At 37.9% G+C, this 534,789-nt stretch overlaps 20 protein-coding genes, 1 long non-coding RNA gene and 1 other non-coding gene across 50 annotated transcripts; 12 read left to right on the forward strand and 10 right to left on the reverse strand.

Moving 5' to 3' along the window:
* Positions 1–3,143: 3,143 nt before the first annotated feature.
* Positions 3,144–41,680, reverse strand: kcnj3a (potassium inwardly rectifying channel subfamily J member 3a). The gene is made up of 3 exons (XM_055032115.1): positions 40,142–41,680; positions 36,451–36,667; positions 3,144–4,962 (listed from the first exon to the last, which is right to left on the reverse strand). The coding sequence occupies exons 1-3, from the start codon at positions 40,817–40,819 to the stop codon at positions 4,370–4,372; spliced, it is 1,488 nt and encodes a 495-aa protein (XP_054888090.1). The 5' UTR covers positions 40,820–41,680; the 3' UTR covers positions 3,144–4,369.
* Positions 41,681–50,798: 9,118 nt separating this feature from the next.
* Positions 50,799–87,303, reverse strand: galnt13 (UDP-N-acetyl-alpha-D-galactosamine:polypeptide N-acetylgalactosaminyltransferase 13). Of its 10 annotated transcripts, none has more exons than XM_055032109.1 (16): positions 87,220–87,303; positions 86,970–87,145; positions 86,811–86,886; positions 80,642–80,937; positions 75,447–75,615; positions 73,449–73,615; positions 72,235–72,442; positions 71,268–71,438; positions 70,526–70,643; positions 68,062–68,242; positions 65,698–65,837; positions 62,954–63,052; positions 62,397–62,531; positions 62,126–62,155; positions 59,798–60,024; positions 56,712–57,226 (listed from the first exon to the last, which is right to left on the reverse strand). In XM_055032109.1, the coding sequence occupies exons 4-15, from the start codon at positions 80,781–80,783 to the stop codon at positions 59,839–59,841; spliced, it is 1,746 nt and encodes a 581-aa protein (XP_054888084.1). In that variant the 5' UTR covers positions 80,784–80,937; positions 86,811–86,886; positions 86,970–87,145; positions 87,220–87,303; the 3' UTR covers positions 56,712–57,226; positions 59,798–59,838. The 10 variants fall into 10 exon arrangements, with proteins under 10 accessions (XP_054888088.1, XP_054888080.1, XP_054888084.1 ...); XM_055032111.1 differs by lacking the exon at positions 87,220–87,303 and adding an exon at positions 85,288–85,385 and having other exon boundaries at positions 86,970–87,205; XM_055032105.1 differs by lacking the exons at positions 56,712–57,226; positions 87,220–87,303 and adding an exon at positions 53,643–53,727 and having other exon boundaries at positions 86,970–87,205.
* A 2,052-nt stretch (positions 87,304–89,355) lies between these two features.
* rprma (reprimo, TP53 dependent G2 arrest mediator candidate a) lies at positions 89,356–90,690 on the forward strand. Its single transcript, XM_055032116.1, has one exon. The coding sequence runs from the start codon at positions 89,608–89,610 to the stop codon at positions 89,914–89,916; it is 309 nt and encodes a 102-aa protein (XP_054888091.1). The 5' UTR covers positions 89,356–89,607; the 3' UTR covers positions 89,917–90,690.
* Positions 90,691–116,634: 25,944 nt separating this feature from the next.
* prpf40a (PRP40 pre-mRNA processing factor 40 homolog A) lies at positions 116,635–131,571 on the forward strand. The gene is made up of 27 exons (XM_055032103.1): positions 116,635–116,673; positions 117,900–117,980; positions 118,102–118,242; positions 118,868–118,951; positions 119,317–119,335; positions 119,412–119,440; positions 119,564–119,605; positions 119,727–119,837; positions 120,229–120,349; positions 120,602–120,626; positions 121,568–121,786; positions 122,436–122,541; positions 124,826–124,890; positions 125,147–125,311; positions 126,205–126,313; positions 126,941–127,091; positions 127,218–127,351; positions 127,468–127,582; positions 127,830–127,921; positions 128,025–128,141; positions 129,000–129,137; positions 129,245–129,340; positions 129,441–129,527; positions 129,620–129,710; positions 129,796–129,857; positions 129,938–130,093; positions 131,086–131,571. The coding sequence occupies exons 1-27, from the start codon at positions 116,671–116,673 to the stop codon at positions 131,173–131,175; spliced, it is 2,649 nt and encodes an 882-aa protein (XP_054888078.1). The 5' UTR covers positions 116,635–116,670; the 3' UTR covers positions 131,176–131,571.
* Positions 131,572–134,709: 3,138 nt separating this feature from the next.
* On the reverse strand, positions 134,710–195,045 carry fmnl2a (formin-like 2a). Of its 9 annotated transcripts, none has more exons than XM_055032120.1 (28): positions 194,390–195,045; positions 174,230–174,313; positions 170,519–170,599; positions 164,931–165,007; positions 160,788–160,871; positions 158,364–158,519; positions 154,574–154,682; positions 154,308–154,384; positions 152,372–152,465; positions 151,217–151,291; positions 149,958–150,068; positions 149,593–149,742; positions 149,043–149,144; positions 148,435–148,756; positions 148,091–148,285; positions 147,545–147,565; positions 146,415–146,539; positions 146,125–146,327; positions 145,300–145,534; positions 145,150–145,218; positions 144,983–145,063; positions 144,765–144,894; positions 144,518–144,681; positions 144,321–144,422; positions 143,808–143,903; positions 143,405–143,528; positions 140,905–141,025; positions 138,483–138,585 (listed from the first exon to the last, which is right to left on the reverse strand). In XM_055032120.1, exons 1-27 carry the CDS (start codon positions 194,498–194,500, stop codon positions 140,934–140,936), a joined length of 3,270 nt encoding a protein of 1,089 aa, XP_054888095.1. In that variant the 5' UTR covers positions 194,501–195,045; the 3' UTR covers positions 138,483–138,585; positions 140,905–140,933. The 9 variants fall into 9 exon arrangements, with proteins under 9 accessions (XP_054888093.1, XP_054888097.1, XP_054888100.1 ...); XM_055032119.1 differs by lacking the exon at positions 140,905–141,025 and adding an exon at positions 138,938–139,037 and having other exon boundaries at positions 138,488–138,585; XM_055032124.1 differs by lacking the exon at positions 140,905–141,025 and adding an exon at positions 138,991–139,037 and having other exon boundaries at positions 138,497–138,585.
* A 2,458-nt stretch (positions 195,046–197,503) lies between these two features.
* On the reverse strand, positions 197,504–201,773 carry sumo3b (small ubiquitin like modifier 3b). 2 transcript variants are annotated; one of them, XM_055032383.1, is made up of 4 exons: positions 201,634–201,766; positions 201,011–201,139; positions 200,849–200,920; positions 197,507–198,582 (listed from the first exon to the last, which is right to left on the reverse strand). In XM_055032383.1, the coding sequence occupies exons 1-4, from the start codon at positions 201,652–201,654 to the stop codon at positions 198,520–198,522; spliced, it is 285 nt and encodes a 94-aa protein (XP_054888358.1). In that variant the 5' UTR covers positions 201,655–201,766; the 3' UTR covers positions 197,507–198,519. The 2 variants fall into 2 exon arrangements, with proteins under 2 accessions (XP_054888356.1, XP_054888358.1); XM_055032381.1 differs by having other exon boundaries at positions 197,504–198,582; positions 200,849–201,139; positions 201,634–201,773.
* Positions 201,774–203,056: 1,283 nt separating this feature from the next.
* pttg1ipb (PTTG1 interacting protein b) lies at positions 203,057–207,894 on the reverse strand. 2 transcript variants are annotated; one of them, XR_008606099.1, is made up of 7 exons: positions 207,722–207,894; positions 207,362–207,417; positions 206,611–206,719; positions 205,363–205,465; positions 204,244–204,324; positions 203,972–204,018; positions 203,057–203,595 (listed from the first exon to the last, which is right to left on the reverse strand). XR_008606099.1 is itself a non-coding variant. In XM_055031358.1 (7 exons), exons 1-7 carry the CDS (start codon positions 207,822–207,824, stop codon positions 203,552–203,554), a joined length of 528 nt encoding a protein of 175 aa, XP_054887333.1. In that variant the 5' UTR covers positions 207,825–207,894; the 3' UTR covers positions 203,057–203,551. The 2 variants fall into 2 exon arrangements, 1 of the variants encoding a protein (XP_054887333.1); XM_055031358.1 differs by having other exon boundaries at positions 204,259–204,324.
* Positions 207,895–209,181: 1,287 nt separating this feature from the next.
* On the reverse strand, positions 209,182–273,477 carry myo10l3 (myosin X, like 3). Of its 3 annotated transcripts, XM_055031860.1 has the most exons (41): positions 273,201–273,477; positions 257,395–257,493; positions 245,411–245,569; positions 244,427–244,614; positions 244,176–244,310; positions 243,426–243,550; positions 243,309–243,322; positions 243,102–243,186; positions 242,851–242,957; positions 242,487–242,616; positions 241,022–241,140; positions 238,778–238,924; positions 238,556–238,656; positions 238,232–238,298; positions 237,643–237,735; positions 236,488–236,556; positions 233,981–234,063; positions 233,767–233,875; positions 231,372–231,452; positions 229,939–230,063; positions 229,204–229,318; positions 226,219–226,325; positions 222,450–222,836; positions 222,342–222,369; positions 221,429–222,250; positions 219,280–219,403; positions 218,862–219,105; positions 218,378–218,473; positions 218,098–218,191; positions 217,744–217,799; positions 216,549–216,691; positions 216,234–216,428; positions 215,975–216,132; positions 214,379–214,502; positions 213,778–214,075; positions 213,485–213,692; positions 212,567–212,703; positions 212,292–212,415; positions 211,733–212,188; positions 211,444–211,635; positions 209,182–210,819 (listed from the first exon to the last, which is right to left on the reverse strand). In XM_055031860.1, exons 1-41 carry the CDS (start codon positions 273,219–273,221, stop codon positions 210,715–210,717), a joined length of 6,270 nt encoding a protein of 2,089 aa, XP_054887835.1. In that variant the 5' UTR covers positions 273,222–273,477; the 3' UTR covers positions 209,182–210,714. The 3 variants fall into 3 exon arrangements, with proteins under 3 accessions (XP_054887835.1, XP_054887832.1, XP_054887834.1); XM_055031857.1 differs by lacking the exons at positions 243,309–243,322; positions 243,426–243,550; positions 244,176–244,310; ... (2 more) ...; positions 257,395–257,493; positions 273,201–273,477 and having other exon boundaries at positions 229,939–230,060; positions 243,102–243,193; XM_055031859.1 differs by lacking the exons at positions 243,309–243,322; positions 243,426–243,550; positions 244,176–244,310; ... (2 more) ...; positions 257,395–257,493; positions 273,201–273,477 and having other exon boundaries at positions 221,429–222,247; positions 243,102–243,193.
* Positions 273,478–282,526: 9,049 nt separating this feature from the next.
* glb1l (galactosidase, beta 1-like) lies at positions 282,527–290,180 on the forward strand. The gene is made up of 16 exons (XM_055031996.1): positions 282,527–282,753; positions 282,980–283,149; positions 283,925–284,075; positions 285,378–285,438; positions 285,518–285,612; positions 285,686–285,866; positions 285,936–285,994; positions 286,077–286,198; positions 286,799–286,839; positions 286,914–287,032; positions 287,749–287,823; positions 287,901–287,990; positions 288,112–288,225; positions 288,359–288,490; positions 288,579–288,806; positions 289,587–290,180. The coding sequence occupies exons 1-16, from the start codon at positions 282,688–282,690 to the stop codon at positions 289,788–289,790; spliced, it is 1,908 nt and encodes a 635-aa protein (XP_054887971.1). The 5' UTR covers positions 282,527–282,687; the 3' UTR covers positions 289,791–290,180.
* Positions 283,382–284,010, reverse strand: LOC129361258 (uncharacterized). The gene is made up of 3 exons (XR_008606137.1): positions 283,912–284,010; positions 283,741–283,792; positions 283,382–283,479 (listed from the first exon to the last, which is right to left on the reverse strand). It is a non-coding gene; the product is annotated as an uncharacterized LOC129361258 (long non-coding RNA).
* Positions 290,181–290,189: 9 nt separating the features above from the next.
* ankzf1 (ankyrin repeat and zinc finger peptidyl tRNA hydrolase 1) lies at positions 290,190–296,414 on the reverse strand. 5 transcript variants are annotated; one of them, XM_055031992.1, is made up of 16 exons: positions 296,372–296,414; positions 295,884–296,024; positions 294,996–295,096; positions 294,806–294,908; positions 293,625–293,836; positions 293,435–293,547; positions 293,193–293,346; positions 292,249–292,471; positions 292,056–292,154; positions 291,797–291,976; positions 291,579–291,725; positions 291,205–291,481; positions 290,862–290,973; positions 290,617–290,784; positions 290,469–290,539; positions 290,190–290,380 (listed from the first exon to the last, which is right to left on the reverse strand). In XM_055031992.1, the coding sequence occupies exons 2-16, from the start codon at positions 295,993–295,995 to the stop codon at positions 290,254–290,256; spliced, it is 2,199 nt and encodes a 732-aa protein (XP_054887967.1). In that variant the 5' UTR covers positions 295,996–296,024; positions 296,372–296,414; the 3' UTR covers positions 290,190–290,253. The 5 variants fall into 5 exon arrangements, with proteins under 5 accessions (XP_054887967.1, XP_054887968.1, XP_054887969.1 ...); XM_055031993.1 differs by having other exon boundaries at positions 295,884–296,019; positions 296,372–296,406; XM_055031994.1 differs by lacking the exon at positions 296,372–296,414 and adding an exon at positions 296,107–296,306 and having other exon boundaries at positions 291,205–291,478.
* Positions 296,415–299,382: 2,968 nt separating this feature from the next.
* Positions 299,383–299,455, forward strand: trnak-uuu (transfer RNA lysine (anticodon UUU)). The gene has a single exon. It is a non-coding gene; the product is annotated as a tRNA-Lys (tRNA).
* Positions 299,456–301,069: 1,614 nt separating this feature from the next.
* Positions 301,070–303,402, forward strand: LOC129361256 (hatching enzyme 1.2). 2 transcript variants are annotated; one of them, XM_055031999.1, is made up of 9 exons: positions 301,070–301,146; positions 301,235–301,277; positions 301,366–301,428; positions 301,518–301,673; positions 301,780–301,897; positions 302,032–302,210; positions 302,300–302,381; positions 302,881–303,005; positions 303,103–303,402. In XM_055031999.1, exons 1-9 carry the CDS (start codon positions 301,087–301,089, stop codon positions 303,117–303,119), a joined length of 843 nt encoding a protein of 280 aa, XP_054887974.1. In that variant the 5' UTR covers positions 301,070–301,086; the 3' UTR covers positions 303,120–303,402. The 2 variants fall into 2 exon arrangements, with proteins under 2 accessions (XP_054887974.1, XP_054887973.1); XM_055031998.1 differs by lacking the exon at positions 301,070–301,146 and having other exon boundaries at positions 301,163–301,277.
* Positions 303,403–303,899: 497 nt separating this feature from the next.
* Positions 303,900–307,547, forward strand: hce2l1 (high choriolytic enzyme 2-like 1). The gene is given in 10 exon segments (XM_055031997.1): positions 303,900–304,059; positions 304,062–304,186; positions 304,295–304,364; positions 305,158–305,217; positions 305,291–305,443; positions 305,526–305,643; positions 305,721–305,899; positions 305,971–306,052; positions 307,009–307,133; positions 307,232–307,547. Coding segments are annotated over 10 exon segments (1,086 nt in total). The 3' UTR covers positions 307,246–307,547.
* Positions 307,548–307,959: 412 nt separating this feature from the next.
* On the forward strand, positions 307,960–313,994 carry tra2b (transformer 2 beta homolog). Its single transcript, XM_055032102.1, has 8 exons — positions 307,960–308,087; positions 311,085–311,218; positions 311,320–311,482; positions 311,720–311,908; positions 312,006–312,121; positions 312,841–312,972; positions 313,096–313,166; positions 313,260–313,994. Exons 1-8 carry the CDS (start codon positions 308,064–308,066, stop codon positions 313,268–313,270), a joined length of 840 nt encoding a protein of 279 aa, XP_054888077.1. The 5' UTR covers positions 307,960–308,063; the 3' UTR covers positions 313,271–313,994.
* Positions 313,995–317,168: 3,174 nt separating this feature from the next.
* Positions 317,169–379,167, forward strand: igf2bp2a (insulin-like growth factor 2 mRNA binding protein 2a). Its single transcript, XM_055031482.1, has 16 exons — positions 317,169–317,839; positions 318,987–319,047; positions 354,172–354,220; positions 358,406–358,457; positions 361,760–361,823; positions 364,455–364,745; positions 364,891–365,025; positions 369,193–369,315; positions 371,980–372,115; positions 373,902–374,051; positions 374,472–374,540; positions 376,634–376,756; positions 377,148–377,222; positions 377,381–377,512; positions 377,814–377,927; positions 378,771–379,167. Exons 1-16 carry the CDS (start codon positions 317,665–317,667, stop codon positions 378,867–378,869), a joined length of 1,848 nt encoding a protein of 615 aa, XP_054887457.1. The 5' UTR covers positions 317,169–317,664; the 3' UTR covers positions 378,870–379,167.
* A 7,008-nt stretch (positions 379,168–386,175) lies between these two features.
* tmem41aa (transmembrane protein 41aa) lies at positions 386,176–392,213 on the reverse strand. The gene is made up of 5 exons (XM_055031483.1): positions 391,981–392,213; positions 390,835–390,985; positions 390,449–390,610; positions 389,992–390,130; positions 386,176–388,747 (listed from the first exon to the last, which is right to left on the reverse strand). Exons 1-5 carry the CDS (start codon positions 392,139–392,141, stop codon positions 388,527–388,529), a joined length of 834 nt encoding a protein of 277 aa, XP_054887458.1. The 5' UTR covers positions 392,142–392,213; the 3' UTR covers positions 386,176–388,526.
* A 630-nt stretch (positions 392,214–392,843) lies between these two features.
* Positions 392,844–403,548, forward strand: ehhadh (enoyl-CoA, hydratase/3-hydroxyacyl CoA dehydrogenase). The gene is made up of 7 exons (XM_055032356.1): positions 392,844–393,011; positions 394,179–394,282; positions 394,465–394,634; positions 395,099–395,210; positions 397,147–397,251; positions 400,620–400,961; positions 402,183–403,548. The coding sequence occupies exons 1-7, from the start codon at positions 392,938–392,940 to the stop codon at positions 403,430–403,432; spliced, it is 2,157 nt and encodes a 718-aa protein (XP_054888331.1). The 5' UTR covers positions 392,844–392,937; the 3' UTR covers positions 403,433–403,548.
* A 2,734-nt stretch (positions 403,549–406,282) lies between these two features.
* Positions 406,283–431,540, forward strand: zgc:162707 (UPF0524 protein C3orf70 homolog B). Its single transcript, XM_055032320.1, has 2 exons — positions 406,283–406,852; positions 428,174–431,540. Exons 1-2 carry the CDS (start codon positions 406,669–406,671, stop codon positions 428,842–428,844), a joined length of 855 nt encoding a protein of 284 aa, XP_054888295.1. The 5' UTR covers positions 406,283–406,668; the 3' UTR covers positions 428,845–431,540.
* A 54,444-nt stretch (positions 431,541–485,984) lies between these two features.
* Positions 485,985–494,927, forward strand: nme9 (NME/NM23 family member 9). 3 transcript variants are annotated; one of them, XM_055032459.1, is made up of 16 exons: positions 485,985–486,156; positions 486,232–486,289; positions 486,914–487,017; positions 487,116–487,187; positions 487,502–487,618; positions 487,816–487,909; positions 488,045–488,127; positions 488,231–488,323; positions 489,915–490,069; positions 490,355–490,551; positions 490,758–490,902; positions 490,977–491,084; positions 491,994–492,139; positions 492,228–492,372; positions 494,284–494,546; positions 494,750–494,927. In XM_055032459.1, exons 1-16 carry the CDS (start codon positions 486,124–486,126, stop codon positions 494,824–494,826), a joined length of 1,890 nt encoding a protein of 629 aa, XP_054888434.1. In that variant the 5' UTR covers positions 485,985–486,123; the 3' UTR covers positions 494,827–494,927. The 3 variants fall into 3 exon arrangements, with proteins under 3 accessions (XP_054888434.1, XP_054888436.1, XP_054888437.1); XM_055032461.1 differs by having other exon boundaries at positions 487,816–487,900; XM_055032462.1 differs by having other exon boundaries at positions 487,828–487,909.
* Positions 494,928–495,798: 871 nt separating this feature from the next.
* smarcal1 (SWI/SNF related, matrix associated, actin dependent regulator of chromatin, subfamily a-like 1) lies at positions 495,799–505,213 on the reverse strand. The gene is made up of 17 exons (XM_055032354.1): positions 504,577–505,213; positions 504,188–504,479; positions 503,209–503,259; positions 502,853–503,107; positions 502,713–502,763; positions 502,447–502,630; positions 502,109–502,259; positions 501,104–501,265; positions 500,954–501,019; positions 500,441–500,581; positions 499,863–500,090; positions 498,886–498,956; positions 498,577–498,679; positions 498,138–498,320; positions 497,341–497,441; positions 497,086–497,182; positions 495,799–496,963 (listed from the first exon to the last, which is right to left on the reverse strand). The coding sequence occupies exons 1-17, from the start codon at positions 504,874–504,876 to the stop codon at positions 496,763–496,765; spliced, it is 2,637 nt and encodes an 878-aa protein (XP_054888329.1). The 5' UTR covers positions 504,877–505,213; the 3' UTR covers positions 495,799–496,762.
* A 4,426-nt stretch (positions 505,214–509,639) lies between these two features.
* marchf4b (membrane associated ring-CH-type finger 4b) lies at positions 509,640–527,985 on the forward strand. The gene is made up of 5 exons (XM_055032464.1): positions 509,640–509,966; positions 510,296–511,013; positions 522,560–522,715; positions 524,261–524,453; positions 527,368–527,985. Exons 2-5 carry the CDS (start codon positions 510,573–510,575, stop codon positions 527,787–527,789), a joined length of 1,212 nt encoding a protein of 403 aa, XP_054888439.1. The 5' UTR covers positions 509,640–509,966; positions 510,296–510,572; the 3' UTR covers positions 527,790–527,985.
* The last annotated feature ends 6,804 nt before the right edge of the window (positions 527,986–534,789 follow it).

Genomic DNA, 534,789 nt, shown 5'->3' on the forward strand with positions numbered 1-534,789 from the left:
GCACAGAATGTTGCAACATTGAGAGGAGCATGGCGTGACATGCCCCCAATATATTTTGGGTAGTGCTTCTGTTGCAAGATGACTTTCATTTTTCTGTTCATATTGTTCAATACTCATTCCAAAGAATAAACTCTTATGTTTTATTCATTGCTTTTCTGAGTATTTCCATTAAAGTCTCCACTGTTACCAGTTTTCAATTCAAGAAGATATTCAAAATGTAGGTATTGACAGAGTATTTTTATCAAAAACAAATTTGGTTTTAAGATACTATCACAGTAAATGTCATGAAAGTTGCAATTAAAAGGTATCATGTTTTCTTCTAATTTAGTGTGGAAAAAACAGTGAGGAAAAAAAACTATTCAAATTAAGTATCAACAACTTAAATCTACGTTTTCTCTTTTGCCGTTAGCATTGGTTTTTCCCTAAAGAAGTTCAGCAGCCAAGTTGCAACTCAACGTGAGGAGTTCTGAGATGCTATCCTTTATAATTTCATGCTTTGTAAATTTTTTTAATTATCTCCAGCAGCCGAGTTAAGTAAACACATTTTGCAGAGGGCATTTGGACCCCTCGCTTCCCTTTCTTCAAGAAAGAAGGCGATTTTTTAAAATTGTTTGTTAGATTTCCTGTGAGATTAAAAGCTAAAACTGTAATCACAACCAATTCTCAATCTACTGCAGCCTAAAGTGTTAGAAATCCACTTAGAAGGCCATCAGTTTCAGTATATCTAGGCAACACTGAGAAGCAATGCTCTTTAAGTGAAAGAACAATCCTGAAGATGTCTGAGTAGTACTGTCGTCCTAAACTAAATATTTTCTTTTACATTAGGGAAAGCAAAAGCAAACAGCAAATAGAAGAAAAAGTAGAAAAAGGGGGAAAAAAAGATAATTGCCTTCTCCATCCAGTCTAAAGTGTGGTCTATTTGTCCATAGATAAATACACTTGAACATTATCAGGCCATTCAATCTGCAAACGGAGGTGGTTTCCACACATTCACTGCAGTCATGGAGTTTTCTCGAAATGCTCCTCAGGGATTGCAGCCACTGTATGTTCTGAATGCAAATGTCTGCATTCCAGACTTCTCAAAGAGATTTTCCCTGCAGCACCCTATGCAAAAACCTCTTCAATATAGCTAGGTGATAAAATGTGCAAATACAGCAGTTACACTTATGAAGCATTTAATATGGGCCAGTGTGCAAATGTATTTATAGGTTTCTGGATTGTGTATTTCCTGTGGGTTGTACCTCACTTGTTTATGCTGTGCACATATTATGTCATATGTGATATTGGTATGAATATAGGACAGACTACTTCTATTGTGATGTAAAGAACATAGAAGTTTCCACAGCTTCATTTTTGCATTATGTCCTTCCTTTAAGGATCCATAAGGGACGCCATTGCCTGCATGTTTTCTGCTTTAAAATACCAGGAATTAATGAATGAATAGCTTCTTCTGCTTGTCATCAAGTTCTGCAATAGTCATGAATGACTCAATCATTTATTTGGCTGCGGTTATTCAGGTAAATGTCTAAACCAGGATCTGAGGACCAGGATCAGTACCTGCTTCTCTAGAGGAACCTTCCACTGCATGCTCTTGATCTTCTTCCCTAAACATTTTTCTGACCTTGTTTAAAAATGTAAATGTTTATATCCATAAATAAATCTGTATGCATCTGCAAGGATGAGTACACACATCCTATGCAAAACATTTATTGGTTAATTTACTATTGTTTACTTTGCAGCTGGAGCTTCTTTAATTAGCTAAACGTGTCTTTGTGGTGAAGCTTTCTATACATGAGTAAACAGACTTTTAAACGTTTCCCAAAATGACAACAAATCAAGACAAAAATCATCACTTCACCTTCTCATCCTCTGGATGTCACAGGCATGCGACTAACCCTGGGAACTGGCAGGAAGAGAGTTCACTTAAAATAGGTAGGCTTTGTTTTCAGTTTTTATTATTTAGTGTAATTTGTAACAAATAGCCTATGTGGGCATGTATATACGTGTGGGTCAGATGTGCTGCTTTCGAGCGGCATGCGTATCACGCTCAGGTGGCCTGTTTGTGTGGGGCAGGAACTGACTGTCTTGTACTCGGTGCCACATCGCTGTTTTTGTGTGCCATTTGCACCACACACATGTGGCCTGTGTTTGTGTGGGTCGGATGCATTGTGTGGGCTTTGTATGCCACGCACATTATGCGAGTTAGGGATGTGGTTGTATTTGTGTGGGTGAGGTGCAGTGATGGTTTTTGTGCATGCCCTCCAATAACATCCCTGGCCTCACACACACACACGCACTCCCCCCTCACTCCCCCCCAAACAAACACACACACACACACTTCCTCAGCCTCTCTTTCATTGTCATCCCAATGTCACTTTCGTCTTTCTCTTGAGCTTGTGCTGAACTCTTCATCACGCAGCAGTCCAACTTTTTGAAAAACATTGTTAAAAAAAAATAACAAGCATCAACTGCATCACAGTATTCAAAGTGTGTGAAAAAGTAGTTGCTTATAGTCCAGAAATTAAAGTACAAATAAAATTATAAAAAGTGTACATTTGTGTTTAACTTCTATTAGTCTGATACTCCAAAATAAATACTGTTCGTCATAATTTGACGAAAGATTTTTTTTCCGTCAAACTACTTTTCATTCAGAGCTTTGTTTGTGTTGACATGTGGCATGTTCATTTCAAACTGTAAATGAAATTAACAAATAAATCACCTATTTGTAAAGACAGTCCACTTAGTTGCAATTCAGTCCCATAAATCCAGCTGACTGTGAAGGGTTCAGAAAACATTAATGAATAACCAGTTTTATGAAGACATGTTAAAGAGATAAAGTTGTGGAGAAGCAGCTAACAAGAAGAGTTAGGTGAGAGATGAGTAAAAAAAAGAATTTTTAGCGGTACTTCAACAATGGTAAATTGATGATCAGATTTCCTAAATCTGTTAGAAGAAAATCTGTTAGATACCACAAAAAAATGCTGAGTTGCAAACTGGTCATAGAAGTACATAAATATATATGTTTTGAATTTCTGATTATTACCTCTTGTAATCAGCTGGCAGTAATGCATTCATAAAACATGCAAAGCACCAAATATCTTCCACCAAGTACCAAGATACTAAATAGTTATGTTAGATCTTTATTCCTGAATAGATCAGTTATTTTACAATGTCTTTGATGCATTTAGAGAAAATCAGATTTTATGGCACAGATCAAGAAAACAAAACAATCATAGGGGGTGTGGTAGACCCTGTGGCTGTAGGTTGTAGTTTTTATAATATTATTGCTTTTATCACAAAGGAGGAATATTATGGTCCCTAAAAACAAAGATTATTTAATTTTTTTTAACAGGCCCACCAAATCTAACCAGTAACACATAAGTTGAAAGTCTAATGGTGCCCTTGTTAAAGCAGCACTGGCTTACTTAAGATTGCATTTTGGTACATGATGAGACAAGAAAGGCTTTCTAACATCTTAAGGATTTATATGACTGTTTTGTGCTTATCGGTTAGAGCTATAGAGTATTTCAACTTAAGTGTTACATCAATAAGCAAGTGAAAATTGTGTATCGTTGTGCCCAGTTTTACTGATGCTAATAACGCATTTGTAAATATAGTATGCATCATCTAGCAGCACTTTCTGTATTCAGTCAGATAAAATCTGTAAAGCGCACATGGTAAAATAGTCTGTATATGAAATACCAAAAATACAGTTGTGAACAAACATGAAAATGGGAGCAAGGTAATATAGTTAAGGCTAAACATCTTTGTCTATTACCTTTGTATAGCTAAGTCAGTAAGAGGAGCATGCAACCAATGTAACATTGCCACAATTACAGTAAACAACAAAAGCAATCAACTCAAAACAAACATGTGCCTTTCTTCACTACAGATTAGAACCAGTGTAATGTAAGTTTTCAGTGGTGTAAATCATATGGCTTTGTGCAATTGTCCACTGTCTGTAAATTCACTAATGAATTTTTTTTTTTTTTTTTTGGTCTTTGTTTTGTGAAATCAACAAACTGTCATGCCAGAAACTGAGAATCGGTTCTACATGCGTCGCTTCTTACATGCCAAATTGTGCTAATAGTACATCATCCTAAAAAAACAAAAACAAAACAAAACAAAAAAAAAAACAGAAAGAGAAAGAAACATGAATAAATCTGAGGTCTTTCATTAGAGCAAGAATACTTACATCCAGGGACAAAGGTGCTCGTTTCCATCCCCCTAATTTATATAAGGTATTTGTGCAAGTATTCTACAGCTCCTTTAATATAAGAATATTGTCCGTGAATAAATACGGAATAGAACAAGGATTTCAGGTTCAGAAAAAAAAGGAGTTAGCAGGAGTTTAAATTTGTTGTGTGCTTTATGTAAAGCGATCTGAGTTCATTTTCCTAAGTTTGGGTGGCAAGTGTCCGTCCATCCTCCCGCCTCCTCCCCCAGCTAGTCGCTGCAGCTTCGGGGGCAAGTCCGCCACCGACTTACTGATGGGCTCTGTGTTGATCTTGGCCTTCCCAGCCTGTTTGTCATCAGAGACACCGGGGACCGAACTGATTCGCTGCAGCTTCATGGGCAGGTCTCCGAAGCTGTAAGTCATCTCTGAGGTGGTAGAACTCATCCTCAACAGCTTCTTGGGCAGACCGTCCCGGCCCGTGATCTTCTGCAGCTTGGTAGGCAGCTTGGTGGTGCTGTCATTGTCCTCAAGCGTCTCCAGGCAGTCCAGGGAGCTGTTTTTCTCCCCACTGTTGCACAGGGAGGGCGCCATGAGGGGCGAGGATAGAAGGAGGGCCTCCTCTTGCTCTTTCACGCTATAAGGAGGAGTTGGCACCTCAAAGGTGGCATGAAACTGAGAGTAGTCCACCTTGAAGAAGCCCTCCTCCAAGGAGATGACAGGAAAGAACCGGTGTCCCCAGAGAACTTCGTCCTCCGTGTACGATGTCCTCGCCTGGCAGGTCATCCCTGCCAGAGAAACACAAGAAACTTTAAGGTTCTGGAATCATATAAATGAACTTCTTCCCTGTGCAAATAAAGCAGCATTGAAATGCTCTGTGGCTCCGATGTGAAACAATGAGGCTCTGATTCAATTATGTGCTTGGCGCCGTACCATAAAATCAATAATATTTCCAGCATTCATGCTATTTTTAGATTACAAAGCAAACAATATTGTAAACATAACAGCCTCATCGAAGAAACATTTATTGCATTACAGAGCCAGCTCCCTGAATAATAAGCCTAATTGATTTTTTATTTTTTTGCACGTGATGTTTGCGAGCACGTTCCAGGCTAATTTGAAAAATAATTAAAAGTTATTTGCTGTGTGAGTTTGATATGAATTAGAAAATATTTAATCCTGAAAGCCTCAATTAATTTTGACACAAAAGCTAAGAAAAAACTGGAAGCATATTTGTCATGCAGTTATGAAACAGTACTAAACTTGATATTAGCACTTGAGTCCATTATTCATTCAGATTCTTCAGTGTGCCTTTTAGTTCTACAAACAGTGCCCAGTCCAAGATAATTAAAGCATTTTATCGAGATTTTACATGGAAGGCCTATGCAACGATATGCAAATTACCAAAGGAAATCTGAAAAGATGTTTTGTGAGCACCAAAGATCCACAGCTCAGGCAGGACAAGCTGTCAATAAGTCAACTGTTAGCTATGAGCTCCACAAATTGGTATTGACACAAAATTGGCAAGAAAACAGAAATGTATTGAAAGAAAGCTTTGAGAAGTCCTGCTAGCAGTTCATATAGAGCACAAAAAAACACAATGAAAAAAGGTGCTCTGGTAGATGAAACCAAAATGAAACTTTAGAGCTGCAGACCAAATCTTTGTTCGGTGTAAAATTAACACTGCACATCTCCATGAACCCCTCTTCTCAGTGGTGAAACATGGTACTGGCAGCATTAGGATATGGGGTTGCTTTTCTTCAGTAGAGCTAGAAAAGCCGGTCAATGTTGAGGGCAAAAAGAAGTGTACTAAATAAAGGGATTTCAAGAAGAAATTGAACAAAATAATAGGCAAAGGAATTTCAGTCTCTGAATGTGTAGGTAAAGAGACACCCTAAAAGATTTACAGCTGCAAAGTTAAGGGCTGAATGTCACGCTTTTGTAACAACATAAAATATGAAGAAGTATGAATAACTTTGCTTTGGAGTGTTACAGGTTAAGGCTTACCCACTGTGTAAAAATAAAAAGTTTCATTTTGTGATATTAAAGTAAAGAAACAAGGTTCTCAGAAGAAAAAAAATTAACTGCAGAAACAAATTTTTGGTATGGAAGGCGATTCTCCTCACATCACCTTTTATGCTACTTGCTTTTTCAGTTCACATCGTAAGCTTGGCTTCTAGCTACAAAAGATGAAGGATTAAGATAGTCAGTATTCCCTGTGAGAACTACATTATCACAGAACATGTCCACAGGAAAACATTTAACTTTCTTTGATGCAACAAAGGCAAATCAACTCATGCAAAAGCCTTTCAAATATAGACTAGGCATTTTTGCATATCCAGTGAAATATTTTGGGTTAAATTGTTCAATTGTGTCCATTTTGAAGAACAAATTGAAAACAAAACATCCTGTTTTGCATCTGCTGGTTGTTTCATCTGAGTGTTTATGTCTGCTCCAAATCACACCATGATAAATTTGGAATAAATGCTCCCCCTGTGAAGAGACATTTATTCCATTAAACCCCTGCGTCAAACCGCCCTTCATATCCACAAAAGGAAATTAATACAGTTAGCAAACCCTGTCTTTAAAATTAGTCAACAGAAACATCTTTTCATGCAAACTTATTGGAGGCTTGTTAGTGATTACTCATCAATGATAGTCAGCAGCTCCTGTTGTAGCTGTCTAACATTACACACTGCTGCGAATTTCATAATATTAACATTCAGCTGTAAAAATCTGTTTTAGCATCTAGCAGAAAACCAGCAATGGATTCTAAAAGTGCTATTATATCATCCCCATTACAAGTGGATGTTTTGCCTTTTTTACTTCTTGAATAAAAAACATGTTTGTATCTCTACCTTTAAAATGCACAACATGTGCATCAAAAATTTACTGTTTCAATGATCAGTGTTATTAATGTATTGTATGTCTTTTCATAAAGCTTATATGACATCAAAGCTTTTTATCATCCAATCTTCTAAGTATTACACACATATCTGTTTTTTGTTCAATAGAAATCATTTTATTTTTTCGTTCCAATTTTATAAACAAGTGCAGTTTCGAATTCTACCTCAGGTTTACGCACATTGGGTAAACAATCCACCTACATTTAGCATAGTTGTGTGATGCAAGACTGTATTATGCAATAGCTAGCACTGTCTATACAAGAAAACCTAGAAGGAAAGTTGGACAAAACATTTTCTTCCTCTTGAGCAGGTGAATATAAAGTATATCAAATATATAACATACTTTCTCATTTGGTTTCACTATAACACAGTAGTAGTTTCATACAAGTTTGTATAATAGTAATAATAAAGCAAAGTCTATGTCACACAACTGTATTGTGGTCATTTGTGAGGTATGTAAATGTGGAAATGGTAATTATCAGAGGTGTAGATTCAAGTCATGTGCCTTGGATTTGAGTCAGACTTGAAACACAAATTTTACGATTTTCAACTTGGCTTGATGAAATCATAGAAGAGATTGGACTTGAATCTGACATTAATACCAATGCCTCATAACTCCACTTATATTTGATCCCCATGGCTCAAAAAGACTTTATGTCTTCCACCAAACATAATGTGTATTTCAAGGGAAAAATGCGGGGAATGCCAAGAGGGAAGCGTGTGAAACGTGTGATCCAGCCCGCTGTGAACTCGCCACCATTTAGAAATATTTCTTCCTCTTTCTGCTACAACAAGCACTCTGCATCTACCATGCTGTTTACCTGCTTTTCTTCTCCATCCTAGGATGAGAGAGCAATGTCTCTGTGGGTGGTAGAAAGGTCCTGCAACCCACGTTATCAGGAAGGTGTGCACAAAGTTGGAAAAAGACAAAAATAGCTGTATGCAGCATTGCTTTGTGCCATGATATTAAAACGCTTTAAGTAAGATTTTACATTCAGACACAAGCGATTGTCTGAATTGTCTGCCTGATGATTCAGCTCATTACAACAGACCTGAATTGATCAAAGGTGTTTGGAAAGCTGTGAACTCTTCTTTAACATGAAAAATGTTAAATGTTAATAAAAATAAATAAAACAAAGATAAAGACAAATCAAGACATATTAGTATTTACATTCTTGTGCTCTTTTTCTTATTATTTCAGTTTAATCAGTGTCACAAAGGCAATGCTTCAGTAGTACAGTTAGATTATATGATACTGTTATTATCTATCTATCTATCTATCTATCTATCTATCTATCTATCTATCTATCTATCTATCTATCTATCTATCTATCTATCTATCTATCTATCTATCTATCTATCTATCTATCTATCTATCTATCTATCTATCTATATACAAACTTGTAAGATTCAATTTGTTTAAATAAGAGGGGCGAGAATATATTGTATGGTTTATCATTTGTCATTTCTTATGAGATTTTTGTTCATCATGTTCACATTAAATTAAAAAAAATCTATATCTATATAAAAAAAAAATCTAATATTATCTGTTTTATCCAAATTGTAAATTGTTACTATTTTTCTCCACAGTTTGTTCAATAAAGGTGCATCATTAAATATCAAAAACATTTGAAATATAATTAAACACACTTATTTTGTCCAATTCAGAGGAACAATTCTCCCTTTGTTTATCATTAATTTCTGTAATCCCCATAAAAAAACACAAATGTGAACAATTCTATATTATTGATACATTGTTTATTTATATTTTATTATTATTTATGCATAATGAAATTTGTTTGCACATGCTACTAATACATTTTAGTAACAAAACTGAAGTAGAAAAGTGTCTTGCTGACTTTCTACAAGGTATTAATATATATTGAATGCTAAGATTTTGAAACATCGGCTTTGGTTGAAGCAGTTGTGTTTGATGTAATGTGAAAACATCGTTGAACAGAAGTTGACTCATTTACAAGGTGAAGAATGTGGCTTAAATTGTTAAACAAAATAAATATTTCTTTTTGAGGACATTCATCTCACATTAATCCAATTAATCAAATTTTTGGTCATTATCTCTAGTTTAATTGGAACCTAATATTGTTTGTCCAGACATTTGGTTCCCAAAACTGAGGAGCACTTGTTTACTGTGAGACACTGCTGCTGACAGCCAGAGTGTCATCATCCAAACTAGAAGCATCTGCAATTCCGCCTGATTCCCAGTGCCGTGAGATAATTCACTGATCACAACCCTGCACACAATCACAGATGTGCAGGAGACTGAACATCAAGTGCGTTTGGGGTATTCACGATATTACTTCAGCTCTATTGCTTCAAAGTCCCAGTGCCTTTAGGCTCATGCAAGCGTGCTGTGGCGAATGAAGCGGGCAAAGCTAATGTGAACTTGAGGGCCAAAGCGTTTGAGAGTTAAGCGTGAATGGAAATCCTATTCCATAGTGAGCCTGTTAAACAGCTTCCAGCCAAAACATTGTCGCCATCAACACGTGGTCACGGCGTACCAAATCTGAGGAGATTTTATCAACAAAAATGTCATTTTTATAGGCTTGGAACACCGACCTAATCACCAACAAAAGTTATCTGCTTTATTGAACACTAGACTCAATGATGCAATGCTAAGCTGAAATCGATACTGTAAATACATGGCTGCAATATTAAAAACACCTTAACTCATGTATTACAAGCAATAAAGCTGTAAATTGATACTATGCCTGAGGCAAAATATTGTACCGTAATACACAGCACTCTGATAGTTTCATCTTACATCTATTGATAATGCGCTGCTGGTCCTGCAGATGATGCAGGAGTTACTGTAAGACCTCTGTCTCCTTTGTGAAACCTTGCCTCCGGTTTCAGTTTACTCCATGTCTAGGACAAACAGCCCACAAAGGAGGCTCTCAGATATGGATCGTCGTATAATTCTTCTAAAACTAACAACCAATGGTACTGGACACAATCTCTAAATGTAATACATTTCATTTACATTAATTATGCAATGGCCAATGCCCAAGCACTGCATGATTATAAACAGAGTTGCATCACGTATGTTCAGTTGTGTTGCAAAGACCCGCTGTTCTGCTACGCCCACATTCATATGGCACACACTGTAAGAGACACAGCACCAATATTGAACTGTGCACCTCCGCTCTCAGTGAGGCCATGACACAGTTTAATATTTGATGGAGATGCAAACATTATGTTAAGCATATGTAAACATTATCAGACAGAAACCTCAAGTTCTACAGTTCGTCCTTGTAGCTTAAAATAGCAGCGGTAAAAAAGAAAAGGCAGATTTTGTTATTTTCTGCTGTTGCTGTGCATTATTCCCAAAATAGGAATCCAGTCAAATGAGAAATCCCATATCAGATTGTCTGTCGTATTATTGGTAAGGTCTTATGTAACTCTGTAATACACGGCTGCCCGGCACTCTGTGTTTCTATGGAAACAAAACTGTTGGAATGAGTACATGTGACAGCCATAAACCTTTTCACTGCTCCATTTGGTCAAAAGTAACAGTGACACGACATGAAACAAGAGTGTCTCTCTCTCTCAGACTCCGACAACAACAGAGAGCTTTTTTCCAGCAAGTGCGGGTTCTGATTATACATAAAGGACCAGAGCCAGACAAATATTGTTTTTACTGTCAAAGACTTGTGACCTTCTAAGCATACAACCACAGAGTAAAAAGTGCTGTTTTTAGTGGAGTCTGGAAATTGTATATTTTGGTGACGTATCTTCAGTGAAGCCCAGAGCTCTTGTTATAAATGTCTCCTTTAATAAAGCACAGGGCAAGTCCCTTTCTTCCCCTATCTGTCACTCTTACAATATACTGTAAAGTGAGTAATAGTGCAGAAAGTGTGCATGGGAAGGGGAGAGGGAGTAAGCATGTACCCCTTTGAGGTGATCGAAGGACAAAGAAACGTGACTCAAAAGTAACTTTCCATAAGCGGTCAAATATATATATATATATATTTATATGTTTTTTTCATAAGCAAAAGTTTTTTAGCACTTTTACTTACAATGAAGTACAGAAATAAAAAGGACAAACAGCAAAAACTGAGAGGTATTTTTACAAATCTATTTTCATATTCTAAAGGTGTATCTTTATATGATTCTTATTTCAAACCTACAAAAAATGGAAAAGCAGATTTGCTTTGAAAAACATTGGCAAGCGAATACAATCTCTTACAGAGATCACTTATAAGGGCAGGCTTATATGTTATTGATTGGCGTTATTTACACACCAGAATTTCTTGTGTCATGAAGGTTGCTTCAAGAAAGAGTCTGCTGAGCGCTAGTAATTATACTTACCACAGGTGACAAAAGAGAATAAATGCATCCCTTTACAGAAAAGAGGCAGTGAAGTCTGCTGAATATTATTTTGCAAATTATTTTTCTAATCAGTGCTTAAAATTGTTATGTGTTTTAGAAAGCAGGATATATTTCCATAAGAATATTTCTTTATACTCAGTATATTATTACAATATTATTATTACATGACATAATGCTAGGCAAGAAAGACTGGAATTAAAAGATAAAAGCTCTGAAAACAGATGCAGCTAAATGTGCAAAAATTGCCAACTTTTTTACAAAACAGTGCTCACAAGACACCATGTTATGCGGTGCTGCTGAATACAATTTTATAAGTATGGCACAATATCCGGTAATTTGGAAACTTTGTCAAGTAGCCCATCAGTGAGAATGAAGAAAAAGCAGCAAGCACCAATCATTAGCCTACAAGTCCAGACTGGTCAGGTAGGATTACTCATTGAGTGAATATTAGAAATAATAATGAAGTGCATGGGGTAGAACTGCTTTTTATAAAATGTGCCATGAGATGCAAAATGATTCACCTCATTACAACTGGCCTGTATTGATCAAAGGACTTTGTAAAAACAAGAGATTTGTGCAGAGAATCATGATAGTTTTAAAATTGTGATTTATTATCAAAAGCAGAGCCGGGAGCTGAGAAAGAACTTCTCATGTGTTTAGACAATTATTTTGTAATATACAAAGCTGCCTGGGCTGTTGCACTGCTCTTATGTTTACTAATGTGTTGGAGTTGGCCATATTTCTTCATAACTTCTCTTATGCAGAAGAAAAAAAGAATGGGACCATTAAAAAGGTAATGTCATACTGCCATTATGACATTAACTTGGCAGTGTCGAGTGCACTGTACTCTACAAGGTGCAGTGTAATATTTTTATTATTCTTTGATTAAATATTATGTGAACACAAACTTGCTATTTGATTTTGCAGAAAACAACATTCTGATGTAAAGGATAGTACTGGAGGTTTGTCCTTCAACCACTGATCCCAGAGAAATCTAACTGTGATAGACCTGTTTCCTTGCAGGGGGGAAAAAAGGACATGACACTGTTAAAAGGAAGTGCAACACTTTTTAATTTATTTTTCTGAATTTGATATTAAATATTGTCATTTACTTTTTCATTTCATTCTTAAGGTTGGGATATGTCTGAGATGTGTCGTAACATATATTGTTTGAGATGTGCACTGAAATAAATCTACATTGTGAAACAGTCCTTACTTGCAAAGAGTTGGAAATATTTCATAGAAATGTCATACATTGGTCTCACAGCGCCGGTGCATGTTCATCTTACACACTTTACACTGAAGGCCCTGCCTCATGAGGCCCCACAGCAGAGAGCCACAGTGGTCACAGAAAGGTAGGCACCTTCTAGCTGTGGATACTGAACTTGTGGGGAATGGGTTACAAAAATACACTGTATTACAAGGTTTTACAAGACAGTGTCCAATTGTAGATTCAATGTGTAAGATGATAATTATATGATTTTAATAATAATAATAGGTTGTTATCTAAAGTGGGCCGGTCTGAGTCATGAAACTCTGGGGCTTAAAATGAGTTCCTCTCCGGCCCTGGAAAGAAAATTACATTAAATAAAGCTGGTGTTTGTGCTGCAGCTGCTTGGAAATGCCAAAGTGAAACAAGAAGACCTCCAGTTTCTAATCCAATCTGTTTAAGATAATCATCGGGATAAAAACATTTAACCAAATATATTAGGATGTTGCATTACTAAGACTTAAAGATGCTTCATTTTAACTTTAAATAACCTCTCATTAACTCACAATTTATTTAGATTTTGCTTTCGCTCCTGCCAGTGGTGTTCGCTCTCGCTAATAGTAAATAAACACTGGATCACAAGCCGCTTAAATTTGCATCAACAGATATCACGTCACATGAGAATCTTGAATTAGTTTTCTCATGTGAAAAAAGTCCAGACTTTTGGTGGGTTGTCTTCATAAGCCTCGAAGATCTTTACATAGGCTATTGCCTCCGCATGCATTGAGGTGAAAAAAAATTGTAATCTCCGTAGGTGAAAAACATAATTAAAATATTATTTTTTTCAAAGTAAATATGACTTTTTACGTATCACAAATTACATCTTTGAGGTAAGTAGAAAATTACAAAAAAAAAACTCAAAGCCAACATGTTAACTAATCACAGATTTCTTAGAAATAAATTCAAAGCAATCTGACCCCTTGTGAAAAAGTGATTGCCCCACTTGTAAAATCAAGAATTGACAGTCACTAAGCAAATTTCACATGTCTGATTATTAGCTGACCTGCAGATCCTTCTGAATATCTTGATTTTGTATTACTTTTAACAAACTAAAACATTCCAGACTTAGACACCTTTTGGCTCTTATGAGGTTACATTTTCCACACAATTTAACCCTCCAGCAGTTAAATTATTACATTGGATAATTATATAGGGTTAGTAAAACACCTAATAGGAAATTAGGTGTTTTACTATCTTTTTTGGATTTTGTTATCATTTCATCCATTTTCCCACCTGTCAAGATGTCTTCAAACCGTATTTATAACTGGTTTAGAAATGAAAACACTATAAATAAGTGACTACAAGGGTCTTTTTCTACATTAAAACACACAAACAGGGATAAAACAGAAGCTCAATTGAGGCAAAGAATGAACCAAATGAGAAAAACACCACTGGAATCGGTAAAGAGCCAGTTCCTCAATCAGCCCTTTAGAAGAGAAATGTGTGACTCTGTGGATCCATTGCACTTCTAATTTCAGTAAATCGTTATCTGTTCCCCTCAGTGACTCAGTATAAGACAATACCAGTGCATTTCAAACCGTCTCTGGAGTGGCTCTTCTCAGTAAAGTGCTGCATGAAATTCACAAACACTCCTGAGAAATCAGTGGTGTTCTGCTTGCTTTTGCAACAGTCTAAACAACCTGTATTACTAGAAATGCATACAATATTTGTGTTATATGCGTTACATTTATGAACTTAAATTGTCATCTAGTAATTGGAAAGTACAGACTGATAAAAATTTTCAGTTAATTTTGGTAGTTTTCTTAGCATAGACAATGGTAGTATGGTAGCTATTTTCCAAAGCTCAAATTAGCTCAAACTGGATTCTCCAACATGACAGTACTCCAATGACCTCCACAGTAAACAGAGTCTAATATAAGCACATTAGGATACTAATGAATGGGAAAGTCACATCATGCATGTGCAGCCAAAAATCTTCTGCAACTTTGCAATGCAGTCAACTCAATATGGACCCACATCTCAGAGGACTGTTTTTGATATTTTGTTGAATTTATGCCCATGTCTTTACGCCCAGAATGGTTGAAGACAGAATGATCTCTGACCATTCTGTCTCTGCCCAATTTTTGTGTAATTACTATCAATATAAGCCACCAGCTCCACAAGAAATATTTTTAAAAAAAATGCTTTAGATAGAAAATGCCTTCCACAAGTATAACATAGACATGTTCTCAGTTTTGCTCAACTTCTCCTACAGAAATGCAAAATAATTACTGCCAGAAATATTTTTGAAATACCTTATTTGATTAAAATATTTCAGTAATAGATTTGCAGCATGTTAAGCTGAGACCTAAATGACAATATAACATAATGGTAAGAAGTTTAAATCAGAAATAAAGTGAGAGGGGAAAGAGGTGACCAAATGCCACAACATGTAAGGATTTTTAAAAAATTCTAACAGAACATAAATACTACCAAAAAAGATTATGGTCTAAATCTAGACCATTTAGACCAGGGGTGAACAAACTTTAAATTGTTCAACCTTGGCCCAATTGTGGGCCAAGGTTGAACAAATGAATCTTTTAATATGGACCCAAACAAGTTCCAATATGACAATAAATATTGAACAAGCAAAGCTTATCTAACTTAAAAGTGCAGGTGTGCAAAATTGAGTTGCTAATAATAATAAAAAAAATATTATTATATTAAATAAAACATATTTAATATATGAAATAAAATATTAAATATATTAAATAAAATTTAAATAAACATTTAATGCCTCCTTTCTGACGTAAATGTCTAATATTAATTTGAAATTGCCTCGCGGGCCAAATATAATTACACTGCGGGCCAAATTTGGCCCGCGGGCCAGAGTTTGACACCTATGATTTAGACCATCCTCTTTAAATGGTGAAAATGAAATAAAAAGATATCCTTAAAGAGGTCATGAACACAGTATCAGATCAAATGGAAAAATGCAGGATGTGTCATCTCCCCTTTGTACAGCCATTGCACAAAATGGTGATCCAGAGATGCAGACCCAAGACTCATCGCTGTACATATTAAGGCAGCACTTATCACTGCATGCCTCCCAGTTACAGCACCACTCCAACCACAGATGTTTCTTCTCTGGCGTTAATAGCATCAATCAGTTGGGGTGGTAAACTCGTAGTCTTGCTTATGCTGGTTGTTGAGACAGCGGAGGATGTCAAGCTGTGTTCTGAGAAGTTCATTCATTACCTCTGATGCTTAGAATATGATGATCTTGTGCTGTGTGTTCTGCCCTGAGTGATGGGGGAGCTCAAAGTTTATGTGGGGAACCTTAACAGTGATCTGGGCATGGGCACAAGTGTGAGATTCTCATGGCATGATATCCTTGAGTAAAATACCCAGGTTTCATTGCGGTTTCACAAAAATTCAAAGTGGAGATACATAACATGATCAAACTGCTTTCACTTAAATATTAAAAGCGATATTTATTCATACTATTACTAAAATGTGGACAATGATGTTTAAATTTATAAAATATTATCTGCAATATTCTTTAATTATTATGACTTTAGCATAGTACACATTGGAAACAAATTAAGATCAATTTTCAATTGTTTTCTGACTCTTTGCAAAGAAAAACTAGGAGATTCATTAAACAAATATTAACTGGTTATAAGTCAAGCCAAGTTTCATAAGCGATGACATTTGTCATGTTCCAACTGTACTGTTAAAACACAACCGTATAACTTTAATAAGAGTCCTATGATTACGTGTTTTAACTTTTTTCAGCCAACTGACAGTCAGTGCACAGCAACTTGTTTACCCTCTTGCTTGTTATGGCACCAAGAACTACTGAAGGAAATGACACAAAAACATCTGAACCAGACACTGAGCACAACCTCCTTCTTCACAAAACATCAATAAAAATTAGTTTCTTTAGTTTCATTTGTGTTGAGCAGGTTCTGTTATCCTTCAGATGACACTTTTAGTTTTTGTTTGCAATAGCAAAACAAAATTTTCATCTTATTTTCATCCTATCAGTAATCCTCCTCATCTGTCTTAAGTATTTAAGTTCTCGTCATGTTTTTGTCTTGTGAGGGATTATTGTGCATTCTTATGATTATTTAGTTTAATACTCAGGTCCATGTCAGTCTTATTTTCACTATTCCGCATCGCCGTTCACATTTTAGCTTTGTTATCTCCGCCTTCACCAATTGTGAGACCATACAGCTGGAGAACATCCCTGTCACTCTGGTATTTTATTGGATATTTAATTAAATTCACTTTAAACTGCAGGAAAGTTATGAGGGAAGATTAAAACAATAATAAAACTTTTAAAAAATCATTTTGGCTTGGGTGGATTCAACTTTAAAGCCCTCTTAAAGGAACTACTCAAGCTATTAACTCACCCAAGACTATGCATTATTTAAAAACACAGGGGAAAAAAACTGAAGGCGTTTCAGAGGCCTATTTTATTGCATGCTTGGGTAATCTTTCAACAATAGCTCAAAATGAAGAACGGGGTGTACCCAAACTTATTTCTGAAAATGATGAAGTGTAAAACATAGTTGACAAGGTGTATATTAATCCTGTAAAAGTGTAAAATCCCTCCAGGTTCTCACAGTTTGGGGGAAAGCAAGGGTCATGATATATCCAATATTCATGTGACAACTGGAGAAAAATCCTCTCCTGAGTCCACAAATTCGAGCTATATCTTGACACAAGTCTCACTGGAAACACATTTTTGACAGAAAATATTCTGGGAGTCAGGGGATAAGCATGCAGATATGCTATATGCTCAGATTCTCTGTCATCTAAGTGACAGCGATGTTTCAAAAAATTAATTCATAGGGTTTATTCTAACCATGAGCAGGTGGACATTGGACATACAAACCACTGAGTGGGAGAGATTACAGCTGCACTATCTGCACTTTATAGTTCAATTCAATGATTTCCAGACTTAACAAGTTGATTCCACTATAAACTGAGTGAAAGTTGAGAGGTGAGGTGTTGAGAAGAAACTTTAAAATTCAGATGGCCAAGAGCCGTCTTCTTCCCAAATAAATGTACCTTATAGATAAGAAGCAGCTCTGAATCCTGGTTCTATGGAAGTGAGGTGAGTGGCAGGAAAGATAAAATGGATTCTTTGGTGGCTGAAATAGGAAAGCACTGTAAACCAAGGCAGGCTGTCAGTGTCTCTTGATCGTAGCCAAGAAAAGAAAAGAACAAGAGATATTCACATCCTCAGCCATCTAAGCTTACACAAGCTGGAGAGGATACACACCTTAAACAATAAAGGTATAAATAAATAATTTTTGTAGCATGTAATGACATAATCAAATTTCCTCATGTAAAAACTGGATGTCTTTTACAGCATCCGTGAGTAATTACATGAGTTTCACATGTAATTACATGACTGAATTTAATTCTATCTTCCACACTAAATGTTAAATGTGCTATGAGCTTCACATTTAACATTATAATGTCATGTCCACATGTGGAACTACATGTATTTTTCTACATGTCATGTTACCACATTATACAAATGACCACATGCCAAGCACTTGGGAATTAAACCTGTGTAATAGCATATTAAGCACATGTTTTATAAACAAGAAAATTGTTAAATAATTCAGTTGAATGTATACTGCTTTCTCAAAGAGCTGTCCATGCAACCACATTAGAGAGATTACGTGTTATTCTTAAGGGTTTCACATGAATATCATATTATGTTGTTAGGAGTTTCATATGGCTATGATTTCATTGTAGTTATTGTATTGTAGGGAAGTTTAACATGGGAATCGCGTGTGATATTATTAGTTTCATATGGTGACTTAAATCATAATCATGTTACCAGAAAGGTTTCAAAGGGACGTCAGATGAAATCATTACATTTTATAGGTAAGGCAAACATTATAAAAATGTTCCTAATCCACATGTTGTACATGAGCAAAATATGTGCTTTATATTTGTTCACATATCACATGTCATTTGAGCATATAAAATTTCATTGATCACATTCACATATGATCACATGTTTTTGGATTATATGGTTTATAGTCATCAATAGTCAAGGGGTCTGGTACCAGAGGCAAATCTATTTCAACTCTGTGAAATCATCTCGGCACATTCCCAATCTGTACTTTCAATTCGATAAATTAGAGCTATTGTGTGATTAAACAAACCCATGGCGCAAAAGCAAATTACTCTCAAAATTGCCCACTATGTGAAAATGAAGGTTTGCTCAAATGGGATTTCTGGATGAACAAACACAGAGCGAGTATTGGATCATGGGAGTCAGAGAGGAGTTTTTCGTAACCTTATATTTAGTGACAAAATCTCAAATACCCTCTTTATCGCTTAGTCTATCTCTGTCTTCACGCACAGGCACACACACGTATACTCAGTCATCAAAACCATGCTGTCAGCACCGTCCCCTGACAGTCTATCACCGCTGTGAAAACAGCTCGAGTGTTATGTATGAGAAAAATACCAGCGAAAACAAGCGTGAGAATCTGGACGTTACTCACACAACTCTCACTGTTTTTATCCCAGCAGGGCTCCCATTGTTGAGCACTTGGCTGCAGATGAATCTCCTTCCATGAAAATGTCAATACACCAACAATGGATTATATGGGACAAAAGTTAATTCAAGACAATTAGCCAGGTCTTAGTTTTTTCCAAATTAGGGAGCAGCCTTTGTCTCTTTGTTGGCTTTTGTTGTCGATCTTTTGGTGGCACTGCACAAAGAAATGGGAACATGAGGTGACAGATAGTGAGTTTAAATCTAGTTTACTGATTCAGCTATCCAGAAATCTTACAGAGTAAAGATACCAATCTAAAATTTTAACAAAGTGATCTAATTGCATATAATTGAAGACAAAAAAGCAGCTATTTCTTTTCCTGTGAAAATATCACACAGTTATCAGAACTGTGTATGAACTGAAACTTTGTTTTATTTAGTCGACGCATTTCATTGAGAGCTGATCATCTTATGGTAAAACATTTTTCAGCAAATTATGGTATTCTAAGCTTAATTGTACATTTTACTTTGGATTTAGATAGCTGAGGCAAAAAAAAAAATGGGTTAGTTTCCTTTTAAAAGTTTCAACAGTCTCACTTTGATACAAGTGATGGAGTCACTGCTTTAATTTACACCCCATGGCTGTCCAACAATGTCAAGTATCTCCAAACATCAGTATCTGCATTTCTTATAACTGACTGAAAATTGTAGCAGCAATTAATCAGCCAGCTGGCTGGGAGTCCACAGTAGAATCCTAAGCTTCCCATTCAACTCAATAACTAACTGGTTTCCTCAGCACTTTATGGTTTCATTTGAAATACTTTAAACATTTGTAATATTTGAACTGTTACTTAACCAGACTTGATAATATCCCAGTGCCTTTTAGAAAGTTTGCAAATTATATACATTCTTTGGTTTAATAACAAAGAATTGTTAGATCAATAGTCTTTTTTTTTCTTAATTTCCCATCATCATCTCTGCAGACTGCTGGAAGAGGTGTAGACAAATAATTGTACAGAAAGTACACTCATGGGATGCACGAGTGTTGCCAGATTAGGAGGGGTTTTGCCAATTTGTGTGTCTTTTTAACACATTTGTGCTGAAAAAAAAGCATCTTTGCGTTGGTTGCTAAACTGCTTTTTGCAAGTTTTTAGAACATTTTTAAAAATAGTTGTCATTGTGCAGTACATTTTGTACACTTGTACATTTTAAGAAAATGGATTAATGTTATCTGTTCATTTATTTTTAAATGTCTTCTGTCAAATGTGATACCAACAGCTAGTAATCATTGGTAGCGGTTAATCAAGTGTAAATATGAAATTAGATTGGTCAATGTAGATGGTATAATTTTAACATGAGCTTTGACAAAGGTTCAGATTTGCTCTAAGAATGTTTTAGTCTGGGAGTTAATATTTGTTTGAGCTGGAAACTGTCAGTCAGATCTGGCAACCCTGGTGGATACATGCAGATAAACGTTTCTTACTTAATTTTATGTAGCTGGCATAAAACTGATAACACTGTTGGATACTCTGTGTACATTGTGTAACCATTCGACATTGCATGATTTGCAGAACTCTGAATTTGACTAAACTAACTTCATAGTAGTTTTTAATGAATACTAACAATAATTCCACAAACAATAACTAAGATCAGAGATATTATTTACGAAGATTTTGTTGTCGTGGCCACATGTTCAGATCATCATCAGTTTCTATGGTGATCCCCATCAAGTGATCAAAAAAAAATCCAGAAGCAGGCAGTGACCAGTTTTTCACAGTTTGACTTCTCAAGAATGCAAATAAGTACCCCCCCCCCCCCCCCCCTACATACACACATGCATATACACATTTCACTTCTGTCTTACGGCTGGATTTCAGTTGTTTGCTGCTCTGTGATTTTATTTCCTCCCATACAGCATAAGCTGAGCAGTTAGAACAAGAAAGAGGATGATGGAGGGGGTAGAAAAGGCAGGGGGAAGAGAGATGCCGTGGGGGAGGGGAGAGCCTGGATGCTGAGGCAAATGCTTGAGTGTGGAGGCTGTTGAAAAGAGAAAGAAAGGGAAAAGGAGCAGGGCTGCCAACCATCTCCACACAAGGTGGGGAGTCAGGCAGGCGAAAGGAGCATATGGCTGCGGGCCATTAACACAGCCGGGAGAGGACATATTAGCAAGTGAAGGCAGAACTGAATTCTGCCATAAAGGGAAGCACTTGAGCAAAAAATATGTCAATCAATGGATTTCCTTTAGGCTAAATAGCCAGTATTGGTCCAATAGGGGGAGAAGCACACAGACTCTGTCAACCTGGACTGGGAAAGATTTTTCTTTATTATATACCAATACCAGTTAGGATATTTCTTTTCTTTTGTAAAGAGTAGTGAATGAATAATAGCTATAATCTCACATTGATCACAGTTATTACATCTTCTTACGGTAAGTCACGAAGAGGAGTTACAACTGGAAGCAAGCAGACAAAGGAAGTGATTTTTATGCCGTAAGTGGTCTCACACTTGGATGGTACTTTAGGAGAGAGGAACTCACTGTAGAGGAAGAATCCCTATTATGTTTTCTTAATTTTTGTCACTTCAACTAGACAGCATATTATTCCAGAAAACTGAAGCCTGACAGAGACAAAAATGGAATGGAGAAATCCCAGAGGAGTCAGTCTTTAGAACACGTGATACTGTGTGTAGGCCTCACAATTGATTCACCTGCACTTCGAAGGACCGTGACAATCAATGCTTATCATAGAGTAACACTGCAAATACAATACGTGATAACCTCTCCAAGAAGAAGAGCACAATGTTATCTCAGTTTGTGTCATGTAAGTCTAATCTCTAACCTGAGTTCTGTAAGGCAATGATCAAACCACACACTTAAATAAATTTTACTGGGATTCTATTTGAATCCCAGTTCAATTAAAGGTAGAGCAAAAAAAATTATACAGGATTTTCAATTTTTTTCCACAAGAAATAATCTATAATATCTTGTGCAGATTTATTTAGCCAACTTTACTCTTTTTACCCCAAAGTAAAATCCATTACCCCTTAACAAAATGTACTTACCGTCAGAAGCCATCTAAACTTAGTAAAGTGTCATTTAATTTTAGAATAAATTTGACCATTCTGTGCAGGTCTCAAAAGTTTGTTTGAGAACATGACTAAACAAAGAACAGTGAAGACCAAGAAACGCAGCAGACAGGTCAGGGATAATAAAGCTCATGCTACAGACATGTTCAAAGCGTGAAGAATTAAAAGGGTACAACTGCCAACCTTCAAGACATCACTGCCCACCTAAACTTACAAGCCAGGCAAGGAAAGGACTTATCAGAAAGCTCCCAAGACATCCCTTGTTTTGCAACAGCAGACATCCATAGATAGCTGAGCTGGAAAAATATCACAGTCACGTGTTACACAAATCTGGTTGGGAAAGAGTGACAAAAACAAAACCATGTTAATTTTTTAAAAATCCACAAAGCTCCTTTTTGCAGTTTAACATGAACAGTTGTAAGGCACAATACAAGCATGGAATCCAGCATGGAAGAATACAAATTCATGCCACACCAGCCAGGTACTGGTTTGTCAATAATAGAAAAACAAGTTACAAATGAGGCTTGATAATTGTGGCAAATGTTGAAATGTTCCAATGCTTATTGAGGTTTCAACTCTGAGTAAATAATTACCAAAGAGGCGTCCCTCTCAGGCTGAGGAAGAGAGAGCTGAGGGGCACACAGTTGGTTCTCACTGAGACGTATTGCAAAACTGAGATCTTGCAGCTTTGGTCACACAAGTTCATCCCCCATGTATTCCACCACGCCTCCTCTGCCAGTGATTTGTTTCCATCCAACAGGGACCTGACAAATCCCTAAAGACACAATTACTGTGCACCCCCTTTGGGAAGACGGCACAGTTCATCTAAAAAGGATAATGAATCCAGGATGTCATAGCAGCTTCGCTGCAATGCCCATTATCTTCATCCTGAGCACAATTATTGGATGTACACTCGGTAGATTATGTTGTTTGTTTTTCTAAAATTAGCAATGTTAAGTTTGCTGTTTCTTATTACAATGTGCGGGCAAAAGCAGGCTGTCACAGTGATAAGTACACACAAATTTAGCCTCACAACAAATCTCATAAAGCTTATGAAAGAGCGTGAGGTGCTGACTTGTCTTCCTGGTGATTTTGTGGCAGGGATTTTGCTCATTAGTAATGGGCAGAATTAAATTGCAAATTTAGCACATTATGCACAATACAGTGCAACGCAACGCAGAGTATTCAAAACCTAAGATGGACCAATTATCACCTCGATGACACTATGTAAAACAAAATGATATGTTTAGCTATTATTCACAGCATAAGTGGCATGACAGAGTGCACAAAATTTTAAACAACTCCATGGTGCTGTATCTGTAAATTGCAAATGAACTGCATGTATCACCCAGCATTGGCAAGCTTCATAAAATTAAAATCCATTAACACTGGTTTTACAATTTGAAATAATTGTTTGGAGCTATTATGGAGCTAGTTTGCTCCATATGCTATTAGGAAATGTCTTAATGAGTAATATAGACTCTCTGGGAATATCTGTGTAAATACAGCCATCATAAATACAAATTGAATGTGGAAAAGAGTGCAGTAAAGGAGTTAGGTGTCTAACAGCACTCTCCAAAATTAGATTTTGAAACTAGTATCAACAAAAACAAGATGTAGAATGACGTGTTACTGTAATTATGTTGTATTTTGACCTATGCATGCTGGAAGAAACCACAAATTGTCCGCAGCTTTGAAATAAAAAAAAACCTAAAACGTACATTCCACGGCACAAAAATATCTCATGTTTATACAAATGTTTAAAAATTAGAAAAACAGAGAATTTAAAGAAAAATGCAAGTGATGCCTCTAACCACAACTATACCAAACATTTCTATATTTGGATCTACACTCAATGAAAGATCCATTTTGTTTCTCATCCTAATGTTTCAACGAGTTGTTAAATGCACTGCTTGAAATGGCAAAGAAAGTGAAATATGAGTACCATAAGACTCATATGATGTTAAGCCTCTCCAGAACAGGCAAAGCTCAGTTGGGACAGAGATTTATCTCATGAGCTTTCACCTTGAGCACATTAGATTTAATTGGAAACTCCTGTTCTCACCTCCGCTCCAGCTTTTAACTTCCCCACTGAACCCAGTTTACCCCTTTGACCCACAGGGCCGAGGTGAGGAAACGCGACACTGAAGCAGAGAGGACACGCTCTAACAGTAATGACTCTGAATGAATTATGGTCAGTTTCTCAGGTCTTTCACAACTGCCTGAGCTGCAGGGTTCAGTCTCGCTACTGTTTACTGAAGCTCAGGCCACTGGAGCCACAGCTTGATACTTATATGAATAAGTCAGGCCTGTGGCACAACAGAGAGCTCTCGGTTTTCATTTCAATTACTCCTGCTAGTAATAAAACATAGATTGAGCCATGACATTGGCTGCTTTGCTAATCAGCGGCAATAAATGTGTCCAATTAATTATGCAGACTGGCTTTACTCCGACACAGTCTACATTAAAGTAATTATTATTTTCAATTTTATTTTTCCTGTGTAAACATTGCAAAACAACTTAATTTAAATTATGATAATAGTATTGTATGACTAAATGAGTTCGCCCACTGCACAACACAAATGAATGATTTTATTTAAATAAGCTAAAACTATGATTAATTAATGTTATTATAAAACACAAAGTCAAAGAACCTTAGAAAATTGAGTTTTGAACTTTTATCACATTACCACCTCAAACTGTTTATTTTATTAGGAAAATATGTGACAGACCAAAAAATACTAATTAGCAAATAGAACTGCAAATCTTTTTCTTTACTTCTCGACACCTGTTCATGTCCACAAATGAACAATTTTGCCCATTCCTCCTGGAGCAAAACAAAAATTTCTTAAGATTAGTTGGAGAAGATGGAGACTGTCTGTATTTTAAGTAGACATTCTAAAAAAGTAAATAAGCTTTTATTTTACTATTCTATAGTAAATGGTTGTTCAGATATGGTCTCACTTGACCACACTTTTTCTGTAGGCAGTACATGATTTGAGGTAAACCTCAATTAGTATTTGTATGCCTTTGATAACAAATACTTTCTTCCTTCCTCTTAATATGAGGAACATATTTAGTCCATAAATAACTGAAAACCATGCTTTGTTTTGCTTCCATTTCAGAATTTCCATTTTGTTTCTTGACTATAAAGTAACAAGTAAATAAGATGAAGACACAAGGATGCTTCTGTGAGGGACTTTACTGCACAGTTGCAGTTGACAATTACCCATCTACACATGCACATATTTATATGAATGTGCACATATATAATAAATAAATATACATTACATGCAAATTGAGTATGCATGCATCCAGCTTTGCTAACCTGAAGAAAAATAATTTGATGATATGAATGTACCTGGGATGTTCTTTTTATATTTTGGACTACAGAGCAGTACATAAAACAGAAAGGGGTTGCAAACAATTTAAATCAATTTGCAACAAAAAGAAAAAAAGTGTGCATTGGCTTTACACATAATTTTCCTCATGAAAAATGGTGTAGCGTTTCCTGTTCAACACACTCCAGGTTAGGAAATCCCTCCTCAACATCCAGATTTTTAGTGAGCTCAGTAAGTGGAACGTGTTTGCCTGTTTTACAGCCATGTTGTGTCAGCAAACAGGTCACATAAAAAGAGGCAGAAAAACTCACAGGGAACACAAACACAAGTAACGTAATGAAAATTAAGAGAATTGAATTGCTGCCAAGCAAACTTCATCCCCATAAACCCTAAAAGAAATGCTCAGCAATTATAGCATGGGCTGGAAAACGTTTTTAATCTGGATTTATTTATTGCATTTTATGAATTTAACTGCAACAGTAATGATCATACACAACACATTTTGCATGAAAGCTAAATCTCTCAAAAAGATGAAAAGTTTATGCTGATGATACACTTTATATTCACTGCTTTTTATTGTTGATGAGTGAATTTAAAAACACTTCAGAGCTTGCAGAGATTTTTTTAAGACTGAATTGCCAAAATGAAAAACAAAAAACAATGCTGTTGAAATTTTCAGGGACAAACCAATGTGCAATGAAACATATTTTTGTTCTTTATTGAAAATAAGTTCTTTGGAAAATAACTGATCAGCTTTTTTATCTCTGTTGGCTGAAAAGTCTCTAATCTGACAGGTGCAGGGTCTTAAATTCCTCATGCTGATGCTTAATACTACTGTGTGGCGTTCGTACAGAAATGTTTTTGGAAAATGGCTTTAGTTGCTGATTAGTTTCTTAGCTGCAGAAACCTAAACGTCTGTTACTGGCAGCTACAGTTTATTTGGGGATTTTAAGAATCAGTGTCACTAATCGACAGATTGCTTCTGGCTCCATGATAAGCTCTCATAAAGTTGGACTGTATTACTGGTTTAACTGGGACAGTGACCTAAATTTCCAATGCATTAATTTGCCTATCTATTATTAAAAGTTTTCTTGATTGTTTTTGTTAACTTTCCTGCTGTATTTCTCAGTCTGTTTATTTCCTAACAAACCACTGAGACCTTCAGAAAACAGCCAGATTTATAGTGAGATGAAAGCACACACAGGTAGACTGTTCACCAATTCAGTGATTTTAAAGGCAATCAATTGCTCTATATTTTATTTATGGGCCTGAGAATGAAACGAAGTTGACTGTATATGCATATGACACACTTTTCAGTTTTGTCCAAAAATATAATATTATTTCCCTTCCACTTCACATTTAAGACTTGCTTGGCCTGTCACAAACTCAGTAAAATAAACAGAGCTATGGCTATAATTTGAAAATGTTCAAGAAATCAGAGTATATTTGCACGGCACTTTCTATCATTACCTCATCAATGATGGCCTGTTTGCAGAGCAGCACAGCAGCAGAAATTTCACATTGATGAGGTGTGCCACTGGCTGCCAGCCTGGCCTTCTTCAAGCACCTGCTCCTGTACACACTGACTCTCACTCAGAGCCCACAGAGACGCCAACCGGCTCCCATCCCCTGACGTGAAATTCTGCCTTTGACATCTCTGATATAGGTGTCCTTTGAGCCCTGAAGCAGTTTGTGGCAGCAACATGAGATGCTGACAGCAAACCCCAGCTGTCAGCATCTCATGTTGCATCTGGAGTTTTTACGTATGAATCGCTGCACAATGAAGCCTGAATTGAAAACAGTTTGGGAGAGTTAGTTTTCACTTGTTTTATTTTTACGTTTTCACTTGGCTTTTACTCTAAATTCTGCTTGGTATTCAGCCAGGCTTTAAATCGTTGTGGTTGTATCTTCACATGCTCTCATAAAGATCATGCTGGGGATGATAATTTGGCAAGATTGTTCTTTTACCACCTAAACTTTCAAAATGTCAAGTTTTACAGTGAATGATTGGTTTTAATTTGCTCTGGTTTTCCACACTCGGTTGTAATTATATATACAGGACACACAATTTTGCAATGGCTGATTAAAAGTTGCAAGTACAGACATACTTTTTGTACTTGTTGAAAAGATACTAGCTTACGCCTGATTGGACATTTCCCCTGTTGCTCTTATGGGGATTGCTAAAACTCATTCAAATTGTCTGGTTGCCCAAAGAAGACCAAAAATTTGCCATTTCTCCATTCCAACATTCATTCTGATTTGTGTTTGAGATTATTGTCTTGTTGGAATTTTCAATTTGACCAAGTTTCAACTGTCTAGCTGAATTTGTATGTAGTTTTCCTTCATAATCCCATCCACCTTGTGTAATGTACCAACAGCACTGAAAGAAATTCAGAACAGGTTTTTTTTTTTTTTTAGAAAGACAGTCTCTCAGTCTACATTTATATAAAATTAGTGGTGTTCCAGCATCTTCCAGTTTATTGAAGGCAAGAGTTTATTATTTGTACTCAACAACTTTTTTCTCATCTGAGGGTGACACTCTTGATTAGATGATAAAAGCATCAATCCAAAGAGTTATGCAAGAGTGGTCAAATATCCAAAAAAATTTAACAAGTGTAAATTTTCTGCAGCTTGCTAAGAGAAGATATTGGTAGATGGATGAGATTGTGTGCATAGCGGAATGCATATTTTGGAACTTTTTGGGGGGAAAAATAGTTGATCACTCAATTCTTTCTTTGAAAAAAATTATACATTGTATTGTCATCCTGCCCTACATGAGAAATGTTAAAACAAACAGTTAAAAGTACAACATCATAATGACAGTTATGATGTTAAGGATATACAAAACTCTAAAAGAAACTTTGTCAAATTTTGAAACAAAAACTCAGTTAAGTCAATGAAAGATATTCTCTAGTAATAAAATCCATCAAGAGCATTCCAAACTGAAGCTAAAGCCATTTCCACTGCATCAATTTATGAGACAAAAGTCTGCTGACAAAAACAACAGCATGTGAAATATTCAATGAGAAAACAGGCAGTGAACAAATAATGGGACAACATATTTGCATAAGTTGTTCCAACTGATCTGATCTCTTAGTTGGTGAGGAAAATATTTTAACTCATAAAATCTGAGTTACATAAAAGTGGGGCAAATAAGTTGTGGGACTTCGGCACAGATATTTTAGTACTTTGTCCTTGAAATGATTAGCTTAGCCTTAAAAGCAAGTTAGCCATGGGAAATGGCCAAAGTTTTCAGCCTCACCTGAAGTAATGTTTTAAAAGTCATTTTTTCTTCACCAAAAGTGAGTCCCCTGAACAAGCAGAAGTCCAGGCTATAAAATGTTACTTATCAACACAGACATAGAGTGAATCTGACTAAAGAACCTGCGTACCTAAAGATTACCTTATCTTAAGCAGAGAACAAAAACCAGCAGTAATTTCTTTAAAAAGACAGATTTTACATCAATTTACTGTACAATCTAAGTTAAACGTTTAATTGTTGTAAATCGGTTAAAGACTCCTGTTCATTTACAAATAAATCCACATAATCAGTGAGTACCTTTAATATTAATACTTTCAGTGAGATGTGACAAATATATTGTTTAACAACTGAGCAGATTGTTAAATATGAGCTTCACAAATCCAAAGAATGTCTAAATGAAAACAGTGGTGGTGTTGGCATAGGTGATGGCTGATGACATTTGGCTTAAGTTTAAAATGACTTTCCAAGTAAGCAGGACAAATATGAACTCCACCAGGTATTAAAAATTCAAGGATGAATGGAGGTGAAATGGGAGAGAGAGAGTTTGAGGATTTCAAGTGTTGTAGCTGAGGAGTTAAGAGCTGTTATAACAGTTAATGGTTTCAACTGATTAAAAAAGTAAGTAAATAAAACATTTTAATTTGCTAACTTTGATATAAAAATTTGTTATTTTAATTCTTGGAATCTATTTATTGTTGAAGATACAAATGTAAAGAACATGCTCAAAAACTATTAAATTAACCTTGAAGCTGACTGAGATAAGGCAATTATTAATATAATTTTTCAATCATGAGCGACTAAACAAAAAAGCAAGAAAAGGAAATGTTTTTAAAATAATACTATTAAAAATGGTTGTTTTCAGTCTCATGTTTCAAGTAAAATCCATATATCAGAATAAAAGGTACAGTCAAGCAATACATTAGATATGTATTCAAATTAGCTTTAAATTCTTATCTTCTGAAATTTTGGACTTTGGGTTTTAATGAGCTTATGCTATAATATATATATATATATATATATATATATATAATATATATATATATATATATATATATATATATATATCTATATCTATATTTTATATAGATACTTGCTCTTTTTCCCCCTAAATCACTAAGATCGAAAGCAAAAATCAAATTAGAAGGAACTGTGAGCACGTCCTATCACTAGTGAAAAATTTGACACATTTTGAAGAGTGAAAGAAATTAATTATTAAAAGTAAAGTTCTATTAATCATTAAATAGATTAATTTTAAATGAATTTCTCAAGTATGTGAGTGGTTTTCTTTGAGTAGTCAGGTTGTCTCCTGCATTATATAGACCTGCAGGTAAGGCTGACTTAAGAGAGGTAAAGGATCATTTTGTGTTTTGCCCCACAATGAATTGGCTGCATGTCTAACTTTTAGGGATGGATGATAAAGTCTGTTATTTGATCTATGCAAACATGGACAATTTTAAATTGATCGACAAATGCAACAACTCATTATCAGCTTAATGTCAGTTTAATACCCTGATGTTGAGGAATATAAAGGGAGCAACTCTGAAGCAAATAACCGGACATCCAAACACTTTATCCTGCTTGGGATAACAAGGCCATAAGCATCGAAAGTTAAATAAATTGCATAAGAGAATAGGCTATATGTTAGCTGCGTACCACTAAAATAAAAATATGAACAAACATAAGAAAGGACATGATGCACTTTCGCCCAAAGATAGATGTTCTGTCTCCTGTCATCAGCCAGAAGAACAACATAATATGAATTGTCAAAGTTTTCTATGCCTTGGAAATATTGAAACAAATAGTTAAATGCAGTTCTACTCCACAGGACCTGGACAAAGAGTAGTCAAGAATCATACATTTTGTGCTAACATCCAACCTCAAACAGGACAATCCCCCAAAACTAGGTGCTGGGGTGACTAAAGATGTTAGGAGAGCTCCAATATCTGATGCGTGGACAGCTTTTGCTAACCCTAACCCTATGACCAAGCTTTTTCTGATGCATCGCTGCTAGTGTGTTGCATGTACCTAATAAGAACGGTGAATCAGGACGTTCTACCGAATGTAGCAGGAATTGCAGATCACCAAGAAGGATTGTTTTAATTACAAATGAAAAGAGAGATCTTGGGGTCTTATTTTGTTAATTTGTTCAGAATGTGGAGACCACCGCAAAATTGACTCGTGATTGAATCGAACTTTCAAATGCCTAAAGATTCAAAACCCTCCAAAGTTGAACTTTACCTCTTACCAGCTGACTTCAGCTTTCTGACACCCTAAGCAAGATTAAACAGGTACAGAAAAGTGATGGATTTGATGCAGTCCTGATTGTTTTTTGAGTGACAAATCTGTTCCATAATTTATATATAACATCTATAGTTATTCTAAGAAGCAGATTAACGGGAAAGACAAATAAATGTAAAGATTCATCACTTTATTCAGTATGTTATTGTGAAGTTAGTAAAGCCCTAGGGATCTTTCCAAGCCTATTGTCCAAAGCTACATCTAATAAACCAGACACTGTTTTTCACAACTTCAGGAATGTGTTCTCTGATATTTACTTGTAACAGTTAAAATGCACATAGATGGTGGCCATTGCTCCACCAGTGATATTTATTATTTCCAAAACCTCTTCAGCTGTAAGACGCAATGGTCAGACGGGGAAAAAAAAGAATGTGAGTGGTAAAACCTGAGCTCCAATTTAAATTCTGTGGTTGGATCTAGAACGAGCTGTGAATAAACAAATCAAACCTCATGAAACTGAAATATTGCTAAGATTGGGCCGTAACTCTCCACTAGGAAGTAAGAGATTGATGAGGTAATACAGCGGAGGATTACTTCAGGTGACAGCTGCAAAAAGTGCTTCTTCAAATTGATTAAGTTTGGGGCGCACTGTGATGGTGACAAGAGTCACAGAGTACTCTTGTGTTCTGGCACATTTTTGTCAAATTAATAATGACAGTCCTTAATATCTCATGACGTTTTGCTCATTCTCAATTGTACGACACAAAACTGAAAAGTAATCCCACTTCCTTCGGCAAGTGAATGCATCAAAACCCAGCATGTTCTTTAATGGATTTGATGGACAAAAGAAAACTGGAATTCAGCATCTTTCAGTAAAAGCCTGGTCACTGCATCTCTTTTACATAGTGCAAACCTCTTTACTACAGCACTTAAGCCCTGTATTATTATTCTGAGAACCACATCATCAAAGCAATGTGATGAACTACACATATAAAATCTGACATGCCTATGATTAATAAACCTAGAAGCTCTTAAACATTCTGTTGAGAGTTATGTGATGTTTTGCTGCCACTGCCATTATTTACATTGATGTTATCAGTCATTAACCCTGGGCTTGGTGGAAATATGTAAGTACTACATAACAGGGTCTTGTATTGTCAATAGTATTCTTTTAAAAACTCGGCCAAGGGCAACAGATTGAAAGCTTATAAAAGATGTCGAAGCACACAAAAAATATACAAGTAGATCATGAAGCACACTGCATGTCTACTGTGTGGCTCAAGTATAGAAATCCCTCTGTTAACATCAGAACTCATGTACTTAACTACCAAAAAGAGAATATATTCATCCATTAGTCATATCATAATACCAAAAGGTCTGAAGGTTTTTCAAGCAATTAAATGTATCAGAACAAGAACATGCTACAGCTATTGTTCCCCCTAACAACCTTTCATAAACGTAAAATGGAAATCTGGAGGACAAGCAAGCAAAATTCAACAAGAAAACAGCTCAAGTTGGAGCCTGAACAGAAGCTACTAAAGCAAAAAAACAAAACAAAAACAAAAAACAAGGCCAAACAACTGTAGCTAAGTCAGTGATTCACACTCTGGAAGAACAGGCAGAAGCAGAGCTGTCTTGATACTGCTGAGACTCCATGCCATCCATGGAGGTGATGGAAAGAACACCAGCACCAGCTACTATCCAAACAAAAACTAATAAACATTAGGTAGTCTCTTATGATCGAAAAGTAAACTTTGCAGCAAGCAGAAGAGGAGCAGACTGAATACAGATAAGACTCTGTAATCCATAACACATGACAAAAATATAAGATCGCCACCACGAGCTATGACTGAAGTCCAAAACTATTCACACATTCATGTATTCATATACTTCTTTTCTCTTTTTTCACATTAATAAGTCTCTAGCATTGTATTCTCTTTTTGGAGATGACTCTTCCATATCCTAGTAGATTATTTTCGTTGAATTAAAATAAGGAATTTGTGGAATTTTGGGTTTAACTGTAAGATTGATAAAAATGATGCCAAACTTTCTAAATATGCAAAATTTGCTTGCTTCTTTTTTTTGACCGAGATGGTAACTATAAAATAGAAAAACAGATTGCCAACAAGTGAGTTTTTTTTTTTTTTTTTTTGGTAACAGACATCATGTGTTTTTGTAAAAAGCCTCATAAAAGCAAGATGATGTGCCTACATTTTCATTGTTCCGATAACCACATATAACTTTAACGGTAATTCAGTTTACAAACTGGTAATACTAACTGTTAGAATTAAAATTGTATCCTATTAATATAATTTACTCTCTTTTTGAGTTAACAGTGGCATTTGCTCGTCTGTCACAAAGCTGCAGGTGCTGTTACTTTAGGTGAAGACATTATCTGCCAGGTCTCATTGGGAAAATGTAACACACTGGTGATGATGAAGGTGAGGTGAGATTATGCTCTCCTCTGACTTTTATACATATTGTGACAACTCAGAGCTCTTTTATTGTTTTCTTGTGTGCAAAGAGAAAGAAAGAGTCATAATTATTACTCTTCGCAATCTCCAGGAGAAAAGATTCCCATGTCATAATGTAAATATTTGTAAATATCTCATTTGGCGTCCAGTAGAAAGTGATGGTGAAACTCTGCCACAGGTGAGTATTTTAGCTAAATTTTTCAACAGGTGACACTGTTAGTTGCACGGCTCCTTTTCTAGTAGACAGAAAGCAGGGCTCATAAATGCTTTATCTCATTCTTTCTCTGTTGAATCTCCTGTTTTGGTGAGTTTTTAATGGCTAAGCGCTGCCTCTGAGTGCTTTTCATAATTCAGACAAGATCGTCACAAATAACAGGCGACATTGTTGAGGCAGCGAACTTATTTCATATTCAGCAGCGCACATTTGCCTTATTCATTACTGAAACTGTGTAATGATTCCTATAACATAGAAACAAAAAAAAATATCTAAGTTTAGTGCATCGCTGCAATCCTGAATACTCAAGGAGAGGTTGCCATGGAAACAGAGTTACATTGGCCAGAAATGAGAGCGACGAAGGATTCAGACTTTCACTGTACATCAATTTTTAACTATAGATTGTTTCTACATTAGCATTTCCACCAACTTTCACATGACTGCAGCTGCACTGAAGTGCAGATGTTTTGGGGAGAAAAGCCATGAGAGCACATACATCTATTTTTTAACAACAAAAAAAAACTATTGAAAATATGTCATAAATACATTCAACATTACAATAATAGAATAAACATTTCACGTGCCATAAAAAGTACTTTAATAAATCAATAATTCTTATACTTCAGATGCACTTATGATTATATACAATAAAACTCCAGTTTTTTAGCTTTGTTGTCAGTAGTGATGCTTTTGCAGTCATGTGAAAAAAAGCTATTTTAAATAACCTCATTCTATGTGGAAACTGATTCCTCTGCTTTGCTAAATTATAAATTTTGAGTGATCAACTATATTTTTGGCTCACTGTCACAAGCCACACCCAGGCCAGAGTGTTGTCAGAACTGCAAAATCAAGAAAATAAATTAAATGTTTCTGACAATATCAAGTAGACTAAAAGATCTTAAAGAACAAATCACTTCCTGATCTAAAGAAATTCAAGAATAGATCAGAACCAAAGACACATCTATCAGTCTGGAAATGGTTTGAGCTCTGTCTGGTGTTTTGGGACTCCACTGGGCCACAGTGGAGAGAACATAGAGCAGTTGTTAACCTTTCCTGGAGCTGCTAGATGATAACTGTGAGCCCTAAACATAGCAGTTTTGGGGTCAGTAATTTTTTCACAAAGAGACAGATTGTGTTGAATAATTATAATCACAAAAATGGTTTACTTCGGTGTCCTTCTTGTTTTGCCTCAGTTGAAACACTGAGTACCTTTAAACTGAGCCTTTAAGACCACCTCTTTACTTTTGATCAGCAGCAAGTGAAACATTGAACAACATACTTGATATGTAATTGCTTAATGTTTTGATGATGACATTTGACAAAAGATAATATTAATTGCTTGTTTTTATAAATGATAATGTAAAACATTTTGAACTACTTAGTTTCTGATATGTGCTATAGAAATAAACTTGATTAGAATAGAAAAAAGTGAGACTGAAGAATGAATAATATGATAGTGGTGAATAATATAAAACTAATAATAACCAAGATTCCTGAAAAAGTTTTTAGTATATTACCCCAAATTTATGGCAGTAATATTCTATTGTGGTTCATTAAGAGGTCAATGGTTGAGATTTTTGAATAACATTTGATAAAACTTTGTTTAAATCCACAATTAAACCCCTGACATGATGTGTAATGGTAACAATAATATGCTCATGGGTAAAAAAATGTTTTATATTTTTTCAAACCATATTTCTTTTGAAATTCTTTATTCTATCTGACCTAAATGCATTTTGATAAATCAAAGACTCCACACTCTGAACGTATTACACTGCGCAGTACTTTAATATAATTTAATAACGTACACCTAGTCACTCTAATATGTCCGGTCCCAGCAGAATGATACAGCATAAATACTGCATGGCCTGAGCTCCAAGGCCATGCTATATGTCAGATCATACTCAGCCACGATAAAACATTAATAAAACTGCAATACATCCCCATCATGCATCTCTAGGACCTGACTGCTTCGCTAATTACCATCCTCTCACATCTCCATATGCTGCATTTCCTCTGAAGTGGTTCGTTACAACTGTTATAACACTAAAGGAGCTCAGCGTGTGCCACTTTATTATCAACTGTGTCAAATAAACGATTGAATTCTAAAATGACCATATGGAGGAGTTTTACTCGTGGCATCACTAGTCTCGTGGAAATGAAATTCTGTAACTCCAAAGGGACCCTGGAAAGCAAATGATTGTGCCCTCCGAGAACAGGAGCCAGCGGTATTCAGGCAAAAAAACGAGAAATTGATTTTTTTTTTTCTATTCTGATGAGAAAAAGAAATTTTTCACAGCCAAGCACAGAACCCTGAAAGATCACATTGAAAAAAAATAAATAAATAAATGGTAGAATTGTACCATGGGGTTCACAAGCAAATATTTCCACTAAACTCTGAAACACTAATTTGTCCTTCCTTATGAATAGATGAAAATCACTCTCATTATTAGATGCTTATTGTTGTGTTTCCCTCAAAAATGAAAATCAATCAAATATGATAGTCTGCCCAGCTGAATTTGAGCAGTTAACCCTCAATATTAGCAATCAGATTTGTTGCAAAAGCACATAAAAAAACACAACCTTCCTCTGCATGCAGCAACATTTAGTAAAACAATCTCCGTCTTTTTCAGCAGTGCTGACCGTAGAACACGCTGTTGCCTACCTGTGGTCTCCACGATGCCTTCTAGTATCACCACAATTTCAAACTGCTCCGTTTGCATGGACCTTTGTGAGAGGTCGTAGAAGGGGCTTTTGGTGTCAATCACATGGCAGATTGTGAGTGGCGAGACGAGGAAGAGCTGGTCAGCCCCAGTGCTGAAACCTACGTCCAGCTCCAGCTGATCCAGTGGAAGAAACTCGCCCTCAGGAGTCTGGCGAGACTGATTGGGCAAGGAGAAAGTAAACACAGATGCTCAATATGAAGAAAGACAAAGAAAGATTTTTTTAATATAAGTTGCAATAAAAGGATGAAAATAGGTCAACATCTTAACTGCGGATCCTAACTCTCAATGTCTTGCTTTAGTAAAAATCGGATATGGATGGGCCAAAACCGAAGTGGACCTCTAGCATATTAAGAAAGCCTCCAATCTCAAAAATATATACCAATTTGTGCAAAAGCTATTTTATTAATCTTTGAAAGAAAGCCATGTTTGCATTCAACAATTAATCATAGAGAAGTTGATAGTCATGTATACAGAAAAAAAGAGTTGTGAAGTGGTTCAGTACCAAAGATCCTCCTCCGTGAAACACATTAAAAATGGACAGTTTTTACACCCAACTTTTCAGATCCAAAATGAAGCTTGCTGCATGACATTTTGTACTGACAATCCGTCACTTTGTATCCAGCTTGAGATGTTTTGTACCTAAATAACCAACACGGCACAGAAATGTTGCATTATGACTAAAAATAATGCAACATATTTTGGTTTGATCAATCTATCCAGACAAAATCTTCATCTTAAAACGACTACAACCTCAAATATTTCTAATCTTTTTATGTTTATACAAATGTACAATTTTTTTAGCCTTTGTGATGTTTTTATTGGAGTTTGTTGTACAGAGAAGTTGATAAATATTTACACAGAAAATGTATTTAAAATTTATATCGGAGGCTATGATAATCAAACTAAAAGCACTTTGAGCCCCCTACTTCTTTGAGGACCATATAGCTGGTTTGTTGTAAAAGTGACAAATTGGAGGAAGGGATTCACCTTTGGTAACCATTTAAGCATGGATCTTGAGAGAGGTGCGACAGTCATAGAGGTGATATTCCCAACAACAGAAAAGATGTGCAGGGCCTAATGATATTCTCATGTTTCCCTGCCAATGGCATATGTTCATATGTGTCTAGTGTCCCATCAGAAATAGACAAGTGGATCTGCTTAGTAAGAATAAAAATCAATAAAACAGCTTTTAGATCTTGGTTCCTCTTAATCTACTTGTTAGCCTCATAATTTGATAATCTGATCTCAATTTTTACAAAATACAGAAGCTTTGTAATGTGAAGCGTATAAACTCACAACATCAATTAGAGCTTGAATTTGATATCCACTGGGCCTAGAAACAGACAGCTGAAAAAACTACATTCAGTCACCTCTGCATGAGGTAATACTGTCTGAAACCCACTTTCTGTGCTATGCAAACACAAGTATAAATATATAAGGTTCTAACAGCCTAAACATACTCCAAGTTAGAGTATTTTAAATTCCTTTAGACATTTTCTATGTTGTACAATATTTTTCAACTGTTACCCTAACCCTAACAAATTTGGGTTGTTGAAGATAAAGGGCTGTTTTTTTTTTAGCATAATCCACACATGGGGATCGTCTCATCAGAGAAACCATCACTAACACACATTGTAACTAATAATGCGAAAGTACATTTTTTAATCAGTGATGAATAAACGAGTCCAGGTTTAGCCTGTCTATAAATCTTGGTTTACACATGCCTCAATCTCAATAATAAAAAAAAAAAATTATCTTCTTTTGTTTTCAAAAATTGATTAAGCGTTGATGAAGTTTTTATGTTTTGAGGAATGTCTGTATTTCAGATTCTGAACTGTACTGACTATGAGATGACAAAGAATTTTGCAGCAGATCAGTAACTGCAAGTCAGATGCCTTGATTCTCATTAGCAACATGCGCCGAATGAAACAATTTTCTTCCACTGTTGATACACTAGGCTCACAATGTGAGTCTCTATTGAATTGATATCCAACAAAGCAATAGAAAACTGGAGTTAAACTATCAGGTGACTCCTTACTTCAGTTGCTCGTTTATTTTTCCTTCAAGATTTAAATGGTGTGGTACCCTTTCATTTAACGAAGGTCCTCCAGCCATGTATTCCCAGAAGAGCTCTGAGATAATCTATCAAGATGGTCAAAGTGCAGACTCTGTCAAAACTTTCAAAATGGGGAGATTGGACTTTTACAGTGCCAGCCCCTACACTCTTGAAAAAACCTGCAACATAATATTCATACTTTAGGACTTTTTTATGTTGTCTTTTAATTCGCACTTTGTCAATAAAACAGTTATTGGCTATAATAGCAGTGTAGCCAGGTGCCAAGTCAGCATCTCTATAAAGTTTACCAACAGACAGATGAGTAAACTGGTCCACTTGCTGTGGCAATTTCTTTCTGGATTTCAGGAAATGTGTATTCAGTGCCTCTACACTCTAACTCCAGACCCAAACACCACAATTATCCAAAAAGGCCTTGGAGCCACTAATTATATCATATATCAATTATATCATAACTGCTACTGTTCACCCTTGATCAGCTAAATGCATCTTATGTTGCTTCTGGTTCAAGAATACTTTGATATAATAAATGTTTAAGTGTATGTTCTATGATTCTTGAAGATCTCCCTAAAACTCTTGCCTGGGCTTTGTTTAAAAAAAATTAACCACACCTTAAGGCTGTGGTTAATTCTGCTACTTCAACACATTTATTCAATACTTTTTTCCTTCCACTAAGCATTGCATTATGAAGCCAACCTCTTTAGAAATGAACTCAATCACTGACTTTGGATTTTCCTTACCTACAAGCCATTATAAACAAACTCTCACTTTAAATGCATCAGTAAGTATGCAGAGGATCTATCACTTGTTGAAATCATTTTTGCAATTTTAATTTGTGAGAAATCTTTTTTTTAGTTAATTCAATTCAAAAAGTAAAATTCATATTTCAAAGATTTATAAAATATTTGATACATTTCAAGCACTTTTATATTAATTTTGTTTATTTAACTTGAAACAAACAGAAAAACATAAAGTCACAAGCAAGTCTTCTATCTTGTCAGCTGCAGCAGCTACTGAAACCTTCCAGGAGAAGAGTGAAACACCAAAAGCTGAATGCTGAAGAAGCTGGTTGTTCACAAAGTGTTGATTGCTCGAATCCTAATGGGAAGTTTAGTGGAAGGTAAAAGTGTGGCAGGAAAAGGTCAACAGGCCTTAGTGGAACATTGGAAGATTTTGAAGCCATTAATGTACAGTATACTTTTCATTGGTTCTATGTAATGTTGTTTTCATTAAATGTATTCCATAGCCATCAAAATGAACGAAAAAAAAATTCTGTGTAAATAATCTATAGATTTTTTTTTCTTTTAATTGTTGAACAATTAACTTTTCAATGCTGAGATCTGAAAGATGTACATCCAAATTTATGACATAAGAACTTTCCCTGCATGGATCTTTAGGCCTTTCTATATCGATTTCTTCCTTTTATTCCACCCCATCCCTCTTCTGTTCTTTTTTTTCTTTCTTTCGTTTTATTTAATTGTGCAATCATAAATGTATGATGTGAGATTGCGGCAAACTATGAAATGTCGCTCCTTATAAAAAGTGCCACTACTTACTTTGAGCAATTTGCAGCGGATCTGTGCAGAGACCATATGGCTGTTACGCAAGTTTCCCACCCTGAACATGAGCGTGAGTTTCCCATCACGCATGGAGATCGCCGCATGCTCGCTGAACATCAACGTCTCTGCCCTCTTCTTGGGCTGAGACATCTTGATGAACATGCAGCCGATCAGGAACGCGTCGACGATCGATCCGAGGATGGACTGGAACAGAAACAGAATGATCCCCTCGGGGCATTTGTCTGTAATGTATCTGTAGCCGTAGCCTATGGTGGCTTCGGTCTCTATGAAGAACAGGAAGGCAGAGGGGAAGTTGTACACGTTGGCCACACATGGAGTGTACTTGTCGTTGTGCGCTTTGTTGAGGTCTCCTCTGATGTAGGCGATGAGCCACCACATGGAGGCCATGAAGAGCCAAGCCACGGTGTAGGTGAGGATGAAGATGAACAAATTCCAGCGCCATTTCAAGTCTACCAGCGTGGTGAACAGGTCCGAGAGGTACCTGCTCGTCTCGCCGCCCAGGTTCCCATGCTGGACGTTGCAACGTCCGTTCTTGTCCACAAAGCGTTGCCTCTTCTTCTTTTTCTCTGGGGGGGGCTGACTGAATCCGGACCCGCTGGAGGAGGTGGTCACTACCTGATAATCGTCCCCAAATTTCTTTCGAAGTGCAGACATACTACGATGACAGAAAGAAATACCAAAGGATTCAGTGTTCTTGGAAAAGAAAAGAAAAAAAAATAAAAAAAAAGTCTGGTAGTTGCTGCAGCCGTGCGCAATGTCTCCTGTTTGGAAAAGTATGATGTCTTTAGCCCTCCTGTTAGACTCCTGCTGTCCTCTTTCTCCACACTCCGCTGTTGGTACTCTCTATAGCCATGAAATCTTAATAACGCATGACTTAACAAGAAGCCATCAGAAATAAATACATTAAAAAAATAGAGACTCTCAAGGATGAGGTACCCAAACGCGCCAGTCGCAGTCCAGGTTTTACAGCTTTACCAGTTAGTGCGCAGTGAATCGCTCATCTCTCTCCCCTTTGAAAGCTGAGGCTTTAAACGACTTGCTCAGGAGCCGCACTCGCAGTAAGTTTTCATTGGAAACTTAAATCCCCCCTCTCTCCCTGCGCCCTGTGAAACACAAATAATATAAACGTCTCTGCGTAATTATTCGATTCAATTAAACGAAACCTCCCCGCGCGCACTGGCGACTGTGTTGGAGATAATTCGGTTCCCCAGTCCTTCCCTTTGTGCTCTGAGCACACATGAGATAAACTCCAGGCATATGGTAAAAAATAAAAATATTAATATAGAGCTTGATGCAAAGAAGAAGAAGAATATCACCGTCCCGCTGTCGTCATTTTTGGAGGCTCGATCGCCAGGGCTCTTTTCCTGCAGCTTTTCCTTTCCTTCTTAAGGGAACAACGGCGGGTTTCTCATTGTTCCACTGATGCAAAGATCCAACAGATGCTCTTTTTGGCTGCTTACGTCCCTTTCTTTGCTTGGATTTCTTTGCTCGGCTCCTGCGCACTTTTGCATATCCAGTGATGCGCCCACGGTTGCCTAGTGGTACCACATAGAGACACAGATTGGAGGAAGGGAGAGAGAGGGATTGCCTCATTTAACAGTTTTCATATATATATATATATATATATATATATATATATATATATATATATATATATATATATATATATATATATATATATATATATATATATATATATATATATAGCAAACATGTGAAATCCCACTAAAGTAGAAGCGCTGAATGAACAGATCTCTGGCAGTTTATGTGTTATTTTTTTTAACAATACAATTATCAGAGGCTATGGAAAATCTTGAAGAATAATCTTTTACACGTTTGCAATACCCTGCAAAAGTTTTACATCCCTTCAGCTTTTCCACAATTCATTACTTCATTTAACCCTAACACCTGTGTTTTATTGGAATTTCATTTTTCAGACCACCATAAAAAAGCAGCAAATGTGGAAGGAAAGGGATACAAAGGCAAAATAGTTTTTGACAAGCATATATAAAAACTCTGGAGTCTATAAAACATGCAAAAAAAATTATGATTTAGTCAAAATGAACTGGTCTACATACAAAATGCTACATATGTCAAAAAACTAATCAAACTGAAGGCACTATTAATACAACAAAATATGGTGGTGGAAGCATCACCATGTTTTCTTGCTTGAATCACAGAGCAATAATGGAGGAAACCGACTTAAAATGTGCAACAGATAGGAGATCTATGTCAGCTGGACAACCACTCAGCAGGAACTACAATTGGATGATTTAAATCAAAGCATATGCATATGTTTTATGTTTGCTGATTACTATTTTTACTCCTTCTTTAAGTCTTCCCCTCTCTCCCCAAAATATACTGAGGTGTGGGCCTAACTTGGAGTATGAATTTCTTTAAAAAGTCACTGTAGCTCCTTATTTTCCTAATAAAAACCTCCAGAGTGAGCCAATGCGATTGATCGATTTTCCATTATTCAGCAGGTTTCTTCACAGGTCACTGAAACTTGTTTGCAGTTTATCCTTCTGGGTCACCTGTGTTAACATTCTCCAATGACCCTGCGACTCTCCCAGAGGGGACTGCACTTTATATCTACACATCTTCTGCAGGGAGGGTTTCTCACACTCCAGACACACACACTAAATAATGGCGCTATTAGCTCCCAGGTGCACAAAAAAACCTGCAACTAGAATTACTCATCGTATTACCAAGATTGTATCCACAGAGAAATACACCCACACTGCCCAGGCTCACACACTGTGTCAAACACAGAAGGACAGGAGGAACAAAACAGCACCTCCTCTACAATAAATAGCTGATCTATCTCTTCGTCTTTGTTTTTGCTCTTTATTTATTTTCGCTGCATTGTGCAGAGGTTGAAAACAATTATCACTGTGTTGAGAACCCCCTGATGGGTGCAGTAGGAAATTTGCATTAAAATCTAGTATTTATATCAGTTTAGTCATAAAGTGGATTTATTTAGTTCTTATTTGCATATTGAAAGTACAATTGGAAGAAAACAACGCACAATTTGTTTCAGTTTTCTACATCTAAGTGTACCACCACCTGACAGAAAGGGGATAAAATGTTTATGTATTTTATTCAAATAAATAAAGAAAGATTCAATGCTTGAATGTGCTTAACCTTTTATCAGTAGATTATGCATTAATTTCCTTTAAGCAATCGTTTATTTAACTGAATTGTTATCATGAATTGTTTGGTGGTGGACTCAAAATGTAGACAGGACAGCATAATAAAGCTCTTTGAACTTTGTTGTGGCTTTTAATTTTGGTGCCAGCAAAATATTACCAGTAATCCCCATCCAGCTGCCTCTTTAAAGACTTTTTTTTTACCCTCCCCTGCTTCTAGTTGTCATGATGTCCACCACATCATTGTGATTTTTCATTTAAACAATTTATGTCCACTGCAGCTTGTTTATTTTCCAACCATTCCTGGATCCACTGTCTGAGCTCACCAGGATCAATATGCTGCTAAGTCAGTCTGGTTCCAGGCAAAAAAAAAAAAAAAAAAACTACCTCCCTATTCACTTGCAGCTCCTTGCAGTTTATCACATCACATTTCTTGTCTAGTCTGAACCCAGCAAGCCTCAGTGTATGAACGGTAGCTTCTAAAAACAGCGCTTTGGCCTGACATAACTGTTTCCAAATGAATGACTGCATGGCAGGACGGTGAGAAGTTGAGATGCCTCAGAGCGCTGTCTGTGCGGCTCTGTGATGCAGCCCTCTTGAGGGGAACAGACAGGAAATGATTTCCCTATCAGTCACTGGGCCATCATAATTGCCAGGTGAGCATTAGCTATCCCGCCTCTGCAAGACTCTGTGCTTTTATAATGAGCGCAGAGGGACACAGGTCATCTAATCTCTGCATGCTGGCCCTCATTAAGAGAAAGAGCCCATTTTTTATGTTTGCAGAGTGAAAACAAGGCTATTAGTTCAAACTGTCCAACAACCAGTCAACCAGCACTATGAGCTACACATTTTTAATTGCTGTATTTTCTAAATGTAGTCATAGAGACAAAAGTTTTTTGCTTTTTTTTTTGTTTGTTTTTTTTGCCAAAATGTCTTTTCTGCATAAACTTTTGAAGAAAAAAAAAAAGGTAAAACCATAAACTTAATAAAACAAATGATTTAATGCATTGACTTGGATTAAACTAGAAGAATTTCCTTACTGGGTCATTCAAAGCAAACGCGTCAGAAAAATATTGTTGAACTTGGAACATTCATTTGCTTTTTTGAAAAATTAAAAACAAACAAAAACATCTAAATATGTTTACAGGCCATGTATTTATTTTTGATTTACTAGTCAGATTTTGAAAGTAACTAATTTTCATTGTTCACTTACTGCATAGCTTCCTAACTCTTCAAATTACGGTAAGTTACCTGTGTGATAGCTTTTGATTTTGAACAAAAAAATTTTGAAAATAAACAATGGCAACATTCTTTAAAACTTGGAAAGTTATCTGTTTGCAGTTTAGTTAAGTTATCATTCCTTCTTCATTCCTACTTGTATCACATGACACAAAGAAGTAGCTTTTCTGTCAGTTTCTTTCAACCCTTTGTAAAATTAATTTTTATAATTGACATATGTCTTTCTGTTTATTGCATGCTTTTAAAAATATATTTAAATATTACCCAGATTTATCATGTTTTTTATTTTTTATTTTGTCATGGTAAAACATTTGCTGTTCAATGCAATGCTGTCATTGCATTGTTATTATTATAATGAGCTTGATGCATGGGAGGAGGCAGAGCTGCACTGATGGCAAGCCAATCAGACACAAACACTCCCAGGCCGGATTCACCAAAGCTTTTGCATCCTCCCGCCATCACCAGAGCAGACTGTCTGTCTCATTTACAGAGCTCTTGCGAAGGAAGACTTGAACCTCACATGATGCTGCAAGTCAAATACACCTTTTGTAATGATGCAGCTTGCCAAGTCTATATGACTTTTGTAATATTTAGAGAAAAGACTAACCATATTCATGTAAATTTGCATAGAGAACACCAATGGCAAAAAGTGAAGGATTTTCAGAGGCCATTGCTGTCTGATATGTGCAGTTTGTGATAAATATTTACTTTGTCCAAAAAGTGTAAATAAATAAATGAATAAATAAGGGAATTTAGGCAAACTGGTACACTGCTGACATCACACAAACAGACCAGGCAAGTCAGCCCTCTCTGTCCTGGTCCTTCTAAGTGGTCTCCCAGTTTTTCTGCTGGGGACTCGGCTCTCGGTCTGACCTTCAGAGTGGGCGATAGTGAATAGGCTGGGTCAGGGTCTTGTCGGTGCTCGACATCTCACCCTGTGCCTCTTTAGCCTGTGATCTGCTGGGTGTGTGGCTGCCCTGGGGTGATGCTATATGTTTATCTGTCTTAGGCTGCAGCAGCCACCCAAAGTCGAGCCCACCTAACCATTGTTGCTCTTGGGTGCTGTGTGTTGCAGGTCTTCTACCCTTCTCAACACTCTAACAACGGAACACCTGCAGGTGATTCGCAGGTAACCAACTCATTACAAACATGCTCATTTATACGTACTCTGATCCATACACACTCCCACGCACCAACATGGAGGGAGTGGGAGTGGGGATTGAGGGGGGCGGGGGGGATTGTACAGAAGCTTATTTAAATAAGTATGAAAGTTCACCAAGTTTAACTTTGTAATTTTATTTTATTTTTTTATAAAACTACAAAGATCATTATGATTTATTGTCAAAAACAAACAATTGCAAGCCAAAATGTGATTTTGTTTGTAAGTTATAAGTAAATCTAATGTAATGGAGTTGCTTGTCACTAGTAGCTTTGGATATTTGACCTTTTATAGAAATCAGATTTTAACCTAAAACATGGAATGTGAGAATCCAGACCTCACAATTATGTTTAAACAGGCAGACATAATTACAGAGAATTCATTAATATTGAACATATTAGATTACATATTAATATATATATTAATTAATATCACCTATGGCCACAAAGATGTCAACAAAAACACGAGGCTTTGTGCACAAACCAAGACATGACCACCAACAAAGAGTTTATCGAAAGCTTTGTTTGAATCACTGTCCGACAGCAGCACTCCTTTAATCCCACAGGGTGCACAGGCTTTGTCAGTGACGGCCCTGAACAAGAGGGAGGTTAAGGTCCAGGCTTGTTCTTGTCACACAAGAGGAGGTAGCTGATGTACAACACTGAGCACCAAATTGGAAAATATGCTGATTAGTTCTCATCTATAATTGGGACTTTTTCTTTTTTTCTTTTTTATTTTTTTAATGCAGAACATTTTTCAGAACAGACAATTTAAAAAAATGAAACTTCCTACTTTATAACATCTTCGGACCATCGAGTGCAGAGCTGACATACCGTTTTCTGCATCATTTTAAAAAGTTTTGATGATCCTCTGTAACCTATTTCTTCTAATCAACAAGGGTCAAATCTGATGCACACTCAGTCTAGATGGAGAATGTGTGTGAACAATTTTCTGATAGTCTTACCAAGTTTTCAGTTGGTTTTAGATCGAGACCTTGGCTGGACAATTCTAACACAAGAATATGCTTTTCATCAAAAGCCTTCAATAGTACTGGCTGTATGATTAGGATGAATGTCAGCTGAAAGTTGGACATAAACATTTTCTTTCATGCAGTTGTTATAAAAGTATGTCCACAGCATGATGCTCCCACTATTGTGTTTCAACACTGATGGAGATCAGGGTTACGTACAGATAACAACACAAGGCCACATAATTTTTTTTTCTTTTCTTGATATTGTATCTCTGATTAAATGCACGCAGAAGCCACTTTCTGCCACTAAATAAAATGTGTGTCAAGTGATCAGAGGCCTTTTGATGATCTTCTGCAACCCATTTCTTAAAAATAGCCTAGTTAAAACTCGATGGTCAGGTGGAGATGGGATTGATTTATTAATCCAATCAGACCAATGTGGGACACTTGATGCTTTTGACCCCTTCTCCAAATCAACTAAAACAGCACTTGAGGTATTTCTCCATGAAGATCAGACAATCTGATCTAATTTTTCATCTTCCCCCATAATCTTGGCAATCAGAGATGGAGCAGGGGAAAAAAAAAAAACAGCCTCGGCTTTGATCTCGACTTCGATTGATTTGCTCCTCTATGGCCTCCCTGCAAATGTGTGGCTTCCTTGCTAAAAATTCTCTGTGTTCTCATTTTACAGCTGGTATATTGATTTTTGTATTTGTTCAAACAATTTTGTTCACATCAAAAACACGTAATGTGAGTTTCCCTTTTTCCCCTGAAAAGCTAAACAAGATCTGAAAAATGATCAGTGGACCCAAAGGGCTCTACTTTGTGACGTGAAAAGGAAAAAGCATGTGGAAGATAGGTCAGATCAGATTTAAACTGGGTCAAAATATGCCGCTTTCCAGTGATGAATGTAATTGTCAACATCTTGTGGTAATCAACTCAAATTACAGCTAATTAGGATGGAAAATGACAATGAGGTGTCTTCAAGACATATAGCTACCAGCTATACATCCCTCTCATTCAGAACAATAAATTTACACTCAGTTGTTAAAATGAGCATTATGTTGTAATGTGTTTGGCTTTTTTCTTTTCAAGTTCAAGAAAATCCTAGGCTGCACAAGTCAAAAATAGCAGCTGACCTGGAGTGTTTTGTAGAGCAGCTTCAGAAGATTGATGATTGATTAGTGCACAATTACCGCTGAAAGCAGCAGGACTCCTCCTTCTAATCACTGCTTTTGTCGCAAAAAGAAGATTATCACACAGGAGATGCTACTTAGAGCCACTTCCTCCCTGAAAATCAATAAAAAGAAAAAACACCCAAGAGACCATGAACATACATCTGATATATCTTACTAAAATCTCTGGGCTGGCTTTGCACGTAAACAGACAGGTGCTGTGGATTTTTGCCTGTGTGTGGGGGTGTTTGTGTGCCTCCTGTGGTTGTGCATCTGACCGAATTGGAGATACTGTCCTGATACCATGTCTAATTAAAGCTGCTTTTCAGTGCTGGCGCTTTGGAACCTCAGGTCCCCTCAACAATTAAGTGCAGGATTTCTCTTTTGGTCTTTAGTAGAAGAGAAGAAACACACTGAAAGGTTTGATTTATCCCCCGACTTTCTTCTCAGCTCCAACAGAAACACGCGCGTGCGCGCACACACACGCATGTGACTTTCACAAGTTTCAAATGTAAAACTTACAATTTATTTGTCTTTGTTTTAAAACAATACTGTGTTTCAGAATTTACTTTTCCATCTCAGACTGGTGTCATTCTGCCTCTGCTTTTAATATAAAACAACTACCCAATGATGGATACCACAGACAGTTGCAAAATACAACTCCTGCAGCATTGTTACTGCTGCATAGCCATGTGCCGAATGTATCTTGTCAAGTTCGACCTCTGACCCATTCACAGTCACTCCTGAAGTCTGCTTTGTAACAGAAATAGTTCTCCTGACAAGAAATGATAAAATCTCTGACATCTTGTTCTTAACAGCCGCAATTATGTTCCACAGTTTAATGTAACATGTTGTGTGGTTTGACAAACTGGAACTTTCAGTATCCTGCTATTGTGTCATGATACAATGTAGAGACAGGTCAAATATTTTTGGGGGGCATGAGGACTTTGTGCAAACATGTGTTGATTTGCTGATGTAGTAGCATGCAAAATGACAAACAGGGAAGGAGAACGATGTCCATGTCTAAGTTTGTAGAACTTAGGCATTGTCCTAGTTTCTTAGCTGCCAATAAACTTGGAGAGAAAAGACTAGATATAACACAGTGTCTCACCTGTGCAAAATGAGAGATTTGGGGTGTGGGGGAAGCAAAATATAATGGTCTCTATATACACATTCATGCTTTTATATTTCCTGAACTTCAATGACTCCATGCTTTCAATAACTGGAAATTATGCAGCCTGGAGCACGCTCTGCCTTCAAGAGCCAAAGTGTGCCTCAGACAGCCACTGATAAGGCTTCCATTAGGACTCGTATTCAAAGCCATCGCACCCCTTAATGCACTCCTTTGGCCTGGCCACAATACCACCGTATCTTATCCTCACAGGACCGGTTAACGAGCCTGTGTTTGGTTTCCAACAGGTGTGAGAGTGTCCGAAACCTCAGTCAGACCCCAAAGGGTCCCTGCTGAGAAAGTGGTGGATCACTGATGTGTTGTCAACTCTTCTGGAGCTGTTAATGGCTTCACCGAGATTACCTCAGAGAGGTTCACTGAATATCATTGATCATGCAAAAAGGAAAATGACTGAAGATGTGTATGGGATATAAAAAGTCTGTATCCCTTTTATATTCAAATTGTTTCTTTCTGAATAGAAACTTTAGTGGGCATTGGTATTGTCCAAATAAAATCCAGAGCAAACAGCTGACTGCAGAAATCCCCCCTGAAGGTATGAGGGGAGATTTCTTGTGTTAAAGCCACATGGTGTGATGCATGGGTCAAAGCTGCACTGTTGGTGTTATAAAGATGGATGCCAAGGTCACATCCTCAGTTACATCATGATTTTACCTTGTCTGTTGCTCTTTTTTCTCTCCTTTCAGAAACTCTTGAAGATAGAAAGGAACATCTTTTTGGCAAGATGGAAGATTTTGTTTCAATTTTTTTGCAAAGAAAGGCCTGCAAAGATTTGGCCTGACACTTAAAAGCTGTTTATGACTTCATCATCTTTCAGGAAAAGTCAAGTACCCTCTTCCTGATGAGTAGCTTTGTTCAGATCACGGGGAGTCAAGGATCATTGGCAATCTTTCTTTAAACTATGACTTTGGTGTAAATAATCAAATGTTATGAAAATCTGTTTAGGGTAGTTGAACTGTATCTCAGGTTGATCCCTTGAATTGAAGGGAGGTGTAAGCTCAGAATTATTTTTTATAAATGTTACAGGACAAAGTTGTCAGATGATTTATCCATGTCTCATTTTTATAGGTCACAAAAAAACTGATATTTTAAGAGATTTGCACACTTTTGGGAACTTGTGACCAAAACCTGAGATTGTTCACTTGAAATTAACAGGCTTCAAGGCTTATATTTAACACATCTATTTCCTATTGGCAGCGTTATACTGAGCAAGAAGCAACTGACTACAGGTTACGTGTTTGGGGGGAGTTCAATATCATTGTTACCAAACAGTCCAAATTTCTTTTGTTTTGTGAACTTCTGTAACATAAATGTGCTGACCTAATACAAGCACGAACGGCTTTACGGCAGTGAGTGTAAAGGTGGAACAAAAGAATCATACAGGCTCTTTAAAATAATGATGAGCTCTGTAATATTCATACTGCTCTGTGCTCACTCTGCCTCTTTTCTCAGCCCTGTTCAGGGAGAGTAATTTTCCCCCCTTTCAGACTTTAACAAAGCAAGAGTCCTCTGAAAAGTCAAGCCTTCTTAGCTAAAATGTACACAGAAGAATGAGTCATGTCAGTTGAGCTGACAACCACAGGCTCCTTATACACACTGGACAAAAGGAGAATGTAACATCCATCGCAAATTACTCCTTTCTTTCTTTGTAAAATCCAGTCCCCAATTTACCAAAGACATCACATGATGCCTGGCAATGAAATCTGCAGGGGTCTCAGAAGCTCACTGTAAATTCACAGAATTTAAGGAAAATGTTGTATTTACATGTTTTTATTTTAACAAAAAAAGGCAAAACATACAGTTATCACTTTGCAGTCTGCACAATGAAACATTACATTTCTGTGTTACTCTGTGCATTTTATCAGAAAGACAGTCGATTAACATATAATATAAAAAAGGTAATCAAAACGTATTCTGAATGCCAAGTAAGCATTCTGTGAAGATTTCAAGTAGCTGTAACAGTTACTTCCTCCTGTGTTCTCACCTGAGGTCTTTAATGTGATCCAAGATTTATCTTTGGGGTAATTATAGTGTCTTGCAAAAGTACTTTTTTTTAACCAGGCTTCATATGGTGCATCCATCCATCTATTGTCTCTAACTTCATATTCTAAAACTGCAAGTCTTTTGCTTTACATCTCCACCTAATATGCACATATAAATTCTGACTCGTTCTGCTCTTTGTCCCAAATACAGTCAAAGTTGATTTCTATAATCTGTGAACATTGATTTTGTCATTACAGGCCCTCAGTCAAACTTCGGAGGAGGCAATTCTAACACATAAATACGCTTCGATCTAAATCAGGGGTGTTAGTACTTTTGCAAGGCACTGTAACCACAGCCTAATTATGAAACCAATATTCCAAAACCAGTATTTCGGTACCTGGGTTTTTTTCCCCCCCTTTTTCAAAATCTTTCAATCACATTTTCAACAGATGGGTGTTCAAACTTACAGGATCATACAAAAATAACTGGTTCTTTATTTACAACATCAGTGATACAAACAAGTTCACAGCCTTATGTACATCTGTTTTCGGAAACCCGAATCGCGGTGCAATCAAAAGTCCCTCTCACATTTCTATGGGTATCAGATGAATATGACACTGTAGCAGACACCTGCTGAAGTGTAAGAAATGAATGGGATCGTGAACCTGTGTGAGATATGGCTGTTTTTTCATATATGCTTTTGATTTCATCTATGAAAACATGGCAACAAAAAGATGTTTGAACAACAAGCTATGTGTCTGAAGGCACATATTACAACCCCGCTCCAGGACAATTTGGTTTCTTAATCTCCTTTCTGACAATGACTGAAACCTTTTTAAAATGTTCCAGTCCACATTCCTGGTTTTAGGAAAGAACTGTGATCCCATTCCACTTTCTTTTGTTGCTTAAAACAATGCGTTAAAATAATTATTCCAATTCCTTCCACAATAATATTTAAAAAATGGGTATTTTGTTCTTGACATTCTTCTTAATTATCACAAAAACAAGAAAAAATATTTGAGGTATTTCAAAGAACAAAAATTGGATCTTCTTTTTTCACAACAAAGGATCCAATTAAATGAGTTTTGAGCTACAACAGTATGGCATTGCATTGTGTCAATGAAACTGAATTATTGTTCCTTGAAACATACGTTTTTTACAAGAGGGCTGCTGATTGCGGTGTGTGATTGGCAGCTAATTTAGGCCATAAATGACCTTAGTTAGAATTATGGTAAAATTCACAGGGTCTGCTCTGGAGTGAGAATATTAAAAGGCAAATACATTTTAGAGCCAGGATAAAATTATGCTTTATACTTTAACTGTTGTAAGTATATAGCATAACGAAATCTCAATTGGCATTTTATTGTTTTGCAAAATAGATAAGTACCAGTAAATTAAACCTACAAACAAGTTTTGTTTGAAGACACAAATTTATAAGCATATGCTTCTGGTCTGTAAAGCGTTTTCTATTGGTCTGACAGGTATCTGCCCAAGGAAAATTTAACCCTAAAAATGTGGTTAGTCACATGTACTTAGTGATTTAACAAGGAGCACAATAGTACCTTCACTCGCTTATGGGAAAATAAGCGAGTGGTGGAAAAAAGGCCCCACCTAGTTCATAAAGTGTTTTTTTATGAGCCACTTTCCCTAGATTAATGTATTTCATGGCTACAAATTCAGGTGTCAACATCTGATCATGGGTTTCCAGTTTCTGACAAGAAGCTTGTTAGCTCTGCATGATACCCCTTCTAAAATGAGCACAAAGTTTACAGCAGTGTCCTGTCAAACAAGAGGGGAGCAAAAAAAAAAGTTGTATCAGTGTCAGAGAGGGTATGTTATACAGCAGTTTGACAGCATGCCTCCCACAGAGTTGATGCTGACCCTCTGATGGCAGCAGCTGCTGTGATGGGAAACACCCACAGCTCCCAGAATATATGCCTCTTTGTTTTTGAGAAAGGTAATAAATGCAACCACTAGCTCCTGTTTTATTATAAAGCCAAGGTGAACAGAAATAAAATGTAACCTGATGCATTGTCACCACACTTTCTAACTGAATTCATTTTAGAAAGCCTAAGGTGAACCTTTTTTTTTATCTGAGCAGAGCAGATAGTGGTGATAATGAAAAGATGAGCAGCAAACCAGCTGTTCTGATAAGATCTGCTGCACTCACTTACATTGCTGAGCATGTTTGGAGATTTCAATATTTTACCAACTCTGCTGTTTATGTGTTTGACCTCCATCAGAGAAGTTTCTACAAGCAAATGCGTGTTCTTCATGCTCAGACCCCATGCATCATTCTCCCAGCCTGGAGACAGCCTAGAGATACGCCTCGTTATGTGGTCGAAAGGCAGGTGCTGCCCTGCTTAAACCCGAGGCCCGCCTCAACATAACACAAATCCATAGAGGAAGTTAATCCTCTGCTGCATCCTAGCGTCTCTGCGGCTGGTGGACAGGCAGCTACAGGAGGAAGCATATGTTGTGTTTTAAGAGCCACCTGGTGAGGGTGTGAATGGCAAGTCGGGTTAGGAAAAGGAGGAGGGAATGCCGAGGTGAAGGATCAGATGCCCAGGGTCATGTTACGGAGCAGCCACTGCTGGGAGCGGCTGCCGCTGCAGTCTCTCAGGGTGGGGACCATCTTGTCCTCCTCAGACGGCATGTCCAAGCATTGGTTGCTATTCACATGGCGCAGCGTCAGTTGCTGAGAAGAGAGAAAACACAGGTGATTACTGCTGTAGCTGGACAAGTTCCTTCCAACTGTAATTTTTATGAACTGTAAACACAAACCCATTTAGGTGGAAAAAAGGTGAGTGGAATGCTTTTGAAAGTCAGAACACGCATTTCGGTTATAAAAACTGAGGCTCCTGTACGAGGACTCAATGGTTGTTTCCATTTAGCATACAAGGCAGAAAACCAAAAATACACCCATGAAGTTTCTTTTCATATCGCACTTCTAAACACTTCTGAAACACAAAAGCTGAAGTATTTTACTGACACTGAAAAATGCATTTCTATTCAGGCACCCCGGATTGTTGGTATAACCAGGAGTCAGTGCAATTTTAGATGCAAATCCTTTGCTACCAGCTTTGCACATCCAGAGACTAAAACTTCTTAATATTCTTCTTTGCAAAAATAGCTCAAACTCAAGTGAGATTGGATGGAGTGTGTGTGAATATCAATTTTAAGATCTTGCCACAGATTCTCAATTAGATGCTACATTTGCATTTGGACAATGCTCTTTTAACCTGTAAAAATGGAATAGTCCACTGGATTTTATTTAAGAGGATCAAAGTCAAATTAATTGTAAAAAACCCACACTTTTAAGATCTTTAGTATTTTTTAAGTAAATTATGTAGTACTTAATTATTACTACATAATTAAGTAGTAATTATGTACTACTTTGCAGATATCTATCACCAAAATCCCAATGTAAATAATATAAACACACTGAAGTTTATAGATGCAACATGATAAACATGTGAATAGGTTCAAGGGTGTACTGCCTTTACAATATCTAGTATTTAAAATCATTGGATTGGAGTTAATACATTTAATACATTTTGGTATATTTATAGTACAGCCAAACACAAGAATATCAAACCAAGACCTTGTTCCAAAAAATACAAATAGGCAATCCTGTGTATGTTGATAACATTCACCTCAAAACAAAAAGGAGAATACAGAGGCCACATCATACATCATAGCCCAGCCGTGGCATCGTCTACAAAATAAATTGGCCTTGACACAAGTTGTTTCAGGATTTGTCAGATCGAGATCAGTTGACAATGACTGATTAACAGGACTCCTTCATGAAAGACGTCTCTGGAAAATTAATGACGTCTGAATTTCATTAAGTAGCTTCTGGATTCGCGCGTGCCGGCTCCTTGTCACAGCTGTGATTTTACAGAGACACCAGAATAGAACAGGGCCTTCCTTCATCAGTGTAATTATTGTGTTTCTCTCCTGCTGTTTGTCCCCCTCTTACCTGTCAGCCCCTGTCTCTCTGCTGCTCTGTCAAGTTAGCCGGAGAAGCCAAGCAACAGAATGAATGGAAAAAATAAAAAGGCCCCACCTGTAGTGAAGAGACGAACCCAACCACCGCATCGATGTGTACCACAGGAGAAAAGCTATCTACCATGACGGCAGCAGAGGCAACTCCCCCAACACCAAGAACAGCAGGAGAGCTCTCAGTGGTCCTAAATTAACCATTCATGTTCATGAGCTCATATGGAAAATGAGATCAGAACCTTACTTCTTTCTAGGGTTGCCTTTGTTGCTCTATAATTACACACACACAATAAAAAGACTGCATTTGTTTTAAAACACTTTTTTAGAGTAAAATTTCTTACAAACCAATGAGTAGCTTTGTCCCGTTGTTGGAAATCTTTGGAAAGTCAACCCCAGTTTCTCTTTAAGAACTATAATAAGTAACAGGAATTACTTTTAAGATCATTACAAACCAGTTCCTGCTTTTGGAACACAGGTGTGAGACAGTAGGTTCAGGGTTTTACTATTACTTTAGAACGCATTTTTAGTATCACATTAGAAATCAGAGGTCTCAAATGGTCATTTCTGAAGAATGTAAATCTTTCTTTAACTTTGGTTTCTTCAAAAGGTAGCTCACATTCGGTCCAAAACCGATCGAGGCAGAAAAGGATCAAACAGACTCACTTTGCTGTAATCTGTTCATCCATCCTGTTATTTGATGAAAGCCTCACACTCTCTCTCTGACTTCGTCTTGCTATGTTGTAGAAAGTTTCATTTGAATGTATTTCCTTGACTTTATTTTTTAAATACAAATAAGCAGCTTTACCCGTCGTGAAGTCTAGACTAAAGAGTGTTGCTTTCAATATGAGCCAGTGGATCTCAGGGCGGGTTCATTGGTGTGTAAAAGATTGGACCTTTGAGTTTACAGCCAGTCGGTCTGGTGTCAGAGCTCATTAAGCTGAAAATATTTGGTCACCTGCAGATTTTTCCGCATATCATTTTCAGTGACTGAAATTGAGCAATTTCACACCAGCAAGGTGCCACAGAATGAGATTAGAGGAAGCTAACAACTTATACAGTGAGGGTTTGTTTTAGATTTCAACCTCCATATGTGAACCAACAAGCATCGTTTAGAAATGAAAACTTACATTCACTGGAATGTTTCTCATCGGGGAACTACACAAGGATCTATCTCACCGGATCCATCAATCTCCACTGGGCTGTTCATGTTGTTTCAACTAACAACTATTCTAACAAAAATATTTTCTTATTAATGTATTTTCAGATAAAGTATGACATACTTTATCTGAAAATACTCCAAGATCTGTACTGAATTTTAAATTAATCATGCTTCAATATTTTTGGGATTACAATCTGGTGTTCTAACATTATAACTTCTAACTTTTGTTTATTGTTTTCTTTTTTTTTAATGCATAAATGTCAAACATAGTCACTTATAAATGAAATGTAAAAGTGAAAATTGTAATTTTATGTTATGTTAATTTTGTGTTTTGAAATATTTTTAAAAATCTATAAATGTAAAGGAGCATATTAAAACATAGTTAACTTATTTTTAATTGCATCTTAATTGTGCAAGAAAAAATATTTTCTCAGAATTAAACAATATTTATGTCAGTTTTTTTTAAAAAAACATTTGGTGCATATCGAGTTAGTTGCTGGAGATGCACCAGCATCTAATTGGTTGTAATAAAGGTTTGCAAAACCTATGTTACAAAGGCACACAGTTCTGTGTTGTAATATAATTTATTGGTATATTTCAAAATAAGACTGCAATAGCAAAGCGGCTATCATGCAGGTTTTACAGTAACCACAGCAGTATCTTGGGAGCCATTCTTTGCAAATATGAGGTAAAGTACATGTGGAAAAACTATAACATTCAGTCTGTGATTGCCACACCGTTTGTTATCCCACATTGGAGGCACACTGTAATTGTTCATTAAAACAAGATTGTGCTTTGACCGTTGACGGAGGCTCTCCAGACTAATGAGCTCGCAGAAACGCTCTTGCCATGTTTGATCTTAAGCTATAAAAACACAAGGACCAGTATTTCTCTGCCCAGATTTGAAGATGTGGACACACACATGTATCCTTCCTGAAGTACACGTTGCAGACTGCCCAACAAGGCTCATTTGTTCAAACAGAGTGAGAACAAAGAGCAGGTGGCACATGATCCCTCACACCTGCCACAAAGACTGGAGAAAAGAACAAAGTGGTTGCTTTATTTAGAAAAAAGGGGAAAAAATGATAAAAAGAAGAATGATACAATCCTGACATAAAAAAAACTGTTTTTCTGTATCATTTGAAAATGATGAGCAGTAATATCAATAAAAAGACATTACGCTATCAAAATGCCACAATATTTCAACTGAAGTCTGGCTCATGAAGCACCATCCAGTTGCTGTCACGCATCACGTGTCACGCATGTTGCTGTCACGCTGTCACCTCATCTTGCGAAATGCATCCATGCTACTATTATTAGATTTGGATATAACAGCAAAGTTCTTAGAAAAAAAAAAGTAGATTCTCAATATAAAGGGTGTAAAGTTTAAAACAATATATTTCTTTAGCTAACCACTTTTGTTGACAGAGAATTCTAATATAGACACCATCCGGATGCAAACACTGTTCACTCTGTACATTAATTTTAAAGTTATAGTTTGGTTTCAAAATCTCTAATTTAGAGACATGTAGAAGATAGATTGATTATACAATAACAAACCCCCATGAAAAACTTCAGTGTTTTAATGAGACCATGTGTGTTACCCTAGTATATTTTCATCACAGAACTTATCATTTGTCTGTTTACATTTACTACCTCAACTATGTAAGAGTTTTACATTTGCTATGCATACTTTATTGACTATTTAACCCTATAGTAATCTTAGGAACCTTCAAGAAGTCACAGCATATCATACACATTTTACTTATTATGTTTTGCGCAATCCACAATAACACAAAGCTATATAAATAGAACAAAAAGAGCCAAGTCATGATTCATGAGCACTCTGGCCATGAAGAGAACCCCTGCAGCTGGTTGGGCTTGTTGTAAGTAAACTCCAATAGCATAAGGATATGTTGGAAAAAGTTTTGCACATATTTTGTTGCAAAATAACTGGAATCTCACAAAGCTTGACTACAATGTCTATAAGTTGGTAACATTCTTCATAGTTTAATGCTGGACCATAACTGATTCGTTATATTACAACCATTAATGATCAGGGCATTTCTTTGCTGGAGGAAGACTCATCAGGTTGACTCAATTGTTACTGAGATCCATATTTTTCTTTTCATTTAAAAATTCTAAGTTATAATAGCAAGAGACGTCAAGAGAGGAGTATTACAATGGAGGGCAAGAAAAATGTACCTTAAATGAAATTAGCAGAACTGTGGAAGTCCAGTTCTTTGCTCATAATTATTTCATGCCAGCTTTAGGGCAGAGAAAACTCCCATCGTAACCTCTCAGCAAATGAAGCAGGGCCTCCGGAGCAAGTTACAGACCGTTTGCCCAGCTGAGACCAGCTAATTAAATGAAGACTGCTTCGAACCATCCTTTCTGTCACCAGGCAGCACACTACACTTTCATCGAGGCATAAGAGTCACCATTTTGACTGTGGAGATCTATGAGGCTGACTTATTTTCTTTTTCCTTTTTTCTTTTCAGGCGCTTTCCTTTTATTTCAAGGCAGAGTGAAGCAATAGTTTCGTTTGCTTTAATGATGACTAGGTCTTGCATCCGTGCTTCCTTCTTCTTAGGGCAATGTCAGAAGGAACTCAGAGCGTGACCAGCAAATCAGGCCATCTAACAGCACGTCACTTTGCTGCCATGACTGTGACACACACCACAAGTTCTGGGAGCTCCTAGCTCAATTTACAGAGCCAGGACACAAAAACTGTGGCTTTCTACATGCTCTTTAGCTGCTTGAGAGTCACCAAGGTTTACGTCTCTGAAGTGCAAACTTGAGATAAGTCTGCAGAACAGAATAGGCTATAGAGAAAATGACAGGTGTAAAGGCGGGAAAATAACCCTGAAATGAAAAGAAAAGCGGAGCAAAAGAACATCTCTTACAGAGCTATGTAAATAAGTAGGCAGAGTGGTGAAAAGCCCTGATGATTGGGATTCATTGCTTTAACAATCTGAACATGGCACACAGTGTGCACAGCTGCTTCAGGCCAATAAGAGAGCCATCTGAGTGTCCAGAGCCATGAAAAGGTAGCTCCACAATGAAGGATCACTTCAAAGAACTTGTAAACAATAGCTGACCCATTTCAATCATGTGTGCTGGTAGATAATCAGCTAAAAATAAACACGTCCTCCTCCGTTTCAAACATCACTCACCAGGCGTGGGCAGACCAGGACACAGCCAGTGAATATTCACATCAAAATAAAACATTCATGTTGGAAAATAAATGTCAAATGAGATCTAATTTAGCATGAAGTCTAGCTAAAGGTCCTGCAGATAAGATCTTATACACTGAAGCATCTTGAAGGGACATCTGTCATTGCTTAATGTGCTTCTGCCCTGTCTTCATGGATTCCCTCAAAAAGGTCACCAGTAAAAGCTTTTTAATGCTTCGCAGAACAATCTGCATCCACATTCTAAGACCTGACAGAAGCACAACATGCTCTGAATCCATCTGCTCTTCCTGCAAAAACCAAATAAAATATCTAAAGTGACAATCTGCTCTGGAGGCAACTACCGACTAAACAATCTAACTGATCTAAACTACATTGCTAAACTAGATCGCAACAGCTAACTTGCTCACCTCATGCCTCCAAAACACTGCCCCAAGGAGCAGATGTTAGTTTAGAGAATATAATCCGTGGGACTGAAGTAAAGGTGTCTAGCGACCTCCAGGCGGGTGTAGTTGTGGAGGATCCACGCCTGTAAAGGGCTGTTGTTACAGTACTCCACAGTGGGGCCGTAGGTGCCGTCCTCCAGACGGCTGATGGTCAGGCATGATTGGGTGATGATGTGGAGGAAAGTGTGTTTCTGCACGGATCCAGGAAGGAAGAGGAACACATGATCATAAAGGCAAGTAAGATAATTATTTATATTCTCTAACTGGGGTGTCAGTCTTTTGCAGCAAAAACAAACAAAGCTAAAGAGAATTATAACTGGAACCAATTGTCGGAACCAAACTTTGACACTTCATTTTTTTAATAGTCCCAGCTGAGGAAAAACATGGTTGTTTACTACAGTCTCAGGCATCAGGTGTGTTTAAAGGCAGTAAGTCATATGCCAACTTTTTACAAAATTTTATAAACGAATGTGGCTTCCCTAAATTTTAGCTTTCTCTACTTTTTCAGATTTAAGTCAGAACTATGTCTTGGCTGCTCCGATGATATTAATGAACTAATATTACTTCCATTTCGAAGAAACATAGTGGTAGCTTAAGAAGTTAACTTAAACTACTTAAAATCTACGGGCAATAATTTGGATTTATCTGGACGGTACACACGTTTACCTATTGTGAACTTTTATTTTAGTATAAAACTTTGTGAAAGCATGATGATATTGTAAAATTATGGTATTCTTGCAAAAAATGATCATACTATTATCAATCTCATATCGGTTTATGCCCAAAAAGTAGACATGGACTCAGATGATTGTATTTTAGATAGGCTGCTTATATTTAAACATTGAATATGATGTGTACTTAAGATACTTTAGTTACACTTCACACAAACATAATGCAAATGTCATTCATAAAATGTTAGAATTTTGAAATATTAGCGGCACATCTTTAAAAAATTACAATAACAGCTTACTTTTGACAATGCATAACAGCATTTAAAATTAAAAGAGGCTGCAATTAACAACTTTACATCAGGAATATAAAAACTTAAATGTGTTAAAGTCAAACTGATGACCAGCTGGATTTTTCCACAGGTCTCTAGTGATCCAGGATTCAGATGTTGTCGGTTACACCTGTGCTAAAAATAACCTTGACCAAGATAGTCGTGAAAACCCAACGCTGTTTACCAGTCTGGTCTGCTTCATTCATTATTTATTCACTTTTTTTTTTTTCAACTTTCCAAAAGTGCCCTGAGAACAAAGCGTAATTAAAGAATTTCCCCTGGGGTTTGCTCTGTGCTTGATGGAAACAGCCTGTGGGCTTCTTCGCCTCGCCATATTGAAACATCAGCAATGTGACAACTCAATCACTCACAGATTTCTCTGTAGGACTTTTCAAGCTTCTCTCCAGAGATTTCAAAATTCATAAATAGTTAAAACACAAATACTTTTCCAGTTCCATAAGCCGTAATGTATTTTGACCAGTCAGGCAATGAAGTCATGTACTTCTCTCAGGAGCATAAAATGTCGTGCTGTGTCTTGTACACAACATCTGCTTCTTCATTTGGATGAATATTAAAATTACAGCTTGCACAAACAGGAGTGTAGGGTAAAATGAAACCTTGGTGTTTAATATTCAGAATAAACCAAAGTCATTAATCTTATGTTGGTTTCCTCTTTTTCTCTATTGAGCAGCTGATCAATAAATTATGACATATGTGTGGATTTGTTTTGTATAAATTCAATGTTTTATATAAATTTATAAATGACAAAACAAAAATGCACACAGTAGTAAGTACTTGTAAAGCATTGTATGTATTATAAATTACAATTTTTTGATTACTGAGAGGTTCTCTTGGCTTCTTAAAAATTATATTTGCTACAAAAATGTATTTGTATAAATTTGTCTTTTACCTGTAATTATAATCTGAAATTATAAAAATATCACATTAAAAGAAAATGAATAATTCCTTTTTTGGTAAATTGTGGGTTATTTATTGTTTATTGTTATTTCTCTGTTGTTTCTGGTGATGTGGACAGTTTACCAAAATAAAAATAAATGAATGAATGAATGAATGAATGAATGAATGAATGAATGAATGAATGAATAATAGCTGTAAAATTCAGTGACATTTTCCACCCCCCAAACCCCCCTTTTTTTCTAACTAAGAAAAAAAAAGCTCAAATTTCACAGATTTACATATTCTAACCTAAAAAACACAGATTCTTCAAACTCACTGGAGCACAGGACATAAGCTATAGGAAGATCAAGACAGAAAAACTTTTGACAGCTTACCTCAAAATCATACTCCCACTTTCCAACATACTATATGAAATGAGAGAAGATGAGACACAGCTGCTGGATGGAAATAGCGCCTCAACACTGAGCTGCTTAAAACAATAAAAACCTACAAAAAACACACAACACCATCTAGTGGCAGAGAAGAAGCATCACTTCTAGTAAACCACTGCTTTTGATTTGACGACATAGTCATCAGAGGACAAAACAGAACACATCCCACTGCCTCGATTTGGACTCTGGTTCCTGCAGGAAACACAGATCCTACCTCGGCATCGTACTCAAACATCTGGTTGCCCTTCATGTGATGACACTTGAGCATCTTGACGGGCCCGTTGAGCCTGGAGACATCCAAACAGAGGTCATCTGTCCGGATTTCTTTATCTGCTGTATAGGAAAAGACCTGGGGAATGCAACACAAAGATTAATGAAAACACAATTAATCCATTACAAATTTTCACTCTTAAGCTGCATGTTTGAGCATAAGTATTCAATAAAGATAATTTGAGATCTTTAAGGATAAACAAAATGCTGGATTCAAAAAGGGACAATTTGATCTTATCAAAGATCAAATTGTAAAGAAAAACTAATAAAGCAAAAGTTTAAAATGGTTCTTCTGAATGGACAAGATCACAAATATAATGGCTGATTAGTTAACCTAATGACTAAAAGATAAATAAGTCGATGGTTTGGAGTTTTCATCAAAATATGAAACTTTATAGAAATTAGCAATGTGGTCAAATATTAAAAGGTGGCCCTTTTTCTGTATAATCTATACATTTTAGAAAGTCATGCCTTAAGAGAGAAAATAGTTTGTTCCCTCACCTGGTTTCCACCCATGCCATGACAGTTGAAAAAGCCAACTTTCTCGTTCTCCTTTCTTCCCATGTTGTCCACACACTGGTTGGTCTCCACATTTCTGATCTGCATGCAGGTACAGACCAATAATTTTACTATTCCAAGCTTGTATTTTTCAAAACGGTCACACTGAAATTCATATTGTCTTGTAAATGGAGACAATATGGTATGAGACAGATATGAGAGATCTGTCATATTCAGATCGATGGCATAAAGGTCATCGATCTGAATACATTTTCCTGTTAGAAAACTGAAGATAGTTTGATGATGGTGATGGAAACCACTGCAGCTAATTTTAACTGGTATCTATCAATGGCTTTTGTCAAACAGGAAAGTTTTCCAACTTGCTGTTTTTAATGTTTTTTACCAAACCATCTCAAAACCATCCCATAGGAGAAGACAATATGACAAAAAATGAATATTTGTATTTTCTTTTTACAGAAATACAACAATTATGAGTTTATCACCATGCCCTTGTGTTGAAACATATCTGTAAAAGAATTATAAATAGTTTACTGACATATTTAGCCAAACTAAAAAATGTGGCTCCAAAGGTGAATTTGCCTCCTTGCAAGTTCATATCCTTACTTCATATCTATCCACTGTAATTTTCCCCGTTCTACTTCCACTGCATACATTTAAGGACATCATTATTTTACAAATGTGCATAAACATTGCTCATCAAATTATGCTCATAGTCAAGTATTTTAATGAATTACAGAAAAAAAGTAATAGAAAAAGTTTGTTAAGATCTTTTTGTGGAGACAATTACAATTGTAATCATGTCAATTCAAGTTTTCTGTGCAGCTTTGCTAAGTCTGGAAAAGTATAAAATTTTATTGGAAGAAATAAATGTGTACGTTTACACGAATGTTTTCATTGTCTAAGATAAAATGATTTTTACATCTAGATGACGATTTCTTATGATTTCATCACATCGCAACTTTAGATAATTTTCTAACCCATTGATCACAATTGTATTTGAATTACTGATCATTTTCCAAGGACCATATGACTCAAAATTATTAATATTACTGGCAGAAACCTGTAATTTTTTATGACACATGTTACACCCTTATTTTATTTTCAGTCAGTGCAAGTAAATGGCAAAATATTTAAATTAGTAAATTATCGGGTTTTTACCAGGTTTTAAAAATTATTTAAAACCTGTAAGAAAGCCAGTCCACACATTTCACTATGAATACATGTAACATGTATACAAAATTTGAAAAAATTATGACAAGTCTTTCTTCTAAATTTGAGCTTGAGTCCAACTTCGACCCATAAAAACTAACAATAACAACTCGCATATTGATCCAGATTGTGTCAAGTGGCAGATATTATCAAGGCTTGTTGCAGCTTCCGCAGGATTTTTTTTATAATCCTATATTCATTGTGATGAAGATGAACTGACTATATTCTAAGCTTAACATGCACAACTAAATCATCACAATTAAGAAATATAAAACCCAATAATTACAGCTTTTACAGAAAGGCTGACAGTGTGTTATGGTAATTGGGACTCAGTCAGAAGAAATCTGGCTCGGAGGGAAGGAGGGGAGGGGTGACAGAAAAAGATTCAGCTCTTTTATTCCCAGCTGTTGGAGGATTTCAAGTTCTTTTCACTATAAGTTCTTATACTGACACTACTTTTTAAATAGCCATTTACCCTGAGGGAGACATGGCTCATGTCAGTTCTGCCTCTACCCAAAGCTGCGCTGGAGCAGACATGCATTAAAAACCATATCCAGTTAGTTAAAAAAATACTTTCATCTTGAGTTAGCAGGAGCTTGAACTTGTATTATCTTGCTTATGCAATGGTCACATTCTTGCTGCAGATCAAACACTTACTCCTGCACACTGATATCTTTGCAAAAAAATAAATAATAATTTTTATTCACCAAGTAGAGATCAGATAAATTGATACATAAGCCTTTCCCCACTCCCTCTGTACACAGAATAACTCTGCAAATGTCTCAGGTCAATATCGGCTGTGTGGGCATCCAAGCAGGACTTTGTTATAAGTATTCAATACAACAGACTGACTATGGCTTATTTTCTCCAGACTTTCTTGGGTCCATAGAGCTTTGCATTTATCTCTCTGTAATATTGTTGTTCTGAAAACACAGACATGCATGGTATTGTCCCAATCAATCATAAAACAACCTGAATTTCAATTCGAAATGTGAAAGTCATGCTTTATATATAATTTTTATTACGCAAGAGCGAGTAGTTCTAGAAAACTGTATTACATAAAACCATTAAAAAATGATGTATAAGGAACGCAGAGATCTTATTTTATGACCTGCTGACTTGAAATTTGTCCAGCAGATAGTCAACTGACACCCTGTGAAGAAAGGCAAGCAACAAAAGGTCACTGCTAAAGAAGATGGCTGAGGAATCTAACTTTGTGTACTATTGGAAAGCTCTGAGGAAGGAAAAATGTGGTAGGACAAAGTGCTCAAGCAACAGAGAAATCTAGAGGAGTGTAAAGAAAAGCCCAATTAAAAAGTTAATTTATGTCACTAATTAAAATGTGTAACCAATACAACAATTTCTGTTTTGATGACTATGGCTTACAACTAACAAAAACTAAAAATATAAAAAATTACACTTTCAAAAGATATTCTTATGTCTTGAGAAGCACCTGTATCAGGCAAACAGTAGAACAAATTTTTTTTTACAAAATTAATGTACAAGAGTGCTCATACTTCACCAAGTGAGAAGTATCTTCTTGGGATCTGGGAGTCAGGGTAGATGTTCTCTAGATACCAGGAAAATGGTTTGCACTTCAAGGCCTCTCTGAGAGCTTTGCGGGAGGAGACGTCCCCGTAGTCCACCCGCATCACACCTGCAGGAGTCAACAGAGGAGTTAATCAGATTTATCGGAGAGTGTCATCATGCTGATTTCATACAGATTTCACAACTGTTCTCTTTTCTTGCATCACCATGAAGAAACACCAGAGGGCCTTTTCTCACCAACATGCCACAGCGCTGTATAAAAAATTGTGCCATGATGTTAATAAGGGAGGGATTTTCTCTTAAGTTATACATAATTAACCTGGCCTCTTGAGTCCATTTTGCACATACTGTTTAGGTTAATGCTGCTCTTAGAAATGAACATCATGCTGCCAAATAAAGACAGCCTGACGCATCAGCACTGTGGAAACTGAAAAGAAGGGATGGATTAGACAGCAACTGGGCACAGACACAAGCTCATCAAGCAGATGGTTTGTCTTGGAGTGCCTCTTTAGGAGTCATAGCTCATGTGCAGATAGATGCTGGGTGGTAATTTATTATGAAAGAGCTTGATTGCAATGAAGAGAAAATAGCACAATTTACAATAACCAGCCAAAATGTGTGACCAACAACGGTGCGCAGCAAAAACTACCAGTAGTCAAACATCAACTAAACAAAAGGACACCTTCAAATACCTTCTATGTTAAATGGTAAGCATGTGTTGACATAGAAGAAATATTTACAGTGTTTAACAAAAGTATTAATACCCCTAGAAGTTGTGTCACATTACAACCACAAGCCAAAATATTTTATTTATAAGGCATGGAAGCTGTGAAGAGGCCCACGGCACCTCTGGAGGGGCTGCAAATATCCACAGCTCTGGTGAGAGAATCTGTTGATAGGATAGCTGTTATGCTGCACACATTTGGCCTTGGAAGAAGGGTGGCAAGAAGTAAAGCCACAGTTAAAAAGAAGTCCTACAAAGTTAACTCAAAATTTGCAAAAGGACAAATAGGGGACAATACAAACATGTAAATGTAGATTATGTGGTCAGATGAGACCCCAAAATTGAATTTGAATTTTTGTGTTAGAACGGCCCAGTCAAAACCCAGACCTAAATCTAGTTCCAAATCTGCAGCAAGATCTGAAATTTTGATAATTGCTCTTAATTTCAAATAAAGGGAGTCAAATACAAATGCACACCACATTTCCATTTTTTGAAAACGTTGACAAACATGTCTCTTTTTCCTTCGACTTAGTCACGCAGTATATGCATTGGTTTATCACATAAAATCCTATTGCAGTGTGTGCAACACAGCAAAAAACAAAAAGTTTGCAGGATGTGCCTATTTTTGGAAAGGACTGTAGGAGACATAATATTTTGGAGAACCAAAAGCTTCTTTGATCCTAAAACAGTCTGATAAGAAGGAAAAAAGGAGGCAATTACACTTTTATTAGGAAGGCTATAGGGCTCTCCAAAAATGAGGCAACACAGCATGCTCCTCTGTGCCAATAAGTGAGCACTGGCAGCAGCAGCACAGCTCAGATCATCCTCAATAATGTCCAGGAGGAACAGAGGCATTGGTGGGCCACAGCGCACAGCAAAAGCCATCCATCACAATGCTGGCTCTGTCTGCACACCTGCCCGTGGAGAGTCCTGCCTGACCGAACCGCGCAGAAGGTCACAATTTGTGGAGGAAGATCCACAGATTAAGGATGATCCCTTATAGGTTGGCAACCCATCTAGAACACTTAGCCAGAGATTTCCGGAAAAGTGATTTCTGCTAAAGGGTAATCACATTACTGAGACAACAGATGGAGGGATACTCATCTCTCAAGCTGCATAGCCCTGTTGCTCTAGTTTTTCCATATGTGCCGAAGCCCTATTGGAGAAAGGACCAGTTATGACAAATTTCTGAACTTGCGTTCACGAGAGCGCTTAAAGTGTGTCTGAAGGAAAAAATGAATTAGCCTCCTTTGAAGATGACACAGCAGCCTCACATTACAGCAGAGAAATGTGAATTATTAAATGAATGAAAAGAAAAGGTCTCTGTAAGAGAATAAAGCAATAAAATAGACCAGACACATCCTTTCAGAGCAATTTGCTAAATGTAATATCAGCAACCTAGAATGGATCAGTAATGAGGATGGTCTGTATCTGCTTTTAAAGAGGAATGTGCGCTGAATAAAATATAAAGCAAATCCCTGACTCATCTATAAATTTCTAAAACCTTAACAGTGTACGTCATTTTTAAACTGTCTGAGACTTTCTTTTCTGTTATTAAAGTGGGGGAAAAAACATTTAGTCACAAAGCAATAATTGCTTTGCTCTGTACCTGGTGAGATGATATAAAAGAAGTCTTTGAATTCATCCATCCAGACTTCAGCCAGCCGTCGGTTGTTCTTGTTGATAACTTGGCCTGTTCCTCCAGGAAAGCTGTATGGAGTGGCTTTGCGGAAAACATGCCCCACATGTGAGCATGTTATAATTTCCAAAGATCCACCACACTGCCAGATCTGGGAAGACAGGAATTTAAATAAACGAAAAAAATGAGTTATTAGAAACAGTACTCTCTACATTGAGGTAAAGATTTATTAAAGAAACAAAAATTAAATGCAGCGATTATGGCAGTAGTAAAATAAAATTTTTAGAAATATCCAAATTTTGCCGAGAGTACATTTATTAAAAGGTAAAAAATTAAGAGATACAAATAATTATAGTTCTCGCTACATCACTGGTGTATCAACAATCCCTGTAAAAGAAATTGAACGGAGTGTAGTTATGTTTATTTGTAGATCATCATTCTCAAAGTGATTCAAAGTACAGAAAATATTCTGTAAATTTAGCATCATATTCAAAGAAACACTAACATCTGAGATTTAAACAAGTAGCCAAGACAAGAATAGATTTTTGACATCTATAGGAAAGATACAGAAACAATGTTTTCACTTCTGACTCAAACAGTATATTTTAGAATTTCATTGGAATTACTCCAATGCCAAAGATGATAAAAACTACATGTTGCCTTTACATTTTAGTTCTGGTCAAGACAGCTGTGTTAAGGACTGGTCTAGTATTCTAGCTTACAAATGGCTAATGACACAAATCAGTGCGTCTGTTTAGTTTGTAGTGGCTCTAAAGGTTGAGAAGCTTTAGTAATGTATGACTCTTAGCATCCTGAGGAATAAATGTGATAACATTAGAGTAAAACTTAACTTCACATTCTTCAAAATAGGTAAAACAAGAGATCAGAGTATTGTAGCCAAAATCCCAATTAGGGACATACATCGCAAATTAGCTTACACTACAATTGTTCAGTATTTCTTAATACTAAACCCTAAATTTGTTACAGACCTAAACTTGACAACATGAAAGTTCAGTTTGATGTTAACACATAAAGCTGTAGCTGGAAAATGTTTGTTTTACCAAAGAATTAAGATTAGATTGGTTTACATTGAGGCTATGAACAGGAGGTACAGCTTCACACTATGACCTATTTTTATATCTCTGGTTCAATATTCCCAAGCAGCAGGAAGGAAATCACAGGGGAAAAGTAGAGCAACAAACAGCTGCCTATAGGCAGATTATGCTGCAACAGCTCAGAAGATTGCAGAGGAAAAACTTAAGCAGCCTTCATCACTTTTTAATGCACCATTTTTAATGCATCAGCTATAAAACAAACTTTACATTAAACACTGGAATTTGTCTACAAAAGAAAGGCAGTGGCCGTTAGAAGAGAAACGGTTTCTGTTTGGAGGTTTAAAAAGAAAATATCCAGAGTAGATATAGAGATGTGGAAGCTTTGTGTAAAGAATAACTAAATAATCAAGATTGTTTTGCTTTTGTCCTTATTTCTTAAAGCGTTCTGGGGGTTGTTCAGGAAAAGCACAACATAATGATTGCTTTCAAAAACTTTCTGGCATTATTTATGCTTTAGTGTCTTAAATTATCATGACATAAAATTTCTTAAAGAAAATTCAACTGTAACAGTATTGAAATTAGAGTTCATACTCAGAAAAGTCAAACAAAACCTTATAGTTAGTCCAACAAAGTTTCATAGGATCTGATTTTAGTGAACAAAATCAGATGTTTACATATCTGAACTGGCCACCAGTGATCAAAGTCAGTTGAGGAAAATGTGGCCAATTTCAATCACAGACTGAATGATTCTTGTATTTCTAATGAGTGGGGAAAAAAATCCCACCTGAAGAACTAAGGCTGTTTTTAATGCATAATGTATGAAGCTTCAATTAGTATTGATGACTTTGTTTACAAGCATGGTTTGACATACGGATCCACTTCTCTTCGTCACTCCTCAAAATGGGAAGGACAATAAGGCATAACAGTAGAAAAGCAGATGTGTGTCGATCTTAACAATAAATGTAATGGATACAAGAAAATGGCTACTCACCTAAAGCTGTCCATACAATTTAAGCAACATTATAAACATTTAAAACAACTGCGTATGTCTTGCTTGCCTTGCAGTGAGGAGCAAGGTGTGTGAGGTAAGTATGTTTCCATGACAATAATTTCTCTCCCATTTTGTACATATTTGTACCAGTGGAGCCAATAAATGACAAGAGCATGACATATCTCCTGTAATATGAGGATGTATGATAAAATCTAGTGTTGACAGTATTTGTGTAATTTTTCTGACTATGAGAGGGAGAGATGAAGGTTCTGCTCACCTCTCCCATATATTTTAAATCAAATATGCATGCAAGTAGGAGAACTTGCCTGTAACCACTGCCATCGAGCAAGTCTGGTAGGATGATAACATTATGTTCTCTGACACTCACCCTAAAAGACATTTCCAGGTTTTCTCCACCCCATATGTCCATCCCCGGATCATAGCTTCCAATTTCTTCAAAATATGTTTTGTCTATGGAGAACAGCCCTCCTGCCATCGTGGGAGTCCTGCACCAGACACACAAAAATTACTGCCAAAAAACAAGATCTTTGCTGAAGTCTTGCTGGATTGTTTAACAAATAAAAATAAGAGCAATTCAAGTTATGTAAAGACAGATTATTTAGCCTTGGGTTAAATTTGTATTCAGTCCAAATCATATCATATGGATGAAAGGAGGCTACACAGAGGTATTTATTTGTTGATTAAAATGAAGAGGCACTGCTGCACCATAAAGCAGAGACAGGTTGAAAGAAATAATTTCTAATAAATGTACTAATGTTTTATATCAACAAAAAAGAAAAATGTATCAAATTTGATATGGAGCTTTGCATTTATGTAATTCAAAGTATCTTGTTGTTGCACAGTGAGGCACTGAAGAAACAATACAGAGTAATTTGTTTAGCAAATTAAAACAAAGCCTTAGAAGAGTAACCATGTCTATCCTTCAACTCTGTGAATAATAATTTGTTGATTGGAATAAAGTGAATACAGACAAGAAGTTGTGCTCTCTTTTCTGTCAAAATGTGATATATGACTGAGTTTAATTATTTCTGATCTAAGATGCGAAAATAATTTATTGAATATCTTCTTGATTCCATCTATGGACGTGAGGGATGCATCTTCTTCTGTACCTGACTGGAAGTGTTCGGTCTCCTTTACGTCGATCCATTTCCCGCTGAGGAACTGGGTACCATCGGAAGTTCAGCTTCCAGTTGAACCCTCCATAAGTCATATCTGAACCCGCCATGTACTCAAATGTCTCATCGCTGATCACATCTATGATAGGGCACACCACTGCTCTTCTGAAAGACACAATTTGATAATTAACTGTAACAAAATAACAACAAACAGTGAATAAATAAATAAAAAATTTTAAGTTATGACTTTAACAGAATAGAGTCTCATTGAGTTTCTTGGACTATCTTCCTCATTCCTTAAAAATTTATAAATTAATAAATTATCAGATGACAACACTGTCAATTAAGTAAATTTGCACTCATTGTGACTTTTCAGCAGCACCTTTTTATTTATGCAATGTTTTAATAATACAGTAGCTGGAGTCATATAATGGCATTTTCAAAAACCTCGGACAATATCAAGAAATGCATTAAAGACATCAATAAGATTAATTCATACTAAATATACATTTTAAGACGATGTATCTCTAGGCAGGTAAAGGGGGGGGAAACACCTGATGCATTGTAAGGTCATTTTACAAAACAAAGGCACGAAAAGAATTATCTATTGCAGGTACGATGTTTTCTGCTTATAAGTTCCCTTCACAAATCTTCAACTTGCAGCTGGATTAGCAAGGTTATAGAATGACAATGAGATAAACTCTCCATTGAGGCAACAAACCAATTATCGTCAAGTGTCCGGCTGACATCTTGCTGTTGCAGTAATGTTCAAATCATGCTGTGGTTCAAGAACCTATTCATCTAACTGGTGAGTTAACAGAAGTATTAACAAAAAGTGTTTCTGGAGTCAACATGAAGGTTAAATTGGCTAACAGTCTCTGCTGCACAGTGACGCAGTGACGTCCTGCCCTCATAAAGCATTTTTAATCTCTCTAATAGAAATCCTCATTTTGGCTCCTACCGGTCCTCTCTGATGCGAGCCAGCAGGGGCTCCAGCCAGCCCACTGTACACTCGCAGTGAGCATCAAGGAAGGTGATGACTTGGCCTGTGGTTACGGCTGCCCCCCTGAGCCGGGCTCTGATCAGACCCGACCGCTGCTCCATCCTCAGAATCTTCACAGGCACCTCTAATGTCTGCACATAATCCTCCAGCTTTCCCTTTAAGAACTCTGAGACAAGGAAATCAGCTGAAAAGCAATTCCACTAGAGCTGAAGTAAAGTAATTACATTAGAAGATTATTCAGTAGCCAGCTGATAATCAGAAAATAATAGAAAACATGAAAGAGGATTAAAAGCTTTTATTTCTAAACCAACACATTTAAAATGCAAATTGTATTTTGCAACAAATAATATAATTATATAAGAATTTCTCATTAAAGGGAATTCAGAAAAAAGCTTGAATTGCAAAATTAAATCTGTTTAACTCAGTAGTAATGCCACATAAAAGCACCGCATTCAAATAGGCACATGATAGAAAATCCTACAAATATTGTAATGATTTCTATTTAAGATATGACATTTTGCCACGTGAAAACTTCTGGATAAGAAAAAAAAAACTTTCCATCCGGAAATCAGATTTTAGATCCAATGATAGAAAAATCTTAAGAAGATGGCATTTGAATGACATTTCACTATATTAAGTAGAAGTCTGTGTTTGAGATAAGCGATAATAGAAGAAACTAAAAAAGCTGATCACACTCAGAGTTTGTTATCCTATTTGATATTAAACACATTTATCATAAATCAGTAGGGGGATCAAACAGTCTAATCATTAATATCAGTAGGTTTGATAGGGAGGAATGTTGATGGAAAATTAGCACACGTGTTCTGACATTTCTTATGCTTCATAATATCTTATTCTGGGATACAGAGCAGTTCATTTGGCTCCTTTGTAATTTTCTATTTCATTTCTATTTCAGCTATTGTTCTTGTCTTGATTTCATTGATACAGGTAGCAGTACTAACTTCAGCTACCTGCAAGGGGTAAGGGAAATCAAACAGCCATTAAAGTTAAGGGTGCACTAACTTTTACCTTACCAAAAAAAAAAAAAGGAAAGGAATGAAAAAAATTCATCCCAGGGTATGGATACAATTTGATTTAGCTTAATGTAAACAACATGTCTACTAGATATTTATAGTCTGAGGGAGGCTTTTGAGTCAACACAAACTACTGACCTCGCTCACTGGCATCATCTACCAGAACAATCTCCACCAGCAGGTGTCTCGGAGAGCGGTTGATGACACTGTGAACGGTCCGCAGCAGGGTGCTCCACGCCTCGTTATGAAACACGATAACGATGCTGGTGTTGGGCAGGTCATCTTGGTACACCTTGGTTTTACAACTGACACAGAAACATAGACAAGAGAAATCAGTGGGATGAAGCCGAGACAACTGCATGCAGATAAGCTTTACAGAAATGAAAACTATCAAAACCTTTCAAAAGTTTTCATGCACATTTTTTTCAGTTTGCACCCATAAATAATGTTTTCTGAAGACCAACATAATGTGGTGCCATACAATGAAGCGAGACAAAACAAGTCTTTTTTTCATCACAATTTAAAATCTGAAAAGTGTAGCATGCAATAAAATTTATTTAAAATTGACTCATTTGGATCCTTTGAGATTTCAAACGATCCATTGCCAATAGTTTCGCACATCCAAAGACATCACAGGATTTTTTTTTAGCAGAGCTGCTGACTGTTAAAATGACAATGAGAATAAATGCATGTTATTAGCAGCTAAACTGCATTCAATATAACAGCCACCAGCTAAATATAAACATGTATCATTTTGCAGGCACCAGCATCAATAAAATCTTAAATTACTTGTTTAAAACTTTGCTGTTAGTTCCACAAAGTATTTTATGAAAGAGCCTGAAAATAAAGTTTTGGTTCCCTGCTGCTCTTCAACACAGCCACCGGTGCAGAAACATTGACACTGGGGGAGTAGGAAGAAGTAAAACCACCGTTGACAGCAGTGTCATCATGTCCTTTGCTTCATGTGATGTTTGCAAAAGAATATTGGTGAGGTAGTGATAAACTAGTGGATGTTATTAAATAAAATATTCACTACATTACGGCAGAGGAGTTGGACAGTGAAAGTGCATTGCACGGCAGGAGAACGAATGGGGAGAAGTGACAGAGGGTGAAAAAAGCCACCGATGCAGACACCATTGCTCGTTCAGTCCCGTCTACTCAACATGACAGCACAGACTGACAGAACTAGGCCAGGAGGTTGCCTTAAAGAAAAAGTGTTATTGCCCTTCACAAATAACTCTGTCCCTTTCTGGATTATTCTCACTGCATAGCTGCAGAAACCTTAAAAACTGAGCTGTGTACTGCAATAAATCTGTTGTAGTGTTTATGTGGAAGAAAAAATTGTACTATGATAGATGGAAAAAGGTTGGCACTGAAATTCACTGAACATTCACCTTTTCTCTGTAAAATAGGTTTACAGTGCAAAGTGCTTCAGAACAAGGCTTAATCTACTTATTTTCCATTCTAGCATAAAGTAGTAAAATCACTCTGATTGAGAGTGGTCATCACATGAATCTAAAACACTGCTTGTCTGTATTTTGTTCTGTGGCAGCTCAGTATTATCACAGGTGCTATTATAAACTAAATAAAAACCCATGAGCAACCTACCTAGGGTGGTGTCCACAAGACATGCTTAGAAAATATTCAAACCCAGTCTTCTTGAAAAAAGAATTAAAAGTGGTTAAAAATTAGTCCTGACATCAAGGAAGAGGTTGAGCAATTTCACTCTTTTGCTCACAGATTACTGCTCCTGACAACCGCTGACAATAACATTGTAGAAGGCGATGGCTTTGCATTTTTCTATATTCACAACAACAAACCATTGAGGGATCTGCAGCAATGCAGATGCTGCTGCAATATGACTATTAATTTTTCACTTCAATGTACATTCAGTCATACTTAAACTTCTTCTCCTGAGGTAGTAGCTCATTTCCCTCATGGATACTGCATTGCACTTAAAAAAAGTGTCTACTAACACTTCAAACAGAACACATTATCTGCAGACCTCTTTGCTGATGGAAACAGGAAACGTGTGCCTGGATAAATATTTCTGTACAGATTTGTTGCACTCACCATCTAATCACCACTGTGGTAATGTGGTTCAGAGCAATAATGTGGAAGCAGAAGAATACGTACCCATCCAATCTCACATCTGGTAGACTCCTGTTGAGTGCAATCATGTCACTGGCCATCAGGTTAAACTGGTTAATCTTAAAGAGCTCCTTCATCTTCCCCTGGTCGTCTTTAGGAATGTTTACCGCCTTGCCCATCTCGCCCGGACCCTCATGACTTCGAGATATAGCAGCTGTGAGAAAAGACATGTTTCTCTCAGGAATGATGAGCATATATAGCAGCATTTTTGACTAATTCAAAGTCAACAGAAATAATATTGGACTAAAATAAATGGGAGACATCTCTTACATCACCGAACATAATGCAAGGACTAACAAGATACACTCAGATTGTACACATTCAGTGAGTGCCACACACAAAGAAAGTCCTCACAAATTTCTCCTGTTTTTGCATTTCATATCATTGAACACAATTCAATATGAGATAGAGATGACCTGTGTAAATACAAAACACAGTGCACAAATAATGATTTATTTAAGGGAAAAACAATTTATTCAAACAAACCTACCCCTTTGTTAAAATATAAGTCTTCCCCTATCTAAATTTGAATTTTGTCAACCAAAACTAAGTACTATAATTGCTAGACTGTAAGAATTAAAAATCACTTACTTCATGCCTGATGACATGAAGTAAGCTTATACATCTCAAAAAGTGACAAATCATGCAATTTCAAAAATATATGAGGAATGAAGTCAGTTGCCTCATCAGTCTGGTAAGGGGTACAAAGCCATTTCTAAGGCTATGGGAAAGCCAATGTCTGCAAATGAAGAAAACATAACAGTACATAAGACAACTTTATTTTGATTGCTGTTTGTTATTATTATCAGAGAGAATTCACTCAACTAAAATTAGTATTTGTGGGTCAAAGTTTTTCAAAAGACAGAAATTGAAACCTATGAATCTCTGATTGCTGGATTTCTATATTTACGAAACTTTATTGATTCTAATACAGAAAATGTAACAGATATCTCACTTATTTCTAGCAGGCAAAAGTGGCATGTGCAAGAACAATCTGTTTCTAAAACATTAGTGACAATGAACAGACTGACAATTAGTGACTGTACTAATGCCAGCCATTAGTACAGACAGGGCAGACACCCTAGATAAACTCTCCTCTTTGCTCTGGCTTAAGTTATCTGGATATTAAGACCTATACAGCCTGATAGCTATATTTAAATTCACAGATGATCTATTGGAAATATTCTTATAGAGATTTAGGAGAAAGTATGAGTTCCAGGACTTTGCCAATTCTAGCTTAGAAGCAAAAAGGCTCACATAGTTGCTTATAGTCCTTGTGGGAACATTATCTTACAGTTCTGCCTGCAGAACATCAGCAGATTAGCATTGCTGCTACAGCACAGTGTCAGCTCTTTTCAACAAAGGTAAATAACATCACATGGATTTATGACGCGCTCTCCCCCACTCTCCCTCAAATAATCCTTCAAAACAGAGGCAGCGATTTCCATGAAAGAGGGCAACGTGGGACACTGGCTGCACAGTAAACGGCTAAGAGGATTCCGTAGAAAAACGCTTTGTTGGGATGGACTGATGTTGGCCATATTGTCAATCTCAGCTGACCCTGCTCTTTTCTTGATGTCGCAGTTTCAGTATGTAAATGAGCTCTCATTTGACGGACACAGCTACAGTGTTGAGCTGGATGCCTGACCGAAATGGTCTTCGAAGCACTTCCTGACCCACTCCAAGCTATCACTAAGTATGCATGAATACATATTTCAAGAAATGTCTCACATGATGAAAACATACAGCAGTCAATAGGAGACATTTTCTCGATCAACTTGTATTATGGACGGATGGGCAGGCAGACAAATGGACAGCAACAACACATTTTTTGAGGAGCTGAAAGATGATTTTCTCAAAGTTTTCATACATCTTTACAACAGTCGTATCGATATCTATGTCTGAGAGATCCATTATTGCCTCAGCTGGACTCTCAGGATGCCTACCAATCTACATGCAGATTTTCTGCTGAGTCCTTCATAATACAGCTTCCAATGTCCTGCAGCTATGTTCAGTCTCATTTACTTTACAGAAAAGGGTCTGTGTAGCCGAGCACAGTTGGAGGCTTTTTTTGCAGGCTGAATCCATTACATTCTCCTCCTTTAACCGCTGTGCTCTCCCTCCTGCCTGCAAGTCTGACACCGCTGGCATTATATTATAGATAACAGACACTCCACTACCATGCAGAACGAGCTAGGTTCATCTTCTAAATTACTGTTTGGGAGAAAGGAAACATACAGAGTTTTCTCTGCTGGAGAAACTCCATCAACATTGAATCATTGTGTTTTATGTGCCGATTCCAATAGTAGGATTAATTTTCTTTGTTCCAATTAGAATATGTTATTTTACCACATTGTGAAAGGTGAACATTTTTCAAGCAAATAGCTTTTGAACTATGACCAGAGTGAACACAATATTTATTTTAGGATAAGAAGTTAATCTCAATTAAAATACAGTCTGTGCTACATATGGTGAGTTAAACAGAAATAAATCTCAGATTAAAACTCTGATTTTAATCAGAGTAGAAACTTAAATATTCAATTAGCGAACATATTCCAGCATATGCTTTTCTCACTTTAACGCATCACTCTCAAAAGACCACCTGCTCAGGAGTGATTTAGTTGCACCATGGTGTGCAAGAGGAGCAGAACGATTAACAGATTTTTACTGCAGAATCCATTAAAAGTCCATTTCTATGCATATTATTAGAATCTGTCCAAACAACTCTACCCTGGAATGTCAGAAGAACATTAATGCTTAGTCAAGCAGAGTAATGAGGACTAAATGGTCATACACTTCATTGTGGTGACAGCTGAATGCAGTGTTGTCACAGTTTGCCTGCTCTAATTAAGAATATTAGGTGGAGACTATTAAAGACATCATTATCCACCTGGTAACAATAGCAAGAGATTAATGGCCTGTTGTTCACTATGGTTTAGAAAGGAAAAACCTTAGTAAATAAGCTCAGGTCACATTGCAGAACAGAGAACACATTGCTCTCTGAGAACACCTTGAAGTCATCATGTTAGTTACAATTAAGCGGCTATATAAATTTTGGTGGCTTAAACTGTTTGGGAGAACATTCAATTAGCATGTAATGAAATCCATGGAGCCAATTTTTCAATATGTATTCAATGAGGTTTCTAAATGATACCAAAATCAGAAGAGAGCAAGTAAAGATGAAATTGTAACAATCTTAAGGCTGGTTATGCATTCTGCACACATAAAACAGGTGCAAACAAAAGTTGTTTTTGGACATAATTTTCTAAACAGTACTACCAAACAGATGCAATCTCTTTGCATAACACAATCTTAAACTAAATTATTATTCAATTATATGGAATATAATGGAATATGATATATGGAATGCTTTATAAATCACCAGACTTGAGCTATCTTACATGCATACTAACTACAGTGTAGCATTTGACTTTTTTTAAATGGTATCAGCCAGAGTAGCTGGCAGCTCTACCTCGTTCCAACCTAAAAGCAGATTAGTAAGCCTCTTACAAAATGTGGCAACCTGCTTTCTTGAGGGCATGTGAGGAATCAGGCTTTGCTAAAGATGAACTCTACATATCTGATCGCAAAAATGTAATCTTTGAAAAAAGAAAACACAAGCACATGTATGCCAAAGATTTTCAGGGCATGTCAGTACATTTTGCGCTGGATGTTTTCCAGAGTTTCTGTTGTTGTTGTTCACGCATGTTTCTCACAGCAGGGGGTTCTCTGTTGGAGATGCTCTCCAACAGCTTGACACATGCAGAAGGGTTGCAATAGTGGCTGTCCATTATACACAGAAGCCAGAACAAGACAAAGAAGATTGGGTTTGGAAATAAATAAGTTTTCTCATTTTCAAAAAACAGATTATAGATTCAAGAAAAAAACAAAACAAGCATATGATTGTCACTTTTTTAAAATGAGTGAAATATAAGTGCATTATGTATTTTACGTAATGTGGTGGGGAAGACAACACAAAAGTGAGTTTTGCACAAACAACAAACTGATATAACATCCACTGAGATTCACACACATTAATGCAGGAGTGAACATGTGAGCATTGGGAAAACTGAAGGAACCTCAGCTACTCCTAATGTTTAAACCAAATATTGTTTGGAAAAAAAAAAAAAGATCTGTTATTATACAATACTGCAGCCAGAGCTCAGTATTACCATAAATTTTCCTTCAATTGCACTTTGCTGTCATAAAATTATTTCAGATATGTTTACACTAAATGTTAATATCTCTTATGTTTAGTCATACTCTGTGCACTCACATTATGTCATGTCTAGACATAATGTCTGTTATCTATACCCTTTTTTCTATATTTGCAGTCAAACTAATCAAGTCTGAATATAGAAGCAAACACAAGGCAGAAATCATTTTATGCCAAAGCATCCTAAAAACATTTAACATCAATGACTGCTGATTTTGAATATATTACGTGTGAAATGGTTTCTTAAACTGAGTGCTGTAAGCTTACCATATTGAAATATCTGTCTACTCACAGGTTGTTTCCAAAAGAGAACTCCCCTGTAGATTTCTCATTATACAAGCTACGGTACTTTTGAGCGAAACACTGGCGAAAACACCAGTAAAGGATTAATAGAGGAGAAATGTTTTGACAACTTTCTGAAGGCAGAGTTTCAGACAGAGCAGAAGGTTCTAAAGGACACAGGCCCAATTTTAAGAGGTTAAATTAAAAAGTCAAATTTCTTTTAAGTAATATTTGATATTTAGCATTTTTAGAACAACTACAGGTGACGTAATTATGTGATTGTGCTGTAAAATGGCACTATGTGTCAGGAAAATACATGGCACTGACCCTTTAATAAATTGGTGAAAAAGTACTCCAAATCAATTTGCACTGTAAATAGCTTTACTTCAGTTATTAATGTAAAAGATAACAGAAAAAGCTTTGAATGAAATTACATGTATGAAAGAATTAAGGCATCAATCCAGGTACGATTTCAATTAGACCTAAGTGCTACATGATGTAACACTTAAAAAAGTCGATTTTATGTCATGCCTCAACCCCCTTTAAAACGCCAGTTAACACTGAAGAAAAGGGTCACAGGCAAGCCAGACTTGATTGAATTACTCCTGGACTTAGTTTAAAGCTTTACGCTTCCTCCAGTTTTGTCTGAAACTGAAAGGTGTGAACAAGGTTGTGAACTCACCTCGGAGCGCAGGGAGAAGAGAGCGATCTTTCCTCTCATCACATTTGTTACATTCGCTGAAGTAAAGCAGCAAGAACACGTCGACCAGCACCCACACTAAGGAGGTGGTCAACACCACCTTGCAGTAAACAAACCGCCGCATCACCTCTGGGAAGTCTGTCTGTCCGGCAGGCAAACAAGACGGATGGAGGTGAGGACCTTGGATGTCTCAGACAGCTGGAGAGGTGTTTGATCTTCAGAGGTGGGGGTGAGGATGAAGGGGTGAGACAGAGAAGGTACAACCAGGAGGCATTCTCCTACAGAAACAGGCAAAAACAAATGATATCTCACTATCTTTTTACCTTAAAAAGGGTTAAAATAACTACACTACACAAAGGAGAGAATTTATTCTTACAACTATAAACTGAATCTGTTATTCGGCATGCATTTTAGTTTTTACATAAAAAAAGAAAAAGTCAAAAAGTTGGGCATGCATTTGTTCACAGTTGTGTCCTACTTTGTGTTGCTCTTTCACATTGATATTGTAACATGAGCAAACGTAAAAAACCCTAACATGATGGATTAATTTGTTCCTATTTCCATCAAACTGTAAAAACACACAATTCAAATCATGAGGATGGAGAAATACCTCAAGTAATGAAGTAGCAGGTAAATACAATTCATGTTAAGTGCAATATTCATTTATACAGTGATATGTGAGTGCTTGGGGGTGGAGGCCACCATTATTGTTTTCTGCTGTTGTGCAGAAGCAGAGAGGAGTGCAGTTTGGAGTCAACAGCTAATTTTCCTATGCTTGAAATAAACAAATAAACTAATCTCGATATCCAGGACTATCATCCATGGATGGTCACGCCCAGCTTCCTGTGGGCTTTTGTCCAATGCCAATGTCACCATCAGGAAGGCACAACACTCTGCTAATCACAATATGTTTGGCAGAGTCGAGCTCATCAGAGACAACAAGGCAGTTAACTGTACCAATTGCCAAAACAGGTGGATGGAACATGTTGAGTTGCATGAGGAGATCACAGCCATTCGCCAAAAGCAGAACAATGATGTACACCAGAGCAGAAACTAATGGGAGAATGGCTGTCCATCTGAATCCTAGAGGCAGAGATGTCTCTGAAACTTCAAGTTTTTAACAATGCAAAAAACGTCAATTCATAAAAATAGCTACGCTCACAAATGCCCCTTTAGATGAGACTCTGACTTGACAATCATATCAATAAATCATTGCCTTTGAAATGTCTAACTATTATTCACTAATAGAAATGATGAAAAATGGATTTATATAGTTGCTAAACCCAGACTGGCACCAGCATATCAGATACAGTGGAGATTTGGAACCATTGTGTCCAGTGAAACTAATAACTCCATTTATTCAAAAAATGAGAGCAGAAATACAAATGTAATGCATTTTCTCTTAAACCTGAGAGTCTCTTCAAATGGACTGACCAATGGCTTATTTCTCTTGCATCTGAAAGGATCTGATCATGTCCATTTCTTCCTAACAGACTTCCCCTACTTCATCAGGAGTGCTGCAACAACCATCTGGGAAGCTTTCAAATCAAAGGCAGTTTGTGAAGATTAAATATTCTCTGGCAAAGAATGCAGGCTCCACAATATTTGTGATGAAGATTAACAATTTTCTATCAAACTGGATTTCCACTTGGCTGAAATTACAGGGTTTCGTTGACTGAAAGGCCCATGAACACATAATTGGCATGGAAATAGAATGATGGAAAAAATGCTTTCAGCCATCAAATATCATACACACAAAAAGAAAAAAAATGTCAGGCAGCTTTTACGCTCATGCCAAACATATGCAGTGAATCTTCAAAGCGTACTACTGCATGTTGAAATGCCAGGTGTTGGAGATGATAAACAGGACCAGAATTGCATAATTCAACTAAAATATGTAAGTGGGGGAACGGAAAGATTGATATATCTTTAAAATGTTACCAAATTGATGTACCTTTTCATCTAATATCCCTTTTTTGAAATCCTCAGCATTTCACATCTTTTCTTGGTAACATTTGGCATCTTTAGTTTGCAAAACTTCTCCAAAACAATCCGATTGTGATTATATGTCTCCTACGCAGCCATCTGCAGGGAGCCACACAGATGCTGAAAAATAAAACTCATCATCTTCTTCAGCTTTAATGCAGACATGTGTATATTTTAGGTCAAAGCTGACTGGGATATGAAACTGCTTAGAATTTTATGAATGTGGAGGGGGAAAAAATCAGAATGAAAAATAATGAAGTCCACAGCAGGATGCTGCCAATCCTATATTTTACTCCCAGCAAGGTGCACTGCACTGTTGTTTTGATACCAACTTGAAATTCAAGTTAGACTGGTAATTTTATTTTGAAGAAAAGGTTTCTGTCTTGGCCAATACTGTCAGTGTTTTTATGAATTACAAGGAAATATCCAATGTTTCCAATATCGCTGTTTTCTGATGTTTTTCTTAATTGTTGATGATAGCCTTTACTATGTCATGATGAATATTGTCATATAGGTATTTTTTCAACTCTGCTTCTTACTAATATACTTGTACAATGAGATCAATTTGATGATTTGTAATTTCAGCAACGGATAAGGCTTTTGCTTTTTCATTTTTCAAAAGTTTCCCTCCAACAGATTTATTCAACTTCCACTGAAGTACAAAATTATGTTAAATTACTTGTATGTCTTTTCAATGCGGCAAAAAGAAGTGGCCTTCAAACTTTTTAGATCCATTATAGGTTTCAAAACAGTGCTGTAAAATACAGAACAGTGTCGTGCTACACACTGGTACAATTGTCATTAATGCTGCTGAAAAATCCCATAATATCATAAAATATCTTTTTTGTTAATCCATTTCTGTGCAACTACAAAACAAGCGAAACACAAACAAAACAAACTTAATAGTTTAAGGTAAGCATATCCAATTTGTTGAATATTAATACCAATATTTACTCTGTTATCCCTTTTTATGCTGATAAAAAAAACAAGGTATAAATGGTTTTGGTCTGGTCCTGCTGCCCCATATATGGAACAGCTCACAATTGGATCTCTCAACAGCGTTTATTCAAGGTCTTCATACAAAAAAGCAGCAATGCTTTGGGAGGGATGGTCTTACACAAGTTTAGTGAAGCAGAATAAAAGGGTAATTGGTGTCTATGCAATGCGACAGACTGGCAACCTCGCCCAGAGCGTAGCTAGAGATAGGCACCAGCACCTTCCAACCCCACTTGGGACAAGGCTGTACAGAAAATGGATGGATGGTGTCTGTGCACAACTTCCTGGCTATAATGTGGCACCAGTGTCACAATTTGGGTTGGTTTAATTGCTGATGAAGAGGGAAATTGTCTGTTCAGTTTTTCTACAGAAAATGCTGCAGACTCCACATGTGGTAATGTGGAGTCTAAGTTATCTGCCACACATGGATTTAAGCATAATATTGCCATAAAGTTAAATTTAGCATACTTCTTTCCCCATGTTTATTATGTCCAGTACATGAATAAAGTGGGAACAACAACTGTCAAATCTCTTCAATAAAAGGTGAGATCTGTGCAATGCACAGCTGATCAACAGATTCTTCCACATGAGCCATGGGTCTTTGCAACTCCTCCAGAGTTGCCATGAGCCACGGGTCTGCTTTTCTTACTAATGGTCTCTTTACTGAGATTGTGAGTTTATGCAGGTCATCTGTAAGCTTGCAGTTGTGACACAATCTTTTTTTTTTTTTTTGGATACTGGATACTTTTTTGGATACTGTCCACAGCCTGGGAATCATTATATCACATCTGTTGCACTGTACTAGTGGACTTTGCTTGGTTTGACACCAAATTTTCAAATATAGTTTAAAGAAGAAATAGATTTTTTTTTCAATCATCTGGGAGAATAATGTAAGTATATTCACCTTCATAATCACTTCAGCAGTGCATAATCCCTGCAGCATTTTCTGTAGGAAAACTAAAACTGATTTCCATTCTCATCCCTTGCAGCCTGCTAATGAGTCACACTCCACAGACACAAACATATCTTATCCTATGCGCTGCCGATCTACATACTCAGATAAACTGATGCTGTCGCCCTGGGCAAACTTGTACCTCGTACCACATTCAAAAACTAGTCAGCCAGTGTCCAGCAGAGTGAGTGCAGCACCCACAGGGCAGCGGATGATTTCAGACATAAAACACAGCTAAAAAAAAACTCCAGAAACACACAAGTCTGCATGTAGCATATTATCTCCATTTACACACTGTGCACAAATCACTGCTAATTGTCAAATTATGCCTGATATCAGCCCACATCACCTGCGTTGATGTATCTGTGGTAAATAACAAGGGGTAAAAAAAAAAAAAAAAAAAAAGCAGACCACCCTGCAAGCAGCTTACTTGAGGTTCTTTCAAAGGCAGGCGACTAAATTACTCCCATTCCTCTGCATGGAATAATATCTCAGGTCTACAAAAACTTGAGTATCACTAAGGCCAATTCTTCCTCTCCTTTCATGACAAGAAGCAGGATTTAGCTGCCTTCTCAAGTGACAACTAATTGGGTTGCGGGCAGCAGTCTTTGTTGTGAAATGTCTGATACAGTTCTCCAAGTTGGATTACACATTTTACATTTGTCACTTATTGAACAGGAGCGACTGCACTCACTGCATGATGCGGAGAGGCTGCTTAGCAAATTGGTTTCCTCTGTGAAATAATAGGAACAGTCTTGCAGCCAGAGTTGACAATGAAACCATGAGATTTACCTTGTGAGAAAAATGACAGAGATAAGGAAGAAAATAGCATTTTAATGCATCAAATTTGTCACTTGGGTGAATAAACATACAGCATATACAAGTACATCTTAAAAACTATAAATATTGTGAACGTGATATGGCTTAGAACTGATAGACATCTTACATTCTGTTTTAAAACAAAAAATAATATTGCAAACAGATGGCTCATAACATTCTATGAGGATGGGAAAAGTGTGACAGTAATGGTGGCAATAACCGCAGCCTTGACAGGATTGTCCAGCAAAGTCCATCCAAGAATTTCAAGGAGCTTCATGAAGTGGACTGAGGCTGGAGTTATCACATCAAGAGCCACTACTTCAGATGAATACCACACATGGGCAACAAATTTTATATCCCTTGTGTCAAGCTACTCCTGGACCAGATGCAACATCACATGCAACTCATCTGGACTGTGAAGAAAAAACACTAGACTTTTGGACTTTGTTCCAAAGTCCTCTTTAAAAATGAAAGTAAGGCTTTGCATTGCATTAGGAAATCAAGATTCTGCAGCAAGAGTGGAGAGTCACAGAACCCCATAACTTGAAAAACTGCTGACAAGCTTTTCTGGAGAAGCTTTCCTTTTCCAGCAAGACTTGGCGCCCGCCGATACTGCAGTTCTTTTGGTTGCCAAAGGAACCAAAAGCTGGTTAATTGAACATGGTGTTCCTGTGCTTGACAGGGCAGCAAAGTCTGACATCTATGGGTTTGTGTCAAAAGGAAGACGAGATGACCTCAAGGCTGCCATCAAAGCAACGTGGGCTTCCATTTAATGCCACAAGAATCTGATCTAAATTACACACTTCTGAAGCCATTTACTTAAATTAATATATTTGAAAACAATCATTTTCCCTCCGCTTTACAACTATGTGCTGCTTTTTGTTCACACATAAATTCCCAATAAAACACAGTTAAGGTTGTAGTTGTTTTGTGGCAAAACGTGAAATGTTTCAAAAGAGTGTGAATACTCTTGTAAGTCAGTAATGTACTGGATAATCCACTAATTTGTTCTTAAAGTACTGAGGCTGAGAAATGTTTTCTTTACACAATCCTCTCTGGAACAGACGGTGATTATAGAGCTGATCTCTGTAAACCCATTAGGCTGTTCACTGTAGGACATTCTGGTCAACGTTACAATGTTCACAGTCTTCTAAAATATTTCCAAAATGTTATGAAATACTTCATCTGCGCCATGATTCCTCTTACCAATGATTATCTCATTTGTTGCTGGGTGCTACATGGATGTCAGTACAGCAACAACAGCCGACCAATTCAATCTGGACAAATAAACTATAGCAATAATCTCAAAAGAAGTACAGTTGCGACTGCACTTGTAATGTGATCATAATATTCCAATGCAGGGCGTGAATAAAACAGAAAAGAGCTCTCTCTGCTTACCTATATTATGGCTGTGGTGAACCGGTGACCTGATCCAGGCTCGCTGCCAGGCAACATGTTGAACATAATCAAACGCCTAAGAAAGAAAGCAACTAATTTAGCTAAGCGGACTCCGTCTGGAAATGACACCTCAGATGCGGTCCGGGGTTGTCCACCAACCAGTGAGCCTTTGCTGGTCCAGTCAGACCTCTCATGGTACCTGCTGAGAGTCCTGGGTGTAATTTCTAAGCCGTGCAGTTGAGGTAGCCGCAGTCAAACCGGTCGATAAGGAAACAGTCAGGAGGGGTCTCCTTATTTATTCACTCGGAGGTTCTGTCCACGCACCTGCTCCACGGCTGTACACAGAAACCGTGAGAAGACGGCGAGATGACGCTCCATACAATCTAACCTCAGCTCCGCTCACACCGACCTGCATGGGTCCCTCTTCTTCTTCTCTCTGATTGGCTGACAGCGGCATCAATCATGGGGTGTGTTGTGAAGTGGAGCCTCAGTGGGGTCTGGTGGCCGTTACTCTCCACTCTTCCTTTTTTTATTACTATTTAGTCAGTTAATTAAAAAATAGCAACAGGAGCATTGTTAGAAACAATTTGAAAAAATAGTTAAACTTTTTTAAAAAATCGTAACTAAAAGAGAAACATGTTAAAAATTATTTCCTCCTCGTCTTTAAGTTTCCTTGTTGAAAACAAGACTTTCTACTACAATGAGTCAGAGACACCAAGAGGGGGCGCTGTCTCTTTGAGTAGCAAATAATGCGCGTGTCAGAGCACAGTGCGAGGCCCATCCATTATGTATGTGTTCGTGCACAAGTTGAATTGAATTGAAGCTACAAAAAAGCAGTCTCATTTTCTACGACAAAATCAAGTAATGCTGAATAAACAAGGAAAACGTGGCTGATCAGGAAGGCAACCTCTTTTCAACTGCATGTTTGTTATTTCTGTTGTGGGCTGCAGTTGAAGTGATGGAAAACTTTCAGGCTTTTACGGTTTTTAAAGGTGCAGTTTTATAAATAAAGGAAAAAATCATAGGAGTTATCAAGTGTCTTTCATTAATTATTTAGTTTATTCTTTTTGAACTTCAAAAAGTATTTATATTGTGCTCAAATGTCTGAACAGCCTTTATGGGTGGTTGTTGGCATGCGCCCGGTTTAAACTCTGTTAAATCGGCTCATGTTGATCGATGCTGCCATCTAGCGGTAGTGGTGTGAAAGAACACTTAAATCCAAATCAGAGCAGACAGTTTGTCTAATATACAGTAAAATTTTATTTCTCTGTTATGTACAGCAACGAACTCTGAGTTGTCTTTTAATGTGACACTTTTATCTGGCTATTTAAAGATTTATGGGTTTATTCTCAGACGATTGAAAATGTGTTCTTAAAACATTTTTTTTAAATAAGATACACTGATCTTATCTTTTGTCTCTGACTGTAATTTCCATTAATGGTAATTTCAATCTCATTGTCAAAAACAAACTTCCACATGTAAGTACTGCTGATGGCATCACAAGAGGCTGAAGACAACTGATTTGAGTTCTTTTGAGTTTGTCCATTGTACTTTACTTGCTTTTTATTGATCTTTTTTTAACGTGTTTTTAATAAAAAAATTTTGCACTCTGTGTCTGAAACAAAATGCTTGAAGTGCATTTCATGGATTTGACCGAGCAAAGGTGGACTGGAATATCCATAGTTCATAATATGTTTAGTTTTCTGACGATTAGTTTGTCATACACCCACAGTAGTTGATGTGCTCTGTTTAGATAAATCATGCTTATTTTAAAGCGGATGGAAAGTTTCAATACCAACAACTAAAGCTTGTATTACACAACGATATGCATTGTTTTTCATGATTTGAAGGATTATAAAAAAAACAGACAAGCAAAAAAAAACTTGAATATGTTTTTAACCTTGATGTAGAATTTCAGTATTTCAATATTAGTTTTTATTTTTTTTACATTTATTTCTTACAATTGCAGGATGTTTGTTGCAGATTAGTATAGAGTAAAAATTGAATTCTGATTCTTCATGTTTGATTTGGATTCTGGAGATGCAGCGGAAGACCCAAGTGGTCTGGGAGGCTGATGCAACAACATCAGGTTCCTAATGTAGGCCATTCAGTGATCTATAAACTAAGACATCTTTTTTAAAGCCTATTCTCTGACTTGCAGTATAAAGACAATTTGATGTAATCAAACAGGAGTTCTTGAACAAATCAAATATGATTGATCAAATATTTTTTTCACTGAGCTGTAAACATAAAAATATGGACATGATAGCTGATTGTTACATTATTTGACACAAGGTCAGCAGGGAATCTGTTGAGGTTCAGCTTCAAGATGAGTCAGATGCACACCCCAAGCCGAAACATTTATCAAAATCACACACACACGCACATCCAGCCCCCTGCGCAAAAAAAGTCGCAGTATCATCATATCACATCATCCTGACTGAAGGCACAGCCAACTCACAGTCTGTCCGCATGGTGGCGCTCTGGTCGTTTCCTCCAACCCAAGTAGCAGCAGTCTGGCTATTTAACCGCGGGGTGTGTGGATTCATTCCGCTTTGAAACTGGCAACGCAGCGCACCGGATCTCCAGTAATGCGATTCCAAAGCAGCTTTCTAAACTCCAGAAGAGCGCTGCTTGATCCGGAGGAACTTCTCCAACTTCGCTCCTCATCCTCACTCCTCACTTGATGACAATTGCCGCGGGATATCATCTCTCCCCTGTTTGATTTTGTCTTTATTTATTTATTTTTTTATTTTTTGGAAAGTTTTATTCATTTATTTTTTATGCCAAAGTAGAGATGAATAACACCGGGTTCAACCAGACTGAGGCCGGGCTGTTCAACAAGACAGAGGAGTTTTTCTGCTGCAACTTCTCCTCCGTGGTGACCGACAACGGCTTCGTGGCCGCGGCTCCGGACGAGAGGAGCCTCTTCATAATGAGGGTGGTCCAGATAGCCGTCATGTGCGTCCTCTCCCTCACCGTGGTGTTTGGCATCTTCTTCCTGGGCTGCAACCTCCTCATAAAGTCCGAGGGGATGATAAACTTTCTGGTGACGGACAGAAGACCCTCCAAAGAGACGGAGGCGGTGGTGGTTGGAGCCTACTGACGGACGAGGACCTTGGCAGTCTTGGTGCTGGAGTCAGATGGAGAGGGTGCGACGATCAACAGTCCCGAGCGCAAGGCCCTGTTTTTATGTTTTGTGCAGTTTCTAAAAAGCCGAAAGGAGCGCTCTCTGTAAGGGCACGCTGATGGGGACTGAGGCGCACAGCTGCTCACCTTTATTCGTGTGGCCTTTTTTTAATGCCAACACTCTGAGAGGTAACAGTGCGCTGAGATCCTCTTTAGTTAAGTGTCCAATCACGCACTGATCTCATTTGAGAGTTGCGAAACATCAGTCTGACGCAAATGTTTTGCAAACGCAAAGGGGAATTTAATGTTGAACGTTTTTGCTCTATTTGGCATACAATGGGCAAGACTCTGGACAGAAATAAAAATATGTACCAATTCGCAGCAATGGTGAAAGACATTTTGTTTTAGAAAAAAGAAGAAAAAAAAAACGACGGGGAATGTGGTTGAGAACCGACAGGGAAAAGACTTCCATATTAACGACTCTACTGATTTTTAAATGTGATTAAAAAGTTATTAGAATCTAATTTCATGCTTGACTTTCAGCATTTTTGTGTGGGCTCCCTTTGGACAGAATCTACACTATAAAAATGAGTAATAATAGGAGGGTAATAAATATTACATGTTAAATTGGTTTGAATTGGATGAATCTTGTTAGTTTGTAAGCTTAAATTTTTAGCATCATTACATGTTTTTGATAACCTATCTAAACAATTTAAATGGAATTAAATTAAATAGTTTCCTTACTTTCATTCATCACGTGTATTATTCATCACATTCATCGGATGTGTTGCTTCTGAAATATTTTTGCCTACTTCATCTTGTCAGACAGAGTCTATTTGGTGACTTTTAGATTTTTCCAGAGTCTAAATCAGGAGTTAAATGTTATCAGTCACATACATGTATGTAGTTCCAGGTTGGTTCAGAAAATGTAAGTTTTTGTCCTGCTTCAATGGGTTTAGCATTGACGCTAACATTCCAGCAACCTTGACAGCAGACTCAACTTCTTAAACCCTGACACCTTTGTTGCCCTTTGAGGAGGAAAATGTCTCCATGCCACTTTCTTGAATGTAAAATGTTTTATTTGAGTCTTTTACTGTGATCCTCTGACAAACGGGGGCCCATCACAACTTGGGTTGGTGTTTCAGAAAGATAATTCAAGATTGAGAAATCAGTACTGAGACACAAGGGACAATTTAGAAACTATATAGTATATTTTTAAAAATTGAATTAAAATCACTTAAAAATATTATACAATGTTTTAATTTGATTGTTTTGTTTGTACATTTTAAAAAGTGCTTGGAATTTAATTAATTTCATGTTCGTCTTTTAGCTGTTCAACTTAATTGAACAATTTCTTCGCAAAAATATGAATTAAAATCAACTTAAATCAAATTTACTCATATTGCTGCATCAATGTCAACATTTACCAGCACATGAAAGTACAGTTCTCAGCATATTTTTTTTCTGAATCTAATTAGACAATGGCCAACCTGAAACAGGCTGAAAAAACAGAGAGAATAAAAGTTAATGATTATGTGGTGTTTGAAAATATGACGCTTTCCTGACAATTCCTCCACAGTTTTAATTATGTCTACATAGAAGCTGCAGATATAGGTCGGAAGCACTTATAAAAACCTTTTTACGCAAATGCCTCTTAGAAAAGGAACCTCATTATCTTAGAATTTCTTTACTTCCTCCACCTGAGGATTCATGGAGCCTTTCACATCCTCACTCCTTCTGTCAAAACATCTGTCGTGCTCTGCCCCAGGGTTCACCTGGCTGCCAGCTCCCCAGGAGCGTCAGAAATTACTTGTCTTGTCAATGCAGTGACGAAGGAGCCACAGGCCAATATGCCGCCATACTTCACTGCCCACCTGTGCTTTAATACAAAGTTAAAGTGAATCAGCTTACATTCATTAAAATGCCCTTCATCCTGTCTCACTTTTCTCCTGTTTCCTCTATCTTGACTGTTGTGTCATGTTTGACAAAGGTCCCTTTCTGTCTGACAGTTTTGAAAAATTAACTGTCATGGCCCACAAGGGACACCCTTGTATTGATGCTTAAGAAAAGGATACAATCTAAAACAATGACTCTACAAGTGAAACTGAAAATATAGCAAGAATGTGACTCACTCATCACTCCACAGACTTTCACACTTTTAATGCAGAAAATCAATTTTGGGATTTTAGTAAATTCATCCAACAGCAGCATCTCTGAAAACATAGACTGTTGCATTTTAAAATGAAACTGAAAGATTGTCATATTTGATTTACTGAGGATGAAATAGAGATTCTTGCACTAGACTTGATTTTAGTATTTTTTTATTTTTTATTTTGCAAGATGTTTAATGTTATTTACGCTGAAGGAATACAAAAGTCAACTTGAACTGAAAATATTAAGAAAACATGCACTCGGAATAATACAATGAGGAGATCAATTGAGGAGCTTTCATCAGCATCTAGTAACTAAAATCTATATCCTGATATTTTAGGATATAGATATGCTTATATGCTTATATAAGATGCTTGATATAAGCTTTATATAAATAAAGCTTATATTTAATAAGCTTTATTTATTAAATATCTTTCATTATCTCTAGAACCAAAATGCTGTACAGAATGCATAAAAAAACAATAAAAATACAAGTGCCATCACATAGACTCAAAAACCTTGAATACTAAAATGCAAGGTATATTAAAAGCATACATAACAAGTTTATATTTGCTGTGGGCAACAATTCCATCTTATTGCCAAAACATATTGTAGACACTCAGAGTTTAAACATGTGATAAGTGAAACATAAAAAACAAATAAAACAATGATTCAGGAACTCCTTGGGGCACACTGGGATATTGTGATTTTATATATTATGCTGCTCTAAATGTCAAGAAACAAAATGTCACAAACATATCCTCAAATCCCAGCATGAGTCAGCATCAAAAGCATGTCTGCCCACGAGACTAAACATGCCACTCTCAATATGAAACATGGTGGTAGCGTGATCATGCTGTGGGAATGATTTAGTTTTACTGGGAAGCTGGTCACTATTGGTAAGAAGGTGGACGGAGTTAAAACTGGAGATGAACTTCACTTTACTTCAAGACAATAACCAAGAACTATGAGTCTCTGGAAATACTTACTAATTTTAGCCCATGGATGCTCTGTAAATGTAACTACGTTCAATTTTTTTCCTCCTCTAATTTAAAAGAAATAAATACATAAATTAGAGAAGAATAAAACAACAAGGTATAACATAATGAAGGTTTGTGTTCCATCTTCAGTTTATTTAAAAAAAAAACTTGAAAATTGGAAAATAGTTACAGGCCGGTATCTGGTTTTTTAAATATCCAGCCAGTTGCAACCTTCTGATTGAACCTCACTTAATTATTATAGAAACAGTGGTGATAAGATTTGCTTTGTTTTTTTTTATTACTGAAGCATATTTTCTCAATTTCACACGTAGCTTGTGCTGCAGAAGGTTGCTCTAGTCTGATGCAGTCAGATCTGTCATCTTAAAGATTTCACATCCCAGTGCTCTGTGAAATTCAGGAGATACTAACAGCATCCATCTGTATCCTTCTGTCAACAAACGGATTGTGCCCAGCAAGGCCTATGTGCTTCTCCTTCCAACATGCTCAGATATGTGCTTTGACAGCTACTCTGTGCAAATCTAAAACAGCTGGTCAGGCTATTAAAAATGCATGTTTCGAAAGCCTGATGTAACCATGTGTTCTCGCATTTCTTCCCAAAGGCAGAGAGTGTTACAGGTCAGAGGGGTGTAAAAAAAAATTACTATTCACTACTTCAGCATGTCTAAGAAAAAATATATAAATATATGTGAGCAGTGTGGCACAGAGCAATCCAGCATCAGCTCATTTTATCCCATGCCGACTGTCCATGGACTGTGCTCAACCATGACAGCATCTGTGGGGTGTTGATTGTGGGCTAAAACAGGCTTCAGGTCCCTGCTTGCTGTCTTATGATTGGCTGCTGAGCAGAAGCCCGGTCAATGAACTGGATAGCGACTAAAAGCCCCAAATAGCAGCAAGGCAGCCACATTCAGTCCCCACGTTTCTCTCCTGTTCTCCCACAACCGATCTCCTGGGCTGTCGTGCCACAGACACATCAGTCAATGTGGTGTGAGATCTATGTGGTTGCATCATATTTTTAGCTCCCTCACTTGGTATTACAGTCAGTGAAGTTACTCATTGTCATTTCACACAAACTTATCTGCAACAATATTTTCAATAAAATTGAAAAGAAATTTGAGAAGAGCATAAGAAATGTGTTTCCATTAGCTGTTGATGAAAGATGAAATCTTAAAAGTTGAGCTTTGAAAAAATCCCCACTCTCAGGTTTTAATTTTTATTACCTTGTGCCATCAGTCACGGCTGTGTTGTACCGGTGATTGTTTCACACACAAACATCCCAGGGATTTAACACCTGAACCATGCTGCCTTTAATACTTTCCTGTAAGCCACAGAGTGTGTGTGTCGTTTTGTGAGCGTATCTCTGCCTTAAAGAAACAAAATCAATGCAGAGTCCACTCAAACTGAGGAGAGTCCCTCTTTTTGTGTTGGCAAAGACTTTACCTAATAATGTGTCTATCTGTAATCACAGAACTAAGGGAAACACAGTCCATCACTGCTACTGCAATGAGACAAAGAAATAAAAGTCTGGAATTTGGTTTAACATAAGCAATTGTTTAGGGTATGAAACAACATAATAGGTTACATCAACATTTTTGTGATTGAAGATTGTATTCTCTATGCAACAATCATTCTGTTTATCAATTTATTACTCTGTACAGCTCTCCCTCCCTTCAAGCATCCATCTGTCCATCATCCAGACATCCTGCCTTCCTTCTCTTTGTTTGTTCAAACTTTAAAATTCTTTCAGAATCCCTGGATGCTGCAGGAAGGCAGAGCATCCAGCTTGTTATCAGTGCCCTGTTCAAAAGCCAGTATCCACAACAGTATGTGGGTGCATTAGCGCCCAGGTTGTACGGGTGACTTCAATATCTGTGAAGACACAATGAGTGCTGAGTCACAGAGACAGACTTGAGAGCCGCTGCAAGTTCTTTTCATCCAAGTTCTTTTCTTTTCATCTAAGGACTTCAATTCAGCAGGACACATTCATCAAATGGTAAACTCTTTTTTTTTTATACAACTTGTCAAAAACAAATCAAAGCAAATACATCTGATTTTATTCTTTTTGGCACCTTTGATAAAGATATGTGAAACATCTTCACACACATTAATATTTTGTTGTTCTAACACAACATACTGACTTCTTTTCTAAAAGTATTTTAGTTTGCGCACAATTAATAATTGGTGGAAAAGACGACATTTAATTCCAAATACTTTTACTTGATTATGACTCTCTTGTCTATTTCTATAAAAAAAATACACCTCATAACTTATTTGTTTATACCTTACTCGTTAAGTAACTCAGTGTTTCTTCTTGTTTACCTAGATTAAACCAAAGATGTTATAAATTACTGAAAAAACTTAATCAACAAATATTCCAACGAAATCCATACTATTCCAAATGTACAAAAAAGAAAATTAGTAACTTGTATTTTTCTTCCTCTTTGCCCACCCGCTCAACTTAATCAGATTTTCTGTGTAATGAAGAAAAATTGCTTTGTGCATTCTGCAGCTTTCGCTAAATCAAATTATATTTTTTTTACAGTGAGATACTTGGAACTCATTATTCCCTTCAGTCATGCAAATGCATAATGAGTGTTCATTACTTTGAAATAATAGCTGTGATGATGTGATATTGACCCTGTAATCCATTCCAATTCTTGTGTAAGCGTGTTTCAGGGTCTATTGACCTTCCAATCACGGTGCTTCCTGGCAGCTACATCTGCTCCTAAACAACCTTCTCTCTGTGGTGCTCCACTTCAATAGGAAGGATGCTGAATGCATCACTAAAATAACGTAAATTACCTCTTAATAACGCTGTTGTTATGCAGCTTCCAGGGTATAAGCTCAATAATAATGAGCATCCTTTATCTAAAAGATCATAATCATTTGCCTCATCATACTACTTTTAAGCTTTAGTTTGGGATTTTGGAAGCTGTCATGATAGATATTAAATATGGACGATATCAATTTGGGAAGTTATGTCTGGTTTGGAATCTATCCTTCATTATGGTTGAAGAATTCCACATTCTCCAAGCTGTATAAACTTATGACCACCTAAAATGCTTTCTGTGCCTTCTTTTATTTTAATATAAAGTTTGAGCATACTACAGCTATCATAGTAACATACAAAACTGATATAGTTAAGAATTCTGTGGCACAGATGTGTCTTTATCAGTGAGATATTTGATAAAAAGGAAATTGCATTAATTAACTGCTCGCCTGATTTGGTTCATCTGTGTTTTTGTATTTGCATTATTCTGCTAAGCTGATTTAAAGTTTTGTGTTTGGATTGTGCAGAAAAGTTTTTAAACGCTAACTCTAAAACTTATGCGCTGAACAAGCAAATCGGAGGACAATAAACTAATATAAAACTTTAGAAAACAAAATTAATCAAAATTCAAATGTTGTACACCCTGCGACAGACTGGTGACCTGTCCAGGGTGTACCCCGACTCTCGCCCAGAACGCAGCTGGACATAGGCACCAGCAACTCCTCACCCCGTTGGGGAGAAGGGTGATCAGAAAATGGATGGATGGATAAACAGAAATGCAAACATTATGAAAAGAATGCATGTAGGCTTAAATGCAACCAGAACAAAAAAATTACCTGTATTTATGTATGTGTAATTGGTGGATGGATGCTAAATATTTGTGCCTGTGTCTCTTTTGAGAATCAGTTCTTTGTTCATTCAATATTCACCATGCCAAACTTCTCAACTCTTTTCATGCCACTATTTAAGCATCCAACTGACTTTTCCTTTTCTTGATATTAAAGGGTGATTTCAAAATTACATTTTTCTTTGCTGGAGTTCAGAGTGCTAAAACACCTAAAAAGATGCAAGAAGAAATAACTTTTAGCAGGAGTTCAAGTGGCCATGAAGAGAAGAGATGGTTCTATTTTGACATCAGGTTCACAAAGGCACAACTTTTCTGTGCCTCCTGCCACCATCATGACGGCCACTTGCTCTCCTGAGACCTGGATGACACAGAGTAGAGGTTTCTCACTCTGATGTTCTACCGCTTCCCTTCATATGTAATGGAATAGACTGTGTGACACCTCAAGGCAGCACTTCTGTGGCTACACAAAATTAACTCAATTAATATTTATGATGTTTCTGAAAGCTCTTTCCAGGGTTTGTGAGTTGGCCTGGTGCGTTGGCTGAGCAAAGATACATTGATGTGAACTGCGCTCCTCATTCCTGACTGCATCAATAAGCAGTGACAGTTCGGACCTGGCTGCCAAGCAGCACTGTCCTACCTGTCTGGGTGCTGTTCTCCTGTGCCCCCGCTGTCAGGTGCACTCAGTCACTGTACCGATCAACTTTATCCAAGCTAACAACCACCGCATAATCTGCAACTTGAGTTTAATGTTTCAGTCACCAGCATAAAAAGTGCCATGCAAATGTTCTCCTTAACCTCGTCCACATTTACAATCAACACAAATGGATTTTATTGACATTTTATGATCATCTTATATAAAGACAAAAATCACTGTCAAGTACTTTTAATAAGGCAAATCATTTTCTTTAAAAATTAAATAAATAATGATTTATTTTAAAAAAATATATGTTGCCTGCAAATATTTTCAACTGGAGAATTTTGATTTCAGTGGCAAAAACATTTAGACACCATTGATTTTAACTCAAGGCTAATTATGTGTTAAAATGGCCCAATCAATGTTCAGATCTAAGTTTAGTGAAAAGATTACAAAATTGATGTTTACTGATGTCCATCATCTAGTGTGACTCAGTTTAAAGATATTTTGTAAGTAAGAGTACACACAAAAAAAAAAGTTAAACACAAAAATCTGTGGTTGCAACATGACAATATGTGAAGAATTGCATGTATGTTTAATCTAATTGTCTTAGAATACATTTAGCTCATAAATAAAATAAAGAATTCACAATTCTTTTGAAAAAAAAGTTTGCCTTTCCAAACATTTACTAAAAAATCTGCTAACAACAAGAACAACATCTCCAATCAGGTTGTTGCATTGTTGCAAGTTGAGTAATGTCTTCCCCGTTTCCAATCTGATGCCGTACCTTGGGAATTTGTGCCTAATGGTCCACCTCCTGGTTGTGTCACACCACATGAAAGTTAGGCTGAGTGCTGTATGATAAAACCTCTGCAGGGTCATGACTTATTGAGCTACCTCAAATTGCTTCTCAATGCTGCTGCAAGCTGTTCCTCCCTCAGGGCTGGCTCCATTATCGCCCGCCTCTTCCTGAGGGCCCTTTGCAGTGACATCACCTGCTTCCATACATTAATCCACATCACACTTCTGGTTTTTCTTAGGAAAAGTACAGGAAATGTAAAAGAAATCTTTGTTGTTGTTTTTTTACAGAATCGGGTAAATGCCAAGCAGGCCAATTACCGCAGGCAATGTTATTTTCTCATAGACAGGTTCCTTAAAGGGGAGACTTTGGTTGGTAGAGATAAGAAGATTCATTGACGGGACAAATCTATCATTTAACAGAGGACACAGAGAAAGTAGTTAAAGCAGTGAGTCAGAAAAATACAGATAACTTTAAATATTATCAAAAAGGGCATCAATCACTCTGTCTAAATTATCTACCGTTCTTCACAAGTCATGTGTGACTTACTGGAAGTCAGACAGGATGACATTCAAAAATGCCAATAATTTAAGGGTGCCAGTGTCTCACTCAGACACTGTGAGAGCAGCGACCATGTAGCTGTGTATTAATTTACAGCTGCATGTGCTGAAATAACAGTGGGAAAAAAATCTGAAATTTGATTTTCCACTTCAGTCAGACTGTACACGCTTATTTATTCATTTAGTTATTTGCAATAAGTTCTATGTCACTCTTTGGTGTGCACCATTCATTCTTTTTCTTGTAAGAGTTCACGCAGCAGGTACCAAAGCAACTATGAAGTGTTGAATTAACATGTGGGTGCTCGTGCACATGTGTGTGAAATGACATCCCAGTCCAACTAAGCTGCACCTTTAAGCTCCACAGCTGTCACAAAGGATCAGCATCCAGCAGGGCACGCTCCAGGAGCCGCTTTCAGAGAGACCTCTGCTGCGCTTCTTCTCACAAACCAAAGGTCATATGACCAATAAAGTCCAGTCTGTTTGACTGCATCACTTTGCATCAGCTCAGGTTCATAAACAGTTCCACGAAGTAAATTTTGTAGGATGATAACAATGCAATTCTCTGACGAAATTCTTAGTGAAATTGCCAGTGCAAAGAGGCAAGTTCATATTTGCACGAGCAATTCCACTAAGAAGTCGCTTTTAAAATTTAAATGGTCTACAGACTCCTTCACTCAAATTGTTAAATTCTAATTAGGCTGAAGAATAACCTGGTGAATTATGTACACAGCTGCTAAAGTCGTCACATATAAGATGTTTGATCCCACAGTGTTGCACCTGGCTTGTGTTAGAGGTCCTTTGATCTATCCCTCTGCTTGTTTTCCGCTCTTTGGAACCATTAAACAACTCCCTGGTCCCTTTGAGGCAGGACATTGATTAGGGAAAAAAAAAAGAAAGGAAAGAGCAGGATAGACGTCTTTGTGCCCAGACAGACTAATAGCTGAGTAGGTGTTTTTTACAGTAGCAGTGTTGTGGTGACGGGGACTGAAAAATGATGTTTACAACAATGCTGGCATATTTTTATGTATAAAAAAAAGCTGTCTGATGTTTGTTCACATGAATTTATATTGTATCTCTATATATTTTAATATCAATTATCTAAAAGTTTGAGGTGTTGCCACTTTCTTGCTGTACTTTAATTAGTAGACAACTTTTTTTTTACATTTTATGGCTTTATGTACTTGTAATTTCTGTATTTTTTTCTGCAGATCACAAGATATTTACACCAGATTTTTACACACGCCACTAAAAGATGCATTTATTTTTTTCTTGTTCAATGAACTAATGTTTAACTCATGACTTATCATCTAAAATGCATTCAGTGTGTGGCTATAAAGTGACACATAAACTGCAGCTATAAAGGTTAGAAAGTTTGGTGCTACAATGTAGCCTAATGGATCTCTGTGGTTCAGATTGTTACATTTTGTTGAACAATTTTCTAAATTTACAAAGATTGCTGAGATATTAGTCGAACGTTTTAAGGACAGCTCCATAAAGAAAGAGTCATCTGTGGAGTGTTGAGTATGATGCACTGGTCAAAACTATCAAAAGCTGTGGAAAGGTCAAATAATTTCAGTTCTAATATTTTTTGCCCCATTCATATGACATCTGGGTCAATTAAAACTTTCATTTAAATACAGAAATGACCAATAAACATATGTTGTAAAAAACAATCAAAAAAATTGCAAACTCACTGATGTCAAAATTTTTCATATCGTTTTGGTTTTTCCCTTATGTGAACCTGGTATTAAGTCTTTTCCTAGAAATTTTCAGAGGAGTTAATGTTTATGGTTTAGCTGTTCATCAAACCCAAAAAAATCATAATAAGTGTATTTGAATATCTGACTGAAATGTTAACGGGTCAAGCCAAGTCTCTTGGTGTGTTAGCAAAAATTATGTATTTATCAAAACTTGAGTAACACATGAAAGTATATGAAAGTACGTAACAATGACACCAATATACATTTGGTGTCAATGTTTTGTTATGCACATTTTCGAGTTTTTGGCATGTAAAACTCTACCATTCAGTCAAATGGTTTTTGGACTAAATCAAAAAACCATTCTTTTTTTTTGATTCAGTCAAGAGTGTCATAGTGTGTGATTATCTATATGTGGAATTGCTTTTAAGTTAATTAAGAACCAGGTGATGGTCAAATAATTGATTAAATTATTTTCAGAATTGACCAGTTGTGTACTTTCTTCTTGGAATGAGTGCAATAAACATGCAGATAAGCATGGTTCAAATTAAATGCCATTTCACAAACCTGCCAGGTCTGATAATGTGAGGCACTTCCACAGCAGACACATTCATGAGAGCTGGAAATAAAGATGTTTAGAGCGTTATCATCCTGCCTTGTCGCCTCTGCTGTGAGAGAAGCACAGGAGCATCAAGGCTGTCATTAATCTGCACCTCGCAGTTGCAGCCAATCTCAGAAACTGCAGCTGGTACCCTGACTCAGACTCTGACCTCCTCCTCCTCTCTGCCACTTTCAGGAGTGATCATATCCCTCGACAGCGCTTCAGGGTATCACCTGACCGTCGGTGCCTTTCACCACACCTCTATTCACACATTTTGCCCATCAGGGAGACCTGCTCTGGTACCTGACATGGAAAATCTGCACCGTCTGTGTTCCATTTTTAAAGCAGCGCCGCCTCGGTTTTTACTGGCTTTCTGGTCAGAGTGTCAAAAATGACCAAAGCACTCAATTCTAAGCATAAATTAATATTTACTGTTTTTAAAAAATAATCAGAATGAGAAAATATTGACACTTGGAAAGCTTTCTAAGTAAATTGTAATAAGTTAACGTTACATGTTAAACTCTTTAATCAACACAAGTCTTTTGCCAAGTCCGGACCAAGATTCATCAATTTAAGGTAAATGCTTTTGGTGAACATTGTATATCTTGATATTTTTGTCCAGTTATTTATCAATGTTCCAGCAGAAAGTTTTGTTTTGCTTTTCTTTTCTTTCACACCTACGACATGCAATGTGTCCATTGTGACAATCATCAAGCATGACTTCTACATTCAAATCCAAACTGAAAAGCATCACAACATCCCAAATGCCATTACCCCAACACACCCATTTCTGGGAGTAATCTCTGTGTAGAAAGAAGCAATTAATAATTATCTTCTCCAGTTTAATGGAAGTCCAGGTACATTCCTTTACTATGAATTAACTCAGTTTTTTTTCCACTCCCCCCAAAAATTCCTCCAATATCACCTTTAGTTGTAACACACCAAAAATAAAGGTTTAATTCCTTATTTTAAACAAGTCAAACTTTCAAAAAAGTTAAGGCATTTACTTTCATTCAACTTAATCATCAGAGACATTTTTAAGTAAAATAATCCTTGAGTGACTAAATATTTCACATGGCTGAGTGGTGCTTATGGTTATAAACAATATTACTTCTGTCTGTCTGGACCAGTGCTCTTTCACCAACAGAAAGGGCTGGCCCAAAGTGCCAGTCTTGTTATTTTCTTACATTAAATTATTCAACACTAATTTAAATGTTTGTGAAAGGACTATAGTGGCTAGAGGGGTAGAAGACAGCCTAGATAACTGACTTGCTTGTCCACCTTTATTAATAAAGAATGGCATGGGGAGACATGATTCTGATGCTTAAGTTGATGCCACAAATGCCTTTGTTGTCCCATTTTTTAGCAATATTTTTGTTAGCTTACAGCTGTGCAAGAGCTCACGGTTTCCATATGAGGGTTATTAATAACCAGTGGGAGGCCAGAAGGAGCTCAGAGGTGTCTCGTCTCTGCAGTTTTATGACAGAAATGCTTTGTGAAAGAGGCTTATGGTTCGTACCTGTTTGAGAGGAGGGGGTGACACATGTCACATAACACCAAAAACATCATATGGTGATTGAATGACAATCATCAACGCAGAAATTTAAACTGTAGAAAGCATAAGTCCTAATACAGACTCTTGAGTCTTTTTTTTGGACATTTATGAACACATCTCAGTGTGTTCATTACTGAGATGAACACACTGCTTATTACAGAAAGGATAATTTAAAAAGCATCTGACTGACTTACTCTGTGGCATAAGATCACTCAATCTTGTATAATGTGTTATAAAAACGCCACAGACAGTTTAGTTCATTAGTTTTAAGCATCCAGATTCCAGAAAAGCCTTTAAAACGAAAGGACACAGTCACAGCCATCTCTGAAAGTCAGACTGATTCGGAAACAAAATATTATGAAAGCCAAAATAGTCCTTCAATAAGAACTATTTATTCTTGTAGGTAGGGAGCAGAGTTTAAAACTAGTAAATACCTGATAATGAAGAAGAGATAGAAAATAGAAATCTCCTCATTGTTTGCAATAAGCTTTGTTGTCCAGATCAATGTCTGTGAAACAAAGTGGCTCACAGCTGCACGCTCCCATCACATTAACACCGACAGACTTCACATATGAGACAGAATTAAAATCAATGTGTATGAATCCATGGGATTTTCCAGTGAGAGCCGCAGCCTGTCACGTGTCTTTGATAGCAGACAAGAGCTCCACTGTCACAGGTTCACCAATATATTAGATTGATAAAACCACAAAACTTTATCCTCCCATAAAAATGGAGCCAGAAGAGTTAACAGGTTGCGTTTTTGCAACAAAAGATCTCGGTAAAGGTTGAGCAGGTCCCTGCTGGTGTGACCTAAGGGTAGAAAGAAAAAGCAGTACTCTACTGCTTCCTCCTTTCATCACGCAACGTACATTCAATATTAACAAAACAAGCGGCCACAGAAAAGGGGTTGCTTTGTCGTAAACTGACAAAAGAGTATTCGGGGTACCGTATCTTGGTTTTAAATTGTATTCTCTAAAAATAGCTCTGTGACTGCCTGTCAAGCCAGGCCATTCTTGCAAAGCATGGCTGATGCACAGAGTGTATCAGCCAAGGTTTCTAAATCTTGAAATGTTTAGCAATTTTGTCTCCTTTCATTGTTGTGGGAAAAGAAAGTTTGAACAAAAATGACAGAAGACAAAAAAAACAACAACTCATATTCAGTGACAGTGACTGACTGCTGGACAGCTGTCAATTCAGCAGTCATCCCCCATGACAGTGTTGGGCATGTTATGGATACAACACAAGATTTCTGAATTTAAAACATTTTTTATGAAGTTTTTGTAATCTCACTTCATGAAAAACTGTATTTTTGGTGTTACTGTAATCTATATTTACCAAAATGAGCAGAAATAAAATGGTTGACATCTATAAGACAGCATTCATGTAATCTACATGAATATGTTTTAATTAGAGATCCATCTATGCATCTACTCTATTGTCCTTCTCCATTTTTTCCAAGCTTTACATAAAGTGTGCATCTTTTAGGAATAATACCAAGCAACAACAGACGGCCCTGAAGCTGTGCATATATTGGATTCGGTCGTAATCTCAGCAGAAGGAGCTCATATGTAGAAAACACACACATATACAAACAATCTAATGAGGTGGCAGGCTGAACAGAGACTGCTGGGAGTTTTGACAACCTGTCCATGTTACAGGCTATTTCTGCAGCTGATGATGGATTAAAGCCCGTAAAAATGTACATGACATTTAGGAAATTGTTTCAAGCTCGAAATGTAACAACAAACCGTGTCAGCAGCTGGATTTCTCAGACACAGAGTTGAAACAAACATTGTTTAAGTTGCAGAATACAGAAATTTGTCAATTATAATCATACAAACTGATTATCTACATCTTTGAGCTTCTGCGTTTGTTCTTTATGTCCCATAATTCCCTCTTCCGTAACTCTTTAAGCCTCTCTCTGAGTATGTGTCAATCTTTTTAATGTCCCTCCACTTGCTTTCAGCCTGCATTTAGATGACAGCCGCGTCAAAACACATCAGTGGCACTCAGAGCAGGTTTCAGTGCCACCGGGCTCTGCAGCCTGGCTCTGGAAATGCAAATCTCTCACAGGTGTTACAGACACCCTCCCCTTTTACTGAAAACCACAGCATTAGAGCTGTTCCCACACCCAGCATAACAAATACATTTTGTGGGGGTTTTTTTCTGCACATGCTCCAGACTGAAAGGGACACACAAGGGGCTGCGCTAATACCTATAAATGAGTTAATGTGTTTACTGAGGAATGATGGGACTGTATATAGCGATGTACATAGCAACAAGACCCATGGAGACAGGGAGAGGACCAAAAGAGAGGAGCTTCCATAAGAGAGAGAGAAGGTGATTTAGTCATCCATTAAAGGGCAGCTTATCTGTCAGGGTCAATTATCTGACTTAAAAACAAAAACAATCAAAAGTTAAATAAATAAATTAAAAAAATATCTAAAATGTAAACATTCTTTGAGAATACTTGCATTTTAGATATGTGTTATTTGACAGATGCAAAATGATGCATTTGAGCATCATTTTTTTTGTGTAATGAAAAAATTACTCAAAAATAATAATCCTCATCCTCATGATCGTTAAGATTTTATGCTTATTTAATTTCTAATCAAATATGAACAGAAGCCATAAAATTCTTAGTACTGACCATTAATCTAAGAAATATTTTCAAGAAATACAGGACTTGTCCAAAATGATTTATCCCATTCTAAATAAACAATAGAAAAATCTACAATACAATACAAAGTCGTCTTACAACGTTTGAGCAACTCTGCACATAAATTAAATCCATGCTAAAATCAAACATGTGCAGCCAGTCGTTTTTAAAATGAATTGAAGTCTTGTGCTATATAATAATTCCAGGCTCATAACTGAACAGCTTAAGAAAAAAAACTCATAACTAACAATATATTAATATCCATGGTGAATCTATGGAAGTTTTTAATGAGATTTGTAAATAAACCACTCAGTGCTTTGAAAATCAAAAACTCACCTTGTATTCACCTACCCTGTCAAAATTTGCATTATTAGACAAACTCGACTCGACTGGGTGACTTTTCTCTTTTGAATACAACTGCAATCTTTACATGACGTCCATCTGTAACCCGATTGTCTGAGCGGTGGGAAATCTCTGCTCCTGTCTGCTGAGAGCAACACTGCATAGAAGGATTCGCTTCTGTCTGCTGAGATAGCTGAGAGCAGTTCGATGCGTTTTCAAAGAAAAACGTGCAACGAGACATACTGCATGGATTTGACAACTGTCACATTTCGTTAGCCTTTGAGTGAGGCCTTTTATTATCGACAGGTTGGAGAGATTTGACGAAAGGAAACTGAGAATTAAGAACGAATGACAAGCACAGACCTCCAATATGAGTATGAATTCTGTTAGACAGACATTCAGGTGTTGTCTGAGGTGTTGTCAGCGGGGGGATCATATGAAAGAACAACAATGCTCTCCTCAAAGGACCGTCATTTCCCTCGCTGAGCTATGTAAGTGAATTAATGTCTCCAGCTCCTGACCTTTACTTCCGTGTTCAGGTTCAGAGATAATAGGCTACACATCCTTCAGAGTTTCTAATGGAAATAAGCATTTGCGTAATCTAGCAATATAAATGAATGGGAATGATGGCAACTGACAGTCTTAGAAATATATCTCTAATGCATCTTTTTGCTTTGCTTTTATAGTGTTATTTTACTGGCTCATCGATGCAGGTCCTCCAGACATAAGCTCCTTTTTCCATATTTAATAAGAGCATCTGCTGCTTCGTGCTTACATGTCTAATATCTTTTTAGATGAGGTTTAATTAACTAGCTCAGTGACAAATGTTGATTGGTTCTGCCTTCATGTTTAGTGTAATTTATTATAAGAAAGTCAGTTAATGAAGATGTAGAAAAAACATAATGAGTCTCACATCATCTTTATTTACTATGGACTAAAGCAATTGTAAGTATTCATCTCGAAAATTTATGTCGATTTATTACAAAGTTAAAACGTTAACGCTAACTTTTTCACATTTTGACACATTGCAACCACAAATTTTTATTTCTTTGACATTTTCTGTAACAGATCAACATAAAGCATTAAACAACTGTGACAAGATTCTGAGATGAATTTCGGTCTGGGCTTTGACAGATGCATAGGTTTTTTTCTAAACTATATCATTTTATGGCTCTGCGGAGAGTGTGTCTAAACCAGGGTTGCCCAAAGTCACCCCTGGTTAATTCTTATTCCTGTTAAGAATTAATAGGAATAAAAGCAAATATGTAACACTTCATAATTCTGCCCTGCTTTACCTCTCAAGTTGTGATTACAATGCAGAAAGATGTGGGAAGGTTTAATGGTTAAGAGTCACTTGTTGCAAAGAAGAACATAAATATTTATGAGCTGCTTGCAAATATTGTTCTCATGGTTTGCTTTCTGTGGACAGAAAGCTTGTCCACAGTGGAAACAAAATAAACCAGGTGCTGTGCTTCTAGGTTTCAGGTTTTTCTCTGGGCTATGGTTTCAAACAAAAAATGATGCATTTAAAGACAAACTATTATTTACACATTTGTTCCTTTTCAGCTATGTTAAATCTTGAAGCCTTGTTATGTGTTACCCTGCAACCTTGGATGGCTGAGGGTGACGTAGAGACTGATCTTCCCTCAACGTGTGATGCTGTGGCATGAGGAAGACGAGACACACACGTTGAGCTTCCTTCACATTCAACCGGAAGATTTATTCTTCTTCTGTGTTATGAAAACATTTAATATACAACACACTTTAAATACTGTATACTTCATAAGCTGCAGGTTTGAAACGGTCAGAAAGCCGGTTGGCTCTTGTTCGGTAGTTCCGAGTTCTTGATCATATGTGACAGATGAAGAACTTCCACGTACAACTTCTGGACAACTCAGAGCTTTTTTCTAACATCTTCCTGTTCAGAGGTTACTATTTGTTTCCTGTTTTGTTGCGGTTGCAACAGTCTGTGTTTTTTCTGCTGTTGTTGAAGCTTGCCTTCAAACTAGAATCTATTGTTTAAAGCTAAACATGCTATTGACAACTAAAACAGTTGTCTATTTTAGATATCACTGGGTATTGGAAAAGAAAAGGCTGAATTCCCAAGTCCCAAATTTAGTGTGTACCATAAATAAATCATTGAGTCTGTGCTTGGAACAGCATGCAACTATGCTAATTATTGAGCAGTGTTTCACCACAAAGTAACACCTGTCACTGCGTGGTGAGAAAACAATTCTGAGCAGAAAGGGGAAACATCGGCTCATCAGATTTGAGTGAGGGCTTAAGGCAGCAATTTAATGAAACATCAAGTATGTCAGCAAGTTAAAATAGTTGGAAATTTGAACAGAGTCACCTCCACACTTCAGAAGTGGGGTAATTATTTTTGGCCTGGTTTCCATCGGGCCTTTGCCCCAGTGGTTGATGTGCAAAAAGCTCTGCATACTCATTAGTTTTTGAGCAGGTGGCATCAGCTAACCGAATAACTCAGTGCTGTGTCAGTCAGTTATCACATCTGAGTGGGGATAGCGGCTTCATCTGACTCTCCAAAGAGTCTCCTGGGTTTTCAAGAAGCACCAAAATAAAGTATTCAAGAGACAGTGAAAAGAATATTTATCAAAATTAGATATGTATTAAATAATAAACTATTCAGTCAATTGCAGGCGTTTTAGTAAACCAATTGTGATAAATCACATTCTCATCAAAGACGGTAAAATAAAATATTTTGGTTAATGACTGAATCACAGTTTGCATTATAGTGATGTGCAATTACTTCTACTTAGACCTTACTTAGTGGAAACTAGAATGTAAAGATTTTGCTTTCACGCAGTATGGATTTATATTCATTTACACCAAAAATGTCTTGCTGAAAACGAACAAGAAGATTTATCCTACACCCTTTTTTATGCTACCATGTTTGAAAAAGTGTTCAGTATTTTATTGCTTTATAGGACATGATTTCTGCCACGTAGTTCTGAATTCAAAAGTGTTTAACTTCCCTCTGTCACTCCTTTATCCTCACTTTTTTCTTTTTGTTTGTTTGTTTTTAGTGTGCAATAGTTTGCAGACAGTGATGCTGCTTCTCTGTCCTAGCCTACCTGGCAATACTTCATTTTGGTTGCATTGTAATACTTAAATCAGTTGATTGTATGTAAAAATAACATGTTAAAAATGTGAAAATAACTTCGTAATCAAGTGTTTATCTTTCAATATAAACACTTGTACTTATTTTCCAATTCAAATACAATATAAATTAAATACAACAACCAGAGGTTTCACCATCATAGATGCTTACGCCCTTTGACACCAGCTGTAAGTGAATGTGTCAAGTTTATCCTCACATGACACATAGGAATTATTCCTAAACCTCTCCACACGACATCACAAGTACTCACAATGTGTTAATCAATTTACTAATAGTAAATTTGGACGTTTTTGTTCCCCCAGAGATGAACTGGCAACTCGTCTATGGTTTAGTTTTCTTTTCTGCTGGAATGGACTCCTGTTTGATGGATGAGACACATTTTGATTGATCTATTTTCACAAGGATCAGCTAATGATGTATGAAATAAATGTTGTCTTTAGTGTATTTATTTCATTCGACGTCCTCTGTAAATTTTTAAAGATAGATAAAAATTTCACCTTGCTCATGAACTCAGTTATTAAAGTCAAAACGACTCAAAACGGATTATTTCATTTGAAGGATAATACTACATAAGAATTCAATTATTGAAGACAATAATTGTTATGACAAATTTAGCCTGACAATTCAGGCTAAATATGATTGTAAATATCTGATCGAGGTTAAATAGGTAGAATTTAATACAATGTAGTAATGCTGCTGAATTGAATGGCTTTATTTATAAACAATTTAAACAGATTAAATGTGCAGACTGGCTGATGTGGAGGAAGCAAAAATGATTTTACCTGCATTTCATAATGGAAAAATTGATTAAATTGAGTTGCTTTTAAGAACATGCATCTGCATTACTTGATGGGAGATTCAGTCAGTTATTGCAGAAGAGACTGATGGTTTGCAAATATGCTGCAAATTTGTTCCCACTAGAGTGTGATTCAGTCAGATTTATTTTTTCCACAGTTAAATTTCCATAACTAATCAGCAATTTGCAAAATGCAATTTAATAAAACAGCCAGTGCTCTATAAACTGTTCAAAATGTAAATGTATGGTGAACTTTTTCGCATTTAATTTTTGCCAAATGAACTTATTTATATTCACAGCATCAATTTAAGTCTGGCATGAGAACTTCAAAACAAAATGTTCTGTCCTCTTGTGGCCCTGAGTGGTCATCGTTGCATGTCTAATTGGTGTTGCCAGATGTGTGGATGCATCCCAGTGTGATGCAAAAGCAGCACTCGTGCTGTCAAACGGTTCCTCTGTCTGAGCATTGTACATGGTGGTGGCGGTGAGGGGGTGGAGGAGTGTTTATCTCAATTTTTTTTCTTGAGTATTATGGGATTCAACAAGGTGCGGTGAACCTGCCATAGCTGCCCCATTTCACAGTACACTTCCCACAGCGGCCTCCTTTGGGATCGGTGAGTCAGGCTCACCACACCTGATGATGGTGGCCCATGTGATCCTGGCAGTCTATCACAGTTTCACTAGCAGATGTCACACCAGACCCAAACATAGGACTTATCATTTAGTTTCAGTTAGAATGACTCAGTTAGATCTAAAATCTTTACTGGGCATCATAGAGCCATTGTATCTCAGTGACAAACAGGGTAATAATAGACAAATGGGCAGTGAAATAGATAATTGACTGTCCCTTCATGTTCTGAACACAATGTTCTGCAGAGATGGGTGGAAGCAAAGGGAGCTGACTATGTATAATAGAACATTAGTTACATCCAGCGCTAATATTCGATGTGCTTATCATACTGCGTATATATTTCTTCTTTGGGTCATAAAAGCCCTGTGCTGTTTCTCTGAGACTGAACCAATATTAGCTGGATTTATGTGCTCCGCTCTGTTGAAAGCAGTCGGGTTTATTTTCAAAGTAATCTACAAGCGCAGTGTAGGGAGTGTGGTTAAAAGCTGTAGCTGATCCACAAATTACTCTTCATTGAGATAAGCTGAAAATAAAAAAATAAAAATCTCCAGACTAAAAATGTGTCTTGTATTGCATGCTTGCTGCCACACTGATGGTAGCAAGATCAACTTCTACTGACTATTAGAATACATAACACTGCAGACACTTAGTAGATGACTGGTTTTTTTCATTAAACCCTCCAGCCTTTTCAAAGGCGTTATATGCGTCTGCACCAAGCACGCTTTTAAGTTAAGTGTTTTTCATTTCCAGTAGAAGATCTGGAGCGATTTAAAAAGCTCTACAGCGGGAATGAGACTGCACTTCTGAGCTTTGAGCATCATCATATTTTCAGTTATATGGCGATTAGAGCAAGCAGCATATAGCAATTTATATTCCGAGGGGATTTGTTGTACATATGTGTGTAAAATTACAAAGTCTGCTTACCAGAAACAATTGCTTTTCCAAGTTTTGTGAATAAACTGGTATATTGGTACAGTTTTTTTTTTTTTTTACAGTTGGAAAAAAAATATTTCTGCCTAACAACTTCCACTCTTATAGGGTATTTTTCCAACAAGTTATACAGACCCAGAGAGAGAAAAAAATCTGCATTATTAAGCTCAAATATATAAACTGTAGAAATAAAAAGAAACATAACACCTTCCGTGAGCCAAGTCATCAGAATACACTGCAGCAACAGAGTAAACGGTGCAAAATTTTAAATGAGTGACCTGGAGCATAAAGCCCCATTTCAAAGTTTGCTATTACACGTAAATCCCCTGGCATCTTCCTTATGGTCCAAACGCTGCCCCCTATTTCCAACCCGCTATTTCCTCCCATTACAGACAGGAGACTGTGCAGCCACAGACTGTCCACAGTTGAACACTACTCCTCAAATGGAAACTACTCATCACTCCCATTTCACCAGCAGATGCACTAAATGAAACATGCATTCCAAGCTGTACTGCCTAATGGAGCCAGCCACAAATATTCTGCATACTGAATGAAAGAGGCATAAGTGTGTCATTATAGGTGAACGCATTTCAGAGTAGAAGTCAGTTATTTAATTAAATGTATGTTTTTGCTAATGGAATGGTAATAATGCAGCCAAATGAGAAGCTCTTGGAATTATCCATTCTCTATCTCATTCCTTTCAACGCTCCTGTTTCCGAGCAATGAAACAAATTAAATGGCTCTCCGAAAAAAGGTCTGGGCTGTCTAGCAGTCATCTGACACTTCGTATATTCTCACATGACTCCCCATGGAGAGCAACGAATATTCTAAGAACTGGAAGTTCTTCTTCTTTTCACTTCCATTTATCTACTGGCAGAAAATCTAATGGCTAACATAAGACTTTCAGTATCTTCTCATTAATGATGGCTAGTTTGTGATGTGGCAATCAGTTGTAAGCTGATTCTAAAAAGTATTCACATCTTTTTTAAAATGCCGAATTTTTGGAATGTTAAGAAAAGTTACAACAGATCAAAATCCCATTTGTGTGTTCGGTGGAGTGAAAAATCACACTTTCTTGTCTGATAATCCAGTGGAGTCATTTCAATGAGTCTATCTTCAAGCAAATACAACTTTTCTCACTGCATTTTGAAAATGTGAAGGGAGGCCCATAGTTTTAATTGTGTGTTGATTTTTTTTTTCAGGTTGTCCTCAAGGAAGTCTTCAGACAAAAACATTTTTGGACATTTTGGACAGTGTATCTAAGACATTCTTGTCCAATAAATCAAAGTACTTTCCTAAGGTTATAAACAAAAAGATTGCCATTAAAGCGCTTGAGAAACATACAATGAAACAATCAGATCAAGTAAACAGAAAGATAAAGCAAGCAATTACTGGTAATAAAGCAACATGAATTAAAAGTAGGAGAAATCAGTCAGTTATAGATAATTATATGGACAACTGCAGAAACACGATTGTGTAGATTAATTATGAAATGCATGTAGAATGTATAGATTAAAGTTAAAAAGATTAAAATTGAACAAAATTTGAAATGGCCTAAAACGACTTGTAAAAACACAGCATTATTTTCCCTGATTATTTGTAGTTTAAGCAATAGGGAAAACAACAGAAATACTCACTCTATAGGTACCAGTAGAAATCCTAAGGGGCCTGGAGAGTCAGTATCAGAAGCAAATCTTTTAAATAAAGCGGGCTAAAGTTTTACATTTCTGCCAGACCTCTCAAAAATTAATTTGTAAAATTAGTAAATATGGCCCGGATGTCAGCAATGAAGACTAGTGAGCCTCTCATTCTACACCAGTGTCTGACCTCACAAATGGTTTCTTGCAAGAATTACATATACTCACAATCTTGTCCCTTTCTAGCAGTTGTAAAAGTACTTTTTAGTGGCTTTATTTTTAGAAATGGAGGTCATTAAAGTTGATGCGGTGTGAGATTTAATGTACTGCTTGATCAATAAGTTTTTCTGGTAGAATTCAGTTCCAAGTCACGTGTTATGGAACAGGAAGGAGATACTCAGTGTATTTCCTTCTCTCCTCCTCAGTCTCCACTCTCCTCCAAAGACAAATCACTTATGTCTTTTTCTATTAAAATTGTAATCAGCGATAAAAATATTGTGAAATATAGAGTTTGACATTTGCAGTGACATTCAGCAGGGTTGCCTAACTTACAGCTCAAAGTTTCCTGCTTTCTTCACATTAGAAAACAGTTTGTAGTTGTGTGGGTGGATGGATGAGAGCACTGAAAACATAGAGTCTCTGTTTGACCTAAATCATGTGAAATTAGCGACTCTTTCAGAAAAAAGACTGTGAACAGCTTTGTATGTTGTAAGTGTTAATTGCAATCCACGGAGAAATCCGTCTAAAGATAGTGGGTAGGAGGGTGCAACTTGTGTGATCATGACAATCTGCAAAACAGGTGCACGAACAAAATAGGACTTTCAACTCAAGAATTGAACAGCAAACAATTGATGGTTTCTGATTCAAAGAAAAAAGCTCCTCATGACCAAAGACCAAGTTACCATGCAAACCCTATTTGCAAACATCTACTGAGAGTTTAAAGAAAGTTATTTGCAACAACTGACAGGAAAGAGGCAATGGAACATTTGCAAAGAAAAAAAATGATATTAACAATAATAATATTAATGATAAAAATAAAAAGTAATGTATATGGGGGGTTGGGTGGGATGTGTATGGATTTCCAAACATTTTCTAACATTTTTATGTTTGACTAATTATCCTTACAGTTTTTGTGTACAGTACAGTACAATGTTGTATGAAAGGAGCTACCATATAATACAATTCTTACACTCAAGGGAAATTTCACCCAGGAAACATCTTTCTTATGTTTTCCACCAATAAATAACAAAGCTCTTCTGTGTTGCCTGTGAAGCAATATTGTTTGCTTTTTCACTCTGTTTTTTATTGATCATTTACCCATCATAGCGTCAATAACCACTCATAACACAGAAAGCGTTTAGAGTAAACTTGCTTCCTCAAGCAACTTATACTGAGTAAAAGTTGCTTTATTCCATGAGGCTTTGTTTGTTTTCTATGTGTTACCCGTGACTATAAACTATTTGAGGAGATTAAGAAAATTATAATCCTTTTCAAATATATATATATGATTTTGTTCATCATATATTAAATATTTACTGACTTTAATAAAATATTGGGATGAAAAGACAGGTGCCAAAAATAGAAAAAACTTGTTTATTTACAATTTTCTCACAAAACAGAAATCTGAGCTGATGGCTTCTTTATTTTTAGACAGAAAATTGAAAAGCAGCCTTTAATAGTAATGCTGTGCTATGTTGATAGTTAATGTGACCACATTTGACAGGAAGCCAATTTGTCAGGATGAGACCAGAGTGCCTGTAAGGCAGGTCAGCAGTATGCTGGACTCAGTGGCTATAATGGCCAAAGGCAATCATTGACCACCTCATACACAGTGAATCAATAGCCCAAACAAACAAGAATGAGCTACTGATAAACAGCGTTAGGCATAGAACATCAATGTACAGAAGCATGCTGCTGAAATATAGCATGGTCATTTTGATGAGGAAAAGATTTAGAATGTAATTTTCAAGAAGGTAAATAAAAAATGTGTGATTTTGATAAGAAAGTGAATGTGAATCCTTGAGGAAGAATGATGTTTCATTTGTGTGAGATATCCTTCATTGATTCTTAAACTATATATTTTTTACCTTGTACACTGTCGTAAAATGCAGCAGCAGCAGGAAACCCTGACTTTCTAGCAACCAAATTGGTAGAAATTTGGTTGCTACTAGAAATGTATCTGTAAATATAAAAAATATCAAAAATATAATATTAGAAGGCACTGCACAAATCAGAAGTGGGAGGAAATTTAAGCCTGCCTTCCAAAAATATTTTGAACCTTTCATTGCCCTGATAACTGCATTCTTTTTAGGGTGTCCCAGATGAAAATTACATTGCTGCTTCAAAGGATATTCTTCAGGAGTGTCAGAGTAAAAAGGGTTTGATATTTACATGCCCTTCTTTTCAGACTTTTTACCACTAAAAGATTGAGCTGGATTATTACATAAAATTCCAACAAAATAAATAAAATGAAAAAATATAAGGCATGTGAATAGTTTTCCAAGCTACTCTGTATGCCCACCTGTCTTGTCTATTTTGTGTCTTCTGGTGTGGTTGATTGACTCCCATCATTATGTTGAAGCTCCATCACTTACTGCTGTTCTGCCTTTTTTTTTTTTTTTATCTTTTGCCTTGTTAGGAGAATTGATTGGAAATTCTTCCATTCTTGTCAGGAAATGCATCAGAGTTTATTGCAGTCTGTCCCCAAGTGAGGGTTCATTCATCTCCCAGGCTCTTTGTTGCACGCTTCACACCTCAGTAACACTTTAAATCCAAGGCAGCCCAGAAAACATTGGCATTGAGAGGAATACAGTTAACCTGTACATCATGTAAATTTATTCTTTATTATTTTGGAAAGAATTTGATTGTATAACTGTTTGTTTGTTTATTTCTTCTCTAGCCAATATTATCATGATGTCATCACACTTTATAGTTTTATGCTCCAGGGTACAGTTCTGGGAAAAGGTTATAAAGCGAAACTGTGACCACAGCTTAATTTTCACTTTTATTTCATCCTTCTGTTTGAGCAAAAAGCAGTGTCACAGAATGCAATATTTGGAAAAACAGTCAGTTTTTCCAATTACTCCCAATACACTGAAGTCACTTTGCTGCGTCTTGAAAACAGTTGTCGCATCTTTGGAAATTGATTTTTGCTCCAGCATCTAAAAGAAGAGGGGAACTCTTACAAGTGTAGAGACTAGCTTAAATGAGGTGACAAAATAGTGTAGATAATGATTATTGCTGTTTTTATTTAGCATTTTTATTTCCTTTGGGGATTTGTGAATCACTTGTGATGCTGAAAGTAAATCAGATCACCTAGACAACTGCACAACCATAAGGTCAATTTGAGCAATGTTTTTATGGAAACATTTTTAGTCTTTGAATGGGAAGTTTACCACCCTGTAGAATTAGAAGTGTTAATGATATGCCAAAGCATTTGAAGCAATATTGTATGTTGCAAGAGTGTGCTTTACCTAAGTGGTTAGTTACAATAAATTTTGGATCAGGCAGACAGTATGAGTGAGAGTAATATTTTTAGTTCAGCTCACTTACATAGTAAACATTGACAAGATGCTTTATGGCAACAGGTCCCGCAAATATTGTGTATTTATAAATTTATAATTGGTCATTCATCTCATACCAAAATACTACAGTCATATATTCCACATGCCAGTTTAGCTTGATAAAAATTGGAAAAATTGCACAAAGATTAGAGTGTTTCAAGAATAGAATAGAATAGAATAGAATACAATATCCTTCATTATTCACTTGTCTTATTTATTTGTGTTTCATCATTTTCTTTGATTTATTTACTGAGTAACTAAATGCATGATGTCGTTGCGCTTTTATGCGTTTTCCTGGCGCGCACTGACACAACAGAAGCCACCGCCTCAAGCTTCTGCGTCACAATGCGGTTCGACCAATCACTGTGATCGTTATTGATAGGTGCTGGATTTCCTTGGACGTTGCCGTCAACATGGTGAGTGGACCTGCTTGAAAGAAAAGTTTTTAATTATTAGTGATGCTGCCGACAAAAATGAGCAATAATCCATGACTTCAGTTTTCATTTTTCTTTGTGTGGTTGGAAGCCGCCTCTTGCCCTTCTTGAAGAGTCGCACAGAGGTGGCTGGTGCTAGTTAGCATGTCGCGTTAGCTGTAGGCTAATGTAGCGGCACATTCATACCACTATAGCATGGACTATCATCTGGAATCGACGCTTAGTGAAGATGAGGCGGTTAGAACCAGTAGTGGACATTTCTCATTGTGAACACAGAATATTGGTTTTCAATTCTAACCCAATTCACAAGCTGCTATTTTAAACGCATTGGGCTTGGTTTAGTAAACCTCATTGCTACATAAACCCATTCTGTTCCAGTAGTTAGACGGAGCCTGTGCTCATTCGTCAAGAATACTAGCATTTGTATTAGCTAGAAGCTAATTATTCAAATTAAAATATTTGTATTTGTTCACAAGCAGGATAGTAATTGGATTTCGTGGATTTATTTGTGTTAAGAGTCTTAATGGCGATGATTTTGTGCTATCGGATTTATTTTTGAATAAAGCTTTCTGTGTCTTTAACTCATATCCATTAAGACAATTTTTTACTTTGTCTTTTGGGATGTCTTCGTATTGTAGCTCCCCTCACTACTATGTATGTTAAATGTTATTAAGCTTTCTATCAATTTATAACTTCAACACCTTTGTCATTTTGGTATTTCGCTTAATTTATTGTAAATGATGGAATGACGTATATGGACAATTAAGACGTGAACATTTCTAAAAAAAAAATGCAATAGATCAGTCTGCACTTTATTTAACATTTTGAAATAAAGTCTGTGATCTGAAAAGTTGACATTGAGTGATACCACAGATTTTAATTCCATCTTTATGGACAAATCCAGTACCAGTTTGCACAACACTTGTCCACAAAGTGGATTGTAGCATATACCTATACCCAATAATTATACAGTCATATTTTATAAATTAGAACATTTATTTCAGTTGCCAAATTCATTGAGGTAAACATTACATAGTACATACTGATGTTTTCAAGCCTTTCTTATTTATATTCATAATCATCAAAAATTAGAATACTACAGCAGACCAAATTATTTCTTTTTTAACCTCATACTGAAGAAAAACTGAAAAAAATATATTGAAGTTAGAACTTCTCTAACTTATTGTTGTGTTTTTTATTCATGGCAGTCTTCAACGGAGACAAATAATGGCCCAAGCCAGGCGGCCCCTTATGCAGCTGTCCCCCCTGCAGCCATACCGCCTCCATATGTAAGTCTTCAAAAGTCTGGTAAAAGTTAGCTTTTATGTTTTTCTTTCAGCTGTCAAACTAGTTAAAAACCTATAACAGTTTAAAAATGCAATATCTCTCTCTGTTTCTTTAATTGACTAGATGGGACCACCAGGAATACCACCTCACTTCCCACCCATGGGAATACCCCCTATGGGGCAGCGACCTAGCATGACTCCAATGCCACCTGGAATAATGCCACCAGGCATAATGCCACCAATGGCTGCTCCACCAATGGGGCAGGTAAGTTTTTATGTTAATCTCTTATACAAGACTTTGTCTATCTGAACTGGATGTTTCTGCTGCAATGAAACAATAGAGTTAAAAATTGCATCAATATAATCATAATTTAAAAATTTTATTTAACTCTTCCTTCTTTCAAAGGCAGTCAGTGAAAATACATGTGTTGCACCAAATAAAAAGATGTCTTATCATCCAACTCCATTTTTAAAAGAAAGTGTAAATGAGTAAAATTGCATATTTGTTCTAAAATTAAACCATTTTAGCAACAATTATTTATGACGTAGTATTTTTATTAAATGTTCTCACGAATGTGTCCCTTTTCTGCCAGCGTATGTTTCTGCCTTGGCAACATTTAGAACGTGTGATTTCAGAAAGTAAGTCGGCATAAGGAGTCACAAGCTTAGAAAATAAATGAGCGGAATGGAGTTTTGGTGCATTTGCATCGCACAGATCACAAGCTGTGTTATCACACGATTAAATTAGCACAGCAAACATAACTTCAGTCTCACTTTCTCCCTGAAGTTACAAGCAGCCTCTCATGCTGACAGACTCACACTCTCATTGTGTTGGAAGATTTGTGTTAGTATAAAAATGTCTGAATGTTTCATGATTCTTCTTGTATTAGATGCCAAGCATGATACCGCCCATGATCCCGGGAATGATGCTGCCTCCTCGGATTCCAGCTGCAACCATGCAGCCGACGGGACCCGTACGTCTCACTCTCTGTCGTTTTATGTTGGCTTCACAGACCTCAGAAATAACCTGCTACCCAGAAAATGCCAAGTGAAGCATTTAAACAACATACAGTGCCATGAAGAAGCAGCTGTCTCCTTACAGATTTCTTCTGGTTTCACATGTCACACTTATTTCTTAAAAATGCATAATCTATAATTACGGTTACAATAAGTCATCATGTTGGAAGTTTTTGGCTCTAGTTGAATTAGATATTACCAGTAATCTCAATGTATAGAAAAGAGCGCTTTGTTGTTTAATATTAGTTTCTAGGAAGTTTCTAGTTTATTTTGTTTATGTTTGTGGCAGTAAATAATATTCTTTCTTCTTTTGTTTTTCCAGCCTGGTGTTGACACCACAGGTATGATCCAGTTTACAAATCAATGTCTTTGTTCTGATTTGCTTATTTCTCGATATCTGACATATTTCTCTTTCAGTCCCTGCTGCAGCTGCACCTGGAACAACTGTACGTTTGTCACAGTTTTTTTCTATATGCACCTTCATCAGTTTCAACAGTGTTGACTGGTCTTTTTTGCTCCTGCATTTTCTTTTAGCAGTAAATGTTAATCAATTTATTTTATTCCTGCAGAATGCAACAAATGGATCCCCTGCAGAAGAACAGCCAAAGAAGGTTGGCACACACAAATATATCCAAAAGATTGTTAAAGTTTTTGAAGTTTGATGAAGGAACCGCAAAAACTTTATGTATTGATTGAAAGTGGCTAACTTTAAATATTTTATTATTTTTGTAGAAATCTGTGTGGACAGAACACAAATCTTTAGATGGGAAAACATATTATTACAATACAGAAACCAAACAGTCCACATGGGAGAAACCGGATGAACTGAAATCTCCTGCAGAGGTATGCACTTTTACCGTTCCACAACCTGTTTTATTAGACTGCTAACTAATCAAATACTTGTTGACCTGGATAATAAGAGACATGTTCTAGCATAAATGTATCAATGTATATGCCAAAACTGTTGTTTTTACCCTTTCATGTTGATTCAACTATTTTTGAAATATGAAAAACGTTTCCATGTGGTTTCATTTACTAAAATGTATCATAATGTAAAGGGCATTAAATTGCATGCACATGCACATCTCAATGAATAAAAATCATGCAGTCCAAAATATTGAATTGCAGATATTTTAAGCATTTGTTTCAGTTATTTTGATGAACATTGCATTCTTCTTATAAAAATGATCCCGAAACTCATAATGATGATGATTTATTTTATTGTTTATTTTAGCAAATGCTGTCTAAATGCCCCTGGAAGGAGTACAAGTCTGACACAGGGAAGCCTTATTATTACAACTCCCAGACAAAGGAGTCCAGATGGACCAAACCCAAGGAGCTGGAGGATCTGGAGGGTAAAAATATGGTGTCTCGTATTTCAAGCTTATGTTAATCTGAACGGTCTGAGCCTTCTGCTGGCATGTACAACAAATTATTAAAAGCATAAACGAGTTCAAGAATCACTGTTGTACAAAGATGAGAGATAATGTTTTCAAGAAAATATGTTGGCTTGTTATGTGGAGTGATCAGTGTGGGGCGTTTCTTTGTACTTTGCTTTAAAAATGAAGCACAGACTTAATAATGGCTTCTTTATTTGTCTGTTCCAGCTATGATCAAAGCAGAGGAGAGTGGGTAAGTTGTTCTGTGTGCCATCTGTTTCTCCTCTTTGATCCATTATTTGCTCTCTGTGGCCAAACAATTTTCATTTGGTATTCATAAGACATAGACAGGTTACTAATACCGAGGTTTCAAACATTTAATCCTTTAAATTAGGACAGTGGAGCAGTTGGTAGCACTGTTGCCTTGCAGTAAGGCAACAGTGCCTTAAGGCAACAGTGGCCTTGCAGTAAGGCAACAGTGGGTTTGCCTTGCTGGGTTAAATTCCCGGCCCGGGGTCTTTCTGCATAGAGTTTGCATATTCTCCCTGTGCATGTGTGGGTTCTCTCCGGGTACTCCGACTTCCTCCCACAGTCCAAAAACATGACTGTCAGGTTAATGGGTCTTTCCAAATTCTCCCTAGGTGTGCATGGTAGTTTGTCCTGTTTGTTTCTGTGTTGCCCTGCGACAGACTGGTGACCTGTCCAGGGTGTACCCCGCCTCTCGCCTGGAACGCAGCTGGAGATAGGCACCAGCCACTCCCGACCCCACTAGGGATAAGAGTGAACAGATAATGGATCGATGGATAAATTAGAGACACCAGAGTTTCTTTACAAGAATAGTTTTTCACTTCCTGACCTGTTGCTGCACACTTGCAGTCAGCTGGCTGGAAGAAACCTTAACTTAATTTCTTCCAATTGTGAAGTTTTCTTAACTTTTCCAATATCTTCATTTAAAAATTTTGATTATGGTGTCAAAATCAAAGTAACAATACACATTGACATTTTATGGTAAGACAATAACATAAAATGCTAAAATGTTTGTTTTAGCAGCAGTTGGAATATTTTTTTTTAATTTAAATTATGGCGTTCATAACATGGCATATACTTGTTTCGTCTTAATCTTGTGAAGGCTTGTTATTTATTCTTGAAGTAGCAGTTTTGGTTTGATTCCGGAACATCATGGTTTGATTCCAGAACAACAGAGATTGCGGCTCCTGGAACGACTGCCACTCCTATAGTGCAGGCCGACAAAAATACAGCCGCCACGGCCACCGTAAAGGAGGTGGAAACTGCAGCGGCGGTCCCAGAGGAGCAGCAGTCCCAGGTGACCGCACATCAAACAGCTGAGGTCAAGGCTGTGGAGGCACCTGTGACTTCCTCAGAGAGCGCTGTCATTGCAGAGAGCAAACCCAGGTAAACAACAGTTGGCTCCGCTTTAAGCTCGCATTAATGTAAATATTAAATCCCTGGCTAACATTATTTATGTTCACTTTACTAGAGGATACTCTAATCCTATTTTACTAGTCCAATACCTGCAGATTTTTTAATAGATCTGATTTATGTTACTACACATAAGGCAGCCATTAACATAGTAGGAGAATTGGAGGGCATCGTTTTGTAGAATGATTTGTGAAACCTATTAATATTCAGGCATATACAGATCAACTAAAGTTATTTAAAATTTTAAAATACTTTCTAAAATTTAAGGTATTTTCTTTACTATTTCAAAGAACAGTTGCATTTTAGGTCATACATTTGCCAAGATTTTCCTCATTAGCTCTTAATTTGAATTTACTTAAATGTTTGTGTATTATTTTATTCTTTGGTTTTTCAGGTCTTGTTTTCATTGAGAATTGGGCTCTTTGCATCAGTTTTCCCCCTGACTTGTTTGTAGTGCTAAAATCAAACTAACTAAAAGCACTTTCTTGTGTAACAGTAATATCCACTGAGAACCACAATAATCTTTAAAGATTTCACTTTTAATTCTAAATAAAGTCATTAAGTGGTTTTAATAATGAAAGCAATGTAACAAATGTTATCATCATTCTAATTTGTTTTTAAGTGTCGAAGTCAAAGAAGAAGAACGACCTGAACTTCAGAAGAAAACCTACAAGTGGAACACAAAAGAAGAAGCCAAGCAGGCCTTCAAAGAGCTGCTGAAGGAGAAGGTGAGTCAAGGAACCAGGTCGCTATTTTGACCTTAAGGAAATTAAGGATCACTTGTGAAGCATCCACTGTATTGCATATGAAGAATTGTTTATTCTTTAAAAGATAAGTTGGAGATGGACAGTTTCATTTGTAATAACTCTTTAAGTGCTCTTGAGTCGCGGTCACATTGTTTAATGTTAACAAAAGAAAAGTGTCTGGAAAATGTAGGCTAATTGTAATCAGCATTTTTTGTCTTCAGTAAGAGCATTTCAGTGAAATATTTTCTTAATATTGTGCAGCTCTTGAATTTCCAATCAGTGGAAGAGTCATTTTTTTAATCAGTTGTAGCAGCTCAGACCGTCTATCATTTGAAATGCCTTCTTAACATAATTTTTTTTACTTGCGTTTAGTTGCAGCTGGGAGATCATGGTGATCTTTATTATGCAATAATTTTTTAAAAATAATTTCTGAAACATTTTATTCATGTTTTGCTGTTTACAGTCGGTTTTTGTTTCCTCTTTCTAAAGTTCTGTTATTAATAAAAAATCATTGCATTGTTTTTACATAATTTACAAACTTGAGTTTAGAAAAATATAAAATTTTGAATCTGTAGAAACTCTGCTGGTTAATTTCATGCATAATTGAGATGCTATTATAAATCAAATGATCGTGATGGTATTTATACTCTGTGGGATGTTGCAATATAATTTTTCTCATTTGAAAACAGTCAGTGTTATATTTTGGTTTATGGGTTTCTGAAAAGCCTCCATGTCTCCTTTCTCTAGATTCCCCACTGACAGCTGCTTTGCTGTCACTCTTTTCTCTCTAATTGCGTGAAACATGTGACATAAAACGTGAGCTCTCCTCTTAGAGGGAGATGTTTAGCTACCTCTGTCTGCCGAGCCTTTATGAGTTTCTCGTCACATCCTTTGCATCCTGATCTCAATCTAATCCCCCCCCCCCTCCCTTCAGCCCCTGGGAAGTCTGTTAAGCTCGCCTCCTGTTGCTGTGACCGTGTTGTTTACAAGTAGCAAGGCGTGCCAAGCGCGCCCCACCTCGATTGTTGCTATATTTAGGTGCTTTTTAATTTTGTGCACAAAGCTCTCCTCTGAGATTGCTTGCCATTTCCTTCCAGATCTTAATGGGTCTGTCTTTATGATTAGCTTTATTGGATCACAGGCAGAGGGGGCTGGCTGGGATTAAGACAGTGAGGGAAAGTGGCATGCCTCAGTGAGTTAGAATAACTGTGACAAGTGACGAGACAGCGGCGCGGTGGAATCAGTCCATAATGGATGAAGGAGCCACTTTCTGAGAGAGAGGCACGCTTATAAAGAAAGGGCGCTTATATAAGCCATCAGTGGCACTACTTGAATTATTGCCACTCCACACCTCCTAAACAAGCAGCTTGAAGCAATTAGGGAATTACTTTTTGTCCTTTTTTCATCATTTCCAAAAGGTTATTTTCCTTGAGTTATAATGTTGCTATATTAATGAGTTTACAGGTGCTTTTCAGTAATTGGAATATAATTTAAAACTCAATTTGTTTCACTTGGTAAGTTCAAAGAGTGCAGTTTTTCAATCTAATTTGAATAATTTAGGCTGCAGCTAATACAATACAAAGATATAGCTTATTAGAAAATTTATATATAAAACTAATAAAACAGTTTTTTTATGGAGAAATGACATGTAATGGCCTCACACAATCAAGCAGAGACTCTTGACTAAACAAAGGAAAGTTGAGTGGAAGGAAAATCTGTGTTATTGTGTGATATTAGTTTTCTCTAATACACATTTTCATGTATATATTGTTAATAGTTACAGAATTTCAACCTATTTGTGCATGTGTGGAGGGAGTTTTTTATTCTAAATGGTCCGACCAAGAATTGGACCGTGGGCTAGAAAACCTTTGCACAAAACAATGGCTGCTTAGTTTTTAGTGCTATTGTTAACAGGCTGTCCTTAATAAACTGAATAAAACACTTTTTTTTCTTCCACTCAACTTCCCATTAATATTTTTTGATATGTAAGCAAGCTGAATGTGTTTACAGCTTGTTTCTTAAGCAATAACTTTTAAAGGCCTATCTATCCATGTTGTTGAAGATGTCTGTGAGTGTGCTGGAGAACTGTTACGTCCACAATTTGCATAGTAGTATAAGTTGTAACTTTCTAAACATCTTGATTTTATTTATTTATTTTCCAATTGTCAAAATCCTAGTAAATAAATATTCTAATGTGTGGAATTGAACCTTTTATATGGGTTCAGGTGTCTTACTCCAATATAACATTGTATTCTTTTCATTTTAGGGGGTTTCCTCAAACTCCTCATGGGAACAAGCCATGAAGCTGATTATCAATGATCCTCGCTACAGGTAGAAGATTCTCAGATGCTTATGATTTCTCACTGAACTTTCCAGTGAGAAATCACTACTTTTTCAGATTATGTAATCTGAAAAAGTTCGGATTACATAATCTACACATTAAACTGTACATAGTAAGCCCAACAGAATAAACCTTCATAGAGTCAAATAAGGTGATAAACGAAGACATCTGAAATGACGTACACAGCTGACATGTTTCACACAACACTAATTTATTACATTAATTGTCTTTCTCCACTGTTAACAGCGCACTTCCCAAACTGAGCGAGAAGAAGCAGGCGTTTAATGCCTACAAAGTCCAAACTGAGAAGGAGGAGAAGGAAGAGGCCAGGATTAAATACAAAGAGTCCAAAGAAAAGTTCCAGAGGTTCTTGGAGAATCATGACAAGATGACGTCTACCACCAGATACAAGTAGGGGCTGCTGGGATTTTTAGAGTACATATGTGTTTTACTGTGTGTTGATCAGTGCTGCTCTGGACTGTCATTTTCATTATACTGATCAATGAAAGGTTATCTATGACTTAGGTATGCTGCTCCTCACTGTGGATGAGTTTGGGTTTGAAGAATTTGGTTTGCGTTTGTATCCTAATCTTCATTTTGTCCTGTACAAAATTACCAAATAATTTTAATATATATTTTAACATTGTAAATTATTTTTAGCTTCATCAGTATCAATAAATTTGGCTTTCTTCTGTTATATATTCAAAGAGACACATTTGAAATGCAGTATGAAGTTTTGTATTTTTAATGAGCTTGAATATTAACAGTTAAACTCATCGGTGGTTATTATAGCATCTGGTCGGTCAATTCTTGGGTTTGGCACATGGGTGAAAGTCACCGTATCAGACCGTCGGCCGGTGACCTTGACAGCGAGTCGGTTTCAGAGTTCTGCTGGCACCAGCTTGTAATCTGGGATGAGTCACAACAGGCAGTCTGAGAGTGATAGCAGGACTTTCTGATGGTGTGTTTCTCATCTTTTATTAATTGCACAGTTGCCAGTCAGAGGTGCTAGCTCTTCTTAAAGTCAGCGTTATAAAATCAGTCAGTTGCTTTCCTTAAAAAAAGCTTCAGTTACATGAACTAAACTGTGTGTTTTATGTGTTCATTCAAATATATGTAATCAGATTTAAATCTCCTCCGAAGTGCATCTGGTATTTTTATTTATTTATTTTACAGAGAAGTGTAAAATATAATTGGCTGGTGAAATATCGCCATCATGTGGCGAGCTTGTGTGAAAATGATCTAAACCAGCTGTGTGTGTATGTGTGTGTGTGTGTATGTGTGTGTGTGTGTCTGTGACCCAGGAAAGCAGAGCAAATGTTTAATGAGCTGGAAGTGTGGAGCTGTGTTCCTGAGAGAGACAGACTGGAGATCTACGAAGACGTGTTGTTCTACCTGGCGAAGAAAGAGAAGGTAAGGCGCTGAAAACGTCCTTCGTTATAAAACATTCAGCAGTACGAGGTTCTGCCACAGCCTGGACGGAGTTGGAATAAAAGTGTTTTTTTATGTGTGGAACAATGGATTATGGGAATATACAGCGCTGGGGAAAAAATAAGAGACCACTTAAAGTGATCAGTTTCTCTGATTTTACTTTCTATAGGTATATGTTTGAGTAAAATGAACATTATTATTTTATTCCATGAACTACTGACATGTTTCCAAATTACCAGGCTATCTGCAGAAAATAAGAAATGGTTAAAATTACAAAAAGATGCAGTGCTTTCAGACATCAGGTAATACAAAGAAAACAAGTTCATATTCATTTAGAAACAACAATACTAATATTTTAACTCAGGAAGAGTTAAAACATTTGCTTTTTTTTTAGAAATCAATATTTGGTGGAATAACCATGAGGTTTTCAATAGGGTTCAGTGGTCTAGGACTTTATTCCTAATGCATCCTTTTCTGAGTCACCCATCTTTAAAGAATTACCTCTAATTATATTGTATTTAATGTTGATTTAACTCGGAAGAGTCTTTCATTTTGACTTTAAAGCAAACTTGGAACGATAATACTTCCTTGTTTTGTTTTTAAATGCAGGAACAAGCCAAGCAGCTGAGGAAGAGGAACTGGGAAGCTCTGAAGAACATTCTGGACAATATGGCTAATGTGACATATCGCACCACCTGGTCCGAGGCCCAGCAGTATCTGCTGGACAACCCCACGTTTGCTGAGGACGAAGAGCTGCAGAGTACGAGAATAAAATCAATTTCCTATCATGGATTCAGATCCAGAGTTAATGTGAGAAATGTGTTTGTGTGGCAGCAGAGGGCTCAACTCTGAATGTAATACATGTTTTGTTGTTATCCGTTGACAGATATGGATAAAGAGGACGCCCTCATCTGTTTTGAGGAGCACATACGAGCTCTGGAGAAGGAGGAGGAAGAAGACAAGCAGAAGACTCTCCTCAGGGAGCGGAGACGGCAGCGCAAGAACAGAGAGTCCTTCCAGGCATGTACCGGTCCATGCTCTTAAGAGACGGTTCAGTCACATACTGATCACATCTAGTCTTCCAACAGTTGCTGTCTTAAATTTATATTAGTCTTTTTTTTTTTTTTTTTGCACAGAAATTTCTGGATGAGCTCCATGATCACGGCCAGCTTCACTCCATGTCCTCCTGGATGGAGATGTACCCGACCCTGAGCTCTGACATGCGCTTCAGCGGCATGCTGGGCCAGCCTGGTACGGCAGTGGGGCGCATCACATGTGACTGCACACGCCTGCGATGAGCTAAGAGCCGCGCAACACGTGGACGAGACATAAACACAGAAATAGACTGAAGAAATACACTCAGTTCATTTCACTTAATAATTAAATACAGATAGAGTTGAATTGTATTGTTACTGAAATTGTTTAATATCCACTTTCTCTCTATTATGTTTACTTTTCTTTCCTAACTGTTTTGTATCCGTCTTGTATCTTTCTGTAGGTTCCACTCCTTTGGACCTCTTCAAATTCTACGTGGAAGACCTGAAGGCCCGTTACCACGATGAAAAACGAATCATCAAAGATATCCTCAAGGTAAGCCAGAGGAAATCAGAATCGGGTGTTTGGGGAATTGTTTTGGGAACGTCGTCACTGTTAAACTCAGAGGTTTTGTTCACGAGTCTCTGTGTTTACTCAGGATAAAGGCTTCCTGGTGGAAGTGAACACCAGCTTTGATGACTTTGGATCTGTTATCAGCTCAGACAAGAGAGCCACTACTCTGGATGCTGGGAACATAAAGCTGGCCTTCAACAGCGTAAGACTCACTTACCAGTTGTATCAAAAACCTCTGCAAATTAGTACAGAAGCATAATGCATGACTGCTTAAAGTAATTGTGCTTATAGTGCTTCATTGTTTCTGGACACTGACGACTATTTTTTTCCACGTTAGTTAAATTTACAGAAATCCAATTTTGTAACATTTAATTACACTTTGTTAGAAAACTTTTTTTTTTCTCTTAAAACCTTTTTTGAATGAGAAATATGAACGAAAATGAACTGTTAATGTCATAAAAATGCAATCAATTTAGTCAGAAGATCAGATTTATCTAAATCAAATTAGAATAAAAAGTTGACCAGGTTGAAAAAAATGGATGTCATTTTTGGATTCAGCTGTGCAAAATTCAGTTGAAAAAACATAATGGATAACTTCCAAAATATAACTTTTCTAACCCAGTGTTATCAATGTACAATAATGATTTTATCTCAACATTTACACATTTTTACTGAACACAAAAGAAGCAATTGTTCACTTTTCAACTACATTCAGATGTATAACATTAGATTTCAAGTGCTGATGATGGAGCCACAAGCTGCAAAATAATTCATCAGACTCTCTGCTCTCTTCATAAGAGCGATTAGGTGGCACTTCTTTAGTCTCCCACAATGTCATTGATTTTTTGCAACATGAGATATTTTCAGTCAGCAGTGCAGCAGCAGGTTTGGGAGGGGCAGAGCCATGCTATTCTGTAGCTCTATATAACACAAAAAAACAGACAACTTCCTCTGGCATCTCATTCCTCACTGTTTTTCTGTATGTCTCTTGTCAAATTGTTTCGCTGCATCATTTTTTTCTAATTCACAATTGACTATGTTTAAACTTGTTTCTGCGCAGTTACTGGAGAAGGCTGAAGCCAGAGAGCGAGAGCGAGAGAAGGAGGAAGCCCGCAAGATGAAGCGGAAAGAAGCAGCTTTCAAAACCATGCTGAAGCAGGCCACACCGCCGCTGGAGCCAGAGGCCTCATGGGAAGAAGTATGGGCAAATAAAATCCCTTTTAGTGGCAACATTTTCTATTTCCTGTTCAGTGTTTTTTTATTGTGCTTAATGGTTCGTGACAGACGGCATTTGACTTGTTTCAGGTCAGAGAAAGATTCCTGAAAGAAGCTGCCTTCGAAGACGTGACGCTGGAGTCAGAGAGGAAGAGGATATTCAAAGATTTCATGCATGTCCTGGAGGTGAGGTTGCCACCATGACCACGAGGAAAGCAAAGAGTTTATCCATTCAGATGGTAGTCATGCTTACCTTTCTTTCTTCATTTGTTTGTTTGTCTGGCAGCATGAATGCCAGCATCACCATTCCAAGACAAAAAAGCATTCAAAGAAGTCCAAGAAACACCACAGGAAGCGATCACGCTCTCGATCAGTCAGTTGCTCTCAGTACTTAAAAAGAATGAGTCACAAATTGTGCTGAACACGCATTTAACAGTTTGTGAAACTTTCTATTTGCTGCCGAAGCCGTCAGAGTCAGAGGAGGAGGAGTACCACAAGAAGAAGAAGCGGTCCCAGTCCAAATCTCCCTCTGAGCGCTCTTCTAGTGGAGAATCTGGTGAGTGTTTTTCCTGGCTCAGTGAATCATTCAATCGCCGTGTGGAAGAAATGCAGCCCTGTTCGTATGTTCTGCTTCAAAACAGAGCGAAGCTATAAGAAATCCAAGAAACACAAGAAGAAAGGCAAGAAGAGGCGTCACAAGTCTGTGAGTAAACCAGAGCTCTATGCAGCTTTTTGCAACGAGTGTGCAGTTTGTTGTGAATTGACTATAGCCATGACAAACAGGCCTCACCGGACTCCGACGGCGAGAAGAAAGGAAGAGAGCGTGACGGGAAACGAGAGCGAGATTCAGAGAAGGATAAAGAGAACGACAAGACTCGGGGGAAATCTCGCTCAGAGTCTAAACAGAAATCTCCTAAAAGGAAAGCAGCCAAAGAGGAGGTGAATTTACGTCACTAATTCCACAGTGCCTTGTCAAAAAGTTCTTAGCACATGAGCTTTTGATTTTGTCACATTTAACCTGAAAAGTGTGGCATGTAAATGTATCTAGCCCCCCTCCTGAGACAAAACTGTTTAAAATTATATTCCAATGCAGTTACAGTCTACAGGTCTTCTGGGTTTGTCTACAGCTTTCTAGAGACTTGGACATTTTTTCGTTTCGACGTTTTTTTGGCAACATAGCTCAAATTCAGAAATCAGATTATACGGAGAGAAGATACGGACATAAATGTTCAGGTTTTCACTAGGTTTTCCTTTAGCCTTTTCCTGCATTTAGCTTCAACCATATTCTCATCAATCCTGACCAGGTTCCTTGATCCTGCTGAAGAAAGGCATCCCTACATCATGATGCTGCCACCACCATGTTTCCTGGTGGAGAGGGTGGTGGGCAGGGGGAAGTTTTAAGTTTCAGCTATATGTATATTTAAATTTGGTGGTACAAAAATGAAAAGCGTAAAGCGGTTGTGTTGTTAGGGTTTTGTGTTTATAATAAAAGTTTTGTAAAACAAAAGAATTTGATTATTTAAAAATGGTTAAATTAAGGATTAAATATGTAATTAAAAAGTCAGCAAGATTTCGACCTCCATTTTTACCAGCGTGGGTTTTAGACCGTTGCAGTTGCTAGGCAATGGGACATACACTGAGGTAAGGGTGAGAGGAATAAAAAAAAAAAAGACTAGATCATTCACTTCTGGTCAGTGCAGTGGACACACCCACACACCTCGTTTTCTCCCATTGCCATCGTGCATTTCTCCATTTTGTCCCATGAGTGTCAGTCAGATACATTCTAGTTTATTTTTGAGGTTCGGCCTCTGGAAGCTTGAAAGGCATTGTCTGTCCACTGGTTTTCAATGTGTATTTAAATGGAGAGAAACTGGACAGGAGCTGTGAATACTTGGGTTAGTGTTTACTGAGTCCTTGTGTGTTCTGATCAGGGTGGCTGGGACACATCAGGCAGTGAGCTGAGTGAAGGAGAGCTGGAGAAGAGAAGAAGAACTTTACTGGAACAGCTGGATGCACCTTGAAACTGTTCATGTCGCTGTTTTCTGCTATTTGAACACTTCAGCAAACGCGCATTCCCCCCCGCAGGCTCACCTGACTGTGCAGGCTGCCCTTTGAATGAGGAAACTAATGGGAATGCTCTACACTTTTATTTTGTGACTTTGATTTCAGGAATCTTGCCACCTGATCAGTCTGTGACTTGTTAGCTCTGAATATCTTCTTTAGGGGGCTGTAGTGTTTTTTCATTGACAGTCATTTTTATGATCTCATTTCAATAAAGGCGTATCTTGAAGCCACGCATACTGTTTTTTTCAAAAAGTTAGATTTTACTTACAGTAATTGTACACAGTTATTCATTGGTCAAGGTTCTGTTCTATTATTTTTAGTAAATTCTAATAAAATATGTCAATTACCAAGGACAGATGTTTGTTTTTGTTGGGTTTTTTTTTTCACTTTACAACACATTTTCAGCAAAATATAGTCCGATTTTAATCTTTTAAAGGTTTAAAGATGGAAATGTTTAACACCCAGGCTGTGGTTGTTGGGTTTTTCTCCGATATCAGCTCGGCGTTTTATGGACATTGATGAACAGACAAGTTTACATTATTAGTCTCCAATAATAAAGTAAATTTTACTGAAATATCTCGCGCAAATATTGCTCCCTTCTCACCTGGGTCTACGACCATGGTCAATTATAATGGGAACCTAAAATGTACGGAGGAAGTTAAGTGTTGTGCCTCATTCCTCTCCTTCAGGGAACAGTAGTTAAAAGCGTAAAGTTACGTTTTCCAGATGAAGAATATACCTTTTTCACGCTTCCAGGTTTGAAAGCGGATGTTGGGTTGGACAACTTCCGGTGGCTATAGCGTTAGCATTAAAAGGCTAGGTAAATGGTTCAATCTCGGCTCAGTTGTTTTTGTTCATGTGGGGCAAGAAAACAGCCTTATCATGCGTTCCCGACAGACCCGGGCCAACGGAGGCAGTGGATCCAGGCGATCCGGAGAGATGAAGGTCCGGACTTTTGCATAAAGACGGGGAGCACTTTCGTATGTAGCCGCCACTTCACACCGGAGGATTTTGTGAGCGGATCCACCACCAGCCGCCTTAAAAGTGGGGCTGTTCCTTCCCTGTTTGCCTGGAATAACTTCACTGCACCGGCAATGAGAGAGTCTGCTTTCGAGAGGGCGAAGAAACGGCAGCTTGTCCTCTCAGAAAGCTAGCCAGGCTGAAGATGCTACTGCGGACCATCACTACCTGGCACATCCACCCGCAGGGGCCGGGGCGGATGTGCGCATGCGCGGAGCCGGGGCGGATGTGCGCATGCGCAGGGGCCGGGGCGGATGTGCGCATGCGCAGGGGCCGGGGCGGATGTGCGCATGCGCAGGGGCCGGGGCGGATGTGCGCATGCGCAGGGGCCGGTGCGGATGTGCGCATGGGCCGGGGCGGATGTGCGCATGGGCCGGGCGGATGTGCTCATGGGCCGGGGCGGATGTGCTCATGGGCCGGGGCCGGGGCGGATGTGCGCATGCGCATGGGCCGGGGCGGATGCGCATGGGCCGGGGCGGATGTGCGCATGGGCCGGGGCGGATGTGCTCATGGGCCGGGGCGGATGTGCGCATGCGTGGGGCCCGGGCGGATTTGCGCATGCGCGGGGGCCCGGGCGGATGTGCGCATGCGCGGGGCCGGGGCGGATGTGCGCATGCGCGGGGCCGAAATGGATGTGCGCATGCGCATGGGCCGGGGCGGATGTGCGCATGGGCCGGGGCGGATGTGCGCATGGGCCAGGGCGGATGTGCTCATGGGCCGGGGCGGTAGTGCGCATGCGCGGGGCTGGGGCGGATGTGCGCATGCGCGGGGCCGGGGCGGATGTGCGCATGCGCGGGGCCGGGCCGGTTGTGCGCATGCGCGGAGCCGGGCCGGATGTGCGCATGCGCGGAGCCGGGCCGGATGTGGGGTTGGACAACTTCCGGTGGCTATAGCGTTAGCATTAAAAGGCTAGGAAAATGGCTCAGTATCGGCGCAGTTATTTTTGTTCAGTCCCTGGTTGTTCATGTGGGGCAAGAAAACAGCCTTATCTATCATATCATGCGTTCCTGACGGACCCGGACCAACGGAGGCAGTGGATCCATTCCATCCGAAGAGATGAAGGTCCGGACTTTTGCATAAAGACGGAGCACTTTCGTATGTAGCCGCCACTTCACACCGGAGGATTTTGTGAGCGGATCCACCACCAGCCGCCTTAAAAGTGGAGCTGTTCCTTCCCTGTTTATCTGGAATAACTTCACTGCACCGGCAATGAGAGTCTGATTTCGAGAGGACTAAGAAACGGCAGTTTGTCCTCTCAGAAAGCTAGCCAGGCTGAAGATTCTACTGCGGACCATGACTACACGGCACATCCACCCGCAGGTAAAAGATAGTATATTGGATTTCAGTAAAATATAACTGTTGCAATAATAATATTTTTATGATCACATAATAATAAAATTTTGTGGTTATGTATTTTGTGGAAAAAATAAGTCAGTAGACACATGCTCCGACTCACAACATGTACTGATCTAAACAGAAGTAATGTTTCAAATATATAATTAAAACTTATTGCTAACTGTATGTTTTGCTATTTTATTTTGTGGTTTTACAGGTGCACTTGATGAAGCTCTGGATTATATCAAGGAGTTGGAGGCCAGACTTCAAAAAGTGGATTGGTGACCATGAATGGGTCACCTCTTAACCAATCAGTGCCCTGAAAAAAATAACAGTGAAGGTTGCTTTCTTTACCCAGTTACACTTTTGGCTAATAGACAATCAACACTAATTAGCTCAGTTTGTTCCGTCAGAAGCTTTATTCATCATGGGTATAGAGCGCAAAAAAACATCTCCAGAGAAGATGAATATGATGAAAATTAACTTGGACTCCTCCCACTGGCCTCAAAAATAGTCATAATTAAACTTCAGCAGTATAACTGCATTAAAGATTAGCGGATGCTACTTCCGTTTTGCGTTTTTAAGGCTGGATTATTCCTACAGTCTTAAACTATAAATCACATCATTTAACTTTATGTACGAGTCCCTACGATGCCACCTACTGGCCAACCACTGTAAATGCAAAATGTCACTACATCCAAATATATTGCTACTAAAATAAAATTGATAGTGGCTCCTGTTTTAAGTTCTGATTTTCTATTGGGAGGCGGGAGCCTAGAATCATTGCCCACTAAATAAGAGATTATGTTTTGTCATTGGCATTTGTGACACTTTTTTTCTTTGTTTTACTGTGACTTTTTATATTCAGATTTTTATCAGCAGCTAGCTTTGCTTTCAAATTGTTTTTGTGGGTCAATTTGTGGCTTTCCACGTAATATGGCCTATTAATTTAGACTTTTTGTAAGGCTGAAGTAGTTTGTAAAAACAAACAAAAAAAAAACGACATCTTACAGAAAGTGCCACCAATAGAAACTGTTTTCATACAATCAATTACCTAAATTACTTAATTGTGAACTTTGTGATCTTCATTACAAAATACCTGGCTGCGGGAATAAAACGTCAAAATTTGCAACAAATCCACAACACACAACCCTTTATTCAGTGTAAATAGTTCTTTATATATCTTGAAAATCTCTTATCACCTATTGAATGATATAAAAACAGGGTTATTTAGAACTGAGACCGGTCTACAATACATTTGTAGTGAGAGGAGAAATTGCCAGTACCACCCAGTTGGAAGCATCATGTAATTAAACACAGTGAAGCTGAGAGGAAAAAAAAACAAGCAGAATAGCACTATCTTTAACAGGACGCAGTATCGCTCTGTCAGTTCATTACAGGCCAACTAATAGTTTTGATGGTTAGTGTGGCCATTCAGCTGAAATGTGTTAATGCTTTTATATCAGAGCATTTAGTGATGCACCTGCAACCCAAACAAACGTAATGATCCCGTGCCTTCTGTGCAACAGTGAAATATTCTGATTAAAACATACTATTGTGGATTTATGCCTGCATTTGGCTTATTTAAATACACAAAAACTGAAAAAAAACAACAACAACAAAACTATAAGTTAAAATAACATTCAAAGTTGTATAGCACAAGGCAAAGAATACTTGTTTTAACAATATGTACATTATTAACCATCTGACAAAGTAAGTAAAAAAAAATGTAGAAAAATATCTGTACAGGAAAATTTTGTGTGGTCATGCCTTTAATGACAAACACACAATATGAAAAGCTTTAATGGTTTGTTTCAGTGGTTAAATACTATACATTAAAAATACAGTAAAGTGAGAAGACAGTAGCAACTTATTGTTCAGTTGTATCAAGTTTTACTAAAGTCATTATGTGGGGTAGTTTAAGAACATCGTAAGAGTTATGTTGGCTTAGGCTTGTTTAGTTCTCATACGTTGTTCCCAAAATCACAGAAAAGGCTGTTGATTTAAAACTAAAGCAAATATTTAAATTGAAGTTGAAGTAGGAACAGTTTTCAGTTAAAAACTACAAAATCTGATTATTTTTCATTGAATATACCAGCAAATATGTGGTGTCTTGCAAAAGTGTTTGTATCCCATTCTGATTTTAAACAATAGATCAACACAAATTAGTGCTCATTTGTGGAATTGGAAAAAAAAGAAAACTGAAGTGGGCTCGACAAATTTCAGTGACAATCGGCCGACAGCTCCAAGAGCGTGTAATGCGTTGGGCATTACACTAAGGAAATGAGGATGGCAGGGTCAGTGGAGAGCACTGGAGTTGAGCCTTTTTTCATTCAGTATCAACAACAGAAAGAGAAAAAGGCCAGAAGAAATGATAAAGCTGATAATTGAAATGAGGTTGATAGTTTGAATTTATCATGTGATTAATTGATTTATTTTTCATTGCCTAATTACAACTTGCACTTGTTCCTGAATCAAGTTGGTTTTAGTGACTCGGTTTAGTCCCAAGGATGTTGTTTTACATATAGTTTTGGGCTAAAAACAACCTATAAAACATTCCCTACTCTTTCTTCCCCAGAATCAAACATCATAGCTATTTACAACCATTCTTGTTTATTTTGAGACCTCATCTATGACATGCGGCTCTAGATCAAAGAACACCTGAGGCTATAAATGCTTGTGTTTCAGAACACCAGTTCATATTCAACCAACTCTTTGAAACTCAGCACTGTTTCATCACAAGAATTTTCACGATGGCGGAAATGCTAGTCGGCTTGTGTTTTCCTCTTGGTTTTGGCATCGGTTATGTTGTTACAACTGGAATGAGGAAATTATGTGATCAACTATTTCCTGGTGGAGAAGACGAAAGAGGTACCTCTCAGGAAAAGAACACTCCATCTGAGTACGATGTTTTCGGCTGGGGAGGTTTGCTTCTCAGATAACGATATTTGTGATTCTTATCTTTCTGATCTGTCTGGTTATGATGATTTTGATTCTTTCCTTTTCAACCCTTCCTTGAATGAAATGCAAACCTACCCGGCTGGGGAAGTTTGCTTTTCTATTTATGATGAGTTTGACTCTTTCCTATTTGATCCAAACCTCCCCCGGCTGGGGAGGTTTGCTTCTCCAGTAGTGATGAGTTCGATCCTCTTCCTTTCGATCCTTCCCCGGCTGGGGAAGTTTACTCGTCTGGAAACATCGTCATCGATTCTCTTTCTTTCTATCCTTCCCCTGCTGGGGAAGTTTTCTCTGAAGCAGCGACCATCAAGAAAGAAGACGTAAGCTTGGTTCTACAGAAAATGACATCTGGTGACAGTATCGTTGAAGAAAGCGCAGTTTCATTACAAGATCTTTCTGAAAACAAGACGGATACTTTTCTTGAGGAAAGAGAAAATGTGTTTTTTCTCCTAAAAATGGGAGCCATTGGTGTTGGTATTATTTGATTTGTGTTTATTTGGCATTCCCTATCTTATTGTCTATCATGGTGTTTTTTTCTTCTGTCTTTTTCTTTGTTGTGTCCTTTGTTTTTATGTCATGGTCTTTGTGAATGAAAGAATTACATTATCTAATTCTACAGAAAATGTTTTTTATGTCCTTAAACTCTACATATGGAAGCTATTGTTTTTAATATTATTTTATTTATGTATATTTGGCACTCCCTGGCTTATTGTCTACTATAATGGTTTTTTTCTTTTGTCTTTTTCTTTTTTCTGTCCTTTGTTATAGTGTAATGTTTCTTTGTGGATGAAGGAATTACATTTTCTAAATAAATGTGTTTTATCACCAAAAAGCTATATATGGGAACCACTGTTAATATTATTTTGTTTGCGCTCATATAGCACTCTTTGGGGTATTTTGTACTATGGTGTTATTTTCTTTTTTACTTCTCTTTTTATTTTTATCTATATTGATTCTCAAGAAAGCATCACTTACATAGTCCTAGGCATCTACATCACAAAATCAACTCCAACATTTGAAAGAAGGTGCACAAGTAGATTGTTGCCTTATGACAGTCAAATCAAAAATGCAACTACATTCCTTGAGAAAGATTATAAGGTAAGGAGTAAAGGAGAGTGTTATTTTCATGTGCCAGAGGCACATGAAAATAAGTGCATGCCACACTTTTTAAGTCAATTTCTTTTCTAAAACCATGATTTAGTGTCCTTCAAATATTCACCACTTTGTGTTGATCTATAACATAAATTCCAAATAAAAACAAAAAGTTTAAGCAGTACAAATACTTTTGCCAGGCGCTATAGAAAGTACGTAGATGTCGGCAATAAATACAGTTCACATTAGAGTGGTCTATTTTTTTCAGCATATTTTAACTTTTTTTTAAACATATTTTAGTAAAAATATAGTCTTAAATACATTTTGCTCACTTTCCTCATGCCAGCTCACCCCGATTTATTAAAAGAAGAATGAGATGATTAAAAAACGTTTGTGGGGAATGAACGAGAGCACCGGAATGTGTCAAAAGTCAAGAAACAGAGGAAAGGGGCAAAAACTTCCAGTACATTCTAAGGTAGCTTTTCCAGGATAACTGTTTCACATGGCTCCTAAGGCCACTGCATGTCCAGTTTTATATCTTAACATTAAAGCCAACTCAAGTTGTATTGCTTATGGGTACCGGGGGACTGGAGTTATAATTAAAACATTCACACAGAAGACAAAAAAAGATCACAAAACAAAAAAAGTTCAGGCACTTGGCTTGATTTCTACCCTAAATTCGGTCCCAAACACGTCTCAGTCCTTCATTGTGTGATATTAGCACATTTATAGTCCTCTCGTTATTTGCTACAAACACCCGATATCCTTCGTTCTGCATTGGACTTTCCTTCCCACCGTCCATCCACGTTCCTCTCCTCCCATCCTCTCCTGCACATCCTCTGTTTCCCCTCGTCACATGACCACTTCTCCATTGTTCATCGGCCGCAGGTTCTGATCGTCGTAGCGCCTTCTGACGCTCCTCCGCACGGCGTCCGCTCGCCTGTAAGGCTGATTCCTCAAATCTGGCGGAAGCGGGGAAAGGACGGGATAGAAGAGCGTTAAGTCAGGGGATCATGTCAATGTTTGGGTCTTTCATGTGCCCACCCACAAGTTCAAGAGTGCTGGTAGCCTAACTTTTCAAAGCAGCATGAGATCTAAGCACACAGAATAAAACAAGTCTGGCTGAGATGGTTTATGAAACCAGAAACTTTTCATACATCTTGTGAATCCAAGATGCATATATGTTTAATAAAAGATTGAAGAAACAACTAAAGAAAGCAAGACTTCTTATATTCAGGCTAAACAGATGGATAAGAGGAACCTAAACAAACAAAAAATCTGAAGCAGGAAGGGAGGTAATAAAGAAATGCTTGCCAGGTTTGGGCCACATCCACCACTACAGGGGTGCTACTGGAGGACTTCCTTACCCTCAAGTAGACATTTGGAAATTTAGTAATATTATTCTTCTTTAGTTCTGGATGAAGAAAAGACAAAATGAAGGTTAAAAATAAAAGGAAGACGTGGGCTGACTGGTGCATGTCAGCTCAACATGTGCACTTTGGCTTTGCAAACTGCTGGAGCAAGGCAGAGAGGCTGCAGGAAGAGAGGCTCAGAGGACAGAGCTGGAGGATGTTAACTGGTTCAACTGCACAGGATGACGGAAGCTTGTTTCATTTCTGTTGCTAGACCCAAACTGCTTTAGCAAAGTGGCTACCAGCGTATAAGGAGACAAGCTCATTTCAAACTTCCAGTTAGGAGTGACTGTAAACAATAAAGAATGGCTCCAAACATACAGGCCAGTTGTTATATTTAGCAGAACCAGCACCAAAACCCAACCAAAGCATGCACTCAGCCAAGCATACACTCACTAACAGCATTATGCAGCACAGAACATGGTTCCAGGACAGTTAGTGCACACAGTTTTACCAAGACAGCATGCAGAATGTACAGCGTCTTACAAAAGTCTTTCCATCCAAATGTATATCAACATTTTCTCATTACAACCACAAACTTTATTATCTTGGGATTTTTTGCAATGAACCAGCAAAAAGTAGTGAAGTGGAAACCGTAATGCAAATCCTATTAGTACTTCACCACAAGCCATTTAACAAAAAACCAACTCACAATCCTGCTGGTGGAACATGGTAGGATGTTCCACCTACCACGATTTTCTTCATACTGCCCTGGACTATCCTGGTGTGTCCACGTTGTCTGGACAACAGTTTTTTGTTTGGGGAGCCATTACAAGATCATGCACCGTGACAGCAGCTAGCACATATGGCAAGCCGTCCACACTTCTGCCATGTTCTTGGCTATCGCCCATTTCTTATGGCTTGCTTTCAATAATTTATTTGCTCTTAATCTTCGACAAAAGAAAAATGTATAAATAGTATAACTGGAATCTTTTTAGGGTTATTAGAGTACAGAGGACTGAATATATATGCAGGCCACACATTTCAGGCTTTCCTTATAGAGGAAAAATCTAATTAAATCTGTTATTTTTATTCCACTTCAAAACTGGATTCTACTTAGTGCAAGTCTATTCCATAAAATCCCCCCAGAGTACATTCAAGTTTGTGGATGTAATGTCAAAAAGTACAATCAAAGGAAATGAATTAAAATACTTTTGCAAGGCACAGTAAGAGCACAGAAACTTTCTGACTGAAGAATGAGCCGTCAGGAGCGAGGGCAAGCTAACTACAAGAGCAAGAGTGCATTGTGGGAAAGCAGCAAGGTTAAAACAAACAGCATGCAACAAACTGTATAAACAGCGGTGATGACATGTGATAAATTAACACACACAATGATTTATCATTAAAACTTTGGAGCACACAAACAAGCAAGTGATAATGCCACAGGCACTTACATGTAATAGTATTAGTCATACCTGAGGTGTACATATATGAATACTGTATGTAGTACTGGATATGCAAACTGAGCCGCAACCTGCTGACCATGTTAGATGGATGGCCAGCAGATGGCAGCACACAACCTGACCTGAGTGACGCTAACTGAGGGGAAAAGTTCACTCCGTGGGATGCTGATCTTTCTGTGACATTATGGTCTGCTGTGGTGGGTAAAATGATGATGAAAAATACTGAATACATGCAGGTGAGCCGAGAAAACCAGTTCCCAAAACACACTGTCATGCTTAAGAAATATGAAAATCTACACAACACACACTCAAGCTTCAGTGAGCGTGTGTGTGTGTGTGTGTGTGTCCCTGGGAAACCACCGTGTCCACAGTGTGGGAGTGTAAACGGTTAAGAGGGGGTCGGTGGGAGTGAAGAGGCATGCAAGAAAGGGAAGAACATAAAGAAGAAACGTTTTGTTCCAGCAACCTTTAAGAAGAGACAGAGATCTACAAGCTTTAGTAATGGTACTCCTCATTGAGAGCGGGCTCGCAGAAGAACCGAGACCCGCGCTTGGCTGTGCGGGCGGTAAAGGGCACGGTCTTCAGCACTGCATTGAGACGACAGGGAGAATAGCCAGGACACAAATCAAGACAAACACGGCATGAGAAAAGCAGGTCTTCTCCGCTGGATGGAGCAACGGTTAGCACTGAGCAAGAACCCAGCTACAGGAGAAATGAGTTTGGAAGCCAACTCTACAACCCCATTTTTATTTTGCTAATTACTTAAACCGCACAGATTATAAAACAACATATCAGAGACTCAAACTGAGTAATTAGTATTATTTAAAGATGCAGTCCCGTGTAAAAGCAGGCAAATGTTGTTGTAATTATTTTAACGTGATCTTGTTTAACAGTTTTCCAGACCTGATGAATATTTAAAGTTCTCAAAGTTTGGCTGTTTTTCCCTGTTTTTAAACTTTGTTTTTAGTTCAGTAACTAACTATTTCCATTTGCACTGAGCCAGTTCTGGTTCTGCTGGAGGTTTCTTCCTGCTAAGGGGAAGTTTTTTTTTTTTCCTTCGTGCTGTTGCTACATGCATTGTCATTATGAGTGATTGCTGCACAGTCAATAATGCAATTATCCAATATTATATGGCAATAGGAGTGAATTCTGCAAATCAATAACTTGATGCAATTTGGTGGGTAACTTTAAATAGCAAACTTAAGATTTGAATGATGAACTTAACTCGACTGCACTGTCTGATAATGAGATTAAATTGGAATGTATGTAAATCACTTTACTTTCTATTGCTTGGAGAGTGCCTGTGGAGAATATCTGTTGTGAATTAGAACTAAATAGATAAAATGAAGGGTACAGAATCAATATTTGTAAAAAAAATAAAATAAAAAAAGTACTACGCTAATTTCACAAGTGTACATAAAAGTGGCTTTTTTCAAATGCTGCATTTTTAATAACCGATAGAAAGCCTGGCGATCTATTGATCAGGATCACATTAAAGAATCACAAGCTCTGACCCCTGGAATCAAGATGCATTGAAATTTGGGATTGCTGTTTAAAACTTCTGCACATTACTGTGCAATCACTAAGAATACACTAAAAAAAACTGAACATTGTGAAAGTTTAACATGTAAATGTAAATGGACATTCCCACAATGTTTTCAGAGGGAACTGAAAACATTTCCCAGTGAAACAATTGAAGCAACAAAGTTTTACTTTAAGTGAAACGCATTCCCATGTGTGGTGCATTAGGTGTTTTAGCTATTCATTTATTTTGATACTTTTTGTATAAAAATGTTTGCACACAGACTAGTTTATCATCTTTACTCTATAAAAATCTAATCTGTTCCAATATGGATGCAGAAAATAGAACTGCACCTGACCCATTCCTTTTGAGAGAAGAACGATAGTTAAACTAAACTGTTGGAAAACCCAAAAACATTTCAAGGTCTTCATTTTTATCCATGACTTTTTTAAAAATTTTGTCAACATGCTTACATTTAGAAATTAAGCGACAAACTGTGATAAGTAAATTATTTTTGGAAAAGCTCATACATTGCAATAGTACTTTAAATGACCGAATTTGTTAAAAGGGCTTGTTATATAAATGCATTACATTTAAAAACAAAGAAAAATATAAAAAAACATTTTTAGAATATGTGTTCTTTGTTCATATCCTTGTGTTGTTTTTTTCTTTCCATCTTCAAGTGAAGTGGAATTGTGTCAAAGATTGTGTTGGCCTGAATCCATTTTGGTTTTCAAATAATATCTTTGTGCTGATTTATTCTTTGTAGATGCACTTTGTAGATGCACTGATCTGAGATGTTGTGACAGATCTATTTTGTAGAACGCTGACCTACCAGTTTTAGAAACATAAAATTGATTTTGAAAACTAAAACAGGATTCAGTATACTTTTGTTTTCCTTTTCTAAAGTAAAAATGATTTTCTCAAAACAAAAGGTACACAGTTAAAGGACTGTCACTCTCTGCATGCTTGAAACAAAAATGCTTCATGTTATGTGACAGAAAAAAAAAAAGCTCAACTCCAATCTCTGGCTGTCTGCTTGATGTGTATCTAGTTATTAGAAAAAACACCTATCATTAATAATTAATAATTGTTCTTCAGACTTCACCACAGGAAGTTTAATGTCTCCTTGTTATGAAAGTAAAATAAAATTATTTTCTAGTTTTGACTGACATTCGGAGACAGCCCACATACCCACATACAGTTGGTGTTATAAAGCAAAGGTGAAGAAGTTAACATAAGTCATTATTATCAGGCACCTTTCAGTCGAGAAGCACTGAACCAACTGCCTCAATTGGCTACAAGTTGAACTTCAAAAAGAGTTGAAATCATTGTGTTAGTTGGCTTAGAAATTTTCTTTGTTTCAAGCTGAAGTGACTCTTCATGCAGAGTATTAAACATGTGTGATTGACTGCAGGCTGCAGCTTGAATCTGGTGATGTTACCCGTGATAATGTCCTCAATGGCGCCGTCTTTGCCCTCGTAGACGTGACGGCTGTCCTTCACCTGCTTCCTCCTGAGCTCCTGGATCAGCTCCTGCTGCTGCCGCTTGCTTTTATGGGAGGGAGACTGCGGGAACACGCACACAACAAGGTTCACCACCAACAAGCTTCTTCTCCCACATCACATCCCTTCCTCATGCAAGTTAATTGAACAGTCACTGATCCTGACTGTTGTTCCTCAGCAGGGAGTCTTGCTGTTGGAGCTAAATACAACCGTGCCCAGCAGGCGGCCTGCGCTCGACTAATCCTCCAGATCGGAATCTGGAGGAAGTGGAGCAAGATTCCCTTCTGGTCATTGTGATCCTCAGTGGAGGGAGCAAAGGAGTTCAAAGAAAGATTAACTCACCTTCTGGTCTTCCTCCATCATAGCCTCTTGTTCTAGAAGTTTCTCCATCATGAGCTGCTCCTGCCGTTTCTTGTGCTCATTGTCCTCCTCCGCTTGCTGATGAGTCACCAATTTATTTTCATTATAAATAAAAGAAAAAAACATTTACAAATTAATTTCTTACCCTAGGTATTTTTGATTTAATCAGTACAGGAAAACCATTAACAGCTTTTTTTTCATCCAGTATTTTAGTGATCTGCATAAATGAGCATTTTCTAAATTAAATTAATTTTAAGCTCTCCAGGGGGCGCAATTGACCTTTTCTCAGATGCTGTACATTTTTATTTGCAAATTAGTTTAAGCTCAAATCAAACTTATGTTTCTATGTTATTTTTTGAAGAAAGTTGAACAAAAGTACACACATTTTTAGATTTCATTGGTGAAAAACATTTATCCCTTTTCCTTCACCACGCAAATTTGTTTTACTATTAGCTCGAATTCTAATAAAACCATTGAAGTTTCCGACCAACTCACCCTGTAAGCTTTCACAAATCGCACAAACACTGGGAAGAAAACAGACGGCGGCGTTGTCTTCGAGTTCTCTCCGAAGAACTTCACAGCCTCATCAAAGGCGTCCTTTTTTTGAAGATGGAGAAACAAAATGCAGCTTCAGCGATGAAATATTTAAACAATCGCTGAGAGAAAGATTTTTCTCCGTTATTCAGTGTTACCTGTGCAATTTTGGCATCATCCTGCAATTTTTTCAGCTTGCTCTCATTGTGTGTGATGAAGTCTTTCAGCATGGTGTTGTGACCGTGCATGCTGTACTCTCTCCTGGTCAGCTCCATGCCTCTCTGCAGCTCCTTAACATCCAGCAGGACGTTCTCCAGCGACACTGTGAGCACATGGAGAACGTTACACCACAGGATTGCATAAAACATGGAATTGTTTGATTAATAGATGAAAGGTGATGCCCACCTGCTGCTGCCTTTTCAACATAGTGCAACTCATTGTGGAACAGAGACACTTGTGGGTATTTCTCTTTGACCACGTTGGCGATGTAGTGCAGCAAGGTCATTTTCCGGTCCGTTGACTTTGTATCAAGAAGCTGAGGGGGGAAAAAAATAGAAATATTATATTTTAACAAAAGAAAAAGTTAGGACGTGTAACTTAAACCGTCTTTAAAACCAGCTTACCAAATCTAAACTCTGCAGCTTGAATCCATACACTGCTCCTCTTTTGCTGCTGTTCATGTAATTTCCAAGTGCCAAAATAATCTGCAGTATAAGTAAACAGGGATCACAAACTAAACCCTATGTCTGCAGGACAGCATACTCTGCTAACACTAAATTTTTCCAGTTACCTCTAAAATCTTCTTTAACTTCTGAGATGACTTGATGGACACAGATGCCGCAATGACGGCATGAAGTTGCTGCAGAGAAGCAAAGTTTGACACATCAATTTCACGACTCATCAACAAACGACAAATATCGAGTCATACTCTCTTAATCACCGGCGTGAGCATCTGCACGCTTTCGCTGAAGTTTCCGATGAAGGCCATGATGGTCATCTTCTGCATGAGCCGCTCGATCTTGCTGAACTGCATCATGAAGCGGTCCTCGTCAGTCAGGCTCTCCAGAGGCTTGCGCTCCTTCTCGAACTGTCGCAGGATTTTGACCTCATTCTCGGTGGGCTGGAAGCGCATCAGGCACTCCACAAAATCTACCGGAAGAGTCCGCAGGTCGAATCTAAAGGAGATATGGAGACGAGGAACCCGCCGCATAGAAGCAAGAGGTTACATTTAGTAAAATGTAACACATCTACACTTTAATCCAGACATTTTGTTTTGTATCTGATTTCCAACTGTTAGTTGTAGCTTACTATTTATATTTTTTCTGTTACAGCTCTGAGTTGAATTTGTCATCTTTTAATGATGTTATTTCTTTTTGCTCATTTTTATTTTAATCTTAAAATATGTACGTTTTGTCTGATTACATCACATTCACAAGATAAAGCAGATGTTATGATAAAAAGTTACCCTGTACCAAAGTGGCCTTTTTTTTTTTTTTACCAAATATATCTTTACTAAAAAACGACTACTTTTTACTTGTATTAGAAATATATTGAAGTAATTTTGAACTGAATGATGGATTAACTGTGGAAATCTAAACATTTATTTTCATCCCAAATTTTCTTTTTTTCATACTTTTTCTGAAAGAAGAATGGATTTTTAAAGACTGCACATGAACCCTTTTATATGCTTTGTCATTTCACTAATACTGCTTCTAAATCAGATAAATGCAAAATAAACAAACACAAGCAAATGTTGGAGGCTTACAGCTGAATGGCTTTGCAGATCTCCTCGGTCGTCTTGCCCACTTTCCTCAGTGTGATCGCCAGGTTCTTTGCCCTGTTGGAGTCCAGCAGGGCCACCTTGTTGGGTCCCCTGTGAGTGACCTTCTGCTTGCTCGTGGTGAGGTCGATGGTTGGGCCCTGAGCTTTAGTCTTAAACATCTCCTCAAACTCATCAACATTCAGGTCCTAAAAGACACCAAAGATGTAATTTTTTTTTCATTAGGAAAGGAAGCAGGTCGAAATAGAGAGCCTGTTCTGAGGGCGGGAATTCACCTCGAGTATCCTCTCGTCATCGATCTCATTGAAGACGGTCCCGTTGATCTGATTTGGTTTCAGGGCTACCCAGTTGAAGACAGGCATGCGGAACTTTGTCTTGATGGGTTTCTTGATCTTAACAGCTAAATGACACAAAGAGAAATTAAAAATATGTCTTGATTGACTGTAAGGGCCCATGAAAATGCAGCCACACACATGCAGGAGCAGGGGGATCTGTAACAAGAAACATCTGATTTCTGAAAACATTCATTTTGAACACTTCAAATGTTTTAGCAGAGAACACAAATGTCCATCAATTAAAACAGGATGGCTTCCTTCTTCTCTTTATTCAAGCTGAGCCTCCTGCCTCCTGGCAGAGGAATAAGGCCAAAGGCTATATCTGTTCACTAAATTGTGCATATGGTCCAGGATTACTCGCCAGGCCTGGGGTCAAACTATTTGTTGTGCAGATTAAAGCTATTTGTAGCGACAAGAGCTGCTCCATTGAAGCGGAACGTTGAGGCGGCGTCCTGCATCAGGGTACCGACAAGGTGTCAGCAGCAACGCAGTGAGAGATAAGGCCATCATGGGAAAGGCAAACAGCATTCCGGCTGCAGACGATTTCTATCAACTTAACCATCTGCATGCCACAGCAGCTCAATGAGTATCTGCATGCAACAAACTTGTTTTTAAGATTGTGACACGTCATTCATACAAAACGGTCAAAGCACTACAGTCAAGAGTGAAGATAAACCATTCACAAGTTTTGAATGTGGTATTTTGTTTTTTAAAAGGGTTCACAGTGGATCTTTCACTTGTCTCACTGTGTACATTCAGGAGTATCTACATTTTTCAAACTCTTAGTATTTCATTGAGCAACTGGAAGGAAAATCAAGCATTTTTTCAGTTTTTTGTCTTCTCAAATAAAAATATGCGAGCTTTGCATTTTTCTACACTTCAGAGTCAGTGCTTTGTACAACCACCTCTTCCTGAAATTACAGCTAAAAGTAATTTCAGCAGTGGTGTCTCTACCTGCTGGATACCACATTTAAAACCAATGAGAAACCACTACAGGGGAAAATACATGTATGACATGGTTAATGGTGTGGGGGGAAAACACGACATTAAACTCGACAGCAAGAACCTACAGAAAAGCTTGATGGGTCCCTCTGGTTGGCGGGGAAAGAAAACAATTCAAAGATGGGTTAGCATAACGACCAGGAACAGTGACGATGTTTATATGAGTAAATACTACAGACACCACAGGTGAGAACATCATTAATCTAAGGCAAGAGTTTTCAACTCAGGTTTCAGTTTTCACAGGATAACAAAGTCGGCTTACTCATATACATGTATATGTAGCAGCAACAAGACACCCACATGTACATGCAGATCTTACAGGTTCATCTGCATACTGAGTTTATTCAAAGTGTCATTGTGATTTAACCTAAACACACCTAAAGCTGTAATTGTGGGACGCACCAATTAAAAAAAAACAACAAAAAAACAAACAAACCCTAAAAGAAATTAGACATCTAACTTAAGACTTAACAGTTCAGAGAGGGGGTAATTTAGGAGACAAAATGTTTTAATTTAATCTTTAACTTAAGAGTCCAATAAAGCTCATAAATCTTAAATTCCTGTTAATGTAACCAAAAAAAAGATAAGAAAACCACAGGATAAATTAACCTCACCTGCCAATCCTGAATTCATGATCACAGTGGGCGTCCCACTTCCGGGAAGCGGGGGCGCCATAGGTGGAGGTGGAGGAGGCAGAGGGGCAGAAATCTCTGACGGAAACCCGGGGGGCGGTAATGGCGGTGGAGGAGGTGGCGGCGGTGGAGGTGCGGCAGCTGCAGTGGGAATTTCCATCGATGGTCCATTTGGCACTGGGAGAGACAACGAGAGATTAACATGAACCATTTGTTTTCTTCAAACATTTTTAAGGACGCAAAATATCCTTAAATCTTGATTTTTTTCTAAACCACTTTTATTCATTTGGGTTGTCAATATATTGTTGATTATATTATAAACCTACATTGCCCATTGACTGGTGGCGGAGGAGGTGGAGGAGGGGGAGCAGGTACAGAAGACATGCCTCCTACAACTCCTGCATTGTTCTGACAGGCAGCCGTCCCGTTTGCCCCCACTGTGGTACCCGGCAGACCCTCCACACCGGGCAGCGAAGAAGGCAGGATTGAGATGTCTCCATCTCCTTTCTTCTGGATCCGGATGGTTCCCTGCTTTTCCAGCTCGTGGATCTTCTTCTCCAGCTTACTCTGGCGCTGGATGGCCTCATCCTTCTCCTTAAGCATCAGCCTCAGCGAGTGAATCTGCGAGGTGGAGTCTTTGTAGACTTCCTGCATGGGGTAGGAAAGGGAAAATGAAGAGCTAGAGATATTCGGAAGTAATAGTAGTGTGCTATTTATAATCTAATGCAGCAGTGAAAAAGTGTAAAATGTATGCATCATGTTCTTTCCATTTTTTTTGTGTTAGCCTATTAAAATACAAGTGGGTTGTGGTTGTGACCTAAGGCTATCAATCCTTTTGCAGGGAAACGTAACAGTGGATGCACCATATTTCCAACAAGTAATGAAGATTTAAGTAAAACAAAAAACAAAAACAAAGTTGGGAGTAAGAACTGACTTTGATGCCTTCAAGTTCCTTGTTCCTCGTCATCAGCTGTTTTTCCAGCTCCACAATCTTGGCCATAGCTTCATTCTCCATGTCTTGCAGCTTCTCTGTCATCTATCAGAGTGAAAGGGGGCAAAGGTCACAGATGAACATGATGCAGAGACAATATCTAACTCAAAAAAGGTCATGGAGGGCAGTGATGTAATGCATTGATTGTGTTCCTATCTTCATAAGTTAGACATTTTCAGGAGATTAATCTTTTGCAGATACATCAGTTTGCTATGACAGAAAACATTATAATGAGCATTTAACCTTTTACAGTAGAGGGGAACATCAGATCATGGAGAAAATTTATGCAAAATGTCAGAGCATTAATTCAAGATTTACTGCGTCGTTCAGTACTGACTCAAAGACAATCCTGAACGACTTTACATTGCACAAATTGACATCGGAGCAAATAAAAATGTTAGTGCAAGTTACAAAAAAGGTATGTATAATAAATACTTAAATGAATGTTGATTTTTTATATATATATATTAAAATAACACTTGTGGGTCCTCACATGCGACATGTTCTCCTCCAGCTCCTCCACTCGCTCCAGGGCAGCATTTTTGGTCTCTGCATCCTCAAGTAGCGCTCCAACATCAAACACGTTATCCAAGTAGGCCTGGATCTGAACCTGGAGCTTATCGCTCTCTGTATGTTTCAGTTTCTGTTAAACAGGCACAAAATAGTGATTAAAGTCCACTTTCTTTCCCAAGGCATGCACCAATCACAATGTATGAAGGTTTGTTAAAAAAAAAACAGAAAAGCCGTTATTGATGGCTTCTCTACGGTGGACATCTCAGGGGTGCAGTAGTTGTAGCAGGAACTGTGGACTTTTAGCTGGGAACACTCAGAAGGAGTTCTGTGTAAATCTCAACTCACATCCAAATAGTCGTCCAAGCCCAGCTTGGTGAAGTCGTACTGTAGGTGAACTCTAAAGTTCATGTCCTCCACTGAGTGCACAACAATGTTGATGAACTGCATACATGCAACCTGAAGAACGTAAAGAGACAGCATTTTTTATTAGCAGAGATAAGTTAAAATTGAATACATATAATGCTACACAATTTGATTTATGCTCAATATTCTGATTTCCGGTGGAGGATTCTGGCAGCATAATAAAGCTGAGTGAAAGTAGCACACATGGTATTACACTTTCAAGACAAGTATGCCTAATATAATCTCATTGATGAAAATAAGAAAGCTACTATCATTCACATATTTTGACAAATTTTGTTGTGGTCCGTTAAATATGTATAAGGTTCTGAAAATAAATTCACACTTTATAACAGATACCGACTCTCCAAGGGAAAGAAAAAAGATTGTACTTTGCAGTTGAAAACATTTTTGGCATGCCTGTGTCAATACTTGTACAACCCCCATTTACCAATAAGAAAGTACTTTGCATTCTCCTATAACACTGTACAGGATAAGATGATACATTAATATGTCAACAGATCTACTGACAAATCATCTCTCTTGCAGATTCTTGCTGCTTTTTATTGCAAAAAGTCCATGAACTCCAACAAGTTTGGATGCAAATATTCTGTCCTATGATGCTGAAGTGGAACAGGTAAATAATACAATAATTATGTCAGTAAGAGATCAATCAATCGAAGATAAATAAATATGAACTGTGTGCAGCTTCCTATTCTGCTGTCATCATTTAGGTTAGTGACGCAACAACAAGTTCTACCAGCTGTGGTATTTCTGTAAGCGATGGAGACAAACTTGCCAGGGGTCTGGCAGACAGACACAACACTGACTGGTTTTCATTTCATCAGTCAGGCTGGACTCTTACAAATACAAAGACAGCTAAATGTTTATCTCAAAATTGTAAAGAAAGGTTTTTTTATCGTTCAATGTTTATTCAAAAGTTTAGTCTAACAAGAGGGTATCTGCAGAGTTGTTCAAAATGTTTAAATAGGTGTAGGTGTGAACATTTTTTTATTTTAATTACGTCAATATCTGTTCTCCTTATTGATTTTTGTGGACCAGTCTCCATGATATATGCATGACATTGGATTCACTAGACAGTTTTACATAAAAATAAATTAATCATATTTACAGGCTGTTATATTTTTGTTTATGGTTATCTAATACTTATGCATCTGCATAATAACGAGTTTATTTTAATTCACCATGAAGTCAATGTTGTTGTCTTCATTCTTGAAGTACTCCATAAGCTTCTCAAACCGCTGCGACTCCACGCATACCTGCAACACAAAAAAAGTGCATAAAATTAGTGACCTTATTATGAAACCATAATCATAAAAATAACTAAAAAGAGTAAAAAGTAAGAAGACTCAAAATTTCAGCAGTTGCTGCATCATATGAACCACCAGTATAGGTGGAAAATGCCTTTAAAACAAAATGTTTACTGCTGATCTAAATTATTCAAACACACCTGCTTTAATCCTATTTACAGCAAACACTGTATACTTTTTGAAAACTTCATCCCCGATATAAAGTGTTTTTGTGGCAAAAAGCCTATTTAAAATAGAACTTGACATCAAGAAAGATGTAAAAATGGGGTAGAGTGATGTTTGGCTGATCAGAAAGGTCACTAGGAGGGTAGAGAGGCAGACTGGGAGAGAGTATAATAAAGAATTCAGTAGAAATAGGAAGCATGATTATTTAAAAACCTCAAGCTTCTGCCTGCAGCCAGTTCTTTGTAGCAGCAAATCATTTACACTAAAGTAAAGCTAACTGTGCTGCCTAATTGTAAAAAAAAAATTAAAAAATCTTCCAAAATCTGTGACCCTGCTGCTGTGGTTTCACACCATCAGAAACATTTCTCAGCCTCCATCTCATTAGGTGAACTCTTCTTTCCCACTAATGCCACCGTCGCTGAAAGCGCCACACTCAATATTTAATTCAGAGGTGTAAATATTACATAAACTGTGCTCGCTCTATGCTCATAAGATGTTTGCTACAAAATGAGATTGTGGTTAGCCCCTAGTTCTCTCCCTGGCAGCCAGGATACCTCCCTTCAGACAGCCACAGGTCAGGAAGGCTATCTTGAACATCTGTCGCTGTGCTTTTCTGAGCTTTGATGCGTCTGACGAATCTTGTTAACACGCACAGAGTGGTTTTGTCTGATGGGTGCCTGTGGGTCATCCAGTGCTACCCAGACAAACCGGTATCTCTGAACCCTTTGAAGCAATGCCAAGGGGGAATCTGCTGGGGAAGCATTCCTCCAGGGCCATGATTGTTTGAAACGACACAGTTAGAATGAAAAGACTTAAGGGTCTCCCTAAAGAACACTCGTTTACCATTCTCTATGCTGGCCATACCTCCTTGAAGTTGTCAAAGGCAGAGAGAATAATTTCATGGCCTCCTCTCACGAGACAAACTGCCGCTAGAAGCTCCAACACCAGAGCTTTGGTTCTGTAAACCACAAAGAAAGTTATGGCATGAGAGGTTAGTAAATGGCATTTGCCAGCAGAGAAGCAAATATAAAACTTAAAGTGTAAAGTCAGTACCATTAACTAAATATCATAATAACCCCTCATCAACAACACTGCAGTGCCTTGCAAAGTACTATAAATTTTTTCCACACTCATGCTGCAACCACAAACCTGTTTTTATTCTGAATTTATAATATATAACAACACAAATTAGTGGATAAATTTGAATTGGAAGGATGTTTTTCTTTTTTATCTGCAAGTAAAAGTCTAACTTTAAAGCAGAGTTAAGAAAAAATACATTTTCTGAGAGTGGTAAGATTATATTACTCTGTGCGAAAAAACTATTGTACGTCACACTATATACACTATCCTAATCAAGAGCTATTGTCCAGTAAAACATTAATTATTTGACAATTTGTTCGACTGTGAAACTGTGGGGAAGCTTTTCTTCAACAAGAACAGGAAAATGGGTCAGAGTTGATGAGAAAACAGATGGGAGGCAAATGCAGAGCAATACTGGAAGAAAATCTGTAACAGACTGCATGAAGATGGCCGACTAAAGTGAAGGTTAAACCCTAAAACTACTTGTGGGGCAAAAAATAAGAACACAAAATTTAGAATATTGTGATGATATTGGTTTACAAAAACATTCTCGTCTTTCCTCAGTAGCAGGAATTTGGGTCAGTCGTCCATTAAAGAGCTTTCTGCATTTGGCCAAATTTAATGCATTTTTAAAAACTGATCTGCATCAACTACATGTGCTGCAGGGCAGATTTATATCATTTTTTAGTTGTAATCTGGGACTGAACAATATAATTCGGAGTGCTACAAATGGCCCTGGGCCGTACTCTGAGCACTTCAGGTTTAGCTCAAAGCATATTCATGACAATAACCTAAATTTAATCCAGAATCTGTGCAGGGAGACAATCATACTGAAATCAAGCTGTTTTGCAAAGAAGAATGGATAAAAATTACATATTCTACAGCTGTAATTGGAATGAATAATGTTTTTATACAGAATTGATTCAGGGAGGCTTAATACAAATTGGCGCCACACATTGTAGCCTTTCATTTGTAAAATAATAATCATTTCCCTTTCATCTCGAAAGTATGCTCTACCTGGCATTGCCATCACATAAAACCCCAATAAAATAAACATCGTGGTCGTAATGTGACAACGTGTTTAAGAGTTCAAAGTAGTGTTAATACTTTTGCAAGGCTATGTTGATTATACCAGAACCATCAAATCATCAACATGTCATTTGTTGACTTTCAATATGTTTGTGTTGTTTTCATTTTACTGATGCAAGATTTATTTGCCTGAAGGAAAGAATATGTGACATGTGATGCAAAGAGGTTTCACATAAACTTTTCAGGACATCCTGTAACCTTTGGGCATTGTTTGAGAACACATGCATCAATCCATCCACACACACACATGCAGGCACGCACACAGCAGAGGCTTTCCCGGAGTGATATCTTTATGCATCTGTCTGTGTAGAGGAGTTTGCTGGTAGAGCTTTTTATCTTCCTTCCTTCCTGATGGATGTGTCTCAGAGCAATAAATGCACTTGTACAAAGCGACACAGACAATACTCTGAAACTAGGGTTGTAATTTTACAAAAAAATGAAATTTAAACTGAGAATACTGCAGTAAGAAATTTAACTGCTTAAAAATAAACTAGCAGTCACAACAAAAATATTTGGAAGAAAAGAACAAATTTTATTCACTATTATTTTTAACTATCTGCAAGGTGTTGCCAACTTTCACTTTGATTAATCAACAACAATTACATTTTTATGACTTCTTCCTTGATCTTACCGTGGATTTTTATTGTTGAGACTTAGTGCAATTTCGTTCACAGCATGCGGGTGTGACATGACCATGTTGAAGCCATACTGCAACACAAATATAATGGAGACAAAGACAAATAACAGATTAAAAACAGGGCAGCCTTTAAATATTATTGTACATGATAAATAAGGTATGGAGGGACAGCAGGGGAGCAAATTGAATTTAGCTTCAAATAGATGGTTGTTCTTCAGCCTGAAAGGTCATGTAGTCCCTGTAGATAAAAGAAAGCTTACCTGATAGTTCATGATGGCACGTAGGCACATGATACAAACATGGACGTCGTCCTTTTTACAGACAAGTCTGGAGTTTTTCAGTGTTCTCCTGCTCGGCAGTGTGCTGCAGCTATAAAACAAACAAAAAGAAAAGACTGAAGAAAAATTGCTAAAAAAGGGAAAACAGTGCATGTGTTTCTAAACGGAGTGTCAAGTTGGTTTGTGTCTGAACACGTGTGAAAAGCCTGGATAAGCAAGAGAGCAGATGCTATTTGTTAGTGAGAACAGTAACCCAGCGATTTGTTCATATAGAGAGACTGTTAAAGTGCCAAGCCACTTTACAATACCACAAACAAAGGCTATATGATCTACTGCCACACACAGGGGCCACAAGATGGCTGCTTTGTTTTAGCTTGATGTCCTTCACTTATATATCAATCACAGCTAACATAATAGCAGCCAGTCATTTGCATGCAGCACGGTGACTGTGCAACTTTACGAGGACAAAAAACAAAAACAAGGCTGCGACGACGCAAGTCCTGATCCAGTTCAAGTAAAACTGTTTATTTGCAAACTTTACAATCACAAGTTTCAATTTCCAAGTCCAACTTCAGTAGAAAAACATTTCTTCAGGCGACAGTTAGACATGTTGATTCTTGTCAGACTCCCTGCCTGGAAGTGAAAATTATCGAGTCACAGCAGAGTTTTTTTAAGAAGGAGGCAGCAGATTTCGGAGGAAGATGGTTAATACGTCATCTTAAAGCCTGCTCTAACACATAAGCATTGTGTGTTAGAGTTGAGGAAAAAGTACCTTACAAAACCAAATAATCAAAATCACAGCTGCATATTGGACAAGTTACCCAAAATAATACAGAGGAATAAAAAAAAGAGGGAAAGTGGAACTAAGAACAAGGATAAATTCACAGGAAATGAATGTGCTTTGACATGTCCGAAAGAGTCTTTGTTCTCTGTTCTACTGAGCAAATTTATACCTGACAGAAAAGAATAAATAAAAAAGGGAATAACTGCACCAAAATAAAAACCAATTCAATTGGCTGTTGTGCTAACAGACTTCTGTTCATAATGAAGGTGAAAGCAGAGCACAGTCAAAACATTAGTAATTCATATTGAAGACATTCAAAGCCACGTACTAATCTCATAAAGCAGAACATCAACTTTGACAGTTGGTTTTAACTGGAATTGAACTGAAAGACGTAAGGAGGAAATTATGAATCATGTCAAAACAAGTGTGTAAAAGACATAACTGTATGTGTCGAATCCAATTGAGGTTTAGAAACAAACGATAAATCTATCCACTATATAGGTGACACATTGTTGGAACATAACCGCAGCTTTCTTACACCAGTTGACTCTGTGTTGGAGCAACATAGTAAAGTTGCACTGCACAATACTCCTGCTATGATAAAATATACGTTGCTCCCAAGAAAATGAGAGCGCTGGATCAGAAACGTAACTGCTGAGAGATCTAAGTGAAACGTCATCACAAAAATAATGTAGAAAATGTCAGATATAGAAATGGCATCACTTTACTTTAGACATGGCAACACAGTAGCTGTAAACTTCAATGTATTGAACTGAGATTCAATAAAGGCTTATATGCAAATGACTGAGAGCCAAAAAAATGACATGCGAACCAGACAAATTAATGAACGAGGTGAATGTGCTTTATGAAAAATCTGATTCATGTTCTGGAGAAGGACAAAAAAGTTTGAGCAGAAAAGATTTTTAGATTTTTGTGAGATCAAGTCAAAAATATTTGTATTTTCAACAATGTAGACTATATTGAGAAATAACAGTTTGATTTGTGCCACATGGAAAAGCCAAACACTAGAACTACACTACAAACTATAAGATACAGGGCTAAGATGTCTACATATTGCTAGCAATCACCTAACTCCTCGGACATACCGTCTCATCTGAGAACACTTTGGACAGTTCAACGAACCCGGCATCCTACAAGAGGCAATTTAAAGAAAGCAAAACTTAGTTTGGCTTTAATAAACCATCATTTTAATACTACCTAAAAAGCAAAGGCATATTCTCTTTCTTCATCAAAATACAGAAACAGTTCTAGAAGCGATCTATAGTAGCCATTTGAGAATCTAGGCTAAGTTCTGCACAGGAATGTCATTCAAGGAGTAACACAAGCAGCACACAAACAGACAATGAGCGCAGAACAAGCCATTTATTCCAAGAGAAGCAGAGCTCAGTCACAGGAGAATGAGGAGGATTAGGAGGAGGGAGCAGGTTGGGAGTACAAATAATTCACTTTCCTGACAGAAACAGCCGGTCAAATAAACCAGACAGCTCTAACAGGGAGGTAAAAAATACAATAAGGAAAGGGTTCTGTGTGTGGGGATGTATATGTGAGCGGCAGTCTGTGGACGCAGCATGTTGTGTGTTTATGTGTGCGTCTTAAGAGGGAACAGGAAAGTGGTGACCTGCCTGCTGTCGAAGAGTGGCGGACAAAAGAGCAGATGACTACTGATGAAGACGGGGACAAAAACAGAAGAGACAGTCAAGACAGCTGAAGACACTGACTATTTTCACATACTGAACATACTCCAAAGCAGTGACACAAAAGAACCAGCACCATTTACTTAACTGACTGGGACAAGAAAAATAAAGCACCAGAATGAAGTGGTGGAAGGTTTTGTAGGTAGCTGACCGAGATTCTAGCAATTGATATTTGAATTATGTCATGTTAAAAAGCAAACTTCACATTACTTCTTGCCAATGTTTTTTGTGACAGTCCAACAGAAAGCATAAGATAAATGTTTAAAAAGTCTGTCTCTGAATGTGCAATTCTGGTAGAAACTGTCACAAAAGACTTCAATGTATTTGCAGCAACAGATAATTTTACAACACATCTACTCATATCCAACATATCTAGAAGATAGAGTCCATACTTCATATTTTTACTAACTACTCTGTTGATCTATTACACAAATACCAGTAAAGTAGATTGTTTGTTGGATTAATATAAGAACATTTCAGGAAGTTTAAGGGGGGAAAACTTCTGCAAGGCAGAAGTTAGGCTCATCTTTGTCTAACAGACTTGAATTAATAGTTGTAATAAAGTGTGTAAAATATGCCTTATTATATATAAATATTACATATGTGCATGTCACACTGACACAAAACAATTCACTGTGCATTGCCTAAATATTCTTTTCGTGCAAAGGTCTCAAAAGTTCATGTGGCCCTTGACTCAGTAATGCTCTTTGTGTACGAAGTGCTCAGGTAAACCTCTTCAAATCAAGGATTAGAGGCAACAGACGTCAATACGACTTCTGTACTGAGAGAATAAAGCCATGGCAGCGAGATAAGAGAAATGATGCATAAACGAGTTGGATTTGTGCTCCAAAGTATATATTAGCCAGGACCATGTGAATAAACAGCAATGAAATCCTGTGTACTGAGGATTTGGAGTTAGTTTGGTGTTTATAAATATTGCCCCTGGAAGAAAAATGACCTACAAAAAGATTTAGTGTGTCGCCTGAAATATTGTCAGTCATGTGTCATAATCATGAGTCTGGCCAGCAAAAAACAAAAATCCAGACAAAAAGATTTTTTTCCCCTTCCATGTGTTTTAAGCCATTTAAAGACTTAGAGACCCCATGACTACACAAAGAGGCAGCTGAGGCGTCATAAGAAACGTGTGACTTTTCAAAATAATCACACTGCTTAAGCCAATTGCTGAAAACAGAAAATGGGGAAGGAACACAGTTGCAGGGTAACTTTATCACCAGGAGCTAAATGTAGAAACGCATAGTGATGTGTGTAGTACCGTAACGTGGAATGCCGCCCGCCCCGAGTGATGCCGTTCCCCGTGATGTGGGCTGGCAGGGTACCCCCTCCATGCAGGTCCTCTATAGACCGGCCCCAGGTCTTGGACTTGTCCATCATAACATCTGTATTGTTTTCCAAGCAGTCACCATCATAACTGGAAAAAGAGACAGAGTTGAGTCAACAAGCTGCACAAAACCTTTCCAATTGTGAAAAACACTTTATTTTGCAATTATTTAACTACAATTCAGGACCACCCAGAGACTTGCTATACTTTGGTTGAAGCAGCAGATTTATTCCCTAAATGTTACCAGATTTAGAAAAAAAAACACACACAAAAAAAACTGCTTTGTTCAATGTCAGTGCTGTTGCTGACTAGTTCAAAAGAAGTAAAAAGCTGTCAATGAAGCCAGTATTTTTCAGCAAAAAGTTTTACTATGCATATTTTTTGGTTATCTGTTGTTTTTAGAGCTGTAAACTCTGAATGGTGATCACTCAAGCATAACACTAGCAGCATCAGAGTCTTTTCTGTAGTATGTCTAATTTAATGGCTTTCATTTTATCTTCTTTTATCGTTCACATTTTCCCCTTTGGCATATTTGTTCTTCTTTTTTACTTTCCTTTTTAGTATCAGATAATTTTGATAGTGTAAAAGCTTGTGGCAAGAACTTTTGAAGGAAAACAGCATTCCAATAGTTTTAGTAAAACTATACGAACGCAGTCTTATTCTAACACCTATGATGCCTTTTGTCATTTTCCAATATCTTTGTGCCAAAAATTGACACACAGCAAAAAAAACTAAACTAAACAAAAAAAAAAAACATTATTGTACATCAGCATTTTTTCAGATTTTTGTTTTTCAGATTCATCTTATACTTCAGGCCTGATTAAAACTTCTGAGCAATCAATCACCTTTAGGATCTAAAACAATTTCACTGTGAGCTTTCAATTTTTGACAGAATGTTTGAAAGATCAGACATAAGCAACAAAACTGATTTGATTGCATTATGTATTATCTATTGACAAAAAGATCCTGTTTAAACTTTGAGTGCAAAATTCCCCTACTCACTTCCACTAAAATCTAGTTTTCCTCAACATAAAACTTATGAGACTATTTATTTGTTTTAAAAAGGTGAGATTTATGACCTTTTTAACTGTTTTAACCATCCATCCATTTTCTGAGCACCCTTCTCCCTAACAGGGTCGGGAGGTGCTGGTGCCTATCTCCAGCTGCGTTCCAGGCGAGAGGCGGGGTACACCCTGGACAGGTCGCCAGTCTGTCGCAGGGCTACACAGAGACAAACAGGACAAACAACCATGCACACACACACTCACACCTAGGGAGAATTTGGGAAGGCCAATTAACCTGACAGTCATGTTTTTGGACTGTGGGAGGAAGCCGGAGAGAACCCACGCACAGGGAGAACATGCAAACTCTGTGCAGAAAGACCCCAGGCCGGGCCGGGAATCGAACCCAGGACTTTCTTGCTCCAAGGCAACAGCACTACTCACTGCGCCACTGTGCAGCCACTTCTATTAGAGGGTAAATTAATATAAAATATAAATGAATGACAACACATAAAACAGTCAAGTTTAAAATGCTAATATATTTTGACAAGGGTAAAAAAAAAATTAAATGTTTGAATTGTCATGCATTGTGAGCTTAATGTTGAAAAGTCTGATCCAAACGCTGATAGTTGAGGTGTGGCAGCTGTCTGAATATGATGTAAAAAGTCTATTTTTTTTTATCAGTTGGGATTGCTAGTAATTTTATAATTTTATTATTTCAAACATTAAAGAAACATCTAAATTAAATTTCTACCAACTTGTTTTGACCAAAAAAAAAAAAAGTTAAAACGGCTTTTTTGTTTTTAAATCACTGGCTTCTGTTTAGAAAGTCCAATAACCAAAACATAAACACTTCATTAAGTTGTCATATAAACCATGACATGTCAAAGTCTAATGATTCAGCGGTGACGCCACTGCGGTTTTGTGCATTTAAACATGTGAAGCTAAACAAATGAAATGTTTTGTTGACGTTGGTAGCGGCTAAGGTATTTTATTCCACCAACCTTATGTGCTGCTCCAGCACTGTATAAATGTCATATTACAACCAACCTCTATAATGTGGACAAACCATAATCCCACATGCTGAAGTCAAGCGATGAATTTAAAATTTAACAAAAAAGGCAACGGGGTCTCAAACAGGTCGTCTAAGAGTGACTAACAATCCCCCTGTCAGTTCATGAATAGCAGCAGCATACGGCTGCTGTAATACACAATCTGTTAGTGACGGTTAGCGAGTGACTCTGTGTTTTTGACAGCAGAGACGGTGGAGCTGGCGCTGACTGGAGAGGCATCAGCGTCTGTAGAATAGCAGCGTTGTGCTGGTTGCTCTGAAACACTGTTGCCCACAGAGACTTACGTGACAGCATACTGCGCGAATGAAAGGTACTCCACCAGCACATCCAGCCCTTTGTTCTCTTCATTTAAGAACTCCCTCACCCACCTGAAAACAAACAAAAATAGAAGTTTATTGTAAAATAATTCTGCTAATAAACCGTTGTGACCATCAATTAAATTTTAACCAACATTTACAGAAATAAAAGTGTAAGAGATATTTTTGTACAATTACAGGAAAGTGAAACAAAATAACACTACTAGGAATTAAAAGCTGCTGTATTGTTTTCTTGTAGAACACTTCTGAGTTTTTTCTATTTGGAGACTTTCCAATCAGGCCTTGTTCTGGTTTTCTGATTTCATATGAGTTCTTAAGATCTTTAAATCATGAAAGAAAATGAACACATTAAAGTTTATCAAATTATTTAGTTGAGTTCCAACAGTGAAAATGTGAGTTCGTTTTAATGTATTTGATGAAGAAAAAGTTTCAGAAACCATATCACTGATTTGTTCATATGCAGCTTCTTCAAATTTCATGTTACCTATTATGCTGCCTACAACATACATAACTGAGCTAGCCTCTCTTTAAGCCCAAAAGACTTGCAGCTGTAACTGCATCAACAGTGTTTCTACAAAGTATTGTCTAAGGGGGGCTGATTACAAATACATGCCACACTTTTCAGATTTTAAGTTTTACATTTTATTATTCTTTTCTTTATACTGTGTATCATTTTTCTTTCCCTTCAAAATTATGCACTGCTTTCTGTTAGTCTGTCAAATTAAATTTGAATATAATGTAATGCAAATATAAAACTAACTGGAGAGAAGCGTCATGTCTTTATTTCTTTTGCCACAAAGGCTTTTGACTGATGCCACATTCATTAAGCTTGTTTAAAGATCATGTAGCTGGATCTCGATTGGCCCCCATGTGGTGTGACTGCATGGAGCTGGACAATCTAGTATGAGAGTCCGGTAAACCGGTGCCAGGCAGGGCCGTCGTCTTAACACGGATTGACGGGAGTGACTTCGTTGCCCATATGGTGGTCATTACAACAAGATGCTGACAACCCTCCCATTCTCCACATGTTGGTGACCACAGTGCAACATGTCGGACACAGGCAGGCAGGCGTGGAGCCAGAGTCAGCGTCAGCAGAGCACACTCAGGGACAATCCGCCCATTATGCGCAGCATGATTGATCAAACCTTCCGTTTCACCTCTGAAAAGAAGCAGCAATTATTCACTGTGTCAGTGGGTGACATTGTTGCTCAGTTTCAATCAGGAGCTCCTGACCTCTCCGTGTCCCTCACCCGCCTCCGTGGTTAGCTCCTCATTTGTCTAACAGAGACCGACTTCATGTAATCTCGTTTTTCAACACGTCTTTAAAAAGAGTTCATCCTTCTAAACAGTGGTTCAGCTGCTCTGCAACACGGGCATCATCTGCGGCTGGAGTTGTGTTTTGGTTTAAAGAGCAGAATCGGTGTGTAAACAGTCTGTAGGAGTGCCAGAGCCGCTGCTGTCAGACATATGAGATAATCTCAGAGTGTGGGTGAAACTGACAAATTGAAGAATATATATGTGTGTGGGAGGAAGGAAAAGAGAAAAACAGAGGGTTTAGGATACAGTTTAGACTGACAAGGGTTTTTGCTGTTTCAATAGTCTTTGGCCACCAAATGCTCTCTTGGCTGCATCCTTCAAGATCTGCTGTCCTTCTGCAGGCGCATCGAGCAGACCTACTTCGAAGACAAAAAGCTTATGAAGGACTAAACAAACACCGCTCTCTCTGCCGACTTGTCTTGTACATTCTGCGACTCCTTCTCTCATTCCCTGTGCCGTAGCAACTGCCACACCAGCGTCTGTGCTGCTTGCTTCTCCTCTTAGGTCCACGCTTGTACATTTGAAATACTCATCTGGTCTTTACCAGGTTCACTTAAGCCTAATTACAAGTCTCCAAAAACAAAGAACATATTCCAGGCTTGCAAAATTTATTAAGCAAACAAGAAACCAAAATGAAAAACTCATCAGTAAACCCAGTGATTCAGCACCAGCAGGTTTCAATGATATCTACAGCTAAGTGTAACTAAAACCTAACAAACCTGCAGAGTTCCAAAGTCAATGCAAAAGAAGAATATCTGCTCACATTATAGTTTCTCCAATGCTTTCCAAAGGCACTTTCTTAGCATTTCAATCAGGTTGACTGATTAAGAAGCTATTGTAAAATATTTTCCAGGACATTTTGTTAAAGATTTGCTGCTGTGTTTGAAATCAACAAATAGCCTCTAATTTGATACTTAAACAATCTGGAATTCAGAAAAGACCAAGGTCGACTCTGTGACTACAAGTTGCACAGGTCTTGTGCCTGTGAAGCAAGTGTAAATTATGAATTCTCCACCACTGAGCTCAATATGCTTTTGATCACTGCCAAACACATGGTTCTGTGCATTATGACCAAACATCTATCTTTGGGCTAATCTTCCAAAAGCATATCTCAGTGCCCGTCTTGTGGTTTATTCAGAGACAGCTCTGCAAACCTTCTAGAGACTTACTTCTCCTGTCTCATTCAAAGAAACAGAATTTATAAGATTGTTTTCAAATTTTACTGTCAAGAATTTAAAATCTGATGACCAAACAGAACCATACATTTGTGTAAAATGTGACTCTTAGAGGTTTTGTATTATCCAAGAATTACACACTCTAACCTTGCTTTGGTAGGGATTTTAATTGTTGGGAAGACCACCAACAGTCTCAATGTTTCCCAGTCGTGAAAATTATTTTTCATTTACTAATGATGAAGTTTGAAGAAGTTGAAAGTGGATTTGTAGCCTTTCACTGGTCAATGAGAAGAAACAATGGCTTGTTCAACAAAATTGATGACGTTATTTTATTTTGGTTTTCCGCATTGAGATTTGTATTATTTTTGACTTCATTTTTGCTTCATGAGTACTGACAACATAGTATGTGTTGTGTGTTTTTATGTTTGACGTTAGATTTAAAATTAGAAGTGCCTCTTCTATGTAAAATTTTAAAATTAGAAGTGTGTAATTTCTTTTTTCTAGAAATGTAATCTTCAGAGTCAATCACATATCCTTTGTTTACAAATGACTAAAACAAAGTCATATTTCTTCCTGAGTAAAATGACTCCCACATTGTGAGATATAAAATTGGAGAAAAAAACTTAATCTGAGATAAGATTAGAGAGCTCTGCTATAGGCTGCATTAAAAGGTTTACTTTCTGTTCTGGCAGTGTTTGTCTTGGTAATACTCATAGCTGTGGTTGCTAAGGACATTCTGCAATTTTTTAATGTAAAATACAATCTGACTTTTCCTGGCAGAACTTTTCAGACTCAATTGTCCTTCATTTTAAAGTATAAAATGAGACCTGAAAAAAAGAAATAAAGAAATGAAAGAAAACAGAGGAAACAAAGAATACAAGGAAGGAAAAAAATCTACCTGGAAAGACTTTGCATCAAGTTCCAGACTTCTTTTTTTTTTTATTTAGAACAAAAACAATAAAAAAAAAAACACAAATGCAGACATCCCTTGTGTCTGTAAAGCAGCATTTCTTTACAACTATAATTGGAATTTGGATTCAACGTATCCCATCATGCATTAGGCCTCATTAGTAATGCACTCATCACAGCCCATGGAGACGCAGATGTGTGATCTAAAGCATGAAAAAACACTGAGACTCTCTGTGAGATATTGATCTCTGCTCCAGGCTGACTGTACAGCTCTAAATCTGTATCTGCTGCCACAGGTTTAGACTTGTTATCTGGGAATACCTAACATAGCACATGAATGCCCCAGTGTTTCATGTGTTGTGAAATCATCATCTGTGTAGCAATATCCACATTAATATCTCATCATTGGAATCATGCACTGAAACGCCACAGTGGCACGGCCAAACTCCAGCAAAGAAAAAAATGTGTTTTCCTTCCAGAGGCTGCTCATGTGTCAGCTGCTCCGAAACAATCCTCCGATTCATCTTTTCTTCTCCGCCACATGGCTTTCGGTGTAATATTAGGTCACAGCACAGATAGGAATGATACAAGAGCGGGGGCTCTGCGTCTCCCAGTGTCTGGAATGCTAGACTTTTCCCCCTTAAATTGAACATAATCAGACACAAGACGCGTTTATACAACACAAGCTTCAGCACAGTCAGTGACTCACCCTATATGATTGGTCCGCAACGAAATTTCCAGTTCTCTCAGGACTTGGGTGGACTCCTGTACCCTCCGTCTGAATTTCTGAGGAAGGAAAATAAAATTGGGGGGGAGGTTAGATTTCATCATACCCTAATAAATCAACATGTGGTAGGAACATAGATCAGGGATGTTTTTTTGGCTGAGGGGAGCTTTTTTTTTCTAAAAAGAAAGGTCAGACAAACACAAATACAGATATTTTGAAGTGAGAGTGAGGAGGGAGTTCAGCATATAAAATCCAAGAATAAAAAATAGGGGCTGAGTCGTTCCTCAACATAAAAGTAGCTATTAACTAGGCTATTAAAGATGAAGAGCTGACTCACTGGAAAAAAGCTACAGTTTTCTTGTTTTCCTTCTTTTTACCTCAATTTTATAGCTCATACAGTCAAACCCTCAACTAAAGTCAACCCTGTAAAAAAAAGGTTTCTAACATCATAATAAACTATTTCAACACTTTGTCCACTTCTAACATGATGTATATCGTGCACAATTTTAAATACTAAGTTTGTCAAAGCACCTTTACAATCAGTTTGAATCAGATTTTCAAATATATTTATATGTATTGATGCTCTCATGGGATAAACGGTGGCGAAAATATTTTCAAGAAAAATTATGCTTTGGGATCTAATAAAATTGATCCCAAAGCATGATGCTGCCATCACCATCCTTCATTATGATCATTTCTTTCATAATAATCAAGTGTGAAAACACACCTTAATACTGTATGTCTATTAAATAGTGCTAGTTCAACTACAATAAGCCCAATCTTATTATCTAAGAGCAGTAGATTGCGTCTTTAAATAGCTTCAACATCCAGCAGCTACGTAAACAAACATAAATTCTCAGGTTTGTTACTCAGGCTACAGCTGCTATAAAAACTTGAAGACCACGGAAAGGTGAGACCCAGCTCCTGATCGAGACAGAAAAAAAGAAAAATGAATATGAGTGGACTCCTAAGTCCTTTTTCTCCCCCATTCTGACTCAACAGTTATCTGCAAAACTGTAGACAAGAGGCCGTTTAGTCTGTTACACAACCACAAGAACAAAACAAGCTGAGCGAATGACCCGTGGCGATCAAATGGGCTGTAACGTAATGAGGAGGGAAAAATCCCCACATGAGACAGACTGAAACCTCTTCATAATACAGAAGAAACCCTAATTGAACTTTCATAAAGAAAATGTTACATTGTGGGCTGTTATTTTTACAGGTAGCGATGCTTTTATAAGTTTGTCACTTACATTTTAGACAATCTGACAGGAGAAACAGGAAAACTGTAAAATACTATAGATAAGAGTTTAATTATACATTCAGTTCAGGATAGGGTAAGCTGTAAAAGCACAAAATCTTAGGTTTTTTTAAATCTAGTTTCCTGTTCAAATATATTTGTATACTTGAAGGCAAAACTAACTTACAAATAACTTTTCAGCAAGATACGGGAGATTGGTTTAAGTCAAAAATTCCATAATGTTGTTGAAAAATGGCAGATTATATCACTTATAACACAGGAAAAGTGTCTTATTATAAATGAAATAATATTCCAGTGGAAGATGTACTTTTTCAACAACACAAAAGTAAAAAAAAACAAGCTTCCATATGTTGCTGAAAAGTTACTTTTGTCTCATTTCAAGTGTACTAAAATATTTGTAAAAAAAAAAAAAATACACAGACAAGAGGTGATTTGGATCAACTGAGGAATGATGAATCCATTGGTTGATGGATGAATTTCCACTCCTCTTACTTTGAACTAGAAAATACCAAATTAAAGATATCCCTGATTTTTCCAGAGTATTCAGGAGCCCTGGGTAACAGCTGTCTTAAAATCATCAGTGGTCCAGTCCTCCATTCCTGCCTTGTATTAATTTCAGATTAGACTGGAGACCGAGACAAGAAAAGAACACTTGTGTGAATGGGTGAAGGATCAACACATTGTAAAACACTCTGTAAAACCTGGAGAAGGTTGAAGCGGTGCTATAAAAGTGTGGACAGAAAAGAAGAGACGAGACAAACCCTCCCAGTCTCTTTCCATGATGCGTTTATATCTGGGAGGAAGCAGAGCTCAGGCTTGTGTCAGCCTATTATTAACATCTACAGAGAAGAGAGCTGTTCCCACAGCTGATTCTCTCCAGTGGACGTCTCTGGTCCAGGGCGGTGTATGTTTGAGGAGATGAGAAACAGAGAATCCTTTTTTTTTGGGGGGGGAGGGGAGGAGTACTTAAAAAAAATAGGATATGGAAAGCAGAGAACACATTTCGGGGTACTGCGCAGGCTCTCTCAGCCCCCCACCAACCCTCACAAGTTTAAGTGCTACCAGCTGCATCACAGAGAGAGAGGCTGAGAGGAAAGGAGGGGGGAGAGATGAAGAGGAGACAGGAAGGAGAATGTAAAGGAGGGGAGAGTGGAAAAGTGAGGTGTGGGGAGGTGTTAGCACAGGAGGGGTCGTTCTGGAAGCAAATCAACGACTGATGCATTCTTGGGGACTAGCGAGACTGAGGCTCTTCCTCCTTGGCTGCCGATTGGCTGGGAGCTGCTCGGAGGAATGCACGGGAGCCTGCCTATGGAAAGCAGAGGCAATGACCTCCAGCTCTCTCACATTGGCACAAAGTGGCAATTGTTTGAGTTGGAAGAAAAGGGGGATGGAGCAGGAATGTAGAAAGAAGCCCATAACTCTCTCTTCCTCCATGCCCTCTTGTGCTTAGTTTTTTTGACTCTGTTGTCATCCGTCCATCTCTTAGCCCCTTCCCTCAATAAACTCTCTTTAATTCAGCACCTCTCCTTCCCTTTTGCTGCGCTCGCTTCAGTCTTTCTTCTTGTTCCTGTGTGTCTGCACACTTCAAGCTTTCAATCGAGGCACAGAAAAGGCGCCAGTCTCATGTCAGGCTAATTTTACACGACAAACGTGAGGCCACCCGAGATAAAAACAAGGTGGAAGAGAACTGAAGTGACATCTTCTTGGGACATCTTTTACAAAAGCTGATTACCTTTAAATGGAAAAAAATGGGGGGACGGTAGAGCAGCTCATATGATTGATCTTCAATGGCAATGCTAAATTTACGCTTAGAAAGGTTTCAACATGGTCACTGCCTCTGACAAGGAAACATTTAACATATTGGAAAATACTTGAGAGGATTAACAGATTATGTACCTATTCCAACGCTTGCTTAGTTTACAGTTAAACATACTCAAAACATGTACTGTAATAAGACCCAAATAGGAATGTTCTACTGAAAAGTACAGCACATTTACCGTACTGTATCTACACTCAAAACTTTTTGGGGGCTCCTTTTGCATAAATTACGATGCACTGGATAACAGTGCATCGTATTTTGCAGGAGGCTTTGAGGAAGCCCAGGTTGACCTTTAGCGTGTCTGTCTTTTGTCAAATTTTATGACCTTTGATTTCCAAACATAGATTCAAAAATTACTCCTGATAAGAAGACTGACTATCTAAAGACTGGGTCAGCCTGCAAATGTTCAGCCAAAACTTATATTTCCAAAACCCAACTCAAGAATCCAACAGCTGAAGTCCCAGGCCATGGATTTGTTGGCTTTTGAGGCACAAACTCCAGCTGGATGTCAGAATCTTTCTTCCCTCTCTTCTCTTCCTTTCCTCTTCCTTCCTTCTATTTTTTTTTACATTTTCATTTTTTTCTTATTATTGTATGTTGTGCTGCTTTGCTGGATATCTTTATAATGACTGTGTGAGTCTTAAGAAATAATTGATGTTTTAAAAGTTGTTTTTAATTTGACAAATTCACTGAAAAGTCCATTTTTGGTCTTTATTAGCTGTAAGTCATTATCAAAATTAATATTAATTAACAGTATTCTGGGTGTGATGAATCTATACAATATGAATTTTACATTTTTAACTGCTTGAATGAAAAATTAACTTTTCTTTAGTATGTAACTTACTTTGAGGGAAGCATCTGGCAGGTTAAAAGTTTCACATGGTTCACATAGTAACAGCAATACCCTTCATTATGGGTTGTAACTGTGGGATGAAGACTCAGTTCTCTATTTTTGGTTTCTGTGAGCTCAGATCTCAGAGATGTCCAAAAACAAAAAACAAAACAAAAAAAACAGACATCAGGAAGACTGAAGACGGTATGGGAAAATCTCTCCACCTCATTCTTTTGAGTCTTCAACTTCTGTCAGCAAAGAATAGGCTGGATTCAGAAATATAGTGATTTGAAAATCTTATGACTCACTATTGGTTTTGTAATGCTAGCCAAACTTATTACCATTAGATGCTTAAGACAATTTAACATATCAATACTCTGAAATCCTTCCATCTCTGTTCTAAAATTCCAGTAAACATTGTTTCGACATTTTTCACCATTAAATTCACTGGTGCTGTTTGCTTTTCTTTTAAGAAATCAAATTAAATTAAAATTGGTTTTGACACACCAACAATTCACAAAAAAGGAGCTCGGAAATTTGCCCCACACTCCGTTCAGTGCATTTCTAGTCTGAATCTTCTCACACTAAACCCGTTGTTGCAGAAAATATGATAATTTAACCTAGACACTGATAGGTCTATTATGCCTGAAACACTCTGCTGTCACATCTTTTCTGTATCAGATTCTCTAAATACATGACTCCTCAGGCAGTAGATATGCCGACCGTAGCACTGCAGGCCTGAACTCATCCGTATTAAAAAATTACCAGGCTAGCTTAGATTAACATGATTATTGAAAAGGAAACTTACATTTTCTTGCACATATGTTATCAATTATTTGTTGTATTGCTTTTTTTTCCAGTTTTCAATTTTTTTGTGAAGATTCCAAAATTTCCCACGTCAGAGAAGCTTTCAAAACAGCCTCATAAAAACTCAGCCGTTTCACTGGTTTTACAACCGTAATCACAGTTTTAGCTTGCTTTAGTTCTGTCATGCCGCTCTAGTCCTATCATTGTGGTTAAAACTTTTAGCCACAGCAGCTTCAGATTGAATTATTCAGTGATTTGTTCTTGTTTTGGCAGAGTTTGTTGCCTAATTTGATTATCACAGAGGCAGGTCCCCCGGCGTTTCTCGCTACAGCTTGCACATCCAAAGCCAAAAGACTTCATTTTGGCAAACAAGAGAGGTTTGGCTGATACTTGTCCACATGAAGCTCCTCCCTAGCCTCAAACTTTCTCCCTCTCATGCAGCCAAGCAACACATCCAAATGTGGGCTGCTAAAGCAACATAAAGGCATTTTTATCATATAGATAAGGAACTCCTGATTATTTCTTTCAGCAGCCTGCAAAGCTGCTCAATGCAGGAATATGTCTGTCTTTCCCCTGCTCATTGTTTACCACAGAGCAGCACTATTAAACTCTGACCAGGGGTTTCTCCAACCAGGGTGTTCCCAATAAACAACTGTCTGCTTTCTCACTAATCTGCAATGTTTTGCAACTTGAGTTCCCAAGCTGTCTCCCAGGGAACTCTTCAGTGCAATCTTTCCTCAGCTGTGGGGATATCTTGAACAAAAGTAAGAAGGTCAGGAGACTTTGGCTGGGAGGGGGTTGAAAGCTGCCAGGCCGCAAGAACAGGAAAGCAAGTTAGGCTGAAAACTCACCTTCCGTGTCACTGCAGGGTCTAGATAGCTCCTTAGCTTCTGGAGATAAGTGTGAGGCGGGTTTTTCACTTGAAATCGCTCCTGCCAAAGGGAGAAAAGAACATGAGATTTAGAAAGAAGAAGAGGAAAAGGCAAAAATAAAGAAAAAAAAGACTCCAGACAGACACATCTAGATTTTTTACGAGTTCAGTGATTTAGATGGTCACACACACAGTAAAACAAAAACACACTCATCTTATTTATTCTCAGCACAAAGGAAACTTTAACTCACAGTGAGCAAACCATCCATAGCTGGGAACTTAAGATTATCTTCCACTTCAAGAAGGAAAATAAAACAGTTCCTCCATTCATAAGTGGCTGCAAACATGACAAACACTCATATGACTCGTTTCATACTACATGAAATAAAATCAGTCACAGAAAGATGCCGTTTTCTATCAAGATTTTTACTCAGGTTTAACACTGCTTTACATTTTTTGTTAAATGAAAGGTTTTGGATTAGAATCAACTTTTATTTGCTTCTCGGTGGGAAAATCAAAGTTTAAACGTACACAGATGTACACAACTAATGTGGATTTCTACTAATGACACCGAAAGAGTTCTTTATTGCAGGTAATATATTACATGCCTTTAACCTCTTAACTTATCCTTAAAAATACTGAACTATCCCTTTAAGGGGAGGAGGTTTTTTAATACCTCATGGATTCAACAAAAACAATTACAAAAACAAATCCCAGGAGATCACGAGGCTTTGCTGTGAAAAACTATTTCACTGTAGATGTACAATAACCCACGTTGAACCAACCACCAGGTTTTAAGCCCGCACCATTGTGCTCTAAATATAAAAACAGGAGATTAGTCTAGGATTTGGATCAGTGTGTTGAGCGGGAAATTGTATTTGTTTCAGACTGAGAACAGCAGCACAGCAGTTTATCAATGGTGAAACTTCAACAAGTATGGCTAAATTGTTTATATATAAAAAACAAAGAAATAGGAAGACGTATGCCTCGAGGCAGACTGAGCAATTAGTTCTAGTTGGTGTTTGCAAACACAATTTTGGCACCTCTGCTTGTGCTGTAGAAGCCAGAGAAAAGCGAGGCAGCAGCGCAGTCAAAGAGACAGACTGCGGCTTATTCCAAAACAAAGACAATTAAATCCTGATTACATATTGTTCTGAGGTTGTTACGTTATGAGACACAGATGTACAAACAGTGATAAATGAAGAGGGAATAAGATTTATTGTGTCTGCAATATTCTATATTTCAGTTTGTTTGCTAAAGAGATTTATTCCCACACGCTGAAAAACAATCCAGAGTTATTTTATTTGTCCTTTTATACATTTAAATATATCTCGGATGAAGATGCCAAAGAGTGTTTCGACTACTTAGATTTTCTAAATGTGGTCCTCATATGAAACATGTGGCCATAAAGAAACTACGTACATTAGGAAATTACATTAGGAAGTCACATCCTTGAGCTAATCATCTCAAGGATGACAGTGCATCCAGTCCACACAGTCACCAATCCAAATCAAGGCCGGTTTGGTTGGATGAGAAAATACGTTACATTCGGAGAAAATAATTTGGCATTGTGGTGATGATGTCAAATTATACCTAAATGTTAATGTTTCCACAATTTTTTTTGTTTGTTTTTTTTATACTGTGGTTTTGTGGTGAATCTTTTAGCAATTAAAACGTCACAAAAGTATTTCTAAAATGTTGTGCCTAATATCCTACATAGAAAAACAGTGTGGCCAAAAGATTTGCCTGTCCAATGTAGAAGCATAGGTTACACTCCACACAAGTCATTTACCATTGTCGAGGCACAGCGAGTTTTTAAGACGGGTACAGCTTCAAAACCACAACATTCATACTGGTCCTGTGGTATAAAGTGTTTTAATGAGTAACCAGAGAAAGTCAGTTTTTCCTGGTTGTATGGAGCAATGAGTAATACAGCAATGTCTCCCAGCAATGTCTCCCTCCTCCTTTTAGCCAGCTGCATGGGCAGCTAGCTAAAAGAAGTACACCCTTCAACTTAAGAGTTTTGAGATTTGGGAAAATATCTGAGTGCAAATTTTAACTGTATCAAACAACACAGATCAATAAGAAAAGTTTTTCAGTTATTTAAGGAAAGTAACAACCAACAGAAAAAGTCCAACTCCAAGTATTTACTCAGAGAGTACTCAAAAAATCTGTCCAATGTAGACTCACGGAGGTCCAAAAAAAAAAAAAAGCAACTACACAGGTTTACATGCAAACATGACCAAGTTTGTAATAGATTATCTCCCATGACTACCTACTGTACCCAGAAAGTAAGATGAGATCAGCATCACTACATTTATCAGAGTCAGAAAAACAGGAAATTCAAGATGAGAGCAGAGACAGGAAAGAGTGGCTTTCTCAGAGGACAGCAACAGACAGACAAGACAATGAAGCAACTCTGCGAAAATACAAGTGGGCCGATTGCAGTTCAAGCATAAAATAAAATGTGAGTGAAGCAAAACAACCTTCAACACACAAGGTTCTTAGGAGCCTATATGAGTAAGGTTGTCTGGGTAACAGGTTGAAAATAAAAACAGTGTTTTTTGGGTTTGTTTTTTTTTTTCAAAGAGTCTGTAGAGTCTGTTCAAGTAAAAGAAGTCAATCAGTTGTTTACACATTGTAGTGAAAACTTTTGCATGTTTTCAAGAACATGATGTGACTGCAGAAGGATGAAACTGTCTGGAAAGTGCCTTGTTAGCAGGATAAAGGTCACAGAAACAGGATCTGGCTGTTGTCAGATTTTTTTTTTTTCAAACAGTTTTTGTTAAGAAAAAAGTCCTCACACTTGCAGCACCAGCTCAAAACTTCAGCCGAAAGGGAGATTGGTGGACAGACAGGGTCTACATTTTGTCATGGTTGCTTGGTTACTCTAAAGGATTCCCTGTAACTATGGACAAAGGATGCATCTTACTCCCAGAGCTGTGTGAGCTGTTACAGATATAGGTTGGTAGTGAAAGCAAGGGGAACAAAACATCAAGTAGCCGACCTACAAAGTAGCCGACCTTCTATCTTAAAAGGATGAATTTCATCAAGCCTTTGCTCATCCTTGTTAGGTAATTACTTAGAAACTCCTCCACTGGCAGTCTGAAAAGGTCCATAACCAGCTTCACTTTCAGCCTGAAAGGTTTCTGAAAAGTTTTCCACCCATGCTGGGGGAATCTTTGCTGGTCAGCAGCCCGATTCTCTTCAGGGTCACCAACTCTCGACATGGTTGTGATCTAGTCTATTCCTTTCTGGGCTGCTCGAGGAGGCAGAAAAACTCTGGCGCAGTGGCTGCCATCGGACCGCAGCTCAATGCTCAACATGTGCACTCTGTTATTTTCTACATGCAGCACTGACTCCAATAACAGGCTGGGAGTTTTTAACTGGATAACTGAGCTCTACACCCTGCTGTGCCACTTAACCCACTTGACCAAGAAAGTTAAGGCAATCTGTGCGCATTAGGAGGGGCTTGCAGGATGAAGGCAGGATAGCGGAGCATCTTGACACACATCAGGACAATATTCAATCTTTTCTTAACTTTCAAGAGGTATGAGTAATGCAAGGCACTGTATGCATCACTAGATTTGAAACAGAATGCTCAAGTTGTCAATATACCTTGTTACAAGTGTGTCACTCAGTTTGAGCCATACAGAAGCCACATTGTATTATACTGAGAAGAGATATTCACCTGATCGCAGATTAGTTCCCATTTCTTTTCATTATCATATTGTCGCAGCAGTCGAGCCTTGTCTGGAGGAAGGTTCATTGAGCTCTGAAAGAGAGAAAAAGGTCGCAGTTAATTACCTCAGTCTATTATTAATTATAGAGGCTGAATGAAAAGTGTGTTACCCTAGCTTAAAGACAGACTCATGTTTTGCAGCATCCACAAGCTGTAACTCAAGAATGCAATGTGAGTGTTTACTGAGTGCATTAAAAACAAAGAGTTGTAAAACTAATTCCAAAAGGAACTTTGTTGAATTGTGATAGTGGAATTTAGAAAAGTACAACTAAAACAGCAAAACACAAGTAAAAACTCTAGATATGAAACCAGGAGTCAAGCACCATCTATGACCACACTGTTTTAGAATAACACCAAAATCAAGTCAAATCAACAATTAAATTGAAAAAAAGCCTTTTTAATTTCAATTTTGGAATATGTTTGTCGTCATGTTACTTTGTTGATTGTTCTGAAGCCCTCGGTCCTCTGCCTATTTGGCTTGTTTTGAGTAGAATTAAACTGCAGCACAAAGTTTAATTTTCTGTTGTTTACGGGACATCACATCTGTGATTCCTACAATTTGAGGATAGTTTATTGGTCTTAAAGTCAGTATATTTGAGAATTAGTCCAAACCAAACAATAACATTGTGTTTTCTAAAACAGTCAAATGGAGCAAAGCTGTACATGTATTGCCTCAACTGACAGAACCAAAATGATGTACACCTCAACTTTTATTACACCTGGCAGGCTACTCAGGTCACGGCACCGAGCCGCCCAAGGAAGAATTGCTGTGCAGAGCAGAATAAGGCAATATTTTGCTTCTCAAATTCAAGACCAGTTTCTTAGGTGGGGAAACGCTGTACAGCGCAATGTAGTATCTTCTGATATAGAACCAGTTTAAACAAGATGAATCTATTCCTAAACATTTTTTGTAGCTAGCCAGATTTTGCAACACATTCCTAAATAAAAACTGTTCCTCTTTCCATACTGAACTGAAACATTAGACCTTCCTCTTCTAAAAATGATAGTATTTAAAAATACATTTTCTGTCCTTTAAAAAAAGCTATATGACTTGAGCTAAAAACCAAAGAGAAAAATGTCAAGCAAAAGAAAAGAACATCTCGTGCAAATGAGATGAATGTAATAGTGATGCAAAAGGGAGGGGTAGATATCCCTTTATTATCTGCCTATTACCTGATAGAAAAAGCATCATATTTTATACTAATCACTATGATGATGATGAGATGATGAAAACTAAGTCTTAATCTTTGAATGCATTCCATACAGAAGTTATGTTTTGCCAGTGTTACAAAGATAACTTTTTTTAAACAAATCCACAGCAACAAGTACTTGCTGAACAGCAGCACAACTAAAAATAACTGTTGCATAACGTCTTAACGTTATTAAGATCTGCTTCCAGCAAGAACACCTCTGCAGCTTCACAGAATCATGCTTCCTCAAAGACAACCCTCATGTGGATCAGAAAAGCTTAAAGAAATTTAACTCCTACTTGAGCCACCTCCTGCACAAAGTGTATTTTTAAGAAACTTTTCTATCGCCGAGAGAAAAAGCAAAAAAATACTGCTTAGTTTATTTCTTGTTCTGCATCATTTTACAAAGAAAACAGATTAGGAATACCCTCAGATCAAACCCGTTTACAGGAGGGAACACAAAGATGAAGTTGGACCCTAAAGGAAAAGTCTGAGCCCCAATTTGCTTTTCAGATTTGTGAAGCTGTAGTGTTTTATTTCTCTGCCTTGTATTTATAAAGTGGCAGTGTAAATGATCTTTACCAGCCATTTTTATTTTGAAAAGATGCATTTGATAAGGAAATCAAATGCATAGTGCTGCTAAGGAGGAATAAGAATTAGTCTGTCGTTACATCTTAGCAACAGCTGAAGGGAAGACAAAAAGACTAAACAGTATTACACATTATGTTCATGACATATGTTGACTTATCACAATGTTTTGTCATCTTTGCACTGGTTCTCCATTATTTGAAGGACCAAAATTAAGGGCCTTAAATTGACAAGTCCAAAAATATGCATGAGTCTTACAAAAACTTTTTCTTCCTTTATGTATTTTAGGTCATTACAGCAAAGTTTCCTGATGACCCCTTGTGGTTTCATCCCTGAGGATTGACCTTTCAAGTCAATTGCATTGACTTGACTTGCACCCATTTCAATGTTTGTATTAAATATACATTATTGACTCTTAAAATACAGATGATGACACAGTTTTATACAGCCAAACCTTCAGTTACATCAATAGCTAGTGTTTGCATCAATAGCTAGTGTTTGCCTCCATTGTTTATATTGGTAATTTATTAGTAAATATCACTTTCTGCTATTTGGATCACTTTAATTTGCAGTTTCTTTCATTGTTTTCTTTTTATTTGGGCGTTCTCCACGTGAAGAGTTGGCCCTGGCTTCTGGGTGATTTGTTGATTCACTTTGAGTAAGTCGAGCTGTGGGCTTCGTGCTTTAGTTGGTGAGCCTCCAACGAAAGCAAAGGAACATTTGTACCAGCTTTCTTTTCAGCTCAGTGCTAACGAGCAGTGACAGTCATTCAGCTTACTTAGGTTGGGTTACCTCCATGTCTACAACCACACCACCCATGTCTCTGTTATTAATAAGGGGAGGAAATAGAAGGGCGAAGGGCTCTTAAGGAGTAGCTTTTTATGTACACCTGATGGCAGACCACCCGGAAAAATACAGGCAGAATCACCTAAATGTGACCAATTAGCCTAAATCACCTAAATTCCAACAGCTATCAATCAAAATTACAGTTAAATTACTGATAATTGTACTTCAAGTACACTAATTAAAGCATGACTGTTCAATGAGTTAATGCTAACATACATATTTCCCAACTGCAATTTAAAACTTTGATAGTGCTACATAAAAAATGTTGACATATATGCACCAAGTGTGATTTACATTTTTTTACACATAGTGTAAAAAAAGTATAAAAGTGTTGAAATAAAAATTATTTTATTGCACTAATATAATCTAACTGGAAAAACTCTGAAATTGTCTAGCCTTGCAAAAAAACGCTTAGAATGACGAAAGGTATGCAAACCCGTTACTCGTGTAAGGCATGTGTGTTGACACAACACAAAATGGTTTCAAGAAAACAGATGCATGCCTAAATTTGCCCAATTTCCAAGTTAAGGAAAACAAGACTGGGCCCCAAGTTTATCACATTAACACACAGAGAAGGCAATAGTATGTGGATTAAACAGAAGAAAAATTCTTTAAAAGTCACTGAAGAACTGGTCATGTCATCATGCCACTGCAATTAAATATGGATTAATTAACTCTTGTACATCTTTAACCAGAGGTAACAATAAATGTGGAATGTGCTGCAACAGTTTCCAGTAACAAGTCTAGACACTTATTTTGAATAAGAACATGAATATGAACTGCAGACTTCTGGAAATAGATCTGTCATTTTGAAAACGGTTAAGACATGATTGTGCAGCATGCTTTAAAGAGAAGCAACATATAGCACTGCAACTATAGCACTTGTATTCCTACATGTTTTGTCCCACTAACATATGGGCTCATTTTTACAAAATGGGTCAATTAGTTTAAAAGCTGAGCTATTGGTACACACGTTATGACAAAAATAGACCTCTATATAACTTGAAGAGTATTTTTCATTTGAAGTCCCTCTGTAGGTGTGATAAGTGTAGCACTAAAAATAAAACATTATAGTTCCTGAGCAGTCTTAGACAAATGAAAAATTTTCATATTTAGCATGTTTTACAACACAGCAACTTTATGTGCTCGCTTACATATAGATTTCAAATCTTTTAAAAAGCCATGTTGAAGAAATTGTGAGACAAAAGTCATAGCATGCCTATGACTTATCTTGACTTTAATAGACTCCTCCAAAGCAAATCTTTTAAAAAAATAAAGACAAACAAGTATTTAGTTTTTGCATATTCAGATAAGCTACTCATTTCTTAAAAACATTTAACACAGTAAATAAAACACAGACTAGCTTTAGAGGCAGAAAAAGTATCTCCAGAAGAATCCCAAATCCTACAGTAATTCATTCATCAGCGGTAGCAATCACAATACACCAATCAAAATTAGTTTGTTTAGCAACAAACTTCTTTTTTTCCTTTTACCAATTTCTTCCTAAGCTTAACCCACATAGTCTCAATTTAAAAAATAAGTAGAAAATAGTGTTTACTAATCCTCTCATTAGCCAGCTGCAGTCATCAAAGTTGCAAAAATAGACTGTTCTGAAAGCACCCATTACTTTCCATGAGGTCTACGCATTTTGGCGTACAGATGGCTAGAATAGCAAACACATAGCCCACATGAAGGGCCAACTTCAGCTAACAACCGTGTGAAAAGATACAAACTATGAAGACAAAGCAAGAAAAAATACTCTTTGTTGGTGGTTGATCTATCAAAGTGTTTTACATGGCAAGATGTTCAAACAGATGCCTTTGTGCCAGAACTGATGGAAGAGCTTATTAGATCAAAAAATAACTCTAGACCAAATAATGAAAAAGCAATATGGCCCCAGCTGCAGCTCAGAAGAGACTTTTAAACATGTCACCAAGGACTTCCAAAAGCAAAGGACTTGCACCCTTTCAAGTCATGTAGAAGAAAACTATTTAGTGTGGGTAGAGTCAGAAGTCATACTCTTTAAAGTTATGTGACATATTGTTTGTAGGAGCTTTTATTATGATGCCTTGTCAGTCTCAGGCATTCATACCATCAATAAATTAGAATGTGGTTGATGAGGCTTGTTTATCAGACTAAAAAGACTTTCAGATTTTGACTCTGCAGGATTTTCTCCACAATGTCATCGGCATCGAAGCGGGTGTCGTTGACCCAGGTGGGCAGAAACTATTATTTGCTTTATAATAACATAATTTTCATTAAGCCTGCATCTTTGTGTTAAAATGTTTTAATTGATCTGATGTAATTGTTTTAAATTTAAATGTGCTTTCACTAGCTGGAAGAAGAAAATCAGAATTAACAGAAATAAACTATTCAACTTAACAACAGGTTTCACTGTGTCTCACAGCAAGATTGTGAAATTGTCAGTTGAATTTCTAAACCTGAGACCCCCCCACCTGACGACAAAAAAATTGTAAAAAAAAAAAACAATGTAATGTAGAAAATATTTATGTATTTACTGTTAATCTGTTAGTATGATTTGTTCTTTAACTGGGCACTTATTTTGGCTAATGCTATTATTTATTAAATATCCAAACTCAACATCCTAAGCAATAATAATAATCAAACAAAAAACACAATAAGAAATTGAATCAAAATGTTCTGCACCATATCAGAGGATGAAGAGATGCTGATTTCTGATTCTTTAGGTTCTGCGGTTTTTCTCCTGATCCATTCTGTCTGTTACACAGCACCAAACTGCGCCATGACGGACACTTTGTTTTGTCTTTATATTTACACAGCATCCATCCTCACTGAATTGTTCAGTGAATAATGCACGTCTTTTCACTCACGTGTGTATTTTACGGCGTTTTTTTCTTCTACGGATATGGAATCAGGCAGAGGACATTTTAAAAAGACGCAGGTTGATTGCAGCTCACTGCGGCTGCGCAATGTCCGCCTCTAGGCAACCGTGACGTTCAGAGTCGGTCCGTGGCGTTCAGGGGTCCTTCAGCTCCCGCCACGACAGTGTAGCTGACCTTAATATTGCCTGTGTTTTATTAGTCAAACTTAGTGTTGATGTTTATTATAGGCGTGTCTATCGGACAGTTATGTGTCGGTTCAATACGGGACGCACATTTAAGGGCCAAATACGGGACGACGCTGTATTTTACAGGATGGGTGGCAATCCTATTCAGGGGTGCTGACGTACAGTTTTAGGGATGGGCAAGATACGCCACTGCTTGACATTAACAAGGAGAGACAGATGATGTTCATCCGAGAAATTGTGAACTAAAACTTCCTGGACGTCAGACAACATCCTGGTCTCATTATGTGTCTCTGCTTATTTCCAGGCCCAAATAGCAACTTCATGTTAAGAAATAAGCCGAGAAAATGCACAACCCGCGACTTAAATAAATAAATAAATAAGCCTAAAATCACTTATAACAATCGGACTTGACAGAAACTCAAAAGAGTTCTTGACTGTCCAGCAACAAAATGCGCATCTCTCTCCTCCCTCCATTGTTTACGTTTCTGTTGCTGCTGACAACTGTTGAATAGAAATAGAAACGGCGATCGCTCCCCAAGACGCATAGAGGAAATAACATTACATTACAAAAGAAAATAGGGACGAACAGTGATTTGGATAAGTAACTTTAATCTGATTACTGCATTTGAAATAGTAACGCATTAGATTACTCGTTACTGAAAGAAGAGGTCCGTTAAGACAAAGTGCCGAGGTCGCACAGATCGTCAGAAGACTTGATTTGTCGGCCCATTACGTCACAGCGCTGCCTGTATTCTTGTGCTGAGACGTCATAGGTTGTGATGTCACATACTGCTTTGTTGTGTAACACTGGGTATAAATAACTCCAGTTGGTTCAAGACAGTTGTAGAAGAGTGAAGAGCAAGATCAGTTCAGCAACAATGGATTTAAGAAGAGAAATGAGATTTTTAGTCAATGTGCATGCTATCCCGGCAATTGAAGAATATATTTGTCAAATTCAAGAAGAGGCCTGGTTAGACCTTGACCATTTGTACCAGGACGAGGGAGTGACAGAGAGGACAAGGTACCTGGTCCAATATTTGACGGAGGTTTTCTCCAACTTGGTAAAGGACGTTTCTGAGAACCTGGCCTACGGATATGGTGATCTAAAAGTTATATTTGGTAGCCAGGTCTCTCAGGCCTTTGCCCGGGCGATGGGAGACGACACGGTCATCCACGGAGAGTGTGCTGCAGTGATCGACATGCTTTTCTTGAAGCATCTGATCACTGCAGCACACTCTCCGGTGGATGAAGAAGACCCCGTGTCTCTTCTTCGGCCGGGCTTAGGCCTCAGTTCCTTGGTGCGAGCTGTCATCAGTATCGTCCACGAACTGATGACAGCAAGACGCGCCAAGGGACTGAGGGCGTCCTTAGAGGAGCAGAGCAAGGACACAGTGCGACTTTTTGTTAAGTCGTTGCTGTGTCTAGGCATCAGGGAGTCCAAGACACGGAGGTGTTTTGATTCCCTGATGGAGGTACAGGAGCGAATGGTTAATAACATCTGCGCTGCCATCGAGGGCCATCCGGTAGAAATCCCGGTGGACTGGGTCCCTACACTCACAAAAAAGGTTTTTAGGGACCTCAGGAAAACCTCTGAATGTTCTGCCGGATGGGCTCTGGGCTTCATGGAGCACGAGGTCGTTGACGATATAATCGTCCACTGCCTTTTGAGCCAATTGGAGAAGCACCAGAAAAAAAGAGCCGGCTTTTTCACGAGACTTTTTTCTGGTGCACATAACATCTTTAAAAGGTATGTCACCAAGTGACGAACCTTTTAAATGTCACTTGGTGACATACCTTTTAAAGATGTTATGCGACTATTGATCTCGGCTCCATGACGCCCCCCTGTGCCTCGGCCTCTCTGCTCCTCAGTCGTTCCAGGTATCAAGTCGCCTCTCTGTTCCTCCATCGTCCTGGTATAGAGACGACACCCAGTTCCCCCGTCGATCTCTCCCCCGAGACAGCTCTCCATGCCTTCATCGGTCCCGACCCCAAGAAGCCTCCACGTCCGATTCTGGTAACAAGGTCCCTTGATTACTCTGCCATGTTTGGGTTTTTTACCTTGAACTAAATAATTGCCACAGCAATTATTTTCAATCATATTGAACTTTATCTTTAAATGTTCCTTAAAAATGGATGCACAGTTGGTAGCACTGTCGCCTTGCAGCAAGAAGGTCCAATTCTCGGCCCGGGGTCTTTCTGTATGGAGTTTTCATCATCTCCCTGTGCATGGTGGGTTCTCTCCGGGTACTCCGGCTTCCTCCCAGTTTAAAAAGATGACTGTTAAGTACCAGCACCACTTGTGACCCCTCTACGAATAAAAATGGATTTTACAAAATGATCTAGATTTTAAAAAATTGGAATATGTCACTTCGACTTCCAATTTAACACAGAGGGAGATGGCAGTCAAAAAATGACATTTTTATTATGAAATAATAAAAAAGTTGTCTTCTTTTATCTGCATGGGGGAAATAAAAGAAGTCAGCGACGACCAGCACGTAGACGACCCTGGGTTTGCTGTCAGAGCGCAGCGCACAGCAGCTCCACAACTCATATTGCTGCACAGATTTGTTACACTTATCTTAATCTTACAGATTATAATGGCGTTGAGTTGTGCGGCTTTACGGATGTGTTCATTCATGGCTGCTTTTCCGCTTATTGCGCTGCTCATATTGTTCTCGATGTTTGCAGTTTTCTGGAGCGCAACGCAAAACTTGATGCCGTTCACAGGTAAAATGAGTAGATATTTATATTTTTGTGGCCCGGGAAATACTTAGCCTCACAAGACACAATAACTGGAGTTCTTAATGTGCAGTGTATTTTATTCTTTTCAGTTGAGACAGATTAAACAAAGCCGTCTTGCTGCTTACTTGTGTTCAGCCATCAGAACATGCATGTATTGAACAGTAGCTAACTACTGATGGAGCGAGGCAATCTTCATAGTAACATAGGAAATCACAAAAAAAATAAAGTACAATAGATAAAAGACAAGTAAAGAAATATGGCAGTTGCCTCAGGCTGCACAAATAAAACAGAGAGCTGCATTACCACACACTGATTTAAAGCACATGGAATTGTGATTATTTGACCAACACTCACATTCTACAGATTTTACGACTTAATCGTAGTCATAGTGACTGCTTTCAGGCATAAACTGAAAGGAGAAATAAGCTCTACTCCAACTCTTTGCCATCCAAAGGAAGTTAACCCCCACTTATTAGCACAGTGTGGCTCTATAATCCTCCGCTTCTTTTTCGGGGGCACAGGTGTCCCCTGTCTGTACTTAGATTATCATTGTAATCCCCACGATCCCCGTTGACTCAACTACAGCTTTCCTGTTCGTGAAGTTGTTCACTGGAATGTTTTGAGAGCAAATGGGCAGATCAGATGGCCCTACCTCTGTTTTGCCCCCTCACTCTAATGGTCATCTATCCTTTTAGTTTTTGCCCTTTTATCCTTAAATGATGAGTTACATCACACTGAGCTGTCACAACCATTTACAAGAAACTACTCTAAAGAGCAGCTTTAGATTAGAGAAGCATTGCTTCTCAGAAAAAAAATATTAACAAAGTGCATACAGTTTATGCACTTGGAATACATCTCTCTTTATTTAAAGGTACTCTGTTATGAGTTTTTTTTTTAAATTGAATTCATGGAATAATTTAACTACATATATAGTCAACAAAATCAAAAAATCCAATAAAATAACTGTGAGGGAACAGAAACCCTAAATTAAGCAGCTGCAAATGGGTGGAATCACATTTTGCTTCCTCTGCGTACACTTCATCTCAGAGCCAAACTGATCCGACAGCTTTTTCCCTTCGCTCCTTAAGATATTACATTTATAAAACCTTCATTATTCATTTGTGTAGTGGCCAAATGAACATAATATCATAAGTTCGGTAAAATGCATATACTAAGGACAATAACAACTTTGGCCAAATAAGACAGCACGACCGCTTCGTGTCATCCAAACACCGGAAGAACGTTACAGGGATGGTTTGGAGCTGTGGGGCGCTGTCCAAATAAAACAAGAGATACATGGAGTCACAGAGGAGCAGACCAGATGTTGTGAGGTTGCGAAAGAGTCTGGACTGAGGTGGAGTCGAAGCACACTTTTCTGATGAATCAGAAAAGTTGTTTATCAAAAACAAAACTTTAAAAAAAAAGACAAGAATAATGTAGAAGTATGTACATAAGTCCAAGCTATATAAAGTATGTTTGGACCATATTCTTAGAGAAATATCATGTTCTTCTGACAAGCTTAAACTGTGGTAAACATTTTCAAATCTTTCAATCAGTATCATTTGTGTCATACTTTATACCAGCAGGTTTTAAAGTTTAAAATCAAACCTAAATGAGCTTTCACATTTAGAGACATAACACTTCACTGACTTTGGCCAGAGCTGGCATTTCAGTTTCTGTTTTGTTTTATTAAACCAAGTAACCTCACAACAACAGTGTTTCATTAACATTTAATAAGTATTTTTTGCCATTTACCTGAAAAAAGGTAACCTAAAAGGTAAATGGCAACAACAACAACAACAAAAAAACTAATCTAAAAATCCTTTTCAGATTAGGTTTTGGATCATACAAGTAACTTTTCAGCAAGGAATTGACTAGTTTCATGTCAATAATTCCTTAAAATGAATTGAAAAAAAAACACTATTTCCACTGTCAGATTTTTTACACTTAAAACAGCAGAACATGTTGTTATAAGTGAAAATGTCTGCCAGTGGATCTAGCACCTTATTCAAAATAATCAATCTCCTCTAGTGACGTTCACAAGTTGCTGTTTACAGTTGGTGACTAACCACTCTAACTTGGCTAATTGATCAAATAAAATCAATAACAAAAAGAACTAATCATTTTTTCTTTTTTTTCTAAATGTTAAATAAACTTAGTTTTGCAACTGCTCCTCAAATATGCATGTTTCTCTTTTGCTTCCAATACAAATAATGACAGCTTTAAGCATGAAGGCTGAAAAAAGTCAAATCTCTACAAAAAACAGAGATTAGAAAAATCAGCCATGACTTTAATCAGTGTGTCTCTAAAAGAAAAAAAAAAGTGCAGCAGCCTCTCTGGTAGACGGAATAGTTTTGATTCCTACAGGAAATAATGAGATTACAAGATTATCTCCATTCCCGCACCAAAGCACATGTCCCTAACCTTTATCTGATTCTGACTGACCCCAAAACAAAGTGCATTGATAAACCTGCTGTTTCTTACTGTGTTTACAAAGAAAATGAGTGGATTTAAGTGTTGACGCATTTAGCAAACAAAAATTTGATTTGTTTGTATTTGTTCTCTTTAATCATTGCTGGTCAAGGGAAACTTTCGTCATTCACACCACTGTGTATCTCCCATATTTGAAATGATCACATCTTAAAACTTCAACAATTCAGAGAAAAGTGGGGGCATTTATTCCAAACAGAAGACAATTGAGTTGCATGTAAAAGCAGCAGGACCTCCCATTCTGAACTGCAGATGATGATCCTACCAGTTTCCTGAAGGCATTACATTCACATGAGATTTCTATAACCAATAATGACTATACAAGCAAGTTGAAACATTTTTAAGATTATCCAACTGACTAAAATCAAACTGCAAACAAAACTAAACAAGCCAAGGTCTGTAAAGCACGCAAGAGAACAACCTTGGTTCTCAGATAACACCAGGCCTGATGCCACAACCTACTTATTTGTCACAATGACATGGATGTTTACAGATCTTGCTGAATCAGTTTTTAGATAAAAAATTTTAAAGCCCCAGTATTTCTACACATTTCTCATTTCAAACTTCCATACTTTTCAAAATTGTAGAGAAACTGTACCGTGCTCTGTTGTATGGCTTTATGGAACAGCAGGCACTCTGGACCCTGAACAAATCCTGACCATAATGCACTTCTCCTCAGAGTTGGGTCTCTGTTGCTCTTTTGTGTCAACTTGGACCAGTCCAGTTGGATAACACTGCCAATGGACTGACACCGAATAAAAGACCTAGACTGGTCTTTTCAAGGCTATGTAAGATTACACCTGCAGGGAGAAAAACACTGAAGCTGAGATAAAAAATGGCCAAGTCAAAACACAATGAGTGAGTGGAACTGATGTCAAATTTGCGAGGGTATTTCTGCTCATAGTTTCTTTATTATCGTCTAACGAGTGTTCTGGGAACCGGTTCATCATCAGCCAAATGAAGTTAGATAACCTCATGACTACATATCTTCAAACTAAAACCAACAGTGTCTTCAACCCACACAGGCAAAAACAAAAATGAAACCCAGAAAGGTGTCAAAAGTGAACTGAAAGTAATTACTTTTTCAGCTCAGCTGTGTCTGATTAAAGCAGACACTCAGGCCAATCAGAACACAGCACTTGACTCCAAGTATTGGGTTTCAATCACAAGTCTTTCTCTGAAGGCAGCTGAATATCACATCCACTCTAACTTTCAGAACATGAGTCCGATCTCACAGCTCCCCAAGCATTTCATGCTCAGCTCAGTTGTGGCTAATTGGAGGGTGAGCATCCGGCTGGTCCAACACAGCAGAAATCCACACACACATACGCACACGCACACAAGGGTGCGAGCGGTGGTCTTTCATAGGCTGCCGGGTCTGGGTCCAGTGCCAGGCTCCGTCTTGGGTACCCCAGGGAATAAAGAGCACCTCTGTTCTGTGGAGCTGACGCACGGGATTTCAGCCACCGCTCACCCTCTGCGCCTCAGACAACAACCATTGTTCTGCTTTTTAATGAAGAAGAGTCGACATGGAAAAATAATAAATAAAGGAGGTTAACTTATTCACTTCCTAGATTCTGTAAACGGGTAGCAAGACAGGCACACTGTAGGCCACAATTAACAGCAACCACAATATGAACGTGTAAAAAAGGAACATAAATTAATCCTTAATCCACAAGCAACATTTAACATTCCTGTAATGTCAGTACACTTATTCAGTGGAAAAATTTAACCAGTTATGCTGTCAATTCTTTCCACTCACCAAAAAAAAAGCATTTCCTCCGTCAACAGGGAACATGTTACGATCAACATGTTCCAGGAAGCTTATAGAGAGGATTTTTGACTATTCCTCCTTGCTCAATTCCTTTAGATCATCCTGAATCTTGGGTTTTCTCTTGCACCCTCTTGGGAGGATGTTTGATAGTGTTTGCTAATCCATTTCTGTGTAACCTTGGCAAAGTGTTCTGAATGATTATCATACTGAAAGATCCAGCGACAAACTACTTTTCTACATTTTGACAGAGAACACCATTTTACTCTGTATGATGAAATGCCCTTAAAAGTTTCCATGGCTTCAGGAAGAGAAACAGACCCACAGCATCATCAATCCGCCTCCATACTTAACAGCTGAGTAAAAGAGGTGCTTAAACATATTCCTCCTTGTTCTCTTAATTGAGAGTGCATTTTGCAGAAATAATATATATTATTCTCGTCTTACAAATGATCACTGCTTCAGCTGAAGAGTTGAGTTAACTCTGCTTGTTTAGGTTGGGAGGATTGAAAGGGCATTTTACGATTCCCTTCGCTGCCAAACAATCTCTTGGCATGTATGTGGCATCTAATGGTTGTTATAGAGACTTGGCGACCTCTTTGCAGCAGTGAGAAATTGAGTTTTTTTTCAGTCCCATTATGGTTCATCTCGCTGTGCGTGGTGGTAAGACAAATGAAGGTACTACTCGTGCCTATGTGGGCACAAATGACTATGCCAGTTGTAATTGTTTTACTATGTTTTTTTACTACATGAACAATTATTCTCCAGACAGAGTAAAAATATCCAAGTTAAGTTTGGATTTTTGTATATTATTCAGGGCAACATTGTGGATCTTAAATAAAAGATATATTTTCTTTAAGACATTTGTTTTTAATCAGTTCTCTTTATTGACTTGATGAAATATTTTGCTTCTCATTTGGTTTCTTGTTTTTGTCCAAACGCAAATTAATGCGAGACATCACTATTCATTTGGAAAGTTACAACATAGCATCTGTTGGTGCAACTTTAAGAGCATGAAATTTAAAACTGGTTTCATATCAGTTCTATGAAAGCTTAATTCAGCCAGGGATGGTGGAGGTTGAAGCAGAGCCCAGGTGACCAGCCAATTCATTCTACACCAGTCAGAGTGACAAACGAGGCTTCAGTCGAACATGAAAGGCCACTCTTGTGATTAATCCAGAGTAGATTTCAGACTCAGAACCCCACAATACAAATAACTCCTGGCACTTCAGCCGCCTTCAAACAAAGCAGCTTAGATGTAATCTGGACTATTGAGAGGAGCAGCAAGAACAACTGCAGTAGCTAAGCCTGTAGTCCCCCATATGGCACTTAAACATGTAACCTCTTTACATCACTGATAGCAGTAATGATATCACAACAGTAAAAGGAGTTTCTAAGTGCAATCGCATAATGCATGTGGGTGCGGCTTTATTTGACGTCAGCTTTGTGGTTAACTGAGGCCTGAGAACAGGCATCAAGCCTGGAGCTAGTTTTTCTCAAGCACAAATTTTTTACTTTAAGACTGTGAGAAACAAAACAACAGTAATGATATTAGAGGTTTAATTTGATGTAAAAGCTCACAGCACTACAGCATTAAAATATTTTTCATCTAATCCTCTTTAGCATGCTCATAGTTAAATGTTTGAATAATATTTTAATTGTTTGTGCTCCATTTCGGAGTACTTAACTGCAGTTCATCATGAATTTGTTTTGTAGCTTGTTTTGTACAGGCAGGCTGTAGACATGGACAAACCATAAATAGACAAACAGATGGCTGGACATGCTAATTGCTAAACACATTAAGTTGAAAATAAAGATTGTTTTTTTTCACTCATCTTACTCAGATCTTTGTCCAAATGTCAGGATTTTCTAGGTTTTTTCCAGAATAATTAGGAGCTCTGGCTTTGTTAAAATTTTAAAGTCAGAGTTTCAATCTCTAATTGTGTCTTGTATTCATTTGCCAGATCAGACTGGAGACATAAAAAAATGCTTGTGAGAAAAGATTAATGATCAACACATTGTAAAAAATAAAAATAAAAAAAAACTGCAAAAAAGAAGGCAAGAAGAACAAGGTAGGGAAGAAAGGAGCGAGAGAGAAGGAAGAAATAGGAAAGCAAGAACACAAAACTTAAGCACAATGAAATATCAATTAAAGTTGGGGAATAAACATTTTTCCAAGATTTCCAATTGTTTGTGCTCCAGAATTAGAAAACATAGAAATCCCATTCCAGATATTTTTATGCCTGTTGAGGAACCTTGTTTTGAGGTATTTCAAAGTCAAGAGAAAAATAACAGACTTATTTGTTTTTAACAATTATTCAAAGCTTCGAAATCTTGTAGGATTATGACATCATTAATAACCAAGAGGAAAACACGCTGCAGTGACACTCAGAGCCCAATATCGACTTCAGCCTAATGCTGTGAGTTAAATGTACCACTACACACTGTGTAGACATATATGATCTATAGAAACCAGAGGAGTTGCAGAATTCCAAGTTTATTCACAGATATTTACCCACTAGGGCCCATCCAGGCCCTAGTGGGTAAAAGGGAATAATGTCCTCTTTTAGGTTTGTGCTTTAGGGCTGCTGCCCTACTTTTCTTTTAACTTTTATTTGGTGCATTTTGAAACACGTGACTATTCTGAAAAATTACAGTAAATCCCATAAGGAGTGACTATTTTTCCAAATAAGATGCCGTCTTCTTTGGAAAGAAGACTTTTCTTCCACTATCTCTCTGCAATGTACCATAAGAAGCATAATAACCGCTGATAGTTTTGCATGCCTGAAACAATCAACCTTAAACTAAATCACCAGATCTCTTAGTGCAAACGAAGCCTTAAATGGAGCCATGCAAACTGCAAAATGCCCACTGTGTAATTTCAACAAGATACTATTTGGGTTAAACCTTCGACTAACTTCATGGCCAAGGTCGCATGTGAATGAAAAGCTCACGTCATGGCTGAGGAATTATAATACTATTAGTCTGTTTCAAACAGCAGGCAAAAACGCTAGGGATTCGTAAGACTGGATTCAAGGGAAGCTTTTCATTTGGAGGAATCTGCAGACTTAAACATCATCTTATCCAGGACAGGGTGGGTTAAAACTTAACCTACTGCAGCTTTGTAGTTTTCCTTTTAAGTTGTAACTCCACATAATCTGGAAATGCATTCACATGAAGGCTGGTAAATCCTTAAATTGCCTTCTAAAGAAATTGTAAAATTGTTAAACTCAACAGTAATAAAAAGATACAGACTCTTACTCCCTGGTATTGTCAAAAGTGACTTCATTTGTGTAAATATGGAAATAAAACTTGGCAAACAGCTCTGTTCAGCCTGTCAGACTTATTACCTTGAAGGTGTAATGTACTAAAGCAATCAACTGATGGAAAAAAAAACTAATGCAGTGTTAAACCTCCAGCTTAAGCTTTGAAATACAAATGCTTTTGAGAAATGGACTGGAACTTACCGGTTTTTAAATTTGTTAAAAAAACAAAAAAGATCTTGTTCTGGGTTAGAAACAAAAACATTTGACCTTTTTTGTGCTTATTGATCATACCAAATGCTAGTGGGTCATGGTATCAACACAACTCTTCATTGTAAAACTTGTTACAGAAAGAAGAAGATGGTTATTTTTAGGAATTGCAACATGTTGAAAATAGAGTCAGGAAGCACAAGGATGTAAGAAGTTTTTTAAATTCACTGTATTTTTCATAGAAGTGTAGGGGCCGTTTATTCACGTGGCCACAAAAGAGTGCAAGACTTTGGGAAATGACAGGAAGGCTTAGACCACAACAAAGTGACTGTTTAATCCTCCAGGTCTTTTCTCAAGCCAACAATGCATTTCTCTTTAAAGGATTACGGTAATGTGGGTGAAAGATACGACAGCATTTTTTTTCTAAACATTTGGTCATGTAGAGTGTGTTCAGAGACAAAAATATTTGACAGAGTATTCCAGAGGAAAACAAATATGTGGCTTTCTCCAGAGGAAAACAAATATGTGGCTTTCTTTTTTAAATCTGTTTCTTCATTTAGGTGAATCTGTCTCCTGATCTCATATTTTATGTGTTTCTGTCTCTCTTCACCTTTTCATCTTTATTTACTGTATATATCTCTCTCTCTCTCTAACTATCATGCTTGTATTTCCTTACCACGCTCAATCTTATTCAACCCGAGAGAATATTTCTCCACTGACAGGCAAGTCAGGTCAAAACCTATTATTCAGTGATGACTGGATTTTTCTGTGTGTCAAGGATAGGACATGAAGCACTTTGGTTATTTTGCATACTCTTCCTGCAGGAAAGTATCTGGTGCCATCAAAACAAAATTCAGCTCATTTAAAAAGTGCAGATATCCTTGCCTGCTCTGCTAGGTTTTGTGACAAGTGCACAAGACTCTGTGAAAGAGTATGAAAGGGGTATTTTCATCTAGCCTTTGTCAAGTTTGATGTTTCATTAAAAAAAATGTTAAAAAAATGTAGAGGAGCAATGATGTAGGACAGAAATAGCTCGTGACATAGTGTGTCATTGTTTAGCTAGACTGATAAGATTAATATTTCTTTCCAACATGAAAAGTAAAGAGAGAAAAAGAAACATCACAAACTGACAAATATTCTGTTAAATTAATGTTTTAAAAGTTTTTAAAATGTGGTGATCCTTAGAACTATTAGCTTAAAAAGTGGTATCGACTTTTTACCTTCGACTCGACCTTCAAACCCTGTGACCGTCTTTCTGACTACAGAAGTCAGAGATGTGAAGAGTTAATATTAGAGCTGAGGGCTTTCCACATCACACAGTGTGGAAATTCAAATTCAGCGTAGCCTAATGAGAAATTCAGCAGACCGCTTAAATGTGGTCACGTAGAGCCGAGGTCTTTAATCTCAGCAGCTCCCTGCTGTGATGCAAGGGTTTGCCAGTTGATCAGACCCATTATGACTGGCAAGTAAACAGTCCTGCACTACTCTTTGATCAACAGGTCCCACATATGAAGATTAGAGTACAACAAGACTGATGCAAGTGTAAATTAGTCAGATAGATTATTAATTGTGGGGGAGGTGTTACACAGGAAGTGATTAATGAGTGCCACTGAACAAGAGCCAAGTACAAATCTTGACTCATCAGTACTAAAAACCTCTTAGGAAACAAAAGCCTGAGAGGGATCATGCTTATCATCTGCTCCTTGGGTCAGAGTCACACAGAGCCACTCAAAAGAGCCACCCGACATCAGCAACAGCTGATACACATTAGAGTTTAAAGGGTGGTAACTCACACTAAATGCTCTGGTAATGGCACCAAATTCTTCTGATGCCGAAGGGCTTCCTTCTTGCCAAGAGATGAGGCATCATGCTGGCAGCAGAAAGAGAGAGACGGAGGGGAGGGGAGTTCCTTGACATGCTATATGAGGATCGGCTTTACTGTCAGTCAGTCCAGGAAATCTTCAGTTTAGACAGGTAGGTTTGTTTCTGGAAAGCAGCGTAACACGGGATTATCTAAAGTAAACTTTATGGATCCTCATCATTTTAAACCCACTAATTGGAGGAGGAAGATGAGTTGTTGACGTTCAAAACAACCAGTATGAATGATCCTTCAAAGGAACATGACGTCAAAGCTTTCCGACACTTCCTCTCCACCAAAAACCAAAAAAAAAAGAGGAAAGTCTGAAGCTGCCTCTGGCAATTAAAGGGACTCATCCATATCCAATGAGCAGCAATCACACCCTAACCACAGGCTTGTCTGTCAAACAGCAATCCCACTTCCATCTCTGAGGATTTTTTTCTTTTTTTGCAAAAGGAGTAATCTGTGCAATGCTATGCAATAATTCAATACTAACCAGAGAAGTACACCTTGCCTTGCAACTGAAACAAAACCAAAAGGCTAAAAGTAGTTTAAAAAATGCTTACTACAGTTAAATCTTTCTTCTAAACAGCTGATGTATGAGAACACCAGGCCAAGCAACAATCACGTCTGACCCACATTTTTCCAGCTCTCAGATTTCAACCTCACTATTCCTCTGCGCAAATCTATTCAGCACCGGGCTTGGGAAAAAAAAAAAAAAAAACAGAGAGAGAAAGAGACTACTTATCTACATCAGCAGCTTACCTAATTACACCTTGTAAAACGATTCCAAATAATACTTTTGATCCCAACTGCATTGGGAGCACATGCAGCCAATCCAAAGACTTGTTCTTGTCTTGGGCATACACAGCAGCTGGAAAAGTTTTCAAAGTCCATCTAACCTTGCAACATAATTGTTGACAGATCAACTGGAACTTTATGATGCGACAAGAGTTTTTGTAAAAAACTTGGCATGCTGGGCGCTTAAGACTTTAGCAGTGAGCCTGTGTCTGGACTCATAAAGTTGAAAGAAGAATGGGGCAATAAAGCCAATGACTTTCCATGTCGACGCTGCAGGTGCGTCCTACATTTTGAGTTTGGAAATGCACAGCCTAAAAATGTTGCGATATTCCAAACAGTGGACTTTATTTAGAGTGTCTTGGTTTTATTTTCAGATCAGATTAAGTAGAAAAATGGATGATGTGGATGGAACTTTAACTATACAATAGTGACATTATTTTAACGCTGAGCGTTTTATAACAAATTGAGTGCAAAGAAAACATTGTAAAGTACTTTATAATCTGACTTCTTGGCCAAAGTACTGGTACATTTTTGTATGCAAAGACATATTGGAAAAAAGTCCTATCCTACAGTAGCTGCATATATTCTTAGCATCTTCAAGTACTTGAGATCTTCAAGTTGACATCTCTTTATTGAGAGAATCCAGAACTTTTATTAAACTTTGTATAACTTTGTCTTACTTTGCGCTTTGAGGATAGAGTAATGTCCACAATAAACCAAGGACTGATTACTTTGTCTATCTGGAAATTGCTCTATTAAAACTCCAGTGGCTGGAGATTGCCATTCCTAAACTGAACAGTTTTGTTTCCTTAATTAAACTTAAATTATGACAGTCAAAGGTGTTAAAAAAATTTTAATTGAAGACTTCTTGGAAATAAAATTGATATTTGTAGATGACTGGATTTAAGTCCAATTTTAAATATATAGACAGCATAAATAAGTATTATTTTTGGTTGTGGAGAACTTTGCTTTGCTGTGTCGTATTAAAAAAAGAACTTAATAAAATATTTTTAACTGGCTAAGTGACTGAAAGGCAAAGCTAAAATATTCACAGTTCAGCAGTGAAATGTTTGATAACATTTAAAAGTCAAACAGAAAGTTTTTCTGAACGTTGCGTGCACTTTTAAACCAAGTTGTTTTTGTTCAAAACATGTTTTTTTGTTTTTTTGCCACAAACTGGCCAACAGATTTTTATCAGGCGTTCTGGACAAACAGAGGTCCACAGCTGTCCCGTCCCAGGACACCAAAGCGTGGAGAGAACAAAGAGGGGAGACACATGGACACAACTTTTCTTCTCTTACCAGAACGTGTGCGAACCTCTCCTCCAGCTCCCCCGACTCTGGCATGGGCAGTTTCAGGGGCATGTTGTGTCGGTGGTCGGTGTGCTGGTCAATGCTCCCTGCGTTTCCCATGTTTGCTCCTTTTTTATAATTAGAAAACAAACAGCAAGAGACCGCAACTTTTTTTTTCCTTCTTGTTAACTCTCGATGAAAATATTGGAAGTATATTCCACACGCCCTCAGGTTTTCTGCCTGTTTATGCGGCTCTTATCGGGCTTATCCAGGTCACAGTTTCTTCTTCTTCGTCGTCGTCTTGTTTAAACTAAAACACACGAGAGGTGGGCGGCATAATGCGACGGGTCCGAGCGGCAGCAGCGGAGTCCCCGAAGAGGCATTTTTTTCCACAAGGAAGAGACCTGGGAGCGTGACTCTTTCCACCTCTCCTCCTCCTCCTGGTATTATCCGTATCTTTCACAATTTCGGCTCCGCTCCCAGCCGACACAGATGACGACGGGCATGATTCACGCTTATTTCAATCCCCAGTGTGTCTGTAGTTACTGAGCGGAGCTGGCTTTCCTAATCCCTGCTCTGCTGACCAGCTAGTTAAGGAGGAGGAAGGAGGGGGCTCTCAGGGAGCCCTTTGACGGGGCCAAGCCTCTCACTTCATCTTGGGGCGTTGCTCCCAAACCCGTAGCTAGGAGACGATAGTTTACGGTGTTGCATTGTGGTAGTTGGAGTTCATTGAAAAAGCAACGTCAGAACCACAGGTCCTCCTTAGGAAGGAAGCGATTTATAGTGTTTTTTTTTAACATACAGGAAGCAATAAAACGTATCAAATGAACCACAAACCACAAGTACTAGAACTTCAAATTTCTGAAGTAGTTTGAATTAAAAAAAAATAAATCACTTTTTTTTTCTTGTGAAACATGTTTAATTATTCTATCTAGGCTATATGTGATTCAGTTAGTGACTCGAGTTACTGAAATAAATGAACTTTTCAATAATATTCTAATTTATGTACTGCAACAAATACCTATTTCATATGAAATATCCCTGGCTAAAATCTGATAGGCTTATTCCAAACCTATCAGACAAACCATACTAACATATTTTATTTAATCACAAATTTATTGTGAATTTTTTAAAGTTGGGTTGTCATATTTAGCCACGTCAGTTTTGAAGCACAAATGTTTAGTGTTGTGTTGGTACAAAACAAAATATTGCTTTATAAACATTGATCTGTGTTAAAGTAATTATTATAATTGCAACATTTATCTTTATAGGAATGTTTAGGGTAAACCCTTAGTTTATGTACATATCTGTATTCAAGGCAGTGACAGTGACAAAGTAAGGATTGCATTTTCCGTGGAACTCTGAAGACAGCCACTCCTCTTTTGTTTCTGTCTTCAAGATCATTCACATGCAATACAAAGAAATCGGATCTGTTGTTCAGGGTGGGGACTGGCTTCATGCTCTGCAAAGTGACATCAGCATGGAGAGATCTGGAGATAATCCAGAAGTTTTCCACAGGGACAGTGGTTTTATTCAGGCTGCTGGACTGATTCCACAGAGGAGGGAGTCACATCTGAGTTTAGCTCACTGAGGATGGGAAACATGCTGACTGACCTCATGAAATCATTGCATGTTCTCCGTCCGTATGATTTCTCCTGGCTGCAGTTCCTTCCCTGTGCGATGAGCAGGCCATACAACTAATGCTTAAAGTCCATAAAGGTTGTCAGTTTAATGGATTCAATTGACTTAGATGATGGTCTTTTAAAACATACTGTATAACGAAAATATATAATTTAACAGTAAACCTGAATCAACATTAAAATAGAACATATACTTTATTAAATATTTTCTTCAACTGTTGAATATAAGATTGTTAAATAGTTGGACTGTTGCAACTTAAATGTGTTAAAGAAATTTAAAGTTGTTGAAGAGATAACAATTAATTGAAACTGATATTTATTTCCTTTAAGTTTTTTGGAATATGGCAGTCATAATTTCTCATGGAGATATGATTAAAATTGTTCTTCCAATAAAATTCTACATTTTTGCCTTTTTTTCATCAGGGACAAGAATGCTGGACAGAACTTATCAGAAGATAAATATGCAATAATCCTGATAGAAAAACTACAATAGTCTGCAAACAATTTGAAACACAGGCCAAGGTTGACCTTCCAACAGGACAACAACCCTGAGCCTGTAAACGAGCCCAACAAAAGCCACAGTGTAATAATTTAGATCAAAATGGCCCAGTCAAAGTCTAGACCGAAATCCAATTGATAATCTATGGCAGGACTGGAATGTTACTCAGATACTTGGATTGAGATTTTATACTCTCAATACAATCTCAGCTTGAGATATTTGATAAGAAGAATGGGCAAAAAAATAAAATCAGTCTCTGAAATGAAATGAGCTGTGAAAGAATCAACCTAAGGCATAATCACGCCCTCTAATGCATCTTGTTTGTATTACACAGAAAAGGCCAAATCGATTTCATGGTGGACTTTTAAATGTTACATCCATTCGGTAAATAATAATTTTTATTAAGGTCCGAAATTACCATTACTGATATTTTCCCAAAATCAAAGCACTCCTACATTTTTTGTCTTTACAAAAAATATTCCAAGGCATTAAGTATTTAATAATGTGCAGTGGCATTTCCTCAAATGAGGTGTACATGCTTTATAATCCTTCAGTGGAAATGGATTTAAACATTTCTGCAATGAATGGGCAAAAAGCCCTATTCTTGTATATGATTAGTCATCACAAATGATTAATGGTATTTAGGTTTAGTTAAGAGTTAGTTTTTTCTGGTAGGACCAAGTTGTTCAAAATCCCCCTTTTAATATATGGAATGATTTGCAGTCTTTTATATTAAATCATATTTACTTTGATATAAAAATTATTTGAAACATTTAAGTGTGACAACAGAATAGTAAATATTGAAGGGGTCAAATACATTTTCACAGCAGTGTATAAAGATTTAAGGGTTAAGACACAAACACAGTGTAAAACTAAAGAGGGTCCTGGTGTGGCGGCTTCGTAACTCAAATTATACCCCAGTACAACCTGCACATAGGAATATTTAACTTTGTAAAATACCAATCTGCCCAGCAATGTCCCACTAATGAAGGTCAGGCATAAGCACAATTCAAGAGGTATCAAACTATATTTATTGTACACAGAACAGGGACAAATAATGTACAAATGATGAAAATCTAATGTCTCTACATGCTCTAAAAAGTTAAATTTAGAACACCGGAGGACATTCTTAAAGTAAGAAAAAAAAAAGAAAAAAAAAAATCCCAGTAATCAAACAATAAGCAGCTAACAAAAAAGATGTGATGAACTTTTTACAAACCTATTCAAAAATTGTCAAGACAGTTTGCATGACTTTGTATGTATACAAATGCACCTGTAATGGACCAAAAAGGTGAGCTGTTTTTCCGCTCTGAAAGTTTAGTTACATGTGACAAAGTCAATTTACAAGTGAAGGAAACAGATTTCCCTACGTACGACTAAGGAACCAACAATGTACAGTAGCTTATACATCTACAACCCTTAGAGATCCACATTTTTGGTCCTGCAAACCATACACTATTTAGATTGACTTTAAATATAATATGGATATTTAACTGTTTGTTGCACAAGATTTTCTCCTGTTTATGTTAAATATGATACATGGTTGTAAAAATGCTACCAGACATCAGAATCAGCCTCAAGCAGAGGAGAATTTCACACAATATCTTAACCAGTACGTCAATTAAAATATTTGAACCCGTTTTAAGTCTAAATGCTTATAACTTGCAAAACAGAATAAGGCTTATGATTCAAGAGTTTTTGAGCACATCTTATCACACAATCCCTCCTTTTACAAGATGTCCGATCTGAGGTAAGCCTCAGCTTCAGACAAATAGTTCATTTAGGAGAATAAAACACTTTTAAAAGGGCTCCCCTGCATTACTTCAGACTTAGGATTGCCCTACCCTCCATCCCCAAAAACATGAGCTTGGCATTAAGCCACGCATAGAAAAGGAAAAAAACAAACTAAAACAAAACAAAACAAAAAAAAACTTAACTTGTAGAAATAAACAATACAACATGAACAAAATCTGACATTACACCAATAGTCCAAATGCCACTTAGTAGACTCCTCCTGTTTGTTGCTGAAATACATCAATTGTGTCCTCATCTTCCATCTCCAGCTGCAACAAAAAGCATTCAGTCATAAAAACAAAGCATGCACAAGGACATACAAATCTGTTCAAATTAACAATTGTGAGGGAAGTTCAAATTCTCAGAATAGCTTAAATATACACAAACACATCCAGAACACTGCGTGTTTTATTCCAAAGTACAACTCAAAAAGAATAGCACCCCCCAGTTTCCACAGAAAACAAAGCAAAGATTTTCAAAAAAATAAATGAAATGGGTGTCTACATAATTCCTTTAAAAACTCAAAGATATAAAGGAACAATCTTGAAGTGAAATATTTTGCTGTATCAGTTCTTCTACTGGGAGACGCTTCATATATGACTTTAAGGGTCAATTGATTGATCAATCAATCAAGTGTATTTGTATCATACATTTCAGCAACAAGGCAGTTCAAAGTACTTCACATCATTAAAACACAGAATATACAATCATAGAAGACAGTCAACAACTGAAACATAACATTTGTCTGGTGGCAGTACTATACATCAGAATGTTTATCAATGTTTCATTTATAATGTTTCAAAAACAACTTTAATTTTAAATGTACATTTCTAACTATTAGAAGTGTTTTCACAGTAATCTTGTCTTTTAAACAACAACCAGTAGCCAAATCTGTTAACATAGCAGACATAATGCAAGCATACTTTAATAAAAAACTGGTTTTGCCATCAGCTTTACCATCAACAAATTACATTCAGTCTGCAATAATCCATTTAGCATATTTTACATATATTCCAACAAGCCGTGAGAAAACTGGTAAGTGTGATGAAACAGTAATGATGACACTAAATGTTTCTATTTCAATCTGGCTTTAATATGGCTTTTAAGATTAACTGCTGAACATCGACTGCACACCATTTTTGAGCCGGCGCAGAAAGAAGTGGAGGGTAGGAGTTTGCACTAAATTTTAGGCAAGACATACGTTAGATGAGCATACTGCATTGCCATTGTCAAGTAAGTGAAGGGACTGAAGGGTCAGTGGAGTGTTCCGGCCCTGTGTCCAGGGTCCACTCCAGTTCCACAGCAGAAATGAGGCCCTTGGCATCAGAGACCCCCTCACACCGACCGAATGAATAAAACTGTACCAAAATATCAAAAGGAGAAGCGCTAGCTTCTCAGCTCCCTGCCTCAAGGTGTCAAAATGCTGCCAACATAGTGTACTTCATATTGCACCATTATACTTTTGTTTTATCCTTGTAACAGAGAAATTCCTTCTTCTCTGGTTGTAGGCTATTAGCTGTACAACAATATAACAGTTTTACTAATTTAATTCTGAAGCAGAGCATTTTGAGTTTAGAAAATGCCTCTCTGACTGTAAAAAGTCAGTGAAGATGCACAAATCCAGGGTGTGTATCAGCAGTTTTTAGTTCAAAGCTCATTTACGTTTCCAGCAGTTAATGAATAACAATCAAACCTGATCGCTTCAAGGGTCCCCAGATTCCTGCTGACAAATGCTTTGCCTCCAGTTCAATAGAAACCCCTCTTCCTTATTTGCTTTATCATCATATCAACCAGCTGACTGGAAAGGAACGCACCCGAGAGCTCCATATCATTTAACTACCTAAATCTCTGCTTTAACATTATACCGACACTCAGGTTGTGTTTACTCAAAGTTAAATACATAATTATATAAAAATGCTTACATTTATTTGTCTTAGCATGACCATTAAAGATGCTTAGGATGGTTTGATTTGATATGAAAAATTTTGAAATTTGCTATCAAGACTTGGAGATTGACATAAAATAAAGAAAGCATAAGTATGAAAAACTAAATGTATCCTCACCTTATTTTTGGTTTCTCATTTTCTTAATTCTCCAAACCTAGTATTATTTATCTATTTTCTTGGGTCACTTCTCCCTTCTTGTCTCCGTTTCGCATTACTTACAGTTCAAGTAAAGTTCAAATAATTGTTTTCCTGTTTGCATCCTTAAAAAATCTCCCCTTACCGAATTCCTTTCATGTTTCCTTTAAAAGCTTACCGTTTTCTGGAACCATACATCATAAATTCGTAGGGAATTTCCACATTGTACATTTTAAAAATATATACAAAGAATGTGACTCACAACATTGGATTCTGTAACTGTAAAAATGGTTCCTCAAGACAAGAAATGGCAAAAATATTTCCCAGAGCTTCCCTACCCTTAAAGTTATTCTGTATGATTTCAAGAGCATTTAAGCATCTGGAGGCACTAAAGGCAAACTGAAAAATGGAGCCTTGCTTTCATCACAACGTGTGATGTTGGTGCTTTACGTACCTGTGCAGGTGTGTCTGTTTCATTGATCGGCTGTCCATCAAACCTAAACCTTATCTGACGAATTGAAAGCCCCTGTGAAAGACAAAAATACAACTCAAAATCAAAACTGAAACCAGCTGTTGTGATGTAAAGTCTGAAGTTGTAAGGGGGGGCTGAGCTTGCCTGTCTTTCGCAGTACGCCTTCATGAGTTTGCTGAGCGGAGTGTGCCTCTTGATCTTGAACTGGACCACTGATCCATCCTGACCTGCTACCTTCAGGTTGATGTGGTCGTTCTCCGTCTTCACTCCTTCCTGCAACGAAATCACTCATCCTCATCATCACGAACTCAAGAAGCAGACGAGCCGGGAGCGAGTAGCTGGAGCTCGTTTTTGTCAGATTTCGGCGCTGAGGGAAGGTTTCACTCATCTATGCCGCTTTCTGTTCATCCAGGGGGTTAGCTTAGCATGCTAGCCCATGCTGAAAACTGGCGCAGAGAGCCATAATGGCGCAAACGCTCAGGGAAAACGCAAACGATTTACTCCCTAACCATCGCGCATGCTAGTATTTAAGAATATAAATTATTTTAAACGCTGCCCAAAATGCGAAACTACAGCTAACTTATCAAAAAATATTATATTTGTGCGTAATGTGCGCACAAACCCAGAATATCCGCAAACCTTTGTTTTCCCCGTCTGCCCGCTTAAACACGGTTACCGCAGTCTTTAGCGCAAACTTACAGCGGTAATTATTAGCATTAAACACTGAACCAAGAGGCGGCTTTCCGCGGCAGAACCTCGGAACCAACCTTTGGCTTCTCCTCAGACATGCTGCTACTTTCTCCGGTGCCTGGAACAAACGTGGAGCCTGGTATCGGTGCTGCTGAGGCGGGTTGTTCTCACCTCCTACGGCCCGGCTATTTCGTCTGGAGCAAGAGCGCGCACCGGACAGAACTTCAAAACCTGATTCGACCAAACGGGATCACGTGTTCCCAAACTTCACGGGGCCGCGGATACGTGAACGCGTACAGAAATTTTGCGCACTCCCGTGAGAGAGCTGAGCCGGATATGACGAAATGCAAGACGTATCCCGTCTTAACAAAATAAAACTAGCTTCAGCCAGCAGCAGGGAGACTGCCTGGAAGGTGGCGGTAATTCACCTACAGAAACTGAATCATTAATCCAAATATGTAATATTGATTTAAATGTGTATGGCAAGCCTGCTCCAAATGTTAAGTTGACGTTTCACTTACTTAAGAATATATAATTTAAATAAAATGTATGTATAAAAATAATTATTTGGAGGAAAGTACAGGTAAAACCAAATGTTTTGTCACACAGTAAGTTACAGTTTTAATCTGTAACAAAACAAATTTTCTCATTGTCTGTTTTAGGTTAGTTATCTTTACCAAGGATGTTTTTATTTGCGAAATGCCAGAAATATTAAGTTTCCACTTTTTCAAACAGCATTTTTTTTAAATTACAAAACAACACATTTCCTGGATAGTATATTTTGACTCAAATAGATGTAAAAAATTTGTCATTCAAGAAATTATTTCAAAGTCAAATGTATTACTCTGCACTGCAGTACTGAGTAATTGACCTTAACTGATTGAATATTTTACAATGTTGTCACCAGCAAGACAAAAATGAAAAAGCTATGTGCAAATTCTGGTATTTTGTAAGGCCAAACTTAAAAACTTAGTACAAACTTGAAAAATTTGCATTCAGGTTGGAGTTATAGGGTTGGAAACGGGGCTGGAAAAGTCTGCAAAGCCATGTGCTAGTAAACTTTAGTATTTCTGATGACAAGTTTATGGAGATGATAATTTGATTTTCAGCAGGTCTTGACATCTATCCACACAGCCAAATGTAGAAATAGATATTTAAATGACCTAATTGTACGTGATCTCAGGTAAGCCAGGTAGAAAATCTGTGGAGTATCGTCATATCAAAGAATGAGAGAAACCAGAGCCAACAACAAAGGCATGCTGTTATGAAAGAAACCTGGACTTTCTTAATACCTCAGCAGTGCAACAGGTTGATCGCCTCCATGCTATGCTGCATTAATCCAGTAATTTGTGTGAAAGGAGGTCTGAATAACTATTAAGTGCATATACAGTACAGTGGATGGACATACTATTCAGAAGGTCACCATTTGTGGTTAAAAGAATCTTTTCTTATAACAGAGAAATTAACTTTAATGAATAAGTAGAAAAAAGCAGAGCAAGCAATTGTTTATTGTCTTTATTTTCAAATGTATTATTAGCTGCACAAAGATCTGATGAATCAAGTCATTAAAAGACTCTGATACATTTTAAGTCTAATCAAATAAAGTTTAAAATCAGACAAAATAAAAACCTGTTAGAGGCCCTTTACATCAGACCACAGTCGTTCTGATGCAGAATGAAAGCATAGCTGTTATAACACTGCAATATCTGTGAAATCCTTCAGTATCAATATTTTTAGCTTATCTTGAGTGACAACACTGTGTCATACAGCTTGTTTTACACATGGACAGAAAAGCTTATTAGTTGAACAATCCTTTTAAACAAAAATTAAGGGGCCTTTGTTTGTAAAACAAGTGTTAAGTAAAGACAAGGTTTCTATTTTTAGTTCGGATCACAGTGAAATTATTTTGGAAAATCACAGTTTATCAATAGGTACACGTATGACTGTATTTCATTGTTACTGGCATCAAAAAGATCCTCTTCACTGACATTCCCCCTAATGATCATCCATGCGGGCATAAGGATTTTCCTTCGCTATGCCTATTAAAAGACATAAACAAAGATTGAATTTAGGAAACTGTGCTAACTGCATTTTAAATAAATAATAAAGTTACTTTTAGCATTTAATAATGACAAATGGAAATTTTACGAAAGAGAAAGTTTCAATAACTGGAGAAGTCTAGTTCTGCCTTCATCCACTAGATGGAAACATTGACCAGTTGGAAAAAAAAAGATTTTTCTTTGTAATTTTCTTTTCATTATTGTTTGTTATTCTTCACTTTCTCTAACTATCTTTTCAAATATATTTTGCTGTGCTAGTCTTTCTTTTTTTAAAAACAGCACATTCACAATTTGTTATATCCTAAAATCCCTATCTGATATTTCCAAATTTCATCATCAAAAGAATAGGTCTCACCATATTTCTGTCTTATTTCATCATGCCTCAGCTGGATCTCTGTTTTCCTAAAAAGGGAAGAAAATCAAGGACAAACTGTTGAATGGCAGACAACTCGGACAGTTTGGATCTGTTTATTTTCACATCAAATTAATACGCAACTGAGTTAATGTGTAGAGAATATTTGAAACAAGAAACGTGTAATTGGTTGAAAACGATTTGAAATTCGATTTTGGCCACATGAAAATCTGGACAGAAAACAGGGATTGATCAGGTTCTTAGCAGACACCTACTCAACAGCCATTCACCTGGCTTTCTGACGGGCCTTCCTCGCTCGGGTCTGTCTCTCCACCCGCACGTCTTCTCTTTTGCTTCTAAAAAATGAGAAATAAATAAAAATGACTGTTTTGTCGATATGTTCAAAAATATTAAATGGTTTAAAGAAGATGTAAAATTCTTATGAGGTCCAGTGTCTTTTGAACTTTTTCATATTTTGTCAGCTTACATCCAAAAACTTTAATTAATGGGATTTTAAGCAATAGACCACACAAAATAATGTGTGTAATTTATCTCAATATAAATACAAATTTGTGAAAGTCACAGAACATTTATTCTGATGGGTGTTTTATGGGGCTAATATAAAACAGCACCATAAAACACAGCAGAAAGCTCCGCGGTGGGTTCGTGCTCCATTTGTTGAACGAAAAGACAAAACACAAAGCGTCTATGACATTTTTATCTGTTTGGGTAATGTGAAGTGGCCTGATGAGCTCTGATGAGCGGCCCTTACACTTTTAATATATCCTTGCTGCATAAACTTTTTCTGTTCAGGTGACAGGTTGGTGATAGAGCTTTGGAGAAGTATAAAGCGGTCGGTTGATAAAACAGGCTACAAACACAGATTTTATTTGTGAAAATAAATTACAATTATCTATACATTACTTTGCTTGTTGTAAATTCCCAAGTTTATTATTCAGTATGGTAAAATGTAATAAAGTTAAAATGTTTTGAATACTTTTCAAGGCACCATATTTCAGACGTTTTATTAGTGAGGAGTCGTCTGAATGAGTACTCTTGGCTCACAAAAGAGAAAATGATACTAATCCTATTAAGGAATGCTTCAGAAAAGGAGGCAGCTTATTGATTTTGACATTGAAAAAGTAATAAAATAAATAAAAAAGAAATCTAAGCAAATAAGCAAACTGTAGGGAAGTTCTTCTTTCATAACCCAAGCTTTAACAAGTGGTTGAGGTTTAAATGCAACAGTGAGGGAAAGCTCTTTGGAGATAGCGGTGTCAGCCCAGCCTCACAGAATAATAACCTATTGTGTCCCACTCACCACCACTCTGCCTCCTCCTTTGGTTATAAACCAGATTCCTCTGCCAGTGTGTTTCATGTGACCCACAGCTTACCCAATCCTCTCACACTTGCAGCAGCAGAGGCAGCAGACGAGAATGGCAATGATGATGACTCCAGCCAGTACTGACATCGTGATGATCAATATCTGGAAGTTGACTGTAAATTTTAAAAGGCGAAATGAAGAACGAAATGAATAAAATCCATCCATAAAAAAAACTTATAGCAATGTAAAAATGTGATCTCTGACTTGAGGGTTTATGATCACCTAGCAGGTTGTACTTCACTGATCTCAAAGATAAAATGTTTGATTTTAAATTTTTTGAAAAATAGTAGCAGCTCTTTGCAATGTTGCAAAATTTTAAACTTATTTTTCCAAAACTGCTGCTCTTAGGCTCAGATTTACACCAATAGCCAAATATTTCTGGAAATTGGTTGCTGACTGAAAATCTAGCCTCCATTTACACATGGGGCCCATATAGACAGTAACCTGGCTAAAAGCCCCGCCCCCAGACAGGATAATCTATGCCTGACATATTGATCCCAATTATTCTCTTTAATCTTTTTACATACATTTGTGAAATACCTTCTAAATCACTTTTTTATATGATGCATTGTGTATGGGAGTAACTTAAATCTAAAATGAAATATGGTTTGTGAAGTGATCAAGTTCAACAAGTGGTTGAATGTTAAAGGATTTCCATTACAAAGAAGACCAATCTTATATTATATTATAAAAGTCCACACCAAAATTGTGCTTAAGTTAAGTGTTAAAATTGAAGGAATCAGCAAATATAGAAATGTTGAAAGTTATATGGTCTACAAAACTCAAAGGAAACTTCTGCCAAGTAACATGCAGACACTTTTTGTATTTACATTCAAAGATAAAGATGATATAAAAAAACTGACAGAAATTATAAAAATTGAAACAGTAAAAACTGCATAAAAAATTTGACATTATTAACATGGAATATGAATCTTTGAGAAAGACGATACTGTTGGCAACTGGTTGAATTTGCTTTGTTGATATTTTTAAATAGTGAATTCAATTTATTTACCTTGTTGAGATATACCTGATGCTTTTTTTAATTTTATGGTCTTTGTTAATGCTTCAATTTAGCCTGTGTTTGAATTTCCAAAATGAATACATATGTGAAAATAAAATTACTATAATAAAATTGCACATACCTGATATTTACTCTATAATTCTTACTAAAAAAAGACATCACATGTACTTGCATAACATATGTCAAAACACAACAAACATATGCAAGGCTGACACACATCCCATTTTGCTGTCTTACCCCAGCACACCCCCCATCGTGCATCATTCAGGGGGCAAATACTGCTGGGGGGCAGGATGTTCTTCACTGGGTAGTCTACACATTGTTGGGTGGAAGAGCACCACAAGCACTGCAACAGCAAAAAAAAAACAACAACAACAAAAAAAAACACAAACATATTCATTGGTACATATGGGAGTGCAATGGATATTTGAGTGGGTATTGGTGCTATAAAACACACATAAAACAAAATAGAAGCAATTTTCCCCCTATTTGTGGTAAACAAAAAAAGTGGCAAATGTAAAAAATGTCTGATGTTTACATATATAAAAAAACATTGTCAAAAAAATACAAAAAAATAAACTCAAATCATTGTGTTTAAAAACTCAATCTCAGTCAAATTGAATTAGACTTGTACATATTTGTTTATTTCATACGTTTGGGTTAATTAACATTTGTTTTGTGGTTAAAAACACGAAGGATAACCCCTTTGAAGTGTGTGGTCGACACTGCGCCCCCTACAGTCAGAGTTCGCAGAATCAGGCGCAAGTCTGGGAATCTTAGTAAAAACGAATGATTTTTTTCCCCCTTATCTTTGGCTGGTGATCTTTTTTTTTTTAAAAATGATTTTGTTAAGAAAAAAGAGGGAGAAGTACAAACAAATTCAAATCGAACATCGCTGACTTCTGGTGAGAAATCGCAACTGCAAAAAGCACGCACTGACCACAGCAACACATCAAGACACTGGAAAACCCAGGGATGCAAAACTCACTGCCACATTCTGCAGACATTCATCACAACTGCTGTTGGATTTCAGGCTACAAGGAGCTGAAACAGAGAGAATGAAGCACAGTAAAACAGAGGCTCGTTGAGTGTTCAATCTCTGCACTGGGAGTTTAAAAACTCAGATTGAAAAAAAAAAAAACACGAGGTTTCACTGTTGAACGCAACAAAAGCCCTGTTTAAAAAACGTATGGGCCAAATCATTATCCAAGTCGCTGATCTTTATTTTTGCTCACTATAAATCTAATTTTCTGATGTCATGTGACAACCTCCTGACCGCGATGACCGCACATAAAAACACACACACACACAAAAAAAAACAATTCGCAACAGCTTGAAGAAAACTTACCCGGAGCCGCGGACGGTGTCTGCGCCTTTACTGCAGCGACAAAAACAATGATGACGCCGATGTTAAGAAATAAAGCAAAAGCAGAGGAGGAAAACCCGAACATGGTGCCACCAGTGGGAAGCTGTGGAGAAGTAAAAAGGCGTTTGTGAAAAGTGAAGGCTGGACGTCTGCTTTACGATGGTGGACGTCATAAGCAGCTGACGCTTCTGTGAAGAACCAGTGGCAGAGAGATAATAATGCTTCATAAGGTGGAAAAAAAAGCTTACTGTCTGGATTTGAACGAGCACGAGGAGTATTTTCCTCACTGGGTTTCAAACTAATAAAAACTTTATTGCACAAAATGAGAACTTTACCCATTTTAATGACATGGACCATAATGAACCAATTTTGGGTAAACCGTAGTGACAAAGCCCACACGTTTCCAGCTGTAAAAGCAATTAAATCATTCTGTTGTGTCTGCAGTTTTTAAATGCTTGAAGGCAAAATATTGGAGCATAATGAAAAACTTCAGTAAAAATGGTTAATTAACTATCTGAAGATGATTATGGTGTAACATAACCATTCTGTCCTTATATCTGTAGGCTCAGCAAGAGTTTGCATGAATAATATTGGCATGACTGAAATGTCCTCCTGTGGAGAAGCTACTTACATTTAGAGAAATATATTTGAATGTTTCAACTAATTTTGTAATGTTTTTTTGTAGAAGCGATGAGTTTAACTGCAGCTTTATAAATTATCAGTGTTTAAAACATTGGTGAACTACTGGCTCATCTGTTTAACTGGGTTTCTCTCCTAGAGGGGCACCTTGCTGCCGTTAACCCCTTATGGCTTGTTAAACTAAGAAAGTATTCCTGGATCAGTGACAAGAAGAGAATTTTACTTTCCATTGTCGCTACATGCATTGTCAGTGTGAGGGAAAGTCAACAGCACAATGCAATCGACTGTCCACTCGCTACATGCTCATCCAGAAGGAGTGAGGAGTCAATGACTCAATGCAATCTACTGGGTTTCCTTAGGGAGAAAACTTCTTGACCAATTTTAGTAATGAACTGAACTTGTTTCTGGGTTTTGGTTCCTAGGATCAAATGGAATGTAAGGACTGAATCTGTATGACTGAACTGAACTGATTTTTTTGTTTTTATTGTATAATGCTTTTAAATAATATGCGTTGTGATTTGGCACTGTATAAACAAACTACATTGAATATGCATGTGTCCGAATGTTTTCTTTTTATTGTTGTAACCTGTCCTTAACTTGCTTGGGACTAGTGGCAGAGCAAGACAATTTTTACTGGGATGGCCAACAACTGACCAGTACCAGAGCTAGCTTGGAGCACAACATTCATATTTTCCAAATCATTCACTAAAGACAGAACACATTTTCTTGAAGTGTTTAAAACAATAGTTAATTATTTATTCCAAGCTACAGAAAAAAGTGAGGGGATAAAAGATGAATCAATATTCAGTGCTTTGTTGTAATTTATTCATTTCTGATGTTTTCTGTTCAGACACATCCAACATTGTCTCAATCATATTGTAAAGGATGAAAACAACACAAAAACTATTTCAAATACAATAATTTATTAAAGCATTTTTAAATTCTTATATAAAACATTTTCAGGTTTTTTTTTTTTTGCCTCATCAAAACAATCAGAAGTCTCAAAAATACAGTCATCATCAACAGCAAGGTGGGTCGCTCTCTGGTGTGGCCGCCGGCAGCTGACCAGAGTGTCCACTGTTGGTGAAAATGAATGCGGTGTGATGGAGGACAGTCATCTAATGTGAGGTAAATACTAAGCTCATTATGTCGACATTATATTACTCTAACCAGGAACTATACTGCAGGTTGGTTGGCATTGACTCAATAATACAAATTTAACAGTCAGAGAAGCTCAGAAACAAAATGGAGACAATTCATCTGGTCCATCTCAACATCACTTTGTGTCCATACAAGCACAAATTAGACTAACAATTCATTTCAAGCGCATTTAGCTTTCTTGTCTCTCAAATCCATTGAGTGTTTTCAATAAATAAATACCACACCCTCACTTGATTGCTGACATGTCTAAAGGCAAAAACACACAAGCAAACTATGCTCACAAATGCAATGAAATGTTGTCATGCTTTCATTCTATAACACACATTTTGGCTGTTTTAAACATACATTCAGCTCATATTTATTCTTCTTCTGGAACAGAAGCACACATATTATGCTACTATGTCATTTTCAGTCTTGGTAGAAGAAAAGAGTTTTAGACTCTTAATTGGCTTATCTACTAACATCATGTTTGATCAGTTTTATTTCTTTTTTAACCTGTTAAGAGTATTAGTTTGGCCTCACATGTGTAAATAATCACAAACCAGTTTATATTTTGCTACTGCAAGGCCACATTTATGCTGTTAAGTAAGGCAGAATGAGGGGACTTAAATACCCTGAGGGGATCTCCATTTTGGAGAACATTCATTAGAAAAGGGATCAAAAACTCTTGGAAAAAAAGAAACACCAATCTAATAAATAAAGGTGCTAACTCTGTCAGTGTGCATTTGCCAGAAAAGTTGTGTGAAATGTTCTGATTTGGTAATTTAGACGTGGAGGTGATTCAAAATGTTTAAATAAAATCCATGAAAAATACACCTGATTTCAGCTTAAATAATAATAATGATGAAAAAAAAAACATGAACCAGTGTAACTCTTTGGAGATTACATGGAAGACTGTGAAGGTCCATTGGGATAAACATTCAGAATCTCTGCCCAAAAAGTATGAGAAGTATCATGTTTGGGTGTTATTGGGGGGATTTCTAAATGGTGTGTTAATGTCAACACACCATTTAGAAAATCTTTCTAAATGGTGTGTTAGAATCAAAATCGTTGTAGCAAAATCTTTTGCTCAAAATCTTTGTAGCAATATCGCAGGTGGTTCCTCGTCTCTCATCTCCATCTCTTCTCCATGCCGTTTATGCAGCTGAGTAGGTATGGTGTCGGTCTCCAGTAGATCACCGGATCCAGTTGGTTCCATAACTGGATACAGATTTGACACTGCAGCGCTTCTTCACGATCATGTTTATATATGCTTTCATGATCTTTGTGATCTCTCCGACCTGGCAGAAATGCAGCAAATTAAAAGGGAGTCAACAGCTATGAATGGTTAAAAAAATAAAGAAACAAAACTGCATCTGAAATGTCCAATGCCTTGCAAAATCAATAATATCCCTTGAACTAAATAAGGGAATGAATTATATTTCTGTATTTAGTTACATTTTAAAATGTAACTATAAACGGGAAACTCCTGAAGGAAAACGAATTTGTGACTGCAAAGGGAGGACAGGCTCATCTTGCAATTGGAAAATAGTAAAGATATAGCTGGAAAGACAAGGGAATGATTTAGATCAAATGATATTATTGTGTTAAAATTTCCATAGACCCAAATGGGAGTCTGTAGCAAGACTGAAGAATTACTGTTTAAAGATGGACAAAACCAAAATACCTGAGTTTGAGTTATTTTCTAAGAGGAATCAGCAGAAATTTCTGTGAGAGGCCAGTTGGAACATACTCCAACAGACAATATCAATCCATGTCCCGCTTTTCAGGTTTCATTCAAAAATCTGTGACTTTTTTTTTTAGAATATTCAATCAAATCCAATACAGAAAAGCTTGTGTTTGCAATGTGACAAAAAGTGAAAAGGATTACACAAGCCAATAAGAAGTTCCAATAAAAATTGTACCTCTGGTGTCTCAAAAAACATCTCCCTCTCATCCACAGTGATCTTGTAGGTGCAGGGCTGTGGCGCCCCAAAGAAGACAATGTGCTCGTACGGGAACGTCTCCAGAGGCTTTGGATCGCCTCTTTTGTACACGGACACATTCTCGGCGCTCACACTTAACCAGAGGTCATGTGGGAATCCTCCTTCTTTACACTATGAAGACCCCAACATAAGTAGAATCACAAAGACTGATATACATATGTCCCAATCTTTCCAGAAGTCATCTACTTTGATGTACATCAAAAATTACCTCAACATCAAACAGTGTGGATCCATATCCTGGCCATTCCTTTATTATGCTCATGTATTTGAGCATGGCCTGGTGCTGATCCAGACCCTGGATGTGGGACCACTTCTCCACAATGCTTGCCCTGGTGGCAGACATCTCCTCCTTTATCCACATCTCCAGCATCTGCTCCTCCTCCATGCGTTGCTTCTTCATGGAGCCCGTCTTCAGTCCACGACGCAGTGTGCCGTCCAGGAAGCTGGTCCTTCTTCGCTCCAGAGTCTGGCCCGACCCGGAGGCTCCACCCGCCTTGGTGAACTGCAGGATGCGGTTGCGCAGGCGACCCACAGGGTAGACGTTCTCCAGGTTCCATGCGATCCGGGTTTTGTCTCCGAAGAGGAACTGCAGGCGAAGAGCGGCGAGGTGTTGCAGTGTCTCTTCACGAGCAGGAAAGTGGCCACGAGTTAAACTCTCATGGGCCTGACAAAAACAAAGAAAAACATATTATAATTAACATAAATGTATTTTTTTTTTCTTTTCCCAATTTTATTAAAATTTAATTGAAATAATAAAAAAAAGAAACCTGCTCAAACATGAATGCAAACTCCACTCCTTCCTTTGGCATGCTTTCAACATCCAAGAAACAGTAGAGTTTAAAATACAGCCTCCACTGGCCCTCATCCCGAGCTTCCTCACTGCCAGCCAGTCTGGGGAGAGAAAGCCATAAACCTGTCACTCCCACATCTGGTTTTATCCTATTTTATTACCTCCTCTTCATATCACTGTCATACCCAGGACACAGATTTCTGTGCGTCTCTGATTAAAGATAATGTCTGGGGGAAAAAAGTTCCAGCATACCTTTCAAATTTAGCCAGAACATCAGCCACGAGCACCCTGCTTTCCACAGCTTTGTCCACAGTATTGTTGTGCTCAAAGAGTGCAAACATGTTTCTGCTGTCCTCCATAGCCAGACCTCTGATCAGCTTCTCCACCACCTGACAAAGAAAATAAATAGAGCCATTTGTTTAACAAAGCAGCTTCGCTCTTAGTGTCATCACTTGTAAAGATGTGCAAATGACCTTTTCTACATTTAGTACATTTGTTTAAAGTAGGAAAAATCACATTTTAAGATATAAAATGTAACAAAATTGCTGGTGATTAATACATTTTTTTCAACTTTAGCAGATCAGAGTCTAGGAACTTTACTTTAGTAATCTATAGCATCATACTTTCCTTGTGTATAAAGATGATGTGACCCAGGGCCTTAAAATAATCCATAAAGGGGAAATGTGGTTTAGTTTTTATTTTGCTGTTGATGGTGTTAAGGAGTCTATTGACTTTGTGAAATACCAGCAAAATGTAAATAAACATCTGGTGACTTCTAGCAGGAAACAACCACAACTTATCATTTGGGCTTTGATGAGAATATTGATGCAAAATATATGGTTAAATCAACACAGAAGTGGTTTAACAAACACAAAATTAACCTTCACCTCGGTCCCCAATCCTAATCCTTTTGGAAACCTTTGGGCAGAGTTTGAGAGAGAAAATGAAAAGGGAACCTAGGAGTCTGGATATCATATATATAATAAAAAAAGGAGTGGTCAAGGATTCCTCAATTGTATGTTCCAACCTTGAGCACTGAGTTTCAGGAGAAGATTAAGTACTGTTCAGCTGTGCTGTCTATTAACAATCTTCTAAAAATGACTTTTTAAAGTTGGATTTGTTTCGACACAAGAAAAACTAATCAATAAGCAGTGATTGTGGTCTACTTACCTCTCCAGCGGTGGTGTGAGAGTTGATGGAGATCTTGCAGGAGCCTCCTCCATGGCAGTAAACTGTGGTGGTCATTTCCTGCCTGGTAAGAAGTGCCACGATCTCCTCCTGGGATGGAATAAACTCTCTCGTCTTTGTCTTCTTTAGAGACTCCCCGATAAAATGGGCAAACATTTCGATCTCTGTCCTGGGAAACAACTCCTTAATCCTGAAGAAAATGCAGAGGTGCAAAAACAAACGTTCAGACCAGAGCTCAAACTTTTTAATTGCTTAGTGTCCAAGCAGAGCTTCACCTTTTCAGGTGAAACTTGAGGTAGCGCAGGATTCCTCGGCTGGGCAGAAAGGTACAGCTCATGCAGGTCAGGAGATGCCAGTGGGCTCGGTTGGCGGGGCTGTTGGGGTGCGGGACGTGATTGGTCTGTTTGATCAGCTGACAGTAAACTTCATCTCGTAACGGCCTCAAGTCTTGACAGGTTTGCAGGATTCCCTGAATGATTGGCACGGGGTCTGATACGGCCTCCATCTCCTGCAGTGAGTTGAAAATCTTCACGGCTTCGTCCTGCAGGCTGGTGTAGCCTTTTTCCTTTTGCACTAAGAGAGATGGAGGCGAGAACAGTTTGTTCAACCAGAGAAATTTATTTTCTTTTAGTCACACTCATTGAATACTTCAAACTACACCATGAAAAATACAAGATAAAGACTAGTTAATAGGACAGAATGGAGAAAGAAAAAGAGAAAACTTATGACATAAAAATTATTACATCAGGTGGATCATCTTTTAGCTGACACAAATCTTTGAATGCCCTCTCGAATGTTCTTAAAAAGATTTTTCTGTGCGCACAATTGGCCAACACAAATAATAATAAAAAAAAAACTGCATGAATGAACACTCACGGTGGACGCTAACATCTCCATAAGGTAGAGGTAGAAGGGGGGAGTGCAAAGGATGCTGGGTATATCTCAGGATGGGGTTCCTCCAGTACGTCTGCTCAACAGCCTCCACATTTAAACTACTCTCCTGTAAAAACAAAATCACAAATTTGTCATTTTATGCCTTATTAACTGACTCACAAAGCATGCTTCTCACAAAATTAAGATTGCTCTAAAGTCTTCAGGACTTCTTAAACACAGCTGGAATGAATAAAAATTCAATTTCATTGTGAGGGCATTTCATAAGGCTACTATGTGTTTAGCAACTGCCAAATGAATTTCTTGCGCTGCTCTTCCTACCGCAAAGACACAGCTGAGGAATCGCATCTGAATGAGGATTCTCAACACTTCTACCATCAGATAAATTGGCCTATTTTCTTAACAGTTTTCTGCACTCACGTTTCAGTCTTGCTGACTATGCAATAATTTTAACCACCATGCTGTCTGGAAGACTCATGTAGATGATAAAAAAAAAAACATCTTTGTATTGGTCACTGATTATAGTAAGCCAAACATAAATCAAGGCAAATTAGAATGAAGTTAAACTATAAGTCATTGTTTAACTATTCCAAAAATATATAATAAAACCTTGTGACTTAACATTTTCCTCTAATCCTTTTATCGTTTTTCATGGCTAATAATGACAATAAAGTTATAACTTTGGAAGCATAAGAACTATGTTTTTCATTTGATGTCATCCTGAAAACACTGTATTCAATCTCCCAGCAACCAGCTCAGCCAAGTCTGGACAGTTTTAATATATGTGCACTGGATGAGGCCAGTGCATACCAATTTCTATGACGTACAAGGAGTTTAAGTGTAGAGCAGCATTTGTTGCTGAAGACATTACACACTGCAGTACATAGCAACCACGGTGCCAAGAGTCTTACATTAATTTTCTTGGAGTACCTCCAGCTCAGTGTGGGTGTGATGAGGTTGTAGCCTTGGAGTAAGGCCTGCTTTAAATTTTCTGGTAATTAATCCACACCAGATAATTGCTGCCACTACATCACACACACTCTAGCCTGAGATGCTGCTACTCCCATAATAAACCAACACAACCTCTGCATGAAAGATTTATGCATGCTCAAAACAACCCAAATGCTACCACACAGAAAGGAACGTGAACTCCATTTGTAATAAGAATAAGAAGGCTTCACCAAGAACCGACGGAGACCTTCCAAGTTCAAAGTAATTTTAAGTATTGAAAATATGGTCTTGTGTAAATTAGGCCTAATACAAAGAAATTTATGGTAAGAAAGAACTGAAAGAATGATTACAGAGTTTAATGTCACAAAGTCTGGATGTATGGTAGGGAGAAAGTGTTGATGTTCTGGAAAAGCAAAACCACATGAACAGCACAGCACACAGTTCAGGTACCTCACTTTACAACCGTTTGTGTCCCTGCCAAAGGTTTGCTAAGCTAGAAAGAATGTTTGTCATTTTACTGAAATATTTGGAATGGTCAGTTCTGAGATAAATCATCAATCCCTGAAGTCGTCAGTTATCAGTGAATCAGGGCTGCATCACAACAAAAAGTCAAACTAAAAAGTTTATCACCTTGATGTCCCTGATGAGTTGCTGAGTTGGTGTTTCGATGGGAACTTTGTTGTCTATCACTCCCTGTATGGCGTTTGCCCACCGCATGGCTTCATTAAGCATTTTAGTATAAAGTCGGTAAGAATGTTTACGCCCATAAACAATGATATTCCAGTAACCTGCGAGGAATGGAGAAAAGACACACAGGATATATATGGGAGTGAGGTCAATATATGCAAAAAAGGGCAGAAATGATGGTGCTAATTGATGTTAAACCTACCAGAGTCCTTGAAGACTTTCTCATCTGGTTGCACCACAGAACAGAGGCTGTTCAAGACCAGTGTTCCCAGTTTAGTTGTGTTGCGCTCTGATGACTTGTAATAGTCGAGGGAGTTTGTGGTGAGAACAAACCAGCGCTTCTTCAGTTTCAGAGAGGTGCTCTTTGCTCCTGACTTCATTTCTTTATGCAGCCAGCCTGAGAATTAAAATGAACATGTTGTCATGGATTGCTACTTAGAATATTGATTACTTAAATTTAATCTTCTGTATGAAAATCTATGACTACACATGCATATGAATCCAGATCCAGGCTGACCTCTGACTAGGAACTCCTGCCCATCGACTTTTGTATCTCCTTTAGATTTTTGCAGCAGACCAATCCAGTGGTGCATTTCTTCAGGCGTGTCTGTGTTGCAGTGGATGACTCTGTTAGCAGTGATGATCACAAAGGAGTTTGGTCTAGAGAGAGAAAATATCACTTTGAAAATGTTTCTTTTAAAAAAATAAAAGGACTTTGCAAAAAGTGTTAAACTACATCTTAAGTTTGCATATTCTTCCAAGCAGCCAGACCTTCAGATATTTGAAATTGGTCTCATAAAAGAGACCAACTTTGGCTTTTCATCAAGTTGCCTTGAATTTATTTGGAGAAAATGTGTTACCTATAAATTATTCCAGCATAAAAATATCTTGCTTTCAAGAAATTTATTTTGTTTTAGATTAAGGCATTTTCAAATGATTGGTCTTAGGGTGCCAGACCAAACAAAGATTGCGATGTCTGTTGTTGTTCTATTCAGACTGACATATTCTTGTAACCCCAACAAGTAATGCAACCACATTTTAAATGGCCAGTTTTTTAAAAGATAACAAACCTATTTTAAAACCATGTCATAAATGCTGGCTTGTTGATCTGTCTGGATCATTCCTAGCAAGCAATCCTTGACAATAAAGCCACTGTATCGGTTTCACCTCCCTATTTGTTTCATTTTCCTAATTAGGAGACTATCAGAAATGTAACTTTTAGTCCAGTAACACTTCAATAAAATATTTGTTCTGTCAATAAAACAGGTAATTATTGCAGACTTGTAAACAAAATTGGAAATTGAGTGCAAAAAGGGACAAAATCACATTAAATAAAATGTAATGCGTATTGCACAAAAGTGGCATGGATTTTAATGACTCCTTGGCAACACCTTTCCATAAAGGAATTGCATCTGTAAAAGAAAACAGTCCAGGTAAAGACAGCCTTGCTTTCAGAGACTGTTTATCCACTATAATTGTTCCTTTGCCTTCTCTTTGTATACATTCTGCATTTGCAATGGGTCAACCAACCACAATGCAATCATGGAGAGATACCAGAACATGATAAAAAGGGACAGAGAGCAGTCAAAACCCAAAAGCAAAATTGTTGACCAAGACTAAATTAAATGTTTAAAGACATTCTGATTGCATAGAAGCAACTCACAAAGAAATTTAAGATGTTTAAAGATCATCTTTAACATTTAGAAACTTACCTGTCTGGGTTGTCTGATGCACAAACAGAATCAATCAAACCCACATCTAGTGTACCCTAGAAAGACAAAATGGTGGTGTGAATGAAAAGCTTTGCCTTTTAAATATTGTCTGTAGACATCAACTCCTGCTAATGGCTGCAAAAGAGTAGTTGTAGGTCAGATAAATTAACCTTACTATGGATCAGAGAGCTTCAGTTTCAAATACTTCAAGTAAAACCAAAGTTGTAATCTCACCTCAAAACTGGACTCGACCTTCATACTTTAGTGGAATCAGTTACATGTTTATTCACTTCTCAATGTACAATAAAAAAAATAAATAAATAAAATAACTGAGGCTGGAGCCGAGGCACTCACCACAGCATTCTTTGGGTTGGCCTGTTCGTGGTGCATCTCCAGGAGCTGCTCCGGGCTGGCGCTGTGGACCCGACTCAGCACATTGAACCAACCACTGAGTGGGTCAGAGGGAGTTCAGAAAGTACAAAGTCAGCAAACACATAATTGCAAATTAAACCGTGAACTTCCTTGGGCAACCACAAGGGGGAACTTAATTTCTATGCTTGTAGGTTGAGACAATTAAAAAAAGCAGCACTTGGCAGAGAGTAAGATGAATGGAAATAATGGGAATATAATTTACCTGGCATCTTCGGGGGACTCGGCATAGATCTGATAAGTTCTCTCCTCCGTGACAATATTCAGAGCATTTTCCTTCTCGTGGTTGTCCACAATCTCCCTTTAAAAGACACGCAGAGTTATTTTTGAAAATGATAAAATGATTACTACAATACCTTGCAAAAATTATTTATATCCTTCAAATCTTTTAACATTTGTCCTGCTATGGCCACAAATTTCAGTGAATCAAATTGGGATTTTATGCAACAAACCAACTTATAAGGTTATTTTCTGAAGGGAATTTGATTATCTCAAGATATTAGAATATTAGGGGGTCTGGATGTAAAAGCACAACACAATTTTCAGACTTGTAAGCAATTTTGAAGCCTGTTTATTATCTTCTTTCCATTTGAAAAATTAAACATATGTGATTGTATTGTGAAGAGATGGGGGAAAAAAACTGCTTCAAAATACTTGACACTGTATGACATTTATTCAAGGTTTCTTACTTGGCTGCACGGATGTCTATCGTTCCTTTTAGCTTCTCTTCGCTGTCGTTCTCGAAGTACATGAGTTTTGCCTCACGCAGGACAAACCATCGCATCTTCCAGTTGCGCCGAGACAAAGTGGACATCCCTCCACCTTTTTTGTAAAGCCAACCAGATTTGAGGGAATCCTGTTTGGCCCGGAACCACATGAAGGTCTCGTCTTTGAGGACACACCAGCGGCGACGCCATGGGATCATGAGTCCACCTGAGATGTTTATTGTATAATTTTAAAATGTGACAAGATATTTAATTTAAACTTCCCGTGACTACAATGCAAGGATATGAACCAGTCTGAAAGACCCATTGTCAACATATTGAAGCTGTGCTTAGCTGTGCATTAATCATTTGCATGCCTCCTGGGCAGTGGCTCGGTACTCACCCTTCATGTAGAGGTAGCCATGGAAATATGGAGGCCCACCGCCATTCAGCAAACTCACTCTCCCATTAGAAATCTCTTCATCTGTGTCCACGTAGCCATCATTCTCCTCATCACTGTCAATGAACTGAAACACAGCAGTATTGTGATGTTGCTTCACTCTGGGTGGATGTGAAATTTATAGAAATACTTTGCTAAACATGCATAAGGTAAAAAGAAAAATCCTTGAGCTGCAAATATAATTAATGACCACTTCGTTTAGATCTGCAAAAATTCTGCAATTTCATTTCTGATATTCTGTCTGGACTCGCTTACAGAAATCTTTAAAAGCAATCCCATCACACCGACACAGATGCACGTTTCTGCATGCCAACACATACAACATTTTTCTTTTCCTCTGACATTCTGCTGATGCCACAAAGTTCAGACCGAAGGCTCTGCTAAGCCAGCAGTATCTTGCATTTAGGCTCAAATGCAGCCACATCTGGGGAGCCAAAACAAATACTTTCAACTCAGCTTCATTGTTGTTTCCATGTGAGCTGGGCCTTAACAGCAGCAGGCAACACAGCAAAGGATCATGTGTGGAGAAGACATATGTTCAAGCAAAATAATAAACACCGGACATTCTTGGTGTTTAATGCATGTAAGAGCAACCTGAGTGCGCTCTCGTTTAGATTCAACTTTAATGATGCATATTTTGAGTTTCTTCACAACGGAATTTGCTCGTTTGGATTTTTATGTCTACTTGCAGATGTTACTTTCAGTGATTTGGATTATAAGATAGTGACTCGCAAAAGTTTTCACATCTCTTGAACACTTTCTGTCATGTCACAACTGCACACTTTTATGTGTCTTATTCTGATTTTATATATTTGACCAGCACAATGTAAAGTATAACTGTTTCAGGCATTTTCTTCTCTCATGCTACCCAATAATATCTAGTGCAACCAATTAATCGTCCTGCAGAAGTCACCTAATAAGGAAATCGAGCTCACACGTGTGCAACTTGATCTCGGTATAAATACAGCAGTTCTGTGAAGGCCTCAGAGGTTTGCAGAACATTAGAGAACAAACCACATGAAGACCAAGGAACACATCAGGCACATCAGGGCTAAAGCTGTAAAGAAGCTAAAAGCAGGGTTTGGTTATTACCCAGTATCAAAACCTTTGAACAGCTCACACAGCCCTGATCAAAAACACATCTCAAAATGGAAACCATATGGCACATCTCCAAACAACTTAAAATGTGGGGCAAAGAGAAGCATCCAATAGGCCGATGGTCAGTCCGGAGTAGCTTCCATAGTTGAGTTGGGAGAATCTCATGCTAGGACAACATTTAGGAATGTTTAGGAACCACAAATCGAGCCTTCAGGTGAAGAAGGAGGACAACCGTCCGAAGTCCTGTTTAAAGTTTGCTACAAGTCATGAAGGAAACACAACAAGGGAACCAGAACTGAACCTTTTAGCCTACATGGGGGAAAACCGATACTGGATATCCCAGAAGTAAATTATGATGTGGGAATACAAGGGAAGCTGGTGAAAGTTGATGGGATGATGGATGGAGTGAAAGACAGAGCAAACCTATTGAGAGTGGGGCTGGATAATTTAGTGAAATGTATCACAATATAAGGGTTTCATTTCAGTCAATATAGATAATTATTAATTCATTTTTTGCTTTACATACCTAAAACATGGCCAAGCTAACAAAGTGACCATTTTATCCACCATTTCCCCTCAAGCTGTTGTGCTCATTTTCTTCTTCCACTCCATGCCACGGTTTTTTATATTTAAGCAGTGAAAGAGAAACGTGAAACTGCTGCTGTACAAGTTGTTGCTGTTAGAGTAGCTGAAGCCCTCTGCCTACATCCACCAGAATCCTGGAGGATGTAGAGTTTAATGAAATTATTCAGCATTGTATAGAACACATCATTTATTTATATTGGTCACGTGCCTATCACTATTGTTATTGATCTATTGTCCAGCCATAGTAGAGAGGCTAGAAAAGACCATGCCAGAGGTTCACCTTTCAGATGGACAACAATCCAAACCCAGGTTGTTGGTCTATCACATGAAATTAAATACACACAGATGTGGGGGCACAATGTGGCAAGAAAGGTTTGATAGATAAATATTGAGCAGAAGCTGAACTTACTGAGTCTGAGCTGCCTCTGAAAGAATCCAGGCTGTTTTGGGTGCAGGAGGATTCTCGTAACACCTCCTCGTCTGTGATATGGCCATCATTGATGCTAGCACCAGAGCTCCCAAGGGCCTCCTCAAACTCTTCTTGATCATAGTCTGACTCTGCATCTGGCAGGCTTGACTGCAATGGCACGTCATTCAAAGGCACAAAATCCAAAGTCCTGGTAGTTCTCTGGCATGGCTGCATTTCTCCATTAGTCACTATAAGAGGACAAGCAGGAGGGGGACGGGCTGTAATAATGGGGGTGTGATTAAGTCCATTCGAGGTGGCAGGGGGGAGATTTTCTGGTGCAGAGTGAGGACCTGAGGACGAAGACACCATGACTCCTTCTGCAAAGGCAGGGGGAGGAGGAGGAATACTCTGAAACACGTCCGTATCAAGAGGAACCGCCGCAGGGGGAGGAAAGTCCGGCAAAGGAACACATTCGTCCTCTGTGGGGAAACCCTCGTCCACTTCCTCTTCCGCCAAAGGAGCTGCTGATTCATTCACTTCGTGGAGATTTTCCTCACTTGAGAGCGATGGCTCTAGCCCTCCGAAGTCCAGCAGCTCCAGGAACTCAGTTGCCACGCGAGACGCCTCCTTCTCCAGCCTGTAGATCTCAGCGTCCCTCATCTGACGCAGTTCCTCGCGGGAAACGTCCCCGAGGAGCGACACGCCATCCTCCTGCTGCTTCTGCAGACGCTCGATCTCCCTCTCGAGACGCAGGATCTCCTCCATCTGGCGGCTCTCCTCCTCAGATGTGTGATTGTAGGACGGAGTCTGGGTGAGATCCTGCTGTTGACCAGAACGGTTCAGAAAATTCAAACATCTGCTCACACAACATGTTTAGTTATTATTTTAGAAGCAGAAGATGAAATTGAGTTACCTTAGGGCAAGCACCATTCAGGGAGTTCCTACAGGAAAAATAAATATTGATATAATTAGAGCATAGAGTAAAGGAAGTTTCACAACAAACACAAAAACTACATTCTACCTTGTCGTTTCCCCTTTAGCTGCTAATTTCTGCTGTTCTTTCTCCTTCATCAGTCTCTGCTCCTCCTCCTCTGCCCTCCTTTTGCTCTCCTCTTCCTCCTTTAGTCTCTCCTCTTCTTTCCGTCTCTCCTCCTCCTCCATCCTTTTCCTCTCCTCCTCTAAACGCCTCCTCTCCTCTTCCTCTTCTCTCCTTTTCTTCTCCTCTTCCTCCTGCCTCCGCTTTTCCTCCCTAAGTTTGTGGCAGACGGATCGAGCGAGTTGTCCCCTGCGGTGTTTTTGCAGGACGACGGTAGCCAAGCGCAGGCGCAGGAAGGCGCGTCTCCAAAAGTGAGCCCGGTAGTTCTTCTGGATGGTAACGACGCTGTACAGGACCCTTTTGTATTGTTTCCTATAAACAGATATTTAAAAAAAATAAACAAGTCAAAAAGAACCGATGTTGACCTCAGACATCTTTGTTTGATATGCATCAAGAAATTGGTTTTTGAACAGAATGAGTGGTCAACTTTCTCAGTCTTTAGTGTGGAAGTTGTTACTGATAGAAAACTCTGCAATGTATTTTTAATGGGTTTAACAATGACAGTATAAGGAATGAACAAGTTTAATTTCAACTTCTTTTAAGAACTTCTTGAAGACTGAGTTAAAACATTTGATTTAGTATTTTTGAATTTAATGAATACATTTCTGTTATTCTGACGAGCAACAAAAGAGCAATACTTTCAGCAAACATAAAGGCTGAAAGTAACTCTAAGTTTGACAAGATTTCAGTCTTTGCCTGCTTTGAAACAGCCTGGACTTGAAAGTTCTGGCAAGATTTTGAAAATGTCAGATGTACCTTCAGATGTGAAAGTAAGTCACATCTGACATCTGACAGACAAGTCCAAGTCAAGTTTCAGGAAGAGAAGTGCACATCAAGTGTCAAGTTTCCATTGACTTAAGAAAACCCATTTTTGTAAGCAGAATTTGATTAATTTGCCATTAATTTAATGCATAAGCATGTACCTTTTTTAACTTTTTGAAGCATGTACATAAATTGTGCTGATTTGTATTTTTCTGGAATGTCATAAAGTGTGATATTTGTCTGATTTGAAATTTGAAATCTACTGAATGTATCAAACAAAGGCCTTTTTAGCTTGTCTTGACAATGACGTCATTAATAACTCAATTTCCAGACCAAGTGCCTAAGTCCAGTCTGCAGACTTTGTTCAATAAGCTCAAACCTCCAAGTAGAATCTAAATGCTATCACAACGTGCTAAAGATGCTAATAATTTGTTTTCCATTTTTACAGCAACGGCACTCATGTGTGCATGACGTCGCCTCTGATCCTACTACACCTAATTAATGACCCCTGACAGAACGACGGACAGTGTATAAATAACTTAAAGGAACAGGTTTTAAGATAAAAAAATAAATAAATCTGTTTCAGCAGGTCAAAGCTGTACAAAAACATACACAATTCTGATTGGCGCATCTTTATTTCAGCTTCTCTGTTTAAATAAACACCCTGAAAAGAAAAAGGCCTGTATGGCTGTGCCAATCCTCTTTGGGCCGTTGTGTTTAGCGTTGTGACTCAGCCCCAACACCCACACACAGCACATGCATTGGATGCATATAAACATGGAGCCATCCAAACAGCACATAACTTTCTGGGGACCACACACGCGCTCTGCTCTGACTCTGTGACCCCCAGTCTGACCTATCATCCACATTTATCACAGCATGTGCTTCCTCTGGTGTCAGGATGGCCTCTGAACTGATATAATGTTACGTGTAATAACACAAAGCCTGTACTTGTGTCTTTAGGGAACTTCCCGAGGCTCTGGCTTCAGCAAGAACGAGTTAGAGGGGAAGGAAACCCATAACCTGAATGCTGTCATCAGGCCCATTATACTCTCAGAGCTTTTCGCAGTACTGTATGTAACCTTATATATGTCTGCATGCAGGTGGAGTACAGTTAGATTAAATGCCTACGGGGGGTCTCTGCACATGCAGATGTTTAACAAGCATTGTGAATAAAAGAGAGTCGGGCTATGCAATTAGTCAAGTTTTGGTTAGATTCTTTTTAGTTTCTGCTCGAGAAGCATTTCAGCTTCCCTTTGATTTCCACCATGTTAAAACCCATTATAAAATTCGAACGACTAGAGGAATTTGTAAATATGCTGACGTGAGCTAAAGAAATCTGAGTTTCTTGAATGCTGTAAACGAGGTTTTACAGCATTTAAGCTGTCGTCACACTTTTCCTCTTTCACCATAGAACATACTGAAAAATGCAAGTTCTGTGGGTATACAAAAAATGCAAAAAGTGTTTTATGATACATCAGATCTATAAAATATACATGTCACTTCTGCTGTGCCTCCATTCTGTATAGTGCATGAAAACTGGTGGGTAAATAAATTCACATTGCTGTATAGTGTTGGGTTATAGTACTTCTTTCTTCAAAGTGATCACATAATAAATCAGAAAGTAGGTCAGGTTGTGAGTTGCACCCATTTTTACTAGTGAAAACTACATAACTTTTAAAAAGAAACCTAAGCATTGGTTGAAAGCAAGTCAGTTATGTATCCATTCATAATGTATTCCACTACTTATCAGAAAAATAGAATTAAATTCCAAAACTCCAGAGCTGCACAAAATGAAGAAAACACATCATTGTGATACTATGAATATTACTAAGCTGATATTAATCATCATTCTCCCACAATTTCCTGGTTTCTTTCTTTGTTAGTATTATCAGAAAGCCTCATAACTCTGGTTGAGCTTTAGCATCTCAGCCCCTGAAAAGTGCATCTATCATGGGGAACAAGACCCAAAAAAGTCCATAGAACAAGCCAAATATTTCATTCACATGCAGACTTTTCATAACTGCAACTAGAAGTTTTATAGGGTACCAAATATTTCATCCAAACACATTTTGGATAGATGGTTATTGTGATGTCACTGTGGATTTATGCAAAAGTTTGGTCCTTTTATCCATTCTTTGACAAATAGCTCAGAAAAGTTCAGTGGAGACCATTAGTGTATTAGTGTAGTGTAATTCCAGGATTTCTATCTTCCCATCAACTCGGACCAGCCTCCGCGAACAAAAGCATCCCCACAGCATGATGTTGCCACCACCATGCCAGAACATTATGTATGTTGTGATCAGGATGAGTTGCAGGCTTATGAACACTTTCGCAGAGCAATGTTTGTACGTAACAACTTTTTTTTTATTATCAACAAAATGTTTAGATCCACGATGCATTTTAGCAAATATGATTGTGCAATTATTCTAAATAAGAAGCATCTCAAACCAATTTCTCTCTTTTTGCTCCCTGAGACAGTAAAGCAAAACATTTTTTACTCCATTACATAAAATTAAGTGCTTCAGCTGTGGTTTATGCTAATAGAATAAAGAACACTAACAACCATGCTACGTCACCAGGCTCTTAAAGCTCCATTCCCTCTAACTTTATAATTTAATTGTAACTAAAAAGATCCCAAATGAAGGCTCTTGAGAGAAAAAAAGCCCAGATGTTCTGCAACAAAGACTGTCCAGTAACTGGGCCATGTACTGCTCAGCAAGTCCACATAGCACGCATGTACATACAAGGAAGAGATAACTGTGCCAAAGCCATGTATGAAAGCACCTAATCCCCTTCTACCTCCCCCATTTGTACACACACACACGCACGCACACACACTAACACATAAGCTGCATACCTCCACCACAAAACAAACACTGACAACTGCCGCTGCCACTCAGCAATTCAACCCCCCCGTCCAATCACTCACCTTGCCACATAGCTGAGGATGTGGGCGCGGATCACCATGCCAGCCCTGCGCCGCACCTCTTCCCTCTCCTTCTCCAGCCTCTGCTCCAGCGCCTCCTTCAAGAACACCTGCAGGACGGGCAGCGCCACGGCCAACGTGGGGGTGACAGACAGGCAGGATGGGGCAGGAGGGGTGACAGAGAGGATGGGTTAGTTCCTACGCTTGATAAGCTTGTAAATAATAATTAAAAAAAGAGACAGGGGCCCACAGAAGGGCCCCTGTTTTCTGTTGGTCACTGCAGGAGGAAGCTGTGGTGAAGCTGTAGCTACCATGCAAGCTGGTCTTCCTGACTGCAGAGCAGAACAGGCAGGAAAACTGACTGACAGACTGCAGCGTTTCTGCTGCTGCAGAGCCTCATTGTGTTTGGGGCGTCCTTCCTGAGCTTTCCTCTTCTGCTGCTACCGCTGCCTTGGTAGCTAGACTGACGTATGCAGGCAGAAAGGCACAGCAAAACAGGGAGGGGAGAGGTAGGCAGAGGGAGGGATGAAGGGATATGAGGGGGAGGGATGGTGGCTGCTGTCCAGATAGAAAGCCACACCTCTCCTTGGTCTCATGAGTGTAGGAGAAAGAGTTTGAATTAACCCTTTCCTCACTCCTGGAAACTTTTTTTTTTTTTTTTTTCACTTTTGATGTAAGAGATTGGAAACCCAGTAACTTTGTCTGAGCTAAAACAGAGCTTATGTGGCCACTTTATTCCCCAGAAGAAGAGTTTTGGGTGGAGACATTCAAGTGTTTGTGTGTTTGTTTCCCAGATGTTCGACTTATCAAAGGAGCCCACAGCTGCAGCTCTGCCCAACTCTGTGAAAGTCTGTGAGAGGAGGAAGCTTCCCCTTCGTCCACATCCTTCCCCCGTCTGTAAAACAAACGGCTCTCAAACACATGCGCGAGCCAACAAATATCAACCCTGGTCTCCTAATTCGGGGCACACCGCTTCCCCCTGGACACAATCAATGCGTACATAATCACACACAGCTGGTTCCACCAGAAGGAAACGTAGACCCTGAGCCTCGTTCCCACAAGCCACACAACATTACCCAGAAACCAGGAATAACATATTGCCACCAGAAACACAAACTTGTGAGCTGAGTAACGTTGTGTCATACAGTGACTTGCAAAGGTATTGAGCTCTTTCACATTTTTTTTTACTTCAAGACATTGCAATGAAACATAAAATGTAAGGAAGACATACACAGTGTATAGCTTTTTTCTCAAAGTCTTGTAGTTGAAATACTAAACCGCCTGCAGTTTGTCTGACTGTATCTATCATTCCCCAGCTCAAAGGTGAAGCTCCGCCCCAGGTTCAAGGCTTTTGTAGCCTCTAACAGGTTTCTTCGAGGATTAACCATTATTTAGTTCAATCTGACTTATCATGTTTTTCTGTGAAGTATTAGTTGTCCAATTTACAGCTATGTAGTACTTGGTGTTAGTCTATGACAAGTATCTGCAACCTTTACAACCTGAAGAGCCATTTTTACTCTCAGGCCTGTGAAATAAAACATAATTAGAACCAGAAATGTAACAAGACCTGTTAAAAAACAGAGTTTGTTATATTTAAATTTAGAAACTACAGCTTCCTGGTTCTTTACAACTTTTAGCCAAAGTTATTAAGAGTCTTTTTGGAAAGTCCAAAGAGCCATTTGCGGCTCTGGAGCCAAAGGTTGCAGACCCCTGGTTTATGAAAATACATTCTAATAAAACACACTGAAGGTTGTGTTTGGAACGAGTGAGTTCAAGTAGTATGAATACCTTAGCGAGGCAATGTTAACGTAAGGTTCAGCCACCTCCTCTGGGTGAGTGTGTGGGACATTTGATTTACACTGGCATCTGCACATAGGCGGTCATGCACCCGTTATTCAAAGCGAGCTGTACATATGGCTCGCATCATTTTTCATGTTTTGTTTTGGCCTGCCATGTGTGCAGGCTGACACTGTTCACAGCGTGTTAGCCAAATGGGATATTACAAGAAAAGTGTCCAAAAGGGAAACGGCAAATCTGAAAAGTCTCAGCCATGCAGGAACCACAACTGAGGGCAGGAAGGAACCGGGGGTCAGATGCGGGTTTAGCTGATTTCAAAAGAACTCCATAAAAGTTGTTTTCTTCAAAACTTCTCTTGGCTTTGTGCAGCCTGATTGAACGAGTTAGTTAAAGTCAATCTTTCTTTGAAATAAAGAGTCGAATGAGCTTCAGAATGCAGAACTATCAAAACTCTTCAAAAACAAGGGCACAAAGCATGTCGTGACTGTAAGTCTATCTCAATATTACTCACATGGACAGTTTTTTGTTTAATGCACAGCTCGGTGAGTGTGTCAAGGGGAAAACACCGCAGCTCCTACAGGATTGTCTCGTGATTACAGTAAGTCCTTGTCTGAGTTACAATTACCGACTCAGGATTTTCCTTTTAGGAGGAGGAAGTTGTCAACAAGACTCAGACAAATCTTTGGGACATGAGTCAGAGAGACAGTGGTGCCCATTAACAGTTTAGGAGTGACAAAAGGCTCAGCTTGGTCTCAAAGGTTTGCAAATTTTCTCAAAGATTCTTGATTTTTTTTTGCACGGGGGGGCAAAACATAGTTTGTTTATGCACTCAGTGTATAAAGAAGCCCTCTAACAAGGTGTTTGTCAAGTGAGTTGCTAACCGAATAGTATTCTATGACCTTCTGTGGTCTTAAAGAAAAACATGAACTGGCTTTCTAACATCTCCCTGAGACTATCCAGTTTAACTTTCCCATCCATATTTGAGAAACCAAAAACCTAGAAAGTTGATATTTTCATTCTTGGCTAAAGAGAAAATAATTTGAAACATTGAGCTGCTGTGTTGTTTGTGGCTACTAGAAGTACCCTGGGCATGAATCCAATAGAAGTCACTCCAACTTGACAAAAAAAAGAGAGAAAAAAACCCCAACAAGTCATGGCATGTTTTTATAAGTGTGTGTGTGGGAGCTGCACCTTTGTCTTCCCCAGCTGCCACTCTTTCTTGGTGTTATCATGAAGGTTGAGTACCTCCAAACAGCAAGACTTCTCTTCCACCGAGAGGTTTTTGTTTTTGTGAATCATTTTGTACCTGAAAAAACACAAAAACATGGAGACAATATTTTTCACTGTCTTTATTTTAAAATAAAATCCATTTTCTTTTTGAATGGTCTGGCTATACAATAAGATCAGAGTAAGTAAAAATAATGATAAAGTGACACAGTGTAGTAAAAATTTGATAAATTTTAAACAAAATTCAATGGAAACTTTTCAGGGTTAAACAGAAGTCATTCTTTCTAAAAAAAAAAAAAAAAGACATCTTACATTTATTATCCCAATTAAATTACAGCCTTATCCCAACCATGAAGCTTCTGTCTTTGATTGCTAGATACATTTTTATACTATGGTGTATAAATGATATTTTAAAGGACAATTTCAACTACAATAATTGTTGGCAGCCTCAAAAAGGATAGAATGTCTTTCTATCAGTCACAGGCCAACATCATCACAGATTCTTCAGCTGATACAAAGTACAAATACTGTTTTGTCTCAAATCCACCTGACAAGTTTGTTTTTAACAAAAAAAGGTTGCAATTAAAGTAACAGAAGTGTTTTGCAAATCTGACACATTTATATTTGTGTTATTTGTTTCATTTCTATAAGCAAATATAGCTGCACAGTCTGAGTAAGGCTTCCTTCTGGTTTTCCTACCTGCTGAAAAAGTCTTTAAATGTTCTGCGGACGGGGAATCCAGCCTTTCGAATCTTTACAGTTTCCAGCATCCCAGAATATCGCAGCTGGTTCAACACAACATCCGGGTCGAACTGATTAGCCTTCTGCCAGAGACAAACAAGCAAGAAGAGTGGCTTTTTTTATTCATGTCCAGTGATAGAAGCAGCAATAACTCTGTTTTATGATGTCATTTTAATAGAAAAGTGGTGAAGAGCAAATGCACAGCTGGTGTTTAAGCATGCAGACATGTCATCTTTTAAATATAACCTTCATCTCTGAGTGCAGCTAAAGAAAGTTATGACACAGCCAAACACTGCAGGCAACACCCACTCAAACAACCTCTCTGGTGAGTCAAACTTAACTTGAACTAGAAAGTAAATGACCACAGAGAGCTCTATCATTTAACATTAACAGTCGGGTTGCTGAAAGGAAACAAAAACACCGTCAGATGGGAAACCTGAGCTCTGTTAGGCAAGACCTTGTCTGCCTGGGGGGCCTTTTTTCTTCCTGGAATCCCAAACAGCGTTGTTACCAATAATCCTCAGGCCTGCTTGTCGCTGAGGATCTGCCATATCTGCTGCCTCTCTTTGGAGGCCAGCAGATCACTTGGGTCCACACGGAGGCCATTTGTCACACAGAGGGCCCACACAAGATCATAGCAATTCGTCTACATGTCAGTTTAATTACAGACTAACGCTTGTTAGCATGGAAATTTGCATCTGAAGTTCCTCATTGTTGCCCTTTGATTTCTTAACTTGTCTGCAGAGGATTAAGGGAGCTGAACGAAGCACATCACAATGATTTGAAAGCATGAAAAACGAGCCGAAGTGACAACGATTTTTTCCCAGCATGTAAATCACACAAACGCGCAGTTTCCATTTGTGGGTCTACATAAATTTGCATGCTTGTTATTCTGTCACAAGGCAGGATTAACAAATTGTCTGCCTGCTTCATCTTGACCACCCAGAGCAAAATAAGGCAACATGAGGCAGGGACAATGACAAGGAGGTGCGTTTCAGAGAGCAGAGAAGTGGACACTGAAAAAGAACGAGATGAAACAGGAAGAGAACATGCAGAAAGGTATGCAAGCCAGTCAGCAGATCATCAACTACAGCCGTCACCTCTGACATCTGGATAAAAAGACACAGAGGGAGGAATGTGTATTTGCACCAAAGAAGAAGTCGTATGTTAGTAGCGAATATCTACAGCTGAACAGTAACGCTACGATTGAGTGAGAAAATCTTATTTGTGGACAGAGCACAGAGGCTGAAGCACAAACATGAGCTCTGGGTGCAGGGCAGGGGGAGCTATGAATAGCACCAAGGAGGTTTAACTTCATATGCGACCTTCACAAGACCTGGCAGAGATTCAAACTTTTTTTTTTCCTGTCCAATGAAATTTGCATGACTTACCTTGTCCATGTTTGGTTTGATGCAGCGCACAAAAAAAGGATTAGAGGCACTCAATGTGGCCATCAGGGAATGGAGAGAGTCCTGAAAGACATCAGCGCAAAGACTGTAAAGAACAAAACATCTTTTGTAATATAACTTGTACTTTGAGGTCAATAGAGAAAAAACAAAAAACTCAGGGTAAAGTTAACACTTTTCTTCTTTTTCTACATTCTACACACAATTTTAGTTACAAATCACCTGGGAATTATTAAACTGTTTTACCAATGTATTCGAATTAAAAGTACAGTAAAACCTCCATGTAAGAAAGTTTTAAAAGAAGTACCGGCAGTTTCTCAAAAACCAGTATATGTATCCTTCAAAGTCTCAGTCTTTTGCATCTCTGTTTTCTTCATTCATTTCTTGTTCCTGCTATTTTAATGCAAAGGATATAGAAATCTAAGTATATGTAAGAAATAAAAAGATAAAAGCATTTTTATTTCACTTATCTATATCTAAATTTACTTTTTTTATTAGAGACACATGGAAAAATACACCCTCTGAGGTGCCTTGAACCACCCAGACTTTTCTCAGTACGGCAGACACTGGGTCTCCAGCAGCCGAGTGTGACTGGCCCTTGGTTGGCCCCTCTCTGCCCAGCCGTCAACCCTAATCCCTCGGATTTTTGGACCTGTATGCCAGGGAGACCTGCCAAATCCTCGCTTGCTCGCTGTAGTTAGGACGTGTTTAAACGGAGTCCTGTGTAGCATCCCCTCCTCCACATCAACAGCTTACAGCTCCAATTTTCCTTCCAATTCATCATCCATCATCCTCAGTTGATATTAAACAGATACCCTTCTCCTCCCTCTCTGTGTTTGCTTTACTTCTCCTTATTGTACAATAATAAAGAAGAGTTATGACCATCAGAGTTTTCAGGCCCATTTCATGTCTTGACCTGCCAGTAAAAATTTCAACTGAGTTAAATTTTTCTGTAAAAGCCCTAAATTGCAGAATTAAAACATGTTTTCTAGCCTATATTGTGAAACAGCATTTGCCTCCTTTTTCATATCCATCAACTAAATTGTGCAAAAAGCCTTTTTGAAAGGATAATTTTCTCCTTTTGCCAAATAAACTATACATAGCAACATCTGAAAAAGTAATTTCAAAGAAACATTGCCAAATGGGTACTTATTTTTGAAAAACTAATCATTCAAAAGTAAAAAAAAACAAACAAAAAAACCAAGTAAACACTACAGAAGTATGAAATGGTTGTGGAGTGAAATGCAGCAGCTAGAATAAACTGAAATGCTCACATGGCATTTACAACTTCGTTTTTAATTTCTTATTTGGACATGCTATGACTTTGTGTTTAAACACCCCAGTGGAAGTAACTGAGTCTTTTTCATTCAGCAACAACTTCCACATCAAAGATTGTTGTGGTTGGGGTGTTCTGGTCAAGCCAAGTCGAGTTTATTTGTATAGCGCATTTCAGCGACAAGGCAGTTCAAAGTGCTTTACCTCATAAAACATCATGCAGTCATCATGAAGCAAGCAATAACCATTACATTTTGTCATTTTTGATTATGGCATTTGGTCAAAAGCCACCATCAAAATAATCAAGTAAATACACATCAAATATGTTGATCAGTTTTCCAGTTACTGCAAACCAAAGGCCACTCTAAACATGGATTTTAAGCCTTGATTTTGGTTGTTTTGCAGTTTTCTGGAAGTTTGTTCCAGATTTTTGGTGCATAGAAGCTAAATGCTGTTTTTCCATTTTTGCTTCTGGTTCTTGGGATGCAGAGAAGACCAAACCAGAGCCAGAATACCATAGTGGTTTTGAAGGTAGATTCAATAACAACAGCTCTTTAAAGTTTTCTCTATGAGCTACAGGCAGACAGTGGAAGGACTTCATAACAGAGTAATGTGCTTTATCCTCATAGTTTTGGTGAAAACATGAGCAGCAGCGTTTTGTTTGGCTGCAGCTGTCTGATTTTTTCGGCAGACCTGTGAATACACTGTTGCAGTAATCGATGCAACTAAAGATATATGGTTGAATTGGATCTTTCTGTAACAATAGTCCTTTATTGCCGAAAATGTTCTTCTGGTAGGCTATAGAAGACTGACTTTGTAACTGTCTTTGTGTGATTCTGAAGCTTCAGTCCATCTAAATGTGGATTTCAGACCTGGTCACTAATTTCTAGTGTAATTAGTGATGACTCTGGATCGTTCCTCTTTGGCTCTAAAATTATAATTTAAGTTTTGTTTCTGTTCATCGGATCTCTGATCAGGTCCAGTCAAAATGAACATGAATTACTCCCAGTCACCACCCAAATTCTCGTCAATATGCTGAGTAAATACCACAGATATGAAAAGAGGAAAACAAATAGTTATCCTGTACCTTATCCAACTGTCTTACCCTAAATTGAGAGCTGACGGTGGGTTTCCGACGAGCTGTCCCCATCTTCAGAGTCTCGTCTCCACTTCTGCTGCCAACTCTTTCAAAGAGGTCATAGATGAAATCGAGCCTGAAGACGCAGCAGAAGACGACCGGTGGTCAAAGAAACTCGTTCATGCCAGCTAATTGCATTGGTGTACCAGTGTACAGGATACAAAAGAGGACATGTGCTCACCTGCTATCTTTGAGGATGAACAAAATGTCATCTCTGAAGGTGTCTCTATTCTTCTCCAAGATTCCCCGCACATCATACAGCACCTTCACAATGAAATAACAAAATATGGTAGGGATAGTGTCAGAAGCAACTCAAAAATATTATAATGACAATACATTTTCAATTGAGAAACACCAGATTTGTCCTGGTTCAGACAAATTTTGCAACAGAACATTACAAAGTCAGTAACTAAGCTGAATATACAAAAAAACAAACGAACAACAAAACATAAAGCTTTTAAAATTATAATAATAAAACTACTTGGCATCACAGTGTGGCGGGAGCTCGCATAGAGTTTGCATAATGTTCAGGGAAACTCTCGCAACCCTTGTGATAACTGCTTTTATGCAGAATTACCTTTTCTGACCAATAACTAAAGCACTGTCGTCATAAAAATGCATAAAATATATCTGCTTTTTAGAAGAGGATTCACATGTAGCCTCAGTCTAGCAGGTAAACACTAATAGTTTGAGTTGTGATTCACTGCAAGGTCTAGTGGAGTGCTGTGCAGCTCGCCACTGTTTGAGTCATTTTAACTTTCATTAAGACGTTCCAACACTCACCTTTCTCCATACCAACACACTTGGTATGCACTCTCTAGATACTTTGTTTGTTTACTAAAAATAAAGGTGCAATGATATGCAAAAAAGAGTAATGTGCTTTACTCATATGATATGCAAAAAATGTGGGTTATTTGCATATAATACATGCCTCATTTCTCTTCAGGTTAGTTTTCTTTGAGGGGAGGGAAGTGCATTTGCAAGCCTGGAGGGTCTAGCACATCCAAACATGATGAAACGTGTACACATAAATCACAGAGGCACTAATTTATTTCATATCCACTGCTGTTTAAAAGGGAAACATTAATAGATTTATGTTTTGTGTTGGTTCCAATATGTTCTTTGGCACGAATTTTACTATGAAACAGGTCACTGAAAGTAAAGCACAATTTAGTGAAAAAGAACTACTGGATCCTTTACAAAAATACATTTACATGTTTATTTGCAGAAAAGTATTTTCAAAGATGCAGTTTTGGTGTTTTACTAAAGCATTAACACTGTGTGTACTTGCTCTAATTCTGCCACATTGCAAGCACAAACTTTAATATATTTTTATGGGAATTTTTTTTTACTTGCTCAACAAGAATAGTAAAAATTATACTTGGATGTCAACTGGTGTACGTCTCTACTAATTTTGAAAATAGAGAAACTGCAACTTTTACTCATTCTGAAAAAAGATTAGTGGAATTGCCAGGAGAGCATCTCTGAAAAGAAGTTCATGGTTAGACTTTGACTGGACCATCTAATGACATTTAATGTTTTCATCCAACTATCCTACTGTTGCTCTGGCTGCATATTTAGAGGATTGTTGTCCTGGTGAAAGGTCAACCTAAATGTTAGTCTCTTGCAACATTTAATATGTTTTCTTTCAGGTTTGCTATTTGCCTATCTTTATTCATCTCTGCATCAATTCTAATCTTCTTTTGCTGCTAAGCAAAAAACAAATGCACAGTTTCATTTTGTAGATGATCAGTTTTGCGTGATGTGCAGGTGTTAGTTATCTGGCAAACAAAACATTTGGCCAATGAGGGTGCTCTGATCTTACCTGACCAGAACACCTTCATACACATGTTTGTTGAGTCGCAGTAGAGATAAACTGAAAACAAGACATCTCATTATTTACGTTTAATGCTTTTTTTCTTTATTTTTTGCCAGAAAAGCCAGATATGTGGCATTATAGTCAATAATTACCATTTGATACATTTGGTGCATTCCTGTGGATCTCTTAAGCTCCTCCATTGACTAAACTTTTTAGAAATAAGGTAATTTTTACAGCAAATTAGTTTCCCTGGAAGGTTTTTAAGGCCATCAGAATGAAGTTGCTTGGTGTACATTCAGATGTACACCAAATGTTCCATGTGTAATTTGTCTTATGATGATGCAAGTAAATGGTAAGGGCTATCATATAACATCCCAATAAAATATATTTTTACCTGTTTCACTATGTTGATAAAAGCACTGGAAACAACAGCCTAGTCTGGACTTTTGTATCTGAACTGGGTCACAACTAAGCCTGCCTATGCCTGGCTTCTGATCGTTTTGCACTGAAGAGATGCTGTCTGAGGCAGGAATCATAAAACCAGTCTTTAAAAAGCACAATCCTATCTAATCTCTGCATTTGTCCTGATCGTTCTCATCTTATTCCTCTTTTCTTCACTTTCACCAGGCGCATTGCCTGTTTCAATGCCAGCTCAGGAATAAGTTGATGACGGTGAAAGTTTTTATCCTGAATCAGGAAAAAAAAAGACAGCGAAGGAGGAGTGAGACACCGACATCCTGGAGAAGATTTTGGCAAAGAATCCAGCTCTGTTCATCCAGCAATTACCTCACTTCCACTAAACGTTGAATCCACAAAGAAAAAGACAGTGATGTGTGTCTTTGTGAGTTGGTGCAAGAGTCGTTAATCACCTCTCCTGCATAGTGCTTGATGCCAAACTGGTGGTCAGTCACTCTGGGCTTCACATAGTACGGGTTTGTCTGGGAAGAAAAGACAGGAAGACCACAGATTTCTTTTATCCATTAAGTCCATGTCTGTCTAACAAGCTGATTAGGAGAGACAGAACTCTGGGTTCTCCAAGAGTTCAGCAGACATTTTAATGAGCCAAAAGGATGCAGCCAACACAACTGGTTCACTGGGTTTTCTATTAACTATTTTTTCAATAATCTTTTACTGTGAAATGTTTTGAGCTTGATTTCTCAAATATCAGTTTTGTTCTCTTATACAAAGTTTGTTCATTTTTTAAAAAAAGAAATTAACAAACTTCCTGTCTGATTTAAAGTGCTGGTCAGAAGTTTACATACACTCCTCTAAATATTCGTTTTGCCACTATTATAAAACAGGTCCAGTCTTTTTTCTTCTCTGATCCTAAAACCTATCCAGCCACAATTTATCTCAGGTCCTGGTTGATGCCTATAAAGTGTGACAAACTAAAAAACATGGGTTATTGTGTGAACATATAACACATTAAAGTTGTTCACAAAATTCTTGATTTTAAAAAATGGCTGAAGATGTATGTTGTGTAATTACTCCTTCCTGAAAAAGACATTTTAAAATGAATCATTAAAGACCCCAAAAGAAATCAAGTTTGTCCTTTTTATGTGTGTTTAAACCTTCGACCAGGATTGTATCACATAATAATCTTGCACTTTAAATGTTTTTCTGGGTGAAAGGAAATTTTAAAAAGTCTAACAAAATTAAAACGCAGCACAGGGCTGAGACCTCAGGGAGAGTTCAGTTGGTCCTTACAGTTCTTTCCATTTAGTCACAAAAATGTTCTGAGAAAGGCCTTTTCTCTCCCTGCACACAAAGCTCATCAGAGCTGGAGAGTGGCTGATCAGATTTCAGCATTGTTGTGTGTAAAAGTGTGTAGGGAGGGGTTTGCACAAGGTGCAACAAAGACTTTTCAGCTCAGCAGGCGAATCACCGGCCAGGATGGAGGTTTAACCCCTTCAGGATGCCAAATAAATTTCCTTCAGCTTCCGTGGACAGAACAAGGTTGATCGTTTTGCTCTTCAGCTGGTTGAGTTCAGAGGTAAACTCTGATCTTGGCTGCATGGACTTACTGCATGTCGGCTGTGCAGTTTCTCCAGAAGGGTGTAGTCCGTGCCTTTGGGGAAGCGGCTCTCCTCGTTGATAAGAGCCAACATGCCCAGTTTCTAAAGCAGTCACAGACATAAGAAAGACAGTCATGATCAAACTAGTTGTAATCCTAGCATCTGGCAACTTGCATTATAGCAATACCAGAAGGAAACTGTTCTTTTTCTTCTCCCGTGGTTTGATTTATATTTTTATATGCACAAAATCGCACTAATACCACAGAAATAATATAAATGAAGCAACACAAATCCAAGGAATGTGCAGAAATAAAATAGCTACATTGTTCCCAACATTCAGTTTCAGCATAATTTCTATCTCTGGTGGTAAAATAACAATTGTTGTCGTGCTTTACCTCAACCCTACCTCCAACCACCGACTGGTGTGTATTACTGCAAAAACAACATGCAAACTGAGACTCCGTAATGATAGACTGGGAGAAGGGAGTCAGTGTATGTAAGCACAGAGTGGCGTCTGGGTCGGCCCGCACCGCCATGGCGGGCGGTTAGCGGTTGGTCCCCGCGGTGATTGCGCTTTCTCACGTTCAAACTGCTTTACCTTCTCTATGAGATCCAGACACTCGGCATTATCCATCCAGTCTATGGCTTCCCACTGGATCCCCTCCCTGTAAGAAATCACACACACAAATACAAAAGCAAAAGGACATGAAGGCTTTGTTATCCAGCATCACATGTGGTGAAATGAGCCATGTCCAGGCTGCTGGTCTTTTATACTAGAAAACAACTGACTGAGGAAGAAACTGAGCCTGTTCCAAAAGCCTGGTCGTTCACCCTGACGACACCCACCTTCAGTTTAACAAACGGCTCTGTCTCGCTCTTGTTTTATGTTCAAATGATGTGTATCTGTGCACTATGTTTTGACCTGTTGTACTCCAGCTGCTCCAGCGAGAAGATGTGCTTGTTGAAATACTCCTGGAGTTTCTCGTTGGCGTAGTTGATGTTAAACTGCTCGAATCGGTTCACCTGCCGGTCAGAAGAATCTCATTTGAAGCAAATCAGTTCAGATTCAGACCTGACCTGTCTGGTCTTCATTCAGCTGTTTGTTCATCAATGTTCTCTAGCAAGCATTGACAAATCACCTCACCTCAAAGTTCTCAAAGCCAAAGATGTCCAGGATGCCGATGGATTTGAAGTTGTCTTTCCCTTTGATCTTCTGGTTGATCCTCATTATGATCCAGGAGAAACACTGAGAATAAAGAGCCATGGCGACAGAGTCTCGCGAGTCCACGGCCTGTAGATGATACCACAGAGCGATAACAGATACAATGAACGCCACACAATCCATTTTTCACAGGAAAGAGACGACTTTGTAGACAGCGTCACAAAACAAGATGAAAATCAGCACGGAGAAGATGTTTAATTAGTTCTGTCAGATGGTGGTGGAGTAGATTAAAACAGTGATTTGTTAAACTGATGATGTGTGAGGCCTCTATGCTGTGGCCATAGAGCAAACAGACGTTTGGAGACAAAGGAGCGTTGTGGCAACGTTTGTCTGATGTCTGTTGTCATAACAGATACTGTTTATTGCCAACATATCTAAGAAGTGACACGCAGCAGGTATGTTCTACTATTAAAAAAAATAACTAACATATTCAGAAAAAATTCATTAGTAAGCTTTCATGATTTCCTTCAGTGATTTTTGTCTAACAAAAGTTGAACTCCTTCACAACTTTAACCCTTTAACACTGAACATTTTGCCTCCGAACAAAGGTTTGAATCCTTCACAGAGTAGCTGGATTTGAACTGAGATTAAATGACACAAAGCAGGACTTTCTTAATCATGAATCATCCAAAGATAAATGGCTTAAGTGAGTTTTATTTAGGAGAATCTTATAGAGTAATGAGGGCTGAATAGAAAATGCGAACAACATTTTTCAGGTTTGTTTTTGTAGCGGAATGTGAAAGCCACATATAGTTTTCCTTCCATATCACATGTATACACTACTTCACATTAAACTTTCACCGAGATTCCAAATAAAATACATTATAGTCGTGATGTTGCAAAATATGAAAAGGTAATATCGATAGAAATGCTCTTTGCACTTTAAAGCAACGCAAGAACTTGGTAGCGCACTTGCAAGCAATTCTCCCAAAAGGTTTTATATTTTCCATACCAGGCCTTTACCATTCCTGTTTTCTTTTTCCTAACCATAATATGGACTGTCATTGTAAAATGAAAAAAGGACAAAAAAGCAGACGAAAACAAAACAACCCCTAAATTAGATTAAACCCAACAGTCCAAAATCTGATTGTCCCCAGATTCATTGAACCTCTCAGTCAAACAAAAAGCTTGACCTTCCCACTTATACTTCCTGCACAGGTATTGTGCTGGAACTGAAAACAAAAACAAAACAGTAGTGGTGTGTACTGTACATGGAACGACAATGCCCCAGGACTTCTGAATAATCCATCAAGCTTTTTGCTGCTTATGGGTATGGAGAGGGCCCTGGTGGCTCCAGGATCTCCATCACAGGGGTGAGAAGAATGGCTGTTTGTGTATAATGGTGGGGACTGAAGAAGACGGGGGAGGGGAAGACCTCTGGCCGCTGTGAGAAGAAGTCCTTCTTGTAAAACTCCAGGACAAGAATAATGAGGTCTTTTAGGAGACAAGTAGCTTCAAAGGCCAGGCACAACGAGCACAACGGCCAGCGGCAGGGCGACACTACCAGCTCTTTGTCTGCTCATGAAAAGCTGTCTTGTGGCTTTCGTGTCCCTGTGATAATAGCAAAGGTCTGTGCTGCATATTCACTGACATTTATGAGCGTGAGTAGGCCGAGGACACTCGGCTCTGGCCAAAATATTTTTAAAAAACGTGGGCAGTGTCATGGGCCAAAATGTTCTTTTGGCATATGGTGAAAGGGATATCACACACAACTGATGACTCGAGACACGTTTGCATTAATTACAGGCGACAGCGTGGAAATTCAAAGCGTCAAGAAAGAAGTGGGTGAATTATGGTGCCAGCTTTTCGGTGCCCGGTTGCACTGCCTCCAGAGGAGAGGGCTCTCACTTCACCCCTCCTCAGCTTTTGGGTCTATTGTGCTTTTGACTGAGATCACTATCACGATGGCTTTATTGTGCCGGGAATCTGGCAGACAAAAAGCAGGAAATGGCTGAGAGTCACGCAAGGGATCTGGAGAGGCATGTGGTGCAGAGGGCAGCAGACTAAGGCTCAGTGTGCTGCTGTTTGAGTGTTGGGAGTGAGCAGAGGGACGACAAATACGCAGATTAACTACCATCCCGTCCTGAAAGCAGGCACCCAACAGGACAATGATGAAGTCAACCTTATAGGGACGTTTAGCGGATGGCGGGTTAGCCGCGTCGTTACCTGCTCCACGGTTAGGGGGGAGCAGATCTCCTCTCCTCTCAGGATCATGGAGCGTTGGGTCAACACCTCTGACAGCTGGAAGGAGTCCAGACCGAGCAGCTCGCTGACATTACTGACCACTGAAACACACACAGATGTTGTGTTGAATGTAGAATATAAGTAGTGCAGAACACAGGCGGTTCACACACATTGATGTTAAACAACAGATATGGATCACGATCCCACACTGTTCAGAGGAAACTCTACTCTGCAGCCAGGCCACCGCTGTAGTTTACAGGTTCCTCAGAAAAGAGGTCAGATGTAGCGAACAAAGCAGCCCTGAGGTCGTGTTACAGCCTGTTCAGGGATTTGTCTGCCTGTGCAAAGTCAATCAAACTCACGGGAAGACTGGTTCAGTGGTTCAACATTACTATAGGTTTTCTAAACACACTCCTGTATTTAGGAAAAGTATGAACTTTCTTGTCTGTATTTCCACAGACTTGTTTTTTTGGCGCAATATTTGTGGTATAACAAAGAATTGTAGCTTTAAAAGAAATAATCTAGAAACCATATAATACAGTGTTTTCTAGCCAATATGCTAGTTCATATGCTTGTCTATTTCTGAGGCAGTCCTGTAATGCCTAGAAAGCATCTTAGCAGTTTTCACTTATTGAAACAATTTATTTGATGTGTTGAGTCAGACACATGCTTAAAAATAGTTATGCACATTTTAAGTGATTTATTATCAAAACATTAGCCTTTAGTAGCATGCTTGGGCAGAATCAAAAGGCTATTCTGAACTTTCTAATATGACAAAATATCTGTCATTGTCAAAACAAACATGTAGTGAATTAAAGCTCTGGAGTTTTCAAACACAGACATACCAAAATCTACATTAACATTACCGCAAATAGTTTCAAATTAGTCATTTGTATCAACAAACTCCTATTTTAAATGCCTGATCAGCATCAGACAAAAAGAATGATCAGCATTTTATCCGTCAGTATTTTGGTTTGGAGTAACGATCAGAAAATAACAACTTTACAGAAGTGCTATCAAAGGCTAGATACTTAACTTTTACAGCAAAGCCTATAATTACTATTTTTATAAGAAAATAAAAATCACCTACAAATAAACTGGTGATCAAAATAAGATTATTTTCAATCTGATCTGGTCTCACCATGTCTAATTGATATTAAGTCATTCTGACCACAATACCTTGCAGTGTGGATGTTGTCACTGCAGGAAAAAGGTTCAAAATTACTTTTAGTGGCTATGAAATGCTTAAAAATAAGTCAAAGGAGGTTACAGAGATGAAAAAGCCATTGAATAGGAAAGAGTAGACATAAATGTTAACTCAGAGTTATACTTCTGCAGGTTCCACATACAGCACCTTTTAATTTTTATAATGATATATAAATATTATAATGCATGTAACAGTGTAGTAAATGTGTTTATATATTGCTGCCTCTGTGGTATTCTCCACCTCCATTTGAAGTGATCTGAGCTCCGCCGGCAGTCATGAATTCAATGTTTCCCATCTGGAGGACAGCAGACAGCAACTTGAACACGTCTCTGATCTCCTCCTCACTGAACTCCATCACTTTAAGAGCTTCCTGTAAAATAATACATCATGTTACAGTTCACAGTACCTGTGTCAAAACATCTGCTAAATTTGTCATTTCTTCAGAAGAATTACAGCACTTAATATTGACTGTATTTTGAAATGCTGATGAATAATCACCAGTGGAAGTACTTTCAGGTTTTCTTGCATGTTAGCGTTTCTATTTAACAGCAAGGTATATGGCGTCTCCTGGGGGTGGAATAAAGAACTGCAGTGAACAACTCACCATCACGCTGTTAAAGAGCTGCTTGTCATCCAGACTGCTGTCCTGAACACAGCCTGCTTGGCTCAGGTAGTGATATGACTCTGGACCTTCAGACAAAAGATACATGTCTGCAGCACAAGTGTGCAAACACAACATGCATATAAAATGAAAAATTAGCTTTAAAACCTTTCCAGGACTTTTTAAAAATGTAAAGTACAATTAGAGTTGTTCAGATGTTGTCTAGATGTGTCTTAAATTCAGGAGGAACCTACCTCTGTGGTCTCTGTCTGCTCCTGCCAGCAGGGCATAGAAGATGTGGTAATTCCTCTCGCCTGGATTTTGCCGGACCACGCGGTTCTAATAAAGAAAAGATGACATTTGTTTCAGTTATTCTAATTAATGCTTGTGATAATACAAAAGTAAAAAGGAAAACAAAAAAACTGTGTATGCCAAAATACTTTTACACACTGAAACTTCACCTTTTCAAGTAAATCTGGCGATTGGAAGTCAAGGGGAATAAAATCGAATGAATCTTTCAAGTTTTGGATAAATAGGGAAAACTTTTCAGAATGTACTAGTCATGTTTTCAAGGATACAATCAGTGATGCATCCTCCCTGAATGTTCCCGTTCAGTGAGAAGTGGAGCTGTATGAACTTCCCGAAGCGACTGGAGTTGTTGTTGTAAACGGTCTTTGCATTCCCAAAGGCTTCCATGATGGGGCTGCAGACAGAAAAACACAAAATAATGCAAATCAAACATTGCTGTGTATTTTCACTAACAAGATGGACTCCTCAGGAATGTAGACTTTGACTAGACGTAGTTGCCGAAATGGATCTAAATCTAGTTTCAGCGTAGCTTTATGATGAAGTCATTCAATCTATTTGTCTGTCTATTTATTGAGAACATGTATTTTAAATGTCAACCTGGGCAAAACATTTAACTCCAAATTTCCTCCTAATCTGTGTGAGTTAGTGAATTAAGGATAGGTGAATGTGGAACTAGTGTAAAGATCTTTTCCGAAAATATCTTCAGACTATTTTCTTATTCAAATGTTCTTAATATTCTATTCATAATTTCTTTTTCTTATTCTATTTTCTTATTCAAAGGTGTTCCTAACGGTTTGTCTTGACTCATGTTTAGCATTTAATGATTCAAATGGGAGTCAGGATCCTGACATTATAAAGAATTGAACTGAGCCACAATATTTTAAACAGTTACAAAAATGCAAGCAACTTGAAATGCATTTCTACGAGGTTCATTCTAATCACTAATTGCTTTGGATGAATCTGTGCATATCAGTTCAAAGATTTATGGGTTGTTGGGGAGGGGGTTGTTTCGTCAGTACCTGCTCTGGACAAGTGCCTGCTCCACCCGGGTGGTCCGCTCCGACAGAGGAGTACCAGACGAGTTCTGACTCATCACTGAGAGGAACTTCAACAGCAGCTTGGTGCTCTCTGTTTTCCCAGCACCACTCTCTCCGCTGAAGATAAGTGGACAGAACATGTTTTCGCCTCATAATCTTTCTCATCACACACACAGCTTTGACGGAAAGCCCTCCAGATGAGTTGCTTATTTCACAGGGTGGTCCTCACTGACCTGATGAGAACACACTGACTGTCGTGTCTCTTCCACAGGCAGCGGTAACACTCGTTGGCCACAGCAAAGATGTGAGGAGGCAGCTCCCCCATCTGGTGCTTGCTGTACAAGTCGACCGCAGTGGAGTCGTACAAACCTGGTATCTGTTGATAAGGGTTTACTGCTGCCAAAATCGAACCTATGTTGGTCTACAGGAAAGTGAAAGGAGAAAGCAGAAAGAAATTAATTACTTTCTTGTAGTGTAAGAGAAAATGCTCAGCATTTGGAAAATTTTGTAGCTCCTAGTACTTGGCCAACGGTTGTGCTTTAGTACCATTAACTTGCTCCATTAGATCTGCACATAACATTTCCTCTGATACAACTCCCAAAGTCAGGGAGACTTTTCTGCTATCCATTGTGGCCTATTTTGTTCGGCTGCTAATATTTCAGGATCTACCGGTCTTGCTCTTCTAATGCGCTTTGGGGAAAGTGCCTCTTCAAAGTGTGTTTCTGGGTCATCATGCCACAATGCTGACATTCTGCAGGACATACTGGCTAGACGCTCTGAGATGAGATTAGAAGATAGGAAACAACAAAACAATGAAAATGCACCATGTGATTATTTTTAATAAACTCTGCAGTGTTTCTGCAGAATCTCAGAGTTTGGCTGTAAAATCAGTCTTGACATTTAGAGCAGATAAGACAAACAAACAACGAATTCAGTTATAAATATCCCAATTACATAATTTCATTTTCATATAACTACTGTGAGCTACAAGCCTGATCAAAGCTGAAGAGCAAAGATCCGAAAAATTGTGATTTATGTCCATTAAGCGAGTTTGAGCAGTAACTTTCCGTCGGTGCAATTCAGTTTTTCACGTTGAATCAATTTACAGAGTTAGATGGCCTTCTTCCACCAGCGCATTTTATACTGACTCGAGTCCACCCGTATATGTCTTCCCTCCTGATGTAAAAACACAAGTGGCCTCACTGGTTGAAACTCACATAGATGTTGTCTTTCTGGTAGCGCAGGAAGAGGTTGTGCATGATGGCAGCTTCATGCAGCTCTGCAAGTGTGGACATGTCCTCGACTCCATTGATGCTGCTGGGGTGCATTGGGTACACCGTGTCTCTGTTCAGCTCCTCTCTCTGCAGACAGATCACCTGCGTTGGCACATAAGCAAAAATGCATTTAGCTTTAGAAAAACAAGAAACTATTGCATATTGACAATGTTTATTGTTCAAACCATTGCAGCTCCAAAAGCTGGCATTTCATGTTTTTCATCTCCAGTGTTAATCTACATTGATCTTAATTTTAGATCTAAGAAGAAACTGCACTGTGTGAATTGAATTATTTTTACATTAACCTCAATTATAAACATGTTTTGCTCCAAAATACAGAGAAATATAGTCAAATACATATTGAAACAAAAACTTACAACTTCTGATAAAAATAAAAAACACTGCTGTGCTGAGTAATCTGAAAAAGTGACCATAAATTACATCTGAAATGTAACAAAGCTGTACTGTAAAAGCCCATTAAGAACATGTTATACACAGGCATTTTTTTTATCTAGTTTCAGTTCTTCAAAACAAATACAATACAATATAAACCAAAGTAAACACTAGGAAATGTTTATGCATCCATCTCTTTCAAACTATTAGGCAAGTTTACTCCAGTATATTCAGAAAAAAAAGAAACCAAAAAGCTAATCCCCATCTCTGGATTTGTTGTTTTCCTCAGTTGACCTCTAAGTTGATGATTTCAGCGACCCCATGTGGTTGAATTGAGACCTATCTGGTACATTCATCATATAAACCAGTAGCAGCTGATTCAAAAGGCAGCTACTGTCTGTCATATTGCAGCATAACGTCTGCTCATCACTTACAGGTTTTATGCATAAATAATATATCTGTAAGTTTCTCATGAATAAAAAACTATGAATGAAGAATTGTGTCATCAATAGCCACCACAGGTGAACAAACAATTTGTTCAGTTCTTGCAGAATATGAACAGGCTTTTAAGCAAAATAAAGCTTTTGTGACTGAAACTAGCAACACTGCAATACAAAGATATCCCTGCCTTCCAATAATTATTGCATCATACAAATTCGGAACAGTACAAAGAAAGTGCATCCTCTGTCAATGCGCATGCTGCATGGTAGAGCATGAACTTCTGCTGCAGAAGAGTCTCCAAAACCACGCACCCTGGTATTTAAGGTCTTCAACAGAATGGAGGTTCTTTGATTGAAAAATTGAAAATCCAACAAAAGCCACGCAGGCAAGAACATGCAGGTTCCACACACAGAAAAGGCCCGATGAACTGAGATTCAACCCTCCTGCTTGAAGAAGACAACATTGTTCGGCAACAAACTAATATGAAATTACACACCCTGTTAAACAATAGATAACTTTGAGAAATTATGTCAGAGTTGAAGAAATACACCCAAAAACATTATCATTGAGATTGATGCTGGCAGAAAAGATGCAACTGTTTATAATTTTTTCTGGTTTCACCTCCACATTCGTTTGCCCATATCGATGACACGCCGGTACACAAGCTCAAACAGGAGTGACTGAAGTGAAATGAAGACGATGCATGTACAGCTTGTCTGTACCTGCTGACATAATTTACCTTTCATTTACCTTTTAGATTCTCCATTGAGTCTCTGTTGAGCAAATCTTACACCATGTGACTGATGTTACATATCAAAGGAGGTGGAGCAGTGAAATTCACTTTTTAATGTGCGACGGATGAAGAACGGAGGGATTTCTTACTGTTGCCACTGAATTCTCCACAAGTTTAGAGGAACATCCGCATCAACCCACAGATATCCACAAAGAGTCTTGTGGACTTTGTGGCTAACAGCACTAATGTCCCAGAGATCAGATAAAAGGATAGACAGACCATGGCTGCCTTGGCCACTTGATGGAAAGATGGGTCCAGATCGATACTGATGGTACTTGAGACTGGGATTGTTGTGTTCCAGAGCATTACTGCATATTCAAGTGTCTTCCAATTGGGGGGAGGCATTTCAGAGAACTGCTGAGGCAGCCAGCAAGGATTGGCTGCTGAAGAGCTGATGAGCGTTTCAGTCAGTTGATTTGCTCAAGACAAGATGAAAAGATATGTGTTTTAGCAACTATTCTGTAATGGATTAATTATGTTTGAATTTGATTCGGGAAGACCACAATTTAGCACAAACGTGTATCAAAACATGTTGAACCACAAGAAGGAAGAAGAAGAAGAAGTGCCAGTGGACACATAATAAATTCAAGTCTTGTAAAATCAATTTGATTCACCAGGCATGGAGCAGTTCATTTCCAGACAGCCAATAAATGTCTGGTTTTGACTTCCGTTTATGCTTTTAATTGGCATTCACAACCAGAATAAGCTAAAAAAAAGTCCAGCTGTAGTTTGCTGCTTGAATGGGTGCACACATTAAATTTACTAAAAAATACATAACCGCTTAGTGGTGCTAAAATCTTATTAAGTTGTAGAAAACATAAGACTAAATTTAAAAGGACAACAAAAACAACAAAGGTATCAGATAAAATCATCAAAATGGTACAAACATCAAGACAAAAAAATAATTTTTATACTATTGTTATACATTGTTTCGCATTTCTTATTGACAAATTCAGATTAGCTGGTATTAGCTGGCCAAAAATGCAAGAATGTTGTGAAACGGCAACATCTCTTCCCCAGAATGTTGCTGTTTGAAAACTGGCAAACATAAAGACTTTTTCACTTTTTCTCACTTGCAAAGCAGATAAATTTGTCTCTTTGTAAATTTTCTGAGTTGCAAAAAATTCCATCTCCTATAAGGCACCTGACTGTAAGTTGGCTACTTAAGCAGATAGTTCATCCAATTATTCATCTGGACCTGATTATTTTATTTATTACTCAATAAAAACAAAATGACAAAGGGTTTTTGTGTGGTAAGCACTTGAACACTGACAAATCTAAGTCAGTTTTCAAGCAAAAATAATATACAAATGCTATAAGGAGACATCTCTAAAACTGCAATAATTTGAATGTTACATTATCATCAGCAAATAGTCTTAGTTTTATGTTTTGAATTAGAGCAATGAGGTCAGTTTATATGTTTGTAATTTAAATACTTCTGTAAATTTGTCAAACCTTCTACCAACAAAATACCATTTCAGGTCCTGTTGAAATTTTATCCTAATATATATTTTAATTCATCTAAAGGAACAAATTATAGCTATAATTCCATGAAAAGATATAGATCTGTGTAATGAATTTTAAAAGTTATTCAAAGTAATAAAAAATATACATCCATTGGAGAACGAATGTGAGCTGATGAGAAATAATCACAACATCAATATCATGAGTTGCTCAATTTGTTTGTTATTAACACGGTTTCAGAAAATGGTGAAAAATGTGGCCTGTGGGAGTGATCTCATTTATCCAGCATAAACTGGGAGATCTCCAGCAAACATCTCCGTCCACAATCTGATCCAACTCCACGCCCTCAAAAATGGCCCAGAATCACAGCAGCACCCAAGTGACTAATAAAAACAAATGCCTGGAAGAATAGTTGTAAGACAAAAACATGTTTTGATTTAATTGTATTTTTGCAATCCAAGCCCCATAAGACAAATAAAGCTCAAGTGCTGCTATAAAAACCTATGCTGTAACATGATTTGGCATTAATGAAATATTAGGATCACAGTGTTGAAGTCTGAGGATGAAGGATGCTCTTTTCAACAAAATTTTAACAGAACAAATGCTGCGGCTAAAAGTAGCATTTACTGTATAAAAGCATGTGCTGGTCATTTTAATATTTTGTTTTGGTCTCTTTTTAACCCGACTCATACAAAAAGATCTGTTTGCTACGGGTGTTTCTTATGAACCACATGTCAAATTGTACTACCACTGGGTAAGTTTACACTTGCTCAGATCATTCTAAGGTATTTTCTATAATCTACTAGGATTCTGAGAGTAGACTGAAGGACTAAGAAATTATGTGACTCCAATAAACAACTATTAGTCGGTGCTCAGAGATGTTTTGGTTTGATCTGGAGTCATAAATTGTAACTCATTAAAGCAAAGGAAATGTTGTGAAACATGAAATGTTCACAAAATAACAAGTAAATACAACACATTCATGTGAGATTTGAGTATCTGTAGCTAAAGTTAAACTTATTAATAGAAAAAATAATTTTCTGTCAACCAAGAAATTAATAAGTAAAAATGAAATCTTGGTAGTTGAGGTAGGAATTTAGATAGAGTCAAAGAGACTTGGAGTGACATATTTTCTGTTAACATTAACTGGATTCGGATATAAACTGGGAATGGTTCAGCAGCAGAAATCTGAATGAGTTTCTTTTAATGCATAAATCCTTCTGCTGCTCATAAATGCAGCCATTCACCAACATCTCTCAATTCCTTACTTGAGAATGAAAATTACTTACACATAAAACTGTGTGCTTTTCTTTAGAATGATGTCATTCATTGGATTAAATCATCATTATCCTGGGCTGCTTTGTTAACATAAAAAGGAGCATAATTACATTGTTTTTATCCATTTATGTGGGATGAAATGGCAACAGAACCAAGATTTTAATTTGCTTCTTCTTAACCCAACACAGTATCAAACGAAGCACATGGACTTTATGATACTTCCACTGTCTGTCAGCATTTCTTAGTATAAAGTGGCATTAGGGTCACGCGCATAAAGATGAGAATAGAAAACACTATATTCTAAGTTTCCTCTTAGTTTCAGCTCAAGTTTCAGGAATAAGTAGCAGAGGCTCAAATGATTCCTGAATATTTCTCTACACTCACAACAACTTTGCTTATATATTAAGCTTATTGCCTCATAAAACTGGCTGTCAGGAAGACAAATTAACAGAAAACAGCCATGAAGCGCTGGAATATGCTCTACTCTTTCATTCATAAGGGAGGAACAATAGCTTGTTAAAGTATACTCACCCCATGAACTTGTCCACATTTTCTTCATTAAAACAAAACATTTTAATAGAATTGTATGCAATATTCCAAGACAAAGAGGGGCTTATTTGTGGAGTGAAAGAAAAATGATACACTGCTTTAATTTCTTTTTAAATGAAAATCTGAAAAGTGTGGCACAGTCCCCTTTACTATAATGCCTTTAGATAAAGTCCAGGACATCTAATTGCCTTAGGAAATTATATATTTCGAAATAAGAATCCACTTGTATGTTTAATTTTCATTAAACTGTAATGAAAATTTTGAGCAGACTTTTAAAATGTCTCAAAAAAAAGAAAAAAGAAAATGTGAATTAGGCTTGTTTCCATCTACTGGTAGAAAATTAGAAGTTGAAAAACTAAAGACTGGGAAAGCAATTAACCATTGAAATGAGCAATGACCCTTAATGTATGGCATGAGCCATGTAAGGGTTTAGATCAAAGCCTTTTCATGTGTAGGAATGGTCCAGTCAAAGTCCAGACCTCAATCCCACTGAGAGTCAGTGGTACAACTTGTGGACTGATATTCTCAGAAGCTGCTGATCTAATCTGAAAAATAAGAATGAACAGAAAGATGTGCAAAGCTGGAGACAAACCTCAAAAGACAAAATCATTGACTCCTGGGTGATGAATGCAAATGCGCACCACACTTTTCAGATTTTTATCGGTAAATACTATTTCCTTCCAAGTTTATGTGTTGCTTTGTGTTAGTATATCACATAAAATCCTAATAAAATACATTGACAGCGGTGGTGGACATGCAAAAAAATGTAAAAAAAAAAGGTTCAAGACATTCAAATGTTTTAGTAAAAACAACTGATTTCTAGCCTAAATTCTTTAAAAAAAAAGAATACAGGCTGATGTTTGTGGTTGAAGTTGAATATTTTATATCCAGCTTTTATAAGAGACAGTGCGCATTGTGTGTGAAAATGCCTGTAGACCTAAATAACCTCACTGTTCAGATTTCACAGTGTGACCCCTCAGGGACTGTTACATCTCCAAAACATCAAGGATAACGTTCATGGAAAGTTGAGCTGGAATTTCCAAGATCAAAAGGGTTTCATTTTTCTCTGTTTTGCCCTAGAGGGGTCTTACTGTGTTTCACTGTGGGTTATACCACAGTGAGATGGGTTACTGAACTCAGTTACTGTAGATTGTTAATAGTTCTTCTTCATCTTAATACAGTTCACTGAAAATATCACATTTATTGAACAGGACGGGATCTTTTAAATTGTAATTTTCTACAAGCTTATGATGTGACAATGTTTCGTTAGAACCATAATAACCAGTTCTACCAGCAATTTACAAACAAATACATGGGCAGCCCAAATCCAACTGTGAAAAAATAAATAACATTGGCTGTATGACGTGCCACAAATCAGAGTTGGAGTAGTATCACCCAGAGATTACTTCAGGCCATTTACAACTACATGTGATTTAGGATTGAGTGGTGAAGTTGTTTATTGCACTGTTCGATTCTTTCCAAACTGTGTTGACACTGGAAAGCTGGAAACCTCTGCTGCAGATCACATGGCTGAACACATGACATAAAATAACATGTTTGTAAAGTAGCACATTTTCAGCAGGAGGCCAAGTCAAAGTGCTTTACATGAAATTAAAGAAAATACAAACACAATAACAAAAAAAGGAAAGAGCAAAAGAAAGTTTATATCCAAAGTATATGAAATAGTTGTTCCTTGTAAGTAAGTAAGTAAATAACTTCTGGTCTAATTCATTTTCTGGATTGGAAGAATAGGAATCTAAAAAGTTGTTGCTGAGGTAGTTTTTCTGTATTCTAAGTTTGTTCTAATCCCTAACAGACTCAGGGTTGGTTTGTGTTGATCAAAATTAGCATTTAAACATTCAAAAACCAATATGGCACAGCCACCAAAGAGATAATTATTTAAAAGTGGAGAAAAATTCAGCATCTACTATGAACTGCATAAATATTTATTCATAGATATATGAATAAATATATAAATAAATGAATATATACATTTATTCATAAATACATCTATTTATACATAAATTAGCACATTTATTTTTAGTTATTTCTTCTATGTTCTATTACCTTCAGCATCTTGTGCTTAATATCTGATTAATAGCATTTAGCAGTTTAGTCATCTTTTTTTGTTGTTATTGGTTTGATTTTCTACAACATACATTTCCCGAACCAGTTAAAATACAATAAACTGTGCAAAAATCTACAGCTGTTCTTCAATAAAAACAAAATTCTTATTGTAGGAGCTTCTAGTGCATTTAAACTTTTTTGGAGACGATGATGTTTTTGTCCTTTTGTTCGCTCTTCTCTGAAGCCCCACCCTGCTGCTGCTGCTTTGTTCACCCAGCCTCACTTAATATTCACACATACTGTAGATGGAGTCAGGCTCTTCTGCTCAGACATGCTTCCTATAAATTCGGGCCTTTAGGAGAGACACGTGGAACAAATACAAACAAAGCATCTCACAGCAAAAGATTTCAGCGTTGACTTTAACAGACACAAACAGTCTTTCTTTGTTTGTCTTCGTTTTTGATTTTTAAAAGTGTTTCTGACTGCTCTCTGTCTTACAGTGAATCCATCTGCTGCAAAGGTGATCCCACCCCGACCCCAGAGGAAAATGAAAAGATGGAGAGTGTGTAAGCAAGAAATAATGACAGTAAAAGATACAGTAAAAACTGCCTCAGAAAACATTTTGTTTAAATTTTACCGACAAATTTAGAAAGACAGATGCAAGAAATAATTGTGTTGCTTTAGTCATGAATGGACATAAAGACTCAGAGTGATTAAGGCAATGATCCATTTTAACCATACCAGCTGTGTGCAAGGGGACTATGGAAATTTTTTTTACACAAAATTAAAATGAAAGCATCCAGGCATCTTCAATTGATACCAAATATGATGCAAATGACATATAATTAGAATTATATTCTGGTTTTACACATGAAAAAGCAATTATTATTATTATTGTTTAGGGTAATCAGAGGATATAACTTTTATGACAAAGAGATAAAACAGGACATCACCAACGATAGCTCTTTAGTTTAGGCGACTTATTTGATTTTTCTTTTCTAAATGCACTCTACTTTGAGAATAATACACACACTGTTAATCCAGCTGGGTAAAAGACATAGTGCCATCTGGCCTCACAAGACATGCATGGTAATTGAAAGGGGTTAGGTCAGTTTCTAAAGGCACAGGCCTCTATCTTCATGCTCACAAACCCCTTTGAATTAACACTTGGACAAAAAAAACCCCACCTCTGATATGGTTCAAAGAAGTTCCTCACAAACATCCAGACTTACAGTACACGATGTCAGGACTTCACTGAGAGCATTGGTTCTATAGAACTCTGGTTTCCAAAGTGCTGATAAAGCTCTGATAAATGCCACATAAGGAACAGAGGATCATATGAGGTCAGTGGAGGATCTTGAAGATGGAGACAAGCTGTTGCTCAGTCTTGCATTCCTCTCATTCTCGCGACAGAATCTTTTCACTTGGAAGCAGCAGAGGAGCCCATATGTTTGGCCTGATAACCAAAATGCTCCGCTTAGATGTTGCAATCTCACGAAACACTCCAGTATCAGGTCAGATTCAAAAGTCCCCCCCACACCGCCCCCACTTCCTGTCATAGAAACATCAACATTAACCCACAGTTAGAGTTTAGGGGTCCTAATTCAGGGTTTTGAAAGTCTTTTCGACTGTGTCCACTCACACTCCTGATATTTTCACCACTTACCACTTCATAAAGCATCCCAGAATGCCGCACGGATGAATAAGTTTACTCTGGTTCGCTAACCATTTTATTTTCAAAACTGACTGGACACCCTAGGCTCAGAATGCAGCACATTACCACAACTATTTGCTTGGAAGCTCATTAGTCATGTATTTACAGTACATGACTAATGAGCTTCCAAGCATGCATGCTTCAGTTTATACCAGCAGAATAATGATTTGTTTGTGTACAGACGAGTGAGAATTTGAGCCACTTGAGATCAATGGGTTGCCTCCTAAGAATAAAATAATAACGTCTTGTTCAGATATTCTCCGCAACTAATGTTCACTCAAAGCATCTCACAGCAAAAAAATTCTGTGTTGACTTTAAACTCTGAAAAGAGAGCAAGTATGTTGGGAGAAAAAATTTGTGTTTGGTAATATGTTTTTTGTTTACAATACATCATGTTAAGTGTCACTCATGGCCAGAAAAAAGGCACAGATGGTGTCTCTTATTTACATTGTTAAAGCTCATTTGCCTGAACAAAACCACAGGAAATACAGAGTTAGTATAGTTTTACAAGTGACTGCAATTAAACATGTGTTCCGAATGAACCACTTTTGCCTTCAGACTAAAACAACTTTACCATATGTGAATGAGAGCAGCTGTTTTAGATATTCAGGCATTGTAAGCTACAGGTTATGTGATCGAGAACATTAGGGAAGAACAAAACAAACTTAAAGTAGGTATAAATGTTAGATGATAATGTTTTTAGTATGCAAACTGGGTCTCCAGGTAGAGTTTTCTTCTATTTAAAAGGAGGCAGTGATGGACCACATCTACTGTCGAAGGTAGGCTATACAAGACCTATGTTTGGAAACTTCTGGGATTTTCAGATATTGATTGCATCAACTGTTTAGATGAGCCCACCTAGAAATCTTGAATCCTCTGGAGTCGTCATGCCTGGGCACTATATGGCGCTGTGATTTTGGCAAAAAATGAATGCACTGAATAGGGTAAGTAGCTCACAACGCTATCCACATTTTATTACTCTGCCAATGCATGTGTCGAAGAAAGACTGCAGCCATGTGTTCTGCAGTAGAGTACTTCACACCTTCACTGAGGTTATTTCAAAAACAGTTAATCATCAAGTTCATGAAAACTTCTACTTTAGTCTTGGACAAAAGATGTTATGTGTTCTGGCAAATGGTGCTACGAAAGCCCGGTTTTTGGGTACTGATACTTTCAGTACCCAAAGCAAAGAGCTGTATGTGCCATTTCTGTAACCAGATCTAAGTTGTCTCGGAGCTATGATATAACCAAAGATAAAGTTGGGAGTATATAGTCAGAATTGATGTTTCCTGAGATCCAGAGTGAAATTCCTGTTCCCGTTTCCTGGCCAGATACCAAACCTTCCTTTGTATAGTGCTGATCTATTGTTGTCCAGGATTAGCCCCAACACTGGGATGTCATCCACGGGCTCGATGGCGGTTTAAAAGTCATTAACAACTTTGTTTGTGTCCCACTAAAGAGACTGGAATGTGTTATTCAGGAAGTTCAGTGTCCAACGTTTGCCAGCTTCCAAAAGGCAAACATCTTGGACTGAATAAACAGAACTCCCACGTGGTTTTTAAAGCAAAATGTTGTGGCTGTTTTTTTTTAAAGTAATATGAATGCACTGAACAAACAGAGATGGGTCAAAATGTGGATGATAATCAGACATTGTGTCAGTATTGGATGACAATGGAGAGGAAGTTGTTGAAGCTCAACACACCACAATTCCCTGGCATGGCATGAAGGTTAATGTTTAATAGCATGTTGAGGCAACAGTCTGGGTCAGTGACACGCTGAATATTAATTTAATAGAGGAAAAGTATTGTGCGGTGCATGAGGGTGTGAATTTCTTTGCTAAATATCCCTCCCAAAAAATCAACAATGTACTTCCCAAAGTTAGGAGTAAGACCCCACTTACTCCAAATCAGTACTTCAAAATATACTAGAAAATGTCAGCTGTTAATAGTGATCATAATACTCCCATTTAACTCAGTTTCTAGTACTTCTTATCTACTTGAATAGCACATAACAGCAGCATTTCGTGCCACAGCTCTCTAAAAAAGGCTCTGCGATCACCATGTATTGGTGGTCATATGGCATAAAAATAAATGTCGCTATAATGCATTATGACACAGACAAGTCTTTTTTTGTTTTATTTCATTCTTTTTTTTTTCTCAGTTGTATTCAACCAACTCTGAATGATTGCCTAATGTTGTTCTGTGAGTTTGCCAACTTATTCAGCCTATCTTCAAAGTATTTCTTTTAATCTGAAGCTCCACTGAAAATGGATAAAAGTGATGATAATTTTACGTGAATTTGTCACGGCATGAACAAATTTTACTGATCTGAATTACTTTTTTGGGATAGTGGGTGGAGGGGGATGCATTTCTTGTGAACCAGTGCTATATAAATAACATTAACTGGACTAATGTGAACCCATTGCTGCAAGAATATCTATGCCCGTAGTTGTATTTCCACACATTGTTTCTTGATACTTCAAACTTTCCCACCATCTTTCACAGGACTTTTTCTATCACTTTAGAAATAGTGAAAGAAGGAATAATAGTCGGCCCAGGACAATTATTAGCATGATGGCCATTTTGTACTCCTGTAGGTCTAAGTCCTGTGAACAGAAGTCATTTTAACCTGAGTCTGAAAACTCATAGACTATTATGCTTTTTTAAAAATTATATTTCCTTTATTCAACCAGGTAAACCCCATTGAGATCTAGATCTCGTTTTCAAGAGGGACCTGTGCATTTAATAGCACTTTGCACAAAAAAAACCCTCTGCAAACTTGTCATTGAATTCTTCTGATTTGCAGCATCTGACATACAGACTTCTCTCTATGTGTCATCGTCTCAAGCAGGATTTCCTCCAGACACAAAGACTACTGCACACTGCCAGGCAGATAAGCTCAGCTCAATGACTTGTCAGTGGGACTTCATTCCTGTCATTCTTACTTACAAAAGGTGTTGATCGCACTGCAGAGCCATCAAATGGAACACATACAGTAAAACAATCAGCTCAGTAAGCACACATGTACAATGGGTAATTTCCTCCGCACATTTTAACAAAACTGAGCGGAAAGGCTCCCTTGACACAATGCTTTGAAGCTGCAGCTTAGTCGTTAAGCTGCATTTTTGCTTTATGATTGACTTGAAATAACTTCTTGCAAGTCATGTTGCAAGTGGACCAGGTCATTAAGCAGCAAGATATGAAGGGGGGGAAACAAAAATCATTTCACCTTTCCGTAGTCAGATGTCAGAACCAGGGACAAGTCATCAGAAGAGCTGACAGTGGAGGGAAGGAGCTGCTCCTTATGTCTCACCCAGACACGGGCTCCCTGAAACACAAGAAACAACATAATATACTTAACATATACACACAGCGTCTGACCTTAAAGTTTTTGGGATTTTGCATAAAATTATGTTTAGAATAATAGCTTCTGATTGTACTTTTTCTATTCCTACACTTACGCAAGAAATATCTGACACATCGAAAGGTGTTTAAGGAAAAATTTACTTCAACTTTAGGCTGAACAACTTCTAAGCTTCGGCTTTGATTTAATGTCTATGGATATTGTCAGTTTGGACTTAGCTTGTGCCATTTTACAGAGAAGAAATTGAAAGCATTATGTCTAGATGTGGAAAGTTGGTTCACACACACTGTAAAACTCTTCTTTTTATATGGCCCTATGAATCCCTTTGTAAAAATAAGCGAATAACATTCTGGAAACAAAGAACAAAAAAAATAAATTCATATTAAAATGTTTTTTCCAACTGGTCAAGGAACTGACAGAATGTGAGAAAAAAATCAGCACTCAAAATCTATAAACCAAAACTTCAATAAATCCTGAAAATATGTTGCTCAAGTCAGATTTAGAAGATCACCTGAAAGTAAGACTCCTCGGAGTTAGAGTGAGTTACGCCCTCACTCCTTGCAGAATGCAGTATCAGTTTATGAGTACGGTTTTAGCTGAACACCTATGTCAGAGTGAGACCGCCCTCACAAAAAGCTTGTCTCTAACCAATCATCAATCATCAGAAGTGCTGCCGATGAGGCGGTCAGGGGTGCGTGGAGCGTAAATGAATTGTGTGTCCAACAGAGCATAAAAACTGAAAAAAATCAATATGTATGCCTGGATTCCAGTAGGAAACCCTAGACGAGGTCACCACTTCCAGACATCAATCCTCATTAACAATTAACAACAGGCTGCCGTGGCAGCATACACTCTCATCCATGGAGCGTCTGAGAGGAACTACCAGAACGGTTCTTCATGATATGATTTGATGTGTTAGGTACAATTGCTGCTTCTGGAGTTATTCTGTTACAAACTCCAAGAAATGCATTTCCTTAATAGTTCAAATAAAAGTTTGGTCTTGCATCTTTTTTTTTACATTTCAAATTTACTTCTATTTAGAAAAGCACTGATGTTTTCAAGCAGCCCTCTTTCATTAAGCCTCTTTTTTTTTTTTTTTTTTTTTTGCTTACATCCGGCTAATGAAGCAGAGCTAAAAGTGGCCATCAGGCCTCAGGGGACGGCAGCCAGTGGGACGAAGAGGGTCCTATAAATTAAGAGGCGGGTGAGGTAGGGGGGAAGAGATTGGGGGAAAAGGAAGGGTGTGGGCAGCTGATAATGTCCCGCCTCCTATTGTGTTGAAAAGGAGACAAACACATGTGTAATGGAGGTGCTCCACAACACGTGGCCTCACATTGACACACAAGTTCAGTTTTTTTTTCATTACATGATTAGTGAGCTCCACATCAGGGGGCAACGGTGTCGTCCTGGTACCGTCTCGCTGTGCGAAGCTGGAACCTTTAAAAGCTGCTTCATGTGAGACAAGCGAGGTGATTAGTCGAGCTCCCTGTGAGGATTTGAAGTAAATCTTTTGCTGTTATATAACTGTGGAGAGGAGGAGTTTAAACCAAGCCTTAAATGATTTAACTTTCTATCTTGCTCAGGTTCTTTGCGTCAATTATTCTGGTTACAAAGATGACAAAGAGGCCAAAGATGAAAATATGTTGTAACATTGGATATTACAAGACAAGCAGACAACAGCCATGGGCAAGTAGTAACTTGGAAAGCTTTGGGATGGCTCATGGATTTGTGATTTTCCACTCAGCAAATCCAGTGTTGCATCAGTAGAAAATTTCAATCATGCAGACATTTGGGGGGAAAAAAAAATAAATAAAAATTGTGGGTTTTAGGCGGCTCAGTTGCTGAGACAGACCCAGATGTTTTCCGTTCATCTGGTGTTTGTTTTGCCCGCTACATCTCATAAATACTTTCAAAATTCATTCATGACAGGAACAGTTGTCAAGTCTGCAAGTGTTGTCTTGTTGAGAAAATAATTAGGACAAAAGGGGCAAATTATTTTACTTTCAGTACCTTCCAAATAACCAATATCTTTTGATTTTGCCATATTTTTATGCTACAACCTTTATTTTTGTGTCACACAGAAATGAATAATAGGGAAAAAACCTGAAAAGTGACGTAGAACCACATTTTATTAAACATACAGCTTCAAGTCATTTTGCCACCAAATTTGCACAAGTGACTGAAAATTTAGCAAACTTTTCTTTGCAAAACTCAGTTAGAGCATCTGAATAATTTAACCCTTGCCCCAGATTTTGAACTGATTGACTGGACCTTGAGTGGACCATCCTAACACATCAGTGTACTGTGGCTATATTGTTGTACTATCAACAGTGTCATCATTAGAAAAGCTTCAGTGAGAGTGTGAGTTCAGGCTGAGGCGCAGTGTTTGATTTTCACTAAACATGATTGAAAACTTGAGTCTCTTTTGCTGCATTTCAACAGAGATGAAACGTTCCAAGTCACATAATATTGATCAAAACTAAAAACTAATCTTAAATCTCAGTTGAGTTTTAAGTCTTTTGCAGCTTCTAACAAGATATTCAATCAAAATAATTTAAGATAAATTTAAATATTTTCAAGTAACAAGTAGCACTTGTTGCGTTTTTTTTTTCATCTATCAGTCTTTGTATCTCTGAATGTGTGTGTGTGGAGTCTGAGAAAGGAGGGTTTAAAGTCAAGACAAATTGTCTCAGCAACAGCAGCAGATGGTTCACACAAAACTTCCCCCCACACTCATCTCTCCATCCTCAGGAGCTCCGTCACTAAGTTGGGACAAAGGCTGCTCCGTCTAACTCCACGTTCGGAAGTTACCCAGGCGGAAATATCTCAAACAAAGGCCAGCTGGGACACAAAGGGGGCACGGGTATCAGCTCGTGTTTTAAAGTCCCGGAGACTTGAATTACCTGCTGCTGCATGGTCAACCGTTCTATAAAAACAGTGAACTGGCCACTTCTCGCATGATAATCCCTGGAAAGTACAGCGCACATTTGATAATGAGGCAATTGCCTCTGGGTTTAATTACCGGGCGTCATCTGACTCCACTTCTGTGTTTCTTCTGACCAGATGTTTTTAATGGCTGCATTGAAGAAAACGAAGATGAACTGCCGCCACTTTGCTTTCAGCTGAATCTCGTTACAGATTTCTGATGCTGTGTGTCACCGACCACGTGCAGCAGCGGTGCTGAGGCTGACCCAATGACAACAGTAACTTGTCATTGTTACTGTTGCAACAAGCCTCGCAGAAACGTCCCATCGTGCTTCCTGACACAGAAACCACTCTGCCTGAAAGACGTGATGCCACAGCTCAGGGCTTCAGTTTCCACGGCTTGTATGATGACATCCAGCTCAGAGATTTTCTAATGAATGGCACTTAAATATTTAAGGACATACACAGCACAAGGTGCCACTGCTCTTTCTCTCTCTATTCTTGTCTCTCTCCTTCTCTCTCTCTCTCTCAGCCTGCCATGGCATGAGTTCAGACAGTATCAGGTGATCAGATGAGCCGCAACAAAGGAAAGCTAATTAACTCACCTGAGCTGGACATGCTTGAACAATTACTTATGACAGGCTAATTTCTTGGATCACAGTGTGGATTCAGGGAAGTGATGAATGAGTCCCCTGTTTAGTGAACACCATTCAGCAGCTGTGGGTGCTCCAGGGTGAAGCCTGAGTGCACACAGCTGGTTTCCTGAAAAGTATTTTAATTGTAGAGCTTAGATGCAGGTGATCTGCTTCAAATGTGTCTTTTAGGGATATTTGTGTGTTATGTTTTTCCTGCTACTGAAGAGAGGAAATGTTACAGTCATGCAGCACTCCTTCACAGCAGTTCTGGACACGCCTTTTTGAGGTCTAGCTCCATAGCCTTCTGACCCTAAATTACAAATTATTACACATTTAAAATTAGCCTTAGCTACTTGGTAATTTAAAAGCCCAACTTGAGACAAGAGCTAAAAATAGCTTCAAGCTCTGTGTGCAGTGTGCATGTGTTGAAACTACATGCACACTGTGTCATAGTATTTTTAATATTTTATTATTTCTAAATCTAATTTAAATTTATTGTATCATACACCTAATATATATAAAACACATGCGGTGTGATGGGGGATGCAAACCGATTTCTCTTGATCCAGACAAACCAACCAAAATCTTTTTTACTGTTCACCTCAACATCTCTTAAATAATTCTAACAAACATATATGATGCAACAGACTGGTGACCTGTCCAGGGTGTATCCCGCCTCTCAGCCGGAGATAGGAACCAGCACCCCTCGGGGCCCCACTGATACATAAAAATTTGCAATTTGATCCGACCATTTGTAAGACAATTTATTTGAAATTTATTGATTTAATTCTCACATCACCTTCTAACAAAGTCAGTGTTGATATTTTATGGTGAAGTAGAATATTTCTAGGACTAGTTATCAAAAAGCAACCCAAAAATAAGAAATGTTATAGGGATAGAGTCTCATTTTTAACTTTCCAAAGCCAAACAAAGAGAGTCGGTCTAATATGCAACTCTCTTCCTTTTAACAGCAGCTAGCTGTATTGCAGAGAGGACACTCACACTGCAAGACCCAGACAAAACACTCTGCTTGCTTCATTACAAAGAGAAACATTTAAAGCCCTTTACGGACCCTCCATTAGAATGGCTGATCAGGATGTAAGTAGATGAGCCTTACAGTGACCATTCACACCTGGCATTTAAATCTGTCCAGAGAGATTAGACCACAGTTACCCACTCTACATCTTTAAAGATTTTGCCAAGTCACAGAGTGGGATGCCAGCTAAGCAGCAAATCATCGGGTCGACTAATGTTTCTGTTGCATCTCATACATGCAATCAGTTCATAGAACAATTAAAATGTATCTGAGTCACTTTATTGTTGAGTTATTTAAGCTACAAACTCTTTAGAAGCTTAACTGTTTCACCCAAAAGAGCAAGAAAAATGACATTTAAAAAAAACATACTTTAAACAGATTAGCATCACCGCCCAGAAACTAAAGACTTTATAATAAACTATCAGCAGATTAAAACAGCTGACTTGCATTCACCTTTACCTTACACACACTCTCTGCTTCATAAAAGTTAAGTTAAAAGTCCAAACATAGAGAGATTTTGTGTTTTTGTGGGTCACTTTCTGCCACAGTGACCTGATTTAAGCAACTCCTGAAAGGATAAAGATAAACTGCGCAACTAGTAACCTGAACTCATTGGTGCAGCTATTAGAGATGTCCTACTTTGACTGGTTTCACAATTCATCCACACATTGTCTACACTCACTTGTCCGTGCATGAATGTAACTCAGATTAAACTATTTTCTCAGAAGAGTTGTTGTAGAAGCTGATGGCTGCGGGCAGGAAGGATCTCCAGTAGTAGTCTGTTTTACAGTGATTCTGAAAAAGCCTCTGACTGAAGATACTGTAGTTAATACAATGTCATGATTGTATGAAATGTGCCAAGTAGCTGGTGAGAACATCACGGACATGATTGTTGTCCGTGATGTTCTTGATCTTATGAAGAATCGTTATTTGCACAGTAATTTCCAGATGTGGAAATTAACCAAGATTCTTAATAAATTTTAGTTAATTACCAGTAAGAATTAAATAATATTAATTTCTTAATTAATCATTTTAATAAAGAAATTCAAATGACTGAAAATATTCATTAAACTTTAACAGCATCATATGCTGCTTTTTTTAATATCAGTATATTTTGCGTGAGTTTCTTAATTAAAATAATCTTAAAAACTACTTTTAGATTGTTGGACTTTTTTTCTATATATATTGGAGCTGCATTTTATATACCCCCTATTTACATGTTATGGTCAGATGAATAAACATACGTTATATCCTGAATCAAACATTATGGACAAACTGAATTTTAACATGAATCGGGAGAAAACACATAAAAATCATTGAGAGCTTTCAGGATGAATTGGAGAAAGAAATTCAGCTCATTGTCTCAACGGGAGTAAGTTTGTAGAGACAGAAATCTGATCCTTTTACAAAAGTATGAACCAAACTTCATTAAACTGATGGCTGTACATTAGCATGTGAAGTCATCGGTGTGTGTGGATGTGTGCAGAGGAGTGTATGCGTGCACTGCGGTGGTGTGGAGCCACACACCATCTCTATTAAAGAAGGAAGGCTCTTGCAACATGAGGCTGAGAACCAACATTTAAAGGACAGTTCTTTGAAATGGTTGCTAATTTGCAATTTGTTTTACCCCCAATTCTTCAGTTTAAAAAAAGCAGTTAAGAAAGTACACTCACGATTTTTTTCTGAGTTGGAGAGGCATACAGAAAAAGTTTTTATTTTTACATTTTTATTTTTGCTTTATGCGTATGCTTTAAATTGGAAACAAGAGCAGGGAGAATAATGGAGGGATAGTAAGGGCATCTCCTGAAAGATGTGAGAGTGGAACGAGCAGAAATGTGCCAAGTAGCTGGTGAGATTAATTAAGCAGGCTGAATTAGGCTAAGAGGGGAATCTGGGCAAAGGTCCCACTGGATTTAGGATCTCCGGTAGGTTGAGAGCTATATGTTCTACAAAAAGCAAAACCTCATTGAATTTTCTTGACATCACAAAAATCCTAGCTCTTCCGGTAACTTCAAATAATTAGGCATCATTTTCAAACGTGCTGATTATCCTTTAGATTTTCTCATTTCGCTGTTTCTACCTCCTGAAAGTGGCACAGCTAACACTTTAAAGCTAGAACGTCAAAGTGGAGGCGGTGGGGGGGATGTCGGTGATAGAGGAGGAACATCAGATGATTAAAGGCAACCTCTAACATCTGTGCAGGGAGGACGTATGAATTAATAATGGAGTGAGCAGCTGATCAGAAAATTTGCTAATGGAGTAGGAGGAGTCCCCACGGGGAACAGGGAGGGCTTCCCCCAGTTTGTGTCTGGGAGAAAAATCCTCAATTGTTTCTCATACTGCTGCGCAGCTCGAGGCCCCACGCTGAGGAGACTGTACACATGCTTAGAGGAGGACTGCCGTTCTTATTTAACACTGACACAAACTGATGGGCACAAACTGTTTTTGTTTCGACAGAAGGGCAAAAACCTATCAATAAAAGTGTCACATGCTGGAAGACAATCAAACGTATTCAGCAGCGTTTTTTTCCATCTGTATTTAGATTGCATTAGATGTCTGTCTTTCTGTGTGGGTGTGTGTGTGTGTGTATGTGACAGTCAGGGAGCAGACCCACCCCGTCTCCAGAGGATGAAAAGGGTTAAAGCGCTCCACCCCCATCATCATCCAGTGGAGCTAATCCACTGTGTGGTTAATAAGTCTATTGAAGATCATTTGCATTACAAACCATGTCTTTAGGAGCATGACAGAAATAAGTGGAGCACTTGACTCTCTGCCAGGCTCCCGACTCGAGGTGCTATTATCGTTTGCGAACATACATTCATCCTATACGGATCATAATGTTAAACTGTATTTATTTATAAAAAAGATGTCTGCAGGAATGGGTAAAGCGGCCAGATATGATGTGATTATTATGCATTTGAGTGGATATTCAGCTAAGCTTTGTGAGTTCACTCTATCTACAGAGCCACCTGGTTGACCCCCCTTCCTGTCTGTCTTCTGCATGTCTGACCTCTCCTGGACCCACCTGACTTTTATAGAGGGGTCACACAGCAGGGATCCTGGGGGTATCCCAGGAATGCCACTCAGCCAGAACTGTCAGGGACTTTGGGTGTGTTAGCTTGACTGTGGAAGACATTTGGGGCACGATCAGTGGGACAGTGGGAGGTGTCAGTGACTCCATATTGGGATGTTATTCTGTCTATGACATGTCTATGACTAAAGTGCTGCTGTTGTTTATTTTCAATCAGCTTTCCAAACTGATTGATTAAACAACTTATCTATTATCAGTTAGCTTGTTGAATACATATATATATAAATTGCCTTGCAACAATATTTGCATTTGGTCGTATTACAACTATCACCTTCAACATATTTCTAAGGGATTTCATCTGAAAGACCAACACAGGGTTCGCCATATTTGTGAAGTAGGTGGAAATTTTTTAAATATCATTCACTGTAATTACAGTGGCAACTTTAACCAGGTATGTCAGTGAGTTTTCAAAGGTCTGGGCATTAACCAGAATAAAAATCTGGTCTTTTCATTTCTGAAAAAAAAAAAAGAAACAGCTCAAGTTTTCTCACATTGGAAGGAGAGCATGGGTGAAATCATTCATCTCACATTCTTAATTGGATCTACTTCTGGACTTTGACTGGACCATTGTAACACATGAGCGTTCCTTAATCCAAACAGTCCTATTCTATCTGGAAGGTGAACATCATTCAAGTTTCAAGACATTTGCAGATGTTTCGTTCCAGGTTTGCCATGCATTTACCTCCACTCATCATCCATCAACTCTGATGAAGAAACGCATTCCCGCAGCATGAAGCTGCCACCACAGCATTTCACTGGAGAGATTTGTACGTTCTGGATGTTGTGAAAAAATAGTTCTCTCTAGGATGAAGCATTCAATAGCTGTCTCATCTTGTCACATGCTCTCATACAACTACAATTAAAGACATTTCATCTAATGGGCATATATTAATTATAATATTGATTATTTTGTTTCAAATGCAGAAAAGGCACCAAGCTGGAGGATCAAAAAACATAAAAGAGACACTTCAATCGTTCGATGTGTATGGATAAAATATGTGAGTGTTAAACATGCAATTATCACCTGTAATGTTTTCCTAAGCAGAGGATGATTCGTTCTTAATGGATGATGTTGCAGTGAAACGAAAAGGGAAACTTGGCGTCCACAGACAGACCAGATATTCACTCAGCACTGTGTTAGTGGTTCACTTTAAATTACAATGTAGACTTTAATAATTTAACGAGCTGAAAGGAAACACAAACAAGCTGCCAGTTCACGCATTAGTCCAAGTACCCAGCTATAGACATGGCTCTTTTTAATTTTTTATGATTAAGAGAAAGCAGAAGTAATGAAATGTGAAGCAGTAGAGCTATAACAATATTGTTGCTATATATTCCACTTCATGTAATAACTACATTCACTCTCATTCTCTGCCCTCTTCTCTCTTCTTTTTTTTACCATTATGATGTTTCCATCCATCTACTGCAGCATGGATCTTTACCAGGCCCAGACATCAAGGAGCACAAAATACCATCCAACTGGTGAAAATATGTTATTGCCATTTGGAGAATTGATACACGTCACTCTGAATGTTAAAAAAAAAAACGGACTGCAGATTAAACTCTGCAGCCGAGGATCCCTCAGTGAGTGATGCTTACTTCAGCCTTAATGAATGTTTGCTTCACCGCTTAGATCTGAAACTGCAGCTTTGGAAGTAATCTCATCATAGGACGCAATGCTTACAAATGTTTTTTCCAACAGAGGCTGTATTTCCATGTAGTTAACCTGCACTCATGGGATAGTGTAAGTTGGAGACACACATGTCCCATCCTATAATAAGCTCCCGATCCACTGACAGTAATCATAGGAGGTTAAATACGGAAAGTTAACATCTGGGCAGGAAGCAGTAATCACAGGTCGGCTGTTATTAAGCTGCCTGACGGGACTTCTGAACCAGAGGATTTAAGAGACTGGTTACTGTCGCACAGCTCCCGCATGTCTGTGCGTACCAGACAGCCAATGGGATGGCCAGCAATTTACTTTTTTTCTTCTGTTAGGCAAATATACAGGACATATATTTCTGTGGGTAGAATTGCCATCTTGTGATCAGAAGGTTGTACGTTCGATTCTAGCTTCCTTTTGCCACATGTTGACCTGCCCTTGAGCAAGACATTTAACCCCAAATTGCCTACCAAGCTGTGTATCAATGTATGAATGGGTGTGTGACTGTAGTGGAAAGCGCTTTGAGTTATCAAAATGATTGGAAAACCATTTTCCAATCATGAAAATAATAAGTTCAGTCCATTGTCTATTTAACACCACCTACTTCTCTAAATATAATAGTCAGTGCAGCTGGTCACCTAATCCTGAGTCGTCTATCAACTATCATAAAACTATCACAACTGCAAATAAAAGAAATGTTTATTTCTAAATTGTTTAACTAAGTCTCTAGAAATAACCAAACAAAGGTGGTCAATGCAACAATGATGACCAATTCTGACTCATAAACATTTAAAGCAAAACTTATTTTGTAGAAAAATAAAGTTCTAGTCGTAAAGCTGAAATGTGCCTTTAAAAGCTTAACTTTTATCATAAAACTCTGATCCGTCTACCATTTTTTTCCAGGTGGATCAGCAGATGTGACTAAGAGAGACTCTGCACAGCAATTGTTTTCCCATCATCATGACCCCGCAGACAGGAAGCCACGTGTCTGCGTTCTGCTATTTGTTACTTCTGAAAACCTGTTGAAAGAGAGGCGCATACATTTTCCTCTGATGAGCACAAGCACAGACGGCTTTGTATGAGGAGCTTAGAGACGTAGCTGTTAGAGCTAAAGTCAACAGCTTGGTGTCAGCAGGAGGTTATCATAGCACTGATCTCCCAACATGAAGCTGAGCTCACTGATACATGGGGGGGAGGTCAGGTTACTGATACAGTTATATCAAATACAAGCTGCTCTGCTGAAATCTATCACATTATAGTTGGAAAGCAGAGTTAAACAAACTCTCATGAGCTACACCAGCTCACCTGACTCAGGGAGGATAATCCATGTTTTCTGGCTCACGGTTAGACAAATATCTGTTGCTAATTAGCCTCTGCACTGCTGTGACAGATTATCCAAACACTGGACTGAAGCAAAGCTGCAGGATTCCTACTGACGCACACACAAACCACCGCCTTCATAATAATGCCTTCCACTCTTTAATCCTGAACAGTCAGTGCTGTAAATTAACCACAGTTTCAACAGCAGTTTGACAATCCGCTAATTAGGCCCAATAATGCTCACAATAACCAATTCATGAGTAATTGTGAATTAGGAGAGCTGCTTAAAGAAGATTTACAGGAATGCAAACCTCTTTTTTTTTTACCTCTCTTTCCTTCCTTCACCACATCCGAACTTTACTTCCTGACAGTTTTCCTCACTTCAAGGACCATCTGGATGGAAGTCTAGTCAAGATTATTTGTACAGTACAATTCATACAAAAGGTAATCCAAAGTGCTTTATATAATAAAAGTACAATCTAAAGACCACATGATTAGAAAGAAACCATGATTTAAATGTATCTAAAATGATTGGTTAAATGATGGTAACATCCTTATGAAAACAGTAAGTGTTTACGGTACACTTGCTTCTGCAATATAATATATTTAACTGGTATTGGTCAGGACTCTGACAACAAGATTGACCTGTCAAAGCATACACCACAAAGCATACAGCTTTGTGGAACACCATCACATCTATTCTTGTTGTGATAGAAATTGTGGAAAAGTGGGCAGTTTTGACCTGATTGGAATTGGTAGGAACCTTTTGAAAGCAGATCAGCAGCTGAATCAGTCTGAGTTCTGATATTTAACAATACATTATTTGGAATAATCAATTGAAGAAATAACATTGTACATCAGTAGTTTATGTATAAGCTTAGATATATCTAAAATTGTCATTTAGAAATCAAATAAAAGTGACCCACAAATAGAGCTTTGAGGAACCCCATTTGTGATCTTTCTTTACCCCCAATTTATAATTATTACATGAGACAATGTAGCATCCAAAATAAGATTATTTTCATTTAATACCATCACCCATGCAGCCTCAGTGCTGTAATGTGGTTGAAAATGTATCTGGAAAGAACCAAAGAGTGTTTTTCTTAATCAAGAAGCAATAAATTTGTCGATTACCTTCCTTTGCGATAGTTTTTGCAACAAAAGTGCTCAAGAGTTGGGAGCAGCAACCTCTGACTCTCGACTCTTTAAAGTAGGAGATGAATGATGTGACAACCGAACAGAAAGGCCGTTGACATTGCAAGAGGAAAATAGCCTGGAGACTCCAAAGCAGGTTTTTCACAATGTCCATGTAATGACAGAATTTTTTTACCAAGCTGGTAGATCCATTGCTCCGACTAAATGGAGCCAGACATAAACAGCTCATCGCGTTCCAAGGGATGCTTAAAGTGTGTGAGCCTATATCTGTGTGTAGAAGGGTGAAGGTGTGAAACCTAAAGCCTTGCCACTACAGCAATACAACGACGGGATGACAGGAAGCCTTGACCTGGAATTTGCAAGGTCAGGGTTGGGAATTTGGGATTCCCTCTGTCAGAGTATATATAAGAGGAAGGAATTTGCAATGTAATGTAAGGAAGGAGTTAATGGGTGTGGTGAACTCCTCGTGTGGCTCTACAGAGCGCAGCTGCTGCCGCTGCTATAGAGGAATCATCGACCACGTTTACAAAATATCTGAAATTCTACTTCATCAGCTGGATGTTTCACAGAGGACTTTAATTTGTGAGGAGACATCTCAACTGTAAAGGGTTAAAAGTGACAATAAAGAAGCTCTAATGAAATCTAATGAAGTGAGATATATATGTTGCTACCAGCAGCTGGTGGGCTTTAAAATGGGGTCACATTCACTCAGCGGACGGATTGGGCGTGGAGTCACAGCGCTGAGGTTTTCATGGTGGTGTGTCGGCTCCTGAGAGCCTTCGCTGATGGACAGGATGGGCGTTCAGGATGAGATCTTAGCGTACACGCCCTCGTAGTCGCCACTCCTCTTGACAGGCTGCCATGATTGTAACTATCTTCCCAGACATAAATATCAGCATTCAAAGCACAATTCAGGCATGTGAGGTGTCATCGGGGCACTTTTTGTGTAAAAAGATCATTCACAATTCTGTCGCACTGGACAATTTATTGGGCAGAATACAGCAAAACTTGTACTCAAGAAAGAGTAGTGCCACTTGAACATAAATTTATTCAAGCAAAAGTAATAAGTAGGGTCAGGGCACCTCTGGAGGAGCTGCAGAAGACACAAGAAATATGTGAAAGTCCAGCATACAGAGTTTTATGCATGGCAAAAAAGTAACACTAGACATCATCCTGAACATGTCCTCACCACAGTGAAACATGGTGGAGGCAGAATCATACTCTGAGGTTGTTTTTCTTCAGCAAGGAATCTGTTCAGAGCTGATAAGAAAGATGAATTTAGCTAAATCCAAGGGTGTCCTGAAAGAGAACATGTTAGGCGATAGGAAAGATTGTGGCAGAAGCTTGGAAACGAATATATTACAACTTTGTTCCTTTTAGATATCTAGATCCCCATTAATGAATTGTGCTAAGGGTTTATCCTGTTGCCCTCAGTTTCACAGGGTTGAACTTAAGCTCTCTTCTTGCATCCAGAACTCTTGCTTAATTAAATCCAAATGGTTACTCTGCAGAATTTAAGAAACTGGCTTTCTTCCATGACACAAAAGGTCACTTAAAGAACCAGGGCAGTTCAGTCGATTTATATCCAACACAGTTTTTGCATTTTATTACGGGGTATAATCACGTATACCCCGTAACAAAATAAAGTCAAAGATTTCTATTAAGTTTAAACACCCAGAATATTACCAAATACAATTATATTTTCATGTAACTGAATATAACTGAAATTTAATTTTGGAAAAACAGTAAAAAAAAAAAAAAAAAACTTTGTTGTTATCCCATAATTTTACATTTTGTCTTATTTTTATAAAATAACAATCATAAAAAAATAACAAAACAAAATCAGTTTGTTGTTAGTCTGTAGCTGAATTGTTGTTTTAAAGTAAATATTGTTGCAACATCTTCGCAACAATTGGCTAGCATGGAACATTGCGGATCTACATTTATCATATCAGACATGGCATCATGTAAATACAGATTTTCATCGCTTAGAAATGCAGATATGCAAATATAAATAAATAAATAAGAAAAAAACAGAAATAGAAATAGACAAGCAGTTTGGTTGAAATGAAATTTGAAAAAATCCACAAGATAGGTAAATTACAGATGATCCTAAATATTAATCTTCTCCTGCATAGGATATCACTCTGATAAACTCAGATTATGTAGCATAATCCAGCTCAGCATTATCTGAGACAGCTGAATCCACATCTTTTTCCCATCTGAACATATTAGCAAGTAAAAAGAAAACCGTGTTTGAAAGGCATAAGAGATCAATTGATGACTTTTCACATTTTATTCATCTAGAATTGTGAACTCCAGTGTATTTAATTAAGATTTTGTGTAATTTAATCTCAGTATAAATCCAGATGTTCTGTGAAAACCTCAAAGGTTTGATAAAAAAACATTTATGGGAAATCAGTTGTAGCAAGACCAACAAACACAGCAGAGAAATGAAAAGGTTATATAAAAAGAGCCTCAACTATAGCATCTTACAGAGCACAGTTCAATCTATTTCTTGAAAATTCAGTCTACAATACAACTACAACCCTAACTTGGAAAGGCTTTCCACCGTAGCTAACAGATTAGATAATCAACCAAAGAGCCCAGCACTAAATCTGTAGGTGCAGCAGGTGGGAACATTTTCTAAAAGAACAACTGTCCCACAAATCATGTCTTTGTAAAAGAATGGAAAGTGGAAAGCTATGCTGAAATAAAGCCATAAGAAGTCTTGCATCTATTATCACAAGCCATTTAGCACACCAAGCATGTGGACATGTAAACTTTTGCTCCAAAGACTCACTGAGTCAGGTTGCCCTGTTTATATTCATGTTAAGACTGAAGGCAAATGCATGCCACACTTTTTGGATTTTTACTCCTATTCTTTATCTTCCTCTCTGCCCAACTTTGTGTTAGTCCAACAGCACAAATCACAGTAAAATACTATGAAGTCGTGAAGTGACAAATGAGTAAAATTACAAGGAATGGGAATAGTTTTAGTTGGTACTGTGCATGAAAAAAAACGTATTCAAATGGTTTACATCCTGACTCTGAAACCAAAAACTTCCGAAGTTAATAAAAGTATAAGAAGAACCTCTAGTGAGTTTTAGGCCAAAATGTGAAATAATCTTTTTTTGCTTGAGAAGCATGATCCATGAGTCTCATGTTGAGTCAGATCACGGAGGGGCGAGGCTGGTGCCGCCAACAGGAGGTACAAGAAGTGAATCCTACCAGCACCAACACACAGTCTCTCTGTCAGAATCTGTGCCCTCCTCTGAGTCACAGGGGGATGACAAATCAGACCTGCAGCCATGATTTCCCTTCAACCCTGACTCATGACACATCCAGCCAGCATGGAGCATGGTCAGCTTTTACAGGTAAGTAGGGCAACAATGATTTATATATATATATATATATATATATATAATATATATATATATATATATATATATATATATATATATATTATAAAGTCCTTTAAATGAGGCTCTGATAATGGAACTGAGTCAGTTTGTCCTGTTATTGTTTATTCTCCAGTTTGATGATAGTAATGGTTTTTTTCATTAGAGGCTTTTAAGTTTCCATTAAGAGTTCAGCTCAGAGGAACCAACATTGTTGTAAGATATAAAAATGAATGAAAAAACGTCAAAAGAACAAAAAAAATAATAATACATAAGTTACTAAAAAACCCTTATAGGTAAAAAGTAAATGCGTCCGAAAAACAGACGGCCCCGCACTACAGAACCAAACAAAGAGCGTGAGGGGTCCCACAGTCACTGCGGGTTGCACTAAAAGTAAGCAGCTCCTAAAACTGCGCTCAATGCGAAGAAAACTGACCCGACTTACTTCTGCAAAGAAGAAATCCATCTCCACCACAGCCCGACCTCTCTTCTCTTTGTAATCTGACGTTAGGGTACCACAGCTGAGGAGGAGAAAAAAACCAAACCCCAAAGAACTCCCATCCGCTTCCTGGAGGCGAATGAAACTTATTTCTCTGTCGCTGATGCGGCTCGCTCAAAGGTCTCTCTGTGGGTTAAATGCAGCCCATTTCCCAGGCCCGGCTCTCGGCCACTTTAGGCTGCTTCCCCTCGCCGGTTCGCCAGTGTCCCGACTCGCCGCTGAGAGTCTGTTTTTCTGCTGTCTAGTCATTTCAATGAGGCAGCCGGCACATTATGCAGAGAGGAGGAGTCTGCAGGAGGAGCGCGCCTCCCCTCGGCATACGCCCTCTTTGTTTCTGCCCGACACGGAGTTCTGTTATTGTGCAAAGATGAACGCAATCAATTCAACAGAACCGCATTTATTCATAGGAAATGAAATCAGAAACGACTTCAGATCACAGTATGGAAAATGATCAGTATTAACTCTTCCCATGATTAAGATTTAAAGAGACGGAAGAAGAAGAAGAAGGAAAAAAAATGCTGTTGCTTTTTATTTATTTCAATAACTCAATTCACTCAGTGAAAACCCTCATAAAGAATAATTACACCAAGATGATTAGAAATGTGGGCTTAATGAAAAACATCTGTAACTGATTTCAGGTTATTTTCAAAAGGCACTTTTCACCTGACAAAAGAGCCTCAGCATGCATAATCTAATTTATTGAATATGACTTTAACATTTAATTAGGCTCGTTTTCTTCATTTTCTGCAAGTCTTTTCTTGCATTAATTATTATTGTTGTTGTTGTTGTTTTCAGTTCAACAACAAACACATGCTTTAGTTAGTCATGCTTATTCAGCAGCCAGTCATCTGATTTTTTTCCCCATGTTATCTTTAATAAACAAAAGGAATTAACGCCTTGACTTTGACACCCCACACATGAAATCAGGAAGCCTCCTCACATCGCATTATTATCCCACTGGTTGAGAACACAACTCTAATTAAATTAATGAAAGGCTCTCATGAGGTTTAATGAATGTTGACCCTTTACAAACAAATTGTTCATTTTCTCTGTGATAATAAAATATACTAGTTTTGTCTCTTTGTTAAATGTTTCCCACAATGTTGACTGTATAACTGTGTTAAATAAATAAGACATTGCAGAATTCATCCATTGATCCAGTAAAAAAAATCTGAGTGTTGAAGCTCTTCCATTTTCCCCTTAAATCCTGGCTGATATTTCTTAGCAGTTTGACTAAATCAGCTTCGAAGTTTAGCCATAATTTTTAGCTTTCTTCTTATGGCGCTGTTAAATTATAATCAATTTCTTTTTAAGCATGAGACTGGAAACGCTTCTTGTGGTACATTTCTAATTGCTGCTTTCAAGGTTACAGTAAATCAGCTTTTGAGTGAACAGTCCAGCTACTGTTTTGTGTTTCTGTAAGGATTAATGCTGGATCAATTCCTGCAGTGCCAAAAGTAGTCTCTGCTGAGAGGGCTGCTGACTGGTAGTGATGACAAATAACCTGATCCTCTGCAGAATAGAAACTTCTGCCTGATTATTTACCTTATATTTCTAGTGCTATTATAGGGACAATAGATATTGGAAAATTAATGCCTTCTAAACTTTTCTCCAAATATCTCAACAAATATAATTTCTGGTGGTGACTAAATAAGGACACCCTCACATTTAATCTATTTAAAATGGCTAAAATCACACAACCGTATGACAAAAAGTGCACACAACTGAAACATCATTACTTGCATCATCATTTTCAAAGAGGTTTGAATCTGAGATATTTATTTTAGTGTGTTTGTTACTGTTGAAGAGAGATTGAACACCTTGGCTGTGCAATAAATAAAACATGGTTATTTTTAGTGTTTACCTGCAAAGCATGTTGACATGTCTTTGGAAAGACCTGGGTTTTAAGTTAGCTGAGAACATGGTGCAGGTAAGCTAAGTGCAAAGACTGATAATAAGTCTTCCTGTAGACTTAATTTAGACTTGTTATCAGAAAAAAATATTTGATTTTGCTGCATTTTGCTGCAGTTATTCTCTATTGTTGGCATAAATGCGTTTTATAAAACCCATCAATGAATATGAAATGTGAGAAGTTGAAATCTCACATCAGCTTGATCATCAAGGTTTAAAGACTAAAACTAAGAACCTTTGATTGTTTGCACAAATAGTTTGAATGTCTGAGAAATGTCTGAAGCCTGTCTCACTGTGAAAGACTAATTACATTTCTTTCCTATTAGTGAATCATAATCACTGAGTGCAGTGTTGTTCCTTTGTTCTTTTGTGGGCTCCTGGATGAGTCATTAAATTAATTTTGGAATAATTTAGGTAGGCTGGACACCCCTAAAGGAGATGATCTCTTGTTGATTTCTTGATTCTTCAGGTCAGGCTGTAATCAGTCATGTGCGTGGTTAGTAAATGTGAATTCAGCTTTCCGAACAAATTGGTTAATCCCAGTCAGTTCATTGTTAAACATGAAAAATGATTTGATTTTCACACGAAGCCAGGTTGGTTTGAATAGCCTTTTCTCAGTTAGTAAGAGAAATCATTAACTGAAAACTGTTTGGCTTTTTTTTCAATGTATATTTGTCTCATATTTGCATTTGTTTGATGATCTGAAACAAAAGAAGTCTGTTAGGTACCAAGTACGTTAGTTTTCAGAGCACTGTTAGGTACCAAGTACGTTAGTTTTCAGAGCACTGTACACCATTATACAATATTCATTAAAGGCGGCTTCCGAGGTCATTGGGGCAAGAGTCTGCAACCCCCCTACCCACATAATAGTGAGCCCAAGGCAAAGTCATTCAAGTTGGACCTCTTTGATAGCTCATGATACATAATTGTTAAGTCTGACCTTTTGACATGAGACTCACTGAGAGTCAGTGGTTAGTATCTCTAAATCCTTAGTCACAGCCAAACCATAATATTGGTCTGCTGGAGATAGTTTGGTTACGTAAAGCCTCTCTCCCCACCCATCCATATTTTCTGCCTAAACAGTAGATGCTATTGATCCGAACTGAGTTATGTCATCACAGCAGCTGCCATTTGTTGTAATTTATGGCTCAGGTCAAGGGAGACGCTCTCAAATTTGAGTACTTTCATTTCACATACAGAAAAAACACGTATTGATCACTTCTGAATGAAATATTACATAAGAGTATCATTTATGCATAGACTGCAGACTCTGAAGGTCCTCAACAAAAGAGCAAGCTCAAATAATATAGTGAGCAAATAAAATATTTGTGGATTTTTTATGTAAAGTATTACAAAGATGATATATGGTGTTGAAGTGACTGATGAGTGAATTCACACAGAAGTAAACGTACATATGTAATGATTTTTGCTGACTAATTTCACTAATGAAAGTGATGTGCCATTTGCTTGTTAATTTCTCACAAGATCCCCAGAGTCAGGGGAGCAGTGGATTAAACTATTGGACAAAACAAACAGGGGAAAGGTGGCAAGAAGGTTAAAATTGATTGAATCTCACATAATTCGACAAAGATAGACGAGGGAAAAAAGCGCAGACACCTTGAAATATAAACACAATCCCTAACAGAAGTGATTCAATATTTATTGGATCACTCCAGCAGGCGGTAACACATTAAGGTGTGAATACGGTCGATGATAAATCCGTCTGCAGTGTTTATTAAATTACCTGGAACATGGCAGAGCCAGCTGGTCTCCAATAGAAGGCATTACTCAAACCTATATCAAGAATCTTTCTTGGTGTTAAGAGATAGCAGATCTTTAATGAAGGGACATAAATATTGTGTGAGTGAAAACTATCAGATTATATATCTAAAAGTATTGCTATATATAATATCAGGCTTTTGCTGCCTTCTTTTTTGCTGCCATTATGATGCACATATTAGCAATAAGACCTTTGATAATCAGAATCCTATAGGCTGTTTACTGCGTACTGTAGGCTGATGTCTTGTTGCAACATTTCTGAAACGCTACCCTCTACCTTTAGGGATTTAGATGACTTGGACACATTTTAAATCAAATTGACCAAGTCTTGGGTTTCATATCCATACAAATCTAAGACATTTGTTCAATTTATTTTCCTCCTCAAGGCGGTTTTGTTTTTGTTTTGGTTTTACGCATAAGTTCTCATGAGTAACTTATGAGAACTTATGAGGTAATATTTTAGTATGGCTGTTGAGTAGATTTTTTTTTTTCGCAAAAAGCCATTCAGTCAGTCGAATGACTAATGACATAAAGCATTCAGGCATCTACTTGTAGCAAAGATGGAGATGAAAAATTGTATAATTAAATTTGAACATGAATTGTTGATGGCGCCAGATGAGCTATAATTGCTGAAATTGTTGATATACTGGGGTTTTTGCACTCTATCCTCTCTTGGGTTTCTTGAAAGTGGTCTGATCAGGAGAGAGGGAAATTTGCTGAGCATCAGTTGTGTGAACAGCAATGGCTTTTTGATGTCAGAGGTCAAAGGAGACAGTAGTTCAATTAACCTCTGGTTAGTAATAGTGTGAAGAATGGCTTGAACACCACTGCTCATCTAAATATTGTTGCTTGCCATATCCATCCCTTTATGACCATAGTGCCCTCCAATGGCCTCCATATTCATGAGATCTCTGTCTGGTAGTGCAGATTTTCATCATGGAGCAGCAGCTGACAAATGTCAATAGGGACCAAAATCTCAGATAAATATTTTCAGCACCTTCTTGAACACACACCATGAAGAATTAAGGCAACTCTGAACCCAAAGCGGGTTCTTAATAGGTAAAACCAAATCATATCTAACAACTAAGAGGAGTGTCATATTTCAGCCAGAGTATCTTATTTCTGGCCTGAACGTTGCTGTCCATTTTTTATTTGTTTTACTTTTTCATGTTTAATCATCAACTGACCATTTTGGGCTGAATGTTTAGGGCTTTTACACAGAATGTGTGGTTCTTAAAATTGTCAGATAATCATTAGCTGATGTAATCAGAAAGTACATCAAGATTAAATGATCAATTTTGTTTTGTTTACCTAATTTGGTTCACCAGATCCTGACTGGTTTTTGAAAATGAAAGAGGAAATTTTAAAACAGACATCATTTGATTCATTTAGGCAGTAGAAGGGATTTTTATGTGCTATGATTAATCTCCAACCATATGCCATAATATAGAGGACATTTTCTGCCCAAAATTTCTCCATAATATTCTCCATACAACCACAGTTCTCTTGAGACAAGAATGCGCCCTGAGGACATGCCATACCTTCCTTAAGACTGAGGAATGAGAGCCAACTCACACTCTTCCCATGCTCCCCTACAAGTTCGGCTTCCTGTTTATTTGTAACGTCTTGTGTTTTTAAAACTCCCACACAGAGATTGCTTTCTGTTCCTAATCTGTTAGTATTTATGGCCTAATTACTCCAAGAAACTCAGAAAATGATGGCTGATCTGCAAACGTAATATAATGCGCCCACATAGCAGGAGGTTTTGTTATTTGGTCTGGTATGTTTTTTTGTTTATTGTTCAGTTTCTCAGAGCTGATTCCTCTCAGATTCCAGAGTATTAGCCCGGCAGTGACTCAGGGGCCTTTCAGGGCCTGAGAACACAGTGAAGGTACATTCCTGGCTGTATCCTGAGCTCAGCACTAGACTTTTTAAGAAATTCCCCAGTTTTATCACCCAGTATGTGACTCAACTTCCTGATGATCACTTATCAATGAATGTTACCTTTTATGTTTATATGCTTAAAAATAATCATCTGTTGTTCTGTTAAATTAGAATGGGAATTGGTATTTCTAAATTAGAATTGGTAGAAATAGGTTTCATCCTGGGTGTGCAATAAATACTGAGATATACATATAATTTGTCATGATTATATGACAAATTACATATTTGTCATATAATTTGTCAAACATAAATTGACAAAATATATGTTTCACAATAAATTTGTCAAAATACATTTATTGTGTTCGCCACTAAATTTTTTTAATGATAAAATAAAATAAAATGTAATTTTTTTAATATAATAAAATGTCAACATTTTATTTTAAAATAAAATTTTAATTATAAAGTTAAAATATATATATATATATATATATATATATTTTTAAATGAATTAAAAATACAAAGCAATCTTTTATTTCAATCTGATCATCTCAATAAGAGAAAAAAGTGAAGTTCCAAACTTCAATTTGAGTATATATGTTTGGGTAGAAAATAATATGACATCTAATGGAAATAGATAATTATGCTTAATAAAATCACAGCTGTCCTGGTTATTGCCATCTAATAATTTCAGGACTTTTTAAATTAAAAATCAGGTGATTCCTGTGAGAAAACTGAGAAGGATTTTTGATAGTCATTTCAGCAGTGCATGCACAGTATAATATTAAGCAGGTAAAATACATAATTCACAATATTCATTTATATAACTCTATAATTATTTTGAAAAAAACATTTTTTTAAAATGTTTTTTTTCTAGCTGCAAGTACTTTTGGCTTGAACATTTTTGCCAAAGTCACATGAAGTTTGGCTGTCACTGAGATAAAGACCAGTGAATGCTACAGCACATAACTTACAAAAATGTGTTTGTTACACAGTTGTCAATACTGTGAACATGTTGTGACAATATGAGACAATCTGTGAAAAGAGCAAAGTTCTCCCCCTCATCTCAGTGCATTTAGTCAGAAACCACCAATCAAAGCCAGGAGTATCTTAATGCTGCCAATTTTACATACTGAACAAGGAGTAGGTCCACAAAGCAGTTCTCTAAAAAGAACAGAGAACCTTGGTGCTGCTTTAAAAACTCTGTGGTTTTGGTTTATTTACATTTTCCCTCTATTTGTGGGACCAAGTAGGGAAAATATGTATGTATAGATTTTTTTTTTAACCTATTTCTCAAGGTAATAAAAAACAATGCAGTAAATATGTTGTGTTACAGCAATATATATTTTTTAATATGATTAGAGCTCACTGGTTGTTATTATGACATGTAAAGTGGTATTTTCATACAAAAGTGGTGGTCTCTTTGAACATCAGCTGCCCCCAATGAGTTAGACTGTACATATGGGAGTTGGGGGCTGAACGTTTGTGAATACACCTGCTTCCAGCAGAAACAACAAAGAGGGCCTCATTTTGGGGGTTGTGGCACAGAGGGGAGGGTCCAATCCAATTACAGACTCTGGGGAAATGACTTCATGGAGGTGACGCCCAACCCTGGGGTCAGTGTTTTTGTGCTTCTCCTAGCAGTAGTAGCAAGAAACTGGACTGCAATGTTTACGTTGGGAAATATATATTTTTGTTCTTAATCAACTCTTTTAGCCATTCCACTTCCACTTCTTCCCCAGTGGTTCAGTAAGTGATAAACACTCTCAGTGCATTAGGATCTTCAGTGTTTTTGTGGTTTGAGCGTCCATCAGGGCTTCTTCAAATGCAGACATATCTCTCAGCAAGCACCATCTCGCTAATGACCAGATTACAGAGCGTCATGCTTTGGTCCTCTCATTCACAGGACAATAACCTGCTTCCAACAGGGAGCTAATGAGCCACAAAGCCAGAACATTTGTCCTATCTGCACTCTAGATCTTGTAGTTAGCCATTAGAGGGCACACCAATTGAATTCTTTTAGTACTGAGCGTAATGAATGAAGAGACAGGAAATGGGTTTAGAGTTTAAAAATGTTACTGAGAAAAATGGTGATGATGATCAAACTGCCACAGAAAGAGTAAAAGCCTCAATTATTATATGTATAAATACAATGAATCTGGGTGATGCAGTCATTACTCCCTAATTATTCTAGGTCACACTGAGATAAACAAGTGTTCTTGTTGCACATTAGCACAGTGGCCAATTTACTGCCACCCTTTGTTACCACAATGGTGAGATCATGAGTCTGAAAAGCAAGTTGGATTTATTTTATTGAGATTAATCACCTTATTTAGAAAATAAATAAATATGGACAAAAAGAGAAAAGTGCAAACGCAACTGATGGTGGTTGAAATAAGACACTTTGAAGCATCCAGATGGCCATTTTCAGGGACTAAGGCGCCATCTAGTGTTGGCCGAAGAGCTTAAAGATGGCTCCTAATAAATATGGTTGGTAGCGCTTCATTAAATATCACCACAGCCTTTTATGCTTTTTAAGGCAAATTTACATATATTGATGAGCACAAAAGCTAAAAAAATAAATCTTTTGCTAAGTGACAGTCATTCAAAAACCCTTAAAAGGACGTTCAGGAAGAAACAAAAACAGCCCCTGAAGCTAAAATAAAGCAAGCTGTTCCTGAACTGGCTGCTTTGTCATTTTGCCATGCTGAACATAAAGGCAATTGTCCACCACCGACATACAGCATAACATGACAGCAGAGTGGGAGAGCAGTCATACACCAACTGAGGGGTCTCTTCATCCACACATTTCACTTATTTAGCTTCAACCATCTGTTTAAGATAGAACAACAAATTCTTGTATGCTTTTAATGGTTTTAGTTGAAGGAGAAGGGAAAGATAGTTTAATAATTTTTACTAATAAAAGTCCCAAATGTCTGGTGGCCTTTGTATGTCAGTATCCTTTACTCTGATACCTCTAAATAAAATCAAATAGAACCAATTCTACAGAAGTCACATAATTAGTGGGAAGATTCCACCTATGTGTGATTTGATAAAAGCAGTGAAGGCACCTAAAGTTTGTAAGCAAACAACATTAGATCAATAAATGCACCAGAGAGGTCAGGGATAACAGGAGTATTAATAATTTATAATATGGTTATTCTAACAGGGTTAAAAACAATAACTTGAGGGAGGTTTCTTTTACATTTCATGATTACATCAATCTTCTAAAGATATAAAGAGCATGTCACAACATCAGACCTATCAAAATATGGGCAGAGGTGGGCAGTAGCTAACTACATTTACTCTGTAACATTTACTTCAGTAATTATTTGTTATTAAAAAAGAAAACAGAGATGTAGATTTACTGTATCATCCTATTTAATTTTTAATAGTTTGGGAAATGTTACTTATTCTCAGTTTATCATTTGAAATACCAAAATTTACACATGTGCTTTTGTCTATCTGACTACCTAATTTTGAATGAATTACAGCACATTAGAGACGTGGTTCCTAATGACATGTGCAAAGTTGATAGAGAGACAAAACCTGAAGCACAGTGAAAAATGACCTCACAAAATACTGACTGAATAGACAAGTGTAAAAACACAACAAAAACTGCCATGCATTTCTGTCCACATGGCTTAATTGGGGCTAAATGACGGGCTCTAGGACCTTGCAGCGAGAGAAAATAAACGTCACATGACAGTGGTTGTGAAGCGGGCTGGATGTGGACTAAAATGTTGCTTCTTCAATAAGCATTCGTGCAGAAGAAACGCAGAACACCAATTCTGTGCAAAGAGGGCGATACACGGAGTGATGTCTGTGTTTTAGGTGACGCTGATCCGAGGAGGCGGCGGACATGGCTGCTGCTGCTTCGCTCCTCTTTGCAGTTTGCACGGCGCTTTCAGCTCTTTCTGGAAGTTTGGTAAGAAGGAAACTAACATGCCTCCTTACATTCCTCTGGGTGTTTTTGTTTTCTAGAACAGTTCAGATAAAGTTCATGTTATGCTCTTTGACTGCAATCGTGTTTTTACCTACCAGCAAAGATTTAACGCAGTGATCTTTCTGCTTCCTTGTTGATGAAAATGACAATCAGATGTGTCAGTGTGCAGAACTTCCCATCACGTTGCATGCCACGGTTCTTCTCGCAGGTCACTGGAACGAGATCCTTTTCCATAGACTACAAGAACCACTGCTTCCTGAAAGATGGAAAGACTTTTCAGTACATCTCAGGGAGCATCCACTACTCCAGAATCCCGCAGTATTACTGGAAGGACCGCCTGGTGAAGATGTACATGACTGGACTCAATGCCATCCAAGTGTGAGCAAAACACATCCTACTTCATACTGTAAACACAGATCGCTTTGCATACCCTTTTCCACATCTTGTCCAGTTCCAGCCACTGACTTCAGTAGATTGTATTGGAATGTCATACAACAGACCAACGTAAACAGTGCGTAATTGTGATGAAATAAAAAAGGATACATGGTGTTTTTGTTTTGTATTAAAATAAAGTAAGAGAGAAATAGGCCGTGCACACTCACCTCCTGATTATGCCCCGTGAGAAAATCCTGTCCACAGCATCATATTGCCATCACCGTGCTTCACTGTGGGGATGGTATGTTCAGGGTATTGTGATGTATTCAGTTCCTGCAAAACATGGAGGCCAGAAAGGTATTTTTTTTGTTCATGTGTGCCCTATTTGTTACAAGACTGCAAACAATTCTTTTTATTACTTCCTTTGCTGCCATCTGTGCTTATAGGTGAGATTTGTAGAGGGACAGGGCACAAATAAGGCAGTTATTTATTATGTAAATTTTAATGAAAGGTATCAAAGTAAAGAAAGGCAACTAAGACTACACTACATATTTTTAATTGTAAGAAGAAAAAGCAATAAAATATCTTACTTACTTCCATGGTAATACACTGGTTAGTCTGTCATGTAGGATCCCAAGAATTGTTGCTTTAAAAAGAGTTAAAAGTTCTGAGGATATTAATACTCTTACAAAACACCACACACACATATATATATATATATATATATATATAAGAGAGAGAGAGAGATAACCTATTTATTCCCACCTTGTGTTGTCAGATATGTTCCCTGGAACTTCCATGAAGCAGTTCAGGGAGTCCACAACTTCACAGGAGACAGAGATTTGGAGCATTTTCTGAATCTGGCCAACCAAACAGGCCTCCTGGTCATCCTGCGTCCAGGACCGTACATCTGTGCAGAATGGGAAATGGTAATTTAAGTAACTTTGGTCATGTACTATATTTAGTTTTTGACATCACAGGCTAAAAAAGGAGCAAATCAATTGCACAACAAGACCTTAATTACACAAATAATACAATGTGACAAACATTTAAAGCAGCATTGTGAAAGTGACAATGTCAAAGAAAAACAAGACAATCCTTATGTCAAGTTATTGTTTTAACCAACAAACCATATCAAAACTGTGAATGTATGTCTTTCACTCCAAGAGCCTGTTAAAAAAGGGAAAAAAACACAAAAGGGAGAACAAAAATAACCTGCAGCTTGTGTCACAGTACAGCGTGACAAGCCTGGATAATAGAAGATGTCATTTATGTAAAAAAAAAAAAAAGAATAAAAAATCAAATGTACAAAGATTTAACTTTATGACAGTGACAAACTGCTATTTTAATTTATTTTGTACGTCCCGCTAGTTTAAACATATTTAAGATGTACCAGTTTATAACAACTGTAATCTCAAAGATGTTTACCAGACAAATAGGCATAAATGTATGTCCTTCTGGTGTTATCATTCTATTACATTCAAAAAAATATTGCATTAACTTTTGAGAAATCCAATCTGTAATTTGAGAGTATTTATTGTTTCACAAGAAGAAAAAAAACTATTAAAAATGTCCATAATGTTACAGATTCTCTATTGCACTCAGAAGTAGAGACTGAATAAATAGATTACATTTAAAATTGGTAATAAACAGTAAGTAAGGGTGGAAATTCAACATAACATAAACATAATAAAAGACAACAAAAGAGTTGTATCAGGTGAAGTCTATGTAGAAGTTCAAAACCAGAGAGGAACGTTGAGCAGCAGCCAATCAGAAATGCAATCAGAGCATTTACAAGAATAGAAGCATTGTTAACTGCAACATGAAGTTATGAAAACTTGACTGACCTGCTTTTCAAATTATTATGTGCTATCAAAACAAGACATGCAAGTTCTTGGGAAGAGCGGTTAGAGAATAGTTAACAAGCTCATCCTAAACAAATGTGTTACCAGATTACCTTGATTTATTTTCACATAGCCACCACATAAGTGAGCAAGATGGGAGAGTGGAATTAGATTTTGTAGATCAACATGTTATCAGTACATGTATGAAAAATGTGTACCTTGTTTCTTAAAAATGAGACCACAGTCAGGATATAGAGAATACAGAGAAAAGGGTTTACAACAGATCTCTGAGGAACGCCACTGCGTACAGGTGAAGATTGTGATCTGATCTGTGATCCAGAAATAATTTCCCAAAAACTAAATGTCTTTACTAAACCTATGTTCCAGGGTGGGTTACCAGCATGGCTTCTTCAAAAACCAAACATCATACTTCGCTCAGCAGACGCAGGTAATCAGACACCAATACACCAGAATGCCGTTTTCACAAATATATTTATGCACAATTAATATGCTTTCTTCTGTACCAGATTACTTGGAGGCAGTCAGCAGTTGGTTTGCTGTCCTCCTCCCCAAAATTAAACCTTGGCTCTACATCAATGGTGGCAACATTATCACTGTCCAGGTAAAATGACTCGGTAATACCAATAATCTCTAGCACATGATTGCAGGCAACAATGAATGAACTTTAATGGCAGGTTGAGAATGAATATGGAAGCTACTTCGCCTGTGACTACAACTACATGCGTCACCTGCGGACGCTGTTCCGCTTCTTTCTCGGCGAGGACGTCATTCTCTTCACCACTGATGGAAACACAGACAAGGAGATGACATGTGGATCATTGGATGGGTTGTATGCCACGGTGGACTTTGGCACAGGTTGGTGGTATTTGACTGTGTAACGGAAATTGCAGCTTCATCATTCATTGTTTACCTGATTTCCCTCAGACACCAACATAACTGTAGCCTTCAAGCGCCAGAGAAGATTCGAGCCTCAAGGACCCCTGGTTTGTTGCACACCAGCCCATCCATCGTCATCTTCTGACCTGGTGATGTTTTATGGATGTAACCGTTTTAGATGTCTTCCAGGTGAACTCAGAGTTCTACACAGGCTGGTTGGATCACTGGGGAGATCAGCATGCAGTGGTTGGAGCTCAGATGGTCAGCAGAGTGCTTGAAGAAATGCTAACCATGGGGGCCAGCGTCAACATGTATGTCTCCTTGAACTCCCAGGCTTCCAGCTTTCCTTCTCTCCACACATATTTGATAAGTTAGCAGACCAGGGCATTGACTTCAAGTAGAGAGCCCAGGCCAATTATGTACTTTTGGGTATTTGATTTACATACTTCAGGGCATAGAGTTTTAGAAAATAATGAGAAAAGCTAATTTTCAGCTAGAAGAACATATCTGGATGTGATGATGTATTGTTAAACTATTCCCAGTGACTATCTCCTTTGCTTCCAACTACTAAAACTTTGTTATCTAAGTGTCATTAATCAACACTTCTCCAGGCTTTCTGAGGATATCAAAACATTTGTTTTTTGCTACTTTCCTACTTATTTCCTGGAGTCTTTGTACCAGGTCTTCATGGTAAAGCTTTTTTTTTTAAATCTACTGAAATGCAAAGAAGCTGAGTAAAATTGATTCCTTGAACAATTTGTATGTCCCTGGGGAAATGTTTAATGCTTGAATGCTGCTCATCTTCCACCAACCTGAGTTAAGATCTGTACAAAGATAGAGACAGAACCTCACAGCTTTTACTAAAGATATCTTTCTCGGAACTCATGTTCTCTACCCTTCTTTCCTCTCAGGTACATGTTTGAAGGAGGGACTAACTTTGGCTACTGGAACGGTAAGTACCTTTTATTTTTATGGTTTTTAACATTAGTGTGGAGATCTCCTAATAGGCTCTCTCCTCTTTCAAAGGTGCTGATCATGACAGCAGGTTCCGCTCTGTGGTGACAAGCTACGATTACGATGCCCCGCTGACTGAGGCAGGAGACCCCACAGAGAAGCTGTTGGCCATCAGAGATGTCATAAAGCAGGTAACGGTGATGGAATAACTAAACAAGTTACAAGTAATTCCCAATAATTACATAATCAAAAGGTTTATTTATTTATCTCAAAACGTAAAACTCTTATTTAGTTAATTGCACACTAATAAATTTCAGTCATTAACTAACCCTTATGATAACTTACAGTTCATGAAAACCCAACACTCGCTGTCAAGATTTTGAATATTACATTATGCCAATAAAAAAGGATTTTTAATAGTGTCTTGTACTCTTGAGTACATGAGCATAGAGTCCTTTTGCATGAAATACTGAATCACTATTTAACATGCTGTGCTTCACAAACCTCTTAAGGCTTACTCAACATTTGTTTTTTATCTTCCACAAAACATTTCCATTGATATACATAATTATATTGCTGTGTGTATAGAACATGTCTTTAGAAGTGATCTTTTGAGACTTACCCTCCAAATAGAGGTTGTCAATAACTGTCTGCTGTAAAAATGTAAAGTCAGCAGCTTTCCCATGATTGTATAATTTGTGTAATATTCTAATGTATGTATGGAAAGCAAAATTTTTACTTTAAGCCATTGTCATCGAAATGAATAGGAATAAACTCTTACTGTACTTTTTGAGTGTTAGTTTTTGAACTGAATTACTTGAATAAACCCGCTTTTAAGTGATATTCTAATTTGTTGAGATGTCCTGATTAATTTTGGTAAAAGTAACAAATCATTATTTATCATTAGTTTAGAGACATCCCCGCTGGTCCCATGCCGCCAGCAACTCCCAAGTTTGCCTATGGCTTCGTTACGCTGGAAAAGGTAGTAAAATTTAAACAAGATTTTGGGCAAACACATTTTAAAATGTTTGAGTGACTCATTATGATCCATCTTTACAGATTGGAAACATTAGCAGTTTGCTAGAGACAATTTCTCCTCTTGGGCCAGTCCAATCCAAGTATCCTCTGACGTTTGAAGAGATGAAACAGGTACGGTGCTATTCTGAAGTCAACAACAGAGAAAAGGCTAGCAGCACAGAGACAGTAGACCTCTTGAAATAGAGAAAACTAGATTGTTGTGTCTGCAACCTGTCATGTCCATTGTGTCCAGTACTATGGGTACATGCTGTACCGGACCACGCTGCCCCACGACCTCACAGAGCCCACGCCACTTATATCACCGCTGAATGGGGTTCATGACCGTGCTTATGTGTCAGTCAATGGGGTAAGAGCTTTCTGTGAACTTTTGTTTGTCTAGCCATCTAGGTTTCCGGGTCAGTGCGGAAAATATAGATTAACATTATAAATCTAAGTATAGTGTTGTCCTTTTGGAAGCTAATGTAAATGTGTTCAAACAGGTTTTCCAGGGGTTGTTGCAGAGAGATACCGCACTCGTGATGAATGTTACAGGAAAACAGGGGGACACGTTGGATATTCTAGTTGAAAACATGGGCAGAATTAACTTTGGCAGCAAGATCAACGACTATAAGGCAAGGCAACATTAAATATGACCAACATCAGTCAAACTGTACACACAGAAACTATGGTTCTCTTGCTAACAGTATTTCTGTGTTTTAGGGCTTGGTGAGCAACTTGATCTTGGGTAAAGATGTACTGACAGACTGGAAGATCTACCCGTTGGACATTGACGCAGCCATTTCAAGAGGATGGCCTCATTCAAACAGTCGGAAGTCCGACCCATCCCCACAAAGAGAACCTTCAGCTGGACCCACCTTTTACATGGGGACCTTACAACCCAACCAGCTAGCATGGGACACTTTTCTCAAGCTCATTGAATGGACAAAGGTAATTTATCATCTTATTCCTACACACATATTGGCTCCTCTGGTACAGACATGTAGAAAGCTTTGAAATAGCCTCATTGCTGAAAATCTGGAGATATTTCCCTTTGGTGCTGATTATGTTGCCATTGCACTACTTTTTAGCTGACTCGATAAAAATGCTTTTATGCCCAACCAAGAGTTGAGGTCATTGGCATCCTACATTTTTTATTTTGTGGGGCAGAAGCTTGAAAATTTGGGAATGAGTCTTAGGAGAACTGCAGCTAAGAAAGGCATACTGGAGTCAGAAAGTCTCCATAAACTTCTAAACATCTAATTTAGATGTCAACCTGTTGTTAGAGAGGCATGACAGGGTTAGGCTTTTTCTGTTCTACCATCACAGAATATAAACGTTACGATTTTTAAATGTTACGTGTTCTTTGGGCAAATCAGACAAAGACTGAGCTTTTCAGCAACAGATGGACCAATCTGACATGAAACAAGTTATGAATGTGGAAAGTCTTCTCATGGCTACTGCAAAGCAAGATGCTTTGGGCCAGTTTCTCTTCTAAAGATCCAAATGTCTGCAAGCTCTCCAATATGCAGACATTTGAAATACAGATGTGGCAGATTTTTTGGGTTGGATTTTTTTTTTCAGTGTAAGATAATGCTACTGCAATAAAAAGAAATTTATTTTAAGGCTTTTTCCGCATCTCTACCAGGGCTTCCAATAAGTGTGGAGGGAGAAATGAGTGCTTTTATAGGCTTTTCTTGTGAGAATAATAAATTGTTTGTTTCTAATCAGGGCCAGGTTTGGATTAATGGAGTGAATTTGGGACGATACTGGCCAGGGAGGGGCCCCCAGCAGACTTTGTACGTCCCCGGGCCCCTGCTCAGCACCAGTCTTCCCAATAACATCACGTTGCTGGAGCTGGAGGGAGCCCCAGCACACCTGCGGATTGTTTTTATGGACCGGCCTCAGCTCAACGCCACTGCTGGGAATTCCTGACTAATAACATGAGCAAATAATTCTTGCTTTACTGCTCAGACAAAGACTGAGCTTTTCAGCAACAAACACTGCAGATGGACCAATTTGACGTGAAACGAGCTATGAATGTGGAAAATCTTGTCATGCTTACTGTAAAGCAAGATACTTTGGACCAGTTTCTCTTCGAAAAACCCTGGCATCACAAGCAAATTCTTTATTCGCTCCCCTCTCTGGTTCTTTAACTTTGGTCATATTTAATAAATCAGCTTTATGACCATCCTACAGACATTCTTAGCAACATATTATGTAAATACTTTGTATAATAATTAGATTTTTTTTAAAGTGTGTTTATTAAATTATCTTGAATAATTTTACAAAATCTAAATTTTTGTTTTTACCAAAAATAAAAAGGAGGAAAAGAAACTTGAGAAGCATTTTACTTTTTAACTTTCTATCATCTAGATTAATTTTTCCCCAATATGCTTTAGGACTTGTTTGGAGGAGCATTTGCTTTCCGATGAGCTTGCACGCATCGTGGGGTGCAGAATGTATACTCCAGGTAGTTAAACGGGATTTTCCCGAGCAGAGATTCTCCACATGACCAGCACCTCCTGTTGAAGAGAAGAAAATGTCAAATATCAGAAAACTCTGACTATACACCCATCAAAACCTGTAAATCTTCATCTTTAAGGGACTCACTGGACATTAGAGAAGTTGACCCCTGATGCAACCGCTTGTTCTGCCAACCTTTTCTCTGCTGCCAGTGCTCTCTATGATCAAAGAGCAAAACAATGACACATCCATAGTGCTTTTGCTAAGATTCCAGCGTAACGGCGTGTTTTCTCACCTTTTCCCGATCTGTCAGAGATGCAAACCTTTTCTTCTCCTCTGCTTCCAACTCTTGTTTCCTCTTTTCCTCCTTCTGCTCTTTCTCCCGCTGCTTTTTCTGAGCTCTTTGGGCCTTTTTCTTCTCCACCTTTTTGGATTCAGTCTCTGCCGTTAGAGGCCCAGGGACCTGGAGTTGCACAGCGGGAAAACCGTAAGCTTCAACGCTTCCATTTGATGAAATTCAATCAGGCGGTTCATGCTCACCTGTGCCTTGCTGTAATCATACTTATCAGGGTTCTCACCCATGTATTTACGAAAGACGTTCCTAGTGTCTTTGTCGGGCGCGACAATATATGGCGTCTGACCTTTGTTATCCCTGTGAAGAGATATTGCAAAGTTAGTGAATGGGCTACAACCATAAACTCCAATATATTTGATCAGACTTCCTGTGGAGACTTGAAAAGCCTGAAATGTTCTTTCAGATTCTGAGAATTTGGGTTTATTACTCCAGGAAAAGAGATTGAGTTTTCAAATTTTCAATTTTACTCCATTATTTAAAAGACAAAAATTTGAATTTCTAGAGAGACATTTCTACAGTGTCTGATACCTGCATGCAGGATCTGCTCCTGCACGTAGGAGCAGCCTGATGACGGCCTTCTGTGCAGCTGCTGAAGCGACATGCAGCAAAGAAAACCCTGATGAGTCAATGGGTTTATTCAGGAGGCTTAAAGGGGCTGTAGAGATATTTTCCTCTGTCTTTTCAGGATGGTCCATCGTTTCCTGAGGTAGCTGAAGGAGACTGCAGAGAGCACCTACATCTCCAACTTTGCATGCAGTAAACAGAGCGTCCCTGAGGCCGTAATCAACTGACTCATCAACAGCTTCTAGAGAGATAAAACAGCAGATTTAACGACCTCTTCAGAGCACTGCAGTGCTGAAGAAATGATGTCATAACAGACAAATTTATACATCTGTGCTCACCATCTAGTTGTTTTTCCTTCTGTGGTTTCTTCTTCCTTGTTTTTTCAGATTGTTCCTGGTGAGGGGTCTTCTCCTCTTCTTCTGCAGGCATAGCCTCGGGTACCACATCTTCTCGCTCACTTGCTCCAGCATTCATGCTTCCTGTTTCTGTTGAAGACGGGGTTTATGTCGGCCATGTTATGAATGTTTCTCTGGTACTTGGACTGAACTAGACCAACCTTGATAATGAAGTTTGCCTTGCTCCTTTTTTCTCCTCCTCTTCCTCCGCCTGGAGGGATGCATTTCATGCTCTCTGAGGTCCAGAGTTCCTATCGTGAGCTCCACCATCTCTAGCTGGATTTCCTCTCCGTCTTCATCTGAGCTTTCATTATTTTCTTCTCCTGGTGCCAGCAATATATCTGTGATAAACAAATTAAATATTATTGTTCAGCATAGTAACACAGTTCCCTCAGAGAGGCTTTCAGGATTAAAACGTGCCTTTCTGTTCACCCGTGATTTTCTGTGCTGCAGCTTTGGACTTCTTCTTCCATGCCGTCTTAGACAGACTAAAAACAGCAGACATGTCCGCGTCTTTCCCTGCATAGTCATAGTTAAGATTATTCAATAATTACCCCCTGGATTTACAGAAATAGACAACATGCTACTGCTATAAACATGTATTTAAACACACCATACACCTGGACAGTAGAGAGGACCTCATGCACCCGCTGTACTTCCCGAAACGTCGCCCTGCGCGTGGCGATGGGAAGTGAGCGGACCCGGGGGTCATTTTTTTGGAGGGGACCCCCGCAGCCTCCAAAGAAGATGGTCTTGTTGTAGCTGGGAGCTCGAACAAATATGGCAGAGGCCCTGCTCAAGTGTTCAGCCCAGGTTAGTAGAAGATCCTGAATGTCCTGCAGAGAGTCAGGGAAGCTCTGAATAATCTCTTAAAAACTAAAACTCATTTAGGTTCATTACAAACAGAGCAATACATTCGAAAGCTTAATTTGGTGATTATGGACTACAGTCATTATGTCTCCTTAATAAGTACATATGGCCAATAAAAAAGGATTTTAAAAAAGAATGCCTTCAGAATTATAGGAAAGGCTGCTGCTTGAGCAGATCATTCAGCAGACAGTCACCAGCAGTTTCAACGAGAAGAAAAAAACCCAAAACGTCATAGCTAAAGGAGCAGCCTTTTATGTTTACAGAGTGTTGCATCAAAGTATTTTAAAGCAAAGTTAGGCAGAGGGAAAAAATTAGGTAGAAAAACATGCAGAAGCAACAGGGATAACAGCTGCTTCAAAAGATGTAGCCTGGATAATGTTCAGATTCAAGTTGAGTTATTTTAACACGGTTTAACAAAAAAATTTACTCTACATTAAAAATATCAGGATATGTTCCCCCTGTAAAACAAATATGTCTGAACAAAAACAGTAAATACCTAAGATTTTGTCAATTTGAATGGGGAAGATTTAAATACAAAGTTAGTGATAGAGAATTATCTAAACGTGAGCTAAAAGGTAAAATAAAAACTGTTTGTTATTGTGATGGTTAAGAGCCATCAGCTTAATAACTTTGCTTTGTTACTCTAAAGGCAAAATTATGGGGCAGATGAATGCTCTGTAACCTTGCCTTAACGAGCGCTGCCTCATTGTATCTCCTCAGAGTCGCTCCTGCAGATCTCGCCATGTGGCTGCGGTTCTGGGAATCTCGCAGTCCTTGGGCAGTGCCTCTCTTTGCTCGAACCGTGTATCGATGGAAAGTCTTATGATTGAGAACTTGTTTTCTAAAACACAAATGCGTTGTGATAATTTAACGACAATGGACAGCTTAGCTCTTTATTGTAATTACGGTGATCTGAAAGACGAACAAACCCTTCGAAGACAGCTCCAGCAAAATGTCCGCCGCCCGTCATGAGTATGACCCAGACAGTTTTCTGATTCACAGTCTTCAGAGAGGAAACTATGTCGTGCTCATCAGAATCTCCCTGAAATATGCAACTAGAATAAATAAACAGAAGTAGTAAGAGGAATCCCAACATGAGGTCTACCTGCTGAGCTTCACCTTTCCCATAAGCGCACAGCGATAGATGGACAGATATTCTCCTGCAGAGTTCTGAAACACCACCTTACTGCAGAGCCGGCCAGTTGTCGCATTAGGCTCAGCTGAACTCTCATTGTCTGTTCCGGTAACATTACTCCCGGTTCCTCTGCCGTCACTATCCGTGTCCTCTTCATCAGAGTCAGACTCAGACCCTGAGATACTCGACAGGTCTCCTGCAAAATCACAGAAACAATTACATTTCCTCTTTCCTTTTAAGAACTTTCACACTAAGGGAAGCTGATTGTGTAAATAGTAGACATCATTTATATTTTTCTGCTCAAGCTAGACAGTTGATCTTGCATATAAAACCAGACTTGACTGGACTGCTTTTTTTCTTAGTGAATAAATTCATAATTTTAAATATTTTTGAATTTAATTTGCTTATCAAAAGCAATAACAGAAGAAATCTGTAAGGTGGCAAAGAAGATTTAGGTCACTGTTAGTCCACTAACAGTGTTGACTACTTGAAACTTTTTCAGCGATACGAGTAAACTAGTGCAACTAAAAAAGGTGGACTGAGGTGTGCACGAGTTGACTAGTAATGGTTATTATGGACATATTAATGGACACTAAAAATATCAGCTAGTAAAATAGTTCATATTTCAGCATATAACGTTATGCAAAAGAAAAAAAAAGCCAGCTAATCTACCATTTTTGTGCATTAGACACTTTTAGTTACTCTAGTTCACGAGAATAGTGGGGAAAAAATACAAACGTAAAACCTATTTTTATACTTTACTAGTCAACTTTGAAATTCTCAGTTAAAACTACTTAGCTTGTGTGCTACTAAACTAGCATGCAGAATATGTATTGACCACTTAAGATGCTAAGGTTAAAGTTTGTAAAGCCAGCTAGTTAACTAGTACATCAGTCATTGAATTGTTCAGCTTAGTTATAAACCTACGTCAAAAACTTGTTGACTGCTATACTTTTGTGGTACTAGTGTCGCACTTTGACTATTAAGACATCTACTCCTAACAGTTGGAAAATGTGTTAATAATAGTGTTTTTGAAATGGTAGAGTAATTTTTTAGATATGTGTTGAGTGTTTTTGAGAGCTCGTCGGTGAAAATGACATTTGACATAAAGGATTTCTAATATTTACACAAACAGCTTTCCATCAGAGCACCATCGATTCCCCACCGGCTCTGGTTTTCTTCTCAAACTCTTCTGCTGTGATGGGAGGCAATCCTGCCATCTTTTGTCTTAAATTAAACCGATGCCAGTCAAGCTTGTAATGCTCCCTCTGCAAAACAAACACAACCCACTATAAACTGTGTTCCTCAAACACACACACATCTGTTTCATAGAGTGTTTAACCGGATGGGGTCACCTGTTCCTCTCTGTTATCAAAGGAACATTTGCAGGCGGAGCAGGCCATTTTGTCTGACACCTCTCTCTTCCAGTCTTCATCTGGACCTTTAATTTTCACACCTGCAAAGTGACATGAACTAGAAATTAAAAGAACAAGAAAATTCTCATTGTCATAATGTACAAGATGCAGAGTATATCAATAAAATACAATGTTATTGGGATTCTATTATTTTAATAGTTCAATTCATAAAGCATAAAGTGTCATGTGATTTGGAACCTCCATATTATCACTGACTATGAAAATTTTACACTCGTTCTCAAGCAGGATTATGAGCCTCTCCACTTTTCCTCCAGACTTTGGGACTTTGATTTCTAAACAAAATGTAACATTTTGTAAATCTGAAAAGAGGATTTTGGACCACTGAGCAACAGTCCAATAATTTTCCTCCTTAGTCCAAAAAAGAAGCTTCTGGCAAGCTACAATCCAGGGCTTGTTGACCTCAATTCTCTCAAAAAGTAAACATCTTCCTTCAACTCAACTTTCTATTTAATGTGTTTGCTATAACCTTCTTTGGCACTGACCTATTGTGGCTCACCCTCCTTGTGAAGGCAACAGTCAAGTCAGCAGTTTCCTCTTTGCTTGTGATGTCAGGACTATAACATTTCTTCAAAAAAAAACAAACAAAAAAAAAACTCCTGCATACTGGTCTAATTTTCTGAGCAACTTAGTTTTGGCTTCTCATTAAACTACAGTCTTCAAATATATGTCCTTTAAATATACTGCTTTGTGAAAGAATGAATGAAAATTTGATATTTGTCAGTTTTACTGTTTTAATTATATGACTGTAAATCAGCTCTTTGCTGGTATTTTGACTTACAGAGCTTCACTTGTACAGCTCATACTTACTGTCTGTGGATGATCCAGTCTCCTTCAGGGCAGAGTTTACCTCCCTCAGCTTAAAAGATTCTTCATTTGAGCACAAATCGAAGATGGAGCGGAGGTCGGTACAAGTTGTCATTGTTCATACATTTATATAAATATTCTGTTCTGATTAAAAAAAAAAATACAATACAATATAAACCAGGTTAGTCTTTTAAAAATACAGTACACAGATGCAGAGATAGCTTACCATAGCCATAACCATTCGATGCAGTGATAAGAACATGCACTCTACGATCCGAAATCAAAGCATAAACCAATCTTTTAACTGTGTTTTTTAAGCTGCCGTTTCAACTATTTGACAGTGTCCTGCTGACGACACGTGTAGACATATCAGCTGGTTTGTTCTCTTCAAAATAAAACACAACTTCTGAACAGTTTTAACTCTTCCAGCGAAGCTTTAGCGCCTACAGAAGTAATTAATAAAAATGACCTAAAAATAAATAGTAACTCACCATAAAAGGAAGGCGGTCAGAAAACGTTGCGCTTCCTCCAACCTACTACGGAAGCTCAAGAGTGTCAATTAAGCGGCGCGGCGGCAGCTGTGCTGGTATCTGCGGGGCAAAGGTTGCTGAAAAACAGGAGGGAACACTCTGTGCATTATATGCCTCATAATTAAATATTTAAGCATATAATCGTATTAACAAAAAAGTTCGGATTTAAGTTTCAATACATTTTACATATATACGCGACTTCCTGTATGTGTTACCAGTAATGCTTCGGTATTACTCAAAACACTTAAACCTAACTGAGCTTAAAATTAGACAGAACTCCTGAAAATAGGCCCAAACAGAACCAGTGCAAAATTCTGAGGCCTTAACAGAAGTACACTTCAGGGCCCTATTATAGCTAAGAATAATAAGAATAACACTTATGAAAGAGACTTGGATATAATGTAATGTTAGTGTCTAAACAAGCATTAATAGCCAATGCACATTGACTTCCTTATCACAGCTTTTAGGGGTACAGCCAATGAGCTCCAAGAAAAATTAGTGGCAGACCTGAATTGACTGCTTTGCAAGCACCAACTATAGCCTTTGAAGTAGCATTGCACTTTGATATTTCAGCTTTGCAGTTTGCATTTTTTAGCATTTAATTTAGTTATGATATGTACAAAAATAATCCAGATACATTTTACTTCTTTATTTTACTTGGACTTATTCTAAAATAATACTTCTTAATGATGTGGTGCAAGGTTTTTGCTGGCACTATGTCTATGTGGTATTTCGCTGCCATCTGCCATTTGATAATGACTGGCTCCCACCTGGCCACACAACCATAAAGCCCTTATTGGAGGTCTGTGACCTACAATTTCTTTGACTTTAGGTTTGGTTTCTGCTCTGTCAACTGCAAAACTTTACACAGGTTTTATGTTTTGTTTTAAGGTTTAATAAAATTATCAAGTTGTAAATCACAAGGATTATTAGCGGAAATAAAATGCACCCAAACTCAGTTTATGCATCAGGGAAAATGAGTGAAAACTCTGGTAGGTTTGCATTTCTTTCGCTTTCACAAATTGTGAAAACACTTTCCACCTTGTCATGTGCTTTTGTGAGGGGAAAACTGGGCAATTTCACACAAATCAGTTTTAGAATTAACTTGTTAGTACGAATAAGTGGACAAATATGAATTTCTGTCAATGTTTTTTTTTTTTTAAATGTGCAAAACATTCCCCTCTGCTTTCGTAAACTCTGTGGGCTTGCCACACTTTAAATCTGGATTTAGCGTGGAATAAAAAAGCAGCTTTGGTGGAAATAAGGATTTTATTGGTTTTATTTCTTTCAAAAAAAGACAGAAAATTACTGAGTACAATTAAAAGACAATAACTCTCTCTGGAAACAATTTACTTTTTTCTTGGTTTTCTTTTTGACTTTCTGGTTGCCACAGCTTGTTCTGTCAACAAAAAAAAGGGATTACATTTATTATTAGATTTATTCAGAAGCAGAAAAAAAACAGCTTGAAACCTTCTAATACCTGCATCACCACAAGCTTTGAGCTCTGCCAAGCGCTCTTCCACCTCCAGGATTTTAGCAGCAAGACTTTGGATCCTACTTGAGGCACTCTTGAGCTGCTTCTCCAAAATATCAATGTTATTTCTGAAAATATAAACATGGTGTGCCTTTGTTACTTAAGAGTTTTTTCTTTAAGCAAACAGCATGTCGAGCTACCTATACGAGGTAGCCCGTTGATCCAGATGTTCTGAGAGATATTTTTCCTTTGACAGCAGCTTGCCGAGTTGTTGCAGTGCAACACCTATTGCACCATTTTCCATCATCAACTCCCTTCTCTGCTCATTTTCTTTCTTGCTGCAGATGAGAACAGAGAACAAAACCCAAGTGAGCATGAGTAATCAGACAAAGACTGAAAATGTTTGAAGCCAGGAAATCAGGACCCTGCTCTGTTTCAACAACTGCGTTTTACTGATCTTATCCCACTTTTGTGGATTTTAAGGTCACCTCATAATGTAGCGATCACTTTAGTAGGTAGATTTTGTTACAGTCGGCCAGCCAAAGAGCAAGCAAAAAATAGTGTCGGGGGTGGAAAAAAAGCACAAGGAAAACAAAATTGTTCTATTGATAAAAAAAAGTAAAATTACAACTCTACTAAAATATACTGATACCATAGAAATGCCAGAGCATTTTTGTGCCTAGGGATCACATCCAGAGTTCATACATTTTGTGACCCTGACCATCCTCTTCCTGAGACTGTCTTAAGGGGGTTTTCTTTCCCATAGCATCACAAGAACTCTGGAGAATTTTGAATTAATACAAGTTACGACAACATTTAATTTCAGTAACGCATTTTTGAATTTGAACTGAATTTGAAGTGCATTGTGTTTCAGATGAACTTTTTCTGTCTTATGTCCCATGCAATAAAAAAAAATTGTCTTTTAAAAACAACTAGCTGGATAGAAACGAAAGCTGCCGATTCAAACCATAGTTTTATTTCTTTCCATTAACTTGCCACCAACAATATGGGTGATAAGCTGACGTATTGTTCATGGACGTCTGGCATGCAACCTTTAGCAATGACATCATCAAGGCAGCTGTCTGTATGAATACTTTTAAGAAGATGAATTTAAACGCGAATGTCGCGGTGCACAAAGTCAATACCAGCGAGCGGTCTCCTCCTCAACACGCAGTCTTTCCTGCGTGTGGATAAGAATATGTTAAATCCTCCAGTTTCTGAGTGGTTTCATTGATAGCACGCTCCAGGTCCTTAATTTGTTTCTACAAGAAAAAAAAAATTGTTTTTTTTTCCCTCAAACAATTTTCGTGTTGAACGCCTTATCAACGTTGAATTCTATACCAAGTCGACTTACAGATGTGCTTTTCTCTTGGAAAAATGTAAGGTCAGAAAATGCTGTCATTATTGTCGAGGTGTTATTTCACAACAGTAAAACGTCTGTCGACACGTGACGTATGGTTCTGCGTTATGAAGGATGCTTCCGCCTCCGGAATGTAGAGCCCGGATAGCTCAGTCGGTAGAGCATCAGACTTTTAATCTGAGGGTCCAGGGTTCAAGTCCCTGTTCGGGCGCTCATTTTTTTCTGTTTGCTTCCAAAATTGGTTGCAGCTGTGTCCAATTTTTGCTTTAAACAGCTGTTGAAATCACGCCTTTCCTCGTTGTGACTGTAGTTTCACCGCGTTTCAAACAATAAAATGCAAATAAATGACACACAGACAGTATAACCTGAATGAGAATGCAAATCTGAATTTGAAAAACTGCATAAAAACAAATATGTACAAATTACTTAACATCTCATACAAATTGCAAAAAGTAAATTAATCAGTTTTAAAAAAAAGTGAAATTGCTGAAATGCAATTTGGTTCAAACTGATTAGAAATGCATCAGCCAGTCAGCTAGAAGACAAATTTACCAATTTTCTCTGAAATAAAGTATTCCCTTTATTTATTAAATGCATATCAAACTTAAATCATTGTTTTAAATGATTTTTAATGATTGATTTGAAACAATTCTCAAATATTTTCTAATTAAATACCTAATTCAAGTGGCAATTTGAGAACTAATTCTTATTGTCTTTGTGATACCCATCCTTTAGGCTGTGCTAATATTCACTATTTGTCATTCATAATGTTGAGCTGAAATTCTTGTTCTTTAGGGTGCAAAATGTATCACTTTGGATTTATTGAGACAAACAAACCTACTATTTCAAAGAAATCAACTCTAGAATGAGCAAAAAGTTACATTAAAAGTTATAAGAAAAGCATGGGGTAAATAATTTAAACAGAATTTTATTAAAATAGGCATGGTATCTTTTCATAAATTTTAATGAGCAAGGTAAAGTTATTCTGCAAAGAAGAATTAACAAAAAAAGGGAGAAAATTATTTGCAGGTCTAACGGCAGAAATAGGTGATTTTACAAACTCTTATTCGTCAAAACAAATTGAAAACCATTCTTTGATTTTTACATCTCGCAATTACGCCCCACTTGTGTTGATTTGTTGCACACAATTCTAAGAAAACATGCTTAAGTTTTGTAATGCGACACTGAATTAAAAAGCAACAGTTTCTCAAATGCTGAACAAAAATGGTTTTACAGCAAATTTTTGTGATTTTTGTGATTTTGTGAAAGTAGCAAAATACAACAACATTGTCCTAATCTCCACATATACAGATGAACCCAAACTCTAATCAGGAATTATATTTTGTATGCATAGGAGTCTATATACACAGTAATCCTGGTTGTATGAAAGCATACTTATTACTGCAGAAAGATTTGGTTTCAGAGGCATTCAAGCGTGTGGATAAGAATATGTTAGAATGTGAAATCAGCAGCATAACATAGCATGTGAACTATGAGTAAGCTTAGTTTTAGTAAAATGGAAAACAGTAGTCCTGGTGAACATGCACACCATCTAAATCCTAAAATTGTACTGATCCAGTGCCAAACATTAGACCGTTTAATTTAAATTGCAGTCGAGCTGTTATTAAACTGTAGGACCTCACATTATGCTCCTGTTGAAGATGTTGTTTTTGAAAAAAAAAGTCAAACTAATTAGGGGATTAAACTCACTGACAAACAAATAACAGCAGCCCAGTAATTTACCTGGGATAATCATGGGTATTATCTCTGGACAGCGGCCTATAAAACTGGGTGTTAGTGCAGGTCAAATGGCAACACTGAAGAAGGATCTGTCAGGAAAAGATGGGGCAGATTATCCTGCTGTGTGCGCTCTCAGCTTGTCTCTCGGCTGTGAATGCTCAGGTAAACATGCAGAGGAATGGAAGAAAGAGTGGAAGTTTTACATGTAGAAATCTGCTTACTGCTCGGTTCTTCTTTTTTTTTCTTGCAGAAATTTTTACTCAGTCCCAAATGGGTACCTGTTGGTTTCAAAGGTAATTTTTGTTTAATAAAAAAAACAAAACATTGTGAATATAGTTGAAATGATGGCAGAACCTATGCTGACTAACTCTTCTTTTCTAGAGCCTGAAGGAAAACAAGAGGGCACTGCAATGGATAAAATAATTAAAGCCAATGAGTTTCATGGTTAGTATTTTATAATTATTGAGAGATTTTTTAACATATTTTGAAATTTTGACTATTTCTTATTTTGTCATGAATCATTTCTACTTCAGCTTCCCACGTCATTGACGGTTCCACCACCCTCAGAGAGGGAGATATCGCTGTGTCCACTGGAAGGCGCTCAAAGATCTGCTTCGCCCGGAGCTGCCTCTGGTCCAAATCTGTGGATGGACACGTCTATGTTGCCTACACACTCTCACCTGATTACTGTAAGTTAAGGGTTTGGTAAACCCACCAACACTGTAGAACGTTTTTACAGAATATTCTTCAGTAATATTTCTTACTCCTGTGTACATCCTTTAAATAAATAAACAGCTGACGTCGAGACAAAGCTGATAAAGGAGGGAATGGACAACATAGAAGACAGCACTTGCATCCGTTTTGTTCCACGAACTCACCAAAGAGACTACATCGACATCCAGCCAAAGTCAGGGTGAGTTATGACCAGAAAATCCATATATCACAACATACAATTATTTTAATAAAATAGAAATTTTTTCGCAAAACATATACATCACATATACATCAAAGAGTGTTGTTTTTCTATGTTTTTATTTGTAAATGAAGATGTTGGTCCTACCTTGGCTCTCGTGGAGGAAAACAGATCCTGTCACTCCAGAATCCCGACTGCATGCATATTGGAGTGATTTCCCATGAGTTCATGCATTCCCTAGGCTTCGTGCATGAGCAGTCCCGCATTGACCGTGACAACTACGTCACCATCATGTGGCCGAACATTTGGAGAGGTAATATCAAAACACACTGGTGACCTTTAACACACACATCAAGCAAATACAATAAATGAAAAAACGCAATGCATTTTTTTCTCCAACAGATCGGCTAAGAAACTTTGAGAAGTTTAAAACAGAAAATCTGGACCTGCCATATGACTTTGGCTCAATTATGCACTTTGGGATGTAAGTCTTATTTTTTATGTGTAAAACTGCATTTAATTCTAATCTTGAGGTGAATCTCAGTGAATTAGAAAACATAAAAATATTTTTTATTTTATAAATTTATGAAATTCAGTAAATTTAAAATGTGAAACTCATAAAATAAATAGAATAATCACACATTCAGGTTCTCAGAAAAATGTAATGTAAGACCAAAAACAATGCTTCTAATCACTAAAATGTTCTTGTCTCTGACAGCTTACAGCAAACATTTTAAAGATGTAAATGGAAAGTTTAGTGGAAGGAATATATGTGGTACAGAAGCAAAGCACGTTGCAGAATTGGGGATAGATACATAAATGTTAGACTGCAGGTAGAAACAGTGCTTCCACACACAAACAAATTCAAGACAACGGCTTGCGCTGTCACTTTGAACACATCACACCTGAAGCAAAGCCCATGTGAGAAATGTCTTACCTGGTACTGTTCTCTGTTATCAGCATTTGCATATTTCTATGTTAAGGTATGCCTATTCAATGGCTGGAGAACCAACCATCGTCCCAAAGAACGGCAGGAACGTTAAGCTCGGCCAGGCGTCATCTCTAAGTCATGTTGACAAGCTGAAAATCAACAGGCTTTATCAATGCGGTTCGTACAGAAAAAACATTTAACAGCATATATTTCAGAGCTACTATATCAATTGGTAAATAAGCTAAATACTGCTTCATTTTGTCTCTTTCTGCAGCCGTGAATGATGATTAGAAACCGAACCAAGACAAGGTGAAGCAGGAATCCTCTGAAAGCAGATGTGATAAATTGCTGCTGAAACATCTTCATACAATCTCATAATATTTTAGGCCTTGTTCTGTGTAGCTGAACTTGTATTTTTTTTTGAGTGAGACATGTAACTTTATATTTAATGTTTTAGTAGACAGAATTGACTTATATCTTTGTACAGTGAAAGATGAAAGGAAAGTTATTGCCTTGTTTTAAGTAGTCACATAATATCCCTGTTCACTTCCTGCAATAAAGATGTTAAAGAATAAAAAAAACTAATTGCATCATTTTTATTGCAATATGTTGAGGTGGGTGAAGATTTTGGGTGATGATATTAAATAAAGAAAAAGTTGCAGTTCATTTGATTATAGAAATCAAATAGAAATACTGGCAAATAGAAAGCCAATCTGGTTTATATTAAAATAATTCTTCCTGGCCTTATTTTCCTACCATTTTTGTGATATGATAACCATAAGTGGCAGATTTCACTGTTACCGCACACCACTCGCCCTTTAAGTGTTTACCCCTCAAAATTGCCCCTTAATAAAAATAGGAACGATGTTTGGGGAGGGATTTATTCCTGTTGATATATGTTTACCTGAGCTGTCGTTATCATCTGATAGTATATCACTAAATCACTGGTTACCATTACAGTCAGACTCAAATTGCTGGTCTTGCGGGACTGGGTGGAGATTTATTCCTCTGAAAGCAACTGCTTTGATAGCAAAACACCTCTAAGTGTCTCATTTCAGAAAGTGCTGAATAATGAAGGCCAGCAGCGGGACCACCTGTTGCGGATCAGTAGTGGACTTGAGTAAATTACACCCGCTGGATGATGAGAGGTCTCAGCCCACACTCTCATCACAGGAGTGGAGCCCAATCAGTACAGAGCAGTGGAGGAGAAGTGGGTATATAGATCCATTGAAGGTGGGACTTTGCTGAGCAGTGATCTGAAACTGGGGAAACCTGAAAAAGCAAATATGGCTTCTAGAGTTGTGCTTCTCGGCATCTTGTTTGGCGTGCTCATCCCGGTGGATATGGTCCCCGTTAAGGTCAGTACCAAGAGAAAATGCTTTTATATAGAGAAGTAGATTTATTGTACTCTACAGTTAAATAATTTATCGCTCATATTATACATCTATTCACAACATTACTGACAGAATTCCACTGGCGTACATGAGGGCAAACTGAGACTGAAGAGGAAATACTCTGGAGAGCTCTTTGAAGAAGGTATTTACATACAGCTGCATCTCAGTATGAACATGATCAATTCAAGAAGTGAAACTCATATAGAGTCATTCCATGCAGAGTGGCATATTTCAAGTGTTTATTTTTGTTTATTTAAACATCATATTAGATCAATAAAGAACTAGACAGTGCCCTACAAATAAAACTATGTCCTCCTCGGTTGAGGCTCCTTTTGCCATGATTAATCTGCGTTAGTGCAACTTTTTTTTGGAGGCAATTGTTTGTGACTCTGTTAATTGCTGTAATGGTGGCCTGCAGCTTTTAAGTCTTGTTGGAAAATTAAATCAGCATAGGTTTTTTATGATACTTTTTCCTTTAACTAACTTTCCATTAATATGTTGTCATGCAGCACACTGTGAACAACCAGTTTCTTCAGCAAAGGTCTTTTGTGGCCTACACTCCTTCTGCAGGGTGTTAGTAACTGTATTCTGGGAAACTGTCTAGTTGGCAGTTTTTCCTAGCTATAGTCTCTAATATCGCACAAAATAGCCTATCTATATTAAAAATCATTTGCCTGGTCAAATGTAATATTCCAAATTTTTAAGAAACAAAATTCTGGGTTCTTTAATATCCATTGATTCATAAGCCCTAGTTGTAAAAGTTAATGGGAAAAACATTTAAAATTTTTCAATAAAACTAATTCCACTTTTTTAATTTAATTACCTTTTAATGATATTCTAGTTTACTGAGATGCACACTTACATGCAGTGATATTTAACATTTGAAACACAAATATTTACAAAACCGACAAGAATTACTATGTTTTTGTGTTAAGATGAACTCATCGAACGAGAAGAAATGACTGCAATGGATCAGATCCTAGAAGTCAACAGCAGTAAGTGCAATGTAAATTGAAATAAACTATGTCGATTCACTCTTTGTAAGTTTTGTTAAATGTGGCACTTCAGGGCTGCGAGCGCCCAGAGGAATGTCATTCAGAGAAGGAGATATTGCGTATTCATACGTGCGCAGTGCCATAAACTGCCCTGGGAATGCCTGTCTGTGGCCTAAATCAATTGATGGATTTGTTTACGTTCCCTACCTCCTCTCTCCTGTATACGGTAGGAATCCATTTTAAAGAGGTTTACAGATCGACACACTTTGGTCTATTTGAATTAAATAGTCTTTTTTTTTTATCTGTAGATGATATGGACAGAATTACGATAGAAACAGGAATGCAAGAAATTTCCTCTGGAACCTGCATCAAATTTATTCCTCGCACTCATGAGGCCAGCTTCCTCGACATCCAGCCTAGATACGGGTGAGACGGACTCCTTACTTCATGTAACTCTGCTTTGTGTGAGGAAGCACTTTAAGGTTTACTCTGTGCTCCCCCAGTTGCTGGTCGTTTCTGGGGCAGACTGGGGGAAGCCAGACCCTGTCACTGCAGACTCCTGGATGCATGTGGTCAGGGATTGCTGCTCACGAATTCATGCACGCCCTCGGCTTTGTGCATGAGCAATCCCGCTCTGACCGAGACCACTATGTCACCATTGTGTGGAAGAACATCTTGCCAGGTTTGGATGATTGGCTGCGTCCCAATACATTTGAACTAAATAAGACTAATGTCCCTTTTTCCGTGTGACAGAACAAATACACAACTTCAGGAAACAGGCGACGAACAATCTGAACAGCCCATACGACTACAGTTCTGTCATGCATTATGGACGGTGAGATGCTGCTTAAGGCAAAATGTGCCTTCTGTGTTTGCTTTATACGTCATTTATGTAAAAAGCGAATTTGTTTTATATTAAAACAAATTTAATATAAAATAAAGATGAGTAAGTATATGCAAAAGGGGATCTTTAAAATATTACTTGAATAATCCAAACCAGCCTGGCCTCGTGTGAAAAAGTAATTGTTGATTCATGCATTAATTCTTTTTTTTTAGAATATTGTAGAGACTGATGAGAAAAAAGTTAAACTTTTCAGATTATGATGTGTCCAGTTGCATTTGTGATGAAATTATTATACGAGGTGATCAGAGTCAGCTTTTCCACTTCAGTAAATGGACGAGTTATTGTAACTAATTAAACCATGCAGTCCAGCCATCAGGTTTATGATGTTGCAGCAGGATATTGATGCAAAGTATGAAAATAAGTCCAAATGTGAATGGCTAAAGACCAAACTAGAATTACGGTTTTGAAGTGCCCTCATCAAAATCCAGACTGGGATGCAGTTGAGATACCATAGCATTGCAGTTCATGCTAAAAAATCCTGTAAGGTGGAAGAATTAAAACTATTCTGCAAAGAAGAGTGGGCCAAAATTCCTAAGGAGCGATGTAAAACACTCATTGCCACCAGCAAAATTTCTGATGGCAATTGTTACTAGCAAAAGCAATATAAAGTGTTAAAGTTTAGAGAATTGTTTTTTTCATGTGGGTCCATATGTTTCCATAGCACGTGTCCCTAATGAACTAACTTATTATACAATAACTAAACATTTTATTTACTGAAGTAATCTTATGAGTAAGATATTTGATGATCTGAAACATTTAACAATGATTAAAAAAAAACTGACAAAAACAGAAGAAATTTGATTAAGGACAAATACTTTTCAGAATCAATTTAAAAATGAACTCTTTGCATTGATGAATGCTGGAGTAACCTTAAATCTCTGCTTCAGATATGCCTTCTCTGAAGAAGGTGGACCAACAATCATCCCCAAACCAGACCCTTACATTCCTATTGGCCAGCGAGATGGACCAAGTGCACTTGACCTGCATAAAATAAATCTTCTTTATAGCTGTGGTATGTAAAATGACACACATACATATCCAAAAAAAAAGGAAAAAAAAGGAATTTAAAATAACTTTTAATCTGCTTGATTGTTTTTTTCTCACTTACAGGTGCTAATGAGTAATGAATTTCAATATCTCAACAGTACTGTCCTGCTGTATGTGTGAAGTACATATTCTCGAGTAAACGATGCAGAACTCTAGATAAATTATTTTTGCAGTAGATGTGCTTTTATTATTAAGAGGTTTAATTTTTTTTCAATTGTGTTTTTTGTTTTTTAGTGCAAGGCCATTGAATTGCTAAAAGATCAGCCATAAATAAACATACTCAGTGCTGAAGCTTCTAGATAATTGTTTCAAGTGTCTTAGAAATAATCCTGTATCATCCTTTCTGTCATTCCCACTATTCTGTCCGCTTAAATAAAGAAAATGCAACAGAAAATCTTGTGGCCAGTTTCACAATTTGTGTACTTATCAGAGATGGGTTAATAAAGCTGATCCTCTTATAAACAAGGCGACATCACAGCAGTAATAACATGACCTTGACTGACAGCACTGAAAACATCGAGCGCCTCACACGTGTTCCCGCAAAATGATGACTACCTGAACTGGAGATAAAAAAAAAATTTTTAATTATAAAAATAAATTAAATAGAATTCACCAGTAATTGTCAAATTTGTTGCACTCCTGTTTAAAATGTGCAATATGTTTTAAAAATGAAAAAAAAGCTCTCCAATGAATATATTTCAACTTTATCAAATGACGTACGTTTCTACGTTGTTAGGTCACGTGGTTGTGAGAACAGTCGAGGAAGGGAGGAACTACAGTTTTATATTACCACACACACACACGCGCGTACACACACACCACCACAGTCGTTAGCCTCGCATATTAGTATCAGGTAGACTTATTTCCCCGTGTAGCTTATTCTCTAGCCCTAAAAATGAGCGACAATGATAAAGGCCGGGTACGTATGAACTCTGATGCAATTTTGTTTTTTTATTTCCTGTGGTGCATGAACAGCAACAAAAAAGCCATTTGATGAGAAAACTGTCATATTAACGGTTTTTGTTATTTATCAACTGACACCACAGACCAAATGCTCACCTTGGTGGCTTAAAATTTCAGTTGTAGCCTTATATGCGTATTTCTCTAACGCATTAAAGACGCTGATGTGATTCTCATAGATAGACTGTGTATAATAACTTGCTGTAAAAAACGTATGTCGCTAACTTTAGCTGCCTGGCTAATGCTAGCATTTCGGTGTTAACTAGGCCTTAAAGCTGACGGTGAAGAAGCTGGCTTCCGATTCGTAGCCAGTGATTAGCCACCAGCTCGGTTACAACATATATATTTTTAGCAACACGTTAAATTAGATCCGGTGCTAAAACGATAAAAGTCCCACTCATGAAGTTTAAGATTATTTATCGTGTATTAAATTTCTGGGCTACAGAAGGTTGTAGAGTATTAAAATGACCGCTTTTATCTTTTAGCACCTCGAATTGATTTAAAAATATTTATACGACATACGACACATGTGAACCGTTTATACATTTAAACATGCACTGAGATTTTCTTTTACATGAAGATGGCTGTCTTGTGAATTCATAAATAGGAACTTACAAATCGAAGCCTATCTTTATTGTTAATTTTATCTCCTTTCGATTTAGCAACCTTTCGTTAAATTAACGCTTGAAACAACAAGAAGACGGAGACGTTGCAAGTTAGGCAAACCAAAGTCTTGTAAATGTAAATATTTTAAGCATAGAAATTTCATTTTCCATGTCCTTTGATGGAATATTCTAGAACGTCGAGGTGACGCCGTTTTGTCCCTCACGAAATGACATCGTTCATTAAGTTATATGCGTTTCGTTTGGCTCATTTTTGGGTGGGTTTTATACTTATTTGAAATATGCACTTTATTTAGTCATGTTGGCTGAACAGCAGCATGGGGTTTCCTTCCTTGTGTTTTTTTTTTTTTGGCGCGCCTAACCCGCGCCATTAAGTCGACACGGAAGAATAAAAATAATTTGCTGCTTTAAATCAAACGGCCTCAAGATTCTTCATTCATTTCACCCCGTCATGCAGGTCGTGATATTCGCTGTTTTAAGCAGGCGCTTCAATGAATTGCTCGGCTGAGTAGACAATGGAGCACGATGCTGAAGTTGGTGTCCGATTCACAGCTGCAGATTCTTTAAAAGGGCTATTTCACAAAATTCGACGAATGCAGTCTTTGTTCCGCTTTGGTTTGAAATCTAAAATACAAATATCTTTCAAATTTGAAGCTGGATCATTTTATGCATATTAAGAAATGCAATTTGTGACATATCTTAATTGTGGAAAATGTACAACGACGCTTCTTTTTGTACAAACATGTTTTTGAGTCTGTCATTAACCCATACACATGTCTTTAGGTTTATCTGGGATTGAGCAGTGTTTGAGGTGATCCTATTATCAGCCATTACCAGTTGGTTTTAATCCTATAAAAGCTTTTATTTTTTTAGAAACTGAATGTTTATGAAACACCTGCCTATGAAACAATATCATTAAAAAGCCCTTTTTTCATAGAATAAAGCGTGAGTTTCCAATCAGACGCAAACTTCAGGAACAGCATTGTAGCTTGTTCATCTTTCCTTCTGCTGAAGTATGAACTTGACTTTGATTTAGCAAGCAATGTCCTAACTTGGGAACACCTCAAATATTTATCTTCAATCATCTTGTGACTCGTTGAACGCCTGCTTAACCAGTTAACAGTATGCCAAAGGGTAGGGCAGATCTGGTTTTTCAGTAAAGATAATGACACATCGGCATTTACAGCGTGGTCGCTGCTTTTTTTGATAAAGGTGAATACAAATGAGCTGTAACTTTGACTTGATGTTGTTTTTGTTAACCTAGATTTACTTTATTTTTGGGTATAAGGGGAGACAATGGGGTGGGTTTAATTCTGATTATGCCCTTTTCATTTACAGTGGTTTTATATTCACTATGATAGGAATGCAATTTAACGGGAACTATTTGAACAAGACTGCTTATATTTTTTGTAAGTAAAAAGGAAAAGTGTGTTTAAAATTAGGAACAAATAGATGTACTGTGTGCAATTTCCTTTTTGTGTTCAAAATCCCTGGGTTTCCACCAGGGAAAAAACAAAACAGGGTTGACCAATTGGCTCCAATGCTCATTGAGCAACAATTTACAGAACTATTGCATCTTCCCTTTTATTGCAATCTTATTAAGACACAGTAGTGCATGTGGAACCACTGAAAGTGAAACGAATTGAACTAACACTGAGCATTTGTAAACTTAATCCTGATGAAAATTTGAATGAGCGTGCCGTTTTAATTGTAGTCATAAATTCTTCATCCTTTTCTTTTCCATTAAGGTTAAGGTTCGACGAAGAAAATGCAGAAGAAGTCTCATGTCCACTTTATTTTCAGTAATATGAAGCTCAGATGTGTGAAGCTGAATTGTTGAATGCATGCTAAACATGAGGAGGGAAGAACTTTGAGCAGTGTGTGAGAAGGGGAAGTCAGAAGATGTAAGAAAATTGAAGAAAGAAGAATAATGTGAAGTAATGAAGTTACAGAAATGAAGTTAAGGAAGTAATCTGGATAAGGTCGCTGCGCTAAGTAATTTTCTGGTCTATTTATCCAATGCGTGCATGTCATTGTTATTGAATACATCACACTTTAATTTATGTTATTGCTATTTTATTTTTGTAATCTTAATTACCTAATTATATTTGCTGATGTAATCCTAGTGATACCATACTTCCACTGGTTAGATAAAATTGCTTTAACCTGCATTCATAATTGCCAATTTCTACATCTTGTGTATTTATTTTTTCCTTCAAATTTTCCAGGATAGTTTTAAATCTCAACGACAGAGTTGTTGTAGCACATTCATTCATATTTATCACTTCTTCTGTGATAACGTGCTTGTGTGTGTGTGTGTGTGGTTCGTTCAGGAGTCTCGCTCCGCTTCCAGGAGCGCGAGTCCCCGTGCCCCGGGGAAGTCGGCGAGCCGCTCTCCAGCTCATTCAAAAGATGGATCCCACCATTCCCGTTCTAAGTCCTGGTCCCGCTCCAGGTCCAGATCAGGGTGAGTTTTTTTTTTTTTTTAAGAGCAAATAGTGGCACAGAAATCAGATCCTTCAAGCAGTGTTTTGGATAAATGTTAAAAGTTTGTCTCTGCCGTTTCAGCTCCCATTCTAACCATGGCTCTCATAAGCACTACAGCCATTCCCGGTCGCGCTCCAGGTCCGGCCGGCGCCGGTCCCGCAGCCGCTCCTACAGCGGAGAGCGCCGACGCAGGAGCCTCAGTCATTCCCCCATGTCTAATCGCCGCAGGCACATCGGCAATCGGGTGTGTTGTTCTGGCACATGTATTCATTCATTATATTTATGGAGTAGCACAATATAAGAAAAAACAAATAGCAACATAATTGGTAATTATAATGATGCTATCCATTGTGAGTAACCCATGTTTCTTTTTTTCCATGTTTTGATCTAACATTACCAGCCTGGAAATAAATATGCATATTTTTGTGTAATTAATTTCTGTATAGTCAAATGTTTACCTTTAATTTTCCTAAAACTACAGGCTAATCCAGATCCAAATGCTTGCCTGGGAGTGTTTGGCCTGAGCCTGTACACCACAGAGAGGGATCTGAGGGACGTCTTCTCTAAATACGGGCCACTGGCAGATGTTTGCATCGTGTATGACCAGCAGTCCAGGCGCTCCAGGGGCTTTGCTTTTGTTTACTTTGAGAACACAGCTGATGCTAAAGAGGTAGAACATTTTATCTAAACAATTATTATTTTAAAAAAAGTCTAAATAGAAACCCTGCTTGGGATTTTATATTAAAACACACTTTGTTTGCCATCAGGCAAAGGACCGAGCGAATGGCATGGAGTTGGACGGTCGTAGAATTCGGGTGGATTTCTCAATCACAAAAAGACCTCACACCCCGACCCCGGGAATCTACATGGGACGTCCAACATAGTACGTCAGCTACACCAAATTGACAGTGTGGGAATAACTCCTGTGCTTTAAAAAGCTGGTTATTACCCCCCTTTACATTATTGTTTTTTGTTTTCAATTTAAAATCTCTAATTGGCAAACATTTCTTTGTGAATTTATTTGTAAGATTAAAACTGGTGCCTGACTGTGGAGTGGTTTTGTTGGTTACTGTCTTCAACAATAACACTCCTCGTCAGATGGTGGAGCCAAGCTCAAAACAGATATAAAAATGGTTCAGATCACATGCAAAGGAAAGGATTAAAATCTTTCCTTTGCATTTATATAGCTAGCAGAGCCACACTCCAAAAACGAGTATGCAGCCGTAATTGCAGTGAAAGGCTATTATATATAGTATTATCTCTGGGGGCTGAATGTGTGTATGAACAGTTTCATGTTTGAAAGTAGAGTTTAAGAATCAAATCAGTCCACTTCAAAATTATGCATAACAATTTTTTTTGGACCTACCGCATTAAATCCCCTCCCAGAAAAATGCATTTAAGTTGTTAGTCGTGATGTGAAAAAGTTGGAAATTGTTTCATGAAGCTTTGTAGGTGTTTTGAAATGTAAGCTCTGATATGCCTGGCTGCCTGTAATGAAGCTCCTGGTGAGATGCTGATCATAAAAAACCTCTTGTTTTAAAATTAAACAGGATTATGTTACTTGTGTGCATTACAGTTTTACATCTGACTGTTTCTTATCAGTGGCGGCGGCGGTGGCGGCGGTCCTGGTGGTCCCCGGCGCTATTCACGCGACTACGACCGCGGATATGACCGTGGATATGATAGAGGCGGCTATGATCGCTATGATGACAGGGACTACTACAGGTCATACAGGTAACACTCCCAGTTTGTGTTTTACTGATTGTCACTAAAGAATTGAACCTTGGTTCTCTTTGTCCTGTTTCTTGTTTTAACTCTGAATGTTATTGGTAAGATAGTTTTTAATTATTATTTTAGACGAAGATCTCCATCACCATACTACAGAGGAGCGTACAGATCTCGGTCAAGATCCCGGTCTTATTCTCCTCGTAAGTCCAAATATTACCCAGAGTTGTTTTAAAATGTCGGCTTGTTCGTTTGTAACTTGAAGGGTTTTAACTAACAGCTGCTTTCTTTCACAGGTCGATATTGAGCAGTTCATTTATTTCCATGGACAGATGAGGAGTTTCCCCTAAAGATTTGTTTGACTTTCTTGTAGATATCATATACTTAAGATGATATATGGCTTTCTTTAATGTGGAGTTTCATGGGAAAATTTTGTACAAGTACTGAAAGAGCAGAACACCAGCAGTGTAAGCTTAGCAATGTACTGATGTGAAAAGGGTTGGCAGAAAACCTTTTCACCTGTTTCTGTGGTAGTTATCCTTCTGCACAATGTGAAACTTGGAAGATGCCCATCTGCTTATTTCTCAGCTGGGTAGTTTATTGTGTGATTTGGAGCTTAAAAATGTCAAACTTGTATAAATCTTTGCAATTTATTCGGCACTGTCATTCTCCAGACAGTCACTGTTCCTATCAGGAGATACTTTTTTTTTTTTTTTACTTCAGAGAACATTCGATGTTTGGTCACGACAAACAACATACTCCTATTTATCAGACAAATTTCTCATTCAACTCCACACTAAAGAAACCAAGCAGATGACGATGATGATCAACACTCTTCCTCTTGCTTATCAATAATCAATGAAAATGGAAAAACACATTTGAAGCCGTGTGCCCTTGTTTTAAATTTTAAATGTACAGGCCAGTGTTGTTCTACCTGGCATGTTAATTTATGGGCTTTTGTTGTGTACAAACTGAGTGAGAATTCAGCAAAATTGAAGCAAATAAAAAGGGAATCGTTTCTTTTCCATCAAGACTCGTGTCATTTTTGAAGACTGGCCTTCTTTCACTCTATGCTAAAAACCTTTTTTTTATGATTATGCTTTAGATATTTAATTTACATATAACATAGTCTGCATTTGTTAACTTTTCACTTAGAAATAGTTTAAATGGTGACAAATTCGAGCTTTTGTTTTTGACATGTTTGGATTTTTGCACAATTAACTGATAAACTATGCAAATGAGTTTTAATCAGAATTTATGCAGTTTGTAAAACTCGTGAAACAATTTGACATTTTGGCTTTGCTTTAAAATACAATTAAGACCTTCCACACAAGGTTGACTTTCTATTCTCATTCCCTCCTGGTTCATGGAAATCATGATATTTTTGTGTGATTTGGCTAGAAAGTTGGCATTTCAATAGTTTGATAAACAGTAACTTATGAAGCTTGATATACTATTTAGCAAAAAAATAAATTCTAAATGTATATAGCTGAAAACACCTGTTTTGTTACGTTTAATTATTTATGGAAAGTCCTGATTCTTTGAACATGATTAATAACTGCTCACAAAAACTATTTTTTAAGAGTTTTTGCCTAAAGGCAGAATTTAATCTTGTGAAACTGGGAAAGAAAAATTTCATCCTTGTGAGACATGATGTATTTGCTCACTAAACAAATTGCAGGTAAATTCACCTTCACAGCGTCGAGATCAAGTTATTTTCCTTAGCCAGTTCAAACGGATGTTCGCTGCTCCTCACATGAAGAAAAACGAGCTTCACCAATCAACAGGAAACTGAAGTTCAACAACTACCCCTGCTGGTCACTGAACCTCTGAAAAGTCATCAGAAGGGTGTTGAAATGGATTACCCAAAGATTAATTTTACCAAGATGAGGTACAAATGATCAGTTTTGTTGTAGTTCATATCTATGAGACATGTTTTGTAGCAGATTAGGTGAATTGACTCTATTTTGGTGTAAATATGTACCTTTTAAATGAAACCAACAATCAAATTAAGGAAGAGTAGTTTGGTTTCATTTTACAGAAAAGTGGGCAGACACCATATTTAAACTGACACACCAGGAGGAAGTAGTGTTGAGAAAGCGTTATTTCCTTCAAGACCTTAGTCAATATCCAAATAGTTGTTTTATATGTTAGTTGTTTTATATTTGTGTGAAGTTCAGTTTTTGTTTTAGCTCCAATTTTGGACGATTAAGCTGGTGGTAAAAAAGCTGTTTAAAAAAAAGAACTACATGTTAACAAAAGCTGCTGCAAGTTTTAAACCCATCACTATAATATTCAGTGTTCTGAATGTGTGTAATATAAGCAGGCATTGCAGAAGTGAGGAGACAGAAACCACTCGTTGCACTGCTGACCACACCTTGGAAATTAATTTCCATGTTCCACCACAAGTCCACACGTATGTGTGTCTCCACGTTCCTCCAAATGTCACATGCATTTCCATTCAAGGTGGAAATAATTTGCACAATCTGAAAGCCCAGTGACCCAATTTTCAGAAAACTGCCTAAAAGCAGAAATTTGTGTTTTGGGGATTTATTGGGGGTTTGGAGCTTGCTCACTCCATTTTTAACTGATTTGTTGACTGGCAGCAAAAAGAAAAAGAAAAGGCCCCACAATAACTGAGTGTGTGTGCATATGCCATCAGGAAAGTAACTAAAGAGCTGTTTTGTAAATAGGCCACAGTTTGGACATTCCTCTGTTCATACACTGAAGTAAACAAGGCAAGAGAGAAGGAGCTGGTCACTCCTGCTGCTGGCACTTTCTGCTCTACAGTGGGGTGGCAGTAATGCTCCGAAAGCTCAAGGAGAAGAAGTCACATGTAAAGAGAAAAGAATTAGGCTCCTCCCCTTGGGTAACTAGGTACAAGACTACACATCCATGCATGAGCACAGCTGCCACAGCCTCGCAAAGCTTTTGTTTGCAGTCCGCCTTAAAACATGCTTCCCTCCCAAACACACCCATTTGCAAACACTTACACAACCGCCATGGCAAATAAAAGGATTCATGTGTACAGCTCAGAGTGGCTCCTTCAAGTATCCCCTTCTGTTCTTATCAGCATTTGGCTGTTCCACCATTTAGGTTGTGCTCAAGAAGGGATTTAGAGACTCCAAGCTATAAATCTAGTTTTGTTTTGTTTTTTTAATCATTATTTCTCCAAGAACAATATGTACAAGGACAGCAGTGTTTTCGCTTTCTTTATTGCTTTTTTTTTTGCTCGTGTGTCTGTTCAATGCTTCAAAAGCACTGAATGAATGCTTTTGCCTGTATTTCAATGTAAATTCTACAGAAATCAAATGTTTCTCAAACAGGTGCTGACTGCAGTGAAAGGATCCCGGAAATCCATATTTCTGGCTCCCTCATAAATAATTAAAAGCCTCAACTGAGGGAGGGATCATTGGTTTACTGGTTTAAGTCGACAACAATTTGAATTTTCCACACAGCAGCTCCTATTTACTTCCTCCTTTCTCCACTGGCGCAAGGGGAGGGACTGACAAAGATCCCCTGCTCTGTCCCTTTAAAGACTTCAGAGTTGGACACTACAGAATTTAATCTCATTGAATGTACTGCAATAAAAGTTCCTTGGAATGAGTATATTCATAAATCTTAACATGTCTTCTGCTAATATCTTGGCATTAAAAACTATATTATGGCCATGAACTTTGCTGAGGTGCAGCATTAATTTACTTGTCCTCCATTGACCCCTCCCCCTTTTTTGGGGGGCCTTCAAATGAAATCAGGACTACGCATTTATTGAAAAGAAAAAAATACTGAACTCAGTTTCAGTATTTTAAAGTGACAGACTGTACAAGTTGCATGGACTTTAAACAGCATGTACTAATGTTAAAAAAAATCAATTAATAAATAAAAGAAGCTAATTATTGGAACACGCACACTTGAAAACATCCACTTACATTATAAAATGTAAAGAAATAAAGATGAACAACTTAAACATAAAAAAGATAAATGCCACCATAAACCAGATAAAGTTTGTGTCAGGTTCATCTTGTCTGAATTTGCTGTAAAACCTTCAAATTATTAGTCGTCCCCCCCACCCCCCCGTATAGCCGCCCTTTCAAGACTTTCTGGAAACGGCCCTGCACTTCCCTTCTCTTCTCGCTCCAAACCAAGCCAAGCCCCTTACTCCCATACAACCTGGAGGCCCTTATTATGATTTGATGAAATAACCCCCCTCTGCCTCCTTTAAGCCCATCCCTTTCGCAGAACACAGCACAGTCATCACCATGCCCCTCTGCGCGCCGGACGAGCGGCACATGCACCTCCAAACATTTTTTCTTGTGATTTTTAAGGGAGATTTTGTTTAGAGGCGGCGCTTGTTGGCTCCGGAGTAATAGCGTCGTAACGGCACTTTTTTTTCTTCTTCTTTTTTTTTTTTTTTTTCTGCCTCACCTCGCCACCCCCCCCAACAGTCCCTGTTGAAAGAGTTTGACCAGGGCTGGAGTTGGTCGGTAACTGGGGGGTCGCTCATTTAGCTCCCTATTATCCTGGAGGACGATTCTCCCCCCCCCCCCCCCACCCCCAAATTACATTTTGTTTCTTTTTTTTATTTTTATTTTTTTTATTTAATTTGTCAAAAATTGTTTTCTCCTGCTCTCAATATCGTCTCACTCTTGATATCTGGCAAAGCCTTTCGAGATTTCCCCCCCTTCCCCAGCTCTTCAGATCATGAACAAACTATATGTTGGGAATTTAAGTCCTTCGGTCACAGTCGAGGACTTGGAGCAGCTCTTCGGGGAGAGGGAGCTGCCAGCGCCCGAGCAGGTCCTGCTGAAATCCGGCTATGCTTTCGTGGACTTCCCCGACCAGAACTCGGCCATAAAGGCTATAGAGACTCTCTCTGGTAAGTGTGTGGATTTTGATATTTGCGCTGAGTGATGCTGCTCGCTTGCTGACAGGGGAAATCGCACTCCAGGAGGTTCAAAGTGAAAACGTGCGATATTTATTATTTTGGTTTCTTTACGCAAATGAGACAAAGCAACAACAAATCCGTGTTTTGCACGGGAAGGTGTTTGTGATTAGAGTTGGAGATATTGGATAAAATGATCGATCCCACGCAGGACACACTCGAAAGATACACATCTCTTTTTTTTCTGAGAGGAAAACACGCGCGGTCTTAACGCACATTTCCACGCGCAAGAATCACCTTTTAATTCCTCCTTTTATTTTAAGGAGATTCCTATAGTGCATGGCGCTACTTTCTTTTTCCTTTTTTTTTCTTCTTTTTTTTCTTTCTTCGCGATCAGCCGCTGGAATGTATATGGGATGGTCTCTGACTGACTGACTGACTGGGTTCGGGTAGGCATAATTATTTTTCACTTATTTTTCGTCCTGATTTTATTGAGGAGCGCAGCGCGGCGCCAGCGCGGAAAACTTGTCGGATCCCTGTTCCCCTGGTGTCCGGCTATGTTTTTACGAGGTGTCTTGGAGGTGGGTCACGGGGGTCCAGAGGAAAAAGGGCTCATAAACAGGTAGCTGAGTGCTGGAGGAGGGGGGTGGAGAGAGAGGGAGGTGGGGGGAGGAGGAGGAGGAGGAGGACGAGGTGAGGCGCTAATTCCGTGCTGCGCCAGGCCACTCGCTCCTTCTGTTTGCGCGTGATAGTAACCCTCCCCCCCAAAAAAATAAAAATAAGAAACAACAACAATCACAGTGGAAGCACCTACCTAACATCTGCTTGGTGTTGTATTCTTTACAGGAGAAACGTATATCCCCCCTCAGTGCAATGCTTGTGGGAGTGGAAAGCATGGCTGCCCGTTCCCCTCACCTCCCCACCAACCCCACGCATACACTACTACTATATAAGCTCATTAAGCTTCGTTATGGCGCACAAAATGCCCTTCCAACGTGGTTGGAATAACGCTAATGTGTGCGCCACGATGCGCCCCGAGTACTTTCTTTGAAAATATGAATGGGGACGCACCTACTTGATGAAGTGTTGGCGTGCATTGTTGCAGACACATGACTTACACTGTCCATTCTCGCCCCTGCAGGTAAAGTTGAATTGTACGGAAAGCTGATAGAGGTAGACTACTCTGTTCCCAAAAAGCTACGGTAGGCGCTTACACTCACACTCACACCCACACACCTATACTGTGCTCTTACCCCATGTCTGAGTGAGTGAGTGAGTGAGTGAGTGAATGTGTGTGTGCGTGTGTGTGTGTGTGTGTGTGCCTGCGTGTGTGACCTGTAGGCTTCCGCTGTGAAATATAGTAAGGCACATTTCCCTGTTTTTCTCGTGAGATTTCTGCCAGCCTGTTGTTGCTGTAGTTGCTGCTGTTGTTGTTGCTTGGCGATGAAAGCTCCTAATTGTGCGTGTGGCCAAACAAACAAAAGAAAGAAAAGCGACAAAAAAAAAAAATACACAGTTTAGTCCCAACATCCGCAGAACAAGAGCCGTGGCTGCTGCCATGTTGCGTGATCTGCAAGCGAGGACCATATCCCACAGGCAAACACTCACACACGCCTGCAAACATGGCACGTTTTGGGTCCTGATTGGGTTTATTCTGCTTCATGTGATGTGATCCAACTTGAATATGCATTTCTATGTATGTAGGCGATGAGATTAAGTTTCATTATGTGCTGGAACTCTATTCGTACAATGAGTTGCAGTCACTCGACCTTCTTTTCTGGATACTATGTAATCTATGGACTTGCTGCATTTGTGGCCTCAAAAGCATATAAAACCTTAAAGTTTTTTTAAAAAAAAAATGTTTAGAAAACACAATCTGTAGGTGCGTGGCGCCGTTTTTACGTAGCCAAATTAAATCCATGCAATCATAATTGTTTATCTTTAAGGGGAAAAAAGTACATTGCGTGACATAAAAGGTAAATATTCAACCCCCTTTGTGCAAGAACACGTGACCCCTACTTCATGTGAGTCCTCCCCCTTTTTTAGTGCAAAGCCACACGTTCCTGTATTAGAGCCCATTTTCTTCGCCCCGCAGCCCCTTCATAGAGCGTTATTTACGTTTAGATTGCACTACAGTCGAGGAAAGCGTGCAGTTTCCCCGCTTTACGGCTCGATCTGCGAGGCGCAAACATGGTGTCAAAGCCTGCGCCACTCCCCTGAGTTAATGTGCACGTAGGCCGTGGAAAAGCTTGGAGGAGCACCTCCTATAATGGCTGCCATGATGATGGCCCTGTGCTCTGCTGCTGCCTGCACGGCTATAGGCGGACGCCAGCACGCAGCAAACTGTCCATACAGTGCATGTGACTGGCCGCATGTGTCCAATCGGCGGTGTGTATGTGCAGCTGCCGGACGCGCGGAGCGTGTTTCCCCGCAAGAAGGGAAATAAAGGGGGCCTTAGAGCGAAAGCTTCGCCATGTCTGCGAGGTCCATGAGCGGGGCAGCGGGTGATGCGTACAGGTGTTCATTTTGAAAACACAGAGTCAACTGGATGAACTGGAGCGTTCACAACTTTTAATGAAATCAAATGCAATACTGAAAAAACACACATCATGCGAAAGGTTCTAAATCACCCTCTGAATTTGTGGATGTGCTTTTAACAACAGAGCTCTGAAAAAACGCGTAATTAATGTTGCAAATTTTGAAATATATTTTAATACAGTTGCATTAAGTGTGATCACAAAACGTGAAGGATATGTGCCGAACGTTGTTTAAATTGTCTAATTTTCTAACATGTGATCAGCTTTAGGTTTAATTGTAAAAAAAGCACAACTTAACGTGTATTTAGTTTTGCACGTGAAAGCGGAAACCAGACTGATCATTACTTTTCTGCAATTATATTTTCAGATTAGTTTGTGTGCAGTGTGTAACTTTGGAACAAGTAATTGCATTTTAACTGTGCTTAAATAATAGAAAATGATGTCTGATTGAACCTATTTTTTTTAATCTAAAGTAAAACTTTAGATTGTCAGTTTACTTTAAGTATTTTTACACATTAGTGTACTTAAAGGATACTTTCTTGGAATCACTAAGAATGTTTTAGTTTAACTCAAATTGCAGAAAAACAAAGCTTGAGTTGCATTTAAAATAACTTTCTGTAGTCACCTACTAAATTGTATATAGATACTGCTATTTTGAATACATCAATAGTATGATGCAAATCTGCTTCTTCCTATAAATTCATTTAAAATGTAGTGTGGGTGCACATTTTATTTTTAAGCAGCATGCTCCTGACATATTTTTATTTGTTCAATTTAATTTAAATAGTTTAAATTGTTGTCGTATCAAGGTCATCTGTTTGTTTTTACAAGAAAAAAAACAGGTCTAGTTCATGCCCAGTTATACAGAAATACACAATAAATCAAATCCAGGACAACATGGATTCAGTGACACAATCCCATCTGTTTCTGTATAAAATTTATAATAATAACTGGTTATCAGTTGTATGGAAAACATTTGATCTTTTTGACCTTCAGACCATTCCAACTAAAATACATTTGCCCTTCAGTATTTTTTTTTACTTTTGACATTAAGTACATCTATGTATATACTTATGTATGAAGAATAAGATGAACTTCAAAAATGACATTTAATTGCGCTATTTAGGGACCGAAATTCATATTTATACATTGCAGGTGAGGACTCGGTTAATGTGATGTATGCAGGTTTTCTTTTTAAGTTAAAATTTTTTAGAATTCTAAATTTATGTTGTTCTTAAGCTTGTTTTTGACAAATCCTGTATTTAAATAAATGTAAAAATATTGTAACTTTCAACCTACCGCACATGTCATGAACATATTTGGAGGGATGAGGAATCTCAAATCCTGTTTGCTCCCTGATTTTTTTAAATTTATGCTTGCTGTAGTATGAGCTGCTGTTTGCTGTTTTTACTGCTGGGTTGTTTTGTTTTGACATTTAATATTTACCACGTGAAAAAAGGTGTATTTACATTACAAAACAAATTAAGTATAACATAAGAAAAATTGTAAAATTGTTGTTAAAAAAAGAGAGGCAACCCTAAATGAGACTGGTTGAGGAGACGATGTGTTTGTGGTAACATTTACTGATCATGTGAGGAAACGGGCCTTTTTCTAAAATGTGGTTTTGGGGTGTGACATCAGGAGGATTTCACATCTGATTTATTAATAAAATGTTTTGCAATTTGGTGCTTTCAAATCAATTCTGAGAAACCAGCCAAGTATTATAAATCACAAAATATTTTTTAACATTTAAACAATAACTTCTCAGACTTACATTTAAGAGAAAATAGAGTAATTTGATACAAAACAGTTGCAACATTATAAAAACTTTTAGCTTTAAATTCCTTGAGCATTTTAATGATTTTGGCACTATTTTATTAATGTTATTAATTAATCTAACAACACAGAAATTACTTCATATAAAAAGCACAATTAAAACATGTTGTATGTTATTGTCAGATTGCGTTAATCTACAAGTGTAGTTTTAAAATACACCATTTGTGTAAATAAATGTTCCAGCAGAACTCATTAAGTAACAGGAAAAATATACAAGATTGTTGTGATAATTTTAGAGGTATGAAACATTTTTTAAAATTATTTATCGAATACCTTTATTATTAGAAAAAAGTAAAGTAAAGTTTGTTTGCTGTAATATATAAATATTTTTTTGTATTTTCTTCATGTTTACTTAATTGCAGTTTTCTCAAGGAGCAAATCAGAGGAAGAAGAAACTGTTTTTTGAATAGCCTTAAATTGATCCGGGTGTGACCTGCATGATATACGGCTTATGGATAAAAGGCTCCAGCTGTGAGCTTGATCAATAGTCAGTTATCAATATTCAGCTAGATGCAGTTGTTCAGTGATCAGAATGGCTGCTGGCCTGAGCTAAAATGTTTGTGATTACTTATCTGATGCATCCTTTATAAGCTTACATATGGCAAGTGATAAACTTCAGACTGATTGCTGACTCTTGAGTTGAGGCGGAATGAGAATAATGATTTCTTTTATGTGTTCATTTAAAAAATATATATATATTGCACCCCGACACCCCTTTATTTTCTGGGAGTAAACATCTGCATTGCACCTCGGCGCTTGCCCCTCGTCCACATCTGTGTGTTTGGGCTGTCAAAGACTGCACTCTGAGTCTAAACAGTGAAACACGATAGTCATCAGTTAATCCACTTTGAATTCAATGATACTCCCCGGTTGATCCCGGTGGGAGGAGGGGGGAGAAGCGCTCCTGGTTTGGGCTCCGGTTTTGATACACATTTGCGCTCACCTGGCTGCAGGAGGAAGATCTGGGATGCTTGAAGATGCTTGGAGACGGCAGGCTTAAGGAGCTCTTCAATATGTTTAACATTGAAGTCATAGGAAACAGGGTAGCGCTTCGTAAGTGTACACATAAAAATAAATTAGTCACGAATGAGCTCGAAGCATTTAGTTTTAGTGCTGCATTTAAAATCTGCCTCTTTCATGTGCTACACAATTTGTACAGCAATTATTTACTTTTTCCTGTAAGTTTAAAAAATAAAATTTATCCTCCGCTCTCCTGAAGTGAAAACTGGCTTTCTAGTGCGTCAGAGCACATATAGCTAAAGGCAGGAGCAAGGCTCAGAAGTGAAAGAATGGTAAATTCATAGTGTGCCTATCAGATCTGTGAGATCGTTGTCTAAACTCCCTGAGAGTTGGAAGCTCTCTAATATTTTTATCCGACCCTTCCACGTGTTTCACTCCAGCATCTGTAGAGACCCACTTCTCACTAAGCTTTTTTTTTTTTGTTGCTTCTTCTTGCTGTACAACCTGTTGCATGACTAATTCGTCACTATAGCATTACAGTCATTAAAAGCAGGATTTAAAGCAACTGTGGACAGCAGCATGCGGTGATGAGGAGGTGTGGAAGGTGTGGCTGGGATGAGGAGGATCTCTCTGAGATGATGACTTAGCCTGTGACTAAGCTAAAGAAACATACAACGATTGAAAGCAGAAAGTTTCCACCTCAGGGGAAATCACATGATGACTGACAGCTTCAGCCGCACGAGCTGTGGGTCTTTTTATTTAATCTCTGAGTGGTTATATTAATGTGGATACAGCCTGTCATGGACACAAAGTAAACCATTCATTGATTAGGGATGAGTGTCATAAAGCCTCCTGGAGCAGAGCTACTTCAGCCATTTTCCCTCAAACAGCCTGCGTGAAAATCTGTCCTTGATGATTTATTCTTATTGGCTTGTGGAGGTCAGCTGTTTGAGGAGAAGAAAAGAGAAATGTTAATTTTGGCTGCACATGGACCAGTTACTTGTGTCAAGGTTTGCTATGGGCTAGAAAATAAAAATGTTCTGTCTCACTCTTCCTACAATTTAATGTACTTTTATTGAGACGTAAAAGAAGGTGCCGGAGTGGCCAGAGTCTCCTTTGGCTGCGTGTTGCATTAAGTAATGCAGTGCTGCCCCTCCCCCACCTGTTCCCGCACACTGCTCGTCAGCTTACTGAAAGAAGAGCTGACGTTGAAACCAGGCATCTCTCAGTGCGAAAACGTGTCAACTTTATTTTCTCCCTGTCTGACATTAAATAAAATTTAAATTTTCTTAATTTTAGGTTTATTAGAATCATCAAAATAATTTCTGTTTTGCTAAATGATAAATTAATAAGAGAGATAATTTATTAAAACCATTTTGCTACCATCCTCAGATTAACAAATTTACATAAACTAAGTCTGAAAGCCTTCTAAGAATTTGGGAAATGCCCTGTTGATGATATCGTGACTTTATTCTGACACATTAATGTACAACATTTGAGTTAAACACCTCAAACACTCAGTTTCCTTGTGTGACATGATAGAAAAATGAAAACATCATCCAAGTCTTAAGGAAGAGAAACATGGATGAACTAAGTGTGTTTCCTCTATGGGTCCAGCCATTACACTTTCAGGAAATGGAATAGATTCTGTGTCTCAGAGATGAGTGTTTTCCTGTGAAATATGTGAAAAGCAAAAGAAAGTTGTGAAAGTTACATGTGAAAAGAAAAAGGTTTTATCAGTTTTAACTGGCTGAAGCTAATAAAAAGAGTCATTATCCACAGAGAAGCAAGTGGTTGGGCTGAAAGACTGCTCAGGAATGAGGAAGTCATTATTCCAAAAGGAACATAAAAGCCAGATAGAGAGATTAAGGTGTTCATTTTTGGAGACATGGGATGAAATTTACCGTATTGATTTGCCATATTGCCTGACAAGTCTGACAACCTGACTGCTCTCAGTCAGGTTGCCAGACTGAGCATTGTCTGAATGGTGAAATATGTGCGTGCCAGTATAATGCTATTTGAGTGTTTTTTGGTTTAAGTGGGACTTGTACATTTTACAAAATGGATGGCATCATGAGGAAATAACGTTATGTTGAAATATTGAAGCAACATATAAAGACATCAGCCAGGAAGTTAAAGCTTAACTAGAAAAAGGCCTTTTTTTTCTTTTCTTTTTTTTTTTTTTTAACCACCTAATTAGTTAGAAAATGGCCTCAGGACAACAAAGTCAGTGTTTTTTAGTGGCCCTTACAAAGTCCAGTCTTAATCACATAGAAAATTCATGGAGAAGAGTTAAAAAGGTGAGTGTGAGCAAGGCGACCTACAAACCTGTCTCAGTTACCCCTTTTTGCCAATTCAGAAGGAATTGGGAAAAGTCTCGACAAACTTCTTCCAAATACAAGGATAATGTCTGCAAACTTCCAAATTTTAAGAAAATTTTAATACATCTCTTCTTATTGTTGAATTCAGAAACTCGAATTCTGTTTGGTAATTCTAAGTGCTCTAAAAGTTTAGCTTGGTTTAATTTTAGACCATGTGGAAAAACAAAAGTCATGCAGTTTTTTTTTATACTGTGTTTGAAAATTCTGGTTTCAAGCAACTTTACAACTCAGTAGTATCCTAAAGTGCAGTACATAGGATACAAAGAAACAATGGGAAAGTTTGATAAAAGTAACACATAAAGTTATTATTAATTTAAACATGTTTCATAGCAGCTTCATTGTAAATAGCAGTTTGGGGCAGAGCCTGTGGAATAAAATATTTTATCTCCATTTAATGGTTGGATGAAAATCTTTTTCTTGGTCAGAGTGTGATAGGTGTATGCATGTAGGTGTACAAAGTCAGCTTTCTGAGCAAAATCTCACACTGGCCCAGCAATAGTTGTCTATTTAAATAAAGAAAGGGAAAAGTGGGGCTGCCCTCATCTCATTTAGACACTGATGTGAGCAGATGTTCGAGCTATAGCCACTAATCAGGCTTTTATGAATCGCTGGCATCCTTGAATTTGTTGGATGTGATTTAATGAGGTATAAATCAGGATTACGGGTCTGTTCTCAAGTTCTTTTACTGGAGACAAAATAAAATTCAAAGATGCAAGGTCCCTCCTTTGTCTTCAGCGACCCCCCACCCCCACCTCTTGGTTGCTGGGTTTTTGTCCGTGTTCAGCATAGGAACAGAGAAGTCACGGAGAAATGACAGAGCAGAGGCAGAAATGTTGACTGCTTCATTTTGGATATAAAGCTGAGCACTTCCAGGCTTTCAGTGAAGCTGGTTGTCACAGCGGGCCGACGAGGGCGTGGTGGTCTGAGAGGGTGGGCAGCTGAGGCGTGCAGCAGGTGGCATTTCTCACACTGGCAGAACACCCCCTCCTCCGTGCCTGTGCCGTATCATCACCATATAAAACTGCTTCGCTGGTACAACTTAAGACCCCTGATGGTTTTTGGACAGGTGAAGCATCTAAAGGAGCCAATCAGGTTTGAGTCGGAGCTGAGACTTAAATTCTCAGAGGGAACGTTGTCGACCCACAGCTGATCATATAGAAGGCTTGATTTGAGATTTTTGGTCTTTAAAAATTTCTATCTCTCCAGAATGAATTGACATCGGATCCAAAGATGGAACAGATTCCTCTTGAAATTCGTCTTGTGAAATCTAATTAAAGGCTAATTGGCATCACAGACTGATTGCATAGTGCAATGGGATAGAGTCTGAAATATAAAATAGATAGGTACTAAAGTTAGTAGGAGAGTGACTATCTATCCTTTTTGTGACCGTACATATTTGCAAACAGCCAAATTTCTCTTTCATGTAAGTAAGGAAAGGGTGTAGAAAATTGTCAGCTAGCCAACTGGCAGTACACAACACATGCTGGAGCTTAATGTTGCGTGTCACACTGTCTTGAAAATTAGAAAAAAATACAGTAACTCGTGCTGCATGATCTAAGGAAATTAAATAATTGAGATATAGATGTTGATAGTTGGAATGGTTATAGTGAGTACTTTTTTGAAACTCTTCACCCTGTTTTCTACTTTTCTTCCTTCTGTGAGCTTATCAGGTTGGAGTATCAGGTTGTAAACTATTTCCACTAGTTCTCAACCGGGACAAGAATCCATTCTAATGGTCAGATTCATTATTTTCATGGAACGCATTAAGGTTTCTACCTGGATCAACGTTGCCATTATTCTGACCAAGCATTCCTTAGCGATTGAGATCATGCACATTGATAATGTGACGCAATATATTGTGCAAGTCCACAACTAACCCTGAAAAACACAAAAGTTCCACCGTAGTTGCTAAATATTTTCTTACATGCCATTTAAAGACAAAAAAATGGCATAAAAATAAATCTTCACAATCATAAACAGATGTCTGAAGCTTGATTTTCTTATTGCTATTTGGCTGTTATCACTCATTTTTCTCTGAGCCTCTCAGAACTTTAGACTGTGTCTGAATTTACAATTTGCGTGGAATTTTATTCAGGATTCGAGAACCCTGCATTTTGCTCCCAGCAGAAGTAAACAGACTTAATAGTAGAGCCCAAAGCTGCACTTAAAAGATTGAGAAATGGTGGCTTTTGGGTACAAGAAAAAACAACTATTTGCAACCTCTTTTTGCACGTCATATTGCTACTTGTAACATTTAGTATTACACGACGATAAAAAGTAATGATGCATTCTCAGCTGTTCAGCAACAAAGTGCTTTTGGAAAGATGGAGCAGTTTCAAGTGACGAGTAAGGCAACAATGAAAAAAAAGATCATTGATGCACTCTGTAAATTGTGCAGAATTTATACGTGTCCATGCTTGTAAAGCAAAGTTTGCATCAGACTCAGTAAAAAAAACAAAAAAAAAAAACTTTAAATGAGCATCAGCACTCAGTTCAGGGTATACAGGCAGAAGCAGCTCCTCTTACAGAGAGCTCTCGAAGAACAGTTTCCTGGCAAGTGAAAAATCAAGTCTACATGCCAAAATCCATCACACAATATCATGGCGCTCGCTGAAGTGAAGATGCCACCTACACTATTCAAATCAAGCTTTCTTCTTTAGAGGAAAATGACATCCACGGAAAGTGTTGTTAAGGCTTTAAATTGTGAAAAAAAACAGACAATGTTTTCCATGCGTGAAAGATTTCAGTGCACATTTATGATGTGACAAAAATAGAAGATATTAGTGCTACAATCTGAGTTCTTTTACACCACAAAGGTGAAACTGCAAAAGGTGTTTTTATGGTTATTATTTTGTTATTAACACATTTTCAGAATGACACAAATACTTCAAAATCAAGTAGTATGCATTGTAAGTTGGCTTGGACAATTATGAGATTCTTATGGTAACTGCAAAAAAATGCTTTGCAGAATTAAATTGCTTTTATCTAGAACATAAAAACAGCAAATACTCAAACTTCTACTGACACCATAATGTGTTTATTTTTGGTAAAGTAATACTATGTATAACTTTTGATTTTGCATTTTGGACTTGCACAAGCATAAAAAGCTTATTTTAGTTCATTAATTTGTCATAACTTCTGCTTTCTTAGTAATCAGAGTCAGTTTTGTTAGTGATTGTGAGCAGAGACCAGGAATTTGACTTCATCTTTAAGTTCTCACGTTGTACAGACATGAAATGTAAATATGTAAACTTTAGATGAAAGGAAATGAAGATAAGGGAACAATATGTGCAAAGAGTGTTAAATTAATAAAAGTGATGGTGGACATTCTTTGGTTTCCAGTCCATGATCCTTGTTTTTTGAACCAGACACATCTTTCATACGTGTAAGCAAATGAAAGTGTGGTCGTCTTCGTTCAGCCAGCTGATGTGCAGTGCACAGCAAAAATTGGGTGCGAAAATCTCAGCTGGAGAAAATTTTGGTGATTTTGGCCGTTTGTCTTGTATCTCATTATGAACAATTGCAAAGATGCACAGAGCAAGTGGCCAGTGGCTGGAATCTGCAGATTCTCAGTTTCACCGACCTTGACTGTTGGGCAGCAGGACAGGAACTCAAAAGTCCTGTCTTATTCTGACACATCGAAATACCATCACTACCAGCAACGCCCCTCCTCAGTGCGTAAGTTATCACTGACTGATGAAGACCTAAATAGGAGTTATTTTCTGTAACAGCGACATGCTTGTAAATGCAGTGAAAGAGCAGAATCTGTATTACAGGAAACTGAATGTGTTTGTGGACGACTTTAAATAAATAACAACAAAGCTGAAACTGTAGCAGCAGTTTAAGCTTTCAACCTCTGTCTGTCATTAAACATGCTGTGTTTTGAAATCTTGGCAGGCTTTTCGGAATCTCAGAGTCAAAGTACAGACCGACATGTACACTGAATTAATGATGCTAGCTGTGCTAACTTCACCAACTGCTTGTATGGGACGCTAAAATGTCAACAAAAAGTGCAGAAACTTTCCTTTAGCGAGCAGACTAGCTGTGTATAGTAGGAGCAGCTATTCTCTATTTAGGTAGAAGATTTAAAACCTCAAGAAGGGCGTGACAGAAACCTTTTGAAACCTTTGATACGTTTTCATACCAGTAATTAGCCAATGTCTGAGAACTAGTTTTGCTGCATTATTCAGGAATTTCTAACCGTCAAATTGGTCTCATCTAGGTGAGCTGTGAAAGAGCAGTATCATGCAATTTTTTTGTGCAATCTTTCCATGCAGCTCCAGCGTATTCTCCTGATATCAGAGTCTTTTCTGACTCATCCTTCAACTAAAATGTTGAAGGATGGTGAGGCGGCAGTCTTCTGACATTTACAACATGATGTGCGCTCAAAAGTGCAACCATTGAGCTCCTGCGTGTGTGTCTACTTCCATGTGTGTGTATTCACTTCCGACTGTTACAGATTAGGTTCTCCGCTTTGCCATGGGAACCGGTTTTGAGTGGTTGGTTGAGTTAAAGAAAGAAAGGTTGAAGGATGGAGGCCTTTTTTTTTCTTTTTTTTAGGAAAATAGATCCAGAGCTCAAGGAGGTTAGTTAAGCTTTGAAAACACTGCTTCGGTTGTGTTAGGATTGTGATTTCCTTCCCTGCCCAGGTGGACGGATCAGTGCCGTGATTTTACATGTCAGTGAATATATGAGTTAGGAAGATGCCTGTGTAGACCTCTGTGGTCACAGTCACAATCCCTCTGTGACCCTTCTGTATTAACTTCCATCCTTTTCCATATGTATGCGACGGAGCTGCCGCCTGCCCTAACAGAACCTCCACACACAGCCGGGCCGCCAGCACAACCTTTCAGCACAGTCTGACCATTGTACTTCCTCTGTCTGATTTAAAAGGAAGACGGGGGGGAAAGGACTTCCGAGGACAAGATCAACACATGCGCATGCTTCTCTCCCCCACCCCCGTCTCGGGCTAGATTGTGTGTTTCTGCTCCTGTGTGGGGAGGAGTGAGCGCTGCTGATAGAGGGCAGCATTTCTTCTCCCACTGCTCAGGCTCTCCTGCCTCTACAGGATTACAGGATGTGTGGAAGTTTTTAAATTCTGCTTTAGGGTGTATTTGTAAATTATGCGCAATCCCATATCAGTCCGTCGCCATCCTTGACAGCTACCAGCTCAAACGCATCTGACCTTCAGCATCCAGATTGACGTGTATGAAAATACAAGCAGAAAATGAAAATACAGCAGCTTTACACTGAGCAGGTTATATATTTTGAGAACGCTGCTTCTCTCTTTTCACCTTGAACAGGAAGTTGGGATTTGAAACTCCATCCTCGATCTGAAGCTTTTTGTTCTCCAGATTTAGTTGTCCTTTTTGTTTGAGGGAAACTCTTTAGATTTTAGATGCCATTCAGCTCCCAGATTATGAGAGCTGCTCTGTATTCTGGATGTTTGCAATGTTTTTAGAATCAGTAGAGATGCATCCCCCGGGATCTTCTGACTAATATAGATTTCTGATTTTCTGAAATTTTATCTAAGGACTACGACACTCAAAAATAGAGAGAAAAAAATGTGCTGGATGTTTTTTTTGTGGAGCTAGTAATTGTAATTCCAATAGCAAATGAATGAGTAACAAGATAATATCCTTTTATACACTTAAGCACATCCCTATTAACTTTGTCAGATTTTATTAAACTCAAAGAAGTGAATCATAGCGCAGTGTTCTGTGTATTTTTGCATTAGTCATGATGAAAATAGACTTTCCAGTATCAGAAAAGAGCAAATAAAGAAGAAAATGATCATCTCTATTGATCATTTTAGAAACAAAACAAAAATAGAATAGGAACAAACAAAACAGAAATCACACACATACACAACACCCAAAACCCTGAAAAACACACCAAAAATGTAATTAAAAAATGCTGCAATTATATACCAGAAACTATTTTCTTCTTCACATACTTTTATATTTTTTTAATAATAATTTTACAAATGCAAGGGCGACTTTTTTGTTTCTACAATTGTGTGTTTAAGGATTGGGTTATGGGGTATTTTTTTTAGATATTTGCAGCTTTTTAATTTGCTCATTCTGTAATGCGATTGTGTATTTATTTTTTTCTTAAGTCCATTTAATTGAGTGGATTTTTGTGAAATGTCCTTTCCTTGTGTTTTATGAGATGCTATTTTCATTTCCAAAACTACATTGTTTGAATGTTTATACCTAAAACAAATTCCCAAAACAATACAAATAGACAAAAAAAATATGAAGCGACAAAATTATAAAGTAACAAATGTTGCTGCAAATATTTGCAGTAAGATTTGTTACACCACGGCTTGTTGTGCCAGTAATATCTTTTATTTTTGCTGTGTTTTCTCTAATGTTGCTGTATTTTGTCACATGTTTGGTCTGTAGCTCAGCTCAGGGCCACCATATTTGCAACATTCCTGCGTGTTCCAGTGCCGCGGGGCTCTCCTGTAGTCTCAGCAGAAGTGCTGTTTTGTATTTGGCTGTTGTGATACACCATGAAGCCTGTTGTTTTACGCAGCTGTGCCTGATCCCGCCTCTGATTTGCTGAGGCCAGAGATGAGCTGGGTAATGTGGGCCAGGCAGGTGCTGCAGAGTAGGACGACTCCATCTGTCTTCCTGCCAAGTGGCCCAGTCCGTCACTTTGGGGGAGAAGGACAGAGCATGCTCTGTGCGAGCAAGAGGGACGGCGAGGAAGAAGCGGGTGGACAGAGAACAAGAACAGGAAGTTGCTGGGTGAAAGGGTGACTTTGAAGGTCCTCTTATTTTTTTTTCACAACAGAATCTGTTTGCCGGAGGAGTGGTGGATTATTATTGTTATGGAAGAGGTGAAGAAGTGCATTATTAAATGGGAACATTGACGGTGTTGTCTGCTACTGAACTCGCTGCTATTTCCCAGAATACACCCGGAATATTTTTCTGAATATGGAAGGATTCAGGAAGACTAACAGCTCTGATCTGGCACCTGCCTGTTTATGCTTCTATGTGTTTGATAACCTTAAACAAGAATACCACCCATCTTTGGAAATAACATATAAAACTATTATTATGTCTAAAGACATATCTCATGCAGGCAAAAATTCTTACTGTATGAAAACCTTGAGTACAAATACCACAGTTTCATAGTGTTTGAGATAAAAATTTAAAACCAAAATGTGCTACTCTAAACTTTTCAGGGGTCAACTCTTATGTGATTTTTACTACTGGAAAACTTTTAAAAGACCACCATTGTCTTTTGGACACTATAAGCAGCTGACTGACAGTTTGCAGCAACAGGTGAGGGAGGGAGTAGCCCCACTAAAAGCAAGTTGTAGCCTGATCGTATGTCATTTTAGCTATTGGAAATTTTTCACATGATCACACTTGTGTTTCATGGTTTGGATGTGACACACAACTGGCTGACAGCTCGCAGCACCATGTGAGGAAGGGGGGAGGAATACTTTCTCTGCAGATGAAAAAAAAAAACTTGGAGAAAAACATATAGAAATATTTCTTGTTTCTGCTCGAAAAGGCTTTAAAGTTTAAACCAGGGGTCTCAAACTGATTTTTATGAACATCCCCAAAATATATATGCCTTCTGTTATTTTTTTAATATTAAATAAAAATACTTATCAACAAATTATTAAAACATTATTGCTACCGTGGATTAGATTTTGCCCCCAGGCCTTCAGTTTGACACATGTGCTCTAAATGGTTTAATGCTAAATATTATTGACTTTGACGTTATGCCTTTTTTGAGACTTTGCTACACATTTTTTTAAACTGCCCTTTTATCAGTCCACACACAGACATTGTCAGTGACTGAAACAACACATGCAAACCTTTCTGAACATACGGGATCATCACCGACTTCTGCTGATTGATCCCGAGCGGCTGCGATCCGCCCCGCTTCGTCTTCTAGCTGTGTTGTTTTTAAACGGCGTTATGATGTGACCCGATGGGTGTCCTTTCCGTGCCAGGGTAAATCAAGCGCACCCCGACACTTACCCAGTTAAAGCTGAAGACTGTGTCCTATAGTTCAGTCTTCAAGATAAAACTGTGAGTGTTAAAATAAAATAAAATAAAATAGTGGGCATCCTCAGCTCACCAGGCTGGTAAATATTTGATGGCAGGGCAGCCATGCATACTTTCTTGCAGAGAAGGCAGGTTGGGGATGTTATTGCGGTTGCTGCTATTCAAATAATGTTGCTGAAGTTGCCTTTTCCTCCCTCAGGACCTCAAATTTTGATTACCATCAACACCTATATTGTCATGATATCATCATGTGTAACTTTATGTATAATTGGAAAATATATCTCTACACCATATAACATAATTCATAAATTTAAGTATAAAAATGTGGCAATGGTGGAATAATACTAGGGCACTGACAATGAAATGTATCGTTCACTAAAGACAAAATGAATGTTTACTCTGTATATGCATATGTACATGATTTGGTATATAATATAAGCGCATTGTATCGTATATGTACAAGTATCAAAATGATTGTAATTTCTGTCAGGATTGTATATTTATTACATTATAACAGCTAATATCTTACGAATCTCACACAGTAGCAGCCACATAATTTAGCGAAGACGTTTGCCTTCTTTCCATTACCTTTGGAGCTAAACTTATTGTTACTCATGTATAAATACAGATCGGATCAAATATCATTGAAAAGATGAACTAGATAATTACTTTTTATGTTTTATTGGATTACTGTATACATTGTATGTATGTACATGCATTCTTCTTGATTCCCTTTACCATGTAAGGGGTGCAGCATGTATTTTCTTCTATTTCTATGGCTGAAGTGAATCAACAAATGAAATTACATTGTGAGTGTTTAAATCGTTTTTGTTCTTATTCAGTCTGAACAAAAGAAATGTACCTAGACTCCACTACCATTCTTCTGCAGCACTCCCTTCCTCCATCCTCCTTCCTCCTCCTCACATATGCATGTGTTGTGTCAGCATACCACCTAGATAGATGGCGTGTAATATTGTCTCTCGCTTCCTCCCTCCAGCTCTCAACGTCACCACTCCTCCGGCACACACGCAGCGGAACGGCAGCGCATGCATACGGGGTGTAACCAGTGTACAACTGTATGTTACGTACTGTAAGCTGAATGTGAGCCGTCCTATCAGACAGTGTAACTGAGACAGGCAGGTTATTCTTAGTGGAGTTGTGGTTACCGCTATTCAGATTCCTCAACAGTACAGTAGATGCCTGTGTGTGTGTGTGTGTGTGTGTGTGTATGCGTGTGTGTGTGCCATTGGTATCCTACCGAAGTGGGAAGAAGGAAGTCCGTTTCTGAGACGATTTTGTTTCAAGTGGTGTGGGGACTAACTCCAGGCGACTTGGTTTCCGCTAGTTTGACGTCGAGGGGCGATAAATTACAGAGATGTAAAATGACAAGCTTCAAAGGCGGGTTTGATGTCCGATAGGCAGCGGTGGAGATGTGGAGCCGCCGAAGTCATGCATCAGATGTGCTGCACTTTAGGAAAACAAAGGAGTCTGATCAAGCTGGATTTAGGATTGTTTTTCCAGTGTTTTTTCAGGCGTATTTGGTGCACCCTTTTGATGGATGTACGCCACCTCAGGCATTTGTTCATTTGTTGAGCGCTTACAGCACGTTGCAAAAGATGCGATCTCGCAGGTTCTCACTCAAACTTCCAAACACAGATGGGCTTTTTTTTTGTTAACAAATATCAGCACTCAAAAAACCATACCCACCAGCTCCCACCAGTTCTGGCTTGCTTTTATTTTCTCTTTGACCTTAGATTTTTCTTGAACAGGTGAAACCAGGTAGTATTTACATACATTGTACTATTTTTTTTTCCCTCTCTCTTTTTTCCTTGTCATATTGTTAAATCTGACTAGCCCATCCCAGTTTAAGGTCACTTAGTTGCACAAAAATTATTTCCGCTGGCTAAAAACAAGAGAGAGAGGGAGAGAAAGAGAGAGCAAGCGAGAGAGAGAGAGAGCTAAACTTGGGTCAGATGTTTTCTTTCCACAAGTTTCTGGGGTTGATTTGCATGTTTCACAGCTAAACATGTTCATATCTGGCGCACAGAAGTCGACTCCTTTCTTGAACGGTGTGATAGCAGGAAATCCCCCATGCTGTTTATACTCATGTATAAATGTTTGAACAGATGAACGTTGCACCTCCTGGACAAATAGCGCCTAAGGATAAACTAATATTGTTAATGTACACAATTCAGATGCTCCTTTATTTCATTCAACTGTTGTGAGTTAACCTGTCTGACATGATGCCTTGGGTTTTGTGAAAAAATATATTTTTATAATGTATCTTTTGTCATTCTGTAATTACAAACAGAAATAACTGTAGAAATAAAATGGAAAAAAAAGTTTATTGTGATTCAATGCTAGACAAAAATAAACAATTGCGTTTTTTTTATACATTGAAATGCATCAATTTTTCAAATCTGGATGGTCACAAAAGACAGTGACCCGAATGCATAGTGTGTTTCTGTCACGCTCCGGTGTCAGTTCTGCTTTGAGAACGGACTTCCTGGTTTGTCAACGCTGCCCTCTCTCCTAATGAGCCCCGTCTTTAACTTCAGGAGGCAAACCAGCCTCACGTGTATTCTGCCAGGAAAGATGAAAGCAGCCCGCCTTTAAATGTTTGCAGATTTGTTTTGGTTTTTCTGTGTGGAGGAGGAGTGTCGTAAGATCAAGCAGAGCTACAAATATTTGTGAAATTAGCTGAATAAACCCTGGAAGGTGCTTTCTTGTGAATCACAAACTACCCAACTGACCCCCTGGTGCAATTAATGATTTGATTGCAATTCAGGTGGCACTTTTCAATGTTCACGTTGAGATAGAAGGTTATTTTTAACTCCTGTTTGTCCTTCAGCTAAATAACGCTGTGTGTTTCCTTGAGGTTTTGTTGTGCTTGAAACATGAAGCTGAGATTTCTTTGTGAGACTTGTTTGTCACAAAACTATGGCAGTTTGCCGTCTTTTCATTATTTTACCTGCCGAACCTTACCCTCACACCTGCCTGAAATGTCAATTTATTGCATGTGGATTTTATGTCAAAAACCAACAGAAAATAGTGCAGGACAGTAAAATGGAAAGAAAATGATGAATGGTTAGATTCTCGATTTGATTTAGAGCTGGACTTTAACTCAGCTGTTTTGACACATGACTGTGTTTAAATTTAAACAGTTCTCTGGTAGCTCTAGCTGCAAATTTAAGCTTCATCTGCTGGATGGTGAATCTGTGTTCAGGTTTCAAGTCATTTAGTTGTTTGTCAGATTCACACATCTGAGCTGAGGATCTCTTACTATTGGTCCCTTGACTGCTTCTCCAGCTAATGCTTTAATTTCTCATCTTGTCAGTTTCTAATGATAGTTTTATAGATATTCCAAGCTTGGGAGCCTTTTTTATTCACTTAACTTAACTTAACTTTAACTCCAGGCGTTCTTTGATTGTTATGATAATGATTTTCTCTAATATTCTCCAACAAGCCTGCTTAGAATATCTGGATGTCCCAATAAAGTACAAAGTGACAAAATTTAAGAAATACTTAGATGATGAATATTTTTGCAAGACACTGTTGTGCTCATGTTTCTGCTAACTTACCTTTGGCTCACAATGTCAGGCTCTTATAATGAAATCCCAGTGTCAACTCCAGATATTTAGTGATGTATTTATTATTTATTGATCTGTTGTATGTTAGATAATTGACGACTAAAAGGCATCATTGCTGAAATAATCCCCCGCGCACGCGAACATGTCCAGATTTAAAGATACAGGATTACAATCTGACAGGGATAATAATTCCACTTGTGAGTCACATGACACAAGAAGATCGAAGGTTTTCTGAAGAGAAGCCCTACAATGTAATTAATGCAGTGAACACTTTTTTCTGCATTTAGAGAGGTTTGTAGAAACAGCACAACATGAAGGAGCAGAACCAGAACTGCCTGTTGCTGCATTTCAGAGTTCAAATCTTTAATTTCTCACCACCCTACCTGCATAAATCCTGCCTCTATGCATAATCCTATCCCTTCTTAATCTCTGGGTGTCTTATCAGGCTTCATTTACTTTACTGGACTTCCACTCACTTGTGTGAGAGGGTTTTTTGTCTGGACTCCTCATTCTAGCTGGGTCTCCTTTCATTCTCAGGCGTTTTCTTCCTGAAAAAACACAAAAGGTTCTTTTTTTTATTTTGATTTCCTATAAATCCAATTACTTTTAACGGTTTTGTTAGATATAAGTGTGAAGTAATTTGTTGTTCCCATATGGTGCCCTTCATTGTGATTACCACCATGGTACAGTTATGCAAATGCTTTAAAATGAACGGATGTTTTGTAGCTGAAGTGTGATGTTTTGACAGAAAATGATAAGTTCTTGAACTGTGAACTTTAGAGAGCCTTTTAAAACTCCCTTACAAGCTTCTTCACTGTGCTTAGTGGCAAGATAAACATCAATCCAGCCTTGTTTGTCATAGCTGCAATGTTGTTAATATTTTTTTCTATTTCTTATTGCTCTGACTGTAGATATTAGAGGGGTAACTGTGCATAAAAAAATTATATGGTGTGGATTATTCAACAATAAAATATGATCTTGAATCTTTCTTGACTTAGTAAAAACTAAGCATATAAAAATAATCATCAACGTTCATAGTTAGGAAATGTACTTTATCTGACTATAAGTGTTTTTTATTCAGATTTGCAGCTTTCTTGTAGGCCTGTTTGCACAAAGCAAACTAATAAAAAATACAAATTAAGAAAACTAACTGCAAATTATATAAAAAAAATATTTATGACAAATTGAACTTAGCCAAACCAAGTTCAATTTGTTTCTCTATCAACTGTATTTGGCTCAAAACTCACAAAGTTCCAAAAGAAATAAAAAAGTAGTGTGCACATTTTAAATAACAATTTATTGGTTAGATACACATGCCTGCCAAACTCAAAGGTTCATTCTAATCATTTTCAGTTTGAACTGTTACATACCAAAAAAATAAAAGCAAGCTTACATTAGCAGCACTTTTCCTCAAACTGTTTGCTGACATTAAGATCAAAATATTTGCCTGAAGGGATTTTTCTTGTCCTTTCTATTTTAACAGATGGCTAAAAAAATTGATTTCTATAATACAGTAAGTTGTGGGTCAGAGATTAATAGTTAATCAGCAGTCTGGCCAACTTTTAGGAAGCAAAAATATTTGACATCTTTAACCCCTATTTAAAAAAAAAAATTAAAACAAAAATCTAATTAAAAAAATTTATTTATTAAAAGGCCTGCAGTTGTAATTTTGTAAAAACTCATATTTTATTATATTATTTTAAAAAAATGCAAAATGTAAAATTATTCTAGATAATTGCTGCAGTACTCCAATATAAGACATTTATAAACATATTTATCCTGGGCATTAATACAAATTGATAGCATGGGATTTTAGCACAAATGATTGCAGCTGTTTTTATTCTTAGTTGATTTGTTAATTAGATTTCAATAACAGATGTAATTTATATTTGAACAACCCTCAACTGGTCTGAGATTATTGGAATTACCTGAATTGGATTGTGTGTAACTGGATTTAAACTGTGCCTGTTCGCTTTTGCATAAAGTGTCCTGAGAGGACTTTTAACCTGTTATAAATATACTGTGCTGAAATTATTTAATCTTAATTCTAAACCTTTAAAGAGTATTTAGTTTTTATGTTTAAATAAAGGTATTTATATGTTATTTGCACAAACATCTTTATCTTTCACGTGATTGCAGATGTGATTCAGTTAAAAAGCAAAAAAAACAATCAAACACATTTTTCCAAAAATGATTCAAAACAAAAGTGAAACCGGATTGCGTAACGGTCTTTCTTTAGAACAAATCTACATGGCGGTGTTTGGACAGTCAGGACTTCTCTGTCACAGCGACTCCCAACTCACAGACAAGTTTTTTCTTTTTTTTATTACATTTTGCTTCAGGTTCTCAGGATGAACATACACTCGCCTCCAACTGGTTACAGAGCACATTTTCACTCTGTAAGAGTAGCTGCCCTGCAGAAAGGGGGAGGGGAGACATCAGAGGAGATGTGGTGTGTGAACTAGTGTGTAAAGCTGGCTGACTCCAGGGGGAGCAGGAGGAAGAAGTGAGGCGGGCAGAGAGAGGGACGATGAGAGACGACACACAGACAAAGCAGAGTACAGCAGAGCGGGCGGGCAAACAGTTCGAGGGCTTGTTGATTGGTGTGTGTGCATGCTGTAAGTTGACCCCACTGGGACGTGCACCTATGGGCTCAGCCCTCCAGCCCCGGTGTAATACCTCATGGTTGACAGATTAAAGGATGAGATCTGAGGAGCAAGCCGCACGGCTCGGCACAAAGCAGCTGAAGCAGCCATGAGGAGCAGCCAGCAGCGGGTCCTCACCGTGCCACAGCAGCATGACATGGTGTCCACCTGTCAGTAACTCCGAACACTGAGGTGTGTGAGACAGCCAATGGGTCTGAGAAGGCAGCAGGCGGCTGGCTATAGGTTAGGGTGTGTGTTTTGGGCTGTGTCCCTGTAGGTTGGGGCTGTGGCTCTGTGGTCTGTCAGTGGCTTTGCTGACTGCGTGCTTTGTGGAGGGAACTCAGAGTGGAGCGGAGGATCCGACGGGCATTTGATGTCCACAGAATGGGACATGACATGACACTGGATGTCCATTTGAATCACTTCTCCGTGTGTGTTTTCTTTCAGCCGTCGCCCAGCCGTCCTGCATGTTTTGCACGCCTGTTGCTCTAATATGCTTGATTCAAAGGTGTGAAACACCTCAATGGCTCATCGTCAAGCTCAGCAAAAGTCAGTTAGATACTCATCAGAGACCGTCAGTAAAAGCATTGGATCTCCTTAAACATGCAGGACGGTGTTGCTTTGACTCTGGGAAATACTGCTAGGTGATTCCAGTAGCAACGGAAGAACTCTTCAGACCTCACCCATGAATAGGCCTGCATGGCTTTTTTACTTCATGCAAAACTTGTGAGCAAGATGCAACATGATTTAGAAATGAGAATGATCTAGTGTTACAGATTTGCTGTGTTGGAATTTTAACTGTGTTTTTGTGAAAAATGATCGGGAGTTAGTGTAAATAGTCGCATTTACCCTTTGATTGTTGCTCTAAATGAGCCTTCAGCAACATAATTGTGCCTTATTTTAAGTCTCCTGCTGACTGTGCTGACTGATGCACACTTTGAAGACTGAACTGGAGTTGTGCTGTTTTAAAAAGTCCAAGCAAGTAAAGCTGGTAGAAAGTTTGCATTTGAAGACATCAAACATGGACCAAAGACACATGATGTGTCAGAATTTCTTCTTGTTGTGGATGAAATAATTTAGCAACATGACAAATATATTCGTTAAGTGATGTATGTGTATGTAACGCTGACAGAATGACTGCAAAAAATGTCAATGAACTCATAAGAGGGACTAAATACGAGCAAATTTGACTTGTCAAGACATTTTCGTTATTAATAGTAAAGACATTTAGATATAATAATAATAAGCTATATATGTAATAATCTATAAGATATACATAGAAATTATTTATTTAGTTTCTACACTCAAATATATTTGTAATTCCTTTTAAATTTTAATATTTTAATTTCCCAAAATAGTTAAAATACACAATCTTACTAATTCTAATTATGTGATTTCTTCTTTTTATAATCTGCATTTGAGTAATTTATATATATATATATGTTTTCTATTGTATGTTAAAGAAACAGGCCACAGAAAAATATTTTACAGTAAAATAACACAGAGATAAAATATGTTTTGTGTTACCAGAGCATCATGCCACTTTCACAGCAAATCTAGTTAAAAATAAGGCCTAGACCCACACCATTCCTGTGGTTTAAAGTAATTTTTATATGATGCTGGAGAAACTTCTGGAGTGACTGGAGTTTCTCTTGCTGTATTTAACCTTATTTTAGCAGTGCTGGTATTTATCTTTAAATTTCCCTTTAAATAAAAGCTTTTAGGCCATTTTTAACTCAAAGTTATTTGGTGAGATTCTCTTAAAACTGAAATGTAAATTAAATCTAAATGACTGTAATGTTTTTGGACAAAAAAAAAATCATCATTATGTAGTTTAAACATTCAAGTTTTTGTCATGAAACATAAAATAACTAATATGTGCAGTTCTGTACTGGAGGATTAACTGCTTAAATATATTCAGAAAATATAAAATAATGTTCTCTAAAGTGCAATGCACTATATCAGACGCAAGTCATCACTCTTGGTCAAGTAACAAAACAAAAAACAAAACACTGCTTAGCATTTCTGTATTTACATTTTTTTTCTTAGTCACCTGAGCAAGTGAGGACAGCAAGAGGAGACATATGTCAACAGGAAGACTGCGGCTCACATTAGAGAAGCATGCGTTTCCCTGCTGAGCAGCCACATCGCACACTCGTGAAGTAAGAGACGGGCAGGTGAACCTGCTGAATCCTGATGAGCCCTCGCCCACTGAGGTCTGGGAGTGAAACAGAAACAGGCACCTCTTCACTACAAGCTGTGATAAAACGTTTAGCAACGCCACGTAGCAGCAGCAGCTTTGTTCACTCTGCAGTACGGAGTGTGAAATGTGTAAGATGTGGTTAGGGAAGGAGAGCAGATTCACTGTGTGTTTTCCAATGGGCTCGTGAAGATGTTTTTTTTTTACATTAACAGCTGGAAGGACAAAAAATATTTATTCAATTTCAATATCATTAATATTTTTTATGAAAAAACTAGGGGCTGCAATGTAAATAGATGTTCTCATATATTGACAAAAGTAATTTTTTTGCCATGAAAAATCAATTCTTAATTTCCTAACCAACATAAAACTTTGTATAACAACCTGGCTTGAATTTTAAGTCTTTTAATCACAATATTAAATATTTATTTTAAACTAAATTTATTATTTTCCAAAACAGAATAGCAAAATTCCTTCTTGCTGTTACTAGAATAGTCTAAATATGGATTGTTACAGCTATGTCAATGCTATCTATAACATTTATTGGTAATTTCATTTTGACAAAGTCTAAAGCAGACAAATAAATAAACAGAAAAACCCAAGTCTCACCAAAAGCAGAGCCCCGTGTTCAGACACAAAATACTCTTTCTGAAACGGACCCTGGCTCTCCATCCACTGATAATCTTAAGCAAACAGGTTGTATATTTTTCTTGGATGCACTTGGTTCTGCTAAACTGAAGTTTGTCTCTTGTTGGACTCAACCAGCCCTTGATGGAAATTCCTGCAGATTCTTCAGTGTTGCTATCTGCCTCTCAGCAAGACCAATTTCTGCCTTGTTTATGTTTCTCTATTTGGGATCACAAATGAAGGATTTAAAATGCAGTAATGTGAAAGCTAATAATAAGCAGCTTTGAAGGAAGACCACTATAGGGTTCTGTCAGAGTTGATGGGGTGACAGTGCAGCAGAGGGAGGAGTTACGCAAAACGTTGATGCTTGGGTAGGAGATGCTGGGGCTTCAAAAATGTCTTGAAGGAAGATGGGGACATCCATGTTTTGGTAACTTAGTAGGTCATTTCACATTTGTTGAATAACACATCATCTTGTCTTTTTTTATATGTATATAATTTTTGATTAATTTCCCATTTTTACCATCACTTTTGTCCCATACTTTGTCCAAGTATGACTGTCTTTATTGAGCTGTGATTTATAAATAGACCTATAGAAAGTTTTACACCTTTGACATCTGCATTTATACAATGAGATCTTGGTGTTCCTTTGGAACTACTGTGCTTAGCAAATAATGGCTTTTGCCACAAGATTCAAACGAGCAAAGGTCAGGAAAATTCAATCAGGATAGCTGAACTGATGGGAGATGTGATCAAAAAAAGACTAGCCGCTTTGACAAAGTATGCTCACCTTTATACAAATAGATTTGTTTGTTTTTCAGTGCAGTTGTACAGGATTTATATAAAATCATACACATAAAATTATACTGTATTTTATTCGAAGCGAAATGGCAATTTAACAATAAGCTTTAACAAGGCTGTGGACATTTTTTATGACTATTGTAGGATACTATAAACAATTTTTACAACTTTGATTTGCTGTGATAGCATAATATTTTTGAACAATGTTTTCATTCAGTTTGAATTAAATACCAGCTCAAACCGGCCTATAAAACTAATCCCTAGATCCTAGACCAGGGGTGGGCAACCCTGGTCCTCGAGGGCCAGTGTCCTGCAGTTCTTAGATGTGTCCCTGGTCCAACATATTTCAATGAAATAACAGAATCACCTCCTAAGTACAATCAACTTCTCCAGAGTACTGCTAATGACCTCATTATTTGACTCAGTTGTGTCAAACATCTAAAAGTTGCAGGACATCGGCCCTCCCGGCCTGAAGCCCAGCCTGTTCTAGACATTCAAACTATGGGTCATGTTTGGACCCATAGTCCAATTAGTCATTCTTATTCTTATTCTCAGAATCACAAGAATGATAATTAATTTGCAAACTGAATGATTATATTGAAATATATTCTCTAATAGAATCAAAAAATATCTTATGAGTAACTCCAATATTTGACGGGCTTTATTATACCGTAACAGCGTGAAGGAAAGTGATTATTACTACCTATTTAAAGATTTAACTTTAAAGAAATCCCCCCTCTTACTGAAGGGTAAGCACAGAGCTTTGAGGATTAATTGGATTCACAAAGCTCTGACTATTTGAAAGAGAGGAAAGAAATTAATTCAGAGGAATGAAGGTGTTTTAACGCAAATAAAAAAGTCTCACTTTTGACCCAGGTCTTGTTTCTGTCCTCTTTCGAGAAAGCAAAACACTTCATTCCCCAAAGTACAATTCAGCAGCAAAATCAGTGCAGCATTTTTTGGTTTTTATTACTTCCTGAAAAAATCTCAGGTTCTATGTGTCAAGATAAAAAATGTTGACAGCCATGTGCAGAATCGAAAGAAATTCCCACACTGTGTTTGTTATTTGTTCCCCACTGCATCAGAATTTTGTTTCTCGTTGTGCTGCAACACATCTCAGGAGCTGAAGGACGACATTTAAGCACTTCCCTCATACAAATCCTTTTATCTCTGCTCCACAACAACTGCCCAGGTCTCAGAGAAGCACTTAATAGTGCTGCCCGGAAAGGGACCGTCCTCAGACTTAATCCGGAGAGGAGAAGGGGTTCAGGGTGGGAGAGCCACCAGAGACTGAGACCAGGGTATGCAGGATGTCCTCTGCAGTGAAGGGGTCTCCTCCTAAATATTGTTGACTTGTTGCTGCCTCTTTGAGATTTCAGAGCGGTTAGACGCTTAAGAGCTTAAGGGCCAAACCAGAAATTGGGTTAATTGAGATTAGACGATTCTGTTGTCGGCGTAAAAGGACCACTGCCTTATTTTCCCGGAGCTACCTGAGTTGTATCGTGTTCAACGTTACACTTGCCTTGATAGATTGAGCCACACAAAAGACATATGAGAGACGTTAGCTCACATACATGCAGTAGTAGCTGTAAATGCAGCTGGTCATTAAGATTATCACATTATGTTGCACTTAGGACTGCACTACAGTTATAAAAGGAGCAGAAAAATTAGTGTTGCTTACTCTGTACTCAGACGGCATTGGTAATACGATCATGAAATAGGTGCGTAATCACATCCCCCCACCCCCTATGATTTATGACCGCAGTTGTGTTCACTTATGATTTATCTGTATAATATTACTTATGGTGGACAGCTTACATTCCACTCAGTTCAGTTCATTTTTTTTTTCTGGGACTGGCGAGAGTTGAGTTCACGGCCAGTCCACATTTCAGATGAAAATGAAAAAAAAAACAAAACAACTTATTTTATTCAAATTTAATCTCTTTAAGTATTAAGCAGCACATTTGCTTTTATATGGGTGTGAAACAATGGTTAGTCTTTTGTAATTTAAGTTGATCACAGCGAAAAGCAACACATCCGAGTGCTGACAGCCAAATGGAGGCCGGAGAGAAGAAATGACAGGTAAATGGAGGAAAACAGGCTTTATCACTCAAGTGAATTAGGCGGGAGCTTTCTGGCTGTGGGCATGAAATGTTTGTAGAGTTTTTACTCTGTAAGAGCTTGACTGAAAGGCCATTTGGGAAGGCCTTTCAGTCAACAACAGAGCGGTTCCCCTGCTGTGTGCAGACTGGCATGCCTTACGAGGCGTCTCTGACGTCCAGACACAAGAGCAGGGCCAAACAGAGCTGCTAAAGGCCTCGTTAGGTTTAATGATGAGTGCATTGGAGAAACTTTAATTGCTTTCTTCGGCAGCAACTTCTGTCGCTGTATTGTTATGTAACAGGGAGTTTTTAATGACAGGAGACCGTTAGAAGCATATCAGGTATGACTTTCACACAGTAAGGCGGCAAAAACACACACACAAAAAACACAGTTTCACTCCATTAAGATATCTGAATAAACATTTTAAACAAACGTGTAAAATAATGAATCATTTTTGAACAGTTATTCCAATTTATGCTTGTTCCAACCTGCAACTTGTAGGCAGCAGTGAAGTCAATGTGAGTTGAGTTCATATTGACTTCAACATTGATTCAATGTTGGTGAATCATTTGAGAATTATCAGAGAGGCAAATCAGCACCACAGTCACCTGTGTTGCATTTGATTAAATGTAAAGCTACAAAAAAAATCAAAGCAGTTTGGTTGAATTCTGTTTATTATTTTTACATAGAAACACTTTTGCATCATTGCAAATGACTTGCCATTGATTGTTTTTAAAGACCAAGATTTTTCATCCATTGTGATTTCTTTTGTGCGCAACACTGCAATGTAAAACTTTACTTCTGCACCTGGTTGTGCAGATGGTAATATTTTAAATTTTTGGAGGTCATCTGTAGTGCAACAATCCCCCTCACCAGGAATTTTTATTTAAACCAGTTTTTTTGTTTGTTTGTTTATTTGTTGTTGCTGTTATCTTGGGATTTCTCTGTTTTTGGTTTCACCTGTGGGCTGCTGTAGCTGTTATGTACGTGGTATTACCTGCACAGAGACAATTTTATGAGAGGCTTGAGCAATTAGAGGGAATGAAAAAAAAAATATCTAGGCACCATACAATTATCTACAGAGGGACTGGGTCTTTAGGCAGCAAAAGATGATGAAATTAATGACATGGTCAGTGGGAGAAGCATACAGGAAAGACTGGGCAGTATGCCAGACAAAACTGATGCAGAAAGGCCCTTAAAGTAAAAATCCACAAGAAAAGAAGAAAAGAAAAACACATTTTCCTTCTTCAGTCTATTTTCATATGCCTTTATACCAAGCCTTCTTAGTATCGGTATAATGTTTTGCTTTCAGTGGCCTTAATGTGCTGTCCAAATGTGTATGAATTTTCAAACAATAACCGTAATGTGCAAACTATCACATATTTTGCTGGTATGCTAATATAATCAGAGCAGATCTTTTACACTTTACTTCCATTCACATTGTAGGTTTCGGTGCCTCAAGTACGTTGGCTAAATTTACTTTACCTTCTTTGGAGCAAATAATATTTCAAATGCTTTGATTGTGAATTAATGAGTGCTGTCAAGATGCTGGTGACACTAATTGGTGAGACCTAATTGATGGAAATGCATCACTTTTGAATAAGCAAGAACAAAAGTTTACTTTAGTGATGCCAATTGATGGATCAATTCACTGTTTTTTTTATTTTTAAGGTCGTCATAGTTTAAACAGTAGTCAGACTTTCTTTAAGATATTGTAGAAAGAGAGAGAAAGGGAGTGGGTGTGTCAAACAGAATAAAAACTTACCCAGAAATTTAATTCAGATGAAATCTGAACATAAATCCACGGGAATAACAAGGCTGGTGAAACAGGAGAGGAGCTAAAGGAGCAAGATGGACAATGTGAATAGAAGACCTGACAAAAGGAGAGGGAAAGATGAGGTTTTCCACACAAAGGCTGACTTGATGATGATTCACACAACTAAACTAAGAAGACGTAATCAAGACAGGGTTCCTTACACTTTTGAGACAATACATATTTGGGAGGCAGGCATGTAGAGTCTAGCCCATCTAATGTCACCATAAAAGTGAAAAATACACTTGAAATGAAGTTATTGTCAGATGTAATCAAGACTCCTGGCAAACACTCGCTTTACTAGTTTGTCAATGTTTTGACTCCTGTCTAGAGTGATGAAGTCTGGATGATGACAGAAAGAACAGCATCCTTCATAAAGCAACTAAAATGAGCTATCCCTGTAGGACGGCTGGGGTCAGCCTCAGAGATACCGGAGAAGAGATGGTTCTCCTCTCCATGTGACAGAGTCGTCTAGGGTGGTTCGGGTAGATCATGTCTCTTTGGAGGTTTTCTGGACAAGTCCTACTAAGAGGAGACTCAATAATTGACGGGCCATATGTCCCATTTGGCCTGGGAGAAACTTTGACTCCTCTAGAAGGAATTGAAGTGTGAAGTCTTGGATTCCTGTCTTTGCAGCAGATGAAAATGAGATAATGGGTAATTCTGTGAGAGCCATCTGTAGATTGTACTGATGCTAATATATTTGTACTTTCTCCTCTGTCTGCCTGCTCAGAGATTAAAAGGATAGTTAATTTTTTTTAAAAGTTCTAATAAAATATTAGAAAAATAAAATATCTTACTGGCTGTAAAAAAAAAACAAAAACAAAAAAACATTTTATTATCTATATTAGATCATTAAATATAACTCTATATTGGTGAGCCCAGAAATATTTTTATTGGCATTTTTGAAAAACCAAATATCAGATTTTGTTTTCACAAATTAAGTAAAACTTTTTACAAACCACAAACAGTGTTTTAAAGATTTTAATCAGTTTTAAACAACTGGTGTTTGTGCTTAATCAGGCCATATATTGAAGTATTTGTTCTTATTCTCCCAAATATGCCTGTTCTAGTATTTTCACACTTAGAATAAAGCTTTCATCAAACCTGAACTGTGGTTTTAAGAAATTCCTGTTCACTTTACAGTAAATGTGTCCAGCTTAGGTTTGAGTAGTCCAAATATGTCAGATTTTCAACTGGACAATCAAATATACACTGGACTCTAATACTCACTAAATTCTAGCCGATAAGAGCTGTGGAACAGATATTAGCGTCTTAGCTGCAGATATTAATGTCATTAACTAACTGTTATCTCATTGCGTCATCTCATACACTTTACAAACTGTTTGAATCTTGTCTGTGAATATGACATATTTTTCTGTGCGTATAAAAAAGATACTTGCACACAAAGGACTGGAAAATTCACAATGATTTATAGAAATCTTTTAATGGAAAGTTAGGATGTGGAAATTTAGAAATAGTCCAAATGGGAAATGTTTGGCTTTGATGACGACGAAGGAGAATTTACAGGAATAAGTTGTGTTGCTACAACAGACACAAAATGTGGTTCAAGCAGTCCAGGCTTCTGCAATGTGATGGATGAATGCCCAGTGCATGTAGGGGGTGCGGCTTCAGTTCCTCTGGAGTAAGTGGTATGTTATATTTGTGTCATTAAGGAATATCATAGCTATACTCGAATGAAATGTCCTAGGTTTTGACAAGATAATGTTCAAATATGTATTGCCTTCCTACTTTATTTTCAAATTCCAGGTTAATTAAAATGAAATGTCCAACAGTGTCCTTAATGTGGTATTTTAAAATATTGAATGCTTCTTCAATGGTTTTGTAACTGAGTGCTGTTGGGAAGTTCAGTGGATATATTTATTAGCCAAGTCCTTTGACACAATAGGTCTATAACTCACAGAAAATCTAATTTTATCTTTCAAGAATATACTGTAAGTCTCAAACACAGCATCAAGCTCAAGAGCTCTCTCTTTATTTAAGAATCTCAGAATAGTGGGTCAGACTACTTGTTGTCGACTCAAATCAAAACTGTCCTCTTAAAATTCCTTCAACGGCCCAATTTCTGGCTATTTTCAGGTGTGGATGCAGTAAATATTAGCTTTTCAAATAAAAATGACCACCCTCTGAAACTTAAAGCCACAAATCTAGAAATATGTTCCTTTTTTTTTTTCTTGGCAGTCTGTTTCAAACAGACTGCAGCTTAAACAAACCTTAAATAACATCAACCTGAGCCTGTATCTTCTGCCACAGCTAAATTTTGGATTTTTCTAAAAAAAGCCAAGAGAATGCATTGAGTTCATGCTTGAATCCAAACAAACTGGATGTTATAGTAGACACCTGATTCCTCCCTGGTTATGAAGCAGCTCATATGAGTTCAGCACAAACAGCTGATGTCTGCAGAGGACCCTGAAGGCTGCAGGGAGTGAACAGCAGATGTGGCAGGATGGCATGTAGTGGAAAGACAGAAGGCGGTGGACCTCTGGTCAGCCGGTGGCCACAAATATGCTGAAAATGAGACATTAAAGGATTGTTAGGAGGTGCTGTAATATTTTCCGCAACATGCCTCTTCAGAGAGCTTTCGCCTGCATGTGAGAGTGACAGGCAAGTCAGTCTTAAAAAAAAAACAAGCAAGGTCACTATTTGAAGGAAGCACAGCAAACAATGTCAGAGTAATTTGGTTTTATGGAGAAAAACCTCATTTTAAATCCTACAAAAGGAGACAGAAAAAGTTGCAAAGGATGCTGCGGTATGTGACATGGCGTTGTCTTGTTCTGCATCAAGATTACAGGCGGCATAATTATTTGGCAGAAACACAATAGAGAACTGGGCCTTGAATATCACAGGATATTCACACAGACAACGCTGAATGAAAGGAGCTTTTAGTTTCCATCGGCGGCAGCTCAGGGACGCCAGCCTTTGGGCTGTTCAGAGGTTTCAACTTGGCCATAAACACTTTTTAGCAATTGGCAGCTTTTTGCTTACCATGTGGTTGTTTGCTACGTCGAAATAGGTGATGTGTTTTGCCCGTGTTTGGATATCGGCTGCCAAAAGAGCTCTTTCATCAAGCCTCTTGCTTTAAACTTCGATCAGTAAAAGAAAGCCTGCAGGCCACAGTGTGATGCGATTCCTCTGGGAAATGTTGGCTTGTTTGTTTTGGTTTTGTTGATTTTTTTTTGTCGCTGTTTGTCTCTGAATAAAACACACACTTGACCACCATCACTGTTGCAATATTCAGGTTTGCGACAGTCAATGCGCACATCCTGTTGGAGAGAAAAGTTTACTCAGACTTATCAGGGACAGAAGTAATACTTTTTTGGGTTTTAATGATTTGATGCAGAGTTTTATTTTCAAGAGTTGAAAGATGATATAATTTATAGCATCAGTCATTTTCAAAACCAAGAATTAGGTGCACAAATTTGAATATATGGTGGAGTTTTTTTAATTCAAACTCTAATTCAAGATACTTAATCCTAATCGAAGGTTTGTGGACAATTTTCATTAAGTTTGACTTGCTGATACCAATCTGATCCAACGTCAAGCCACCATGTGAGAGAAAAATTGATTTAAAATTGGGTTTTAATTATTAGCAACAGTCGAAACTGATCTTTTGAACTTACTTTTCTTTCTTTCAATGTGATTAGTGCAGTTAGCATGGCCAACGTTATTGTGGCCATGTGTCTGCAAGTAAAGGGAAATCTCTCTCCAAAAGGAAGCCAACATTTCCAAATCAGGCATCATGCACAAACAATAAAAAATACATTTTACTTTGAAATAGTTTTTTGTATATTTGTGTACATTTTAAACGTAACGGATTCTGAAAACTTTGAGTTTTATTCTCTCAGTAACAGCATTCTGAAAGAGTTGTTGTTATTATGACTCGGTAACTGTTGTTTTTGATGTGCCCTGATCAGAAAAAGATTAAACTTTTTCAAAAGTGTAAGGTAAATGAAGTCGATTTTTAAAACAGATTCCCCAAATTTTCAAAAAGTGTTGAGGCCTGAGCTGTAGCAAAATCGTTTACGAAGCTTAATTTTCACCTTTTTAACTGTTTTAAAATTGGTTTTGATTTGTGTTCGGGAAAACTGGCTAATAGTTTCTGTCTAGCTAATAAATCCGAAGTTATTCTTCCTTCTAACTTTTTGCATACTTTCTGTCGAAACTCCTCGCTAAATTGAAAGATATAAAACTTAAACATATTTAAATCTGTATGAATAAATCTGACAAAACCTGGAAGGAAACATAGCGGGTGGTCCAGGTTTCTTTTCCTTTTTATTAGTGGCGGCGTATGCATAGCTTTGAACGTGTATGTGTAATTAAGCTTTTATGTGGATTAGGGAAAATTTAAAAGAGATTAAAATGTATTCGTCAAATTCCTGGATTCCACCCTGGGAAGGAAATACAGTCCAAAGAAATTATTAAAAGCCTCAAAATTAGAGGACAGTGATAATCATGAGATTTAAAAGGTTGATCTATGATTGTGTTCGTCCATAAGGTTATACTTTTACATTATTTAAGCTTGTTTAAAATGATGTTTGTTGTAATTTTATAAAGTTTGCCTTTTATACAATATGCTCTGTTGTTTTATTGAAAGTTTGGATGGACATCTAAAGAGTTTGCTCCTTCTGTTTCTGCCCTTGAGCGACACAATTAGTAAGAGACGCGTCTTTCTGTCCAGCTGCCAACAGGTTTCTGTTCACTCGCTGCAAGAAGACATATCCTGAGCTAAGGGTCTTTTTGTGCTTTTGCTTTTTGAGAAAATCTGAAATTGTCTGTGTCTGCGCATGCATGTGTTGCCCCTCTCTAGTGAAAATTCCTCCATTTCATTCACTTCTGTCTCTCCTCCAGTTATACTCTTGAGGTAAATGTTTTGATATGCTTTTTAAAAATCTCTTTTCAGAGTAAGTTAGCTCCGCTGTCAGGGCAGTGCTGCACCGCACTCTCTCACGTTAATGCTGTTGTTAACAGCTTGTGGGCACGGGTGGTTTGTGCGGCTTTGCTTTTTGAGCTGAAAGACTCGCTGAAGGCAGAGAGACTGCGTGGAAACTCTGGATCCTAAAATGAGCAGCGTGGACCTGGCTCCTAAATATTCCGATGAAGTTGTTAAAGATTTAGAGCTCATCAGATTTAAAACTCAAGTTTAAGCATCTTTGCCGTTTGAATCAAATTTTTGTTGACTTGTTGATGTCTGAGGTTGGATTTTGTATTTCTTATTCTGGATGATTAACTCAAAGCAAAAACAGCTCTGATTAGGTCATGAGGATGCAGATAACCTTTCATTTTACTCTAAATAGTGACATTTTTTTCTACCTCTTTTGTCTTTTCTAATCATTCTGAGTGTGATGAGAATATAGATTATTATTAAAATCATGTGTCTACATTGGTCAAAACAAATGGATCTGTTTTTATTTATATATATATTGTTATTATTTAATGGTTGTAGTAGTCAGAAAATTCTCCAAGCTTGAACTTTTGGCTTGAAATGTTGTATCAAAATATCACTTGAGTTTGAAATCTAAAATGTATTCCAATTTAGTCTTAAAGTAATTATGATCATTTAATTTACTTTTTAAGGCAATGATAATATCCACCCTCAACATTTTGACGAGCACACGTCAGATTGATTTATATGATTTTTTATGACTGAAATAAAGAGAAAATAACAACCTTGAATCAGTTTCACCATCTAGTAATATATTGTTACTATTAATAATAACAATAATAATAAAACTATAATAATAATCATTATTATTATTATTAGTAGTAGTAATACTACTTTTTGCTTGATTATTTACTTCACAATTTAGCAGAACAGTAATTATTTATCAAAATATAGAATACAATAATGTTATGGAATAATGTATTTGCTTAAATTAATGTAATTAATTATTAAATTAATACTATTAATAATAACAATAATAGCTATTATTGTATTATTGTTATAATAATAATAATACAAAAAATAATATTATGATATTATGATTATACATTATCATAATAATACATTATAATAAATTATAATATAATACAATAATAATAATCAAGAAAAGTCAACAATAGTGCTTCTTTCATTCACTTCAAGCCCTCCCTCTAAGGAATAAAGGATTTCATATTTACCGAAATAAGTTGGAGATATTTTAAAACCATCCACACAGTTTTACAGGGACTAAAAAAAAAGCATGTTATAACAAACTAATTTTCACTTGAAGAAATTAATTTATGGACTATTATCTTGTTAAAACAAATCTTATGGAGAATAAGCACAACTGATAAAACTGCTGAAATTTTGTCCTGGGTTTAGGTTTTTTGTCCCACTCTAAGATTATCAATTGTCCCCTTCTTGCCTCTCTATACAAAACTTTCTGGAGATACTCTTGCTCTTTATTAAAATTTAGTAGAAATTCATTAATTAGTTCATAAATTAACGAATGAAGATGTCTAATGATTAAGTTTCCTCCTGGCCTTTGGATGATATTATCAGAAATGACTAACCGTAGCCACACTGTTTCCCTCAGCATGTCTGGATCAGGTCTTGACTGACGATATTGATCACTGGGTCTTCTTCCCGTTGGTGAATAATGTGTACATCTAGTATGAAATAAGGTCCGATTATGAATTTAAAGCTTTCCTCCTCAGTTGCTGTTACAATAAACCTGTTTATAAATAAACTATAAATTGAGTGGCAGCTGGTTTTACTGTAAACAGATGACTGTAAATATATGTAAGTTTGTGGTTCAGGTCCTTTAAATCCACTCCGTCTGTGTCTCTCATCTCTGCAGGAGTCGGAAGATCCAGATCCGGAACATTCCCCCTCATCTGCAGTGGGAGGTCAGTTGTTTTCTATCTCTGTTTGCACGCGGCAGTGTGTGAGAGACAGTGATGCTCAGCCGAACGGCGACAGGCGGCACATAAACCAGTTTGCTGACAATGAGTCACCGGCCTTTGTAGTTTGGGCCAAAGTGTTTGTGAGCACACGTTTTCGGTCAGGGTTTGTTACCCTGACGCTGTGTCACTGTGTCCCCCAGGGGGGGTCCAAGTTCTTTGTGTTCATAAATCTGCATTATCTACAGAGAAACTCAAAACATTTTAATACATTTCAAAAGTATTTTTTTAAGAATTTAAGAGAAAAATGTTTTGTGTTTAGTAGATCATGACAAGGTCCAAGACTGGGCTTTCCTACAGCTCCACTAAACTGGTAGAATCCAACCAAACTTTTATTTTCATTGATTAATTTTGATCGATTATTTATTCTGGCACTTTAATTTATCTGCATTTTTACTGTATGCTCTCCAAAAAGTAATTTTATTGACATTTTATTTTTGAACACAACAGAAAATCATAAGATAATCCCACAGCTGCTAAAATAATAAAACATCTTGACTCCTTCAAAGCAATACCTGATTTTTACATACATGTCAACATGAATCAGTGGTTTTTCTACATTAGTGTAGAAAAAGCATGGTATAAAAACAATATTTAAACTATTTGGCCTAAAAGTAATCTACGCTTAGAAATTCATAAAAAAGGCACAAAGTCTGTGACTTAAGCAAAAATGTACATCTTCAATTAATCCAGGATGAATGGATTTCATCTAGCATTTTTATTATGGCAGAAATTTTTATTAGAAAGATTGTATGATTTGCTTGATGAGAGCTGAAAATTGTGAAAAATGAGGCAAACATAATGACTTATTTACATTTGTTTGAACTGTTCTCTGTATTGAAAGGTTTTGCCAAAGAGCCACTTTTTCAACATCAACAGAGACAAAAGTTTCATTTTGTTTTCATAAAAATGTCAGTTGCAAAGCAGAAATCCTAATTTCCGACGAGATGTACACGCTTTCATCTCGCTGCAGTATATCTACAACTCTGTTGCTCAGAGATGACTCAATGCTGACATAATATCTCCAAGGCAGATGAGAAATGATTGTTCAGTTTTTGGTTGTTTGTAAAAAAAAAGAAAAGTTAGAAGAAATGACAAGATACACGAAAAGCCCGCAACTCGCATATTGTCTGAGCACACTATCATGTGAATGTGTAGCTAATCTATACACTTATCTGACTTCAGTCATGGACAAAAGAGGTATACATTTTGACTTTTGATAAGCATCTAAAAACACATTGAAAAACTTTAACTTTTGGAATAACTGTAGCCAAATTTCAGCTTATGTAAACAAAGGTGCATTTAGAAAATGTTTAGATGTGTTTTAAACAGATATGCTCACACAGATAATTATCAATGAAATTTGTGTATTGCTATGTAAATATGTAGACTAAAGCAGAAATATGAAACGAAAACAAGCCTAAGTTATTGATCAGAATAAAAGCCTACCGTTCTTCTGCTCTTTACAAAACACTGAGGCTATTTCAATTTGGTATTAGCTGATTATTTATTATCTATGCTTTTATAAGCCAGGAAATAGAATATTAGATTCCTTTCCGTTTGCTTGTCAGCAGCAAACAGGATCTGTTGCATCACTGCATTGTTGTCTATTTGTCTGAAGAGAACTGCAGTCATTTTGGCCCCATTCTCATCTCGTCTGGCATTATACTGAATTCGATGGACCATTTTGAGAATTTTAAGAGTTTTAAGCGTTTCATTTTTTGAAACCTGAGCATACTTTTCTTGGTATATTTCTACATACAGCACCTCAACACTGAAGAGTTAAACCACAGCTAACTACTTGGTTGTTGTTTATTCTTTCCCGACAATTACGTTAATCACATTTTTCAATCTCTGGCCTGGCCTAACTTTGAACAATATATTTCTATTTCCTGGTTGAATTTTGTGTTTGTTTGTAATCATTGTAAAACTGGCAATTAAAATGCTAGATATTCTCCAAAACTGCACTGGTAGGCAGAGTTTTATCTGCTGCTGGAAAAGCAAAATGAAAATGCTTTAGATTTTTAGACAAAGGTATTCATCTGAAAAATAAAAAAAATGCAAAGTCCAAACACCTAAAAAACAATGACATGAACCTTTGTTTCTTTTTCTGTAAGCACTTAATCTAAAACACATTTTAAGAGGGTTCAGCATGCTTGAGAATTTTCTAAAATAATTAAAAACAGAAATGTTTTTGGAATTGCCTACATTATTTATGCATCCCATACTTATATGGTTGTCCTTATTTAAGTATATAATAGTCATAATTGGTGGAAAAATAAATAATTATTACAAAAAGTAATAGACTCACTGTAACTCACTGTAAATTATACACCTTGCAGCTCAATATTAATGCAAAAGACATAACAGGGCCCATGTTTCTTTTTTGTAGACTTTACTCTTTCACTTTCTCTGTCTGGTTTCATTTTAAATATTTTACAGTGTGATAAACAAATAAATAAAAACTACCATCTATAAGTCATTCTATTAACAACAAATACAGCTTTGAAAATCTAAAATCAGCCTATCAATCTAAGAATCCACAAGTTTCATTAACCTGCTGAACGTTCAGCAGATTCTTAATTTGACAAAAGATGCTTGACCCAATCTTAAGTCCAGTATTTTTAGAGAAAAGGAAAACAATGTTATGCAAAAGTTAAGTGCCAAACAGATGTGTATATCCTCTGAACGCTATTTGGGGATATACACATGAGAGTCTGACTGTGATGACCGACCTCATTAGAACACGACTGCACTGCACATCTTTATGGTGAAAGGTATAGTTCCTGTGGAAAACATTCAAGTTTTTAACGTTAATTAGCATTTTATAAAAAGTTATAGACTAATTTCCCCAAACAATGTTTGCAAAATTGGTCAAACATTGGGTGGCTGAACCAAGTTTCACACGGTGGTGTTTTTATTATTTTTTTCTTTCGTTTTTTTGATTAGAAAATGGGTGCATGTTTAACTTTGAACAGCAGAGTAAATCAACACGCTGTTAGTACTGATTAAATGATTGCGTTAATTACAAAAAATCAGTAACAACAGAAAAATACATTAGTTCAGAAAAAGCATTCACATGTAAATTACATGAAAACAACTTTCCAGAGGGTTCACAACTCCAGAATCGAGGGAAACTAATGAGGGAAAATTAGGAAGAGTGCTTTAAGGGCTTTACAACATACTCACTAAAGTTTCTCTACATCAATAATATATTTGTCCTTCCAGTGGAGGGAAACTTTAATTTTCTCGCCCATTCAATGAAATTTTGCTAATTAAATTAATTAAAATTAATTTCCTGCTTTTACTTGCTTGAAGAAATTATTTCTCATTATTTAGTAAAGAGTTCAGGCAACTCAACTCAAGGTGAAAAACCATGCTGAGATATAAAATGTCAGAATGATGCATTATTCTGTAAATAATTTCACTTCTATTGCTGTTGAAACAATATCATTGCAACATCTGTGATGAACCTCAAGGATCTCTCACAGTTTAAAACATGTTTTACAATGAATTATAAAATTTTTTTTGTCAACATGCAAGTCTGTTTCCAATTTAAATATGAGTCCTTACTGTGAATTACATAAAAGCTCACACAGAATTTCTACACAAGTAGAAGTAGAACAGTCATCCTTCATGGAGGAGACATGATTTATTTAAAAGAAGATTAGAAGCTAAAAGTTATGTCCCAGGTCTGGATTTGGTTAGGATTTGCTTCATAAAAAGTGCGAAATTGTTCTGCTTATAGATCAAATTTATGATCATCATTATACTGATGTTTTTGTGTCTTGTGAAAATGGGCTTTTGTCTATGAGAAAACAGACACGTCGCATTTTATCAAAAGTAACTTTGCTTTTTTTATTGTCTAATTATCATCAAGTGTGTTTTACAGATTCCTAATACACTTTAAGATGTAAAGCTGATGTATGTGATGTCTAACTCATCAACATAACTTTATTATAACCCAGGATGCTGTGCTCTAATTAGTGGGAACCATTGTGATATCTTTACGAAATTTTCTCTACCGTTTTCTTTTGGACGTTGTCGTTTAAAGATTGCCCCTGATAAACTTTGTTCTGTCCTGCTCTGTGTGTTTATGCCTCTAACCTGAACTCTGTTCTCTCCGCTCAGGTTTTGGATGGCCTTCTTGCTCAGTATGGTACTGTAGAGAACGTGGAGCAAGGTACAGAACCCAACTCCTTCATCATCACACGCTTTGTATTCACTTCATCCTTCTCCAACTGTTTGACACATGTGTGTCTTTTTAGTGACACACACAAAAACACTCAGACCCCCCCAGTGAGTCACGACCCCCTGCGTGACTCTGCTTCCTCATTATCATCACCGCACACATCCATTATCTAAACATAACCTATTTCTGCACATGATTCAGTCTTGATCATCTTGTCTGTCTCTGTGCGTTAATGTTTGAGCCAGAGACAGGAAGAGGCTCTAAATAAGAAAAGTCTGCCACCCCTGGACCTGTTAGCGTACGGATTGAAGTGGGCAGACATGGAGGAAATCCAGGAATAATGCCTGTGTGTTTGAGTCTTGCATCTCTTGGGATGCAGCATTGTGGTAACGTGGGGAAGGCACAGCAGGCGCCTGTGGTGAAGCTTCTGAACTCACTCATTTTGTGTGTGGAGGATTTTGCTGTCTGTACAAGAGCAGGCATGCAGGCACCTAAAAATGCAAGCTTGAGAAAAAGAAAAATTCTTGGCACACGCTTACTTACTGACGGCGTCTCTGTGTGCTAAAACAGCCAGGATGAGCTACCTCCCACTGTTGTGATGACAGGTGCTGAAAGAGAACCCAGCAGAGAAATTATTTTACGCCTAACGTTTTTAAAACAGTTTGCTTCATTCTCTACCAAACACCACCAGGGAATTTCCTCCTCCGGTTGTCTCTTCAAACATCATCGGTTACTTTGAATTACCAGCAGAGCCACCTCGTCTTCTCATTGTTCCGGCTTTCCCACCTTATGTCACTTCTCCCTGCTTCACTTCCTGCACTCTGGTTGCCTTTTTTTTTTTTTTTTTTTTAAAGCAGTCCAGGATATGTGTGTAGTGCCGGGACTTTCTGGCTGTTAGAGCGAACACAGTGCCAGACTCTCCATGTATCCTCTCACTGGATTTAACCCTTCCCGGCTCAACTTTGACTAACTCACAATGTTTCTGGCCGTTAAATGATGTTAGCTCTCTCATTTCAGTGTTTTATGTAAGCTTTAGAAATTGGCACAATTATGGAGATTTGAAGAGATCATTTTAACATTGATGGGGATTTGTCAGCATGACCTGGTAGCTCTTGTGTTGTGTTTGCTAATCAGAGTAACGGTGGTTATTTGAGTTTCCGACTCGGTTGGCACGAGGCTGCATATGGGCCAGGATTTATCACCGGCTGTCAAATGTTACAAAAGACTGAATGATGAGTGGATGACATAAAAGAATACCAAACATAAATCTCAAAGAAACTATTTAATTGCTTTTGGAGTACAAACATCTGGACTCTCTTTTAATCTTTTAATCAAATCCAGTTCAATAATTCCCTAGACTTTTTGAAGGTTTAAACTTTTTATTTGGTATTTGTCAGTTTTATTCAAGTATTTACAATATTTTAATTGACATCATTACGTCTCACCCATGAATGGGACAGATGAGAGACTGATGAGTCAGATGAAGGCAGCGACACAAGCATATAAAGCTTCCTAAGTTCAGGTGATAAACAAGTGTATTGACACACAGCTGACAACGTTTCAAGAACTAATTTTAAGAAGTATGTTTGGCACTCTTTTACCAGCAGCCATTGAATAAGACACCATACAGTAAGTTATGACTCGTTTAGTCAAATCTGAAAAATACCAAAGATAACACAATATCCCACATAGTCAAATTACATTTTTAGATCAAAAATCAGGAGAGTTTAAGCTGAAAACATGGCAAACTACATCAACCTCCATAGTTTCTTTATTGCTGGTAAATCCCATAGATTATTTTTGTTTTTTTTCCCCCTTAGTCACATCCTTTAGAGTGAAGTGGAACAAACTAAACTGGAGTTGAGTTTGAGTTAGTTCATAAACTGGAACTAATCGTTTATATTAAAAAGTTCACGCCATGAAGAACTTGCGAAAGCCTGCTTTATTAGATTTATTCAACCTAATAATGCAACCTATTGTGTTGCTCAACTTCATCTTTGCAAATTAGCCCCAAAAAAAATTACCATGACTTATTAACATAACTCACAGATGCACAATACAGAGTAATAGTTTTATGGTTTACTGGGAACATTTTTGACTTGATCCATGGAAGCTAGCAAGTAGGTTTGAAGTTTCTGTGTTTTCTTGTCTTTCTCCTTTTGATGAGTGGTGATTAAATACGGGACATATTTCTTCTCCAACAAAATAGCAAATAATTAGTATTTAAAAGATCTGATCTGTAGATCTGAATAGGAGACTCTGATCAATGTAAAAATTGTGTAAGTTGAAAAATGGTTTTAGTCACACTTATGGAAACTTAGAAATGAATCTAGGTGTGACAATGGTGATTTAAATCACATTTTTTGTCCTTAACCTAGCAAGGTTATACTGCTTATTTAGAAAAAAATAGTTTTTTCCTCTAAACTGTTTCATTTCTCTTCCATTTTTCTAAATTATAAGTGAAAGCTGCACTATATGTTTGCATTGTCAGTTGCATGAATGCCACAATAAAAATGAAAATGCAACAAAAGTCCAAAGATAAACTAAAAAAAAAAAACCTTCAGCAAATCTAGAGAACAGCTGCAAAACCTCTTTACAGTCTTGTCTTTTTGGAAACAGGAACAAAAATATATTTGAGGAAAACCTTTGGGCAGAGCTCTACATTACATTGTTGGACGTTCAATATAAGTGAGACAATCGCATTTTTCTTCTGTTCATGCTGTATGTTAGCTTTAGATTCAGCTTTTTGTCCTTTAAAACTGAGTTAAATAATCAGCTCATCATCCAAACTGATCACCTGATTAAGCTGATTGTGTTGTTTGTCTCTGCTTGTAATGGATTCTCTAATTAACATCTTTCTCTGAATCAGACCGTGTGTGATCTCTGTGGATTCACACACTCTGCTCTGTCTCCGCAGAACAACCCTCGACCACCTATCTCGTCAAGGTGTGTCTCTATTGTGCGCTTCATCTTCGTTAATTGCCGATTATTTGCCGTGTTCAGGCGGTTATGTCGGACTCAGGTCCGTTTTTGTGGAAGTGACAGCACGGCCTTTGTGTTAAACAGCTCCGTTTTGTAGAGGAAGCAGCAGGGTTTGGAGAGAAGCCAGCGTGCTGATGGCTGTAATGGATTCACACAGACAAGCGGCTTTCTGGGTCGCCACGGGAACATGGACGCGTGTCCGACTCACCTACAGAAAAACAACAAAGACCTGATATGTGCATGTGTACTCCATTGTTTGCTGTATCTCATGTTTTTCTCTGTCTCTCTCTCTCTCTTGTCTTGTCCCACAGTGAACACTGACACAGAAACAGCAGTGGTGAATGTTACATACGCAACCAAGGAAGAAGCTAAAGTGTAAGCAGTACAAATAATGTTACTTATGAGTAACACTCATGTGCAGATGACAAACTGCAAATTTGAGCACAGCAGTTCATTGATTCTTTGCTTAACAAACTGTGAATTGTACGATCAAGGCCAGTATATTTAGAGGAACATGCATAAATATGTAAACACATTTAAACAGGAAGTTGCAACATCATGCAGAATATAGTTTTCATTAACATTAAAAGTAAAACATTTGACTGTCTTAAGTACCAAGTAATAATCTGAAAAACTAACATTTTGGTGAAACAATTGTGTCAAACATTTCAGGTGAAGTTGGGGACACACTATGCAACTTTCACAGTCACTACTGACTTTTAAAAAAGAATCGGTGCTCAAGTTCACACAAACAGACTCGTTTTTGTTTTAACCGAGGACATGGTGAAGAATCTCAGGTTACAGTATTTTTTATACCATCTAAAAAAGAACAACTGACTTGCAAGGGTGAAAGTTTGAAGGAACAAACATTCCAAAAATGTTTTTCCAGAGCAGAAGATCATTTCTGAATTTGGACTAAATATAAAGAAATACAATTAAAAATGCTATGATTTGGATGGTGTGGACTCAATTCTTTTTTTTTTACTGATAATGAGAGCTTAAAAAAATATATTTAAGGTTGTGAGTTTGTGGGTTTTGGGAATGACTTTGAATGTGCATATTTTACATCAGTGCTAAGTGGAAAATATGTTATTGAGAAAGACTCATTAGTTATATGCTCAGTGCTGTTTTGCATTCATTTTCATTATGAATAGTAACAAATAAAGTAAAAATAAATAAATAAATAAAGTCAGCTCATAGCTGCCATGCAGCTTCTCTTTCTCGTTGGCTGTGGGGAACATGCATTTGCAGATAAATCAGTAGTCAGTTCACCCAACATGACTCCATTTATATCCACCTCAAGAAATTAAACATACTTGTTGACTGCGAGGAAGGTTGAACTGAGTCGATTCCCTCACACACCTGCAGGCTGCAGGTCATATAACTCTAGCAGTTTTTTTGTGCCCATTGGGCAAAAAGCTTTACTCATTCTCTATTTACTCTTCATTACACAGGTAACTCGAGCTATGCAGATAACCAACTAAATGTTCCTATGACGTCTGTAAAATTGTTCATATCTGTCATCCATTCATCGTGGCTATGTTATTTTGTCTTCTTTTACACAGAGTAATGTAATTTCTCTGTACAAAAGATCTTACAATATTTTGCAGAGTCACTTTATAAATGTACCCACATATATTTAAAACTATTGAGGGTTTTGATGTCCATCATAGACTTAGCAAGCTGCTGTCACGTTTTAGCTCGGACTCACTATCAAATCTGAAGTAATGGGAATCCTAATGTTGAATCTTTGGGTCCATTACATACTGAGAACAAGATTTTTAAGTTGTTTCTTTGACCAATGTCAACCAAACTTCTTTGAATCTAAAGAAATCACTGTGATTAGATGTAATTGTTGTTTGTTTTGTTTTAAATTTATGCATCGTCATCCAGAATCTGCCCAGAGACTCAGAATGTTTTTTTCTCCATGTAATGGAAAGAATTTGTGCTTTAAAAAAACCCCATAGCAATGGAATCGTGACTTTTAAAACACACATTTTTCTCTTAGTCATCCATGTCGCTGTAGCTCATATTTTTCAGAAACCTAACTTTCTGAAATCAGGTGCCAGACTGAACACATTTTTGTTGGTAGAACAAAATATTCCAGAGGACAACTGTGGAAGTTTTTTTGGTGATTTATTGCTGTAAGTGTGTTGTGCTAAGTGTTGTGAGAAATTAGAGACTGGACATGTGTGACTTTTATGTTTTTCTCCACCTTTGCTGCACAGTTTCTGGTAAATGTCACTCTGGTTCAAAACTTGGACAGATTTGGGGTAAAATTAATTTAATTTGGCTAAAGACTTTTTTCATCTTGTCATGAAATCTTGAGAACAGTTTATGTTCTATAGAAATTCACAATCTTTAGGTAATCCATAAATTCGAAAGAAAAAATATCTTGGGAAGCTGTTTAGTTCAGATTATATCAAGCAGCTCAAACATAATCTCATAATAATATACAGGTTTAAGATTTCAGGAGAGTATTTATTGTGCAGAATATTATTACCAGAGTGACTTATTTAATGAGCTTATTTTTCTTGTAATTTTGGTGAGTACAATTTCTCTTCAAAAACACATTTTAAAAATGTGTTTTTAAAATGTGTGGTTTACACACTCATAAGAAAGATTTCTGACTTCACAGTTATCTACCAGACAGACACGAACACACTCCTTAAGGAGTGTAAGCCACACAAAGTTATTGTAAAAAAAACTTTGTGTTAAGAGACTTCCCAGGACATTGATGGAAAGTTTAGTGAAAGAAAAAAGGGTACAAGTGATAAAGAAATACCCAAGGCGTAAAATTTGGATAGAAACAGTGCTTGTGGGTCCCCCTGCCACTGTGTCCTTGGGCAAGACTCTAAAGTCCAAGTTGCCTTCAAATTTGACTTGTGTATTAATGTGTATGTGCTTGGGTAAATGAGAATGTAAAAGTGCTTTTAGTGATAGACAGGACCACTCAAAGTTCAATATTTCCTCTCTGTTTCTGCCTCCCTCTCTCCCTACCCTCAGAGCAATTGAGAAGCTGACAGGACACCAGTTTGACGACTACTCCCTAAACGTGTCGTACATCATGGACATGGATGGCGCTTCGCCCATCCAGGCTCCCCGAACGCGCCGTGCAGGCCGGTCTTCCCGGGACCAGGGCACCCCCCAGCCCGGACCGTCAGGAGGCTTTGGTTCACCCCGTCTCAGACAGCCGGACTTCCCACTGCGGATGCTTGTGCCGACTCAGTTTGTGGGAGCAATCATTGGGAAAGAAGGCCTGACCATCAAGAATGTCACCAAACAGACACAGTCAAAGTACGCCTTTTAATCCAGTTAAAAAGTTTCTACTGTCAAGTTGGTTTTATTGTCCATTATCCCAAAAATAGAGAGCGTAATCAATTTATCCAAGTCAAATTAACATAGATTTATGAGGCATCTGATTTCCACATCCGTTCTTCAGGGTGGACATCCACCGGAAGGAAAATGCAGGCGCAGCAGAAAAACCCATTACCATCCATTCAACACCCGAGGGATGCTCGTCTGCCTGCCGGATGATCCTGGACATCATGGAGAAGGAGGCCAACGAGACCAAGACGTAAGCCTGCATGCAGCTTCCACAAACAAACACCTATACACGTATCCACGTATACAATCCCACGTGGAGATTAACCATCATGTCTTCAAGGCTATAATCTCATCCTTTAACCCTGCATGCACACTTTTAAATCTCACTTTCAGCCTGGACCACTAACACAGTAAATACGGATGCTTACCCAGGCAGGCACGTGATCGCAGCTTAGTGTCTAAGAGTCCAGGCCGGGAGATCAAATTGGGTTTGACACTTTTAATGAGACTCCGCACCTTTTTATATATGGCTCTTTGAGCTTCTTCTTTGCGTAAACAGCAACCTTTAGTCTGTTGCTTATTTGCTTTTATTTATGAGCATGCATGTGAATGCAGAACAGTCACAAAGCCATTTTTTTTTCAACACAGGGCTTGGCGTTTACACTTATTTACATTATTTTGCGTGTTAAGAGTTTTCTAGTGCTGGTTTTTGATCAAGCCTTGTTCTATTTCACATGCTTCTCAATGAAATATTACTAGTTGTTTGATGTCTAGAGCTTGCCTGGTGGACAAAGCCACAAGGAAAAGGCAAATTTAGATCAGGATGTCGAAGTAATACTGTGACATTTGCTAGAACCACCAGAGTGGTGGGATCTGCAGAAAATAAACATATTTATCTTAGTCATTCTGTGGACTGAGTTTGATCACCGGTCTAAATGTCATAATATTCCTTAATGTTCAAAAGTCCAACTGTGCCCAAACTGACTTCATTTTATTTATGATTTCAGCACCTGAAAAGCAAACTATAGTAACAGGTAGACATTATTAATTCTGATTAATAACTCTTACTAATCAACTCTAAATTATGAGTTGAACGTAATCAATGAACCGGATCTACAAAGATTCGTTTTGTTTATGTTGCTAGCCAAAGTCACCACAAAGCGCCTGTGCTACAACCCCGTTTCCATAGAAACAGCCAAATGGAAAGAATTTGACGTTGTTTAATGAGGGGTAAAAAATGATCCACTCTGCGGCTCTAAGCATAATTGGACATCTTTTTTTTTTTTTTTTCCATGTCCCAAAATTTTTGAAGCCAATCAAATTTACATTGCAAATTCGTTTACGGTGCTTATTTATCATCCAATCAATAAAACAAATGGGCAAAATGTATTTTTTCTCATTTTGTGATTTAACACACGTCATCTGGTCTCCATAGCAATGACTAAATGGTAATCAAATTGTTTCAGGGTGGAAAAAACAACCTGCCCTGCAGTTCTGACCAAACCCTTCCTTTAAAAATGACTGAAATATTACGCAGCTTGAGAAATGTAAAGAAGAATTTTATAGGGAAACCAAATGTGTAGGGAAGTAATATGACTACAAAAATGCACGATGGTACAAAGTGGTGACCCTTGGCCAAAAGAGTTGTATCCAATTAGCTATCTTTTTTTTATTAGTATTATTAATTTATGCTTTTATTAAAGATGTTATTATTAGATAAATTTCCTTCTTTGTTTATTTTGGCCTGCATTGTATTTTATTGTTGTTATCATTTATCTAACTGCAGCTGTCCTCTAATTTAAAAACATAACAGTGATGTCACTATTTCTTAAAATATGCTGTTTTTATTTGACATATAGAAAAAAAAAGGATTTTACAATTTGAATACATTTCTGAATGTTTTGATAGAAAAAAATAACCAGTGTTCATTAAGTCTGGGTATTGTTGATGTAAGGTTTTTTTTAATTATTATTATTACTATACTCAAATTGAAAGCAAAGGAGTTTCAGTGTTTGAGTTGGTGTAACCGACCTCGATCAGTCAAGCTCTAATCCTGCCTTCAAAAGTGCCTTCAATGACGCCCACACCTCTGAGATAAGTCAACAAAGGGACAGCGAGTGACTTCCCTGGGTGCCACACCTGCAGGACTAAAACCGGTCGCCCCTGCCTCCCTCCGCCCTGTGATTTCACTCAGCCTTAACACACTGAAACTCAAACCACAAAACCCACACATCTGCCATTCCCTCTCACTTCACCCCTAACTAATGTCAGCCTGCAGCACAGATCTGTATTTGCAGATCACAGCCCCCCGGCTCTGAAGACACGCCACGTCTGAGAGTCAGCCCTGATGAAACCCCCAACATCTGGCCACCCTCCACCACACCCCACCACAACCCTTATTCACATTCACGCCCTGTAATTGGTACACAAAGCAGAAATGCATATAATGCAGAAGTTGCACTCCTCCTTTTCCTATAAATGATCATACATGCCATCTGCTCCCATCAGAGACAGATGAGGTGAACTCATACGTTGTTTGGACCTTAAAAGCGATGACTTTTTGCAGTTAATATTTTTTTCAGCACTAACAGAGCACAGGAAACTTTTTATTGTCTAATTGCAGATATATTATCTTTATGTTTGCAGAAGAAAATATATGTTTGGCTTTATATATAAAATTGTTCAAGCAACATTGTGCATTTTTCTCATCCTGCATCTTTACTCCACAATAGCTGAATGTTATTTCAAAAATAATTATCTGTACTAAACACAACAGAAAATGTGACTCACCTTCCATTGCTTTCAAATTACATGAAAAAAAAATCCTCTAGAAAAACATGAATCATCTGATTCAATGAATTATTTTTCTATCTATTTTCTATCCTAATGTTTTTTTTCTGGTCTTCAATTTGGTTTGGGTTATCCCAAATTACCTCCAATGTTAGGTTTGTTTCTTTCGACTCATGCTGGAAAGTTATTATGAAGAAGTACATAAACTAATTGAGTTCTGCTTTTGTGATAAACATTTGGAAATGTTTTATATTAAAGAATGCAAGAACTGTTGTTCCTCATCCCCAGCTGTACTCATAAATGTATAAAGTATATATTTGGTGGTGTATTCTTTTTTTTTGTTCTTCATATCAAATCAAATTGCTTTGTTCTTTTCAAACCCCTAAAACAAGCCTTTTCAGGCGAAAAGTCTTGTTGTGAGGGATTTTCTCAGTTGCACTTTCTTGTTTGTTTTGAACTTTTGAGCACAAATGAATTCTTATTGAAATCAAATAGAATCAAAACCAATTCCAGGAAAATCTTCAGCTTCCTTTCCACAACACACCCAATGAAATGTGAAAACATTTAATGGACAATATTAACTAAAAAGGCTGTTTGTTTCTTTGATAAGGTAAAACTCTTTGCTCCTCCTGCCTACACACCAGGGGTATCCAAAGTAAAGCTTAGGGGTAATTTATTGTATCTCAGATGATTTCATGCAGTCCTGATTGGATGATTGACTATAGTAAATTGGACAACAGACGTTACTCCAAATTACTTGTAATGTTGGATAAATACAGCAAGAATTTTTTTTATATGTATATATATTTTGCAGATGAAAATAGACCAAAAAAAAAAAAACTAGAAAAAGAATAGTGAAAGGGTTGTATGCATGAAATCGGTTTCCCAAACATCTAAGGGCTTTTTCAGATAAACATTGAGTTACAGCTCTATCAGCCAGAAAAATCTAAATATATAATTCAAATGTTGTGCATTTATTTTATTGTTGAGCAGCTAAAACAAAACATTTAAAAAATGCACTTGTAATTAAAAAAAACATTTTTTTTTTAAGTGAAATGTAAACTTGACATATTCAGCTTTTTAATTTCAAAAACTGTTTAAACACACTGGAATTTATTCATTTTTTTGTCTTTATTCCTGATTTCGTTTAATATTATTTAGAAAACAAGATTTCTACGCAAGAGTAGAAGTAAATAAATTGTAGTACAGTTTGCTTCGTGCTCTGGAGAAACTCTTAATTGCATCTACAGCATGCTCATGTCGCCTCAAAACCTGTCATTTAAACACTTAAAAAATTCAGGCAAAGGAAGTTGGATAGCAGCTCAGAAATATTTTTTGACCTTCCAACAGAGGCTGCCGTCCTGTAAATACTGCATTAGCTAAATCACTAAACAGCTACAGGAATCTATATGGGTTACGTCTGATCTGCTTCTTATAAATGTCTCTGGAAACATAAAGAGATCAATTGCTTAGCTGATTTATCAGAAAAAGGTCTGCTTACAGCAGGATTTGCTACAAGGCAGCTGCCCACATTCCACAACATTCCTCACACCCTTCCTTAGGTGTCAGCGACACTCAGTGGAGCCAGTCATCGCAACTAACCTTTTATCTGTTTGTGTGTCGATAGGACAGAGGAGATCCCTCTGAAAATCCTTGCCCACAACAGCCTGGTGGGCCGACTGATTGGGAAGGAGGGCCGCAACCTGAAGAAGATCGAGGAGGAGACAGGGACCAAGATAACCATCTCCTCGTAAGTCAGCCGCTGGGCGCTCAATCATTTACATGTTGCCACAGGCTGATGAATAATTAAAACGACGGCTCTTGGATTGATTGAAAAAGTTTATGACTCGAGAAGAAAAAATCTTGGTATGAATGTAAGGGAAAATTTTTAAAAAGACCGACTTTAAATGCAGAATGTCTTTCAGCTGTGGATGGCAGGATGGGTCAGGTATATTTAATGCTACGATGTTCAATAATATGGAGGATGCAAATGAAGGAATACATCGTAGAAATCTTTGTGGAAACTCCATCAATGAAATTCCAAGCTTTTTCAGACTGCATTGTTGCATTGTGATCACTTTCTCTGACCCACACTCTACTTTTTCCAAACAAATGAAAAAATAAATAGATAGACAGACAGACAGACAGACAGACAGACAGACAGACAGACAGACAGACAGACAGACAGACAGACAGACAGACAGACAGACAGACAGACAGACAGACAGATAGATAGATAGATAGATAGATAGATAGATAGATAGATAGATAGATAGATAGATAGATAGATAGATAGATAGATAGATAGATAGATAGATACATATATATATATAGATATGGAAAGTTAGAAATAATGTTTAAATTCTCCTCCACCCTAATTTCACTTCTGTCCTGTGAGCCACAGTCTGCTGCGGAGATAAGCGTCTCTTCATTCAGACTCACAGAAGCAATAAAGGAACTGAATGAACATCCTAAAGTTGTATATCACTGCCGCATCTACAAACACAGTTGAAACGCTTTGCCCGAGTTGATGCCATTCAGGTGGAAAGTGCCAGATCATTTCCGTGTTCTCAGTATTAAAGCCACGCAAGATCTTTTAACCTCAGCAATCTGCGGCACTGACCCATGTACATTTCTGCTCCCGGGGAGATGCAAACACATTCAGGTGCACAAAGATCAGCTTACTCATTCTTTGTGTCAATGGCATTGCACTGGATATTTTCTTAAGTGCAAAAGTCGACTTGGTGGTAAAATACAGAACATTTTGAGCATCCAGTCCAGCCTGACATGAGACTCCCTCTGTAGGAGCAGGAATCGCATCCTGCTGAGCTTAACCACAACCACATTGCAGATAGATAGACTTGATGCTGCTTTAACCAACCGAGAAACAGGATTTTATGTTTCATGGAGCCACACCCTCCTTTCTGAATGTTTCTTGTTTTTTCTTTTATATGTTGTTCCACCTAACTGAGTAGTTAAAAGTGAAAATGTGTAGAGTTGATTACTGCTCCCATCCCCCAGGATATGAGTGAGGAGGTGATTACACTCCATTTGACTGAGTGTGCTCAACCTGCTCTGAGAAACAGATGGAGGTCCTGTTGGGCAAATAATGTGAAGCATCCTCTCTTTTTCTAAAGGAAAATGGATTGAAAAGTGTAAACTGCTGTATAAAACTCAGGCAAATCGTTTTATGGAGCCGTAACTTTGATGAGTAAGGTAAGAGTGAAAAAGGGAGGATTGATTTTGTTGGATGTGCAATGGTTTTCTTCACTCAAAGTTTTTTTTATGAGCATTTTGACTTTATTAGCTGTAAAAAACAGAAACCGTTTACTACTTTCCAAGCGCTGCAGGTTTTGGTTGGATGGATGATCGTTTTTTTTTCTCTTTCTTGAGCAGGTTGCAGTGCTGCCGTTCCAAGGCTGACCTTGCCTCACTCGTTGTTTTAAGACTCATTTCACACAATGTTTCACAGAAAGCTTGTTTTACTCATCCTGCAGAGCCTTCGGCTTGAGAAGAGAGCTGGAAAATGTCTTCCCGACTTCTCTCCTGAGAGGCTTTGAAAACAAACGGGGAAAAAAAAAAAAAAAACTCTCCATAAAGTCAGCTGCGCTATCTTAGTTATGGCTAGTGGACTGCAAATTGCGTACGTGTGATCTTAAACTTGTAAACAAAAATTGTGCCAACATCCCTATCCAAACAGGTCTGGGAAGAATCCTGGCAAAGTATTTGTTTTGATAGCATTCAACTATGAACTTCAATGTATTTTGTCGGTAATTTTGGTTTTATCTCAACCCAAAACAGCAACAAATTGTGAACTGAAAGTAAAGATTTAAGAAATTAAAAATCTGAAAAGTATACAGCGGAACATTTTTTGCCCATTATTCTTTCCAGTGTTAGTTAAATTAATTTGTAATGAGATTAAATCACATACCGGCTAACTACTTATTAATTAGTAAACTTCTGCAGGCAATTGCGTGCACTGGTGTATCACAGTAAATGTGCCTTTATGCAAATGCACACCACACTTTTCAGATCTGTATCTTTGAAAAATGTAGAAATTTTTTATCCTTTTTATCCCACTTCACAATCATGCACAACCTTATGTTGGTCTGTCTCAGAAAATCTCAATAAAATATACTGAGGTTTGTGGTTTTCTTGCTATATAGAACGAAAGGCACAAATACTTTCGCAAATCTCTGCTTTTCTGCCGGGGTGTTAATATTATGCAAGCAGATGTAAAAACACCAACACCTATTTACATATCGCAGCAAAGTGTTGTTTGAATGCACTTAATTGAAGTTTTAAAATAAACATGTTTAAATATCTGAGTTTTAGTAAAAAATTATGCAGAAAGAAACTGAATGTGAGGAATCCTACATTTTCTCTTGTGATTTGTGTGTGCGCTCTGTTTCAGGTTACAAGACCTAACCATTTACAACCCTGAGAGGACCATCACGGTGAAGGGAAGCTTGGAGGCTTGTTGTAAAGCCGAGGTGGAGATCATGAAGAAGCTGAGGGAAGCCTACGAGAACGATATCGCTGCTATAAATGTAAGTCCTCTGCGCTGTTTCTGTGCCGTTCATGTGGTGATTATGACCGTCAGGTGACTCACACAGACTGACAGGTGAGCGGCGGAGTGGACTGGGGGTTTGACCGCAGGGCCATATTAGCTTCCCCCATAGTGTGTTACCGCCAGCATTAGTAAGGCCCGCTCTGTAAACAGATAACAGTAAACGATCGCTGAACAGCTCATTAAGTGAGCTGAGTGTTTGAGTGCAGCCTGTCTCCGTGCCTCTGACTCACACTCCCTTCCCCGCTGTGTGTGTCTGCGTCCCTGCTGTAACACACCGCGTTTCCCAGCATCCATCTGATATCTGCAGGCCGCTCTTTCGCCCGGCTCCTCTTTCACACCAGCCCCGTGACATCATCAGCCGCTGGGGTCAAGCCTCGGACGAAGAGGAACACTGGGAATGTCACGCACTGCGTGCTCTCTGCTGCACCGCTGATGAGCATGAAGGGAATGGATGAACATGACGCTCATCAAGAGCAACAGCTGAAACTCCTGGAGATGCACATGAGATGTGTTTTAAGCCACTTTTATCAAGTGTGTCAGTTCAGCTGGTTCTCCACTGTTGTTATTGCTTTCGTATTAAATTATCACTAGGAAGTATCGCTAGAGACTATATCCCTCTGGGTTGGTTTCGTTTCTGTCACGATGAGCTGTGAGCAGAGTGGGCCATCTAGAGGGAATCTTTCGATATTACAAAGAACATTCAGGAAAGAAGGGCAACAGAGGAAACTGGAGGTTTTGTCATGACCCTGGAAACAAGAGCAGCTGACTTGGCTTTGAGGACAAAGCCATTTTCGGGATTTTTGGGGGAATCAGTTTGGAAAAGCTCGGGTGTTTATGACTGGTTCAAACAATTATAGGCACAAATAAAATCTTCTAGTAAAGTTCAATTTTTTCAGAAGTTATCAGAAGCTTAAAAAGCTGTAGCCATGTTATGTTTTCCAAGATATTGTAATGTCAGTGTGTGTCAACATTTGAATTTAAAGAAAGTAAAACAATCTCACTTTCTCTTTATTTATTCATTTATATATTTGGCAAATCAAAATAATTTTGGTAAGTCTGACTTAACACAGTGAAGGTTTAGTCTCATTTAATGTCAGTGAGGACAAAATTTTGTGCATTATTTACACTTTATGTAATCAAATCCTTATGACATGCTTCTGTGCAACAACAAAAGCAACAGCAACTGCTTAAGAATCATTATTTGATGGATAGTGGGTTCAAATCCCAGCTGGGGATTTTACATGTTCCCTCTGTATGTGCTTGTTTCCCTTTGGGGACTCTGGCTTCCTCATGCCAGCCAAAAACATGGCTGTTAGGTTAATTGGCCTATGGATGAGTGTGTGCATGTGTTTGTTCCTGTGATTCACTGGTAACCTGTGCAGAGTGCACCCTGTCTCTTGCACATTGACTGTTGGAGATAAGCGCCAGCCAAGATAGACTTGATTTTTACAGCTGCTTATATTTTGAAAATTTTAATCTCTATCTTTTTTATTTCTTGCATCATCAACAGTTTTACCTCCAGAACACTCAGCAGCTATATAAGATACACAGGAATTGAACTTTGTTTCTGTGGCTATACCCATTATTCTACCATTACATGTCAGAAAAAAATGTTTATTTTTACAGTTGCTAGCTACTGTATGTTGGTGATTAGGCATTTCAGAAATGTAAAGTCCTTGTAAACAGTTAAGACCTCCACTAAGCTTTGTCTTAAACAAGGGAAAAAGAAGAGTTCAATAAATTAAATCCTTCTTCATTTGCAGCAACAAGCTAACTTGATCCCAGGCTTAAACCTGAACGCCCTGGGCATCTTCTCCTCTGGTCTGCCGGTGCTGCCCCCTGCTGCTGCTGCTGCTGCTGGACCACGTGGTGCAGTGCCCCCTGTTGCACCAGCAGGATACAACCCATTCTTAGTGAGTCCTCTTCTTTTTTCTTTCCTCTAAACTGCCATTTATGCTTTCAATGCCTTTTTGGATTAGTTCTGTCTGTGTTTGCAGGACATGGTAAACCATGTTCTCCTTGAAGTGTTTTTAGAGACAACAGTACAGTGTTGACTCAGGTCTTCCTGCATGATGTAGTTTGAAACAGGCAGAATTCCCCCATCTTATTTTGATATGAGTCAGTATGTGTGCGAAACGAAGTCTCCACTCTTTCCCAGTGTAAGTGGTGTGAGACAGTGTGCGAGAATGCATGAGCATGCTTCACGGTCAAAATGGCGAGTATGTGATTCACTGTGAGTGTGCGCCCTGAAGGCATCCCTCCCAATAATTAGCCCAGGTTGTGTTTGTGTGGGTGTTAACATACCATCTGATGGGGCTGTTTGTCACTTCCAGAGTCACTCTTCACATCTCAGTGGCCTGTACGGGGTTCCTTCAGCAAGTGCCATGCCCCACCAGCACTCAGTACGTTCCCTCTGCTCTGCGCACCATTCACTGCCGCCTCAGTCATCTCAGACTATCTCAGAAGTTTACTCACCGCTGTGTGTCATATTACAAAACTCATGTGACAGAAATACAGATGGTAAAGGATTTCCTACTCTTCAGTCCACTTCTGAATGGCTCATAAATAAATAATACACAATTAGAATATTCCAGGCTTAAATTTGACCCTGATGCTGGAGTATGATCTTAAAAAGGCCGTTTTTCGTATAAGGGGGGAATTAAATTACCTTTCCAAAGGTTAAATATTTACTTAGTCCTGGTTTTAAAAAAAATGTAGTTTGTTTGAACCTATTTTTAGATAAATCAGAAAACATCCATAACACTCTTTAAGTATTTTGTTCCCATAACTTTCACATAAACATTCAATTTAATCCCTTTAAACTTCATTGGAAAAAATATTATAAGGGATCAATTAGATGATTCCTAAGCAGCTGTTAGCTGAAACTCCAGCATATCAATGCAAATGAACTGAAGGATAATTCCTACTAGTTTGGTAATAGGTTTCCTAAATATTTTCCCTTCTTTTATGAATATGTAACTTTCATATACTGCAGTTGAAAAATATCTTATCCTGCCCCCCTCTCTCATTTTTGATAATTAGATACAGAATGTATGAAGTGTAAAGAGTGCCAAATAACAATATGTAAAAATATTACATTATTGCATACAGAAATCATTATATTTACCTCAACTGAATGTATTGATTTAATTTTATAAACTAGGTATAATTATTTTATGATTTAACTAACTACTTAATGTTTCTGTGCTAAAGCACATCATGAATTAATTTAATTGAGGAGTCAACTTCTCTCATCAAACTCAGTGGGATGAATTAGGTCTGCTTTTGTCCTTATTTTCACTGGAAGTGTGGAGATATCTTCAATAAATTGTTGTAGTTTATGTACTACAAGCTCTGGGTGAGCAACTCTAACCTCTCCAGTTTGGTCTGAATTATCTGTGACAAGTTAATAAAATATCACACTCTGGCCTATTTGAGACAGGATCAGGACCTACTTGAGCCCACCTAACATTGAGAGAGTGCTAGCTTCAGCTAACACTCTTTCATGAACTTATTAAAGATATTTCAGACCAAACTCGGATTATAAAGGTTGGTATTTCTCACCCAGAGTCTGAAGTAAATAAATGACAACAAATGAGTTATATTGATTTTATTTCTGTGCTTTCCGGTAAAAATATTGACCTCAGCGTCTTAGCAGACTTGGAAGATGTTGTCTTGACTTGCTGTTTGACCAATCAGATGTGAGGGTCCGTCTTGAAGCTGCCCTAAACCCGCCCACCAAGCTTGACAGGCGAATTTGACAGTTTCATGATGTGCTTCAGCACGGGAACATGAAATGATAAAATAATTACACAGATTTTAAAATAAAACCAGTACGTATAATCGGGACACTTTAATTAATTCTCTATGTAAAAAACTATTTCTGCTAATTAATGATTAATGATTTATGAAATAATTCTAGTTATTTCATAAATCATTATTTGAATGATTACATAAAATTGTATTTAAAATTGTATACAATTTATTTAAAGTTATTTATTGTAATTTGGCATGCTTCACTTTCTGTAGGAATCAAAACAAAATTTTAGTAGTGAAATGCAGCCAAAGAAACTGTTAAGAACCTTTTAGTCAACATCATTATTTGCTTCCATTGAAGAGAGTTCTGTATATTTACAGTAAGTGATGTAAATAATAGGCCATTGCAGCTTCTCAGTAAGCATTTTGTGTAAATGAGAGATGGTGGATTTGCTATTTTTCATCACATAGTCACTAAAACACCACCAATATTTCTGGTGGAGGACTTTTCGGCCTGGAATTATACTGTGGTTTGTCAAAAACCTCACTTTAAAAACTTCAATGTATGAGCACTGCGGCTAGGAAAGGATAATCATAAGTTAATCATAGTTAATAGGAAATGGAAATCTCTGGATGAGATTTCAATTTTTTTTCCATTTCCTGATGAGTTGAGATTAATTTTTTGTGCTTCTTAAAGTTAATTGTTCCCTGCATTGTGGTTCTTCTTTCTTTGGTTCAGCAACAGGCTCCAGAACAGGAGGTCGTCTACCTCTTTATTCCCACTCAGGCAGTCGGGGCCCTGATAGGCAAGAAGGGCCAGCACATCAAACAACTCGCCCATTTTGCAGGAGCTTCCATCAAGGTGGGTCTTTTCCCATCACTCATTCTTTGACCTTCAATGACAAATAACAGTCAGACTGGCTTTAATCAACGGTTCACACTGGAGTCTTCAAACATTATCTAAACGTGCCATGCATTTTTAAAAAGCCAATCATTAAGCAGATGTTATTAAGTCGCAAATGATTGCCATGTGAGTCAACAACACTTGGCTGACAGCAGTCTGGGCGGCTTTTGTAATTATACGGCAGATGACTCAAAAATTGGACACTTCAAATAATATAACCAGAGGCAATTCATTTATTTGAATTTTTATATACATTCTTTGAATTTATGTTTAATTTATTTTTGAATATTTGTCAGATGATTGGGTATTTAAGCTCTTCCTGTGAAGACGTATGAATGTTTCTTGACAGATTGCCCCAGCCGAGAGCCCAGATGTTGCTGAGAGGATGGTTATTATTACTGGAACTCCTGAGGCTCAGTTTAAGGTAAAACACCAACTCAGTACGATTCAATCATCAAGGAAATTTGGAACATTTTTGCATGATTGACATTTGTGACCCACGCTATAGTAAACAGCAGTGAACCATTGTTGTCCCCACTTTCCCCAGTCTCTCCTTGCCTCATACCCTCCTTTATATTCCAGGCCCAAGGTCGGATATTTGGGAAACTGAAAGAGGAGAACTTCTTCTCAGGAAAGGAGGAGGTCAAACTGGAGACGCACATCAAGGTTCCATCAACCGCAGCCGGCAGAGTCATTGGCAAAGGTGGCAAGACGGTGAGCAGACTCTTAGTTATTCAAAAGAAATTATATTTACACTATGAAAAACATTTTTAACTTCACATATCACATTTTGTGTGTTTCAGTCAAAAGTTTATGGGGTAATAAGGACCCAACAAACATCCTCAAAAGAATGGTTCCAAAAAATATCTAAAGCCTAAAGCTAACATGACATGTCCAGTACATGATGAGATCTGTAAATGTTTCTGACCAAGATGGTGTCTGTGTTTAGTCAGTGAGCCTGCAGATGAAATCTGATCCAGAATTTTAATCTGTGTCGATGCATGATATGTTTCAGGTTAACGAGCTGCAGAACCTGACAAGTGCAGAGGTCATTGTACCGCGGGACCAAACTCCTGACGAGAACGACGAGGTCTTTGTGAAAATCAGTGGGCATTTCTTCGCCAGCCAGGTACACAGAAACCAATCCAGCACAGAAAGAAAGATTGTTGCTTTTGGGGCATCTCTGGGTTTTCTTCCAGGTGATTTCATTATTCTTTGGAGCCAAATTTGTTTCTCTAAAGGTTGAAAGAACAAAAGTAATTCAATCAACTAGAGCGTGAGCTTTAATGTACGACAGGGGTCTTAAACTCCAGTCCTCGAGGGCCGGTGACCTGCAAGATGTGCCTCTGCTACACCACACCTGAATAAAATAATTAGGTCATTAGCAAGACTCTGGAGATCTTATCTACTCAAGGAGGAGGTAATTAAACTATTTCATTCCAGTGTTTTGTACCTGTGGCACATCTAAAAACTGTAGAACAGTGGCCCTACAAGACTGGAGTTTGAGACCCTTGATGTACGGCAAGAAGGAGTCAAATAAATCAAAATTTAAAAAAAAGTTGAAGTAAGGGGTCAGCAATATGTTTCTCTAGTGATTTGCAAAAGTATTAATTCCCGATGAAATTGTTTATATTTTTTGGTGTTACACCCACAAACCTTAACATAATTTATCAGGATTCTATGATTGTGATGGGGCAACAAAGAAAAGGAACTGGAGTAAAGAGCCTTTGAAGCGTTTCTTGGGCTCATATTTTCTGAAGGCTCCAACATAGCTCATATTCTTCTAACTGTGTCTGAACTAAAATATATATTCCTGTGCTCGGTTCGGGTTTTTAAATGAGACAGAAAAACTTTCACTGCTCTCACATTGCTACGAGACAAGGATCCATATCCAGCTTCCGACTGGAATTCTACATCTTGTTTCACATTTTGCACACGCGTCACTCTCACCTGTTCCTGTTTCCTCCGGCAGACTGCACAGAGGAAGATCCGGGAGATCATTCAGCAGGTCAAACAGCAGGAACAGAAGCACCAGCAGGGCGCTGCCGTGTCACCACACCACTCCAAGTGACCCAGCCAGGCGGCTCCAGTGGGCACCAGCCAATGAATGTAGCCCTCCTAAATGGACAGAGACTGACCCGGACTGAGGCCGAGGCCAAGGGCGACGCGCGGGACAGACCAGCAGCAGCGGCACTGGGATCAAAACCAAAGAACTTCGCTACGGGGGGAAACAAGTGAGAGCCAAAGGCTGAGGGCATTGTGTGCACTGCCAGCCCTGTGAGAGCAGACAGAGTGGGAGAACATGGACTGATACAATAAAAGAAAAAAAAAAGACCAAAAAAAAAAAACAAAAGAAAAGAGAAGAGAGGTTTAAACAGCAGAAAATTTGAGATATAATAATGTCTTATGAGTTAAAAAAAACAAAACAAAACAAAAAAAAATACACAGGAAATGATATGTTGCCCTGCATAACGTTATCTCTTTAGTTGGACTAACATAGGCCTAAACAGATTGAATAAATAAACCTATTAACACGAGTGCACACAAGGCATTTTGGATTGACGGTGTGAGTTAGAACAAGAGCGAGTTGCAGAGAAAGCGATTCCTCTTGGTGAGAATATCCTTAGCAGTATTAATGCAGAGTAGAGACATACATTGATACACACTGAGAGTATGCACTGTTTTTTTTGTTTGTTTCTCTTCTTCTATCAGAATGACAGAACAACCTAGTGCAGTTTTAAATGTGTTAGCTGGTTCAGGAGATTGAGCTGAGTTGGCCATAGAGAGCGATCGACTTCACCCCGTTTTGCTTGCTGAATTTAAAACCCCTGAAAGTAAATCTGATGAATGGTTCTGAGTCTTTGTAACAAGCCTGTGTGTGTGCCAACGCAAAAGATAACGTCCCCTTCCCGGCATCCCTCACTGTCATTTCTCATGCTTTGCTCTCTTTGTTTTCTTTAATCAATTCTTTCTTTTCCGCTAATTTCTGTTTCATTGCTCTCATCTGGCATTGCGTTTTTAATAGGTTCCTTGTTTTTGTGGCAAAGGAACATTTTTTGTTCTTTTGTAGCCTTTTTGAAACATTGAACTGACTGCCACTTTTTTTTTTTTTGCTAAAGACAGGTGAAATGAGATTAACCGTATCACTCTCCCACGCTGTGCAGCGATGTCTAAAACAGTCCATATATAAATATATATATACATATATAAAGGCATTGACGATCAAAGAAAAAGAAAATTTACGTCTTAAAGAAGTGGCGCACCTTAGCTAATGAGCAGGTAATCATTTGTTTTGAATGTGCACTGTCACACGCTTGGCCTTAAGGGGACGTCACAAGGGCCAACACAAGGTGGCAGAGGGCCCGGACAGAAGGGACAGGGTTAGGATGGGAGGGCAAAAACACGTTCAGTTTTAGAGAATAGGCATGGGCCGGAAAGTAAAAATGCTGCGGTATCATAGTATTTAGACAGAAATTTTATATAAATATGTTTGACATAATCTTGCTATTGTTATTTGTTAAAATCCACAAAGCAGCTACTGAAATACTGTAAAGTATATTTATTATTACAGCTTTATGAAATGTTATCTACACCATACATTTAATACTACGTTGATAAATGGAATTATGCAAGAGACTACAATAAATAGCCACTAAATATCGTAAATTTAGTTTTCAAGTAAACAAGTGGGGGAGGGGAGGATGCAGGGCTACTTAATCCTCTGAACAGCCAGAGAAAACTCAGGTAAAATTATTATTTTTCTCTGGCATGTTATTAAAAAGACTTTAAAGAAGACTCTTTGGGTGGAGGTTCTAACTGAGTGAAGAACACTTAAAGTTAGTGGATGTCAAAATCAGTGACATGTTTAAAAACTAAATCAATTGTGAAGAACTAAAGTTGTAAAAAGTGATTTGAAAAGAACCTATTTTTGTCAAGATGTTCATTTTGGCTGCAAGAGAAAGCAAAACTTCTATCAGATAGCAGGATGGCTTAATAAAGCACAGCACAGTTTGCAATATTTTATCCTTTTGAGCTTTAACCTCTGTCACAGAAAATGCTGGTTTTGTAAATGCTGAGAGCCTTTTAAAAGTCTTTGAGTGAAGATAAGGATCCATATTCACATGTTGACTGCTGCTTCTGTGATGCCTCCAAAATGTCAAGTCTGCTCCAAGTTAGTATCGGTATTTTAACATGTCAGTTATATAAATTAATAAGAAATTATAATGTATTTAATTGCACTTTTCTCAGGACCCCAGTTTCTGGCAGACTCCTAACAACAGATGCACAGAATACACCAGCAAAGACGATGCAAAAGAATGTATTGACTGCTGCACGACTTCAAGCCTGCAGCATCGACTCTGCGCAAAACATGTTGCTATTGGGATTAAGACCAGAGCTAACAATATCTATAACAGAGGAAATAAAATACATCCTATTATTTTAGGTTGCATTTGTGCATTCAATGGATTAGGTCATCAGCTAAAAGTGTCTTTAATTATAGAACTTTGCTTAATTTATCAAGTAACTGATAAAAAGCAATCAATTGAGACTATTAAGTGAATTTAGATAGACATCGTTAAATCATATCTCTTCTCTAGTATAAGAAATTGATGACAATTTATGGCAAAAACGTTGGAAAAAGTTATTTTTAATCTAAAGGACAAATCAGAAATGGCTAAAATTGGCTTTACAAAAATCAGCCTCAAAATCTAGATCGGCCCGTCTCGAGTAGGAATGAAAAGTTTTATAAATTTTTAATTGTTAGCTTTTTACGATCTTGCTGTATGTTCATGCAGATAACTGGCCCATGCCTATTGGAGGTTGGGATTCTAGGGGTGGGGCTTGGCACCGTATGACCTGTGGTACACACACAACTGCAAATGTGACCGCATCCACGTTTGGCTTTAACCCTCTCTTTGTCAGGGAGCTTTCTAAACAAACAGCATGACAGCTGTGAATGTACAATATGCAGCCTTTGTTTTTTTAGAACACATCACTCTTGTCGTGTCCAGTAGGCCGGCCCAGCCACACAGATTGTCACCCTCTTGATCATTCTTTTTCCTCCCCTATGTTGTTGGGTTTTTTTTTAAAGTAATAGCTGGTGGCCAGCCGTTTCTTTGAACCCTCTGGACATGCAGGTCATGGTGTCCTTTCGTGCTTTACTTTGGAGAGACTGTGGAAGCTTGTTGCCTTATTTTGTCACCTGTCAAACATCACCCATCAGCTTCATCTTCCAGACGCAAGGTTATTGCCAATACGCACAGCTTCCTCCGTGTGTGTCTGTGTGTGTGTGCATGCACGTACGTCTGTGTGTGTATGTATATATATATAAAAACAGAGTAATATTTATGAATCTATTTTTTCCTATTTTGTGATGAGATCTATTGATAAGAAACAAAAAAAGAAAAGTCCTCTTCTGTTTCTCTTTCCCTCCCTCAGTGGGATACTGCCATATTATTTTGAAGGGAAGTGTTTATTTTCTTGAAAACTAAGACTATGAAAAATAATATAATAATAAATGACAAAAACCTGAAAAAATAGGAGACAAGTCAAGTGAACCACGGCGTTAACTTTGGTTGGGATGTGAACAGTGCGCATGTCAGTATTGTGATCTACCTCAGGCTTCAGGGTACCTCAGTCCAATTTTTCATTTCCCCCCTTTTTTTTCCACATTTTGTATGCCTTGTTAACTGATCATTTTGAGCATTTAATATTATTTTATTTTATTTTTTTAGTTTTTTTTTTTATGAAAAAGATCTGTCACCTTCAGGTGCAGCCGACTAGTGAAACTTTGCAAAACAATACTCCGTTGGACTGTGTTTGCCTGGACGCCATGCAACCTTCTAAAGTCCATTTGTCCAAAAGGAATGAAGTGGGAGATTTTAAAGGATAGAAACCCGAGACATCATGGCTAAGAAAGAAACATACAAATCAGAAAGAAACTAACCAACTATACCTCCTGTTTTTCCCAACTTTACCTTCAGGTTTTTCTTCTTCTTTTTTTTTTTTTTAAGAAAAAAACTGTAAATGAAAAACAAATGATGTTTATTGACTTGTGAGATGTGAAATAGTGTTTTATACCAACCCACCTAATCTTACCAGCTCTGTTTGATAGAAACACACAGCAAACCGGGGCTGATTTTAAAGAAAACAACAAAGCTGCAAAAATACACTGACAGGACCTTTGAAAAGCGGCGTAAAACCCAAGTCTTCTGTGCAGAATGTCAAAACAAGTCTGGTCATTTGCAATGTCACTGTGTACAACAGGAAGAACTGCATATCTGTAAACTTGTACAATAGAGTCACGTACACATCGTTCTCTGACATTTTAAATCAGAGCGTGGCGGGAGAGTTTAGAGCGTCGCAGCTTTCCTCAAACTGACCTCTAAACTTGATTTTGTTTTTGTTGTGCTGTACATTTCAGAATCACCTCTCTGAATCCATGGCTGACTTTAGATACTATAAACAGACCTGGGGCAAAAAAAAAGGAGGTAAACAAACAAATAACATAGTGAGAGTTTTTGTTCAAAGCTGTATTTTTTCTTTATTTTTGCTTGTAGGATGGCAGACTTTTAGTCTTCAGATGAGGTGGATCATTTTTGTCCCAGTGAACACAATCTTGCAGTACTATATTAAAAGGTCTAACAAACTCACACAATGCCTGAGGCTGCCGTTGCCGCCAGTCTCCCCACAGCCGGTACAGTACCTCATACTGATGACTAGAGCTCACCAGACCTGATTCAAAATATCCTGACCTAACTTAAAATGCAGTACGGTGCTTCGACTCCTTATATGGTTTGCTTCACCTTTAGTAGAGCGTTTGTCGGAGAAAACAGCTTTTCATTGTAGCACTGAGAATTTTACCAATCCTTGCAAATCTATGAGCGCCCCCTTTAAAACAGTTTGTCATGTTGAAACAAGACATTTTAATGTGTTTTATTGGAAAAGGGAAAAGATGTGGTTTTCAACAACTTTTATTGAAAAACATCCTGAATGGTTTGGCTTTCCATTTGTATTTAGTCCTGTGGGATAGCTCTCTATTGTACATCGAGAGAAGTTTTTGCCTATTACTCTTTGCAAAAACAGACCAAGTTCAGTCAGATCAGAAAACTTAACTTGTCAGATCAGATTAATAAAGTTGCATTAACATCAACTTTGACAGTTCCTAATTGAGCTTAGGTCTGTACTTGGACTAGGACATTCTAATCTGTACATATATGAACGATTCTAGAGCAGTTCTGTTTAGGGGTGTTGTTCTGGTGGAAATCAGGAGGCCTAATGTAAACCAATTAAGTAGCTTTAATGTCTATTGGCTGCTACAGCAGCCAGTTTTGTTCAAGTGTTAACCATCTAACCAAAATGGCGACCCCTAAATGTAATTTTCATGTTTGTACGCAGACAGAAGAAGCCAGAATTGATGAGAAACTAGTCACAGTACAGAAAGAAGTATAACTTTAAGAACAAATTTAGCAGTGAAAACCTTACAGCTCTGAAACTAAATCTTTAGATGTACCAAATCAAAATATCAGAATGTCCTCATTAATGATGGGGCCGTTTTGTGCAGAAAGGATGCATCCAAGACATGAAATACAAGAACGGACCTGAGTGGCTAAAAGAAATGGACCGTCTCAAGCTGTGCTAAAAGGTATTGGGAATAGATGTGCTTTTAAAAGAGACTGAAAAACATGAAGGAAATATGTCTAATATCTGAAGTCCACCTGTTCCACTGAAAAAGCCTGATTTCCTCTAGGCTTTGGGTTAGTTCTGGGAAAAAAACAAAAGCAGCCGATTTAATGATCAGCGAAGGACGATGAGGCTGGTAAGATAGATCCGCTGAAGCAAAATCAATGAGGAATTTACGAGCTAGAAGAAGGAATTTAAAATCAGCAGTCAGTGGAGAGAGGACAGAGTAGATGAGATGTGATCCAGGTAAAAAATAGAGAACAGCATTTTGAACGAGCTGGAAACACAAATGGGAGGCTAAACAGACCCCAGAGAAAATGCAACATGGTAAATTATGTATTTTTCTCTCCAGGTGTTGAAGCAAAAGACAGGGTTTATGTAGAAGATATTTTACAAAATAAAGCAGATAAATTTCTTCTTAAAATCTGAATTCATGTTAAATTCTCCTACTTCATTGATACATCACTTAGTGTTACGTCCATCTCTTAAAATTCCAGTGAAACACATTGAAGCTCTTGGTTGTAATGCGACATAAAAAGGGGTGTGAATACTTTTGCAAGGCACTGTACTTTATTTAATATTCTTTGGATACGTAGTACAGAGTGCGCTGACGTTGCGGCTCTTTTTTCCTGCATTGCTGACGGCACTGCAGGCCTCTATCTCTCTTGTGTTTTTGACTCTTTATAGGCACAGGTTTCCCTCGAGCTGGACCCCTCTGACTTCAGGAACATCATCCTGAATGTTCATACAGTATGAGGTGAAACCTGCAAGGACTGTAGTAACCTTTTGATTTTTTATTATTTTAAAGGATTGGTATTTCTAGGTATTGTGAGGTGTTAGGGATTCATTTTCAGTACCATAAAGGAAAGAAATGATCCTAATTACACACATTGCTAAGGGTGTACAGTGTTAGTCATATCACACAGTGGTTAAATAGCTGAGGTTTTCTTTTGTTGTCTGTTCTGATCTGGTTTCTTGTATTTCACACTGATTAAAAAATATAGTCTGGAGTTGTAGCTGCGAATTTCTAACTTTTCATTCCTCTTAGATCACTACCAATATTACTAGGTATGAAATTGTGGTGGGACAAAAAAAAATATCCTAGCTAGGATTTTTTTGGAACAGATAATGGACATTTAAGGAAAATTTGAAGTGCTGAAAGACTGTACCCAGGCCTCATTCAAAATCACTGATAGAAAACTTGTTCTGCGTTTAGGAGAAAAACAGACGAGAGGTCACCAAGCACCAGCTGAACCTCTCAGGAGCAGGTCAAAGGTGTGCAGAACCACAGCAGTGTTTTTTGTTGCCCTGCCATGTTGCTGAATGGAAAGTATTGCATGAGATTGATGCAGGTAATCCAGTATGTACTACACCTCACATCGCACTAGACTTGGAGTTGTGTTTTTTTTTTCCCCCTTTCACATGGATCCAGTTCTTATTCGCATTTTCTCCATCTGGGAGATTCCTTTTGTTTCTTGGTAGCTTCAAACCCTCAATGTTACCCACAAGCCAACAAGGCTTCCAACACCTCAAGGTAATAATAATCAGAACTGGTTGTGCCAGAGAGACATCTGATCTGTTTTTTACTACATGGATCCATGCCTTTCTGGTAGCAGCCAAGCTGTTGTTTTGAGTTGTGAGTGAACTGTATTGCTGAGCAACCTGGATCTGAGCAATAAAGAATATCTGAAAGATAAAAAAAAGAAGCTTGTTTTGTTTTTATTTCTTGAAACACTTATACCTGCAAAACCAATCATTGCACAAAGAAGTCCTTGTATTACAACTCCACCAACAGGATGTACTTTCAGAAAACAATACTGCAAATCAGATTTAAATAGAAATAAATAAAGATGGTCCAATGTATTTTTCCAGCGCCAAACTGAGTCCTATTACAGAACTGATTGTGTTTATTAGCACCCTTGTAAAAAGCCTTGAAATAAATTTATCTTTCATTGGAGAAACAATGTAACACAAAAGCATTTTAGAGAAATCCAAGCTTTGAGTACATTCAATTACAAGCGCACTTGTCATAAATGCCTTTTAATAACCCTCTACTGCCAATCATGAAGCACTTTATCTTCTCCTGTAACATTTAACAAGGTTGGAGCTTTTAGAGTCAGTTTCGTACAGGATTGAGAAGCTCATAGAAAGTTATTCAGTCTTCTATCAGCCATTTAAGTTTTCATTTAAAATGGTGATGACACCTGAAAGAGCTCATGATGCCATCCACTAACCTTTAAATGAGAGAAAGATCACAGATCACATAAGACATGAGTGCTTTTACACAGATTTGTCCTTTTTTCTGACACTCAACACCCACCAGCAGTATTGCCCAAAAGCCCAATCTCATTAGTCTGATCTGAGCAAAGCAGACATTTCCAGTTAGTTAAAAAAAAATGCTTGTTAAGGTATAAAAGTTTCTTGCTGGTGTGTACAGAGTATGTAGTGGTAGCTAAGGGGACTTTGTTTTGGCATTTTTAACCTCTCGCCATCTTGTTATGACTTGCCTTTCTTGCCCAGTCTTGGCTGTCACAGTTAGTTGTTTTAAAGACTCATTTTCTTATTACTCTGGATGTAAATAGGAGAAAGTTTAAGCACATAGCTTTTGAAGATCCACACAGATCAGTCAGACTTCTTGTCTTTTCCATTTTAAATAGTGGCAAGTTTAAAAGTTCCTTGAAACAACTCAACTTTGAAAATATATGTTATATTTACTGTAAAAGAATAACAGCAAAATTTACATTCTGTAAAAAAAAAAAAAAACTCTTTCATGTTCTCCCACACAAAATGAATGTACTTATGACCCATCTCCTGGGTTTGACCCATAAGATCAAACCCGCATCTTATGGGTTTGATGTTCAATTTTGCTACAATTAAAGATTCCTTTACTTTAAGGCTTTTTACATATCTTAACTGGGTATCCCAGTAAATAACCCAAGTGCTGCATTAAAATGTGATTAGTTTCTAAATGCTAACATTGCTGAGCATTACATTACCTTTAAAATAATTGACATCTCAATAATAGAAAAGGCAAATGCAAAACCATTTCAAAGGCATAAAGAAATGCACCCACAGCAAACAGACACATAATTTGTAAAAAGAGGCAATAGAGTTTGTACCTCAAAGCTTCACCAGCTCAGAAATAACTTTGCAGTTCAAATTCAGTAAAGAATTCAGCAATAAGAACGGAAAAGCATTCAATAAAAGCCATCCTTACCCGCTTTAAAATATTAGGCTGTGAAGATTTTTTCTGCTCCACAAAAACAAGTGTGGCCCTTCAGATTGTGAACAGGGGAGCTCTGGATCTCCTGCAGTGGCAGTGGGGAATTGGCTGTGGGTCCAGTGGATTTATTGAACGAAGCCTTTGTTGATCTGGGTTTTTTCCAGGAACATAGAATGGCTTTAGATTCAAAGGTTTGGCTCCTTACTTTTGTTATTTTACATTAGTGAACATTTAAGGCCTGGTATGCTTTAATGTTGTGACTGACTGATGTGGATTCTTAAGACTCACCAATTTTTAAGTTACAAACAGAAAAAGGACAAGCATAAACCCAGGAGACATCATCTAATCTGCAGAAATACGGGCAGGCCTTTCGCGGTTTTCACATTAATATTTCAGTGAGTCCATGGAGGTAGAATTTAAAGGCCAAAACAAAACAGGCACTTTGAACGCAAAGTTTAAACTATAGCAGAACTCTTGTTGCCAAACATGAGTGCAAAACGATCTTCTCTCCTCTTCATGATTCCTGTACGTACATTCATACATTTCCCAAATAAAAAACACCAAAACTGGAAAACATTCTTTAAAAAAAAAAAAAAAAAAAAAAAAAGTCCATCAAATGCATTTGTATTTTTTTTAGAAAAGCAGTTTCCTGTTGATCTCCACATAACTCTGATGGGGGTAAAGCGATCCATAACCAAAAACAACGACACAGTCGAGCGTCAAAGTTTTTTCTGAACAGCTGCCACTTTGAACATGTTTGCTCTGGAGAGCAGAAGGCATCTGAAAACTGAGTGGATAAAACGTATAAACCCTCCAGCGAAGTCACTGCACCTTCTTATCTGAGTCAAGTCCGTTCTGAGGCTGGACGGCCAGCTTGACACGTCTCTGGCTGAGGCGACGGATGACGGCACTGGGCACCAGAGCCATGAGGGCAATGGCCAGCAGCTGCAGGAGGTGCTCCCAGGAGAACAGGTTGTCCAGCGAAGAAACCTCTGATAGCATGGAGCCCGTCTGCACGCAGATGAAGTTATAGGGCAGCAGGCCTGAAAATGAGTCACAAAATGTCTAAACAAACCACACTGAGGATGTTCAATCCTTATAAAAGTGCTTAATTTTTTAAATCTGCTTTCATTTAGTTTTATCCTGCTATTATTCTGTTTGTTGACATGCTTTGTGACTTTTTGAAAAGTGCTGTATAAATAAAGTTTTACTTACTAAGCAACAGATTTTAGTTCAGTTCTAAACAAGAATGACTGTGAGTTTTATTTGCAAAATAAAGTAAAAGCATTCTGTTCTTATTCAGGAGATCAAATGGTAAATGGTTAATTGTGTCACAATAAAAGAAAAATTCGCAAACAAGGATGGCTATGTAGAAAATTTCCACTGGACTATGGTGGAGGATCTGTGCAGCTGTTAGCATTTTTCTCTTTCAAAGGCCTGGGAAAGCCTTTGTCAGAATGCAGATACAAGGAGGTTTTAAACAAAAATCTGGTGGCCTCTGGCAATAACCTGAAAAAGGTTCAGAACTGAGACTTTTCTGAAAATTAATAGTGCAAAATATGTGACTAAATCAACACAGATATAGATCACAAGATGCAAAAAGCGCAAAAATCAACTCCTTGCCGTGATCAGTTTCCAGACTTGAAACTGAAAGAAAATCTGTGGATGAAGCTGAAAAGGAGTGAGAAACAGAGAGGATCTATTATTCTAGATGTTCTAACGCAATGGTCAGTCATTCCTATTTTATATTCATTGATATAGCAATGAAGACAAACTGCTGTCCTGTTGGCAAAAAAGGAGTTGTTCAAAAATTTAACAGCAAAGGTCTTCATAAGGTGACAGTAATTAAGTGAAGCATGCTTATTTCTGAATATATCCATTCAGGTTAAAAGTTTGTTATATATACTACAACAATATTTTTTTTTTCCAAACACCTCTAACAGAAGTGCTAAAAACTGTGTAGGACTCTTTAATATCTACATTTTTTTTAATTATCAGTCTTGTGGAGAAAATAGAAAAAACAACTGAAAGGAGTTTAAATAAAAAAAATGTGCTAAAAGCTCGCCATACTGTTGAGACTATGTGAGAAGGCTGGCTTTGTCTTATTTTGTCACTGACTTAATTTAGTTCAATGCGATCCCCATGTTTACATCAAAGCATCTGGACGAGGTCTGAAACAAAGTTATCTCTACAATGGTCTTTTCAGAGCTAATTGAATGCCAACCCTTAACAGAATAGTTTAGACTGAGGCACAACATTCAGTGATAAAAAGAAAAAAAACACCCACCAATAAATACTGAGAAAAAGAAGTATGTGATGGGGATGTTGACGATGGGGGCAGACATGTTCAGAAACCAGTTGGGAGTCATGGGAAAAAATCTCAGGAAGAGCAGGAAGAAGAACAAACAGTCTCGATTGTCTTCCACCTGGAACAAACCGTGAGAAAGAAAGCATTAGTGCCTTGCAAAAGTTTTCACATACCTGAACTTGGTCACATTTTATCACATGACAACCAGAAACCTCAATGTATTTTATTGACATTTTAGGTAATAGACTAAAACAAGTGTAACAAATAACTGATTCTTTTCTTTTTTTATTTTATTTTTTTTTGCATAGTCAGTTCTAATTTACTAGAAAAAATATATTTTAATCCCTTGAATGTAATTAAAACCATAACATGTCTGTCAAAATCATTTAAATATACTAAATACAAAATAAATAAATGGTGTGAAGTAACAGGATACCTTTTTCTGTAGCATGGAAACTTTCTCTGGGAACAGATTTATGATGTGTTGTTTTCCAAAGGCTTGGGAGAGGAGGTAGCACATGGTGGAGCCCACCGTGGTGAGCACACAGGCAAGGAGCAGTCCTAGATACGGTCCAAAGATAGCTCCTGCAAGAATGTTCTGCACAGTGACAAGCAGAGATAAAAAGGTCTGCTGTTAGCACTCAACTTCACTCAGAGCAGGAGATGAGGGAAATTATTTAAGATCTAAAAGTGTTTGGAAGTGTCAAGTGATGGTTGACGGAAGAGTTTTTGTTCACATTTTGATTTATTAGATTCTTTCTGAAACACAACTAAAGAACCTCAAGTTATTTTAAATGCATCAGTGTTTTTATCAGCACTCACCAGAAAAGATGATCCAGGGATGGCAAAAGACTGCTTGTAGAGGTATGCACTGCAGAACAGGAGCAGGACATATGCGGTGTGCTCCGTTTTGTAAAACTGCAAAAGTTCAGAAAGTTCCTGCAGGTCCTCCAGGTCTGATGGGAACTTCAACCTGTGGAAACATTCACTCTCAAATTAGAACTAAAAAAAAAACCCTCCATAGTCCAGAAGAATGGTTTGCTATTGTGATTTTACAATCACACCAACAATGTGACCAAATGGCACCAAAATGTAGAACAGGAAGAAGGTAAGCCAGCAGAGTTACCTTCTTCATGCTGTGACCAGCAGAACACTGCTTTTTATGCAATGCTCTGCTGGTCTCTGCCACGCATGTTTGTATTACTTTGGCATAAATCAACCAACTAAGCATTTCTGCAGACAATGTACACCCTTTAATGGAAGCTATTTCCCGAAAGCTGTGGTCTCTTTCAACAAGCTAATGTGTCCAACCGCACAAACAAAATGGTTGGGGAATATTGTGAGGAGCACAGCAATTTAAAACCTCCAAATTTCCCGTTTCTTATTGCAAATGGAGATTTGTGGGATGTGCAGGACAAACAAGTCTGACCCCATCTCGTAGCTGACTGTTGACCATTATATCTAATCTATCTTAAAGGGTTAGGATTGCTTTTCCAGCTAAAGGGGGCACCAACACGCCATCAGGCAGGTGGCCATAATGTTATGCTTGATAGATTTATCCCTTCTACATCCCCAGAACAAACTGGGGATGTTGAGGAGAGTCCTGTCAGAGTTGTATTGTTATAACCCCGTCGCAACCTGAGCTCAGATAAGCTCAGTAAAAGGTATGAATGGATGTTAAACTTATAAAAAAAGAAAAGAAAGAAAGAAACATCAAGTACCTATAGTCGCTTCCAAACTTCTGAAAGACTAACGTGAGGAAATTACTGACCTGTTTGTCCTTAGTATTTCTTGGAAGAAGGTTGAACAGTAACAGCCATCAGTATTAGCAAAGCAATAGTGGCGCGAATAAATAATTTAACCCCCGATTATATTTTTAAAATAATAGTTAGAGAGAGAAAGAGTTCATCATCAGCCAGTAGAAAATGTGTAACCTGGCTAACAGCTAACAGCAAACACCGGGGTCACCTGCTGAGTTCCCCCGCGGCGTCGCAGCTCTGCTGGAACTCCCTCCCCTCTGGACACGGCTGAGGATGCCTTCGTGGTCCAGCAGGAAGGTACAGAGACAGTTGGTAAAGGTACAGGGTGGCTGCGGTCACAACAACGGCTAGTCCGAGAAGGGAGCGCATTCTCCCCGATGTAAAGCAAAACTCAAGCGCTTCTCTTTGCTTCTCCCCCTGAATGCTGTTGTCACTGAGCAGAACAATGTCCAACCGGCGTGGTGACGTCACGTCCTGGCGTAATCAGACTCCCGTCAAAGATTCACAGCTGGTTAAGACGAAGCACATTATTAGTAGTATTATTATTGTTTATCACTTATATTAATAGCCAATACTTTATGATTCCCCCAAATAATAGAATTTTAATCAATCTGAAGAGTGGAAATAAATGGAGATGTTAATTACGCTCCGCTCCAGATGGGGGCAGCAGTGTACAGCTGGAACTGTTGAGGAACAGAAGCAATGGGAAAGGGAAACGCTGAAGTTGGGATGAGAGTCGGTATTGGAAAGACTAACTGCAGTGAGCATGTCCGGACTATCTTTGATAAACTCTAGTTCATAATATAAATGTTACCGCCCAAATCTGACCTGAATTATGCTGCATTGAATAAATGTTATTAAAATGCATTTTGGAAATATGTGTTAGTAAGAAAGACAGACACAAACTAACAGCTGACCCCCACAAATAAATAAGAACTATATATATGTATCTTAATAGTTCACTGATTAAGTGCATGTTTTAACTGCGCAAGTATTTTTAAAGTCAGAAAATGAGCGAAACAACCCTTTAATAAGACACCTCGAATCAGACACCAACTTCAGCGACGCCGACGAAGGCTTCCATGTGTTTCTCTATCGATTTCAAAGTTCAGTTGGTGAACAGGAAAAGAAGTGCAACAACAACACGAAATACTTGTTGGACACGATGGCTTTTTACAGCCGAGCTTCAGGGTCTGTTGGCATGATAACTCTGCAGAATCCTCCCGTCAATGCACTGAGGTGAGAAACAGTCATCAACTGGGACATTTTGGACAGTTGTTGATCTCTCCAGGAAAGATCTGATCCAGCAAAGTCACATTGGCCTCATATAGCTTATTATGTTCATTTTTTTAAAATTAACTAAAGTAAATAATAATGCATCTACACTGAAATTTTTTAGTAATCCCAAGCTTTGAACTTATTTGTTTGATACCATCATGTTTTTTTTTTGCCAACAAAAGTGAGGAAACAGTTAAACTATTTTACAGTTTTAATGACTGAACAATGTTATCATCTACTTAGATTTAGATTTAGAGCTACTTTAATTGAATTGTTCATTCATGCATCAAAATCTCAAGACACTAATTATAATTATTCTGTTGCTCTAAACATTTTTGTGCTTGTACACGTATTACTTGTGTGGACTTAAGTGTACTTGTGTGCAGAAGTAAAAGTAACGTACTTGTATTGCCTTTGCAATACAAAGTCAGCAAATTTAGCTTTTGTTTTGCTCCCTTATCTAATTAAAGAGGTTGAACTCCACCTTTAACTCATGTTGTGCTCTGCCCACCAGATTGTTCCCTTAGATACACTGGGTGCTTACAATGAATCACTGTTATTAATCATTTACGGGATGAGAACAAAACTTTATCTAACAGTGACACCCTGTTAACGTTCTACAAATATTTTAAATGAGAGTCATTCTGTTTTGACTTGTCCAGAATATGTTCTAGCCTTCATAGAGATATTCTTTACTTCACTGAAGGTGATTATTCAAAGTATTAATTGAAGCAGCTGCCTTTTAATTATGTAGTTTTTGAAGAAAATTGGTTGCACAATATTGTATTTAAACGTGTCAAAGTAACTGGGGATAAAGATATATGGATTCAAAATTTATTTGATTTTATTTGCCAAAAAAAAAAAAAAAAAAAAACTGTGAAAACCATTTATCTTTTTCCGTCCATTGCATGGTTTTCAAAATGTCTTGCTGGTCTGTCTAATAAAACCCTGATAGAATAAATTGTAGGTTGTGTTTGTAACATGAACACTTTTAGCCTGGAACAGTACTTGTAGCAATAGTAAGCAGGAGAATTTCACCAAAAAACACTCCAGTGTTCTGGAAGCTCAGTTGGGAGTAGTTTAAAGCCAACAATGTTGTAAATCTGCTGTTTATGTTTCTTTCTGCAGTGCAGCGGTGAGGCAAGGCATTGTTGACATGATGCACAAAGCGCTCAGTGAGCCAGAGGTGAAGTCTGTGGTAATCTGTGGCCAGAATGGAACATTTTGTGGAGGTACAGACAGTCCTCTGCTTCATGTCAGTGATAATGCACTTCTAAATAATTCAGGGTTCACCTTGTTTCATAAAGTAAAAATGTTCTCCAAATGTTCTGTTCCAGTTGATTTAGTTTTTTTATGACTATAAAATCATGTGCAGCTCATGTTACATGTTTGTCATCATGGTTTTGTACAACAGGAGCAGACATCAGAGAGTTTGGGACCAAGGTGACCGGGCCCCCTCTGGTGCCAATGGTCCATCTGATCGAGGCAGCATCCAAACCAGTAGTGGCAGCCATAGAGGGGGTCGCTTTAGGCGGAGGCCTCGAGTTGGCTCTCTCTTGTCACTATCGTGTCGCCCACTCTAAGGTTAGTTATATTGAACTTTCCCGAATTTCTAAAGAACACATTTCTAAACCTTGAGATGCATCAATCAGACTTTTAAGAGCTGATAAAGATTTTTGCTTTACTTTTAAAGCTCTAACACAAAGTAAATTGTTGTAGTTTAACATTAAATGTAATAAACATGGAACACAAAAATGCTACAATTAGCTTTATAATGCAGTATATATTGAACTGAAAAAAAAAGAACAAGATGATCCACCTTTTTTGCACCTTGTAAATCTGTTCTGTATCTCATTTTTACAAACCGCATCACAAAATGCATGGATGGACTTGCATGTTGTTGTTGATGAAGCAATTATCAGGGTGAAAAAGTTTGTTTTCAGTTTGATACATTTTAATGAATAGGAAGAAAGTCCTGCTTTTGTCAAATGTCTGTATTGTGAGACTCGGCTCACGAACACATTGTACTTCTTGAATAATTTGATTAGGCCAGACTGGGATTTCCAGAGGTGGCTTTGGGTCTGCTGCCAGGTGCAGGAGGAACTCAGCGTCTGCCGAGGCTCATTGGAGTCCCGGCTGCCTTGGATCTCATCACCACAGGTACTTTCATAAAACACTTATCATATAGTTGCTCCTGTTGCTATGAAAAAGATTTAGTGTCTTATTTTCCAGCAACTCAATTTCTGTGAAATTCTAGAACAAAATAACTAACCATATCAAAAAGACAAATGTCTAGAGAAATTCTTTGAAAAATCTGGGTCGTAAAGTTTGGACAAAAGTCTGTTTTCCTTAAGAAGAAGAAGCCATCATTATGAGTTTGACAAGTCTCTATGCTGTAAAAAGCTACAAAGGATTTAAAAATTTTTGTGTGTTAATTAGAAAACAAAGTTTTCTCTGAAAGAAAAAAAAAACAGGGTGTCTGTTAATTTGTGTAATTTAATGACCAGAGTTCATGCTAAATCTGGTAAAGAAAATGATACAATTTGACTTAAGGATTTTCCAGTTCTGGTTTCGTAGATTACTTTTCCAAGACGCTGTGAGGGATGTAACCTTCAGTAAATCAGACTGGATATGTCAGGCTTAGGCTAACTTTTATGTATTAACACATCAGAGCAGAAGCTTTTAAGTGAAAGATTAGATGAAGCCCATTAAATACAGAATGTTTTAAATAGCAGAATTCAACCTTGGCCCAACTTAAAGTGCTCTATTAAGTTAACCTGTCGCAGATTTATTTGTGAAGTGTTTGTGCTGGGAGTAAAGTTTTCCTCTAAACAGCAAAGTTTGTTGAAGTTTTTGTGGCTCAACAGGCTTCTGCACTAAGAGTAAAGACTATATATAGTGTGGTTTGATTTTTCAGATTATCGGACATCATTTTATTAATGCAGAAAGTCATTTAAGTTTCTAAATGCATCTTACTCCGTTGGCCAGCAGGTGTCAGCATATAATAGGTTGTACAGCTTGTGTCCTACTTTCTAGAATTTCTTTCCATAATTCTTCATTCTGTAAAGAATAATCTCAGTGAGTTTGACACTTGGCTAAAATGTCAGTTTTTGTGATGAATAAAAGATCGGGATAAATATATTTCAAAACTTTTCCCACCTTTAATGTGATTATAAAATATTTAAGTGCAATCAAACAAAATTGTGAGATGGGGGAAATGAAGCCACAGTAACCTGGTTGCACTGTGTGAACATCAATAGAAAAACACCCTGTTTTACACACCTTTTAATCTGATTTCAAGATTTGTTGTTCTTGTTCTAACATTACGTGTGAATGTAACTAATTTGGAATAAAGTTTAGATGTCCATCTAAGACTTTCATTACATTTGCATCCTTTCAGTACAAATTTAACCTTCTGGAAGAATGTGTTTATAATTAGCATTAGTTTGGTTGGCACAGAAACAATGCAAAATAACACTAGTGAAACATGGTGGTGGCAGTATCATGCTCTTGCTTTTTCAAATGGAACTAGATGTTTTGTCAAAACTGGGTGAAGTTTTGAACCAAAAACTCTTCAAGTTTTGTCTGAAAAGCTTCAGATTAAGTTGTTATTATTATTATTATTATTATTATTATTATTATTATTATTATTATTATTATTATTATTATTATTATTTCTCAGCAAAGCAGGCATTTAAAATCAACAAAATGGATGAAGTTGGAGTTCTTCAGCTGGTCTAACCAGCCTTAAGATCTGAAAAGAGCTTTAGACAAGAGATGTCTGAATGATCAAGTAGATTTAGAGGCTTTTGGCAAAGCAGAGTGGACAAATTTTGCCAAAGTGTGGGAGGCTGGCAGACTCTTAAGGGTGTTAATCCTACTGCTGAGATAATCAATTACATTCAAATATAGGAAAGTTGTGAAATCATTTCTCAGTCTCATTTTTTATATCATAAAAAGTCACTTTAGCAGTGGTGTATTGACTTTTATATCGAATATAATAAGCTACCCAATAACAAGGTGCCCTTTACATGTAAATTGACTTTAATATATCATGTTCTACATAAAGTATAGAGGACTTCTGTGTGTCCCACAGGCCGCCATGTGACTGCAGCTGAGGCTCAGCAGCTTGGAATCGTTGATGAAGTGACGGATCTTAACGCTGTGGATGCAGCTGTCAAGTTTGCTCAAAGTGTGGCAGGTAAGCCGCAAGATAAATGCTTCTGGAGGTATTTAATGGAGTGATAGAAACTTTCTTTCTGGCTTTAAATATTAACTTGGTGGAAGGAGGAGAAACTTCTTTTGGAGCGGTTATTTTAGGGCAGGCCGACATCAAGACGTGTCAATGTGAAGCCTTTGGAAGGCAACGCAAGCAGAAGGCACGGCTGCCAGATCCTCCACCAAGACAGTCCATAAATGTTTCATGGGTCTGTCAGATGGGCTCTGATGTCTTCACCGCTTTTGCTGTATTATTCAGGAAGGCGAAAAGGGACAAACTTTCCTAGAATATTAATATCCAGGCCCTCTCCAGTCGATTAGTGGTACGAGGATTTCCCGCACGCACGTGAATCTGACTCATTTTACACACTGAGTGGATTCCTGAAGTGTGCCACATCCCTGGAGAACTGGAGGAGCGATCTCCCAGTCTGACTGAAGAATAGGTCATTCTCTTTGGCTGAATGGGGATAAAAATGAAAAGAAAAGTCAGTGTTTTCAGCTCAAATGAAAAATGAAAACACTTTATGTCTCCTCATCTGCTGCAGACGGTAATGCTGTTTTAAACTGTGGGGTTCTTGGCTAACATTTTCTGCTTCACATCTTTCTGTTAACTATAAAAAGAATGACCTATGGATTCGTATTTAACATGAAGGAGTAAGAAAGGAGGAAAGTATCATGTCTACTGCTTCTGTTTGAGCTTGCGTTCTTTCACATAAAGTGAACTGAACACACACCACCCACTCTGCTGGATGTGTGTGTTTAGCCCCAGCAGGGTCTTGCTTTATGGAGCAGCTTTTGTTTTTCTGTGTGAAACAAACATGAATCAACTCCACTAGAGGCTTCACGTCACTTTGTGTCAAATATGTCATCTGCAGCTGATATTTGCAGGTTTCTGAACCTTGACATCTTTTTTGGAGGCATTCAAATCAGCAGAAAGTCTGTTTGGGTGTCAGTATTGGGCCTACAGCTATGTTCTTTTGTCTGTAGAAAATACCAACTTTTGGGTCTGAAAAACACATTTAATACAACATAATACATAAAAAATAATGTCAGGAGGAGTTATTGTCTCCTCTCTGTGCTTTGTTACCATGAGAACAGGGTTGCTGCCAGTCTAGAAAACTATCCAACAGGTCTGGAAAAGTATGGAAAAATATTCCATCTGTCTATTTTCTTTCTCTTTTCCTCAATCATCCAAATTTTTTCAAGTACCATAATTTAATCCTGACATCTGTAGAAGTTTTTACAATGAATTCTCAATAAACCTCTGTTTTTAGTTTAACTGTGAACTGATAAGGACTGAGAACTCTGGAGATTAAAGTCTGAAAAAGTGGTGTTTGTACTGGAACCCTGTGGCAAAGGGATTTGTGTTTGTAAAGCTCAAATGCCTGAATAAAATGAAGTAACAGACATGTAGTATTAAAACAGTAACCGTAGTTTGTGGATGCATTTTTGTTTAAAAAAAAAAAAAGCATAAAAACTTGGAGCCCAGGATACAAAATGCATTAAGGTCACACCTCTCCACATAAACACCACAGAAATCCACATTTGCTTAAAAAATCATTTTGTGCATTTAATTTAATGCAGGCGTGGCCAGGAACAGATCTGAGTCTCTCACTGGTGGTGAGATTAACTTTTTTTTTTTTACCCAGCAGTTGCAACATCTGCCCTCTACATCTGTCGAGGAGGCAGCCAGGCTTCCCATCCACTGCAAATCCACAGCTCAACCATTTACAGATTAACTGCTGCAATAAAGCCTCGTAAATCACATTGAAACAGCATCACACTTCCACATACCGCCTCACCGATGTGTGATTGTTTACCGAGAATAAATTCTTTATCATGGATAACCTTCATCCCCATTTCTCTATTTTTAATATCCTTCTTTTGAGAAATGTGTTTCCTATCGGAGCAAGTGGTTAAGATAAGTCAGATATTCTTGCTGTCGCTTTAAGCTTCACCTCAGTGACCCAGTTTCCGACCCAGACCCTCATGTGAGAGTAATTCAGTGGAGCTGTGAAGGTTTCTGACTGCTGTCTCTTGTAATCACATCAGAGGAGTCAGGATTGGGAATTAAGATGCCTCTAACAAGGTTTTGGCTGAGCGGCCATTTTTTTCTTTCTCGTTCTTTAAAATCACAGCATGCAGGAAGGCTTGTGCTGTGAGGTTGTTGGATTAAACATTACATTTTCTCTTGTAAACAATCTCTTATACAATGGCTTTGTAAGCCATTGACCCATGAGGGGTAAACTAAAGTGCGTATCACACTTTCAAAATTTTTGCTTGCAAAAAATTGAAGACCTTAAATAATTTATCTTCCAGTTCACAATTATCCACTACTTTGAACTGATTTTGTACCATCATCGTTACATCAAGGTGAACGTGTCTGGATATTTTGGAAGCTACTGTAGGGTTTACCTTTGAACAAAATTCCAAGAATTACAGAATTTTGTTGGAAGTGAACCTTTTGGTTTTTTGTTTTGCTCAGAGCTGCAGCGTTCAGCCAGAGTCCCTGCGATTATCTGGAAGCGGCCTGTCAGATCAGCCTGCTCTCAGAAGCTGACTGAGTGGATGAATGTGCCTGAAAAATGAATTATATCCACACTTCCTGAGTGCTTGTTGAAAATTCCAGCAGAGTGGAGAAGTTAGAAGTACTGCTTGAAAAGGGGAAGCTCTTTTTAGCTGCAAATTAAAATTATGCTTATGAATATGACCATAAACTAGATTCGTGCAATTATATGCTCCCTAAAGATATTCAGAAATTGTTTCAAATTGTTTTTAACTTAAACAAGTTTGGTAAATACACCGTGGTATGTGTATTTCTGAACTGGGGTTAAGATGTGGAACAGTTTGCCAGAAGATTTTAATCAAAGCAATAACATAATAATTTAGAAGGCAATTAAAACTGAGTAATTGAAAGCTATGAAGGTACTTACATTTTTGAAGTCTGAAACCTTTGTGATATTGATTTATGTACCTTTTAATGTTTCTGATTTTTTTTTTCTTTTTTTTGTCTTAGCTTAGTTGTTGATTTTGTGTACTATTTGCTATACTAAAACTATGAAGAGTGGAAATGGTTTATCTGCCATGAACATGCGATGGCAGGCACATTTAAGCTGAATAACGTCAGCCTTCACCATATCAATCTACGCAACAGTTACAGATCATTTTTATTTGATTTTGTTTTGACTTTGTTTGGTTACAGTTTGATTATCTACCATTATTATAATGTGTGTGTCTTTGTGTTGTTATAGTCTGACCAGAAGCTACATTTTATAAGTGTGTTTTGACTACTCCCTGCTTTCCGCTATCTGTAATTTCCTTGCAGAGACGTCCTCATTTCTTCTCTTGCAGGCAAATCTTTGGATGCGCGCCGCATCAGCACCTATCCATGTCCACGTCCCCCCGATTTGGATACGATTTTTGAAAGGGCGATGCAGCAGGTGCAGCGTAGAGCTCGAGGAGCCATAGCACCGGGTACTTGTGTCCAAGCAGTTCACGCTGCTGTCACTCTGCCCTACGCTAAGGGAATTGAGCGAGAGCAGGAGCTGTTTTTCGTACTCTTCAACTCAGGTCAGGCCCGCGCTCTACAGTACTACTTCTTTGCCCAGAGAGCCGTCGGCAGGTGGAGCATGGCCGGCGGAGCCCGCTGGGACACCAGCAAGCCCAGGCCTGTGCGTAAAGCAGCTGTCATCGGTAAGAGCTCTGGGCTTCTAATTTGTACTCAGCTTTCAATTAACACAGGCACACTGACTCATCAAGCTATCTGTGTGGCATCTCCAAAGTCCTGTTGCCTATGGAAACTAAGCCCTCATTAACAGTTCATCCGAGTTTGGTAAATGGACTCGCTATTCCCTGCAGGGAGGATTGGATGCACCCCAGTTTGGATATGCGCGGCTCAGCAGCTTGTGCATTAAAATTGCAAGCTCTGGAAAACCATTTAATATGAGAAAGATGATATCAGAGAGCGTACATTTCTCTCTGCATTATGCTGTCATTTTAATTTAGTGGGTGAGAACAAGGTACCTGAGCAGATTACACTCATAGTGAAATATTTCTACCCTTTATTTTATGTTATTTGACGAATATGGCTTACAAACCTAAAATTTTGTATCCCAGATAATTAATATGTAGGGTTAATTGTGGACTTCAGCCAAATCATCACTGAACTTCACACTGAACTTCAAGCCATGTGGACTTTGACTCTCCACTCTTCTCCAGATTCTGTTACCTGGATTTCCAAATTAAATGTGAACTTTACATTGACCCAAAAAGAGGATTGTGAAGCAGAGAGCAACCGTATTGTAGTTTTTCCCTTTTGCCAAGTAAAACATGTGTTGCCCATGTGTGGGATTCATCTGTGGTACTGGCTCTGGATGTTCTGACCTCACCTTCAGTCCTAAAGCTTCCTCAAATTCTTGACAACCCTTTAAAGGCTGCAATTATCCCTGCTAATGTGCTATAACTCTTTTTACAAAATTATAATTTTACAAGACATAGAATTTTGACGTTTAAACATCAAAATTCCATTATAAATAAATTATTGAAATATTTAACACTATGTGTATTGAATCTATTTGAGTTTATCTTCCTGAAATGAGTGAGAAAAAAAATATTAAACATATTCACAATAAACTAATATGTTAGATGTACATGTATTTTAAGACTTGTCCATTCATGTTTCCAGCTATCTCATCCCATTCTTGTAAATTAGGTTGTTATTCCCCGTTTAGTGAGTGGAGTAGCTGCTCTCTGTTTGGAAGCTTGGATTCCAGACATTTTGGATGTTTGACTCAGCAGCCTGTTTAGAAGAAATCTTCACACTGCTTGATTTAATTCAACTGTTTAAAGTTTTATAGAATTGATTTATGGATAAAATATTTACTGTGTTTAAAAGTTTGATTTCTGTCCTCTAAGGGCTTGGCACCATGGGACGGGGTATAACCGTGTCCCTGGCCCAGGCAGGGTTCTCTGTGGTTGCTGTGGAGACCCAGGAGAAACAGCTGTCGGAGGCAAAGCAGGCGGTGTCTGGCATGGTGGAGAGGGGGGCCAAGAGACGAGGGGTGCCCCTGGCACACGATAAAATCAAATACAGCTGCAACGTCCAGGCTGTGGCAGATGTTGACCTAGTCATTGAAGCTGTGTTTGAGGACATGGCTCTGAAGAAAACCATCTTCCAGCAGCTGTCGGCCATATGCAAACCAGGCGCACTCCTGTGCACAAACACCTCTGCGCTCGACATAGACGAGCTGGCTTCTCAAACCCAGAGTCCAAAACTGGTTGTCGGGATGCACTTCTTCGCGCCAGCTCACGTCATGCAGCTGCTGGAGGTGGTCTACGGGCCGCGGTCGTCCCCCGAAGCCGTGGCCACCGCCATGCAGATGGGGAAGAAGATGGGAAAAGTCAGTGTTGCAGTTGGAAACTGTCGGGGATTTGTCGGAAACCGTATGCTGAAGCTGTACTTGGAACAATCGTTCTTCCTGTTGGAAGAGGGAGCCACACCTGAGCAGGTGGACCAGGTGCTGGAAGAGTTCGGGTTTGCCATGGGGGTGTTCAAAGTGTCTGACCTCTCTGGACTGGACGTTGCCTGGAAGATCAGAAAGGCTGATGGCTTAGTTTCGCCTGCCTCTGCAGGAACATCTGCTAGAATCCGAGGCGGCAGAAGGTACAGTCCTCTGGGAGACCTGCTGTGTGAGCTGGGAAGGTTTGGTCAGAAAACAGGCAAAGGGTGGTATCAGTACGACAAACCCGGCGGTCGTGTGGCTAAACCCGACCCTTGGCTGCACGGGTTTCTGGAGGAGTACCGAGCCCAGCACGGCCTGGTGGCACGTCGCATCGACCACCAGGAGGTGCTGGAGCGCTGCCTCTATACTCTGATCAATGAGGGCTTTCAGATCCTCCAGGATGGAATCGCCGCAGGACCGGAAGACATTGACGTCATTTATGTGCTCGGGTATGGCTGGCCCCGACACCGTGGGGGTCCCATGTTCTATGCTGGCCAGGTGGGTCTAGACAAGATTGTGGAGAGACTGGAGCACTACCAGCAGATCCACCCTGATATTCCAGGTCTGCAGCCCTGCACATTGCTCCGGAAGCTGGCAGCCACCGGCAACCCAGCGATCCACAAATGGAGGGAGGTCATCCAGAAACCCCACAGCCAGCTTTAAACTTCAGCTTACCTCCAGCAGATTTTTCTCATTACATTGCTAATTAACCAAATTAATATATATTTACTTTGCAAGTCCATGTAGCTTTAATTCAATGCATTAAATCACTCTCATCATCTCTTTGCTTTGTATTTATCAATGCAAATGTAACAATTGTTTAGAGGGTTTAATTTATTCAAATAAAAGCAGAAGAACCTACAGAAATGAAGTGTAACAAATTTGTCACACTTAAATCTTTAAACCATAAATCACACTTTAATATCAGCCATTCTGAACCTGGATTAAAACTGCTGTTTTCAAGTGAACATGTCATCTATTAGGGAAAAAAGTTCTCCAAATAACCTGGCCTTATGTAAAAAAGAACTGGCCTGCTAAAGAGTTCATGTTGAACTGCCTGTTTGAGACCATACCATAGCATCTCAGTCAGAATTAAATCCAGACTTTGATTAGACCACTGCAAAACCTTCAGATGTGCTTGGTAACATTGTCTTGCACCATGTTACCAAATGGGCTTCATTTTAACTGCACAAATCGGTGGTACATTTGCTTTTAGGGATTTTTTTGTTAGAGAGGAAATTGCTGTATTTTGTTTTTATGCGAGATGAGACAAATATCTGCCAAACAATTTCCACTTTTACCTTATCAGTCCACAGAATAATTTCCAAAAAGCCTTTGATATCATCAAGATGTTTTCAGGTAATTTTGAGACCAGCCTTTCAGATAATTGGGAAAGCAAATAGTCTTTTCAAAAGTGTGTGTCACTACACTTAAACTGTGTTGCTTTATTATACACAAAGTGGGCCCTCTAAGAGACTCAAATATGCACAAACCATAGCAATAAAAAGTTCACCTTGTGGATATTTTTGTCTAAATCAGTTGTGCATCCAGCTTGAAGTATATAAATCTGAGTTTTGTCAGTGCCATGCTTTAATAACCTGAAGCACTGTTTTGGGGGAAAAAAGTTAAAATTACAGATTCTGAATGTAAAACTGATTGCACTTCTGAAAACAACAAAACATTAAACGAATAAGAAATGCGCAAAGCCAAATGAAATAAAAAACATAATTGAGTCTGAAATTCCCAGTAGTTTTCCAGCAGGGTGTTATTAGATGCGGATCACTAGTCATTTAAATGTAAGGTGACAGTAATGGGAGTAAATTGTTGAGGTTGTTAAAGTTATAGCTGCAGCCTCGGCAGAAATAGGGAAAAATCGTTTTAGTGGACGGCTGGTGGAGAGAAGAACCTCCTCTGTGGTTTGGTGGAGCTTTAAGTTATTATTAGTTCTCTAAATCAGAGGCTGTAAAGGAGAGAAAATTTTATTTTATTTTTTATCCTCCTCCACAATCTATTGAACATATTGCTGTTTCTATATATACTGACTGTTGCAGGCTCAATGAAACACTATTCATTACGCTGGATGGATTGAACAGGCTGATGCATGAATGACATATTTGACAACATTAAATCCTACCATCTTGTCAAACCTCATACAGAACAGAAGTGATATCAGCTGACTGATTTTACATTCTGGTTAGAAGTATTTCTATTTGCATTTAGAAATGACAGGAATAAACCCAAAACATATTTAATCACATAGGTAACCAAACCATAGTAGCAGAAAGTAAAAACAGAAAAATACGTTGATCGTGAAAACAAAAAGTCTAATGAACTAATATACTAAAAGACTGAAGGTGTACAAGACTAATTCATTGTTCAGTAAGAGAAATTCCTACAAAATCTCAAAGATTGATGTGAAGTGCCTGTTCCCCCCATATTTAGAAGGATTTAATTGGAATAAATCCAAACGAAGTCATGCATGAGTGGTATAAATTTTATAAACAAATGAAAAACAAATCATTCTTCTTCTGGAAGTTGAACCTCCTTCCCAGTTTGAAGTCTGTTGCAGGATGTTTGACTTCTCATCAACTATTATCAAGTGGTTTCTTGGTCCTGCTGAGCCAGATTTCTCCCCTTTACATGAAGCTGCCACTACTATTGAACTGATGGATGTGGTTTCAGTGCAGAGTAAGTTAATGTTGGTCTCCTCTGGTAAGATTAACTTCCTTTTTTTTTACCTCTTCTTACCAATTTCCTGGTAAGAAGAAACTGATGTGCAACTTCAGTTGTACCTTATATTTGTGCACTTCTTTGTGTTGGTTTATTCTATTAAAATCCCCCAGAAAAACATGGACGTTTGTCTGACAAAATGTAAGAAAAGTCTCATCAATGGTACCTCTTTTCTTTAATTATGACTTGTATTTTTTGACATGTGAATTATGACCAAATTCTTGAATAAAAGCATACTCATATATATATATATATATATATAATCTTTCCACCTTGCTTGACGTTTTTATTTGATCAATAGAAGCTAATTTCTTGTTTCCTTTTTGCGGTTTGTATTTCCTGCTTTCTGCTGGGTCAGCTACAGCAGGAACAGAGGGAGACCCGCAGCTTAAAACTGTTTTAACACAAATCAATGGCTCATTCCAGGTGAATCTCAGTCTGACGTCCAGTCCTGAGCAGATGTTAGGGTTGCCCTCTAGCGGCTGGAGAGCAGCTGGGCTCTTTTGCTTTACAATGCTGATATTTTCATCATTATTAACCATTTTCTGCATCCTTTATTTGATTGGTGGCACGATTCCACCCACCTAGCCTGGTTTCTTTTAAGGAATGCTCTGTGGCTTTTAGTGAGCTCTAATTAAAAGACATCCTGAACAAATCGACACTTTTTAAAGTCCAGTTCTTTAAGGTTCGATGGAGATGATGAATTTCATATTCAAGCCTTGATCTTTGAAGTTGTGTGAGGAGCTGATGAAAGCCCTTGGTTGTGGTGTTTGAAGTGCGCACAGCAGCTGGCTTTGTGTTCGCGGAGCTCCTCCCGTTTCTGTGATGAAGTTCGGATGCGCGTCACCAAGCAGCGCGCACAGCTGAGGAGCTTCCCCGACGCCACGCCACGGCACGAGAGATGGGGAGATGCGCGGATCACGATCACGGGAGGCTACAGATGTGACATTGTCCGTCGTTTGTACTTCCACAGAACGCGTCGCCACCCTTTGTGTGAGCACTGACCGAGCTGATCTGGATTCAGAACACTCAGCAGCATCTATCCCCCCCTTTCTACAAAGCTTCCTTGGCTGCGTGGACCGTGAAAAACCTCTCGGATCGGTTTTTGTTTCACTCCAACAGATCGTGCGTGCGTTTTTAAAACAAAATTGGATCCGGGAAATGTTGGCATGGCCGCCTCGGGAGCTCATAAGTGTCCGAAGAGTGAGAAGTTGGACGAGGCGCAGGCTTTGGCCAAGAGCTGCGCGGGGAGACCAGACTTCCTGCCGTGTGATGGTCTCTCCATCTGCGCGACGCACAGCCACGGGAAGTGCTTCAAGCTGCACTGGTGCTGCCACTTGGGCTGGTGTCACTGTAAGTTTGTGTTTGCATGCTTTAATGACCAACAAGAATGTAAACTGAATGTCTACGATGACTGAAAAAATAAAAAAATAAATGCTCGGTTTGTTTACAATGTTCAAAAGGCAGAGAGGCTGGACGCTTCCTTTAAAGTGACATTTTAAAATGAAAGAAAAATATATTTGAAGACGAAGCAAAGTGACAGTAGAAGAGTTTCTCAGTAAATTCGAACATTTAATCAATCAAAAAGTGAGGCTCATAAATCTCACAGTACCTTTTAACAGCTAACAAATGGGTAACATTACAACTGATAGATTTTAGGCTAGACAGAAATTTGTCCATTAAAATGGTAATCGTGCGTCATGTTTTGTCAGATGATTTTAACCATTACTGTGAAAAAATGCGTAGTTTATAGACTATAAATCGATTTTATTTTCCTTTTTTGTTGCTTTTATTATATTATTGCTTTTTCAGTTTTATTCAATGTATGAGGCACCAATACTAACAATAAATAGGGCTGATCATTATGTAGGAAAATCTGAATAAATTCAAATAGATCATCAAAAAAATAAATAAGTTTATTAAATATGTTACACTGATGCATTAGAAAGTAAAGTAAGTACATTTTATTTATGTAGCCGCTTTTACAGGTCGGAAAACCAAAAGGTGTTTTACTATAGCAAAAAACACATTATAACCACTGAAGACAAAAGCATAAATGGACTAATAAAGCAGAATACAGTCATACAGCATCAACTAGTTCAAAACCAGTCTGAATACATGAGTCTTCAACCTCCTCCTTCTCTTAAAATTTGTTCAAGGAACTATTAAAATTCTATATCTGGAAGACCTCAGACCACTACAAGAGCTGTCGGGTTCTAGCAGGACTGAAATTGGCTGAGACTTGACCACAAATAAATACTGAAACTATAAATGATTTCTAAAATGTACCTGCAGCCAATGTGGAGAGATTAAAAGTCTCTTTTGTGTGTTGGTGGAAAGCCTTGCAGCGGCGCTCTGACCTGACTGGAGATGGTCAACATCTTTCATATGTGAAATTCATGGGCTTTTTCTGCAGGAATGAATAAAAATGCTGTTGCAGTAGTCAAGATGAGATCAAATAAAAGCATAAATATGAACATGAACCAGTCCTGCTTTTAATAACACAGTAACATCAACCAGCAATGATTTTAATTTTAGTCTTCAGATTGGGTGACAACTGGAATTAATTATCTGTCCATTGAACATCATGCATCACTGGCTGCCCTGTAAAGTTTAACCTTTACTGTGACTGTGAAGGTACTATAGAAATATTTCAAGATATAGTATTTGTCTCCGCAGTAAAAAAACAAACAAAAACAAATCCTCTCCGCCCCCAGGAAACCATCTGTGGTTACATATTGAAGTTGAAAGAACATGCAGGTCACGAATCAAAACAATGAGCTGAAAGGGGCTATTTCTTGAAGAATCATAAGCCACACAGACTCATTGCTGAAAAAATGTCTTCCAAGGAAAGTTGAGTCGCAGGAAAAAGTGTAATTGAAGGCTATCTACTAGCAACATTGACAGCAGCAGTTTTAAAGCAATGCACAGTCAAGATTTACTTGTGGCAGTGCTTCAAGAGCAACAACACTCACATTTATTGCTGACATGGGCTGTAACTGTTGCATTGGTCGAATTAAGTCACAAGTGAACCAGTAGCAACATTGTAAGTGTCAAACCAGAGTTAAAAATAAAACGTGATAGACTGTTGGAAGTCTTTACAGATTAGAATAACCTTTGCATTTAATTTGGAAATCAAGGTCCTGAAAAAAAGTCTGAAGTTTCTACAGTCAGTGATGAAATGATGAGTACTTTCATCTGCTGGTGTTGGTCTGCTGTGCTTTAGTTGGTCCAAAGTCAGAGCAGTTACTTAGCTGGAAATTATATTGCTAATTTAGTCCTCATGACTCTAAATAGTTAATTATTTAAAGTCAAGATTGAAGAGAATTAATTTTACGTAAATAAACTTTCTTTCCACTGTTTTTATTCATCGAGATGTGCATAAGCTTCATCACCCTGGTAATTTCATGACACAAGAACGGACAAAATTTCGAGTTAGATTTTGTCAGTGATACATGATGTTCTTTTTAACATTTAATTTGGATAGTCCCAAGTTGGATAGTTTTGTTCATGTTCATGGAGCAAAACTATCCAACCTGGGAAACCAGTGCAAATTCATGCTATAATTCATGGAACAAAACTATAGAGTCCAATTAAGTTAGTTATTAGCACATATATTTTTTTGATGTTTTTTTTTTACTGTAATGACCACTATGTATTATTAAAGTAGTAACCAGTCAGGATAATCAAATAAATTTTAGCAGCTGTGGTTTCAAAATATTCCTGGATGTTGTACCTAATGCATGAATAAATAATGCTGCAATAAAGTTTTTGTGGAAGCTTATCTGTACTAAGAGGATATCCTCAGAGCAACTTGTATTTTACATTTAACAACATTTCTACATCTATTATAAATACTCCCTGTATTATTCATGGGATAGAACCTAATTTACGCTTCAACAGATTCAAACCCTTCAATACACAGAGTTTGTTGTGTGAACTCAAACTCATTAGCAGAGAGGGATTTTTATGTTCCAGATTCTGGTTCTGTTTTTCTGTTTCTGTCTCACCTATTTTCTGGATGCAGTCTGATGACTCCGTCACACATCTGAATCATCACTTTCATTTCTGCTTTTAAAGGCCATGGCTGCTGATTTCCTCTTAAAGCCTGTGCCATATCAAGTATTTCAAAACCTTCATTAAGATTTTGTGATGCATGACAAATAACTGATTGAATTTAGCTACAATAATTTAATAGCTGATTAAATCTCAGTTACTAGCAACACTATTCAGCATGTATTTTGACCCAACATAATGCTTTGGACACTCAGTAGACCAGCCAGTGTTTATTTCATGACCAAAAATAGCACTTCTGTAGAATTTGTTCTGAAGCTGATAAAAGGCATCAGTCATGTACTGTTACACAATTATACCGATGTTTAAAGAAAGAAAAAGAAAAATGTGATTCCTCTGGTTGGTTTAGTTTTATTTTTTTCAACACTGAGGTATATTCTGGTTATTTTGGTTAAATATCCTGTGAAGGAAATGCTAGAGACAGTGCAGCAGTGAACAGAGTTTGCGCTGGCTGTGTAAAGCCTAGTGTAGATCAGTAATCTACCTTTCCTACCTATTCCTGCACACGGATGGTCAGCTGGCTGAATGAAGTCTCTCATGGTGTATACTGTGCCTGTATGATAAATGTGAAAGTAACAGCATTGAGAGATAACATTTATTTATCTGGAATCAACTCAACCTATTTCATGTGTTAATACATTCAAATTGCCTGGTAATGCATATTGTACCATTACAGAACCAGTACCAGTACCTGGGACTGTAGTGAAACTACTTGGCTGTCATTTCTTGGACAGTCTGTAAACAACACTCTAGGCTTAAGCTGGTTAGGTCTAGAATGTATAGCATAAAATCTGTTATCATGCCAAAATTTTGCTGAATGTTGCTAATTGGTATCAAACCTACAGCTAGATTTATAGTTATTGTATGTGCTATAATGACATCAAAAATAAAAATTAGTAAATTTTTATATTTGAAAATAAATTCAAGCGGCAAGTTGTAAAATAATCTTGAGCAATTATAAGAAAATGTTGCACACTGTTATTAATTTAGGCTCCTTATGAAGCATGTTTCTTTTCCAGAAAAAGGCGAAACAGAGAGCTATGGTGGTACTTTAGATGTTGGAAATCATCACTCACTAAAATGTACATTTTAACTGTACCAAAGGGTTTCTTTCAGGCATAAAGCAGAGACCCTGCTGTCCTCATTAATTTTCTTTTTTACCATCGATGTTGGAAATCGACAGCTCAAAATTTAACAAGTGACTTTGAGAGGGATAGGTGAAATTTTGCAACATTCTTCTACCGCTAACATCCTGTCTCTCCGTTTGAACCTTTCTCAGCCTGAATCTTCTGAACCAGTCCCCCATAGCATAAACCCGACCCCTGACAGCGTGTCCGTCTCTTTGCGCTGTCCCCAATTTATCCCCAACTCACTCCAGCTGCCCTGAAAATCCTCAGATCAGTGTAAAACACAATCACCATCTCTTTTGCAGCAGCCACATAGGGGCTTACTGCATGCAACCGCACAAGTCACATTGTAATCTTTTTGCTGTGTAATCGTGGGATTTCAAATGCCCCCACTTTCTCTCTAGAATGAGCCACGCGATTTTGAAATATTAGATGTGACAGAAATATGATGAATCCCTCCCAGTGTTTATTGCAATCTGCAGAAAGCATTCAGGAGGCTCTGCAAAGCCAATCCAGTGTTTATCTGTCTGTGAACATTTAGACTTCCTTGTCCCCTCTGGCAGTAAAACAATTGCAGAGAGCGGATTTATTTTATCCAACTATTCTGCCTTCCAAAGATATTCATACCTCTTGAACATTTCCACATTTTGTCACACTAAAAATAGAAACTTCTATAGCGACGCATGATTTTCAAAATTTGTGCCCTTTCTTTGACAAAACACCTCACTTAGTGAAGCCTTCTTTGTGTCAGGTTATGATGGGAATGTCTGTAAATTTTTTCATGGATTCTCAATTGGATCCAATCTGAAGTAACACACTGTGCTTCGATGTCAGTTATTCATTGTAACTCTTGATTATTTTGGTCTTATGCCGTTTGCAGATTTTTGCAGGTTTTCTTACAGTATTGCCCTGTCAGTAGATCTACCTGCTGACCTGCTTTTCTGTCCTTGCTGAAGAAAATAATTCCCACATGATACTTCCATCCTTATTTGTAGTCTTATTTAATATCTAGAGTGTTTTGAATTAGGGACACAAAAGTTACAATGTGTTCTCATCAAATCAAAAACACCTTTCATTTTTCTGGTGTCTCTGGCTTGTGATAAACTTTTCAAACTGACTTTTTTTTGGCTTTCTTCCAGTAATGGCCAGATTTTTGCCAGAAAATATGTGTATTTGATATAAAAATTCTCCGAGCGGAGCGGTGGACCTGTAGAGTTAACAAGTCAGCCTGTTGGTTCCTTGATAGAGTTGGAGTTCTGGCATAGCCTTCCCATTTTTAGACAGTTTATTGAACAGCACTTTTTGAAATGTTCGAAGCTCAGAATTGTGTTTTATAACCATATCCGACTTTAAATTATTTAATGCTATTGAATGCAAATTTACTTAAAGGTAGTTAGTTAAAAAAGTTATATTTTTAAAAGATATTTTACTGGTCTGTCACATAACCTCCCAATTAAATATATTGAGGTTTGTGGTTGAGACATCAGGGAATGTGGAAATTTTCAAGGGTTGTAATTGTTTTGTCTTCTTTTTTTCCCCTTTTTTTTGCAAGACATTTGTAATTCAACTATAGGAAAATAAATAATCATGATAAAGTTTCTCACCTTCAGATCACTCTCTGCTTCCACTCTCAGCTTCCCTGTACACTGAGAAGGACAGTCATGCACCAGCAGTGAAAATAAACCATCTTTAGCTGCTGAATCAGACAGAACCAGGGCGCCCACTGAGAAAACTGTATGCGGCTGCTTTCTATGCTCGCCTCTGCTTGGCTCACTTCCTTCTTCTCTCCAGCAAGGCGAAGTAATGCTGAATGCAAAAGAGCAGAACTCTGCGGCGGCCCCATATCTCGTCGTGTTTTCATTTCGAATGTGCCACCAGCTGCTGCCTGTTAGCACAAACTTGTTCAGAAGCTGATAATTGTTCGTCCACCACGGGGGAGCCTTGCTGAGCTGCCTTTTTAATTACATTTTTAATAGGTTTTCAGGAAAACAAACAAAAAAGGTCACTTTGCTCAGCGTTTATGTCCTCAAACACAAATGATTTCCATTATCTGGGAACAGCATGGGGCGATGATTACCTGTGACTTAATTCCTTCTTTTATTTCCAGCCGAAAACCGAGCAACACCCCGGCGTTGCGGCTTTGAGTGTTTTTCCTGTTGTAGCTTTTCTGGCAGAGAAAACGGAGAGGAAAGAAACGGAACTGGATGTAGGTGGAGGCAGTGTTCCCAGCTGGTGACAACAACATCGGTCCAAGCCTCTCATTAGCAGTAATTAGCTGTGTTTAGTGTCACCGCCAATATGTCACATCTGATGACTGCCTTTGCTTGAAGCATCACTAGAACCACCTGGCCTGAATTCTTTTTTTTTCTTCTTCTCACTTAATCCTTCTTTAACTGATTACACTTGCCAAAGAGAGTGATGAATTACTCATTAACAAAGTCTATCAGAGGCCATAATGAGCACTGAACAGTCTTGTCAGTCTGCTTGTTTCCTGTCGCCACCAATTTCTGTTTGTGGGATACGTTTTGTTGTGTTGGTACAGGAAAGTGGGATCTCTCTGTCAGATCATCTCAGCAGTCTCATCTGTCAAACTACACTGCTTGCAAGTTGCAACTATCCAAAAGTGAAACGTGGAGGTTTTCTGGGGGAACTCCTGTCCTGTGCAGATTGATTTGCTGACTGATTCTGAATTAAGCGCAGTGCTGAATTATAAACTGTTTCACCTTTTGCTAACGGATCAGTAACGGGCCCTGAGGCGAAGTTCTTGACTGATTGTTTGTGTTTGCAGACCACAGCTCCTTCGATCATTTTAATTGCCGCTCTGTTGGTGATGGAAGCCGAACAGAACCAGGAAAGAAGTCCATCTAGATATTACACCACCTTCCCTTTTTGATCTACTATCCTCCCACTGCAACTTAGCTAATAAGAAAAGAGAAAAAGAGCTTGGTTTTATACTCTCTGGATTTAGCTGAGATTGATGCGAACTTGTGTTTAAACTTTGCAACAAGAAGAACATTTTTTTTTTTTTTTTTACTTCTGTGCTACATGTGACAGTAAACCTTCACTGTTTTAAACTGAGCATCACAAATAAAAAAGCTTTTCAAGATTTAAGACCATGGTTTGAAAAGTATTTGAGGGATTGAATATAAACACTTTCAGATTTCTATTTTCAAGCAGATAATCACTTGAAATCACATGTAATCCCAGTAAAATAAACTGAGGTTTGTTCTTATAACGTGACAAAATCTTAAAAAGTTTTCCACCAACCTGCCGTCTTCCTGTTCAGTGTACAGGTCATTAGTTCATAGTGACTAACTTTCTCACATTGATGGTCCACTTAGTGTGCCAATAGATGGTCCATAACTCACAGCTGCAAAATGGAGAATGATCTAGAAGAGTGTTAAAGACTCATTACCAACTAGTATTGGCAGGAAGATTTACTTCACTGCTTTCAGTAGGAGGGTTAAATTATACCTAATTGGAAGAAAATAAAAATTAATCTTTCACTGATGACACTTAGGGGGCATTTCTGACCAGAAACACGATTCTTGGGGTTTTTGAGACAAGTGTGAAAAATAATTAAAATGGCTTTGAGGTTATTTGATAAGTTGGTTACCCTTCAACTTATTGCTGCCTCTGAGAAGCATTTAAAATGCCTTAATTTATGCTGTTATTTCAGAATCATAATCTCACACAAGTTATTGAACATTTGAACCTTCAAGCACATTGTGTGATGATGTGTTTATAAATAGCTGCAGGTACTCCCAAACTAGAACTCCAAGAAAGGACTTATGTCATTTTTGTTCTTGCTGAGCTGTGAGAGAGAAAGAAACTTGTGGTTGAGGACTAGTAAGTCTTTTTATCTCATTTTATCAAATCCAATAAAGAAAACACCACAAGTATTTGTGATGGAAAGACAAAAAAGCCTTTTTAGGCATCAAAACCCAAACAGACAGTGGACATAAAGATTGCATTTGACAATTGTGTTGAAAATCCCTGCAGATTTTTGCAGGGATCTTTGGAGATTTATCTTTATTACCATCTTCCTAATTTTGCTGACAAGATAAACTGAAGTCACCATCCAGACTTTTTGTCACAGTTCTAGTTGATTTATATTTGCTCTGACTTCAGAAAAACATTTGGGCGAGGCAATATTTTCTTTGAAGCAATTTGATTATTTATACAAAGGTTAACACATGTTTGCTTTATTTGAATCGCATGTTCTCTTTTTCTTTTTGATGAAAAGAGAACTAAACATGTTTTGCCTTGTTTCAACCTCACGGAGGCAGTAAGCCAGGAACATTCAACAATAAAAGAAAAGCATAAATAAGAAATGTTGCAGTTGCATTTGTTCAACAGGAATTATTAGAAATTCAGATAAGTTTAGCTCCTGAAATTTAGAGAAAAACAATAATTTGTTGAAGTCAATTTCACCCCTCCTGCGAAATAAATGCATTAAAATTAAATTTCTCAACATTCTTCACCGTGAGATTATGCTTCAAAATCTTTACTGGGGTGTTAAGGGCAAAGTATATTGTGTGCTCTGGTGTCAGTTGAGTTGCATCATATGTGACTGTAGAAAGAAAGGTGAGATAATTGGATTTCTGTTCACCGCTTATCATCTCATAAGCTGCCGTGACTTCAAAATTTCGAGTGAAACTTTTTCCACTTGTTTCAACACAGCAGGGAGGAGAAAAGCTCCATGGAGTTTTCAATGTGTACCCGCATTGTCAGACAGTCAGGGACGAGTGTGAAATACTGTGCACCTGTCACCGTTAATGGTCGAGGAAAGCTAGATAGACATCCATCCAGGAAGTCTTGAAATCATTTGTGTTATTCATTTTCTCTGCCTGGTTGCAAAATGTTTGCAGAGTGAGAGAGAACAGGTATCCCATTGGTGTGCTCCACATCCTTCCAGCAACATCAAATTATGCTGTTACTGTAACTGCCTCCTCAGCTACTCGCCATCGCTTTCTGGGTAGTAGTTTCTATATATAGCTGCACACATATTTGCTTGCATGTGTTCTGTCTTTATAGTAATCATGAACACAACAAACAACAAACACAACATTGAAAACACCCCATGCTTCCTCAAAAGGGCCGTGTGAAGATCAAGTGCTTAGTTCCTCTCATAGAGGAGAAGAGCTTGCCAGTAAATAGACTCTGCTTTGAGAATATAAAGGAGTTTTGTTTTTTGTTTTTTTCCTGGCTAAAACCTCTCAGATCTTGCCTGCCAGTTAAATTCTGGGTCCACTGCTGCCTCTGTTTTGCTACCCAATCTTGCTTGAGGGAGAGAAGAAACAAACACGAGCGAGCCTCCAATAAAACAAGGATATTATATATAATCAAATACCAAAATAGTAGGACTTGAAAGGGTACATTTGGGTCCCAAATCTCAGGTTTCAGGCCATGACTTAGAGCAGATGTGACGCAACGTCATCACATCTGTTTACTTTTTTTGCTTTTATTTTACTTTTACATAAGCAGGAAGAGAAAAATAAACCAACCCTGCTAGTGAGGAGGCTCTAAGGATGCAGGTAATATTCTCCAAAGCAGAGTTTGTGTATTGGTAATTTTATTTTAAAATGAAAAAATGTTTTCAAAATAAACAAGTCATCAATTTTGTTGTTTCAAAAAAAAAAATTACATTTCAGAACTGACTGGTATTATAAAAATTTTTAAAAATAAAATGAAATAAAAGCTAGCACTATTATTTCCTGCATTATAAAAGGCAGAACATTGTTATAGGAATGCTGCTAGCTCTGATTGGCTATTGATGTATTAATGCAAACCTAATGAGAACGTGAGTGTTCAGTCTCTTTATCAGCTATCTTAATAAAGACAACTGATTGGATTGCATTGACGTGGAGTGCTTTGAAATATATTGTCTACCATGACACAACAAAAGGCAATGAAAACTTGAAGTAATTTTTGTCTGACAGCATGTACACAGCGGTAATGTCTCTAATGTAACCATTTGATAAAATACTTGTTCTCATTAATAAATATATATCAGCAAAACCCAAACTGATTAGATGCATTTTAAGTTTAAAAACACCATTTGGCTAATAATGGCAAAATTTGCCAGACCTTTTTTTTTTGCATTTATATTATATTTAAGAGCCTTAAATGTCACTGTATAATTCAGTGGAAAAATATATAGTTGGAAATGTTACTGCTCGAACAAGATAATCAATAAATGGCATATTTGTGCTGCAAAAAGATGTTATATACTCACTTAAATGAAAATCATCTAACTACATACTATTTTTTATGTTTTGATGTTGAATTTTATTTTTAGAGCGGTATTTGGTTTTGTTTGGCTCAGACTTTATGTGGTAAAACCTCATAATTTTGTAATATATTTAATCTAGATAATTCCCTGATGAATCTCAGTTGCTCAGATGCAGAAAACATCTTGCCTAATTCTTACTCATGAAAATCAGTATTAAAAAAATGCAAATGCAGCTTTTGAGTTTTTCAATAGTGGAAGTGTAGCTCGTTCTTTCTGCTGCCCTTTTTCACAGTCTTCATTGTCTCCAGTTTGAGTGAAGGAGTTATGTGCTCAGCACAACAAGTTCTGCTTGGACCATAACAAATTTCCTTTTGAAACGCCAAGTTGCATCAGTACCACCACATAATTTATTCTCATTACATTCTCTTGGAAATTATGCATGTTTGGTGGGAAAGTTTGGCAGGAAACAAGTCTAATGGCAACTTTTGAATTTGTGATGAGTTCAAAATTGTTATAGCACTGTTCAGCTAAAGGACATTGTTAAAAGAAAAACATTTCACATAGAAGCAACATTTACGGAAAGTTAAACTTAAGAATAGCATATTTTGCACGGAGAGAACTTGGTTAACAGAACTCAGTAAAATTACCAGTGGCTGCATGTGGAGCAGTTTCTGGCCCAGTGTGCTTGAAACAGGAAAGAGGAAGGGAGTTTCACAAGATCCTGAATCAGAGCGTCATCTTGGCTGAAACCTGAAGCTTGTGTTGCTGCTCTTCCTGCAGCTGTTTTGCAGGAAAAATCTGAGCACAAAAACCCAGCCAACAGGGGAGATTTAGTGATCTGCACTGCTAGACGTATCTTGTTGGATTTTAATAAAGCTCTATTATGAAGTGTATGCATAATTATGGTTTGCACATAAAGATTGGTCAGGCAATCAAAACTTGTGGAACTGCTTGTGTTTTTTTTTTCTGTTTTTTTTTTATTTTCTTTCACGCTGAGCTTGTTTACAGTCCCAGCTTCAGCCTGCAGGCAGTCAGGCGGACTGAAAAGTGGACAGAGTAATGTTGGAGCTCCATAATGGAGAGTGAGAGAGACAAATGAGTGTCCTGTAATATGTTCCAGATACTCTACCTTGTCCACTAAAGCAGAGAAAGCAGCTTGCAGCCTGCCACGAGCAGGAAGAGGAGGAGAAGTGACATGCAAGCTGGGGATGTGTGTTATCAAAAGAATAATCCACTGCATCCTCTGGGGATGAACTGCTTGCCCTCCCACTTCACCATTAACCTCCTTACTCTTTCTTCAATCGTAAATATCTCTAAAAAAATAACTTGTGGCTATTTACAACATTCTCCTTTTTACTTTCCTGCTTGATCCAATACTGTAAAGAGGCAGCTTTAAATGTTCTTGATGTTTTCTGTGGATTTTATTTTTTCACATAGACCATAAAAATGAAAAAGACAGACATTTTTATCCTGTGTAAGTGCAGTTAGAAATTCTTTCATTTTCAGTATCCTCACAAATGCGTTCAGTCGTGAAAAGATTGAGACTCTCCATTAAAAGTTGACCCTTCAAAAGGAAATGCTCGCATATGTGTCATTCATGTACATGTGGGTAATTTTTAGCCATTTTATTTCGTAAAAAGAATAAATGTGAGTGTGTCCTGAATTGTACTTTACTGTCGGATCTATTGCTAAAAATCCATATGTCCAGATGTGCTGGAAAAACATACAGGCTTTTCTTTGTGACTACATTTCATGTCTTTTATTAGTTCTTTATTTGATCAATGCTTTTAGCTGTGCTTAATTGTGATGTGATGAAAGGTTCTTTCAGTCCTTGCTGAAAGTGTAGCATGTTCAGCAGCTGGTTGAATGAGACCCCCTGGCAGAGCAAAACATTGTGTCTGTGTTTGCTGAGGAAAGCTCAGTAATGTGCAAGTCAAAGAATCAACTAAAATGTTTGACATTTACTGTTAATGCCACAAATGGCAGATTTAAAAAAAAAAAAAATCTGTATTGACATTAAAGCAGAACCAGAAATATCCTGCAGCATCACATTTGTTGGTGTCTCCACACAGGAAAAGACACAGAAAAAGCAAGATAGGCTTTTATCTAATTAATTTGTGCATTAAACATCTTTTTTTTGTTGCTAGAAACTGTATTTAAAAATACTGAGTGAGTCTTACACTAGAAACAAGTTCCAGGTTAAACTAAACTTGTTATACACTATTATTGGATTTGGCATTACTGTATAATTAATTGAAATGATCACACAAAATGCTATTTAATTTTTGATTCTGTTTTTTCCGCAGTATTTATAGACAGAAAGGAAGAAATATGAAAAATATTTTTGTCATCAAGTTTCTACAGAAGCTTTAGATTTACAAACTATGAGGCAACGATGCATCAGGATGGCTTATCTGGTAGAAACTGTAGTTCATAATAGAGGGATCTCTCTGGAGACTGGCTTTAATTAGGTTGGTATTGAAGCATTGCATAATGATGCTGCAAGACATTTATCTCTTTACTCTGTTTTGTTCAGAACCACAAGGTTCCCACCACTTTCCTTAAGTTTCAGCTTCTTGGTCAGTAAAAGTTTCCGCAGCTGTGTTCATCAACAGCAGTGAGTCCACCCAATGTACAATAATTTGACTGGAAATATTAAGAGGCAAAGCATAAATTTAATACACTTAAAATTATATACAAATAAATATCGATGGTGTACATTTTAGGACATCCTCAGGTCTCAGGAAAACATCCTCACACATTAGAAAAAACAGCCTCAGATGTTACACCAAAGACTAAACGTCCTCAGAATAAAAAGTCTCAGGTAAAACGATGTCAGCTTTTATTTTGATGCCATTTTTTCCAGACCTTTCGTCCGAGACTGTTTTTTTGCCAAGACTTTATTCTGGTGCCGTTTAGTCAGAGGTCTGATGGTGCATCGCTGCCTGCTGTCGCTGAAAGTAGATATTTAACAGTCTGACATCTGAGGTTGTTTTTTGGAATGTATGAGGATGTTTTCCTGAGACCTGAGGATGTCCTAAAATGTACACCTTGAAATTGATTGGTCAGATTGATTCACCCTCCCCATGGATTGCTAAAAGGTAACTTAATTACATCCTGCAAATTTAGCTAATGCTGTCTTCACATGGTTTCCTGTCTTTCTATGTGCTGGCACTTAAAAAAAAATAAAAATAAATAAAAAGTTTTGTATGGACTGAAACTGGTGGAATGAAGAAAGTAAATGGTTCAGTCTGTTACTGCATAAGAGCAGAATATGTTTCTGTTGTGGTAATCTGTCTTTTTTTTCTTTTTTCATACTGTGACTTTCTGACCATCTTGGTTGAAAACTGCTCAGTTATTGAACTCTCCCTACTTGTCAGACAATTATTGTTTTATTGTTCATTGGCTTAATTATTAATTAATAAAGGATGGTCAACTATGACTACATCAAACATTCTGGATGCTGAGGTGAGTGAGTCTTTATCAGTGTAGATAAAGTCTCTGTATATGGCGGCATGACATGAAGTACTGTTAATGTTTAGTCAGTGCTGCAACCATTTTGCAGTTATATCAATTTTGAAGCACTGGCACTTATATTACAAGTCTGTGTTGTGATCTCAATCCCATTGAAATATATACATAAATATTTTTTGAATGGCAGAAATCTGTGATTGCCTTGCCAGATAAAAAAAACAATATTAAGACTATCTAGATACGTTATTTTTTGTGTAGCTTTGTCTTAAGGTAGGTTTATGTTTTGGAGGGGATTGTTAGGTGTTGTGTTTTTACTAAAGTAGTTTCAGTGTTGTTGGGTGACATGAAAAGCAGTGCTGCAGTTACACCAACTTTTGCAAAAGTTGGTACTAATTATAAAAATATGTTTTATTCTGGGTAGTTAGATGCAGTGTTTGTACTGTAAAGACCAACCCAAGTAACTAAACCTTTGAGACCCACATATAAAAAAGTCTGTTATTTCTGGTTTTGATAATAATCAGATTTAATAACAGTGAAGGAAAAAACCACAAGCTTCATATTCAGTGAGATACTGTAGCAATCTTTCTGTGTTGTGCTCCTTGAAGAAAAGGAGGTTCAAACATGCTGGAAGTTTAAAGTGAGAAAATGATGTGGCACTGTGGTGGATGTCCTGCTGCGAGAAAGAAAAAAAGAACAGCTGTTAGCCTTTTCTATGTTTACAACCAATTAAAATCCATTTCCATCACAGCCCTGAACTTGCCCATAAACGACTTTGGTCAACAAATGGCAAGAACAGGGTCCACCATGCATGTTGACACTTTCTTCATAGGAGCTTCACTTTCTATTTTCTCCTTTGCAGAGTTGTTTCTGTAAACCTACAGAGTTGATTGCTTGTGTTACTTTTTCCATTCAGCAATTTTAGTTATTAATAACAGAGCAGAGGCATGATAATACAGGGTTGCTTTTCTACTTCACTGATAAATGTGTGTCTGTGTCACAGCTGGGAAAGATGTGCATATTTTTTTTTCCTGCTGTCTCTTTCTTTGTCATGTCTATTGTCTGGTGGTGGTGCAGACAAATGGAGCGATATGCAAATGATTAATTAGGGGAGTGTCTGCACCCATTCATGGATGAAAATGAATGAAAATCAGGCCTGTGCATATGTATGCAATTTATTTATTATTAAAATTCTGTCATGAGAATCACACCCACACACAGCTTTATAAATCTCCTGAAAGCATTTCCATTGTCCATTTACAATTAAAGTTTAGTTATGAAACAACAGAGTTGTATGATTGACTTGACTTCTCACCCTAACATGGCTTTGTGAAGTTGAGAATAATTTCACACAAATCCAGAGGTCACTTAAAATCTTAAAATATCTTGTCTGATTAGGAGAATTGAGAAAGATGAGAAATTGCATCAATACATCTGTGTAGCTTTAATAGGTTTGTGCCAGACTGATCCTTCAGTCTTAGTCTGAGACATGTAGCTACATGATATTCAAACTTGGCACACATTTGTTCATCTGTCTGGCTTTTGCCGAGGCTTCGGTGCATCAATGAATGTGCATCATGTTGAGCTGTGCCTATTTTTTACAAGAAATAGGCCACTGTTTTAACACAAGTATCAGATAACCTGTTCTTAAAACATTTAAAAAGGTGCTATGTGGTCAGAAAATAAAATCTACTTTATTAATTTATTTATAATTGGTAGCCATTAGAAAACATACAACGTATGTTTTGCAGTCAAACCTGATGTTTCTTTGTCTACATCTGTTTTAGGCTGTTAAAAACAGATGTTTCCAATCTGTTATTGATGTCAGAGTTTAGCTAAAGCAACAGATTATATTTATTTGTTTTTAAGTTTTGCTAAAACCAAATACTTTTTATGGTTATGAAATTCTGCCATATACTGTAACATATTTCAGACCGACCATTGGTCTGTGAGTGTCATCAGAGCCATGGGCCCATTTTATAACCTGCCTTGACATCCAGTGAGTTAAAAGTAATTTTCTTTATTATACCCCTAGTCTGCTGTAGCTGAAAGTAGTTATTTAACTTTAATAAATAATACCTACCTGCAGGAACCTGCCCAGATTTCACTTAATTTGATTAGGATTTATAAACTCTTTTATCTTATAAGAAAAAACTGGCCCAAAGTTTGACCAGAACCTAAATTTAATAAAATACAAAGTCTTCTGACAATAACGTACAACTAAATTCAATTAAATGTGGGATTTGCATATTTTTATGACAATTTATTTCCATCAGCTCATTTAACTTCGCTGAAAAGTAAACTGATTTCAATGGTTTAGAAACATGAATGTGAATTATTTCCTGATGTGAAATGAAAGGAGGTGGGGATGAGATTGGGGTTCTATTTGGTAAAGAGTTGATTTTCTTTTTTATAAAAAGCCATAATAAAACATATTTGATTAAAAACTGCTGTCTTTCCCACCAAAATAGTTTGTTTTCTAACTTGCTAACTTTGTAATTTCCTTTACTTGATAAAATGTGTCTCAGTTACCCCATGAACTGCTACAACATATTTTAATTTCATTTATAACAAATTATATTCAGTTTCACCAAATATAAACTCATATTTTCCACCTTGTGTTGTTAAGCCTCTATTGCATGCATCTTCCTGTTTTTTTGCCTGCCTTTGTGTTTGTGGATTTTCCTCTCTTTGTTTCAGCCAAGCCACTGTAGAAAATGATTTGCAGCTTTACCATAATGTTCCTCAAGGCGAACAGACACATGGATGTATTTAGTTGAGACTGTAGACACCTTGGAAATTTACATACTCACTGTCTTCTTTCTGCAGAGCTGCCAAGATCGTCTAGTGTTGCTGTAGCGTTGGCTCCGTATGTCTGCGTGTGTATGTGTGTGTGTGCGTGTGTGTGTGTGTGTGTGTGTGGGGGTGTGTGTGTGTGCCGTGTGTCCGGTCAGGCATCTGTCCGTCCCTCACCAGGGCTCTTGGTATTTGAAACTCCAGATGGATGAATGCAATTAGATGTAATATGCTAAAAACTAAATGTCAACATGTTGCCTTTTTACAGCGTTAGCTCTCATTTGTGGGCGCTCTCTTGTCTGGCTGAATGGGCTCATCTCATTCTGAACATGGACCACTGAGTTTCCCTCATTTAACCGACCCCGGCTGCTGCTTTCCCTCTTTTGTCTGCATCGACATGAGCTCCAGTGTTTTCTGTTAACGGCATTTACACTGTAAAGCTTCAGCCTCTTTAATCCCCCCACACTGGTGCCTGATGGAGACTTGCATCATTAAATAACGATTTGGTTAGAAGAATGGAAACTATTCTGTGACAGAAGCCGGTTTGTAAATCACTGACAACACAAAGCAGAGCCACTTCCGTACTTCACATTTTCACTGTAACCTGGGAAAGACAAAAAAATCGTTCTGATTCATTGCATCTTCGTACCAGTGGAAACAAAAGACGAGGACACAAAGCAGTAGAAAGTGATGCGTAAGCTTGTCATCTTCTGTAGTTTCTCTGGCTCTCCTGGGGGCCTGTTAGACAGACAGCTACAGTATTCATGCAACACTGGAATCAGCTGCAAACAACAAGCAAAATCTTGGAGGCATTAGAAACTTGTAAATGACCAAGATAATTTATAATACATTGTGAGCAATCTGTTGTAACCTAACACTGATCAGTCATTTGAATCTGTAATATGCTCTGCTGTTTGTTGTCATAGTTTCATGTTTCAGATTATCAAACTGATGTTAATTTCAGACAAAAATAACCTGAGTATCTTTGTTTATCTCAATCAGTCTGGCTGAAAGAGAAAACTTCCAGCCAGACTGAAAGTTTCAGCTGATATTACCTTCAGCATGGTTTTCCTGCTGAAGGTAATATTCCAGCTTGTCAATTTGATTGCTTGTTCTCACAATTTTGCTTCACCGCACAACTAAATTGTGCTCAAGATTAAGGCCATAAACTGATGGCTGAACATTCTCCATTTTTCACTTCATTTTTCTGTAAAATAACAGAATTCATAGTTAAAACCCAAGGCAGCATCAGCATCAAACCTTCACACTACCGCCATCATGTTTGACTGTGAATTTACTGTTCTTTGTTTGTTCTATGCCAGATGACAAGACCCATACTAGCCTTCCAAAAATTTTCCAGTTTTGTCTTGTTATTCCACAGGATGTTTCTCTGAAATTTGGGGATTTCAATAATTGACACTGAGGTCAAATGAGGCGAAGCCAGCATTGCTTTGAATGTTTCTATTGTCTTTTGTGAACTTCTTAAAATGTGGTGGGTTGGTCACTCCTGGGAAGTTCACTACTGCTCTGTTTTTTTTTTTCATGTGGGATGACTCTCACTGTGGTTTGCAGGAGTGCTATGGCTTTAGAAATTGCATTTCAAGGCTTTTCAGATTAATCAGCGTCAATTGTTTCCCATTTGTTCTTCCATTTCTGTAGACTGCAGAGGGATATGTTGTGTTTTTTTCTGTAATCTTTTGGCCTATTTCTTGTTCAAACAGATTTATTCATGTGAATTTTTTATTTCCAGTAATAAGGCCTCAGTGTAACTAGTGAAACTGAAGTAAGCTTTTTTAAAAATGTGGTTAATTAAATTTAATTCATATTTTAACAATGGCGGCAACTGTCTTTTAATACTGTGCCAGGTTGATTTGAACCTTATTATGTAACATTAACATTATTTACTGTAATAAATTAAAAAATAATTTGAAAATGGCATTTTTTTTATTAATAAGGTAACTGCTTTCTCACATTACACGAGTTGTGAACATTGTCTTTTATGCATGCCACACATTTTATTTTCAGACATCAAATAAATGGCTTGGTTGCTCTGCTCTAGTTTGGCCTCAAACTTTGGTAGTAAGGAAATCTATATATATATATATATTTTCTTTTACCTTGGGCAGCAGAGACTGCTTTGTGATATGAAAATTAATGTTGACCCTAAGGATGAACAGATTGTTATCACAGATGTATGATTCAAAAGGGGGCATCCTTGGCCAGGATCGACTGAAAGCATATTTTTGTGCATTTTTATTTGTGCTGTTGCTGTTTTGTGGCTTGCAGTGTTGGTGCCAGGTGCACTAGCAACATGTTCAATGTTTTGTAGTTGATTGTAATGCAAATGAAGCACATTGAAAATGCAGCTTTTATAAGTTTGTGGCAGTTGACATCTCTCCTCCAAGGTTCAACACAAGAAATAAAGCATTTTGAATTTCTTTAGCATTTTGCATCTATGGATAATTGCAGGGAACAATAACTAAATATTTAAAAAGCATATTTGGAAATATATCTAAAAATGCTAAACATAGTTGCCACAATACCTTCCTGTAAATATTTGCCTAAATGCTAATTGGTAAAAAAAAGAAACAATTATGGAAAACCCCATGACTTTTAAAGAAAGGGAGTGTTGGTATGCTTCTTTGCTAAGCTAACCTTTAGCTATTAGCTCTACTGTAATGCTAAAGACAGCTCGTTGCTGTGATGTGCTTGAAGCTGTTATTTTCCTCTGTAATACTGATGTAGTTTGTGGCACTCTATCTAAAGTATTTTGAGCAGCGAACAGCTACAGCACAGCAGTCAGCGACAGTCTCTAGCTCTGAGTAGCTGTCATGGTCAAGGGCACTTTGTCAAAGGGAGGCGAATTAACTGAGCGTGTTTTAGATGCTGGGAGAAACCGGAGCTCCCAGAGGAAGTCCGCATAAGCTCTGGTTGCTTCAGGGTCCTCTTGATGTGATGTGACAGTGCTAACCTCGAAGCCACAGAGATGCTCATATTTGCTCTCTGCCTGTAACCTTGTGTTGGTTTTCAGCAGCTTCTGTGGAAAATGCTTGGCCCATTAGCTGCCACATCCCCTGTTCTTCCAGTCACCGACTCTGTTGTGTTTACTGGTAGGCAGTGTTGTGGGTTTCAAATAGATTTATGCCTGAGGCAGCTTTTAGAAAGGTTTGAAATTTGCCTTGAATCCCTTGGGGGTTTCTCAAAACTTCACAGAACTTTCCCTCTATGTAGAAATGGTTTGTTGATATATTAAAAATGACATGTACATGTTTCACTTCTGCTGTTAATTATTCATTTTTTCTGAATTGAAAATAAAAGGAGAAAGTCTCTGCTAGAGCTGCAATATGTAACGTTTACAAAGAATTTTTTTTTCTTTTACATTTGTTAAAGCTGTCACCAGGTCATGACCCTGTGTTACAAGACAGCTAATCTGTGAAAAGATCAATCTCCTCTGCATTGTCCCTGAACTGCAATCTGAAGAATTGCACTGCTTTAGAAAAACATTATGACTAAACTGAATAATTTCCTATCCTGTCTCACCCTATACTGTCATGACATAGTGACTGTTTCAACAAATATGTAAAAAATCTATACTTTTTGTAAAAGTTGCAAGCTATATCTTTAATGTTTCTTGAAAAGTCATTTTAGTTGCTTTTGTTAGATCATATCTCATAACTTCAAGATAAGGAAAGTATTCACGTTAACTTCAATGTTTTCTAAAATTATATTCATGGTTAACTGAAGTGTCTGCATGACATGTTGAAATTTAGGATTTCTTCACTATCGGAAGGGAATATGCAATTTTTACAATATACTTTTGAAGGCATTTCACTCCACATTGTGGAGGACATAGTGGATTTATATCGGCATATGACATTTTCCTAAGCATGAGCTGGGGAAATATTTTAATGATAATAATCTTTTAATAAAAATACAAGGCTTTCACTGTATTACTGGAATAATTAAACAATTGAACATTTTACAAGATATAATAATGTTAATTGTAACATGCATTTTACATTATTTTAATGTTGATACAATGAGTAAACAATTGCTAAATCTAGGACTGGTTTTTAAGAGTTGCAGTTTTGCTTTTAAAAGTAACACTAACAGCATAACAATGACAAGGTTATATTATCTTAGTTAGTTGGACTGTCTGCTCAGATGGCTCCCACAGTTAGCTGCTTGACAAACATGTCCCTCATAGTTTATCTACGGTTGATCTCCAGTGTCAATCTATAAGAAGTTTCTATAAAGCAATGATTTCAAGCCACCAAAATATCTCCACAATATTGTTCATACAGTGTAAAATCCCTTTTAAAAATTACTGGTGACCAGAGTTTTTTCTTCCGTTTGGCAGGCTTTCAGTCATATTTTTTATATCATGGGAACCAGTGATGGTTCTTGTATAAATGTCATTTTCAAATCAATAATCGCAAGAACCCAATGTAGGTTTTTGCTCTTACCAACTGTTTTATTAAATGTTTTTGTAGAACCTCACATAGGAAGCTGTTCCACTTGTTGACTGTTTCTTGAATTGCTGATTCAAATTATTTTGAGACCTTTTTAAATTCCTTCCTAGATGCATAGCATGATACAATAGCTTCCTTCTGAAGGCATCAGAAAGGTCTTGGAGGCTCACCATGACGTTTACTCTTCAATAGTCACACCAAAGTAAATGCGTGAGGGTTAAACAGGGCAAAGCTTCGTGAAGGTTTTGTAACAGATTTTCATGATATGATACCCTGTGTGTGAAGTAATTATGTTGAAAGAGAATAATAGATGGAGTAATTGTGTGCATTTTTTAACGTATTCCTCACCAGTCGCATTTTTAGTACGTTACACATGCTGAAAGGTCATTCATTCTAAAATAAAGTTTTACCAATTTAGGTTGACTGAAATATCTTCAATATTGTTACTATTACTATTTTTTTCATTTTATTTTTATCATTTATTTCTCTCTACTTTTAGGTAAGTACGTGTACCAGCCCATGACCAATGTGTGCCAGCTGCCCAGCACAGCTGTGCCGGCCGTCGGATCAGAGTGCAGCGACACCATGGACCTTTCCGTCTCTCTGGCCGAGCGCTTCCTGAAGCTGGCGCCCAGCTTCCAGTCTCCGCCTCACCTGGAGTCTCCCAAGTACTGTGTCATCGCGGATCTGTTTGTGGACGACTACATTGTCAAAAGGATCAATGGGAAGATGTGCTACGTGCAGCGGCCCCTGCCTCCCTTACCGGAACCGCCTCGACCTCCCTCCCCTCAGTCGCCCGCTCCAGCTACACCTCAAATGCCTCCTAATCCAAGTCCGCCAGAGCAGCCAGTGAGCCCGAAGCGGCAGGCCCCTGCTCCACCGGTCCCACAGCCGTACAGCGAACAGAAACACCTCTCCACTGTCGAGAAACTAAAAGGCCCTAAAATGGACCACTGCTCGTCCCCGTCCAGCTCAGAGGACTCCGGTATCAACGCACTGGGCCTCCACTACCTGGAGTCCTGTGAGGAGGGAAGTGAGGATGAGGAGGACGAGTTGAGCACAGATGGAAACTCAAGCCCTGGTAGCCTCTGGGACCAGGACGACTGTTCTCTTCTCTCTCCCTCCAAATCAATGATAGAGATCATCGAAAAGATTGAAACAACTGTCTAACTGACATACAGAAACAATTTATGAGGAGGACCAACGGAGCAGTGTCCAACAGAGAACAGCACTCCAGGATTTCATTTTCCATGGACTCACAGGGAGCAAAACCTCAATCTAGTGGTTCTGTTGGGTATTTCCAAGGTTGCTGAATTTCTTCTCCTGCATGTGGCTGAAGACTATACAGCCACAGATTTCACAGAGCCTCTTTTCTGTCCAATCCCCCTGCATGGAGTTCATTTCTGAGACTTATTGGAATCAAGGAGGAAGCACAAAAATCTCAAGGATGTGAACAGTGGACAGAAAATCAAGAGTAGAGTAGAAACAGGTCAAAACATACACGAAAGATATAAACAGTAGGTTTTTTTGTGATTTTCTTGTGTAGGTAAGTTACAGGAGCTACATTATGTAGGAACAAATTTGTTCTCTGACGACAATGAACAGTGAGGTAACTGTTGGTGTTCTCCAATTGTCAGTCTTCAGTCTCATTCAACCTCCATGTCATCTCTTATTCACTGGTAAGCGACTCCACCTACACACACATTACTAATTCTGACGCTTTAGCGTAATGATTGCGAGGCCGGCTACCTCTCATGGGCCTCGAGCACATCAGCCTTTTAACTCGTTAAAGACTCGCCTCCGAGCTGCCCAGACGCTGCCTGCTTCTGTCACATTAGAAAAAAAAAAAAAGCTTTCAGAGGCCACAATTCATCCGCATTTTACCGACGCCATCACAGGCGGCAGGTAGATCTGTATCTGACAATCAAGAATTACACAGAAGCACATCGCTACATGGTAGCTGCCACTAAAGACCACTTCTATGACTAATTACCACACATTACTATGTTCTTCTGACCACCTTAGTTTGATCAAACTTATCGAAATTGTAGATCACAGGTCAGATTTCTAGAAGTGGGATTCTGTGAGGAGTGTTTGAGTAGTCAGTGTGCTACACTTACCAACAGATGGGTAACAATAAACACAGCTCACTAAAGAAAACAATATGATTATAGGTTCATGAGAACAAGACAAGAAGAGATTTTAACTGGATTTTGGTGAAACAAAGGATGACTTATATTTTTGCTTCCACATATAATGTAAAGGTTTTACAAACCACAAAGAATCTTATTAGTATGGAATATTCTGCTTCAGGTTATTCTGGTTGATATATTATGGTTTCCATGCGTGTCTAAATTTAAAAGGGTCCTAATTCTAATTCTAATTCCTAATCCTAAATCCTAATTCACATTTAAAATGCAATATATTGCACATAAGCAGAGTTAAGGTTTTCTGTGTTTCAGACTGTGGTTGTTAGAATCTCTCTATGATGTAAAACTACCCATTTACACATCTACGCATTTTATATTTTTGAGTTATCAGACAGTAGCACAGAATAGGATACATAAAATATTTATAAGAAAATATTTATAATAAAATATAGGAACAGAAATTATGAAAGCGTCCAGAGTCATTTAAAAAACCTAATGTTTTCCTTTGCTTTAACATCAACAGGAAGCTGCAAAGTGGACAGGAATGTTTGCATAGCTATTAACTGTTAGCTATACATATCTTCCCATAATGCTTACAAACTGTTCATAATTTATTTGTCACTCTTTCAACTTTTCTGCTAAGTACATAAAATCCTGCTAGTTAAGAAATTTAAAAGTGGTGGAGGCTTTTCAGGGCTTTTGTCAGTGAGTGTGTTTTACTAACCAGACAGACTCTTCATCAGCTAACTTTGTCAACAGAACAGGGCAACAACTCAATGACTACTTCCTCTCATACTTCGAAATAAGTCTGAAGCATATAAATGGAACAGGGTGCTAAGATTAAATGCTCACCATTTCATCCGGTGCTCAGAATAATAGCTGACATTTATTTTGACAATCATATGCTGGCAGCAGCTGGATAGCGGTTTACAACACAGGCTTGAATTTGATGAGAAATAGAGAAATATTGTGACATTTTATTATGTTGAAATCTGGCAGCAGGAGATCTTTTTACACCACTGCTTAACAGAGGCACATTTCTGCTAAGGAGAGGTAGTTTTTAGGTATCAGAACCTCACTTTGATTTGGGCCCTAAACTGATGTGTGGAAAGCCATTTAGCAATATCTAAGTATGTAGTTTTAAAACCTTGTACTGTTTGTACTGTTTTCCATCTGTTATGGAGTTTAATATATTTTTTATATGAGAAATAATACCGGAATGACCCTAGTTTTCTTTTAATAAATTAAGTATAGAGTAGTGGATTAATGGCGCCCTCCCAACCGTTGCTGTGCACTGCTATTCAGCTGGCTGCCTTTTTTCCCCTCTCACAAGCTTTTAGCAGGATGTATGCTAATTCTGGCTAATAAACCAAGTAATATAAGACTGCTAGTCTTGTGTTTTGGTATAACATGCAAAACTCATTAGAAAAAGACATTTCTTTGTTATTGCTTAGATTCATAAATCAAAATCACAATATTTTAACTGAAATAATCAAACTATCCATTCATCCATCCATTATCTAAACCCACTTATCCTTTTAGGGTTTTTTGGGAGGGTAGTATCTTTCTCCAGCAATCATGATCTAAATAAAGGTAAATAATAGTATTTAGTTAATTTATATATTTTTATCTGCTTTATTCAATGTAAATACCGTTTTTGCTCAAGGGTATTGTACCACAAAAGTGTGTGCAGAGAACTAGTTTCTGTTCCTGCAAACTGTGCTAGCTCTGTGCTAGCTCTGGTAGCTATCTACTGCAAGCAGAATACTGACTGCTCATAACAACTCCACAGAACCCCAGTTCAAATAATTTGAACCATCCTATTAAAATAGAATCATATACAGATCTTTATAAAGAGCCAGATTTTGAAAATGCTTCAACATATCTCTGGCACAGCAAACATAGGAGAATGATAAAGACTATTATGATACATGATATTGGCTCAATTTGTCTAATGTATTCTTTTAAATCAATATTATAACACAACTGCATATTCATTGGTTTTTGGTGCTATCAATGCATCTTTTATGATGAATCGAAGGAGTAGGCAGGGAAAGAAGTAGATTAGAATAGTTTGTCACAGTTAGTTTGTACTATTGGACAGAAATAAACACTTATTGCACCTTTAGAGGGATATTACAATGTGAGATGGGATGTCGCATAGGTGTTGTGATGTGGTTGATATAACAAGACGTGAGCCAGCCCTTTTATTAGTTGGTCAAATTAAGCGGGCTGGAATTTTATTTTATTTTTTTTCATTTCTCTTCCTTTTCCTTTTGTTCTTCTGTTTTTATAGTTCATTTGTAAAAAGCTATCAGCAAAAATTACCAAAATTTTCACAAGTGTTGCTGAATTTCCTTAAGCACAGAAAGCAGAAGTCATTTTGCATGACTGCATTTGTTTTAGCAAATATATGATATATCTATATATAGTTTAACAAATTTTGTGATTCTGTGTGAAAAAGATAAGACGACTCCTAAATCAGGGTGACATCTTGTGGAGCAGAATCCTTATTAATGCAGGTCAAAATGTATGTTATGTTCTTATTATTGTTATATTATTTTCATATGAATAAATCTTACAAAACTGAGTGCATTTTTTCCTCTTTTGTGCAGTGCAGCAGCACTTATTTGATGAGAATGTCATCGACATGACAACACAGATGACTAATACTTTGCACAGAGAGACTGCAAACGAAAGAGAGGGATCTGTTTGAAACGAGTTTAGCTGCAGATGTCTCCTCTTGAGGAATGTCCTTGATTTTTCTCATTTACTCTTTTGAAACTTTTTTTTTCTTACTGTACATGAGGAATATTTCACTAAGAAAAAAAGCTAAGCTCGGGGATGGTTAAAATATGACCTGTGCATCAGCTTTATGTAAGACATGAAATATTGATCAGAGTGAAGTCTCTCCAGCTGCGACAGCTAAGCCTCCCCTTTACTGATCAGCAGTGCAGGTGGAGTCCTGCCATGTCCTCTGGGCCTCCCCCTTAGGCTGCCTCCTTTGCACTCTCTGTGTAGGAGCTGATATTATGAGAGCGCATGCGAGTGAGTTTCTCATCCTCACTGCAAGCTAAGATTGATTTCTTCATGCTTCTCTTTTCAACTTGCATTATGCCTATTGATTCTTTTTGCCAGAGCAGAGAGAAAACAAAGGCACGGATGAAATGCTAATGAGTTTATGTGACTGTACATTCGCTTTCCTGCAAAATGAGGAAAAAGAAATGGATCATAGATAACTTATTTTTGCTATTTTGTCAATCTTAAATGTTTCAGATCATCAACATATTTTTAATATTAAAGATAAGATGAGTAAATTGGAAATTTATTTTTAAAATGCTGAAATTATATTCAAACTAACCTGGCCCAAAGTAATAATTGCCATTTTAAACCTGGTTCTGCCGAATATTTTTTATGAAAATGCCCTTTTAGTACTTTTTGGTCAGCTGTTGCTTTGGTATTTGAACTCTGTTATGAATGTCAAGTTGTCTAGTGTCTTTCTTATTATTGGATCATGAACACAGAATCTGCAGCAGTCAGAGTCTGCACCACTTTGGACATTGTCCTCTGTTCTTTTCTGACCTCCTTGCTAACTCACTGATCTTGCTTTATAATATTTTCGAAAGCAATTAATATTAGTGAATTTTAGATTTGTTAGCAAACTTCAATGTACACAACATGCTTTGTTCAAACTTGTAGAAGGAAACCCAAACATCTGACCCAAGAATTACACCTTCAAAAAACAATTATCCCTTATACTAAGCAAATGTCTGCAAATTTCAGAATTTGAAAAAAAGTTTTTAAAAAAAATCTGTTTTTGCAAAGTTTCTGGCATTTACAAATATAAATAACTTTGGTAATTCTAACTGTTCTAAAGCAAGAGTCATTTGGTTTACTTTAACTTCAGGAAATGAGAAAAAAATGTGTATGTGTCTCTTACTTCGATGTATGTTAACTTTGGATTCATCTGCAAGTGGCATCTAATCATTGATTGCAGCTGTGTGGCTCATCTGTGCCTCTTAAACATAAACCTCAAGTTCAGTTTGAGCTTATTACAGTTTTCTTTTACTTTAGAAAGCAAGTTCAATACTTCCCCCGTCATTACTCATTACTGCTTGACTTGTTTGTAATGATTTCTTTGTATGCGTGGATCATTGGGGTTGTTGCTGGCAGCTGATGTGAATTTAATGTCAATAGGCTCATTAAAAAATATTTTTGCTGGGAAAAATATTGATGCGCTCAGTACCTATTTTCCCCACTTTTGGGCTGAGAGGAGAGAAATGGGACAGGAAGAGGAAGCTCAATTAAAAGTATGATGATGCAAGAACATGCAAAGTCTCAGCAAAGGCTCTGGATGTCTTGCGCACTCTTACCCGAATCTGTGTGAAGTTGAATATTTCTTTTTTCAAGCCTTCAGATACACTTGAAGAGATCACTGTACCGCTAATCCCTCCCAGCAAAGTCGTTCAGTTGGCAGGCACCTTGAGCACACAAACACCCACAGGATGGAAGACGCATGCCATTTCAAGAAGTACCTCTGTTCAAGGACTGCTTTGCTGGGACGATGGCCACACACGCTATAGGGATGTGTTGTCAGTTCCACTTTTCTTCATTTCAAGGTGTTTGCAAAAGTATGTTGCTCTTCATTTCATGCAATTTCTGTTTCTCTCCAGGGGAAAAACACAGGAAGAACCCAATTACTCAGGAGAAGTTAGAAAATAAAATAAAAAAAACTGAAGTGCCAGCACCTCAGAAGGGCTCAATTTTCACAATTTAAGTTTGCTCCGAGGTAGGTTATTTTTCTCTTAAAAATGCATAAATAATATCTCTCGGCAATTCTTCCGTCTCATAGGTGTCTCAAGGTTTAAAGGTGCATGAAATTTAAAGCATAACGTGTTTTTGCACTCAGAAGTTTGTTTTGTAAGTACGAAAAGTTTAGTTACACAATGACCTGATTTTATAAATATATGCAAAGTTGAAAGATTTTTTGAAGCAAGATTTAAAAATAATTTATAATTTCAGCCATTTGAAATCTGAAAAGGGGGGGGGGCACCTTTCCAAGAACACATTTTCTTTGCCGGGTTCTCACATCTTGCCTAGTCAAAGTTATAGTTCAGGGACGTCATTAGGAACAGAAATGTAATACAAAATTAAAGATCATAGGAAATCATTTGATATCTCAGGCCTTCTCTGAACAGGAAGGACTCCCACATGTAAGAAACAGCTTTTTTCTTGGCAAAGAAATGGAAGGTTTTTGAAAGATATCAAAGGATTCTCAGCAGATTTCTTAGCTCTTCTTGTCAAAATGTAGAGGGAAGAGTAAAGACCTTGTTTAAGTTGCAAAATTAAAAATATTTTGTTAACAGATGCTGTATTTCAGTCAACATGTAACGGACTATGAAAACAATACAAGCCAAATATATTCAAGTTGGTGGTCTGTGACTCCAGAACCTCATATGTTTTTCTAATAACTTGCAAAAAAATTCAAAAAATAATTTAAAATATATAGTTTTTGAAAAATTGCTTCTTCGGTGTTTTCATGCAATGTATGTGCAGTTTCTCCACAAATGATGTTAAATAATGTAATTCATATTCTAATAAGGTCATTTGTTTCATGTAGCTTTGTGTCAACAAATTTTGTTCAGTGAGATTGTAAAGGTTGCTGATCCCTAGTTTAAATGATAGCAGTGTTTTGGTAAGTTGTGCCACACTATTTCTATTTTGCATAATAGAAAGTGTATTTTTCCTTGAGATATTCCAACATTATGATGTTGTTTAACCTACTTTAAACTTATAAAAAACCTCCTTCTTTCCAAGTTGCAGACCCAACTGTTTTGTTATTTTTGTTAAGTAGTAACTTTGAAAATTCATCACTTTCAAATTGAAGATGGTTTAGTCTCTCCAGATGAATGAAGAGCTATTTAGTCCTTCAACCCAAATACCATAAAAACCCAGCATTAGAAGATCCAGTCTCACAGAGGCAAAAGGTTAGGGTAACTATTTGTGTGGCTAAATTGAAAATCTCTTACAGCCCTTACTTTTCTTCAGGCCCCTGTTCTTCCTCTCCATTTCAAAGCTATATAGAAAAACCTCTGCAGCGACTTTCAGAGTAAGATGCAAAGAGCAGCAGTAGCTTAGAATGACAAATGATGAGATTTCCAGAGAAGCAATAAAGGTGGAGGTAGAAAAAGTGTGTTCAGTCAGAGTCCCAGTGGTAGGTCAATGCTTTGCAGAGCAGCTTTTCAATAAAGCTGCAGGACTTTGGTTTGAGCTTTAAGAAACATTGACTGTTTCATTTTATTAAAACATCAAATGGCTTCAATGCACAGATTTAATGTGTGACGGTGGGTCAAAGTTGCATATATACATATATTTTCTGCTAGGGTTGAGCAGCTGTTTCATTTGCTGTTCATATTAAATTTATATAAGCTAAACACAAAGATCCAGATTTCCATTTAAAGCATAAAACTTCTTCCCTCTGCTTGGATTTTTAGAGGCTGAACCTCAGCCGAGGCACTTCTTTCATTTCAAAATGGCCATTTATGTTTCTTCATGCTGTCGCTGTGAGCGGACTAATGCCAGAACCAGGCAGGTGCCAGGAGGGACACTGGGGACTTCGGAGTGCTCTGCCCATAAACAATCAGACGCATGGTCTGCTTCGGCCATGCTCTGTAAGTGATGACTTTCTGATAAGCTCTAAAATCGCCAGAGTGTCACCTAGAGCGCAGTTTTGCTCTCTTCACCTGTAAAATATTCATTACTTTTCAGTCAGTGTCTGCCCCTCGTCTTTGAAATCCATTTTTCCCCCCCTTTATTTATACGCAGAACATGACTTTCTCCCTGCTAAAAGAAGACGGCAGCTTCGAGCTTCACCGTCTCTGTTTGAAAGTACTCCCTTTTTGTTGCCGAAAGCTGGTTGGTGATTCATTCTCTCAGCACTTCTGTTGGATAGCTGAAGAGTGTTATGTTTTATTACGTCAAAATGAGTCACAGTGGTGGAGCTTAATGTGATCTTTCTTGCTGTTAACTGGCCTGCATTCATCAATCATTGTGTGGCTGAGGAAGCACCGGACGAGAAGTTTTACTTAAAATTTGCCAAACGGCTTAAAAAGTTTTAGCATTGTGCGGTTTAGTATAAAGAGCCCGTTCACTGACAGTGATAAATGGATTCATTAGTTTACCTTTACACCAAAGAAAGGGTTTGCGTTATTCTTTTCTCCCATGATAGAGAGAATTTTCTGGTTTGCTGAGTGAAAGTTTGAATCCATCTTAATCACATCAAAGAGCCAGGATACTGGAGAAGCCCCACATGAAAGCAAATGGAGTCCAAATTGATGCCTTGAATCTTTTCCCCAGTGATTGTAAAAGCAGGATGAGTGGGACATTACTGATATCGAAAAGAGGGAGATATTTTTGCTTTGAAATGTTTCAGTAAAACATGATTTTAGTGGCTCTTTCTTGTTCGAAAAGGGCAGAGCACTGAATGTGATTATTTTTAAAAGGAGCACTTAAGATCAAACTGATGTCAGAGACACATTTTATGACCTTAGTGAAGTGTTGAGAAATTCAGTACAATAATATAATTAATACAGAAGTGTAAACATTGTGGAGAAATTAAAATGCCATTGAATATGTAGTTAACTTCTTCTGAAGGCATCAACTTTGGGATAGATTTATCAATCTGCAGTCCTACTTTAGTTCATACAGCACCCATCACACTAGCATTGGTTATTTTACTGCAGTTGCATAGTTTTATTCTTAAAAAGGTTGAAAAATTAAAATTTTACTTGCAGTACATTCATAAGATAGCTGGAATGTCTATCAGCCAAAAACTGTGCACTTGGTTTACTTCTAGAAAAAATTCTACACAGCTGAAATATTAAGAGAGATCACCTCCTTTATTTTTAAATGGTTATTTTGTATTTGGTTAACGCCAAATACAAAAGGACAAGAATGCTCTATCCTGGTGAATATATTGAAATTTAGACAAACATTATTTCAGAAGTCTGGATTTTTTTCAACCTTCTCTCTGGCAAAATTTTATGTCAAACTTGTGTTTTTCTTACACAGCAAATATTTCCTTCTTGTATACCTTTCTTCAGAAGTTAAACTTGTGGAGTCTCGTTTTGACTGTACAAGCATACTATTGAACTACCAGCATTAAAAACCTTTTGTGGCTTTGTCTTGACATTTTTGGGCTTTTAGCAGCTTAACTGCTGCTTTTAGATGTAACTAGCTTGGAGGCCCAGGCGTGGATGTGTCAGGAGTTGTTTCAAATGTCCTCCACTTGTAGACTTTTTTTTCCAGACAGCCAGATGATGTCTCTTTTCTGAAGGCCTCAGTTATCTCTCTTGATCTTACCATCGTTTTCACTCTCACTTCGACAGTGAAGAGCAGCACACAAAATCAAATATCAGGGGTTTAAGCAGAGCAACCTTTGAAAGTAGCATTCAGAAAGCTACATTTATACCTCTATGCTGATAGAAATATAGTATAGTAAACATTATATATTTATATAGCGTGAACTGTGACTGTAACATGATCCGTTAATGTCATAAATCCCTTTAATTCCTTTGCGCCTGGTCCAGCATGGTGGCTGCAGGTCTCTTTCGCAGCACTTTAGACAGATGTGGCTTTCATACATGGATGTTTTATAAAGCTGCAGCTCAATAACAAATGTATGTTTTCTGTTTTTGTTCTGTTCTGTAAGTGATTTTCTACAGTATTACGGTGGGGCAAATCTATCACAACACTAGATTTAGAGTAGATACGGTCAAGCAGATCTCAAGCTAATTGAATCCAGAAAAGTAGGAGACAAATAAGGCTAGAGAGTTCATGTACTGTTAAATAGACATTGGTTCAGTGGGAACCAGTGCTGTATAAGTTGGTATATTAAACCACCCCAGGATGAGCTTGGTGGATCTGTTAATGTAAACTGAGATCTTGAAGGAACAACTGATCTTCCGGGGGTCACAAACCCTTCAAATAAGCCATAAAGCAGCAATAAAACTTTGATACTTTCCACCACATGTTTGCATTTTCCTCTAAGTTAATAAAATGCCACTGATTTTAGTGTTCCTCTCAACCACACATGATAATTGGTTGCCTCACAGGTGATTGGTGTTACTTGTTTTCTGCAGCTGTGGCTCTCTGAGGCTTCTCTTTAGCCTTTTCCTTCTTTTTCAGCGGGCAGCTAAGTTGCAGTGCACCCACGCTTGGCCTTGAATCGCATCAAATAGGAGACATTACAGCTCCACCATCTGCACCGCCAGAGTGTGAAAAAGAACTAAAGGTTGCTCATGTTTTGGCTATGAATCGTTTCCTCACATGTAAATAAAGACCTTTCACATTTACAAATGTTCTAGTAAACCTAGAATACTCAATTATATCAGTTAAGATTACAATGTAAAACGAGCTGTGCAGGAGATTTAGATTTGAAAAGAGTTTTGGTTGTCTGTGTGTGTGTGCCGGAGGAAAGCAGAAGGAAGAGGAGCAGCGTCCATAGCGCTGGACTCTGGCTGCACCAGATGAGGACCAGCACATAATTTTCCTCGCAGCAGGGTTTCTGCCCTCTACTACCAACAACAAAGCTTCTCTGTAACAAGCAACTCAGTGCAAGCCCCTGTTTTGGCCTGTTCCTGATCATCTTCACCAGCGCCATTTGTATGGAAATGATAGTTACGCCCCTTTGGCCTCAGCTGTCATAGATTGCATTGTACCTCCATCCTTCTGGTGCATTAATGTGATTTTCTGCATAGTTGTGGGATTATGGAGAGGGAGGGTGCAGGTCACAGAGAGGTGAGGCTGACTGGTGTCCTATGTGACGGTTAAAGGCTGTAAAAATTACTGCGACGTCTATCTCGTAATGAGGAAGAAAGAAGGAAAGAAGTGGAGCTGATCCCTTAAGCGCATGAGATTCAGCAACTGTTTTTACTCCCCCTCCAAAGTCAGGTTTTAGTGGTGGCTGCATTCTTGTTAAAACCTTGTGCTGCATCTCTTTACAGTTCAACAATACACAGAGGAAATGACAGAAGTGAAAAGATGCCACATAGTCAAAAGAAAAATACAAATTATTTCAAAAATACTTTTCACATATGAATAATATAATAACACAAAATCACAATATTTAAAGTGCTGGGTAAAGTAACTTTTCTAAAAGGTTCTTTTAATATTGGTTTTGCATTTAAATGGTATAAGAATGTTGTAGAGTAATAAAATATTGTACTAGCATGAGAAATTATATTGGAAAAACGTCTTGACAATTGGAATTGATTAAGTTCTTTCATGCTTGGATTGAGCCATGGAGAGACACTGCTGTTCTGCAGCTTTGACAATATTGGGATATTATGCATACATTTTTGTAGGAACTTAAACACAAGGGTGCAGGAGAAAAAGTGACCGATCTGAACCTGAATCAGGTTCAGATCAGAGTCACAGTTGGAGTTTGTCACAGGACAAACTCCAACTTTTTGAATATATAATTTAACCTGGAATATAAATGACAAGCACCTAATGGTGTGAGAAGGTGTACACTAATAAAAAGTTGTTGAAATGTACCTTTAAAGATCTCACTGGCCCAAATGCAGAGCTTTCTTAGTGGTTTCAGTTGGACTGGCCTTTTAATTTCCTTAAGACTTTCTTGAGAACGGTTCTAATTTAATCTTCATACAAAATTAATAAATTGCTGTTTGCAGTTTCAGATGTACCAGCATTAGAGTTAGAGCATTCTTCTTATCTAACACATGCAAAAAAATATTTCTTTTTTTAACCAAGTACAAATAAATTTTAAGCAGTATTTATTTCATGCAAGTGATGTTTGCAAACTTCCAAGCCTAAATAGTAAATGCATTGTTTTGTTTTTGTTTGCAGTCATACATTATCATTTGCAACATTAGCAGGTTGCTCTGCATTCCACTAATTTATTTTAGGCTCAGTACCTCTTGTTATTTCCCGCTTCATTTATTGGCCCCATTTCTGTGTGTTTGCTCCTAAATCTGAGTGGTATATTAAAGCAAATGAACATACATAATTGCAAGCTATGTCTCATTTTTAAATCAAATTTCAAGATATAGTACTAAACATGTAACCCCTAAATAATGTAAAATACAAATATCTTCCATCCTGAAAACACCTTTCCACATTTTGCAAGTAATAATTGCAAATTGTAATGTTTTTAATGTTAAAAAAAATCTTTAAAAGTCCTTACTCTGATGCCTTCTAATAAAATCCACTATGACCACAGTTGGGAAAATAAACCCCAACTGTGCGTAATCACCATAAAAACAGATGTTCTGTGAACTTCTCAGGGCTTAGACAACGTAAGAGAACAAACAGCTTCATAAAAACTAAAGAACAAAGTCAACTGGACAGGAATAGTGTTGTTGAGATGTTTGATGGAGGGTTAGATTATAAAACAACACCCCAAGTTCACAAGATCACATTGTTCAATTCATTATTCAAAAAATAGAAAGAATCGGATGCAACGACATTGCTAGCAAGACATGACTGGGAAGGGGAGCATTAATCAGAGACACAGCCGACGTACTCAAGAAGAGGAATCTGTTAAAAGAAAAACAGAAGTGTAAGATGTTTGCCAAGGGACTCATCTCAAATGAGGCCAAAATTAAACATTTTTGGACAAAGGCGTCTCTACAAGTCCATTCTCAGCGTAAATCTTTTTGTCTGAGTAAAAGACTTCACATTGTAGTGGAGGTTCCCTTTTAAGTAGGACCGCAACCCTGATCATACGGCCTGAGTGACAATAAATATCACATACCAAAGACATTGTGGTAGTAGAAAGATCCAGTCAAATTCCAGATATGAATCCAATTCAGAATCTTTGACAAGATCTGAAAATTGATGTCCTCAAATGCCCTCCATCTGATCTGACTAAGACACAGGAATTTTTCAAAGAAGAATAAGCAACAATTTCTGTCTACAGACATGTAAAGCAAGCTTTGCATTGATCTCTTCCACAGAATCATCAACATTTTGAAGTTGTTTCTGGGATGCAGAAAAATCTTGCAGGTTTAAAATATATACTTATGTACACAAAGCATTGGATGCACACAGATTACTAAAATGTTGACTTTTAGAAGTTATTTTTAACTTTTTTATGCCTCCTCTGGTTTTCTCTGACAGCTGGAGGGCACCGACTGCGTCCACACAGCGCCCTCCCATCAGTTAGCTGTTCTGCACTTGTTAGGCTGAATCTCTTAATCATCAAATCTTTGACGCTAAAAGATGGATTGCCCCAGTTTGCTCTGCGCAAAGTGCTTCTGTTGTGAGCTGTAGCTCTCCGTTAGAAATTGTCAAACGATGAGAACACACACAAACGTTCATAACAGTCTTCTTTCTCCAGAGCTGTGAAGAAAGACGAGAGGTCGGTGGTTTCAGGTAGCTGGATGACAGAGCGCCGAAGGTTTCGCTCAGAGCATCTCTCTGTCCTTAACTGCTCTGAGCTTGCTGTGGCGGCACTAAATTATTCAAAAGACAGCAGTCATCCCAGAGGAAACTGAGCAGACTTTGCACTAAGCCCAGGAAGAGGCAGACGGGGAGCCGGGGCACCGCTGCTAGAAATAACAGCAGAGTCGTTTGAGTGTTGTGACTTCAGCACATAGAGCTTGTACCTGGTTCAGAGACAGCTGCGAATGGAGCATGTGTTAGCAGCCGAGAAGGGTAAAAGGTCTGCAAGCAGATGTGCTGATGCAACATGGAACAAAGGCTTCTGTCTAAAGAGTATTTTGATGATGGATGCGGCTGACGATCAGTTGCTGCTTTAACCTCCACAGCCTTCTGTCACTCTGCACCTCCCCCTCTTTGCTCTACAGAGACATCTCTGCTGCGAGGAAAGTGACAGTCGATCTTTCTCCCTCTATAGGCATGACCGGCCAACTCTGAGAGGAGTGATGGATGATCACTGACTCCTGCCACTTCTGCACTCAGCACCTGACTAGTTCACTCCTTTGTTATCAACTCGTCAACCTGAAAAAAACACGTTTGCAGAATCAAACCTGCAGGTGCTGAAGGAAAAACACTTTCCCGTACAAAAGCAAATGTAACCTTCACACACTGGTGAAGAGATCCAGAGAATGTTCAAGCTCGGTAGGACTGCTTGTTGCATCCCAGTAAATTAGAATATTATGAAAAAAGGTGATTTATTTTAGTAATTCAATTTAAAAAGTGAAACTAATATATACACAGAGAAAGATACTCTGAGTATTTTTTCTGTTAATTTTGATGATTATGGCTCACAGACAACAAAAACCCAAAACGTAGCTTCCCTGAAAATGTTACCCAGCATTTATAAAATGTCTTTTTTTTTTTTTTCTTAAAGAGAAATTACATGTTTTGGTAAAACAATGACAATGAAGTCTACTGACTTGATAACTGTTCAACAGACAGTCACTGATATTCTTCACAATGGAGTAAGTCATGAAACACCATTGCTGAAGAAGCAGAGCAGATCACCGCTCCGTTAATGGAAAGCTCAGAAGCTCAGTGGAAGAGAAAGGTGCCAAAGTAACAGGCATGACTGCAACTTTGGCAGGCGAACAAGCTGCAACCGCTGCAGTGAAGCAATAATGTGAAGCTGGAGATGTTGACTCCAAGCTTTCTCTGGGTTAATGCAGCCTTCATAAAGAAAAATTACAAATCAAAAACACAACTTTTCCTTTTGCTCTTAGATATAACGAGACAAATTTTCAAAGCAGTCAAATAACCATGTTGCTGTTTGTCTCTAATTCAGTTTACAATGTTTAATTTTGCTAATTATATTTCAAACATATTCATTAGTATCTGAAGATGGAGGGTTTATCCATGTTCTTAATGAAATTTCCTGGAGCAGGGAAGTTATTTATTGCAAAATATAATTTTCACCATGTTCCACCTTCACTTCATATAGTTAAGATGCATTTTAAGTGACTTTCCTTCCTTGTCTTTGACAATTCAAATGAATCCACAAATAAGGCAGGAAACTGAAACATTCATGCCTAACAGCACAATTTTCTCTGTTGTTTTTGCTGGTTAAAAAAAATCGATGCAAGTTTCCAGCCTTTTATTCTCACACTCCATTAGCCAATTTAATTTTCAAACATCTCAAGATGAGTGTGTCCTTTGATTTATTCTACATTCTGCTCCATCAACAATCATTATAGGTGCTGCGATAATACTCCCTGCTTGTCATCTGGCTTTCATTTACTCGCTCAGCTGTGCCATGTAAAAATAGGTGAGCTTTTTATGATGTGCTGCAGACATTTTTGGCAACCTTGATTACTTAAGAAACATGATTAGACCCCAGCTGTTTACTTTCCTCGGCCACCCACAGCTGTTTTAGATTCACGCTCAGGAGAGGAACAGTCCAACATTTAGAAAATGTGGGAGGAAGGAGGAATCTCTGCTGATGTGTGTTTAAATGAAATAATCCTGACAGATGTGCGTGGGTGTATTTAAATGACCTTTGTGTATGTTAAAATTGAGAGCAGTGGAAATTAGAGAATGAATGAATGTTTCTGTCTCCCAATGGTTACACCAGAAATTTTTTTTTTTATAGATATATTTGATTATTCTAACATATCTGCTCTTTGACTGATAGGAAATGAAATGTGTGATGGTTTCTCTTAGAATAACCCCAGGCAAACAAATAAGTGAGAGAGTAATATTTTCTAGCAGCTTAGAAATAATAATTTTAAAAAAATCATCCACCAGAGAGCATAATATCACCAACCCAAAATAATGGTCAAAGTCATTTGTTGCCAAAGTTGATTTTGGCCAAAAAATAAAATAAAATAAAATAAAATAAAGAGAGTAAAATCACCACCCTTGTTTAGTGAAAACATTATTTAGGCAAAAAACAACAACAAACAAACAAACAAGCCAAACCCCCCCCCAAAAAAACCCCCACTTTTGGCAAAATATGACTTATTTTAGGAACAAGATAATAAGTAATTAGTCTAAAAACGAATCATAAAACAGCAATGATTAAAACAGACAATAGAGGGACACCAGTGGTAATACGATTTGGTGCCTCGCAAAAGGATTCAGACTTTAAAATTTTCACATTTTGTCTTTTTTCTAACACAAATTTTTATGTATTTTATGTGGCAGACCAACACACCCTGTAAAGTGAAAGAAAAATTAAGAGTTTTAATTTTTCTGTTGATCTATATTTATTATCTTTTATCTTTATGCTTTTAAATAAAATCCAATGCAATAAATAAAGAAATGAATAAGCAAAGGGCAATTTAATCTTTGTATAAATCCAGCTACTCTATCAAGGCCTCTGGTGTTTGAATATCATGGAAAACAACAGATAAGTGATAAGATGCTGAGAAAGCTTTTAAAGCAGCATTAGGTAAGAAAGCAATATGGCAAGTTTCAACTTTTAGACATCTCAGATGAAAAGCATTAACCTCGGGAGGTTCTACGAAGATTTGCAGCTCAGTTTGAACAATTTGTCAACAGGGGAAATTGTAGTCCTGCTTTTTACAAATATGACCTTTACAGAGGAGCAGCAAGACAAACAACTGTTTTTAAAATGCCTTCTGTTTGCAGTTTGTCACAAGAGCATCCAACTGCAATCACTATCAAAATGTAGCTGTTCCAGTAAGACACACTCCTCTGGATGCAATATTTCCAGTAAAATGCAAAAAGCCTAAACAGAAACATGCCTTTCATCTGAAAGCCATGATGATGTCAAACTGCTCACTTTTGGAACAATAGCTGAGGCTTTTTTTTTTTTTTACTCCTATACAGCTCAGACTTTCTCCTCATTTGTGCCAAAATATTGTTAGAGATGAGGAGGCAAGACAGAAAAATAGCAGCTTGAAGCTAAGTGTGCTCTCCCTTCATTTTTTATGCAATTGCAAACATTAGCGCTACAGTGAGCTGCTACTGGAAGTTAGAAAAGCACCAGTAAAAAACTTCCTCTGGCCATTACTTCAAACGCTGCATGACTGTTTGGAATCCACTCACGGACCTTTGCCTCTTTGCATTTGCGAAGATAATTGAAGAAATTAATGAAAGCAGTTTGGTCCTTCAGTAGTAATCAACACTTGAGTTGTTGAGAAAGCTGACCTAATGCTGGAGAGTGATTATTAACCTCCATGATGAAAGTTCATCTTGAAATGAGTCACTGCAAGTCTGAATAAAACAATCTGAATGTCAAACTGTTGCATAAAGACATTCTTTATTGCTAGTATTTATGTTTAGTTTCATTCGCGAGACTCTGAGATTGAGAGACAGGCCGGGCTCAGCTTGAGCTCAAGTGGGCTGGAGAATTAATTATGAGATTAATCATGAGATGAAGAAATGATTGGGAAAACAAAGCCGCAATCAAAGAAATACATTATAACTCTCTGTTTGACAGTGATTACTTTCTAAAGCCTAAAGGAAATATATATATGCGACGTGGCAGAAACTGATATGATGATGTCACTGCTGATTTATGGAACAATAGCTGAAGCTTTCCTCTATGCTATTTTGAAAGCTGCAGCGTGGATGCACTCCTCACTTCTAAATTTCTAAGCTTAATGATAAATTTGCTCTACATTCAAGCAATTCAAATTGTAGTGGAAATGATATGCGATGAGCATCACGCTAGACAGAGCAGGAAACAAATTCTCAGCCAAGTTAATTGTTTCACCCTGCAATAAACTATAATCAAGCTGAAAAGAAACTTTCCAAATGAGATACAGTTTGGGTAAATTACATATTGTGATGTTAAATGCTAGGATTATAATATGATTTTTTTTTCTCTCAATCCATCATTTAAATAGTCACATGGTCCCAGAGGCAGCAGACACTTGACTGAGCAGTCTAATTTATATCCAGAAACATAAATTGAGAGCATAAGTTCCTGACAGCTGTGCAGCAGTTAAATGACATATGATGTCTAAAAATAGACTCAAAGATTGCTCTGGAGGGCAGTAAGAGCAAAATTACTGCCCAACTATCATCTTGAAGACATGAGTATAAATATCTATAAGTGACTTTCCATTTGTTAGAAAAAGGTATCATCAGAAGAGCAAGTTTATGTCACATTTCCTGATATTCACTTAATGGACATAACAATACATGCTTTAGGTAAGAGCATCAAGAAGATCTGTGTGGCAACAACTACACAGTAAATTCTGCAATTTCAGTTTAATACCCTGCACAATTTTAGCTCCCCACACATGATTGCTCTGTATTTAGTTCCATCTATCTCCCCATTAACTCTGACCAGAACCCCTGAAGAAAAGCCTCCAACAGCATGATGCTGTTGCTGCTATGCTTTTCTGTGTAGGATGCTGCAACCACGCCACGCTTTTCAGATTACATCCACAAATGTCAATTTGTGGATGTCAATGTCAAAAAAACATCGACATCCACAAATCATGTTCCATACACTTTACAGTTACACTTTACCTTGTGTGAGTTTGTCACAAAAATTCAAAACATTTGTGATTACGTGCAATTTTTCAGTGTTTCACCATGTATATATGGGTTCTCTTTGTTGCTCCAGCTTGCTCTCACACTCTGAAAGCATGACAATTAGATTAACTAGTCACTCTAATTATGAGTGTTTGTGTGCAAGACATTTGTGTTGTGTCCCAGGGATGAACCTCTCACAAGATTATTGCTGATTTCTACTTTCTATGCTACACCTAAACATAGTTCCAGCAATAAAATATTAAAGATTTATCACTGAACTCAATACTTACTTTTTGTGTTTTTATTTATTGTTAAGCCATGCTAACTTCTTGTACTCATAGTAAAATAAGCAACTATTTAAAGTAACAGATTGATTTTCTGTACTAACATATCACCTGGAGAACTGTACAATAGACTGAGATAGGAAGCAGAGAAAGATAAAAAAAATGGATATAATATCTTCCATCCAAGAGCTATATTAGTAACTGCTGACAGTTTGACCTTTTAATGTTCTGAAACAGTAATAACTATGTCATTGAATCACACCTTCTGATAAATGCCTCTTAAGTCCCGCAGGAGAATAAACCTATTTAAGCTGTATCTCTAGCAACAAAGGTTTAAGTACTTTAACAACAGAAATCATTTTTAAAATACAGCTAATTTGAATTTATCTTTCCCTTTGTTACAAATACCCAAAAAAAGTTTTATAAATCTTAATATTTAAATCCTGTTCTGTTAGAATACAGAACATGACTCATGGTCCCTGTCCTGCCTGCTCAGTCTATAAGTGATTTAATTGATCACATTTCTCTGTTTAACCATAGTTTTGCCCTGCATCTGACTGCTTTCATGACAAAAAAGATTTATGTTGTGAATGTTTCATGTGAATTGATTTTTCCAGTTGAGAAAGTGTCTTGACTGTAGCTGTGCTGCAGCACAACCTGGTCAGCTCACCATCATATAATCCACCATGAACAGCAGGATGTAAGAGAGGGTGCTTGAAAATGTAAGCCCATCTATCAATGTTTTAATGCTTGAACAGAACTCGACCCTACAGCAGGATGGTGAGCCAAAAACATTCCTGTAAATCCATCAAGGTCTGGCTAAGAATTGAGAAATTTAACATCCTGAACGGATTGTGGAACAATATTTACCATATTTCTTGAACTATCAAGAAAACATGCATCACTGATAATATCAGCAGACACTGAAACTAAAGACACTAAAACTCAGCTGGGATTAAAAACAGGCACGTTTTGCTCTGATGATGCATTTGATCAGCCCCAATTCCAGTTGAAGGATTACAGTGTGCTTCCTGTAACTTTTCTAATTCCTCTCTTGGGGAGTTGTAAATTGGCATGTGGTTACGGCTTAGGTGGAAGGAAAGAAGTTTTCCTTTTTTCGCCGTGGGGGTTCCGATGTAAAAAAAAAAAAAAAAGCTCCACATAAAGGCTCAGTGAGCTCACCTTGGGCAGAGGACGACACATTTTTAAGCAGAACCTCTGTGTTCTGTCTTCCTTTAAAGTTACATGTGCATAATCTTCACTTGTCAAACTGGCAGGTTGTCTTTTTAAATTTTTCATCCCCTTCCAGAACTGACACTTTAAAGGTCTCGGCTCCTTCCTCTGACTTTTTCCCCACAGTGTTTAGATGTTGCTGATTCATCCTGTCCCCTGCAGAGAAAATAGCTCCAGTCAGAGTCTTGTTCTTGCAAAGCAGAGCTCTGCCTCAAAGAACAGCATCTTTGACTTGTGGCTTAGCGTGAGCCTTTGTAGGAGATCATTAGCTGCTGTAGCAAATGCCACTGCACTATAAACGAAAAGTGACATAAATATAAGGCATAGGAGGTGTTATGTATTGTATGCTGTGGGAATTGTGAACGTTATTGCAAATACAATTTGCTCTGCGTATTATCTGATTTTAGCAGCTCACCAGGTCATGCATGGAATTAATTTCTTCAAACTCTTCAGCCTGTGACCTTATCTGCGTCAGCCCAAATATTTAAAATTTGGGCTGAAACAGGTTGAAATATATGGATTTACAGAACAACAAAACCAACAGCAGTCACAGAGGAACGGGACATCCTGGATGTCCCAGCCACCAAGAGCTCCGTTCCTGCATCATCTTTGCAACAATTCAAAAGCAGCTCGCACAAATTAGACCCACGGGGAGTAAAAACAGGCCAGTGCACTGCAAACAACTGTCACTCAGATCGGCTTCTGCTGCAGACAGAGGGGACACCGCCACGTATGCAAGGTGCACCAGCAGAGGAATTGGCCACGAGGGAGCAGATGTTCCTCTACTGTGATGCCTCTTGTGCTAATAAATGCTCCTGGCACTGTGCTGCTGGATAGCACCCACACCCACAGCTTGTTTGCTTCTCAATAAACTTCAGACAAAGGTATTGTTACCGACTGCAGAGAAAAAGAAATGTGTGGAAGTGTGTGAGATTTGTACAAATGGCTTGCAAATGAATTCATCCTCCTTTAACGTCTTGACGTCACATTTCAACTGCAAACTTCAATATCTGTATCTTCAAGAAATGTGAAAAGTTCAAAGGGGAGTAAAACTTTTCGCGCTCATCGTTTGCACGCGCACACACACATCTGGGACACGAAGGTGACAGAGGAGGCAGAAAGGAGGATGTCCCGAATCAACGGGACCCTGGCAGCTTCCGCAACGTTTCAGATCTCAGGTTGCTTTCACAACCACGATCGAGTTAGGAACGCCACACATCAGTGCAGATGGGCAGGACGAGCTGCCAGCTGTTGTCTTTGTGGAGACGCTCTGGCGAGCAGGAGGCGTCACATTTGACTGGACGAACACAAACTCTTACTCTTCTGCAAGACGAGTGGTGATCCCCAAAAAGCAGAGCAAAAAGCGGCTCCAGAGGAGAGTTGTGTATCAGAGTGGAGAGGTGCAATTCAGCATGTCAGGGCATAAACTGGATTCTCCACACTTATTAGTTACACATTGTATATTATGACGAGAAAGGGATTAAGCTTATTTAATACGTCAACTGGTGAATGTGTTATTGTGTAGTAACCTGAAAGTACATAAATCATCGACATAAAAGAAGCTCCTTGAAAATGGAGGCGAGGCTTTTTGAAAACAACAGCAGGCAAATTCTTGAGTGCAAATAAAAACGGCTGTACAGCACAGATAAAAGTAATGAGACAGTGCATACAGAGTGCAAAATTAACACATTAAAAAACATCCATGCTCCTCATTTAAACAACAAAGGACTTTGTTCTTTTGCTCTTTGCCATTTGCTGGAGTTCAAAAGATGGTGAAAACCCGTTTCTTATCTCTTTGCCCGCTGCCATTGTAGAGGATGGTATACAGTTTGTAATGGCAACCAATTACTTTGGCCTTTCATCCAGGAGGCAGCATCAAACGGCGTGACTGTCAGCCTTTGTTGCTGGAGGCGGGCGGGCAGTGTGGAGAAGCTGATGCTCGCTTTCTTCTTCCTTACCCGATGTCCGCCTTTGGATGATAAAACGCGTTCATGGGGATCAGCTTAACTTCATTCAAATCAGGACCTCTGGCAAATGTTTGAGGTAAGAATACTTTAAATACCAAGTAAAGGTTCAACCTCTGATCCCTCAGAAAAAAAAAAAAGCTGATCAGTTTAAAGGCGTTTGTAGATTCAAGGGGTTGCTAATCTAAACATGTTTGTCACCCTGTTGCTACCTGAGAGGTTTTTTTTTTTGGCTTTCCCTCCCACTGGGATTTAACAGGCACAGCAGATGAAGCCTTAGAGCAAAGAAAAAGCCCCTTAGGTCTGTGTTTTTCTGCAAACAAAGCATGCATACAAGTGCACAGATGTAAAGACAGGAAGGGACAAACAAAACCTGCCTGTCCAGGGGTATATTTAGATTCTTGCATAATGTGCTTTTAACACAACACAGAGTGGATGAATTTTTAATGTCGGCATGGACAGGGACAAAGAGAGAGAGAGAATGAGAGAGAGAGAAAGAGAGAGAGAGAGGAATAGAGAAAGGGAAAAAATCAGGAAAGTTAAGCATTTAATCTGTGCAGTTGCTTTGGGGTGAGACAGATATCTGAAAACAGCCTATCAGCATCAGGGGCAGGACACTGGCTTGCCACCGATGTTGCAGCCACGGATGGCTGCGTCTGCAGGAGGAGGGATGGCGAACAGGAAAAAGGAGCCAAATATTTGGGAGATGCATGAGGCACAAGACCAAGGAGAGGGACGTTTGCATGAATGAGTGAGCAGGAATAACTATGAGCTATGTCAGTGCTGTGGAGGTTTTCCCAAAGGGATCAGAGTGCTGCAGCTCCTCTGGCAAAGCCCCTCCACTCGGATGAGAATGTTTACTATGAAAAGACAAGAACAAACATGTATACCGCAGAGTCTGGCTGGGAAAAGTATCTTCAGAGTTATTGAATAAGAAGAGCAATTGCTGGCCTACAAAGTCAGATTTTCTCACTTCTCTTTCATATCATGTTCATTTATTGGTTTCATCTCAGAGAAAATAAGCAGAATATGAAGGAAAACCACACAGGATACTGAGCAGCAAGGCAGCTAGAACATCTAAAAATAGAAGCTGGACAATTTTCTCTTCCAGTCTTGGTATTAAAGTGAGAAAAGGCACCAAGATGAAAAATAATTACAGATTTATTGTTTAGAGCATCGGTGTTTATTCTCAATTGTTTTTACCACAAGGAATTCAGAAAAAACATAATTTCAGACAGCATATAACACAACCTGATCAACACAGACACTTAGCAAACCATCCTTTGTGCGCAAAGGACAGGTGTGACTTAATAAATGCATCTAATTAATTTAATTGAACCACATTTTTTGAGTAAGAAGGGCTTGTTTAAGGTTGTGCCCCACTGTTTCAATCAAATTTAGGTCGAGACTTTGACTAGGTCACTTCAAGACCTTTAATTTGTTTTTTGAGCCAATTAGAAGTGGATTTTCTGGTGGCTTCAGATTACCTTACTCATATATAAACAATGTGGCTTTGAGTGCAAGATTACACATTCTCTTTCAGATTTTCAAATAGAAAGACAAATTTATGATTCTATTATTTATCATTTAAATCGTCCTGGTTCTGAAAAAGCAAACCCAGATAATCATAATACCCCAACCATGTTTGACTGCTGGTATGTAGAGGAAAAGAGGGGAAAGAGACCTTCCAACGTCAAACAAAGTTAGATCGACAAAGTTTCAGTACTACATGCAAGGAAAATGTTCAACAATTATAACAACAGTCTGAGTTTACTTAACATCTCTGCAAATTAATTTTTTTTTCAATAAAGTTCTAATTTCCATTTGATCAGGTGTTCATCAAAATCACATAAAATTAATATTATAAAAGGTATTTTTGACAGGAAACAGGTCTTCCAACTTCTAATGCATTAAATGCATTAATTGTGAGGCACTACAATAATACAAAGCCGCTTTAAACTGAATTGTTCTCCCTTCCGGGTTGATATGTTTTTGATATGTTTTTGCAAAAGTCAGCAGACATTTATCAAAATAAATACCATGAACGTTGTCTGAAAGGAAGCGCAGTTAATGTCCAGCTGCAAAAAAAACCATTTTTTCTATACGTCTGCTATCATGACTAAAACATCAGCAAACAGCCTCTTCGCAGAACGGTGGATTCTTCATATGAAGTATAGTCTAACCCCGTAAACTCCCCATAGTGACACCTGGGTAGAGCCCACAGGAGGCAACACAGGATGCAAAATGTGCTCTGCGGGAAATGGAGTGTTATGTTTACAGCACACCTAGAGGGATGAATGAAGCTGAATACTTAAATAATGTTTGTTTTTCTGTCAATATTCACTTCAACTTCAACATGTGCAATGAAAGAGAGGCAATCCAGACACAGACAAGTAGAAAAAAAAAATACAAAACAGGAGCTATTATTAGGCCAGGAGCAAGAGAATGAGCTCTTCTATCCACATTCTGCCACAATTGCAGAATGTGCAAAACAAATTTTAAAAACACCAATTTGCTATATTTTTTTATAAAAATCAGACAGCAACATATCAAACTGCAGATTAATGCCTGAGCAAAGCAATTGCACAAAAAAATTATCCACTTTTTGTGGCATGAAACACTGTGAATGACCTTCATATGTAATAAGAATATAAACATTTCTCACAATGAGAGCTATAGACTCAATGACTCTTTACTCTTTTTGTTCTGATGTGAAAAATGTATTCTAAATATTTTCTTATTAGATTATTTTAATTGCAAAATGTTTAAAATATATCATGAAAATGAGGACGCGATATTAATAAAAATTAGATTTTTCTTTTAAGAGAAAATCTTTTATTTGCATCATACAGTGTCAAGATGTGTTTTTGTGCAGCTGCAGAGGGTGTACAAACTAAATGAACAAGATGTGTCTGGGAACTTGTTGTTTTTCCTGTGGCCTTCCCGGCATGGAAATAGTGTTTAGTTTTAGCATCCCGTAGACATGTTAGTGAATGAGCGTACAAGGTTGAACTATTCCGTCTGTTTTCCTTTGTTTCTTTTGTTTGGTCTTGGAAGATTGAGTCTCTCTCTTTGTTAGCAGAGAGAGGTGAATAAAGCAACTACGTAACTCTGAGTTCGTTAGAGCAGAATGATTTTCGCCTAATGCAGTGTATTTTTGCTCTCCGTCTGCAGATGTATTAGATTGTTTTTGCTCCCTGACTTTTGTCTGGACCTCAGGCTCTGAATTGTGCACTTCACAAAGCAAACATTCAAAAAAAAATTTTTTTTAGACTGTGCTAATACTTCCAAATAAGTTTAAAGTTAATTAATTACCTTCAAAAGAGCCATAATTATCGCCGTACCACGACATTCCTGTTCATCCAAACTAACAAGCTGGACATCGTGACGGTGCGGTAAGGTTGGAGAAGGAGTTAGCAGCGGTGGTTAGCCACTCTAACTCGAAACAGCAGGACGCACTGTTGAAGTATTCCACACTTTCACTTTACTTAAATTTGGTTCGTACAGTCTTTGGTGCAGATTCAACTCAAATGAATAAATCAAGATGGCTTTTAAAACCACTGACATTCATGGTCTTAAGAATAGATGAAGCTCTTCAAGCTGAAGTCCAGCACCTTCATCTTCTATTCGCTTTCAATTACAGGTTACAAAGAAATAGCCAAAGATGGAAGGTGTAATTGTGGAGGCCGAGAGGCTCAATTTTTCTGTATACAAAATAACCTGCAGGATTGTGGACAGAGGCGCAACAAACTGATAAAAGGGATACAATAATTTATTTTAAAAACAACTAGTTAAAAAGGAAACATTTGCTAAAGAAGGATCATTATACAAGTCCATTAAAAAAAAGTCTTAACTGGCCCACAACAGGGGGAAGAGGAAGGGGCGCGGTCCGCTGCTGCTCACACGTCCAGCCGGGTCCAAACAATCCTCCAGTCCACACGGACCTCAGTGAGCGCTAGCCAACGGCTCCGTTCAGGGGAACACGGTCCTTACTGCTTCTGTACGTCCAGCTTGATCTCCGGTTCTCAGCCCAGCAGTTCCACTTCCTTAGCCGGCCGCCCGCTCCTCTGCCGCGACCAGATTAGCAGTCCTCAGGGCCGGTCCCTCCTGTAGCCAACGCCTGAAGCCAGTCCGAGCCGTCTGCCGCTCCTTCACGCCGTCACAGTCCCAATGGCCTTTTTACTCCTCCTGATCTGTAAACAACTTGATGAAGATGCGGATCAGCTGTGTTGCTGCCGTGGGGCGCATGCGGCACGTGACCAACAACCAATCAAAACATGCAAAAACAAAACATTTAATCCAAAATAAACTAAGAAAATAACTTCAAAATATACAATCCAAAACAATATCAAAATCTAACTCAAAAGGAAAAACAAGGTCACCTTGCCACACCCCCCCACACTTTAATGAGGCCCGTCCCGGCCGATGTTTAGTCTCTATAACGAGAAGGACATTGTCCTCTCGTAGCGCGTGTTGAACGGCGCAATCCTTGTTCCGGTTCTTCATTAACCACAGGGTAATAGAGCATTAACGGCAGTTCAGGTGTCTCAACAGAAGGTTGTTCTCTCAACACATCAATGGAAGGAGCAATACAAATCTTCAAAGCATTTCTATGCAAAGTTCGCTCCTTCCCACCTTTCTCTGGCCTAACCCGATAAACCAGCCCTGTATCTCCAACAACCCCCACAACCACATGTGGCTCTGGATCCCACCAACTATGTAGTTTCCCTTGTCCTTGTCGGTTCCTATCACGGACCCACACGCGTTCCCCCGGGAGAAGCGCACTGGCCTTGGCTTTTTTGTCATAACGCCGTTTTTCGTTATTTGCAGCACTACTCATCCTATTCCGAGCTACCTCATAAGCATAAGATAACTTCTGGTGGTGTTCTAAGACCCATCCTTGCAAATCTCTACGGGGTTGTGTGTCTAACACCCCCAAACTCAAGTCGACCGGGAGCCTCAGATGACGCCCAAACATAAGGTAAGATGGCGTAAACCCTGTAGCGCTATGGATAACATTGTTATAAGCATGTAATAACTCTGGCAAATGCTCTGGCCACCTACTCTGTTTTTCAACCTCAAGTGTGCGAAGCATATTTAATAACGTCTGGTTCATCCTTTCTACTCTCCCATTACCTGCTGGATGATAGGGGGTAGTGCGACTTTTAGAAATGCCATACAAACTGCATAGCTCTTTCATAAGTTCCGATTCAAAATTTGGTCCCTGATCCGAATGGAAACGCACTGGGCAACCAAATTGTTGGATAACATGAGACCAAATTGCACGAACAGTAGTTTGCGCAGTTTGATCCCGTGTAGGAACAGCCCATGAATAACGAGTGAACATATCAGTCATTACTAGAATACTTTGATAAGTGTCGCTCGGCCGACGCAAGGAAAGGAAATCAAGAGCTACTACCTCTAACGGGTAGGACACTTCTATGGGCTTAAGAGGTGCTCGAGGTTCTACACGGTCTTTTTGTAAACTACAGACAACACACCCATTCTGGAAACACTGTACCCCCTTTTCCATGCTTGGCCAAAAGAAATGGCGCCTTAGGTGAGCGAGGGTCTTCTCCACTCCTGCGTGGGCTGTAGCTTCATGACATTTCTCCCAGACCTCCTGACGCTTAAGATCTGGGCACACAATCTGAAAACGGGGCTCACATACATATGAGTCAAACACACGTCTACAGAGAATCCTTTTGTGTATACAGAGTCTTTTCCAGTGTTTTAACAACTTTTTTGCTGGTTCACTTAGAGTTGCCTGCTCAGTCGTATTTGGGGTTCTCCCTTCTTCCACATACACTCGTACCTGATGTATGTCTGGGTCTGCCGATTGTAGAGCCTGCCAATCTTCACCCCACTCCAGTAAAGCCACGTCTTCTGTATCCGCCTCTGTTAAAGTCGCCACAGCACAGCCACTGTTGATGGAAGTTTTGGGGAATCTAGACAATGCATCTGCGTTAACATTCTCTTTTCCCGCTCGGTACTTTACCTCAAAATCAAATGAGGCCAGCTGAGCAACCCATCTTTGTTCCACTGCCCCTAGTTTGGCAGTTTGAAGGTGGGCAACTGGGTTATTGTCCGTAAATACTGTGAACTTGGCACCAGTCAAATAGTCCTTAAATTTTTCAGTAATTGCCCATTTCAGTGCCAAAAGCTCCAATTTAAATGAGCTATAGTTTGCATCATTTCTCTCGGTAGGGTGTAAACTACGACTAGCATAAGCGATTACTCGCTCTTCTCCTTCTTGATTTTGTGCCAGTACTGCACCCAATCCATAATTGCTGGCATCAGTGTACAACCTAAAGGGCTGGGTGTAGTCTGCATAGGCCAATATTGGTGCTTGAGTTAACGCCTCCTTCAGTTTGTCAAATGCAATTTGACATTCTAATGTCCAATCAATTAATTTTGCACCATGCTTCTTGTCAGTAGGGATGCCTGTTAACAGAGAATTAAGTGGGTATGCGATCTTAGAGAACCCCTGGATGAAACGTCTATAGTAGCCTGCCAGGCCCAAAAACGCCCGTACTTCCTTAACAGTCTTTGGGGCATTCCACTCTGTAACTGCAGTCACCTTCTCTGGATCAGGCATAACTCCCCTCTGATTGACCACATGACCCAGGAATCTCACCTCTTTCTGAAGCAGGTTACACTTGTCAGGTCTCAACTTCAGGCCATGCTTCCACAGACACATGAAGACTTCTTCCAAGTGCTGTAGGTGGGTATCAAAATCAGGTGAATATACAATTATATCATCCAAGTATACAAGCAGAGACTCAGCGATCTGACCACTTAAGCATTGTTGCATCAATCTCTGAAATGTTGCAGGTGCATTGCAGAGGCCGAATGGCATGCGCTGAAATTCAAAAAGGCCCAAAGGTGTAGTAAAGGCAGTCTTTTCTCTATCCTTAGGATCAACCTCGACTTGCCAATATCCACTGGCCAAATCTAAGGTGGAAAACCACTCTGCCTTGGAGAGGGAGGTCAGAGTCTCTTCAATCCTAGGGAGAGGGAAGGCATCTTTATGAGTAACAGAGTTCAGTTTTCTGTAATCGACACAGAACCTCCAGCTCCCATCTTTTTTCTTGACCATGACAATAGGTGCGGCCCAGGGGCTGGAACTTTCAGTTATCACACCTTTGTCCAACATGTCCGCTAATAATGACCTCATTTCTTATACATGAGTGGTGGCAGTGGTCTGAATCTCTCCCTTGTGGGGCATGCATCTCCCGTCGGGATGGTGTGCTTGACGGCATCCGTCCGACCGAAGTCCTCATCATGTTTAGAAAACACTTTCTCCCATTTTTGTAATAAGGTGGCCAACTTACTGGCCTCAGCAGGCGTTAAAACTGGTTGTTCCACCAGTCTCTGTAGGCTGAAGCTTCGGCTCTCCTCCAAGGAATCCACAGCTTCCACCAGTCCAACCTGCACCACACCGCCGTCATCAACAGTGAGGCCGACATCACGACCTCCATGGACATCCACGTCATCAACCTGATAGAGGCGGCCAATTTTCCGGTAGCGCCCTAAAGTAACTGGAAAGTTATTCAAATTTTTCAGCCGAACAGGGAGCCTACCATTTCTGACGACAGCGAGGGTGCGGGCCACTGAAACAGTGTCGGGCTCCTCCAAGGCTTCCACCAGGCCACAATAGTCTCTCCCAGCTGGTCCTGCTCGAGCTCGTCCCCAGATCACCACCTCGCTTCTTGCCGGGATCTTAACCCCTCGTCGCTGAGCTGGCCAGACATATCCTTTGAAGTCGTCCTCTGTGGCAACAGTTATCCTCCGGCAAAGAGAAAAAGCCTCCCGCCATGCCCGTTGGAACCTCGGGCTCTGGCAGCAAAAAGACAAAGGCTTCCCCGGGTTGCAGAAGACTACATCCCAACAGGGTCTAATTACATTCATGCCAATGACAAAGGGGTTAGTAGAACATTCATCAGTCACTACAAAAACACCCTTCTGGTTAATATCAACACCCTCAATCTTAAAGTCCATTAGGGCGTACCCTATACAGGGGATCTTAAGGCCATTTGCCGCCTTAAGCTGGATGTAGGTAGGTGCATTACTAACATCACAGTCAGGGAAATGTTCGAGGAACAGGCTCTGCTGCATAAGTGTCACTTGTGAGCCAGTATCCAAAAGTCCCTCCAACCTGACTCCTCCCACAAACACCTCCACATAGGGGCAGTTCCCCACTAAATCGGTCGTGGCCTTTTGGTCTCGCTGACCTGACCCCACTGTATAGGCCGCTACAGTAGGGTGTGCTAGTTTAAAGCTGGCTGATTTACAGAGGATTCTCTGCAAAATCTGGCTATATGTCCAGATTTTTTGCACACCCTACAAATAGGCCTACCATCCTCATCCCATTGGTAACTGGTGTCACGGTCCGGGTGCCATTTCCCTCGGCGACGTGGGGGAACAATCCTGGGGTACGCTGATGTTGGCATGGGACCCTTTGTCCTCTGGTCCTTGATCAATTCACAGGCCAGGTCCTTCATCTGGGCCTTTACTTCCTCCATAAGTTCCTTTTTCAGCTCCTGTTTCCACACATCACTCTGTTGAGATCGAACAGTGTTAGGGTCCCTTACCGCGGCACATGTCGCTTCAGGCCATCTTGGACTTTGTTCCTCTTCTAATAGAAGAGCCTCTTGTTGAACAGCGCTGAAGGTCGCATCAGGGTCTAGGCGCACAACTCGCTTTAGCAGCTGAAGCATGGCGCCATCCTCCAGGCCAAGCAGGAATTGGTCCTAAGGTGAATATCAGTGGGTGCTTCAGTTGCATTGTGTTTCTGTAGTTTACGGTACAGCTCTCTCAACCGGAGTCCGTATGCCTGAACGGACTCACCTGGTTTCTGCACACAACCAAAAAATTGTGACCGTAAAGCAGACACAGGAACCTTCTTTGTATACAAGTCATCCAAAACTGAAAATATTTTGTCACCCTATCACGTTCATCATCACAGAGCACATTAATTTGGCGTCTGGGCAACCCAGACAAGGCACCAATCAAAATTTTTACCTTATGCGATTCAGGCAAATCATTTGCATCTAAAAGACCTTGTATTTGCTCCTTCCATTCGTTATATTTAACATCATCATTTTGCCCTACAAATTTAGGAATCCATGGGGCACCAGGATAAATGGGCATCATCATCTTTTCCCTTTTATTAAAAAAATGTCTAATAAAACACTGTTCACAATCCCGCAGGCCCTGCTCACAGCGCCAAGTTGTGGAGGCCGAGAGGCTCAATTTTTCTGTATACAAAATAACCTGCAGGAACAGAGGCGCAAAAACTGATAAAAGGGATACAATAATTTATTTTAAAAACAACTAGTTAAAAAGGAAACATTTGCTAAAGAAGGATCATTATACAAGTCCATTAAAAAAAAGTCTTAACTGGCCCACAACAGGGGGAAGAGGAAGGGGCGCGGTCCGCTGCTGCTCACACGTCCAGCCGGGTCCAAACAATCCTCCAGTCCACACGGACCTCAGTGAGCGCTAGCCAACGGCTCCGTTCAGGGGAACACGGTCCTTACTGCTTCTGTACGTCCAGCTTGATCTCCGGTTCTCAGCCCAGCAGTTCCACTTCCTTAGCCGGCCGCCCGCTCCTCTGCCGCGACCAGATTAGCAGTCCTCAGGGCCGGTCCCTCCTGTAGCCAACGCCTGAAGCCAGTCCGAGCCGTCTGCCGCTCCTTCACGCCGTCACAGTCCCAATGGCCTTTTTACTCCTCCTGATCTGTAAACAACTTGATGAAGATGCGGATCAGCTGTGTTGCTGCCGTGGGGCGCATGCGGCACGTGACCAACAACCAATCAAAACATGCAAAAACAAAACATTTAATCCAAAATAAACTAAGAAAATAACTTCAAAATATACAATCCAAAACAATATCAAAATCTAACTCAAAAGGAAAAACAAGGTCACCTTGCCACATAATCATACATGAGTGTATGAGGTGAAAGCATTAGCATGCTTTCCTTATGCTTTGAAGGCTGCAAGATCGACATACTGACTCATTGACACATAACATTTCATCTTTCAGCTGAGACCAAATTAGCAATCCATTGCCTGCTGTTGGCTTGGAAACAAAAAAAATGTATAAGAGCAAATAAGGCAAAGTCTAAAGAGTCAGAGATTTATGAAACACCTGCCTCCAAAACGTGGGGAGCCAGTTCCTCTGGGAGCTCCAGCACCTACTGGATGACTCACTACACGGTTTTCCTCTCAGCAGTGCTGCTTTCCTCGTGACAATCACACCTGGGGGAAAGAAAGATGACAGAAAACATAAGAGAAAAAAGTTGTTTGGCCTTTTTCACAAGTTTTCTTGAAAACATTGTGACAGCCAGTGTCTGAATTTTGCATAGCTTCTATATTTACAGAGCACTCAGATATTTTAGTGGCCATGACAGATGGCTGAAAAAGAACTGTCTATCCGTCTCCTTGCTTGGCTTTGCTGTAGGAAGGAATCTAAAGGGTCAGAGTATCAGAAAGGACCTACATGGTCGATCAGTAAATGCATAAGCTAGCTGTTACCAATCGAGTCCATATGTTCACATTTCCAGATAGTCACAAAAATTGACAAAGAATAGAGGATTGCCCAAATAGATCAGCTGGGGTCTATATGAACTGCAGCAGATCGTAGTTAGCTCTTAGTTCTGCCTTTCAGCCAGTGATTAATTTTCTATACATACATTGCACTTCTTACAGACTAAAAATAGTCTATGAACTGTTTCACCCAGTGGAAAATAACAGTCATGTATTAATCACCATAGAAAAAGCACCCAAATTTCCTGTGCACAATGCTTACTACAACAGTGAAGTGATGTAATATATTTTTATGGTTTTGTTAATGAAATAATAATAAATGATAAATTTGCAGGTCAGTGATTCTTGAGAAGTGGGACAAAATGAGTTTAAAGTTTGATTTTTTTGTTTTTTTAAATTAGTCCTCAAGCTTATGTACACAAATATTAGAAATAATGTTTTGGAAATGTAAAGCTGCTAAGGTGCAAGCTCCCAGTTGCAACATTTTTTTGAGAATGAAATTTTTAATGTACCTGACCCAGAACTTTGTCATCATCTGACAAAAACAAATGTAAAAGGATTTCTTAATTACCCTATTAGTGATATTTTTACTCAGTTTTACAGACAAATGCTTCTCAAGAAACAAGATAAATATTATTTAAAACAAAAAGCAACATAAAGTCAATCTGACAGTTGACAGAACTGTGAGTAAAAAGAAATACTTGACACATGTGAAGTAATGCCATTTATGTAAAATACATTCAAATGAACTAACTGCACACTTTGGTGAGATTTGTCAACAGTATCACTGAGAGAGTCACATTGTCAGCTAAAAACTCTGATGGAGTTGACAAAATGCCAAACTACCTCAATTTATATGATATTCTGAAGGAGGCCATACTGTAGCTCATAGGTCAATGAAAGCTTTACAGTTTACTAAAATTGAGCATTTATTTCACAAAATGTCATCAGAGTTTTGTAAATTGTCATTTGTTGACACATCATGGTTGTGATGAGCAACTTAGGAATAAAACAGAAAAAAAAAGAAGAATAACATATGCTAACCAGAGCTGCTTGGTCCTCATAGCAAATGAAGAGAAAGGAAGAGGTCATGGGGTCCTCAGAAGTTCTAATGCCCCCCAATAATGCCTGATTTTTTTTTTTTTTTATTCTTTTAATGTCTGATGGTGTTGACAAAAACATGGGACAAATTTCAATTGAGTTGGAAACTATACAAAAATGATTTTTAATTAAATTTATTGATACTTTGATAATTATTTATTTGAATACTTATCCTTAACTGTCAAAATATATTATCTTCGTATTCCTTTAATTGTTTTAAACTATTATACGTTACAATATCCACCAACTACAATGTTTAAAATAAGCAATATTCAGCAAACACTATGAAAACATACATTGTTGTGCTCACATGACCCAGGTTGGTTTAGTGAAATATTTGAAAGAAATTTATTTTGTGTATATTTTATTAAAATTTTGTGCTTTATCCATAGGGCCTGTTTTGTCCCTCTTCTCAAGAGTCACTGAGGTAATTTAATTTACCCTTTGATAAACTGTGATGTATAAAAACCTAAATGCATGTTTTGCATTATTCCTCTATATACAAATGAAATGATGGTAGGAATGATAATTGATAAAGGAAAATATTTCCTCTATGAACTGCACAGTCCTCCATTTTGTCTTGTTATCCACCTTCTCTGAGATTTCTCCGCAGCATCAAATATCTTTGTTCTCTCGCTGAAAAGGGCACTTTTTAAAGCCTCACATTCGAGTCATACTCATGCCCATCCATCAGGAAACGAGAGGACCTTCTTCCTCCTCAGTTTGACTCACGGGGTGTGAACTGATGTCTGGTGCAGTGAGAACAAAGCACCCTTAAGCAGACAGAATAGATGCAGCTGCAGCATACAGAAACAGGGGTTATTACCACAGCACTACTCTCTATTTACATATTTTCTATTTCTACTCTAAGATGAAGCACCAGATGTGCTGGTGTCATTTCCTGTTCAAATACTTAATTGGAAGGAGAAAAAGAGCGCAAAGCGGTTTGGAATTTTGATTTTCATGGAAGGTTTTTATATGTGAGGAAGCAGCTAATCCAAGACCGCATGGCACATCATGTGATGTGTCTAAATTGACACTGATTAGCAGGAAAAACAAACTTAAAAACAGCAGCTCCTGTCTTGAGCTGAGTTTGGCAGAGCCCCCCCCTCCAGGACGCGTGAGTTGCCATCCGGGGCTCATCTGGCCTGTGATGGCCCTGAGGCGGCAGCCGTCACCAGCCGACTGGACCTCCTGCTCCTGGCTGAGTTTTCCAACAAGCTGGGGCCGACTAATGAGGACGTTATCAGATCAGAGTCCTCACCCTGACACAAATAGAGCCGCCAGCACAACCTACGTGACCTTTTCCCACCTGCTCACAAGATAAATGACTGGGAGCTTCACACAAAATTGTCACAACAGATGAGAAGTCACAAATATTGTTTAATACTTCCAGAAAGTAAATAAGTTTGACCGGAAGAAAAAAGAAAGGCACTGTGGTTTAGTAGTATTGATGAACTCTTTGGCCAGAACATTGCACCAAAGTAATCTTGTAAAATTGAATTTTCTTTTCTATATTGTGATTTTGAGAAAATCATTTCTGAGGATGATTTATTTCATATATTTATTAGATTTTAAACCACTTTCAAGAAACACTGTTCACTTGTTTGTAGCCTACGCAGTTGATCAGATTTGCTCTTGGACTTTCTGTAATGCAATCTGTAATACCTGAGTGTTGAAGAGACAATAAAACAAGGAATGCCATCAAACAGAGGAAGCTGTCCACTTATACAAAATGAGACCAGCACTGGTGTGACTTGAAAAAGGATTTCCTCCCCAACAGATTTTTCTTTGCTTATTTTTTTCCTTTGTTGTGTCTTTTTGGTGTCTATTTCTGATTTTTTTTATTTAAATTTTTGACCATACTGAACATAAATAACAATAAATGCCTTTTAAACATCGTATCTGTCGTGAAAAACTTTTTCAGATGAAATGTAAAAAGGTCTTCAATAAGTTGGAACAGTGATGTTGCCTTCTGCTTATGCTCATAGAATCACCAATCATTCTGTCATACTGCTATCCTCACTCATCACTTACCAGCTGGAAACATTGTTAGTGTTTTTAGAAGTCTGTGCACTCAGGGCTCAAACCAAGTGTGAAAAACACCTGTGATTGCTGTTTGTGCACTGGTGAACAATTGCTTGAGAGGCCTAAACAACCAGGAATACGTGACAGATGTGGCCAAAACAACAGTAGAGGACCAACTGTTCTGCCATCATTCCTGATGTGACCCTAAACATTTCAGTGTTGTGGTGCTCAGACGACAAGGATGGACGCTGCACCGTTTCATCAGCTGCTTCACAGCATGATCATCTGCTGTACGAAAAGCCTGAAAGCGGAAAAAGCTGTTTTCCTATGCAGAAATGAGCTGAAAACACTGTTTTTAACTATCATCAGCCCTGTGATAGAAGAATGTGTGTAGAAAATGAAATATTTCAAAGTTTCAATTGTCGTTGCCACAACAGAACCATTCTATCTTTTTGAATGAGGGCCATTACTGTGCACAATGAGCGGCACTTCATCTTTGCAAGCAGGGAGAAAATTATCTTCAAGCACTGCCACTGTAATGGTGTTGTGTAACAAGCATTGTAAGGGTAGGTGTTGTTTTTCTGGCTCACAGGCGAGGACAATAGGGCTGCAAAAATATCTGACATAAGGCTCTATTCTCCGTGTCTTTATATTTGTTTAAGGAAACACAATCTATAGAATCCTTATGAGGGATCAGAGGAGGACAGCTTAATGTCCTGGGTGGCAGCACATTTAATTGCGTGGGAGTAACCAGTGTGTTTCTTTTCCTCATGAAGATCAACATATCTTGGGTGGGAGGGAATCTCGTTTTTCCAGCGTGAATATTTGTGCTCTGCAAGAGAAACTAAATGTTTAAAGGCGGTGTGAGCTCACTGCCTCCCATTTTCACTTCATGCCTTTCTAAATTGAGCTCAGTCACAGAGGCTGGGTTGTTGTTAAACGGATGCATTTTACAGCTTCTTTTTTTTATTTTTTTTTTTTTAGGGGAGGCTTAATGAGCACATCAGCCTTGAATATGTATGCAAGAACCAGGCAAGACAAAGGAAAGAAAACACATAAAAAGGACAAAGTGACTGAGAACTGATTAGTGGCCCAGATTTTTCTCTGAGGTTCACTTTTCTTTTATTCTCCATTTTAAGCAGGTACAGCTGAGAGTTATTTGTCAAACTAAAAAAAAATAAAAAAATTAAACCAGTATTTAAAAAATATTTTGAATATTTTTGAGTCTCGTTTCACAGAAAAATCTACAAATACTGAACTCCAAATAGGTGGGAATCCACTGTACCTACCTCATTCAAAAATCAGTCAGATGGGGCTAACCACAAATGTCTTCACTCAGACTGCACCCAGTTTTTATTTCTGTCAAGTTATGAGAACCAAGAAATCCCCTCAGTGAAATCTGTGTCAACTGGATGGAAGCCAAACAATCTCAAAAAGTAGCGCATCATGTCGCAATCGTCTAAGCAACTTAAGAACAGATCAGATGAGATCAGAAGCATATTCATTGACAACCTTTAGTCTGGAAAAGGTTACAACACACCATAAGGCTTTCAGGCTCCAATAAAACACAGGGAGAATTGTTATCCACAAAAACAGAAAACATGGAGCAGTGGGAAATTGTCCGTGAAAGTGGATGGCCTGCCAAAAACTCTGCAGGCCTCATTTGCCCCAGTTAAGATCAGTGATAAAGAAACAATGTGGTCGATGCACAGTTTACAGAAAGTCATCAAGCTGAAAAATATTAGTAGCATAACTATCAGACATATTCAAACATGTGTATCTAATTGTTATATTTACATTATGCCCTGAAAAAAAATAGGAAACCCTTAAGAAAAATTTAGACCAGTTTTTCTGACTTCAACTTCTGCTTTGTGAATCTTTTAGTAAGTATAGATCTTATTCAAACATAATGTAAAACTTTAAGTAGGCTTTCTTACTAATGACATCAGATCAACAAGCTACAAAGCTTTAATGCTTTAATCAGGCTCTGTTTTAGCTAAGTAGTTCTTTCGACTGGGACAGAATATCTCTTATGGAGGCATACTCTCCACTGTCCAAGATGCACTTAGGAGCATAGCAAGCTCGTTGAATGCAATTGTCAAAGAGAATTGATTAGTAAGTAGGAAGTGCTTTTACACACTTTGATTTGCTTCCTCATGTTCCAGTAAAATTTAATCATTTCAAACTGGTAAAATGTTAATGTTAAACCTGAAGGTCCATCACTAATCCCAAATCCTGCTTCTTATGTCAGGCTTCTGTTAATCTCATAAACAAACCCCTTACAAAGGCCTCTTTCCCCCTCACTTGGCCCCAAATTGACATTTTTTTCAAAGCTTTTACTGTTTATTCCTCAATACTCATACTGTGCCTTGCAAAGATTTTATATCACATGAATCTTTCCACATTTTGTCATGTTACAACCACAAATGATGTATTTGAATGTATTTTACTCGATAGACATATCTATCTATCTATCTATCTATCTATCTATCTATCTATCTATCTATCTATCTATCTATCTATCTATCTATCTATCTATCTATCTATCTATCTATCTATCTATCTATCTATCTATCTATCTATCTATCTATCTATCTATCTATCTATCTATCTATCTATCTATCTATCTATCTATCTATCTATCTATCTATCTATCTATCTATCTATCTATCTATCTATCTATCTATCTATCTATCTATCTATCTATCTATCTATCTATCTATCTATCTATCTATCTATCTATCTATCTATATATAATCAATATAATAATCAATATATATAATCAATATAATAATCTATAGATAGATAGATAGATAGATAGATAGATAGATAGATAGATAGATAGATAGATAGATAGATAGATAGATAGATAGAAGAAAAGGACAGTGTGGGTGAGCTAGCTACAGTGATTACATTTAGTACTGTACCACAATGTTGAAGGCAATGGGATATTTTCTCAAATTTGTTTTAATTGTACTGAAAACATCAAGATTTTCATGATTAATTCTCAGTGTCAAAATATAACATCTACCTGCTTTCAGGGTGAGCGTGTCCCTTCGCCCAGAGGTAATAAACAGGTGAGCAGCCACATCGTTGTTCCTGTTTGAATTGTGTTGTGTCTCTGTAGAGTTTGAGTGTCTCATCCATCATCAGTTCACACAAAGAACAGAATCACTGTTGCCTTAGATGGAAGTAAGAGAGCACAGGAAGAAAAACAGAAAGCTTCAGGGATACATGGAGAATCAGAAGTACACGAAGGCTCCCGACAATACAGAGAAAACGTGACAGACATGGGCACATTGTTCTTCACTCTTATGTGTATGAAGTGTCCAAAGACTGAGAACGGGATTTATAGAGGTTTTTTGGCAGGTTTTGAAGGACCATTCAGATATCCAGTTTCCAGTTCTGCTTGTTTAATCTTTACAGTGAGTGTTGTAGTTTTCACATGTACCAAGGATAACATAAGACACGCAGAGTTAGTGGTCAACTGGTGAGCATGAGCAGAAGAACATCAAAAGAAGAGCAACAATAGGAAAGGAAAGGCTGGCTCAAGGCTTAAAAAGAAATAATCAATCTCCTGTCTCTCTTTGCACTTTGAATTCAAATAAATGTCAGCTGGAACAGATGAAGGTCACGTCCTCTGCAGGGCTCAACTCTGACGGCACATCTTTACATATGTTCACCTCCACACAAGATGAGGCAAAAAAAAAAAATGCAGTAAACCCAAACAGAGACACAGAGTCACCTCTTCCACAATCTGCACGAAAATTAGGCTCACGTTTAATTCGGTTCTTCATCCATGGGGAAAAACATTTAAGACTCAAAAAGCATTACTGAGCATCTCAAAACTAATTAATGTTTCTGATAAAAGGTCAGGATGATGATTGGATATAAGGAGCGTAACAGAGAGGCTGCAAAAGAAGTTGAGTTGAATATAAAATCTAAAAGCATCATTCTGAATCTTTAAATAGAAAAACAAATTATATGAATAATTACTTACATTAACAGGGTTAATAATCTAGTTGGCATTTTTGCGCTACATGGTGGTACATTTCATTTGCTGGTTTTGCTGCGTTCAAATGTGTTTTCTCTGAACATACATGGGTTTCTCTGGGTGCTCCATCTTTTCTACACTTTTCAAAAATGTATTATGTTGACTGTCCCTCCACTCTAAACTGCTCTCTGGTATTAGTACAAACCTGAGTGTGTGGATCCATGGTTATTTGTCCTGTGTGGCTCTAGATTACCCGGTAGTGGACTGGCTGCCTGTCCAGGGAGCCCCATCCAATAACTAGTAGAAGCACAACCCTGCAAGCATTCAGCTGATATAAAAAATGGATGGAAATGCACAAGAAGAGAAATAAGAAAAAGTTACAGGGTGTAACCACATAAGGGTTCAGAAACAAGCTTCAACTTCACCCACCAAATTTCTTAAAAAAAGAAAAAAAAACATTTATGACCTAGAGAAACATCAATAAATGTTTCTTTGAACAAACATTTATCAAAGAGTAGCTGATGCAAAATATAAAACTGATCTGCAGTTTGTTTTAAAATTTATGGCTCCCATTGGAAATCTTGAGTGTTTCCAGCTGTGAGGGCCCACCAATCAAAAACCTGTTCTGATGACAACGTTTCACATCATTGCTCTGTACAATAACTTCAAAGCTAAAAAAATATATATTTGCAGTTTTGACAAAATATTTTACACTTATACAGATGATGTGAACTTAAAAAGTGAAAAGATGAAAGAAAATCAAACCACTGCATGCATTTTTTTTTCTTTCCATTAAAAATGACCTAATTGTAGGAGAGTCAGAATCTTGTCTGACTGCAGTTCTGAAATGACCCCCACTGAGAATAAAGAGAAGTCAGTGAACCATAGTTCACCAGAAATTTAGAGTCCAACAAGAATTTATTTTACTTCTAACACTACATCAGGAATGTTTCTCAACTTGTATAAGTAAACACCATCAGAAACCTGCTGAAATAACATGGACTGTTAAAATGAATCCATGACTAAAACAAAGAACAATTTTCTTCATGGTATATTGTTCTCAAAAGATGAACAGTTCTCACACACAAAATGACTTTTTTGCTTCCTGCCTGTGAAGCAAAAAAGATGCCGCAGGGCTAGCTAGACACACAATGCTGGTTACCTGAGAGCCAGCAAATAATTTTAATTAATGCCAGCAATAATGACATGCACACCCAAACACAACAAGCACCAATTAGTAACATTGTACTTCCTGATGGAAGGAGAAGCCAGGAGTCCTCTCTGCAGGAGCGACTAAAGCTACAGGTGATCAGTCTCCTGCTGTCCTGCTGTCCTGAGCTGTGTCAGACACTCTGTGCTTTACCTTCATTAAAATTCATAATTCACTTGGTGGGTGGCCTCATTACTATAGCGGCTTCTTCACCTATTGGCACCCCTGCTAAAGGGTTTAAAACACCTAAAAGCAAAATGTCACACTGACAATATAAAAAAAAAGAACTTTTAGTTTAAATTGCAGAACCATGAGTGGTTTCTTTAACAATTACTGTTTTAAAAACAGCTGAAACATTATTGGAAATTCTATTATCCTTTTTAAAGTTCATCAATGCTGCGAGAGCTTTGCCTGGTACCCTGAGGATTAATCAGATGAAATAGGGTACATTTATGAAACATGGTTGCTATAAATCACATGGAGGATCTCAGATAATGTGGGCCTCTTTGTTTTCCAAAGGGTACCTTCTCAGGGAACATGGCTTGATTAACTTATGCAATATTTGCAGAATTTGAATAGAAATTCTGAGACCTTGATCGCTAATCAAAAAACTTCATCCTGTATAATGATCTATATCCGGTGGTCAAAACCCAATGGTTTATCAAACTCCGAATTAATCTTCTTTCATAGACATCTCAGGCCTCAAATCTAAATTCAAAGATCCCTCCCCGACCTGAAGAGGCGAAAAGACAGCTGTTATATTGTCTATTTTTCTTTTCCCATTTTGTTTTCTGAATTATTTTAGATAGTTAAATTCTTTTAGTCTTTATATTCAGTTAATCTTTGAAACATCAGATACTAATTGAAACTACTCATGCTATGCGATGCCACATAGTCAGAAATGAAGCCATTCAAACATGTTTAAAGGAGGCCGATATAGGTAAAACTTATTGTATTAGAGCACTGACATCAAAAATTAAAAACATTGATCAGTCAGATTGAAAGTCAGACTGTAGGCAAAAATACTACAGCTACAGTAAAAGTAACAGCTCATAAAAGAAATAATAATAGCTGAGGGTTTAGTCAAAAGTAAAAATAGATTGTGCAAAAATGGACTAACATTGAAGCAGATTCATAAAACATCTTTGTGAATGAAAAAACTTAATTTGTTTAAGACAACAACACTTCCCACTGTGAGAAACGTGGGCCAGAAATATTTCCTGTTGTCTGTGTGATGCATTGATGAAACAACACGGGATCCTCATCTATGCAAAGCCAACAAGTTTTGAACACTTTGTCATGTGTATCATGTTACTCTCACTGAGTGCAAGTCAGCAAAAAAACAGACTGTTCTCAAGGCAGAACAAGGCTGTGTGCAATGGAGCATTGATCCTAATAGGAATGACTTTCAGGCTTGAAAATGTCACTGGGTTTGCAGAAATTTTTCATACACCTCGCTGTGAAAAAAACCCTTTTGCCACAGGCTTTGAGGAGTGCTTAGGAACTTCTGAAGGTATTCCTCAAAGGCTGGAATAATAAGATTAAAGCCAAGTGGAGCCATTGTTAATTACTTAGTTACAGCCAGAGTCCTACAAGAAACATTTTATCATATTCCCAAACTACTGCAAAGGAAGAAAGGTCAAACAGAATTACCAGACACAAAACACCAAGATCCCAACAGGCACTTATCCTAATTAGTCATGTTTTACCTGCAGTGCCTCAGTTAGAAAGTCCAAAGCAGCGACGTCGTGCATGAACGTCCAAAAGGGAACGACAACCTAATCCTCCGCGGCACCAGAAACTAATTAAAATATAATGTCAGAACATTGTCATGAGTTTGATGTTTTTGAAAATTGTGGTGGTAACAACCTTGCCAAGCAGGATGCAGTCTCCCACTGCCACAGCCTCATGCCTGACTTTCATCATTAAACTGCCCCCATGGCCGGAGGCTCTGCCAGGCCTGCTGCCGTGGACACGCTCTTGAAAGGAAAGGCTCTTTTCTTTTAGTGCCCCTCTGAAGATGATTTGCATTCAGCCGTTTTAATTGTGTCCTCTGATGTTCAACAGGGTGAGCAGCTTGAGAGAAAGTTGTTCCTGTCATTTGCATAAATGATTGATGGTCACTGATTTTTTTTTTCCCCTCTTGATCTCGTGAGGGTGCCGAGTTCAGAGCAGTGGGGGCGGCTGCAGTGGCTGGAAAGGAGGAGAAGAGGAAAGGGGGAGAGGGGCAGGCAAGAGAATATGTTTGGCTCAAGGAGGACAAGCTTTTTGGTTTGATGAAGTCCATTAATAATCAGACAATCAGCTTGAAAACACTCGACTGGCTCTCTCTGTGATTGTAAAAAGTTCAGTAATCTAAGAAAAGGGGCTTTTAGCTCTCACTCCTGGAGCCTGAAATTCACAGTGACTCAGTGCTTTTGGAGCTTCCTGAATAATTTGACAAATGCTTTGTTGAAGTAGGATGTTAAGTAACACACTTACCTGGAGTGGAAAACACGTCTATTAGAGAAAAGCAGTTGTAAGAATACTGAGTTTTAGAAGAAAGAGTAACTTTATTATAAACCTACAGAGAGAGAAAAAGCCGCTTCTGACTCCACTGATTTGACAGGGATTAGTTTCACAGTGGCATGTCTGCTTAATATCAGCTGTTGATAAAGCTGCTCTTTAAATGGGTCACTTTTTGCAGAGAATTATCACTTATAGCTGCTGCACCCATGGGTTTTTATAAAGCCTGATAAAGGCTGTCAGCTTGATTAGCTGTCTGCCTCATCGTCTTGGTCGACTGCTCTTTGAACGGCAGCTGTCTGCTTCAGGAAGTTGTTTACTCCAAGAAAGCTTAGAAAACTCTCCAGGCACTTTCTCTCTCTCTGTGGCCTAAACCATTAGAACAAAGTAACTTTAACTAACCAGAACAAAAATTATATATATATTTAATTGGCTGCTCGCTTTAGCCATTGAGTGAACTCTATCCTTTGTCATCTAAGTCCTCTTCAGAAGGTGTGGTTGAAAGCTGAAATTTCTTTTGGCTTGGTGAATTAGACTTCACAGTTTGTCTTAGAAACAATGACATTTCCCAGGATTTAATTTCTGAGACAAGGATAATATCAGACTTGTCTGACTTTTGTCTTCCATCTGTCCTGTGACCTTCTGGTTGCAGCTGGGTTTGACATCTGTGTACAGATTAGAAATGCAAGCCCTGAATGTGACAGAGTGGAGGAATAGCTTGTACATCCACTAAGGCCCAGAGAAAGCATTCACCCAGAGACATGACTTAAATCTGAAAGAGATTTAAACCCCTTTGCCAAAGATAAGTTTACTGGTGGAAAAAGGAGAAACTTGGTCTCTATAAGAAGGATTTGAATGCTGTGATGTCAATAATGATGAAGATGATATTTTTTTAGATGGCTGCCAAAATAACTTGAAGTAAATTTCTGCCACCAATATGAATAATATTAACTGCATTTTCCTTCACTGCATCTTCAGGGCTTTTTGTGGGAACTCCATATTCAACATCAGTGGCTAATAACTTCCACCTTTTGTCTTCTGCAGAAGTCTAAACCATTATGTATTTGCCTCTAACTCTGCCTACAAAACTCCTTAGTCTTGGATTAACCCAGTTCTAAATTTCTCCACTTTGGTCTCTCCAAATGGAAATCTTATCACCTAAAATCCTCCTGTAAATCATCGTTTTTGGTTTTTGGTTTCTGGTTTCTTTTTTAGCATAACTGGTTCTAAACAACACATGAAAGCTGCTCTTACTACTGACTGGAGGCACAATAAATATATTTCACTAAATTTCTGATCCAAAAGCTTCCTGTCCCTGCACACCTTCCTAAGCAAACAGCTGAAGACATTAGATCTGTTGTTATTTGTATTTAACCTCTGGTGCAGCAGTTGATAAATGTCTGAATAAAACATGAAGGGACATATGTCCATCCATCACATTGCTTTGTGCATGGCTCACTTATGTGTACCACCCCAATGTTAACACAAAAATCATCTTTTAGAGCTCCATAACCAAATGAGACGTCAGCTCTGTTATACACAATTGTATTTTATGTTTTTTACACAATGGAAGAGTATTATCTAAAATTGTTCCAGGTAGAAACAACTTTTCTAATACAGTTTTTGTCAAACTTATCAAAATATAATCTACATGCATACTCTTGATGTATAATAGTAAATGGGGCTAAAATCTATATTAAGATTGTGTTTGTGATATAATGAAATGGAGAAAAGCTCAAGGGTGGTTTAAATACTTTTGCAATCATCTGCAAACGTGACAACAAGCAGTTTTACAGAGGAATATTTCTGCAGATCAACATTGTGTGTCCAGCTTTTGCTGTGCTGTTCTCCATTAGTTCAAGTGTACACATTTAATCCTGTAGAGGGTCACAGGAACCATCCTGTCAGCCCCATTCGGTGTGGCAATTTGCTTTAAGTCCTTATCTGGCTGAGATGTCTTTTCCATAACACCATGAATCAGCACACAGATGCAGGCTGGCGTCAAGCACCTATTATGTTTTATTCTCAGTTTTACCCGAGTTGTTTAGATTTACTTTATAAAAGAAGCTAATGAAAAACCAACTCTATTTTAGGGCTTGTTTCCAGATTTAAACAGAAATCATGTCGTAATGTGGACTTGTAAGTTCCTGCAGCCGAGCTAATGCTTCCACTTTATTAGATGTCACTGATTTTAAGGAGGCTCGGTGTGACGCTGTGTATTGGAGAATGCATTTCAGCTATGGAGCAAAGAAGATAAGTACAGCTGACAGAGCCTTGGGTTTTCTGCTTACATTGTTTACAGATAAAAGCATAATCATCTGAATCAAACCGAATGTGGGAGTGACTTTCAATTTACTTTACAGACAAGGCTAATTCAATTAACTTTCCTCTTTGTCATATACCCCCTGAACTGTAGCTGCTCACAGTGTGAGTACAGTCTGTGCTGAAAAACACAGCTGTATCACTGCTGCGCCACCTTAAGCAAGAAAGAAATACAAATATTTTACTGTGTATGTTTTTTAAATGATAGATGCCTTATCAAAGTGGATTTTTAACAGATTGAGTTCAGATTAGCTTGGTACTTTAGATGAAAGCTTCCCTCTTGCTGATTGAGCAGTGTTGAGGTAAAAAGCTGACTCTGAGACCTGGGAACGGCAAGTCCGTCTACTGGGGTGAGTCAGGCACATCATCTTTTCAAAACTCAGCCTTTTGAATAATACATGTGGGCCATAGACGCATGCATCAGCTGCCTCCGTGGCATTTCTTCTCCCCTACAGTCAAACTGCAGGCAGCCCATCTGCACCCGTCTACTATGAGAAAGCAGCCAGCAGCACAACTGCTACAAAATACCCTCGATGCTGAACAGTTCTGTTTATGGAAAAAAAAAATGTCAGCAATGGATGTCTGCCTGAGGTCAAAGCTGGTGGTTCAGCGCCTTAGTTTCTTTCTTTTTCTTTTAAGTGCCAAACATAAACTGCGTTTTTAACACTTTTATTGTTAATTTATTATTTTTAAAATTAAGTTATTGTTTAATTTTTGTATCTTGGAAGCAGCATGTGAGGGTAGCATCGGTGCAGCTGAGAACATGGATAGATGATACGAAGAGTATTTCGATTGAGCTTATGTTTTTGTCTACTTCTCTTATCTTTTTACATCTTATATTTGTTGCTGTTTTATTTATTTATTCACATTTTTGTGTTTGTTTTTTGTGCTTTTGGTTATTTTGTCAAGCGACTTTCAGACTGCTATGTTGTCCTGATATTTTCTTCACCAGCCATGTTTAGAGATGTTGCAGTGAGGATGAGAATTAACACACCCAGTCCTGTTCACTGAGTGTTGAAATAAAAAAAAATCTTAACTACAGCATGGCATTCTGCTTCTTCTGTTAAGGTGTTTTTCAGGTGCTGGAAAAATCAGCAGTCTGGGAGTTTACAAACTCCCTGGACAGTTAATTTTTTTTTAACTTAATTTTATTTGTTTATTCAGGAATTATTATTTTAGCTTCTAACAAATTTCAGTTTTGCTTGAAATTGTAATGGGATCGTCCCGAGAGTGGGTAAGGAATTCATCTATCAGACCTAATTATGAAGCTACATTTCCTACGTTTATATCAACAACAGCCATGTATTAATAGTGATAATCAATAATTTTTTAACATTGTTCATGTGAAAAACATGTAGGAATTCTGTTTGCGTTTCTGAGCTTACTTTGTTTGATCTACTGCTGGCTGGAATAAAACGTCTTACACTTTAAATCTTCAGGCAGGATTTCATAAACAGGTTTAAACCTAAATTTCTGTGAAAATAGAATAGAATAGAATTTTAATCGTATAGAATCCCTAAGGAAATAGAGTGTTTAGGTACATTTATGAATTTATATAAATCAAAATAAAACAGGTACTACCCTGGAACGTAAAACAAACAAGGAAACACAAACAATGCAGTCAAAAAACCAGGTGCAGTTTTATCAAGGTGTAAAACTAAAATAGAAAATGAAAACACCTTACAAAAAGTGTGAAATAAATAAGAGGAGTGATGGTTACAGTCTAAGAGGCACCAGGAGGAACTTATGATAATACTCCTTTGTAAATCTGTTGCAACCAAATGTTTGTTTTTATTGTTGCACCTTTTTCTGCTATTTTTTCTTTCGTCGTTTGGCTCGAGCCAAATTAATCTAGTGATCTTACATAAACTGTTGGGCCATGGCAAAGATCAGAGGACCACCACTGCTACATGACTGTGTCTGAGGCTGCTCATTATTTTTGTCCACACTTTCCTATTTAAACTCTGTGGCTGCACGAATACAGCTCTGAAAGAGCAGGCAGCAAACTCAAAATAAAAGCCCAGCTTCTGCTGCACAGCTTCATTATCGACCTCTATTTTCTGTTATTTATTTATTTATTTATTTTTTTTACAAAAGAAAGCCCCACAAATTAGGTGGCAGGGACTGTCAGTGTTTGCTTGTTCTGCTTCATAACTCACAGAGGCTCCAGTTAGCTCATAATGCTCATCGTCAATGCTGCTGTCTTAAGACTGCCGCAGACAAATAAAAATGCTGAAGAATGAGATACTAGAAATCCAATTTTAACTTCAGAATGAAGAGCATTAAACCCACAACTCTGACTTCTGCTCTCGTATAACTTGGAGACAAAGAAGAGTTTAAACAGCAGAAAGCAGGAATTACACCTGAGAAGAAGACTTGAGCAGCTGCAGAAGAAATCTGTTATCTGCAATCTTTTGGGCAAAAGAAGACCTTAAAACCACGGCTGATCCTATAAATACTGTCAGCTTGCTAATAAACTGTCTTTTTTCAATTAACACCTATCAGACTTTCCAACGATAACACAGAAGCAATTACATGCTGTGCTGCTGATAACTCTTCCTTCCTCCTCCCTCTACATCACTGCCACCCCAAGGCTTTTTGTTCTCTCACCAGGAGAAGGTATCACTTTGAATAATCAGTTCTGAAACTGCGTCAGAGATAACAGGTCAGCTAGTTTCCTGGAGGCCATGATGGTGTTTGTGTGTCTTAGTAAGAGGTGCTGGTGGCAGTTTTGGAGGCGAGATGAGCAAAGGTCAACCTGTGGTCTCTTCTCTTAACACTTGGTTTCACAAATTATCATCCTTTTTGTTTCTTTCTTGGTTAATGCTTTGTGGGTTTTTTCCTTCTTGTCCACTAGAACTGAATTATCTTGGCAAAAGAAATTATTAATTTGACTTCTCACATATGTGAACCTGTGCAAAATCCAATTATTATTATCCCATGGGGTTTCAGTCTCTGCAGCTATTTATGACTTAACTTTTTAAGAGAAGGATTTCCACAAGGTTTCAGCATGTTTAGGAAAATTCTTGACCATTTATCCAGAAGCAAATATGTGAGGTCAGACACTGATGTTAAAAGAAATTGTACGTGTCACTAATTCTCTCACTAATATTTATTGAAGAAGTCTGATTGGATCGGCACACAGTTTGGGTTGGGGATTGCACACCTTCAGCAAAATGATTTTTTTTTGTAATTTGTAGATTCTTTCTGTTTGTATTTGTTTGTATATAATGATCAGCAAAAAACAAACTTAACATGCATAATATTACAAGAAACACAATCAGCTTGCATCTATTATGGTGCGATAGTATTGTCCGGCAACTCTCCATCTATGGAAAAGCAAGGCTTGACATCAGACAATGCATGCGTATTGGGGATTTCACTGCCAGTGGAAATCCTACAGCTCCACAATCTAGAAATGAACTCTATACTCCACAGAACGGGATTTCTCAAAGAATTTGGAGACTTTGTGGGGTTTTAATGCCAGTAACATTTTAGGGATCAGCTTCGGTCTTGCTGTTTATTCCAGAGTGACAGACACATTTGGCTGACTGGTTACAATTGATGGTTGAAGATTAGGATGCCATCCCACAGTAGTGAGTAACAAGCCGGTGACCAACATGAGGAAGAGGTTCCAGCTTGTTATGGCTTACTAATGCGTCACTGATTCCTCTGTTTGTTAAATAGCTAAATTGTCAACTTCAATCATCCCGTCCAAATAAGAACACCATATAATGATCAATAGCAGTTTAAGCAGTGTGGCGTTGGCAGAGGAAAATTTGGGATGTTTTTCTTGTGTGCAGCCAACCTATTTAACTGCTCTTGGCTTTTCAAAGCCAAATGTGGCACCATTTAAAGGTGAATAGAGGTTTTTCAGCAGAATAGGTTTGCTAAGAGCCATTATTACAAAATAAAATAATCCACCATACACTAATTTTCTCACCTTTTGTGCTAATTTCATGTCAAAAGCCCAACCTTGGAAATCCCTTGTTAACTAAGAAATGTTGTTTCTTGTTTTTACTTTAAAACCGAGCTCATAATGGCAGACAATGAGAGCTGCCTGCAGGTCCTGGAAACAAGGCTTCAGGATGCAGCAGAGCTGAATAAGTAGAGTAGGTGACTGCAGCAATTAACCTGGAGCAGTTTCAGCTTTGACAGATAACAGAGACCTGCCTCTAACTAATGATGCACCACAGTCACAGCAACAACTGGCAGCCTACTTGTGAGCAGAAAGATTGGAAATTAACTATGTTTAAGCCAGAATGCCAGCCAGTCAGCCATAACATGGATTTATTTTTCTGCAAGCAAACAAGGAGGATAAACAGTCCAACAGGAAAATGGTAATTGTCTCATTTGGCAACCTTGCAATGGTAATTATGACTTTCCAAGCAGGTGTGTATAGCCTTAAGTGAAGAGGCAACTCATCTCAATCATCATTTACATTCAAACAATTCAGCTGATTTTTTTTTCCTCCAGCTCTTTCTTTGTTTCCACTCTGTTTTGGAAAATGGAACAAAGAAGGAAAAAAAAACATTTCTCGCTTGAGGCCAATTTGTCTGAGTGGGGAGGACAAAAAATGATGCTGGATGCATTTATCAAATATGGCAATTTGCTTAATGGACTCTGACAAAGCCATTGGCGCTCTTTATTTAGATGCAGATGACTTCCTCCATACTGGCTTCCTCTGTCACAGTTACAAGCGCCTGCTAGGGAGGAGAGACGGAAGCTTCCTCCTGTTTTCACAGACCCACAGTTAATCACCAACGCAGCCTGTTGGTATATGTGACTGACAGACTACACTGTTTCCTGTGGCTCACAGTTTCTCATTTCGCATAAAATCTTTTTGTAATGCAGCAAACAATTGCTCAGTTAAAATTGCACCACAAGTTTTGAAATGCACTAGAGAAATGGAGAGGACCAATGGGAAAGTGTAAAATGTTGACAGTGAAATATCACATTCAACACACCAGTGCTGAGAGGCATCACTGAAGCTCATAAATGCAGCTTGCTGAGCTAATATTTTTACTTTTTTAGTTCTACACTGATTAATATTATTGACCATGACTGGATGGCAGCGGAAATTGGGCTGTTTTGTATTCAACTGCTGTTTTGCTTACAGGAAAGTTTTTAGTCCTGGAGGAGCTAATAAGAATGCAACCAGCAAACTGGAGGCACATTAGTTTTCTGCTATTAAAAAACTCACAGAGCCTAAGTCTTTGCTGCTGGATATTCATCTATTTAATCACACAGTTGGGCATAAGAACCGCAGCTCATATTGTTCCAATCTCATCTCGAAAAGAACATCCCGCGGCTATGGTGTAAAAGTATGTGAAATTCTAAAAAAATTCACAGTTTGCTCATTTAATTAACTAAATGCCCATGTTTCCTCTAATTTAGCATTTAAAATATTATATGATTCATCAGATGTGTTGCAGAATTGTGTTAATGCAGTATGTTACAATTTGCAACATCTTGCAAAGGTATTTATTCTGCTTTTCCGTATTTATTCACATTACAGTCATAAACCTAAAACATTTTTAAAAACATTTTATGTGACATGCAAACACACTGTTGTGAATAACTGTGACATAGAAGAAAAATGATACTTTGCTTTCACAATTTTCACAACTGAAAATTCAGACAATCACTTTTATCCTGCCCTCATTTACTCTGATGCCCCTAAGATTAAGTTCAACTAACTACTTTACAAAATAAATCTCAGTCTAACTGAATCTAGTGCTCATGTGAACAGCAATTCCAAATCTCACCACAGAATCTAATTAGATTTAGTTCTGGACTTTGACTAGGCTCTGACCTGCATGTTAAGAGTCATTGTCCCCCATTTCTCCTTCTTTCTGAAGATAAGCATCCCCACAGTACGATGCTGACAGCATCTATGCCATATACCTAATTTTTCCGTCTTCCATTTGAATGCTGATCTGTGAGATTTCCAAAGCTTGAGATGTTGTTTTAAAACCAAATCCTGCCTTAAACATCCCGGGTTTTTTCCCCTTAACCTTCATGATGAAGTTTGTTCACTTATGTTCTCTAACAAACTTGTGATGCCTTGCAAACTGAAAGAGTCTGAACAATTTTTCAAAGTGCTCTATGTGTCCTGGAGTTGCAGTTTTTCAAAGCTCACTAGTGTGCCTCCAATTCAGGGCTGTTTGGAGTCTTAATCTCACTTAAAGCCTGCTATACATCATCAAAGACAAAAGGTGGCTGAAGTCATGATTCTCATCTTTGCTGAAAGCTGAAAGCAAAACCTGAAAGCTGGAAGCTGAAAAGATCAATTGGGAAAATGCTGTTCTCCTTAAAAATGTGCACAGATGGATAGAAATGCCTTTTTTTGGGGGGATGCTGTTGATACTAAATGACATAATCTTGTGTTGCTCTGATGCCTTCCGCACCGATATTAATCAAAGAATTACATGCAGATTAGTCAATAATTAGGATAATTATTATTTGCAGCCCAGATGTTCAATAAAAAAACAGAAGTTGCTAAGATTCGTGTTAGTTGGAAAAAATAGGGCAGAAGAGAAAACCAACTGGGATATTCCTACATTTGTTTTTGAGTAATTAGACTCAAGTCCTTTGGGGCTCAGTTTACAACTGAGATGATGAAGCATTTTGCAAAAATAAATAGAGCAGACTTAAATATAACTTTTGCTTTTTCTGATTCACTAATGGAGATTAATCCTCAGAACTGTGGATGCTTTAAATCCATGTCTCTCCGTACCTTGGAGAGATTAACAGCAGTCCACCGGGGGAGAGTTCACATCAGTGCCGGGGATCTACCGAGAGGCTGCTAAATGGTTCATGGAAGCCTCCAGCATCAGTATGGAAACCAAATTCAAGCAGAGACCTTCAAAGACAGTCAGACAAATGGCCTGTGGCAGAGACTCTTACATCCCACATAAAGAGCTTCTCTAAATTCAGCTGAGGGTCAGTAGTGGAGCGCTGTTAGATTTAAGGTAGTGTGTTTGATGTTAATGAGCCGCAAAGTTTTTAGGCTAGGAGAGAAATTAGTCTTTCTTCTAAGATCTAATTTAAGCAGACGGATGTACAGAAGTTTGCTAGTTACTCCACAAGGGACCTAAATGAGTCAGACATTATTTTGAAACAAATTATTTGATGCAAAAAAGTGTAATATGAATGTTAAGCTTAGTGCAGTATTACTCTGTCCAAGGAAAAACAAGGAGGCATGGCTTGTTAACGGGAAGTGTGTGTGTCCACTCTTCATGCAAAAGTGTTGCTTTAAATAGTATAGCAGTACCTTTATGCACAGAATAGTCCATTTACAGTTTGCATATCTGGACCTCAGGCAGCACACATTAATGATGACATCTGATGACACAGAGGTCGATGGTTCAATAGGCCGCCTGAGACGAAAGCATCAAATCAGTGTTCGTCATTGACTTGATAAGACAAAAGCAATCACCGCTGTGCATCTCTCTAATGAAATAAAACAGAAAAATGCAGGATCCTATTTAGAGCAGTGAGCGAATGCTTGTTTGTTGTAACAAGGGCTTCATCAAGACACTGTCACAGCTGGCATGATGGAGTAACATGATCGTTGGCCCCATCTGGATGTGTAAAGGGCTCGGAGTGAGAGCCATAGGGTTACAAATACAAACCTTGGTTTGTAAACCAAATTAACTATCTACAATCCCCGGTAAAGGTACCCACATTTATCTCACATTTATCTCATTGCAACCTCAGACTTCTGGGTATTTGAATGGGGTTTTAAGTGACCAACTCAAAAAGTGCATCATTTCATATTCATTTTTTGAAAAATAGCTCAAGCTCAGTCAGATTGGATGGAAAGTCTCTGTTAAGAATCCAATTATATTTTAAATCTTGGCTTTAACTGATCTAAATAGCCACGTCTTCATAGCTTTACAGTCACGACAAATTCCTTCTGTTTTCAGTGTATTCAGTAAGCATCTGTGAGATCTTGAAAGCTCAGAATATTGTTTTACAACCTAATGATGTAGGTTTTTTTTTTGTTTGTTTGTCTTGAATTTCTTCCTAACCTGTTTGGTGCTTTTTCAGTCATCTTGTTCGTGTCTGCTCACAAATAGTCACTAATATTAAGGGCAGTTGCTTAGATTTTATTTTATTTAGAGGAGTCAGAATGTGAATATGCACCACACCTTTTAGGAACAGCAAACAATGCATATGTTGTCCTTTGCACTACTTTGTGTCTAAGTACCAGTTTGTTGGGGTAACATGTCAAAATATGGAGGAGTTTAAGGGAGACGAAAACTTTCTCAAGGTACTGCAAATGTAGAAAGCAGAAAACAGTGACTAATAGGAAAACGTGACATAAAAACACAGAATACTTCTTTCAGGGTATTACTTCAACATTTTCTTCCCCACTTGCTGTCACTGTTCACTCTGATTTGTCCTTTTGAAGAATTACTCCAGTTCTAATGGCTGTTTTCATGTACCTTCTTCATGATGGAGGAGGCTGTGGAGTTGAACAGCTTAAGTGCAGCAGTTCATTGAAATTCATGTGGGAAGAGCCTGGAAAAGAGTTCGGATGAGGGCCAATTTCACCATATAAATAAACAGCGCAGAGTGAGAAAGTATGAGAGCTCCGGTGTTATTTTTGATTCTACTGCTTCTGTTTTTTCTCGGAAACACGGAACATCAAGACTGGGCAGAGACTGAGGCATAGCAGCAAAAGCTGAGAGAGACATGAGGTAACACTTTAGGTTCACGCTGAGTGTGAATGTGGTAGTACCATCAGCTGCAAATGTAAAAGCTAAACTGTCGTGTTTTAAAGTTGGTCATATTTTCACCTGCATTGTGACTATTTCTAAATGTCTTCATAAAAGGCTTCTTGAAAGTGTTTCCTCTCTGCATAATAAAAAATGCATGCAATATGGGAAAATGTCAATGTGACTTTCAGGCTTTAGTGCAGCAGTACTTCAGAAAGGCTTTACAAAAGTACACCTGTAGTTCCAGTGGTCATGCTTTTGGGATTTTATGATCTCTTTGAACCATTCTTTCTCTAATAATACTGAAGTCTAATAATACTGAATTTTGGATTGAATTTATTATGAATATCAAACCAGAACTTCTGCTTTTGCCTTTTCAGATCATCGCACAAATTTGAAAACATAACCTGAGTTAATACAAAAAGTTGTTTCCAAAATGATTATTTCATTTCTTAAAGAATAGATATTCAAACCAATCTGACTTTGTAAGAAAAAGTAATATCTCTCCCTAACTGTTGGTAAACCTTTAATTAACTGGAAGCGGAGTTCAAGTTCAGTAGCCACACTGGACTGACTAGTCCCAGAACTGTAGGATCACGAAATAATCAAAATAGAATGACTGCATGAAATAGGCTCCACAAACCAATCCAATAGAGCAGAAATGTTGAATTGGAGCATCTGTTATTCACAAAACGTTTGTCATCCATGTTCTCTTGGTAATCACAGACACCAGAGATTACAAAATTTGTCTCAATCAGTTTACTAAAAGCTCAAATGCCAGTTCTGTAATTTCTTTAGCCTTTAACTTTTACCTCTAAGTTGCTTAATGTATACTTTCTAAACTTTTTTAGATCACAATGAATCTTATATCCTTTATCAAAAGCTCCAGACCAATGGCTTCTCCTGTGTTTTGATTTGTTTCTTTGATTTGAGGAGCTCTGGTGTAATCACAGTTTTCCACTCACCATGAACATTCTTAAAGTTTGCGTGCAGCATTTCGCACATTGTTCAGAATCATCTTGGCACATATACAACATAGAATAAGTTACCCTTTGAGCAACACCATGATGAAGTGTGCAATGAACACCGACTGTTAAAGTATGTGAAAGCAGCCCAAATCTCACAAACCAAAATAAAGAATTCAAGAACAGGTAAGAAACGAGGTCAGTGACACCCATCAGTCTGGAAAGTTTTAGAAAGCGGTCTGGGTCTCACAAAACCCACAGTGAGAGCCATTATCCACAAAAGATAAGGAAGATTACCTTGCAGGAACATCTAACTGCGTCAAGGTTTCAACAATCTGACCCAAACTTTCACCGTTAGATGAAGGAGAATTGGTTTTAAAGTTGAGGAACGATACAATAACCACCAAAACTACAGGGAATTGAGCACAAGAGACTGCTGAACACACTGGTGTCACTGTCCAAATGAGGGACGGTTTCAGATAACATTGGACTGAGAAAATTGGAAGCTTAAAGGTGGACAAGAATTTTAGTTATCATAACATACTATCTAACAATATTATTGTATTTAAAGTAGTCAGAGTGAAGACTTCAAATCTCACCACACTCAAGCTGCCAGTCCATCACAGGGAAAAACAGAGGCCCACAGGACAAACAACCTTACACAACCACACTTGAAGTTGAGGACAATTTAGAGAGAGCAGTTCACCCACCGGTGATATTTTTGGACTGTCGGAGAAACCAAGAGTAAGAAGCAGTGCATGAACAGAGAGAACACACAAACTCAACACAGAAGGAGCCCAGTCTGGAATTCAAACAAGTTAAGAAAACCAATTACTTTTTTTTTTTTTTTTACTGTAATTGTATCTCCTTTTTGATTTAACAATTATTTCAAACTGCAAACAGTTTTGTTCAAAAAAGCTGAAAAAGTTTGGAAACTAACTAACCACAAAAATAGTTTGGATTTCTAAGTGAATAAAACTTGACTCTCATCACACTTTGCTACTAATGCATACCAGAAGAAGAATGTATAAAAAGACCTCAGAAGACTTTGCTACACATGGTATGGCATAATGTTGCAGATAATATCTTATTTCTATTCACAGCTACGCTCTCTTTCATCTATTCTTCAACTTTGAGTTCAACGACAAATCTGAACTCTCTGTTGCCTTTGCTCCATTAGAAATGCGTATATCTGAACCTAAAGGAACCTATCCCTGTTTCAGGAAAGACTTGATTCCACAACAATATGAATAGCTGCAGCTTTACTTAAACCAATATATGCATAGTTTGTGTAGGTTAATTATATATATTAATAAGGTGAACTGAAAAAGTATTCATGTGTCCCCTGAATCCCTTTCGTTTTCCCCAATAGTCAATTCAAAACAATTTTCAACTGATTATTGAAATGATTTTTAATAGTCAAATGTATAAATAAAAAAGGAAAAGTGTGGCATAAGCAAAACATCACCATTTTCTATTGCACCTGACTGAGCTTGCTATTTACACATTTTTATCCATACATGTGCAACAGTGGAAGAGACATACCCCAAAAGACATCAAGCTGTACAACCAAGCGCTCTCCAGTAATAATCAATAAATAAATAGTCTTCTAAATTGAGAGAGATGGACAACAGTGACCCCTGGCGGACATGGAGATATGTGCAAGTGCAAGGTTCCGGAAGTAAAATTAAACAGTGAGAAAGAAACACAGTTGCGAAATTGCACGGTCGATTGAAAATAAACGTTCTTTATTAAAAAAATTATTTTTCAATCAAGAGCATTTATGACGGCATGGCATTAATAATGACTGAAACTTAAACGAACTTGCTCAGGGAAAACTGTTGCTTAGCAACCAGTCGTCAAACAATCGCTCGCGTGGACCACAGAACAAGAAAAAGAACTGAAAGCTTTAAGATACCTTAAAAAAAACAAGTTTTGTGTTTTGATTTGCCATCAGTTTGATATTTTTATATCATTTCCTGTAAATACCGCTTCATCCACAAATGGCAGGGAAGAAGAAAGAGGCAAGCCTGCAGGTTGGATAGAGACCAAACAGTTTTTGTTGGTGTCACTACCTTCATTAGTCCTTAATTTGTACATTTGTTGTTCAGGCATCAGTTATGAACCAAGAACAATGGGAGGAAATACTTACTACCAAAGGTTTGACAGGTGAGCTGTAAAATGTTGCTTGTGGTTGTTTATCACATATACATAACACTCAGTTAAACAGCAGAGCTGCTTAAATCTATATCGTTGGGGGCGGAAAGTAACTAATTACAGTTGCTCAAATTACTATAATTAAGCACAGTTAGTATGTACTTGTACTTTTGAAAGTTGTTTAAAAATCTTTAATGTACAGTTTTAACGAGGTGCTTTTTTCCATTGTGCACCAGTTTGTTTGTGTACTCGTTCCACCTTGGCTGATACAGATGCCCAGTTATTCGTTGTGTTATGCTGCCCCCTTGTGTTCTTGGGCATAACGGCAGACAGAATCTTTTAAGTTTTTGTCTCAAGTACAGAGAAGGACAAAATAAGTTCACAGCCCTGGTAAAGACATCTAGAAAGTCTTCAGTGAATGAATTAATCATGAATTAAAGTGTCATTGATTCACACTGACGTTTTTTGGGGAAAAGTACGTTTTGATGTGAGGCAAAGGTTCCCGTGTTAATAAATTATTGTTTATTTTCACAAAACTACAGATTTTCTGAGAAATTCTAATTATTATCTTCCTGCAAAAATAAATGAATCTAGTTTTATCCTTTGGCATCAGAAAGTTTTCCCATCTCCTTGTAGTGGTGGATGTTTACCAGCAGTGGTGCGGCCCCTGTCGAGCAGTGGTTAGTCTCCTCCGAAAGATAAAGAACGAACTCAGTGATGACCTACTTCATTTTGCCACAGTGAGCTGTGCTTTAGTTTCAAAATGCATATCTTTAAAACTTGAAGGCGACACTAGCAGAGGAGCATCGGTTCATCTGTTTGTGTTTGTGTGACACAGGCTGAAGCCGACAGTATTGATGCCCTGGAGAAGTATCGAGGAAAATGTGAACCCACCTTCCTTTTCTTTGGAGTCAGTCTACGACTTCTGTTTGCATGCTTAATATTTACACATTTTTATGAATTTTTTTAAAGTTCTACATAATTCAATTTCATTTGGACTTCATTTCACAATGTTTTTTCTATTTTTTCCATTCTACAAATTGGCTCACCAAATATGACATTTTTGCTGTCCCAGTTTATATTTTCACTTTTCCCAGATCAGAATCACTAATTACTGTGTGTCCTGATTCAACTCAACAGAGTTATACTTATTTACTTAAGTCTGTGGAGGTCTTATATTTGAACTGAAAGTGCTGAATGGCTGGGTTTGTGTTGCATGAACAGGGTGGGGAGTTGGTGGCTGTGCTGCGAGGGGCCAACGCTCCGATGCTCCAGAGGATGATTGTGGAGGAGCTGGCCAAGGAAAAGCTGGTCATGGAGCAAGGCAGTGGACGCAAAGTGGTGAGCAGTGGCACAATGACATGCACCTGCCCTGCTGCTTGAAGATGATCTTATTTTAGAGCTTTAAAAAACTATAAATCATGTTGGGGGGTTTTTCCCCCTGCAGTTTCAAAGTGATTGCTTTTTGTTGTTGTTTATGAGCAACGGGAGAATCAGATGAGCATTGCTTTTGTGATTTACATAAACATAATTAAAAGTTGTGTTTTAAGGTGAAGGATTTTGGTCTGTTGGATGAAGAGAAGAGAGAGGAGGAGGATCTTCAGCAGCCACAAAATGAAGAAAGTATAATTGGTATTGTGAAAGCAATGCTTTGTACAGTTAATCTCTGTAGCTTCCAGTCCTGTGGTGACATTTTTAACTTTGTACAGTTTTGAATCTTAATAGCAATAATGACCGCCTCTCAAACTCTTCTCTGTTTCCGAGAAGTTCCTGCCAGTAAATCCTACACAGTTGCCATCATTAAGCCTGACGCAGTTGCTCATGGCAAGGCAAATGAGATCATTATGAAGGTACATAGAGATTAACCATGTTCACACTCCAGAGAAGGCAAGATTTTCTCAAGTCCTCCTGCTGGCATTCATCCATTCTGTTGATGCTTCTCCTTCTGGATAGATTCAAGACGCTGGGTTTGAGATTCTTGCACACCAGGAGCGCATGATGACTGAAATGGAGGCTCGAGATTTTTACCAACATAAAGCAGCGGAGGTATGCTATAACGGCACAAATTACGAGGACAGTGCAGCGTATGATGAGAAAAGCACATACAGCATCGCTCATAGCAAAATCATGTTAAGCCGAGAAAAACTGATGATGGTGCAGTGGATGTTTGTGTGGTGGGGGGAATAAATATTCTAAATCAACATGCGAATGGGAGCGTGAAAAAAAATACATTTGACACCCATCTGCGTTCCCTCACGGCTTAAAATAAAGCTGCTGAGTAAGCAATTTTTCGATTGCTTATTGTGCTGTTTGCTACAAGACTCACCCAAGCAACATATATATATATAGATATATATATATATACATATATATCTATATATATATATGTGTGTGTATATATATATATATATATATATATATATATATATATATATATATATATATATATATATATATATATATATATATATATATAAAAGCAGGTAAAGGAGAAATTCTTCAACAAATTAGAATCAGCATGAGTTTTTCTATCAAATGAGCCATCAAGAGAGGCTGGGAGTATCCATACAATGACTTGGAAACACTTTCATACTCTACTCACATTTTGTTTTGATAGATTCATAAGCCTTAGTTTTGATTTAATGTAATATACTAACACAAAGAAGCAAATGGTTGTGAAAAAAATTTAAAGAATAGTTTCTAAAGGTTTCACACATAAAAAGGTAGAATTATGGCCTCTTCATACTTTTTTAAACCATCTTTTGCTTTTCCTGCAGTTACAGCAGCAAGTCTTAAGGCATATATCTCCACTTGTTCTGCACATCTATATAATAAAAGATTGTTCTTTTCAAAATAATTGAAGTGAGAGTGGATGGAAATTATCAAGCCTTGCAACAGATTCTCATTTAAAAGTAGGTCTGCCGTTTAAGCAGGCTGTTCTGACACACATGTATGCTTTGATTCTAAACCATTCTAGTCACTAGCGGAACAAATTAGCGTCGGACCAGAGGGGGCCCCCGCCTACTCCAGCCTCATCAGACGTGATAAAGGGTTGGATCCCTGAAGTCATATTCTGCCCCTGGTTCCAGCCGGTTGCAGACACTGGAATCCAGATTCCAGTGTCGCTCTTATTGTATATATCAGCCTTACTGAAAGGTGAACTTCAATCCAACCAGTCTAAACTGTTTTCAGTCTCTAACTCGTTTTCCTCTAGAACTGCCCTGGGTTGAACTCCAAACATCAACTCTGACAGCTTTTCTTACCCTGCTGCAGAAAAAAACAATCCTTGCAACAGATTCTCATACTGAGGCATAATACTGCCACCACTATGCCTCAGTATTAGGATGTAGTGTTTACCTAGAACACAGTTTCTGTTTGCTATTTCCTTTCTATAATCTGTGGTGAACTACATAATGGTCAGATTTGTGGAATGGACAATGAATGACTCCTGTCCATAGATTCTCCCAACTGCGAATCTCTGCAGCTCCTCCAGAGTTTCCACCAGCCTCTGGATTTCAGTAAAGTTCATTATTATTTTGGGTTGTAAATTTACAAAATGTTGCAAGATTCAAGGGGCAGAAATAGTTTTGCAAGCTTCCTTAACGAGTCTATTCTTGTTTATCCTGCTTTCTTTCAGGCTTGCTTTGAGGACTTGGTGCAGTTCATGTCCAGCGGTCCCTCCCATATTCTGGTGCTTTCTCAGATAGACAGCATGGCCAACATCATACCCGCATGGCGTGAGTTCATTGGCCCACCAGACATAGAGGAAGCCAGGAGAGAAAAGCCCGAAAGGTCAGTAGAAAGAAATTCCAAATGTTGCACACTTGAAGAAAAAGAACAGAGAACAAAGCAACTTAATCTTCGGTTTGGTGAAAAATGTCATGCATGCATTTATTTCTGCACTGTTGAGCAGCATAACTGGAAAGGATCCCAGTTCTGGGTCTGGAGTAGGGAGCGAACAGCACATTCTCGCCTGCTTGATCAGACACACCCAAACATTATGCTTCTCTTTGGTTGAGCACCAGCAGAGCATCCATCTGGTCCTCTCTTCCTCCTCCCCCACCCGACTTCCTGCAGCTTGCGGGCACAATACGGCACAGAGACACTGTTCAACGCAGTGCATGGCAGTGCGGACAGCGACCAGGCCAGCAGGGAGCTCGCCTTCTTCTTCCCCAACTTTAGGACGGCCTCCGATGCAGAGCAGGATGGGGAGGAAGAGCGTGTGGAGAGGACGCTGGCTCTCATCCGGCCCGACGTTGCCAGGGAGAACAGAGGTGGGGCTCAAGCCAAAGGCACAAGCACAAATCCTCCTGAGTGGGAGCGCAAGCACATGCACAATCACTGTTCTTCTTAATATTATAGGGCTGTGATTAATTATCATTGCAGAGGGTTTGAGTCACTCCATCTTTTGTCCCCTAACCAAATCAACACGGATGGAGCTACATTTGCTATCACTACAGGGATTCTTGTTATTTTGCAGATGAGATTTTGGCCCAGATTCACAAGTCAGGTTTCACAGTCGCCCTCCAAAAAGAGGTGATGTTGACCGAGGAGCAGGTCAAACAATTTTACTTCCAACATGTGGATAAAGACTACTTTCCTGCACTTATGCAAAACATGACAAGGTAAATTTGACATGTGCTGCTGTGAATCTAAATATGAGAATGCAGACATTTATTCACCATCTCTGTGATTACAGTGGGCCTGTACTGGCGTTAGCTCTGGCCAGGAAAGGAGCTGTCCATCACTGGAAGAACATCCTCAGTTCTCCTGACCTTCACAAAACCAAAGAAGAGGATCCTGAGTGGTGAGTCACACGTTCCTCTCCTCATTCAGCTGCTGAAAAGAGAGCAAAGGGTCACTGCGGTATAATTTTCTGCAGAAATGCGGTGCACGTCTGAAGGTGAATCTGTGTGACAGCTTGTTAAATAAAGCTCCTCTTTTCACCTTCCTGTTTCACAATTTTTAGGTTTTGATAACAAGATGAAAGACTGGCATCCTTTATCCGCTGCTCTAAAATCACACAAGAAAAAAGAAATCAGATGCATAATAACTTCATTTCCAACAGCAGCGCTATTACACCACAAAATATTTTTTGTATTATTATTGTGTCTTTTCCTGCCTGCAAAAGCTTCTGTGGCTTTTCTAAGGACGTTTTATTAAAATGTGAAAATTACCAGATGGCAAAGTGGCAGGATGGTCAGATGTGAACAGAAAACACAGAAAATGACTCAAATTTGCTCACCAAAAAGGTCTGACTCCTGAAATTACATTTGAATTACCCCATTTCCTCTGGAAAATTCTCGAAACCATCAAGTGTTTATTATTCTGCCTGGATGAAAGCTAACTTTCTGGTCAATCTTGCATTGACTTTCAATAGTATTCAGACATCTTTAACTTTTTCTCACATTACAGAAACATAAACCATACATTTGTATTCAGCTCTATTAAATCCGCTACACGTAAATAATTATTTTCAGTCAAATGCTGTAATAAGTCACATATTTAGTAAAAAATTAAGTTACACACGGTGAAGGCAGGCCCCTGAGGCAAAATGTTTGGACACCACTGCTCTGCATCCAGTCTGACAAAAACCTGGGAAAACCATGTATGCCTTTTCTTCCAGTTGGACTACTTTGTGTTTGTCAGTCTAAATAATATTATTACTGTGCACTACATACAATAGAATCCTCTGTCTCCTTCTATATTGTCTGAGGGCCAAATTTGGTGTGAAAAACGAGCTCATCAACCAGCTTCATGGCAGCGCAAATCCTGAAGAGGCAAAAAGAGAGCTGAACTTTTTCTTTCCTCAACAACGGACGCTGGCAGTCATCAAACCCGATGCTATGGAGGAACACCGAGGTTCTCCTTTATCTTCCAGTACAACTGAGCAAGTCTGACTTTCTTTTTGTTTCATTGATCTTATTTCTTATTTTCTCAATGCTGACAGATACGATTTTGGAAGAGATTCAGGGGAGAGGCTTCACCGTGGCGCAGCTGAAGGAGACTGTGCTGTCAAGAGAGATGGCTGAGGAGTTTTACAAGGAGCACAGGGAGAAGCCATTCTTCACGCAGCTGGTGGATTTTATGTGTCGGTTGGTTTGTCCCCCCCACACATGAACACAGGAGCAAGGCAAACAGACCAGCTCCTTTTTCCACAGCCAGTCTCATCTTCAATTTATACTGTGATATTGGAAGCTTAGAGTCAAGGCAGCCTGGGGCCACAGGCTTGAAAGTAAATCTCAGTTTCATTCTTTGTTCAACATTACATCCAGTCTCTAAACTTATCTTCCGCTGTGATTAGTCCCTTCACCAGGTTGTTAGAGTGCTGGCAGACGAGCCACTTAGATTGTGAGCTGATATGAGCTTAGATTGTGTTCTTGTTCCTGAGATTAAGTCAAAGAGAGTAACATACTCCTAGCATCAGCTGAATTGTTAGAGGGAGGCGGCTGTGCTTTAAAGGGCAACCTCTCCCTATAGCGAATTTCTCAGCAGCTCTTTAGCAGCTTATTTCAGGGAGCTGAGTTTCAGGAACTGAACTCGTCTGATTAGATAAGATGGAATGAAAATGTCATTGTGTTAAAACTAAAAATTCTATATCATGTTCAAATTGCTTTCATGTAAAACGGCAAAGGTAAAATAAAGCTGGATTTAGTCAGTTTACAAGCAAACCTGCTTATTGCTCCTGCTCTGGCATTCGTGAAGTAACACAGTTAAGCTGATATTAGCTTGGTTATCAGTAGCCAGTCAGCAGTCATACGGCACATGACTCACTAAATGCAGTCCAAGAAAAAACATCACCTTTACTAGAAGTGATGACTGATGCTCCATCGGTTTCCATACCATAACCGTTGTATTTTTGTGAAACTTTTCCAAAAAACTAAACATTTCTTTCTATGGAAGGGAAAAGTGCAGCTACATTTTTAGCCAACGCACTGACAGGCAAAGGGTCTGCAGTGATTTACTTTTCTGTCCTCCATACAGTCAGAAAAATGCTTGTTATTTGGCTTTTGCAGTCTTGAGATTGTAACTTTTACAAAACTTTTGTGTACTCCATGCATGACTCATGCCTTGTAGTGAGCAAAGTTTGCAGTAATAATTTGAAATCAATAAATCCTAATCTGAACCAAAAGCCACAGAAATCCTCCACTTGCATTTGGTCCTTTCTAAGCTTATTTAACTGCAAAGCACAGCTGCTTGAGAAAGTTATCATGCAATTACAGAGCGACAAATTAATTTTGTTGCTCCACATTCTTTTATATTTAGTATAAAATAATTAAATCAGCTGTCCTATATTCATTTCAAAGTTCCCTTTAATGTTTTTTCAGGTGATTTTTAAATTTTTCTGAAGATGATTTTCACTCATTATCACTTCAAAGTTGTTGCAAACAAACAATTTTTTCCTGTTTTAATGAGTAAATCTTTGAAAAATACCAACCATAACAATTTGACAGACAGCAAATAGTGTTTTATCACTGAGAAAGAGTTTTTTGGACAGAAACATCTAATGCAGAACCTGAAGAATATTCTCACATGTCCTTTGGCAGGTCTTGCAATTTTTTGGTTTTGCTCTTGTTTTTTTTTTTAAATTAAATAAATAAAAACATGACTTTCAGATGCTTCAATTCTGCTGTGGATAGTTCTTGTGTTAGTGAACACTTCTCCTTTTGTCCTATTTCTCTCCTTAGCTAAGCTTTTTACTAGTCACTATACAATCTGCAGGGATTTAGGGCAATCAACAAAAACTCAATCTGAAGTCCAACAAAAATATTTGAAAGATCATCAAAAAGTCTTTACAAAGACCACTTATGAAGATCATAAAATGAGGTGGCTTATTAGAAGTAAATCAATACCAAAACAATGTCTGTTGAAAAAACAAATAAATTACAGCTTATGTTCAGATCTATAAAGATATGATGATAACACATGTGTAGAATGCTGGATCAAAAATCATATTTCCCAATATTTTGTCCTTTCCACAAATATGTTCTCTCTGTTTGTTTCAGTGGGCCCTGCATGATGCTCGTCCTGACCAAGGAGAATGCAGTGGAGGAGTGGCGGGCCATGATGGGCCCCAGCGATCCAGAGAAAGCTAAAGAAATCTCCCCACAGTCTCTGAGGGCCCGCTTTGCTGCCAACATCCTCCACAACTCAGTTCACGGTTCCTCCAACGAGCAGCACGCAGAGGAAAAGATCCGATTTGTCTTTGGTGACATCAGCGCAGACGCAGCTCCAAATGCTGACAGCGAAACCAGCAGAACCACCTCAGGTATCCTGATCGTTTGTCTTCTTTTTTTTTTTTTTATCTATAGCGTCACATTGTTTCGTGCAGGCAAACATTCACACTTCTTTTGTCGTGCATGTCATTTTTATGATAGCAAGACATATTTCCGTCAGGAATGTTTTCATTGATTAAAATATGTTTCTGTGAGTTTAAATTTACAAGAATTTTTACATTTTTGTAAATTTCAGCTGAATGGCCGGGCGGTTCTGGAGATGAAAACAAAGAAATATCAAGATCTACAACTGAAGAAACCTCTAATATCTAGGGTCAGCATGAGGTTTCTGTAATCAGGGGATTAAATGATCATGTCTCAAAAGTGGTTTAGCATGTGTAGTGGTGTAAAAAGTTGAAATAAAATGGGAATCCACAAAGAAAATGGATATGCATCATTAGTCTTTTTTTCTTTCCTTATTGAAATGACATTGTTTTTTTTTTTTTGTACCTTTTCTCAACACTCATATGCTACTTCACATCTACCATCACTCTAAAATATTAAATTTGTGCCCACAAGGTAGAAAATAACTTTATGAAAAAAAAAAAACTAGCCATCTCTCAGTTTGTCGTATAATTAAGAAAGTAGAGTTAACGGGAACAGCCAGGACTTTAAGGTCTTGATTACTAAAAACATTTCCAAGCCAAGTCGCCCAGGGAATGTCGACAAACAAGACTGGTCAGACTGTAAATGATATACAAGATCATTTACAAATTCTTTAAAAAGAAATGAGAAATTATATTGATGGACTTCATTAAATTAATTGGAAAAAAAAACAATGGGCAGCTGTCTTACAAGACAAAGAAAGAAGTCTTATATCTCAGCATAATGACTTTAAATACAATAAAAATCAAACTCCTATATCATCTACAGACTGTGGTCCTTTACCTACCAGAAGTATACACATAATCTAAAATCTGTGTTAAGGAGTCAATGCAGGACAGCACTTCTCCTTTTCACAGGAGGCTTGGATAAAAAATAACTGAAAGGTTTTCAGCTGGCAACATAAAGCTCCACAAGCAGACAAGCTGTCATACTTACTAAAAGGCTGCTGCTGCTGCAGTAAGTACACAGTGTACAGGGTACCCACATTTGGCATCAGGGCATTTCAGTTTATATTTTGAAATGGAAAAAGGATGAACAGAAAATATTTCCTTCACGTAAACTGTGCAATGTCCCTCTAAACATAAGGAGCGCTTTAGAGGAAACTGATTTTATTTGCCATCATAATGTCACAAGCAGCATCCAGAGAAGCTCTAATTGAACAAAGTGAAACTAACATGTTGGTCCTCTGACGATATAGACCTGGAAGGAAAACACTTACAAGTCAAATAATTGACTGACATCTCCATTTATTTGTTGCAGGAAAATCTTCACATTAAATAGCTAATGTGTCTTTGAATATGACCTTTCTTACTTGTTTGCTTTTAAATCCCAGTCACCTCCCATTACAAAGAACAGCTCAATTCAAGGAAATCAGGCCACTTTCTCTTATAATTATGATGTATCATGGGAACACAGAGGGTTTCAATCCAGGAATAGGGATGAAAAAACAGCCAAACCATCACATTTTACACCATCAGTCGGTGGTGTCTGTGTTATATTGAGGAACTGCAGCGTTCCTGGTTTAACAATAATTTCTAGTATTTCCGTGCCACTGGAAATACTTGTCTTTAACTATGAGTTAAAGACAACACAGTTTCGATTAAATGTTTAAATACAACTGCCTGTCCTAACTTTTAAGGTTTATTTGAGCCATCCTCTTTCAGCACATTCTCAAATTGAATTGATATTCTTTAGCGAAATGCATCTATAAGATACAATTCTGGATGGATATTTGACCACTCTTCAAATCAGTAATAGTAGAACTCATTTAGTTTAATTTCCTAGCACTGTTCAAACATTTTTAAAATCATTGAGGTTGACAATCAAATGACTAAGCCAAAGAACATCTGAATTTCACTCCTTCAAGTGAAATTAATTACTGACCAACCCTGAGGAAGTAATTCAATTTTAGACACACTGGAGTTTTATTTAGGCATTTCCTTTAATCGTAGAACACATACATTTGAAATAAGATCAACTCTAGTGTATTTCACATTTGCAAAAGAGCTGAAACATTTAACTTGAATCATGATAGAACAGGAGCTAGGTCAGGTTCCAGTGAAGGAATAAACAGTTTCGTAATTTACAGCAGTTTTCCCGGACTTCATCTGGTGAAGAAATCTTTCATTGTCTTTTTGTTGGGATCTTTGCTAAAACTAGTGCCAGTGCAGTGTGGAGAAGGCGCCGCTTCTGGTGGCGCGTCCTTCCAGTTGTTTGCAGCCTCCATTAGGATGGCCTCATCAAAGTCGTCTTCCTCAGAGAAAGATCTCTGGAACATCTCCATGATGCTCTTCTGATTCGGGTCCTGGCCGAATAAAAGATATAAGGATCATCCTATGTTTTTTCAGAAGTGAAATGTGATTTATTTGAAATTGGAGTAATTTAACAAAACAATGCAATTGTTGTTTATGTTCATATAAAACCTACCTTTAAGTGGAAGCTTTCATTCTCAGCTTTGTCCAAAAGGTTGGATTCAGACAGACCCACCTCTTTCAACACATTCATTTTAGCCTGAATCATTGGCCTGGATCAGTACATAAATAATTAGATTACAGCACCACTTTACCTCGCACCCCTCTACTGCTAAAGTTTTGATTTAGTATCTGACAAATGTGTAAACGTTACTAACAAGAGAGAATATTTTCTGAATTTACATAATACTTCCACCCAATTAAGACGTACCACAGATGATCATCAGCAGTTCCTTTGGCAACCAGGTAATGAATGTCGACATTGCTAGTCTGTCCAATACGATGAACCCTGTCCTCTGCCTGAATGAGAACCTGCAGGAAACAGACAACATTTCCATTGATCTGCAGGCTTTTCAGCTTCATCTGCTGCTACAAGTCAACAATCTGCTGACGACAACTGAACTAAAGTCATTATTGGTGCAGGTAAACCTTGCAGCTGGATTTTCTACAATTCAAGCTTGTTAACTAAAAAGGTACAGAATGAGTTTTACCAACTTGAGCTGTACGCCAACAGAAAAGCATCTGCAAAACTTCCCAGTGGTCAGAAAACTTTTCCATAGCTGATGGATACAAGCCTCTTGGACAAACAGAACCTTAACATTTCTCAGACATATTGATTCAACATATTAATATTCAATTATTAAGATGTTGTTTGTCTTTTTTCATTCTGTCTGAATAAAACTAATCCATTAATCAGAGCGATTTTGGGATGTTTCTAACAAGTGATCACTGATGTCCCTTTTTCCTTAATCTCCTGCCTGGCATCTTGGGTTCACATTTTCTCATTTATTTATTACATAATAATGGCCACGTATTGATCTATTGATCTGTTAGGGGAGCATTTATACGTTTTATAGCCACGAGGCAACAAAGCTTTGGAAAATATGGCACAAACAGAGATATACACATCCATACAAAGCAGAGATTGCAGCGCTTCCTTTAGAGCACAACCAGTCAATGCGGTATATTTGAGTCAGCTGTTAGAAATGTCTGGCTGTGATGCCTTACCCCTGGGTTCCAGAAAAGCTCAGCAAAGATCACCAGATCTGCAGAGTGCAGCGTAAGACCCATGTTAGCTGCAGTGACGGACAACACAGCCACGCAGGACTTGGAGGAAAACTGAAACTTTTCACACAGCTGCTGCCGCTCTGCTGAAGGAGTCGCCCCATCGATGCGAATGAAGCTGACGTTCTGTTGAAAAGTTAAAAGCTCTTTGGAATACTCGTTTGCACCTTTTCTAACAGTACAACCCTAAAACAATCAACTTAGTATACAATTATTAAGTGAAATGTAAAACTAGAGACAGTTTTCAAAACATTTGTAAGTAATTTAATCTCATAGGAATGCAAAGGTACGCCACACTTTTTACATTTTGAAACTTTTTAGAGATGAAACATAAAATCTTTATTTTAAAAAAATGTGGAATTGGTATGTGAAAGAAATGTACCTTTTTAAGCAGTTCGGTGGTGATGTGATCCAGGACTAATTTGTGGTGGGCAAACACGAGAAACTTCTCCCTGCCACACTCCAGCATGTCTGTGATATATTCCCTGGCCGTGACGGAGCAACACAGAGCCGTTTAACAGAGATATATAGGAATATCTGAGTACAAAGTCTTCATCCCATCTGTAATCCACTTTGATCTCATTGTTCTGACAAATGATCTCGTTTCATTTTTACATTTTTATCTCCACACCCATCAAACGAGCTCTGATCTGACTCCCTGATCTCCAACATTAAGGGCGACTGTACTCACATAATGGCCTGCAGCTTGGCTTCAGCTGTATGGTTGTAGAAGATGAGCAAAGCCTCCTTCTCTTCCATTTTCTGAGAAAAAAAAATAGATAAGGAACAGCAGAAGATAAGAAATGACAGGATTCTGTTTGATGATTTGATACGACTGCCATTACTGTGATGAGCACTGTGATTATGCACAATCATGCTCAGCAACTGGCCCCCATTAGAGTGAAATAAGGCTCGACTGGAGCACTCCTCGCTGTTTAAAGCCACTTCTGTGTTTGAAGCTTGAAGCGACTCCCTCATGCACAGAGAACAAAACTCAAACAGCCGTTTTCCCTGCCTAAAGAAACCACTGAACTTCATGCTTCTTTTAGTCGCAGACTTTAGATTTTAATACTGCCACATCAGCATCACATTTTACTCATGAGACAATTAGAACTGGAAATATTCAAGGACAATGAAACTTGGATTTTTCATTTAAATATGTTGTATATGGATGCAATGAATAAAGACATAAGGTCTGACCTATTAGCTTTGATTTGAGGTCATCACTCTAAACAAAAAAATTTTTCCACAAATGACTGTTTCTATTATGTTTACAGTAACTCCTTATTGCATTGCTAAATTTAATTTACTGATTAGAAAACATCAATTGATTCATGATACAAGCTCAGATACTTTGTTGTGCACATCTTATCACATTACAACCACAAACATCAAAGTGTATCACTGGGTTTTTACATAACTGACAAACACAACGGAGGTTCCTTTTCTTTTGTTTTTATTGAATAAAAATCTGAAAACGGTGTTTCCTGAGTACAGACATATTCCAGCACGTTTTTCAAGCAAAAATAATAATGGAGCCTTTCCCACTTCCATTTTCATCCTTGCTTATAAATAAATAATATGATAATCAAGTATTTTTCTTAACCTGGCAGAAAAATCTTGGGGTTCATTTCAAAAGAAAAGCTCAACATGACAGTTATGACTTACATTGCGATGATTTTTGGTCAGCTGTTTGGCTGCAGCCGAGAGGGCAGCTTTCATACTGCCGCTGACACCGTCTATGGTTACTGTGACCACCTTGCGCTGCTTGGACGGGAGCTGGGACAGGACATCAGACTTGAGGCGGCGCAGCATCAGACACTCCTCCAACAACAGCTTTAGCTCTCCCAGATTAGAGGAGCCTGAGTAGTCCCAGCCCCAGTTCTTCTGCTGGTGCTGGAGGCAGAAAAGACCAGAGAGCAAATGTGATGATGAGAAAGATGAACTGACTTAAAAGAGATACAGACAAGGGCAAACTAGATTTTGCTCATAAAAACTAGATAAGAAAAAAATCAAATATCTAGTCTAAGTACTGATCCAACTGTGTCTTTTCATCATGTGTTTCTTGGTAAATTCTATTAAATTAAAAATGACCTATTTAGGGCTTAGCAGAGATGTAAATAGAAAATAATCAAATGAGACACAGACACATGAATTAAACATTCACCAAAGTCTGAAAATCTTCTAAAAATTACAGAGAAATAAAGACTTAATGTCTTCAAGTGCTTATGAGATTTATATGTTACCTGTCGGGCATCACAGTAGCGCACCCCAAACTCATGGAAGCGAGGGAAAAGTGAGGGTCTGACAGCCAGAATCTGAGTGTAGAGCTCACAAGGTCTGGACATCACGGGGGTCCCTGACAGAAGGATCACTCTCTTCGCCGCCTGAGGATTAAAAAAAAGAGAACCTCAGATCAGACCCACCACTTTGTAGAACCGACTTTTGCCTTAAGTATAGCTGCAAGTCTTCAGGGCTACCAATCAGTTTTGCAAAATACAAACTATTAATGTTTCGATCATCACTCTTTGCAAAGTAGCTCAAACTCATTCAGAATGGATAGAGAGAAATCCTCAATTTTATTGCCACATATTCTCAATTAAATTTAGCTATAGACTTTATTTAGGCCATTCTAATACATAAAAATTTATTAATCGAAACCATCAAAAGCTCTGGCTGTACGTTTAGGGTCAATCTAGTGCTGGAAAGTGAACTTCCATCCTTTGTAACTTCCAATGGTTCAAATTCTGTTTTCTTACCTTCAGCAGAGGTAAAGCGGCTTTGCAACGAGCCGTCTTTATGTTCTTCAGGAAGTGAGACTCATCCTGCACAGATTTGTTGCTTGAAACATATTTCAAAGACAGAAACTAACAGATCATTAATGAGGAGCCGATTCAAGAGCAGCTCACCATAATGAGAACGTTAAAGGGAGGACCTGAGTGCTGCTTGTCCATCCTGCTCAACAGGTCATAGCTGACAATGTTAACCAAGCCAGATCTCATGTTTTCTTTGGCCTTTACCACCACGTTGATGCTGTTGGGACTCAGGGAGGGAAGCCAGCGCCTGAAGGCCTACAGGTATGAATCATTAAGGGACCACCTCAAAACCGCAATTATTAAGATTCACAGGTCATGTGTAAAGCCCTGATGTGAGAGGGTGAAGAAAGTGCTATTATTCTTTGTCAGTGTGACAAAGACTTAACCCAGGTAGTTAATTATAGCCAAAGGACAAGCAATTCAGATTTGTATTAGATAATGATATTGTCTTTTGTCCAAAGACCACTAAATATAGCTACCACCAACCATATGATGCTGCATGCGGGTATAGATAGATACGTGAGCTATAGTAAGCTTTTTAGCATTACTTTGTGTCCTACAGGTGACATGCTGTCAGAATTCACCAGCAATACACTGCTGTGTTTTTTCACAAATTACTTCCCATTTACTTGTCAGTCATCTTTCAAGCTGTCTGAATATCCATGCAAATGTCCTTTATGAAGGGATGTTTTCTCTGTGATTTCCTATGGGGGGATGAGTTTGTTCAGAGAGGAACAACTAAGTCAATGGAATCAGGGCCAAATTAATGGAGTTGAATATATTTTATTTTTGTTTTCCAGTTGAGAAGAAGTATGGGGGAAAAAGAAAATAAGGATTTGTAAAAAAACAGTTGTGTTTCCACTAAACTCTTCCTACAATTTCATGTTTCCCCCATTCTATTCCAAAAGCTGGAATCTTCATATTTAATTAGAAAAATGCACTTATTGAACACCAGAGTTCACACCCTAAAGGCATTTTATGAGTTCAGAAAAGACTGAATTTATGTTCTGTTCCAGACAAGTGCTTAGTTTCTTTTCTTTGGTCTTCATTAAATGTAAACAAAGAGTACAAGTTCAATAGTTAGCTTTACTTTTGTACCTCAGCCCAAGTGAATCGAACAGATGAAGGCGTCACCACCAATAAGGGCCACTCGTTCCTGTAGTAGGCCGCTATACAGATGGCCTGCACTGTCTTTCCCAACCCCATGTCATCAGCCAGGAGGAGGCGGCCTTGCTTAGACACCGCAAAGCTGCAGGCATGTTTAAAAAAAAAACAACTAAATTACAGATAACACTCAGCAAACAACCTAAAATTGAACTGGTGAACAAAGACTCATTATCTCCAGACTTTTACGATCGACCCAACATGTAAAGCGGTATAGAGTTATTGGGTATATTGTGCTGAGAGAGCAGTAGCTACTGCCCAGAGACACCTACTTGACTCCCTCCTTCTGGAAGGGCATGAGGCTGGAGGTGAGGGTGGGGTCGATGCTTGAGAGGTCCGCCTCAGGGACGTCTGAAGTCTTGGCGACGGTCCCGTTAAACCTGGCAGCGAACGACTGGATTATTGCCCTGGGAAGAGGCTCCACCTCCACTCCTGCCATCCCACTGAGCAGATCCACTGAGCAGGAAACACGACATGGTTAGACAAGATGGTGAAGGCAGCACAGACAGTAAGGAGTGCAGCAATAAAATTGTGTTACTCAGTCTCTTGTAGTCCTCAAGTGAAAAGCTCCACTTTCGTGACTTCATGTCTGCAATGAAGGCAAATTTTGAGGAAACCTTTAGTACGCCACAAAAACATTAGAAAAGCCTGAAATTAATAAAAAGGAGGCTTTTGTACCATAGTTCTTTGTTGGCATCTCCTTAAACACTGCGATGACATCAGCATGGTAAGGGATGTCAACCTCAAACCTTGTCTGTGACACCAGGATGCACTGCCCTTGCACTCTGGCGCCGGGTTTCTGCCAGCCATTACACAGCTTCAGCAGCGCCGTCAGTGCTGCACCGTCACAGGGTCGGCTGGACGCCGAGGCCAAAGCTCCGATTCCCTCCAGCGGTCTCAGAGAAACCGAGGGAATGGCAGCTGCCTGTTCCACTGCAACACGGCGTCAAAAAAAAAGAAACACCACAAATTATGCTTTCAACCTTTAAGCTTACTTAAAAGAGCTGATTTGTTCTTAGGATAAGTTTCCATACTCAGCTTTGAGTAGTCATCCAGACTGAAGTTCCATGTTTTTGTGGCAGGATCTAAGGCGGAGAAAAAGATTTAATTGCTCCAAAAGAAAGTACAAACTTGGAATACTTACTGAAAATCAAACAAATATGCAGATCAACAATAATCAAGGAATGTAGTTTCTTGCAACTATGGAAGACTTATTCTCTTCACCAGGAAAAAACACAATATTGCTCCCATCATTAAAAGACTGGTTATTTTCTTAAATAATTAAATTTTATCTCATTGAAGTGCTCTTTCAATCCTCACTCTGTTGCTGATTTTACATTAATTTGGCTTTACTCATCAAAATTGAGCATCGGCTAAAGGATTAAATATATATGTGGTATCCAGAGTTTGTACAAATTTTCCATTACAAAATTTATATTATATTATATTACATTGTATTGTAATTTAAGAAAACTCAAGATTCTCTGTATTTTGTTTGTTAGCCTTTAAAAAAAACATTTCACCATGAATTTGTGGTATGTATTTAAAGATGAGGTTTTATAAATGACAACTGGCTCAACATTACTGAATAAGCAGCTTGATGGATAAACAGATGTATGGACAAACAGATATATATTAATGGATAAGTAAACTGGCACATGGATGAGTTGACAAATGAATGGTCGGATTGATAAACAGATGAATAAATACAACTTTGAGAGAATGGGATATTAACTCTGAAGCAGGAAACACTTCTCTGAAAACGTCACACCCAGACTGTTCCTGGCGAACACATCACCTACACAAGCCATACTTATTTTTTTATTTATTTATTTTTTTTGCTGCAGCATTCTAAAAAAATATATATATATTTTTTTATTCACACTTATATTCACCTGGCGAATACTTACATTTTACTCCAGATTCATTTGACTGGAAACTAAGCCATGACTTTTACAGAAAGTTTATTTTTAAATGTCATAAGTAAAGGTGGCTACACTGTTAGATACTCACCATAGTTCTTGGAAGGGATGGACTTAAAAATGGCAATAAGCTCTGCATGATAGCCCACTTCCACCTTGAAACGATCCTCTGCATGAGGCACACACTTCCCTCTCACAGAGATTGCAGCCTTCTTTGCAGCAGCCGATGTGGTGCACTTTGGAGGAGGCTGTGCTGCAGGTATGCTGGGTGGCTTGTAGAATGAACCAGCTGCACTTTGAGATGTGACAGAAATGGCCTGAACTGGCTTCACTCCAACACTTCCTCCACCAGATGACCCAAGGCTTTGCAAGTGCTGATTTGTCTGAGGAGGATGAGCAGTAACTTATTGGAAATATAACTTATTGGTTAAAGAAAAAACAAAACTTCTTGCAGGTCAAATCTTTAAGCAAATTTCTCACCTGTCTGGAGGAGATTTTGTTGACTTGATTACTGGTACCAGGTAGCAGCTGTTGGTTTGGTCTGTGGATCTGATAACTGCTTGTCTGTGAGTCTTTTTTAAAAGGTGGGACCAACCGTGGTGGTACAGACAAAGGAGGATTTCTGTGATTTTCGCTCTGCTTGGGGAAATCTGTCTGCCCTGAAGCACCATTAAGTCCCGCGGAAGTCTGCTGTCCGAGTCTTTGGGCTCTTCGCTCCAAAGCTTTCCGTCTGTTCTCCTCAATTTTCCGCTGCTGCTCTGCAGTCAGCTGGTTGGACATGATGAAGGATTTTTTTTTTCTTTTTAATTAACACAAATTTGAGCTCACTTTAACACACAGTTACCAGTAAAAGGGTAATCCATGGAGAAAACACAGGGCCAAGCGTTTAGCTTAAAGGCTGTAAACAGACTGTTAGCCAACATCTAATTGGGCTAATGTGTCAACGGCCAGATATTATCACTCCGGTTTAACTGACAATTGAGTTTGTTCAGCTTTCATGATCATCATCGTCGTCAAAACTACTGAAAATCCTCATAAAAACAAGTCGAACCAGCTGCTAACTCTTTAGCTAGTTTGGGATCTGCCGCGCAGGAAGTGACGAATGACAACAAGCGGTTCACGTGTCAGTGGCAGTTGCTAGGAGTGATGGGCGGTACGATAGTTTTGAAAGATTCAAGTCTTTTGGCTCGGTTCCTTTGAAAGAAACGGCCTTTAAGGTTCCCAATTACTTACTCCAGCATTTATCACTGAGATACATAAATTTTAGCATAATTTGGGAATTTCTCTTTTGATAAGCAATTTTCATATTCACTATTTTTATAAAAGGTGTTTTTCTGCATTCTTTTCAGTTTTTTTTTTAAGTGTTGTCATTGTTTAAAACTGTAATTAAAGTTTAAAGCAAATAACTTGTGACTCCGCCCTGAAGCTTTTGCCTTTGGGTTTATTTCTCTTGAGAGTCCAGTAGTTTAATGTCTTCTGAAGACAGTAAACATATTCAGATTTGCACATTACACTTTATTTAATTATATGTCCTTTATTGAAGATTTGTAGTAAATTCTATTTCTATTTTGTGGTTTTGATCACATGCTGGACCAGTTGTCCGTTATGAATATGACAGAAAATGACTAATCAAATTAAATTAAATTTTCTTGTTTTAGATGGATTTAGACATTACATGTTTTGACTTTTTTTCTTCTCTGGTTTTGCACTATGTGCACCTGGAAGGATTTTTGCTCTTCCTTTTTAACTTTCAGTGGCAAAAAGGTAGATTTTTTTTACAACTAGTAGCAGCTGATTAGCCTCTCAGAAGCTCAAATGACTCCAAATTCTAAAAAAACACTATATTAAGTAACATAACCATTTTATCACTGCTTTAAATTAAGTCTGACTCAACTTCAAGTCAGTAAGGATTCCAAAGATATTTTCTATTTGCTATATGCTGGAATAATTATATTTTAGAAGGATTTTTATAAATTTCAGATTAAGGATTTCATACAGACATTTTCTTATTTGGTACCAGTGTGTTTTTTTACAAATAGAATGCCTGCAGTCAAAAGTCTTGGGTTTTCTTCTTCAGCCTTCTGCAATAGTTTTCTCTAATTTTGGCCCATTCCTCTTGACAAAATCGGTCTAACTGAGTCACGTTTGTAGGTCACTATACTGCCTATAAGTAAAATCTCAAGAACCAAGAGATGGCATTGCACGGTGCTTAAAAATATTAAGGCAGAGTAAACAAAACTATAACTTTTGCATAGATGGGTGATCATAAAAACTGAATACTTGTGGAATTATTGTCTGATTTCTTTCTAAAAGTTTAAAATAATCAGCAATTGAGGTTATTTCCAGCTTGTATTTAATCAGGGACCACTTTAGACTCGAGATGTTATGTAAGAGCAATCAGTTGCACTCTCCCACCAGAGCAGAAAACCAGCATGAGTAAGCTCTTTGTGTGGCAGTTTACTGTTGGTCCTTCATTAATGTTCACAGCCTGATGGCTGTTATATTTGAATTCTCCCACAGAGTTTTGAAGAATGGTACAGTAAAAGCTACAGCTGTTAATTGCTCTCCCTCTGTGTCCTTTTTGAATTAACCAATTTTCACACTTTGTGAAAAGTGGAGGTCGCAAGTCACACCGAAAGGCCTTTTTTGAGAACAATTTCTAGGTTGTTCTAAAAACAATCCACAATCTTCACTTGAGTTCAGTTCTTCAAGTGACGTAGCTGAACTAAATTTACTAAATTACAAACCACAAATCCAAAACGTGTCACCAATTTCAGACCAATTTATTTAAGAATGGCCTTACACCAGTAACAAAGTCTCGGGTTCTGATTCTTCAACAGTTTGGTCGTTATACGACTCTAAACTGTTCTGGTTTTGTGTCCTTTTAGGTGGTGATAACATGCCCAGAATTTGTGTCAGCTCTCTTCTCATAACAGCAACCTACTTACTTCAACATGGTAAAAAGAACGAATCCTTGTTCACACTATCATATCCAAGCATTCCAGATCTCCTGCAGGGAGATGCGTCATGTAAGACATTTTGTAGATTTCCGTGCCCCGCATTTGGCTCAGAAACTGCTGACATTTAGAACCTTGCTGACTTTGAATGTTTAGCAGGACTTCAGACTTACTACATTATGTTTGTGCATTAGGTACTAGAAGAAGGTATATGAACAAGTTTGTGATATTTTCACATTTTTCACACCAGATGGTCAAAAGGGACTTTCACTTTTCATAGAGTAATGCAGAATACTTTCTGTTTTTGTGTTTTCTGAATATCAACAGCAGAAACTTTCTATTACAATATCCAAAAAGTAGATCTCTTTGACATCAAGGAGGGGGGTTGTATTAAAATCCAATAGTTATACTTTACTGATAAAAGTTAGTTTGTAACTTTTTGATATTTAAGTATAACACACAGTTTAAGTGGTATTTGTGGTATTTGTGACTCAGATTAAGTCAGAAAAACTTGTAAAAACCTGCCTTTCACAAAATGAAACATTATTGACTACAGCATACAGACTTTGAAAGAAAGACGCTGAAAGAAACAAAGGCACTACTGACTGAGAAATGTATGGTCTAGACTATATTCAATTAAAAATGTATCCATTCATTGAAATCTTGTGCTTGTTGAACACCTTTTACACAATAAAATATCAAATATGATTTTTTTTTTGTTTGACAAAGAATCTTTTTCACAGCAGTACAGCAGACAAACTTCTGATTACATAGTTTTTTGCAAAAGTGTCAACATATTGTGTTATTTGTGGTCATGTCATAACCACAAATTGCATTGTATTTTTGAGGGCTACTGGGGACAGTGTGTATGAGGGTCTTTTGGGGTTTCGGGGTATAATTGTATAATTATGAAATGGAAAGAGAATTAAAAATGGTTTTAATTTTTTTCCACAAACAAGACTTTGGGATTTCCACAAACAAGACTTTGGGATGTTTTTATATTTAGCTTCCTTTGCTCCAATAAACAACATCCAGTGCAGCAAATTGTCTCTCAAAGTAAGTAAGGAGTTGCTAAAATAAGTGCTGTGTTACATAATATAAATATTTCACATACTATGGTCATCTTTAACAATCAAATAGACTGAGAGGTTTTGGTCCCATGTTTAGTAATTGTTTCCCTAGTGCTCCCCTTGTTTTAAGATTATAGTCTCTCTTGGATTTTACATGTGATACATAATTTTGCTCTGCTTAGATGATTTTTCTTAGAATAAGTTTAATATTATTTCTCAGCGCTTCTTCTCAGTCCATCTTATAGTCAAGAGGTCTTAAGGTTCAGCATGTGGCAACCTTTAAATGCATTTCTGGTCCAAAGCCAGAATCAAATTGCCTTCTCAGAAGCCAATCATGTTCGACAGACTCCAGCTAATCTCTTGAGTATTTGATTAAGGTGTGTTGACACGGAAACATTATGTAAACATTGTAGCCCACCAGCCCTTACAGACTGGAGCTTGTCATCCCTTTCCTGTCCACTGCTCCCGAAACAAATCTGGCATGGAAATAAACTCTGCTTATCACTTTAAATACCATCCACAATATGAAGGTTGGTTGTGGCAGCAGCATCTTGATGGGATGCATTTCATCAGCAGGTGAGGAATCTTTGAAGTTTGTAGTTAAATATAGCTCAATCCTGGAAGATAATCTGTTAAAAGGTGCAAAGGTGCAAATGTGGGGAAAAAGTTGACCATTCAGGTCTGTCTGTCAGAAAAACTGAAACAAAGTTCATGAAAATTTGTGGATGTAATGTGACAAACAGGAGGAATGAATATGTTTTTGCAAGACAACAAAAATCAAAAAGAGTATTTTGAGGATGGAGACTGACTGGAGAGCCAAACACATATCAGGCCTTAAACCCAAAAATGAATTCCAGCACCTTTCTGTCAGTCAGGCTGTTGCAGCGTTGCAGTGTTTTTCTGTTATTGCTGAAATCTCCTTGTTTGTTTCTTCTTCTCCTGCCTGGTTGCCACCCGCTGGTTACACTCTTCATCTGTCATCCCACAGCCCATCAGACTGGAGCTCAGGTGTCAGCTCCCATCAGGTGTCTGTAAACATCCCAAATGTACAAAGTAGAGGAAACCGGCTACACATCCATTTTTAATGCCACATAGACCATGAAGGCAATGAGATCTAGAGAGGTAATTATTTTAGATTGGTAAGATTGCTAAGTAAAACTGTTCTATTTTGTAATTAATCCAGCTAATGGTCGATTTTGTTTGATATAAGAGGTCGTAGATGGATTACATCTAATCCTCTTAGTATAACCAGATTGCCTAAAATCAAGAAATTGCATGTATATTACCTTTTTAAAAAAGATCAAAAGCCACCAATGAACATACACCCATGACTGCCAAGACACTCTAATCCAGCCCTTGTATGTACAGAAATCCCTTCGTTTTGTTTTTTTTTTTAAAAAAGCTATAATATACAGAAAACAAGTCCAGGCTAATTATGCATATTTCTGTATTTTTTGCACAGTTGTAGTAACGAGTTGGCTGCTTGCATCACTGTGCGGCGGTGACGTGCGGCGTCTGGGAGCTGTCCCAGGAATAATGGTGCTGAAGCTGCAGCACCCATCCAGCAGCCAATGATCACAGGAGGACCGGGGGCTCTGTGCGGACGCTTTTCACCCGGAGCAGGACGGTCCGACAGCCCGGGTGGATTTTTTCACCCCTTTATACCGGATGGATTTAAACCCCCACTGGTTCAGTCCTCGGATGCGGAGAGATTTGATGTTTTGGGAATGTAAATGCTTCCCGGTGAGACGTGCAGCTGAGACCTGCAGTCTGGATGAGAATCTGTGAGGGAAACAGAGAAATTGCGGATCGTGTTGCTTGAAATCGGTGTATATTTCCTCAGGTAAGACCGAATCTGCTTACCCAAATATGGCAAACCATCGGTTGACTTAATTTGGTCAGAAAGCCTCGCAAGACATCCACATCAGTCTGCGCATTGAAAGCAGGGGCTTTCAATGCTAGGAGATTTTAATACAAAGATCAAGTGCTTAGTGTTTTTGTTTCCGGTTGTTTTTCAAAGGCAGATTGTGAATCAGGAGGGATAAGCCTGTCCATACAGTTCGTGTTGTAACAGACAGTTTTAATTATGAGGCCATGAAAGGAGGTGAAAATGTAGCTTTACAAAATACATTCATATTTCCATGTGTCTAATATTTAAATTTTCTCTTTTAGATGTTTCATTCTTATGGACCTAATGGCTTCAGACACTTGTTTGCATCAATGGGATTTATTTCCATTTTCTGTTCACATCTTCGTGGGAAGACAATAAAAGTCCAACCCTTGGAATAGTGATCCGATACAGAATAACACAAACTAAAAAGAGCTCATTTAAACCCGCGTTTCATCCAAACACCTATGCAGAGGTGTTTGCTTATGCCGGGGACACAAACAGCACTCGTCTTCCAGCACCTCGGCTCGGTGCTGTGATCTTCTGGCCGGACACAGCCCGATGCAGCGCAGCCGGGGCATGCTGAAGAGCCGCTGCTGCGTCCTGCTTGGTGACCTGAGGGTGCTCCTTCTCGGGCCACGGGCACCGCCGACACCGCTGCCTCCGCTGACCCCCATGAGCGGCCAAGCTTCGGAAAGCCATGAGGCGAGCGTCACCGTCCCCGACAACAACAACACCCTAACGAGGAGCCACCAGCAGCAGCAGAACGGAGGCGACCGGACTGTGCCGTCTGCCGCCGGAGCCGCCGGGGCCCCGGGCGGAGAGCGGCCGGTTGGGGGCTGGGTGGACGCCGCCGAGCTGTCCGCGGCTCTTCGCGGCTGCAGCAGCTCTTCTGATGACTGCTCAAAGGGGAAGCTGGAGGAGAGGTTCTCTCTTACCAGCTACACGGAGAGTGGCTTCAGGACGCCTGTCTGCAGGATCTGCTTCCAGGGACCAGAGCATGTAAGTCCTGGGAAATATGCTCCTCTTGATCAAAGCAGGATTAACACCCTGAAGGCGATGATACTCGGGGATCCGGCTTAATTACATGCAAATACCATGACATCTGAATACATCTGAGGTCTTTCAAACAGCCCTGTAGCAAAATATTTCTTCTATTTATCCCCTTTACTTGCACTTTTTTCAAATAACCAAAACGTAGATTTGTCTTGCTTTGTGTTTAAATTCCCTTTTTCGTAAAGGTGAGTTCACTAGATTTCTCTCACCACACCCAGCTCTTACTGTCAGACTTGAATCAATCAGTTCCCAACTTGGACCTGTCTGACGACATGAAGCAGGCACCACACCATGTGTCTAAAGAATTTGCAAAACTCTTAATTAAAAGACTCGTTGCTATTTAAAATGACTGAAAACATAGTAAGTCAATTGGTTTAGGTTCTTTTTTTTTTCTAGCTCTTTAGGCCTGTTCATGTGAATAGAATGACTACATTCTTGTTCAAGCAATGAATTCTTGCAAAAACGAGAATTAATTGAATTAACTGAATTCTCGTTTTTTGCAGGTCAAGTCACAGCCATAGTGCTCTAGACAGTAATCCAGGGTGTGATAGTGAAAATGAACTCTTTCTGAAACAATCAATCAATCAAATTTTATTTGTATGGCACATTTCAGCAGCACAGCATTTCAAAGTGCCTGTATTTCAAAATACAATGTGAATAATCTCAGTTGTTTCCCAATTACCTTTTTTTCCATTGATGAAATAAAATCACCAAGAGGTTCTTTTAGTATTTTCTGAGATTAACTTTGATGGTCTAAAACAGAATGAATCTTTAAGGGGGATAAATTCTTTCTATGAACTAATTTAATCTGTCCACCTTGTGTTTATCAGGAATTACCGTCACAAATATTTCCACAGCATAAAAGCATAAAAATACATACTTCCTGGTTTGATAATGCTTACATAACATTTATGTGAATATTAAGTCACACTTGTAGTGGGATAAAGAACCGATGCTGTTCAGCTTCATGAAGAAGTGTCCCATTTCTCAGTGGAAGATTGTCACCTGAATTAAGTGCTGGGAGATAAAGAGGAGGGAAAGGGTTTAGTAGATCCCTAAAATGGCTTTCAGCCTAAGTCTTGAGAACACTTTGACCTTTCACCTTCATTAATTATAGTGTTTTAAAGAGCAGTATGTCCACGTTGTTTGTTTTGTGTTTGGGGAAAGCAAAAAGACATGGCTAGCCCTAAATCTTTGCATTTAGTATCGTACATGTGCAAAAAAAAACAAGCAAAATAAAATGTTTCGCCATATAAACAGAAATAGGCTGTGATGTGGGAGAACATATCTCCCACATCATCACACCTCCACTGCCATTGTGAGACATTGAGAGTGTATCTATGCTTCCAGATTGTTCAGGTGAAATCAAGACTCATTGAGCCAGTAAATGGTTTTACAATGTGTTACCGTCCAATTTTGTTGAGCCTGTGGGAATTAGTCTCAGTTTCCTGATCTTGACAGATGGGGGACCCTATTTTCTCCTGTAGCCCATCTGGTCCAAGGTTTAATGATGGCTGTGTGTGAAAACCTCTGGATCAGTTTCAGAATCAGTCAGATCCACTCGCCTGACACCAACAACCATCCAATATCCAGGGACACTTCAATGCATTTTTTTTTCCTATTCTGATTCTTAGTTTGAACAACGATTCATAGTTATTCATGTCTAGATCCCTAAACGTTGAGTTGCTGTAAAATTATTGGGTTTTTTGCTGTTTTCATTGAGCAAGCAGTTGAAAAACTGTTTATAATAAAGTAGATGGCAGGACTTTAGTGCCAATTCACAGCAAATATAATATCAACATAACAAACTTATTTATATACAATCGAGTAAAACCAAAATTGATTTGAAATTCAGATTATTTCATGGAACAATGTTATCGTTTTCTAGTCTGACTGAGTTATTAATGTCACTTTACATCTTGCACTGATAGTTTGTGTTTCAAGCATTTTGCACAGCTATTTTGGGAGTTAGGAGCCAAACGATGTGAAGATCACTGCTGTAGCAGACCAGAAAATCCACATTATCATCTCAAGTTGAGCAGAGTTCAAAGAAGGGTGAAAATGTTTACGAGATTGACACCTTTGTTGAATAAACCACATATCTAATTAAGCTGCATCACCGAATCACATTGCAGAGATACAATTAAGTGCACAACAAAGCATAGCTGTTGCAATAAGTACAAGTCTGTGCAGAAGCAGCTTCATGATTTTATTTTATTTTTTACTTTTGGAGTTTTGTTTTTTTTTCTAGCCTTGGGTCTGACACTGAAGTCTCCTCATTTGGCTCCACTGGCTGAGAAACAGAAGCACATACTTCCATGATCGCAATGCTGCTCAGCGTTCTCAGATTTGTCACTAACTTGTTTTACAGAAGCAGTTCATGAAATGAAAAAAATATATTCAGTGGCTAGAAACCTCCCCACATCGTTTCAACTCCACACGGGTTGGAATGTTCAAAGGATTCAGGTTTTGTTTTGTTTTTTATTTGTTGTTTTTTTTTTTAGGTTTCCGGTTTACAGCTGCGACTTCGTTTCCAAAATAAAAAGAATAAAATGTACTTTTAGTATCTTATTAAAGCAGCCACACAGCTCACGGTTTGCACTTTTCCCTCTTCTTATCCCATTGCATGGTTTGCAAAGATAGCTGCTGCTGCTGCTGGTGTCGGAGGGATAATGAAAGACCTTGTCCTGCCGGCTGACAAGTGTGGAGGATACGCAGAGATGCAGAAACAACTCATTACAGTCAGACACATCAAAGCGTTACCTGCATGACAAAATCAAATAATACCTCTGCCTCTGCTCCTCATGTCCGCCACTCGCAACAGACAAATATTAATAATAATAATACATGTAACATGATGTTTGACAGCAGATGGAAAGAGCATTCAGGTTAATCATGTTGCAGCTTATACATTTGGAGCTGTATTGGTGATAATTGCACACATCATCAAACAGAGCAGGGAAAAAATGTGAGAGGAGACGCCTGAAATAAAACATAAAGCTAGAAATTATCATTCCTGCTGAAATAGGTTAGCTGATCTGTTTAAGAGCCTGAGCTGAGCATTAGAAATATTAGAATGGCAAATGGTGTAGAGGGAATATGCGGAAGAAGTCCCGTCAAAAACTGTGTCAGAAACATGGCAAAAGCAGTGGGTTAAAAGTAAGGATGCATAATTTACGTCTCAGAAAACCATAACTAATTTTCACATGTACTCTGTGGAAAAATTGATGTGATTTTCCTGCTTGAAGGGCATGCAGTTGAAATTCCCAGTTGGAAGTCGCACTGTGTGAAAGAGGATGAATTTACCTGCGTTTTGATGTATAAATTATTACATTTTTATTAGAGAAATATGTAAAAGCATCTGATCAAAATATGTCATGAAACCTTATTTCTTATTTTATGAAATCAGTAAAACACAATGAAAACTGAAATATGTGGTAATAGCTGCTTTCATCCATTTAAAGCTTTGGTAGTGCATATTGCTGTACGTAAGAGGAATGTAAATACATTTCAAAGAGCACAATCTTATAGTGATTTGAAAGTTTACATGAGTTATTTCTATGGAAGCTCTTTTTAAAAAAGTGGAAAATTTAAAAAACCTATTAAAGTTATATAAAATAGAGACCATAGCTATTATATTCTCAACATAGTTGAATCTTTCAATATTTGAATAGTTGAAATTACCCAAAGATTTTCAAACCCCTGAGAAAAACATGTTTACTTTTTCTTTATACTGAAATATTTTCGATCAACAAACATTTTAATATCAGACATAAATTATCTGAGTGAATACAAATCCAGTTTTCAAATCACAATTTCATTTATTGATGGAAAAGCAAACTCTTAAAACCAGTGAATGAGTATATCATAAAACGACAGAGTTTAAATATTTTTTTGTGAAACCTGTAGATCTGCAGAATCAAGAAATCACTAATTTGTCTGATAGCATGAAATGGGCACAAAAAACATCTAACAAATTTCAAGAACAGATGACAAAGTCATTGACATCTTTTGGCTTGGAAAGTGTTACAAAGCCTCTTGAAGACTTTTGAAATTCAGTGAAGCGCTTTGACATCCAATATTCACAAATAGAGAAAGCACGGAATAGTGGCAGACCATTTAAATTGCTCCTAGAGAACTTCCCTGCGTTATAGCCAGTGTTAATAAAAAATGGCCTTATAAGTGTCTTCCAGGCACATAGTGCAATTTTAAAACACAATCAAGTAACTATGTTACCACTTGTTATAAAAAAGACTGTGTATATGTCAGACAGTGATGAGCTATGCAGACTTGCAGTTCTATTAGGTGCTTGCTAATTGCTGCTGCCACTAGTCTGGAGGAACCTGAAGGCATGGGCGAGGGGTGCTCTGTGAAGAGGAAGCTCGATTTGAGACTGCAGTTCCTTACAGAAGCAAACATTCAGGCACCCTTGAATCGCTGCCATGGGAAATTATTCAATTCCTCAAGCACGCATAAAAGAAACATAGTAACACTCCAGGTATGTTTTTGGTGAGGAAATAATGATATAACGTAACACAAAGCTATAAAAAGTCAATTTTCCATAATACTCCCACCATTAAATTTAATTGAGATGTTGTGGCATGACTTTACACTGATAATTTATTCTGTGGGGGGATTAAAACAGTTCTACAAAGAAGAGTGGGGAAAACAGGTGATTGATGGGAGCTGTTGCCACCAAGATGAGCAAAACCGTTTGTCAGGGTTAGTTGTAAATTCCTTTTTCAAAATGGACCGGGTTCCTTTGGAGAGCTTTCCCGCTTAAAATACGTCTTATATGAGCCTTTATCTAATCACAGAATTTGATTGATTATTTAAAGCAGTTAATTTGGCCAAGAAAAGAAATCTTTCAGGGGCAAATACTTTTTCATAGCACTGTATTTGAGAATAGAGGAAAGTCTCAGCTGCTGAAGGATCTTTCTAGTGTGGGATTTTTACAGCATTCTCAGTAAATTACAAAGAGTCTCCGATAAATTGGTTACGCTGTTTGGCAGCGCTTTTGAGACCACCCGGAAGAAAATGTCCCACCTCATCTGTTTAAGGAAAATCTCAAGAAGCAAGACAACCGAGATGAAGAGCAGAACTTCTGATCTGAATGAGCCTCATTGTTATTTCTCCTTTGACTCAGCAACAGATTCACTGTATCACTTCATGTTCTTTCCACTGTGCATAATCTCTCTATGTGTCATCTGCTAATTACTACAACACCAATTTTGCATATCAGTCCACCTCTGGGCTCAGCCTTTGTAATTATTACTGGCATGAGGTCCATTATGAGACTTAGAGACAAGGCAGCATCATTGTTTTCTTAGAAACTCCACAGATAGTCGGCAACACTCTGCACTGCATACAAAGTACCGTCTTGTGAAAAATCGCAGTATTTCCCATGGCCTCCTCCAACATGTCTCATTAAGGCTTCCCAGAAACATCGCAGCAAGTCGATAGCACTTGATTTCATTGTATCCCATCAATATGCATGTCTTTATCTTCCTTTTTCCTGCTGTCCGTGAGTTGTAGCTTTGGGTGGAGTCCAGATATGGATCTGCTGAGGTGTAAAGGAGAATGAGGAGCCGCTCAGAAAGAGAGATGAGTGTGCTCTCTTTGTATCCCTGTATGTCACAAGCAGCACTGGCAATTTTTATCTGTTTTTTTTTTAGCCTCTAAGATGTCACCCAGACTACGTCAGGCGGTATCTGATCTGACAGTCCACCTCCAAAACACTTCCATCTTCACGACTGAGACAGTCGACTCAGAGTAGAGAAGGCACAGGCTTTTTCCTACAAAGAAAGAGCCTTGAATGTCTGACAGAGGAAGCCACTGAAAGATGATTGCATTCTGATTTAATATGACACCACTGAATGGAATAAGCTTGTGTAATAGCTCCCCTCTATTTTCCATGAGGTAAGCCTTACAGTTTGAATTCTGCTGTGATAATGGGCAGTTTCGATTTTCATTTTCTATCTGTCAGAATATTAAAATTGTAAAACACAGACTTTAAGAGTTTTCTTGTCAAGGTGACAGAGGAACAGCTACATTTTAAATGGTTTTCTTTTTGAACTTGAAATAAAATCCTGCTTTAAGATCAGTAATGTTCAAGGTTAAAGGAAATCACGCAATTCAATAACTGGGCATTTGACATGTCCTTTTGTGATTCAATTCTGCAGAAAATTTGAGTAGTGACATTTTTTCACATAAACTACTCTTTTCCAAAATTGTGGCTTTTTAATAATACATCTCTACTTGTTTTGCACACATACAGACTAAAGATTTTTGGCCCCACACATGACTCATGTCAAGCTGTGTTTGAGATTAATTGTTGTGCTATCTGTTGATTTTTTCCAACAGAGCTTTGAAGCTCTGCAGCTCCTCCAGAGTGAGCTTAGGCCTCTTGGCTGCTTTGCTAAACGATGCTTAGGTTTCCAACTGTTTTATTCTCATACCATCTTCAGTAGATGGATTGAATAGGGATCAGAATGATTGTGATATTGGTTTCTAATCTATCTCTGCTTTAAACTTCTCTATGTCTTCATCTCTCACCTTCAGCTGTTTTCTTTGCTCATGTTGTTGCTCTTTGTTCTCTGATGCTTTCTAGCAAACCTCAAAGGCCCGAGATTAAATTACAATCAGCTCTACTAAATAAGTATCTACCCAGGGAATTTAAATGCACTGGGTTTTGATTAGAAGCATCAGAGAAAAGGGGGTTGACAAGAAAGATACAAATGCATGCCAGACAGTATTTTCTTCATAAAATTCCTGTAAAGTTAGTCAAAACTTGTTGTAATGTGGCATAATGTGAAATACTTCTAAGGGAATTGCTCTGTTTGCCATACAGATGGATGTAGTGAAAATTCAAAGGTTTAGCATTCTTGTTTTCATATCAGCGGATGGTTGCGTTCTAACATGGATCACATTTCAACCTGTTATTTGTTCTATTTAGGGAAAGGTCAGTGAGAGGCCTAACAGGGGATTCTTTGTTGCTTTCTTGCAGCATTTGCTTCATCCCAGCTTATGCTTTCAGACCTGACCTTAACCTGGATCATGTACAGAACTATCATTTTTATTGCTTTTCACCAGAAACAGAACAATTGTTCTGGAAAATCTTTGTGTGAATCACACATATTTAAATACTTGGGAAAATTTGCATGTGTGACAGGTCCTTATGTTTTTCTTCTATTATTTCTAGCATATGTTAAAACTATAGGATTTCTTGCTTGTCTAGTGAAGAAGAATAAGCTTTCATTCTTAAATCTTAACAGGAATCATGCACTTGGAAAACATGTTTTCCAGAGAACTAAGAGAGGCCTTAAGGGTCAAGTTGGCATCGTTATTTTTATATGGCCTTCCAGCATAGAGCCACTCTGTATGCTAGCTGTACGCAGCATAGGATGCTCAGCCATTTGTTGGGAATGGGAGATAAACAAGTTACATAAACACTTCACTTTTTTCATTATTGGTGTTTGGGGAGGTAAACAGACTGAAGATGTAAATGTATAAAACTAGATGAGAGGCCTTTTTTTATTTCTATAAATGTTCTCATAAAAACATCAGTGTAAGCAAAGGTGACATTTTATGATCTACATTTTAATTTATACCTTTCTGGGCTCACAATTTTTTTGTTTTGTGGACTATTAAAATCCACAGAAGAATCTTATTTTTTTATTTTTTATGGTTTATAGAATAAATCCTTGCAGCCTGGATATTATTGGCCATTATAAAAATCACTTTGAGTCAGTTTGTGTGAACTAGTATAGTATACTACAGTTTTCCTCAGTTAGAGTTAATAGAGTTCACTCGTATTGATTCCAGGCTCTTATGTGAATAGCCCGACCTAATTTATTTTCATCCCATTATATATCTATAGCAATACGAGCTAATTTTATAGGGACAAAATTAGATGTTCTGGGTTGTTTTGGGATAATGCAGCACAGAGAGGTGGAATAATGCAGCCAAAGAAGTGTATTTCCTGGATGCATTTCCATTTGTTCAGCAAAAGAACAGTAAGTTACCACTTTCTGCATGTGTCGGCTATGATGCCATGTTTGTTATCGAACTCCCCTGCCTTCTCCAGCCACTGTTGTATAGGAGTGATCCGGGTTTCAGCTCTTGGCTGCAATCGGGCCAGTCGCAGCGAGCGGCCCAAGTCCCACTGGACTCGACAGAAGTGTTCTGGTGCTCCTGCCAATACACTCCCACCCTGGCCATCTGTGGATGAGCCTTTTCTCCTGCAACTCACTCGATTTTCCTCTCTTCCCTTCAAACCGGGGTGCTGCTCCATCTGTCGGAGATGTCAGCACAATACTGGGGAAATATTTTGGAAACTTGCAGATTTTTTTTTTCTTTCTTTTTTTTTGTGGGTGTTTCTGTTTCAGTCTTTCTGCTCGTTATAGACAGGAAGAGGAAATGCTGAATTAATTTAATACCTCAGCTGAAAGGAGAGAGAGGAAGGGGGATTTGTTACATCAGACAGGGAAGGCTAATGTATATGTCCCTTTTTTGCCTTGTTAAGATGAAAAACCCAGAAAGAAACATTAATGTATAAGCTTTTATTTTTTTAAGTATTCTCAGGGTGTGGTATGACTTTAATGGATACACTTAAATTTGAATGTCAAGATTGACACAAGATTGAGAATGTCGTCAAACCTCTTGAACGTTTTACATTTTTTAAATGTTACAATTGCAAATCTCAATGTCTTTCATTGGGATTTTACCCAGTCAAACAACAAAAAGCAGCATAGAATTTTAAAGAGAAAAGATTATGTTGTTTTAAAAACATACAAATTTGAAAAGTATAATGATACATTTTTCACTCTGTGATCTTCTGTGCAAGTTTTTCTGAAAACAAACACTTGAGTTTGTTTTCAGATGTTCCATTAACATTGAACATCTACACTGTAAAAAAAAAACATATCTAATTTATAAAAAAAAAACAATAGCAGCTGTGGTTGCCAAAATCATACTGTACACAATAAAATTCCACTATTTAAACATAAATAAGAAATGTTTTCTTTTTTTCTGTGTACAGTCTGACATTTTTGTCCATTCTTCTTTGCAAAGTAGGTTAAACTTAGGCTAAAAGTGGAACAGCAATTTCCAATAGATTTTATTGTTTTCAGTCTTCAGTTTTTCGCAGGCAGTAATAACTTTTCTATCAGTATTGTTTTGTGTTTAACACCATCCACCTTCCCATTAACTGTGACCAGTTTCCATTTATCTACTGAGGATGATACTGCCACTACCATGTTTCACTGCAGGAACAACGTATTCAGGGTGATGTACGGTGTTTGTAAATCACTTATTCTCTAACAAAACTGCCAGGCCTCCACGAAACTGTTGTCAAACTGAAATTAAATATCACACACAGATGGGCTCTTTTTATTAACTGAATATCTTCTGAAAGCAGTTAGTAACCTTGTGTATTATATATGGGTATCAGAGAAAAGCAGGTGAATACAAACGCACATAACTGTCTCCAGATTAAACAAAAGGTTTTCCTTCAATGTCACATTTACTACTGTGTTGGTCTAGCACATACACTCTCAGTAAAATACATTGAAGTCTGTGGTTTTAATGTGGCGATGCTTCAAAGTTCAAGGTCATGTAAATGAGTTTGAGAACAGGGACAGAGGCTCTCCTCTCTTTCTAAAGCTCAATAAAACACAAAAAGCATATTTGATTAGAAGTAAATATATTAATGATATGAGTACAAATTTAATTAATGTTTCAATTCATTTGAAGGTTTTCTGAAGCTGTAATATAAATTTTGGGTAAATAAAAAGAAAAGTGAAGAAAAGAAAAATCAGCCTTAGTCAGAAACAAAAATAAATATCCGACCACTATAAATAATCTAGAGAAATTGTCCATATAATTGTGATAGTTTTGCTTAGGGCATACAGTAGCCTGGTTGCATGCATCTGCCACACCTTATACTAAGACTTTGTTAATGCACCTTTTAATTAAATTTTGGAATTTTGTCTTTTTAAATTGAAACTTACCATCAATTATCATTATAGTAAATAGTTTAAAATTTGTTTCAGTTTTCATACTGAGATTCCCATGACTCTTTTCCATAGCCATTATTTGACTAAAATCATACTGTGCAGACGGGTTAAAAAAGAACAAAATGCTCCCTATCACTATGTTAAAACATGGTAGTGGCTGCATTATGACTGGGACTTTCTGTTTTCAGAAGAAACTCTCTTTTTATTGGATTTCTATGTTAAAGTGGATGAAGATTTTGGTTTTTCAGCATCACAGTGAGTCCAAGCATATTTCCATGAGAAAAAAAAGGATATTTATCTGTGTCATTTAAATATGATACAGATCTGTGGTTTCCTCCGAAAAGGATCTACAGACAAAAAGATGTCCATAATCTCAAACACTTTGACAACTTTTACAAGTTGGAAAACATTGTCAAGTCAAGATGTGTGATTCAGCCTCCAATCAAAGACAACTGACTGGGTGAAACCAGATTATTGTAGCTTTATTCTAATAGTTCTTTTAATTTTTCAGTTGAATTGTAGCGGATATATGGTCTCATTCTTTACAAGACTTATCAAGTCTAATTTCCCCCTGCTGATGCTTGATCAAATTGGTTTCTGTCAAGTTGTATTTGCAGTCATGAGGTACAATGTCTTTGTGGGGACCAATCCTTTTTTCTCTTTCACTGGTTTTAATGCTTTGTCCAACACTTCGTTCATTTAATGAGCTGCTGCATCAATGTACGTTTAGCACAGTATTTTGCAGCTTAGTTGCGCTTTGAGTTTTCATTTAGCCTTCGGTGGTTAATCCTCCATCTTCAACAGTAGCAGTAATCAAGTATTTGCCTGTCAAGTAGGTGTAAGGCAAAGCTTTCATTTCACACCTGAATGGTGCTGCGGGCTGTGGCCGGCTTTGTGTATGGGAGTGTGTTTTCCTGTGTCTAATGCACATTGAGACTCCTCGCAAAATCAATAAGCCAGAGTAAAGATATATATCTGTGTATGAAGAGTAATTCAGAATATTGTGTGTAGGTGGGTAACAATGGCGGAGTAAATAAGATGAGAAAAGTAGTTGTTGTCTGCATGTCAGTGATTACTGTAAGCAGTGTTTTTCTCTGAATCACAGACATCAATCAAATTTTGCATGACAAAGAAACACATCATGTTTTAAATTTGTCTACAGCTGATTTTTTTTCTCCAGGTATTTCTGGGATCTCAAGCAGCATCGAAATTTCTGGAATTTGATTTTAAATCTGAAAAAATAAGCACAAAAAAAAACAACAGGGTAAATGTTTGACTTGTTTTCCATAATTAAATAACAATTGAGAGTTTAGATTTTTCTGGAGCGGTTAATTAAACCCAACCAAGTGTTGGGTTTTGTTTCTACCTCAGTGTCCAAAACGTTGAAGGAATAGCAAGAAACTATTCAGAAAAATGTGGTTCTTGGAAAAGGAAGATCCACAGGATCCCTTCTTGACTGAGTGTTTGTCCCTGCAGGGAGAGCTCCTGAGCCCCTGTCGCTGCAGTGGGTCGGTACGCTGCACCCACCAGCCATGTCTCATCAAATGGATCAGCGAGAGAGGCTCCTGGGCCTGCGAGCTCTGTTACTACAAATATCAGGTCATTGCCATCAGCACCAAGAACCCATTACAGGTAAGCCTCGGAAGCAAGAAGCACCACTGCGAAAGTGCTTTTCAGATTTGATCACATTCTCCTTAAATGCTTACTAGTCAGGGATTACTGGGAATAACAACAAACAGAGCCCCGACAAATACAATAAATACTGAGTATTAAAATATTTGTTTCCCCTTTCCTTGTCATATTTGTCTTCATATCAAATTGTTTGTCAAATGTCTAAGCCGAAATTCAGTTTTTAGAGCTTGCATTGTAAAAAAAAAAAAGAAATATAGAAAGAGGTTCAGTTCTAGTTTTGCTTTGATCATAAACCAAGGAGGGGAAAAAATGGGCTTTTTGAATTAAACAAGTCTTTCTTTCTTTGATCCTTAAAACAGAGAGAACAGACTTTCCTCTCGGATTTAGCTTCTAGTGCTGTGACAAGAATGTTATTGAGAGAGTTTGTGGTAAGACTGATATCAGAAAGAAAGTATTCAACTGGGGAAACAGCTCTGGTGGAAAGTTTAGATACACTCGTTATGTGTATAAGCATTATATTAATTTGGTAATAATACTTAGATAAATTCTCCCTTGCAAACTTCAGAGAAACTACATCATTTTTATTCCCACCAACGAGCTTCTGGCATTGTTCTGATTGGACTTTTGATCGCTCATGTTGGCAGAACTGTTAGAGGTTAATTAAATTGATTGGTTTTCTGGCTTTTAACTATAGTGCACACAGTTTAAATAAATTGTAATGTCAAGCTCATTTTTAAACGTAAAGTTAGCATCATTTATCAACCTAAAAACTAGTTTGGCTTGTAGTTTGGTATTGTTGTCCTGCCAGAACATCAACAACTACAAAAATTATGGGTTGAATGAGCAAATGAAGTAAAAAAAAAAAAAGCAACTTAGATTTCCCATATTATTAAATATTCAGGTGCCCATGTGGGGTTGCATCTTTAGCTTTAAGCCTGGATTAATAATTTCCACTTTGTGCTTCATTAGAAGGACTGACTTTTTGCTAAGTTGGTTGCTTGATGTGGTCGACTTTTTTACCAGCTGGCATAATAAACTGAATTTGACTGCATTCATAACTTGGACTGAATTGGAAAATATTGGAATTTATTTGACTAAGCTTCTCTTTATGAAGGAATGTATTATGTACTTCTGTATGTAAAGAGGCTGTGGCTGTTTTTGAAGACATTTGTTGAGAATTGGCTTGATAAAAAAAAAAAATCAACAAATCAAATTATTTAGACAGAAAAAAAATCACTTTTGGCAAAAAATTACTTAGGCCATTATTTTAGGAAGATGACAATATGTTGTCTTCTGTCAAAAAGTAAAATAAAATAAATAAACATTCCTAATATGAATGTATGTAAATTTCTAACCTATCCTGAAACAGGTAAATCTGAAATTTTATCACTGTCTTACTTTGAAATGAAATATCAATGTGTTATTTAATTTTGTGATCATTTAGGTGAGTTTTGTTTTTCTCGGCTTTGTTTTAACGTTTTCCATTAAAGTAAGAGGATCAGATAAAGACCAAAGCTCTGAGGTGTATTGTTTGTCCTTTTGCAGTGGCAGGCCATCTCCCTGACTGTGATAGAGAAAGTGCAGATAGCAGCAGCCATATTGGGTTCCTTATTCTTGATGGCGAGCATCTCCTGGCTGGTCTGGTCCTCTTTCAGCCCGTCGGCTCGCTGGCAGCGCCAAGACCTGCTTTTCCAGATATGCTACGGCATGTATGGCTTCATGGATGTCGTCTGCATCGGTGAGAAACCTCACAGGAAGCACCGATGTTTACTGTTCTCACAGAAGTGTGAGACGGTGATTTAGAGTGATATCGAGTGTTCCCAGTCTGCTTGCATAAATCCAGGTGTGCTCGAGCGGCAGAAGTAAATGTCACGCATGTTCAGGCTGTAGCCAGTATTTGTGAATGTGGCAAGCCATTTAAACTATTGACAATCAATGGCAATCCATACAGTGCAGTCAGATGCTTCGTGTCCATTTGTATTGGTTAGTTAAGTGTTGCATGGCCATGGTTACGAATTTAATCTCAACATTAAAGATGAAAATCTGCTGCAAAAAACTTTATACGATAAATTAAACATAAACTCTAGATATTGAAAAATCTACTGAACTTCATTTTAGTCTCTAATAAAAAGCGACAGCCTGAAACTCCAGGAATCTTTTGAAGCTTGCTGTGCACTGTCATAACATAAGAGGTAATAAGGTGCACTGAGGCATCTTTTTGCCGCTTGTTTCTGATTTTGAGTGGGTGTCCAAAATGAAACATATCCCATCTGTACTGTAAGCTGGCTCTCCGTCTTTTGCTGCTCGAGGGCCCGCATGCGTTGGATGAATTCCACCTTAAGAAAAATCCAACTTGTGCTGCTGCAGCAGACAGACAGCAGGGAGAGGAGGGAAAGGAGGGGAAGGAGGAGATTGATTGTCTCCGGTTCGGTGGCGAGGATTGACTGCGCAGTCATCAACTTGGCACTTTACAGAGATTAACTTGTCACCTGGTAGACGTAAAAGAGGAGAGACCTGATTAGCCTGCATAGAGAGAGCAGGAGTGAAGAAATTACTCAGATCTAAGGACCTAAGTAGTAATAATACATCATAACTAAGTTCTATTTTTTATAGGGAGTAGTAACACTTTATTACTCATCATTCACATTTATAATCCCTCGCAAAGGTGTTCTCTGACTGTTTTATAATTATTATTTATTAGGATCTTATAGGCCAACACAAAGTAATGCATAATAGTGAAAGAGAAGGAAAAATGGTTTTCAATTTATTTTTTTAACAAAAATATCTGTGGCACTCATTTGTATTCAGGCCCTGTGACTACAACTTCTAAAATCCAGTGCAATCAAATGCTCTTAGGAGTCACTTAACCAGTGAAGAGTCCATCTGTGTGAAATTTCATCTTCAAGATTTGTGAAGGCCTCAGAGAACATTGTGAACAATCAGCATAATACTATGTAAAGCAGTATACACAGAGAAGTTTATCTCAGGGTCTTAATGTTTCACAAAGCACTGTTCAATTAAAAAAGTTTGAAATTGAGTATAGTGCCTCTGGAAACCTAACATATCATTCCCACCCATCTAAGCTGTCAAACTAGACAAGAAGAGTATTTGTCAGAAGTCTTCTGTTGACAGGAGAAGTAGAAGTCTCTTACTCAACAGATCTGGATTTTGTGGAAGAGCAACAAGAAGTCCTCTCTCTAGTTATCCACAAGCCCTGGAGAGCAACACAGCAAGCAGGGCAGAAGTTGCTCTGGTCAGATGAGACTAGAATGTAACTTTTTGTAAAGCCTACAAAACGTTACTTGTGGAAGAAATGCAATGCCCTGAACATCCCAGCCCTGCAGTGAAACCTTGTGATGGCATCAGCATGGTGAGGCGATGAGCTGATGGGAAAATGGATGGTTTCAAAAACAGGAAAATACCCCAATAAGATTTGCTGAAAATGTAGCCAGAGCTAAAAAGGTGAAGCTCAGACATACTGATAAAATGTGGAGGCACAATAGAGCCATTAATTCAGGACTAGAATTGGTAAGCTCAGGTTCAGCTCTTCATGTGTTAGAATGGTCCAGAGAAACTCCAGAGAAACTCTGAGCCTAAGTTTAATTGGGAATCTGTGGCCATGCTTAAAAATATGTCCACAAATGCTCTGCCCACTGACTCAAGATGAGCTCAGTGGACAGAAATGTAATTTCTAGATGTGCATACATGGACCGAACCCAATAGACTTTCAGTTGTAATTGCAGTGAAACTTGGCTCTACCAAGTATTGACTCAGAATACAAGACAAACAACTCTTCTCAGATATTTGAGGATAAATTACACATGGGTGGACTCTATTTACTAATTAGCTTGTGGCACTTCTGAAGATAATCGGTTGCACTGCATTGTAATGAGGGATAATAGAGGAAAGCGGCCTGAATACAAATGCATGCTACACATTTGAGACTTACTTCTGAAAAGAAAAGAAAATTTCTGTTGCTTTGTGAAATAAAACTGAAATAAAATTCTCCTGAATAGGTTGAAATGTAACAAAATGTAGAATGGGGTCAATGGGCTACATAAAAGATTAAAATACCATCATTAAAAATAGATTTAAGTAGTTAAAATATTTAAACACTCAATAACGTCCTACTAAAGGATGAATGCATACAAATAATTGTCACTAGTTAAAGTGACAATTATTTGTCACTTGATCCTGCACATCGAGTACAGGATCAAATGGTGTTTACCTTTTCACCACGTGATTCTGCACATCCTTGGGGTCCAGGGAACTGCTGGCAAGACTGACTCCAATTTTCCAGATACCGAGTTCAATGAACATGAATCAATAAGCAATTTTGGGCTGAGATAAGACGTTATCGAACAACTGCAGAGAGCAGATGCATCGTTTTTAACGACCTAAATCCAAAACCGGTGATTGTTGCGGTGTCATAATTTGCTCCGTGACTTTACTTGATTGCACAAATAAAGATTTTATCTTGGCTTTATGGCGAGCTGCTTGAAGAATGAATGTGTTTTGTTCTGTAACTGTGTCAGTTTATACTTTCTGCTGGCTTTAACACTGTGAGAACACTGCATAGACATCACTTTGTGGTGTCATTAAGGCTGCAGCCAGACACTGACTTTGTCTCACCGCCACTCTCCTTTCCACAGCGTTAATTGTCCACGAGGGACCCTCTGTGTTTCGCATCTTCCACCGCTGGCAGGCCGTCAACCAGCAGTGGAAGGTTCTGAACTATGACAAATCGCTGGACAGCGACGACCTGAAGGAAGCTGTGGTGGACAGGACTCTGTCTCAGCCCGGTCAGGGCTACCAGAACGGGATAGGAGTGTCTGCCTCCAACTCCTCCCTGATGGTGGTGGCCTCCACAGCCAACGGCTCCACTTCCACAGCCGTGGTGACAGCCGCGGGGGAACTGGGAGCGAACGTAGACCCCGAAAGCGGCACCACGGTGCCAGACCAACACTGTCCCTACAACATCCTCCACCTACTCAGCCACCTGAGGCAGCCAGAGGCCCGCAGCCAACCCAGCAATAGCACAAGAGAGCTGGTCATGAGAGTCACCACAGTCTGAGCAGTCAGTTGAGGCCTTATTCCACACAGAGCTGAAAGATTTCTGAACCAGCTGACAGTCAAAACAAAAAAACAACAAAAAAAACAAAAAACAAGTGCTGTCTTAACCGCACTGGACTGATATCATGTTCTTATTTATTTTGAAACGCATCTTTAATGTCCTGACATTGATGAATAAAAGTCAAAGTGGTTTGATTTGCAAACTGGTTGGGAAATAGTTATTTTCATCGTCAAGAAGCACGTCTTTGATAAAGTGGTTTGTAATTTTCTCAAAACTGCAGTGGAAACAATTCATATTTTATGTAGACAAAAAGTAAAGGACATGCAAAAAATAAAATAGAACAAAAAACAGTTTTCTCAGTATTTAAAGTTAATACATCATGTCAAACAAAGTGCAGAATGATGTAAAACAGTTGCAGCAAACATTTTAGCCTTGACTGCTCTGCAAGGCAACAAAAACAAAATACGAAAGATAAAGGAGCACAATCCTCTGAATGGTGTTCTATTTTATTTTTTGTATAAAAAATGTCCTTGGCTTTGAATGATGGAGCTCTGCAAAGGTAGCAGTAGACGAGATAAGGATTCTGAGGCAGTAGTTATTTAAATTTAATAAAATGCTTTGCTTATGAGAGACAACCACAGAAGACTAAAATGCTTGTAACCACATTTTCAGGTAAGTTTTTTTCCCAAAAAAATTTTTTTTGAAAGAGCTCATTCTTTATTTTGTAAATGTACGAAGTAGGCAGTAAGGCTTTATGTTGTTCCACCTACTCTAAAAAAGCACACAAGAGCATGTTTTAGGAATTGTAAGATCCTAAAATATCTTACGATGTAACGAAACCTTAGCAAAGGAAGTAATCAACTGGTTTGTTTAATCACTTAAGCCTGTTTTCTGATTCTCATTTCTGCTCTGTGGCAGTGGTGTTACTTACAGTCCATTAGACTGACAGTCAGGCTCACATTTGGCACACAAAGCCAGTTATTTTTTTACCCTCTTCTCTTGGCTCTCAGATTCAGTTATGCTCTTTGATATTTCCTCACGGCTCCGGTTTCATGTCAGCGATCGGTTTTTATCTCAGGGGGCACCAGATCTCTGAAGCATGTAGCAGGAGGGAAGAAACGATGCTGAAAACATCCCCAAAGCAGAATACATTGATGGGGATGAGGAAAAAACTGAGATTAAGCCTCACAACAAACTGCAAGAAAGATGCTTGCAATGTCTTTATTCTAGATAATTGTTCAGCTTCTGATCTCGGTGCAACGCTCTTCAATCCATTCTCTGTTATTCTTCATATTAATTATAAATGAAAGATGGTAAATGTATAGACATGCAATTTTATAGATAGCTGTAGGGAAACAGGACTCCACTTGTGCTAAACTTTCCTTCTAAAAATTATCTGCCACACAGTAGAATTCAAAAGTAACTGAGGCAATTTGAAGAAATAATCTTTTAAAAGATACTTTACTATCTTTTTGTTGCAGCTTTGAGTTTATTCAAGACAATTAGCATTTCTGTTGAAGTCAGATGTAAGAAAACAACAATACATTTGGATGTGATTTACACAAATAACTCAAAATTACGTATTTAACACCCCCAAAGAAATCCTGATACTATGCAATCCAGGCAACTAAGCTTTAAGCCGATTGCAGTGATAAATCTTTTTAGGAGCTTTTTCTCTGATGCCTTTGGGACTTTAAGAACATGCATCACATTAAAGCACATCATTAACTTGAGAATGATGATAAGGATTAATTTAGGCAATGCTGGGGCTTTATCTCAGTTTTCCATCTCTGCCAGTTCCAAAAGAGAAGACATCTTATCAGAGTAGCAGTCTTAAATATCTTTACTTAGCATATTAAGTGTTATACAAACAGAAAAACATTTAGATACATAAAGCAGTATGAAGAAAAGACATTCACAAGGTGGATTGTTGTCTTTCAGTTCAGCCTGTGGCGGTAATTTAATCAGTTTTCAAAATGTAGGTTGCTCCTTTCTATTTGTCAAATCTGCCTGTTCCTAATAAAATCAAATTTCATAAGTAAAAGATCTGCAAAGACACAGGTAGCACCTTTATTTCTTTCTGAATAATTTATGCCCTGAAGCTGATATTAATAGGAGGGAGCTGCCATTCAGAACAAACTTGCAAGGAGCTGGCAGGTTGCAAAGAGTTCACCAGGATTCTGCTTGGCTCTGCTTTTCTTCAAATCTTGTATCTTTGAATTCACATACAGGCTCAGTTCTGATGAGACCCAACTCAAAACAACACGCAGGATCTCATCACTCCATTATTAGGGCAAATATTCACCCCTGTTCCTCATGTTGAGGCCATAAATATAAACTTCTTGGTTAATAACAGAAATCCACAAATATACTGTTGTGGATAGTTATTATTATTAATATTACAACTTCGTCATCATTTTTACATCTTGTCCTCTCAATTGTGTTAGGATTTGTAGCCCAGCAAAGCAATAATCAGACTAATGGCTGTAACAGAACAACATGTCAAAAGTTTGAAAGAGAAAAATAAGCACAGAACTTCAATAACCCAAAGGTTGCAAAAGATGATAAACTCAGAGACAAGAGTGCAGCACAACGCCCAACCAGGAAAAAACATTATGATTGCAAAGTCTGTAGTTTTTTCAAAAAGTGAAGATTTGAATTGTGTTTTATCCAGCGATCAAGGAGAAGTAGAGAAATGTTGCCTGAGAGCAGCAGTTTGGAAACTTAACAAACCTGCAACCTGTGGAGAGATTTAAAAGTGATCTGTCATTCTCAAATATATAATTTAAAAACAGCAAGGAAAGACTTCTTGACACAAAACTGTAAATGAAAACACTACAATTTTTGCAGCATCAGGGCAAATGTACTTTACAATGTCTACATTTTTGATCTGATGTGTGCTGTTTCACCAGATTAATTGACATCTTCAAGACATACAGTGGTTGTTCAGATCTTCCTATCCACACCGCAGTAATGCAGCTGATAAAATCTCAATCCTGTTGGCCCTAAAAAGTCACTTCAAGCTAACACTACACATGTGGTGAATGGAAGAGAAAATAAAATGCTTCAAAACTAACAGACTGCTACCTATACGTCTTCTTCATTTAGCTCAGACACAGAGAAAAGACAGTCTCATAGAAAGGTAAGAACAGAAACATATGAGATGATCGCTCAGAGAGTTTATTAAGTTAATACAATATGTAAATACTAGCAGGGGATTTGTACTGACAGAGATCACAAATAGTCAAGATTGCTGTAAAAACCAACTTTCTCAAAAAGTAACATATTGGTGTGTTATCTTGGATATCAGCCATATTTGATACTCACTTCTTATTTCTTAGAGATGCTTTGATGTCCAAAAAATGTTTGCAAAATATATTTTTTTTGTGTGTCACTAATATGATGATATTTGCCTCTTAAATAAAAACATGTCATGTTTGTGTTAACATCATTTGGTAATAATTTTGCCAACATGTAATCCGTAATGTTTCACATTGTACCACAATAAGCAATCTCTTTATATACACTTTGGTAAAATTTAGCTATTTTCAAAAGAACTTGATCAGAATTTTTTTTTTTTTCTGAATATAGCAAACTGGTTTTGGAAGCTGAATAAATTGCATTTGCAGCAGGTTGTCTGAAGTCTGAAGCACAAAGTCTACATTATACTCAATCCCAGGACCTCTTGACTCCAAAGATGAAAAAGAGCATTTTCTGGAGGTGTTTCTCATTGAGGTGAGATGAATTGATTCATTTCAGAAGCTGGAAGCCGATATGTGCTATCTCTTCTTCTTATTCCTATTCAGGGTCAGAGCTGAAGGTTGATCAAGCTTTTATTGGATGTTTTTCTGAAAAACACATGTGGGCAATTTAGAGTTTACAGTTAGACTGTGGGAGGAAATCGAAGGACCCTGAGGAACGCGCCGCACACACAAACAGGAAATCTGGAGCTGAGAATCACGCCCAGGACAGACTGTGAGGATGACAAAGCAAACAACAGAGAGTGTCCTTCATAAATTTAGGTACCTTTATGGATCCAAGACGAAGGAGAAAAAAGATCCTCATGGGTTTTAATTTTACTCCAAAATAGATGTTTACAGCAGAGGAACAAATAGGAAAGATGAAATGTTCTTAGCCTGTCAGGACTGTTCATCTGTCAGTGAGATGATTGTCTGTGACATGTTTTTGCTGCATTTGTTCCCCCCCTGGTGGCTGCTTTATATATTGCCCACGACATCTTGCAAACCAGAGCAAATGAAAGAAAAAAAAATCCCCTTTGAATTTTTCACCCAAGGAAAAAAGATAACAAACTTGGACCTATGGAGGCAGAAAATTTAATGAAGCAGCTCACAGGGCAGATAACAGCATAATTATCATTTTTTTCTGCATTTCTGTGTTATGTTTATTAAAACACTTCTTAATACATTTATGTAACCTTATTAACGTAGTTGCAGCTTCAGTGCTTTACAATTCACATTCATCTTGAGCTGTAGCAGGCCTTTAGAAGAGCTAAAGCACATATATCTTTAAAAAGACAACTCAGAGGAACCAGAAGCAGAAGCTGAAAAGGATTTTTCAATGATCTCTTTATAATTGTGACCTTTTAAAACCTTGCATTCTGCGTTAATCTGCAAGCAGGAAACACAATGCTTTTAGAGAAAATAAACAAAGTAATGCTCTCTACTCCCTCACTGCCCTCTCCCTCCCTTTAAGCATTTCTGCGCATATTAATGACCAGCACTCGATAAGGTCATTGTGATTGCTATTAGTAAAAACCGCCTATAAGAAACATGGACAAAAATGACAATAAAAGTGTAGCTGGTGCTGCTTGCTGAGGCGCTGTCAGTATCAGGAGGAGTGGTGACTGCTGAAGAGAGAAAAACAGAGATGCTGTTTTCATCAGCTATGGCCTAATTTCACACATTAACGGTGATGATGAATGCACAGCAGAATAGAGGAGCAAATTGTTGTCAGATTATTTCTAAATGGAGATGTTGTTTTTGCTCATTGATAGTCAGGATGCAATATTTTTGCTTTTACCGAAAGCATTTCTAAAGACTTATGAGGATGGGTTTATTCTTCTCATTCTGTTTAACACTCATATTTGAAATTTCTGGGTTATTTTTCAAAGTACCTTAGAAAAAAACTTGCTGCTAAGAATGCTATAAATGGTCATCACAAAGACAGCTGAATGACAAAGAAATTAACCATTTAAACGGTGATAATTATATTCCTTTCTGACAGCTGTGCAATTTTTATATTAAAAATTAAGATGTGGAAATTACAAACGTTCAAATGCAGAATTTTAACCAAACAAAAGGATTTAAGTAAATGTGGGTCTTCATATTTCTTTTTACTAAATTCAACAGCTTGTTCACATGTGCTGAGACCAGCAAAACGCAGAAAGTCGTTGATTGAGTGGATATAAAACAACTAAAATCACTTTGGTTCAAATAATTGTTAACTAAGAAAATTAATCTTTATTCAAGCAATTCCCTGTGTAATTTAGCTTTGCACAAGATATAACAATCACTCTTCAGGAAACTTGCCTGCAAAAGAAGATGAAGGTTTTAACAGATGCAAAAACTTTAACTACTTATTTTTTCTATGTTCTTGTTATTATTAGATTTTTCAAAATTCCATTTAGGCAATCTTTAAGGCAATAAATATCCACAGCTCTCGTAACATGTCAGCTGTGTTTTGCTTGCGATTTGAAAGACGGAGATCCACAGTAATCAAAATAGCAAAGTGTGGCTGCAAGTAGTGATGAAGGTCTTCGGTGTAGACGTATCCCCAACAAAAAAGGCCTGACTCAATAATTGTGGACATTTTAAATATAAAAAGGCAAATAATGTCATGACTAGCCACAATAAGATATAATTTTTGAGTCAATAATGCAACAAGTGATATTGTTATTGGAAGATCTTGAAAACTTCTTAAAAATTCAGGCTCATAATGTAACGAAACATAAGTATGATGGTATTTCTTGGAAATAAATACTTGTTGCTCCTGAGTTTCCTTATTGAAAATTATGGATGAAAGACCCAGTATGAAAAGTATGTGTTTATTCATAATAATATTTATTAGCTTGTATATGTATATTTATATTTTTTTAATATAAAAAAAATATTACCTAAAGAGTGAGGAAATTGTTTTTCTATGATTAACAATTATTAGCACATTGTGTTGTAAGCTGAAAATCTTTTTTTATTATTATTATTATTTTTTGTAAGTTATTCCATTTCCACACATTTAAAAGAGACAAACTATTTAAGCAGGTATTATGTTAAGTCTGATTCTCATCATCTGTATTAAGGGCAAATTTACACTGAAAGTAAAAAGAAAAGAAGAAAGAAATTCAATGCATCTTCCAAAGTCAGTGATTCCCTTAATGAGATGGTCAGTCATAGACAGCAGGAAACACATTCATCATCTTCCTTTGATTCTTCCAGCTTCAATCGCTGGACCTTCTTTCAATGCTTTCCCTTTGTTGCTCACTACTGTTAAAGCTGCTTTGATGCAGGGCTGCACACAGAGATCATTGCTTTTATAAAAATAAGTTAGCATTTGGAGGCCAGTTTAGTTGCATCCTGTTTCAAAGCGGCCATTAAGAAACAGAAGGGCAAGAAAGGCAGATTAGATCTTGATATGCCTGACTGTGAATTTATGATGCTTCTCCGTTTGGTTTAGGAAAGGTATTTAATCGTCTACTGATGGCCATAAATGGTGGGATCAATGTACTTTTGTGCTATTTGACGACAGTGCAGCTTTTGACACAATAAAAGCTAACAAGTACTCCTCTGTGAAAGTTTCATTAACCTGTACGGTTCCCTAAAGCTCAATCAATGAGATGTGGGGAACTCCATTATTATTTTCATTTTATATACGTTCCTCAGCAGGTATTATGTCTTCATCATCAGTTGAAGGTATTTTTTTTAACTACAGCTGTTCCTCGGTTCATTTACTGAACTAAACTACCAACACAAGTTAAAAATGGATT

The sequence above is a fragment of the Poeciliopsis prolifica genome, unplaced genomic scaffold, assembly GCF_027474105.1.
Source record: "Poeciliopsis prolifica strain line A6 unplaced genomic scaffold, Auburn_PproV2 SCAFFOLD007, whole genome shotgun sequence".
In the NCBI taxonomy this organism is placed as follows: Eukaryota; Metazoa; Chordata; class Actinopteri; order Cyprinodontiformes; family Poeciliidae; genus Poeciliopsis; species Poeciliopsis prolifica.

Coding starts and splice junctions, on each gene's coding strand:
- kcnj3a (XM_055032115.1), bottom strand. CDS start 40,819: ATGTCTGCACTTCGAAAGAAATTTGGGGACGATTATCAGGTAGTGACC. Junction 36,668..40,141: donor TCCGCTGCAAATTGCTCAAA/GTAAGTAGTGGC, acceptor TTGCCCAATCAG/TCTCGCCAGACTCCTGAGGG. Junction 4,963..36,450: donor AGGCATCGTGGAGACCACAG/GTAGGCAACAGC, acceptor TTTCTCTGGCAG/GGATGACCTGCCAGGCGAGG.
- galnt13 (XM_055032105.1), bottom strand. CDS start 80,783: ATGCGGCGGTTTGTTTACTGCAAGGTGGTGTTGACCACCTCCTTAGTG. Junction 71,439..72,234: donor GCTCGCATCAGAGAGGACCG/GTAGGAGCCAAA, acceptor TGTGTCTTTCAG/AAGAGCAGTGGTGTGCCCTA. Junction 68,243..70,525: donor ACCTGGAAATGTCTTTTAGG/GTGAGTGTCAGA, acceptor CTGTCTTCCCAG/ATCTGGCAGTGTGGTGGATC.
- rprma (XM_055032116.1), top strand. CDS start 89,608: ATGAATAACACCGGGTTCAACCAGACTGAGGCCGGGCTGTTCAACAAG.
- prpf40a (XM_055032103.1), top strand. Junction 127,922..128,024: donor TCATCAAAGATATCCTCAAG/GTAAGCCAGAGG, acceptor GTGTTTACTCAG/GATAAAGGCTTCCTGGTGGA. Junction 129,858..129,937: donor AGAAGAGGCGTCACAAGTCT/GTGAGTAAACCA, acceptor CATGACAAACAG/GCCTCACCGGACTCCGACGG.
- fmnl2a (XM_055032117.1), bottom strand. CDS start 194,500: ATGGGAAACGCAGGGAGCATTGACCAGCACACCGACCACCGACACAAC. Junction 158,520..160,787: donor TTCGCGCAGTATGCTGTCAC/GTAAGTCTCTGT, acceptor CTCTTTTTCCAG/TTATGATGGTGACTGCTTGG. Junction 146,540..148,090: donor CATGAATTCAGGATTGGCAG/GTGAGGTTAATT, acceptor TGTGTCATTTAG/CTGTTAAGATCAAGAAACCC.
- sumo3b (XM_055032381.1), bottom strand. CDS start 201,654: ATGTCTGAGGAGAAGCCAAAG. Junction 201,140..201,633: donor TGTCTGAGGAGAAGCCAAAG/GTTGGTTCCGAG, acceptor ATTTCGTTGCAG/GAAGGAGTGAAGACGGAGAA. Junction 198,583..200,848: donor AAACAGACACACCTGCACAG/GTACGTAAAGCA, acceptor TTTTTGTTGCAG/CTGGAGATGGAAGATGAGGA.
- pttg1ipb (XM_055031358.1), bottom strand. CDS start 207,824: ATGTTCGGGTTTTCCTCCTCTGCTTTTGCTTTATTTCTTAACATCGGC. Junction 206,720..207,361: donor AATGTCTGCAGAATGTGGCA/GTGAGTTTTGCA, acceptor TTGCTGTTGCAG/TGCTTGTGGTGCTCTTCCAC. Junction 203,596..203,971: donor TGAAATAAGACAGAAATATG/GTGAGACCTATT, acceptor GTCTTTTAATAG/GCATAGCGAAGGAAAATCCT.
- myo10l3 (XM_055031860.1), bottom strand. CDS start 273,221: ATGGATTTCTTCTTTGCAGAA. Junction 234,064..236,487: donor TCAAGCACTATGCAGGAGAG/GTGATTAACGAC, acceptor TTCATTGTGAAG/GTGCTGTATGATGTGCGGGG. Junction 230,064..231,371: donor TCAAACCAAACATGGACAAG/GTAAGTCATGCA, acceptor TGTCTCTGGCAG/AAGGCTAATCAGTTCGACCC.
- glb1l (XM_055031996.1), top strand. CDS start 282,688: ATGGCTGCTGCTGCTTCGCTCCTCTTTGCAGTTTGCACGGCGCTTTCA. Junction 285,867..285,935: donor CACGGTGGACTTTGGCACAG/GTTGGTGGTATT, acceptor GATTTCCCTCAG/ACACCAACATAACTGTAGCC. Junction 288,226..288,358: donor CTTATGTGTCAGTCAATGGG/GTAAGAGCTTTC, acceptor GTGTTCAAACAG/GTTTTCCAGGGGTTGTTGCA.
- ankzf1 (XM_055031992.1), bottom strand. CDS start 295,995: ATGACAACTTGTACCGACCTCCGCTCCATCTTCGATTTGTGCTCAAAT. Junction 292,155..292,248: donor CTCTACTGTCCAGGTGTATG/GTGTGTTTAAAT, acceptor ATGACTATGCAG/GGAAAGACGCGGACATGTCT. Junction 291,482..291,578: donor GAAGGAAAAACAACTAGATG/GTGAGCACAGAT, acceptor TTATCTCTCTAG/AAGCTGTTGATGAGTCAGTT.
- LOC129361256 (XM_055031998.1), top strand. CDS start 301,163: ATGGAAGAAAGAGTGGAAGTTTTACATGTAGAAATCTGCTTACTGCTC. Junction 301,674..301,779: donor CACACTCTCACCTGATTACT/GTAAGTTAAGGG, acceptor ATAAATAAACAG/CTGACGTCGAGACAAAGCTG. Junction 301,898..302,031: donor GACATCCAGCCAAAGTCAGG/GTGAGTTATGAC, acceptor TTGTAAATGAAG/ATGTTGGTCCTACCTTGGCT.
- tra2b (XM_055032102.1), top strand. CDS start 308,064: ATGAGCGACAATGATAAAGGCCGG. Junction 311,909..312,005: donor ACACAGCTGATGCTAAAGAG/GTAGAACATTTT, acceptor GTTTGCCATCAG/GCAAAGGACCGAGCGAATGG. Junction 312,973..313,095: donor GACTACTACAGGTCATACAG/GTAACACTCCCA, acceptor TTATTATTTTAG/ACGAAGATCTCCATCACCAT.
- igf2bp2a (XM_055031482.1), top strand. CDS start 317,665: ATGAACAAACTATATGTTGGGAATTTAAGTCCTTCGGTCACAGTCGAG. Junction 361,824..364,454: donor ACCAAGGAAGAAGCTAAAGT/GTAAGCAGTACA, acceptor CCCTACCCTCAG/AGCAATTGAGAAGCTGACAG. Junction 364,746..364,890: donor ACCAAACAGACACAGTCAAA/GTACGCCTTTTA, acceptor TCCGTTCTTCAG/GGTGGACATCCACCGGAAGG.
- tmem41aa (XM_055031483.1), bottom strand. CDS start 392,141: ATGCGCTCCCTTCTCGGACTAGCCGTTGTTGTGACCGCAGCCACCCTG. Junction 390,986..391,980: donor GCCGCGGGGGAACTCAGCAG/GTGACCCCGGTG, acceptor ATGTTTCCACAG/GTTGAAGTTCCCATCAGACC. Junction 390,131..390,448: donor TTTCCATGCTACAGAAAAAG/GTATCCTGTTAC, acceptor GGTTTGTTCCAG/GTGGAAGACAATCGAGACTG.
- ehhadh (XM_055032356.1), top strand. CDS start 392,938: ATGGCTTTTTACAGCCGAGCTTCAGGGTCTGTTGGCATGATAACTCTG. Junction 394,283..394,464: donor GAATGGAACATTTTGTGGAG/GTACAGACAGTC, acceptor TTTGTACAACAG/GAGCAGACATCAGAGAGTTT. Junction 397,252..400,619: donor GTTTGCTCAAAGTGTGGCAG/GTAAGCCGCAAG, acceptor CTTCTCTTGCAG/GCAAATCTTTGGATGCGCGC.
- zgc:162707 (XM_055032320.1), top strand. CDS start 406,669: ATGGCCGCCTCGGGAGCTCATAAGTGTCCGAAGAGTGAGAAGTTGGAC. Junction 406,853..428,173: donor CCACTTGGGCTGGTGTCACT/GTAAGTTTGTGT, acceptor CTCTACTTTTAG/GTAAGTACGTGTACCAGCCC.
- nme9 (XM_055032459.1), top strand. CDS start 486,124: ATGGCAGGGAAGAAGAAAGAGGCAAGCCTGCAG. Junction 488,128..488,230: donor CAAATGAGATCATTATGAAG/GTACATAGAGAT, acceptor CCTTCTGGATAG/ATTCAAGACGCTGGGTTTGA. Junction 490,903..490,976: donor CTTATGCAAAACATGACAAG/GTAAATTTGACA, acceptor CTGTGATTACAG/TGGGCCTGTACTGGCGTTAG.
- smarcal1 (XM_055032354.1), bottom strand. CDS start 504,876: ATGTCCAACCAGCTGACTGCAGAGCAGCAGCGGAAAATTGAGGAGAAC. Junction 503,108..503,208: donor GGATGACTACTCAAAGCTGA/GTATGGAAACTT, acceptor GCCGTGTTGCAG/TGGAACAGGCAGCTGCCATT. Junction 500,091..500,440: donor GCTACTGTGATGCCCGACAG/GTAACATATAAA, acceptor TTCTGCCTCCAG/CACCAGCAGAAGAACTGGGG.
- marchf4b (XM_055032464.1), top strand. CDS start 510,573: ATGCAGCGCAGCCGGGGCATGCTGAAGAGCCGCTGCTGCGTCCTGCTT. Junction 511,014..522,559: donor GCTTCCAGGGACCAGAGCAT/GTAAGTCCTGGG, acceptor TTGTCCCTGCAG/GGAGAGCTCCTGAGCCCCTG. Junction 524,454..527,367: donor CATGGATGTCGTCTGCATCG/GTGAGAAACCTC, acceptor TCCTTTCCACAG/CGTTAATTGTCCACGAGGGA.